Below are 572,450 nucleotides of genomic sequence, written 5' to 3' on the forward strand. Positions count from 1 at the left end.
TACTCAGTTAGGCTGCTTGTGATTTTCGGAGGGGTAGGTAGGTAGGTAGGTAGGTAGGTAGGTAGGTAGGTAGGTAGGTAGGTCACAAATTAGTTTATTAATGTTTAATAATTAGATTATAAACCATTAATAAGCAGTTACAACACATGAATAGAAAGGGTAACAGCAACCTGTCCTGTACCGAATTGATAATAGCTGCGGTCCAATCTGAAGGGAGCTGCCCAACTAGGCAGCATTTGCAGGCAGCATAGGCGCGCTCCCGAGAAAAGGACTGTCCCATTCGGAAGGTAGCGTGTGCTCCTACCTGGGCAGCTGCCTTATTTTACCCCGATTCTGAAGGCAGCGTGAGATGTATCCTTCACGGCGAAGACAATCCCATGATGCATTTCACCAGCTCAGAGTTCCAGCGCTCAGATTTAAAAACATGGCGGACGGAGCCGGCACTGCGAGGGAGTTTCTGTACGAATGTGAGTAATTCCCTCCTGTATTTCCACTCACCGCTGCGTGGGTTTATCAAACTAGCATATTTTAGACTGTTTTAAGTTGTTTTCCATCGTTGTTTTCGCCTGTACTTCATTTAATGTAAGACCTGACCGGCGGAAGCTACCGTTAGCTTATCGCGCTAATTTACCGGGTAAGCTAACACGCATCTAGCCGACTTACAGAGTACCAAACGCGGCTGCAGCGCTGAGGAAACCCCCGCTAGGAAACAAAGATACCCTGGCCGTCCAGTATAAAAAGTTTTAACTGTTTTAAGTCACTGTTACGTATAACTAAGTGATTTACTGTGTAAATAGTGTAAACGTGTAGAATAACCTGTAATTTAGTGATTTAATGCGTAAACAGTTTAATTGTTAGAGGGAATAACTAGATTTACCTGTAACTGAGTGATTAATTGTGTAAATAGTGGAATTATGAGCGTGTTCTCCATAAACCACTGTTACTAATTCAGATTTATTTTTTCCACAGGGATGAACGTGGGCCGGGGAAAGTGAACGCTGGTCAGACCGGCTGGAGGCAGCGTTAGCTCCCTTTATGAATATATATTTTTTTCTTTGAATGTAATAAAGTTTTCTCTCTTAACATTATTATTTTTGCTTGCTGTGTTTTATAGTCACTATGCTTATTGTAGTATCACATCTCAACTAGTGGGTATGGGTAAATAAATAAATAAAAAGTTTATGAATCATGTGTTTTATGCAACTAAAAGGTAAAGATAAATTAGCTGACTGTGTATGAATGTACTATTGTGTGAAACGTAGCTTAGTTTGATAATTTAGCTCTGATGGCTCATACAAAATATTTATTATATTATGGTTTCATTACTCATGCATTTCTATGAAGCATCTAATCAAAAATAAATTAAATACATAAATAAAACTGACCATACTCTGAGAATTAAGTGAGGAAAAGTGTAGAATTAAAGTAAATCATGAATATTTAAATATATGTAATATTTGGATGAGTAAAAGAGAAATAGCTGCCGCTGCATTTTGCCACTGATTTATCCCGAGGTAAGTGATCATTAACTTTAGTTATTTATAAACAGCTCACGGGCACAGCGCGCTAGACGTGATGACGTATGCTGACTCCAGAGCGTGTCCCGAACGCGCTGCCTTATAAGATCCCTTATGGGTGAAAATGCTGCCGAACGAGGGAGCTGCCTTTGAAGGCAATGACAACCTAGGCAGCTCCCTTCAGATTGGACCGCAGCTATAAATTCCACATTCTTTTATTATTATACTTTTTGCAAATAAAAAACTGTGATTAAAAACCAGGATTATTCCACCAAATATTGATTATTTCTGAACTCTTAAAACTTTATGAATATGAACTTGTTTTCTTTGCATTATTTGAGGTCTGAAAGCTCTGCATCTTTTTTGTTATTTCAGTCATTTCTCATTTTCTGTAAATAAATGCTCTAAATGAGAATATTTTTATTTGTAATTTGGGAGAAATGTTGTCTGTAGTTTATAGAATAAAACAACAATGTTCATTTTACTCAAATATAAACCTATAAATAGCAAAATCAGAGAAACTGATTCATATAAATTATTAATAAACCCCTTTTTTTTATTAATAAATTAACCTTATTTTAAAGTGGTACCATTATTTTTATTATAATTAGATATTAGATGATCACACACACACACACATTAGAGAGTGAGGTGAAGGTAGTGAGCTAATTAGCTTTAGCCGCTGATAAAATCTCCTCATCAGAGAGAGTGGGGGCGCCGCTGAGCGCCGGGGGGGGGGGGTTATCTGCTCCTTTCATCTGATTAAAAAGGTACAGAGAAAATTTGCTAATGGGACAGATGTTACGCCTGACCATGCACAACACACACACACTATACACACACACACACACACACTATACACACACACACACACACACACTGTACACACCATTCAAATGTGCAAAACTGGTTCTAATGGGGATCTTCAGTAAAGACTGAAACCACGGCTGGTTTTAGCTGCTATATTAAAGTGGGCTGGTAGAAATTACAGGTGGGTAATTTGTGCATTAAAAATATAAATCAATCAATCAAAAACAATGAATTAATCAGGTAAAAGGTAAAATAAAATAACAAAAATTGTAATTGCATTAAAAAAACAAACATAGAAGAAGAAATAAAGTAATTTAGAATAAAAGGATAAATGGACAGACTAAAATTTTAAGCAGTCAAATAAAAAGATAAATAATTAGAATAATAAAACATAAACACAAACAGAAACTAATACAAGACGAAAAAAATCAAGCAGCTAAAAATATCACTCAGAATACAAAGGAAGAAAATATTAGGAGTAAAATAAGAATGCAAAACAAAAGATAGAATGAATACAAGAATGAAAATAATCAAATAAATAAAAGGTTTAAAGGTTACAGGTTTTCTGAAAATGGTTAAAAATTAAAAGTTTTAAATGATTTTTGGAGTTTTAGAGATTCCTGTAGTAAATTCCAGCTTGTCGCCGCTCTGTAGCTGAATACAGATTTTCCCAGTTCAGTAAAAACTGGGATCCAGTCCAAAAAAAAGTCTTGTAAAAGATTGTTATAATAATAGTAGTCATAATCACAACATATTTCAATTATGGGAAGTTTTCAGTTTTGCAAAAAACTGATTTTGGAATCCTATAAAACCAGCAAATCAAACTTTTATCAAATGACATAGTTAAATTATCAAAAAAAGCCTTTCTTTACTATTAATAATATAAGTATTAAGTTATTTGACTGTAGCATTTTGAAGTAATGGAAGGTCAAACTTAGGAAAATATCTATATGGTTTTGCATTAACCAGGTTTTGGAGTCCTGTAAAACCAGCAACTCAAACTTTTATCAAATGACATCATTAAACTTTCGAAGAAGACTTTCTTTACTATTAATAATTTAAGTATAAAGTTATTTTGTTGTAGCATTTTGAAGTAATGGAAGGTCAAACATTGGAAAATATCTATACGGTTTTGTATTAACCAGGTTTTGGAGTTCTATAAAACCAGCAAATCAAATTTTAACCAAAGTATGTCATTAAATTCACAAAGAATTGTTTATATACTATTAATGATACAAGTATTAAGTGATTTTACTGTAGCATTTTGGAGTGATGGGAGGCCAAACCTAGGCAAAATGTCTATTCGGTTTTGCATAAACCAGATTTTGGAGTCCTATAAAACCAGCAAATCAAACTTTTATCAAATGACATCATTAAATTCTTAAAGAAGCCCTTCTGTACTATTAATACTAGAAGTATTAATTGATATTACTGTAGCATTCTGGAGTAATGGGAGGCCAAACCCAGGCAAAATGTCTATTCAGTTCTGCATAAACCAGATTTTGGAGTCCTATAAAACCAGCAAAAAAAACTTTTATCAAATGAAATCATTGAATTCTTAAAGAAGCCTGTATATATTAATTAAAACATAAGTATAAATTGATTTAACTGAAGCATTTTGAAGTAATGGAAGGTCAAATTTAGGAAAAATGTCTATTTGGTTTTGCATAAACCAGATTTTGGAGTCCTATAAAACCAGCTAATCAAATTTGAATCAAATTATGTCATTAAATTCACAAAGAATTATGTATGAAGTGATATTACTGTAGCGTTTGTAAGTAATTGGAGGTCAAACCTAGTAAAAATGCTGGGAGTAAAGAAAAATCAAAAGATAGAATTGACTGTTGGGGGTAGAATTTTGACTCTACATGACTCTAAACTCTGTGGATTGTTTAAGTTGTGAAGTTTGGAGAAGGTTGTAATGCAGGTTTTTATGATAAATTGGACAGAAAGTGTATCTCAGGACAGAATGGGTTTTTACGAATAGCGCCTCGTCCCTCCCGCAGTTTGGGTTAAGCAGTGCTCCCTCACCTCCGTTATAAAAACTCCCCAACTGTAAAAACTCTAATCCCACCAAATCCCCAGCATACCTGAGGGACGCCAGACAACCGGCTCAGCCAATCAGCAGCCGGCGAGAGCGGGAATGCTGCAGGGCATTGTGGGATACACTGGGTAAAACATGCAGGGAGAATTCCAGTTAAGCATGGCCATCACTCACAACCATCACTGCAGCATCTCTGCTCAGCGTCACTAACGGGTTAACCGGGTTTATATCTACACACTACACACACTACACACACTACACACACACACACACATACTGATACACACATATCTATACACTGACTTCAACACACTTCCGGATACGTTATATTAAAGTAATGAAGCAAAAGTGCTTTTTTAATGTTTCTTTTATAAGCAAAACAACCCAGGATATTGTACATTTATTAGTAAAAAAGTGGTAAAAAAGGAACACTTTATAATAACTTTTATTAATATATTTTTAACAAAGATCAGCAGACGTGAACAAATCATTAGCTCATCAGAATTTGAACGTTAATAAATTGCTAGTAAATCCGGATTTTAAACCAGGCAAATCAAAAAGTTTATCAATTGCAGTTCGTGTTTCCATTAATATCCATTTCATTAGTATTTACAAATGTGATAGCAACTTTTTAGTTTCTAAAACTGTGAAAAATAACAGTAATTAATCATTAATTAATGGTATATCAATTAAAGTTTTTATGAAGTGTTACCAGTGGTTCTATATATACAATAATTGGCACCTTTAAGAACCTAATCTGGTCGATTCATAAATAATTGCTCGTCTCTCTTTGCATGAATAAATACTGTGTAGCCCATTCTGAATCCATATGTTTTAACAAAGGATGTGAGAAATATCTCCTCCATTTTTACTCTGTAGGTAGAAGTATACTGTAGAAACTAGAGTTTGTTAAAGTATCAACTCAAGCTTTTTACTCTTTAAGTAAAAGTACTCAATTATAAAAGTACTGCTCTGTTATTTTACACTGACAGAGCACTGACAGTCACTGTCGTTCCCAGTCTCTAACACTGTGTTATATTATCACTGACAGTTGGCTGTGGATTATTTAGTAGTGAGTATAGTGTAATTTCACAACTGGACTTGTTGTACAGGTGCTGCATACCAGCATGCCTAGCTGCTGCTTTTATTATTATACCTGTGGAACCATAGAAGAGATTTAGAAACACCTGAATTAAATTTTTTGGATGCATAATTTTTTTTATTTGAATTTCATATATTAGAACAAATAAACTCTGGTCTTATCTCACATTCTGTGCAAGGCCTGTTGCAAATCACTCATTGCTATCTTACACCACGCCAACAGTATATTTTCACACCTCGTAAAATTATTGTGTACGTTTACGAATATATCTACGTCGATGGGCATGGTGACCCGGAAATGAGGTGTGTTCGGGTCATTTTCTGGCGGATTTTTTTATTTGGCAACAGAAAACTACTACTGCGCTACTGACTGATTAAACCCCTTACAACAGTCAACAGTCTCAATCAGACATTCATACCTATCTTAGCTACGCTGGAAGCAACAAAAAACAGAATACTAAATAAAATAACATTGCTTTTTTAATAGATGAGTGAACGAGCAGCTCAGGTTTTTTTTTCCTGCTGAGAAGCGTTTGTTGAACACGTCCAGGAAGCTGCACCATTAAAATAGCAATCCACCAAAGTCAGAGCTCACCTGATCTACTCTTAAAGAGAATGATGAGCAACAGACACTCTGATAATTAATAATTAATTATTACATGACTTTTGCATACTTTGAGCTGCCCAAGGTGTACTTTTCCCGTCTTTACGATAGCAAAGACACACCGAAACGTCTTTAATGAAGCTGCACGGTGCCGAGCGGTTAACGTCTCCTCTTCAGATTGCTGGAATAGGGCTCTTAAACTTTAGATAAACAGAATTACACGCTCAGAGATCTTCTCAGGAGATACCTTCACTCTCTCCAGGCGCGAGAGTGAAACAGTGCTGAGTGTTACAGATGATCACACTCCGTCTGTCTCTCACGCCGCGGGAGGATTCCACGCTGTGGTACGAGCGGCATGTTTACACTGATCTAAAGCCTCGCACTATTTATTACCCTCACCACCACCCCGCTACTTAACCGGCACGCCTCAGCATCGCACTAATCCTCAGGCATCCCGCTCCCATCGCATGAGAGGGGCTGGAGTACAGGGGGCTCAGGACGGACCACCGGGGATGGGTCTCTATTAAACCACTGCTACCAGTGTCCTCAGCAACATCTCAGCAAGATCTCAGCAACATCTCAGTAACATCTCAGTAACATCTCAGCAACATCTCAGCAATATTTCAGCAACATCTCAGTAACATCTCAGTAACATCTCAGCAATATCTCAGCAACATCTCAGCAATATCTCAGCAACATCTCAGCAATATCTCAGTAACATCTCAGCAACATCTCAGCAACATCTCAGTAACATCTCAGCAACATCTCAGCAACATCTCAGCAACATCTCAGCAATATCTCAGCAACATCTCAGCAACATCTCAGCAAGATCTCAGCAACATCTCAGTAACATCTCAGTAACATCTCAGCAACATCTCAGCAATATTTCAGCAACATCTCAGTAACATCTCAGTAACATCTCAGCAATATCTCAGTAACATCTCAGCAATATCTCAGCAACATCTCAGCAATATCTCAGCAACATCTCAGCAACATCTCAGCAATATCTCAGTAACATCTCAGTAACATCTTAGTAACATCTCAGTAACATCTCAGTAACATCTCAGTAACATCTCAGCAACATCTCAGCAACATCTCAGCAATATCTCAGCAACATCTCAGTAACATCTCAGCAACATCTCAGCAACATCTCAGCAACATCTTAGTAACATCTCAGCAACATCTCAGCAACATCTCGGCAATATCTCATTATCATCTCAGCAACATCTCGGCAATATCTCAGCAACATCTCAGTAACATCTCAGCAACAACTCAGCAATATCTCAGCAACATCTCAGCAATATCTCAGCAACATCTCAGTAACATCTCAGTAACATCTCAGCAATATCTCAGTAACATCTCAGCAACATCTTAGTAACATCTCAGCAACATCTCAGCAACATCTCGGCAATATCTCAGTATCATCTCAGCAACATCTCGGCAATATCTCGGCAATATCTCAGCAACATCTCAGTAACATCTCAGCAACAACTCAGCAATATCTCAGCAATAACTCAGCAATATCTCAGTAACATCTCAGACCTCTGAAGACCTCACTCACACTCCAAACGCTCCTCAAACCAGGAGACCATGCTACATGCTAAAGCTACATGCTAATAATAATACTGTCATTGCACCAATCACAAAGTTTCTTAATTCTACATCTATTATATATCTTATCAGCTCCACTCATCATTCTCAGCAACAGTCTAACTCAACTAAAACAGCAGAAACTGGACTACAGTGAAATTGCAGATTCTGTATTACAATGTAACTCAATTACAAGAGCAGAAATATACTACAGTGAAAGTATGGGTACTATATTACAGTCTAACTCAATTACAAGAGCAGAAAATGTACTATAGTGAAAGTATGGGTACTATATTACAGTCTAACTCAATTACAAGAGCAGAAAATGTACTATAGTGAAAGGATGGGTACTATATTACAGTCTAACTCAATTACAAGGGCAGAGTAATTCAATTAAGAAAACAGAAACTGTACTTTAGTGAAAGTATGGGTACTGTTACAACCTAACTCAATTAAAAGACAAGTAACTGTACTGTAGTCTATGTATGGGTATTGTAACTCAATTATAAGGGCAGAGTAACTCAATTAAGAAAACAGAAACTGTACTTTAGTGAAAGTATGGGTACTGTTACAACCTAACTCAATTAAAAGACAAGTAACTGTACTGTAGTCTATGTATGGGTATTGTAACTCAATTATAAGGGCAGAGTAACTCGATTAAAAGAGCAGAAACTGTGCTACAGTGAAAGTATAGGTACTGCATCACAGTCTTACTCAATTTAAATAACAAAGTGTACTATAGTGAAGGTATGGGTACTGTTACAACCTAACTCAATTAAAATATCAGAACCTGTACTATAGTGAAAGTATGGGTACTTTGACATTATCTAACTTAAATAAAAGGACAGAAACTGTACTATAGTGTATAGTATAATGTCTGTGCTGTATCACAATTTAACTCAATTCAAATAAAAGAAAGTGCACTGTAGAGAATTTTGAGCTGTCTGGATAAAATTGTGATTTGTGTTTGATGGCATGTGTGTGTGAGATAGGTGAGCTGGTGGTGTGTGTGTGTGTGTGTGTGTGTGTGTGAGTGTGTGTGTGTGTGTGAGGTGGTGGAGATGTGTGTGAGAAGTGTGTGATGGGGAAGCTGACAGGAGTCTGTGTGAACAGAGAGATAAACACAGCTATTCTGGTCTATTCCCACACACACACGGAAACACACACACACACACACACTCCAGTCTGTCTACTTGTTTCCATACCATAAACATGACTGAGTGGTGTTAGTGTTTGGTTTAGTTTTGGGGTAGTTTTTATAATGCTTCTGTAGTGTTTGGTAGTTTTTGGGTAGTGTTTGCTTAGGTTTCAGGAGTGTTTGGATCGTGTGTAAGTAGTGTTTGGTAGGGTTTGTGTATTTGTTGGACAGTAAGTTTTTAGGCAGAGTTCTTGTAACTGTTTATGTAGTGTTGAGGTAGAGTTTGGATAGTGTTTGGATAGTGCTTCGATGATACAGTAGATATAAGATAATTAGTATATTGTAATGTGTGTCAGTTGATATTTACTTACTTTATAATAAAAGCCTCTTGACTTGACTTGGTTTAATCAATAGTATTTGGTTTACCGTACTTTTGGGTTGAAATTGAGTAGCTGTTTAAGTAGTATTAAGGATAGTGTTTGGTAGGCTTTTAGTATTTTTTAGAATTTTTTAATCCTTCTGTAGGGCTGTTTTGTAGGGCTACTGTTTTCTATTGTTTGGTAGGGCTTCAGTAGTGTTTTTGGATAGTGCATTGGTAGTTTTGGATAGGTAAGTTTGGTAAGTTGCTGGTAGTTCTTTGGTTGAGTTTGTGTAGTGTTTGAAGACAGGTAGGTTTGGTAGAGTTTTGATAGAATTTGGTCGTTTTTTTTGGTTGTTTGGTACTGTTTGGTAGAGCTTCAGTAGTGTTTCGTAGGATACTGTTAGTTTTTGGATAGTATTGGCTTCCTGGTAGGTTTGTGGTTGAGTTTGTGTAGTGTTTGAAGACTGGTAGGTTTGGTAGCGTTTAGATGGTGTTTGGGTTGTGCTTTGGTAGTTTAAATGGTAGTATTTGGTCGGTTTCCGGTAGTTTTTGGATAGAAATTGTATAGCTGCTTAAGTAGTATCGGGATAGTGTTTGGAGGCTTTTAGTTTGGAAGTTTTTTGTAATCCTTTTGATACTGTTTGGTAGGGTTTTAATAGTTTTTGGGTTAAGCTTTGGTAGTTTTTGGATAGTATTTGGTAGAGTTCTGGGAGTTCTTTGGTTTGGTAGTTCATTGTTTTGTAGCTGGTGTTTTTGCTGAGCCGGTGTTTGGCAGGGTGGCGACGGTGCGGTACGGTGAGGGAGGCCGGGCGATGGAGTGAAAGAGTGAAAGTGAGTTAAGTGGCGTTTCGCTCGCTACTCTTTCGTTCTCTGATTCAGAGAGAAGGTCTTGTGGACAGCAGCCCGGAGACACACAAAGACATCTTCACCCATCAGCGTCCCCTCGTCCCCGCCGAGTGCCGGGCGGGGGAGCCGGCGCTGACCGCGCCGCTGACAGATCCCTCCATTGTGCATCAGTCACAGAGCCACATGGCCACCCGCCACTCTGACAACAAAAGCCCCTCCCCCCGGCTCACTGTAATCCAATTACAGCGCTGCAAATTTGATTGGAGTTCTGAGAGTGTGCCATCAGCTGCCCGTCATTAGCAGGTGGAGAATGGGATTTGGCCCCGCCCCCAGTCCTTGGGCAGGGGGCACCTGGGGCAGTATGGGGCAGGCAAGAAAAAATTAACCCAAATATATGAAGCTCAAAAGCTGCCATTCAGTAAGTTTGTAGAAAAATCTGCATTTTGTGTATTTGAATGAAATTGACCTGATCAACTAAAAAATGTTTTTAATTTTAACAATGTTTTTCTGTGTATTTTGCACTCGTAAAGTGAACGAATTCGCTGTTGAAAACATTTCTAACTAACAACTTTTCAGATTTAATCTATTCCAAATGTATTTGAAAAAGTGGCAAACGTAACATATGAGTAATTAACTTAGAATACAATTCTGGAAAAATTAAAATGCCACTTCAGTTTCTGAATCAGTTTCTCTGATTTTGCTATTTATAGGTTTATGTTTGAGTAAAATTAACTTACCAAATTAATTGTTGTTTTATTCTATAAACAATGGACAACATTTCTCCCAAATTCCAAATAAAAATATTGTTATTTAGAGCATTTATAAAGTTTTAAGTTCAGGAATCAATATTTGGTGGAATAACCCTGGTTGGTTTTTAATCACAGTTTTTTTCATGCATCTTGGCATCATGTTCTCCTCCACCAGTCTTACACACTGCTTTTGGATAACTTTATGCCACAAACAGCTGAAAAAACAGCTAAACATTATATCTTAAAAAGAGATACAGCAACAACTTTAACACTTTCACACGGCTTCCTTCACAAAACGAACTATTTTAAATAGTTCAATAAACTCTTTAAAAGGTGATTAAATAAAAAAAAAAAAGTTTTTTAAAAAGATATTTCTAAAAAAAAAGCTTGATTGCACAAGTGAGACACAAGTTTAATATCAATTTACAATGTATGTTATCATTAAAGCCTTTAGAGGCATTACAGTATTAAAATCAGACACAATTCCCTTAGTTCTCCAGTTAACAAATAATCTACAGTATTACGATATTTTAACAAGGCTATATAGTTACTACTCTTGAAGGTTTTTTGCACCTTGTATCCAGAGTTTTATGGAGTTTTATCACTTGAGTTAAGGATTGACTGCACAATTCCATTCCTCTCTTTTCTGTGTGAATAATCGCTGTTTGCTGTTGTTTTTCTATTTGTATTTTTCCTCAGATAAAAACACTCATACAGTGAGGAACAGCAGCAGGAGCTCTTCAGATAAAGTGCAAACAGGACTCCAACGAGCTGAGTTACCACTACTCCAGTGTGTTAGCTTGTTATGCTAACTGGCTAGCGTTAATTAGTGAGATGTCTGCTTCTTTGGCAGTGCTGTTCTACACAGTGCTCCGCAGCGCCTCTAGTGGTATACCGGTTGTATTTTTCCCTCCCAGCACTAATATAAGGTAAGATAAAACTTTTACTGGGAGGTGCATGTTGCATTTTTTTTAACAAGACAATGCTAAACCACATGGTGTCTGTCCAGGAGGAATGGGACAAAATAACTGAAACACTTCATCTCTTGGTATTATCCATGCCTAAACCTCTTTTAGGAGTTGTTTGAGAGAAGTAATATATCAGCATTATAAAGTGGTAAATTTATGTATATTAATAAATGAAATGCGCTTAAAAAAGGTAAAGAATAAATATTTTTAATATGGACTTATATGGACTAAAACTCAGAGTTGAAAGTGTGGGCACATTAACGTCGAGCTCACTCAGCGAATACAATGGCTGACATCTGTCAGATGGTTTTGTATGAATAGGGCTTTCTGGGCCTCTTTAGTGCTGCTGGAGTGATGGGGGTGACAATAGCGTAGCTTCTTGATCTAACGTTAACCAGGTTTCGCTTTTGTGCGTAAGTGACGGGACGCCGGGTCGTTGTGTAATTACAGTCTGGGCTACATTAGTCTCCCTGTCGCTGAGCTGTCTGCGGCGCTAATGGACGTAGCTACGCTTCCCATTGTAGAAACTGAGCAGAGGATCCATAATAGAGAGTCGGAGAGCGACGCTAACGAGGAAACAAAAGAGAGGGAATGTGAAACATGGGGACGGTAGCTTCATCAGATCAACAGCAGCGTCAGTACCCTTCTGTGATGCAGCTTTATAATGCAGGAACGTAGAGACCTTAGAGATCTTAGAGAAACCACTGGTGTGAAAAGTATTCACATTTATTACTCTATAGGTAGAAGTATAGATACTATGGTTTAAAAGTATCAACTTAAACTTTTTATTTAAGTAAACCCTTGTGAAAAAAATATATACTTAATTGTACTTGAAACATATTGAGAAATGTCTAAGTATGCTGTAAATATACTAACAGATGTGTGTACTTACCTAAAATATATCCAAAATATATATATAAGTATTATGCTTTCATCAAATGTTTGAAAGTAAACTTTGATCATACTTTTTAAAAAGTACAATATATTGTATTTTTAAAAAATTGACTTTTGTACATTTTTTAAGTGTGTTTCGAAAACAACCATCACAGTAGTTCACTTAAAGTACAACTCGTAAAATGTTTAGAAAATACATTATTTTAACTGTTAAAATGTATTTCAATGCTCTATAATTATAATTAGGAAAATATAAATACAAATACACATTTAAATGTCAAATAAAACAATTAAAATTAATTTGTAACATGCTAAAAATTGTAGTACAGTATATTAAAATATGTTTCATACTCAACAAAGTATACTAGAAGTGTGCTACTTACAAGAAGCATATTTGTACTTTAATGTAAATATATTTAACATCAATTCTGAGAGAAACATATGCTTCCTTCAGGACCACATCTCCACTTCTTTTACAGGGACGTTCCTGCTGCACTCATCAACAGGAAAATGCTAAATCACATGTTGCACACATTGTTATATTATTACAAAGGCATGTCTGTGGAACTATAAGAGGGTACAGGTACTGAATTGTGTAGAATATGTGTAGAATTTCGAAACAAAATTTGAAGACAATGAACCCGTAGTGTTACACATGGTGAAGGTAGTTTCTCTATATTAACTGAAGACTGTGTTCTCAGTAAATCGCTTCAAATTCAAGGTTTTATTCATTCCAATGACTTAAGAAAATTAAGGCTATAATGCATGCAAAAAACAGGAAGTCATCTTAAAGGAACTGGAAAGAAAATAATAAACTAGTACAGTGACTTGCAAAAATATTCAAAAGTATTCATTCATATTAAACTTTTTCTCATGTATTTTATTGAGATTTTAAGTGATCCAACACAAAGTAGCACATAATTGTGAAGTAGGATGCTAAATGATATTCTCTGATCTAAATCATTATAGCTCCACTGTAGCTCTGGCTGTATGTTTAGGGTCATCGTCTTGCTGGAAGATCTCAAGTCTTTTACAGCCTCCAACAGCTTTTCTTCTTCCAGGATTGTTCTGTATTTATTTACCTCCATCCATCTTCCCTCCATCAACTCTGACCAGCTTCCTAAATCTGTCCCTGCTGAAGAAAAGCTTCCCCACAGCATGATGCTGCCTCCACCATGTTTCACAGTGGCGATCAGGGTGTGTTCAGGGTGATGAGCAGCAGTGTTACTTTTCAAAAAAGTTCAACTTTGGTCTGATCTGGCCAATGGCTTGTGGTAAACTACAAACTGCAAACAGCACTTCTTACGTCTTTCTTTCAATAATCGTTTTCTTCTTCCACTCTTCCATAAAGATCAGATTTGTGGAGAGCAGGACTTATAGTTGACCTGTGAACAGATTCTCCTGATCCACCTGATCTGTGGATCTCTGCAGCTCCTCAAGAGTGACCATGGGTCTCTTGGCTCTCCATGCTGGATCTGTCAGTTTGGGTGGATTATGGCCATTGGTAGGTTTGTAGAAACAGTTGTAGAATATTTTTTCCATGTTCTACAGAAACCTGTAAAGATACTAAACGGTCAGTGTGGTAATGGGGGTCCGGAACCTGGAAGGTGGTTGCGTTAGGGGTCAGTAGAAGCCTTAAGAAATAGTGAACAGTCGGCGTGGTAATGGGGGTCCGAGACGTGGAAGTTTGGGGTTTAGTGGTCAGTAGTAGCCTGTAGAGAAAGTGAACGATGGTAATGGGGGTCCGAGACGCGGAAGGTGGTGGGCATTAGTGGTCAGTAGAAGCCTGTAGAGATACTAAACGGTCAGTGTGGTATTGGGGGTATTGGAAGGTGGGGGTTGTTAGTGGTCAGTAATGGGGGTCCGGGACATGGAAGGTGTGGGTCGTTAGTGGTCAGTAGAAGCCTGTACAAATAGGGAATAGTCAGCATGGTAATGGGGGTCCGGGACGTGGAAGGTGTGGGTCGTTAGTGGTCAGTAGAAGCCTGTACAAATAGGGAATAGTCAGCATGGTAATGGGGGTCTGGGACGTGGAAGGTAGAGGTTGTTAGTGGTCAGTAGAAGCATGTAGAGAAAGTGAACGATGGTAATGGGGGTCTGAGACGTGGAAGGTGGGGGGTGTTAGTGGTCAGTAGAAGCCTGAAGAGATACTAAACGGTCAGCGAGGTAATGGGGGTCCGAGACGTGGAAGGTTGGGGTTGTTAGTGGTCAGTAGAAGCCTGTAGAGATACTAAACGGTCAGCGAGGTAATGGGGGTCCGAGACGTGGAAGGTTGATGTTGTTAGTGGTCGGTAGAAGCATGTAGAAATAGTGAACAGTGGTAATGGGGGTCCGGGACGTAGAAAGTGGGGGGCGTTAGTGGCCAGTAGAAGCCTGTATGGATAGTGAACGGTCAGCATGGTAATGGGGGTCAGGGACGTGGAGGGTGGGGGTTGTTGGTTGTGGTCAGTAGAAGCCTGTAGAGATAGTCAGCGTGGTAATGGGGGTCCGAGACTTGGAAGGTGGGGGGTGTTAGCGGTCAGTAGAAGTCTGTAGAAATAGTGAACGGTGGTAATGGGGGTCCCATATGTAGAAGGTGGGGGGCATTAGTGGTCAGTAGAAGTCTGTAGAGATAGTGAATGTTCAGCGTGGTAATAGGTGTCCGAGACTTGGAGGGAGGGGGGCGTTAGTGGTCAGTAGAAGCCTGTAGAGATAGTCAGCATGGTGGTGGGGGTTCAGGGTGCTGGTGGGGGGGACTGGTCGGGGTCCGGTGCGCTGGAGACGCCAGTGCTATCTGAACTCTAACAGTATCTACAGAGGGGAGATCAGAGCTCTATCCATGAGGAAGTCACTAGACATGCTCCAGTGCTTATCTTTTATTGGCCGGCTCCTCTCGGGCTTATCTTTTATTGGCTGGCCGGTGCTGAGGACGGGCCATGAGCTGCCTGGCTGCCCCCGGGCCTGATAACTCTATCGCCCCAGTCTGGGAAAACAGGCCTGTTTCCATTCTCTCCACAGCAGGCCTGCTGTCCCCGCCGCCGGGACGGGACCGGGATTAGTCTCCACCACGCCGTCCCATACATCAGCACCACCGTTTGATCTGCAGGACCCCAGAGCTCGTCCACAAATTACGCCGACGTGGAAAAAGAACTCAGACTAACTGAAATAATTCTGATATATATTCACAAAGAACGGGTTCCTGCCTCAGTGGTTCTACTTCATTCTCCTTTAGAGTCTTGCTTTCTCTTAACTGTCCCACTTCATTCATTTTAGAGTCTTGCTTTCTCTTCATCTTTTACTTCGTGCTCATCTGGAGTCTTGGTTTCTATCAGTGTTTTACCTTAATATTCTTTTAGAGTTTAGATTTTTCTTTATACCTGTTTAGAGACTAGGTCGTTTTTCTTTTTTTACTTTTTTAGAGTCTGGGTCTTTACACTTGTAGAGTCTTTATACTCTACTCTTTATTCTTTATACTCTAGACTTTATAAGTCTTGCTTTCTCTTAATCTTTCTATTCAAGCTCATCTGGAGTCTTGGTTTCTATCATTGGTTTTTCTTTATACTCTTTTAGAGTCTCTATTATTCTTTATACTTTTAGAGTCTTGTTTTTTCTTTATACTCGTTTTAAGTCTTGTTTTTTCTTCATGCTCTTTTACAGTTTGGGTTTCACTCAGTGGTTTGTCTTTACACTGTGTTTAAGTCTTGGTTTCTCTCAGAAGTACTTTTTCGTACTCTTCTGGAGTCTTGGTTTCTCTCAGTAGTTCTTGAGGTTTTAGGTCCCACTAAATACTCACTTCACGTCTTGGTTTCTCTCAATGGTTCTACTTCATGCTCAATGGTTCTAAACTCTTTGAGTCTAGGTTTTGCCTCAGTGGTTCTTTGTGCTCTTTTTGAGTCTTGGTTTCTGTCAGTGGTTGTGGTTTCCCCTTTAAAGAGATACATAAATATACACTTTATTGATCCCACAAGGAATTTCAGTGGTTCAAATTCACGCTCCTCGGGGGTCTTAATTTCTCTTAGTGGTTCTTAGGAAGTATCTTTTGAGGGGCTTTTTCTTTTGGCTCTTGGTTGTTGAAGCTCCATTTGGGGATTAGTACAGTGCAGTAATTGCCTAATGGCTCATAAAGCTTCAAACTACAGCATGATCACCACTAGCAGCAATAATTAGGTGTCCAAGCACTTTTGACTTTTGTCCTGTGGTGACAGTTAGTGTTAGCATGTTAGCATGTAAGTGTGGAGATCTGAAGGGTTTGTTCTGAAAGTTGACTGAGCCCCTCACCCCCACCCATCCATCCACCCAACCCAGAACTCCCGTCAGCGAGGAGCCTGCAGGATCTGCAGTAATCCCCCTCAATCAGAACCTTCAGCACTGGCCTGGAGAAAACTCTATTTCTAACTCACTCAAACACTCAGGGCCAGATGTAGGAACACGATATGGACAAAAGTATTGGGACACATGGTCATTTTTTTTTCTGAAATTGAAGGTATTACAAAGAGTTGATTCTGCTTTGGTTTGAGTTACTGTCTCTACTTTCCAAATAATCTGCTAGATTTCGAACTCAAAACAGTCTAAAAGTAATTTTCTATTTTGGCAGTATTTCTGTTGACTTTACAAAGATAAGCTATTTGTGCATTTACACATCTGTGTCAACAGTGGGTGCAAATAAAATTAGCATTAATTTATGCATTCATTAAAAGAGGAGTCCACAATTATATGGACATATAAGACTGACCTGACCTAAAATTGCTAATGTAGCATTAGCATTAGCTCATCCAGTATCACTAAAACAGTGGCTTGCAAAAGTATTCATATCTTTTAACACTTTCCCACTTGAAAAGGGTTATTTTATTGAAGTTTTAAGTGATAGATCAACACAAAATTTAAATCTAAAAAGTGCAACATGCTAAGATAGTCAGCCTCTTTACTCTGAAACCCCTAAATAAAATCCTATAATAATATAAATCTGAACTTATTTAGTTAATAGAGTTAATCCAGCTGTGAGTAATTTAGTCTCAGTATAAATACAGCTGTTCTGTGAAGACCTCAGTGGTTTGTTAGAGATCACTAGTGAACAAACAGCATCATGAAGACCAAGAAGGAACTCACCAGACAGATCAGAGATAACGTTTAAAGAGAAGAAGTTTAAAGCAGGGTTAGATTATAAAAACTTCTCCTAAGCTTTGATCATCACAAGCAGCTCTGTTCCATCAATCCATCATCCAAAACCAATAAACCTGAAAAAATTATTCTACTAAAACTGTTTCTACAAACAGTAGCAGCCCAGAGACCCATGATCACTCTGGAGGAGCTGCAGAGATCCACAGCTCAGGAGGATCAGGAGAATCTGTTCACAGAACAACTATAAGTCCTGCTCTCCACAAATCTGATCTTTATGGAAGAATGGAAGAAGAAAACTGTTGAACACTGTTGAAAGAAAGATGTAAGACGTGCTGTTTGCAGTTTGTAGCTTCAAGTCATGTAGAAACACAGTAAACGTGGAAGAAGGTTCTGTGCTCAGATCAGAAACACTGCTCATCACCCTGAACACAACCTGATCCCCACTGTGAAACATGGTGGAGGCAGCATCATGCTGAGGGGAAGCTTTTCTTCAGCAGGGACAGATTTAGGAAGCTGGTCAGAGTTGATGGAGGGAAGATGGATGGAGATAAATAAACACAGAACAATCCTGGAAGAAGAAAAGCTGTTGGAGGCTGTAAAAGACTTGAGATCTTCCAGCAAGGCGATGACCCTAAACACATACAGCTTGAGCTGTTTCATAAAGAAGAATGGAGGAAAAATCTCAGTCTCTAGATGATCAAAGCTGGTAGAGACAAACCCCAAAAGACTTGTAGCTGTAGCTGCAGTGAAAGGTGGATGTGCGCTAGGCTAATACGCCCAGTTTGTACGAGACACTCAGGCGTTTTTGGACAGATTGGTTTCTGTTAGCTCACAGAAGCCTTAATCTCTCTCTCCAGACTCTGACATTTGACAGACACACACTCTCAGCAGAGTGAAGAGCTCCTCCACCCCCCGACTCCCACACACCCCCAGTATAAACACAACGTCCAGAACCAACCACCCAGTAGCTCCAACCACCCCGTCACCCCGCGGAGGCCCTGCAGTAGCGCCCATCACCACCATTACTGCTTTATTTATGAGTTCAGGGGGCAGATTCAGCGCTTACAGTGGGGTTGGAGGTTGGGGGTTGCAACATCAGTTGACCACTAAACCATCAACTAACTCAGATCCAGACCAGCATATTCCATATTTTTTTCATTGGAGTTCATATAGATTGGGTTAAACCAGTGGTTTTACCATCACTTCACTAAAACATCAAATTACCTACTTAACCTCATCCACTGGAACAAATATAAATACAAGATAACTAGGTATGAATTATATAAAATAATAATAAAATATACACGTTATTGTACTTAAAACATATTGAGAAATGTCTCAGTATGCTGAAAATATACTAACAGATTGAAAATATATTAAAAGTATCTTAATATTATGCTTTCATCAAATGTTTGAAAGTAAACTTGTTTTAGAAGTATTTTTTTTTCTAAAAGAACAATTTTAGTTTAATGTAATTCAATATACTTCTAAAATACTTATTTCCAAATATACTTTAGTACATTTTAGCCGAGCTTGTTAAAAACTAGTCCACTTAAAGTACAATGTATCATGTAACATTTTAGAAAGTAAATTAAATTACTACTACTAATTTAAAAAGTTCAAAAAAAGTTGTTGCATTTTAGCACTCTTAAAATATATTATGATCAGTAATGTGGCTACAAGAACACTTACAAGTGCACTATAGCATAATAATGCTTAGAATACTGTAATCTACTTTTTTCACTAGGGAATGCCATGTGTAGAAATTTGTCAAGACCCAAAGACTTGGACATCCCCTGATACTCACGTGCATTTGATTCCATCGCCCATTATTTGCTTGCATTATCGCCCATCACCACCATTACTGCTTTATTTATGAGTTCGGGGGAGCAGATTTGGCACTTACAGTGGGGTGGGGGGTTGGAGGTTGCAACATCAGTTGGAAACAGCCTACATACAGCAGGTATCCACAAGTATCTATCAGTGTTCAACCAAGAACCAAAGATTTGGACATCTCCTGATACCCACATGCATTTGCTTGTATAATCTTTTGATTTTGATACATTAAAACCATTTATTTGATGGTCCACCCAGTGGTCCACTTACCATAGTTTGAGAACCACTGGGTTAAACATCTTGATCAAGCTCTACCATATGTTGGTCATGTTGGGCAGCCATCTTGGTCGTGCTGTGCATGGCGGTGGAATAGCATGGTTATGATGGTCAACCACATTTTTGTTAAGAAAGTCAATGAGGTTGGTCACAATGGTTGCCTTGCTAGGTCAGGTTATGCCTGCTGGGCATTTCATGTTGGGCCATGTTGGAAAAGTTGGTCTACAAGTTCAGGACTACAGATTAAGTACCTTGGCTATGTTGGTCATGCTGGTCAACTACTATGGCTGTGTTCATCAACTACCTTGGTGAAGCTAGTCAACCAGCATGGTCAGTATGGGCAAGTTGGGCCATGTTGGAAAAGCTGGTGTAGAATTTTATGACTACAATCTGGTGTTGGTCTTGCTGGCCATGCTACTCGACCATTGACCAACTTGGTCAATCTAGTCAAGAGGGTCAACAATCTTTGCCATACTGGTCAATCAGCTTGGTAATTCTGGTCAACTACCTTGGCTGTGTTGATCAAGGAGGTCAACACATTGGTTGACGAGGTAGGTCAGGTAATTCTTGTTTAACCACCCTGATTGGAGCAGGCTTTTTCATCAGAGATATGTTTTCTGACATATTCAGTACAAATATGCCAAAGTATTTCAAAATAACAGAAACTCTGACTACATTTTACATGATGTTTTGAAAGAAAAATCACCATTAATTCTCTATATTATTATATTTCAGTTTTTGAATACAGCATTCTCTGTTTTACATGAACATCTGAAGCACTTCACCATATCCAGACACGACCCAGTAAATCAGGCCTGTAGTTTTCCACGAGTTTGCACTTTCAGAGGTCAAAGAACTGCTATTATCTCATTCCACCAAAAAATAAACTTTACTTTCACCTCCTCCAAACACTTAGCCCAGCATGGACAACCCATTAAAAGACTCGAAACATAATAATGAAAAATAAAATCATAATGCCTTGGGGCCAAAAAATGGACAACTTCAATTCTATATGGTATTTTTTTATTAAAAATTTAGGGGATGCTAAACATACACCTTGTAGGGCCCAGAATGGTAAAATAACATGTATATATGTTTGTATTTATTGAAGTTCTAGACGGACAAGCTTTTAGTACTCTTTTCTTTTTCCCATTATATTGTTATCTACCAAATTGTACATCAATTGGAAAAATATTGATGTTAATATTAATTAAGGACATTTGTTCCCCAATATACAAGCCAGGATAAAGTACAGCTTCTAAACATGGTGGAGGTAGTTACATTGTCTACAACTCACAGTGAGAGCTAACCAGGATAAAGTGTGTGTGTGTATAGTGTGTGTGTGTGTGTGTGTGTGTGTGTGTGTGTAGACAGTGAAAGCCCCAGTGGATCTGCTTGTCGTGCTAAACGCTCGCTAATTACCGACACTGACACAAGCAAGGAGATAAGGTCTCAGAGCAGACGACCACACGCAGACCCTGCACACACACACACACACACACACACACACACACACACACACACACACTCTCAGCGCGAGCAGGGACGGCTGATGTGATTAGCTGTATTGGGACATTGTAATAAATCTGGACACGCAGCTCTTTATCTTTAACACACCTGGTTCAGGTAATCACCACAAAACAGCCCGAGTCTGTAACAGGCAGACTAGTGATGCTCCAACACCAGGAGGGTGAAGAAGACTAGCACCACGCCTCCTCTGATACATGTGAAGTCAGACTCCGCCTCTTTTTGAACTCTTTGCCGAGTAGCATTACAGTGCTAACGCTCGGAGGAAAGCAGCGCAGCGACTCTGGTGGTTCTGATACTTCAGCTCACAGACGCAGCCTTGTGCTGATCCACATCACCCTAGGAGGAGTGATGAGGAGAAAGAGAAGCCATCTACTGTACTGTACCCACCCAGAGAGAGCAATGACAACTGTACTCTCTCAGGGCTCCGGCAGCTTATTGACAAGCTGCATGGCCAGGATTCTAACCAGTGATCTCCCGATCGCAATATTTTTTATCATTTTTTTAGACATCAGCCTGCAGAGAAAGCTTAGGAATTTAATTTTATTTTCACTTTTAATTTCCTGTCTGGCGTCCTCCCTTTTACAGCAAGCTGATCCCGATCCTAAACTTAATCCCGACCTTAATCCAGTAACTGTTCCTGTCTGTGATTGTGATCCTGATCCTGAGCTCGATCCAGTATCTGTTCCTGTTCTTGATTCTGTTCTTAATCCTGATCCTGATTGTATTAGTACTTTGGTAGTTTTGTTGTAAATTAATTGGTAATTATTGGTAATTAATGGTAGCTGGTACAGTTTGAATATATTTCATAATGCAATATACTCTAAATAATAAAAATAAATTACTCTCCAATATATCTCCAAATCCCCAACCTTACATATTGATACTTTGTTGATACTTTATTGTTGTTCTTATTATTATTATTATTATCAGCTGTAAAATTGTGAAGTTAATTGTGAGTTATAGTGGTTTATATAAATGAAAGGGGGGGTTTAACTTAAGGATAAAGTGTGTGTAAGTGTGTGTGTGTGTGTGTGGTGGGGGGATTGGGGGGGTTGGGGGGTTACAGCAGTACTGCTGGGTGTGTTGAAGGAAAGTTTCCTGCTATCAGCGCTGCTGTTCTCTCCAGCCTGACTGGCTCCCAGCTTATCACCCCCCCCCCCACCCCCCTCCCCACACATACACACTCTCTCTCTCTCTCACACACACACACACACACACACACACACACACATATACACGCTGGAAGAGTGCTTATTGTGTATGTGTGTGTTGTACTTATTCATATACACCCATACCCTTCTATATCCAAAACCACAAAAACGTGTAGGGTATAGTGTAAAGCAGGGGTCAGCAATTACGTTTTTGCAATTAAATTTTGAAAGCCATTACATGGCCATAAAAATAATTCTGTTTTGTAAAATAAAGTGTAATGGGATGGAGTGCTGCTACAGATTAGTAGCTCTCCAGCCCAGAAGGTTGTTGAACCCAAATGCAGAACAGTTGATCTCAAAGCAGGTAAACCCAATAAGAAAGGAAAAAATACGTAAATAACAAGGTCACAACAAAAAACAAGGTCACGCTTCAATACACTCCCACTGCCCTGGCTAGTGAATTGGCACACGGCTGGGAGAAACCTTTATAAAGACCTTATAAGGAGATAGAGAGCTCAAGAATGGGCGGAAAAACGAGAACAGGCGGAAACAAAAGTCATGCCGAGCGCGACAAAGAGAGACAGGGGAGGTATGTAAACAGAAGCTCACTAGAGAAGCTTACCATTTAATTTTTTTGTTTCCATTATCTTTCATTATAGTTGAAACAACCTCATGGGCCAGATATTTCATGCTTGCGGACCACATCTGGTATGGCACAGGTTACAGAAAAAGGTAGGGTAGGCCGTTGAATATGGCGTAGGATACAGTGTTGGATGAATGTAGGGTAAGACATTAAGTAAGGCATAGGTTAGGGTGTAGTGTAAGGCATAGGGTAGGGTGTAGGGTATGGCGTAGGGTAGAGTGTTGGGAATGGCAAAGGGCAAGGTATAGGATAGGGTGTAGGGCATGGCACAGTGTAAGGCACTGTGTAAGGCACTGGGTAGTGCTTAGGGTACAGCATAGGGTAGAGCATTGGATATGGCGTAGGCTATGGCATAGGATAGGGTGTACAGTAGGATGTAGGATAGGGCGTAGGGTATGGCATAGGGCAAGGCGTAGAGTTTGGCGTAGGGTAGGGTGCAGAATAACGCGGACGATCTGGTGTAGGGTAGGGCATACGGTATGGTGTAGGGTAAGGCATAGGGTAAGACGTAGGGTAAGATGTAGGGTAAGTTGTTGAATATTGCATAGAATATGGTGTAGGGTACAGTGTAGGGTATGGCATTGGATAAGGCATAGGGTAAGGCGTAGGCTGTGGCGTAGAATAGGGTGTAGGGTATGGCATAGGGCAAGACATAGAGTACGACGTAGGGTAGGGCATAGGATAAGGTGGAAGGCCTGGTGTAGGTACCCTACACCGTACCCTACACCTTACCCTACGCCATACTCTACACCATACCCTATGCCTTACCCTCCGCCATACTCTACGCCTTGCCCTACACCCTACCGTATATCGTATCCTATGTCGTACCCAATGACTTACCCTACACCCGAGCATCACTGTATCCTACGCCATACCCAACACCCCACCCTACGTCTTACCCGACACCATACCTTCCGCAATATTCTATACCACACCCTACGCCATCCCCTACACCGTACCCTTTGCTGTAAGCGATGGTTTGAGGCTCTCTGGGTCTGTTTGAGGCTGTGAGGTCAGTGAGATCTTCTGTTCAACTCCTTAATCGATGTTTTATAGAAGAGCTGTAGCTGTAGGATACAGACATAAACAATTTAATCTCAGCAACACCGACATTTCCCGCTTTCTGATATTAATAACTGATATTAAGAGTGTGTGTGTGTGCTGTTGGAAATGTTTTCCCGTATTTTGCTAGCAGTACGCTAAGTGTGTGTGTGTGTTAGTGTGTGTTACTGCCGTGCCTGTAGGCCAGCGGGTGGATTTGACTGTATCTCCAGCCTGAAGCCGCAGTGTTGCGTAATGCGTGTTTCCGGTTGGGCGGTGGGGTGGAGGGGGCGGGGTTTAGCCGCCGCTGAGAGGGCAGGGCTGTGGAGTATCTCAGGGCGCTGTCAGGTCTGATCTCATTACCTCACTGGGATAAGGAATGGTCAGAGATATGGAGGCTGGAAGTCCATCATCCTCCGCAGGCTCTGACAGGAGGTCCTGGGGCTTCTGCCGGCTTCCTGCTGAGATCTGTGAAGACCGAGCCATTAGAGCATCCGTCTGCCTCACATCACACTGACTCACACACTCACACACACAAAAAATATATATATAAGTTTAAAGAGAAAAAATGAAGAGAGCACTTCAGTTTCTGAATCAGTTTCTCTGATTTTGCTATTTATAGGTTTATGTTTGAGTAAAATGAACATTGTTGTTTTATTCTATAAACTACAGACAACATTTCTCCCAAATTCCAAATAAAAATATTCTCATTTAGAGCATTTATTTACAGAATTTAAAGCTTTCAGACCTCAAATAATGCACAGAAAACAAGTTCATATTCATAAAGTTTTAAGAGTTCAGAAATAATCAATATTTGGTGGAATAATCCTGGTTGGTTTTTAATCACAGTTTTTTTATTGCATCATGTTCTCCCCCACCAGTCTTACACACTGCTTTTGGATAACTTTATCCAAAATTTAGTTGGACCGGCTTTAGCCTTTTAGCTTTCGCTTTGGCATTGTTTCAATAAGTTTCTGCAATGTGACAAGATTTATTTCAATCCAGTGTTGCATTAATTTTTTTTTTATTCCTAATTTTTATCTTATTTTCTCCCCAATTACCCAATCACTAGTAGTTCTCCAACGCAAGGAGGGTAAAGACCAGCACACGCCTCCTCCAACACATCATTTACTTGCTTAAATCCGGGTGAAGACTTTAATTTTTTGGCTAGGCAGTGTATAATGTATATACTACTGGTCCAAAGTTTTAGAACACTGCTTTATTTTTTCCTCTCTATCTTATCAATAACTTTATTATTGCAGTTCTTCTCCTGTCAGATTGACTCTAACTCTAATTCTTCTCTTCTCTGCTGAAACTGAGACTCAGTTCTTAATCATGTTAATCTGAGCTAAAGGTTAAAGCTGCTGTTTCCATGTGGGTCAGCCAGACGTCTTCCTGTAGCAGTTTTTTTCTCCAGTTTATAAGAGTCTTTATTTTATTTGAAGGTGTAGAAACAGTACTCACCGCTCTCTGACTTCATCTGTAATTTCTCTAAAGAAAAGAACTTCTACTTTTAATAGTTACAGAGTTCTCTGTGTTTCTGTGTCTTTTTCTAGTTATTATTATGATGAAAATGTGAATGTGTTGTAAGTGTGTAAATGCTGCAGTAGAGAGTAAGAGTAGTAACACCATCTGTTTATTTCCATTAGACCAATGAATTGTTTTCTAAAAAATCCCCCACTTTTTTCAAACAGTATATGATTTTTGTATTTTTACAATATTTTTTACAACATAATCACATGTTTTTTTTTTTTAATATTTTTAGGTCATTTGTTTTCCTTAAATATACAGCTCTGGAAAAGATAAGAGACAACCTTAAAATGATTGAAAACCTCTGGAATATAATCAAGAGGAAGATGGATGATCACAAACCATCAAACCACCAAACTGAACTGCTTGAATTTTTGCACCAGGAGTAAAGCAGCATAAAGTTATCCAAAAGCAGTGTGTAAGACTGGTGGAGGAGAACATGATGCCAAGATGCATGAAAAAAACTGTGAATAAAAACCAACCAGGGTTATTCCACCAAATATTGATTATTTCTGAACTCTTAAAACTTTATGAATATGAACTTGTTTTTATGAGGTCTGAAAGCTCTGCATCTTTTTTGTTATTAAATAAATTTGTTGTTAGATAAATGCTCTAAATGAGAATATTTTTATTTGGAATTTGGGAGAAATGTTGTCTGTAGTTTATAGAATAAAACAACAATGTTCATTTTACTCAAACATAAACCTATAAATAGCAAAACCAGAGAAACTGATTCAGAAACTAAAGTGCTCTCTTCATTTTTTTCCAGAGCTGTATATTGAATATATACAGAAATGCATTAACATAAAAATATATAAAAATATAAGCACACTGACACACAGAGGAAACCATCTTACCTCTTATCAGCTTTCTCTTGGCAGCATCTTGAGATGCTAACTGTCTGCAAATATGATGATCCAGGGAATTGTCAACAATTGTCAACACCATCTGAGATGGAGCCGACATCCTTCATCCACCCCCCCACCCTCAACAATATCTTCTGAAATCAAGGATAAAGACTTTATATAAACATAATGTTGCTATTATAAGAATGTCCTATTTCCAAAACGCCCAACCTTTCAATGGAAGTCAATCAACATTCAACATAAACTTTGAGATGCACAAAAAGTTAAAACACAAGTTATAAATGGTAAAGATAAAAATACAATGTATTTGCCAACATGGGATATGCTAAATCTGATTTGTTTTTACAGATGCGTTGATCGTGTCTAAATACATTTTTATGAATTTCATACTGGTCAGAATTATTTACTAAACTTTGTACTTTTTATTTTTAATTTTTAAGAATTGAAATGAAATGTGATTCTACTAGTCTGTTTTTCTTGTTTTTCTTTGGTCCACTTTGTTATTGACCAAAGTCATTATTTCACAGCTGTAACACTTTTACCGTTACATGTACCTTTTGTAAGAGTGTGTGTGTGTGTGTGTGAGTGTGTGTGAGTGTGTATGTGTCAGTGTGTGTGTGTGTGTGTGTAATCACTGTCCCCCCGTGCAGAGGGGAATAATAGGACGAGGTTGAGCAGGCGTTTTGCTTTAGCGCCTTTAGCGAGTTGCTAATGCAGCCGCTGTGTTTGACACTTGAACAAGCCTGTTAACCAGTGGTGGTAATGGACCGTGGGCAGGACGGGGGCGGCAGGACGGGGGCGGTGAGGGGACGGTTGTGAGGGGTGTTTGGGTGTGGGGTAGGGGGGGGTGTCTCCCCCCTCGGCCTCATGCTGGGCTGGATGAAAGCTCCCGAAGGCTGCGGGTCACGGTAACTAATTTCGTAGAGATTTTCCGCACCAGCGGAGGCACGAGGAAGCCCTCCTGTACCTTGACCCCTCTTAAACCCCGCCCCCCCCCACACACATTAGCCCCACCCTCCTCCTCTCACCACACTGCCGTGCAAAAGTTTGGGGACCCATAGTGGTGAGAACGAATGCTTTTATACTCTCAATTTATCTGCTGTTAAAAAGGTTAAAATACTTAATGCACCAAAACAAATACATTGGCAAAAAGTAGACTGACTGTATCTTCGCTGTCCAATGAAAAACAAGTATCTCCAAAACAGCAACTTTACAGTAGAGAGAAAAAACCTTCAATATTTTCAGTGTAAGTCAATGTAAAAAAAAAATTCAGGTAATTTTGAAGAGTTTCTATTGGGTTATTCATCAAGAAATGTTGGCGCAGTGTAAGGGACAGTTTGTCTGTTCAAATTATGTATTTAACTAAAAACTGACAAAAATTGATATTCTTGTTTTTCATTGGACAGCAACAATATGCATATCATTATATTATCATTATTTATATCCAAAGCTACAATTACAGTGTAGATGTCTAGAATTACAATTTCTACAGTAGAACAGTGTGTTTTAAATTGTTAACTATATATTTTTGTAAAATGTGCAGTAATATATGATATGTTCTATGATATGTTAAATTGTTGGATTGTCAAACGTTTGTCAAATATCCTTTTTCTAAAAAGACCAAAAATTTTCAGAGAAAGTCAATCAAAGAAGATTTGATTTATTTGTCAGTTTGGATATTTTTCACCATTACACTTAACATTTTTAGTTACTGTAAAACTATAGTTACTGTTACTTGTAAATAAAAATTGTAATTCTTGATTTCTACATTGTATGTTATGTTTATTAAAACTTTAATTAAACTGGAAGAACCACCAAGAACAAAAATGTCAAATATTTTTAAGTATCTGGTTTTTCAATATACTCTTAATTTCTCTGTCGTTATTAAACACTGCAAAAAATCTATTGGCAAAAACTAGACAAACTCTATGCAAGATGAGATGTGTATGCTTATATTAAGCAAACAAATCAGCCAACAAATTAGCTCTAAATCTCAAAATCCTTGAATAAGACTTGAATCAAGTAAAAATTCTTGATTTTATATTTTACATTTGTGCTTATTTTGCGTGAATTCATCAAAATAAGGTAAAAGTTCTTAATAAAACTGAATAAAAACTAATTGTTCCTAAAATAGGCAAAATAATATTGCACATAAAATGCTTGGTAAGACAAAAAAAAAACATTATTAGAGAAAGCAAGATTTATTGCCTTGAAATTTGATAATTGCAAAGATTTGCACTTGCAAAGATTATTTTTACTGTAGTAAAAGAGCCAATGGAAAAGGAAATTATCTAATTTCAAGGCAATGAATCTTATTTTTTCTCTCATGAGAGTTTGTCATACTAAACATTGTGTAAGATTATTTTGTTTATTTTAGAAATTATTATCTTATTATGGTCTTAGAATTTGTAATTTTTCCACCATTTTAAGTAATTTAAACTCACAATAAGCACAAAGGTTGAGTTATTATGTTGATTAAGTTTTTTTTTTTTTTTTTTTACAAATTTAAGCCAGAAATCTGAGATTTGTGCTTGATTTAAGTCTTACTTCACATATTTTGTGATTATTGCTTATTTTAAGAAAACTTTCTAAGAAAGATTAGCATTGGCAGATTTGTTTGCTTAACATAAGCATATACATCACACAGATTTTGTTAATGGATTGTTTGCAGTGCAGCTTTGTTTTCCCTCTTTAGTCACCATCAGTGTGTAGTCACTCCCCCACAGGCTATATCCTGTATGTGTTCAGTTATAATCTGTATTGTCGAGTGATGCAGGGTCTGTTAGTGGTGTTTGAGCTGTAAAACACACTGAGGTGACGAGGGATTGGGTTTGGCTTTGTTTGCTTTACGCCTTCCCTGTTCATCACCAGCAGCTCCTCAGCTCAGTCCCACAATTCCCACAACTCACCACGTCGCTCTACACTACGACTCCACCTGCTCCACGGCGCTCAATCATCTACACATTTATCACGAAAGACATTCCACATCTATTCCACATCTATTCCATAGATAGATAGATAGATAGATAGATAGATAGATAGATAGATAGATAGATAGATAGATAGATAGATAGATAGATAGATAGATAGATAGATAGATAGATAGATAGATTTAATAACCCTTTGATTTTCTTATTTTACAGTCTAAATTCTGGTCTGTTGAAAATAAAATAGGCAATTTATGTAATTTTGCCATCACATTACTCCAAATTCCTATAGTAATATAATTTTAAATTAATTCTAATTGATTTCACTATATAAAGTGTTTTTCAAAACATCAGTGGTTTAATTTCATAACATTTTGATTTTCTTCTTTAATAAGACTTTAAATTGTGTTCTATATATACCATGCCGTGTGAAATTTGAGAGAAGCGAGCGCAGCTTTCTCCCCCAGCTCTACTGTGCGCCTGACTACCACAATACGCAGTTTAGACCGGCACTCCAACTTTCACACCGGAGATTCATCTTTCTCCAGCAAATATGTTACTTTTGTATTACTTTTATCTACTAACATGCTTTACATATTTTTAATTGTAATATGTCATTATTATGATTACTATTATTTTGATGATTTTTCACAAGCCTGATTTTTTGGGTGCCCTATCAATCAGAGCAACAAGCAACAAAGAGTGTCAATATTTTCTCAATTCATGCAAATTACTTATGAAGCAGTGAAGTGACTTTCTGAACAAATTGGCAGAACAAATTATTTGTTTTGATTTGATTTGATTCCTATCGTATTTTGTTTAATTTTCCAAAAGTGCAAATGGTTTTGATTGGGACAGGCAGGATTGTAATTAAATATGAAGCATTTTTTTATGAATTCAGGGCAGTGTGGAGAAAAATGAAGCTTGGACGAAAGTAGCTGATGCCTCAAAGTGTAGCTTACTAGTTTGCTAACTGACCACATCGATACACGCCCACTCGAGACAGCGTGAACAGCCTTAAACACACCCAAAAGAGACAAGTGTAACCCCAGCAATGAGAACAATTTTGAACACAACAGACAGTATTATAAGCACTGATTATTCCTTCCCTGAGTTAAATAATAAATATTTACTCAAATACAGGCACAATTTGAAGAATATTAAGCTTGGTAGGAAGTATTGTTTACAGAAGACAAAATTGGGGTAATGCAAGTGACTTGTCTCCTACCATTTTGGAGGCATGTTAAGAAGGAGGCTATTTTGGGTAGTGTTCCTCTTGGAGAATGGTTGTTGACCTCTATACAGGCCTATACAATGCATTCAAATACATGTAATAAACCCAGTTAATAAACTTTGAGAGGAGGCTCATCATCATTGGAAGCAAGACGGTTTTAAAGTCAAAAGTCAAAGTCAAAGTGGTTTTTATTGTCATTTCAGCTATATACAGAGTACACAGTGAAACGAAACAACGTTCCTCCAGGGACCACGGTGCACATAAACACAGTGTAGACAGAACAATAGTGCAACAGTACAAAAGTGCAGACAGACAATACAACACAATACAGACAAAGAATAATAAATATCAAGACAGTGTGCAAATTATGCAGTGTGCAATAATGTTGAGACCAGTGAGGTAGTAATTACCTCTATTACACAGTGTGCAATAGAGTCCAGTGAGGTAGTAGGGTTTTTTAGTGCAAATGCTTTACCATTTTCTGGGGTAAGTGGGGTAAGAGTGTGTGTGCATGTACAGAAAAAACATCAGTTCAGTCTCTGCAGTTGAGGAGTCTGATGGCTTGGGGGTAGAAGCTGTTGCAGAATCTGGTCGTGCTGGACCGGATGCTGCGGTACCTTCTTCCCAAAGGCAGGAGGGAGAACAGTTCGTGTGAGGGATGGGTGGGGTCATTCACAATGCTGGTTGCTTTGCGGATGCTGCGGGTGGTGTAAATGTCCGTGATGGAGGGGAGAGAGACGCCGATGATCCTCTCAGCTGTCCTCACAATACGCTGGAGGGTCTTGCGGTCAGAGACGGTGCAGGTCCCAAACCAGGCAGTGATGCAGCTGCTCAGGATGCTCTCAATGGTCCCTCTATAGAAGAGTGTGAGGATGGGTGGAGGGAGACGGGCCTTTCTCAGCTTCCGGAGGAAGTAGAGACGCTGCTGGGCTTTCTTGGCTGTAGAGCTGGTGTTCAGGGTCCAGGTGAGGTTATCTGCTAAGTGGACACCAAGGAACTTGGTGCTCTTAACAATCTCCACAGAGGACCCGTCGGTGTTGAGTGGAGAGTGTCTTGTCCACATTCAGGTGAAGGTTGTTGAGTGTACACCAGTCTGTCAGCCGCTGCACCTCCTCTCGGTTTGACACATTGTTCACCATCTCTCTGTCCATCTCAATCCACCTGTGTTTTTAGCAACAAATTAAGTTTCTATGTCTCATCTGTTGATGGTCTGGTTTGAATGAGAGCTTCAGTCCAATTCAAGCCTTTGAGGTGGACTGAAGAGTTCGCAGTGTAAACTGCTGGAGTGATTAATGATCTGAGGAACATTGCATACGACACTCTTATCATGGAAGGACTTTTAAATGATAGCATTTTCATCGGGATAATGCTCATCCACAAAACATGTCCACAGCTAGGGTTTCTCAGGGTTTGATTTAATGATTTTGTTTATCATAGTAAGAAGTGTAAGTAAGTGTACATATATTTTTCCTGAAAAATGTCACTGAAGAAACTCACCCAGGCAGATAAGCTCCACCAATCCCTGCTCTTGTGTAACAAAGACCTCTTTCTCCTGGCAGGTTGACCCTGTCTGCTTCACTGTGTTTTGTTAGTATTATCACTAATCCCACTTTTTGCCCTTATGAGACGGCAGCTCCACAACGGCATACTGCCTCTGTACCTCCTGAAACCCTGCCAGTAGGGCTGGCCCGAATAGCGTTTTTTGAGCTCCGGATATTCGGCACTGATTCGAAGCGAATATTCGAATATTCGTTTTTAAAAAAAGAGGTAAAAAAAAAAAAAAGCAAATCACGGCCCCTTTAATCCACTGAAAAATGTTCAATTTGCTCTGACCGACGAGACATGTTCACCCCGGATTTTTGGTGTTTTTATCCCGGATTTTTGTGTTTTCACCCCATATTTTTTCTGTGTTTTTAGCTCAGATTTCTTTGTGTTTTCATCCCGGAATTTCTGCTGCCCCACACCGCGGCTTATCCGCTGTAAGCAGGCTAGGAGGCTGCTGCTGCGCGGTTTCTCCGCTGCGCAAGCCAGCCCAGTAAATTGCTGTTTGTGTTTTCACACTTAGGCTATTTGCTTAAAAAAACAAACAAAAAAAACGTTTGTTCAGGAAGTATTTTATATTCTTAAACATTGTTGATTATATTAGAGGACAGTCATTGTAAACTGTACTTGGTCTATTTCGGTTAAAGGATTGTGCAGGGTATATTACTGATTTTGTATTTTTGCACTTGGGCTATAAGCTCAATATTAAATATTTCGTTTGTTTAGAAATTATTTTATATTTTTAAACCATGTTAAATTATATTAGAGTAGAGGAAAGTCATTGTTAATGATGTTATTGTACTTGGTCTATTTCGGTTAAAGGATTGTGCAGGGCATATTACTGATTTTGTATTTTTGCACTTGGGCTATAAGCTCAATATTAAATATTTCGTTTGTTTAGAAATTATTTTATATTTTTAAACCATGTTAAATTATATTAGAGTAGAGGAAAGTCATTGTTAATGACGTTATTGTACTTGGTCTATTTCGGTTTAAGGATTGTGCAGGGCATAGCCGTATTACTGATTTTGTATTTTTGCACTTGGGCTATAAGCTCAATATTAAATATTTCGTTTGCTTAGAAATTATTTTATATTTTTAAACCATTTTAAATTATATTAGATAAGAGGAAATTCGTTCAGACATCATTTTTGTAGGCCAGGCTTTTGTAACCGATTTAGCCCCTACTGTTGCCACATTACCCCTTACGTTTTATTATATAAATCAGTTTCGAAGAGCCTGCATTTTTTTTTATCATGTATAATAGAGGTCTGCGCGAGACTGATTTTTAAACCCACTCTTCCACGCTCCCGCGTTTCTGTCTCGTTACCGCTCCGCAAAAAAGTTGCTTCTTTTAATCCCGCGCCCGCCCGCCACATACACATTTCTGCCGCTCCCGCCCCACGTTCCTAATATAAATTAAATAAACTACATTTAATGCTTCAAATTTACTTATATATTTATTAAAACAGCAGCGCTGAATAGTGCGGTCCCGTTCCTTACCCCAGTCCAAACACCATCGGTGTGTGCGTGTGTGTGTCGGTCCATCCTGCGCGTTGAGAGTTTTCTTTAGGTTTTTTTTTTTTTACAATTATTACAGTTTTCTTAACTATTTATTAATTTGCTCCCGCATCGTCTGGATTAAACTCCCGCTCCAGCCAATAACAGTTCAGTTCTGTCCCGCGCGCAAGATATTCTGACGGGACCCGCGAGAACAGAAGTGGTTAGAGTGAGGTGGAACTCTGGAAAGGAGAAAAAAAACGAATATCCGAATACCAAAATTAAAAACCGAATACCTACTCAACGAACGAATATCCGAATACCCGAATATTCGGGTCCAGCCCTACCTGCCAGACCAGTAAACTTCAGCCCATCTAAGAATAAGATCTGTAAAGCAGCTTATCTGGACAGTAAGAGTTTAACTGTCCTAATAGCAAAACTGCCAACCATCGCATTGTACATTTTAATGGGTGAAACACTGAATTATTTGTTAAATTTACTCATTTTTACCCTAATTTTGTTAGTTAGTGGACAACAAATCAAACAGAGAAAACTCTCGCTCTTCCTTTACTGGGGCTTTCTCTCCTGATGAGAGGATACTTTTAAAGTCCTTCTGATATCAAAGTGCTTCTGAATATATCTACACTGATGGGTGTTGTGGTCTGGAAATTAGATGTGTTCAGGTACATTTCTGGAGTTTTGTTTGTTTATCTTGGTAACAGAAAACACAGGAACTCCATTGACTGAATACAACCTAGACAGATTCAACAGTCAGACGTTCATTGCTATCTTTGTAACACAAGTGTTATAACCCAACTTTTGCATCAACAATAAACAGAATAGTAAATAAAATAACATTGCTGTTCCCGTAAATGAGCTGCTGGAGCTCCTTCACAGCGTCAAGCAGCAGCTCAGTTTCCTCTGCTGAGAAGCGTTTTTTGGACACGTCCAGGTAGCTGCACCGTTAAAATGACAATCCGAGCTCACCTGATCTATTCTTAAAGAGAAGGATGAGCAAGAGACACTCTGATTGGTTTATTTCACGTTACGCCCAAAATTAATCACACACATGATTAAATCAGAGAATTAGTACATGCCTTTTGTGGGTTTTGAGCCGAGCAAGGTGTACTTTTCCTGTCGTTACAATAGCAAAGACACACTGCCATGCCCTAAATCTAAACCAAACAGAGGTGTATAACCCTGAAAGATCAGACTATGGAACTGGAAACTGCTGCTGTTAAAAGGCTCTGGAGTGAAAATCTGTCAGAGTTTTGCGCGAGCGACTCGAGGCAGAGGTCAAAGTAATAAAAGGACGCAAGGAGCACAGTTTAGCGTGTCCAGGACGAGTCACATGTGATCACTGCTGGAGAGTCACGAGGGAGGGAGGGCCGAGAGACACCAACACAATTAAAGTGTCCTCTCTCTCTCTTTTTCTCTCTCTCTCTCAGGCTTTTAGCACCGTGGCTCTGCTGCTAAAACCTCGGCTCCGACCGTGCGAGGCTGCAAAGAGGCTTTACTCCTCTGCTCTTTCCCCCAGAAACCGTCTGACACACTCCCGGCCCACCAGAGGCCTCCCACCACTCCACCCCACCACGTCCACACGGCTTTAACCAGCACCTCCTCTATTATTCATACAGCAACGTCAAACATTCCCATTTAGAGATTTTACACCGTTCTGAACAGAAGAACAGCGCCAGACACGCCGAGAGAGAGAGAGAGCGAGAGAGAGTGATTAAAACAAGGGGATGAGAGAGAGAAGAGAGTAAAGAAAAAAGAGAGAGAAAGACAGAGAGAGAGAGAGAGGTTACAACAGAAAAGAGAATGTGAAAGGCCTGAGCATGCTTCTTGTGGATACAACGTTCACTTGGCTTTTTCAATTGAGTAAGAGAGGGTTACAGTACCCATACTTTTGCTATATTATAGTTGGTTGGATGGATGGATGGACGGATGGATGGATAGATGGATAGATAGATAGAATGTTTGCTTGGCTTTTTCAATTGAGTTAGATACAGTACCTATACTTTGCCTACAGTACAGTTTCTGCTCTTTATTTGAGTTTATATTGAGAATGTGTTATAGTACCTGCACAATCACTGTTACAATAATATACGGTACCCATACTTTTGCTATAGGACAGTCTCTGCTCTTTTAACTGAGATGTATGCATGGATGAATAGTAGAGTTTCTGCTGTTTTAATTGAGTTAGAAGGTTATACAGTACCCATTCAATCGCTATAGGACAGTTTCTGCTCTTTTAAACGAGTTAGTTGGTTGGTTGGTTGGTTGGTTGGTTGGATGGATGGATGGATGGATGGATGGATGGTACCTGCACTTCCTCTTTTCTGCTCTGTTAATTGAGTTACAATGTTATACAGTACCCATACTTTTGCTATAGTACAGTTTCTGCTCTTTTAATTGAGTTGGATGGATAGATAAAGAGAGAGAGAGAGAGAGAGAGAGAGAGGAAGAGCTGTGAGGTTGAGAAAGTGAGGGAGGGCATTTGAAGGTTGGCACTTGGTTCAGGGAGTGCAGTGTGACCTACAGGACCAGAGTGAGAGCAGGGTGCCCATGCCAAGGTTGTTATCTCACTCAGCCTCTTCACACTGTCACATACACACACACACACACACACACACACAGTTACACTAGACACGTCTGCAGAACTGTAAATAAGATACTAGATTTGAAAAAAGCGAGAACTCTTTTCAGTCCTTTACTGTTATATATCTCATATAACTATAAATTATATATCAGACCTCAGGAAATTACCTCGTCAAAACTGTGGCTTTTTCACAATCATTCACACAATTATACAATTTCACTTTCTTACAGTTTCTGCTCTTTAAATTGAGTTAGACTATGATAAATTACCCGTAATTCACTACTGTGTAGTTACTGTGATTCCATTCAATCAAATTAGATTGCGATACAGTACCCCTACATTTACTGTAGTAATACAGTTATTTTTCTTTTACCAGAGTTATATTATAAAACAGTACCTCTAATTCCACTATTGTGCAGGTTCCACTCTTCTGATCGAGATACATTGTAAAACAGTACCTATGCTTTTTTTGAAACAGTGCTCATACTTTCACTTTCACTTTAGTAAAGTTTATTACAGTTTCAATTTATTTAAATTGTGATACAGTCCCCATATTCTCACTGTAGTTTCACTACAGTTTCTTCTTTTTTCATTTGAGTTTTATTTATTATGTAACAATGTCTCTAATTTCACAGTAGTAAAGTCTCTCTACTGTTTTATTTTAGTAAATAGATTCTGCTGTTATATTTGAAATAGGTTTGGGACACATTTGGGATACTTTCACTTTAGTGTAGTTTCTCTTTTTAAATGAGTTAAACTCAATGAGTTTGACTGTGATCTTGTATTTGATTTAGAGCAGGCAGAGTGCCTATACTTTAATTATAGTGCAAATTCTGAGCATCTCCATACTTACCGGCAGGAATTACCATGTAGTGAAATGAATGATGTTGTTATGAAACTGAGGTTAGACAGTTAGAGAGATAGGCAAAGAGAGAAAGATAGAGAGAGAGAAAAATATTAAGAGAGAGAGAGATAGAGAGAAAAAGATAAAGAGACAGCAAGTGAGAGAAAGATAGAGAAAGCGAAAATAATATAAAGAGAGAGAGAGCAAAAGAAATAGTGATAAAGAGAGAGAGAGAAAGATAGAGAAAGAGAAAATAATATAAAGAGAGAGAGCAAAAGAAAGAGAGAGAAAGAGAGAAGGAGAAAGATAGAGAGAGAAATGTAAAGAGAGAAAGATAAAGAGAAAGCGAGAGAGAGAAAGATAGAGGGGCAGAGAGAGAAATATAAAGTGAGAGAAAAGAGAAAGAGAGTGAGAGAGAAACATATTAAGAGAGAGAGGGAAAGATAAAGAGAAAAGATAGAGACAGCCAGTAAGAGAAAGATAGAGAAAGAGAAAATAACATAAAGAGAGAGAGAGCAAAAGAAAGAGAAATAAAGAGAGAAAGAGAAAGATAGAGAGAGAAACATATATAAAGATAAAGAGAGAGAGAGAGAGCGAGAGAGAGAAAGATAGATTAAAAGAGTGAGAGAAAGATAGAGGGGCAGAGAGAAAAAGATAATGTGAAAGAAAATAGAGAGAGAGTAAGAGAGAAAAATAGATAAAGAGAAAAGAGAGAGTGAGAGAGAGAAAAAAGAGAAAGAGAGAGAATGAGAGAGAGAGAGACAAATAGATAAAGAGAGAAAAAGAGAAAGAGAAAAAAGAGAGAGAAAGAGAGAGAAAAAGAGAGAGAGAGTCACTGACAGAGCTAAGAGCCTCAGTTTAACATAAGGGCATTAGAGCTGCTGGGGGTCGGAGGTCAGCAGTTAGCAGCAGCCCAAAGCAAACCTCATTTATCACAGTTAACAGAGCTCTGAGCACCAGCTACACTCCTCCCACACTATCACTCTATCACTCTCTCACTCTCTCACTCTCACACATAACATTAATCACCTCTCACTCTCTCTCTCTCTACAGCAGAAACCCTATTGGTTCTCCTGTTAACTTCCTTTCTATTTGCTAAAGAAAGGACTGAGTGTGAATAAACTTCTTAAATTGATTAGTTGTAGATTTTATCCCTCCAAACTACAAAAACCTTCTACACTATTAAACATACTACCCGGAAATTTAACACCTCCAAACTCCAAAATCTTTTACACTTGAATAGTCTAATGTGTACCTCCAAAGTTCTCCATAATTCTACACTCTTAAACAAACTACCAACATATTTAACATGTCCAAACAACCAACGTTTACTACAGTACTTTTTACCTCTAACAAACCTGCAGAATTTGTGTGCACATCTAAACAAACTGCTGATATCCCTAAACAACCTTAGAAAATCATCAAACTACCAGAGTCTTGTAATCTACCAAACCAACCCCCAAAATATATATTACTCCCAAACACACCACCAGCTTAGAAATCTCAACGAAAATTCAACACCTTCAACCTCCTAAAATCTCTTACAATGAAATATTTTAAATATACATCCAAACTACCAAAACCTTCTACACTACTGAACAACCCCCCAAAAAGTCAACACCTCCAACCTCCCAAAATATTTTACACTTGAATATTCTAAATATACCTCCAAACTACCAAAAACAAGCTCCCGAAAATTAAACAACTCCAACTTCCTTTCTTTTACACTCAAATATTCTAAATGTACTATCTAAACAAATTCAGAAAATCATCAAACTACCAGAGTCTCCTAAATTACTAAACCCCCAAAAACTTCTTCACTCCTAAACACACCACCAGCTTTAAAATCTCTAAGAGCACTTCCAAAATATTCCACACTCCCAAACAAACTACCAGCATATTTTACTCCGTAAAACAAAATCAGAAAATCTTCCAAACCTCCAAACTACCAAAATGTTCTACACTACTTTTTCAACTTTAAGCAACCTGCGGAATTCGTGTACCCATAAACAAACTGCTGATATCACTAAACAAACTCAGAAAATCATTGAACTAACAGAGTCTTCTAAACTACTGAACAACCCCCCAAAATCTTCTTTATTTCCAAACATACCATCAGCTTTGAAACCTCTAAAAACACTTTCAAAATAGACCTCTAAACAAACTCAGAAAATCTTCAAAACCTCCAATCTTCCAAAAAACTACCAAACTCATCTCTACCGCTAAAGAATTTCAATTCTACGTTTACTTCTAAAACACCAAAAACTTCTATACCTTTGAATAACCAACCAAAACCTTCTAAATTCCCAAACCAACTACCAACATTCTCCAAACAAACTACCCGATGCCCTCCTCCCCTCCCTCTGCTGAACTCTGAAAACCCGTACAGACTCTGGGCTGGTCTGACTGGGTCAGAGCTGAGCTGGGGTGAGGGAGGGGGCAGTATGGAGGGTGGGGGGGTGCAGGGGGGGGATCTGTATTTGAACTTAACCTCGGTGTGCCCCGGACGGACGTAGCAATTAGCACCAGGATCAGCATCAAAAAGAAGCGCTCAGCGTGACGCCTGTCTAATTAGTCATATGAACGGAGGCCGAGGCTCTGCCACCTCAGGCCTGTCAGCCCTCTGGAGGAGGGGGGGGGGGGTAGTCCAGCTGATCCAGTCTGCTGTAACGCCTCAACCACATGTTCTCCACTTTAACCACTTCAGTCCAGTTTCAGCAGAGACTGTGGACTGGAATTTACCAAAATCTCCCAAAATCTTCAACCAAACTACTAACATTCTTAACAGCTCAAAATTCCCCAAATCTTCTACAGTTCTAACCAAACTTCCATCATCCTCAACACCTCCAAGTTCCCCAAAAGTTCACCACCTTAAATCAAACTTCCAACATCTTCAACACCTCCAAGTTCCCCAAACCTTTACCACCTTTTACCAGAGTGCCAACATCCTCTAAATCTTCTCGTTCCCCAACCAAACTCCCAACATCTTAAAATTCCCAAATCTTCACTACCCCAATCAAACTTCCAACAGCCGCAACACCTCCAAATTCCCCAAATCATTACCACCTTCTACCAGAGTGCCTACATCCTCTAATTCTTTACCATCCCCAATCAAACTCCCAACATCCTCAACACCTTCAAAATCTCAAAATCTTCACCACCTTCAATCAAACTCCCAAGATCCTCAACACTTCCAACATCCCAAAACCTGTACTCCTTCCAACCAAATTTCAAACATCCTCGACATTTTCAAATTCTCAAAACTCTTCACCACCTCCAATCAAACTCCAGACATTCTCAACACATCAGCTAAACTCCTAAAATCTTCACCATCTTTAATCAAACTCCCAACATCTTCAAATTACCCAAATCTTAACCACCTCCAATCAAACTCCCTACAATCCCAACACCTTTAAAATCCCAAAATCTTCACCAGTCCTAACCAAACTTCCATCATCCTCAAAACCCCAAAGTTCCCCAAATCTTCACCACCTCCAATCAAACTCCCAACATCCTAAACACTGCTAAAAACTCCCCAAATCTTCTCAAGTTCTATCCAAACTTCCAGCATCCTCAACACAGCCAAATTCCCCAAATCTCCCAAAATCTTCAATCCAACACCCAACATTCTCAACACCTTTAAATTTCCAACATCTTTACCACCTTATACCAGACTGACAGTATATTCTAAACATTCACCGTCCCCAACCAAACTCCAAACATCCTCAATACCTCCAAATTCCACAAATCTTCACCAGCTCCAACCAAACTTCCAACATCCTCAACAGCTCTACATTCCCCAAATCTTCACCACCTCCAATCAAATTCCCAACATTCACAACAACTCCACATTCCCCAAACCAAACTTACAACATCCTCAACACCTCCAAATTCCCAAAATCTTCACTATCTTCAAACCCCCAACATTCCCAACAGCTCAAAATTCCCCAAATCTTCACCAGTTCTAACCAAACTCCCAACATCTTCAACACTTTTAAATTCCCCAAATCTTCACCGGTTCTAACCAAATTCCTAACACCTTCAAATTCACTAAATCTTTACCAACCAACTTCCTAACATTCTTAACACCCCTGTATTCCCAAAATCTTCACCACTCCAACCAAGCTCCCATCATCTTCAAAACCTCCACACAAGCCTTCTTCAACACTTCCAAAAGAAATGTAACATTCAAATAAACTCCCTTACCTTTAAAATCTTAATTTAACCTCCCAATATTAAATCATTTACACCCCCAAAAATCTCCAAACATATCTTCAGGATCACCAAAACAAATCTTCATCGAAACATCTGAACCAGTTGAACCACTGGGAGTATTAATTAGTTGATTTGGGTCAGATCATTATATTGCATTAGAAATCTGCTGGACTCCAGCAGCCGGTGAGAAACTGTGAGGATGTAGAAGACGAGAGAATCCAGTCTGAGGAGACGTCTAGACAGGATCTGCCTTCTTATCGCCTGTTGGAGCAGAATGAGAGCAACCTCAGCCTGGCTGCAATCTGAGTTTAAACACTGAGAGAAACAGAGAGAATTCGGTTTATAAACATCAGATTCATAAACGCTACTTTTCTCACCAGGAACTTCTTCCAGGATTACACAGAGTTTCATCATCGACTCTGTGGAGGCATCAACTCAGGTTTAGACCTTACAGAATTCTCAGTGTTTAACAGGCCATGAACTTTTTTGAAGGTACTGAAAATGTTTTCATTTCAATAAATATTCAAGAATGTTTTAAAACCGTTGGGATATTAAATAAGAGGAAGGTTTTTGGGAATTTTCCTAGATATATTGGTAGTTTGCTTAAAGGTTCTTTAAATGTTCAGAGTTTGGTGAAGAGATGTTTTAGAAGGTACTAAAATGTTTGGAGTTTTGTTAAGATGTGTTGAATATGCTAAAAATGTAGAGTTTTTGGGGAAGTATTCAAGAAGTTTGATGTATTGGTGATATTAGGAGTTATTTAGAGGTGGTGAAGATGTTGGTAGTTCATTTGAAGGTACTAAAATGTTTGTAGTTTGTTTGTAGTTGTTAAAGAAGGTGGAAATTTTAGAGGTTTTTGGACATTATTTGGAAATATTCAAGATGTGCGAAGTATTTTAAAGGTGTTGAGGATATTAGACGTTTTTATAGGTGGTGAATGTGTTGGTGGTTTTGTGAAGGTACTGAAAATGTTAGGAGTTTGGTTGGAGGTGTTGAATATGCTAGAAATGGAGAGTTTTAGAGAGTTTGTTTTGGAAGTATTCAAGATGTTTGAAGTATTTTAAAGGTGTTGAGAATATTGGAAGATATTTACAGGTGATGAAGATGTTGGTGGGTTTTTGAAGCTACTGCAAATAAGTTTGTTTGGAGGGGTTAAAAATGCTAACATTTTAGAGTTTTTAAGGAAGTTTGTTTCGGAAGTATTCAAGTTGTTGAAAGTATTTTAAAGGTGTTGATGATATTGGGAGTTAGATTGAAGGTGTTGAAGGATGTGTTGAAACAGTTGGGATATTGAAGAAGGTTCTATAAATGTTTAGAGTGTGTTTGGAGGTGTTGAAGATGTTGGGATATTGAAAATATTGAAGTTTCTTAACAGGTATGAAAGATGGTAGGAAGTTTTCTGAGGTGTTTGCTTTAAGAAGTGTTTTATTTTTAAAATAATTTTGTACAAATCATTAAAATGAATATAGGCTTTCGTTTTTTCTTTCGTTTTTTATAAAACTGTTGGCTTTGCTGCCAGGATGGAATTGAGTTCACCTTGTTACCTTGCTGAGGTGGGCGATTTCAGGCTCAGCAGCCCCCGATGTGTGAATCATGTTGAGTGGGATTCAGGCTAAGTGGAGCTTTTAGCACATTATCCACAGGCTAATCTAATAGAGCAGCAGGTCTGCTGTAATATATGTGCAGCACTGCATCCACAATGGAAAATCTAATGGGTTTAAAACACTGCGATACTGACACTGAGCCTCCGAGCCAATCCACCAAAAATAACCAGTCACAACCTACAATAATGTACTACCATACTCTGAGATTATTCTAAACTCGCAAGCTAAAATACTTAGAGATTATTCTTTATGGTCACATATTAACACATTCAGAAATTATACTATACTCATGAATGAACCCTACTCTCTCACATTAATTCAGAGATTATACTATATACTCACACAGTAATCCAGAGATTATACTATATACTCTCACACTAACCTGTTCAGAGATTATACTATATACTCACACAATAACCAAGAGATTATACTATATACTCACACATTAACACACAGATTATTTTATATACTTACATATTAACACCTTCATAAATTATACTATACTTATAAATGAACCCAATGAACCCTATTTATTATATAGGGTTATATAGATTATATATCTATATAATATATATATAATATCTATATATTATATAGATCATACCATATATTCAAACAGTAACTCAGGGATTATACCATACTCACACAGTAACACATTTAAAGATTATTTATACTTATATACTTATATACTTACATATTAACACATTCATAAATTATACTATACTTATAAATGAACCCAAAGATTATACTATATACTCTCACGCTATCCTACTCCATATACGTATATTTTACCATTTACTCATACAGTAACTCAGGGATTATACTATATTCACACAAAAACACATTTAAAGATTAGACTATATATTCACACACTAACCCACTGCGAGATTATACTATACTCACAACCTAACCTACTCAGAGATTATACTATATACTCACACAGAAACACATTCAGTGATTATACTATATACACAGTAGCCCACTCAGAGATTATATTATCCTCACAAACTAATCCATTCTGAGATTATAATATATTCGCACATTAGCCCACTGAAAGATTATACTATATACTCACACACTAATCCACTCAGAGATTATACTATAAGTTTACACACTAAACCACTCAGACATTATACTATATACTCACACAGTAACCAACTCAGAAATGGTACTATACTCACACATTAATTAACTCAGGGATTGTACTATATTCACACAGTAACCAACTCTGGTTAGCACATTGTTAGTGTGAATGGATGAATAAATGACAAATGTAGCAATAAAAAAAATAATAAATGAACAGAAAATCAAAATAAATAGAAAAAGTGAAACTAATTGGTCCCCTCTGAATTAACTGTGACTAGTTGTATTTTTTTTATACCTGATTACTGCCAGACCTGTACAATCAAGAAATCACATCAGATTTTGACCTTAAGCTCAGTACTTGGGTTCTGCAACAGGACAATGATCTGAAGCCCACCAAAAAGTCTACCTCTGAACTAAACTAAGATTTTGGACTATCCTACTCAAAGTCTAAACATTCAAAGTACATGGACATCATGTATTTTCTTTTTTCTTGTGTATTCTTGCACTTAATGCAGTGGGGACATTTATCGGCCAATCAAACAGCATATTAGCCCCGCCCACAGATTAAGAATTTTAATCTGCACACTGAAAGTAAAACATGGCAGCATCATAGCTAATGAGACAAAATATATATTTTTCTATCATGTATTTAGTTTTACTCAATTATTTGTGACATAAAATTAGTTGAATAAAAGTTATACAGGATCAAAATAACAATGATAAACAAATTGTTTTTTTTAATTATTTATTTATTATTTGATTCATGTATTTACTGAATCTTGTTTGCATTTCAATTTAGGTCTGAAAGGGTTAATAAATCAAATCATAATTTATAAAGCGATTTTATTTGTATTTGCTCACGTTATCCTTGTCTGATTTTACCAAAAACAAAAGAAATTTAAAAGGGACAAATACTTTTGGAACAAATACTTTTCCACCATAATGTATTTATAATTAAAATAGTTTTTTTTTTTCATTTTATTTTTTCGTTTTACAAGCGAGACTCTCTGACGCACCTCTCTGACGGACGTGATGACGTCTCCAGAGTCACGCCCCCCGACGACCCTAACTCCACCCCCATGCGGTAGGCGGTGACGCGGCGGGGGCGCTGCTGATTGGTTGGCTGCGCGCAGAGGGGATGTAGGGCTGAAGTTGAGGACAGTGAAGAGTCCAAACCTAGTCCCTCACCCACCGCCTGAACATCCCATAATCCTGCAAACCCCGAACCCGCAGATCTGAGGAACTACCCCGGATCATCTGCGCCAGAGCCTGCAGGGGCAAATCCAGCGCGCGCCGGGGCAATTCGGACACTAAGCGCGAGAGAGAGAGCGAGGTAAGAACTGAGAGAGACTCCTGAGGAAATAAAAACACATTTATGGATGTCTTATAACGCTTATTAATAATTACTGTTTTAAGTTAACTGTTATAAGTAGTAGCAATAACAGTAGTAGTAGTGTTAGTGGCTGCTGATGTATTATTATTATTATTTATTTATTTTTATTATTATTATTATTAGTAGTAGTAGTAGTAGTAGTAGCAATAGTAGTAGTAGCAATAGTAGTAGTAGTACATTACAGTAAATCAGAATAATCCAACACAAGATAAACCGTAGCATAATCATTAGTTAAAATTGCACATATGTTCATGATTTTGTTTTCTGTTTAGCTATATTTTGGTGGTGGCGGGCCAAAAAATTATTATTATTGTTATTATTATTATTATTAGTTTTAGTATTAGTATTAGTATGATTATTAGATTAGTAACAGTAGTAGTAGTAGTAATCGTATGGTGGTATTAAAGTGCTATTAGTATTAATAGTATTGTCTGTTAGGATTCGTAGTATTGCTTGTGTTGTTGTGTAACAGTTACAGTAAGAATTTAACCGGTAGTAATAATATAAGTAGTAATATTAATATCGCAAGAATTAATGATGTAATGATGCAATATTATTACTGTTGTCTTTTGCGCTTTACTTGTGGTAAACAAATGGTGCTTCAAACGGTTTATTGAGCGTTGAGCTGATTCAGTGAAGGACCTTGTTTTTTAAGAATATGTGAACGTGAAAAAACACAAAGTTAAAAATTATGTAAGTTCTTTAAACACATTATTGTTACCGAAACCAAAATAGTCCTGCAATGACATCGCTGAAATTACCTTTTGTTTAGCTTTATTAGTAAAATAATTAAAAATTAAAACATATATACAATGTTATTATTATTATTATTATTATTATTATTATTATTATTATTATTATTATTATTATTATTATTATTATTGTGTTTTTGGTATTGCAGTATTGCAGTTTTTTACAAGCGCTAGTTTATTCACCTCTTTAAAACTCTTTAAAAATGCTGGCAGAAAAAACGTGGTCTTAATATAAGCAGTGGTTTTTAAAAGTAATAATTATGATTAGTAGTAGTATCAGAAGTACAAAGAAGTCACAGTCATTATTATTATTGTTAATGTTACTATTTGTTATTAAATATGAATTAGTGATTAGCAATTTTAGTTTGCTATTTAGTGTTTTTTGGGTGTGTATGATCTAATGTATATAAACACCAGTAGATTTTCTTAACTTCATCTTATTCTTATTATAATTTGATTAAAACTCTTGTTGTTTGTTGCTGATGTCGCTAGAATGAGCGATATGGTATTGTTTATTTCCAGGGCCTGTAATGCTGCTAGTATTAATAATTGTATTATTTTATTGTTTTTAGCAGCAGCTGTTTTTTTTATTAGTGTCAATATTGGCAAAATGCAAATTCACACAGTTGTATTACCTTCAGCAGCAGCAAAATCGGCGGTATTAATTAGCAGTGTTTTGGATAAGCGTTGTGTTGTAAATTGTGCAAAATGTACACACACACAATAATTTATCCATACTTTATATGGTTTAATGTGGTTTAATATTGAGAATATTTTCCGATCAGGTATTTGAGGCTGTGCCACAGATTTATTAATGGGAATGTTTTCTTATCGGTAGTTGCGGCAAAACAGATATTGTATTGTTTAAGAGTCACGCATTTTCTGATCTGTGATTATGTTTTGATAATAGTAAAAATAGTAAAATGTATAGACTCAATAACGTAATTATTTGTATTGTTATCATTATTATTGTTGTTGCTGTTATTTATCTATACGCACTACAAAGAGTATTAGAGTATCATAGTACAACGAAGAAGTATCTGATCTGAATGTGTGTACGTTTTAGTTTTAAACATTGTTTAGCTTTTTCTTTTATTTTTTATCCTAACCGCGGCTCACGCTGACCCGTTAAACGATCGCTCTGATCACGCTAATCCAAGCTGTCGGAGTATAACTGATGGAGTATAACTGATGGTGTGTAACTGATGGAGAGTTACTGGTATTCTCATTTATTACTCTGTAGGTAGAAGTATACTATGGTTTAAAATATTTCTGTAGAAATTGAAGTATCAGCTTAACCCTTTTTTTAATTATAATGATTGATTTATAATGATTATAACGATATAACGTTCATTAAATTATTGGGGCCATAAAAACATCCTCATATTTTAAAACTGGAGTCATTTCTGATCCATAATTGATGCTTTCTAAATATTCTACTGATTAAAAACTAGAGTATTTCTGATCAGTGATGGAGGCTATCGTATTACCCTACTGGTTTAACATCGGAATATTTTCTGATCAGTGTTGGAGGCTACCGAAAAAATATATTGGTTAAATTTTGAAGTTTTAGCTATTTAAGTAAAAGTATGTATATGTATATGCAGTATATGAAGGCTATCAAAATAGTATATTCTAATCAGTGTTTGAGGCTAGCTTATTATTCTACTGGTTTAAAATGGGGTAATTTCTGTTCGATGATTAATGCTATCAAAATACGCTATGTTTTTTATATTGAGCTAATTTCCTGGCCAGTGATTGATGTTATACAAATATTCTACTGTTTAATACTGGATTTTCTGATTAGTGATTGATGCTATCCAATATTCAACGGATTTACTACTGAAGCACCTTCTGATTAGTGATTGAGGCTATCCTGTTATTTCGCTGGTTTCATGTTGGAGCAATTTGTGGTCATTAATTATTGCTATTCAAATATAAATAAAAGTTTAATATTTGAGTATTTTCTGATCAGTGATTGATGCTATCCAAATATTCTTCTGGTTTAAAATCGGAGTATTTTTAAATAAACCAATGAATTATGCTATCCTGCTATCTTATTGTTTTAATAGTGAATTATTCTTAGTTCCGTTATTGAGGCTATCTCAGTATACTAGTTTCAAAACTACTTAAAGTATAAAAGGGGAAAAATAAAGCCATTAATGACAAAAGCTTAGGCCACGCCCACAGAGTCCTATACTGCCCTACCCCCTCCCCAAACCACTTTTCTGATCCATGATTGATCAGAAAAAATATTGTACTGGTTAAATACTGGGGTATTTTCTAATCAGTGATAGAGGCAATCATATTATCCTACAGGTTTAATACATGAATATATTTTTAGATCAGTGTTTGAGGCTATCCAACAATTATATTGGTTAAATTCTGGAGTATTTACTGGTCAGTGATTGAGGCTATCAAAATACTATATTCTAACCAGTATTTGAGGCTATCCTATTGTTCTACTGGTTTAAAACTGGAGTGATTTCACATTGTTCCAAAAGCCATAATGACTTTAATGTTAAAAAATAAAATGGCAATGTTGATAATATAATTTGGGATTTTACACTAGGCTCCTCCTTCGTGTATCATCTGCATATATGCTTATTAAAAAATTAATGCATTTTACATACAGAACAATATAAATATATTTAGCTTAGTTGGACTGGAGTTTGTCTGGACGGATCATCTTCATACTAGGCTACATACGTCTGCTATGTTCTTGCTGGAGTGTAGGGGGGGGGGGGGGCGTGTGCAGGTGTGATGGAACACAGTATAAACCAAAAGGGTATCGGAATGGTTTATGTTTATACTTTTTACCTCCAATCACAATCCGATTCACTCTGGATGGAAAGATGTATCTGGAAAGGGGTTTTATTGAACGATACGAATAAAAACGAGGAAAAAAATGAAATAGGAGTAAGGAGGCTATTTTTAAAATGTAAGTAGTAGAAGCTAAACAAATAATTAGTTCTTTATTGGAGTGTAACTGGAGGAGAGTTACTGGTGGGAGCTGTTACAATGGGGCTTATCCCGGTTCGGGGTGCAGGTAAAGAGCTCCGGAGCTTTGACTTGGGAGCGGTACGTACCGCTGCTCCCTGCCGGGGCAGGTGCACTGCGGCGCGGGCAGGTCTGCTCTAAGCTTGGCCTGTTTCTCTAGAGGCGCGCTGACTTTACAACATCAACAGTTTTGAGTTTGCACGATTATTACACACACGATATAGACCAAAGAGATACGAATTGTAACATTTATCATAATGTTTATTTGTTCGCGAAATGTGGCTTCATTGTTACCCTCTAAATTAACAGCGGCGTAAGCAGCGTGTTTTTTTTTACAATAACAATTTTATTAAATTTTCAGTTATACTAAAAAAGGAAATATATACCCCAAACAAACCGAAAACCAATAACAAAAGAAAAGGAAAAAACAAGAGACAGCTATACCAAAATATAAGTAAAAAAAAACGGAAATGACATACCAAAAAATATGCAGATCAAACCAAACAAAGGACGTCCGGATTTCTTTACAATATTTTATACACTTTTTATACACTGATTTAAATGTGAAATGATTAATAATTAAGTAATTCAGGCTATCCAAATATCCTCATATTTTAAAACCTGAGTCATTTCTGATCAGTGATTGATGCTATCTACATATTCTACTAGTTAAATGCAGGAATATTTTTCGATCAGTGTTTGAGGCTATCCAAAATATATATTGGTTCAATTCATGAGTATTTATTGGTCATTGACGTAGGCTATGCAAATACTGTTTAAGTCTTTGAGGCTATCCTATTATTTTACTGGTTTAATACTGGAGTAATTTCTGATTAGTCTATCAAAAATACACTACGGTTTTTATATATTCTAGGCAGTGATTAAGGTTATACAAACATCCTACGGTTTAAAACTGGAGTATTATCTGATCAGTGATTGAGGCTATATCCAAATATCCTACTGCATACTGGAGTATTTTACGATCAGTGATTGGATATTTACCAATCAGTGATTGATGCTATCCAAATATTCTAATGTTTTAAGACTGGAGTATTTTCTAATCAGTGATTGAGGCTATTCAAATATCCTATTGTTTTAATACTGGAGCAATTTCTGGTCATTAACTAATGCTATTCAATTATTGCACTGGTTTAATATTGGAGTATTTTTGGATAAGTGATTGATGCTATTCAAATATTCTACTGGTTTACTACTGGAGTATTTTCTGATCAGTGATTGATCCTGTTATCATACTGGTTTAATACTGGAGTATTTTTTCTGATCGATGTTTAAGGCTATATCCAAATTATCTACTGTGTTAATACTGGTATTTTCCTATCAGATATTGAGGCTATCCAAATATACTTCTGATTTAAAATTTGAGTATTTTTTTAATGAACCAATGATTGATGATTCACTGCTATCTTACTGGTTTAATAGTGGAGTATTTTTTCTGATTGATGATCGAGGCTGTATCCAAATATCCTACTGTTTTTATACTGGAGTATTTTCTGGTCAGTGCTTGAGGCTATTTCCAAATATCCTACTGTTTAATAATGGAGTATTTTCTGAGCAGTGATTGAGGCTGTATCCAAAAATCGTACTGTTTCGATCAGTGCTTGGGTATTTTCTGATCAGTGATTGAGGCTATCCTATTATCCTACTTGTTTATTCTGGATTCTTTTTTTCTGATTGATGTTTGAGGCTATATCCAAACATAATACTGTCTTAAAACTAGAGTATTTTAATGAACCAATATTTGAGGCTATCCAAATACACTACTGTATTAATATTGGGTGCATTTCCTGGCTATATAAATATCCTACTGTATTAATATGTAATAAAATGTATTTTCTGATCAGTGCTGGAGGTCAGTATGGAGTTCAGCTGCTCCCCAAAGCCCCAGCTCTCCTCCAGAGCGAACGCCTTCTCCATAGCTGCTCTGATGGCCAGCGGCAAGGAGAAAGACAAGGAACCCGAAGAGAACACCATCAGACCGCTGGGTGAGTATACACACCTGTACACACAGTTGATTAAAACAGTTTTTTTGTTGTTGTTGAATCAGCACTTAAAGTATTAAATGAAGACTATAATTTTCGAAATTAAACAGCTTACAGTGTTAATTTAGCACTAAATAGAATATAAATGGACAAAAAGAAAAGACTTTCTAAAACACATATACAGAACATAGAGTAAAATATAATAGTATAAAAATACATAATTGATAATTTGATTTATATTTAATGATAAAAATGAGAAAAAATAACTATCATCATGAAAAGCAAAATTAACATAGAAGTAAAAACAACAAAATAAAATAACACTAATTGAACACTGGCAAATTTACTGTGTGCTGTTAACTGTAGTTACAATGGTTAATCTGCTGGTAAAACGATTGAGGAAACGCCGAGGGATTTGTAGGCTGGTATAGTCACACACTACACACACAGTTAAAGCTATAAAAATGCATATATATAAAATAAATCATTAATTTTAATTTTGTTCAGAACCGCTACACACCATCATTAATCACGATTACACCATCTACACTCTTAACAATTAATTATTCACTTCATATTAACACTGCGCGCGACACCTGTGTTTTAGCGCGGGTGCGGAGTGTTAATATATAAAACATTAAAATAATATTAATTTACAATATTAATTTGAGCGTATATGATATGATCGGATTAAGGCTCCATAATGTATTAAGTATATTCGATAGGTGAAGCTTTTAGAGCGAATATTCTGGTCCAGTTTTATATTCCGCCACTATTAGAAATCCAATTCATCACGTGAACATGATAATAAACGATTTTACCAATTGAATTCAACGACACCTTCCTTTCTGGTGTTCTTTAAAGAGCGGAGTCGTTTATAACGATTCTACATAGAACCGCAACCAAAAAACCCATAACATTTTTCATTTGCCTTTGGCTTTTTGCATTTTAACAAAAAAAATCCACTGGTGTTACAATTAAAATAACAAATGTAATATTTTGAGTTGTATTTAGTTTATAGATAGGTCCTATGTATACACGGAAATACATTCTGCAGTGTTTATAATGGTTCTAAATCCATGAAAGGGTTCAACCATTCAAATGTTTATTTACTGCTTGTTTTCTTTTTTTTTCAAGATATCATTCTTTATAAATGTCGAAAACCATTTCTAAGAGTATCAGTTTTTAAAATATATATTATACATATGAGGTATATTATTATTATTATTATTATTATATACAGATACTTGCACTTATATTGCATACTGGAAATGTTATGATTACCTGTAGATGCTTACAAGATAGATACATACATATACTATATATAATGCATTTCGTCGCTGTTCAATGAAAAACAATAGTCTCCAAAACAGCAACTTTACAGGAGAGAGAAAAAATCTTCTAAACTTTCAGTGGAAGTAAATGTAAAAGTAGTTAATTTTAGCACAAAAATAAATTAAATAAAGTAAATTTTGGCACAGTCTGAGGGACAATTAATGTGTTCAAATTATGTAGTAAACTAAAAATCGACAAAAATGGGGATACTCGTGTTTCATTGGACAGCGAGGATATGGGATACATTATTATTATTATTATTATTATTATTATTATTATTATTATTATTATTATTATTATTATTATTATTATACTTACGTTTAAGTATCTGCTAAAAGTAATTGTTTTTAATAAATATTGAATTAACTGGATTAATTTACTAAAACTCCTAATTAAAACATGGCTTTCATTTTATTAGAAACTAGATTCTCTACTAGTTGCAAAATGTACCTCAAATCATAATTTGAAGAATAATAAATATTATAGATATATTTAAGAACGATAATAACAACACCCGTAATAACAAAGCATGCTTAAGAAGAATATAAACATTTATAGAAAAAAATAATCAAAACCAACAAAAAAAAACAAGACCCATGTATATATTTGCCCATGTTCATTTCATGGGCCATGCATTTATGTAATTATTAATTTATTCACTACATTATTTAAATTTATATTGTTTAATATTGTGGTGTTGTTAGCTGCAAATTAATTAAGATCAATCATGATAATCTATTATTATTATATTTATATTTACTATATATTTCTTTATTCAGTAGTAGACATGATATATACAGCGTCATTCATACAGTGTATATACGATACTGTATTATACTTTACACTGCATACTGACGTATAGTAGTAATAAAAAAAATCATACAAAAAACGTATTAGAAATATAATTAAGAGAACGTGCACGCTTTTATTTTATATTTTATTTTATTTTATTTATGCAATATTTTAGAATATAGTGTGACTTTTAGATCAACCGCCAAAAAATAAATAAATAAATATTCCTTTATTTACTAAACTTAACGGTTAAAATGAAACGAGCGGTTTTTATATATATATTTTAAATATATCACAGATGTCACAAATCTCTTTTTAAGCAACTAAACTAAACACAGAAAATACATTTTGTATGATTATTTTGTATGTGTATTTTATATTGAATAGTGATATTGAGTATTCAAAACAACTGATTGGAAACATACACCTATAAATTCCTCGTCCGCGAGTAAAGTAAAAAATAAAATCAATCAGTTTTTATTTAGCGGGAATTTAAGTGTTCTTCATGATGTCGAACATATTTTACATTTGTTTTGTGTACAAAATAAAAAAAATCGGAAGTGCTGTGGTTGCAGATGAGGATTATAACTGTAAATCGACTTTAGGCGTGTTTTGTTAGCTAGATAAATTCGTTTGAGTGTAACACGTTTTACCTCTTTTTTAAGAAAAAGGGGATTATTTGTTGGGTTTTTATTGTGGAACCATTTTTGTGGTATAACATTCATGCATGCTAAATAAAAACAACAACAACAACAACAATAATAATAATAATAATAATAATAATAATAATAATAATAATAATAATAATAATAATAATAATAATAATGTGTTCGTGTTTTTTACAGAGCAGTTCGTGGCGCAGTCCTCGTCCTGCGAGCGCGCGGACGCAGAGGAGAGTCGCGAGCGCGCCGATTCCCGCGAGCGCGGAGAGTCCAGAGAGCGCGCCGAGCCTTTGATCCCACGCGCTCCTGCCGCGCCCAGCGAGGACATGAAGAACATCAACTGTAGTCTCGAGACCAAAGAGCTGTGGGACAAGTTCCACGAGCTCGGTACAGAGATGATCATCACCAAGTCAGGAAGGTCAGACCAAATACCAATCACCAAATTAACCACCAATAGAACACTGATACTACTGTTATTATTATTATTATTATTATTATTATTATTATTATTATTATTATTATTATTAATAAAGTAGAATCAGAGCTTTAGGCGTGAGTGAGACCCCGCCCCAATCCTCAAAAAAAACTCCTAATCGTGGATTTTGAGTAAATTTGAACAATTTATATGTAAATCATACAAACTCTTGCACACAAATAACAGGTGTATTACTCGTATTTTAAATATCTTTTCAACAAAAAAAATAACACTGTTTGGTGCACAAACAATGTGTTTTTTGTTTTCTTTTCTTTTTAGATTTTTAAAAACTAAAACTTCTCTCAGAGCAAAAAATTGCAACCTATTAAACTTAAGTTATAAAGCTCTTAAACTCTAGTCATAAAGCTTTTAAACTTATAAACCTTTAAAACTCCAGTTATAATAAAGCTTTAAAACTTTAGTTATAAACATGTTAAACTCCAGTTATAATAAAGCTTATAAACTTCAGTTTTAGTAAACCTTTTAAACTCCCGTTATAAATCTTTTGTTATCCAGTTATAATAAAGCTTTTAAATTTCAGTTATTAAGCTTGTAGACTACAGTTATTAAGCTTATAAACTCCAGTTATAATGATTTTAAACTTAGTGTTTTAGCTGCAATTCTTGCATCAGTTCGGCTACCAGTCAGCTCACAGTAGCAATAATGCAGCTTTAATAATTAAGTCTTTACTGCCTAAAACTCGTTTTCTGCAGGAAAATTTAAAAACATAGGTAAATTTTATTAGTTCTTTTGCAAATTACGTTAATCTAAATACAGGAATATCCTGGACAAGCAGTTAATTACTGTTTTTTAGCTCTATTCACCATGTGTGCAGGGTGCAGGTGTACTACCATCTGGTTTGTTGAAACGATGTTTAGAATAAAAGTAATATACCTGTCACCTGTATGTCGTATACTGTGTGTGGCTGAATTTATTCAAAACGATTTAAATTCTTCCGACATCACACACTCACCCCAAAGCTGAATCTTAAGTTCATTGATAGTCCAAAAAAATATGTTAAAATATTGTAATTTTGATCCTAAAATCGCTACATACTGTTTGTTAGATTATCAGAGACAAAAACATCGCTAAAAAAGGTCAAGCTCGACAATGGTAATAATAATAGTAATAATAATGTATTATGGTGTCTGTTTGTTTGTAGGCGGATGTTCCCCACTATCCGCGTCTCCTTCAGTGGGGTGGAGCCGGACTGCAGATACATTGTTCTGATGGATATCATCGCCGTGGACAACAAGCGCTATAGATACGCCTACCACCGCTCCTCCTGGCTGGTAGCCGGGAAAGCCGACCCCCCGCTGCCCGCGCGGTAAGCCTGTAATATTCATATCCATCCATCCATCCATCTACAGTTTCTTCATGAGCATTAATTTACAGAAACGCAAGCTTTATTATTATTTAATTAACTGGTTCCCAAGCCTTAATAAGCCATGCCCACGCCTCGTTCTCACGCATTAGTATCTCGTTCCCACAACTTAACTATCTTGTTCCCACAACTTAACTGTCTTGTTTCCACGTCTTAATAAGGTGTAGCCCCACATTTTTTTTACATGACGTCACCTTAATGGGCTAAGATTTAATTAAGAAAAAAAAAATTCAGAATAGAAGGATACATGCAGACAGGCTAAAATGTAACACACAAAAAAAAGAGATAAATAATTTAAACAATAAAATATAAACACAAGTAAGAAAATAGAGAACTAAAAGAACACCAAAATTATTAAAAAGTAAACGATAAAACTAAAATAAATAACAATAATAAGTTAAAAAAGTAAAAAAAAGTATAAAAAACAAAAGGAAGAAATAAATGAAATTAAAAGAAAAAGGCCAAAAGTAAAACCAGTAATAAAATAAATAAAAGGATGAAATGAATAAAATAAATAAGCTAAAAGGGCTAAAATATTAAATATATAATTAAATAAACAAAAAGACAAAAAAATAAAACAAAAAGCTAAAACAGTTACAGGCTGTCTGAAGGTAAATTCATACCAAAAGTACCATTAATATGACTTGCAATGGTTTTACATTGTTCAATATTAAGAAGGTTCTAAGTAGAGCTTCACAATGCTGAAAGAAAAATTAAGGGACAAAAGATTTAAATTTTTTCACAAACTGAAATAGGTTGTTAATAAGCTTATCAAGAAAACAACTGAAAACCCCCTCAAAACAGAAATCAAAACAAAAGTAAAAAAAGCGACTCAGAAATGCGGAACTTCATCATTTTCTTGTTGATCACTTCATACAATACTTTAGGGATGCTTGATGCAAGCTTTTCCAGGAGGCTAGTGGTGGGAACGTTGCTCCAGATGTCTGAAACTGATGTCCATTTTTGTAAAAGTCACTTTCCATCCATCCCCAAATGTTCTCAATCGGAATAAAAGCAGAGGTACAACCAGGATGGTTCTAAAGAATGATGTTGTTCTCCTGAAGCTTAATTGTTCCATTGAAGAAAAAACTCAAATCATAAGACCTTGTCTCCTTCTAAAACCAGTAATGCAAAAGCCTCAAGACCATCAAGGTAAAAACATTTTCTCGCCTGAGTGCAACATTTTCTTCCAGTTTCAATGTCACATATTTGGTGTTCCATTGCAAAGTCAAAACGAGCAGTTTTGTGGGGTTGGGTTTTTTTTTTTTTTTTTTTTTCTGAAGCTCTTTCCCTGCAGATGCCATCTGGTTGTTGTTGAGCTTAGTCAACACCAATAATGGCCTTAATTTGGGTGGAGGATCTTTCTGCATATTGACGGTCAACCTTTTTTTTTTTTACAATAATAGACCCAAAGTATAAACAAAATATTTTTTCTAATGGCGTCCATTTCCATCCGACCAAAAAACACTCAAACGCATGTCAAGTGCTTATTACGACCCCCTAATGACTCTAAATTGAGACTTCAAGGCAACATAAGATACATGGTGCCACACCTTTTTCACTAAGTCTATAATTTTACAAATTTAGTGAAAATTCCCTACATACACATTTCTGTTTTATTTGGCTCTATCACTTGAATTGTTTGTTCCCTAACCCTCAGGATCTTTTAATAAATACAAAACCTTAGCAGTCATGTCACGTTGAGAAAAGTCTTGCTTATGCAGCTCAACAATCAAATCCAACCACTTTCAAAATCAGTGAGCTCTTTTTTATTTTGCCATCAGAGGGACTCATCAGTGTGAATACTATACTACTAGAAAATATTGGCTTTAAATGTCTGTGGTCTTACATTTTTTAAGTTTGTTTGGGTGTAAGTGCACTTGTCAATAAATTTGCCCAAAAATAAAAAAATAAAACAAATAAAAAAAGTCTCCACCTGGATTTAAGTAAGTAAATGATGTGTTGGTTGGTTGATGCTGCAGTCGGTCTGCAGGTTTAGGTTCAGCAACAGTATGTGCTGAAAGAATGAGGTCAGCTGACTACCTGAATATCGTCACTGTTCTATTAAAAACACTTATCTCCAAAATAGCAACAGGAGAGAGAAAAAAACTTGTAAACTTTCAGTGGAAGTCAATGTAAAAAGTTTATTGCAGGTAATTTTGAAGAGTTTCTATTGGTCCGTTCATCAAGAAATTTTAGCATAGTGTAAGGGACAGATTGTTTGTTCAAATTATGTAGTAAACTAAAAATCGACAAAAATGGAGATTAGTGTTTTTCATTGGAAAGCGACGATATACTGAATATAGAGCAGGTTATTCTTCCATCAATGGATTTTTTCTTCATATTCCAAGATGAACAATATCAGGATTTATAGGGTTGGAATTGTGAAAGAGTTCAGGGTTCAGGGAGCATGAGATCATCATTTATCATTTTCACACATGGATTGAGAGAGAGTTCACCACAGAGTCCAGATCTTAACCTCATTGAGAATCTTTGGGATGTGCTGGATGGAGAAGAGCTGCTTTGTGCAGCGGTTGGTCAGACTCTACCATCATCAATGCTGCTGCAAGATCTTGGTGAAAAATTAATCCAGCAGCACTGGATTAAAATAAATCTTGTGACGTTGCAGAAGCTTATTGAAACAATGCCACAGTGAATGTGTGCTGCAATCAGAGATAAAGGCAGGAAAACCAAATATTAGAGTGTGACCTTTTTTTTTAGGCCAGGTTGTGTGGCATTGATTATTTGTCCATGTCAAATCCTATGTATTTAGAATAAAGGCACATGTAGGCATGTATTTTAATAGAATCTGATTGGCTGTGTGTGTTTTTAATGTGTTTTATTACAGACTATATGTCCATCCTGACTCCCCCTTCACCGGAGAGCAGCTGCTGAAACAGATGGTTTCCTTTGAGAAGGTCAAACTTACCAACAACGAGCTGGACCAGCACGGACATGTACGTTTATCCTTCTATTCATTTATTCTAATAATAAAACAGAACATTAATAATAAATATATAAAAATAATACATTCTTTACTGCACCCAGTTCTATGCCTATTTGTACAAAATAGCAACATTTAAAAATAGCCAAAATAGCAAGACCTAAAAAGTCTTTTTAGCTTTTTGTAGAGCTTAATTTCTGATTGAAGTGGTAACAACATTAAGGTGTTTCTGGTCAGGTGGCTTTATTGGTCGATTAAATTTATATTAACTGTGTTCAGTGTATTTGTGTAAGTCCTGTTTTGAATTGTAGAGGTTATATCCTCTCTGTGTGTCAGTTTAAATAACTTAACTATGCCAGTCATTTCAGTCCGATAGCAACTGGAAAAAAACTGCAATGTCTCTGTTCTGTTTTCAGATCATTCTGAATTCGATGCATAAATATCAGCCTCGGGTTCACATTATAAAGAAGAAAGAACACACCGCCTCGCTGCTCAACCTCAAATCAGACGAGTTCCGCTCCTTCATCTTCACCGAGACCCAGTTCACCGCCGTCACCGCCTACCAGAACCAGCTGGTAGGATATGAATCAAAATATATACGATGATAAACTGATCATGCAGAACATTATGACCATCTTTTTGTTACTACACCTATTAATCATTGTAGTTTTTGTAGTTGTATAATAATAATTCTCTACATATTTGCATGTACATTACTATCTTTACAACACTGTAAAACTGTGCAGAGAGTGATTAAACACAGTGTTTAAAAACTCCAGCAGCACTGCTGTATCTGATTCAGTTACAACCAAGTTTAATACCCACCATGCTCCACAAACCCAGCAAGCTGATTGGCTGTTTCTCCTGAAAGGCGGAACTTTATCCTTGAACTGGCTCTGTGATTAGCGTTAAGTGGTTTTCCATTCACACAGCGGGTCAGCGGCCTGTCTCCTCACTAATAATACAGATTCAGGGCTACTGGAAAATTATTCGGGGCTAAAGCCCCGGAAGCCCAGGCCAGGCGACGCCCCTGTTAAATACTATGTAAAGTTTAAATACTATAAAAGGTTCTGTGTAACACGTGTTAACTCCGGAATAAAATGGACTTTTGTTGTAGTAAAACATGATAAAAAGTACTTAGCTTTGTTTAATAGCTCCCCTCCACTCTCCAGCAGCTTTCTTAGATCCAGTAATTTTGTGCTTTTCATATATGTATATATATATGTCTATGTCATTATCAGTTCAGTGATGGCAGCGCTTGGAGCTGAAGCTAGTAGTGTTATAGGATGTAAACATTGTTTTATAATAAGGTTCTTCTGCACTAATCAAGTTATTAATGCCTGGTTTTAAATGTCAGGGCTCTCCTCTTGGATTCTAGTTAGGAGGTGTGGAGCTACTTTGAGCTGGATAAAGGTGTAAAAAGTGATTTATCAGGGTAAATTATGCTCCGTATCTCCCAGTCTGAAGGGTGTTTGTTGGATAAACTGTTAAAATTTCTGGATCTCTGAACGCTGTGGGAGAACGGAGGTGTGCTATTCATCAAAGATAAGAACTTTTATCATGTTTTACTACAATAAAACACTGGAGATCTCCTTTCAGAATATTAGGACATTTTGGAAAACACAGCCATGTTCTACAAAAAAAATATGTAACATGAGGGATAATATCTTTAAAAGTAGTTTTAGGTTAGCATACTGCATTTAGCACCATTGTAAGATCTAGATCCAGTTTTGAACCAAAGAAGAAGAAACCTCCAGAGCGCAAACATGTCCTGGTTAAAGTTCTCCATTGATGGTGTTTGTGGGAACTGGAGGGATTGTTCTTTAAGGTGAACTATCCCTTGAAAGTCTTTGTGAAATGTTTGGTAGATAGCAGCTGTGGGTCCTGATGAATAATCTCAGACTGCTTCAGGACGTCTCCACGTGGGAGGATCAGTGGCGGACTCTCAGTCTGCTGTTTAGTCTGGAGAGATTACAGTGTTAGGCAGGAGGAGACGGATGGACGAAGAGAATGAAGGTTGAGACTAACTGTGTTTTTATCCCTTTGTTTTTTGCAGATCACTAAACTGAAGATAGACAGTAACCCGTTCGCTAAAGGCTTCAGAGACTCGTCCAGACTCACCGACATTGAGAGGTATTGGGAGTGAATGTACAGTGACTTTTAACCATGTAAACTCCAGGTGTTGCCTGTTTAACTCTGATTTTATTTCTTAAACTCTTACTGTAACCCATTAAACTATTGTTACCCCTCTAACTTTTACTGTAGCTCCTTAAACTCTTACCGTAACCCCTTAAAATCTAGCTGTAACCCCTTAAGCTCTTACTGTAACCCTTAAACTTTTACTGTAACGCTTTAAACTTTTACTGTAACCCCTTAAACTTTAATAATCAGATTCCCAGCCATGGATTAAGCCAATTCTTAGATTATGAAACATTTCTCTTAATCCCCCTTAAAATCCAGCCTTATCATTAGTGGGTGGAGCCTAAAGCATGGTTATATTTAGATTATTTTCAAATAAATATATCAGACTCTCTTTTTCTTAAACGTTCCAGTCTATTGCTTTCTTTCAGATTCTTTCTTTCTTTCAGACTCTCTTACTCTCAGATTCTCTCTCACACTCTCACTCTCTCTCTTTCTCTCAGACTCTCTATCTCAGTCTCTTTCAGACTCTCTTTTTCTCAGACTCTTTCTTTCTTTCTTTTTCTCAGACTCTCTCTTTCTCTCAGAATCTTTCTTTATTTCAGACTCTCTTACTCTCAGATTCTGTCACTCTCTCTCTTTCTCTCAGACTCTCTATCTCAGTCTCTTTTAGACTCTCTCTCTTTCTCACTCTTTCTTTCTTTCAGACTCTGTTTCAGACTCTCTTACTATCATACTCTCTCTCTCAGACTCGAATTCTCTCTCTTTCTCTCAGACTCTCTATCTCAGTTTCTTTCAGACTCTCTCTCTCTTTCTCTCAGACTCTCTCTTTCTTTCTTTCAGACTCCCTCTCTCTTTCTTTCAGACTCTCTCTCTCTCTTTCTTTTAGACTCTCTCTCTCTTTCTCTCAGACTCTATTTCTTTCTTTCAGACTCTCTCTCTTTCTTTTACTCTCTCTCTCTTTCTTTTAGACTCTCTCTCTTTCTCTCAGACTCTCTAACTCAGTTTCTTTCAGACTCTCTCTCTCTTTCTCTCAGACTCTCTCTTTCTTTCTTTCAGACTCCCTCTCTCTTTCTTTCAGACTCTCTCTCTCTTTCTTTTAGACTCTCTCTCTCTTTCTCTCAGACTCTATTTCTTTCTTTCAGACTCTCTCTCTTTCTTTTACTCTCTCTCTCTTTCTTTTAGACTCTCTCTCTTTCTCTCAGACTCTCTCTTTCTTTCTTTCAGACTCTCTCTCTCTTTCTTTTAGACTCTCTCTCTTTCTCTCAGATTCTCTCTTTCTTTCTTTCTTTCAGACTCTCTCTCTCTTTCTTTTAGACTCTCTCTCTCTTTCTCTCAGACTCTCTTTCTTTCTTTCAGACTCTCTCTTTCTTTTAGACTCTCTGTCTCTTTCTCTCAGACTCTCTCTTTCTTTCTTTCAGACTCTCTTCCTCTCAGACTCTCTCTCTCTCTCTCTCTCTCTCTCTCTCTCTCTCTCTCTCTCTGTCTGTTCTGAAGGGTTGTGAATTAGATCTGATCAATTGATCTTCAGGGAGCTGCAGAAATCGCATTAGTCTGGAGTCGGGCAGTGCACTAAAACACACACTAATCTGATTGGTTGGGGTGACTGATTGAAACCAGCCGCCCTGGGCCCCCCTCTCCTTCGCCCCGCCCCCCTCCCCCCTCGCGCCGCAGATGAAAACACACAGATTAGTTTTGGTCCGCTGACAGATATTGCACTTCTGTAACTGAATTGGGGTCTAATGCGGACGCATGGCCGTTCTGATTCAGAGCCCGTCTCAGGACCCGCCCTAACACGGCCTAATGCACTTACTGCACAGACCACACACACACACTCGGTGTGGACATGAGTGTGTGTGTGTGTTGTGTTGCTGTCGGCCTGCACCACACATTGCACGTTAAAGTGACGGATCAGACGAAATCTGATTTATTCCTGGAACAACTGCACTGTGAGCCTGGATGAGCTGAACGTGAATAATCTCAGGAAAACGGTTGACTTGGTAGAAACTGGGGCTCACCTGGTATACAAACAAGTGTTGCCAGATTCTATTGAACCAGCCCTGGTTCTAGACTGCTTTTCTTGGAGTGGGCATGTCGATAGTCATATTTAAAAGCCAGAGCTAATGATTCTGGCTAAAATTGATGTATAAAGTAAAGAAATAAAAATGTTGCATGTGTTTTAACAGAAAACAACGCATTATAGGGTTTCCTACAGTGTATATTTATTGAATCATATGGTATCAGAGAGATTAGCTGCTACTAACCAAGGGTTTGTTTCTCAAAAGGATAAGTGAACAGGCTAAAATGTAAAGCAGTAAAGCAAAGAGATAAATAATTAGAATAATAGTAAGAAATAGAGGACGAAATAAAATAAAAGTTGAAAAGTTAAACAGAAGATAGAAAAAATAAAACAAGGAATAAAATAAATAAAAGAATAAAAGAAGCAGAACTCAACCAAATCAGTTACAGACTGTCTGAAGTTAGTGAGAAACTAAGATTTTACAATAATTTAAAAAAAGTGACTCCAGCAGTTTAAATGTGTTCTGCAGTGTGTGTGCGAGTGTGTACCTGTGGGCAGGTGTTTATGTCGGCGCTGTGTGTTGGGTTCTGTTGTAGGGAAAGTGTTGAGAATCTGATCCACAAGCACTCGTACGCTCGTTCTCCCATACGGACGTACACGGCGGAGGAGGAGAACCTGGGGGAGGACGGACACTCCACACACGGCCGAGGTGAGAACACAACACGGTACCAACAAAACCACCAGGAACAATGGATGGGTTCTTTACGGAACCTTTTTTTAATGTGAATCCAAACCTTCTCAACTTTTCCATAATTTACTGTAAATGTTCTACAAGCAATCATGAACATCATGTGAAGGTTCTACAGTATGTGCTATATTACACAAGAACCACATTTGGTTCCATAAAGAACCATTTTTTATATATATATATATATATATGGATGGTTCCTTAGAGAGCTGTTCTCCCCGTGTCTGCGTGGGTTTCCTCCGGGTTCTCCGGTTTCCTCCCACAGTCCAAAGACGGCACGTTCAGGCTAATTGGAACTTGATTGAAATTGCCCCTTAGGTGTGAGTGTGTGAGTGAATGTGTCTGTGTGTCTGTCTGTGTCTGTCTGCCTTGCGATGGCTTAGATCGTAGAACCTTGTGATTAGACAGTACCTTTCCTGCCGCGAAATAGCCGACGAGCTGATGTGGCGTTAAACTCGACTACCCAACCCAACCCTTAGAGAGCTGTATTTTTGGGAGAACCCTTAAACTGAGTTAAATGCTTTGAATTCTAAGTACTTTCTAACTATGGGGACCAAAGCAACGAAATTCCAAGCAAAAGAGGTCGTTCTCAGTCCGGATCAGATGATTTTTAGACGGTTCAGACTTTATTAAAACCAATTACAGGAAGATAAATCAGTCTAACATCTAACATCACCCATTAAAAAATAGAAGACTTGCAACAATCCTCAAATTTGCATAGAACCTTTACATAATGTTCTCATATCATACGAGGATCACATTTTATTACCTAGCGAACCATTACATGAAGACTTTTCCTTGGAAAAACTTTAAAAAACCTCCATGTAAGTTTACAGGATGCTGCAGAACCATTATATAGATGGTAAATTAATGTGTGCATTCATTCATGTATTGTGACCCTAGAGGTTGAACATAAAAACGTAATGTTGAACAGATGTTGAATTGGGAGTTGTAATCAAAAGTCAAAGTCAACGTTTGATAAACATTGAATAATTATGTGTTGAAGTCAAAGTCATGTATCCACTGAAAAAAGAACGCTGAATTGATGTCAAAACACAATGTTTTACAGACGTTAAAGAAACATCTGTAAAAAGATAATATTAATAATATTAATGGGTTGACTTCGAGCTCCAACATCAGACAGACATTGATTATTAGCAGAAGATGGAAACATTGTTTTGCATGTTTTGCAGATGTTGGGTTTTGGTCACCATACTTTACAAATAACTGCTGGCTTTTTAAAACTGTACAATGTTGGAATGCGCCTTTGGGACAATATTGGAATTTGGTTGGCTTGACATTGATGTCATGATCCACGTTCAACCAGAACACATCTTCTCGATGTTAGTAGCTCGCTTAGTTGCGCCAGGTGCTATAGGAGCTTTAGAGTTGATGTATCACCGCCCAGAACTTCCTGTCCACACCTGTGAGACATGGACCAGTGTACAGAATGCTGCAGAACCTTTATTTAGAAAGTAAATGAATGTTTGCCTTGTGTTCTTGTGATCCTGTAGGTTCTGCATTCACAGCCTCTGAGAACCTCTCCCTGAGCTCCTGGGTCGCCTCGTCTTCAGGGTTTTCGGGTTTCCAGCCTCCACAGTCCCTGCAGGCTCTGGGCTCCGCCGGCAGTGGCCTAGCAGGGCCTCTACCCCCCATTCAGGGCTCTCTGCCCCCTTACGGCCGGCTGGGCGTCCCCCTGACCCCCTCCGCCCTGGCGGGATCCATGCAAGCCAGCGGTCCCACCTTCCCATCCTTCCACATGCCTCGCTACCACCACTACTTCCAGCAGGGTCCGTATGCCGCCATCCAGGGCCTACGCCACTCCAACACCGTCATGACCCCATTCGTATGACCGGGACCACCACATTACCAACTTTAACAACAATGTGTTCAGTTTATGGCACTCTTCAGACACAAGGGGGCGCTGTAAAGAACCAGCAATCACCATAACATGCATCTGGTTTTACCAGTTTCTACAAACCCATGTCCATTTACGTTACAGGTTGACCCAACACAGGATATTGCACGATTAGGCTGAATGCCATTGGAAAACTAACTCTTAAACTAAGAGAAACACAAAGAAACGAACCTAACCTCGGAATTAAAAGCGCTAAGCTAGCCACCGTCCCTTGCTGGTAACACTACAGTCATGCAAGAGTTCTCCAATTGAGGGATCTTTAGCAAGGGTAACCATAAAATCTCCTTAACTCCCGTATAAAGGGGAGTTCTTCAAAGAGGAGTTCCAGGAACTAGGAAAACTCTACTAAAGAACACTTGGAAAACCCTGTTTTTTAAGGGTATAGAGTAAAGACAAGACAAGAGTTCTCAATAGAACCAGGACGATGCAATCAACCATATGAATGCACATAAGGAAAGGCATTTGCAACTGATTCTGTCTAGAACCATTAAAAAAAGGTTTTACTATCAAAATGAAGGACTTACATATCTCATTTTGCTTACAGTGTAAAAACACCTGACTGAACTAACTGTTCAGCTTGCTTGATTAATTAAGTCTTTTTTTCATATAAAAATGCTGAATTCTTTTTAGAATAATGTCATCCAGAAACGGATAGATGTCTCGTAACAAAACATGAAACTCTTGTTAAAGCTTGAGAAAGAACTTGACGATTCCTCCCTCGCCCTGCCCCCTACTCTTCATTAAAAATGGCAGTTTTTTTTTTGTAAATGCAAAATTGGAAAAGCTGTGCTTTGTTGTTAAGATGTGCATGAGAAGTACAATGTACAACGACAACATTTTCGTGCAATTTTTGTGCAATTGAACCAAACATTATAATTCACCCGAACGATTTTTACCAGATTTTATCAGCAAGTTCAAATCCACACAATTTCATAAATTCTCTGCATATTCTCTGTTTAAGACAGATAAGTACTGTATACTCTTTCTGAGTGTGTTTGATGTAAAACACTTGGTTCTAGATAATTACATGAGCATGTGGTTGGCTGGGTTCAAAAAAGGGGGATACTTCAAGGTTCTATACAGATCGAGTCAGAGGCATTAATGATTCCTTGTTTGATAAACAGTTTAATTACATTTACATTTACATTTATGGTATTTAGCAGATGCCCTTATCCAGAGCGACTTACAACAGTGCTTCAAAGTTACTTAAGATATCCAAAGCTAGTTTGTAGACTAAGGCTTACACTTTTTGTGGATTTGTAGATTAAGGCTTACACTACTATTAAGACTCAAAGAACTATTTTCAAACTATTATAGACCTTTAACCTTTTTGCCAAGCGTAAAACGTCTAAAGTACAGAAATCTGTAGTCTATAGATTTCACCAGAATAGACCGTTTTACCAAATGTGTTCTTCTCAAACAGATATGCAGAGAATTTAGGACACATTCTCCTTTAAAACGTCTTTGGTATTCTAGGGTTTATCCCAGAAGATCCCTCCCCCGTCCAGAAAGAAAGGACTGCTGATTGGACAGACCTTCTATCTCCTGGTTTCCTACTTTATGTTCAGGAAGAAAGAACATTTCCTCCAGTGTGTAAATAGTGTGAACGACAACAGAAACTGTTCAACGATCTGGAAGAACTGCTGGCTGCAGCCGTACCGGAGAACACAAACAAACAAACAAACAAACAAAATACCAAAGGACAGCAGATCTGTGCTGCACCATAAGCTTTCATTTTTACCATAGAAAACCCACCGTCAATGAGGGAAAAGACCTGAGATCAAGACTCAAATCATCTATCAAACACGTGAAAAACAGACTGCCGTGTGACCTCAAACACTAGGGGGCGCTGTGATCTCCAAACAGGCAATATCCAAACAGGATATAAAAAACTGGATACACCACGAACTGGCCTCTCTGTTCAGACATGGACGTGTATCTTTCCTCTCTACACTGTTGGATGATGGACAGTGTTTGGTCGACATTATTTGGATTAACCGGAGCAAACGACATCTAATAATGTGACCAAAGTTGAAGAGTTTTAATCCCATTAAAAAGTGGATTGTAAATGAAGAAGCCATCAAAAACACTCACACTGTACAGACATTAATTTTTTTGTTAAAAGAAAAAAAGGAAATCCAGTTGACATCAAGCTTCAATATTGTACAGCCACATATTGTACAGGTTTTGTTTGAAGGAAAAAAACTTTAAGTCACACATCCATCAAAACCCAACTTTGGCTTGACATCGAAACCCTACAGATGTTGTAATGTTAGCAATGGATTTTTGGTTAGCAATGATACCATCTACATCAAAACCCAACAAACACTGTGTAGACATTGAATTTATTTGTCAAGAACAGCATTGGGTAGACATCAGCCTCCAATGTCAGACGGATGTTGAATTGTTGTGAAAAATGAATGAGGTAATACTTTACAATAAGGGTACATCAATTAACAGTACTTATGACATAAAGTCTCAACTAATTATTAACTAAGACTAGTTAATACATTATTAATCATTATTAATCATTCCAACCACTCGTTTTTTTTTTAACTACTCAATCCATTATTATTTACAAAATTCTGATGCGTCAACATTTGGAAATGATTAATAGTGTCGTGTTGGTTAATAACTAGTTGAGACATTAGTTTCAATATCATTTAAAAATGTTTATTACTTTCGTAAGCACTGTTAATTGTGACACATATTGTAAAGTGCTAAAAAGACATTACATTGGGCGCTGTAATGAAAAGTCAAATATTTTGAAAAAACATTAATCTCCAACGTTTGATAAACATTGAATAAATATCTGTGAAAGTCATGTATCCACTAAAAGAACAACAACACTGGATTGATGTCAAAACCCAATGTTTTACAGACATTAAAGAAACATCGGTAAAATATAATAATATTAATAATGGGTTGACATCAAGCTCCAACATCAGACATACATTGATTATTAGCAGAAGATGGAAACATTGTTTTGCAGGTTTTGCAGATGTTGGGTTTTTTGTCACCATACTTTACAAATAACTGCTGGCTTTTTAAAAATGTATGATGTTGGCATGCGACGTTGGGACATTGGATTTATGTTCAACCAGGCAACATCTTCTCGATGTTAGTAGCTTGCTGGTTTCTGTATGAGTGTGTGTGTGTGAGTGTGTGTTGCACTGGTTGCTATAGGAGCTTTAGCGTTGATGTATCACCGCCCAGAACTTCCTGTCCACACCTGTGAGAGATGGACCAGTGGGCGTTTGGTCTGCCGAACAGGAGATTTGGTGATTTATACTGAAGTGACCTCATTAGTGCCGTCACACCAACACCAATTCATCAGCCTCCTCTAATCCAATCAGCAGCCTGGACTGTGTGTGGGTGAGTGGGTGGGTGTTTACCGGGCTGTTTGAAGGTGATGATATTTTACCTTAAAATAATGGATTCTTTGTTGTGAACAACCTCCTAAACAAAACCCAACACTACTCCAGATCTTTACAGAACCAAAGAACCCGTACAGATCAGCCCTTTCCTAAGTGGACCTGACCTGGACAGCACACTAGGGGTGTCAGATGGCAGCAAACTGTAGACGATTTTTGTAGCATTAGAATAATCAATCATAGTCGATGATTCAAACATGCAAGAATCGATTTCATCGATTATGTGCTCAAATAAAACCCATAAAAGCCCAGGTTTGAGTTTAAACTCGAACAGTGTTACTAAACGTAATGTGTTTGATGTATTTTTACATGATTCTAACTGAACAATAACTGAACGGTATCACATTGTAGTCAAGTGTGAAAAGTCACAGTGCATTGTGAAAAAAAAATCTAAGTGAATCAGGATTTACACCCCTAGTGTGCACAGTGTTGGTTGAGTGTTTAGTGCCGGACAATTGGCAGCATTCAGACTCTGCATAGAGTAAGACTTGGACTGGGATTAGACTCAGACTGTAAGACTGTACGACTTAGACTGTAAGAAGACTCAGACTGTAAAAAAAGAATCAGACTGTAAAAAAAGAATCAGACTGTAAAAAAAGACTCAGACTGAAAGAAGATTTAGAATATAAGAAGACTAAGACTCAATGAAGACTCACACTGAGAGAAGACTCAGACTGTAATAAAGACTCTGACTGTGAAAAGATTAAGACTAATAAGATTTACATTGTAAGGAAGTATCAGACTGTAAAGAAGACTCAGACTGAGAAAACACTCAGACTGAGAAAAGACTCAGGCTGAGAGAAGACTTATACTGTAAGGAAGACTCAGACTCTAGTGACGTCTCAGACTGTGACAAGTCTTAGAATAAGAAAAGTATCAGATTGAGAGAAGACTCAGACTGTAATAAAGACACAGACTGTAATGTAGACTCAGACTGTGGGAAGACTCAGACTGTAATGTAGACTCAGACTGTAATGTAGACTCAGACTTTGAGAAGACTCAGACTGTAATGTAGACTCAGACTGTGGGAAGACTCAGACTGTAATGTAGACTCAGACTGTGGGAAGACTCAGACTGTAATGTAGACTCAGACTGTGGGAAGACTCAGAACGTAATGTAGACTCAGACTTTAGAGACTCAGACTTTGAGAAGACTCAGACTGTAATGTAGACTCAGACTGTAATGTAGACTCAGACTGTGGGAAGACTCAGACCGTAATGTAGACTCAGACTTTAGAGACTCAGACTTTGAGAAGTATCAGACTGTGAGAAGTCTTAGATATAAGAAGACTAAGACTGTAATAAGACTCAGACTATAATAAGACTTACACTGTAAGGAAGACTCAAACTGTGAGAAGACTCAGAATATGAGACTCAGACTGTAAAAGAACTCAGACTAAGGGTCTTAGAGTCCAAGGAGACTTAGATTCTGACTGGGATCAGACTCTAACACAAACACACACACACACACACACTTGCTGAAACTACAGCTGTGATTGGCTGAGAGTGGAGTGTGTGAACAGTGATGATATTTAATGATCTGCAGTGAAAGTCTGTTTGTTTATTTGTTTGTTTGTTTTTATTTAGTGTTTATTCTGTTTATGTATCTAAACTGTATGGCAACATCAAATGATATTGTGTTTGGATGATTTTTTAAGTGCAATATATTTATTTCAATAAATTCAGCTCTATGATGGAATATGGCATTATGTAAGATCTGAAGAATTATTGGTCGATGTTATTTGTAAACAATGAGAAAAATATATTACCCAAAACCACACCTGTGATCAGTGTGATTATTGAATTACATAATACACAAACACACTGATCAGACACACAGTTATATCAATGTATTATTTATTATAACCTTCACTAAAACTGGATTAACATGAGGGAATCAAATAATTATACAAATTAGTACAATTAATTAACAAGAAACTAGAAATAATTAATTATATTAGTAAGTATTGTTTTTAAGTATGTAACATATAAAGATTAATTTGCTTTCATATGTGAAATATTCTTTTACCACTTCTAACAACAGATCAATAATAATAATAAAAATAATTGAATAATAATAGAGAAGTAATGTTATTTTTGTTACTATAAATAACACATTTATTTATAATTTAACTAGTAGTGCAGCTGCCGAAACATAAATACAAAATAAGTAAATATAAAAAATATTTATATAAAATATTATCACTACCAATGCTAGTAAATAAATATCATTACACATTAATGATAATAACATAACAGTAATACACATAACACGTGAGACGCAATTAAAATAATGGTAACATTTACGACATAATTATTAATAATTAGAATTACAAAAAAAAAATCGTAAAGTAACAAAAGTAATAGTAGTAAGCAGATTTATAGAAAAGTAACATCTTTTTTTGCTATTACTAATAATAAATTACTCATAATGCATTATTACTAAAATGAATTCTATTTTCCCCATTACTAGTGTTAGTACATACATACATACAAGTAATACAAATATTATGGTAATAGCATTAGTACCTGTAGGCTGTAGTAATACCACCACTACTCAGCTGATGTGTGGAAAACCCACAGAAAGCCTCAGGAACAGACAGCATATATGTGCAGAACAGCTTGCAGATGTTCTCACTGACATTTTTAACATTTCTCTGAGCTCTGGATCATACCAACATGCTTTGAGACGACCACCATCGTTCCTGTGCCAAAGAAATCCCAAGTGTTCTGCCTCAATGACTACAATCCCATTGCATTTACTCAAATTATCATAAAATTATTAGAAAGGCTAGTTATGAGGTGCATCAGAAAACAGCTCCCCTCCTCACTGGACCCACTGCAGTTTGTGTATCGTCCAAACCAATCAACAGACCAATCTCAATTACTACCATTACTACTAGTGCTACTACTACTACTATTATAACTACTGCCTCTACTACTAATACTACCACTACTACTACTACCACTACTACTACTACTACTACCACCACTATTACTACTATTACCACCACCACTACTACTACCACTATTACTACTACCTCTACTACTAATACTACCACTACTACTACTACCATTACTGATAATGCTAATACTACTACTACTACCACTAATACTAATGCTAATGCTACTACTACCACAACTACTACTACCATTACTGATAATGCTAATACTACTACTACTACCACTACTACTACTACCACCACCACTACTAGTACCACACCACTACTAATGCTAATACTACTACTACCACTACTACAACTACTACCATCAGTATTACAACTATTACTTTCACTGCTACTACTACTACTACCTCTACTACTACTACTACTACTATCATGAGTACTACTACTACTATTACCAACTCTACCACTACTACCACCACTACTACTACACTACTACTGCAGATGTTCTCACTGACATTTTTAACATTTCTCTGAGCTCTGGATCATACCAACATGCTTTGAGACGACCACCATCGTTCCTGTGCCAAAGAAATCCCAAGTGTTCTGCCTCAATGACTACAATCCCATTGCATTTACTCAAATTATCATAAAATTATTAGAAAGGCTAGTTATGAGGTGCATCAGAAAACAGCTCCCCTCCTCACTGGACCCACTGCAGTTTGTGTATCGTCCAAACCAATCAACAGACCAATCTCAATTACTACCATTACTACTAGTGCTACTACTACTACTATTATAACTACTGCCTCTACTACTAATACTACCACTACTACTACTACCACTACTACTACTACTACTACCACCACTATTACTACTATTACCACCACCACTACTACTACCACTATTACTACTACCTCTACTACTAATACTACCACTACTACTACTACCATTACTGATAATGCTAATACTACTACTACTACCACTAATACTAATGCTAATGCTACTACTACCACAACTACTACTACCATTACTGATAATGCTAATACTACTACTACTACCACTACTACTACTACCACCACCACTACTAGTACCACACCACTACTAATGCTAATACTACTACTACCACTACTACAACTACTACCATCAGTATTACAACTATTACTTTCACTGCTACTACTACTACTACCTCTACTACTACTACTACTACTATCATGAGTACTACTACTACTATTACCAACTCTACCACTACTACCACCACTACTACTACTAATACTACTACCACCACTACTACAACTACTACTACTATCACTACTACTACTACTACTACTACCACCACATCTACTACCAGCACATCTACTACTATCTACTACTACTACTATTACCAACTCTACCACTACTACCAACACTAGTACTACCAACACTAGTACCACTACTACTACTAATACTATTACAATCACTACTAATATCACTACTACTACTAATACTATTACAACCACTACTAAAATCACTACTACTACCACTACCACTATTACTACCACCACTACCAGTACTTTTTCTACCACTACTACCACTCCAATAACTACTACAATTTCGACCACCACTACTACTACCACTACTACTACTACAACCACCATTACTACTACTTACACAATAACTACTACTTCCATTACTACTACTACCGCCAACACCATTACTACTTCTACTACTACCTCTACTACTACCATTACTACCACTATTACTACTACTAAGTCTACTACTTCCACTACTACTACCACTATCACTATTACTTTCACTGCTGCTACTACTACTACTACAACTACTACCACTACTACAACTTCTACCATCACTACTACAACTACTACTACTATCACTATTACTTTCACTGCTACTACTACTACTACTACCACCTCTACTACCACCACATCTACTACCAGCACATCTACTACTATCACCACGAGTACTACTTCTTCTATAACCAACTCTACCACTACTACCAACCCTAGTTCTACCAACACTAGTACCACCACTACTACTAATACTACTACAACCACTACTAATATCACTAATACTACCACTACCACTATTACTACCACTACTACCAGTACTTTTTCTACCACTATTACCACTCCAATAACTGCTACAATTTCGACCACCACTACTACTACCACTACTACTACTACAACCACCATTACTACTACTTACACAATAACTACTACTTCCATTACTACTACTACTGCCAACACCATTACTTCTTCTACTACTACCATTACTACCACTATTACTACTACTACATCTACTACTTCCACCACCACTACTACTACCACTACTACAACTACTACCACTACTACAACTTCTACAATCACTACTACAACTACTACTACTACTATCACTATTACTTTCACTGCTACTACTACTACTACCACCTCTACTACCAGCACATCTACTACAGCACATCTACTACTATCACCATGAGTTAAACGTCTTCTATTAACAACTCTACCACTACTACCAACACTACTACTACCAACACTAGTACCAATACTACTACTAATACTACTACAACCACTACTAATATCACTAATACTACCACTACCACTATTACTACCACCACTACCAGTACTTTTTCTGCCACTACTACCACTCCAATAACTACTACAACTTCTACCACCACTACTACTAATGCTACTACTTCCACTATAACTACTACTTCCATTACTACTACTACCACCAATACCATTACTACTTCTACTACTACCTCTACTACTACCATTACTACCACTATTACTACTACTAATGCTACTACTAACAGTACTACTACTACCACTATGATCAGATTAGAGCTGCTGGATGTGTGTAGATACTTTGGGTGGATAAAGCTGATCTTTGGTGAGATGGATACACCTCTCATTCCTTTAACTGTTTGAATATTAAATATCTGTTTTTTTGTGTATTCAACTGATTATATGTTAAAAAGGATTTTGTTTTTATTTATGTTTTACACAACATCCTGATTTCATTGTAACTGTGGTTGTGTTCCTGGTATCTGGACTTGATGTGGGGTGTTACGATAAATAAGGTGTTGCTACACTCTGAAGCTATCCCTGTAAAAGCATAACAGCACCTAATGACCATGAATAACAGCAGGGGAACAGCGAGGTAAGGGCAAGCGCTGCACTCCCTCTGCCGGAAGAGCCAGTTTTATAACCGTATTTGTATTTATTCTACATTCTGGTGTCGTAACATCACCAATCAGAGCATTATCTGAGTGACCTGCAGTCAAACCCTTATCATTCCCATCACGCGTCCAGTCCAGCAGGCCCGCCTTCAGCCCGGCCATCGCCGCTAACCGACACACTGACGGATCGATAGCGGGACGTTAGTCACTGTTTCAGCAGGAAGAAGCTGCTCCTCCAGCCTCCGATAAAAATCACTTACATCCTCTGAAAATAAATAAATAAACAAATAAATACCGTGCAGTTGGAGGCTGATTGGATTAAGGGGGGGAGTGTTGGGGGGAGGTGAGGTATGGCTGAATAAACTGGAAGAAGCAGTTCAGCTCAGCTTCAGAGTCCATCTCACCGAAGACCAGCCTTGTCCAACCACTGAAGATCTACATAAACATCCAGCAGCTCAGATCTCATACTGAGATGCACCTGAAACAAAGTAACACACTCACACATGTCAGGGTGCTAGCACTGAGTCCAGGATGGACTCATGTCTATGCTACCTCCTGGTTCTCCTCTATGAGTAAGGCTCTTGTGGTCTTTTAAAGACATTTTCAATGTAAATAAATGAATGAATGAAGTTCAACTTACAGGGGTTGGACAATCATTTTGTGTTCTGGTGGAAACAGGAGAGTTGAGGTGCACATTGAATTCTGCGTGATTTGATCAGCCGTGGTTTTATGTTTTTTTGGATACAATCCGGGTTAGCACCCGAACATCCCTTTCAGACAGCTTCCTCTTACAGTATCCACAGTTAATCCTGTTGGATGTGGTTGGTTCTTCTTGGTGGTATGCTGACATTACCCTGGATACCGTGGCTCTTGATGCATCACAAAGACTTGCTGTCTTGGTCACAGATGCTCCAGCAAGACGTGCACCAACAATTTGTCCTCTTTTGAACTCTGGTATGTCACCCATAATGTTGTGTGTATTGCAATATTTAGAGCAGAACTGTGCTCTTACCCTGATAATTGAACCTTCACACTCTGCTCTTACTGCTGCAATGTGCAATTAATGAAGATTGAACACCAGGCTGCTCCAATTTAGCCATGAAACCTAAAATCCCACACTAAAATGATGACAGGTGTTTCAGTTTCATTCTCCAACCCCTGTATAAAGTGCCTTTCTAGAAACCCAAGGACGCTTTACAATTTACGTTACGCTTTACGTTTAACATACAAAATTCAAACTCAGCACTCATCCACACAGCTGTGAGAAGCAGCAGCCAATAGCGCACAGCATACTCTCAACCGGAAACAACCGTCTATCTGGAGGGCATTACAGTATTGGGCACTACAGCATTAAACTAAGAACAGAGTGGCAATTCATATCTGGGCACAGTCAAACAAAAAAGGTTACACGCACACACAAACTTACATACATACCACACACTTTACATAAACACACCAGACCAATTTAGGGCAATTAGAGTATCCAATTTACTAGATCAGTTTAGAGTAATACATTTTTCTGGGCAATTTAGAGTATCCAATTCAACTGATCTCCATGTTTTTGGACTGTGGGAGGAAACCGGAGTCCCCGGAGGAAACCCACACAGGCACAGGAAGAACATGGAAACTGCACCCAGGTAGGGACTTGAACCCAAGACCCCAGTTCTGGGAGGCTAAAGTGCTAACCACTAAGCCAATGGCTAGTGTCTTGATTTAAAGGCACATGGTCACAGCTAGTAGTGAACGTCCACTCCTTTTCGCCCCTCTAGAGGGCACTTCAGCCAGGCGGTGGGAACTGCCACTGCTCTCCCAGTACTGTTTTTACCATATTTGCTTTCCTTAATTGTCTGCCAGTACATGATTTTAACAGCCTGTCAAAACATTTTACCTTTAATTTTTATATCAGTTTAACAAATCCAATTAATTTGCATAGGGCTTTTTACTTTTAACTGATGGTGTCATAAAGCAGCTTTACAGAAACGTGTCAGAAAAAAACATTCAACTTACCATACAGAACCTACAGTGAGCAACGGAGGACTCCAAATCTGCTGGAAGAAGAAACCTCACATTTACTATCAAGGCTAATATATAAGTGGGACCCATCCTCCTTTGGTCAGGCAATCAAATGTTAAAAAGTCCAAATACATCCACATATGTCTAAAATAAACAGGTGAATATCTACACCAGCATTGGGAACAGTAAGAAAATAATGCCAGAAGGTAATATAGACAATGAGGCTCCCTGAAAAACTGGAATCCACCCACTCCACCGTCCTGCAGGCCAACAGCAACAGCATCTCAGTTTACCCACAATTCCCTATGTCCACGATCCCCTGGATCTGCAGCCTTTTCTGAAAGGAAAAAACATTATTTACCAAAAATCTGACACAAGACCTCCATGTCTCTCAAGTATGTACACTGTCTGGTAAGTCAATAGAATTAGTTTAATCTTATAAATACTTAGGCCTTATGCTACTGTAGATGATAAGCTTTCTTTTAAAATATATATTGAGTAGATCACTAAAAAGCTAAAGCTGAAACTAGGATTTTATTTTAGGAATCGTTCTTGCTTCACTCAACAGGCTAGGAAAAAATTAGATGAATTTGGAAATTTGGAAAGAAATCTTTCGATTATGATGCAGCTTAAACTTGGAAACAATCTTCAGAAACATTTTAGACATTTGGATCAGTTTGCCTGACTGACGGAATTTAAATCATCTGTCAAAAATATAAAAAAGTTAAACATATACTTGTTCTTGTTAAAGTATTTTGTTTGTATGTATATACAGGGGTTGGACAATGAAAGGGAAACACCTGTCATTTTAGTGTGGGATTTTAGGTTTCATGGCTAAATTGGAGCAGCCTGGTGTTCAATCTTCATTAATTGCACATTGCACCAGTAAGAGCAGAGTGTGAAGGTTCAATTAGCAGAGTAAGAGCACAGTTCTGCTCTACATATTGCAATGCACACAACATTATGGGAGACATACCAGAGTTCAAAAGAGGACAAATTGTTGGTGCACGTCTTGCTGGAGCATCTGTGACCAAGACAGCAAGTCTTTGTGATGCATCAAGAGCCACGGTATCCAGGGTAATGTCAGCATACCACCAAGAAGAACCAACCACATCCAACAGGATTAACTGTGGACGCTGTAAGAGGAAGCTGTCTGAAAGGGATGTTCGGGTGCTAACCCGGATTGTATCCAAAAAACATAAAACCACGGCTGATCAAATCACGCAGAATTCAATGTGCACCTCAACTCTCCTGTTTCCACCAGAACTGTCCGTCACCACAATCAATTATTGTGCTCTAAAACCAGGAGTTTTTAGCCACATTAGCATTTCTGGACACGCTGTCCCTTTAAGAGCTCCCCAAAGTGGGAGAGAGCCTCGGTCTGACAGAGAGAGTCTGATTGGGTTCATAATGATGATTGAAATGTTGCTCTGGAGGAGAACCGTTCTCCTGATAAGAGTGTCCAACCTGGAGGAGAGCGGCTCTAACCTGATTTGTTGAGTTATTTAGAGGAGGAGCTAATGTCCACCTCATGCATAATTAATTGTGTTCTTACGATGAACTAAACAAAATCTATCTTCATTTGATTAGAGGCCTTCAGAGGCCCTGGAGTGCAGCAATACACACACACACACACACACACACACGTCTCTCTGCTGTATGTGTGTGTGTGTGTGTGTTGACGGGGAATGCAGACGGGTCCTTTATTTAGGACTTTCACTGATAAACAGAATTCCTGCAGGATAATAACGACTCCAGTCGAACTGTCCCTCCGTCCCCTGTTCATACCTCCCATGTCATTCTGTTAAATGTCTCTCCATCCACCTGTCCCCCTATCCTCTCTACTTCTATCCACTATCCCTCTCTCTGTCCCCAACCCTCTGTAACTTCATCCCCATGTCCCCTTCACTCCTGTCCCCCTATCCTCTCTCCTTCCACAAACCTCTGTCCCTTTATCCTCTCTACTTTTGTCCATTGTCCCTTTCTCCTTCCCCAAACCTCTGTCCCTTCATGCCCATGTCCCCATCACTCCTGTCCCTTTATCCTCTCTACTTTTGTCCATTGTCCTTCTCTCCGTCCCTTAAACCTGTCCCTTCATGCTCATGACCCCATCACTCCTGTCCCACTATCCTCTCTACTTTTGTCCATTGTCCCTCTCTCCTTCCACAAACCTCTGTCCCTTCATGCTCATGTCCCCATTTCTCATGTCCCACTATACCTTCTAATTCTGTTCACTGTCCCTCTCTCCTTCCCCAACCCTCTTTCCCTTCATGCCCATGTCCCCATCACTCCTGTCCCCTATCCTCTATACTTTTGTCCATTATACTTCTCTCTTTCCCCAAACCTCTGTCCATTCATTCCCATGTCCCCATCACTCCTGTCCCCGGCACCCATCCACCTGTCCCCCTATTCTCTCTACTTTTATCCACTGTCCCTCTTTCTTTCCCAACCCTCTGTCCCTTCATGCCGATGTCCTTATCACTCCTGTCCCATTGTCCCTTCGTACCCGCCTCACCCATCTTCTGCCCTCTGGCCCCCATCCACCTGTGCCCTCTATGCTCTGTACTTTTAACCACTGTCTCTCTCCTCCCTAACCCTTTGTCCCTTTCATTTTTCACCACCATTCCTTACATTTGTTTGCTCTTGTCTCTCTTCTAGGAGTCCTGGATTTTCTATGTTAAACATAGATTTTCTATATTTATGCCCTAGACATTTTTGAACTTTTTCTATTTTTGATAATAAATAATAAAGTGTTTTATGATCATTACGAGTTGGTTGTCCTCACTTTCTTAATGTTGCGATCCTGGAAGGAGCTGGGTCATAACACACTTTCAGAAAAAATGTTCAACATAAAATTTTGAGGAGAAATCCTTGTTTGTAAAAGACGGGGACTTATTGGGATAAAACAATTCACACAACTGAAGAAATGTTCCCAGAAAAATGTAAACATCATTTATAAAATATAATTAATACAAATACTAACTTGCTTGAGGCTGGAATAAAACAGACGAGTGTCAGAGCAAATACAGTACAAAATATTATAATAATAAATAAATTTTTTCAATTCAATTTTATTTTTATAGCGCTTTTTACAACAGTTGTCACAAAGCAGCTTTACAGAGAGAAAAAACATATAATATAATATACACATTATAATGATATAATGAATTACCATTCCATTGTTTTCGTTGTCATATATATTTGTTTGTTTTGTTGTTTCCAGTAGAGTAAATAATTCTTGATTTCTGTATAAAGCTCACTGTTCTGTGTTCTAATGGTCTTTTTAAGACCAGTGCCGCCCCCTGGTGGTCACATTTCAGAAGTGCTGCATTTTTATCAGAGTTCAGAGTTTATGTACATCAATAAGTTTTACAATTTTCTGTTCCCTCATCTGAACACAACCCTAAACACACATTGTGTTTGTGATGTCATTAAAATGACTAGGAGGAGAACATCTATATTAATGGATGATTGGATGAATAAGCAAATATGGTCAATTTTACAGCTCATAAAATGAACGCAGTCATATATAAATTAGATTACTTTAATTATAAGCATCATTTGAATGGTTCTATTAAATCCTAAGGCACCTTTAAATGAATTGTTTAATACCATATTAAAACTGGATGTAAAAAAACTGATACCTATGTGAGATAAACATGGAAACTATAGAGAACTATAGAGAAAGTTGTATGCTGTGAAGAAACCCAAAACCTATGGAAATCCAAACATGGGCGTGTAAACTCAAAATCCATAAATGTATTTTTTCCCTCATACAAAAATATCCAATTAAGGTTCATGTTGGAAGACAAGCATCCTCACTTTCAGGACAATCAGCTGTATTATTATGAATCTATCTACAACAACAATTAACAATAAGTACAGAATAAGTGATAACGGTAGTGAATAAAGATAACAGTAATTAACATAAAGGTTAAATCATATATGAAAGTGAGAACACCCCTCACATTTCTGCAGATATTAAAAAAAGTAAATCTTTTATAGGAAAACACTGACTAAATGACAGACAATGAAAAGTAGTCTGTGTGCAGCTTATATAACAGTGTAAATTTATTCTTCCCTCAAAATAACAAAATAACTAAATATACAGCCATTAACATCTAAACCACCGGCAATATAAGTGAATAAACCCTTAAGAGACTAAACTACTAAATGTTTAAATTGAGCACTGCTTGTCATTTTCCCTCCAAAATGTCATGTGACCCGTTAGTGTTACTAGGTCTCAGGTGTGCATAAGGAGCAGGTGTGTTCAACTTTGTAGTACAGCTCTCACACTCTCTCATGCTGGTCACTGAAAGTTTCAACATGGCACCTCATGGCAAAAAACTCTCTGAGGGTCTTAGACCACAAGAAGATTGCTGGATGATTGCCAAGATCATCCAGTGTTTCAAAAGAGCAGGGTCCACTCAGAACAGATCTCGCATTGTCCGTCTAATAAAGCTGAGCGCACGTGCTCAGTGTTACGTCAAAATACTGTCTTTGAAAAGATGCTATCATCATTGCTGCAGAGATTGAAGAGGTCGGGGTCAGCCTATCAGTGCTCACACACTACATCAAAATGGTCAGCATGGCTGTCACCCCAGAAGGTAGCCTCTTCTGAAGTCTGTACACAAGCCCACAAACAGTTTGCTGAAAACATGTCAACAAAGGACATGGATTACTGAAACCATGAAAACTTATGGTCTGATGAGACCAATAATAATTTGTTTGGTTCAGATGAGGAGTACAGATTAGTACATAGATAAGTGTGTCATGCGTACAGTGAAGCATAGTGGTAGGAGTGCCATGGTCTGGGGGTCCATGAGTGCAGTAGGTGTTGGGGAGTTACTGTACATTTCATTGAGAGACACATGAACTCCAGAGTTCCAGCATGATAACGACCCCAAACACAGCTCTAAGACGACCACTGCTTCATTGAAGAGGCTGAGGGTAAAGGTGATGGACTGGCCCAATAAAACATATTTGGGGCATCCTCAAGCAGAAGGTGAAGTAGAGCAAAGTCTGGAATATCCCCCAGCTCCATGATGTCATCATGGAGGAGTGGAAAAGCATTCCAGTGGAACCTGTGAAGCTCTGCTAAACTCCATGCCCAAGTGCGTTAAGGCAGTTCTGGAAAATAATGGCGGCCAAACAAAATATTGACACTTTAGGAACTTTTGAGGGGTGTACTCACTTTTGTTGCCGGTGGTTCAGACATTAATGGCTGTATATTGAGTTATTTTGAGGGAAGAATAAATTTACACTGTTATATAATCTGCACACAGACTACTTTTTATTGTGTAAAATTAAATTTTGTCCCATGAAAAGATATACTTCAATATCTGCAGAAATGTGAGGGGTGTACTCACTTTTGTGATATACAGTTTATGAAATATATACATATTTTTATTTCTACACACATTCTTCCTTACGCACACACGCACGCACTCACACACGCACACACACACACACACACACACAGTTATTCTATCTTACACAGAGTCACGGAGGAGTGAAAATCAACCCTAATCCCTGCATAGAGGGGCTGAGTGAAGGTGGTGTAGAATGTGTGTAAGTGTGTGAGAGTGTGTGAGGGTGTGTGTGAGGGGGTTTGTGTGTGTGAGTGTGTATCAGAGGAGACTCTGTAGAAGGACAGAGTGCCGGAGGGACAGTCCACATACACTCCTACTCTCCTACAGCCGGAGGGAGGAGGGGGGAGATCAGTTGTGTTATTATTGTGATAGACAGTATATCTGTTATTAGAGCAGCTCAAACTCGAGGAGTTTATATTCCATCCAAACCGACAGTCTGAAATCCCTCTTTTCCTCCTGATGGTTTTATAACTCAAAGCTACTTCAGCTCCACCTCCGCTCCACTCAGCCTCCCAGTAACAGCGCCCAGTAACTCCCTCTCTACTCAGAACCTCCTCCCACTCATCAAATCTCTCTGGATGATCACGATATGACTGCCGCTCCAGTCTCCACCTATACTCCACTGTTCTTTTCTCCTCACTCAGAGAGAGATAACGGTGTGCTGTGTTTGGATCCAGTGTGAAATAACAGCCGTCTAAAAAACAAGAACACACATCATACACACATTACACACACACTACACACACATAACACACACTGCACTGATACAGAGAGAGAGAGAGAAATTACACACACTGCACTGAGTGTGTGTGAGAAAGAACTTACATTTCTTTAATCCAGGTTTAATCCTTATCTTCCCTCCATTTTCCACCCTAAACAAACAGACAAATGCAGTGTGAGATTTTTTTAAATGTAAAGTTTGTACCTATTATGATTCTGTGTATGACCGTTTTTCATATACAAACCGGATTCCAAAAAAGTTGGGACACTAAACAAATTGTGAATAAAATCCGAATGCAATGATGTGGAGATGGCAAATGTCAATATTTTATTTACAATAGAACATAGATGACAGATCAAAAGTTTAATCTGAGTAAATGTAACATTTTAAAGGAAAAATATGTTGAATAAAAAGTTCACAGTGTCAACAAATCCCCCAAAAGGTTGGGACAAATAGCAATAAGTGGCTGGAAAAAGGAAATTGAGCAGATAAACAGCTGGAAGACCAATTAACACTAATTAGGTCAATTGACAACAGGGTATAAAAAGAGCTTCTCAGTGTGTCAGTGTCTCTCAGAAGCCAAGATGGTAAGAGGGTCACCAATTCCACCATTGTTCCGCCCTTAAATGTCACTGCACCTCAAACAGGAACGCCACTGTCAAGGAAATAACAGAATGGGCTCAGGAATACTTCCAGAAAGCATTGTCAGTGAACACAATCCACCGTGCCATCCGCCGTTGCCAGCTGAAACTCTACAGTGCAAAGTGGTAGCTCAGACGTTTTCAATGGGCCAGGGGTCATTTAAAAAGGAGTGTGGCAAAATGAAAGACTGTGGTCAGATGAGTCACGATTTGAAGTTCTTTATGGAACACTGGGATGTCATGTCATCCGGAACAGATAGGACAAGGATAACCCAAGTTGTTGTCAACGCTCCGTTCAGAAGCTGCATCACTGATGGTATGGGGTTGCATGAGTGCTTGTGGCTTGGGCAGCTTGCATGTCTGGAAAGGCACCATTAATGCAGAGATCTATGTTCAGGTTCTAGAACAACATATGCTCCCATCTAGACTTCATCTCTTTAAGGGAAGACCCTGCAGACCAGACCACATTCTGCAGCAATCACAACATCATGGCTACGTAGAAGAAGGTTCCGTGTACTGAAATGGCCAGCCTGCAGTCTAGATCTTTCACCTATAGAGAACATTTGGCGTATCATAAAGAGGAAGGTGCGACAAAGAAGGCCCAAGACGATTGAACAGTTAGAGGCCTGTATTATACAAGAATGGGAGAGCATTTCTATTTCTAAACTTGAGAAACTGGTCTCCTCTGTCCCCAGATGTCTGTTGAGTGTTGTAAGAAGAAGGGGGGATGCCACAAAGTGGTGGAAATGGCCTTGTCCCAACTTTTTGGGGATTTGTTGAGGCCATGAAATTTTGAAACAACATATGTTTTCCTTAAATTGATACATTCTCTCAGTTTAAACTTTTGATCTGTGATTTGTGTTCTATTATGAATAAAATATTGACATTTGCCATCTCCACATCATTGCATTCAGTTTTTATTCACAATTTGTTTAGTGTCCCAACTTTTTTGGAATCTGGTTTGTATCTTTTACGATTTTGCATTGCCCTCTAATACTGCCATGCCGGGTTATTGACCTGGACTGTCTCACCCTCCTTGGTATATTTATTTTTATTTTTGCATTTTGGTTTTGAATCTGCCTGTAGTTGATCACGATTTTTACAATCGTAGAACAGCAGCGGCTTTGGCATTAGATGTGACACTGGTTACTTCAGAATTGGGAAAATTGCGACGTTTAACTTGCTTATAGCTCATCAATAATATCAAGTTAACTTTTTTAACCAGACAGTAAACTGAGATTGAGATACTGAGATACCCAACTTCTCTCCCCTTCAATCACTCACACAAATATATGTTTTTAATACCTGAGTGTCTCCAGTTTGCACTGTGTATCCTCCAGTCTGGCAGAAAGCAGCTTCTCTCCTGACTCTCCTGGGTGGTTGTAGGTCAGATCCAGCTCTTTCAGGTGGCAGGGGTTTGAAATCAGAGCTGAAGCCAGAGAAGAACAGCCCTTTTCTGTGATCATACAACCAGATAATCTAGAGATAGAGGAAATTAGAGTAAGTTATTAACATAGGGAGAAAGAGTGACAGTGGCAACTGATCTACTTATATATTAAACAGACCACACAACACAACTAACACTGAACAAGAAATGGTCAACAAAAGACAGGCTCAAAACCAAAATGCACAAACATAAGGCAGCAAGCATACCAAGGATAGAAAGAGAGTCCTAGGTCAAAACTCGAACTCAAAACAAGGCAAACATCATAATAGTATTAGGGAAAAGGTCATACACAGTTAAAAAGATTTACAGATAGAAAAAACAATTTTCTAGTCAATGGACAGAACCACAGAAAATACTTGGCAAGGATTGTGCTGAAGGGGTGTTTATAGTTTGTGGTCTGGGGTATCATGTAATGTGTAATCTGCATTCTGGAAAATTAAATCAGAGAGATGGGAGATTGATAGTAGATAGGCGCAGGAGGAATAGTGAGAGTGTGTTGAAACTTCTGTAGTTTAAAAGATTTTTTTTATAAAGATCTTAAAAATCAATGACACTTTTCAGTTCAAAGACACATTACAATAATGTCTATAAATCTAGCTGCTTGTAGTTAATCAGGCAATTACTACATTGTTAAGCAGCAACTACAGCGAATTAGTTTTTTGAAATAGTTTTTAGAATCATATTAATAATAAATCATAATAATATTGGTAGGAAGCAATTGAATAGAGATATGCAAATTACCCCAGTAATTCTAGGCAAGAATTTCTACAGAATATTCTTCCCTATATTGTACATGTTCATTAAAGTTAAATGGAAGCATTTGCGATTACATAAATACCTTTTCCAAAAGCCTCTGATTATTGTGTACAAATATGAAAAAAGACAACAGAGTTCTCTTTTAATTGGTTTGTGCACTCCGACCTTCATTTAAAGCTTAATTTTGGTGTGTTTTGAAAAATAAATGTCTCAGCAAAACTCTGAATCATCATATGTTCACATTTATCAATTTAAAATCATCTAACTGACCTGAGAATCTGCATTTTACAGTGTGAACTCTTTAGTCCAGCAGAGAGCAGCTCCACTCCTGAATCCTGCAGGTCATTGTTACTGAGATCCAGCTCTATCAGGGAGGAGTTTTCCAGCTTTAAAACTGATCCCAGAGTTTCACATATCTTTACGTCAAGAACACATGAAGCTAATCTACAAAGTGAGGAAAGCAAAATATTGTAATTTTTTTAGTTATACAGTAAATCCATAACCTTTGTGAAAGTGTAAGATAAAGAAGTGGTTATTTGCTTTTTTATTATAATCTATTTTTATATGTGAGAGCCTTCATCAATTAAGAAATATAATATTACAGTTAATACTTGTGATTCACAGTGGTCTAATCTAACTCTCCATCTATATCATATTAACGCATATATTTTTTTATAATTTATCACAGAAAAATAAAATATGGTGACTAATCACTGATTAGTGCCATCCATGTGTTGTCAAAAATGCTAAAACTATTAAGAATATCCATTTTTTGCTATTTCAATAAATGTTTAAAAATAATTTAATCAAAATATGGACATATATCAACATTCTGTTGATATTTGCATCTTATTAAAATAATGTTAAGCAGGGCTGGTATATTTTATTATTACAGAGCAACATATTTTAGCTATTAATGTAAAAATGTCTTAGCATATTGTTACTCTTTATTGCATATTTGAGTAGATTTGCGATCAGCCTTCCACCTCTATGATAAAAAAATAACTTCTCAGCCGGATAAAGGAATATAGAGTATTGCAGCAGGTGAAGCACATATCTATATACATCTAAAGTGAAACACAATAATAATAAACAGAAGCCAGAATAGTGTTCATCATTAATTCTCATCTATATTTAAATGTCAGTGGGCTGCTCACATGCAAAGTTGTATTATCCATGCTGATTCCTTCTCCCTTTTTTCTCCTCTTTCTGTCTCTAGATTTCTAAAGATTATTAAGAAGAATTCTCATGTTTTACCTGGATTTTTGATACATGTGTTTGGTGCAGTGTATTAGAAAAAGAATCACAGGATGTTCAGTTTGCATTTCTGTATGTAATGTGGGGAACTGTGTTAGTGTTAGTGTCAGCAAATGACCTCAGAAGTCTAGTGTACCAAGTCAATTGATAGTTTATTTGTTCTAGCATATTATAGTTAGTACTTTAAAACCCTGGCACTCTGCAGTGTGTGAGGAGTTAATATAAGTTATCTTTGTAACCGTAAAGCCTACTAATGGTCTGTGATATGAAACCACTACAGACGGTCAAGAACACAGCAGCGCACCTGGTCTTTGACCAGCCAAAACAGGCACGTTATCCCACTGCTCACTGAGCTCACCTGGCTACCAGTTGCTGCTTGCATTAAATTCAAAGCCCTTATGATTACCTACAAGCTAATGGCAGAGCACACTCCTACCTGCACTTAATCCTAAAGGCTTATGTTACCTCCCGGCCACTGCGCTTCTCTAGTGAACATATGAATAGTCTAGTTAGTGTAATTCTAGGCATTATGTTCCACAGACTATTCTTCCCTACATTGTACATGTTCAGCAAAACTAAATAAGAGCATTTGCAATTATATAAATTCCCTTTTCCAAAAGATTTGGATTATTGTGCACATATGTAAAAAAAATATTAGATCCTAAAGTCAACCGAGTTCAATTTGAATAAGTTGGTGTACACTGACCTTCACTAGAAGCTTGAGTTGGTGTGAAATATATTGGTAAAATTCTAAATCATAATTTCTTCATACTTATCATTTGAAAATGATCTGACTAGCCTGAGAATCTGCAGTTTACAATGTGAACTATTTAGTCCAACTGAGAGCAGCTCCACTCCTGAATTCTGCAGGTTATTGTTACTGAGGTCCAGCTCTTTCAAGGAGGAGTTTTCCAGCTTTAAAACTGATTCCAGACTTTCACACACCTTTACTCCAAGATCACATGAAGCTAGCCTAAAAAACAAGAAGAAACACAACAGATTTCATTATAAACTCAATGAGGAATATCTGAATGAATCAAAACTAAATTGTTAAATACAGTGGCTTTCTAAACTTCTGATCTTTCTTTATATTGAAGGGTGTGATTGGAGATAACCACACCTTCACACTCTTATTCTTAAATGTTTTATACATTTATATTAACAGTTATTATTTTTACTGTTCACTTTATAATTCACTTAATAACCTTATGATCTTTGCTCTCTTTTTAACTGTGTCACAATGACACAAGGCTTTGGAGGTTGTTTTTACTTTTTCAGGAATCAGGAAGGTCAGAGTGTTTTCATCAACAGTGAGAGCTGTGAGGAGAACGTGACCCTGAGTGTCAGAGAAGCTTCACTGCTGTTCTGGGACCAGTGTATATGAACTAGGAGACAACAAGCTCTCTGAGTGAAGTGCTGGGAACCTCTCCTCAGATAGCCAGCGCATGCCTGTTCTACACGGCGTAAAGTCACACACAGGCCAGAAGATCTTTCCATCCACTCTTTTCCTCTGTTTCCTCTTCTCACAGACTTTAGGACACTTAAGGACTGTCTGCTGTGTTCATGAAGGACACAGTGCTGAACAACATCATGATAAGAACCTGTTGCTCAGACAGGCTGGAGCGGATCACGTCATTGGAACTGGACAACAAACTGTTTACTGGACTCTGCTGACGTAATCATATGATAAGTTCTGTCCAATCACATGTCATTTGCAAAATGTATAACTGCTTGGATGAAGTCTGAGGAGTTCTCTCTGTTCCTCAACTGGCTTTAGTTTCTTTCTCTTTCTTTCTCTCTCTCTCTCTCTCTCTCTCTCTCTTTCTTTCTCTCTCTGGGTTGCGAATGTGTTGTCGAATACAATCTATCGAGATTGTATTCGTTGATGTACTTTTACTCTTTTCTAATATATATCTATTATTTTTTGTTCCTTTTATATATCTGTAATGCTGAAACTATTTTTCAAGTAAACTTTAATATATTTTAAATTCTAAGCTCTGACTCATTGGTCATCATTTCATGTTCTGAGATTTCTCACATCCGAGTTTTATCTAAGTCATGCTGTGGTAAATTACCCTACAATATAATCTTTAAGGTTTAATGAATTGGAAATAACCAGTCATGTTCTGTTAACAAAAACAAAATGCATGCATTAAAATGCATGAACAGTAAACTTTATAAAGGAAACCAATATGCTGTTGTAGTCTTCAGATGAATTGGTCCAAACTGGCTAAAATTGGACTATGTAAATAAAGTGTTAAACTTTGTGGTTTGATTTTCCTACTTACCTTGCAAATACAACTTGTTACATCTTATAGGTATGTTAAAATATCAAAATGCAACCCTTAAAACATTATATGACATACCATCAGAATAAAGAAGAATATAATTCATGAGTGATTAAAGTAACTATAGCAGGATTCAGTGTGTGTTCATAAGTTAGCGGTTTTAGTAGTAAGCCTAGTATAAACAAGCTGGCAATTTTGTACTGACAGAAGAAATAACATGATAAACATGGTTACAATGTGTTATGCATTTTATAAGCCATGCTTATAATATGCTATGAATGTGGTTTGAGTATTAAAATAATGCATTTTTCTACTTCTAACAGTCTAATAAAAAAATCTATATTTATATATAATGTATACAGAACTGTTTATAGTTCTACATGCTGAATTTCATTACAACCATCTGTAGTTCAAAGTAATTCTCAAAAATCAAATCAGGCAAGAGCCATTGAAAATTCACTTGATCAAGTATCTCTCCTTCAGGAGATTCTAGAACTCTCTTAGAATTTTAATACACATTGTTCTGTTTTAGAAGTGGCAAACAGACCTCTGAACATTGTTTTTAGTTTTAACATGTTACATTATCAGTCTTACATTAAAAATCTAGAATGAAGTGACAGAGACACTGACCTGAGGATCTGCAGTTTACAGTGTGAACTCTTCAGTCCAGCAGAGAGCAGCTCCACTCCCAAATCCTTCAGGTGATTTTTACTAAGGTCCAGCTCTTTCAGGGAGGAGTTTTCCAGTTTTAAATCTGTTCCCAGAGTTTCACATGTCTTTACTTCAAGATTACATAAAGCTAGTCTGAAAAACAATAAGAAACATCAATGAGGAATATCTGAATGAATCAGAATTATATTGTGAAATACAGTGCCCTTTTAAACTATTGGTCTTTCCTCATATAGAGATTCAAAATAGATGTTTACATAATACATGTACACTGGTTGTAGGGAAATAGATAGCAATGAGCATCATGTGAGGTGCCTAGAGTGGTATAAGGTAGGGCCCAAAAAACATAATCAAGAGACATCATCAGGAGTGGTATAAGGAATAGTTGCAAATCTGCCTGGCTGTATAGGAAAGCCCAAAATTTAATTAGGGGCATTAGCAATTTATTCAGGAGAACTAAGAAAATCCCTTTTGTTAGTACATAACAGCTACAGGATGGCATAATGAAGGCTGGAATAACTGCTTTAGTGGCACCTATAAAATGTTCACTGCATTAAAAAGACAGAAATACCAGGCCATTTTAAAGAGGAACATGATGCGTTCTGGTCACAAATTAAACCTTGGTAATCAACAGATTTTCCAGCAAAACATTGATCCCAACCACACCAGAAATACAACCAAAGCCTAGTTGAAAAAAGATGCTGAAATATCAAGACGTGGCTTTCTCAGACACCAGAATTAAATCTTACTGAATGTCTTTGGTTGGATTTGAAGAATGCAGTTCCAGAACTAAAGCATATAGGTTATATGTGATTGCAGCAGTTACTGATGAAGAATATGCAGCCCTTAATGGAAAAAATAATTTGCAACAAATATTGCTGATAGGGACAGAGACAATTCCACAGTAGCTGGAGAAACACTACATGGTGTGTGTACATTTAAAAGTAAGTAATATTTAGAATTTTCTTGAGTGGTGTGTGAGCAATGTTTAAAGGCTACATATTTGTAAATGTGAACTGAAAAAAATGCTTAATGCAAGCCAAATGCTTGCATGAAATGCTATAGCTAAGTTGCTTTGGTTTTTATTTGCCCACTTGATCACTGTCATTATAATCAACAAAATCAACCAAGAAAACTTTGTTACTTTGTTTTTAGTTAGAATGCTTTATGAACGCAGCTGTCTACTGAAGGTGGTGCTTCCACATATTAGACCAAATCAGCTCATATTTTTGTTTGATCATTCAGTGACTTCAGCTTTCTACACTGATTAATGTTAACAAGTTTAAATTGACATATATTCATATAATTCAGTTCTCAGATATGGAATTACATAAGACTGACCTGAGAATCTGCAGTTTACAGTGTGAACTCTTCAGTCCAGCAGAGAGCAGCTCCACTCCTGAATCCTGCAGGTCATTGTTGCTTAGGTCCAGTTCTATCAGTGCTGAATCTGAGATGAGTACTGATGCCAGTGTTTCACAGATGTTTTTACTAAGACTGCAGCAATCCAACCTTAACATTTAATATTATAATTAGCTTTCAGAATATTTTACCATAAGGGGCTAGAGTAAACAGTATATTAAATAAAAGATGAACTAAAATTCAGTCATACTAATGCTTCATGAACAGACAGGATACAGGACTCTGTGGGGGATGATGCTTGTTGGATTGTGTATTACATGCAGATTTTTGAGTTTTGATTTCAGTGCAGGTTTTACAGTATTTACCTTTAGCACCGGCAGAACTGTAACAAGCACTGAACATAAGCTCATTCATTTAGTTATCAAAATCTTTCATCTTTTTAATAAGAAAATGGCAGGTAATAATTTAGTAATTATTTCACTATATTGCCAGTCAGCTCATTTCTAATACTACTACTACTAACACTGTTATGTTCTACTTTTTACTTTTGTAGTAGTGTAGAAACTATCATAAAACAAACTTTAGTATAATTCCTGCATGTGTTAAAATCAGCAATTAAGAAGTTTATCCTGTACATGAGCACTGTCAGGGTTAACATGAACACAACAACAAGGGTTACATTTTTCACTCACAGTGTTGATTAACACTAAATAATTTGGTGTGGACTATGGGACTTCATTATAATGTGTTATCTGTATAGCTCTAAGTGCACCTGAGTGTACAAACTGCAGTTATCCATTTCTTCCTGTTTAACTATCTGCATCATCGACATCATCAAACCGATAATACCCCATTACCTAGTTTTTATTTTGCATTGCTTTATGAAGGATGATGCCTACTGAAGGTGGTGCTCCCACATATCAGGCCACATCAGCTAATGAATAATTCAGATTCATCATTCAGTAACTTTATTCCCCTGCACTTATTAATATTAACAGGGTTAAACTTCATAACTCGTTCATATAATTTAGTATAAATACATTCCATAAGACTGACCTGAGAATCTGCAGTTTACAGTGTGAACTCCTCAGTCCAGCAGAGAGCAGCTCCACTCCTGAATCCTGCAGGTCATTGTTGCTGAGGTCCAGTTCTATCAGTGCTGAATCTGAGATGAGTACTGATGCCAGTGTTTCACAGATGTTCTTACTGAGACAGCAGCAATCCAGCCTTAATATTTAATATTATAATTAGCTTTCAGAATCACCAAAATATATTTTCCCTTAATGTACACGGTAAAACATAATAAAATTAGAAACATTTATCCGATGCAAATACAGTCAATTATAGTTCATTATAGTTCAATATAACTACAAATCAATTGTGTAGTCACTTATTTCACATTTAGTCTTAGAAACCAACAACCTTTATATGATAAACATTCATAAAAACCTAGACATGCTGTGGCACTTTTGAACTCCCTGAATAACCCACTATACCCAAGGACATGTACTAAGCAAATAACAGCATTTTAATATTTATAATATTGTATTGGTAATAATCATGCAATACAATGAATAATAATTTATATTTAATGAGACAATGCAATAATATTATTTGTTTCTTATATTCAATAGAGTTCTTAAGTTCATCCAATATTTCTTTTGTACATATTTGAGAGAAACACTATTAATATTAATATTAAATATTTCTAAAGTCATATTATTGCTTCATGAACAGATAAGATACAGTACTCAGGACAGAGTACTCATGTGATTGAATTGACTTTGTAATTTCTTTGTAACTCTATTTTAAGCATATCAGTTCAAAATACAGTTGTGTTCAAAAGAATTCAACCCCCACTGCAGTAAAGTGTTTTAGCAAGTTTAACATTTATCTTTAAATATTGTTTACAATCAGATCAAATACTGACTTGAATACCAGACAAATGCATGTTAATTGCAAAATGATTCAACCTCTTTTTCCACTCTCAAGAAAAGAAGTTTGAGTCAGGTGTTTTCAATCAGGCATTAAAACCACCTGTAGATGTGAACAGATCGAAAACAAGCAGCAATTAAGCAGATTTAAAAGGACATAGATACTCAGCTTCATCTTGACAGTTAATGGTGTCTTTGCAACATGGTGAAGTTCAGTGAATGTTCAAAAAAGTTAAGAGAGTAGGCCAGATAAAGGCCTCCATGCCAGAACTCCCTGGAGCATCCCCATGGAGAGGAAGTGAAAGAGTCAACTCCAGTATGCCCAAACAGAAGAGAAAAGTATACCTAACCCTTTGTAGTTTATCCACAAGGACTTTTTATGCTCTTATGTGTGGTGCACCTGGGAGTTCTGGCATGGGGGCCTTCATCTCACAGTGTGTACCATATTTTCTAGGCCAAAACCTAATTACGTCCCTCTGACAAGTCTTTTTTTCACAGTTCCCTAGCTGTCAGCCAGGATTGTTTCGACCTTTTGTTTCAGGTACCGGACAGTAGTCACCGACAGCATACTCTTTCTGCCTCACCCAGGTAGTGTTTTCACTGTGCCTTTTACTTTAAAGTTGTGAATTATGTTTCCAATTGTGTCTCTTTAAATATTTAATTTCTTTTCAAATTAATTTTTATATGTATCTTATTATATAGATCTTTTTTTGTATCCATATTGTTGCTTATGAAGAGCAATTAGCTCCTCTTTAGACTTCTTTGAACATTTCATGAACTTCACCATGTTGCAAAAACACCATTAACTGTCAACTTCAAAAGTCCTTAATATGCTTAATTGCTGCTTGTTATGGTTCTGTTTACATCTACAGGTACTTTCAATGCCTGATGGAAAACACCTGACTGAAACTTCTGTTCTTGAGACCATCCACAACCAACACTCAAAACTGATGTAGGATTATTAGGTCAGGCTTCACGCATACTGTCACATCTGGTGCTGTAGACACTCCTGTTTCTCCCACACACAGCTCTAACGGAGGTTTTCAGTCAGACAACTACACTACCCAGAACGCACCACCTGCTGACATCACACACACACACACTCACGTGACACCTCACCTGCTTCCTCCAGGAAGCCCTGAATACTGATTACCTGCTGTATAAAAGGACACTCCACGCACACATCTGTTCCGTGTATTGTTTGGTTTATCCACTTTACAAAGCGTTTCTCTCTCTGATTGTTGTTTTTCTCGTTTATGACCTTGCTTTTGTTTTCTCGAAGCAGATTTTTGCCTGTGCCTCTGATTGTGGATTTACTGTGTATGATCTGGACTGTTTATTGTTTCTTCCCTTTTGGATTATCTCTACTGCTGGCTTCTCTTGTGTATGAACTCTGAACTGTCTCCCGTTTATGGTATGGTTTTGTCTATGTGGCTACTGTTTGCCGGTGCTCTACTTATTTTTCATACGACTACTCCTTTATTGTGTTCATCTTTAATAAACAACCATTTTAGCCGTATCTGCGAGTGTCAGTATTCTGTACCCAACATGACACATACACAATCACATAGATAACAGCAGGTATATCTCTACTCTTAGAGCGCTCACACTAACTATTAGGATATTATTATGCTAAACTAAAAAATATTATTAATGAAAATATTACTTACAGAGCTCGCTGTGTGATTTTCACCACAGGCAGTAATCTCCTCAGTCCGTCTTCTGATGCTTTGTATTTCTTCAGATCAAACTTCTCCTGAGTCTCCTCTGACATCATCAGCACAAAGACCAGAGCTGACCACTGTGTGGATGTGAGTTTCTGTTTTGAGATAGTTCCTGAGTTCAGGAAGTTCTGGATTTCAGCAGTGAGTGAGTTGTCCTTCAGTTCACTCAGGCAGTGGAGGAGATTCAGGCTTCTGTCAGACTGCATTTCCTTTTTTAGTTTCTCCTTAATGTAGATAGCTGTGTTGCTAACGTTCTCTGCTTTGATCTTCAGGCTTGGCAGAAGTTCGGTCAGGACCTCCTGACTGTCCTCCACTGAGAGGCCGAGGAGGAAGCGGAGGAAAAGGTCCAGGTGTCCATTTTCACTCTGCAAAGCTCTGTCCACTGCACTCTTAAGGAAATCTGTTACTGTGTTATGCTTCCACCCAAGTTTTTTCCAGAAAGTCCTCTTTTTGAACACATTCTTCTTCTTATTGCAGTGTGAGTGATGCACATATACAGCTGCAAGGCTTTCCTGAACACTCAGATGCACAAAGCTGAAAATGTCTCTCTCAGAAATTCCCTTCTGCTGTCTGAAAATCTGTGTACACACTCCTGCGAACACTGTACCATCAGTCACATCAATCCCACATTTCTTAAGAGTATTCTTATAGAAGTTCAGCTCTCCACTCTCAAGATTACTGAAGGCCAGTTTACCGAGCTTCAGAATGATGCGCTCAGGGTCAGTGTCAGTCTTCTTACTGTATTTCTCCTTCATCAGGTTTTTCTGCTGCAGTAGGAAGCTCATGTACATTTCTGTCAGGGTTTTAGGGATGTTCTCATAACTCTCTTTATCCATCAGTGGCTGAAGCACAGTGGCAGAGATCCAGCAGAAGACTGGGATTTGACACATGATGTGGAGACTCTTTAACTTCTTTATGTGTGAAATTATTTTCTCTGCTACATCCTCTGTTTTACAGTATTTGGTGAAGTACTCCTCCTTCTGTTCATCATTAAATCCTCGTACTTCTGTTGTCAAATCGATGTATTGCTGGGGAATCAGATGGGCTGCTGCTGGTCGGCAAGTTACCCAGACTAGAGCAAAGCAAAGCAAATTTTTGTTGATGAGATTTGTGATCAGTGAACCCACTGTACTCTTCTCATTCACATCGTTCACTTCCTCTCCATCTTCAAACTCCAGTGGGTAACGATACTCATCCAGCCCATCAAAAATAAACAGCACTTTACCGTCCTCATCTGGAAGAGATTTCAGTGCAGGTTTTGAGGAGAAAAAGCAGTTATTCAGTAGTTTAATCAAACTGAATTCCTTCTCTTTCTTCAGATTCAGTTCACGGAAGGGTAGAGGGAAAATGTACTGAATGTCCTGGTTTTGCTTTCCTTCTGCCCAGTCCAGTATGAATTTGTTGACGGACACAGTTTTTCCGACTCCTGCAATTCCCATTGTCATCACTTTTCTGTTCCGTCGATCTGTACCCGGCTGGACTTTAAAAATGTCACTGCATTTTATACACTCTTCCTCACTGCCAGGTGTATTGGGAGACATCTCTAATTGCATCACTTCATGCTCATTAATGACTCCTCCACTTTTATTCTGCACTATAACAAGATCAGTGTAGATATCTTCCAGGAACTCCTGATGACCAGTCCGTGAACTTCCAATTAGTAAACGCTCGTAGTTTAACTTTAGAGTGGACTTCAACTTGATCCAAGGCGGTTCATCTTTTGATAGAGAAGAGAAAGGGGGCTTTTTAATGAGTCTTTATTTAACATTATTAAAGAGACAATGGGATGAACAGAGATTCAAATGTAAAATCACTGTCTTAGGTTTCCGGAGGAGTGGTTTAAAAACCACTGAGTTGCTCAAATTTTGAATACATCCACCTGAATATCAATATAGACATGTTATTTAATACTTTTTTGTGTAATGGCACATTGTGTAAAGTAAAGTTCATTAAACTACCCAAAAAAAATCAAATCCTAATGCACACTCAATCTGTTCATCATGAATTGAAAAAAAAACTTCAAAACCATGTGGCTTGTGCAATAAATACAATACCATAATACTAAACTCTTTTTCAATAGATTTTACTGTTGCAGTAAAATTGTCAAAATAACCCTAGCTCACTTTACTTGACTGTTTTACTTGGATAAAGATTGTGTAATTCAGGAGCTTGTGTCCTTAATCAATTGTAAAGTGTGCAACCCACTTCCACTAAAAGATTTTCAATTGCAAAACTATGTTTTAAGTGTAAACCTGAATGGGCCACTTCCCTCAATCAGTCTGCATGTGGCACTGTGCAGGATACAGTGGCTTGCAGTATTCATACCCCTTGAACTTTTTTCTCATTTTGTCACCTTACAACTACAAACTTAAGCGTATTTTATGATTTTAAGTGATATACAAACACAAAATAGCACATAATTGGAACGAAAATTATACATAGAGTTACAAAATGTAATCAAATACAAATCTGAAAAGTGTGATGTGTAAAAGTATTACCCCCCACCTATATTAAATCTTCATAGAGCCACCTTTCACTCCTGCAAGCCACTGTATCTTACATAAACATGGAAGTATCATGAAAATTAAACCTTTTCACAAACCCAATGACTGAGCTTGCTATTGAACATCTAGTAATGTTCATGTATTAACACAGAATATCAGAGATGATTTAATGAGTTTACCTGCAGTCAGTGCAGTATAAGAGGCTGCTGAACTCTCACTCATTACCTGTCCTCCACCTGCTCCACCTGAGAGAGAGCACAGCAGTACAGAATAATAAACAACATCAGAAAATTCAAACACAAAAACACTGAACTGAGCACAATTCATTATTATTACTTAACTAAATATGATGTTAAAACAGTTTAAATACGCAGGGTCTGTTCTGTATCGTGTGATTTTTATTTTTTGTCAGAGCATATTATTCTTTAATTTATATTTATATACACCCACTCATTAGGACTCCCTGTATCACTAGGAGGGTAAAGGCCAGAGCATGCCTCTTCCGATATCCGTTGTGCCAATTAAGCATCACTATGCAGCATCACATTATACGCTCTCTCAGACTCCGGCTGCCGATGGAGAAACAGGAGAAACATGATCTACTGTTCTCTCTCTCTCTCTCTCTCTCTCAGACTCCGGCTGCTGATGGAGAAGCAGCATGATCTACTGTACCCTCTCGGACTCCGGCTGCTGATGGAGAAACAGCATGTCCTACTGCACTCTCTCTCTCAGACTCATAGTGTCAGACCCTTGTTCACAGGACCCTCGGAAACAAATTAAAATGACTCTTTACAGAGAAAAGGGTGTTAAATCTAATATGGTTTAAACTTTCTTTAATCCACTTTCATGTTTGTATTACTGAAGCGATACAGAACTGGAAAATAAACAAATCAGCATTTATAAATCCAGATATTTATCGGTTATTTATTCAGCTTTGCTTCTTCATAATAATCTAATAAAATATATTTATTATTGCCGATTAATTATGATATACTTTGATCTTAATAAAAATGTAACCCCAATGTGGTTAAATTATAGAAATAATACAATATCAAAACACAGTTCTAACAGCTTTATCAAGTTCGCCGATGATACAACCGTGCTGGGTCTCATCATCAAAGGCGACGAGTCAGCATACAGAGAGGAGGTGCAGCGGCTGACAGACTGGTGTACAGTCAACAACCTTCACCTGAATGTGGACAAGACAAAGGAAATGGTTGTTGACTTCAGGAGAGCACAACACACCCACTCTCCACTCAACATCGACGGGTCCTCTGTGGAGATTGTTAAGAGCACCAAGTTCCTTGGTGTCCACTTAGCAGATAACCTCACCTGGACCCTGAACACCAGCTCTACAGCCAAGAAAGCCCAGCAGCGTCTCTACTTCCTCCGGAAGCTGAGAAAGGCCCGTCTCCCTCCACCCATCCTCACACTCTTCTATAGAGGGACCATTGAGATGCATCACTGCCTGGTTTGGGACCTGCACCGTCTCTGACCGCAAGACCCTCCAGCGTATTGTGAGGACAGCTGAGAGGATCATCGGCGTCTCTCTCCCCTCCATCAAGGACATTTACACCACCCGCAGCATCCGCAAAGCAACCAGCATTGTGAATGACCCCACCCATCCCTCACACGAACTGTTCTCCCTCCTGCCTTCGGGAAGAAGGTACCGCAGCATCCGGTCCAGCACGACCAGATTCTGCAACAGCTTCTACCCCCAAGCCATCAGACTCCTTAACTGCAGAGACTGAACTGATGTTTTTTCTGTACATGCACACACACTCCTACCCCACTTACCCCAGAAAATGGAAAGCACTAAAAACCCTACTACCTCACTGGACTCTATTGCACACTGTGTAATAGAGTAATTACTACCTCACCTGGTCTTTTTTGCACACTGCAAAATTTGCACACTGTCTTGTTATTTATTATTCTTTGTCTGTATTGTGTTGTATTGTCTGTCTGCACTTTTGTACTGTTGCACTATTGTTCTGTCTACACTGTGTTTATGTGCACCATGGTCCCTGGAGGAACGTTGTTTCGTTTCACTGTGTACTCTGTATATAGCTGAAATGACAATAAAAACCACTTTGACTTTGACTTTGACATCCTTTTGTACTTTTCACAATTAGTGTCTGATAAAGGCAGTAAACAGGCGGGGTTTTTTTCAAACTTAATTCAGATGTTTTTTATTTACCTTCATGCTGAGATTCAGCTACAGTGTGAATATGAACTGGGCCATTAAACACATTTCCATGTAGAACAGGTGCAATGACATTCCCTCCAGTCTGAGCTGTGGTGTTCTGAACCAGTTCACTGGGAGCTGTGGGGTTCTGGGTTGTGGTGGTCTGGACAGGACTGGTTTGATCTGTGTTCACATGAAAGCAAAAGTCTGAGTTTTAAGTATATCTACGTTCCCACTGTCAAAAATCTGAATCAACCTGTGGATACAGTAGACAAACACAGAACTCATGTGAAAGTACTGTTTCTCCTGGTGAACGGACTTGATTGGTGAAGAAAGCTTTCAGAAATGTGTTTGATTTAAGCAACAGAAAATGTATACTGAATTGAAAATTGAAAAATAAAAACATAGTAAAAGTAAATGTCTGAGGTGACAAATGTACTTCAGTAAAAGTGCAAAGTACTTTCTTTTAAAACAACTCTTAAAAGTAGAATTTGTTAAAAATATATTGAAGTGATATATTTAATGTGCCTAACCCTAACCCACATCTGCTTCAAACCAAACTCTCAGCAAGTTTCATTAAAAACACATTCCTTTTCATGTTTTGGACAAAATTTGTGAGAGTGGAGCTGGAAGAAGAGATTGTGTTACATTTAAATCATTTGACAGGTTTCTGATATTTATTCATAAGTATAAGAACTTTTTTTTTTACCTAAATATAAAATTTTTAACAACAGATATTAGGACTCCCCCTATCACAAGTAATGCGCCAACACACCAGGAGGGTGAAGACTAGCACACGCCTCCTCCGACACAGGTGAAGTCAGACTCCGCCTCTTTTTGAACTGTTGCTGATGTAGCATTTCCAAGTAGCATCACAGCGCTAACGCTCGGAGGACTGTGCAGCGACTCGGTTCTGATACAACAGCTCACAGATGCAGCCTTGTGCTGCTGATCCACATCACCCTAGGAGTGATGTGGGGAGAGAGCGCCATCTACCCACCTGAAGAGAGCAGGGCCAATTTTGCTCCCTCTGAGCACCCGCAGCTGATGGCAAAGCTGCATGAGTGGGGATTCAAACCTGCGACTTTCCAAAAGATGTGATTATTTTGGCCAAAAATGGGGGAGAAGCATTTGCTACATCACCTTTTTGTTCTAGATCATCCTCCAACACTTGTGGATCACCTTCCATCCTGTAGGACTGCTCCTGTAGAAGGAGAGTAGATTCAGGTTTAGTGGAGGATTTCTGGTAAAGATGTAGAAGTTCCTGGATTTCTGAAGGAGGACAGAACCCATGTTTTAATGTTATTAGTAACATCTACAAAACACCAACCGCTCCTTCTTTAAGAAGCTTTACTGGGTCAGTGATGGTCAGGAGTGAAGTGGGAGTTTGAGGAGAATTAGGTCGTTACTCTGCAGCTAAGCTGTACAGTATTTACAGAATAATGTGGAAAATGAAAAACAATTAGTTCATAAGTTCCCTGGATTTGACTAATATAAAATGTATTAAAATATCAAATATATAAACAATGTCAGAGGTTTATATGAGTGCAGTGAGTGTGCTGATCTCACTAAAATCCCACCTTAAAAGTTACATTTGACAACGTTTAATCTTGAAAATGGTTGGTGTTGATTTTGTTTGGTCTGATGCTTCTCTGGACAGGGTAGTGGTTTTTATACAGTAGATATTGTGGAATATATGTTTCACTTTAGATAAATTGTGATGTTCCTCTGTGTGATCTGTTACACTGTGTGAACAGCACACTTTAAATTAATTAAACTCTACAGTAAATGATTTTTTTTTTTGCTCACCACCACCCCCCCTCTTCAGAGGACCAATTTATCTTTATTATTTATTAGTGTTTATACAGAGTTTTAGGTACCGTGGGCATTGTGAGAAGAAGATATAAAAAATATAATAAATAAAAAAAAAATAAAAAAAAGGTATAACAGGAAAAAAGGTGGGTGACAGTGAAAAAAGAGGGAAAAATAATAATAATTGAAGCAAACAAAACAATTTGTAAACAACAAGAGAAAAAGGGGAGGGGAAGAGAAAAAAAAACAGATTATAGCAAAAAGGCAAAAAGGAGACAAATATTAGGGAACAACACATACATCTGAACATTTACAGAAAAAGAATAGAGAAATAAATAAGTATTTTTCCACTTGTTTGATTTTATATGGGAATAGATAGAGAGAAAAGAGGTAGAAAGAGAGAGAAAGTAAAGGTAGGTATCTGCCCTATCTGTGTGAGTGCGTGTGTGTGTGTGTGTGAGTGTGTGTGTACAGGAACATTTGGGTAAAGGTTTTCTAGAAATTTATTTCTCTCAATGTCGTATTTCTGTTTTAAGTGGGATATTGTTGCCAGGTTATTGTTCATTAGGATGTGATGTAAGTGTGTAAAACCTTTTTCTTTCCATTAAATAAAGTGTGAAACAGAGAGGAAACAGTAATTAAACCTGCTGCAGACACAAAACCCACAGCTCAGCTAAGGGCAGGGCTACTGTGGTCGATTTCACTTCCACTTATAATTTTTTTTTGTAGGATTTTTTGGTCATATGATAATTTCTGAGAAAACACACACAAATAAGTCCACAGCTCCAAACTCAAACAATGAACAAAATTCATCTTGAAGTTGCAGTAAACAGAGCTTATCTTTTTTTTTTTTTTAGTTTCCGTGTAATACAAGTGACTCCAAAAGTTTGGACACACCTTCTCTTTTCAATGTGTTTTCTTTATTTTCATGACTATTTACATTGTAGATTCTTACTGAATGCATCAAAACTATGAATGAACACGTGGAGTTTTAATGTCTACTTCAAAAAACAAAATCATGTTTTATTAAAAAAAGTAATTAATAATGACGTCCATCAAAAAATGAAGAAAAAAACTCAAACAGCACAGTAAAAACAAATAAATTACACAGTACAGTCATTTTCATTACATATAAATGAAATATTAACCAGTTTAGGATAATATTAACTGTACATATTGAAACTGTAGCAGAGAAGTGTTAAAAGTAAAGATCAGAAAGTTCATATTAAAAGACATTGTTCATGTATCCTGTAGAACCCAGAGAGAAAGAGTAAAAATAAAGAGTGTAATTAAATGAAATGATCTTACCTGCTGTGAGCAGAGCTGTATCAGTCCATGAGCTTTTAGTCCTCAGCTTCTAAACTCCTGTACTTTTAGATCTGGAACAGAGGATAGAATTTAGCTTTTAGATCATTCTGATCATAAACTTTCCATATAAAACCTCTTCTGATCTGTAGAGGAAGCTTTTAAAGCCAGACTTCAGTGCAGCTCCGTTATAAAACTGATGAGTAAAGAGAGAAAGCAGATCTGCGTAACAGGAAACAGTTTCACAACTCAAACTCAGACACAGCTACATACAGGAAGCCCACAGATGCAGTATGAATTCAGTTCTGTTTCTGTTAAAAACTCTGAAGGTATCAGATCAGAGTAGAAATAGAAGAGAACAGTAGAGTTACAGTAACAGATCTACAGAAATCACCTGCACCCAGTATAAAACACTTCACTGTAAAACTCTCAATTTCAAGGAAACTTACTACAATAGATTTTTGAGTTTTGAGGAAGTCAAAGTTATCAAGAAATCCACCCGAATTTGTGCCGACTTGAAATCTTTAGTTCAGATTAATTTTTATGTTTAAAAACTGAAATGTGTATTGTATAAGTTCTGACTTTCCTTTAACTCCTTCAACACTGGGGCCAGTTCATTATTATATAACACATATACATATACAACCACCAGCCACTTTATTAAATACACCTGTTCAACTGCTCATTAATGCAAATATCGAGTCAACAGGTAGAAACTCAATGCATTTAGGCATCTAGATATGGCAGAGACGATCTGCTGCAGTTCAAAAAGAGCATCAGAATGGGGGAAGAAAGGTGAAGAAAACTAAAGCTTTTCCATATTTATTGTTCAGCTGAATTAAAAATCACCCTAAAGAGAAGAATTTTAAGTAGCGTAAAACACTCCCCTCCCCATACAATATAGAATCACCCTTTATTTGGCAATTAATTGTTGCATTCCTTATTGAACCAATACAGGATGCGATTTGTTCCGTTTTTTTAATAAATATCCAATAAACAAACACAAACACACACACACACACACAGAGAGAGAGAGAGTCAGTGAGGCCAGTCAGGAAGACGTGGAGGCGGAAGTATGTGCAGGTAAGGAAAATATTTATTATAAATAAACAAACAAAGGTACAAAGAAACAAACCAAAACAAATGAGAGGCAAGGAGAATAAACTAGGAACTAAAACAAGGAGAATAAACAAAACAGAACAAGAAGAATAAACAAAACAGAACAAGGAGAATAAGCAAGCATAAACAAGGGTTAATAAACTGAGGAAAACAAGGTTAGTGCAAAGACTGACAAGAACACACTGAAACACCAGGAGTTTATATACACAGGAAACAAACACACGAAACTACAAACACCTGGACAGGTAACGAGGGGGGCGGAGTTACAAATGAGACAAGAGGAGAGATGCAACAGTGCTGGGGAGAACAATGGGAGACAGTAGCACGTGGGAATGATAAACAAAAACACAGAAACGACACAGAGCTGGCTGTGTTTTTGCCAGAAGATATAAGTGCATGGGGCATGGCTTATTTTAGTGTAATATTGTGGTTTGATTGATTGTTTGGGATGTTGAGTTTTTAATGTGGAATTAATGATAATTTATTTAATATACAGCTGTATTACACTATATGAATATATGATATGGCCATTTAAATAAACAAAAGAGAAAAGGTTTATTATTTAATAAATACACATTTCCTAGATTGAACATTTTAGTAGAAATGTTGGTGTATTTTGTGTTAAAATATATTAGATGAATTGTGATGTTCCTCTATGTGATCTGTTACACTGTGTAAACTGCACACTTTAAATAAATTAAACTCTACAGTAAATGAGTTAAATAAAATGTGGAGCAGAAAGAAAATAAAAAAAGAAAGAGGAACTGAATTTGCTGCAGAAACAAAACTCACAGCTCAGCAAAGGGCAGGGCTACTGTGATTAATTTTCATTTCTGCTTATAAAGGTATTTAGGTTCTTTTAGTCACATCATCATTTCTGAGAAAACACCCAATAAAGTCCACAGCTCCAAACTTAAATATATCAATTCTTTTACAAAATTAAGAGCAGACTTACTGTATTATTATAAATATACAGCGAGCTTATATACACATATACACATATTTATGTGTATACTGTAATAATAGTGTTTCCTAATGTTGGTGAGGAATAGAATCTGTTCCCCACAGATTTCATGTTCTAAAACTGTTCTTTCAGTTTTGAGTAACTCTATTTAAATAATGGATATAAATGCTGAATTTACTGCAGTCGTATGTAAAGAATGTTGCTGAGCATGAGGCAGTTTTTAGTTAAAAGCTTTTACTATGTCCACATACATTTCTGTTAAATTACCTAATTTATTTTTTCCATCTTTCGCTTTGGCATTTCTCTGTTTGTCTTTTTATATGTATCACAAACTTTTCTGACAGGAAAAGATCAAAATCAAAATAAATAAAATGATTTATTGCTACATTTACACATTTATTAAACAGTAACACTGGAGTACAGGTAAGTGACACACTTGTGCAGAAGCACAAGAAATCTAAAATTATAATATATAGAATTTCACACAAAACATACACTATATATATACATTATTACACTGTAAAATAAGGTAATATATAAATAAATAATATATATATATATATATATATATATATATATATATATATATATATATATTAAATATTCAGCATTATAAACCCCTGCAGTAACAGATCACAGGTAATGAGCGCTGAGATCCTGAGGGGGGCGCTGTTTCTCCACTGAGAGATCACTCTGCGGGCGTTTCCCGTTTCGGCCGCCAGGTGGAGCCAAATCTCACTATAAAATTCCACGTTAAACACAAGCGTGTAGATTTATACTTATTTATTAAACTTCAGACACACAGAACGCAGAAATCATATTTTACAGATTAATTACTTTTTACTTTCACTTTTATTTTCACTTTTTATTTTCACGTTATGCATGCGCTCACCCTGCTGCACCACAGGCTGGACACTTTTAGTGAAAACCGGCGTTTGATGGAAACGTGATTAAACTGTGGTTCAGTTGTGATCTCCCGACACACAAATCTGATCTGATCATAATAGTTACAGTTCAGATCAGATCTGATCTGAGACTCTAATCCGATTAGCCTGAACTCTGATTACTGCCTGAAGATCACAATAGAGTCATATTAAACAAATACACCACTGGAGATTGTTTGTAAATAGTGAGCACCAGATACCAAATGGAAAGCACCATATACATAGTAATACTAAACAGTGAGCACCATATTCTAAGTGATGAGCACCACATACTAATAGTAAATAGTGACCAACAGATGCTAATTGGTGAGCACCAGATAACTGGTGCTCACCACAAAGTAACTGTTGATCACCACATAGTAACTGGTGTTCACCACATAATATCTGGTGAGTACCAGATACTTAGTAGTGAGCACCAGATAGCTGGTGCTTACCACATAGTATCTGGTGAGCACCACATGCTAACATACTAAGTAGTGAGCACCAGAAACTAAAATGGTGAGCACCAGATACTAACATGCTAAGTAGTGAGAGCCATATACTAAGTTTAGAGCTCTAGATAGCTGGTACTCACCACATTGTCTGGTGCTCACTACTTAGTATGTTAGTATCTGGTGCTCACCACATAGTACCTGGAAAACACCACATGCTAACATACGAAGTAGTGGGCACCATATAGTAAGTGGTGAGCAACAGACAGTCCACTCACCACCAAGTATCTGGTAAACAACATATACTCACATGCTAATTAGTGCACACCAGATAGCTTTATATGATGTAATAACCCCATTCCCAGGCCCTACAATAGCTAGAACTTAAACACATATTAACCACGTTTCTCACGTCATACAGGACGTCTCGCTTCCTCCACAGGTTTTCATTAGGGCATAGTATCATGCAGACTATACAGTGTAAAAAATTTTTTTTAGTAGGTCTATTTCAGAAAGTAATGGCTTACAGTGTATTGTTAGCTAAAATGCTAAGCTAACCGCTCAATGGGATATCCCATTCACTTATACTGAATATTAACCATTTTCTAGTGGTCTAAAATGTTGTAAATGTGTGAATATGAATTAACCTCTGTTAGGGAAGTGGTTAAACATGTTAGCGATGAGTTATAGTCGTGTTTATCATATTTTGACAGTTTTGTTGAATATTTTCGTCGCTAGCTGCAGTCTCGTGTTGGTTAATCTCTACAATGCTTAAGTGTTTATTTAAATTGTTTATTCGTGTTGGTTACTGTAATTTCTGGGCTGTATGCGTCACGGCCTAGTTTAAAATGGGCCCAAAAATCCCTCAACCCAATTTAAAAACTCCTAAATACACCTTGGCGATCAGTAGAGACAACATTATTGCACAGGAGAGGATATATGTTTCACAATCATTTATTGAACAATAAAAAAGTTCTATTTAAAAGAGATTAATAAAATCATCAATTCTACAGAATTCAGTCCAAACCCCTGGTATCAGCTCAAGTAGGGAAGTAAAACAGTCCACAGTCCACTCAGAGTCCTTGGTTGGCTTCACCTCTAACGAAATACAGTTTAAAAAAAAGAAAGAAGAAGAAGCAGTCAATAATTTCAATAATATGGAGTTTAGCTAAAAATCAAACAAGCAAAGACACTATAAATAGATCTAACCAAAAGTATAATAAATGGATGTGTATTTTTTTTTACTAGCACTGGTAAATCACTAAATTTTCACTCTTACACACCACAGCACACAATATCACACCAAAGTTCAGATATACAAATTAATATGATTCAAACCAAAGAAAAACCTAACTCACTTCACAAAAAAATAGCAAATTAAATGTAACCAGAAGCCAGAGTAGTAAAAAGACAAATGTTTCTATAATTAATTTAAAGTAAACAAAATCAGTAAACAAATCAGTAAAAATGAAATGTAATATAAAACTAATACTAGTGGTGAGCCCAAAGGTAAACTTTGATCAGAATATGGGGAATAGCAGCACTTAACTTAGTGAAGGGTGAGCACTCTCATCCTTCCTTCTCCTCAAAACGTCTCTCAGGAGCAGACAACGCCAACAGTAAATATCTGCAGCCCTGGAGACCTTTATAATTTTTCATAATAAATCCATAATATTGTGGCGGCTCTGGGTTGTGTGTGTGGCTGCCTGTAGGCATGTTTCTGTTCTCCTGTGTGCGAGGATGACAGGGGTGGGGCATCTCCCTTGGGAGGGGTTATGCAGAGAGGGTGGGCACCACTCTGGATCTGCCATCTGGGAGACACACAGCTGGGTTGGTGGCCTTTGGGCTGTTTGAGCTCTGTGGGAAAGTGGTTTTAGCTCTCCTAGTCTTGTGAAAGACTGTAAGTGAGTGGCAAGCCTGTTTAATAAAGAAGCTAATGAGCATTCACCATGAGTCTCACGGGTCTTCCTTCCTCTTCCATGCCACAATATTAAAGTTAAAATAGGTTTAAATTGGAGATTCAACAAGCAGCTGACACCCACTGGGTGGAATGGCCCATATATGTATATAATATAATAAACAGTATAAATGTGGATTAACTCCCCCTCCACACACAATAAATAAACAAATATTATTTTCATTTATTTTTTGGCCATGTGGAGGCAGCAAAATTCATTTTAAACACCACACATTAACACAGGTTATGTACACTATAGACATTATCACTTTTACACACTTCAACATGAACTATTCATGGTATTCCAGAGATTGTCTATTTCCCACTGGAGGAGGAGCATCAGCTCTGCTCCTGTGTGAATTTGTGGAGTGGATCACATGTCCTGATTAACGACAGCTAACGAAGAGAAATGGTGTCTGTAGCTTATTGAATAAAACAACAATGTTCATATGCATATAAGAGAAACTAATAAAAAAGTGGTCTGTGTGTAAATACGCACACATATATAATTAATTCATTTATAATCCTTATTATTATGCTACACCATATGTCTGTCTTTGTTAAAGAGCCTAATATAAAGTATTTCAGTATGAAAGCAGGTATCTGTAATGTGTAACAGTGTCCTGAATCAATACTACATCTCTGTTGTTTGTAACAAACCAAACCGTGTGTAAATCGGGTGTAAACTGGTGGAGTTGTGATTATTATGGGTGTATTATTCACCTTCCTCAGTGTAAATTAATGCACTGGGGGCGCAGGGTTGCCTCCTCCAATATGGCGGCCATGCAGGCACGTCAGGGGGCAGCGTATGCCGAGTCTACGTATAAGATATTCATGTCTGCAGCTATACTTCTCAGTTCAGTCAGCGCGAGTCACACAACCAGAGAGTCCCTAACCTGCGTGCGGCGTCCCTTGTCCTTCACTTCCGGTCTTCCGATGAGCTAGTGTGAACCTGATAAATAGTTCCGCTCAACTGCACACGTTTAAAAGCCACAGCTGTAGCGCATTTATCCCAGTCACTTCAAGTATGTATTGCTGCAGACTGGAGCACCTCCAAAGGGGAGGGGCTTACCTCCAAATGGGAAGTCCACAGCTCCAAAGGGGAGGGGCTTACATCCAAGTGGGAAGTCCACCAACAGTATACGGCTCGAGACCTCTCTCACCACGGCTCCGGCGAATGTCATAATAAAAGTCTTCCGTGATTATTATTAATACTTTTATTCTATTACATCAAATTTAATGTTACATAGAATGTACTATCACATTATATTATATTATATTATATTATATTATATAAAAGTCTACATCGTAAGGCAGGGAGACCTCACTCAACACAGCTCCATTTCTCTGCCGAATGCCACAAAAAAGTCCTCCGTGATTAAAAAGCTCATGGATGTCAATAAATATATTAGTCAACAATTATTGATTATTTATATTTCTTAAATGTCAATATAATAAAATACGTGTAGTGTGTATGTATTTATAATATTATTGGCTATGAATAAACAACTGCCTTTATTATTTAGATCTTTACTATTTTATGATTTGAAATATTCACAGCATGGCAAATGTTTAAATGTTTTAAATAAATAAAATGTGGTTGCAATGTGCACAACATGCTTTTAGACTCTTAGAAAATGCATTTTAAAATAAATAAACATTTAATAAACGAAATAGATTAATTAATTAACCTTTGGGGTTATTTACAAGCACAAAACGTCGTGAAAAACACCATACCGCGTAACACCAAGCCCCATCAAGCACCATCCTACTTGGAGGTAGGCTCCGCCTGTTTGGAGGTATGTTCCTCCCCTTTGGAGGTGCTCCAGGCTGCAGCTATACCCTTCTCAGTCACTTAGGCTGCGTCCGAAATCGCGTACTTCCATACTAAACAGTATGCAAAAGCAGTATGCGAGATCGGGTAGTGTGTCCGAATGCGCAGTAGGCGAGTTTGAGTACGCGAAAAGTTCCCGGATGACGTACTGCACCGGGAGACATTTTTAAGTATACAAGCCCAGCACACTTCACCCGCTAATATTTCCCACAATCCACCGGGAGCCGCGCTGAGCTGAGAGACCCGTCAGTGAGCGGCGGAGCGGCAGAGGAGAGGAGTGAGGAGAGAGGGACAGAGAGAGAGAAGTTTATGAGGTGAGGAGATTCAGATATATAAACTGTTTTGGTTGTTTGTGATATCAGGCTGTAAATGAGAGATTTATGAGGGTTAGTTTAAGTTAAAGTAGCGAGTTATAGGGGTGTGGGTTTGTTATTAATGCTGTTGCAGACAGAATATCTTTATTTTCGTATCTGAACTGCTTTACTGAGCAGCGTTAGCCCTGTGCTACTGAGATCAGTTAGCTTAGCTAGAGTTATCAAACTTATCACAACTCTTTATTAATCTTCTGTTCTACAGCACCAGCGTTTACTAACTCACTACAGCCCTGTATATTGCTGCAGTGCTGAGGAGCTGGGGCAGGTTTAACTTAATACTGATCAGTCTGTATAAACTCATCTGAGGAAAAAGGCTGCTGATATCAGAGAGGCTTTTCAACAGACAGACAGACTGGTTGCCAAAAATCACATTAATAAATTATAACCCAAATCTGACCATTTTATTTAGTTTTATTAAATAGCTAGCTAACCAGCCAGGATGGTAAGACTTTTATGTTGTTCAGAATTTATATTATATTTGTTTAATGACCAAGCTAAACTGTTTTAATCTGTGTGTGTTTCAGATTCAACTATCCTTCCTACTCGAGAGGATGAAGATGAAGAGAGGGAGAAAAATGAACAACGAATAAAAAAAAATAAATAAAGCTGCTTAAAAGACTTGTCATTCTTGTATTTTGTGGGAAATGTATTTGTGTAAATATGCAAGTGAGGGAAAAATTATATTAAATAAAATAACTAAAATATTTTTTTAATTTACATTTTATTGCCAAATATGATCCCCAGTTTTCCCGAAACTGACTGGTTCTAGCATATTTTATTTACATCAGTAATGTATATATGTTGCCTTTATGTTTAATGCAGTCAGTAAAAGATAATGTATAACAATAAGGATCATGTGTTTAAATATTTATGCTAGAAAAGGAAATTCTGAGGTGAAATGGAAAGGCAGGAATTAATTAACATTTTGGTATTTATCTTTGAAACTTTATTGAAAATTATTTCATATTTGAGGAAATATTAATTTTAAGTTTTATTTAGTCAGTGTTTATTAAATAGGACAGTTTGGGGGTTTATTTATTAATAAGAGCTGATTAATGAGGGGATTTTAATGAAATTAATTAGGGTAAAGCTCTGTAAAGTGTGCCGCTGGTAGAGAGGGGTGAGAGGTGAAAGGGCGTCAGAGGTAAGATGGTGGATGTAGTGCGTCCGAGGCTGCGTGCGTACTGCGGTCTGGCGTACTGAAAAAGCGTACTGCTTTGCTCGACAAGCAGTGCGTACTCACCCCAATCCAGTACGTACTGCTTAAGTACGCGATTTCGGACGCAGCCTTAGTCCTTGCTGCGGCAGCCCAACAAAATAAAAGTCCCCTAAAATAAAAATCACTTTTAAAAATAAACATTAGTTTGGCACCTGTGACATATATTGTTACTTTTTTCACACGCTTATTTAAGCAGCGTATAATTTGTTTTGTTTCGCAAGCTTCACGCCACCAAAACATTCTAAGAAATCTAAGCTTAATTTTAATAATTAAAAGCCCTTAACTCAAACAGTGTTCAGGAGAAACAGCGATACAAAGAGATACATTTAAAGATGAATAATTTGGGCTCAGTAACAGAAGACATGTTTTGCGCAAACCAAAGAAAACAGCGATGAAGCACAAGATCCTCGTAGCTACTGTTTAGCGTGGAGGTGGAAATGTCAGGGTTCAGGGCTGCTTTGCTATAAGATGATCTGGTAAGCTCTCAATCACAGATCCACCATGAATTCTTGACTGTATTTAAGGATGTTGAGGAAATCTCAAGACCAGCTCTACACACACCAAAGAATTCTGCATGGAGGAGTGGGAAACACTTTCTCTCAGTCAACTTTAGAGACTGGTAGACGATTACCTGCTATGAGGGCATAGGGTGTCATAACATTTTCCTAATGAAAAAAAATATAATTTTTGATCATTATACTTAACTTTAAAACAATATTCATTTTTTTGTGTTTGTTTAGTTTACATTATTTATTATTTTAACTGCTTGAGGGCATTAATATATATAATAAATATTAGTGCTGTCAAGTAAGTAACAAATAACAGATTAATTACATTACAATAAAATAATTACATTAATCGCTTTTTACTATAGAAGTATTTTAAATTGTGCAATAATTTAAATTAAAATAGTTTCTGCAGAGCAGTAAATAAATAAATAAATAAATGTCACAGACACATCTCTTTATTTCAGACACATACCAGACATCAGACATGAATTATACAATTAATTAAAAGTCCCTCCACTGCAAATCTACTTCTCAAAATACCAAACCAAAATCAGGCAATATATTGTACATTTATCCATTTCACTTTATACCATAGATCATGAAAACTCATATTCACATATTCATAGATTTACATATTTATGATGAAATAAAGTTCGACAGGCAGCAGTTTCAGTTTGATGGTGTTTAGTTCCTCACTTACACCTCTTTCCCCCAGTTAGTGAAATAAAGCAGTCTGTCTACGTTCTCAGAGCTCAGTAGCGCCCCCTATTTAAAATTTAATTTCCATTAATTAATCACTGAAAAAAATGATATGTTACAAAATCATGAGTCTCATGTTCCCGCCCACACATTCCCATAATGCAGCTATACCATACTCCTTACTATCGGGCTTTACACTATTCTATTTTATTGTGTTTTAATTTCATTTTATCTTATTTATCTGACTCAGACACACAAACACTCTGTTACACACAGGGTTATTCTATTTTACACAGAGTCACTGAGGAGCCAGAATAAACCCTAATCCCTGCATAGAGGGGCTGAGTAAAGGTGGTGTAGAATGTGTGTAAGTGTGTGAGAGTGTGTGAGTGTGTATCAGAGGAGACTCTGTAGAAGGACAGAGTGCCGGAGGGACAGTCCACATACACTCCTACTCTCCTACAGTCGGAGGGAGGAGTGGAGAGAACAGTTCTGTTATTATTGTGAAGAACATAGTATCTGTTATCAGAGCAGATCAGACTCCAGGAGTTTATATTCCCTCCAAACCCACAGCCTGACCCTCTATCTTTCCTCTTGATGGTTTTATAACTCAGAGCTACAGCAGCTCCATATCTCCCGCTCCACTCAGCCTCCCAGTAACAGCGTCCAGTTACACCAGTATCACCAGTTACTCTCTCTCTACTCAGAACCTGCGGCCACTTATTAAATCTCTCTGGATGATCAGGATACGACTGCAGCTCCTCTCTCCTCTCCACCCTCCTGTTCTCCTCACTCAGAGAGAGACCAGGGTTTACTGTGTTTAGATCCAGTGTGAAATCACAGCCGTCTGAAAACAAGAACACACACATTACACACACACTACACACACATTACACACACATTACACACACACTACACACACATTACACACACATTACACACACACTACACACACATTACACACACATTACACACACACTACACACACTACACACACATTACACACAAATTACACACACTACACACACATTACACACACATTACACACACATATTACACACACACTACACACACATATTACACACACATTACACAAACACTACACACACACTACACATTACACACACTACACACACACACACTACACACACACACACTACACACATTACACACACATTACACACACACTACACACACACTACACACATTACACACACACTACACACACACACTACACACACTACACACACATTACACACACACTACACACACTACACACACATTACACACACACTACACACACACTACACACACACTACACTACACACACACTACACACACATTACACACACACACACATTACACACACACCACACACACAATAATAATTTAATTACAGATGAAGCTTTTAAACACAGCTCACATCTCCATCACAATACCACACACACACACTACACACATTACACACACACTACACACACACACACACACACATTACACACACATTACACACTACACACATTACACACACACTACACACACATTAGACACACACTACACACAAGCATTACACACACACATTACACACACACTGCACACATTACACACACAAACTACACACATTACACACACACTACACACACATTACAAACACATTACACACATTACAAACACACTACATACACTACACACACACATTACACACACTACACACATTACACACACACACGACAAACATTACATACACTACACACACTACACACATTACACACACTACACACATTACACACACTGCACACATTACACACACTACACACATTACACACACTGCACACATTACACACATTACACACTGCACACATTACACACACTACACACATTACACACACTTCACCCATTACACACACACGCTACACACATTACACACACACTACACACGTTACACACACTACACACATGCTACACACATTACACACACACCACTCACATTACACATGCATTACACACACTACACACATGCTACACACATTACACACACACTACACACGTTACACACACTACACACATGCTACACACACACCACTCACATTACACATGCATTACACACACTACACACATGCTACACACATTACACACAATTAAACAAACACGCATTACACACACTACACCCATATTACACACATTACACACACATATTACACACACACTACACACACATATTACACACACATTACACAAACACTACACACACACTACACATTACACACACACACGTGTGTGTGTGTGAGTGTGTAGTGTGTAAGAGGAAAAACTTACATTTCTTCATTCCAGGTTTGATCCTGATCTCGCCTCCATATTCAATTCTAAACACACAAACACACACACACATTTTATACTTTGTCAGGTCTCTAGGATCTCCTCTCACACACCTGAACTCTATTTCCCAAAATCCCACTGGCCATGACGTCACCGTCAGCCGCTCACTCTCACCCAATCGCGTTACGCTCCCCCGTTCAGAGTCACCTGTATTCTAAGAAGTTCCGGTTCATAGTAATTCCATGTTTTCTATATATAGGGTTCGGTTAACGTCTGTTCTTCGCGAGGTATTGCCGACTCATGTTGCGTACTGAGCGTTATTCCAAACCCTTTTCTGTCTGCCCTTTTGTTATGACCTTTTTGCCTGTATTACGGATTTTGCCTTTTGTCTTTGCCCTTATCGGATTTGTTGTATTATCGGACTGTCTCTCTGGCTTTGGATCTTGGACTGTCTCCTGTACTACGATTCCTGCTTCCAGTGTGAGTGTTGTTCAACCTGTTCTCTGGCTGTGTTATTCTGTTTACAACTCTGTAAATAAACCCGCCTTTACCTTTTACTCGGCGTGCGTCTATCCTACCTGTCGGGCGTTACATACTTTATTTTGTTTCCATATACAATATAATAAACAATAAGGAAACAACATATTTCAGAAAAATTGTCCAAACATGTCACATACAGTTCATACAAGGTGTTACAGCATTTCATGTTTTCTGAAATAGAGCAAAACTTTACTACACACTAAAAAAATAAGTACAGATTTGTACTTAAAAGAGAATAAAGCTTGTCTCTGGGGCTGTACTTTATATTGAGGTACAAAAAAGTACCTTTCAGTGAAAGTCCTTTTTTGTACACATGTTTTTGTGCCAGTAAAGATTATGAAGATTATAAACATTATGATCCAAAATTGTTTGGCTTTTTAAAATATAAAAATGTGCATTTAAAATATATATTGTTTATTAGTACAGTGATACAGAATACTGAATGTAACCTTTGGCTGCAGGTTAAATGGTACAAATCTGTACTTTTTGCTGTTAGTAAAGACTTTGTACTTCAGAGGGAACAAATCTGACCCTGTAAAGACCAATATTATACCTTTGAGGGTACAATTATGTAGAATGTAGCTTTGAGTACAAAAAAGTACTCATATAGTACCTCTGTTTTTTAGAGTATAGTTGTTTAGCTTTTACTCTACTTAACCCCCCAAGAGCAAGCACTGCCAATCTATGCATGTGACCAAGACTCCCAAACACCAGGACTATCAGTTGGCATTTAAATCCTAAATTTTCAATAACACTAACCAGAGGTTGGTACTTTGTCATTTTTGACTCTTCCAAATACAGATCAAATGCACATGATATTTCATACAACACAGCCATCATTTGACTCTGGGACACACAGACAATATCTGGTGTGTTGGCAATTCCTGAAAAAAACTCAAATGGTACATCAAACCACTCAGATTTAACTGTGGAATGTTTTAAAAACAGTTCATTTCTGGACTGTTGAAGCTGAGCAGCTATCAGGTCCACAAGTCTGTCATGTTGTGCAATATACATTGTGGCAGGACTAATTATTATTATTATTATTATTATTATTATTATTATTATTATTATTATTATTGGGAGTGCTTTTTAATTAGTATTATTTTAGTATAATTAATTTAAATATTTGGAGAACTGTTGTTTACCGGGTGGTTGATTTTGAGTAATTATTTGGTGCTCCTATAAAAGGGCTTCTTTTTGGGTTCTGCAGTGTCTGCCTTGGGTTCCCCCCTCCCCCTTCCCTACGTGGCTCTGAGGTGTGTGTGTGTGTGTGTGTGTGGCTCTGTGTGTGGCTCTGTGTGTGTGTGTAAGAAACGCACGTGAGTCAGCATTTAATTAATTTATTTGTTTTATTTAGAGTGTTTAGTCGCTGCCTTATCCTCTGAAACTGCACTAGAGTCTGGCTAATCCCAGTTCTCAGGTAAATGCTCCGTATATGCAACGTAATTTTGTTTTATTGCACTGTACTCATTAGTTATTATTTAGTCTATTTTTATTATTTGATACAAGCCTTTTTTTGATTAAATAAAATATTTTGTTGTTAATTGAAATCCTTGTCTTTTTTCTTTCTGGTACCCACGAACCTGAGTTTTGGTAACATTCTTTGGGTGCAATTCCCAAAGTGGCGTAGTTAGCTACACTAGTGCGAGGGTAACTAAGGTATTTATGTAATTTAGGTAAATTAATTACTTCTGCTTGCTCCCACACGCCACAGTCTGGCGTAGTTCGGCAGGGTTGGGTACCATTTTAAGACTAAGACTTGGATTTCTTCTTTTATTTATTTTTTTCTTTCTCTTTGAAGTTTGTTGTGATTTTTCATAGTGATTTGTGTTAAGTGTTCAATAGGTGAGGCAAAACGGCAGCAGAGGACCAAGGACTGCAAGTAGGTGATCTCCCCTGATTAGTGGCAGCATCCTTTTTTTTGAAGTGTACAGTAATTATGGAGGAATAGATGCAACAACTTAGAGAGTTGGTGTTACAATTAAAAGCAGATAATGAGCGACTGCGTCAAGAGCAGGTAGCAGAAACTGCTGCAACAACCAGTATAACTCCACCTTTAGAGACTCTAGTTAATACTGGTGTTAGTGGTGCTAGCAATGTTTCTGAAACTTAAAGATTGGTGTATATACCTAGAGATAGAAAATGTTCTAGGTTCAGAGGAAAGTCTGGAATTTGTATAGATGAATGGGTGGAGGAAGTGCAGGCCTGTATGCATGCCTGTCATTTGTCTCTTGCTGACCAAGCTTTCTTTCTCTTTGACCATCTAGAAGGTGAGCCAAGAGAGGAGATTAAGTACCATTCTAATGCAGAAAGGGGAGATCCAGCCAAGGTATTTGAAACATTGCAGGAATTATATGGGTGTTCCCAGTCCTATGTAGCCTTACAGGAAGCATTCTTTTCTAGAAAGCAACAGGATGGTGAGACATGAGTTCTCTTTAGCGTTATTAAGCCTTATGGAAACAGTTAAACAAAGTGCAATTTGTTGAACATGTTGCTGAATGTGCCCTACGCAGGGAGCTGAAACAATTGGTTCGACGTCGGCCCACTATTACATTGGTCTGAGGTTTGTTCAGAAGCCATCCAGTGGGAACAAGAAGGTATGTTAGGTGGCATCCGAGCCAGAAGTCAGTCAGTTCCCACTTATGGTATTCAGTTTGGGGTTCAAGGGGGTCCCCAGGCAGAGGCTGGTGTAGTAACGGGATCTGAGTTGGGGGAATTGAAGGACATCTTGAAACGCCAACAGGATCAGTTAAATACCCTGGTTCAAACTGTAGCTTCTTTACAAGAGTCACATAGGTCTAGGGCCCCCCAAATAGGTAGAGTGGTCTGTAGATGGTGCCAAAGACCAGGGCACTTTGCTAGAGAGTGTAGAGAGGCAGGGACTTCATGGTATCCTTCTTTTTCTGGTCAAGAAAGATCCTCAAATTTGCATGGGTCTTCTCAATCCAACCAGATATCGGTATCCGCCGTATTGCGGAGCCACAGTCCGGGTGGGGAGATTACTGGCTCTAAAATTGTAAATGCCTCAGATATTGGCCCAAAGTTCATTGCGTCATGTCCTCATATTGATGTTCTTATTGGGGGGGTTAGGGTGCCATGTTTAGTGGACACTGGGTTGATGGTGTCCACTATGACTGAAAGCTTTTTCTTGCAGCACTATAAGCCCTGGGGTCCAGATCGCCTAAATTCATGTCACTGGTTGCAGCTTTGGGCAGCCAATGGGCTTTCTATCCCTTCTCTTGGATACCTGGAGTTGGATGTGGAGCTGTGTGGTAAAGTAGTACCAAGGTGTGGGGTGTTGGTGGTTAAAGACCCTTTAGGAGGCTCCCCTGATGATGTTCCTGGTGTGCTGGGATGAATGTGATTGGAAAGTGTTGTTCCCCATCCACACAGATATTACACACACTAAGGGGAAGAATTGTTTGGACAACATGGCCCATGTTTATTTGACTCTCCTGCTTTGTCACAGGCTCCTAGCTTGGTCCATCAGGCACTGCAGCATTCTCAAATAGCCTGTTTCCAGGGGATGTGGTAAGGCAAAGGTGTGTGGCAGAAGAGTTCAGCGTGTTCCTGGGGGCACCACAAAGTTTGTGCCTGTAACTGGTTGGAGTCAACAGTGTAGTGGCCCAATTTAGTTTGAGTCTGCTGATGTGGGGTTACCATAAGGCCTTTTGGCCTCATCCACCTTGGTAAGTTGGCATAATGGAACTGTTTATGTCCATATTGTTAACGTGGGTACCAATGATGTGCTTCTTCATCCTTATACTCAGTTGGGGACTTTGAGTAATGTTCAGGTTGTTAGTTTACCAGCAGAGGTGCGAGCCATGGACACCGGTGGGGCCTCAACTGCAGCTATGGTGCTCCAGGAGAGTTTGGAGACTATTAATTTGTCATCATTGTCTGGTCAAGAACAAGAACAGGTAAGGTCTCTGTTGTCCAAATATTCATCAATCAACCTTCTCTCTCATGAGATCCCACTGTTGGATGAGGTTCCAGTGAGACAGCACTATAGAAGAATACCCCCATCTAAGTATGAGGTTGTAAAGGCCCATATTGATCAGCTTTTGGAGACACAAGTTATTCGGAAAAGTTGCAGCCCATATGCATTGCCTATAGTTTTGGTGAAGAAAAAAGATGGTACACTTTGCATGTGTGTAGACTACCGCCAGTCAAACAGCAGGACCAGAAAGGATGCCTTTCCCTTACCTTGCATTGAAGAGTCACTTGATGCACTTTCAGGGGCCTGCTGGTTTCTACTTTAGATTTAACCAGTGGATATAATCAAGTGACAGTTGCGGAGGGAGATAAAGCAAAGACTGCATTCTGTACACCGTTTGGTTTATTCGAATGGAATAGGATGCCTTTTGGTCTGCAACGCACCTAGTACCTTCCAGATATTGATGCAGTGACTGGTGACCAGCAGTGCCAGTCACTGTTATAGACGATGTTGTTGTCTTTTCTTTTTCTTTTTCACAGCACTTGGCTAGGTTGGAGTTTGTGCTGGGGCGCTTGCAACAGGAGGGACTCAAGGTGAAGCTGGAGAAAAGGGGTCAGGACAGAGCCTTTTTTTATACCTGGACTGATCAGTGTGAGGAGAGTTTTGCTGAGTTGAAAACTTGGCTTATTGGGTCTCCAGTGTTGGCCTATTCTGATTTCACGCTCCCCTTTATTTTGGAGGTGGATGCAAGTCATAGTGGGTTAGGAGCTTTCCTTTGTCAGAAGCAGGAAGGTAAGGTTAGAACAATTGCCTTTGCTAGTCAGGGTCTTAGGCCCACTGAGCGCAATATGTCCAAGTACAGCTCCATGAAGCTGGAGTTTTTGGCACTCAAGTGGGCTATGACCTAGAAGTTCCGCAAATACTTGTTGGGGCATAATTGTGTGATCTATACTGACAATAACCCTCTCAGTCACTTGTCCTCAGCAAAACTGGGTGCTTTGGAGCAACGATAGGCTGCCCAGCTGGCTTCTTTCAACTTTGAGATCAAGTGTCGTTCGGGAAGGATTAATGGTAACACAGATGCTTTGTGCTGACAGTATTAGCCTGGTGTGTTGGACAGTTTGGCCCCGGGCATTTCTGTTCCCCCTTCTCTTGAGCACGTTCTTGTCACAGAACCAATTTCCAAAGTGACCCAATATGCTGTTTCTGTTTTTCCTTTTCACACTTCTGCTGAAATGCAGGCTTTACAGGAAGCTGATCTGGTCATACAGAAAGCTTTGGTCTTTCTGCGAATAAAGGTTTGACTTATCAACCACACAAGCCTTTACTACAGTCACAGACTCCAGCTGCTGCTTTGAACTGTGCAGCATACAAAAGGTTGAGTGGCTGGATGGATACCAAAGTGAAATTTTATATTTAGTTGGGAGAATCTGTAAACGTGCTTTCACGCAAAATATAAGAATCTCCTCACTAATTACAGCAGCCTCAGATTAGACCAATATTGTAGCTGCTTTATTTTTTTATCTAACAATATTTTTCATGATGCCCTTCCTTGCTACTTATAGACTATTCCATTATGGCAGAAAGGTGAAGAATCAATCTATCTTGGTCTCAAAGAACAAATTAACAGAACTAACAGTTTACATATTTAAATTTAACACCAAATACATCAGTATTTTTATATTCAATTAACTAAAATGATCATATTAAAATTATAGTCGCTTTTTCTACAGTTTTGTTGAAATGAACAGTGTTATCACCAGTGTTGTGCATGAAAAAGTTAATTGAACATGCTCTTTTTTTTCGTGAATAAAGAACTTGAACATGAATTAGTTCACATTATGTGTCATGAATGGCAGACATCCCTGTAAATGAACATTGGAATTTGTTTTCCATTGAAAACTGAGAGACATCTGCTTTCTCTTTTGAAACACAATGAGAGAAAGTTCCTCCCTCCTGTATTCTCGCTGGTGCCGCTTAAATCATGTATCACCAGACAGAAATGGTTTTGACAGCGCTGAGGGCTGGAGGAGCGAGTGTGAGAGAGAGTGAGAGAGAGAGTGACAGACCAAATAATGAGAGTGAAAGAAAGCGCTGCAATTAAAAAAAAGAATACATATTTAATATTATATATTCTTTTTTATTTAAATGCTGGTAGATTTCATTGCACTAAGTATAGAACTGGTCTACCTTGTCTGTACTGCTGCAAGTTTCATCACCTGGTAGTAAACCCACAATTGCAGTGTCATGAGCAAATGTCTACAATGAGCAGTTTCAAAGAACGTATAGTGATTTCTAGCTTGTATTGTGAAAAAAGTATTTATTTGAATATCTCACAAAAAAAGTAAAATGAACTGAACTTTGAACTAGTTCAGAATTTAAATTGTGAACTTTGAACGTGAACTGTTCACTTTGAGCATGTATGAACGGAACTTTCACTAGTTCAGAAAAGCTGTGAACTGGAACAACACTGGTTAACACTAAACCTTCAATGTTTTTTTATAGAAATATCTGTGTGGATGGGGATGAAGGCAGGATCATCATCATGTTCATCCTCTGCAGTGACTCAGGGTGAAGTATGTCGGTTCTTCTTGTTGATCCTTTTGGGTCTTCAGATGAACGTAAAGGTTGATTTTGTGCAGTATGGAAAAGGGAATGTAGTAGTGGTGGATTTTTGTTTGATCTGTTTGGACGTTGCTCTTTCATTTCTGAGTCTTTCATTTCTTTGTGAGACTTTTTAAAGTTTGTTGATGTTTTCCTTAATTCTCTACTACTGGCCTACTCTACTCTCTACTCCAGGGGCACCATTCCCTTCTGCTAGCCAGGAGTAAAGAACGTGTTCAGGCAAGAAACGGGCATGCAGGATCCTTGTATAGTGACACATTCCTGAATGCAGTATCTTTTGAGATAAATTTAACAGTTTTGAACTGCTTTATAATGGCAGCTCATGGTTCTGATAAGAGAGTAAACGGGTTGGTTCTTTAATAAAAAATTGTGGGTGTTTCTACACCACTTAGCTTTTACCACTCTGATCACCAATCTCAGCATGGAGGAGAATAACAGGAGAAAGTGAGTTAACACTTAAAAACTGCAATTAGAGTCTTTATTTTCTTGTGCTTTTGAGAACATCTGAAATGGTATAGGTGCAAAAATGGCCGACATGGCAGAGTTCCTAGATTTTTTTGCTGAGCAAAAAGAACATTAAAGCTCATCTCAATTTTTCCAGAACACATATTGATGATCCCCAAGACTTTTGGGAAAACATTCCGTGGACCGATGAGACAAAAGTTGAACTCTTCGAAAGGTGTGCATCCCAGTACATCTGGCGTAAAGGAAACACTGCATTCCAGAATAAAACACACCAGCAAGTCCACCTCTGAATGGCTGAAGAAAAACAAAATGAAGACTTTGGAGTGGCCTAGTCAAAGTCCTGACCTGAATCCAATTGTGATACTGTGGCATGACCATGAAAAGGTCGTTCATGCTCGAAAACCCTCCAATGTGGCTGAATTACAACAATTCTGCAAAGATGAGTGGAGCCAAAATTCCTCCACAACGCTGTAAAAGACTCATTGCAAGTTATCACAAACGCTTGGTTGCAGTTGTTGCCCGACCAGCTATTAGGTTTAGGGGGCAATCACTTTTTTCACACAGGGCCATGTAGGTTTGGAAATATTCTAAATGTTTAAGTATGACAAACATGCAAAAAATCAGGAAGGGGAAAACACTTTTTCACACCCCTGTAATTACCATACTCCTTGCCCATGAATAACAAATCACTACAATATAAGATCAGATCTACACATTTCATTTTCCAGTTTTTACAGTAGCGTTTCTGGCTCGCAAAAGAAAAGGTTTTGGCAGCAACTGACACATGCTTTAAATGCAGTGTCCTCAGTTACTAAAACAATTCAGTATCAAGAGAAAATAGTTCAAGGTGAAACTCGAATGTATTTGCAGACATTGCAAGGCACTTTCTCAGATGTTTATTATTACTAAAATATTAAGTGAGAAAATGTAGTTAATTCTAACATTCAAACAGTTGAATATTCTTCCTTTATCTCTAACTGACCCTCACTCTTCCCAACATCTGTAGCTGGATCTTCTTTCTCTCTCATGCACACTCTGAACACATCTGACTATTTCTTCATACCTGAGTGTCTCCAGTGTGCAGTGTGGATCCTCCAGTCTGGCAGAAAGCAGCTTCTCTCCTGACTCTCCTGGGTGGTTGTAGGTCAGATCCAGCTCTTTCAGGTGGGAGGGGTTTGAACTCTGAGCTGAAGCCAGAGAAGAACAGCCTTTTTCTGTGATCATACACCCAGATAATCTAGAGAGAAAGACAATTAGAGTAAGTTATTAACAGAGAGAGAAAGAGTGACAGTGACAGACTGAGAGATATGAGTAACATGATTAAGACTATAATAGCTGAATTTCTATGAAAAAATTGCATCACAATGTAAAGAATACATCCGGAAATCCTAATTAAACATACATTTTCATTGATAAATCACACATTAACATGTATTTAATGTCTCATATACTCTACTCTCTATGAACACAGATAATGTCATGAAACCCACACCATACCAGTATACACCTCTTAAACTTTGAAAACAGAAGTGTTATTGATGGAGTACAGGCACATTGTAATAATTTGTTTAATAACTGGTAAAAGTTTATCTCACCCTTTTTTCTGAAATGGTTTCAATGTTGCCTGTGCATTATAATATTGTAATCAATGTAAAAAGCCAAGTTTTCTCTAAGGACAGTCTCCTTAAAAATAAATAAACTCTTCAGTTTAAATACATTAAAATGACACAGGAAACCCTTACTTGTCTACCTCTCTCTTTAACTGCATACCTCTTTAAAACCAATTAGTGTAAAATTCTGTAATATTATTCTATCACTCTTTTCAGCAAATGCAGTGATATGTCTTTTCAATAGTGTTGTAAAGGTAATTGGATTAAGGAGATTTTCACAGAGCTGAATATAAGGTTCATAATTGTGTAACTGTGGCTTCATTAGAACTCAAAAACAAGAACAAAATGGAAGCAGAACATCCTGTTCTAGACTTCTGTGGACTGTCAGGGTGTGAGCAGGGAGAGGACACAGAGGCAGACGCAAGTGCGAAAAATGTATAAAATATAAAAAAACAAACAATCAGAGAACAAAATAAACAAAAAATACACAAAGTACAAAAGGAAAACATACACAACCTTACTGATGTATAAATGTACAAGGACCCACAAGAAGAATGCAAACACACAGACTATAAATACAGAGGGACCTCAGGAAACACCTGAGGAGGGTGAGCTACAAACGAGACACAGGTGGAAACACTGAATGTGAAGGCACTGGGGGAAACACTTAAGCATGTGGAGGACGGCACAGGAGTAGAGGATAAATTACAGACACAGAAGAAGGTAAATAAACAGGGATAAATACGAACACAGAAAGGAGGACAGAAACAGAACAGGACCAGGACGTGACATATACAGTGCAGTTATAAAGATATGAATTACATTACCAGATTATTGTTAGAAGAATGAGATAAAATACGTATTATACTATAGTGATAAAAAAACACTTAATAATAAACAAAAAGCTCCAGTTCCACAATCTAGTCCATTTTACACTCACCAGATTATACTGAGTTTCTTTGCTAACGTTTTTCTTTATCAGGATTAATTAAACAGTCCTAAATATCATATATATCACTAAAAATACTTGCATTTGGGTGTACTATTGGTGAGGCTTCTGATCAAATGCATATTTTCCTGCATGGGACAGGTACACTTTTGACATTTTGACATTGTAATACTAAGGGGCAAACCAGATGTTTTTTTCTCCTCCAGAATGAAGCTCAGTTAGAGCTGGTTATAGTCTGTTTAGAGATTGGATATGGTGTGGGCTAGTCAAAATGCTCAGATGTGTAAAACTCAGACTCAGCCATCTGCAGCTGCTTTAACACTGACCCTGACTCAGAAACCTGTTGTAGTATTTAGTGCTATGGCAGGCATGCCAGCTCTGTAGACCCATAAACCAGGGGTCAGCAATTACATTTTGCTGCCGGACAGATATTTTGCAAGTCATAACATGGCAGGCCACAAGCGAGTTGGGGGTGTGTGTGTGTGGTGGCAATGTTTTTCAAGCCTTTAGCAGGGGGCTGATGTTTTCCAAGTCAATACGTGGCAAGAGGGGTGGGAGGGAGGGGGCCTTTCATTTTAAAATAGGTAAACCCAAGAAGAAAGGAAAACATAAATGAATAAACACACCGCTCCTCACGCAGGATCAAACTCATGTCATCAGGGTCCATATAACTACCACTGCCCCGATTACTAAATTGGGATGCAGCCAGGAAGAACCGCCCTTAAGGAGATAGGGAACCCAAAATGGGCAGAAACTAAAATCAACCCAAGTGCGACAGTGAGACAGAAAATTTAAACAGCCTTATGGGACAGATGTGTCATGCTTGTGGGCCACATCTGGCGCACAGGCCGCCTATAGCTGACCCCTGCCATAAACCCTCCACCGAGATTCACACAACAATCCATGTAATCGTTCCATCACACATTAAATACGTGTTGACAAAAAAATTCTGCATCAACCCATATTAATAGCGGACGATGTAGATTATGCACATTTTTCAATATAGTCCTGGTGTTTTTATAGATAAATATCTTGGTAAAGCAATGAATATTTCTACACATTAATCATTTTAAAATGAACCAACTAACCTGAGAACCTGCAGTTTACAGTGTGAACTCCTCAGTCCAGCAGAGAGCAGCTCCACTCCTGAATCCTGCAGGTCATTGTTGCTGAGATCCAGCTCTTTCAGTGAGGAGTTTTCAAGTTCTAGCACTGATTTCAGACTTTCACATGACTTTACTCCAAGATCACATGAAGCTAGTCTGCAAGACAAGGAGCAACTGATTTTATAATAAACTCAGTGGGGAAGGTCTGCATGAAACAGAATTACATTGTGAAATACAGTGTTCTTCTGAAGACTGGTCTTTATTTATTTAATTATCTTTTTAAATCAATGATACTGAAAGTTTATTTTGCTTCTTTAAGCATTATTGTATCATACTTAATACAGTAATTCTAAGTTAATTTAATATTTATTTAATAAAAATGTAAGATAAATAAGATTTACAATTATAAAGTCATATTAATCCTTCTGGAAGAGATAGGATACAGTACTCTGGATAGAGTACATAGTACAAATATGTTGTTGGATTTTATATTGTGGTGTGCTTACACTTGCACTTACAGTCCTGACTTTGACTGTATTTACTGATCAGTAACTTTGATAATAAAAAAATAACTTCTTTGTAACTGTACTCATTAGCATATGAGTTCAACATATTAGTCATCCTCTTGGGAAATTTCCAGTTAGTCAATTTATTTATTGGTGCAAATGTTTATACTATTGTGACTATTACTACCACTACCTTCGTATATTATTTATTGTATTTGTAGGATAGTGTATGAAGTCTAATAATATTTCCACATCTATTGATACTCTGTATATAATTTAATAGAGGCATTTTATTACACTTTGTATATCTGGTGTTATGAATTTTTACGTTATAAAATTGTTTAGTTAATTTTGTTTTAAAAATGTTTAAACACAATGATATTTAGAGAGATCATATAAACTAGTATTATTAAACCTCTTAATAATATGATAATATTTATTTAAAAAAATGGTACTCACAGAGCTCTCTGTGTGATTTTTACCACAGGCAGTAATCTCCTCAGTCCTTCTTCTGATGCTCTGTATTTCTTCAGTTCAAACTTCTCCTGAGTCTCCTCTGACATCATCAGCAAAAAGACCAGAGCTGACCACTGTGGAGATGAGAGTTCCTGTTTTGAGAGAGTTCCTGAGTTCAGGAAGTTTTGGATTTCAGCAGTGAGTGAGTTGTCCTTCAGTTCACTCAGGCAGTGGAGGAGATTCAGGCTTCTGTCTGAATGCATTTCCTCTTTCAGTTTCTCCTTAATGTAGTTAGCTGTATTGCTAATGCTCTCTGCTTTGATCTTCAGGCTTGGCAGAAGTTCGGTCAGGACCTCCTGACTGTCCTTCACTGAGAGGCCGAGGAGGAATCGGAGGAAAAGGTCCAGGTGTCCATTTTTACTCTGCAAAGCTCTGTCCACTGCACTCTTATGGAAATCTGTTACTGTGTTATGCTTCCACCCAAGTTTTTTCCAGAAAGTCCTCTTTTTAAACACATTCTTCTTCTTATTGCAGTGTGAGTGATGCACATATACAGCTGCAAGGCTTTCCTGAACACTCAGATGCACAAAACTAAAAATGTTCCTCTCAGAGATTCCCTTCTGCTGGCTGAAAATCTGTGTACACACTCCTGAGAACACTGTACCGTCACTGACATCAATCCCACATTTCTTAAGATTATCCTGATAGAAGTTCAGCTCTCCACTCTCAAGATTACAGAAGGCCAGTTCACCAAGCTTCAGAATGATGCGCTCAGGGTCAGTGTCAGTCTTCTGACTGTATTTCTCCTTCATCAGGTTTTTCTGCTGCAGTAGGAAGCTCATGTACATTTCTGTCAGGGTTGTGGGGATGTTCTCATCACTCTCTTTATCCATCAATGGCTGAAGCACAGTGGCAGAGATCCAGCAGAAGACTGGGATTTGACACATGATGTGGAGACTCTTTAACTTCTTTATGTGTGAAATTATTTTCTCTGCTACATCCTCTGTTTTGCAGTATTTGGTGAAGAACTCCTCCTTCTGTTCATCATTAAATCCTCGTACTTCTGTCGTCAGATTGATGTATTGCTGGGGAATCAGATGTGCGACTGCTGGTCGACAAGTTACCCAGACTAGAGCAAAGGAAAGCAAATTTCTGTTGATGAGATTTGTGATCAGTGAACCCACTGTACTCTTCTCATTCACATCTTTTACTTCCTCTCCATCTTTAAACTCCAGTGGGTAACGATACTCATCCAGCCCATCAAAAATAAACAGCACTTTACCATCTTCTTCTGGAAGAGATTTCAGTGCAGGTTTCGAGGAGAAAAAGCAGTTATTCAGTAGTTCAATCAAACTGAACTCCTTCTCTTTCTTCAGATTCAGTTCACGGAAGGGTAGAGGGAAAATATACTGAATGTCCTGGTTCTCCTCTCCTTCTGCCCAGTCCAGTATGAATTTGTTGATGGACACAGTTTTTCCAACTCCTGCAATTCCCATTGTCATCACTTTTCTGTTCCGTCTACCTGTACCCGGCTGGACTTTAAAAATGTCACAGCATTTTATACACTCTTCCTCACTGCCAGCTTTATTGGGAGACATCTCTATTTGCATCACTTCATGTTCATTAATGACTCCTCCACTTTTATTCTGCACTATAACGAGATCAGTGTAGATATCTTCCAGGAACTCCTGATGACCAGTCTGTGAACTTCCAATCAGTAAACGCTCGTAGTTCAATTTCAGAGTGGACTTCAGCTTGATGCAGTGTTGTTCATCTTTTGATAGAGAGGAGAAAGTGTTTTGTAATGAGTCTTTATTTTACATTAGTAATGAAACAGTTGGATGTACAGAGATTTGAATGTATTGACTGTCTTGGGGCCCTGAAGAGTGGATTTAAAACCACTGATATAGGTGCTCAGTCTGCTAACTGTTTTCAACATTTTGATCAAAAGCCAATTGAATGTTTATATAGAAACATTCACATTGTGTTTTGTGTAAAGTAACATTTGTTTAACTACCCAATCCAAAATTCAATCCTAATGCACCCGTGATCTGTTTATCATGGCATTAACTTAAAAACCATTATTGTGGCCTGTTCAATAAGTATAATACCAGACCTTTTCGAAAGATTTTACCAATGCAGACAAATCACTGATAATGTTCATGTATTAACACAGAACAGCAATGATTATTTAATGAGTTTACCTGCAGTCAGTGTACTAGAAGAGGCTGCTAAACTCTCACTCATTACCTGTCCTCCACCTGTTCCACCTGAGGGAGTACACAGCAGTACAGAATAAGAAACAACAGAAAATCCAAGCATACAAACACTGAACTGAGCACTATTCATTATTATTACTCAACTAAATACAATGTCAAAACATTTTACATATGTTCTCTGATTTGTTTGTTTTCAGTAGATATTATTACAGTTAAATCTAATTGGAAGGCTAGTCTGCGATGCGGCCTGTCCTGGGATAGGCTCCAGCCACCCCCTCGCGACCCTTAACGGATGATGATGAGTAAGTGAGTGAGTGGAAGGCTAGTTACCCCACCCACTCCCCTAACAATAGAATGGTAAAGGCCAGAACACACATCCTTCAATGTGAAGTCAGACTCCGCCTGTTCTCTAATTTTGCTGCCAATCAGTGCAGCACCACTAGGCAGCATCATAATGCGCTTGGAGGATAGCACTGGATCCCCAGCTCTGATACATCAGCTATCAGATGCCTGCATAAACCAACATTTCAATGGGAGTGATGAGGAAAGAGAGGGCCATCTACCCACAGAGAAACAGCATTGCCAACTGTACTCTCTCTCTCTCTAGGACTCCAGCTGCTGATGGAGAAACAGCATGGCCCACTGTACTCTCTCTCTCGGACTCATTCGATCATGAACTGGTTACAATCACAGTCAGGAATATTACTTGTGCTATCACAATGTTTCTGATATTACCTTTGTATAAGAGACACTGGAACCAGGTCATCAGGCTTACTGATTTTTATAACAGCGGTTTTAATGTAATGGCTGATAGGTGTATGTTTGTGTTTGTATTAATTGTATTATTATTAATACAATGTAACTCTATGGAGTGAAGTTATAAAAATAATACCATATCAAAAATGCATCTGTGTACTATTTACAATCACTATCAGATAAATCATTAACTTTTATCCTTTTTTAGTTTTTAAATTATGTTTTTTATTTACCTTCATGCTGAGATTCAGCTCCTGTGTGAATATGAACTGAGCCATTAAACACATTTCCATGTAGAACAGGTGCAATTACATTCCCTCCCGTCTGAGCTGTGGTGTTCTGGACCAGTTCACTGGGTGCTGTGGTGTTCTGGACCAGTTCACTGGGAGCTGTGGTGTTCTGGACCAGTTCACTGGGTGCTCTGGTGTTCTGGACCAGTTCACTGGGTGCTGTGGTGTTCTGGACCAGTTCACTGGGTGCTGTGGTGTTCTGGACCAGTTCACTGGGTGCTGTGGTGTTCTGGACCAGTTCACTAGGTGCTGTGGTGTTCTGGACCAGTTCACTGGGAGCTGTGTTGTTCTGGACCAGTTCACTGGGTGCTGTGGTGTTCTGGACCAGTTCACTAGGTGCTGTGGTGTTCTGGACCAGTTCACTGGGAGCTGTGGTGTTCTGGACCAGTTCACTGGGTGCTGTGGTGTTCTGGACCAGTTCACTAGGTGCTGTGGTGTTCTGGACCCGTTCACTGGGAGCTGTGGTGTTCTGGACCAGTTCACTGGGAGCTGTGGTGTTCTGGACCAGTTCACTGGGTGCTGTGGTGTTCTGGACCCGTTCACTGGGAGCTGTGGTGATCTGGCCAAGTTCTGTTGTGTAAAAGTGGATATTTGAATTATTAATTGAGCAAAAAAAAAAAATACGTGCAGTGAGTTACTTTCCCAATCTTATTTAATCATACTGTTAAAAACTGTTAATGACTCTGTAACCGGTGTTTACAGTATATGCTGTAGCTCTTTTTGATTGGTCAATCGAAGTCATGGCAGATGTTTTTGATTGGTAAACGGTAGGGGTAAATAAGATGTAGTTTTTACTTTTTTATATTTAATGCATTGTTGATTGTTACTGTCTTATTAAATCATTAAAACACATATCATTAAAACAAGATTAAAACAGAAGGAAAACACTACTTTTAACAGAACACTAAAGTGACAAATACTAAAAATACAAAAAAAGTGAGTTATCACTATGGGCAAAATCTAGAGATATTTCTAAAAACAAAGCTATGTCAACAAAGCATTTATTGTAACAACGCCATTTATTTAAATTTTCTACTACTACTACTACTACTACATAAATAACTTACTGTTGCTCACTTCAACAAATTATTGAAAATTAAAAAAATAACACGTGACACATGAGTAAATGTAGCACATTACTACCCACATCTGCTACCAACCAATCTCTCTCAGCAAGTTTCTTTAAAAACACATTCTTTTTCTATTTTTAGACTAAATGGAAGAAGGTCATTTAAAATCATGTTACCTCATGACACATTTTTGGTATTTATTAATAAGTATAACTTTTTATCTATTAAAAAAACATTAACAATAGATATTAGCCAAAATATGCAATTATTTTGGTCAAGAAATAAAAAGAGAGTAAAAGAAAATGGGGGAGGAGCATCTGCTACATCACCTTTTTGATCTGGATCGTCCTCCAACACTTGTGGATCACCTTCCATCCTGTAGGACTGCTCCTGTAGAAGGAGAGTAGATTCAGGTTTAGTGGAGGATTTCTGGTAAAGATGTAGAAGTTCCTGGATTTCTGAAGGAGGACAGAACCCATGTTTTAATGATATTAGTAACATCTACAAAACACCAACCACTCCTTCTTTAAGAAGCTTTACTGGATCAGTGATGGTCAGGAGTGAAGTGGGAGTTTGAGGAGAATTAGGAAAATGAGGAGAGAATAAGGGTGTTACTCAGCTGTAATTTACAGAATAATGGGGAAAAACAACAACATTAACTGTGCAGACAAGATTATTATTTGTTATATTTTATAAATGAGTGCCTTATGACATTTAAATTTCCTGGATGTATTAATTAAAATTAAAATGTATTAAAATATTAAATATATAAACAATATCAGAGGTTTGCTGTGTGTTGATCTCTCTGCATGAAGCTAAAATTCCACCTTAAAAGGTGCAACCTGCTGCAGAAACAGAACTTACAGCTCAGCAAAGTGCAGGGCTACTGTGGTCAATTTTACTTCTGCTTATAAAGGTTTTTGGGTTCTTTCAGTCACATGATAATTCCTGAGAAAACACACACAAGTCTACAGCTTTAACAACGAATAATGAAAAGCTTCAAAATTCATCCTGAAGTTGCAGTGAGCAGAGCTTTCCTTCTGTTTTTAGGTTCAGTGTGATACTCATCCAATGAGAATCTATGTGTAAAACTTTGTGAACTCAATCAATTGTCTTCAGAAATCACAGTAAACACATGGAAGAAGGTTCTGTGCTCAGATCAGAACAAAGTTGAACATTTTGGCCTAAATGCGAAGCGCTATATGTAGCAGAAAAGTAACACTGCTCATCACCCTGAACACGCCATCCCCACTGTGAAACATGGTGGAGGCAGCATCATGCTGTGGGGATGAGCTTTTCTTCAGCAGGGACAGATTTAGGAAGCTGATCAGAGTTGATGGAGGGAAGATGGATGGAGATAAATAAATACAGAACAATCCTGGAAGAAGAAAAGCTGTTGGAGGCTGTAAAAGACTTGAGATCTTCCAGCAAGACGATGAACCTAAACATACAGCCAGAGCTACAGTGGAGCTATAATGATTTAGATCAGAGAATATTCATGTGTTAGAATGATCCAGTTAAAGTCCTAAAGACCTAAATCTCATTGATCTTCTGTGGAGAGACATGAAAACTGCTGTTCACAGACGCTCTCCATCCAACCTGACTGATCTTTAGCTGTTTTATAAAGAAGAATGGAGTAAAAATCTCACTCTTTAGATGATCAAAGCTGGTAGAGACAAACCCCACAAGACCTGCAGCTTTACTAACTAAATTTTTGAAAACCATGTATCGATTGTATTTCACTTCACAATTATGTGTTACTTTGTGTTGGTCTATCAATGAAAATCTCTACAAAATACATTTAAGTTTAAGAGACATGAAGAGACATGAAGAGACATGAAAAAAAACACATTTTTTTGGAAAATATTCACTGTATATACTGAAACTGTAACAGTGGAGTGTTAAAAGTAAAGACCAGAAAGTTCATATTAAAAGACATTGCTCATGTATCCTGTAGAATCCAGAGAGAAAGAGTAAAAATAAAGAGTGTAATTAAATGAAATGATCTTACCTGTTGTGAGCAGAGCTGTATCAGTCCATGAGCTTTTAGTCCTCAGCTTCTAAACTCCTGTACTTTTAGATCTGGATAAATCTTCTTCTGATCTGTAGAGAAGGTGCATAAAGACAAAGCAAGCAGATCTGCGAAACAGGAAACTGGTTTACACCACAAACTCAGACACAGCTACATACAGGAAGCCCACAGATGCGGTATGAATTCAGTTCTGTATCTGTTAGAGACTCTGAAAGTATTAGATCAGAGTAGAAATAGAAGAGAACTCAAATTAGCACTTATTTTATAAAATTAGAAGCAGATTTATCTATTATTATTTAAGCCCCTCTTATTGAAGCACAATTGAGAAGCTTCCTGGGTGAGTGCCGTAAAGCTGGCATGGTTTCTAGCTGCATGTATTGGTGAAATAAGCTGCAGTTTTATCTATGGGGCAATCAGATGGTGCTGTGAACATTGTTTCTCCTAGTTAGTTCTATAAATACCTCCCAGTTGCACCTCATCTTAGTGATTAACAACCTCACATGACTTCACATGCTTCTCAACACACTCCAAGGCTGCACTCTGTGGTATCTGTACATGATTCCCCTGCCAATTCGGTGGTTTCATGGGTCCCCGGCCAGGTACGTGGGCTCCGGACGGAGCCACCATTTGTCTCAGCCCTCCCCTCCTACTGCCCCACACTGCTCTCCTGTGGCTTAGTCCTCCCAATTGCTGTTTCCTCCATCTTTGGCCACAGCCCACTCGATGCCTGGATGGACCGTTGCTGGAGAGGGAGCTGTGGGACCATGGGATCCACTTCACCTGACCATTTTGCTGCTGATGCTGACACCCTACAGTCCCCTGCATGGATTTGGGGCACTGTAATGACGTTGCCGAAACTCCACCCAGACGCCGCGGCCTGGCCTTCTGTCTTTTCTTGTCTGTCTCCTGCCTTTTCTGCTTCGCTTCCTTCTCTCTCTGTTCCTTCTGTTTTTTCTGCTCTTTCTGCCAGTGGTCCTGCTTCTTTTGTTACTTCCTCAGTTCCTGTTCCCTCGGTTCCCATTCCCCCTGTTTCCAGTCCCTCAGTTCCCATCCCCCCGTTCCCATTGCCCCTGTTCCCATTCCCTCAGTTCCCATTCCCTCAGTTCCCATTCCCCCTGTTCCCATTGACCCTGTTCACATTCCCCCTGTTCCCATTGACCCTGTTCACATTCCCTCAGTTCCCATCCCCCTGTTCCCATTCCCCCTGTTCCCATTCCCCCTGTTCCCATTCCCTCAGTTCCCATTCCCTCTGTTCCCATTGCTCCTGTTCCCATTGCATCTGCTCCCCCAGGCGGTTTAGCAGCCTGCCTCGTTATTGCTACCTTGTGCTTTTTCCTCAGGTGCCCAGGCCACCCAGCCTCTCATAATTGCTCCCCGGGTCCATGACGACTCCTTCTCCCTTTCCACAGTGGCTCCTGCCCCGCCTCCTTCTAGCGCCTGCATGTTCACCCCACCTCTGATTCAGCCACGCCTGGGTCAGACGATCCTGCAAGATATGGATGTGGACCTCTCATCTCTCCTATGTCCTTTGTCCTCCACTGCAACCCCATTTTTGACATAGTGGGTGTTTTGCTCACCCTAAAGTCTGAATCTCATGCCTCCAAGATCCTCACTGTCCCCAAATTTGCCCTGGCATTCTCCCTGTACCGTGATGTCCTGTGCTCAGCCTTTTCTGCCCGCCAGCAGGAATCGGACGATTGCTTATTTTCTACCTTGCTGTGCACTATGGGGGTTCAGGTTTCTATAAGTAACATTGGCTTTTCTCCATGCAGGTCGATGCCCACATGCAGCAGGACATTTCCACCTTCTGGGGAGTCCTCGACCTGGAACTTCATTGCAGGGTATTTGCCGACCATCTTCCCCACGCATGCGAACTGTGCAAACAACCATCGCACCCCATCTACACCTGCTTGCTCGTAGCCCCTTCTCCCACCCCTTCATCTGCTTCTAGTTCCCTCCCCAGCACTCCTGCTGCTGCGCCGCATGTTCAATAATGTTATCTTTACTGGTTGTTTCGTGTCCACCTGCCATTTCGTGCATGTGTGCTCTTATAGCTCTCAGGCACATGCTTGCCCTTCATGCCCGAATTTGGGTGGATGGAGTTGACTACTCTGCTATATTTCCACCCCCATTAATGTGCCTGAGTAAAGTGCCTCTCTTCACACCCTGCCCATGCGTTCCACCACTTTTACTCCTTTTCCTTTCCAACCTTCAACCTGCATACCACTGCTAACCTTTTCACCTTCAACAGGTCCCCTTTTTCCATGTGTTCCTCCATCCTTAAAGTCTACCTGTCTGCTACCATTTTTTTTTTCATAAACGCCCCTACGGCTCACATCATTATTTTTCAAATCATCATCAAATCACTTTACTCCTGAAACAATCCTATGGTCCACACTTTACTCACCTAAAAGCACTATAAAGCATTATAATACTCACCTAAAGCATTATGATGAGTTCACACCCCCCCCAACCCTCACGTGGTCCTACGGTGTTCCCGCTCTCCAAGCTACTGATTGTTTCCACCTGTTCTCCCATGTATAAATACCCCTGCTCAGTGCTGAGTATTGTATCTAGTTTTCCTAGCTGTTTTACAACACTTCCATTGTATTTGACTTTTCATTACTGACCCTTTTTTGTATCAGTGTTTATCGTACTTTGCCTTGCCCATTCTGTTCATTACCTGTTGCTGGCCTTATTGTATTTTTCATTCCTTCTTCGCCTTCTCTGTTGTTTTGCTGAATTTACAGTATATGACCCTGATTAGCCTGACTACTCTCTGGTATGTTGTTTATATTTGCTGCCATTTTGTTACTGACCTTGCCTGTACCTTTAATAATAAACATTGTTATTTGTATCTGCGACAGCTACTAAAAAAGTCCAAATAAAAAGAATATGTTTTATATTTTACATTCTTCAAAATAGCACCCTCTTGATTAGATGACAGCTTTGAACATCTCTACATTTACATCTTTTGTGGAGAGACATGAAAGCTCTCCATCCAACCTGACTGATCTTCAGCTGTTTTATAAAGAAGAATCTGTTTATCAAAGCTGGTAGAGACAAACCCCAAAAGACCTGCAGCTCTACTATGCATTGATATAGGGTGAATACTTTTGAAAATTACATTTTTCAGATTTTTATTTGGTTAAAATGTTGAAAACCATGGGTCATTTACATGGACATGGACAATAAAACTAAATATCAACTAAAACTATCATCAAAACTGGTTAGTGTAGGCCTAAAATTTACACACAATCTTTAATAATAAAATGTGTGATTGATGTATTTGTAGCTCAAAACAGATTTTCTCCATCGATAAACTGAAACACAAAGATTTGTAGATCAAATTTTCATGATTTTCCAAAACTTTCTGGGTATTTTTATTTTTCAAAAATGTATTCAGGCCTGCTAATTGCTGTTTTCAAATTGACTTTTTCAAGTTTTTCATGACAGTTTAAACCCTGTGGATATTTGGAAACAGCGGGTAAGCTGCTCTGCTTTTAAACCGAGCACTAGGAGGCGCTAAACTTCCACCACTCTGAGAAACCACAACTTCTTTTTATTGGAAAACAAAACACAGCTTATCTGTAGTGAGACGCTCGTAACAGTAGGCGTGATAGACAGTAACTCCTCTTTATTTACACATGAAAGCAGTAACATTCAGATCTTTTTCATCGTTCAGAAACAGAATCGACTCTCAGTCGAACAGGAAGACAAATCAGTCAGCAGTTCCCCCGTCGTTTTCCCTGGCCCGATCGAAACGGCACTAATCAGCAGGAGAGCACAAGAGCTCAGAACTAGAGCATAGTCATCCTGCTAGTCTGGGAACAGTCCGGATGAACTCGGTTAACTCAGGGCTGGAGTTACGATCAGGAATCCAGCTTTACTCTGTTGGTTTTAGTCTCTGTTGGTTGGGGTTCAGTTGGCGGCGCGAGGCGGACCCTCCGGCACTAAAGAGGTGAAGAAGGTACTGATGAAGGACCAGGTGGACGCCAGAAAACCTGGCCTGGGTGGAGCTGCATCCTCAGAACCTTCCTCCCCACTCTCAGCATCATCCTCCTCCTCCATCCCTTCATCCATAATCCTCTCCTGCAGCACAGAGAAAGAGAGAGAGAGTAAAATATTCATTTTAATTATTAAAAACAGAAACTAAAAAAATAACCAGAGAACACTTAGCGAGGAGAAAAAATAGAATATAACAGAGTTCCATAATCTTGGACTCATTCAGGAGCGCCCTCTAGTGTCTGATAAACCCGGATTTTTAAACTGAAAAATGTTCTAATTTTCTCATCGCAGAACTGTATCGAATGTTTCAGCAGGGCAGACATAATCTTTTAAACTCCAGTTATAATAAAGAACTGTAGTGTACTGCAGTTTAAAAGCTAGTACACTAGAGTATAACAGAGTACAGTGCAGTAGTGTACAGTAGAGTATAGTACCGTAGATTATAGTAAAGTACTGCATAGCACAGTAGATTATAGTAAAGTACTGCATAGTACAGTAGAGTATAGTAAAGTACTGTATAGTACAGTAATGTTTAGCACAGTAGAGTACAGCACAGTCCTGCAGAGTACAGTACAGTATAGTTCGGTACAGTAGAGTGCAGTACAGTACAGTATAGCACAGTAGAGTACAGTACAGTACACTACAGTAGAGTACAGTTCAGTAGAGTACAATACTGTACAATATAGTACAGTACAGTAGATTATAGTATAGTACAGCAGAGTATAGAAGAGTGATGTATAGTACTGTAAAGTACAGTATGGTACAGTAGAGTTTAGTACAGAACAATACAGTTGAGTACATTTCATTAGAGTACAATACTGTATAGTACAGTAGAGTATAGTACTGTAGAATACCGAATAGTAGAGTACAGCACAGTGTAGTATAGTATAGTGCAGTAGATTAAAGTATAGTACAGCAGAGTATAGAAGAGTAGAGTGCTGTATAGTACAGTACTGTAGAGTACAGTATAGTACAGTACTGTAGAGTACAGAACAATACAGTTGAGTACAGTTCATTAGAGTACAATACTGTATAGTACAGTAGAGTATAGTACCGTAGAATATCGTATAGTAGAGTATAGTACAGTAAAGTCCCGTATAGTAGAGTACAGCACAGTGTAGTATAGTACAGTGCAGTATACTATAGTACAGTAGAGTACAGTACAGTGCAGTATAGTATAGTACAGAAAAGTATACTATAGTACAGTAGAGTACAGTACAGTGCAGTATAGTATAGTACAGAAAAGTATACTATAGTACAGTAGAGTATAGTAAAGTAGATAATAGTACAGTACAGTAGAGTACTGTGTAGTATAGTATAGTATAGTACAGTATGTGGTAGTATGCATGTTTTACCATTTCCTGGATGTCGTTGTTTCTCTCAGCTTCATCCTGTGGATCTTCAGCAGGTACCGGGTTCTGCAGCTCGGCTCTGAACGGGAACCAGCCGGCCTGGTGCCTAACACACCCACACACACACACTTAATATTAATTAATCTAAATTAATCTAATTTAATCGCATTCATTTTCAAGGTGTTTGTTCACTGGATTCAAGCTGAGCACAAAGAGCAGAGCACTGATTTACAGCACAATATATTGTTTATATTTGTATGTAAATGATATAAATATGTAAATTAATAAATATATTGTGATATAAAAGGGCGGGGGACTCACAGGTAGACGAGCAGCATGGCGCCGATCACCATGACGAATCGGCTGAAGGAGGAGTAGAAGTAGACGATGCTGAGCAGGATAGCAGCGCGCGACACCGTGTACAGCCAGTCCAGCCAATCACGGTTCAGCTCATCCTCGTTCAGAATAGCCCCGCCCTGAGCGTTCATCTGCAAGTTCTGATTGGCTGGCCGCTCCTCCGGTATGGGATTTGGGGCGGGGTTTGGCCCCATAGGGGCTGCGGGTTCGTTGGGCGGGGCCGGAACCGCGGTGGGGCGTGGACTCCGCGGAGGGGGCGGAGTCTCGGCCGACGCCTGGGAAGCGGCCATGGCAGCTTGACTGCAGAACAGGAAGTCAGCGAGGTGATAAATAAACAAACGAATAAACACAAACAAATGTTCAAATAATGAGTTTCACATTTTATTTAAAAAAAAATAATTTAAAATGTTCTTTGTTATTTGAAAATTGAACTGAATATTGAAAATATACAACTGAAAATTTCATTTATAAAATGAACAGTAATGTTTAATTCTATAAATTACTAACAGCATATCTACCAAATTTAGAAAATGTATTTATATTTATTTAAGTAGTTAAATAAAAAAAAAATGTATATTATGAAATGAAGTTTATATTAATTTAGAAACAACAGCACTAATGTTTTAAGAGTCTTGGCATCATGTTCTTCTCCACCAGTCTTATAGTCTATATTATAGACTATAAATAATAAATAATTGTGATAAGCAATTTTATCCTTATCATAAGAATATAATATATAATCTTTATTATACTACTACTACTACTACTAATAATAATAATAATAATAAAATAATAATAATACAGTAGCCTTATAATGTTTATTTACACATTTACATTTTTATAAGCAATGAGCAATTGAAATATTATTAATATTAAAATACACTGGAATCATATTTTAAAGATTTTAAGTTTACATACCTGAAATAAATCACACAAAAATCAATAATTAGTATTAACATAACGATTGTCTGAAACCTGCTCAGGCTCAGTAAAGAACTCACTATTGCATATAGTACTGCCGGGCGTACATCTGCTGCCACCACAGCATCTGCATAGGAGTGTACACAGGGTTAGCTGCCAGTCCAGCAGGGGGCGCTGCCAGAGCCGAGAGCGGCATTCCCTGAGGCCTGGTACACAACAACACACAAATACACACAGATATAACACACACACACATTTACAGCACTGTTTTAAGACACACTCCTCGACTCGTCTTCATCCATAACGCAAAGTTGTGTTATTTTAGCGGATTAGCTTAGCTTACGTTTGTCAATGTTAATTGCCTCATGGGCAATGCTAAAACTAATGTTAGAAACTGTGCAGCGGGCAAGACTTTCTTTGTATTTATTTTTACCACACATGGATATACTTTAGAGTAGTCTGAAGTGAAATGAGTTTTGATGGGAGCCATGACGCTCCTGAACGCATCCCAACAAAACTGATCTGACTTGCGGCATCAGGGAGCCGTTATTAATATGCGGTAGACTTCCGCGTCTTCCGGGAGACTTTGCAAGTCTGCATTACAAAATTCACAATATAAAAACTAAAAACTAATAAAAAACGCAAGACACGATTAACATAGAGTACTAGTCAAAAGTTTGGACACACCTTCAATTCATTTAATGTTTTTATTATTTTTTTTTCCTACATAGTAAATGAATAGTAAAGTGATCTATCAGATTATGAAGGAACACATAATGAATCATGTAGTAACTTAAAAACAGTGTTAAACAAACCTAAATACTCTGTGAAATATTTAGATGCTCTTATCTGGGGAGCTGTTTGTTAACTTGTGGTTTCTGAGGCTGAAAACTCTGATAAACTTATTCTGTACAACAGAGAAAACTCTCTCTCTTCCTTTACTTTCCTGGGGTGGTCCTGATGAATGCCAGTTCCATCATTTAACATACCTGTCAAATTTTGGACTTAAAAATAAGGGATTTTTTCCGCCGCCCCAACAGCCCAACCGAGGGCTTGTGCTTTATATATATATATATATAAATAAATATATATATATATATATATATATATATATATATATATATATATATATATATATATATATATATATATGAACTTGAAGGGTGCACAAATTTACAAAAAGGACATGGATCAGATATATTCCATAAGTAAATAATAGTCCTAAGGGGCCTACACAATTAATAATCTTTCATTAATACTTCTTTCTATCGTTCAGTCCACTCCTGATCAGTTCAGTTAATTTCAGCCCTCTCCACATTTTCTCTCTCTCTCCAGCTCAACCATCTCTTCTACCCCTTCTAAATAATACATTACATTACATTATAATACATTACCACAATACTTGAGATTTAAACAAATTCTAACAAACCCTAAAACTAGCCCTGAACTAATAGAGTTTGGAAATGATAGTTATTGGCTGATCAGGCACATCAGGGCAGGGCATTATATATATATATATATATATATATATATATATATATATATATATATATATATATATATATATATGTAGATTTTTCTCAAACCCTGAATATCTATCTAGCTAATTCTAAAGTTAAGCTAACTGAGTCACAAGCTGGATTTTATTAAACACACAGTGGGTTTAATTTATGTTTTGATTCAGAGAAGAGTCTTTTTAACCAGCTATCAGAAACAATCTCATCACAGTTTACATGGTTAATTACCTTTCTTTTAGAAAAATCTCCGTATATCCAGATTAGTTTTAACGACAGCTGCTCCGACTAGCTGCCTGAACTCACACCGAGGGGAGGGGCGGGGCTTCCCCCACACTAAACAGCTCTCCGCAAAACCAGCAAGCTGATTGGCTGTTTCTCCTGAAAGGCGGGACTTTCTCCTTGAACCGGCACCACGATTGGTTAAGAGACACACAGCGGTCAGTGCATTGTCGCCTGTGGCCTATATATTTTTTATTTAGTATAATACGGGAAATTTACGGGAAAATACTAATACGGGAGGACGGCGGGAAAGAGGAGTAAAATACGGTAGTTTCCCGGCCAAAACGGGAGACTTGACAGGTATGTCATTTAAACATTTTTGAATATTTATACCAACTCTACCTCTTCACTACTTTACTTTAACTGATGCTCTCAAACACTTTATTAAGAGACAAGAAATTCAAGTAATTAACTCTTGATGAGTTCAGCACAGCTGCTAACTGAAAGCCTGAATTCCAGGAGACTCTACCTCATAAAACTGACTGAGAAAATCCAGCAGAGATGTTCAAAACTGATCATCTAAACAAGAGGAGATACTTAAAATAATAACTTTGTGTCTTTTTAATAGTTTGGATGAGTTTAGTATTAATCTACGATACAGAAAATTTTAATAAAATGAAAAAAAAAACCACTAAAATGAACAATACAACAAATGACAGACCATCAGCAGAGACATCAAAGAGCATTTTGTTACATCACAGAACATTCTGTGACGTCACAGAGCATTCTGTGACATCACAGAGCATGTCATACACAACATTCCGTGACATCACAGAACATTCTGTTATCCTGATGAGAGCCAGTTTCATCATTGTAATGTTTGACTGAGTAGTTGCTTCTCATAATCTGGATTAGAACATTACTCAAATATTCACTATTCACTGTATACCTGTAACTCTACCTCTTCACTACTTTACTTTAACTGATGCTCTCAAACACTTTATTAAGAGACAAGAAATTCAAGTAATTAACTCTTGATGAGTTCAGCACAGCTGTTAACTGAAAGACTGAATTCCAGAAGACTCTACCTCATAAAACTGACTGAGAAAATCCAGCAGAGATGTTCAAACCTGATCATCTAAACAAGAGGAGCTACTTTAAAGAATGTAAAATATAAATCATATTCTGGTTTGTTTAACACTTTTCAGTTTAATAAATAATTCCAGAAGTTTTTCCTCATAGTTTGAATGAGTTTAGTATTAATCTACAATACAGAACATTTTAAAATAATAAAATGTTGAATTTTGTTGAATGATTCAGACAATCTGCTTTATTATTTAATCTTTATCTTATTAAATACTTCATTACTGCAGTTCTTCTTCTCCTGTCAGATTAACTCTAATTCTTCTCTTCTCTGCCGAAACCGAGACTCAGTTCTTAATCATGTTAATCTGAGCTAAAGGTTAAAGCTGCTGTTTCCATGTGGGTCAGCCAGACGTCTTCCTGTAGCAGTTTTTAACTCCAGTTTCTAAGAGTCTTTATTTGAAGGTGTAGGAAACAGTTTTAACAGAGTTCTCTGTGTTTCTGTGTCTTTTTCTAGTTATTATGATGATGATGAAAGTGTGAATGTGCTATAAGTGTGTAAATGTGTAAATGCTGCTGCAGTAGAGCCCTGGTGAAAAACATGTACTTTATTGTACTAAAAACATACTAAGAAATGTCTAAGTATGCTGTAAATATACTAAACAGATTTATGTACTTCCTTAAAATATATTAAAACTACATTAATATTATGCTTCCATTAAATGTTTGAAACTTTGATCATACTTTTTAAAAAGTACAATATAGTGTTTTTTTTAATAATTAAACGACTATTAAGTACACTTTTAGTTTAATGTAATTCAGTATAATTTCCAAATATACTTTTGCACATTTTTAGCAAAGTGTTAAAAACATGTTACAGTAGATCACTTTCACTTAAAGTACAATGTATTATGTAACGTTTTAGAAAGTAAATTAAATTACTAATACTAATTAAAATAGTAAAGTAAATTTAAAGTAACCTGCTAAAAATTGTAGGACAGTATATTAAAATATATATTTTTATACCCAACGAAGTATACTAAAAGTGTTTTACTTACAAAAGACTGAAACAAGAAGTATTTATATTTGTACTCTAATGTAAACATAGATCACATATATTTAACATCAATTCTTAGTACATATACTCTTATTAATCTGGTGTATAATAAATAGTGATACAGTTGTAATATTCATTATTAAATATATTATAATTTTACTGTAATATATTTAAAATGTGGGTTTAAATACATTAAGTAGTTCATATGTTTAAATGTTACTTAAGTATATTTAAAATAGTTCCATTTTAGTACAGTTAAATACATTTAGCACAATTTAAGTAAGATTTTTGTACTATTTTTATACTGTAATTAAAGTAAAATAAGTAAAAAAAGTTGTTACATTTTATCACTCTTTAAATATACTGATTAATAATAATGTAGCTACAAGAACACTTTAGTGCACTATAACATAATAATGCTTAGTATACTTTAATCTATTTTTTTCACTACTGATGCTCAGTTTGTAGTTTATTTCTATAACTACAGGCCAGCTGTAACTACTGTAAATCAAGGTTTTACTTCCTAAAAAAAACACCCAACCTTTTATTTTAAAGTTTTAGTTCATTTTTACTTTGAAAGCTCAGGTAGTATACTTTTAAACTTTTACTTTACTAGATTTTGCACCATTTTAGGTTGTTCACTGGAACCTGAAGAGCTTAAATTAGAGGTGTGGTAAAATCTTTGACTGGTAGAGTATATAAAACTATTCTAAAATTAATTTTAATATAAGCTGAGGTTGTTTTTTACAGCTTGTTTTACAGAAAGTAAAAGACAGTGGGATCTGTACTGATGCAGGAGCACACAGTCGTGACTTGGATTATTAAGAGGTTAATTAGTTCATTCATTGTGCCCAATCTCCACAAATTTAAACTAGAAATAATAGTCAAATATTCACTAAAAATTGTTTAAAAGTAGTGAATCAATATTACTAAAAACAAATGTAAAGTAAATGAAATTTGCCCTCCTGGTTGGGTTTAAAGCTGGTGAAGGTGAGTTTATAAACAGTGTTAAATCAGGTTATAACTTGTGTATTAAAGGAGAACTTAGATATTTATTTTAGCTTTTTATTAAAAACACTGTTTAAACTTTTAGTACTTTTAGTATATGTGTACAGTGCCTAATTTTAAATGTCAGAACCCTCCTGAGAATTCTACTAATGAAGTTTGGAGCTACTTTGCGTTTGTTAATAGTGTAAAATAGTGATTTACAGTGATATATATGCCCCTATCACTAGCATTGTGATCTGTTGGGAGTATCGGCTAAAAGCGCTGTATATCTAAACTGTATAAACTCTATAAATGCTGGGTAAGCTTTACCGTGCAGAACCGCCTCGGTGCCGAAGACCGTCTGCACTTCCTGTGATGGGGGGACCAGGAACATCCTGATAGGACACAGTGACTGAGGGGGAGGGGCCAACAGTCTCAACATTCTGGGGAGAAACACATTTATATATGTTATATATTGCATTAGCCATGTTGGCTAATAAAGCTAACATACTGTATAATAAAACTAATACGCTAATAAAATAGCATGGTGCTAACTGCAGGACCAACTCATCACACTGTCTTCTAAAACCATGTGGAGGCAGGATTAGGTAGTTAATCATCTTCAGGTTCACACTACGCAATTTTACACTCGTTTTTTAGTCGCCCTGCAAATATCTAGCATGTTTAATATCTAGACCAGGGGTCGACAATAGGCGGATGTTAAAAGTGAAACATCTGGCCTGTGAGGTTGTTTGAACTATAATGAACGTCTTTAGTTTCCGCTCATTCTCGTTTTTCCGCCCACTCTCCTTATAAGGACGTTTTTCCCGGTCGTGTCCCAATTCACTAGCCGGGGCAGAGGTAGTGTATTGGACCGTGACCCTCACAACACGGGTTGGATCCCGCGTGAGAAGTGTTGATTTTTTTATTTTTCTTTCTACTTGGGTTTACCTGCTTTGAGATCAACTGTTCTGTAATTGGGTTCAACAACCCTCTGAGCTGGAGAGCTACTAGTCTGTAGCATCACTCCATCCCATTACACTACATTTTACAAAACCATTTTTTTTTTTCGTGGCCACGTAATGGCTTTGAAAATATCTGGCCCACGGCCAAACTTTATTGCCAAACTACCAATCGCAGACTAGGAGTCAATTGCAGTAACTATCTACAGCCAATAAGATCACGAAGAAATCCTCACGCTTAGCTGTATATTAATTTTTTTTCTACAGTAAACAGGGTTTAGGGACTAAAGTAACATTACTGCTACTGCGATCTGATTGGTGGGTTGATAATCTGATGCTGGAGTTACAGCTAGAGCTTTAGTCTGAATTTAAAAGCTTTTAAAATTATGTCTTTCTCCCTCTTTCTCTCTCTCTTTTTCTCATGCTGTCTCTCACACTTTCTCCTTCTTTCATGCTCTCTCTCTCGCTTTTTCTCTCACATGCTTTTTTTCTTTCTCATTCTGTCTCACTCACACGCTCTTTTTCATGCTCTTTCTCCCTCTCTTTCTCTCACAATCTCTCGCACACTCTCTTTCTCTTGCTGTCTCACTTACACTCTCTCCCTCTTGCACGCTCTTTCTCACAATCTCTCACACGCTTCTCTCGCTCTTTCTCACACGGTTTTTCTTTCACATGCTGTCTCACTTGCTCTCTCACAATCTCTTCTTTCTTTGCACTCTCTTTCATGCTCTCTCTCTCTTTCTCTTACATGCTCTCTCTTTCTCGAGCAGTCTCACTCCTCCTCTGCCTCTTTCATGCTCTCTTTCTCTTACAATCTCTCACACACTCTCTCTCTCGCTCTTTCTTTGACATGCTTTTTTCTTTCTCATGCTGTCTCACTCTTTCCATTTTTCATGCTCTCTCTCTTTCACTTACAATCTCTCACATGCTCTCTCTTTCTCGTGCTGTCTCATTCACTCTCCCTCTTTCATGCTCTCTCTCTCTTACAATCTCTCACATGCTCTCTCTTTCTTGTGCTGTCTCACTCACTCTCTCTCTTTCTCTTACAATCTCTCATACTCTTTCTCTTGCTGTCTCACTCACTCTCTCCCTCTTTCATCCTCTCTCTCTTTCTCATACAATCTCTCATACGCTCTCTCTTTCTCTTGCTGTCTCACTTACACTCTCTCCCTCTTGCAAGCTCTTTCTCACAATCTTTCACACACTTCTCTCACTCTTTCTCACGCGCTTTTTCCTTTCTCATGCTGTCTCACTCCTGCTGTGCCTCTTTCATGCTCTCTTTCTCTTACAATCTCTCACACACACTCTCTCTCTCGCTCTTTCTTTCACATGCTTTTTTCTTTCTCATGCTGTCTCACTCTCTCCTTCTTTCATCCTCTCTCTCTCTTTCTCTTACAATCTCTCATACGCTCTCTCTTTCTCTTGCTGTCTCACTTACACTCTCTCCCTCTTGCACGCTCTTTCTCACAATCTTTCACACGCTTCTCTCTCTCTTTCTCATGTGCTTTTTCCTTTCTCATGCTGTCTCACTCCTGCTCTGCCTCTTTCATGCTCTCTTTCTCTCACACACTCTCTCTCTCTCTCTCTCGCTCTTTCTTTCACATGCTTTTTTCTTTCTCGTGCTGTCTCACTCTTTCCCTCTTTCATCCTCTCTCTCTCTTTCTCTTACAATCTCTCTCACACTCTCTCTCTCGCTCTTTCTTTCACATGCTTTTTTCTTTCTTGTGCTGTCTCACTCTTTCCCTCTTTCATCCTCTTTTTCTCACACTTTCTCTCACACATTCTCTCTCTCTCATGCTGTCTCACTCACTCTCTCCCTCTTTCACGCTCTCTCTCTCTTACTCTCGCGCTCTTTCTTTTAGTCTCTGTGGAGGTGCTGTGGATCTGGGATTAAATATGTATAATTTGGGTTTATCAGGGTATCAGGGTTTCGCTGGTGAGTAGGAGCACTAGTACACGAGTACGATATTAAACCTGATACCAGTATCACTATTCACTAACTAACTAAACTCTTACTAAAGTATTAGTACCGGGGGAGCTGGAGGAAGATCACTCTCTAGTGCACGTCTTTTACCTGTACAGGTGAGTACAGGTGAGTGTAGGCGTAGTACAGGTGTAGCGCACTCACCGTGGCACTGGGGTCAGAGGTCACGGGGGGGATGCCGAGGTCACTGCCATCAGCAGGTGAGCGTGGTGAACACACCAGATGAACCATGTGATACTCCTCCTGCTGCCAGATCAAAGAGATCAAAAGAAAATAATAGATTATGTAAATTAATCACAGGTACGACAATCAGACCATCAGTTAGTTCACTTCACACAATAATCCATAATCCATAATCAATCACATTATCACATCAATGCAAATCAGTGCCGGGTGATATGGCCAAATCACCATTTATCACCATATATTCCTTAATTCCGGTCAATATGAACAGTATAAAAGCCACTATTCCCCTAGAGAATAAAAGTAGATTAAAGTATATTAAGCATTATTATACTATAGTGCACTAAAGTGTACTAATGTGTTCTTGTAGCCACATTATTATTAATCAATATATAAAGAGAGCTCAAATGGAACAACTTTATTATACTTATTTTACTTTAATTACAGTATAAAAACTGTACAAAGTTAAGTGTTCTTAACTGCACTAAAATTGAACCATTTTAAATATACTTAAGGAACATTTAAACTACTTCATGTGTGTAACCCCATATTTTAAATATTCTTACAGTAAAACTATAATACATTTAATAATGAGTATTACAATTATATCACTATTTATTATACACCAGGTATATTAGAGTATATTTACTAAGAATTGATGTTAAATATATGTGATATATTTACATTAGAGTACAAATATGCTTCTTTTTTCTGTATTTTGTAGCAAGTAGCCCACTTTTAGTATACTTTGTTGGATATAAAAAGTTATATTTAATATACTGTAGTACAATGTTTATTTTTTTTTTTGTTACAAACTTACTTCAAAATGTATAAATGTAGTAAATGTAATTTAATTTACTTTGTAAAAAGGTACATGATACATTTTAAGTACTTTAAGTGAACCACTGTAACAGCTGTTTTAAACACACCTTGCTAAAAAAGTACAAAAGTATATATTTGGAAATAAGTATTTTAGAAGTATATTTACTTTCAAACATTTGATGAAAGCATAATAATATTAATGTACTTTTAATATATATTTTAAGTAAGTACAGTATATTTACAGCATACTTAGACATTTTTCAATATGTTTTAATATGAAGTACCATAAAGTATATATATGTTTTTTCACCAGGGTCTGTAGTGAATGTAATCACACTTGGACACAATTGGACAGAAAGGTAAAAATATTATATTTATAAATTTAAATACATTTTATGATACACAATTAATTGACTCTCTCTGTAGTGAAATGTACAGTCGGTTGTATTTGCAACATAAGCGAGAGGTTACGACACCCCGGCGCTGTAACTGCTAACCTCCCTGGACGTAGACGGAAGAAAAAAAAAAAGATAAAAGTTTGCAACACAGGACAGTTCAGATGGTGGATAAACAGCTCCAATCATGTTTCAAAGAAAATGAAACCCGTCCTGCAGGCTCAGGGTGCATCAGTCTGTACACTACAGCTCACTATAACCTCCATCAAGGTTGTGTCACTCATACGTACCGTTCTCAGAACATCCCGAAGCTGCTGATGGTCCTGCAGGAGACGTCCTGAGTACACCAGCCTCTGCTCTTTACACAACTACAACACAAAAACACACAATACTGCCGTTAACTAAAGTTCCCCCCGAGAAACAACAAATAAATCACCATATAATACCATATAATATCAGCATTATCTCATCATTTAAACAGACGTAAAATTTACTACTTCTTCCAAAACATTACTGCAATTAGGCAAAGCAAGTTTATTTATAGCACCTTTCATACACAACGGTCATTCAAAATGCTTTACAAGTCAAATTACAAAAACATGTAACAATAAAAATGCAAAAAAATTGCTTGCATTAATTAGTATAATAAACATATAATATGAAAATGGTTCATCTCACATATTTGCAACAACCACCACCTACAAAAACTAAAACTAAAACAAAATGTTATGTTTCAATGTTATTTAGAACTATTGTTTTATATGTACATATGTCTTTTAAAAGTAATAAAGTAGGAAAACATTAAAAAAAGAAAAAGGTTGAACATGCATTCAATTACCTGCATTACCATTACCTGTTCAGCACTAAATACTGATTATACTGATAATAATTAGCAATGGAGTTAGGAGTGAAATATTCACACTGTTTCTTAAGGTTTTTTTCAGATATCTCTTAATTAATTAAACATAAACAATAAGACCCGGGAACACCATTGCTGTTCCTGACAAATGAACATCAATTCTGTGACGGTCAATAAAGGAACGTACAACCACACGGTTATGAGAATATCACTTAAGAGAAAGGGTCGTCATTCCAGCAGTCTGCAAAATATGGACCTGGACCTTACACTGGATAAACTAGGACTACATGTCTTGTATGAAAGATCAGGACAGGAACAGAATGTCCCGTCCCTCAGCCCCGTCCCCGTCCCTTCCCCCCCCGGACTCACCGGTTTACTGGGGTAGACGTTAGCGATGTGCCTCTTCAGCTTCTCCACGGTCCAGCTGAGGAAGCAGTTGATGGTCTGGTCGTGGAACCTCTGGTTGGGGGCGCGGATAACGAGGGTAACCGGACCGTCGGCCGCATCCCGGTCCATCTTTCATCCTACAGGAACGAGCCGAGGACTTCCTGCTCCAGATCCGGGCCGGTTACAGCGGGAACAGAGGCATCCCTCCCCTCAGGGTCCGGTGCAGGAGGCAGCGGTAAGTTCTGGTCTGATCTCAGAGTCCAACATGACCCGATTCTTCCATAGTGATGATCCGGCACAAACGCACCTCTTTCAGCCTGCAGAGACAAACACAGGAGGACAACAATGATTTAGATGATCCTGACAGTTCTGCTCTGGAGTTCTGCCAGTACAGCTGACCTCAGTTACAGACCAGCTTTATTACTCTATATAACTTAATATAACTCCGGAAAAATGAAGAGAGCGCTTCAAAACTATCAGTTTTTACTCTGATGTTGCTATTTATAGGTCAATTTTTGAGTAAAAGAAACATTTTTGTTTTATTCTACAAACTACTGACAACATTTCTCCCAAATCCCACATAAAAACATCAACATTTAGAGTGTTTATTTACAGCAAATAATAACAAAAAAGATTCAGTGCTTTCAGGCCTCAAATAATGCAAAGACAACAAGTTTATATTCATTTAGAAACAACAACAATAATATTTGGTGTTTTTAATCACATTTTCATAATTGTTTTTTTTTTCAAACTATTTTTTTTATGCATCTTGGCATGTTCTACTCCACCAGTCTTACACACTGCTTTTGGATAACTTTATGCCAAACGGGTCATTGTTGGACAATTTTCCTGTTTTAGTGCTACAAGGTAAACGTCTCATCCTATATTGTCAAATTAAAATGAATTAAATTAAAAATAAAAAAGCACCTATTATTTGCAGAAAATGATAATTGTCAAAATAATTAAAAAAAAGTTATCATGCAAAGCTTTCAGACCTTAAATAATGCAAAGAAAATAAAATAAATTCATATTCATTTAGAAACAACACTAATGTTTTAAGAGCTCAGAAACCAATAAAATGTTTTTTTTATGCATCTTGGCATGTTCTCGTCCACCAGTCTTACACACTGCTTTTGGGTGACCGTATTCCAAACTGGTCATTGTTGGATAATTCACCTGTTTAATGCTACAACGTAAACGTCACAAACAAGTACTTATTCCTTTAGAAACAACAGTAATGTTTTAAGTGTTCAGAAATCAATATTTGTTGCAATAACCCTGATTTTATGCACCTTGGCATGTCCTCCTCCACCAGTTTTACACACTGCTTTTGGGTGACCTTATGCCACTCCTTATATAGCATACACTAGAGATGTGCCATATCATATTGTACACAACCATACCACAAAACATTGTTCCATGTGATATTGAAGACACAATAAACAAATCTGCAGGAAACTGTTGTAAAACATTTATAGATTTATAAACTATAGCTACGTTTCTGTGTGTAACTATAGGTTTACATTGGATCTCCGGTGGATTTGGTGTCTTATAGAGACTCTAAAACTAGATCAGTGGCTGAACTGCACTTAGCAGGGCATTATTACACATGTTGTAAAGTAACATATGACATTACAAAGACTCCATCTCGCTGGTGTAGCAGTGCTGTTAGCCAATCAGAGGTGATATGTTTTGATGTATGAATATTCATGAGCAAGAGCCGAAATCCTGTCTTTTTTCAGAGACCTCTAATTCAGTGAAATAAAGCAGGGCTAAACAGAAACACCGGAGCACTTTTTTTTCTCACTAAAACCAAAAACAAGGTACTTATTCATACTCATTAAAACCACAACTAGACATTTTAAAATTAATTTAAAAAACGATGGAATGAGACCTTTAACACAAACAATATGTAAATATTCTTAATATCTAAAACTATTAAAGGCATAAAACGCGTTTATAATGACATTCAATCATTTAACAATATATATTACAATACACATCACAATATATATCACAATATACATGTTAAAACATCGTTCTGATGTTTATCAGTCACAGTAGTTTCGGGCCTACTTTCAGGCTGGATTTCAGAATTATTCCGTTCCACCTTAAACCCCGCAGCAGCTCGGTACAGTAGAAGCGCCTCGGTGGCAACAACAATGTAGCTGCTGCTCCTGCATTTAAGGTGGAACGGAATAATTCCGAAAACGAGCCAAAAAGCACAAAAACACGCGATTTAAAGCCGCAAAAAACAAACCAGCAGTAAAATAGAGCGAAAAAGCCTTAAATATTAATATTTACCCGCGTTTTAAACGTTTTAAACAGATAATATTGAGCTTTTAACTGCAGTAATGTAGCGTTAAAAGAGCTAAAGCTGAAGATCTAACAGCAGCACAGCTCTACACTAACTCTACACTAATTCTACACTATTTCTACACTAATTCTACACTAATTCTACACTAATTCTACACTCTAAACTGATAATAATCAGATTAATAACAGATTCTCACCCGGATCCTCAGTTCCTCCGGTTTCAGCTGCTGTTTAACCTCCAATACATCAAACGCAAACTGTGTTGCCAGATCCAACAAAAATCTCCAGCCCGAAGTCAGAAAATAGTCAAAAATAAGAGAGCACTTAAAAATGATGAGTTTCTTTGATTTTACCAAATTGAAAACCTCTGGAATATAATCAAGAGGAAGATGGATGATCACAAACCATCAAACCACCAAACTGAACTGCTTGAATTTTTGCACCAGGAGTAAAGCAGCATAAAGTTATCCAAAAGCAGTGTGTAAGACTGGTGGAGGAGAACATGATGCCAAGATGCATGAAAAAAAACTGTGATTAAAAACCAGGATTATTCCACCAAATATTGATTATTTCTGAACTCTTAAAACTTTATGAATATGAACTAGTTTTCTTTGCATTATTTGAGATCTGAAAGCTCTGCATCTTTTTTTAGTTTTTGTTTTTTATCCATTTCTCATTTTCTGCAAATAAATGCTCTAAATGGCAATATTTTTATTTGGAATTTGGGAGAAATGTTGTCTGTAGTTTATAGAATAAAACAACAATGTTTACTTTACTCAAACATAAACCTATAAATAGTAAAATCAGATAAACTGATTTAAGAGCTATACGTCTGTCACAGATTCGAAGCAAATGGCAAAACAATTATGAGTGTATGACTTAGTATTTTGTTTATAAGGGGTTTATTATTAGTATTGCTATTTATCTTAAAGTCATTAATAATATTATACATTATTGTTTTATTTGTTGTGTTATAACAGTTTCATATACCAGTCAAGAATATTTAATATTAACATAATTAGAAAATATAAAAAAATAACTGACTTTTATTTACTCATTTCTGTTCCTGTCAATTCTGAAAACTCTCTTGTCTTTTCAATTTGGCGGAAAAACCGCGAACCTGGCAACTCTGAACACAACCGAGCACGGGACAGGAAGTGCAGCACTAACACAAACATCACCTTATTGTAATTTTTAATATTATTATTAAATACCTGCCTATTTAATTAATCAATGCAGTTACTTGAGTGATAATTACAGTATACATTAATTGTCTATTATTAGTAAATTAATCAATCCCTGCTGTGAATAAATATATAAACACACTATTCTGCTGTAATTAAATATTTACATTATTTTATCTTTATTCTGTGTTTTAGTTTTACTCACCTTTAAAAAAAAAGAAAAAAAAAGAATAATTACTTTATTATTATTATAAACGTTGTTATTGTTGGGTTTTATAGACGACGCAACGCCGTGACGTCACCGGACACAACAAAGAGAGAGAGAGCGATGCTTTACTAAAACATGTATTGTTTAAATATTCCTAAAAAATTACATTCTGCTTATACAATATACAAATAACAATAAAGCATTAAAAAGCATTAAAATTGTGATTAAATAAATCTTTCTTTTACATATACATTACATATGGTTAACGTATTTACATTTGTACCTCTTGTTACTTATTGAAGACAAATAATGAAAAATAAAAAAAAGAAGAAAAAGTTATTTTTTTTCTTAATTCATCTCATTTCTAATCACCAATGTTAAAGTTCTGATTGTATAGGTCTATATTTTTTTTAATCTTTTTTGTGGAGTTTAAATTCACTATTCTTAACAAATACTAAAAACGTAAAAAATAAAATAAAAATGAAATAACAATTTTTTTTAAAATAAGTACATATGTTGAACAATTTCATGATCATTTTTTTATGTTTTAATATAACCTCTCTCTCTTTCTTGCTCTCTCTTTGTTGTGGTCAGTGACGTCAAAGTGTTGCGTGGTCCATAAAACGCCAATAATATAATAATAACAACGTTAAGTATAGTTAACTTAGGCAAATCTTTTTTATCATGTTAATACTTAAATAAACTCAAACTTAAACTTAAACTTAAAAGGAAATATTTTGTTACAGTGAAAAGTGTATGTTTATTTATTAAAGTTTAAACATTTAAAAAATAAATAACAGATGTTTTTACATTATTGATGCATGTTAATACATTGACCTATTTTTTTCACAACCACGGGATGAGTCTTTTCACACAAATGCGAATTAATGAACAAATGAGAAGCTACTCCCTGCATCAGTTAATCGGGGATAAATACATTTTTTTGTTGTTGTTGTTTTCAGCTGAAACATAATTAAATCACACATGCAGTATTTATGTAATTATCCAATGGGAGGCGTTTTATCTATTTGCTTAGGTAAATGCATGTGGTGACCTTTATTATTATTATTATTATTATTATTATTATATTTTTTTTACATTACATTTTTATGGCCTGATTTCTGTTGCCAGGGTTACCCACGCTTCCGCTCGTATCCAGCAGGTAGCGAGCGTCGCTTGCGTGGCGAAGCTATTGCTAATGCTGATGCTAACGCTAAAGCTAAAACTACATACACTACTCGTAGTAAGAATAAAGCTAAAGCTAATGCTAAAGCTAAGTCTAAGGGAGCTGCAGAGGTAGGTGTAGCGGGCGGGAGCTGCAGCCCGAGCGGATCGGATCAGGCTGAATCCCCGCTGCTGGAGGTTCCACAGCTCCGGGTCTCCATGGCGGTGAAGAGTAAGAAGCAGGCCGGGCGGGAGCAGCTGCAGGCGGACGCGGACCGGGAGCGCAGTCCCGCGGCTCCGGGCAGAGGCAGGCGGGCTCGGGAGAGCAGAGCGCCGCCGCAGGGGAGCCAGACCCCGGGCAGAGCGGGCAGCTTCACCGCGCTCCTGCGGACCAGACTCGGCCTGGGACCCGCCGCCTCCGCCCGGCTTATCACTGTCCTGATAATCGGTGAGAATTACACCATATTTCTGTATTTATCTCAGATACGAGCTTTTAAAACTCTCTAAAAATCAGGAAAACAGAGAAACTTCTCATATAGCTCTTAAATATATCAGTTTGTATATGTTTACTATATTTAATCACAGCTATTATTTATTCTACACTATTTTACACACACTAACCATCCTCAACTCTTTATAAATTACCTGTTTTTAGTTTACATTTAGCTTTAACTCTGTTTTTTTTTATTTTACTTTATTTTGTATCTTTTAATGGTATTTTTCTTTATTTTCTCAAAAATAAACCAATAAATAGCAAAATCAGATAAACTGATTCAGAAACTGAAGTGCTCCCTTATTTTATCTTATTTTAAAAATGTTATTATTATTTTATGAATATTGTATTTTATTTATGTATGTTGCTCAGGTTTGAGCTTAGTGAGACTGTAGTGTAATATCTGAGTGAAACAGTGGAACTTCTAATTTAGCTAATGTCTCTGATATGTAATTATTTTTGTTTTATATATATATTTTATATTTATTTAATTATTGACTTAAACATTTGCATGTTAGTCTACTTTTTTCCTTCTATTTGTTTAATTCCCTTTGATATTCGTTTGGCTAACTCTAAATATTTATTTTATCTGACGTCTCTATAATATTTAATGAAAAGTTTCTTATAATTTATTCATATTTGCTCTATTTGTATTTTGATAGTTTGTGAAAGTGTCAACACGCACAGCCAAACACACATATATTAAATATATATATATACACCTATATATCATTGTGACCTCTCCTCTCTTTGCCCCCCAGCTGCTTTTGCAGGAGCTTTACACTGGTGAGTGCCCATTTCATCAATGAATCCTCACATATTCATTATTTATAATTATACATATATAGATTCTGTTACTGTTATTAAACAGAGAACTGAAACACAAGTTTTTTTTAAAATGTATTAACTTTTGTGTAGCACAAGCTGTTTAAAATAGTAAATGTAATAAATAGCTGGAAAGTAAGAAAAATATATATAAAAAACAGCTAAGAAAAAATAGTAAACACAATAAAAATTTAAATATACCTGTTGTATTTGTTTGAGCAAAATCATAGATGAATAATAAATAAATACAGATTTTTCCTGCATGTTTAATTAGGTACCATCTGTTCCATCTGTTTGAGAACGACAGACATTTCTCCCACATGTCCGGCTTGGAGAAGGAGATGGCCTTCAGGACTGAAATGGTACAGCTGGTTACTTTCTCTTAGTGTGTTTAGGATCTGCTCGACTGTACGGCCGTTTTTTTATTCAGCTTATTCCTGTTTAAACCCTCAGAAAAAATTCACACAAACCATCTAAAAGTCCCTGAAACCCCAGAAACATCCTGAAACTCTCATAAACCCTCTTAAACCCCAATAAACCCTCAAAAATCCTGAGGAATAAACCATCAGAAATCTTGCGAAACCCTTACAATCTCCCAATAAACCTCCCAAAAAAAACAGGAAACTCACCAAAACCCTCATGAACCCTCAGAACCCCCCAGAAACCCCCCTTAACCCCCAGAAACTCTCAGAAACCATCTAAAGCTAACATAAGCTCTCTTAAACCCTAAGTTAGGTTTAATATACGGCTAATATGAGGCTGACATGACTTTATTTGCTGCACTCTTAAAAACTATAAACTGTACCTCAGTAACTGCTGTGATTATATATGTTCTATATGTTACAGTATGTCACACATCTCTGCACCTTATCCTCACTATACACTTTATTATACCGTATCGGTACTGCACTGTCCTGTCTTTAAATTGTCTCGTCTTTTGTATTTATTGTATTTATTGTTATTTAGTGTTATAATTTTATAATTTTATGTTGCACTGTCGTCACTCCTGCACTTTATGTTGTCTATTGCTTGTTGTTCTATGTTGCACCATGGTTCCGGAGGAACGTAATTTCATCACACTGTGTACCTGTACTCAGATGTACTGACAATAAAAGCCTCTTGACTTGACTTGACTTGAGTTACCCCTAAAAACATAACCCCCCCCCCCAAATAAACTCACCGAAACCCTCATGAACCTGCAAAACCACCCAGCCGCTATCAGAAATGCCCATGAACCCGCATAAACTCCCATATACCCCCATAAACTCCCATATATCCCCATAAACTCCCATATACCCCCATAAACCCACAGAAGCCCCCGGAAATTCCCAGAAAACCTGAGAACACTTAACCCTTCAAAACCTTGTTACTATATATATGTGTGTGTGTGTGTGTGTGTGTGTGTGTGTGTGTGTGTGTGTGTGTGTGTGTGTGGATGTATGATATACATGATGTATATGAGCACTGATATATGTGTTATGTTGCTGTATGTATGTATGTATATTGATGATGTATATGAGTATATGTGTGATATATGTGTTGCTGTATGTATGTATGTATATATGTATATATATTGATGATTTATATGAGTATATGTGTGATATATGTGTTGCTGTATGTATGTATGTATATATGTATATATATTGATGATGTAAATGAGTATATGTGTGATATATGTGTTGCTGTATGTATGTATATATGTATATATATTGATGATTTATATGAGTATATGTGTGATATATGTGTTGTGTTGCTGTATGTATGTATGTATATTGATGATTTATATGAGTATATGTGTGATGTATGTGTTGTGTTGCTGTATGTATGTATGTATGTATATTGATGATGTATATGAGTCTATGTGTGATATATGTGTTGTGTTGCTGCAGGGTCTTTATTACTCGTATTTTAAGACGGTGATTGAAGCTCCCTCCTTCCTGAACGGTCTTCACTTGATCATGAACGACCGTCTGACGGAGTATCCGCTGATCATCAACACCTTAAAGAGGTTCAACCTGTATCCAGAGGTGAGCTAACGGGGTTTACCTGCATCAGTCCGGACCATCTCCATCATCTTTATCTCAATACAGCAGAAATAAAATCAGTAAAGCTTTATTTATCCTTTAAATTAAAGTGTTTTAATGGTCTCTCTGCAGGTGGTTCTGGCCAGCTGGTACCGGATCTACACCACAGTGATGGGCTACTTCAAGATCCCCACCAAGATGTGCTGGTCCATCAACAGGGGGGAGGGGCTTGAGCCGGTGGACAGCTGTGAAGGTATTACTGATCACTATTGATCACTATTTATTACTATTTTGGTCCAATATTTAAAAACACCTTCTTCTTTAGTGTTTATTTGTTTCTTTTTTACTACATAGTAAATTAATAGTAAAGTGATCTATCCGATTATGAAGGAACTCAAAATGAATCATGTAGTAACTTAAAAACAAACAGTGTTAAACAAACCAAAATACTCTGTTAAAAAGCTTAACTTGTGGTTGAGTCTGTTTACTCTGATGAACTTATTTCCCGGGGTGGTCCTGATTAGTGCCAGTTCCATCATTATAACATTTCCGATGGTCTTCTTAAAGTATTTTTTCTGGGGTAATTTCCCTCTATGATTTTATTCCCGTCCAGAACGATCATGTAGGTGTTTTTCTCAGACGTCCTCTGAGAAAATTACAGGCTGAATTATCTACTGTTTTTCTCTGAACTCCGTGCTCCTCCGGTAATTTTAGTCCCGTCCGGACGCCCATCTCTGAGTCTCGTCTCCTCGCCTTTAATAAAATAGATATTTGTCCACTGCTGAGCACCGTAATTACACTTTGGGAGCGCCACAGTTTCCATGGAGATCCACGTTAAAAACAACAGTGAGTGGAAATGGAGGAGCTACTGAACACTGTGATGATGTCACGTGACCGAGAAAAAAGCCTGAAAACTCACTGATCCTCCTGTTTTTTTCAATTGCATTCCAGACACAGGAGTTTTAAGCAAGAGAAGAATACTACTATGAAGAATGTAAAATATAAAACATATATTGGTTTGTTTCACACTTTTTTTATAAATAATTACATCTGTTTTTCTTTATAGTTTGAATGATTTTAGTAGAAATCTACAATGCAAAACATTTTAAAATAATAAAAAAATAAACGGAATTTGAGGTACTGTGTATTAATCAATTTTGATTTATATTAAATAATTATATTAAAGAAGTGATTGTCTTTAGCTGTTTTTGTATGGGTAGTAGTTCCTCACACTGAAATGAACAGCAGGGTTATACAGTTGGTGTTTGAACGTTAAAAACAGTTTGAACTCTTTAAAAAAAAAAAGACTAAATTTAAGCTCACTTTTTCACTTGAGGTGTGGAAACACTTCTGCACTGAAAGCTCGAGGTTAAAAACAGAACCCCGGCTCGGTTCTCTCGCCTCCGCTTCTCGCCTTTCTCTCGCGTTCACACCTGGTTCCTGTTAATCTGGATTATTTTAGCTCTGATTTGACGCTGTGTGCTGCTGGGTTTCAGGAATGGGGGATCCCGCCTATTTCTACGTGACGTTTGTGTTCCTGCTGAACGGAGTCATGATGAGCCTCTTCTACATTTACGGGACGTATCTCAGGTACGTTGGCGGTTTAGTTACTATTAACACCAAAAATTAAACCAAAAAAAATAATAATGTTTTAATCAACAAATACTGTTTTGTTTATTTATTTTATTCAGTATTATCTCATAAAAATTAAGTTACAAGTTGAAGTAAACAGAGGATTACTTTCGTTTTAGTATTTTTTAAAAACAAAAAATCCAAAATATACTATAAATATTGTGAAATTTTGTGCTAAATTTCTTAGTTATAGACTGAATTTGAGAGTGATTTATATATCAACATAACACAAGTCATTTTACGTAAAATTGCAAAAATAATTATTAATCAACATTTAATAAAGATGTTATTAATCATTACTCTTTTTTATAATGTTGCTATTAATACCCTAGCATTCTTAAGCATTCATTTGTAGGCATGTTTAAATTAATAATCATCAAAAATTGGGACCTTAATTTTAATACCATTTAACAATGTTTTTCACTGTGGTAAAAACTGTTAATTGTGAAATTTTACTGAAATGCTGATTTATTTCATAGGTATTAAGATGCATATAATTCATAGAAATACATTTCTTTTAAAACCCAATTTAATGAGAAAAATTGTCTGCACAAAGTAAAGTTATCATTTGGGGTAAAATGTTCATTGCTAGTTTTGTTAAAAGTTACAAGCAGTTCAAAAAGGATATATCAGTTTATACAGATCATTTTTTATTTTCATTTTTCTATTTAGTTATGCTATTAGGAGTTATGTTCTACATTTATAGATTTATATATAGATTTGATATGTTGGGGTTCACAATGTTGAACAAAAAAATGAAAAAAAAAATGTCTGTTGAAGGTGGTGATTTTATGGAATGCAGGGTTTGATAAAAAAGCATTTTTACATTTATTTGCTTGCAGTTGCTCACTGTATTTGACTGTAACAACAGTATTTTGGGGTAAAATTATAAGAAAATGTTGTAAAGTTATATTTTTTAATAGTTAGTTTTGTTAAAATTGTTAGATAATTTATGTATTCCATTTATACAGGATTTTCTTGTAAAATCTCATTCAATTTTAATAGATGCGGTGGGGTACATTGGGGCAACATTACAAAAAAAAGTCAATTTTCTGGACATTTTCTTGCAGTTCTAAACTGTATTTGAGAGAATTTTATTCTATAAAACAGATTTTGTGTACAGCAACAGAAAATATTGCTCCTTTTTAAGTCATTTACTGCATATTATGGATGATTTTGGTAAAAGTGTCAGTTAAAGCTGTTAAAACAGATAATTTCTTCCTGTTTATACAGAATTATTTAATTTTCATGAATTCTCGTCATTTTAATTCCAAAGAAAGTACCGTAAATACTGTAGAATTTACAGTAGAAAAGTGTAGAAGTTTAGTATTTTATCTGATTAATAAGATTTTTATTTAATTTTATGTTTTTAATAATGGTTCTGTGTTGCTGTTTTCAGTGGAAGTCACGCCGGAGGAGTGATCACAGTTTCCTCTTTCTTTTTTAATCATGGAGAGGTAAAGACACGCCCACCCCATAAAAACACTGTTAACATCTGATTACACACAAAAAACAGAACCTGAAGCTACAGGTTCTAGACTCTAGAACTGAGTTTACGTATCGTACACAATAATATTGCTAAAAATCTGACAAAAAAAAAATTAAAAAATCTCTTTGTGGCGTTTTTTTGTTAGAGTACTTTATTTTTATTTTTTAAACCATCATACACTATGATGATGGAACTGGCACTCATCAGGACAGGAAGCCCCAGGAAAGGATAGAAGAGCGAGAGTTTCCTCTGTTGTACAGGATGAGTTTATCAGAGTTTTCAGCCTCAGAAACCACAAGTTAACAAACAGCTCCCCAGATAAGAGCATCTAAATATTTCACAGAGTATTTGGGTTTGTTTAACACTTTTTAGTGATAGTTTTATATGTTTTATATGTGTTTTATATATAGAGCACGCGGGTGATGTGGACTCCGCCCCTCAGAGAGAGCTTCTCCTATCCGTTCCTCGTCCTGCAGATGCTCCTCCTCACCTACATCCTCAGGTAACCTGCACTTTATAGAGGTTTATAGACGATACTTTAAGCAATATAAAATAAAGCTCTGTAAAAATAATAAGAGAGCACTTAAAAATGATGAGTTTCTTTGATTTTACCAAATTAAAAACCTCTGGAATATAATCAAGAGGAAGATGGATGATCACAAGCCATCAAACCACCAAACTGAACTGCTTGAATTTTTTGCACCAGGAGTAAAGCAGCATAAAGTTATCCAAAAGCAGTGTGTAAGACTGGTGGAGGAGAACATGATGCCAAGATGCCTGACATTAAAACCAGGGTTATTCCACTAAATATTGATTTCTGAACTCTTAAAACTTTATGAATATGAACTTGTTTTCTTTGCATTATTTGAGGTCTGAAAGCTCTGCATCTTTTTTGTTGTTTCAGTCATTTCTCATTTTCTGTAAATAAATGCTCTAAATGAGAACATTTTTATTTGGAATTTGGGAGAAATGTTGTCTGTAGTTTATAGAATAAAACAACAATGTTCATTTTACTCAAATATAAACCTATAAATAGCAAAATCAGAGAAACTGATTCAGAAACTGAAGTGCTCTCTTCATACACACAGAGCTGTATATTGTAAGTGAATGTAATAATGATGGTGATGATGATGGTGATGTTGTGCGTGTGCAGGAGCCGTAAGCCGAGCCGGAACGCTGTTCTGGCGTTATGTGTATCTAACGTGATGTTCATGTTGCCGTGGCAGTTCGCTCAGTTCGTCCTGCTCACACAGGTGAGTTCTAATAGCATTCGTATCCAGTATGAAACTCTAATATCGAAGTTTGGTTTAATTTTTTTTATTTTTAGACGAGCACCACCTGGTGCTGATGAGCACCAGTTTTATTAGCGTGTTCTGCTCAGATACGCCCTTATATCCTTCTGAGAGGGAGGCCACACCCACTCTAGGGCTTCTGAAACTCCGCCCACACAGACCACCATGTTTATTTCCACTTCTAAAAAAAACTAAATCTCTTTCTTAAACAAAGCATTACGGAGCTTTTTATATTAAAATGTGCAACTTTTCTTTTATATACTCTGAATAATACTCTAAAAACAGGTCCTTATATATATATATATATATTACACTGTTATAAGCCATAACATTATAACTTGTTTCCCTGTAGCTGGTTTTAATATTGTGATAGTTATTATCCTAACATTAACGTTAATCCTAGATTTTTGTATTAATCATTTGATTAATTGAAATAACTATGATCATTTTAAATACTTTACTTTAAAAGTACCAAGTAGTCACGCAACGAGAAAAAAACAATCCAGTATAGAAGAAAAATATCGATAATAGCGCGCGTGTGTGTGTGTGTGTGTGTGTGTGTGTGTGTGTGTGTGTGTTGCAGGTGGCGTCTCTGTTTGCTACGTATATTCTGGGATACCTGAGTCCTGATAAGATGCAGACCGTCCTCATCACTCACATGGTAAGAACTTTACTGTGTGTGTGTAGAGTGTGTGTAGAGTGTGTGTAGAGTGTGTGTAGAGTGTGTGTAGAGTGTGTGTAGAGTGTTTGTTTGTGTGTAGTGTGTGTTTGTGTGTAGTGTGTGTGTGTTACAAGGTTGTAAGATATTATAATGAGAATTATAAGAATATGAGTGTTTTTCACAGTTATAATGAACCACAGTGAACTCACACTGCATTACCCGCCTGCAGCAACAGGGGGAGCCCTACACACTGCAGACTCTGATCATGTGACCTCACTAGACTGGAGGTAGAGCGAGGCAGAGCGAGATAAGAGTCTGGAGGATAAGTGAGGGTATAATACTGTAGAGCAGGGAGTGTTATCACATATTGTTTTGTGTGTGTGTTGTGATATTAATGAGTGTGTGTTGTGTTTCAGGTGTCTCTGGGGGTGTGTTTTGTGTTGATGTTTGGGAACTCCATGCTGCTCACCTCCTTCTACGCCTCCTCACTCATCTCCATCTGGGTGAGTGACACCAGCATTACACTACACACACACACACTATACACACACACACACACTGCAAAAACACACACTATACACAAATTATATACTAGTGCATCAAAAAAAAAGTTTGAATATGATTAAAAAGTGAATTTATTTCAGTAATTCAGTTGAAAATGTGAAACTCATATATTATATATAGATGTATTAAACACAGAGTGATCTATTATAAATATTTATTTATTTTATTATTGATGATTATGAAGCTTACTGCCAATGAAAACCCAAAAATCAGTGTCTCAGAAAATTAGAATATTATATAATAAGACCAATTGGTACTTTTGGCAGTGTGGGCAGTGTGCCAAGTCCTGCTGGAAAATGAAATCCGCATCTCTGCTTATGTTGTCTTTTGCACCATTTAAGGTGGAACAAGAAAGTTAGCTTGCTAGCCAGCTACTAAGATTACGTTTTAGCCATTTTAATGCTTGTTATTAAGAAAATGGCCATACAACATAACATAAACAAAGTTACCGTAATTTTTAACAAGGAAACACCTTATTTCTGGGTTTCTTTGGCTGCTTGTGCCGAATCGTCAGTAACATGAGGAAGGAACATGAAGCCCCAACACTTCTTTAACCTAACGAGAATCAGGACACCCCATACCCTAGACATAAACATGCGAAACTGAAGGGTAGGACTTAGTGATGGAAGATAACAATCAATTAATTAATAAATTTTTATTTTCAGTAATACATCATTTTCAATACAGCCAAGCAATTTACAGCTTAAAAGATTGAAAAGTAAATTAAAATTAAATTAAAATCAAATATTTTATCTGGTAAGCTAAAATAAGGAATCTGTGTTTTATTATCAAGTCTAAAGTCAGTGCAGTTTAGTTTTCCCACAAAATCTTACAGCACTTCATATCTTACAGCTTCCCTCTGCTGAAAACAGCTTTCATTTTCCAGCAGGACTTGGCACACTGCCCACACTGCCAAACAAAAATACCAATCGGTCTTATAATATAATCTAATTTTCTGAGACTCTGATTTTGGGTTTTCATTGTCTGTAAGCTTCATAATCACCAACAATAAAATAAATAAACACTTAAAATAGATCACCCTGTGTTTAATACATCTATATAATATATAAGATTCACATTTGAATTACTGGAATAAAGTAATTTTTTAATGATATTCTAATTCAAATTCTTGAGATGCACTAGTGTATATAATGTGTGTGTTTGAGTTTAGAGCACCTCCAGTATGTTTTAATAAAACTATGTATTGATAATGTAGCAGTGATGCTGGAGAAAGTGAAACCGAAACTTCACGTGAAGCGACTCTGCTCTTCTTTAGTGCATCAGAGCATCAGTGTAGGAATGTGGACTGTTCAGATGAATATCAGATCTAGATCACATTAGAAACGTAGTGTGAACAGACTGAAATAAGCATCGCATTTGGAGATAAAATCAGTTTAATGCTGTGTTTTCTCCTCGTTGTTTCAGGGAGTTATTTATCTCAGGGAGAGGTTTATCGCAAGCTTCGGATCTGGACTCCTGACTTGGGTAAGAGAGCATGTTTTGTACAACTTTTACTTTGTTAAAATGCTATAAAATTATAAATAATAGTGATAATTATGCTATCGACTTAATAAATCATAAAAGTAATGAACGTAATGTTAATTTTTTTTTTGCAAACCTGATAATTTATCACAATACAATAATAAATATCGATATATTGCTCAGTTCTAGTTTAAATGCAGGACACTAGTTTATAACATTTATTTATTTATTTATATGCTGTTTTTATTTTTATAATTCTGTTTACTGTTTATTTTCTTGTTGATGATTATTGTGTTATCCTGGTTAAACCCCCAGTCCCACCCCCCTAGTTGCTGTGCTATTTTTGGTAGTTGCTATAGTGTTGCCAGGTGGCTGCTATGGTATTCCAGGGGGTAGCTGTGGAGTTGTTAACTGGTTGCTGTAATATTCCAGATGGTTGCTAATTGTCAGGAAGGTAAATGCTATGATGTTGCTTAGCAGTTGTTTTTGGAGTTCTTGGGGAGTTGCTAAGTGGTAGCTGTGGAGTTGTTAATTTGGTTGCTGTGATTATTCCAGATGGTTGCTAAGTGGCTGATGGGTAAATGCTATGATGTTGCTTAGTGGTTGTTTAGGAGTTGCTATGTGGCTGCTATGGTGTGCCAGGTGGTAGGTGTAGTGTTGTTAATTTATTTGCTGTAATATTCCAGATGGTTGCTAAGCAGCAGGTAGGTGAGTGTGTAATGTTGTTTAGTGGTTGTTATGGTGTCCTTAGGGTGTTGCTATGTGGCTGCTATGGTGTGCCAGGTGGTAGCTGTGGAGTTGTTGTTAATTGGTTGCTGTGAAATTCCAAATTGTTGCTAATTGACTGAAAGGTGAATGCTGTGATGTTGCTTAGTGGTTTTTATGGTGTGTCAGGTGGTCTGGTTTATTGGTTGCTGTGATATTCCAGATGTGGCTGGTAGGTGGATGCTATGATGTTGCTTAGTGGTTGTTAGGGTGTCCTTAGGGTGTTGCTAGGTGGCTACTATGGTATTCCATGTGGTAGCTGTATGGTTGTTAATTGGTTCCTGTGATATTCCAGATGGTTGCTAAGCGACAGGTAGGTGGATGTGTGATGTTGCTTAATTGTTGTCAGGGTGTCCTTAGAGTGTTGCTATGTGGCTGCTGTAGTGTGCCAGGTGGTAGTTGTGGAGTTGTTGTTAACTGGTTGCTGTGAAATTCCAAATTGTTGCTAATTGACTGGAAGGTGAATGCTGTGATGTTGCTTAGTGCTATTTTTGATAGTTGCTATAGTGTTGCTTAGTGGTTGTTAGGGTGTTCTAAAGAAGGTGCTAGGTTGCTGTTGTTTATTTGTTTGCTATGGTATTGCTCAGTGGCTGGTAGGTGGTTGTTAGGGTGTTGCTATGGTTACTAGGATATTGCTAAGTGGCTGGTAGGTAGTTGCAAGTTGCTAGGTGGTTGCTATGATATTGCACGTGATTTCTGTGGAATTTCAGTATGTTACCATGATTGTGATGTGATCTCTGCACTCAGTCTGTACTGTATTTATTTGTATAGGAGTGTATCTGCAGTGTGTAGAGCTGGTGTGTGTTGTGTGTGTTGTGCAGGTGATGCAGTGCGTTGCCTGGGTGATCACCACGGTGATCCTGAAGCTCCTGCTGGCGCTGGTGCTCGGGGCGTCTGATGACGTAAGTGTGTGATGTTGGTGTGTTTGTACACTGTTTAAGTGTGTTAGAACTTCTGCTGAGTGTGTGTGTGTGTGTGTGATGTGTGTGTGTGTGTGTGTCTCAGGCTCACATCAGCAGCCTGATCAAGTCCAAGTTCACCAGTTACAAGGACTTCGACACCATGATGTACACGTGTGCTGCTGAGTTCGACTTCATGGAGGCGGAGGTGAGTTTTCTGATTCAGGTTCCTGCAGGTCCTAAAAAAGTCTTAAAATGTCTTAAATTAAAATCCTTATAGTTATGATCTTTAGATTGTCTTAAATTTGCTGAAGGTATTACATTTTTAGAAGGTGTGTTTGATGCCGTTGGAAAAGCACATGCTAACATTAGCGGCCAGTTACTGGGGAGAGAACTAGGGTTAGCGTAGAGCTAGCTAACGTTACTGGGGAGAGAACTAAAGTTAGCGGGGTTAACATTAGCAGCGAGCTAGCTAACATACCAACGTTAACGGTGAGTTAGCTACGTTACTGAGGGAAAAGCTAGCTAACATTAGCGGTGAGCTAGCTGACATGCTAACATGTTCTGCATCACGATGGAACAAAATTGATAAAGAAAATGGATAATAAATGAAACGTTAAGATTTAATTGTCAATACAATAACTTTTCTACATGAATAGTTAGGACTACATTTTTGGGCCTTAAATTATATTCATGGAGGTCGTAAAAAAAAAGTCATAAAAAGCATTAAATTTGACGTTAAAAAGGGAGCAAGAACTCTGAAAATTTCATGGGTCCTATTTTAGCTTTATCTACAGGTGAGCCGTTAGCCGTGCACTGTGCAGCATGATTCAGGGCGTGTCAGTGTGTCTTTGCTATCATAACCACGGGAAAAGTACACCTTGCGTGGCTCGAAACGCAGAGCAAAAGTCATGTACTAATTCTCTTAATTAATGATGGGTGTGGATAATTTTGAGCTTAACCTGAAATAATAAACCAATCAGAGTGTCATTCTCTTTAAGAGTAGATCAGGTGAGCTCTGTCTTTGGTGGATTGCTATTTTAACGGTGCAGCTACCTGGACGTGTCCAACAAACTCTTCTCAGCAGAGGAAACTGAGCTGTGTGATGACGTGTGTTTCAGACGGTGTGGAGGTATATGAAGACGCTGCTGTTGCCGGTGAACGTGCTGGTGGTTGCCGTGGTAGCTGTGCGGGTGAGAGTTCAGGGTGTTTATATTGTGTTTTATATTAACGCTGTAGAGAAGCTCCCTCTGACCCTAATCTTCTCCTGCAGACCGTGAAGGACATCATCACCTTCCTCAAAAACCCCAACAATAAAACACCAGAACCTGAGAACGAGCACAGCTCTGACCAGTGAGTGACCCCTCTGTAAAATAATCACATTATATATCACATTATACTGTACATCACATCACCCATCACACAATGTATTACACATCACATCCCACGCATCACATCTCACACATCACATCTCACGCATCACATCACATCACGCATCACACAATGTATTACACATTACATCTCTCTTTACATCTTTACATCACATCCCACGCATCACATCCCACGCATCACATCCCACGCATCACATCCCACGCATCACATCCCACGCATCACATCCCACGCATCACATCCCACGCATCACATCCCACGCATCACATCCCACGCATCACATCCCACGCATCACATCCCACGCATCACATCCCACGCATCACATCCCACGCATCACATCACATCACGCATCACACAATGTATTACACATTACATCTCTCTTTACATCTTTACATCACATCACACGCATCACATCCCACGCATCACATCACATCTCACACATCACATCCCACGCATCACATCCCACGCATCACATCCCACGCATCACATCACATCACGCATCACACAATGTATTACACATTACATCTCTCTTTACATCTTTACATCACATCACACGCATCACATCCCACGCATCACATCACATCTCACACATCACATCCCACGCATCACATCCCACGCATCACATCCCACGCATCACATCCCACGCATCACATCACATCACGCATCACACAATGTATTACACATTACATCTCTCTTTACATCTTTACATCACATCCCACGCATCACATCCCACGCATCACATCCCACGCATCACATCCCACGCATCACATCCCACGCATCACATCCCACGCATCACATCCCACGCATCACATCCCACGCATCACATCCCACGCATCACATCTCACGCATCACATCTCACGCATCACATCTCACGCATCACATCTCACGCATCACATCTCACGCATCACATCTCACGCATCACATCCCACGCATCACATCACATCCCACGCATCACATCACATCCCACGCATCACATCCCACGCATCACATCCCACGCATCACATCCCACGCATCACATCCCACGCATCACATCCCACGCATCACATCACATCACGCATCACACAATGTATTACACATTACATCTCTCTTTACATCTTTACATCACATCCCACGCATCACATCCCACGCATCACATCCCACGCATCACATCCCACGCATCACATCCCACGCATCACATCCCACGCATCACATCCCACGCATCACATCCCACGCATCACATCCCACGCATCACATCTCACGCATCACATCTCACGCATCACATCTCACGCATCACATCTCTCATCGCAAAGTTGTTTGACATTTACATATTGCATCACATCTAACGCATCACATCTTGCACATCACACAAGTCCTGGTTGCAGGAAGCTGTAGTTCAGGCAGTGCTCCTGCAGGTGGCGCTGTGTGTAATCAGTGTTTGATGTGTTACAGGGCGGATAAGCTGGTGAAGGGGGTGGTAAGACTGTTTTTCATAAACCATAATTATTACTGTTCATACCTGACAATAGATAACTTCTGAACCTGTGTGTGTAACGTGTGTGTAACGTGTGTGTGTGTGTGGTGTGTGTGTGTAACGTGTGTGTGTGTGTGTGTAGGTGGTGTATCACAGTCTGCAGTTGGTGGCGTTTGCGGTTCTGGCTGTTCTCATCATGAGACTCAAACTCTTCCTCACTCCTCACATGTGCCTGATGGCAGCTCTACTGTCCTCCAGACAGGTACACACACACACACATTACACACACACACACACATTACACACACACACACACACACACACACACACACAGGATGGGTGATAAGTTTATGTGTAATGGGATGGAGTTCTACAGACTAGTATCTCTCCAGCCCAGAGGGATGTTGAACCCAATCGCAGAACAGTTGATCTCAAAGCAGGTAAACCCAAGAAGAAAAAATAAATAATTATATAAATAAACACACCGCTCCTCTCGCGGGATCCAACCCGTGTCGTCAGGGTCGCGCTCCAATACACTACTCCTGCTCCGGCTAGAGAATTGGAACACGACCGGGAAAAAAGGCCCTTATAAGGACATCGTGAGCCTAAAAACAGGCGGGAAAATAGAACAAGCAGAAACTAAATTCACGTCGAGAGAGAGACAGAGAGAGAGGAATATAAACAAAAGCTCACCAGAGAAGCATTTTATTTATTTATTTTTTAAATAGCGCTCATTATTTATATATATATATATATATATGCCTGTTTGTGTGCAGATGTTCGGTTGGGTCGGGGAGAAGATGAAGCAATACATAATAGTCTTCGGCATCCTGTCAATCATGACTGTTCAGGGCGTGGCCAACCTGCAGAACCAATGGGGAATCATAGGGGAGTTCAGTAACCTCCCCCAGGAGGACCTGCTGGAGTGGATCAAAGAGAACACCCCTCAGAGTGAGTACACACTATATACAATATATTCACTATATACACCGTATACATACACTACACACTAGGGCTGCACGATACTGGAAAAGTTTTACATTGCAAATGTTCTTTTTTCGCTGATACATATCGCGATATTAAACAATGCAGGGTCCATGACACCACCTGCCCCGCCCCCACCATCGCGTCCAGGCCAATCAAGAGCTGAGTCAGCGCTAAGCTCTCAAAACCCGAGAAAAACAGCAAAACAACAGCAATCGGCTCTTTAATCAGCATTTAAATGTTTTTTAAAGGTAAATAAGAGTGTTTGTTTTTCTGGGATTCAAATTGTAAATTCAGCTGTACCTGGAAATATCTGTGCTGGACTGAGGTGCACAGCTTTCCACACGTGCTCACGTTTACAAGCATGTGCCCAACCATGTGGATGAAGCCCATGTGTGCAGTTACCTAGTGTTTACTCCTGCCCCTCCCCCTCACGCTTCTCAGGCAGCAGCAGTCTGTCACTCACACAGACACAGAGACAGCGCTGTGTATCTACAGTACTTCTTGCATCAAGAATAAAAAAAATTGCAACATGTGTTTTATTTAATTGCCTTAAGTGACATCACACGTCCTGCGATGTGACTGTTACGCATGCGCACATCACCATGACGATGCTGAAACGATATATTGTGCAGCTCTAATACACACACTATACTCTACACACAGGCGATTAGTGATGTCACTGTCTGATGGTCTGATGACTCATTGGTTTCATACTGTGACGCTTCACACTGAAAAGTTCAGTGTTCTGATGTTTGGGTTGTGCAGGTGCAGTGTTTGCCGGGGCGATGCCCACCATGGCCAGCGTGAAGCTGTCCGCCGGCAGAGCCATTGTTAACCACCCGCACTACGAGGACGCGGGACTGAGGTCAGCGCTGACATTACAGTTCTTACAGTAACTTCCTAAAATTACAAACTTAAATGTTTGTTTTATTGAGATTTTATGTGACAGACCAACACAAAGTAGCACATCATTTTGAATTATTTTGTAGCTCTGGCTGCATGTTTAGGGTCATCGTCTTGCTGGAAGGTCTCAAGTCTTTTACAGCCTCCAACAGCTTTTCTTCTTCCAGGATTGTTCTGTATTTATTTATCTCCATCCATCTTCCATCCATCAACTCTGACCAGCTTCCTAAATCTGTCCCTGCTGAAGAAAATAACATTCCCATATTTCCACGTTTGCTTGTACAAACAGCTCTTCTTACGTCTTTCTTTCAACAATGTTTTTCTTCTTCCACTCTTCCATAAAGATCAGATTTGTGGAGAGCAGGACTTATAGTTTGTCCTGTGAACAGATTCTCCTGATCCACCTGATCTGTGGATCTCTGCAGCTCCTCCAGGGTGATCATGGGTCTCTCGGTTTGTTTCTCCTACTTGGGAGATGTTTTTATAATCTAACTCTGCTTTAAACTACTTCTTCACAACTTTATCTCAGACCTGTCGGCTGAGTTCTTCCTTCTTGGTCTTCATGATGCTGTTTGTTCACTAGTGTTCACTAATAAACCACTGAGGCTTTCTTCACAGAGCTGATACAAACTCTTTAAAACTACTGCTGAAGTGTCTTGAGGACATTAAAGCCTGGATGGCATTGATTTTTTTTTACATTTTAATGAAAGTAAAACTGAGATTGTGCTTTTTAGACCTAGCAGGGTCACTGAGGCTCCCTCTGTAGATCTGGATTCACTGGGCACTTGTGTAAAACCTTGCGCGAAGAATCTTGGTGTGATGATGGATAGTGAGTTTAAAAAGGATAAACAAATAAACTTGCCTTTACGCGTCAGACTAGCCCCCATGGAGTCAAATTTTAAATCTAGTCTTAAATCTCATTTTTATTCCATAGCTTTTAATGTCATTTGATTTTGTTTTTTGTTTCAAATTCTACAGGACAGCACTTTGGTTAACGGAGTTGTTTTAAATGTGCATTAGAAATAAATTTGACTTCACAGAACATCTGTTTTTATACTGAGACTAAATTACACACAGCTGGATCAACTCTATTTACTCATTTAAGAAGTTACGACTTTTGATGGCTGTGAATTTATTGCAGTGGCTTTTATTTAAGGGGTTTTAGAGTAAAGGGGGCACACATTTTTTTTCAGATTTTCACTTGATTTAAAAAAAAAAAAACATGCATCGTTTTCGTTTCAATTTACAATCTAGGGCTGCTTTGTGTTGGTTTATCACTAAAATGCATTTTATTGAGATTTTAAGTTTGTGGTTGTAAGGAGAGAAATTGTGGAAAAATGTGAGGGGGTATGAATACTTTTGCAACACGTATGGAAGTTTAAGCGTGTGTGTGTGTGTGTGTGTGTTCAGAGAGAGGACGAAGCTGGTGTATGCGATGTACAGTCGTAAGCCGGTGGAGGAGGTGAAGAGGAACCTGGTGAAGCTGCAGGTGGATTTCTTCATCCTGGAGGACTCGTGGTGCACCAGACGCTCCAGGTCATTAAAAATATCAGCCACAAAATATATATATATATATATATATTAGAGCTGCAATTAATGATTATTTTGGTAGTCGACTAATCTAACGATAATTTTTTTCGATTAGTCGATTAGTCAGCGATTATTTCTGCCATCTCTAAAAACAATATAAAAACAGCAGAACATGAGATCGATTAAATGTGGAAAGTTCTGATATTTAGTGATTTTAATATGTAATCTGTTGTGTTTGAGCTCTTCTGGAGACACAGACTAAGTCTTCCATTGTGTTTCTGTCTCCAGCACTTTGTTTAATGCGGTACTGTTACAAATTAACAATTAGTCGACAAATAAATTAGAAATCGACAAATTTAAATAATCAGCATTGTTTATATCGATTATATCGAATAATCATTGCAGCCCTTTTAACGCCAATGTTGAATCAGCCAATCACACGGCAGCAACTCAACGCATTTAGGCATGTAGACACGGCCAAGCTGATCTGCTGCAGTTTAAACCATCAGAGCATCAGAATCAGGGGAAGAAATGTGATTTAAGTGATTTTGAACGTGGCCTGAGTCTGAGTATTTCAGAAACTGCTGATCTACTGGGAACTTCACCCACAACCATCTCTAGAGTTCACAGAGAATTATCTGAAAAAAGCAGAGAAAATATCCAGTGAGCTGCAGTTCAGTTCTATGGGAGTAAATGCCTTGTAGATGTCAGAGGTCAGAGGTCAGAGAGGAACGATCAGACTGGTTCCAGCTGATAGAACGACAACAATAACTCAAATAACCACTCGTTACAACCGAGGTCTGCAGAAGAGCATCTCTGAACCACAACACGTCCAACCTTAAGGAGGAGGATGATCTACAGCAGACAGACAGACAGCAGAACGTGCGAGGGAAAGAGCGAGACAGACAGACAGACAGATGGCGCGAGCAAAAAAGGGAAAAAGAGAGAGAGGGAGAATGAGAGTACGAGCGCCTAACCCTGAGTTCACACTGGAAAGTGACAGAATACCATTTGTTTCTATGGCAGCACAGCGACGGTTGTGGACAGTTTGAATGAACTGTGTTTCTAAACTCCAGCCTCCAATCAGAGCTAATCTTCTCAGCGCAGGCTATGAGCTATAGGCTAGGTCAGTAGCGAGATGCTAATTGCATCAGTGCCTACAGCTACACTTTCCAGGTTATGTTCATTGGTTCCACAAGTGTCATATAGACTGCCTGTGTACCGTGTTTATTCTGCGTGAGTTTACGCAAACCAAACAGTGACCCCCCCCGTTCCGTGACCTCCGTACCGTGAACCCCCAGACCGTGACCCAACTGCTCCCCCACCTTCCCGTACCGTGAACCCCCGTACCGTGACGGTTTGTAAAGAATACATGTACCATTACACCCCTAATATATACACATACTGTATTTGTGTACAATATGATTATGGTGCCCCTACTCATGTACACGTGTTTACGGCGAGTGTTTTAACCGTTTTACTTGTTTTAATCATATTAATGCGTGGCTGTGTGATGTGTTGCAGGCCGGGCTGCAGTATGCCTGAGATCTGGGATGTGGAGGACCCCGGGAATGCTGGGAAAATTCCCCTCTGTACGCTGATGTCCAGAGAAACCCGGCCGCACTTCACCACCGTCTTTCACAACAGCGTTTACAAAGTGCTGAAGGTGCCTAGAGCCACCGGCCGCACCAGATAACGCCGCAGTGCCAGGACCAGCCACATGGGGCGCTCCACCCCAGGCCACAGGGGGCGCTCATCCTCGGCTCAGTTCATTAAAAGAGTTCATAAAAAACACAAGCTGGAAATGCTAAGCGCTAAACGCTAAACCCAGAGCCAGGACTGTCCAATAGGAACTTCCCTCAGTGCTTACCCTACTGGACAGTGCTGGTTTTGGGTTTGAGTTTGGTTTTTGGGTTGAGTTTGGGGTTACCTGGCCGAGTGAGACGAGTGGCTCCGCCCCCTCCCCAGGTGTGTGTGTGTGTGTGTGCTTGTGCACGGGTGTGAGTGTGTATGAAAGTGTGTATAAACGGTATAAACGGCGACTGTAAACCTGACCCGTTTGTTGGAATTGATGTTATGTATGTATGTATGTATGTGTGAGTGTTCGGTACCTGTAGCAGGTGTTTAATTGGCTGTGATGCAGTGGGTGGAGTTAGCCGCTAGCATTTGCGCACCTGTGCAACTGTGAGTATTTATTCAGTAACGTTTCGTAGCTGGAAGGCCGAGCTGAAGGCCTTTCCTGTAGGGGTGCACCGAAACCAACGTTTTTGGCCGAAATCGCATTTAAATCCGCTTCTAAATGCGAATATACACTGTTTTTTTACGGTTTAACTTTCTGTACTGTAGAGCTTAATAAAGGTTTAAAAACAAAAAATTTTATTTGCCCAACAACGGAATATCAAACATCTACCAAACATCTTTTGTTACGTACCCTAAATTAATTTTTTTCTTGCTTTTTCCAGTCGTTTATCACGTTTTGACCCTTAATAACATTTTTTTATTATTACACAGTATTTGTGGCTATTTCATTTTCATTTGTTTACTAAAACATTGATTTTTAGGCAAAAATACGTAGTCGGACCAAAAGGGGAATCATGCTTTGGCTGATAAATCAACAGAAATCCACAAAAATCCTCCCAAAACATAGGCTAAAACATTTTTTTTTCTCAAGAAATGATTAATAGAAATATTTTGCTATAAAAGGTTAACATCCCGGAAATACTGTATTTTTTGCACTATGAGGTGCACTTAAAATCCTTTAATTTTCCCAAAAAGTAAAAGTTCTTCAGCACCAAGGCTGGAGCAGTATTAGCATTAGCTGCTAACCATGCGAAGCACTAGCTTTTTGACTGTTCGGAGGTATATCGTCTTGTAGCCTGCTGTTAGCCGCGAATAGCACTGCTGAAGCAGCATTAGCATTAGCTGCTAACCACACTTAGCGCTAGTTCTTTTGCTGTTCAGAGCTGAGTATATAGTCCTGTAGCCTGCTGCTAACCGCAGCCAGCACTACAGGAGCATCATAAGCATTAGCCGCTAACCATAGTGCTAAGCACTAGCTCTTTTGCTCTTCAGAGGCGAGTATATCGATCTGTAGCCTGCTACTAACCTCGACTAGTACTGCTGGAGCAGCATTAGCATTAGACGCTAATATAGCTCTTTTGTTGTTCAGACTGTAGTCTGCGTGTTTACTGTGTTAAAACAAGCTACGTGGGACAAACCGCTAGCTAATATCACTCTGGCTCAGTAAGCTATGGTTCCTCAGTGTAGCAGTTAGCTGCTAATGCTAATGCTCCAGCTTTAGTGTAAATCTAAGCTCACTGTAAATAATGTTTTTAGGAGAGAAATCTGTCTAGATTAACATCCAGTGCTTGTCTGACTCGTCTAAACTGTTTTTAAGAATTACAGTTTAGTTTACTTAACTTAGCTAAATTACAAAGAAAACATGACACCCCTGTTTCTACTACTATAATGTTACTATTTTTGCATAAAATGCGCCTTATATATGAAAATAAACCATTTTTGGCTGGTGCGCCTTATAGTGCGAAAAACACTAAGTCCACGTTAGCTCAGCTACCGTTACTCTTGTAGTCCTGTACAGCTGTAAAACTTTACTATTACACTTTATTCTGCTTAATATCTTCAGTCCTGGAAAAAAAATCCTAAAGTAAGAGAAAAAAAACAGCAACAGGATTTAAAATAAATGAGTCATTATTTGGTAAAGTGTAGTTTTTGTGGTTTTCGGCTGAATATTTTCAGTTGTTCGGTGCATCCCTACTTTACTGTTGCTGCTCTTCGCCAAGGTCAGTATGTTGAGTCCTCCCACGCTTTAGCTTTTACACGAGTGGGAACATTTCAGATACACAGGAATTCTTTTTTTTTTTGTTTTTTTGGGGTTTTTTTTCGTGATCTGTGGTGGGAAGTATATTTACACTCGTCATGAACAGAAACGTCCAGAGTTCTTTGAAATATTCTTTTTCTGAGCAACATCGTACAGAATAAACCCACCTTATTCCACTGAGAAAACCTTGTAGCAGCTGTTAAGCATGGTGGTGGGAGTATCATGCTTTTGAGATGTTTGGTTCGAGTTAATTAGGTTTGTTTGGCGTTCAGGTGTCGCCCTGATTTAGGTATTGGCTCACTGGCTAGTTTACCACATCTTCTGAAATTAAGGGTATTAACTGATAGATGAACACAAAGTAGCACATAATTGTGAATTGGAATAAAAAAAAAATGGTTTTAAATATTTGAACACAGTAAACATGTGGAAAAAGGGTCTGTTCTCAGATCAGAACAAAGTTTAATTTTTTGGCCTAAATGTAAAAAAGCCCTGTGTGTGGCGCAAAAGTAACACTGCTCCTTACTACGAACACACCCTGATCCCCACTGTGAAACATGGTGGCGGCAGCATCATGCTGTGGGGATGAGCTTTTCTTCAGCAGGGACAGATTTAGGAAGCTGGTCAGAGTTGAAGGAGGGAAGATGGATGGAGATAAATAAATACAGAACAATCCTGGAAGAAGAAAAGCTGTTGGAGGCTGTAAAAGACTTGAGATCTTCCAGCAAGACGATGACCCTAAACATACAGCCAGAGCTACAGTGGAGCTGTAATGATTTAGATCAGAGAATATTCATGTGTTAGAATGATCCAGTCTTAAATCCCACTGAGACATGAAAACTGCTGTTCACAGACCAACGCTCTCCATCCAACCTGACTGATCTTCAGCTGTTTTATAAAGAAGAATAGAGTTAAAAGCTTACACTTTTGATAGAGGGGAGCTGTATACTTTTGCACATTTAACTGTTCAGATTTTGATTTGATAAAAAAATTAAATTATTTTTGTTGCACTTCACAATTATGAGCCAGTTTGTGTTGGTTTATCACTTAAAATCTCAATAAAATACATTAAGAAAAAAATGTGAAAAAGTTCAAGGGGTATGAATACTTTTGCAAGCCACTGTATCCTCCCTCACTTCTGTAGTGAAACCCGTGTACAGCTCAGAAAAGAGGAACACTGTTACAGTAAAAACTTCTGTTTTTCAGCAGATGTCCGTTAGTTTAAGTGCACGTGAAGGTCACCACTGTTTCACAATTACCGAACACAGAATTTGCACGAGTTCACACAGCAGTGTCCGTGTAATTTAGTGAACAGGACTGAAAAACAGAACAGCACCAGTACAGTATTCAGATTTAAGTGTTATTAATTGTTCATAATTTCACTATTTTATGTTTAAATATTAATTTCTACACTGTAATAAACTTGGGGGGTGGGTGTTATATGTGGAAATATATATAATTTTGTTGGATGTACCTTTTTTACTCTTCGTTTTTGATGTATTTTCTGAATAAAATTTTCGTAATTTTGCAAATTTTGCAGTTTTCACTTTTTTCCACTATTACTTAAAGGAGAACTCTGGTGTGAAATGGATTTTAGTTTAGTAGTGAAACATGATAACGAGTATAAAATTACGAAGCACTTTTAACTGATGCTTCAAAAAGGCCACAGTGCTAGTGATAGGATCATAGTGCTACACATGCAAACAAATCACTATTGCAGGGATCTTGCACCATTTGACCCAAGTCAAATATAATGCTTTTCAAGACCTCAATAAATATAATTGCTGTCATTATTTCTTTGGTAATTTATTGTTTTGGAAATCAAAACTTAATGTTTCTCATTAGTTTTTTGTTTCTAATCGTAGTTCTCTCCGCGGTAAAGTAGCTAGCTTGCCGCTAACGTTATTGTGTTAGTTAGCTTACCACTGGCCTTAGTTTTCTCCCTGGAAAGGCTGCTAGTTCTCCGGTAATCTTAGTTCTCTTTGCAATGAAATAGCTAACTCGTCGCTAAAGTTAGCATGTGTTTTCCCACCAGCATTAAATTCTTGGCGGTAAGAAGTAGGCTTCATAAGATTTATATTCCATATATTTTACACCAAGTTTATTTTCCATTATAGCGCAGTTGAAGTTGTGTCAGAAATAATGTATTTAGAAATATTACGAGATGAGAGCACAAACTCATATTTAGCAGTGGGAAACTGGGATTTTTAGATAAGCCCCTAGTTTCCCACTTGGAGGTGTATCAGTAACAAGAGATCAATAAATTGATGGAGACACTTCTGTTATTGCTACAACACTACAATACTTGCAGGTTGTTATTAGCTAACCAATAAAATTACTAGCATAAAGTGAAAAAACTTAAGTCTAGTATAATTTACAGGTCTAATGGGATAAAACATCACTCACCTAATGCAAGTCTTACTCACTTCTTACTCTTTGAATAGATAAAATGAACAAATGATAACAGACCAAAAGTATAATCAAAAGTATTTTCCCCAATGGCGTCCATTTTCACCCGACCAAAACACACTCACACGCATGGCAAGTCAAAATTACAACCTTCAACCTCATAAGTAGGAATTTCTGAGGATGAGTTGAAAGGAGAATTATTCTCTAAATCATTTTTATTCCAGTAAAAAGGAGTCATGCCATCACAGGAACGCTGCTGGTTTCGTTTCAATTACTTGTCAATAATAATAACATTTATTACAGATAATTTCCCCATTCGCCAGTTTTTTTTTTTCGGTTCTTTTTTATTAAACAAATTACTTCACAGTTTTCGTTAAACGAAGTTAAAGACTTTTGTTGTAGTTAAACATGATAAAAAGTTCTGATCTTTGATGAATAGCACACCTCCGCTACGCTATGTGGACTATGTGTATATATATATATATATATGTCTATGTTATTTTCAGTACAGTGATGGCGGCGCTTGGAGCTGAAGCTAGTAGTGTTATAGGATGTAAACAGTGTTTTTTAATAATCTTCTTCTGCACTTTAAGTTATTAACGCCTCGTTTTAAATGTCAGGGCTCTCCGGATTCTAGTAAGGAGGTGTGGAGCTACTTTACAGGGGTTCAATAACTTTCGCACTCAGATACAGTGTATAATAGTGTAGACAGACAGTCAGAGTCTAGAGTTTTTGTGCTGAATATATTTCTCTTTATTGCTTTTTGACACAAAAATTACAAAAAATAGTTTCTCCACAATTTCCTCTGTCTAAACATTAATAATATTAATATTAATACATGTCCACTGTGTCTAAAGTGAAGCTGATCTGATCAGTCCAATTAACCAATCAATTAATTAATCATTCAATTAATTACTTAATCAATTAGACTCATCCAATCAGAGCGCTGGGACCGCCCCAGGCCCGGCAGGTGAGGATATACAGCACTTTAAACACGACGACAGCAATACTTGTTCCGAGTCCTCGCGGGAAGAGACGCTACGACCTACAGGACCCTCAGACGAGGCCGAAAAACATAAAATTAATCATATTAATAATAATAATAATAATATCCTTCACAGCGACTATTCCTCTCTCTCCTAACCGTTAAATACAGACTCATCTCTACACAATAATTTAATTTATTAGTTGAAAAAAGGCTGACTGTACATCTCTAACTTTACAAAACTACAGATAATAAAAGTAGAAACTAAGAAGCTGATCATATCCGGGGTTTTATATAAATATCAGGCACAAAAACCCATTTTATTACCGTTAATTTCAGCATTTAAAAAAGACATTCATGTACAGAGTAAAGCTGCAGACTGAAGAAAGGCTTGTTTGGCGTAAAGAAGAAAGACCTGTTCCTGAGATACTAAACCAGCGGTCAGCGATATCCCACAATCCCCCAGACATCCAGCCTGAAGCGTAGGGGGCGCTCTATAATGCTCTATAATGTTCATATGATCCACAACACGCTCATTCTGACAGACTGTAATACACTACAGGAAGTGTAGGGGGTGCTCTATAATGCTCTATAATGTTCATATGATCCACAACACGCTCATTCTGACAGACTGTAATACACTACAGGAAGCGTAGGGGGCGCTCTATAATGCTCTATAATGTTCATATGATCTACAACACGCTCATTCTGACAGACTGTAATACACTACAGGAAGTGTAGGGGGTGCTCTATAATGCTCTATAATGTTCATATGATCTACAACACGCTCATTCTGACAGACTGTAATACACTACAGGAAGTGTAGGGGGTGCTCTATAATGCTCTATAATGTTCATATGATCCACACGCTCATTCTGACAGACTGTAATACACTACAGGAAGTGTAGGGGGTGCTCTATAATGCTCTATAATGTTCATATGATCCACAACACGCTCATTCTGACAGACTGTAATACACTACAGGAAGCGTAGGGGACGCTCTATAATGTTTATATGATCCACACACATTATAGAATAAAGATTACAGAGCATTATAGCGCATTATAGAGCACCCCCCTACACTTTGTGTACTATTTAAGTCTGTCAGAATGAGCGTGTTGTGGATCATATAAGCATTATAGAGCATTATAGAGCGCCCCCTATGCACTACAGGTAGGTGGATGTCCAGGTGTTGGGTTGCTGACCGCTGTTCTAAGTGGATTGATTAAATACCGTGGTATTTACGGTGTTATAGTACAGCGTTCAGGGTCTAACGTGTTTTGTTTTAAGTACCTAAAGTGCAACACATTACAGAAAATCATCAACAGTCAATAAACCAGAAGTTATATATGTGTCTGTCCAACGGCACTGCAGATTTAACTGGAATTAACTGGATTTAACTGGTTCCTGTGGCTTTTCTTTGTGGCACTGACCTGATAAACAGATAGTAAAATGAAAATGAAGCCTCAAAAGTACAAATTTTGGCATTTTTCCCTCAAAAAACTAAAAAAATCAACAGCATTAAAGGACTGAAGGCACAGTTTTTACTGAAATTAACTAAAATAACCAGACAAAACATGACTCGCATCTTTAGCACTGAAGCTAAACGACTAAACCATCTTCTGATTCTAGTGTTTATTAAGGTGGTGCAGACTTGTGGGTGTGGCCAGAGACACTATTAACAAACATCGAAATTTCAAACTATTACAATGTTTATATTTTAAATTCTGTATTAATTGTCAAAACTCACAGAATTTATTTTATTTTTTTAGTTCAGCTTAGTAAAGATTGGTGTCAGAAGTGGTTCATTTAGTGTTGTGTTTAAACCCCGCCCACTTGATCAGAGCAGGGTTGTACTCTCTTTATATCTCTTTATATCTCTCTTTTCTGATTGGATAAAAAGTTAACGGTTTATGCGATCTTATAAAATATGATAGTGTGTGTTATTTATCCAATATATTGAATTTTAACCCATAAAAAATGTGATTAATATTGCATCACCAAGAGAGTGTGACCAATACACAAAACAGATGAAATATTACATATGAATTATTAATGCCCTTCAACAGAAAAGGACCAATCAGTTTACTGGTTGCACAGTGGAGAAGCCCTGATGTGGAGATCTGCGCAGGTGCAGCATCCTAACCATTTACTATTTAGTGAATTATTACTGAGCCAACTGCTACAAACTGTTAATGGGCATTTTATCAGAGATTGAATTTATGTTTTTAAAAATGTAAATCTGACCTCAGTTTACAGTATTTTGGTGTCTCTATGTACAAAAAGAGATAAAAGGCTGGTCTTCTACGAATAAAACCAGATTGTGTACCAATAATACCAATAACGACACCTAAATACATAAAACAGCCTAACTTTATCTCATAAATCTGCAACTTTTACAGGAGAAGGACAATTCATTTCTATTGGTCCACTCTATCAGATTCTAATAAAATATAAAAACTCAAGTTCCAGATACACATTTTGAAGATCAGGGAAAGTTTAGAGTCAAACTGCCCTCTAAACCACGCCCACAGCTCAGCATCACCTTCATAAACAGGGATCGGGTGCAGTTCGAGTGATTACTGACTCTACTGTAGCGTTAGCGTTAGCATTAGCGTAGCCTAGCTAAAGCCCGAACACGTCTCAGCTGAGGGTTTTAAGGCTGGTTTATATTCCTGCGTCGAGTCAAAGTGTACACAGTAGCATTTAAACCGGTAATTAATATCAGAAGTGCGAAGGCGGGATTAGGGTGTTAAGTGGACCAATCACAGCTGCTGCAGTCTGCGATGTCCTGATGCATTGCTACGTTTCTGGGTATGCGTGAGATACTGTGTAGGATAGAAGCTACAGTGTAGGGTGTGCGGCTACAGTGAAGAATACGTGTAGAATATGTACAGGCTACAGAGTTGGGTGCACAGCTACAATATTGTGTTGGGTGCACAGCTACAGTGTTAGGTACGTAGCTGCGCTGTTGGGTATGCAGCTATTACACGTGGTGCACAGCTCCTACATTGGGTGTGAAGCTACGGCATTGGGTTGGGTGTTGGGAACACAGTTACGTTGCTGGCTACACAAATACCCAAAGGTTTGGGTGCACAGCTATGGCTTTAAGTGCACAACTACAGAATAGGTTAAGGATCTACAGTGTTGGGTAAACAGCTACGATGCAGGAGGCGCAGTTATGTGTTGAGTGTAAAGCTACGGCGTTGGGTGCACAGCAACGTTGTTTGGTACATGCACAGCTATGGCGTTGGGTATATACAGTTACGACATTGGGTGAAGAGTCATGATGTTTGGTGCGTAGCTATGGTGTTGGGTATATACAGCTATGGTGTTGGGTGAACAGTCATGGTGTTTGGTACGTAGCTATTGTGTTGGGTATATACAGCTATGGTGTTTGGTGAAGAGTTATGGTGCTTGGTACGTAGCTACGGCGTTGGGTATATACAGCTATGGTGTCGGATGTTGGGTATATATACAGCTACGGCATTGATTTGGCACAGTTTTGACGCAGAAACGTAAATCAGCCTTAAACACTAAATACAAGATCACAGGAGAAAAGAGTAAACTGGATTTTTCACAATGAAATAAACCGCTTTTACACTGTTTCCTATTAGAATTCGCTTCACAATTACAGTCAGCCTAGAGTTTAAAACACATTTAAAAAAATTAATAAATAATAACCATAAGAATAATAAGAATAATAAAAAACAAACTATTTATAGTTGTATTTGTTTTGACACTGGTTGTGAAGGAGGCGGAGCCTCTCTGTGTTTATTTAATTTGTGAAATACTCGGCTCTGCGGAATCCGTACCGTAACAAACATCAGCAGAAAGAAACAAAAAATTCAGATCAAAATAAATATAACCACAGTGTGAACAGAGCGCTGCTAAAATAAACCGGGCAGAGCTCCAGCTCACACAATAAAAGTCCTCTTTAAAACCGGATCCGCAGGGAGGACTTTTATTCCGTAGACCTGAACTCTCCCCCTCTGCTAAAACAATAAGAACTGAAGTGGATTATAATAAAAGTGAAAGTGGAGCAGGTGTGAACGCAGTCTGCAGGTCCTCCGGTCCACCAGGGGGCGCTCTCTCCATCCCACTATCATAACGACGTCTCCGTATCCATACACTTCTCTCCATCCTCCCCCTCCACCCTGATCTTAACACTGAGAGAGAGAGAGAGAGAGAGAGAGGGAGAGAGACAGAGAGAGGGAGAGAGAGAGCATTATACGTATTTATAAGCACAAACATGCAGTAACAAAAAATGAGAAAGAAGGACAATGACGATGAGGGAGATGAACGTGACAAAGAAGAAGATAAAGATGCTCAAGGAAGGAAGGATGAAGATGAAGGAGTGGATGATCAAGATGAGGAAAAGTGGGATGATGAAGATTAAATGAGGATGATGTAGATGATGAAGATAAAGATGAGGTTGGTATGGATAAGGATGAAGAGAATGATGATGAAGATGGCGAGAAAATATGAGGATGAAGATATATATTAGGATGATGAGGATGAGGAAGATAAAGAGGATGAAGGTTAGAGGAGGATGAGGAAGATAAAGAGGATGATGTTGAGGATGATGAAGGTTAGAGGAGGATGATGAAGAGGAGGATGAGGATGATGAAGGTTAGAGGGGCGGTACCTGGCGTTGGGTTTCAGGGTTTTGGAACAGTCTGGTTTTTTGGATACAGATTTCCACACTGAGGTTTTGGCCATTTCATCACTTATATTAACCACAGACGGGTCACAACTGCGGAGTCACAACACAACACACGTCAGCACACGTGACCTCACACGCACTCTCACAACACAACACACGTCAGCACACGTGACCTCACACGCACTCTCAGAACACAACACACGTCAGCACACGTGACCTCACACGCACTCTCACAACACAACACACGTCAGCACACGTGACCTCACACGCACTCTCAGAACACAATACGTCAGCACACGTAACCTCACAAGCGCACTCTCACAACACAACACACGTCAGCACACGTAACCTCACACGCGCACTCTCACAACACAAAACACGTCAGCACACGTAACCTCACATGCGCACTCTCACAACACAACACACGTCAGCACACGTGACCTCACGCGCACTCTCACAACACAATACGTCAGCACACGTAACCTTACACGCGCACTCTCACAACACAAACACGTCAGCACACGTGACCTCACACGCACTCTCAGAACACAATATGTCAGCACACGTAACCTTACACGCGCACTCTCACAACACAAACACGTCAGCACACGTGACCTCACACGCACTCTCAGAACACAATACGTCAGCACACATAACCTCACACGCACTCTCAGAACACAATACAAGTCAGCACACGTAACCTCACACGCACTCTCACAACAACACACGTCAGCACACGTGACCTCACACGCACTCTCAGAACACAACAAACGTCAGCACACGTAACCTCACACGCGCACTCTCACAACACAACACACGTCAGCACACGTGACCTCACACGCACTCTCAGAACACAACACGTCAGCACACGTAACCTCACACGCGGCCTGGCACACGCACACTCACATGCACCCTGGCACACGCGGACAGAGTAATTCATATTGGACTACTGTACAGATACAGCAGATAGAGACTGGATAGACTGGATTAATCCTGTATGTATTACTTTAACCTGCTGTATCGGTACAGTAATCCAGTATGTAGATACAGCAGATAGAGATCAGAGTAATTCATACTGGATTAATCCTGTATGTGGAGTGGAGGGAGGAGATGATCTAACCTGTCTTTGAGAGATTTGATACTCAGGAGATTTTCTCCATCATACTCCAGACTCTGCTCAGCGTGCAGCATCCGCTCGGCCTCCTGGGAAATAAATACATAAATAAACAGTTAATTAATCTCGTTAACAAGTTCGACCCCGCCTTCTGCCCTTCCATCACTCTTTTACAGAGCCTGGTGATGTATTACACTTCACTACTTTATTTACTCTATACACTACTTTACTTTAATTACTTTATATTTATACTGAAATAAGGATTAAATCTTTCAGGGTATTGAGTGTGGAATATGGAGCTACACTTGTAGTTATTTCCTCCATTAAAACTCAGAGTTAAACTCAGTTCATTGCAATATTTTCATTTATAAAGCATCACAAGCACCTTGAGATATTATAATACAGTAATAAACTCTACTCTGCATTGCCAAAGCCAATTTAAAGTTCATTATCGATATTAACTTTTCTAGTTTTCACGGAATTTAATAGCACAGTTTTTGTACAGCTGACGTTTTTCAGCTCCAATGTTTCCCATAGGAATCCATTCCATCTTGTTCGCAAACTTCTGTCAAAAATCTCCAACGGCTCTACAGTTAAAAATCGTTTAGCTACAACCACTAAATTCTGTATTCGATATGTTAGCAGCAACCACCTAGCCACCTAACCAATTAGCAACACCTTAGCAACCACCTGTAATTCCTTAGCAACTGCCTAGCACCCACTTAGCAACAACCTAGGATTCCATATCAACTGCCTACAGAAGCAGCTTAGCAACCATTTTTATTTTTCAGCGTAATTAAAGGGTAAAGACCTTAATCATTAAATCTATTAAACATTAAATATTTTAATTGTTTTTTTATAATATTTATATATATATATATATATATATATATATATATATTTTTTTTTTTTTATGGTTGTACCATTCAGCACTTTGTTAAAATGTGCTATTATTATAATTATTAATAATGTTACTATTATTGTTGTTGTTTCTACAATTTTTTTATTCTTATATAAAATAAATAACAGTATAATAAGTGTGCATGAACATGTGAGACAGAGCAGATACTGCAACTGAACTGTGTGCCAAATCAATAAGATCAAAAGTCCACTCTTAGCCAACACAGTGTGTGTGTGTGTGTGTGTCCAGTGTTTTTTAATTATTTGCTGCCCTCTAAAGCTAACAGACCCTCAGTGGGCGGGGCAGATGAAGGCAAAGAGGCAGAGCGCAATATGGTTTGGTGACAAAAACATATAATATATATATATATATATATATATATATATATACATAGAAATATAGAATATATAAAATACATAATATAATTCTAATAATATGCGCTGGATAAAAGTGTTTCTATGATGAATTCCACACACCACCCAATATATGCTCTACATAATTAAAACACACTTATGGTAGACAGGATGAGACAAAACAAGACAATACAACAAGAGAAAGAGACAAGACGTCAGGGAAAGAAAAGGGGAGGAAAACGCAAGAAAAGACAAGACAACAAGGAAAAGAACCGTAAAGAAAGACAAAACAAGCCAAGTCAAGAAAAGGAAAGACAAGACAAGACAAGACAAGAAAAGGCAAGACAATAAAACAAAAGACAAGACAAGGAAAGACAAGACAAAGCAAGGTAAGAAAAAGAAAGACACAAAAAGATAAAACAAGACAGGAAAATGCAAGACAAGACCAGACCAAAAAGGCAAGGCAAGAAAAGGAAAGGAGAGAAAACAAAAGACAAGACATGACAAGACAACACAAAGCAAGGCAAGGAAAGGAAAAATAAAACAAGAAAAGACAAGGTAAGACAAGTCAAGACATGAATATTAAAGATAAATCACTCACTTCTTTCTCTTTCTTCTTCTTGTCGTCCTCTTTCTTCTTCTTGCTCTCAGGCATCAGATCATCCAGCCAGCTCAGCTCTCGCTTCATAAAACAGAAATCCAGAAGCTTCCTCACGAAAACCAGAGCTAGAACCTACAGAACCAGAACCCGGAGAACCCAATCAGAACATTCAGACATTAATAAACTGCACCTCCCCACACTGCAGCTCCTTGCACTGCATCTCCCTGCACTGCATCCCCCAACACTGCAGCTCCCCGCACTGCATCCCCCCACAGTGCAGCTCCCAACACTGCAGCTCCCCGCACTGCATCTCCTCACACTGCAACTCCCCGCACTGCATCTCCCCGCACTGCATCTCCCCGCACTGCAGCTCCCCGCACTGCACCTCCTCACACTGCATCTCCCCGCACTGCATCTCCCCGCACTGCATCTCCCCGCACTGCAGCTCCCCGCACTGCACCTCCTCATACTGCACCTCCCCACACTGCATCTCCCCGCATTGCATCCCCCCACAGTGCAGCTCCCAACACTGCAGCTCCCCGCACTGCAGCTCCCCGCACTGCATCTCCTCACACTGCATCCCCCCCGCACTGCATCCCCCCCGCACTGCATCCCCTCGCACTGCATCCCCTCGCACTGCATCCCCTCGCACTGCATCCCCTCGCACTGCACCTCCCCGCACTGCACCTCCCCGCACTGCACCTCCCCGCACTGCAACTGCTTTTGGTTGAGTAACTGTCTCTACTGTACAGAGAAGAGCTTTATACTAGATTTTAGAGCAGCATTGCTGTGAGGATTAGATCACACTCACAGCAAAAAAGCACACACGCCACAAAAGCAAAAGCGTGAATGAGGTCAGGATGTTGGCGTTAGGGGCGTGTACACAGTGTTACGGGGTGGTGTATGAGGTGTGTGTGGTTTGTAATGTTACAGGGTTGTTAAGGGGTTGTGTGTTGTTACAGGGTGGTTTATGTGGTGTTACAGAGTAGTGTGGGGTTTGTGATGTAACAGGGTAGTTTGGGGGTTATGTGTTGTTACAGGGTGGTGTATGTGGTGTTACGAGGTTCTGTATTGTTATATGTAATGTTACAGGGTGGTGTATGTGGCGTTACAGGGTGGTGTATGTGGCGTTACAAAGTAGTGTGGGGTATGTGTGTTGTTACAGGGTGGTTTATGTGGTGTTACGGGGTAATGTGGGATTTGTGATGTTACAGGGTAGTTTGAGGTTTATTTGGTGTTACAGGGTAGTTTATGTGGTGTTACGGGGTGGTTTATGTGGTGTTACATGTAGTGTGGGGTGATTGTGATGTTACGGGCTGGTTGACGTGGCGTTACAGGGTGGTGTGGGCTAATTGTGATGTTAAGGGGTAGTTTATGTGTTATGTGTACGGGGTAGTGTGAGTATATGTGGTGTTACAGGTTGGTATATGTGGTGTTACGGGGTGGTTTATGTGGTGTTAAGGGCTGGTTTAAGTGGTGTTACAGGGTGGTGTGGGGTAATTGTGGCGTTACGGGGTGGTTTATTTGGTGTTACGGGGTGGTTTAAGTGGTGTTACGGGGTGGTTTAAGTGGTGTTACGGGGTGGTTTATGTGATGTTATTCACCATCATGGGGAAGACGACAGCAGCAGCAGAAACCTTGATGACCCACAGCAGGACGAGGCAGGTGAGCTGGACGATGGTGAAAACGTGAACTTTCCACAGCGGGACGTAGCGCAGGTAGATCAGATCCGGCTGGTGTTTAGCCGGCATCCCGAACAGCTTTATCCGGTCAAAGAACTACATACAGATCACAATATATGTATTAATAATGATAATAAATTAATGAATGAATAAATAATTAATATGCATATATGTAAATTATTAATCAGTGTTTCGCATGTTTACCTGGATGCCTCTGAGAGAGGACACGCCCATATAGAGGAACACTCCGTACAGAACAGGCATCGGGATAAACTGGAGCACAAAACCACCCGGATCAATTAATACATAATAATAATAATAATAATAATAATAATAATAATAATAATAATAATAATAATACATGAATACATAAAATAACAGTATACATATGTGACAACATGCATCATGATACAGGCGTTACGGTTTAATATATCATAACGTAATGTGATTGTTTAAATTATTTTTTTATAACTATAATTTATATTATTTATTATTTATTTATTTATTTATTATTAATCTGAATAAAAGAAATGTTTACTTTTTATCCAATCAGAACAGAGGGATCTACAACACTTCTTCTGAACCACTTCTGACACCAATCTTTAAATTTAAACTAGCAATTAAAAACCATGACAAAATATTGCGATAATGTGATATCACGATTTTCGTGCAACCCTAATTAGCAATATATTTCTGATCACACTGTATTTACTTACAGATTATTAAAACTACAAACATTAATATTACTAATAGATTAAATCAGCTAAATACAATGGAAATACAATTTTTTAACCGTAAACCAAGTCTCCCCACCTGCAGGGGGAGCCAATCAGCACACAGCACATCTCTTACTTAATACAGTGTTAATATGAGAGGGGGAGTGGCCTGACCTTCAGGACGGAGGTCATGAAGACGGACAGGCCCATGAGGACGAAGATCATGAGTCCGGTGACTCGTTGCTCCCGGATACCGAGGAATTTGGGCTGTTCTCCGGGGGCGGAGCATTCCGACTCCACCTTCAGACTGTTTACGTGGGAGATGGAGAGGACGGTCGCCGCGACGAACCACGGCAACCCCATCACCGAGCACACGCCCAGCATCACCGCCACCACCAGCAGGTCCAGGTGATACCCACAGCCTTTCTGCAGGGGGAGGAGCCGTTACTCACCTGTCTGTCTCTCAGTCTCCATATGTCTGTCTCTCAGTCTCTGTCTGTCTGTCTCTCTTTTTACTCTCAGTATCGTTCTGTCTATCTCTCTCTGGATCAGCCAGTCAATAAGATGTGTCTCTTTATCTGTCTGTCTCGCCATCTCTATGTCTTTTCTGTCTATCCACCTGTTGCCCTGTTGATTCCTTCTGTCTGTCTCTTCAGTTCTGGCTGTAGCTCTAATGCTGTCTCTATCCAACTGTCTCTGTCTCTCTGTCCCTTCCAGTTTCTTTATCTCTAGCCAGCTGTAGTCTCTGTGTCTTCATCTCAGCCTGTCTTTCAGTCTCCATGTGTCTGTCTCTCTGTTTACTCTCAGTGTCGTTCTGTCCAATTTTCTATGTATCAGCCTGTCGTTTGTCTCTTTGGATGTGTCTTAATCCATCTGTCTTTTTGTCTCTTTTTCTGTTTCACTGTATCTGTCTGTCTCTTCATCTCTATATATCTGCCTGTCTGTTTGTCCACCTGTTCCCCTGTTGATCCTTCTGTCTGTCTCTCCATTTCTGGCTGCAGGTCCGCTGCTGTCTCTAACCAACTTTCTCCCTGTCTGTCTCTCTGTCCCTTCCAGTTTCTTTATCTGTAGCCAGCTGTTTCTCGGACTTCTCATCTCTGCCTTATCTGTCGGTCTCTCAGTCTCTGTCTGTTTGTCTCTGTTTCCATCTGTCGGTCTCTTCGTTACTGCCTGTTTCTCAGTTTCTATCTGTCTGTCTCTCAGTCTCCGTCTCTCTGCCATCTGTCTCTTTGTCTCTGCCTGTTTCTCAGTCTCTATCTGTCTCCGTCTGTCGGTTTCTTTGCCTCTACATCTCTGTCTTGTCTGTCCCTAGTTCCCCATTTGTCTGTCTCTGCCTGTCTGTCTGAATCTATGTGTCTCTCTGTCTCTGCCTGTCTTTTATTATCCATCTGCCTGTCCCTCTGACTCTTCATCTCTGCCTTGTCTGCCTCTTCGTCTCTGTCCGTCTGTCAGTCTCCATCTGTCTTTCTCTCAGTCTCTTCATCTCTGTCTGTCTCTCTGTCTCTCTGTGTGTGCATGTGTACAGTGTGTGTGTGTTTGTGTGTACAGTGTGTGTTTGCAGTGTGCAGTGTGTGTGTGTGAGACCTTGAGTTTGTGCTCTTTGCGGTTGATGATGACGGCGGTGATCTGCTGGTCCATGAAGATGAGGATGGTACAGAGCAGAGCGGGAATCGCCGCGGCGAACAGCGTCCAGGTGGGGTTACTGCCCAGCGGAGACATCAGCCAGCCCCGCCCTTTAGTGGTGGGCTGAGGAACACACACACGAACACACACGAACACACACGAACACACACAAACACACACAAACACACACAAACACACACAAACACACACAAACACACACAAACACACAAACGTTTTTAAGAACATACAAATTGTACAGTATTTTGGTGGTATCTAGACTGGGTTTCTGTGGTATCTAGACTGGGTTTCTGTGGTATCTAGACTGGGTTTCTGTGTTATTGAGACTGGGTTTCTGTGGTATCTAGACTGGGTTTCTGTGTTATTGAGACTGGGTTTCTGTGGTATCTAGACTGGGTTTCTGTGATATCGAGACTGGGTTTCTGTGGTATCTAGACTGGGTTTCTGTGGTATCGAGACTGGGTTTCTGTGGTATCTAGACTGGGTTTCTGTGGTATCTAGACTGGGTTTCTGTGGTATCTAGACTGGGTTTCTGTGGTATCTAGACTGGGTTTCTGTGGTATCTAGACTGGGTTTCTGTGGTATCGAGACTGGGTTTCTGTGGTATCTAAACAGGGTTTCTGTGGTATCGAGACTGGGTTTCTGTGGTATCTAGACTGGGTTTCTGTGGTATCGAGACTGGGTTTCTGTGGTATCGAGACTGGGTTTCTGTGGTATCTAGACTGGGTTTCTGTGGTATCGAGACTGGGTTTCTGTGGTATCTAGACTGGGTTTCTGTGGTATCTAGACTGGGTTTCTGTGGTATCGAGACTGGGTTTCTGTGGTATCTAGACTGGGTTTCTGTGGTATCGAGACTGGGTTTCTGTGGTATCTAGACTGGGTTTCTGTGGTATCGAGACTGGGTTTCTGTGGTATCGAGACTGGGTTTCTGTGGTATCGAGACTGGGTTTCTGTGGTATCTAGACTGGGTTTCTGTGGTATCTAGACTGGGTTTCTGTGGTATCTAGACTGGGTTTCTGTGGTATCGAGACTGGGTTTCTGTGGTATCTAAACAGGGTTTCTGTGGTATCGAGACTGGGTTTCTGTGGTATCTAGACTGGGTTTCTGTGGTATCTAGACTGGGTTTCTGTGGTATCTAGACTGGGTTTCTGTGGTATCTAGACTGGGTTTCTGTGTTATTGAGACTGGGTTTCTGTGGTATCTAGACTGGGTTTCTGTGTTATTGAGACTGGGTTTCTGTGGTATCTAGACTGGGTTTCTGTGGTATTTAGACTGGGTTGCTGTGGTATCTAGACTGGGTTGCTGTGGTATCTAGACTGGGTTTCTGTGGTATTTAGACTGGGTTTCTGTGGTATCTAGACTGGGATTCTGTGGTATCTAGACTGGGTTTCTGTGGTATCTAGACTAGGATTCTGTGGTATCTAGACTGGGTTTCTGTGTTATTGAGACTGGGTTTCTGTGGTATCTAGACTGGGTTTCTGTGGTATCAAGACTGGGTTTCTGTGGTATCGAGACTAGGATTCTGTGGTATCTAGACTAGGATTCTGTGGTATCTAGACTGGGTTTCTGTGTTATTGAGACTGGGTTTCTGTGGTATCTAGACTGGGTTTCTGTGGTATCTAGACTAGGATTCTGTGGTATCTAGACTAGGATTCTGTGGTATCTAGACTAGGATTCTGTGTTATCTAGACTGGGTTTCTGTGGTATCTAGACTGGGTTTCTGTGGTATCTAGACTGGGTTTCTGTGATATCGAGACTGGGTTTCTGTGATATCGAGACTGGGTTTCTGTGGTATCTAGACTGGGTTTCTGTGGTATCTAGACTGGGTTTCTGTGGTATCTAGACTGGGTTTCTGTGATATCGAGACTGGGTTTCTGTGATATCGAGACTGGGTTTCTGTGATATCGAGACTGGGTTTCTGTGTTATTGAGACTGGGTTTCTGTGTTATTGAGACTGGGTTTCTGTGGTATCTAGACTGGGTTTCTGTGATATCGAGACTGGGTTTCTGTGGTATCTAGACTGGGTTTCTGTGATATCGAGACTGGGTTGCTGTGGTATCTAGACTGGGTTGCTGTGGTATCTAGACTGGGTTTCTATGGCGTTAAAAAAATGGGTTTCTGTGGTATCTAGGCTGGGTTTCTATGGCGTTGACAAATGGGTTTCTGTGGTATCTAGACTGGGTTTCTGTGGTATCGAGACTGGGTTGCTGTGTTATGGTAATCCAAATGAGTGTAGAGAATAGTGATAACGGTGCAGTGATGGTGAATCAATAAGATTTCACGATTCACTGATTCGTGACTCAAACTAAAACAAATCACAGTTAAAGTGAATCCGAGCTGCAGGAGGTCAGTTCAGTTTGTTGAGATCGACATTCAGCTTTATCTGCTGAACAAGCAAAATTTACAGTCCCAGAGTCCACACACACACACACACACACACACACACACACACACACACACACACAGGGAGATAAGAAGTAAGGTCGTACCTCGAAGGCGTCGGGGACGTTGAGTTTGGGGGAGGGGATCCCCACCAGGTAGTCCACCACCACCATGATCATTATAGTGAGGAACACGGCGAAGTCACTGATGGCCGAGCGAACCTGCAGATGAAGGGGGGGTTAGTCACTCAGTACTGGTCCACATCACCCCCACAACTCAATCCCAGTTACTACAGACCTCCACCCTGATTGGCTGATAACTGCTGCACTTTACTGAAGAACACAAAGTCAAAAAGTACCGGCCCCCCTTAAATCCTTTCATTTTTAGCCTGCTTTTAACCCCCAGCTAGCGCTGCTGGAGCAGCATTAGCATTAACCACTAACTGTGCTAAGCATTAGCTTTTTCACTATTCAGAGGTGAGTATATCAGACTGTATTCGGCATGTTTACTGTGTTAAAACAAGCTACGTGGGATGAACCGCTAGCTAATATTGCTCTGGCTTACTAGAGCTAACCGGACAAAAACAAAATCTAATCTAATTTACTTAAATAAACTGTTTTCAGGAGAGAAATTTGAGTAGATTAACATTAAACACTTATTTAACTTTAAAAGAAAATGTGTTTTTTTTTAAGAATTACAGTTTTGTTTTCTTAGGTGCTTCCCCCATTAAAATGGAAACATGGCGACACTCTCGCTTACTTCGATGTAGCATCCTTACTAGTGTTGCTTAATGTGGTTTATAATCCGATGCTGCTTATGTATGAAAATAGATGTTTATTGAGTGCACCTTATAATCCGAAAAATACGGTAAACTGAGTACCTGTTACATTACAGTTTCCTTTGGGGTCAGTGAGTCACTCAATGAAAAAATGATCAAATCAATAAGTCAGTAAATATGTAAATCTTTGAGTCAGTCAGTGAACTGAGTAAGTCAATCAATGAGTGAATAATTAAGTGATCGAATCTGTCAATAAATAAGGAAGTAACGGAATCATTTAGTTAATAAGTGATTAAGTGAATACGTGAGTCAGAGTCAGAAAATAAGTGAGTAAGTGTGAGTCAATTATTCAACTAGTAAATTAATTATTAAGTAAATCAATGAGTTAATAAGTGAGTCACTGAGTCAATTAATAACTGAATCAATCAGTTAATACATGAGTGATTGACTGTGAATAAGTGAGTAATTTTGTGAATCAATGATTCAATGAGTCAGTAAGTGAGTCAGTCAGTAAATGATTGATTCAGTGAGTCAGTGAGCGAATCAGTGAGTGATTGTGTGTTTGGAGGCGGGGTTACTGACCCTGGTGGGGAAGTAGCGTTTGGTCTTGAACTGCTTGAGGAAGGAGGAGAGGAAGAAGGTGGTGAAGAAGAGAATCACAGACCAGAACAGAACGTCCGGGATATACGGACCGTCCTGCCCACACGCCGGACCCTCAAACACCCCCTGCAGCTTATGGCACATCTATAAACACACACACACACACACACATTTATTAGTAAAGAAAACTTACATTTAATCCAATTAGAACAGTGGATTTAGGGGTTCTGAGTGGTTCAGTGGTCTAAAGCGCTGTCACTATGATCAGGAGATTGCTGGTTTAAATCCTGGTCATGCAGCTTGCCATCAGCTGCCGGAGTCCTGAGAGAGCACAGTTGTTCTTGCTCTCTCTGGGTGGATACAGTAGATCGTCACTCCTAGGGTGATGTGGATCAGCACAAGGCTGCGTCTGTGAGCTGATGTATCAGAACCGAGTCGCTACGCTTTCCTCAAAACGTTAGTGCTGTGATGCTACTCGGTAAAGCTGCATCAGCAGCAGTTCAAAAAGAGGCGGAGTCTGACTTCACATGTATCAGAGGAGGCGTGTGCTAGTCTTCTTAACCCTCCTGGTGTTGGAGCATCACTAGTGATGGGGGATATACAGCTGAGTAGCAGATAAATTAGGAGGGAAAAAAAAATGTTGGAAGTTAAAATTGGAAGTAGGTGGAGTTTAAACACTCCACCCCTACACACACACACACACACACACTCACAGTTACGTTGAGCTGCCTCCAGTCTATAGAGTCCGCAGCGACACCGGTCTGGTTCCACCTGAAGATGAGCTCAGGTGTGACGTTGGCAGGTGGAGAACACTGACACCTAAACACAAAGCACAATGACATCACTATCTAATTACCATAATAATTATGAACCCTAATTACCTGACTCTTTAATTCCCATAATAATTATAAACCCTTTAATAATGTATTATTTAAATATGATTATTAATCTGATTAAAAAATCTAGTTTATTACGAAGTGAGTGAATAAGTGAGTCAGTCAGAGAGTGAATATTTAAGTCATTGGGTCAGTCAGTGAATAAATGAGTCATTGAGTCAGAGAATAAGTGAGTAATTGAATGAGTGAGTGAATGAGTGAATCATTGAGTCAGTCAGTGAATTAGTGAATCAATTAGTCAGTGAGAGAATATGTGAGTCATTGTGTGAGTGAGTCATTGAGTCAGTCTGTGAATAGGTAAGTTGATTAGTCAGTCAAAGAATGAGTTAGTCTTTGAATAAGCGAGTCAGTCACTGAGTAAATAAGTGAGTCATTGAGTTAGTGAATGTGAGTCAATCAGAGATTGAGTGAATGACTCATTGAGTCAGTCAGTGAATAATTGAGTAAATGAGATAGTCTGTAAATTTGAGTCATTGAGTCAGTAAATAAGTGAGTTACTAAGTCAGTCAATGAATAAGTCACTGAGTCAGAGAATAAGTCAGTCAGTCTCTTAGTTAGTGAATGTGACTCATTAAGGCAGTCAGTGAGTCAGTAAATGTCCGTGAATAAGGGAGACGGTCACTAAGTCAGTGAAAACGTGATTCATTGAGTCAGTCAGTGAGTAAGTGAATAAGTGAGTCGATTAGTCAGTGAGTGAGTGAATGAGTGAGTGTGAATGTTTGAGTCACTGAGTCAGTCCGTGAAGTGTGTGAATCAGTGATTGAGGGAATAACTGAGTCATTGAATCAGTCAGTAAATAAGTTAGTCAATCAGTGAGTGAGTGAGGCAGTCAGTGAATAAATGAGTCAGTCAGTAAGCGAAAAAGTGCATAGATTAGTAAATGAGAGAATAAGTGAGTCCTTGAATGAGTGAGTCATTGAGTCAGTCAGTGAATAGGTGAGTGAATCATCACCAATTAGCAATAGAGCTAACAGGTAATGAAAATCTGTATCGCACTAACTAGCACTTCATTAGCAGATATTATGCGTACATGGTTTCTGACATTGTTTTTAGTTATATTCGAAGTGTCCCTTCCGTTTTAACGCTTCAGGAAGTGCGTAGATGTAACTATGGAAACAGAAGTTGACTCTAGCGTTTAAGGAGGTTATCGGTAGTGAGCGGGAGTGCAGGACTGACGTGTAGAAGGTGAGGTTGTCCAGCCGGTTGTGCATGTTGATGGGGAACATCTCGCCCAGGTGGAAGAGCTTCTCCAGAGCCTCGTAGATGAAGATGATGCAGATCAAAGCGGCGAAGGCTTCCTCTGTGAAGCGCGTGATGTAACACACTAGGGAACTGGCGTCCGTGGCAACCAGGACCACACACAGGAACGCCGTCCACAGGCCGATACTGGTGCGGAGCGGGAGGTAGGCTAGATCGTAGTCTCTGCAGGAGACAATCAAACACAATTTATCAGTATTTCAATAGTGCCGTCTTCATTTACACGTTCACACGCAATTAACTGCACAGTTTAAAGGTCTAAAATCCATTCATCCTTTTTCTTGTTGTTTGTGAAATACAGACGGTCTTTTAGGTCATTTATGATGCTGCACATGAAATTCTTGCTCAACCTTCATAGTCTGCAGCAGCTAGTAAAAGAAAATCCTCAGAAATACGAGTTGATCAGAGAGAAGTTAGGGTATCGACGTCAATCAGTGAGTTCATGGCCACGCCCACCTCGGCTTAGGACCAACCAAAGGCAGAGCAGCAGAAGGAACTAGCTAGCTAAGATGGAGCTAACAGCTCTGTTTACTCAGTTTACAGCTTCTGTTTACAGAGCTAGTTAGCGTTAGCTATCCTGTGTAAGTAACTGATTTAAATCGGATCTCCGGTTGATTCTGTGTTTTACCGAGACTTTAAATAAACCTGAAAACATTTTGTACTTTCAGTTTTAGAGCTGTAAAATTGATTGTAGGGGGGAGACAGCAGGTAGGCGTTCTCTGCAGCAGTGCTGTTAGCCAATCAGAGGCTATATATTTGCATGTATGAATATTCATGAGCAAGAGTCAAAATCCTGTCTTTCTGCAGAGACCGCTAATTTAGTGTTCTAAACCAGGGATAAACAGAAACACCTGAGCACTTTTTATCACAAAAAACGGCTCACATGCCATTCATTTAACAATGGAATGAGACCTTTAAAGCGATAAATATCTGATTCCATGACTCATATAGAAGCTTCTCCAACATCTCTGCTTTTATTTCTCCTCAAGGTCTTGTATTGATGGAGATTTTTTGAGAACCCCTTGAGTTTACTGCATTGATTGTGTGGTAAAGCTCTTACTTTCACTATTAACCATCCAAATCCCCAGTATCTGATTTCTGATTTAATATCAGCAAACGTTTAAGTAATAAATGTGTTTTTTTCCCACCACATTCCATACTGGAAGATAATTTTTCCTCACTAATATTTTCCACTTTTTTATAACACACTTAGAGTTTTGTAGATTTAGAAATTAATGCATGCTAATGCTACATTTAATCCTTCTGAAACGAATGAAAGGAAATGAATAGTACTGTGCCTCATATTTACAACACTGAATGTAATAATATTTACAGAACTCAGCCGACCAATACTGTCCATGTTCCAACCACAATACAGAGAAGCCGTAACTGATCGATCGATTGATTAATTTAGTAGATTATTGGTTAGCAAATAAACAGGGTAGCAGTTCGCTAACATGCAGAGATATGCGAGGTCGTTTCCAGCATAACAGACAGACAGAAATCAATATTCAACTGTAACATAAAGGTTAACTTCTTATCTCTGTGAGTGTGTGTGTGTGTGTGTGTGTGTGTATGTGAGGTCAGTATAAAAGCGCAGTGTCGGGGGCAGTGTGTATGCAGTGTGTGTGTGAGTGGCTGGACGATGGAGGTGAAGTGTGTGTGTATGCTGCTGTTATTGCTGTGTGTTGAGGCTCGGGGGGACGAGGCGCCCCCTACTGGATTAGAGGAGATCCGCAACGAACTGCAGCAGCTCAACACCACAGCAACAGGTAAGGGGGCGAGGAGGCGGGGCTAAAAACACACCTGGAGATCGGAAACACTCGGAGATACCAGGTGTGTTTACCTGCACTTCTTTATCTAATTACTGCACAGCATCAATACTGCAGTAATCAGATAATAATCAGATTTTTGCTTTGCAACCAGCCAATAAACTCGCAGAATAAGACGTGATGCATCGAGAAGCAATATGATCGTACGTTAGCTCGTTTATTTCCGATAACACGTTCTGTTTTCACTCATGCACAGATCGAGACATATATATATACACATCAGAAATCTGATTACTGAGCTCAAATACAGCCCTGAGAAATGTTTCCTAATCAGGATTAAAAATGTTTTATATGACCACTTAAATAATCAGATAACTACTGAAATCTGATTACTGAACTCATATTCTAATCTCGATCAGATTTCCTAATCAGATTTTAAACTTTACTATAATCTAGATGTCTGTTTACATGTTCACAAATAATCAATAATCATGCAACAACAGAAATCTGATCACTGAACTAAAATCAAGCTCCTCTTACCAGAATTCTTAATCAGATTTAGATCAGACTCTTCTCTGATCTAAAGTGTGTTTTGCGGTTTACATGACCACAAGTAATTATTAATCAAATAATCAGATAACTACAGAAATCTGATTACTGGGCTAAAATCCATCTCTATCAGATTTTTTATCAGATGTGTAGACTTTACTCTGATCCAAGAAATCAAGAGTATATTGTTTGCATGACTACTTAAAAATTAGATAACTACAGCAATCTGATTACTGAACTCAAATCCAGCTCTATCAGATTTACTAATTAGATTTGTAGGTTTGACTCTGATCTAAAAGTCCATTATGCTTTTATCATGACCACAAATAATCAATAATCGAATAATTAGATTACTACAGAAATCTGATTGATTAACTAAAATCCAGTTCTCTTTATCAGATTTTTTTTTTTTTTTTACAAAAACTGGGTTATGCTGTTTACTTGACTACATGAAGAATCGGATAATTACATCCTACTCTCTTTATTAAAACACTTAATCAGATTTTTTTTTTTTTTGATGTAAGAAATCAAGAAATCCAGGTTACTTTTTACATGACTACTTAAATAATCAGATAACTACAGAAATCTGATTATTGAGCTAAAATCCAGCTCCCTTCACCAGATTTACTAATCAGATTTGTAGACTTAATTGCTAAAATTGAGGTATGATATTTACATGAATTTACATGATTTCTACATGAATAATCAGATAACTGCAGAAATCTGATACCTCTTCTGATAATGGCTGATCTACGACTGCATTTACATGCATTAAAAATCTGATTACTTAATATACACTGATCTAAAAAAAAAAAATCAAGTATGCTGTTTCCATGTTAACAGGATTTTAAGCAGAGTAATCAGATTCCACTCACATCCAATCACCTGTCTGATATATTGATATATCAGACTGTATAGTGATTATTACATAAAGTTACATTTTTTTTTTTTTTTTTTTTAGATTTTAGAAAATTGCTAAGAATTTACTATATGGGCAAAAGTATTGGGACACCCACCACTGAATTGCGTTTTAGTTCAGGTGTTTGATGCTGTCCCTTTGATGACCCTAGCCAACCAGTCTGTCTGTACAAACATTAATAAAAGAGGGGCGGAGCTAAAAAAAAAAAAAAAAAAAAATCACTAAACTCTAGCCTTTCATCACTTGGCATTGTGCCAAGCATTGTGCAGATTATTGTAAAGTTTCTGGCATTGGGTTCTGCAGCAGGGGAACCTGGTATTGTGGAATGACCGACAAATCATGCTTCTCTATCTGACTGGCACTGTGCCAACTGTAAATTTTGGTAGAGGGGGGATAATGCTACAGGCTGTTTTCAGGGGTCGGACTACACAAACCTTTGTACCAAGATTTTAGGGGTAAATTCTAATAGTTTAGACAGTTGTACACTTCCAACTCTCAGTGGAACCAGTTAGGAAACAACCTTTTCTGTTTAACCTCAACAGACTCCGCCCCTATTGCACATGAGAAGCTGTTAATACCTGTAAAAGGGCGGGGCCAACTCCATATGAATGCCTATGGATTTAGTGTGGGAATGTCTTTAATGCTCCTGTAGGTCCTAATACTTTTGTTTGTGTGTGTGTGTAGAACAGGCTGTAGAGATAAACACACTGAAGGAAAGACTGGAGGCTGCAGAACAGCAACTCAAAACTCAGAGAGGTAAGAGTTCATCCCTTCTTCCCACCATCCATTTATCATCACTCAATCCAACCATGTGTTCATCCCTTCATTTATCTCTCCATCCATCTAAACATCACTCAGTCCATTCATCTACAAACAACTCCTTACATACATATATTGTTTCACCCTTATGTCAATCAGCCCCTACTCACTCATCCTTTCATCACACCATCCCTCCATTCATCTACTTATTCCAGAATCCTTCTACCTGCCTATCAATGTATAAACTATATCCATCCAACAAATCCACTTTTCATCCATACACCAATCTATACACCCATCCCTCCATCATCCACCAGTCATTCCAATCTTCCCTCCATCCCAACATCCTTCTATCTGTCCATCACTCCAACCTATGGTACAGGAACCACTCTTTTCATCTATAAGTGGCCATCAATCACTTTTTTCATACATCATTTCATCAATTCATTCCACCATGTTTATACCCATTCACCCATGCTCTGTGGTGCTGTTTGTGATATTGTGTATGTGTATTAAATTAAGCTGTGTGGGTATGTGTTATGTGTGTGTGTTTTAGATACCCCTAAAGTGGCATTTGCAGCATCTCTGGGCAGCAATGGAATCATCTCCACCAAAAACACCTTCAAAAAACTCATCTATAAAGACGTGCTGACGAACGTCGGACACGCCTACAACCCCGAGACAGGTACCACACATACAAATATACAAATACTCCCACCGGAAGCTCTGGGGCTGGGGTGCGGGGGTCTGGACTAGTCGTGCCAGTAGCTCTGGGGCTGGGGTGCAGGGGTCTGGACTAGTCGTGCCAGTAGCTCTGGGGCTGGGGTGCAGGGGTCTGGACTAGTCGTGCCAGTAGCTCTGGGGCTGGGGTGTGGCGGTTTAAAGTAGTCCCGCCAGTAGCTCTGGGGCTGGGTTAAGGGGGCTTCTGGGCTACTCCTGCCGGTAGTTCTGGGGCTGGGGTAAGAGGGTCTGGACTAGTCATGCCAGTAGCTCTGGGGCTGGGGTGTGGCGGTCTAAAGTAGTCCCGCCAGTAGCTCTGGGGCTGGGTTAAGGGGGCTTCTGGGCTACTCCTGCCGGTAGTTCTGGGGCTGGGGTGCAGGGGTCTGGACTAGTCGTGCCAGTAGCTCTGGGGCTGGGGTAAGGGGCTTCTGGGCTACTCCTGCCGGTAGCTCTGGGGCTGGGGTAAAGGGGGCTGCACTACACCTGCCGGTAGCTCTGGGGCTGGGGTAAAGGGGGCTGCACTACTCCTGCCGGTAGCTCTGGGGCTGGGGTAAAGGGGGCTGCACTACTCCTGCCGGTAGCTCTGGGGCTGGGATGTGAGGGTCTAGGAAACTCCCGCCAGCAGCTCTGGGGCTGGGGTGTGGGGGTCTGGTGGTGAGAGTTTGTATGTTCAGTGCTATCGTAACAGTATGTGTGTGTGTGTGTGTGTGTGCACTGCAGGTGTGTTTAAAGCTCCGGTGAAGGGTGTGTATTATATCCGCTTCACGGCTACAGCGCCCACAAGTGGTCTGATGAGTGCGGTGCTGTATAAGAACCAGACAGTGCAGCTGACTGTTCACGAGCCCCCGGTTGGACCGGGCAGCGACACCGCCGCCAACGGCGCTGCCCTGCTGTTAGAACAGGGGGAGGAGCTCTACATGCAGCTGAGGCCAAACTCACACCTGTGGGACAACGCCAGCCACCACAGCACCTTCAGCGGCTTCCTGCTCTATGCCATGTGACCACGCCCACATCTGCACTGCACCCTGGGAGATCCATTTCAGCATACAGCAGCGTCTCTGAATAGTTATTAAAGGATTTCTTGTTCTGACACATCTGTTCACCTCTAATCAGATCATTAATTACCTGCTAATTAAATAACATCATTAATGACTGTAGCTTTTCTCAGTTACACCAGTGTTACACATTCAAAGTTCTGCTTCCACCACCAGGTGGCACTGCAGCATTAAAATGAATAAACAGCTGAATGCAGTATTCTCTATGAACTGTTCTTCAGTACTTGACTATATTCTATTAAGATAAATAAATAAACAAGCAAAAGCTGGAGATTTTTATACTCTGCTCACCTGCAGAACATGAACAGGATCTTCTCAAAGACCAGAACCGGACCAGTGCTGCCCAGGATGGTGAGCGGCTGACCAGCAAACAGAGAGTACGCCACCCCGGTCAGAGACGCTCCAAACAGAGACTCTATAGCACTCTACCAGAGAGAGAGAGAGAGACAGAGAGAGAGAGAGAGAGAGAGAGAGAGATACAGCTCATTAAGACATTGAACTATCGGCATATTAAAGACTTTAAACTATTGGCTCATTAAAGACTCTTTAAACTATCGGCTCATTAAAGATTTTTTAAACTATTGGCTCTTTAAAAACTCTTTAAACTATCAACTCACTAAAAACTCTTTAACCAATTGGCTCATTAAAGACTCTTTAACCAATCGTTTCATTAAAGACTCTTTAACCAATTGGCTCATTAAAGACTCTTTAACCAATCGTTTCATTAAAGACTCTTTAACCAATCGGCTCAATAAAGACTCTTTAACCAATCGTTTCATTAAAGACTCTTTAAACTATTGGCTCATTAAAAACTCTAAACTATCGGCTTATTAAAGACTCTTTTAACTATCAGCTCGTTAAAGATTCTTTAAACTATCGTCTCATTAAAGACCTTTTATCCAATTGGCTCAATGTAGATTCATTAACTAATCAGCTCTTTAGTGACTTGTTAACTAATCATCTCATTAAGGAGGTTTTAAGCAACTAGCTCATTAAAGACTCTTCAAACTACTGACTCATTAAAGACTCTTCAAATTATTGACTCATTAAAGATTCTTTAAACAATCGGCTCATTAAAGACCTTTTATCCAATTGGCTCAATGTAGATTCATTAACTTATCATCTCATTAAGGAGGTTTTAAGCAACTAGCTCATTAAAGACTCTTCAAACTATTGACTCATTAAAGACTCTTCAAATTATTGAATCATTAAAGACTCTTTTAACTATCGGCTCATTAAAAACTCTTTAACCAATTGGCTCATTAAAGACTCTTTAACCAATCGGCTCATTAAAGACTCTTTAACCAATCGGCTCAATAAAGAGTCTATAACCTATTGGCTCATTAAACACACTTTAACCAATCGTCTTATTAAAGACTCTTTAAACTATTGGCTCATGAAAAACTCTTCAAACCATCGGCTCTTTAGTGGCTCGTTAACCATTCAGCTCATTGCTCTTTAAACACATTGGTATATAAATATTATACTAGGGTTTCCTATGGTCTTTGAAAGCGACAGTAATAAAGCTCATTTAGCTCATCTTTTTCTGAGTCGTTTATTTTTTTATCATTAATTGTTCATCGTTTATGGTAACAGTGTTAATATAAGTCAGTGCTAAGCGACGCTCCTGGTGAATCAGAGATGCTCACTATGTTATTTTTGGTGATGTCCCCCAGAAGTCCCCCGAAGGTGATGACGGGGGACATGCAGGCGCAGTACAGGAACAGGATGGAGGCCAAACACTGCAGACTGAGAGCATCCCGAACATCACTCCAATAAAACGGTGCTTTACGCCGGATATCCATCACCAGCCCACCGAATATCCTGAAACACACACACACACACACACACATCATTATCATGATCATTATCTTCATAATCACCATCATTATCATCATCTTCTTCAATATTTTCATAATCACCATTATCATTAACATGATCATAATCATTATCATCAAATATCATTATCTTTATCATTATCAGCAGCAGCATTGTCCTTATCAATATCTTAATCATCATCATCATAATCTGTTTTACTATTATCATCATTATCTTTATCATTATCTCTTTATCCTTATCATTACCATCATCATCAACTTTATTACTTTCATCATCAGCAGCATTTTCTTCATTATAATCATCGTAATCATCATTATCTTGATCATTCTCTCATTATCCTTATTATCTTCATCATTATCATCAATATAATTATTTTCATCCTCTTTTTATCATTATCATATCTTCATTATTATGATCATTATCTTGATCATTATTTTTATTATGATCATTATATTCATTATCATTATCATCATCATTATCTTTATCATTATAATTATAGAGAGTTATGAGTTGGGTATGGATGAGGTATTGTGATCAATGGTTTACTGTTCACACGTGATTTTGGATCTTTAAGTTCAGTTTAAATCCTCACTGTAGCTCTGTTGCCTCTTAACAGCTACTTAACATCTACATCAAACTGTTAAATCTGATTTAATAAAACAGAACCCCCCCCCCACCCCCATACATTGCCCACTTCATCAAAACAGACTTACAGCTAATCCACCCCCTCCTAACACTGAGTTTACACAACCACGTTAACCTTCTACATTCCCTCTACACACCCGTCCTCCACATCTCTCACAACATCCTGCATCTAAAACCTTTAAACGGTGGATATTTAGATACAGCTCTGGAAAACAAATCCACTTAAAAATGATGAGTTTCTTTCATTTTACCAAATTAAAAACCTCTGGAATATAATCAAGAGGAAGATGGATGATCACAAGCCATCAAACCACCAAACTGAACTGCTTGAATTTTTGCACCAGGAGTAAAGCAGCATAAAGTTATCCAAAAGCAGTGTGTAAGACTGGTGGAGGAGAACATGATGCCAAGATGCATGAAAAAAAAACAGTGTGATTAAAAACCAGGATTATTCCACCAAATATTGATTTCTGAACTCTTAAAACTTTATGAATATGAACTTGGGAATATGGGAGAAATGTTGTTCGTAGCTTATTTTACTCAAACATAAACCTATAAATATCATAGTCAGTGCTGAATAAATACATTATATAGTGTGTATAGTGTGTATAGTGTGTGTACTGACCGTCCCGTCCTCTGTAGTTCAGGTCCTGTATGATGCTCCTCCTCTTTAATGCTGTCTGATGGGGGGGCGGAGCCATTCGGAACCGGGGGTAACTTCCTCTTCTCCTACAGACGTAAAACATAATTAATAGAATTAATGTATAATTACTATATTCTGCTCACACCATTCACTTCTCTAACGATAATAATGTTTGTAGTGCTGTGATAAATCTAGTTTTATTATATAATAAGAGTATTATAAGGAGTATTAAGAGTTATTAGGGGCAGGGTGGCGCCCCCTGCTGACCTGTGACGGGACATTCTTGGGTGGTTCGATGCGAATGGTGGGGTCCCACTCCCCCGGGGGCAGAACCGTCACCTGGTCCAAAAACTCGTCAATCCCCGACAGCAGGTCATTTCGGTCTTTAGCTTTATACGCTACATCATGGAAGATCTAACACACAAATTAAAAAAATAGAATTATTAATAACTAATAGAAATTAATGAAACAAAATTAAACTGTTCATAATAGCAACAGTGTTACAGCCAAACCTTTCTGGGTGCAACACTTCTGTACACATTAGTTCTGGGTACACACATTATATATATATATTTGTGAATTGATCTGTACCTCGTCAGTCATCAGCGTGGCAATGGATCGTCCGATCTCGTGATACTGAGGGCCTTTCCCAAACGGCCCGAGCAGCAGAAACAGAAACCTGACAAAACAAACAGAACCCGACCCGACCAATCACACAGAGCTCCACCACACTGCAGGAGATCAACACTAACTCATATCATAATAAACATTTCCCACACAGCACAGCAGGGGGGCGCTGTGTGCAGTAGTACTGTGTACACTGTATTAAAATCTCAGTGTGTGTGTGTGTGTGTGTGTTACCTGGTGGGTACAGGCACTTCGGTGAGGCCGGTGAGGAGAACAGCTGGGGACAATCTGACGAATGCTATGATTGGACGGTCCAAAAAGTCCACCTCTCCAACCAGAACATTGGACGCCTCAGCTCCAGGAGGAATCTTCTTCATGAAGTTCATATCCACCTGAAGAAATGAATAAAGATATAGTTACACGCTCTATAATATTTATACAATCCACACGCTCATTCTGACAGACTGTAATACACTACAGGAAGATTTGGGGCGTTCTATAATGCTCTATAATGTTCATATTATCCAAAACACGCTCATTCTGACAGACTGTAATTCAATACAGGAAGAGTAGGGGCGCTCTATAATGCTCTATAATGTTCATATGATCCACACACTTGTTCAGACACACTGTAATAGAACCAGGTTCTCTGAATCCAGTGGGGGGTGTGTGCTGGATGATGGTGAGCTCACTGGGTTTATTTTGCTGGTGATAATCTAATTAAAACCAGATTTCAGAGCTTTTCCCCTTTCGCACTGCCTCTGATCCCGCCAACACTATACGCCCCCCCCCACAACATTCTCAAGAGCTGTGTACAAGGAACAGTGCAACAAATGATCAGAGCTAGTAGAAAGTCTTCTCTGGGCAGTAGAGACAGTTACTCAAACAAAAGCAGGATAAACTCTTACCTTTTTTCCTACCTAATACATTTAATTTCAAAAGAAACAATAAATGAACTGGTGTTTTAATACCTCTGTCTATATACTGTTGACACGAAAGCTTCCCCTACTGCCCTGTCAAAGGGCTTTTAGAGAATACTATGAGTAGTGTACCTCTTGGTGAGAAACCATAGACTGCCAGACATGTCACTACAATGCACTTAAAAGAATTTTGTCCAGTTGATTGCCCATAATCTAGGTCGTCTTTTAACCACACACCATCGCCTCCATTTCTGAGAAACCTGGACTGAAGAGTTCACACTGTAAACTGCTGGTATGATTGATGATCTGATGAGCATCTCATACGACAGTCAGTCACTTCTAGTAGTAATAGGAGGAACACTAACAGTGATCTCAGTGATTTGTGCAGAAGATCCTGCTGATATATGTTACTGCCTCTCATGCAGAACTTCCAACTGACAGCAGCATTTTTCAGCAGGATAATGCTCACCCACACACAGCAAGGGTTTCCCAGGAACATCTCCACCAGATTACAGATTTATCACCAATTCAGCATTTATGGAGCAGCTGGGATTCAGCTTCAGCTTCAACCTATAAGTGTAGAGCTACAGGATCTACAGGCCCAGCTGTAGCAACATCTGTGGGTAAATGTGCTGCAGAATCCATATGGGACCTGTAGAACCTCCATACCCAAGTGTCTTAATCTCATCTTATATCCAGGATAGAGGAACCGACAGTGTCCAAACTAGAGCCTCTTTCAGTTACAGAACAGTTTTCCCCAATGAACTCATCCCTTTCACATTATTACATTCACATAGGTAAAGCTTCATTGTATTTCAGCAGATGAAGTTCTTGCTGTGTTACAACCCTTGAAGACCATTAGCGTTACTGCAAGTTCTGTTAGCATTAATCGTTAAGAGTTTGTGAAACTGATGGATGAGGATTGAGAGAGCTAACTGAACACTGAAACCTGAACACGATTTCACAACCACCAAACCAAGCCAAACCACAAGCATGAGAAACCACAGCATTTTGTAACCAGAGAAGATCCGATTCCTCAGCGAGTCACAGCCCTGCAGTGCTTCACAGCAGCACGCCGGTTCTCAGGCTAAACCTCATTTAGATAACCTGCCTCTAAACTCAGTGGAAGACTCCAGTAACGCCTGAGAACGATGTCCCACAATGCCCAACGGCTGCTATCACAAACACCATTAAACATCAACACCCACTAGCTCCCAGAGTCCTCCTTGAGACCACAGAACCTGATCTGATCACATAATACAACCAATCACCACCTTCATCCACCTCTGACCTGGTGATGAGGAGTTACCGATGTGCGTAGCCCACCTGCAGAAAATCTGAAGCCCACCCAAGCACAGCCATGCCTGCTGGGGAGATGTGAGGAGACCAACAGCAGCTTTCACCAGGTTCACATTACACAGGTCATTAAATTCTCATACTTTTTATTCTCAACTTGTAGTCTGGTAATGGGGAATATTCTAGTGGGATTGGTTTCCACACTACACAACTGATCCGTGACAGTGCAGAATTACCTAATCTTTCACCAATTCGCCACAAATCCTTCTGCTCTCTGAAATTACATATCAATACACAAACAAACACGAGAACTGTTGCGCTACCATGTATGTGATAAATTGATGTTCTTCCAAAATGCAAAAGCCCAGTCTTAATACATACATAACTTCTTAGTAAATTAAAATATGTTTCATACCTTACATACATTAACTCTATATTACCGATAAAAAAGGGGGTAGAGGGGTAGGGATGGTGGTTGAAGGTGGTGGAGGGGTAGGAATGATGGTTGGTGGTGGTGGAGGGGTAGGGTGGAGGGGTAGGGATGGTGGTTGAAGGTGGTGGAGGGGTAGGGATGGTGGTTGAAGGTGGTGGAGGGGTAGGGATGATGGTTGGAGGTGGTGGAGGGGTAGGGATGGTGGTTGGAGGTGGTGGAGGGGTAGGGATAATGGTTGGAGGTGGTGGAGGTGTAGGGATGATGGTTTTAGGTGGTGGAGGGGTAGGGATAATGCGTAGAGGTGGTGGAGGGGTAGGGATAATGGTTGGAGGTGGTGGAGGTGTAGGGATGATGGTTGGAGGTGGTGGAGGTGTAGGGATGATGGTTTTAGGTGGTGGAGGTGTAGGGATGATGGTTTTAGGTGGTGGAGGGGTAGGGATAATGCGTAGAGGTGGTGGAGGGGTAGGGATAATGGTTGGAGGTGGTGGAGGGGTAGGGATAATGCGTAGAGGTGGTGGAGGGGTAGGGATAATGGTTGGAGGTGGTGGAGGTGTAGGGATGATGGTTGGAGGTGGTGGAGGGGTAGGGATGGTGGTTGGAGGTGGTGGAGGGGTAGGGATAATGGTTGGAGGTGGTGGAGGTGTAGGGATGATGGTTTTAGGTGGTGGAGGGGTAGGGATAATGCGTAGAGGTGGTGGAGGGGTAGGGATAATGGTTGGAGGTGGTGGAGGTGTAGGGATGATGGTTGGAGGTGGTGGAGGGGTAGGGATAATGCATAGAGGTGGTGGAGGGGTAGGGATGATTGTTGGTGGTGGTGGAGGTGTAGGGATGATGGTTGTAGGTGGTGGAGGGGAAGGGATAATGGTTGGACGTGGTAGAAGGGTAGGAATAATGGTTGGAGGTGGTGGAGGTGTAGGGATGATGGTTGGAGGTTGTGGAAGGGTAGGAATAATGGTTGGAGGTGGTGGAAGGGGAGGAATAATGGTTGGAGGTGGTGGAAGGGCAGATATTATGAGTGGAGTTGAGGGAGAGATCAAAGAACATTAATTAGACAGATGAAAGAGGCACAGACAGCACAACAATCAGATCAATAAGTTCCATAAAACAGAAGATTAACAGATCAAACACATGTAGCAGTACGGCACCGCCCACAGACACTTCAAACACCACCACGGACCCATGCTTGATTGACAGGTGCTGATGGAGTGACATCACTGACCGTCCCAAGGAGGGCGGGGCAAAGGGGCGGGACTTACAGTTTGTCTTAAAGTGCAGCAGCGACAGCGGAAAGAGGGGTGGCAGTCCTGTTGCAACGGCAACCGCACAGCCAAAAAAAACAGAATCAGAGAGCAGGTCAGTTCACACCTAGATCTGGATCGGATTCATTTTTGCATCTAGACCAGACTCCATTCTTCACACTTGGATCTAATATGTATGAATCTGGATTCACTCGTATTTTTAGTTTAATCTGGTTACAGATTTTACGCAGAAATCTGTATTTCTATTTTTAAAACTTGGACCTGGATTGACTTTAGATTTACTTCGTTTTAAACCTCCATCTGAAGCACTTTACATTTCACTTTCATCTACAGGACTTCTCTCATCCCTCTGATCTGGACTCACTTTACTTTTTCTATTAAATAAAATGGATTCACTTTTCTTGCAACTTCACATTACTCTCAAATCTGGATTCTTTAACTGTTCACCTGGATCTCATGCACTTCCCTGTACAATCAGATATGGATTACATTGGATTGACTTATGTTCACACCTGGATCTGATCTTTACTTCAGACCTGCATCTGATCCACTTGCATCTAATGTACTTCTCCTAACACTCTGATCTGGACTTACTTCAATTTACAATTAAATAAAATGGATCCGTTTTTCTTTATAATTGGATCTTAATTCACTTTTTTACACCTCACACTCTGAAGAACTTGACATAACTCTCAAATCTGGCTTCCTTTTATCTTTACCCCTGAATCTCGTCTCTTCCCTGTGCAGTCAGATATGGATTTCTTTGGATTGATTTATGTTCACATTTCTCTTTAAACCTGCATCTGACCCACTTTTCTTTACACTTGAATTTGGTTTAAAAATAAAGAACTGTTTAAAATAAATTACAGCTGAATAAAATTTAAAATGAATTAAAGATTTAAAAAAGTATTGATTTTTGATAGATTTTCTATTGATTTTGGATTGATCTGGTTTGTAGTTAAGAGTGTAGGCGAGCTGAGAGATGATTTCTGGATTCAGGGCTGGAGTTTCTCGGTTCCTCGCCTGAAGCTGGAGCTTAAAAACACATCAGTAGAGTGTAAACACCTCCTGCAGAGAGCGGGATCAGCACTGTCCTGCTGTTCCTGCTATTATAACCCAGAGTCTCAGGAGGAGGTCCCGTCAGCCTCTGGACGAGACTCCGCCCCTGATACTCTCACACTGTGGGGGATTACACAAACCACAACTACTGAACACTTTATTACAGAGTTTTATTAATTTTTTTTTCATCATTCAGAGCTAGTGCTGGGCAATATGAACAAAAATGTATATAATGGTATTTTTCAAGATTCTGATGGTTTTATATTTTTATTACTATCTTTAACTATTTATTTATATTTGTTTTATACTTATATGAGTTTAAATATAGGTTTGTGACTTACTCTACTGTTAGGAGTAAATATATAATATAAAACAATGTATGGGGAATGTAAAAAATAGACCTTAAAAAGAGACACGCCAACAACTGTGACACGGCTTCCTTTACAAAACTAAATATTTAAAAATGTTTTTATCCGAGCAAAATAGAAAAACAGCATCAAACAGCAATTATTCACTCAGAAAAGAGAGGAATGGAATTACACAATGGATCCACAGCTCAGAGAAAAGGTCCTTGGTCTTGGTCTTGGCTACAGAATTTATTCAGCAAAAGTAATAAAAATCCCTAAAAAAAAACTCTGGATACGAGGTGCAAATAAACTTCTAGAGCAGTAACTAAAGCCTGTGTGACATTTTAAACAAGGTAATTAATAACAGATACTGGAAATCGTTATCAGCACCGGATCTCAGTAAGTAACGGTAGTTTAAAGTAGAAATAAGACGCCGGGCTCAGACTGATAATGTTTATAGAGACTGAGTGGGAACGACTGAAATAACCGCTGGTTTCTACGTGACATGAAACAATGGAATGTAAACAGATGGGAAGGAACATGAAGGGATAATATATAAAGAATGGGATGAGATAGAAAATGACGTAGTGCAATATATAAAACACAATGGGACGGGACAGAATACGATGGGATGAGACGGAATGTTGATGGGATGGAATAAGACAGAATGTGCTGGGACAGAATGCAATAGGACGGGACAGAATGTCATGGGATGGGATAGAATGCAATAGGGAAGGGACAGAATGTGATGGGACAGAATGTGAAGGGATGTAATGGGACGGAATGTGATGGGACAGAAAGCAATGGGATGTAATGGGACACAACATGATGGGATGGAATGTGATGGGACGGAATGTAAAAGGGACAAAATATGATGGGATGTAATGGGACAGAATGTGATAGGACATAATGAGACAAAATACGATGGGATGTAATGGGACAAAATACGATGGGATGTAATGGGACAAAATATGATGGGATGTAATGGGACAAAATGTGATGGGATGTAATGAGACAAAATGTGATAGGACATAATGAGACAAAATACGATGGGATGTAATGGGACAAAATATGATGGGATGTAATGGGACAAAATATGATGGGATGTAATGGGACAGAATGTGATAGGACATAATGAGACAAAATACGATGGGATGTAATGGGACAGAATGTGATAGGACATAATGAGACAAAATACGATGGGATGTAATGGGACAAAATACGATGGGATGTAATGGGACAAAATATGATGGGATGTAATGGGACAAAATGTGATGGGATGTAATGAGACAAAATGTGATAGGACATAATGAGACAAAATACGATGGGATGTAATGGGACAAAATATGATGGGATGTAATGGGACAAAATATGATGGGATGTAATGGGACAAAATATGATGGGATGTAATGGGACAAAATATGATGGGATGTAATGGGACAAAATATGATGGGATGTAATGGGAGAGAATGTGATGGGACGTAATGAGACAAAATACGATGGGATGTAATGGGACAGAATGTGATGGGATGTAATGGGACAAAATATGATGGGATGTAATGGGACAAAATATGATGGGATGTAATGGGACAGAATGTGATGGGACGTAATGAGACAGAATGCAACAGGATGAGATGAAATATGATGTGATGGTCTTATAAAATATAACATTTTCTGAGACACTGATTTTTGGGTTTTTATTGGCTATAATCCATAATCAACAATAAAATAAATGAAGGTATAAAATAGATCACTCTGTGTTTAATACATCTATATACTACATGAGTTTCACATTTTCAACTGAATTAAAGTAACTTTTCAAAGATATTCTAATTTTTTTAGGTGCAGCTGTACATAGTTAAGTTAAGACTGAATAATTCTGGGTGTTAAAGAAACATTGACTAGTGCTGTGTGTGTGTGTGTGTGTGTGTGTGTGTTGTGTATATATTGTGTGTATATTACCCTGCTGAAATCCACAGTGCTGTTCTCTCGGCTCCCGCCGGGCCCCGAGCTGATCCGGCTCTCGCTGGGTTTACTGTTCTCCAGGTTCCCCGGGGCCGACTGGGGCGAGGCCAGCAACCCTGCAGAGAGGAACACAGGGAGAATACAGTCAGCCCTGAGTTACTGATACTCAAATATATACACACATATATATCAAATTACACCGTGCATCCAGCGATCAGAAAAACAGTGTGTGTGAAAACAAACCAGAATCATTCCTGAGTGTAGAATAACACCTTAAAACCTCCATCACAACCCTTTAAACACTTTAATACTGTAGCCTGAGGAGTAATATTAATACACACTGAAATACACAATGTTTTATTTGTTAACTAGAGAACCAAGTGAATGGTTTATATTTATATGAACTTATAACATGTTAAAAATCAATATTAAACTTGTCCTACTTGTGCAATGGAACAATAGAGAAATATCTCTGAGTACTTTAATCTTTGGAGTATTTACATTTTTTAATAATGCAATGTAGTTTTTAATAGTATAATGTAGTATTTTTTATTAATGCACAGTTACTAAATCTTTTACTATTGCACTGTTTAGCCAGATTTTACAATTTTATTAACAATGCACTCTTCTTACAAAAATTTGACTAATGCATTGTTTGTTACTTTTTTTTAGGAATGCATTTACTAAAATTTTATTAATGCACCGTTTTCCTACATTTTTACTAATGCACTGTTTGTTACTTTTTATTAATGCATTTAATATTTATTTACTAATGCACTGTTTTTACTAACTTTTTACTAATGCACTCTTTTTACTAATCTTTTACTAATGCACGGTGTTACTTTTTTTTAAAATATATTTAGAAAAGTTTAACTAATGCATTGTTTTTACTTATTTTTAATTTTTTTTAATAATGCATTTATTACATTTTTACTAATGCATAGTTTTTTTTTTACTATTTTTTTGCTGATGCATTTAAAACTGTTTACTAATGCACTGTTTTTACAAAATTTTCCTAATATATTGTTTTTACTAAATCTCTCAATATTTATTAGTAACACATTTAAATGTTTTATATATGCACTGTTTTTAGTAAATGTTTACTAATGCACTGTTTTAGATACATTTCCACCACAAGCTCAAGTTAGAATAAGAAAGCAGGGATGCGAGGAATATTATATATATTTATAATAAGTGAAAAGTCTAAGTGGTGCTGCTGTGATGCTTCTAGCGTTAGGATTTTGTACAGCGGTGGTTGCAGCTTCAATTTCATTCAGCCCGAGCTTCAGAACATCAGGAGACAGAGAGAGGGAGAGAGAGTGAGAGAGAGAGAGAGAGAGAAAGAGTGAGAAAAAGAAAGAGGGTTAGATTAGCGCATGCACGTGAATTTTTCAGCACAGTTTTGGCCGCTATGTGAACACAGTGTGAACGCGTCACATGTGCACAAATGTGAATTCTGTTGTGTTCACACTCTAAAACTAAATCAGATTAAATCATTAAATGTGAACACAGCCTACATTAAAACAGGGCAGTGGTAACTCCAGGAACAGGGGCAGTATCCAGCCTATTATGTGATGTGTACATATCTACATATATATATATATTAAACATGCTGCATGCTGACAACCAGTTGATATTTGCCTTCTGAAGGCGGGGCCAGAAACAGGGACTTGTGGGTGTGGCCAAACCCCGCCCCCTCGTCCGGGTTGGAGCTTTCAGGTAGGCTTGGCTCCTCGTCCTCAGGCGGGAACACCACGACCTCCGGGATGTCGTCCCGCTCGCCTCGGGACACCAGTAGCTCGGGACACTGCGGGGACGGGCCAGCCGGTCGAGGAGGAGGCGAGGATTGGCGAGAGGGGGGCGGGGTGTTCTGGGGCGTGGCATTCGGGGAGGGGGCGGGGCTTCGCTGCGGGAGACAGAGGCCTAAGGAGCCACGGGAACTGCGGGACACTCGGGACTCTCGTCGCGAGTCCGGAGGGGTGGAGGCACAGAGGGAGGAGTTACGCCTCAGGAGAGACAAACGGGAGGCGGAGAGCCCCTCCCCTTTAGGGGCGGAGAGTAAGAGAAAAGGGGGATGAAAAGGAGAATGAGAAAAGAAAAACAGGATGAATAAACAGTAGAAAGGATTATGATGGAGGTTGGCCTGGGCGATAAAACGATTAATCATTAATGTTCTGAATTCTGATAATAATTCAGAGTTCTGAGTTAGAGTTCAGAACCGTGAAGTCTAAAACTTTACAAGTTTCCTCAAGATAAGACAATAAACTGTAATAAATTAATAGAATTAATGATTTATCATCATATCGCCCAGTCCTGGTAAAGGGGGTCCAATTCCGGTTCTGAGATCTTATCACAGTCTGTTACACGTCCTGATTCAACACACCTGAAACTAAAACTGACAACTAACGATGTTCTTACACCATAAATCCAGAGCACTGTATCAAGATTCAGGTGTGTTTATTATATTCTGTTCTGTATTCAGTACGTTTAGTTTCAGTTTCACTCTGCAGGACCTCAGGGACTACTACATCCTGACATAATCACCTGCTGTATGTAGGCGGAGTCTCCCTATACTTCACACTGATTGGTTTGTGTCGGGTGTTGTGCCGAATTCTGCCTCCCTGCCAGAATGCGTCACTAATCTTCTTCAAGTTAAATATTTTCTATAATTTTAACAACAGCGATAAACGATATTTAGCATTATTCAAATAGGTGTTTGTAAAAGTGTTATATTGTACTAGCTGAGAAAGAGAGGGGGGGAGAGAGAGAGAGAGAAAAAACAAAAGAGAATGAGAAAAAAGAGAGAAAGAGAGGAAGAGAGGAAGAGAGAGAGAGAGAGAGAGAGAGAGAAAAGAGGAAGAAAGTGAAAGTGTGAGATGGAAAGAGGGAGAGAGAGAGAGAGAGACAGCGAGAGAGAGAGAGAAAGAGAGTAAGAAAAAGAGAGTGAGAGAGAAAAATAAAGAGAAAAGGGAAGAGAGAGAGTGTAGGAGAGAGGGAGAGGGATAAAAAGAGAGGGGCAGAGAAAGAAGAAAAGGAGCCTAAGAGTAAAGAGAGAGAGAAAGCAAGAGAGAGAAATAAGTAAAGGAGAGAGAGAGAAAGAGAGCGAAAGAAAGAAAGAGCAAGAGAGAGAAAGAAAAACACAGAGAGAGAGAGATAGAGAAAGAGTGAGAAAAAGAAAGAGAGAGAGTCAGAGAGAAAAAGAGGAAGAAGCCGAAAGCGTGAGATAGAAAGAGTGAGGGAGAAAGAGAAAGAGAGTGAGAGAAAAACTGAGAGAGAGATAGAGAAAGAGTGAGAAAAAGAAAGAGAGAGAAAAAACGAAAGAGAATGAGAAAAAAGAGGGGAAGAGAGGAAGAGAGAGAGAGAGAAAAAAGAGGAAGAAGCCGAAAGCGTGAGATAGAAAGAGTGAGGGAGAAAGAGAGTGAGAGAAAAACTGAGAGAGAGAGATAGAGAAAGAGTGAGAAAAGAAAGAGAGAGAGAAAAAACGAAAGAGAATGAGAAAAAAAGAGGGGAAGAGAGAGAGAGAGAAAAAAGAGGAAGAAGCCGAAAACATGAGATAGAAAGAGTGAGGGAGAAAGAGAGTGAGAGAAAAAGAAAGAGAGAGAGAAAAAACGAAAGAGAATGAGAAAAAAAGAGGGGAAGAGAGGAAGAGAGAGAGAGAGAAAAAAGAGGAAGAAGCCGAAAGCGTGAGATAGAAATAGTGAGCGAGAAAGAGAAAGAAAGAGAGAGAAAGGGTGACAGTGTGTCGACAGGTTGAAGGAAAATAAAGTGTAGATGAACGTTTAGAAGTAGATCCAGACTTTAGAGCGCTTTGATATCTTTACCTCACTGTTTATCTGTGTTTAATGCAAAGTATCAAAAATAAACACTGATGTGTTTTAGATGTTTTGGTTTTCTGTAGTTAGTGAATTTTGATATCCAGCCATCCTGACTCTATAAACGTCCCGTAACTGATCTGAAAAAGTCAGAATCATCCTAAAAATAAGTGTTTCCCACCAAAAACCAACAGATCCAGTAGATCTGCACTGATCATCTGAAACACATTTGAGCTGATCCAGGTGTGTTCAAGCAGGTAAACCACCAAAACCGTGAGAACCACCTGCACCAGAACCGGGGGCATGGATATGAAGTTCTGAAGTTCTGCAGAACGGAGGGTAGAATCAGGTAATCAGGAATAACAGAGGAACTGCAGGCAACCCAAAACAAACACCATCACCAGCAGCATCAGCCCTCAGAGCTTTCTACACACTCACACAGTGCACCATTACACACCACTCACCTTCACCATCATCACCATCATCACCATCATCATCATTATCTCACCGCATTTCACCACAGAAAACAAGATACAACCTCAAAACTCCTTCAGCTTTCATTTACCAGCAGACTGTATCAGTCAGTGTAGCCATTATAAAATTACATTATCTTACCGTTTTAGACTAAATGCTAAAATAGAAAACTGGATGTAAAAACTCATTATTTGATTAGTTTTTTTATGTAGTGCAGTGTACGAGAAATACATTTACATCTGTTTTCCAGTTTTACTTATTTCATGAAAAAATATTTTCTTTATTTTCATTTTTTTTTTATTTTTTGCATTTAGCAAGTTGGATTAGTGTTAGATTTGTGTTATAAGATACAAAAATGGACAAATCTAAAAAAAAATTAAGTGAAGATTTATCTTTGAATTTGTCTTAAAATTTTGTTTGGGAAAAGCCGAAATGAAAAACTCAATAATTGAAAATAATAAATTAAAACATATTTCTTCTTTACTCTACTGAATGGTAAACAATAATAATTAAATTTATAACCAATTTTTTTTTATTTTTAGATTTCCATATTTCAGATTTTATCTGCTCCTCTTCCTTCCTGCATTTCAGATCTTCTACACATGAACAAATAAACACAAAACATCTACTACTATATAATGATGCTATTCATTTTCTTAAACAAAACACTTAAAAACAAGTTTAATTACTTAGAACACCAAGAGATTAAGTGTTTCAGTTATTTTGTCCCTCTTTTCTCCCATCAACTGAAAGAGAACACCATATTTTTCTGACTTTCATGTCAGACTATAACACATTTAATCTCTTTTAAGGTTCACTTTGAGACACTTTTTTTTCCTTTAATAGGGTTTATTTAAAACTTGTTTTGTTTTAAGTTTTAAATCTCTCTGATATTATGGTCTGTAGAGAGAGAAATATGCATATTAGTTCCGGTCTTTCGTTACCTGTATCTGGATGGGATTAGTTTCTCAGGGGGTTTTGGGGCAATTTTCTCTTTTTTTTATCCTCTGTGATTTTATTCCTGTCCAGAACGATCATGTAGGTGTTTTTCTCAGACGTCCTCTGTGAAAATTACAGGCTGAATTATCTACTGTTTTTCTCTGAACTCCGTGCTCCTCCGGTAATTTTAGTCCCGTCCGGATGCACATCTCTGAGTTTCATCTCCTCGCCTTTAATAAAATAGATATTTGTCCACTGCTGCGCACCGTAATTACACGGAGATCTACGTTAAAAACACAACTGCGAGTGGAAATAGAGGAGCTACTGAACGCCGTGTTGTCATATGACCCTAAAAAAACTCCTGTTTTCACAACTGCAGTCCGGATGCAGCAGTTTTATCACTCTTACAGTAGAAGTGTGAAATATTTTTCACTGATGCCCCCTGAGAAAAAAAATCCCATTCAGATAGAGCTTTTGAGGAACATAGTTTTTATACATTTCAATCATTTTCTCAAAGATTTATTACAAAATGGAGATACTCTGATCATCTTCACTCATCATAAACTCTTTATTCCAAATCATAATAAGAATCTGAAAAGCAGGAATGAAATGATATTATTATAAAATATTAAATAATGTAATGTATTGTCTGTAATCAAATAAAAGTTAAAGTAAATTTTAGAAACAAGTTGTTTTCTGTTTTTTTCCTCATTTTCAAGTAGTATGAATTTTGATTAGTAGATTAGTTTTGACATTTAGGTTATTATTTCATTGGTTATCTCATTACTGTGTTTGACGTTTTCGGTCTGAAATGCAGGAATGGATGCTCAGAATGTTAATAAATGAAATATCTAGGTTTATTCTGTCTGCAATCAAATAAAAGCCTATAGAAATGTGAGAAATGTATATTCCATACTGTCCACACTTCCCTAAATTGTTCTACATACAGAAACTAATCTCTCAAATCAATAAACCTCAGAAAACCTCATGCAAATAACAAAACATCCTCCAAGCAACTCAGCCAATCAGAGCAGATCATTTCAGCATGCTTCAAAACATCAAAAGTACACTGCACCACCAAAAGAAAGAGTTTTGGTATAAAACACAACGGCATTCAAACAGCAGCTAACGGAGGCTAACACGCTAACTGACGTAGCAGAAGCAGCGTTGAGTTCTAGGATGTAAAGATTGGCAGGAAGTTGGAGAGATGGAGACGAGTTTAAACACCAGTGTAGCTCCATATTCCACACTTAACAAGAGGAAACCTGCCTCCACTGTGTGAGTGTGTACACGAGCGAGTGTGTATATGCACATGTTTAAGCAAGTGAGTTATGTGCGTGTAAGCAAGCGTGAGAGTGTTTGTGTGTGTATGCGAGAGTAAATGTGTGTACCCGAGTGCGAGAGTGTATGTGTGTATACCCAAGCGCAAAAGTATATGTGTGCGCAAGTGTATGTGTGTGTGTACGAGAGTGACAGCGTGAGTCTACGTATGTTTACATGAGTGACAGCGAGTGTATGTGTTACGCAAGCGTAAGGGGTGTATGTGTGTGTAGGCGAATGTGAGAGTAAATGTGAGTGTATGTGTACGCACAATCATGCAAGGTTATGCATGCGTAAGCGAGCACGAGAGCATGCAAGTGCAAGAGCGCATGTGCGAATACGCAAGCATTAGTGTGTACGTTTGCATACACAAATGCGCGCGTGTATGCAAGCGCAAGAGTATGTGTTTATACAAGCGCGAGAGTGTGAGTCTATGCAAGCCCGAGTGTGTAAGCGAGCGCGAGAGTGTGTGTACCCAAGCGTACCAGTGTATGTGTGTGCACACGAGCACAACCGTATGCATTTTCGCAAGCGCGAGAGTGTGTACACAAGCACGAGAGTATTTGTGTATGTGTGCGCGAGAGTGTACGTACATGTACGCGATTATCTTCACTCAACCAAATTCATCGATATTCCCCCAGAGTATGTACGTGAGTGTACATGAGCGCGAGAGTGTATGTGTGTGAAGTGCGAGAGTGATCAAAATTTGATAATTTAATAATGCGCATCTCTTCCACCTGATTCCGATCCTTTGACAATTTGATACGTGATTGGTCCTGATTTCTGATCACATGATCTAATCAGGGTCTTCTCTAGATTTATTTATTGGGATTGGTGATCGAATCCCTTTGGTGATACAGTGTAACTCTGACACACACAGCATCCACCAATCAGCTTCATGCCTGTCTGCTGAAACCACACCCTGAATCATCAGCCTGAGGAAGAGCTTGAGCGGTCAGCATACACACCCCAGCTTCTCTCTTTCCGTTAAAAGAAGAAAGGATTTAAAGAGAGTCTGTGATTAAAGGAAGATTCCAGGTTCAGGAAGGTAAAAGACTACAGGAAGTAGGAAGTGGGGTGTGATGGATGCTCTCACCGTTCCTCTCCAGCAGGTGGGGGTCGGAATGTTTCTTGCCTATATCAGCGATGGAGCGGACGAGGGGGATTCGGTTGCTGAGCTTCTTCTCGTTCTGGTGGTGATGACGCTTCAGCATGGCCTCCCGGACCTTCTCCATAAGAGACTCGTCCAGCTGAGTGTTCGCCACCATGCTGTCTATGATCATATCTGACAAACCACAGCAGAACAGAGAGAAGAGATTCAGAAAACTACCACAGAACAGAAACGATCTGAGAGCAGAGAGAAGTCTGGGCTCATGCCGTATTTTCTCAGGGTAACGGTTTTATCCTGTGATCTCTGAGAGTATATCGACGGATTAGGTGGAGTAAAGGTTGACCTGCGATCTCTTCGATGGTGTTAGCCCGCATGTCCAGCATGACGGTGCCGTTCATGATGCAGCTCCGGAGCTCAAACAGGCTGTGCAGCGACAGGGTGGCCACATACGGTTTACTCCACCTCTCCCCACCGTCCTCCACATCCTCCTCAAACTTCAGCCACCTGAAACAAACACACACACAGTTTATACAACTCCACCAAATATCTGGCAACCCACACTGACAAAACCTGACCAAAAATCACAAAGAAAGTACTTCAGTATTCAGGAGAATAAGTGAACATACAGAATTATTTATACAGATCGATGACTGACTGATTTTAGTTTGGAGTTTGGGTTACAGTGTTGAGGTTTGGCGTTTGTTATTGATGTTTGGGATTGACGTTGGGTTTTGTGTTGGGATTGGGTTTGCTGTTAGAGGTTTGAAGTTTGGGGTTTGATGTTAGAAGGTTGATCTTGGGACTGGGTGTGATGCTGGAGGTTTGATTATTGGGTTTGACACTGGGAGTGTGACGTTAGAGTTTGATATTGGGACTGGGTATGATGTTGAAAGTAGGACATTGGGGGTTTGGATGTTGGGGGATTGGACAGTGAAGGAATGGACGTTGGGGGATTGGACAGTGGAGGAATGGACGTTGGGGGATTGGACAGTGGAGGAATGGACATTGTGGGATTGGACGTTGGGGGATTGGACAGTGGAGAAATGGACGTTGTGGGATTGGACGTTGGGGGAATGGACGTTGGGGGATTGGACAGTGGAGGAATGGACGTTGGGGGAATGGACGTTGGGGGATTGGACGTTGGGGGATTGGACGTTGGGGGATTGGACGATGGGGGATTGGATGTTGGGGGAATGGACGTTGGGGAGTTGGGTTTGTTAAAAATTTAATCGTTGGGTCTGAAGTTGAGATTGGGTGTGATGTTGGAGGTTTGACGTTGGTTGTGTGATGTTGGGAGTTTGTCGTTGGGGGAATGGACGTTGGGGGAATGGACGTTGGGGGATGGGACATTGGGGGATGGGACATTGGGGGATGGGACGTTGGTTGATTGGCTTTGATAAAAGTTTGACCGTTGGGTCTGAAGTCGAGATTGGGTGTTATGTTGGAAGTTTGATGTTGGTTGTGTGTTGTTGGGGGATTGGACATTGAGGGTTTGGACGTTGGGGGTTTGGACGTTGGGGGTTTGGACGTTGGGGGTTTGGATGTTGGGGGATTGGACGTTGGGGGATTGGACGTGTCACTAGAGGTTTGACACTGGGATTGGGTGTGATGTTGGAGGTTTGACCACTGGGTTTGGCATGGGGAGTGTGACATCGGAAGCATGAAGTTGGGTGCGAGACATTGGGGGATTTGACTTTGGAACTGGGTTAGCCATTAGAGGTTTGATGTTGGGAATGACATTGGGACTGTGGCGGTGAGGATTTGATGTTGGGATTGGGTTAGCCATTAGAAGTTTGATGTTGGGATCGGGTTTGACGTCTGAATGGCATTGGGACTGTGATGGTGAGGGTTTGATGTTGGGATTGGGTTAGCCATTAGAAGTTTGATGTTTGGGGTTGGATGTTTGGATTGGGTTTGCCATAAGAGGTTTGACATTGGGATTGAGGGAGACGTTGGGGGTTGGATTTGTTCATACTGCTCACCTGGCCGTTTCTTTCCATTCGCACATCTGTCCATCCAGGAAGGACAGCTCGTCCAGCTCGGTGAACAGATCATGAGGAATGTGCTCTTCATCGTCGTCCTCAGTGCCCAGGATGAACTGCACTCTCTGAGACGGCGTATCTGTGAGGAAGAAGGAGTTTAGTCTGCACAACCCCTGATGTGTATTCAGGATAATTTGGCGCAGATTTATTTACCGTAAGTCGGGGACTCTCGGCCGTCCTCCCTCTCTCTCTCTCTGCGTTTACGGTGATGACGGTGTCCACGGTGACGGTGTCTGCGTCTGCTCTGACGCCCCAGAGGGACGTGTACCCCCACATACACCGCCCTGTGACCTGACACACACACACACACACACACACACATACACACACACACACACACAAACATACAGAGAGAGAGGCGCTGATTAAAATATTTTAGTATTTTTCACTATTATCTGTAATTAATTACAATATTACACAATATCACAATATACAGCACCAATCAATAGTCCGATCACATACACTGAAAGAGAGAGAGAGAGAGAGAGAGAGAGAGAGAGAAGCAGGAAGTCAGAAAGACAAAGACAGAAAAAAAAACTAAAAAAAAGAAATAAAGAAAAGACAGACCAAAAAAAAACAAAGAAAGATAGAAAAGAGAAGAAAGAAAGCCAGAAAGAAAGAAAAAAAGAAGACAAAAGGAAGAAAGAAACAGAAAGACAGACAGAAAAACAGAAAGAAATGAGAAAAAAATAAATAGACGAAATAAAGACGAAAAAGAAAAAAGACAGAAACAAAGAAAAACAGAAAGACAGATAAATAAAATGAAAAGACAGAAAGAAATAAAGAAAGAATAGAGAGAGAAAAAATAAAGAAAAGACAGAAAAAGAAAGAAAAGACAGAAGGAAGAAAGAAACAGAAAGACAGACAAAAGGACAGAAAAAGAGTGAGAATGAGAGAAAAGACAGACCGAAAGAAGACGAAGAAAAAAAAGAAGAAAAAAAGAATAAAAGAAAGACAGAAAAATAAAAATAAAAAGTCAGAAAGAAAGAAGACAGACGGGAGAAACAAGGAAGAAACAAAAAAGACAGACAGAAAAACAGAAACAAATGAAATGAAAGAAAGAAAGATAAGAGAAGGAATACAGAAAAGGAGTCTTCCAATCTGCAGCAGCTGTGTACAGAGAATACTGGAGTTATTATGGGATGGATGGATTATCACAGGAGGAACATTAGGAACCTCTACAACTCAAGTCGTGTCAGAGTTACAGGTCCACAATAGTGTTGAGAAATATTTGGAGGTATAGTGTGTTCTAATAAAGAAAGTGTGGGAACCCGATAAGTGCATCACAGAAACTACGTCAAAAACTACGTAACTCAACACCTGCTGCTACAGGTAACAATGGTGTGTGTGGGTGGTCGGAAACACACACACTGTTCAGTCAGGTTACTGCGAGTGTGTGTGTGTGTGTGAGGCTGGAGTGAGAAGAACAGGATGCTGGGTAAATGCTGTGAAGTCTAACACATCATTAACGTGTGTCATACACTGTATTTTGTACTGTATTCAGTACGTTTAGTAGAGGTGTGCCAAAAAATCGATTCACATAAGAATCTTGATTCTCATTTACTACGATTCAGAATCGATTTAAAATGTCCCAAAATCGATTCTGAGGGGCGGGTTTTAGACTGATTTTGGGCTGGGTATTTTTGTTGGACCTGGCAACCCTGGGGATAGCGCTTGTCCCTTTGGAGATCTTCCAGACACACACAGAGCATAGGTGTATGAGAATCACCGGTAAGATGGCAGAACAAGCACTATATTACATTAGATTAACGTGTAGTTTCAATGTTTTATGGCAGAATGCTTCATAACAAGCATAAAAAAGATCGCTAGTAACTTAGTTAGTTTCAGTAACTGTTAGCTAGCTAACTAGCTAACTTTCCAGTTCCACCTTAAATAACGCTACAGGTGGCAGCGGGCTGCAGCATTTAAGGCGGAACGGAAAAATAACAATAAGCTAATCAGAGCTAATTTCAGCTCCTCATCACAGAGGAATTAAGGAATGGACAATATGAATTAATTTCTCCACCTCCTGCCCCCTTTCTGAAGAAATACAACCACCTTAAATTAACTAGTTAATCAGCAGCTGCTCCTGAACTTTAGCGCTCCACTGCTATCATCACATCAGCCCAGCAGCGTCACCTACACACCACCGCTAGTAGCCTGGTAATAAAGCAGTGTTATTTATTTATGTATTTATTGTTCATTAACGTCATTGTGATATCCCAGTGATTCCTCTGTCACTGAGGACCCACATTCCTGCACATTTTATTGTTTTTGTAACACATTACTTGCTCCAGGACCAGTGTATATTATGGAGGGTTTTTTTTCAATACGATTCATAAGCCAGAAGCAGAAATATTTATAATTCAAATCGTTTTGAATCAAAAATCGATTTTGAATCGAATCGTGGCCCCCAAAATCGGAATCGAATCGAATCGTGAGATAGTAATCGATTCCCACCCCTAACGTTTAGTTTCGGTTTCACTTTACAGTTTAGTGACTGAGAGACTAAACAACTACAGAACTACAACATCCTGTCATCATTAACCTACTCTATGTGGGCGGAGGTTCTTTCGTAGGTGTTGTGCCAAATTCTGCTTCCCGCAGCACAATGAGTTTTATTTCTGTTCATGACTAAATGTATAAAGTGATATTCTTGCCATTTAAAATATATCCATTTTACAATGAGCCATTTAAGGGCTCTTGTCACTTTTATGCAAATCATTAAGTGGTTACTGGCCACGCCCCATGTAAACTCTGGGCATTTACGACACACTAGCGTTATCTTGTGCTAAATGGCAAAAAGTGAACAATCAATTTCATGCTTAACTGCGATAGAAGCACAGAAAAACTCTGTATTTGTATATATTACTGTAATCAAGCACATATTGCGATTCTTAAGGTAAAATTAACACCAATTTAAAATGTATATACTAATTTCCTTGTACATGGAAACTTGTTTTCCTTACTGTGCAGATGACAATAAACTCTATGAATCAAAAAGTGAAATAAAAGTTAATTAATATTTGTTCGATCTCCGAGAAGTTACCAATCTCTTTATGGCATTTCCAACATAAATCATCGTCAACAATTCCCATTGTACTGAATACATTTCCCTTTAACCTCTCTAATGTCTCTGCCTACACCAGACAGAATTCCCCCCGTGCATCATCATCATCATCATCATCATCAAAAGAGCAACGTAAGTCTTTCTGCCATATTATTTTAAGATTCTCGTATGTGTCGCTGCTGAACTGATCTCTGTGACTATTCCTGACTGGCCCAGCCAGAGCTCTGATCTAAACCCAACAGAGCATCTCTGGAGAAAAGACCTGAAAAATGGCCGTCCACCAATGTTCACCATTAAACCTGACGAAACTGGAGAGGATCCCCAAATACGAAAAAGACTCGTGGCTGAACTGCTAAAAGGAGCTTCTACTCAATACTGAGCACAGGGTCTGAATTAAGTTTGTAAGTTTGTAAAGTGTGTTTACTCTGAAACCACGACTGGAACTCTGCTCCTCTGACTCCCCCACACTCTGATAACGCAGCAGAGGAACAGGAAGTGCTCCGGGTCTCTCCAGGACACCCCTCGGCCGAATGTGTTACGGATGGGGGGGGGTGGTAAGAGGGTAAGTGTGAGCTGAGTGTGTGTGTGTGTGTTTGAGAGTGTGTGTTACGTACTGCATGCCTCTGCTCTTAGTCATCTACACACTAACAGCATGCATACCCCAGCTGACCTCAGAACCAGAACCTCAGAGCAGATCCACGCCAACAGACCATTCAGACATTTACCTTCAGAGTAGGGGTGGGCGATATGGCCCTAAAATAATATCACAATATTTCATGGTATTTTCGTGATAACGATACTTTTGGCGATATGACAAAACTGAATAAATATTATTTTAAGAATACACAGAACTACTGCAACAACATGAAAACTACATTTTATTATTGCATATGACATGATAATGGCACACCCCTAACTGAGATTCTAAGAAATACAAGGATTTTATCAGATTTGTAACAGAAGTTAATGATTCAGAATTATTAGTCATGATACTAATAATAATAATAATAATAATAATGCACTCCAAATATCTCCATATATCCAGGATTCAAGTAAAATAAATGATACTGGACAGATATAATCTGTCTCTAGTAGCTACTAGGGGTGTGACGAGATCTCGCGAGATTAAAACGTGACGATATTTCTCGTCAAGCTTAAACCTGTCTCGCAGGTAAAAACACAAAAAAAAGCTCCGCGCGACAATAGGTGAAATTAAGTTTGAGTTATATGATTGTCAAATAAAACTTTAGTTCTCAAGCCATTTTTCACTTTTGACGGTTTCTTTAAAATTTTATTTTTAAATCTCGTCTCGTTTCGTTCTCGTGAACCCAGTGTCGTGTCTCGTCTCGTGATATTAGTGTCTCGTCTAGTAATATTAGTGCCTCGTCACACCCCTGGGAGATATATAATGGGAAATTAAAAAAGTGTAATTTTTTTTGGCTAAAAACTGTATTAAAAAAAAAAAAAAAAAAAAAAAAAAAAAAGTAGTACCCTGATAATTTGCGATAATTAGCGACGGTGATATGGCACCATATTTCAGGGTATATTTTAATTCACGATATTCAAAAATGTTGCTGATATTATGGCGTACGATACGATATGGCACACCTTTACTTCAGAGTGTTTATCAGACGCTCTAATACTGTAAGCCACTAACGAAAAAAGTGCTTCATTCTTTACTGCGAAAATATTAAGAGCTACTTTTTAAAGAGAAACATCAAGCTTTGATTATGTTTAACCTCCTAGGACCTGAAGTCATCCATTTTTAATTTCATTTTGCTAGCTGATCAGTGTAAAAAAAATATTTTTTAATGATGAAGTTTCTGAGAAAAATGACGTCCACATATGAGGACTTTAGTTTTATATTTAGATTGAACACAATAAAGTTGCAGTTAGTCATTTTGTGCCCGAGTGCAAAACAAAAGTAGAAACAGCAGTTGTGTCACTTTAAACTGCTTCAAAACTTAGACAGGAAGTAAAAAAAAAAAAAAAAAAAAAAACGTTTACTGTATTTACCGTTCATTTCAATTTCAGAACAAACTGTACGTAACTGTAACGTGTTAAACTCTTCTGCCACCACTAGGTGACAGTATAATAATGGCCTCATATGAGGACACCAGGCCCTTATAGAGCAAAACTTAGTGTTGTGGTCTAGACAACACAGAATGTCCTGGGAGTAGTGCGGGGCGATATGAGAAAATTCATATATCACGATACGAATTATTTTTTAACGATAACGATATATATCATGATATACCACATTTAAGTATGTTTTCAGTTTTTCTTCGAAAAATATGACAAAATAATATCATTGCTTCCTTTTTTTTCCAACTTTATTTCAAAGTGACATTAAACCAAACTTTCACAAATGAGAATTACTACCTTTTAGTGCAGCAATATATATATGTATGAAAACAGATGAGGTACATGTTGTAGCTCGTTTTTTCTAAATTATACAGATATTTAAATTGAGTTATCAAAATAAACTCAATTAACATTTTTTTTTAAGTGTCCATCAAATAACATAAAGCAGGGTCACGTCTCAAAACCACATTTACATTACATTATTATCACTTAAATAAACCCAGTTTATGCAAAGTGACCACGCCAATACATTTCATCGTAGCTTATTTTATATATTTGCTTGAATAATTGATGAAATTACTGTAGAAACGATAGAGACGATAGAAGGTAAGCAGCACCATAGACATTTTTCTATCGTCCCCACGATATTTATCGTTATATCGTACAGCACAGAGGTTAAACACCTCGGAGAAAAGCGAACCCTTATAGCAACACCTTTACATTCACATGCAACACCACAGCAGCCACCCGTTACACCACACTGACCACCCCCCAACATTATTTTAACCACTTCACAACAACTGCAGTGAACCCCGTGCAGTGAACAGTGAAAGGGGGTGTGGCTTACTTTCAAGCTCCTCCTTCTCAAAGTTGGTGTGAATGTTGGAGCTGGTCTTTCCCAAATCCACCACGGCTTCATGATCGTTACTCTGAAACACAACAGAGAGAACATTAAAGTGAGTGTGAGGTCAGAACTCCTCCTCTTTATGTGGGCGGGACCTGCTGAGGGATAGTGAAATGGATCTGGCAGGGTTTGTATGACGTAGTGAATGCTTTTGCGAGAAAGAGAGAGAGAGAGAGAGAGAGAGAGGGTGTGTGCGGCCAAGTTACAAACTAAAAACACACACCAGCGTCACACGACCTGAATCTTGAGACTCAGCTGTACCTGAAAACACTCACACGCTCTCTCACACACTCGCTCTCTCACACACTCGCTCTCTCACACACTCGCTCTCTCACACACTCGCGCTCTCACACACTCGCTCTCTCACACACTCGCTCTCTCACACACTCGCTCTCTCACACACTCGCGCTCTCACACACTCGCTCTCTCACACACTCGCTCTCTCACACACTCGCGCTCTCACACACTCGCTCTCTCACACACTCGCGCTCTCTCACTCGCACACACGCTCTCTTTCTCTCACTCACCCACACTCCCTTAAACACACACTCTCTCACTCACTCACATGCACGCTCTCACACATACACGCACTTTCTCTCACACACTCTCTCACTCACACACACGCACGCTTTCACACATACAGGCACTTTCTCTCACACACTCTCACTCACACACACACACACACACACACTCCCTCAAACACACTCTCTCAAACACACACACACTCTCTCTCAAACACACTCTCACTCACACACACACACACACACACACTCCCTCAAACACACTCTCTCAAACACACACACACTCTCTCTCAAACACACTCTCTCTCAAACACACACACACACTCTCTCTCAAACACACTCTCTCTCAAACACACTCTCTCTCAAACACACACACACACTCTCTCTCAAACACTCTCTCTCTCAAACACACACACACTCTCTCTCAAACACACTCCCTCAAACACACTCTCTCAAACACACACACACTCTCTCTCAAACACACTCCCTCAAACACACTCTCTCAAACACACACACACTCTCTCTCAAACACACACACACACTCTCTCAAACACACTCTCTCTCAAACACACACACACACACACTCTCTCAAACACACACACACACACACACTCTCAAACACACTCTCTCTCAAACACACTCTCTCTCAAACACACACACACACTCTCTCAAACACACACTCTCTCAAACACACTCTCTCTCAAACACACACACACACTCTCTCAAACACACACTCTCTCAAACACACACACACTCTCTCTCAAACACACACACACTCTCTCTCAAACACACACACACTCTCTCTCAAACACACTCTCTCTCAAACACACACACACACTCTCTCAAACACACTCTCTCTCAAACACACACACACACTCTCTCAAACACACACACACACACTCTCTCAAACACACTCTCTCTCAAACACACACACACTCTCTCTCTCAAACACACTCTCTCTCAAACACACTCTCTCTCAAACACACACACACACTCTCTCAAACACACTCTCTCTCAAACACACACACACACTCTCTCAAACACACACACACACACTCTCTCAAACACACTCTCTCTCAAACACACACACACTCTCTCTCTCAAACACACTCTCTCAAACACACTCTCTCTCAAACACACACACACACACACTCTCTCAAACACACACACACACTCTCTCTCTCAAACACACACACACACACTCTCTCTCAAACACACACACACACTCTCTCAAACACACTCTCTCTCAAACACACACACACACACACTCTCTCAAACACACACACACACTCTCTCTCTCAAACACACACACACACACACTCTCTCAAACACACACACACACACACAGGAATGTATACTGCGTGATGAATCAGATTTCCATATATGGTCAGTGTAACCCCAGGCCTTCTACAGACAGAGCACAGGCCGTGTACACTAGAGTATATGTGGATCACAACCACTGATCAATACCACAGCAACCACCTCTATACCCCACAACCTACAGGGGTTGGAGAATGAAACTGAAACACCTGTCATCATTTTAGTGGGATTTTAGGTTTCATGGCTAAATTGGAGCAGCCTGGTGTTCAATCTTCATTAATTGCACATTGCACCAGTAAGAGCAGAGTGTGAAGGTTCAATTAGCAGGGTAAGAGCACAGTTCTGCTCTAAATATTACAATGCACACAACATTATGGGAGACATACCAGAGTTCAAAAGAGGACATATTGTTGGTGCACGTCTTGCTGGAGCATCTGTGACCAAGACCGCAAGTCTTTGTGATGCATCAAGAGCCACGGTATCCAGGGTAATGTCAGCTTACCACCAAGAAGGACCAACCACATCCAACAGGATTAACTGTGGACGCTGTAAGAGGAAGCTGTCTGAAAGGGATGTTCGGGTGCTAACCCGGATTGTATCCAAAAAACATAAAACCACGGCTGATCAAATCACGCAGAATTCAATGTGCACCTCAACTCTCCTGTTTCCACCAGAACTGTCCGTCACCACAATCAATTATTGTGCTCTAAAACCAGGTGTTTCAGTTTCTTTCTCCAACCCCTGTACTTCACCCTGTGTAAAAAACATGTCTTGGTTTTAACAGGCAGGTTCTTATTTAAGTGATTACCTGATTGAGAACAGATGTGGCAGTAATGAGGTCGGGGTGTGGTTAGAGAAATTAAATTCACAGTTAAGTTGTGTTTTAACTGGGGGAGGACACTAAGGTTTGAATATTTTTCTCCTTTAATAATAAAAACCTTTTAATTTAAAAACTGCATTTTGTGTTTAGTTGTGTTGTCTTTGACTAATATTTAATTTTATTTGATGATCTGAAACATTTAAGAGACAAACATGCAAAAATAAAAAATAAGAAAAAGAAATGAAGACACTTTTTCACACCACTGTATGTCTAATTAGATGCAGTCTTGTCCCTAGAGGCCAATAAACTGAAGTCTAAGGGGGCTCATTGCTATCTTACACCCCATCAACAGGAGTTTAGGAATATATCTCCACTGATGGGCGTGGTGGTCTGGAAGTGAGGTGTGTTCAGGTAAATTTCTATCTTGGCGGCGGGAAATACAGTAGCTCCACTGACTGATTAAAACCCTGACAACAGTCAACAGTAGGGTTGGGCGGTATTGAAGTTTTTCATACCGTCATACCATCGTCAGATTATATGGCGGTATACGGTATTACCGGGGGGGGGGGGTTGAGGGGGGGATTTATATTATTTTATTATTGTACCTGTGTGTTTTGATATTTTAGAATTCGTTAGATTATATTTCCTTTAGCATTTTAAGCTAAGTTTAGTTAGTTATTTTCCTATTTCATACCTATATTTTTCTGTTTTTATTAAATGCTGCGGAGCTTTAAATGCGTGGATGATTTATTTTTTTTATGTATATTTTTTTAGCTTTGTACCTGTGTGTACACTATTTATTTTTCGTTATTTTAGAATTCGTTAGATTATATTTCTTTTACCATTTTGAGCTAGGTTTAGTTAGTTATTTTCCTATTTTATATCTATTAATCTGTTTTTATTAAATGCTGCGGAGCTTTAAACGCGCGGATGAGCCCGAGTTCAGTCTCGCGTTCACGCTCGCGTTCAGTCTCGCGTTCACGCTCGCGTTCAGTCTCGCGTTCACGCTCGCGTTCAGTCTCGCGTTCACGCTCGGGGTTCAGTCTCGCGTTCACGCTCGGGGTTCAGTCTCGCGTTCACGCTCGGGGTTCAGTCTCGCGTTCACGCTCGGGGTTCAGTCTCGCGTTCACGCTCGGGGTTCAGTCTCGCGTTCACGCTCGGGGTTCAGTCTCGCGTTCACGCTCGGGGTTCAGTCTCGCGTTCACGCTCGGGGTTCAGTCTCGCGTTCACGCTCGGGGTTCAGTCTCGCGTTCACGCTCGGGTTCAGTCTCGCGTTCACGCTCGGGTTCAGTCTCGCGTTCACGCTCGGGTTCAGTCTCGCGTTCACGCTCGGGTTCAGTCTCGCGTTCACGCTCGGGGTTCAGTCTCGCGTTCACGCTCGGGGTTCAGTCTCGCGTTCACGCTCGGGGTTCAGTCTCGCGTTCACGCTCGGGTTCAGTCTCGCGTTCACGCTCGGGTTCAGTCTCGCGTTCACGCTCGGGTTCAGTCTCGCGTTCACGCTCGGGTTCAGTCTCGCGTTCACGCTCGGGTTCAGTCTTGTTCACGCTCGGGTTCAGGCAGACAATCTAAACTCTAGTATGCAGAACTATATTATTATTGTTATTAAATTTTCCATTCTTTTAAATAGCAGGATACTTTGATTTTTATTTCTCAGCCCGGACGAGACCCGGCCCGAGGAAAGTAATGGAAAATCTCTGGTCAGTCCAGGCTCCAGGAAATAGTCATCTGTTTTTTAATACTATTTATATTTTATATAAAGCTACGGCCTGATAATCACCATATAACAACGTATTACTGTTAACGAAAACGACCGAAATAACGAAAACTGAAAGTTCCCCTTAACTGAAACGAATAAAAACGGTAATTAAAAGAAAAAAATAAAACAAACTGAAATTACAGATTGAATACCCTAATTTTTGTCTTTGTTAATTTATTTATTTATTTATAAGCGCTGTATCCACTACAGCAGTTTAACAGCGGGTGGTGTTGTGCCGTTTCTGCTCGTGAAGGGGAGCCGGGGTTCAGATGTCGGCAGTGCGCTGCAGCGCCTCGCGGTCCGCAGAATTGCTTATATTTACAGCGCTCGAGCTAGCTGCGAAATAATGACAGAAAACTCTGAGGAAACTGCAGAATTCTGTATGGTATTAGAATATGAGCGTGAGTGACATAAAAAACTGTTCTGTAGAGAAATAGGAGATGAGGAATATTTAAGGAAACAGCTGTGTCTCAGTAACTCACACTGAACACCCCATGCTGCAGGATAAACTGATACATCTGATCATTTCAGTGGTTGGTTAGTTGTTAGGGATTTATTGTCACTTCAGCACAAATGTGGCAATTTGTGGTGATAATTTTGGTGAAAATTAGTGAAACCTGTAGAGTTTATTGAGTTTTTGCTGTATGATCTCCTCAGTGAGAATCCCCACCCCATAACCAATCAGTGAGCTCCAATTGCTTACCCCTCCTACTGCACTCTTTCATTGTGGATGCGCAGAATGTCTTAAACGTCCATTTTTCAAAGTTCAGGTTTGGCACGTCACGTGGTTAATATACCGTCACTATTTTACAATACCGTCACCGTATTTAAATACCGTGGTATACCGAAATACCGTCATACCGCCCTACCCTAGTCAACAGTCAGCCGTCCAATCCTGTCTTATTCATGCAGGTGCACTGTGTGCATTTTACGCCCTCAGCATGCGTATACTCTCCTTCCTCACACCAAAACACACCCATGATTAATTAAGAGAATTAGTTCATGCATTTTGTACATTTTGAGCCGTGCACGCAGTATTTTAAAACAGTGCGCTAAATCTTAAACACCCATCACTACGTTACACCTGCTGATCACACACTGACCCACTCACACCGTCTCTTCTGATTCACCGTGTCTGAGAATGTTCCGCCTGAATCTGGACGAAACCGGCCGAGGGGGCGGAGCCATCGGGACACAGATTCCCATTAGAACCCAGTTTCCCTGCTGCAGAAACCAGGACATTTTCCATTCAGAGATCACAGCTCTCTCTCTCTCTGGTATCAGTGTGAGAAGGAACTGGTCTCTATGGGACTGTTTGCTCTAAGCCCCATGATAATACTGCGATTCCCAGAATCCCCGGCTGCTCAGAGGAAGGTCCAGTGTAAAGAGAGCCACTGGAGGATCTGAGAGATGTTGTTATTGATCAGGGGTCGGCAGATTTGGCGGGCAAGCATGAAACTTCTGGCCCGTGAGGTTGTTTGAACTACAATAAACAACAATGAAAAAATTAAATAATAAAATGCTTCTCTTGTTAGCTTTTGTTTACATCCCACCAGTTTTAGATTTTCCGCCTGCTCTTGTGCTCCCTATCTCCTTATAAGGGCCTTTTTTTCCTGGTTGTGTCCCAATTCACTAGCCGGGGCAGCGGTAGTGTATTGGAATGCGACCCTGACAACACGGGCTGGATCCCGCGAGAGGAGAGGTGATTATTTATTTATTTATTTTTCTTTCTACTTGGGTTTATCTGCTTTGAGATCAACTGTTCTGCAATTGGGTTCAACAATCCTCTGGGCTGGAGAGCTACTAGTCTGTTTAAAAAAAAAAAAACATTTTTTTTGTGGCCACGTAATGGCTTGAAAATATCTGGCCCACGGCCAAACTTAATTGCCGACCCCTGATATACAGTATTGTAATAATAAATCACTGACATGGAATTATAGGCAGACATGTGATTTCTGCATTCTGATTATACTTTAGTCAAGTCAAGTCAAGAGGCTTTTATTGTCAGTACATCTGAGTACAGGTACACAGTGTGATGAAATTACGTTCCTCCGGAACCATGGTGCAACATAGAACAACAAGCAATAGACAACATAAAGTGCAGGAGTGACGACAGTGCAACATAAAATTATAAAATTATAACACTAAATAACAATAAATACAATAAATACAAAAGACGAGACAATTTAAAGACAGGACAGTGCAGTACCGATACGGTATAATAAGTGTATAGTGGGGATAAGGTGCAACATACTGTAACATATAGAACATATATAATCACAGCAGTTACTGAGGTAGAGTTTATAGTTAGAGTGCAGCAAATAAAGTCATGTCAGCCTCTGTGTGTCATCAGCGAACTTGATGATGTGGTTTGAGCTGTACTTTGCAGTACAGTCATGAGTCAGCAGAGTGAACAGCAGTGGGCTGAGCACACAGCCCTGGGGGGCGCCAGTGCTCAGTATGGTGGTGCTGGAGGTGTTGTTTCCAATCCTGACTGATTGTGGTCTCTCAGTCAGGAAGTCTAAACCCAGTTGCAGAGGGAGGAGTTCAGGCCCAGCAAGCTCAGTTTTCCGATCAGATGCTGAGGGATGATGGTGTTGAATGCTGAACTGAAGTCGATGAACAGCATTCGAACATAGCAGTCTTTGTTGTCCAGGTGAGTGAGAGCCAGGTGGAGCGCAGTAGAGATGGCATCGTCTGTTGATCTGTTTGGACGATACGCAAACTGCAGGGGGTCCAGTGAGGACGGGAGCTGGTTTTTGATGTGCCTCATGACCAGCTTCTCAAAGCACTTCATGATGATGGTAGTAAGTGCAATGGGACGGTAGTCATTTAGGCAGGACACTTGAGACTTCTTCGGCACAGGGACGATGGTGGTCGTCTTGAAGCACGTCGGCACGATTGCAGTACTCAGAGAGATGTTGAAAATGTCCGTGAGAACATCCGTGAGTTGTTCTGCACATCCTCTGAGCACTCTGCCAGGTATGCTGTCTGGTCCTGGGGCTTTCCGTGGGTTGACTCTGAGTAGAGTTTTCCACACATCAGCTGAGGACAGGCACAGTACCTGGTCGTTTGGAGGAGGTGTAGTCTTCCATGCTGTCGTGTAGTTCTGTGCTTCGAACCGTAGAAGCGTAGAAGGAGTTCAGTGCATCTGGAAGGGAGGCATCACTGTTACAAGCAGGTGGAGGTGACTTGTAGTTTGTGATGGTCTGGATGCCCTGCCACATGCGCCGAGTGTCAGTAGTGTCCTGGAAGTGGGCTTGGATTTTCTTTGCGTAGGTGCGCTTTGCCTCTCTGATCCCCCGGGAGAGCTTGGCTCTAGCTGTTCTGAGGCCAGCCTTGTCCCCTGACTTAAAGGCCTTGTCTCGGGATCTCAGCAGCACACGCACCTCTGCAGTCATCCACGGCTTCTGGTTGGGGCGGGATGTGATGGTTTTGGAGACAGTAACATCCTCAATGCACTTGCTGATGTAGCCAGTCACTGAGTCTGTGTACTCCTCCAGGTTGATGGAGTCATCAGAGGTAGCAGCTTCTCTGAACATGTCCCAGTCAGTGTGCTCAAAACAGTCCTGAAGAGCTGAGATGGCTCCTGGAGGCCAGGTTGTAACTTGCTTCTTCTCTGATTTGGCACGTCTGATGAGCTGTCTGTATGCTGGGATGAGCATGACAGTGATATGATCAGAGTAGCCGTAGTGTGGACGGGGCTCTGCTCTGTACGAACCGGGAATGTTAGTATACACACAATCGAGCAGGTTAGCTCCACGGGTTGGAAAATCCACATGTTGGTGAAAGCTGGGCAGCAGAGCCTTCAGATTACTGTGATTGAAATCACCAGCAACAATAAACAGTCCATCGGGGTGTGAGTTCTGGAGTTTGGAGATAACAGTGTACAGTTCTTGCAGAGCGTTAGCATTAGCACCGTTAGCATTAGCATTAGCACTGGGTGCTACATACACTGCTATTATGTAGACGCTGCTAAGCTCTCTGGGCAGGTAGAATGGCCTGGCTCTGACTACAGCAAACTCCACCAGCGGCGAGCAGTAGCTGGAGATCAGCGCAGCGTTGTTACACCATGCTGTGTTGATGTAAACACACACCCCACCTCCACGTACCTTGCCCGAGAGGCCGGCGTCGCGGTCCGCGCGGTAGCATAGCATGCCACTCACCTCAATCGCGGAGTCCGGGATGGAGTTCGTTAACCACGTCTCCATGAAAACGAACACACAGCAGTCTCTGAACTCGCGCTGGGATGTCCGCTGGAGCCGGAGATAGTCAATCTTGTTCGGCAGGGAGCAAACGTTGGAGAGAAGGAGAGATGGAACCGCTGGCCGGCTGGAGTTAGCAATTAGCTTAGCGCGGACACCGGCTCTCTTACCGCGCTTTCGGCTCCTCGCGCAACATTTGCAGAGAGACCGCTTCCGGATAGCAGGCTCAGGAAACGCCGCGGATCTTAGCAGGCCTAGCGCGCGTAGCTCCGCTCGTAGACCGTCTGTAAGTACAGATTTTTGTTGATTTTGCAGGTCTAGCAGGGTCTGTCGGTCGTAAGTTGTTCCCATAGCGAACTTTTGCATGATTGCGAGTTCAGATCGGATTATTTACACAGAAAAACAAACAAAAGCACCGTGTTTTGCTTCCGGGGTAGCCGCTGCGATTGCTCGCGCCGCCGACAGGAAGTACTACTTTATTAACTTCTACTGAAATATTTTCAAATAAAAAGAAACCTAAACTAAACGGCTGTAGGCTGAATGGGTGGGGCTAAAAGTCTAAATGGGTGGAGCTAAACAAAACTGTAGTAGGCTAAATGGGTGGCGCTAAAGGCTGAGTGGGTGGAACTAAAGTAAACTAAGCTGCTGTAGTGCTGAATAGGTGGAGCTAAAAGGCTCAATGGGTGGAGCTAAACTAAACTAAGCTGGTGTAGGTTGAATGGGTGGAGCAATAAGACTAAATGGGTGGAGCTAAACTAAACTAAACAGCTGTAGCCTGAATGGGTGGAGCTATAAGACTAAATGGGAGGAGCTAAACTAAACTGCTGTAAGCTAAATAGGAGCTACATACAACAGTTTAACATGAAAAGATAACACTGTCAGACATGTATTAATGTCAATGTGTACGTTTTCAGCCTGTGTGTGAGTGAGTGTGCGTGTGTGTGTGTGTCTGTCTGTGTGTGTGTGTGTGTGTGTGTCTGTCTGTCTGTCTGTCTGTGTGTGTGTGTGTGTGTGTGTGAGCCCTGAAGCTCAAGCATGCTGCAAGACCTGTTGCGTGTGCTCAGATTAAAACACTGTAGCTCCGCCCACTCACAGAAACACCTTAGCAACCACCAAATGACTATTTAGCAACAACGTAGTAACACCTTAGCAACCACCTGCAACACCTTAGCAACCACCTGAAACATCTTAGCAACTGCCTAGAAACACCTTAGTAACCACTTCCGAGATCATAACAACTGCCTAGCAACCACTTGAAATATGTTAACAATTGCCTAGCAACCACCACATGAATGATAGCAACCACCTAGCAACCACTTAACAAAACTTTTTTAGCAACCACCTGGAACTTTAGCATTTTTCCAAAAGTCAACAGCATAGTAACAGCTTTTTACAGTTTTAAACTTTTCAATGTTTTTAGCAAACTTTTCCAAGTCAACTTTTGTTAATTCACAAATCGTCCCTTTATAGTATAATATTCTAATTTTGGGTTTTAATTTAATAATCAATAATCAACGATAAAAAAATAAATGATTAAAATAGATCACGAGATCATGAGTTTGACATTTTCAACTGAATTACTGAAATAAAGTAACTTTTCAATGATATTTATTCTTTTTTTTTTAGATGCACCTGTAGGTCATACTGAACAACTCTGATGTTCTGTAGTAATCAGACTAAGAAGTGCATGAAAACACACTCAGTATAAATAGACACATCAGAAAAAGTGAGAAAACATGTATTTGGTAGATTTGATATATTTCCTTTATTACATCAATGCTTCTGGTTATAAGTATTATACCTTTGAAAAGCCTGTTAAATTTATCTTTTAAATTGAGCCACATTTGTAATCAAATCCTCTTTGCCAAACAGCTTATTCTGCTTTTAAATCGCTTGGCGTTTGAGGATCTTTATCTGGGGATCTTCTTCTACATCCTTCATTATCTGGAACTTGGCCTACAGTTTGGAGGAACTGGTACCAGGGCTCTCTCTAAATAATGCTGCATCTTTTTGGAGTTTTGGGTTCTGAGGAACACCAGTTTAAAAGTTGCATGGGCTCCATCAAGATCAGCCAATCGTGGCATGAAGCCGATTCTTGGAGCAGAACCTTCTGAGCTCTGTAGCAGAACCCATAATCACCTGGTGTTGCAGAACCTGGAGGAACCAGAAGCTCAAAACAAGTACCAATAGCAACAGTAGAATAAGCTGTTTTAGTGCTTAGCACGTTCGCCTCCCAGCACTGGGGTCTTGGGTTCAAGTCCCTACCCGATGCAGTCCTCCAGCTGGACGTGGTTGTTTCCAGTTGAGAGTATGCTGTGCACTATTGGCTGCACCTTCTCACCGGTGTGTGGATGAGTGCGGAGTATAAATAGTTGTGTGTAAAATGTGTAAAATGGCTAAAGTGTGCTGGGTTCCTAGAAACCCGCTATTCAGGTGAAACTTCAAAAAAAAAATTAATTCATTCATTTCGCTTTGGACGAGAATATTTGGCTAATTTTTAATCGATGCAACCTCAGCACATACTCAGCTCTGCGGCTTACATTAAAATACATGTTCCTTACACAATGTGGTTCTATTTAAACTTTAACTAAACCCCCTGGTTTTAGCTCAAATTTGAAAAACGCTTTTTTTTTTTTTTTTTTTTTTAAAGAGAGAAGGGTAGTTTGGGAGGGGCACTGGGTGATGTATGGGTTTAGAGGTGAGACTGGAGGGAAAGCTGATTGGCTGAGCTGATAGCTGAGACGCAGGTGGTTGGATGTCAGAAGGGGGCGAGGTATTATTGATCAATCTGCATATCATCGCTGTCCAATGAAAAACATTTATTTCCAAAACAGCAACTTTACAGGAGAGAGAAAAAGAAGTGTAAACTTTCAATAGAAGTCAATGTAAAAACTGTTTATTTCAGGTCATTATGAAGTATTTCTATCGGTCTGTTCGTCAAACAATTGTGTTACAGTGTAAGGGACAGTTTGTCTGTTCAAACTATGTAGTAAACTAAAAATCGACAAAAATTGAGAGACAGCGGCGATATTTTGATGCGTCACAATAACAAACTACCGAAGTAAAAAGTGCAATAAAATCATTTCTTAAAGGTTAGGAAAGGTTAATAAAAGAAATTTAAGGAGGTTTAAGTGGTTTAGAGGCTCTTTAAAAGAGAACTCGACAAGCTTTCCAACGGTATAAGATTTATTACCAAGAAGCAACTCAACATTTCCTTACTTTTTCTGCCACGTTAACACATTCAGACACGGAGCATAACGAGTCTACCAGGAGATCATACCAGGAGATCATACCAGGAGATCATACCAGGAAAATGGATGGTCCTTTAGTGTTCCTCACAACGTCACCCCAGAAGTCCTGCATTACTCCCGGACTGAACAGACGGACGGGGTCTCCAGCCTTCAGGAGCTCGCTGCTCCAGCAGACACAACTCCAGACCCTCAACTCCCGCCGAGGTTCTGCATGTTCCCTACTGAACACTCGCTGGGTTACACACTCCAAATACGGGGGTTATTTATATCCCGCAGAGAGGTGTGTGTGTGTGTGTGTGTTGCCAGGAGTGTGCGTTTGGGGGGTTGAGGGACGGCACATGCAGGAATGGAATGACACCAGACAGAAAGCCGACCGACCCCAGCGGTCATGAGGTCCAGAGCAGCACGTGGACTGACCTTTCCAGACTCCGCCCACAAATGTACGTTCTAACCTACTGCTTTAATACTTAAGGATTTCCTTACAGAAACAGAAGATCACAGTCTGTTACGTTTAAGGTGTAAACCAGGCGGGAAAGTAGATCTAGTTTATTGTAAGAACTAAGACCAGGTCCAAGCAGGAGTTTTAGGTTTGCAATCTACAGTTTGGGAGGAATCCAGATCAAACATTGTTTTGGGAGAAATTTCAATCAATCTGGATCCAGTGGACTTATGGAAATCTACATTTGGTGCAGTTTTTAGTGCTTTTCCACCGACTTGAAAGAGGTACCGTTCTGGTTTCCAAACCTAATTTTGAAGAAGTTTGCCAAGTGTCCACCAACAAAAGTAGATTCCGGAACCAAGGACACTCTTTCGTAAGGGGAACCGAAGAATATTAAGTTATTCAGCGCAAACGGTGACCACTTCTGCTCATTGCCGCTGTAACACGCCCTCTGTTAATGCTGTATGATGTGACTTCTAGCAATTCCACTAAAACTGGTGGAAACCACGGTTCTTATAAACCTGACTGGACCTGGTTCAACAATCAAGAAGAGTTCATATGGTGCAAAAGCACTATTTTTTTCCGAGATATTTAATCCGATAATATTTAATCTGATACAGGAGAATCCAGATAAAAGCACAAAATCACTGAAATCCAGATCCATTGCAGTTATGTGGAAGCTGGATCCAGTTTATTGTCAATAGAACCAAAAACTTCTCTATGTAGTTTAGGTGGATCCAGATCAGTTGTAGATTTAGGGCAACACTATTTTTTTCCGAGATATTTAATCCTGATCTGATACAGGAGAATCCAGATAAAAGCGCAGAATCACTGAAATCCAGATCCAGTGCAGTTATGTGGAAGCTGGATCCAGTTTATTGTTAATAGAACCAAAAACTTCTCTATGTAGTTATTAGGGGGATCCAGATCAGTTGTCGTTTAAGGTCAATGCAGATTCAGCACAGTTTCTGGAGGATCCAGATCAGATGTAGATTTAGTAAAATCCTGTTCCAGCCCAGTTTCTGGAGGATTCAGGGCAATACTGATCCAGTGCAGTTTCAAGTGGATCCAGATCAGTTGTAGTTTTAGAGCAATCAAAATCAAGCACAGTTTCAGGTGGATCCAGTTGAGTTGTAGATTTAGGGAAATCCAGATCCAGTGCATTTTGAGGGGGATCCAGATTTCGGGCAATTCGGATTCAGCACACTTTTAGAGGGATCCAGTGCAGTTTTTGAGGTGGATGCAGATTAGTTGTAGATTTAAAGCAAATCTGGTTCCAGTGTAGTTTCAGGGGAATCCAGATCAGATGTAGTTTTAGGGCAATCTGGATTCAGTGCAATTTCTGTGGGATCCAGATCAGTCATAGATTTAGGGCAATTCAGATCCAGCACAATTTCAGGTGGAACCATATCAGTTGTAGTTTCAGGGAAAAACTGATCCAGTGCATTTTGATGTGGATCCAGACCATATGTAATTTTAGGGTCATCTTGATTAAGTGAAGTTTTAATGTGGATCCAGATCAGTTTTAGATTTAGGGCAATTCAGATCCAGCACAGTTTCTGGAGGATCAAGATCCAAATGAGTTGCAGATTAAAGTTGCAGTGTAGTTTCAGGTGGACCCAAATCAGACGAAGATTTAGGGAAATCCAGATTCAACGCAGTTTCTGGAGGATCCAGATAAGTTGTAGATTTAAAGCAATCTGGTTCCAGTGTAGTTTCAGAGTGATCAGGATCAGTTGTAGTTTCAGGGCAACAGGATCCAGTGCATTTTGAGGTGGCTCCAGATCAGTTATAGATTAAAAGAAACCCGGCTCCATTGTAGTTTCAGGTGGACTCAAATCAGATGTAGATTTAGAGCAATCCAGATCATGTAAATTTTGAGGTGGAGCAATCTGGTTCCAGTGCATTTCCAAGGGAATAAGATCAGATATAGATTTAGAGATCCATAACAGTTTCTGGTGGATCCAGATCAGTTGTAGTTTAAGGGAAATCCAGATCCAGTGCATTTCAGAGGAAATAAGATCAGATGGAGATTTAGATGTAGATTGTAAAAGCAGATCCAGCACAGTGTTAGGAGATGCAGATTGCAGTAAATGCATTTTTCTGATTCCAGATTCAGCAGGAAACAGGATGCAGGTCTGAGGTACAGAACAGGAGATATGAAACGAGGTGCGGTGTGTTACGTGAGTAAATACAGTCCTCACACTCGAGGCCATCTGCTCGCGGCGGTCTCGCCTGATCACACTTCCTGTCGAGTGCGTCGCATGTCGCGAAAGTGCGAAACAGAAACATGAAACCAATTAGCGAGGCGAGAAGATTGTGTCACCAACCGCCTGAACACCAGCAGCACCTCGGACCCAAAATAGCAGCACTTCACACCGGCGGGTCTCAGCGAGAGACGGAGCGCGAGAGCTGGATCCAGCACTTTGTGAAAGATGTTCCAGAGCAAATCGCACTCAACAGAAAATTCACTACACAGTGATCTGAACATCCTCATTAAGACTTTCCCCATCACTTCACTTAAAATCATCTTAACTTATTCCTGACTTCTCTTAGAAAATCGAGTGTGACGTCTTCAAACAAGCCGACAGGAAAAGATGATTATTAAGTCGTGATTAAAAAGAGATTCAATAACCTTATATTCAAAAACAGGCACAGAGCAAAATTCTTCATACCTGTTTTTCCATACTTTGTATGTAACACTATAATTCGCTAAATCTCCATGGCGCCCTGCCGCACACAAAAAACGTAAATACATCATTAAAATTGTCCACACACTGCCACTGTGCTGAAATATCGCTCTCTCGGTCAGATATTATGATACAGTACAAAATGATATTTTCTACCCGACCTAAACCACACTACACTATTATTACTGTCCTTCACAATAATACTGGGAAATTCCAACATTAAAAAAATGAATTGTGATTTTAATTCACAATTCATTAATTACAAAATTAATTCAGTTTTATTCAATACATACATTAATACTTTATTTATTTGTCGTATCTGCTGATACTTGCTATCCCTTATATCCCTTAATTTATTCTGTATTACTGCACTATCTTATATTTACTGCTGGATTGGTTTCACACTTTTTTTTTTACAATTTTTTTTATTCATATATTCATGTATATATTCCTTTTTCAGCATTTTAGACATTTATTTAAGACCATCCATCCATCCATCCATCCCATATCTTATCTTTCTATCTGTTTCTTTTCAGTGATTGACTAATATAAGTATAAATTAATTTATAAAAATGAATCCTTAATAAGAACTCCTAAAAACTAAAATGCATACAGTAGAATGCTTTGTAAAATAATGTGTAGTTTAATCAGTTAAAATAATGCTGTTGTTTTTGTTCTTAATAAAGTGCTGAAAATAATCAGGCCCATTGTTTGTTTGTTCCAACAAGATCCAAAAGTACGGTCGTCTTTCATGCTGACGGTATGAGAATGAGATTTATCATATCGGCTGTTTAATAATTATGTTTTTTTTTGGTAGCAGTTTTGAATAAGGTATCAAAAAAAGTATTGTTTGGGCATGGGTATCAAATTCAGGGTACTGTATCGAATTTACAGTATTGGGATTGAAATTTTTAAAAACAATACCCAGCCCTAATACTGACTCAATCTAAGTTGATTTGACTTGTGTGGTGAAAGAATGTCTCTGTAAAGTTAAAATAGTGATCTGTTGCAAGATCACCTCGTGAAGGTTTTTAGGAATAGGGAAGAACGCTGGAAGAGGAAGTGAAGTGTTTGCCTCAGTTAAAGTCAGCAGATATGATGAGTTCTCACACAGAAATAATGCAGCAATCCAGGCCAGACCAAAAAAAATTAAAAAAGTAAACGGTGAAAAGTAAGTGTGTAATGTAACGGTAATGCACACTGATGCACAAAATAAGCATTGTACCCACCAGATATCAACCTACAGTTTAGCATTTCTCGTCTATAATTTTTCTTTTTTGTATTTTTCTGAACTTTATTTTAATGCACTGATGACTAGGGCAGTTTCTATGTGCATGTTTGAGTTTATGTGCAATATCGCACGCGAGTTTCACGCGAGATTTGGTGCAGATTATGGTAGATTTATACTGATTATGTTTTTTAACACTTTAACCGCGCTAGTGCTATTCGGTGGCACATACATGTTTTGGGACATGTGCCCTCACCCATCCAAATCACTGAACTCAGTTTCCAATTTTCTTTGTGAAATACAGTAGGTCTCTCTGAGTTGTTTATGATGCTGCACATGATGAATCTCTTCCTCATTGTTCTGCAGCAGCTAATAAAAGAAAATATTCAGAAAAATGAGTCGATCAGGAAAAGCACCGTGTCTACATCAACCCGTCAGAGCTGAAGCCGGACGGCGACGCCGTCTCGTCAGATAGGAGCTAAATAACAGCGCTAGGAACAGCATGCATTTCATTCCTGTGTTATTTGTGCGAATAACACATCAGTGTTTATATACTTTACCCAGTAATTCAGAGCTAAGAAAAAAATGGTTAGAATTAGTCTATGGAGGAAAAACGGAAAAACACCACCAGCCAAGTACTATTGAGATAGGTAGGTGTTTAGATGTTTAGAACGGTTCTGTACACTAGTTAAAAGTAAAAATCCACTCCATGGTTTTGTTTGTTCCAACTGCCCGGGCGGCTCTGCTGCAGCTCAGCCAACAAAACCCTGGGGTGGATTCTTTCTGGACCTGGACTCTACCGACCTCTGTGTGTAACTATAGGTTTAAATAGGATCTCCGGTGGATTTGGTGTTTTACAGAGACTCTAAGACTAGATCAGTGGCTGAACTGCACTTAGCAGGGCATTATTACACATGTTGTAAAGTAACATATGACAGCCAATCAGAGGAGATATGTTTGCATGTATGAATATTCATGAGCAAGAGCAGAAACCGTATCATTTTGAGGTATAGAGTATCTGGGTTTGGCTTTAATGGCTCTTTGCACTCTCGGCTGATTTACACAAAGTCTGTTCTACGACAGTGTAACAGTGTGTTACTGAGTCAGCAGTGTGTGTGTGTGTGTGTGTGTGTGTGTGTGAGCTCATCTCTTTGTCTGATCTCCTGCATGGCCCTGTAGACCTGCTGATGCTCCACGCAGGAAACAATGCAGAACTTCCTGCACTCTAATCTTCCATCTACAGCACCGCACCATCCCCCCGGCAACGTCACAGCAACCACGGCCCACCGTACACTCCAGCGGCTTGGTCCATTCACACCACTACATCTACATCAGTAGGTCTCAAACCTTTCAGACCAGCCATTCTCAACTGGTGGGTCAAGGACAACTTGTAAAAAATATATATTTTTAGAATTAATTATTTTTTACTATCAATAAATGTCATACATAAGAATTATATGGCGCATTTTAAGAGACACTATAAGGAACTTCTAATTAAAGTGGTGGTGCGGGGAGTAGCTAATATATATATATATATATATTTTAAAGTTAAACAAGTGCTGGATGTTAATCTACACAGATGTCTCTCCTGAAAACTGTTTATTTGGGGGAGTAAAGTGCTTCCCTTTATTTACAGTAAGCTTAGATTACTGAGGCTGGAGCATTAGCATTAGCGGCTAACCACTCCAGCAGTGCTAGCCAGGGTTAGGAGCAGGCTCCAGGTCAATAATTATCACCTCTGGAACGTGGAACGTTGAATAGTGAGCACGGTTAGCAGCTGATGCTTATGGTGCTCCAACAGTGCTAGACAGGATTAATAGCAGGCTACAGGCTGATAATACTCCCATATGAATGGAGAAATAGCGGTTAGCGGCTAATGCTAATACTGCTCCAGTCTCGGTGCTGTAGAACTAAACTGAAACCCCTGTATAACTCTGTACTTCAGCAGAGTGACTTTACTGCTCCTTAATACCTGACTGACAGAATTCATACATAAGGAGCACCGGATTATAAGGAGCTCTGATGATTTTGGGGAAAATTAAAGGAATTTAGGTGCATGTTATTGTGCAAAAAGAAATTAATGCTAATCTGATTTGTTCACATCGTTTATATTGGGGGGAAAAGAGACAAAGAGAGAGTTTCTTACTAATGAATGTAAGATTATGGGAGTTGTAGTGAGAGCTGATAATAGTGGGTGCAGGTGAATTATGGGAGTTGTAGTGAGGGCTGATAATAGTGGGTGCAGGTGAATTATGGGAGTTGTAGTGAGGGCTGATAATAGTGGGTGCAGGTGAATTATGGGAGTTGTAGTGAGAGCTGATAATAGTGGGTGCAGGTGAATTATGGGAGTTGTAGTGAGGGCTGATAATAGTGGGTGCAGGTGAATTATGGGAGTTGTAGTGAGGGCTGATAATAGTGGGTGCAGGTGAATTATGGGAGTTGTAGTGAGGGCTGATAATAATGGTTGCAGGTGAATTATGGGAGTTGTAGTGAGGTCTGATAATAGTGGGTGCAGGTGAATTATGGGAGTTGTAGTGAGGGCTAATAATAGTGGGTGCAGGTGAATTATGGGAGTTGTAGTGAGGTCTGATAATAGTGGGTGCAGGTGAATTATGGGAGTTGTAGTGAGGGCTGATAATAGTGGGTGCAGGTGAATTATGGGAGTTGTAGTGAGGGCGTATAATAGTGGGTGCAGGTGAATTATGGGAGTTGTAGTGAGGGCGTATAATAGTGGGTGCAGGTGAATTATGGGAGTTGTAGTGAGGGGCTGATAATAGTGGGTGCAGGTGAATTATGGGAGTTGTAGTGAGGGCTGATAATAGTGGGTGCAGGTGAATTATGGGAGTTGTAGTGAGGGTCTGATAATAGTGGGTGCAGGTGAATTATGGGAGTTGTAGTGAGGGCTGATAATAGTGGATGCAGGTGAATTATGGGAGTTGTAGTGAGGGGCTGATAATAGTGGGTGCAGGTGAATTATGGGAGTTGTAGTGAGGGGCGTATAATAGTGGGTGCAGGTGAATTATGGGAGTTGTAGTGAGGGGCTGATAATAGTGGGTGCAGGTGAATTATGGGAGTTGTAGTGAGGGGCGTATAATAGTGGGTGCAGGTGAATTATGGGAGTTGTAGTGAGGGTCTGATAATAGTGGGTGCAGGTGAATTATGGGAGATGTAGTGAGGGTCTGATAATAGTGGGTGCAGGTGAATTATGGGAGTTGTAGTGAGGGTCTGATAATAGTGGGTGCAGGTGAATTATGGGAGTTGTAGTGAGGGCTGATAATAGTGGGTGCAGGTGAATTATGGGAGTTGTAGTGAGGGCTGCTAATAGTGGGTGCAGGTGAATTATGGGAGTTGTAGTGAGGGGCTGATAATAGTGGGTGCAGGTGAATTATGGGAGTTGTAGTGAGGGCTGCTAATAGTGGGTGCAGGTGAATTATGGGAGTTGTAGTGAGGGTTTACTGAGTGCTGCTGATCTGTGGGTGAAGTAAACAGTGAACTGAACCTGTAGAAACATGCAGACAACTTTAACAGCACACTATAATAAACACACTCAGGTACACAGACCAAGCATAACATTATGACCATGTTCTTATTTCTACACCTATTGTACCTCTTATCAGCTCATTTGATTTTACAGGACACTCACCTGCGCGCGGACACACACACACACACACTGTAACCCGACTCCTGGCGTATCCAGCAGTGTTTACAGCTCCCCTGTTTACAGTCTGACGCCTCGTTCGCTTTTGTTGCCATGAACACAAACAAGTAGAATCAGGCCCGACTCCTGATCCTGATCCTGTAACAAACTGGAGCTACTAGGAGAATCACACAGAACCAGTCCACCCAACTAACACACTGACAGAATTCACACCAGCAGCCTAAGTGCAGCCGCTATGATCAGGAGATCGCTGGTACGAATCCTGTTCATGCAGCTTGCCATCAGTTGCCGGAGCCCAGAGAGAGCACAATTGTACTTATTTTTCTCCTCCTGGTGGGTACAGTACAGTAGATGTCGCTCTTTCTCTCTTTCCCCTCATCACTCCTAGGATGATGTGGATCAGCACAAGGCTGCATCTGTGAGCTGCTTTATCAGAACCGAGTCGCTGTAGGCGCTTTCCTCTGAGCGTTAGCGCTGTGATGCTACTCGGCAATGCTACAGCATCAGCAGCAGCTCAAAAAGAGGCGGAGTCTGACTTCACATGTATCGGAGGAGGCGTGTGCTAGTCATCACCCTCCTGGTGTTGGAGCATCACTAGTGATAGGGGGAGTCCTAATGAGTGGGTTGGCTAACTGGCATTGTATATTGGGGAGAAAATGGAATAGAAATTATTAGAAATAAAAATAAATACATAAAATTCAGCATTACGCTTTGGCCTCACACTGCCTTAATTTGGCTCTACGCTCTGGCCTCACACCTCCTTTAATCAAACTCACACTCCCTAAATCTAGCCTTATGCTCTGGCCTCACACTCCCTTAACCTACCTTACTCTCGCCTCATGCTCCCTTAATCTAGTTTTACCCTCTGGCCTCATACTCTCTTAATCTAGTTTTACGCTCTCTTAATCTAGCCTCACGCTCCCTTAATCTAGCCTTACCCTCTGGCCTCACACTCTCTTAATCTAGCCTCACGCTCCCTTAATCTAGCCTTACCCTCTGGGCTCACACTCTCTTAATCTAGCCTCACGCTCCCTTAATCTAGCCTTACCCTCTGGCCTCACACTCTCTTAATCTAGCCTCACGCTCCCTTAATCTAGCCTTACCCTCTGGCCTCACACTCTCTTAATCTAGCCTCACGCTCCCTTAATCTAGCCTTACCCTCTGGCCTCACACTCTCTTAATCTAGCCTCACGCTCCCTTAATCTAGCCTTACCCTCTGGCCTCACACTCTCTTAATCTAGCCTCACGCTCCCTTAATCTAGCCTTACCCTCTGGCCTCACACTCTCTTAATCTAGCCTCATGCTCCCTTAATCTAGCCTTACCCTCTGGCCTCACACTCTCTTAATCTAGTTTTACGCTCTGGCCTCACTCTCCCTTAATCTAGCCTCACGCTCCCTTAATCTAGCCTTACCCTCTGGCCTCACACTCCCTTAATCTAACTTTATGCTCTGGCCTCATGCTCTCTTAATCTAGCATTACCCTTTGGCCTCTCACTCTCTTAATCTAGCTTTATGCTCTGGCCTCACACTCCCTTAATCTAGCCTTAACCTCTGGCCTCACGCTCTCTTAATCTAGCCTCATGCTCTCTTAATCTAGCCTCACGCTCCCTTAATCTAGCCTCACACTCCCTTAATCTAACTTTATGCTCTGGCCTCACACTCTCTTAATCTAGCCTTACCCTCTGGCCTCACACTCTCTTAATCTAGCCTCATGCTCTCTTAATCTAGCCTCACGCTCCCTTAATCTAGCCTCACACTCCCTTAATCTAGCCTCACGCTCCCTTAACTTAGCCTCAAACTCCCTTTATCTAGCCTTACGTTTCCTTAATCTGGCCTCACACTCTCTTAATCTAGCCTCACGCTCCCTTAATCTACCTTCACACTCTGGCCTCACACTGCCTTAATTTATCTCCTTCTGGCCACATATTCCCTTAATCTAGCCTCACGATCTGGCCTTACACTCCTTTAATCTGGCCTCCCACCGCCTTAATTTACCTCAGTCTACCTTACACTGCCTTAATCTACACTGCCTTATTAAAGAGACTCTGGTTTGGTTGGTGGTGAAAACAGGAAGTAGTTAAGTTCTTTAAACTGCAGTGTGAAAACCCCCTTAAAGTCCTTAAAGCTACATGCTAAAACTAATACTGCACAGCATTTAACGTACAGGTAGACCATATGACGATATTTAATCCTATTGTAATAAAATCATATCAACAATATTCTTTTATATGATGTTTGGGGATTTTATCACTGCTTAGAGAACACTGAGCCAACTGTACATTTAATTACACAGTGTTTTCAGTGTAGATTAACATCACTATTACTGAGTATAAAACAGTGTTAGAACTGTAGTTTTTAAGAATCTGTCACTACTAACATATTTTAATCATTATCATCTGCATCAGGATAAATATTTTGTATTGTAAAAATGTTTTTAAAAACTAAAATATTTTCACTATATCGACCAAACCAAATATAAAGACATTTCCACAATACACAATACTTGATATTCTGACACAAATAAAACTAATCTACTTCTGCTTATTCTCAATAAATAGTATTTAAAAAAAACTCCATAAAAAAAAAACAAAGACAAAAAACACTCATCATATCGCCCAGCCCTGTGCAATTAAATACAACCGTCAATAACATGGTATTAAGGATTTTCAATAGTCCAGCTTAAAAAAAATAAGAGAGAAAGCTTTTAAAATAAAAATACCTGTAATTGGTTTGGACAATTTATTTTTTAGAATTTAATTCAGTTACTGCTAATAAGGGGTGAATCCCATGAGATTTTTTACACTTTGAATAACAAAAAAATGACAGTTAACTAGACCTGTCACAATAAGAATTTTTTTGTGGATGATATATCGTCCTAGAAATGATTGTGATACACTACATTTTTGTAATGTTAACACTATTATATGCCACTGATATAATGATAACAGAAAATAATAAAAAAAGCATTCATACACTTTTTAAAGACAAAAATTAATTAAAATAATTTATTATAATTAGTTTGGTAATTATATACTTATTTCTTCACCTACTTTAGTCCACACTGTGAAGTATGACTGGCTAAAATACTGTTCACTGTTATATGTGTGAACAAACATACAACTAAACACAATAGACGATATCATAATTATCAAAAATGATTGAGGTCATGTTCATTTATTGTATGATAAATCGATATTGCAATTATTGTGACAGGCCTATTTAACAACCTATTTGTTTTACTTACAAGTTCTTAGTTGTGTAAATTGTTAGTATCATGTTAAAAATGTTGTAAATATTGATCTTACATGTGTTTGTTCTACAAATGTTACAGTCGCCTCCCCTTTTTTAGAATTTAATTCAGTTACTGCAAATATGGATTGCATCGCATGACATTTTAACACTGATTTTAAAAATGATGCCCAACCAATATTTTGTGAACAAAAAGTAAAGTAATTTTTGTAAGAGTACATATTTTTGGAGAGATACTACACATATACATAATTATTTTATGCATTTAAACATTGCATTTATACAGCTGGACAGTCATTATTTGCCCACACAAATGAAGGGCTTTTTACACTTTCCAGTTTAGTTTCAGTTTTAATTTGAATATTGTAGAGGGTTCCCTCACATGAAGCTCAGATTAAGCTCTGCTAAGATCTTAATCTGATCATGCATAGTTCTTAAAACAAAAAAGGTGTAGGGCCAGTTAGAAAACGTTTTGTAAAGAAAAACAAAGCTAAACCAGGTACATCCAGTACATTGGAGAGGTACTACACATATACACACACATATATACATATATATATATATATATATATATATATATATATATATACATATACATGTATATATATATATATATATATATATATATATATATATATATATATATATATATATATATATATATATATATATATTGTTTTCATGTCTTTAATATTACTCTACAATGTGAAAAACAAACCAATAAATAAAGAATTTAAGAAAAACATTGAAATAATTGAGTGTCACACTTTGACAGGCTTAAGACTTAAGTTTTTTTACACTTAAACATTAAGTGCCAGACCAGATAATTGTGTTGAGACAAGATAAAAAAGATGACTTTGCCAAGACCTGACCTGTTAATGCCTGATCTTCCAATCTCGCGTATAACTAAGAGGAGCAGATAATGGCTCTACAAAGTTATTGTTGTTTAAAGACTTACAGATTGGTTTCAGAGTTGCGAGAAAGGTATTTTCCCAGTTATCTTCACATCTAAGACTCTTACTCATCACTGTCTGTATGTTAGTAGAGAGCTACTTCCTGCCAAACAAGCACATGCACAACAATACCAGCCACGTTTTGGGAGGCTTCTGCTTGGAACTCTCAGTTCCACCTTAAATGCCGCGGCAGTTGCATTCTGCGCCTCAGGCGCCTGAATGCAACTGCCGCGGCATTTAAGGTGGAACGGAGAGTTTCAAGCAGAAGGCTGGGGAGTAGGGGAAACTACTTTGCTCACACGTTTATAAGGCCATAAACTGTCCAAAACAATTTATTTTACACCAACAAAACACTTTAAACCCAATTAAAACTCAATCGCTAATTAAGAACTTTAACCGCTAAATTAAAAAATGAGAAATTTAAGAGCTGGAGCTTCAGAAGCGATGCCCGGCTCTGTCCTCCCCCAACCCCCCGCTCTTCTTTCTTACTCCCCGGCTCTAAACCCGGGGATTTACCGCGCTATCCCCGCGCTTCTGAGCTTCGTTAGACTCAGACTAAACCCGAGAAGAGGTTTAAGACTTACGGAGGTTAACAGAGGCTCCATCTGCGCCTCCATCTCTCCCTCCATCCGCTCCTCTCTCTCTCTTTCTCCCTCTATCTCTCAGACTCTCTCTGCTTCCTCTCAGCTCCACATCTCCAACCGCGGGGACAAGCCCCGCCCACACGCCAACCGACGGCGCCCTCAGCCAATCAATGCGCTTGTAGCGTGCCCCTCCCGCCCACGTTGGGAGGAGTTATGGGATGGGGGTAGATCATGAGTTCGTTTTGAGAAAAGTGAGAAAAAAGTGAGAGAGGGATTTTTATACGAATATAGCTCTGGAAAAAAAGAGAGCACATAAAAATGACAATGAGTTTCTTTGATTTTAATCAATAAATAAATTAAAAACGTCTGGATTATAATCAAGAGGAAGATGGATGATCACAAACCATCAAACCACCAAACTGAACTGCTTGAATTTTTACACCAGGGGTAAAGCAGCATAAAGTTATCCAAAAGCAGTGTGTAAGACTGGTGGAGGAGAACATGATGCCAAGATGCATGAAAAAGACTGTGATTAAAAACCAACCAGGGTTATTCCACCAAATATTGATTATTTCTGATTTCCTAAAACTTTATGAATATGAACTTGTTTTCTTTGCATTATTTGAGGTCTGAAAGTTCTGCATCTTTTTTGTTATTTCAGACATTTCTCATTTTCTGTAAATAAATGCTCTAAATGAGAATATTTTTATTTGGAATTTGGGAGAAATGTTGTCTGTAGTTTATAGAATAAAACAACAATGTTCATTTTACTCAAACATAAACCTATAAATAGCAAAATCAGAGAAACTGATTCAGAAGCTGAAGTTCTCTCTTCCTTTTTTCCAGAGCTGTAAAGAATTTTATGACATTTTTAAACGTTAAATTTTTAATAATAATTTTTTTAAAGAAATAAATAATAATAATTAAGTTGGTTTCTCATTATTTTTTGAGATACTAAATCAACAAAAAATTCCTCACATATCCACTATGTCATAATTATTACTTACTGTCTTGTAGTATTGACTTACCTAAGTTACTCTTGTGAGATACTTCGTCGTTGTTTGGAGATATTAAGTTGTTGTTAAAGATACTAAGTCGTTAAAATACTAAGTTACTATTTTGAGAAAATTTCCTATTATTTTGAGATATTTATTACAATATTAAGAACTTGTCTCATTATTTTGAGAATTTATCTCATTATTTTGAAAGACTTTGTTGTTCTGTTGAGAAATTATCTCATTATTTTGAGATACTAAGTTGTTTTTGTGAGAAATTATATCATTATTTTGACCTGATACTAGGTTATTATTTTAAAATGTATTTCAGAATAATTAGATAATTTCTCAAAATAACAACTTAGTATCTGAAAATAATGGGAAAACTTTAAAAAATGACAACTTAGTATCCCAAAATAATGACTTAGTATCTCAAATAACAATTGAATATTTCCAAATAATGATTTAGTATCTCACAAAAGCAACTTAGAATCTCAAAATAATGAAATAACTTGGTATTTTAAAATAATAAGATAATATTTCAAAATAACGACTTAGTACCTCAAATTCGGATTGCTATTTTAAAGGTGCAGCTACCTGGACGTGTCCAACAAACTCTTCTCAGCAGAAGAAACTAATTTACGGGAACAGCATGTTATTTTATTTAGTATTCTGTTTATTGTTGATGTAAAAGTTGGGTTTGTGCACTGCTCTGTTGCTAAGATAGCGATGAACATCTGACTGTTGGCATCTGTCTAGGTTGTATTCAGTCAGTGGAGCTCCTGTGTTTTCTGTCACCAAGATAAACAAGCAAAACTCCAGAAATGTACCTGAACACACCTCATTTCCAGAACACCACGCCCATCAGTGTAGATATATTCAGAAGCTCTGCTGCTGTTTAAACGATGCAGATATAAGGTATGAAAACAGAGTATTGTGGTTGATTTTTGTAGAAAGTCCTCCTATTTTTAACACTCTTGATTTCAGAAGAATTATATAGTGCATTATATCAGCATTGATATCGGAATGATGTCACAGCTGTGAAGATCTACAAGTAACACGTTGCTCCGGTGTGCCGTTGCTTCATTGCAGTTCTGGAACTGTGGAATCTGCTGGATGTTTACAGAGCTAAAGGTCATTAGGAACATTAGGAACATTAGGAACATTAGGTGGGTCAGGTTAACCCTTTTCTTCAGGCGGCGTAATCCCTTTACTCTCAGGTTACCAAGCTTCCACAGGTGCTCAGCTACAGGAAGTGACTTGGAGAGTCAGTGGAGACTTCAGTCTCTACACACCTTCAGATGCTGGATGAACCCAAGATTTTTCATGTGTTATCTTCTCAGTTTATTCCATTTATTTGTAAATATCCAGCTTCTCTTAAACGACACTGACAAAAGATGTTTAGGCAATGAGGACAAAAAGTAATGAAGAATTTCAGGTATTATTTAGTCCTGAAATCACGTCTTAAAATTATCAACAGGTGAAGGTTATTGTTGTTGTTGTTTTTTTTTTTTTTGCATTTCTTGTTTCTAAATTCTCCACACGTCAATCTCTATTAGGGACAGATCAGGACTGCAGGCCAGTCCAGTACACCGTAACAAATCAAGTGCAACTCAAAGTGCATCAAATGTATTAAATTGTGTTTCTGCTATTCTCAGTACTTATTAAATTAAGTTGACATCACTTGTAGTTTCAAGTAATAAAAATCTCAGAACTTGTTAATTTCAGTTGACATCACTTGTTGTTTTAAGTAATATAATCACAAACAAATTTAAATTTCAAGTGCACCAAACTCATTTAATTATGTTGCAGCAAACCACAATTTAGGATCCTGAGTACTTTGTTAGTGAAGTAGACATTATTGTTTCAAGTAAAATGAACTCAAACCAGTTAATTTACCAGAGAGGTACATAAAACTCAATAAAATGTATATTAAAAATCATCTGAGCTAGTATTTTAAAATAGACATTGTGACATATCCCCAGTACTTAAGTAGAAATGACTTTATACAATGAGAAATGTACACCAAACCAAATTTTACACTGACCACAACTTTCAGATTGCTGTGATAATGATCTTTTATTTATTTCTTTTTAATCATGCAGGCAAATATCTGCACATATATCTGTACCACATACTAGTGAATATCATTAAAAAGTTACTTTATTTTAGTAATTCAGTTGAAAATGTGAAACTCATATATTATATAGATGTATTAAACACAGAGTGATCTATTATAAGTGTTTATTTTATTTATTGTTGATGATTATGGATTACAGCCAATAAAAACCCAAAAGTCAGTGTCTCAGAAAATTAGAATATTATATAAGACCAATTGTTACTTTTGGCAGTTCGTGCAGTGTGCCAAGTCCTGCTGGAAAATGAAATCTGCATCTCCATAAAAGTTGTTATCAGCAGAGGGAAGCTGTAAGATATGAAGTGCTGTAAGATTTTGTGGGAAAACAAAACTGCACTGACTTTAGACTTGATAATAAAACACAGTGGATCAACACCAGCAGATGACAGACATGACTCTCCAAACCATCACTGATCATGTGAGCACAAGATACTAAGTGGTGAGCACAAGCTATCTGGTGCTTACTACTTAGTATGTTAGCAGGTGGTGTTCACCATATACTATGAGGTGAGCTCTAGTTACAATGTGGTGATCACCAGATACTATGTGGTGAGCACCAGTTAATATGGGATGAGCACCAGCTGTCTGGTACTCACCACTTAGTATCTGGTGGGCACTGCTTAGTATGTTAGTATGTGGTGTTCACCAGATACTATTTAGTGGGCACTTGTTACAATGTTGTGAGTACCAGTTACTATGTGGTGAGCACTTGTTACATGTAGTGAGCACCAGATACTTTGGAGTGAGCACTTGTTACAATGTGGTGAGCACCAGTTACTATGTGGTGAGCACTAGTTACAATGTGGTGAGCACTAGTTACAATGTAGTGAGCACCAGATACTTTGGGGTGAGCGCTTGTTACAATGTGTTGAACACCAATTACTATGTGGTGAGCACTAGTTAAAATGTGGTGATCACCAGTTACTATGTGGTGAGCACTATTTACAATGTGGTGATCACCAGTTACTATGTGGTGAGCACTAGTTACAATGTGGTGAGCAGTTGTTACAATGTAGTGAGCACCAATTACTATGTGGTGAGCACTAGTTACAATGTGGTGATCACCAGTTACTAAGTGGTGAGCATTAGATTATAACATACTAAGTAGTAAGCACCAGATACTAAGTGGTGAGCAACAGTTACTATGTGGTGAGCAGTTTTTACAATGTAGTGAGCACCAGATACTTTGGGGTGAACACTTGTTACAATGTGGTGAGCACCAATTACTATGTGGTGAGCAATAGTTACAATGTGGTGATCACCAGTTACTAAGTGGTGAGCATTAGATTATAACATACTAAGTAGTAAGCACCAGATACTAAGTGGTGAGCACAGATTATAACATACTAAGTAGTAAGCACCAGATACTAAGTGGTGAGCACAGATTATAACATACTAAGTAGTAAGCACCAGATACTAAGAGGTGAGCAACAGCTATCTAGGGCTCTCCACTTAGTATCTAGTGCTCACTACTTAGTATGTTAGTATATGGAGTTCACCAGATACTTATTTGTGAGCATCAGTTACTATGTGATGAACACCGGCTATCTGGTACTCATTACTTAGTATGTTAGCATGTGGAGCTCAGCAAATAGTAACTGGTGCTCGCTACCGATAATGTTAGTATGTGGTGTTCACTAGATATTATGTGGTGAGCAGCAGTAACTTTGTTATCAGTTATCAGTTATCTGTTGGCCACTATTTAGTATGTTAGTATGTGGTGCTCATCACTTATGGTGCTTACCATTTAGTATAACTATGCAAATGGTGCTCTCCATTTGGTATCTGGTGCTCACTGGTTACTAACAATCTCCAGTGGTGTATTTGTTTAATATGACTCTATTGTGATCTTCAGGCAGTAATCAGAGTTCAGGCTAATCGGATTAGATTCTCAGATCAGATCTGGACTGAACTGTAATTATTATGATTGGATCGGATTTGTGTGTTGGGAAATCACAACTGAACCACAGTTTAACCACGTTTCCATCAAACGCCGGTTTTCACTAAAAGTGTCCAGCCTGTGGTGCAGCAGGGTGAGCGCATGCATAACGTGAAAATAAAAGTGAAAGTAAAAAGTAATTAATCTGTAAAATATGATTTCTGCGTTCTGTGTGTCTGAAGTTTAATAAATAAGTATAAATCTACACGCTTGTGTTTAATGTGGGTTTTTATAGGGAGATTTGGCTCCACCTGGCGGTCAAAGCGGGAAACGCCCGCAGAGCGGCTGCACTGAGTGATCTCTCAGTGGAGAAACAGCGCCCCCCTCAGGATCTCAGCGCTCATTACCTGTGATCTATTACTGCAGGGGTTTATAATGCTGAATATTTAATTTCTGCTTTGATCTGGAATTTATTTCTGATCAGAACTCGGTTTTATATATAAACTAAATAAACTATATATTACCTTATTTTATAGTGTAATAATGTATATATAGCGTAAGTTTTGTGGGAAATTCGATATATTTTAATTTTAGATTTCTTGTGCTGCTGCTGAGGGTGAACTCAAGTTTGTCACTTACCTGTACACCTGTGTTACTGTTTAATAAATGTGTTAATTTAGCAATAAATCATTTTATTTATTTTGATCTTTTCCTGTCAGAAAAGTTTGTGATACATATAAAAAGACAAACAGAGAAATGCCAAAGTGAAAGATGGAAAAAATAAATTATGTAATTTAACAGAAATGTATGTGGACATAGTAAAAGCTTTTAACTAAAAACTGCCTCATGTACAGCAACATTCTTTACATACGACTGCAGTACATTAAGCACTTATATCCATTATTTAAATAGAGTTACTCAAAACTGAAAGAACAGTTTTAGAACATGAAATCTGTGGGGAACAGATTCTATTTCTCACCAACATTAGGAAACACTATTATTACAGTATACACATAAATATGTGTATATATATATATATATATATATATATATATATATATATATATATATATATATATATATATATATATATATATATAAGGTCCCTGTATTTTTATAGTAATACAGTAAGTCTGCTCTTAATTTAGTAAAAGAAATGATATATTAAAGTTTGGAGCTGTGGACTTTATTGGGTGTTTTCTCAGAAATGATCATGTGACTAAAAGAACCTAAAAACCTTTATAAGCGGAAGTGAAATTAACCACAGTAGCCCTGCACTTTGCTGAGCTGTGAGTTTTGTTTCTGCAGGTTTAGTTCCTCTTTTATTTCTTTATTTTTCTATAATTTACTGTAGAGTTTAGTGATGGGCAGATGAAGCCTCATTGGGTGTATGGCACATTTCACAAACTGTATCGACACTGTGTTGAAACTGTGTTGCTGTATCACTTAATGGCGACATCTGCTGGACTAAGAAAGTCATTGCAAGCAACTGCGCGAGGAAATGCATCGGTCACGTGGTTTTCCTTAAAATGATACGCGGCCCGACACAGGGGTTCGCCTTGTTTGCTCGGTGCATGCGCTGAAGTTTCAGTGTCGTCAGACCCATCGCTACCAAACGACACACGGCTACCTACAAACAGGCATTCTCAACGGAGCGCTGAAACAGGGATTGACCATGAAAATGAACGAGGGAAAGAACAAGGCATCATATTTCACCCCCATTGAGCAGGAAATATTAATATCTGCGTATGCAGAGTATAAAATCATATTCAGGCATAAAAGCAATTCAGCAGCAGCAAAGCAAAGGGAGTCAGCGTGAGTTAAAATAAAAATTAAAAATTCACAACAACACACTTAGTGAAAAGACGTGGAAAAATATTTTAATTGAATTATAGCCTCAGTTTCCTGTTCTTATCTGTAGGAGCTGCACCCGGTGTTTCTTCTGCTGCTGTAGATCATCCTCCTCCTTAAGGTTGGACGTGTTGTGATTCAGAGATGCTCTTCTGCAGACCTCGGTTGTAACGAGTGATTATTTGAGCTATTATTCTCTGTGAACTCTAGAGATGGTTGTGCGTGAAGTTCACAGTAGATCAGCAGTTTCTGAAATACTCAAAATGAAATACAACTTCTGGTGGATTTCTTGAGAACTTAAAAGTTTGAGTTCCTCAAAACTCAAAATCTATTGCAGTAAGTTTCCCTGAAATTGAGTGTTTTACAGCAAAGTGGGGGTACAGATGATTTCAGTAGATCTGTTACTGTAACTCTACTGTTCTCTTCTATTTCCACTCTGATCTAATATCTTCAGAGTTTCTAACAGATACAGAACTGAATTCATACTTCATCTGTGGGCTTCCTGTATGTAGCTGTGTCTGAGTTTGAGTTGTGAAACCTGTTTCCTGTTACGCAGTTCTGCTTGCTCTCTTTACTCATCAGTTTTATAACGGAGCTGCACTGAAGTCTGGCTTTAAAAGCTTCCTCTACAGATCAGAAGAGGTTTTATATGGAAAGTTTATGGTCAGAATGATCTAAAAGCTAAATTCTATCCTCTGTTCCAGATCTAAAAGTACAGGAGTTTAGAAGCTGAGGACTAAAAGCTCATGGACTGATACAGCTCTGCTCACAGCAGGTAAGATCATTTCATTTAATTACACTCTTTATTTTTACTCTTTCTCTCTGGATTCTACAGGATACATGAACAATGTCTTTTAATATGAACTTTCTGATCTTTACTTTTAACACTCCTCTGCTACAGTTTCAATATGTACAGTAAATATTATCCTAAACCTGAAATATTTATTTGTATTTACTGTGCTGTTTGTTAGAGTTTTTTCTTTATTTTAAGATTTTTTTAAAATGTAGACATTAGCTTCTCTTGTTTTTACTTAATGTAAGAAGATGAATTTGATTTTTCCAGGATTCTTAGTTACCTTATATTGTTAAAATGCTCAAAAGAAATAGTAAATCCTATCATTGTAATTGTCTTCACAACAGATCCTCTCTGTATCACCTCCACATACTGTCTCTACGCTGCTCTTCACAGAGTTACTGCTTAAGGTGGAACTGTAGCTTTTAAGTGTTGTCTATAGCGTCATTGCAGGATTGTAGCTGCTGCTTTTTAGGTGGAACTAGTGTGATTTAAGGTGGAACAGAAATTTTGAAAAAATCCAGGTAGCATTGTAAGTAGCTAACAAAATAAATTTTAAGGTGGAATGGAATAGTAAGGAACTATCATAGTGTGTTGGTGTATTTGGGGAGTTTAAGCAAGTTGTTCACTCTTCAGCATATCACTCTATCACTCTATATACAACATATAAGATCCGTCAAAAATTAATTCAGAATTTTTTAACATAACTAATACAAAAAAAACTATTATTTAAACTATATTAAATATTAACAAAGTTAAAAATCACAATTTGCTTTGGAAAAAAAATATTTTTTTTCTAATTAGCTTTTTTCTTTTTATTATAATTTTTTTTTTATAAGTTTTTCTCTTGTTATTTGCTCTTTGTCTACCAATCCCCCACCTTCCTTCTCCCCTCTCCTGAACCACCATCCCCCTTATTTTTAATACTGTATAAATAATAAAGTCCAATTAGTCCTCTTTTTTCAGTCAGTTTGGATAATTGTTTATCTGTAACGTAAGAGCTTATTGGCCGTGATTATGAGATTAGTATTTCAGAGGAGGTCAGGCCAGTTGGAGTGGGATTAGGCAGTACTCAGTTCTCCAGATTAACCTAAGCACTGGTTCTGGTTCTCCTCCACTACCAGAACCTTCATCTTTTTCTGATTTTCTGTATTTGTATATTTTCATAATGTTGCAGTTAAAAAACAGCACACATCAATATAACAGTAGATTCGTCATATACAACAGCAGTCAAACGTTTAGACACAACTTAAATTCAGTGTTTTTTTGTTATTTAAATATGTTCTGCATTGTAGATTTCAACTAAAGTCATCTAAACTATGAAGAAAAACATAGGGAATTACTTAGTAAACAAAAAGAGTGTTAAACAGACCAGAATATGTTTTATATTTTACATTCTTCAAAGTAGTACCTCTTACTTTGCTCACTGGAAGTATCCTCAAGCGCAGTCGCAAAGACAATCAAAAATATTATCAAATCAAATTTATTTGTATAGCGCTTTTTACAACTGGTGTTGGCACAAAGCAGCTTTACAGAAACATGATTACAGGACAAAGAATCAGGCAAAACATTAAACATAGAATATACATAATACAGAACCCCCAGTGAGCGCGGAGGCAAGGAAAAACTCCCTCAGAGCTGCAGGAGGAGGAAGAAACCTTGGGAGGACCAAGACTCACATTTAAGGGGGGACCATCCTACCACTGGTCAAATGGCTTTTAAATTAATTTAAAAAGTCTTTATACATCCACATAGATTTTATATATTCAGGAATATAGCAACACCTGTAATGGCTTGGATGTGATCTCTAGCATATGTATTTTCTTTATATTCTCTTTATTTCTATTTATTAATGAATGTAACCATTCTCTAGGTAGATTTTGCCTATGGTTGTCTATGGATATGTATGTCTTACGTGTTTCCAGATGTATACCATAGAGAGAGCAGGAACATAATAAATTCTCAGAACATCTCTCTCCAAGGCTGGCATAGGAAGCCTTGAAGATGTTGTCTTAGTCTTTGTAATAAATAATTGTATTACACCTAATGTAAGGGGCCGCCCGTGCCATGGTCTTCCCACCACTAGAGGGAGGCCATGCTCTAAGCCAGGTGGTAATCAGCGTGATTAATCACAACTGGTGTCACTACCTTATAAGGGCTTCCTTCCGGTTCCACAGCAGAGTCTTGAGTATTTCCTTCCGTTTTTTCTAGCAATCTCCTCAGAGTTACCAAGTGGCTCTCCATAGCTTTTCACCTCTATGGGAACAGTTTATACTGGGCTCAGTTCACAGAGGTTCTCTCTACTTCCCTGCGGTACCTGCGTCGCTCTAATCCCTCCACCTCACTGGTGTTTTCACCACGTGGTTTTCTCTTTCGCTCTCTTCCTTCTCTCCTTATTAAAAAAACTTAACTTTCGGCTCATCCCTGGTGGCGCAGCGTGTAGGTTGCATTCACTGCCCATTCTCGCAGGTGTTCGAGCCCCGCTCTCAACGTTTTTTATTTTTATTTTTTTCAACAACTTTCTGCTGCCCTGTATCTGTATTCATTTCATTTGCAGTTCTTTCTACACTTCTACACTTAATTTGCTGTATTTAATTCAGTGTTCTAAGCCCTGCCCCCAGTGTTAGAACACCTACAGTCACCAAACACTCACACTCCCCCATAGTGTTGTGGTCTATTCATTGGCCTTTCACTCCAACAGTCTTGGTTCAAACCAAGCTCACTGCAGTACTCCTATATCTGCTTCTGAGTTCTTCCTGGTGCTATATTACCTAAGATAAATCAAATCTCAGACAGCTATCTGGATCTTCCCTCTGTGGTAGCTGTCTCGTTACACCTAAGGCAATGTCTGCGTTGTCTTCTTCCTCATCTTCAAGCATCTTCACAGCAAAGAGACAGGGATAAACAACAATGGATGATCAGCTGATCTGTGGTGGGTGACGAAGAAGAGCTCCCGTCAGTCTGGCCAGACAGGGGACATGAGAGCCTGAGGGTCCAATATCCATCGGTATCGGGTAAGACAGGTGTGCAGTCAGTAACTCAGATGAAGCCAGATAGATGGAATTACTTTTAACTGGATTTATGTAAAACAGAGAATATGTGGCTAATGACTCTGGCAGATCTGAATAAAACAGCCTAACTAAAGGGAGAGAGCCAGAAGGTAACATAGACATGGAGGCTCCCTGAAATGCTGAGACTGGCTCTCATCAGGAATGCCCTGGGAAAAGAAGAGCACGAGTTACCTCAAGATTTCACAGGATAAGTTCATCAGAGTTACCGACCTGACCAGGCCACTCCAAAGTCTTCACTTTGTTTTTCTTGAAAACTGAAGCTTATCAGTATTTGAGGTTGAAGCTATAGACTTGAGTGGGTTTTCTCAGAAATGATTGTGACTAAATAACCTAAAAACCTTCATAATCGGAAGTAAAATCGATCACAGTAGTCCTGCCCTTTGCTGAGCTGTGAGTTTTGTTTCTGCAGCATGTTTTAGTTCCTCTTTTATTTCTTTATATTTTCTCTGCTCCACACTTTATTTAACCTATTTACTGTGGACTTTAATTCATTTAAAGAACATCATAATTAGATATCCTAAAATATCTACTGTATATAAATCACTACCCTGTCCAGAGGAGCACCAAACCAAACCTAACCCACCTCACCCACTTTTAAGGTGGAATTTCAGCTCCAGTGCAGTGAGATCAGCACACAGCAAATCTCTGACATTGTTTATATATTTGATATTTTAATTCATTTTATATCAGTCAAATCCGGGAAATTTATGAAATGAATGTCATCAGGTGCCACTTCTTCGTAAATAATATTATAATAATTAAAATAATAAACTTATCTTGTCTGCACAGTTTATGCTTCTGATTTTCCACATTATTCTGTAAATACTGTACAGCTTAGCTGCTGAGTAACAACCTAATTCTCCTCAAACTCCCACTTCACTCCTGACCATCACTGATCCAGTAAAGCTTCTTAAAGAAGGAGCGGTTGGTGTTTTGTAGATGTTACTAATAACATTAAAACATGGGTTCTGTCCTCCTTCAGAAATCCAGGAACTTCTACATCTTTACCAGAAATCCTCCACTAAACCTGAATCTACTCTCCTTCTACAGGAGCAGTCCTACAGGATGGAAGGTGATCCACAAGTGTTGGAGGATGATCCAGATCAAAAAGGTGATCTTTCCTCTGTTTTTTTCTTGGCCAAAATATCAGAAATGTCATAAGGTAACATGATTTAAATGAAACATGGTCTCTAGCACTTCTTCCAGGTCCTCTCTCACACATTTTGTCCAAAACATATTGTACTGTAATGATATGATACCATATGAAAGGTATTATTATTGATGAACTGTATAATGTTTCTAATTATTATTAAGTGTGTAGTCCTGTCACGCCACTCAATTCCTGTTTACATGAATAATCTTTACAGTAATTTATATTCTTTATATTCTTGGCAGTAATTGGTTTAAGTGAGAAACTGTAAAATATGTTTGATTTGGGTAGTAGAAAATTTAAAGAAATGGCATGCTTGGCATTTTTTACAACAACAACAAACAACAATGCTGAATTCCAGCACTTTTACATCCATTAAATATAAAAAGTAAAAAATACATGTTATACAGGATAATTCTATAATTAACTGTGCTGAGCCCTGGATCTTTACATACTCAGGCACTGCCCCTGCCATTCACCAATCAAACCATCTGGCATGACTTAAATTGACCAATCAAATGCAGCTACAGTATATACTGTAAACATCTGGTACTGAGTCATTAACAGTGGATTATTAAATGAGTTTGTGGAAGTAACTCACTGGTGGAGAGTTAATAAATATTTAAAATTTTACTCAATTAATAATTAAAATTACTATTTTTACACAACAGAACTGGTCCAGAACACCACAGCACTCAGTGAACTGGTCCAGAACACCACAGCACTCAGTGAACTGGTCCAGAACACCACAGCACCCAGTGAACTGGTCCAGAACCCCACAGCACCCAGTGAACTGGTCCAGAACACCACAGCACCCAGTGAACTGGTCCAGAACACCACAGTTCCCAGTGAGCTGGTCCAGAACACTCCAGCTCCCAGTGAACTGGTCCAGAACACCACAGTTCCCAGTGAACTGGTCCAGAACACCACAGCCCCCAGTGAACTGGTCCAGAACACCACAGCCCCCAGTGAACTGGTCCAGAACACCACAGCCCCCAGTGAACTGGTCCAGAACACCACAGCCCCCAGTGAACTGGTCCAGAACACCACCGCACCCAGTGAACTGGTCCAGAACACCACAGCCCCCAGTGAACTGGTCCAGAACACCACAGCCCCCAGTGAACTGGTCCAGAACACCACAGCCCCCAGTGAACTGGTCCAGAACACCACCGCACCCAGTGAACTGGTCCAGAACACCACAGCTCCCAGTGAACTGGTCCAGAACACTCCAGCTCCCAGTGAACTGGTCCAGAACACCACAGTTCCCAGTGAACTGGTCCAGAATACCACAGTTCCCAGTGAACTGGTCCAGAATACCACAGCTCCCAGTGAACTGGTCCAGAACACCTCAGCTCCCAGTGAACTGGTCCAGAATACCACAGTTCCCAGTGAACTGGTCCAGAACACCACAGTTCCCAGTGAACTGGTCCAGAACACCACAGTTCCCAGTGAACTGGTCCAGAACACCACAGTTCCCAGTGAACTGGTCCAGAACATCACAGCTCCCAGTGAACTGGTCCAGAACACCACAGCTCCCAGTGAACTGGTCCAGAACACCACAGCTCCCAGTGAACTGGTCCAGAACACCACAGCTCCCAGTGAACTGGTCCAGAACACCACAGCTCCCAGTGAACTGGTCCAGAACACCACAGCTCCCAGTGAACTGGTCCAGAATACCACAGTTCCCAGTGAACTGGTCCAGAATACCACAGCTCCAGGTGAACTGGTCCAGAACACCACAGCTCCCAGTGAACTGGTCCAGAACACCACAGCTCCCAGTGAACTGGTCCAGAACACCACAGCTCCCAGTGAACTGGTCCAGAACACCACAGCACCCAGTGAACTGGTCCAGAACACCACAGCTCCCAGTGAACTGGTCCAGAATACCTCAGCTCCCAGTGAACTGGTCCAGAATACCTCAGCTCCCAGTGAACTGGTCCAGAATACCTCAGCTCCCAGTGAACTGGTCCAGAACACCACCGCACCCAGTGAACTGGTCCAGAATACCACAGCTCCCAGTGAACTGGTCCAGAACACCACAGCTCAGACTGGAGGGAATGTAATTGCACCTGTTCTACATGGAAATGTGATTCATGGCTCAGTTCATATTCACACTGTAGCTGAATCTCAACATGAAGGTAAATGAAAAAACTAAAACATCTGAAAACTATAAAAGGAGAAAAGTAAAAGAGGAAAAAAAATAGTTTACAGCCCTTCATCAGTAAAAAGTCCACAAATGTAATTTTTGTTTCTGTTTAATTTCACCACACTGGGGTCACAGTATTTATAAAAATCGGTCTTGTGAAAAATAGTATAAATAATAAATATATTTAATAGATTATATTTATTAACTATATATAGTTAACACAAGTGTCTACAGCAGGTCATGCTGTTTCTCCATCAGCAGCCGGAATCTGAGAGAGAGAGAGAGAGATTACAGTAAGTCATGCTGCTTCTCCATCAACAGCCGGAGTCAGAGAGAGGGAGTACAGTAGGTTATGCTGATAGTACGCAAGAACATATTTTTTTAAGTTTTTCATTTGTTTATTTGTTTATTTTATATTTGTTTATTATTTTTCTTCCCAGTTTATGTGGCCAATTGTCCAAACCATTGAGCTTCTCTTCAGCTGTATAACCCCCATCACTAGTAATGCTTTATAACACAAGGAGAGTTAAGACGAGCACATGCCTCCTCCAACACGTGGGAAACCAATCACTGCCTCTTTTAAAACTGCAGCATCATATTTAACATCATAATTAGTTTAGTAATAATAATGAATAGTGCTCAGTTCAGTGTTTTTATGATTATATTTTCTGATGTTGCTTCTTATTCTGTACTGCTGTGCTCTCCCTCAGGTGGAGCAGGCGGAGGACAGGTAATGAGTGAGAGTTCAGCAGCCTCTACTACTACACTGACTGCAGGTAAACCCATCAAATAATCACTGTTATTCTGTGTTAACCAGTATAGCAATCTCATATTAACAACTTACAACTGAAACTCTTTCACATCTTAAGGCACTGAATGTTTGGCAATGGAAAATATTCAGCTAAAATATTTCTTATGATAATTCTGTTTTTTATGCTACATTGTACAATCTGAGCCTACTTTTACGGTGAAGGAAGAAAATTGGATCCTTTTGATTTTGTAAGTTTGACAAAAGACATGAAAAGACACTGACAAAGACATTAACAGTTTATAATTTTAAGGGTAGGTTTATTTTAACAGAGAGATAGAATATCAAAAATAAAATCCAGAAAATCACATTGTATAAATTATATTATTATATTATATTATTTGCATTTTGCAGAGATATTTCCTCAACCAACCATTAAGAGTTCTGGCTCCTACAAACCAGATAGATGCTTCTAATAAACTCGATACCTGCGTTAAAGACAGCTGTCTTAAAAAGCTGTCTCCTGTTTAAAGGACCCCTGCCCACAAACTCAATTAATCAGTCAGACTCTAAGCTTTACAACATGAGCAAGATCAAAGAGCTTTCTAAAGATTTCAGGGACAAGATCATAGACCTGCACAAGGCTGGAATGGGCTACACAACCATAAGTAAGACTCTGGGTAAGAAGAAGACAACAGTTGGTGCAATAGTAATAAAAATGGAAGAAATAAATATAAATATATATAAATATTGCAATGCACACAACATTATGGGAGACATACCAGAGTCTTTGTGATGCATCAAGAGCCACGGTATCCAGGGTAATGTCAGCATACCACCAAGAAGGACCAACCACATCCAACAGGATTAACTGTGGACGCGGTAAGAGGAAGCTGTCTGAAAGGGATGTTCGGGTGCTAACCCAGATTGTATCCAAAAAACATAAAACCACGGCCAGTCAAATCACGCAGAATTCAATGTGCACCTCAACTCTCCTGTTTCCACCAGAACTGTCTGTCACCACAATCAATTATTGTGGTCTAAAACCAGGTGTTTCACTTTCATTCTCCAACCCCTGTATGTCTAAGTAGTGTCTCTTTAAATTAAGAGCTGTTTTACATACTGACATCATTTCATGGAGTTTGCATCATCTTTTTGGAGGGGGAAACACTGTGGAAGATGAGTGGCTCACTCCTAACTCTAATGTCTCTTTTTCCTTATTTTATCTCATCAATCTGGCAAGGTCAACCACATGTCCACCCTGTTCTGAAAAATATGAGAAAGGCTGTAAGATATAATCACTTCAAAATAGTCAAATTAAAAAGCATACAATTCTTTGCCAAATTTCACTATTTTGCTAGCCTGGTTTTGCTCACACACAGGATAATGGCTAACTTTATTTCAGAATGTCCACCCTGTTATGGTCCACCCTGTTACCACCAAAGACATAATAGGATGGACATTATAATGTGTATATATAAATGAAGTGCATGTGTGTTTTATGTTGCTTTTTATTATGTTTAGTTTAAATAATAATAATAGAGTTTCTTAATATTGATATTAAGTAGGCATCTCTGTCACACAGGTAGGATGAGAAGATGGACGTAATTGCAGTATTTAAATGTAATATAAAGAAACAAGATAAACAAAAGCAAAACAGAAAAACAAACACTGGACATGCAAAATACTCAAAAAAACTAAACTGGGAAACCAAATAACTAAGACTAGAACAAAAACTATAAAAACAAAAACTAAATAACTAACAAATAAGACACAGGGTGACAACACTAATGGCTAGGGTGGGGCTAGGGAGGAGGCAGGACAATAACAAACAGTGATGGGAGTAACGGCGTTGAAATTAACGGCGTTAATCTAACTTATTACTCGGACTGTAACTATAACGCCGTTACCATTTCCGACACCCCGTTACAGCACGTTACTTTAGCCGCTCAATGAACCTTTTTTTTTTTTTTTTTACAAAGGCATACCTGTCAAGTCTGCCATTTTGGCCCAGAAACTACCGTATTTTACTCCTCTTTCTCGCCGTCCTCCCGTATTAGTATTTTCCTGTAAATTTTCCGTATTACAAAAAAAAAGCCATTTCTGCAGGTTAAAAAGACTCGTCTCCCAATCAAAACAGACAGATCAAACCCATATATATAATGTTCAACCTGCCTTGATGTACCTGATCAGCCAGTAACTGATTATATGTTTTTACTTGTATTTTACTAATTTAGGATTGCAGGACTTATTGTAAGCTATAATAAACAAAAACTAATTTAGTTTTTGTTTATATGTTTAACTAGTTTGCTAGAAGCAGGATGTTGTGGATAGCCAGAATTTAGTAATGTTACAGTACTTTATTTTGGTAGTTTTAAGCAGTTCCTGAAATCTGCTCACTGTCTCTAAATTGAGTGTTTTCCACCGGATCCAACTGATCAGCTAATAAACAATCCTTTACTGAGTTCATCCCTTAGCTCACTGTGGACCATAACTTAATCATTATGTTAATCCAGCAGTGTATTAGACACATCATACCGCCACTTACTTTATTATCCAGAAGTACTCCCGAGCTGATTTTGTTGCCTGCTAGAGAAATATTATATAAAGATTATTAATAGTGAAAAAGGCCCCTTAGGAAAATTTCCCTTATTTTTAAATTCAAAACTTGACAGGTATGAGAAGTAACGCAATAGTTACTTTTACTGGTAACTAGTTACTTTTGTAGTGGAGTAACTCAGTTAGTAACTCAGTTACTTTTTTGGAGAAGTAACTAGTAACTATAACTAATTACCCAACACTGAAAACAAAACAATGCCATGTGCTCAAAAAAGCTGGGAACACAAGACAGGAAAACAGAGGGCAGAAGCACATAGAACCAAAAGAGGAACACAGGACAGACACAGGCTAATATGTGACAATCTCTTAAAGAATGCCCTTAAGTGCTGCAGAGAGACAGAATAATTACAGGCAATGCCGGGATTCTGATCCTGAAAGGAGAAGGAAATAACTACAAATAGAGAAATGGTGGACAGATGGGCAGACAGGGAAATCTGCTTTAAATCTGCTTTTAGCAATTGTTTTTTAATTGCTTGTTGTTACTAAGTGTTAGCCTTCTTTATTAATTGTTCTAAAGATTTACAAATTACTGTTTAATTGCTGCTTTTTTCATGATGAAATGTAAAGATACAACACAGTGTTCATTTAGTCTCTTATGTAGTGCCAGTACCAATTTGACTTTTGGTTTCCCTTTTGTTTGTTTTTCAAAAAGTTTTGAAAATTGCGCCCAATCCAAGGAATGACCCAAATACAAAATGACTGTCAATCAACATCAATCTGGATCTCCATGAATGTTTGGAGGAAATACTGGAGGGAATTTGGAGAGAAATGCTAAATATGACCCAAAGAATACCGACCCGACTGTAAAGCATGGAAGTGGGAACATACGTTTTGGGCGTATTTCTCTGCTAAGGGCACAGGACTACTTTACTGCATCAATAAGAGAATGGATGGAGTCATGCACCTCCTTTCATCTACCAGGACATGAGCTTCCAGCACAACGATGACGTCATTCATGACTGGAACACGGACGGGGCATTGGACAAACCATAACTCATTCCACTCGTTACCCTCTCTAATATGAATTAAGTTATATATATATATAGAACACAGTAGTGCCTCTGAGCTGTTCTAGGGCTACAGGGATGAAAGGAAGGGGGTAAGCGTATTTCTTAGTGATGTCATTGAGACCAGGATGGGCTAAAAACTTCTAAAAAATCTGTATACTCAGGGGTATGTCAACAGGGGCTTGGAAGCTAGGGCTTTCCACAGTAGTAGAGGAAAAGGCTACTTGGGGCTTAACTAGACAATTATCAACACAATAAGGGGACCATGAAACTAACACTCGGGAAGATCAGGAAATAACAGGCTTATGGCCAGCGTTCTCAAGTCTCATGCTTTGAGCGTGTGACACACGCACCTCAGCGAGTTCACACGCTCACACGCCACATATTTTTGTATTTCTCACGCTTGCCAATCCATCGGCTGTATATTATGATGTACTCTCGTTGAGCCAATCAGAATATAGATCGCTCTGTTGTTAGGCAGATCTAGTCAAAGAGGGTGGAGTTTCAGCCAGAGTGTCAGGCGCGAAGAACTGTCCGATTCGAAAGTTCTGAAACACACTGAAGGAGAACGGCGGCAACCCAGCCCATCCCTCCCCCCCTATGGTACAACTGAAGAAGAACTGCGTGCACAAGGGCTAAGCAATAGAGTGGTCGAGAAACAGGTCAATAAACAAAGAAACGGGACAGGCTATGGAAAATATGTTGTAACAGAGCTGAAGAACCAGATAATACTCAGCAGAGAACTAAGGGAACAGGGGGGCTGAAAATACCAGGAGCGCAGCTGGGAGTAATCAAGTAATCAACCAATCAGTACACTGGCGAAAAAGAGTGTGACAGTGTCACATGCTCAGCAGAGTCATTGCAGTCCATGAGCTGAGCACCAGAGGTATCAAATGCTTATTTCTCTCTGCAAAATGCAAATACATCTATATCATTTATAAAATGTGATTTTCTGGATTTCACTTTTACAATTAAACTACCCTTAAAATGACATACTTTTTATGTTTTGTCAGTGGGCAAACATACAAAATGAGCAAAGGAGTAAATAATTATTTCCTTCACTGTATTATTAGTTTGTAAATTGTAAACGTAAATTGTAATGTATATTACCATTCAAATAAAAAGAAAACATAAAATATATATATATATATATATATATATATATATATATATATATTATATAAATGTTTTATATATATATATATATATATATTTATATATACATATATATATATATATATTTATATATACATATATATAATGGTTTATAAATAGTACTCAGGCAAACAAATTCCTCAACTTTTGCTGTGTGACATGCACAGGCCATATAAATTTAGTTGTGAAAAACAGATTAAGTATTCATTAGGATTTTAATATGTTTGGGTAGTTAAATAAACATTATTTTCCAAATGTGTCATTACACCAAGGGTGCTCATAAAGACGTGGATAAAGTATTGCAGAACATATCTATATTGATATTTAATTGAAAATGTTCCTGAGAACAGATACACACAGAACTCCGATATCAATGGTTTGGAAACCACTCATTTCACATTTTAATCTTTGTTCATCCAATTGTATCTTTACTAATGTAAAATAAAGACTGATTAAAAAGCACATTCTTTTTTCTTTCAAAAGATGAACAACACTGCATCAAGCTGAAGGACACTCTGAAATTGAACTACGAGCGTTTACTGATTGGAAGTTCACAGACAGGTCATCAGGAGTTTCTGGAAGATATCTACACTGAGCTCATTATAGTGCAGAATAAAAGTGGAGGAGTCATTAATGAACATGAAGTGATGCAAATAGAGATGTCTCCCAATAAAGCTGGCAGTGAGGAAGAGTGTATAAAATGCTGTGATATTTTTAAAGTCCAGCCGGGTACAGGTCGACGGAACAGAAAAGTGATGACAATGGGAATTGCAGGAGTCGGGAAAACTGTGTCAGTCAACAAATTCATACTGGACTGGGCAGAAGGAAAGGAGAACCAGGACATTCAGTACATTTTCCCTCTGCCCTTCCGTGAACTGAATCTGAAGAAAGAGAAGGAGTTCAGTTTGATTGAACTACTGAATAACTGCTTTTTTTCCTCAAAGCCTGCACTGAAGTCTCTTCCAGAAGAAGATGGTAAAGTGCTGTTTATTTTTGATGGGCTGGATGAGTATCGTTACCCACTGGAATTTGAAGATGGAAAGGAAGTAAAAGATGTGAATGAGAAGAGTAAAGTAGGTTTACTGATCACAAATCTCATCAACAGAAATTTGCTTTCCTTTTCTCTAGTCTGGGTAACTTGTCGACCAGCAGCAGCGCATCTGATTCCCCAGCAATACATCAATCTGGTGACAGAAGTGCGGGGATTTAATGATGAACAGAAGGAGGAGTACTTCACCAAATACTGCAAAACAGAGGATGTAGCAGAGAAAATAATTTCACACATAAAGAAGTTAAAGAGTCTCCACATCATGTGTCAAATCCCAGTCTTCTGCTGGATCTCTGCCACTGTGCTTCAGCCACTGATGGATAAAGAGACTGAGAAGAACATCCCCACAACCCTGACAGAAATGTACATGAGCTTCCTACTGCAGCAGAAAAACCTGATGAAGGAGAAATACAGTCAGAAGACTGACACTGACCCTGAGCGCATCATTCTGAAGCTCGGTGAACTGGCTTTCTGTAATCTTGAGAGTGGAGAGCTGAACTTCTATGAGGACAATCTTAAGAAATGTGGGATTGATGTTACTGATGGTACAGTGTTCTCAGGAGTGTGTACACAGATTTTCAGCCAGCGGAAAGGAATTTCTAAGAGAAACATTTTCAGCTTTGTGCATCTGAGTGTTCAGGAAAGCCTTGCAGCTGTATATGTGCATCACTCACACTGCAATAAGAAGAAGAATGTGTTCAAAAACAAAGTTTTGGACAAAGTTTTGTTGATTAATAAGAGGATAACAGATCTCCATAAGAGTGCCGTGGACAGAGCTTTGCAGAGTGAAAATGGACACCTGGACCTTTTCCTCCGCTTCCTCCTCGGCCTCTCAGTGAAGGACAGTCAGGAGGTCCTGACCGAACTTCTGCCAAGCCTGAAGATCAAAGCAGAGAGCATTAGCAACACAGCTAACTACATTAAGGAGAAACTGAAAGAGGAAATGCAGTCTGACAGAAGCCTGAATCTCCTCCACTGCCTGAGTGAACTGAAGGACAACTCACTCACTGCTGAAATCCAGAACTTCCTGAACTCAGGAAATCTCTCAAAACAGGAACTCTCATCCACACAGTGGTCAGCTCTGATCTTTGTGCTGATGATGTCAGAGGAGATTCAGGAGAAGATTGAACTGAAGAAATACAGAGCATCAGAAGAAGGACTGAGGAGATTACTGCCTGTGGTGAAAAACACACAGAGAGCTCTGTCAGTACTATTTTATCAATATTATTATATTATTAAGAAGCTTAATAATTTTACTTAATAAGCTTACTTGTTAGTATAAGCTCTCTAAATATTATTGGATTTAAACATTTTTAGAACAAAATTAACTAAACAATTTTAGAGCATAAAAATTCACAATGCCAGATATACAAAGTTATTAAAAGTTATACTGAAACAGCTTTAATCTTAAATGACTCCATCACTGACAAGGGATATATTTAACCCTTTCACTGCTCATTTTAACCAAGGAAGTGTTGATGTATAGGACATGACCGCAATATATGTGGAAATTCTTGTTTTAAGTTTTAAAATAGTATTAGACTTGGTACAGTATTGTGGTAATACTCGCAATAGTTCAACATTTGCACTGATAATCAAATAGACTAGTTGGAAATTGACAAAGAGGATGACTAATATGTTGAGCTCATATGCAAATAAGTACAGTTACAAACAATAAAGTTTTTTTATGTTTTTATTATCAAAGTTCCTGTTTAATAAATAAAGTCAAAGTTAGGACTGTGAGTGAAAGTGTAAGCAAACCACAATGTGTAAGCAAACTACAATATAAAAACCAACCACATATGAGTACTCTATCCTGTGTACTGTATCCTATCTGTTCCGTAAGCATTAATATAACTTTATAATTGCAAATCTTATTTCTGTTATTTTGGAAGTTAATTAAATAAATAAAGACAAGCATTTTAGAAAGACTCTGTATTTCACAATGTAATTCTGTTTCATGCAGACCTTCCCCACTGAGTTTATTATAAAATCTGTAGCTTCTTGTTTTTCAGACTAGCTTCATGTAATCTTGGAGTAAGGTCATGTGAAAGTCTGAAATCAGTGCTAAAACTGGAAAACTCTTCTCTGAAAGAGCTGGACCTCAGTAACAATAACCTGCAGGATTCAGGAGTGGAGCTCCTCTCTGATGGACTGAAGAGTTCACACTGTAAACTGCAGATTCTCAGGTCAGTTCATTTTAACATAATAAAAAGTTTATTCCCAGCAAACAGACCGGATGAAGCTTATAGTGAAGGTCAGATTTAGGGTTGCAGCGGTAACCGGTTTCACGGTATACCATGGTATTAAAATGCACGGTTATCATACCGTGTGTGTTTGCTTATTACCGGTAAAACGCAAGCCAGCGGAGAAACTCACCCGCGCATGCGCAACTCCGCTCCGCTTCAGCTGCTCAGCACACAGCGGTGAGAACAGCAGAAAGTGCATCAGACTAAACAAATCTCCGTCCGCCTAAAAAAAGGCTAAACTAAAATCAGCAGTGTGGGACTATTTCAGAGACCCGCCGAGCGCACCCGAGGATGGTTATCCGATTTATCATCAATGTGGCCGTAAAGTCACAGCTAAAGGTGGACATACGTCAAACCTGTTCTCCCATCTCCAAGAACACCACCCCGCCGTGCAGCGCAAAGTATGTGTTTAGTTTATAATTTTAATCTGAACATAAATAAAACCTCTTTGTAGTCGTGCACAACCCATGCGGTAAGCGCCCGCAAAAGCGCTGAGTTATCCGAAATTTGGGCACGCAGGTACAGGCGTGAAGTGTGTGCTACGACGGATTCACGTGTCCGTGTAAAGGTACTGGCCGGACTGGATGTGAAAGACGCCATTCATTTACATGCGTTAATTTTCAAATTCTGACGTGCCTGTTTTTATGTGTTAAAACCAGACTCGGTGTGAGAGCCTTAAAATAGAAATCTCTATTGTGAGGATCATGTCAGAAATAAATCCCCTCTTTCTGCAGTATCTGGTTATATACCAACTTGGCAGTAAAACGGACGTTTACAACAGTTGTTGATCAGACACTGACCCAGGCTCAGTTTATCAGATATTAAATAATTTAAACTTAAATAATTGTACTGAATAGTTTAAACACAGGATCTTTACTTCTTAGAGGACATGTAATGTGTGACACGTGTGTGTGTGTGTGTGTGTGTGTGTGTGTGTGTGTGTGTATATATATATATATATATATATATATATATATATAATTTTTTTTTATATATATATACACCCTTAATGACCTTAAGAGTAGTGGAAAAACCTGGTTTCCTTCACCTAATGGTGTACAGTTTATTTTTTTCAAGGAGACATTATCTATATAGTTGTTCCAGGTTTCTACAATAAATAGTTAATTGAACAAAAAACCTTTGTTGTAATTTCTTTAAGGGTCAGTTTAATAATATATGTAACAAACTGTGATACCGTGATAACCGTGATACCGCGGTATTTTCTGAGACGGTTATCATACCGTGAAAATCTCATACCGTTGCAACCCTAGTCAGATTACACCAACCAATTAAAAGTGAACTTTCTGTTGGATGCAAAGTCTTTTTTCACTTATGTACACAACAATCAGAATCTTTTGGAAGAACAATTTATTCAAATGTAAATGCTCCCATTTAGGTTCACTTACATTTACTCTGTAGTGATATGTAGAATTAGTGACTCTGACTTCAATAAAGCCTTTAAAAAAGTTATTTAGTATTTTATTTGGTTCCTTTAACCCTTTTCTAGAATTGTAATTTTATTCATGTTTCTACAACAGCAATATCCAGTTCAGTCTAGACCAGAATGAGTTACCCTTCATTCCTCCTGCTAACTAAAATTTGGATGTGAGAAATCCCAGTCCTATTAAATGACTTACAATCTCAGGACATAACAAGATGACTATTGAGTTGAAATTTAGGATATAAAATATATGAAAGTTTACTGGAAAATAGTTTCAGCATTACAGATATATAAAAGGAAAACTCTTTTTGAATAGTGTAATTACACAATGATCAGCTTTATCCGTTCTGAAAGCATTACTACTTCCTTGCAATTACTAATGCAGGACACTCAATCTGAGAGAGTGCAGGAAGATAAATTCAGAGTTAAAACAGAACTAAGGGAATTGTAATTTGAATTGTAAATTGAACAGTTTAGTCTTAGATCAGTCAGTTCATTTTAAATTAATAAATGTGAAGATATCATATTCAGAGCTTTACCAAGATATTTATCTATCAAAACACCAGGACTGGATTGAAAAAATCAACATAATCAACATTGACTATAAATATGGATCAGTGCAGAATTTAATTGTTATAGTTGTTAATGTGATAGATTACATGGGATGATGTGGAGAATCATGGTAGAGGGGTAATGGGCTCACAAAGTCTGCAAGCCTGTCATAGCACTGATTACTGCTGCACATCTCTGACTGACCTCAGTATTAATGCATTCTCATTGCAATTACACATTCTCACCAGTGAGGTCTCCATATCCGTAAATCACATAACAGTAATGGTAACAATACATTAAAACCTACTAAAAAGTTGATTATATGCGTAAAGATTTCAGTAAAATTCCATATATTCAATATTTATATTGATTAGCTTGCCTTCAGACTTTTTACTGCAGGACTCTCAACCTGCTGGAGTGCAGTAGAATAAAATAAGAGTTAAAACAAGACTAAATAGGAATGATAATTTGAGCTTTACAGAGGATTTATTCTAACTAAGTATTAGACTGACACAAGAAAAATGTATATGTCGAATGAGATAATACTTAGTACCAATAAATAATGTCCTAAATGTCTCCTCCAAAACTTGTAGCCCTTTAAGTGTTGTTAAGCATTAATAGAATTTTGGTATATAAAGCACGCCTCAATTATAAGCTCCTCCCCTTGGCCCTATGTATGCCTCCCTGTTGCACCTCACCTTTGTGACGTTCAACCTCGTGTGACCTCGAGTTTACCTGTCACTCCTGCACCATGGACCTGGAGCTCGTTGCCTCAGATTCAAAGATATTTTCTAGTTACTCGTCCGCCGCTGCATCCCGCCCCACTCCAAGGCTGCGACCTGTGGTCTCCATACCCGTTGCCCCTGCTGCTTCCGCAGTTTCCGGCTCCCCGGTGCAGCGTGGCCTCCCAGGCTCGGCGCTGCCTAGAGCTTAGATCGGGCACAAAAAATCCAAACTGACCCAGCCCGAGCCTGTGCACATTTTGCCTGAGCCCGACCCAAAAACTGTCATTATGAGGAATGAGGTGTGAAATCTCGGCCCGACCCGAGTTCGGTCAGGTCGGGTTCGGGCAGAGAATCTAAGCTCTAGTGTGGCCATTCACCAGCCCAGCGTGATCGCTCCCCTTTTCCCGCACGCCGTTCCCAGTGTAGATCTCGTCGCGGCAGTTCTTCTGTTGCTTCCACCTCCCGCGCGCTGCTTCCTCCATCTCTGGCTCCAGCCCGCTCCATGTCCGAATGGACCGTCGCTGGATTACAGAGGGTCCTGAGGAACCGCTGGATCCACTTCGACCGTTCGTCTTCCAAGAGGACTCTTCTCTCTTGCTCACCTCCGATGCTGCCATCCGAAGGTCCCCTGCGCGGCTTCCTGGGAGCCGCGATGACATCGCCACAACTCCACCCACAACTTTCCCCCCGGTCCGCTACTACTCATTCTTCCATCTTCTCTCGCCAATCTCCTCCTCTCTACCTTCTCCTGAGTTTTCTGCTCTTCCCACCAGTGGACATGATTCTTCTTTTTACCCCCGCGTGTCTGTCCCCGCCCCCTCCGTCTCTGTTCCCACCCCCTTGGTTCCTGTTCCCGCCCCTGCCCCAACCCCCTCGTTCACCGAGTTCCTAGAATTCCCCAAGCCCCCCAGTTCCCCCTGTTTGTCCCCCAATCAGCCCAAGTTCGTGCAGAGCTTACTGCTCCGCTATCTGTCCACCCCGGTTAATGTAACAGAGCTCGCTTGCATGCCTGTCTTCTCACTCTGATCCTGCGTCTATGTTACCTACTGGATGGTTTCACTCTCGGGCTCGTTGCATTGCCAGACTTTTTTTCTCGGCTTCCAAGCCCAATGTCGTCTCCTTCCTCCTGGCCAGGGAGGATTCTGATGGTTCCATGGTCGGCCCCTTTCCTCTCCCCCCTTTTCTACTTTTCGAATTAATCCCATTGCCACGCGCAAATACTCGGGGAAGAAATGCCTCATGATTGACTTATCTGCTCCCCGTGGCTCTTTTGTACCTTCTGTCAACCTGCCTGGTGCCCAGCGACAAATTTTCCCTATGCTACGCCCGCGTCGATGATGCGATTTCCCTCATTAAACTTATCGGCCACAAGGATGGCTAAAGCACATATCATTTCAGCCTTTAAGGTCTTGCCCCTACATCCTGACTTTTGGCACCTGTTTTGCGTGCGTTGGAAGGGGAATTACTACTTCGCCACCCAGCTTGTTTTCGGCTGTAAGAGCAGCCCCAAGATATTTGACTGTCTCACTGAGGCTCTGTCCTGGATCCTGCTTAACGTGTGTGGCATTCTCTATGTTGTGTACCTGCTGGACAACTTTCTGGTCCTGGACTCCCCGACTTCTCCTCCTGCTCGTTGCATCACCTCCCTAGCGTCGGGCATCTGACCCAGGCATCCGAATTTCTCTATGCGCATTCTCTCACAGGGTCGCACTTTTATTTCCCATGTCCTCCTTCTCGCTTTTTCAATTATATCCTACATTCAGTTCGTCACACTGGATGAGGCATGTCTAGCAGAACTGCGTTTCTGGCTCCTACTCCTCTCTCTTCCACGATGCAGTGTCCAAACCTGAAGATATACACCTCTTCATGGACGCCATGCCTTCCACCGGCTTTGGTGGATTTTACGATGGCAGATGGTTTGCCTCTCACTGGCCTGCCGAATTTTTTCAGCTCCCTTCGTATAATAGCGATTCATCTGCACTTCGTGAACTTTAACTTATCATAGTCGCTACCCTGCTATGGGGAAACGAATGAATGCGACACATCATTTTCACACACTCTTAGCCATATTCCAGGCTGTCAACAAGGGACGGTCTCGTTGTCCGTCCTTAATGCCATTTCTCCGGCGTCTCACTTGGCACTCTATCATGCACCGATTAATCCTCAAAGCTGTTCACATTCCCGTCCATCTTACCCCATTGCTGATTTACTGTCTCATTTCCAATTTCAGAAATTCAGGACCTTGGCTCCACACTCAGACCCACATCCAACTCCAACTCCACCTTATTTGGACAATATCTTCCCTCTTTATAGATAGATAGATAGATAGATAGATAGATAGATAGATAGATAGATAGATAGATAGATAGATACTTTATTGATCCCCGAGGGGAAATTCTAGACATCCAGCAGCAGGTATAAAACACAAAGTTACAAATTGAATACACAAAGTTACAAAATAAAATATATAAAATATAAAGATAAAGATATATATAAATACAATCAAATAGAAAATAGAATGTACAATGTAAAATGTAAAAATGCAGTCTTTAGTGTGTGTGTAATGTAGAATGGAGGTAGTGCAGTTGAACAATAGACAGTGAACACCAGTTGATGTGCATAAAGTGAGGATAACTGATGTCAGCCATACAGAAAGTGCAAATACACAGTACACAGTATAATGATTTAAATTCAGCAGTGCAAAAGATAAGCAAACAGTAGATGAATGAACTAGTAAATGAACTACTAGTGCAAAATAGGGTAGAACTATAAAAAATAGTGTTATAGGCATCAGCAAGTCTGAGAGTGTGTCCATGGCTGAGGGTGTGTCCATGGTGTGGCCAGAGTTACCAGAATGAAAGTGTCACAGAGTCTTCAGTTTGCTGTGCTGAGATGAGTTGAAAGAAAGTCTTTTGTCCCTCAGGCCATAAGACTTGAGTCTGTCTGTGGAGCTGGACTGGGACAGTAGTCTGCCGCTGAATGAGCTCCTCTGCCTGGTGATGGTGCTGTGCAGAGGGTGGTGAACATTGTCCATGATGTTCAGCAGCTTGCTGAGGGCTCTCCTCTCTGCCAGTGGTGTTAAGGACTCCAGCTCTAATCCCAGCACAGAAACAGCTTTTTTTTTTGTCTTCTTGCCTTCTACCATCTGACTCTCCAATCCCAGGACCTCATTCTTAATGCTGTTTCTCCCAACACTCTTTCTACTTACTGGACAGGATGGTAATGTTTTCGTCGGTTCCACCTATTTCTTTCAATCCCTTTTCCTTCCTTTGATCTACACACCACTGCCAATTTCTTCACCTTTACCAGCTCCCATCTCTCCATTTGATCATCCACCCTCAAAGTTTACCTGTCGGCTATCAACTTTTTTAATCAACTTCTCCCACTCACCAATGTCTTCCCCTAACCTCTTCCATCCTCTTCTGCTGTCTATCAACTCTACAATCTGGACAATATTCTCCTAATATTTCTCAAACCTTAGAAGCTATGTTTTTGCTAGCTTTTTTTTTTGACTTCCTCTGAGTATTGGAATTTACCACTCCTTCCATCACTCACCATCCCTCTCTTCACCCCTGTCTGTCTGATGTCACCATTCTGGACGCTGACACCCTAATTTTCAACATCAAGCAAAGCAAAACATACCAATTTGGGACATGTACTCCAGTTTTCATCTTCAGACTTCAGTCCATACGAACCTCTCCAGCACTACCTCCATTTCTGTCACTCCCAAGGTGCTCGCCCTCACGACCCCCTGTTCATCAGTGAACCCGGTTCCCCTGCTACCCGTCATTGGTTTCATTTTCACCTCAGAAACATACTCTCCCTCAGCAGATTTAATCCCACACATTTCTCTGCCCATTCATTCAGAATTGGAGCAGCCACCACAGCTTCTCACCAAGGTTTACCCAACCACACTGTGCAGAACCTTTGTTTTGAGTTTTTTTTTTACATTTTATTGTTTTATTATGACTACCAGTTTAGCTAGATTTGTAACGCCAGACAGGTAGGAGAGACGCACGCCGAGTAAAAGGTAAAGGCGGGTTTATTTACAGAGTTGTAAACAGAATACCACAGCCAGAGAACAGGTTGAACAAAACTCACACTGGAAGCAGGAATCGTAATACAGGAGACAGTCCAAGATCCAAAGCCAGAGAGACAGTCCGATAATATAACAAATCCAATAAGGGCAAAGACAAAAGGCAAAATCCGTAATACAGGCAAAAAGATCATAACAAAAGGGCAGACAGAAAAGGGTTTGTAATAACGCTCAGTAAGCAACATGAGTCGACAATACCTCGCGAAGAACAGACGTTAATCGAACCCTATATATACAAAACATGGAATTACTATGAACCGGAACTTCTTAGAATACAGGTGACTCTGAACGGGGGAGCGTAACGCGATTGGGTGAGAGTGAGCGGCTGACGGTGACGTCATGGCCAGTGGGATTTTGGGAAATAGAGTTCGGGTGTGTGAGAGGAGATCCTAGAGACCTGACAGTACCTCCCCCCGAGGAGTCCGAAAGAACCGAAGGACGAGGACGACACACAGGAACCGCCCCTCTCCGCCCGGAGGCCCGACGGACACGAGAACCCGAAGCGGGGATAGCCTGAACAGGAGCCCTGGTCCTGGGACAACCCCTGGTCCTGGGACGACCCCTCCTGGAGCCGCGGACGGAACTGAGAGACCGAGTAGCAGCAGACCTATAGCGTCTACCCCTTCCAGGGTCAGGAGACCTCCTCCTTGGACGACCCCGAGGGCGTGGTGCTGGACGAGACGGATGCGACCGATGGAATTCTTCCACCAACAATGGGTCAAGGACGTCTGCTGCAGTAACCCAGCTTCTCTCCTCAGGTCCGTAGCCTTCCCAATCAACCAGGTACTCCAGGGCTCCCCTCCTCCTTCTGGAGTCTAACAGGCGCTCCACCGCGTAGACGGGTCCACCATCCATGAGCACAGGCGGAGGAGGCAGCATCCCATGCGAGGTCTCATCCAGCGGACCAGGGATAACCGGCTTAAGTAAAGAAACATGGAAAGAAGGACAGACACGATAATTAGAAGGTAATTCAAGACGGTATGTAACTTCGTTGATTCTTTTGATTATTTTAAAAGGGCCAATAAACTTAACTGATAATTTTTTGTTGCCTTCGGGGAGCCGGAAATCCCTGGTAGATAGCCAAACGCGATCTCCTGGGGAGTAGAGCGGGGCCTCACGACGATGACGATCAGCCTGCTGTTTGTGTTGTTCTAACACGGCTTCAATACGTCTGTGAGTCTCCTCCCACACCTCCTCGCTACGGCGCATCCACTGATCTACAGCAGGGATATCAGAAGGTTCAGCTGACCATGGCATGAGCGGAGGTTGATAACCTAGGACACACTGAAAGGGTGTTAACTTAGTGGAAGAGCTGACAAGAGAATTTTGAGCCACTTCAGCCCAGGGGAGATATTGGGCCCAATCATGAACATTGTTAGAACAATATATACGTAAGAATTTCCCTAGTTCCTGGTTCATCCTTTCACACTGACCATTACTTTGAGGATGATAACCGGAAGACAAACTGACAGAGACACCCAACCTACTCATGAATGCTGACCAGACTTGAGATATGAATTGAGGACCGCGATCAGACACTATATCCTCGGGAATACCAAAAATACGAAATACCTGATTAAACAGGCTTTCAGCGGCTTCAAAAGCAGTGGGTAATTTAGCGAAGGGAATGAACCTAACACCACGTGAGAAACGATCAACGACAGTCATAATGACTGTATTACCCATGGAATCAGGAAGATCTGTAACAAAGTCTACTGCCAAATGGGACCAAGGTCGAGCTGGAACTGGTAATGGTATTAATTTACCGGCAGGTAGAGTACGGGGAATTTTACATTGAGCGCAAATGGTACAAGAAGATACAAACTCATGGATGTCTGAACGCATGTTCTCCCACCAAAATCGACCCTCCAATAATTGATAGGTGCGGGTCTCACCGGGATGTCCAGAAGATGGGGAAGTGTGAGCCCATGTGATTAATTTATTTCTACACTGATTTGGTACATATGTTTTGTTAGATGGACATTGTGCGGGAGGAGGTGTAATTTGATTAGCTTGACTAATCTCCTCTGAAATCTCCCACCTGATAGGAGCCAAAATTACCTCTGGTTTTAGAATAGTGGTGGGTTCTGAGATGACTGAATTATTTTATGAGAAAAATAGGCCACAGGATGCATTTTACTGGGTGAGCCTAATCTTTGAGAGAGTACAGCCCCCACTCCCACACAGGAGGCATCAACCTCTACAATGAATGGTTCTTTAGGATCGGGATGTTTTAACAGAGGGGCAGAAGTGAACTTTCCCTTAAGGGTGGAAAAAGCGTAGTGCGCTTGTTCAGACCAGACTAAAGTTTTAGTATTATGTCGCAACAAATTAGTGAGTGGTGCTGCTACTGAGCTATAATTGCGTATAAAACGTCTATAGAAGTTGGCAAAACCCAAAAATCTCTGCAGTTCCTTTACTGATTTGGGAATGGGCCAGTCTACCACTGCCTGGACTTTATTATTGTCCATTGAAACTCCCTTAGCGTTAATGATATATCCCAGAAAAGAGATAGAGGAGAGGTGGAATTCACATTTCTCAGCTTTGATAAAAAGTTGATTTTCTAGCAGACGAGATAGGACAGCGCGGACCTGGGGAATGTGTGTGGTCAGATCGGATGAGTAGATTAGAATGTCGTCTAAAAATGCAATCACAAACTTTCCTAACATGTCACGTAGGACATCATTTATAAAGGACTGGAACACGGACGGGGCGTTTTTGAGGCCAAAAGGCATAACTTGGTATTCATAGTGCCCTTTTGTGGTGAAAAAAGCAGTCTTCCACTCATCTCCCTCCCTTACTCTCACTAAGTTATATGCACTACGAAGGTCTAATTTGGTAAAGACAGAAGCCCCACGTAATTGTTCTAAAGCTACAGGCACTAGAGGGAGAGGATACGGGTAAGTTTTAGTAACTGCATTAAGTTGTCTGTAATCTATACAAGGTCGAAGACCACCATCCTTCTTTTTTACAAAAAAGAATGATGCTGCAACTGGAGAAGTGGAATGACGAATAAAACCCTGAGCCAGGGCCTCCTGCACATACTCCTCCATAGCTTGTTCCTCTGTCTGAGTCAAGGGATAAATGTGAGATTTGGGGGGTATTTGATTGTCAATGAGATCAATAGCGCAATCGTAAGGACGATGTGGTGGGAGTTGTGTGGCACGAGATTTGCTGAAGACTTCAACAAGATCAGAGTATTCAACTGGGATATGTGCAAGAGACTCAGGCTCAGGACTCTCAACAGTGGTAGACTGGACTTTTAGTTTAGGAGCAGTAATACAATGTTTATGGCAATATGGAGACCAGGACATAATTTCATTATTAGACCAGGAAATCAATGGATTATGTTTTCTCAACCACGGAAGACCCAAAATAACAAAATAATCAGAGTCCATCATGACAAAAAACCTGAGCTCCTCAGAGTGCAGGGCGCTGACGTTCATTCTGACAGGAACGGTGGTGTGGGAAATGGTTCCCTGTCCAATTGGTTTCCCATCCACAGCAGACAGTTTGACAGGGTTCTCCAGGGGTTCTATTGGGATCTGGAGTTGTCTGGCCAGTTGGTGGTTCATGAAGTTACCCTCGGCACCGGAGTCAATTAGTGCTGGAAACACAAAAGGAGAAGCAGACTGGCAGAGCAGAACAATAGATATGAAGATAGATTTAGAAATCATGTCAGAGTATAGACCTCTTACCCCTTTAGCGTGTGGAGAGGATTCCACACGCTTTCCCGAGTCTGTAGCAGGTGGCTCGTATGGACGGTCCGGGTTGCCATGGAAACCATGGGAGAGCCCACCGCGGGACAAGCCAGGAGTGTTATTGTTATTTAATACTCGGGGGGGTCGAATCTGACAATTCCGCAGCACATGACCAGTTCCACCGCAATATAAACACAAACCGGCTTGGATGCGTCGTTGCCGCTCCTCTCTCGATAGCCTAGTAGCGTCGATTTGCATCGGTTCTTCTGGAGCAGAGGAAATGGCAGCAGGTCGAGGTGATGTGGAGAACCGGGGAGTAAATCCAGCAGCGCGGGGAGTAAATCCAGAAGCGCGGGGAGTAGCCAGGTGAGCCGCTGTAGGAGTGCTCTTTTGACCAACAAACGAGTTACGTTTCAGCTGATCCAGTCTAATAGCCAGGGAAATCAAGTCATTCATGGGAAGACCGTCATCTTTACAAGCTAACTCGGTTAAAATGTCCGGATGTAATCCATTACGGAACATAACGCGCAAAGCTGGCTCATTCCATCCACTACCCGCCGCTAGCGTACGGAATTCCAGCGCATAATCCGCAACAGAACGGTTTCCCTGGCGTAAACGAACCAATAACTCCCCCTGTGATTGTCCTTGATGAGGGTGATCAAAAACCATCTGAAATTCGTTCAGAAACTGTTCATAGGTGCCATTCTCTACCACTGGCCAGATAGCAGTAGCCCAATCCAAAGCCTTGCCGGTTAAACGTGAAACAAAAAATGAAACACGAGCTCTGTCGGTGGTAGAAGGCATGTTGGAAAAATATAGCGACATCTGGAGCAAAAAACCTCTACACAGATCAGGGGTGCCGTCATATTTATCCGGTTTGCTCACGGAAAAAACAGCTGTTGCCGGGGCTGGATAAGCTAAGCTAGCCGGGGCCTGGCTAGCGGGAGCTAAGCTAGCTGGGGTGGCTATGCTCAGCTGGGCTAACTGAGCAGAGATACCCTGGAGGCTAGCGGTTATCTGGGCTAGCTGGGAGTGTTGCTCGGTTTGCTGGGCGGTGAGAGCGCTAACAGAATGAGTGAGACCCTCGAACAGCTGGCTATGCTGCCCGAGCAATCTCCTCTGGTTATCTACAGCCTGTTGTAAATCCTTAAACTCAGCCATCTGTCTTTTAGGCGAGGTATTATGTAACGCCAGACAGGTAGGAGAGACGCACGCCGAGTAAAAGGTAAAGGCGGGTTTATTTACAGAGTTGTAAACAGAATACCACAGCCAGAGAACAGGTTGAACAAAACTCACACTGGAAGCAGGAATCGTAATACAGGAGACAGTCCAAGATCCAAAGCCAGAGAGACAGTCCGATAATATAACAAATCCAATAAGGGCAAAGACAAAAGGCAAAATCCGTAATACAGGCAAAAAGATCATAACAAAAGGGCAGACAGAAAAGGGTTTGTAATAACGCTCAGTAAGCAACATGAGTCGACAATACCTCGCGAAGAACAGACGTTAATCGAACCCTATATATACAAAACATGGAATTACTATGAACCGGAACTTCTTAGAATACAGGTGACTCTGAACGGGGGAGCGTAACGCGATTGGGTGAGAGTGAGCGGCTGACGGTGACGTCATGGCCAGTGGGATTTTGGGAAATAGAGTTCGGGTGTGTGAGAGGAGATCCTAGAGACCTGACAAGATTATGGTTATTGTATTGTACTAGCAAAATTTTGTGGTTGGAGGGTTAGACCAGAACACTGTGAATCACAGGTTTCGGCTGTAATATTGCACTTCAAGATTGTTGAATGTTCTAATAAACTTAAAATGGATTGTTAATAAAATAATACTTATTTACATCTATTTCTTATTGTTACTATTCACGGGTTATGGATTTACTGTATAATTAAAAAAGTCAACATGTGTGTTTTTTAGTAAAGTCTATTGTGCTTTCCTCATTTTGTAGATTAGCTTCATGTAATCTTGGAATAAAGACATGTGTAAATCTGGAATCAGTTTTAAAACTGGAAATCTCCTCCCTGAAAGAACTGGACCTCAGTAACAATGACCTGCAGGATTCAGGAGTGGAGCTGCTCTCTGCTGGACTAAAGAGTTCACACTGTAAACTGCAGATAGTCAGGTCAGTTGGTTTATTTTAAAATGATAAATGTGAAGATATATATATGTATATATATATATATATATATATATATATATATATATATATATATATATATATATATATATATATATATATGTGTATATATATATATATATATATATATATATATATATATATATATATATATATACTGAGCTTTACCAATATATTTATTTATCAAAACACCAGGACTGTATCAAATATTCAACATTAACTATTACAATGGGTCAATGCAGAATTTAATTGTCAATGGTAATGTATGCTGAAGCAACTACATGGGGTGCTGTGGAGAATCATGGTTGAGGGGTAATGGGATCACATAGTCTTCATGCCTGCCATAGCACTTATTACTGCTCTGAATGAGTTTATTGTTAATACATTGCACGTATTACTGCACTAACTGAGTTTACTGTAAATACATTCTCAATGCAATTACACATTTTACCAGTGTGGCCCCGAAATCACATCACAGTACTGGTAAGAACACAGTAAAACGTAGTAAAGAATTTTGTTTATATGGGTAAAAATTTCAGTAAAACTACATAAAATGGGGAAATTAGTACTGACTAACTTGCCTTCAGAATTTTTACTGTAGGACCCTGAACCTACTGGAGTGCAGGAGGATAAACTAAAAATTAAAACAAGACTTAATAGGGAATGTTAATTTGAGCTGTATAGATGAGTTATTCTACCTAAGTATTAGATTGACATGAGACAAATTTATATGTTGATTTATATATTACTTACTACCAATAAATCATTTCTTAAATGTTCCCCCCCCAAAAAAATATTTTGTAACATTTTATTTATGTCTTTGCACTAATTGTTTACCTAGATTATGGTTATTGTATTAGCTTTGTACTAAGAATAGTTAGTGGTTGGAGGCAACAACACTGGTTTTGACTGTAATCTTATACTTTAAGATTGTTAAATGTTCTAATAACCTAAAATGGATTGTTAATAATATAATACTCATTCACAGACATTTCTTATTTTTTATCACTAATGTTATGGATTTAATTGAATTGTCATTATGTGTATTTTTAAGTAAAATCTGTTGTGCTTTCCACATGTTGTAGATTAGCTTCATGTAACCTTGGACAAAAGACATGTGAAAACCTTGGATCAGTTTTAAAGCTGGAAAACTCCTCCCTGAAAGAGCTGGACCTCAGTAACAATGACCTGCAGGATTCAGGAGTGGAGCTGCTCTCTGCTGGACTGAAGAGTTCACACTGTAAACTGCAGATTGTCAGGTCAGTCAATTCATTTTGAAATGAGAAATATCTGAATAAGATATATTCAGAGCTTTACCAAGATATTTATCTATCAAAACACAGGACTGCATCAACTAATCAACATTCATTATAAATATGGGTTAAAACAAAGATTGCTGGTTAAAAACCTGAACCAGCACTAATCCAGTGTTGAAGTGACTGCTGATAGTTGCTTAACATATGCAATGCACATTCAAAGCAGATGTTCAGTTGATGCTGATGTTTTGTTTATTTAATGAAATAAAATGAATAGAATAAAAAAGTATTTAATCGATTGCCTTTGTTAGCTTAACAAACAAAATACCACATAGTAAAAGAGTCTCAGCTGGTATCAACCTCCCCCCCCCCAGAGGCCAGGTAGACTACTTCATTCATCTGCATCCTTCTGTCTCATGCAACAATGGTGCATCTCCTGTGACTAATTACACTTTCGAGAAGTGTTCGGCTGTACAGTGAATGGCAGTCTCTGAAACACCTGGCACACACAACAGAAGAAGGTTTTGGGAGCTGTTGTTTCCACTCTTTCTGTCTGTTTCTCTTTTGAGTGGCGGTTTTGTTTTGTACCTCCTCAGCATATTGTGTGCCTTTCCTGACAGCAAGACTTGAGGCAGGGCAGTCATCTGCCTGGCTCTCCCATGAATAAATGTCTAGGCCACACTGCTTCATGTCCTTCTTGCAGACACCCTTGAAGCACAGTTTCGGGTGCCCTGTTGTCCTGGTGCCTTCTGCCAGCTCACCATAGAGGAGGTCTTTGGGTAGGCGGCCTGCTTCCATCCTCCTGATGTGGCCGAGCCAACGGAGATGCCTCTCGTAAAGTGTTGCCTGCATACTGCCCATGTTGGCACGTTCCAGCACATCTGTGTTAGTTTTCTTCTGTGCCTCGCATATGTGGTCCACGATTTGCTGCTAAGCACACAGGCCTTGTAGATGCACAAATTGGTCTTCTCAGTGAGGCTGGAAATGTTCCAGACTGTCTGGTTCTGTTTTGCCATAACTGCTGCTGCCTTGGCAATTCTGCTGATGACCTCTGCATCAATGGAGAGTGAGCTAGGGAAGATGGATCCAAGGTAGCTTCCAGGCGGTATCCAATAATGGCGATGTTTGGCAGGGTCTCTGTGCCTTGTGCCAAAACATTTGTCTTCTTTAGACTGATGGTCAGGCCAAACTCCTTGCAGGCATGAGAGAAGAGATTTACAAGCTGCTGCAGACCATCTTCTGTGTGTGATGTTATGGCTGCGTCATCAGCAAAAAGCATCTCACAGATTAAAACCCTTGTGACTTTGGTCTTGGCACGAATACGGGTGATGTTGTAAAGTTGCATGTTCTCATGGAATGACATGACCACTGCAAGCAGGCGTGGAGGTTAGCCTATCTTCCGCAACAAACTGAAGAGTCCGCTTCAGCTTACAAGGTCAAATCGTCAGATCGATGGAAAGTGTCATCTGCTGCTCCTGGCCCTTCTTATGCAGCTGGCATAATGAGAAGATCATGTCCACAGTTAAATGGCCAGCCCTAAAGCTACACTGAGACTCTGGGTAGATGCGCTAGGTGAGGGTCTGCAGGCATGCCAGGACGACATGGGCAAACAGCTTGCCAACAATACCAGGAGCTTGTCACAATATCCTTTTGTTCAGACCTTTACTGGTTGCCAATTTCAGTTTCTCCAATTTGGCTGAATAGGTGTGCTTCTGGCAGACCACAACAATAGCCTTCTCTGCTGTCAGAATGTCCTTCAGTGTTATAGACTGACCATTTTGAGCTCTTTGTACTTTGCTCTGGTTCCTAGTGTGATTGCGTGTACAAGGAGACTTTGATTCACTTTCCTTTATTCACAGTTTGTTTTTTACCTTTAAGTACAATGGCACTGCTCTCTTCAACTTGCTCCACCTGGAAAAGTGAGTAGCTTGTTTGTAGGATTTATACTCTCAACAACAGTTTCTCAAGATCTCAAAATCAGCCTGTGAGGTTAAATGACTCCATGGGGTACTGAGGCCAATCCTTTTCTGTCCTCCGAAGAAACACTGGCCCATGGATCCATTCCTTACATTTCACAAATGTTTTGCCACTCATGCATCTTGACACCATGTCTGCCAAATTCAGCTTTGTTCCGACGTATTTCCATTATGAAAGACCAGTGTTTTCTCTTATGATTGAGATCCTGTTGGCATCAAAAGTTCTAAATCTGGTCTCTTCATTTCCAGTATATTTCAGAACAGGTTGGCTGTTAGTCCAAATGGTTAAGGCACTAAGTTTTAGCTGCAATTCCTTTCTTAACATTCTGTCCATGTTTACAGCAAGTAAAGCTGCAGTAAGATCCATATGTGGGATTGTTATTTGCTTAAGAGGTGCAACTCTAGCTTTGGCACATGCAAAGGCCACATGCACAGCGTTATTGTTAGAGATAAGTCTTAAATAGCCTACAGTACCATATCTGTGTTCGCTGGCATCAGAAAAGTGATGCCATTGTGACTGTATAGGTGCTCCAAATACACTTGGTTTTACATCATAGCTTCTTGAAATCTTGTGTGGGGTCAGCTATAAACAGTGATTTTGAATTTGAAAGCATCGATTTACACACACCATAACAATTCAAGCGCCCATTGGGACCTCTGTCCAAATCCAGTTTCTTTACATTACTGGCTCTTATGGCACTGTCTTCCTCTGATATTGATGAAAGGTCTGCACAACTGTTGTTAATCCATTAGTGAGATGAAATCTCTCTATTTCTCAAAGAGCAGTGAGGTCTTTCACAAAGACCTTTGCTTTCTGTTCTGTTGCCAATGTGACCCTTAGAATGTTACCAGTTGATTATATTTATTTATAGCAAAAACACTTAACATACATATACACAAACTTACTCATACACAAACTGGACTCTCTGGGGCTGAGCACTTCACTGTGCAACTGGCTGTTAGACTTTCTGACTGGAAGACCACAGGCAGTGCGGGTTGGCAGCAACACATCCAGCATCACCACACTGAACACAGGGGCTCCCCAAGGATGTGTGCTGATGGGTCACTCTGCTGACCCATGACTGCACACCAACACACACCTCCAACCTCTTCGTCAAGTTTGAGGATGACACGACGGTGGTGGGTCTCATCAGCAACAACGATGAGTCACACTACAGGAGCGAGGTGAGCCGCCTGGCCTCCTGGTGCAAACACAACAATCTTTCTCTGAACACAAAGAAGACTAAGGAGATTGTTGTGGACTTCAGGAGAACACACACACAGCACCTCTGTCCATCAATGGAACTGCTGTGGAGAGGGTGAGCAGCACCAAGTTCCTGGGTGTGCACGTCACAGAGGACCTCTTCTGGAGCACCAACTCAGCATCACTGGCCAGGAAGGCAAATCAGCGTCTCTACTTTCTCCACAAGCTGAGAAGAGCTGGAGCCCCCATCCCCATCATGACCACCTTCTACAGAGGTGCCATCGAGAGCATCCTGACAAGCTGTTTCACCGTGTGGTACGGGGCCTGCACAACATCCTGCCGCAGGACCCTCCAGCGCATCGTGAGAGCAGCTGAGAAGAATGTTGGCACCTCTCTCCCCTCCCTTCAGGACTTGTACAGCTCCCGCCTCACACGGAAAGCCCTCCGTCTGGCAGGAGATCCCTCTCACCCACTACACAGATTCTTCAGCCTGCTGCCATCAGGTAGGAGACTGAGGAGTCTCGGGGCGAGGACCAGCAGACTGCGAGACAGCCCCATTCATCAGGCTGTGAGAATGATTAATTCTCTTCCTGCTCTACCCCCCATCCCAATCCTGCCCCCAGCACACACTCACTCAGCATCCTGACCCCCCACTAATACAGTACTGAAACTCTGCACTACAATACACAAAGTACTGGACCCTTCCAAACAGACTTGCACTACACACCCAATACCTGCACTACTGATATACTTGCACTGTCAATTCACACTTTAATTCCCCATAAACTGTAAACTTTAAGTACTTTACGCACTCATTCACTTTACCAGCCTTATACCATATTTGCACTACTGTTATACAGGTTCTATTTATACTGTCATTCCATCTCAATCACCATCAATATTGCACTATTGTCTTCCGTCTTACGTATATTTATTGTGTCTTGTTGTATGGTACATATAGTGCCTCCCACTCTTTTAGATTATATATCTTATTTCCTTTTACTTATATTTATATATCTATTTCACCCCCACCAGTACTGCACCTTGTTTTGTCTCATGTATGTCTATTTGTGTCCCTGCTGTATTGTACACATAGTGTCTCCCATTCCTTCTTTTATTATATATATTATCTGTACTTGCTGTAAAATTGGGAAGGAGAGTAACGTAATTTCAATTCTCTGTATGTCCTGTACATATGCAGTTTTGAAAATAAAACTACTTGATATGTTTTACAGCACACAGGTTCATTTGAGAGAGAGAGATTGATTCAAGAGAGGTGGAATGGAGTTTAGTTAACTGCTTTACTAGAAGTTTAGAAATGGCAAATATATCAAAACGATCAACACTTTAATAATCAATTTTAATAAAAGAAATATGCTCAATGATTACTTTAGTAATTAAAACCCAATTAAAGGTTTACTGGCTGGGCAAATTCTTCTAAAAATGTTACCATCAACTGTCAATTTAAATTATGCACCAAGAGGCCCTTCAGGCTAGGTTCACAGTAGAGAATACACAAATTACACACACTACAAAACCTCAAATAAAGGTGAGTCCATCACAGCAACCCCAGTGTAAGAGAAGTGAAGAAAAAAAGGAATCTCCCAAGAGGATAACCAGTCAGCTCAAAGGAGTACCACGTGTGCTGAAGTTATGTAAGAGTAAAATAGACAGATGATTAATAACACAATTTATATCACAGGTTGTACCAGTTGACCCTAGCCAGTGTCAATAATAATAAAACAAATAATTCTACACCAAAACCCAGGCTACAAGCAGGGTTGATCCAATATCACAGTATTAAACAAAATAATAAACAATTAAAATATCAGGATCAAAACAACAATTAATAAAACCCAAACAAAAATAAAGAAAAGAGAAACAAAATTAATAATTCAACCCCACAGACTAGATGCAGAATTAGTCATCAGTTATAAAATCAGTTATAAATCAGTTATAAAATCTCAAATCAGATTAAATACACAGTATAGGAAAAACAGCATAGGCCAAACACCAGCCTAGGCAAAACAGCAGCAGATGCTACGGAAGAAAGTGTGCTCAATGCCACCTAGACAGTCAATGGGGCACTTCAATGGAACACCCAAAAAGTACAAATTTATTTAAATAAGAATAAAGTATTCATTAAAAAAGAGCCCTTAACTCCAACCCACCTTAAGCTGTAATTAATATTAGTACTTGCTTTAGTCACCCTGCTTCAGGTATCTGAAGTAATAGGCTCGTTTCATGCACAAATCCACAGGAAAACCCCACAATCCCCATTAAACAATGCTGAAATGCACTTAATGCTAGGGGAAAAAAGAAAGGAACTCCCTACCTTACCTCCCTAACGCCAGCTCCAAACCCACCTGTTCTCAGGCACGCCAAACTACACACCTAAATAAGATGAGTTTGCGGTTACCCTCTCATAATAAAGGTTAAAACCCAATGCAAATAAGTATTAGGAAGCTTCACAAGCCTACCTTATAGCGAACACAGCTCACATCCACGTAAAAACTACCTAAATTTGGTGTTTGCAAGGGTACTGGTGCTAGCAGCTAGCAGCTAACAGCGTGGAGAATCCGGGAAGGGAGGGGGAGCGAGAGAGAGATGCCCATTTTCTGGCAGAAACCCCTACGCACAATGCATTAGCGTTACTGAGCGTTATATTTACCTTTAAAAAAAAGAAAGCACTGAAACGACAGACACATACCTTCAACAGCAACCCAGAAGCAAGTCCTGCAAATATATAGCACGCTAACTGAGCCTATATACACCTGGAGCTAAATTACCTGCAGCAGCCTAAACACAGAGGGGAGGGCAGGAGGCTGCTCCCAGCACTACGGTGGCCACCTAACCCCAAAAATCCCTGACTCAGGGAGAGTGACAGCCTCTACCTGTTACACCAAAGATCGAAGAAAGTCATCAATAAAAGTTGTTCTCCACTGCATTTGCAACCTCTGGCCTGAAAGTGCATCTGTGGTCTTTGGCAGTTTGCCTCAATGCAAAATTTGTATAGTTAGGAGATGACACAAAATGTACCAGCAATTTGTGTTCAACAGGAGAAACACTAATATCTCCTTCAGGCCACCATAAGAATTACATTAAAGTCTAAGTGACAACTATATGGAACATGTTTTTTATATCTGCCATCTCTGCTATAAGCTTCAAATGAAACCTTGTGATTACTCCAAAAAGTGTGCTTGTCAATGTTGCTCCACAATAAAAAAAAAACTCTAATGGCTCCTTTTTTTGGGATGGTGCACACAATGTGCAATGTACCAGACTTCACTATCCTATCCTTTAAGCTGATGTTTATTTTATCTATTTTAGCATGTCCTTTACTGATCACTTCTGTAAGGTATTCAGTGTATTCAGACCTGACCATTTTATATCTCAAGAACCTTGTCCTTAGGCTCAGAAGATGCTCTGCAATCTGACAATTGATAGGCATAGTTGGCATTTCCCTTCTGAAAGGTAGGTGAAGACTATAATGGCCATTCTGTAGCTTCACTGATGTCTCTGCAATCTTTAAGAATCTTCTATATTTAACTAACATTTCTAATTGGTCTACAGAGGAGTTCTCAGGGAAATCATGATTATATTGTTGAATCAACAGTTCTTCCAATGAAATTTTGTTTACAGAAACACAAGGGCAGCCACTCTTGTCAGCGCTGTTACTGTCCTTCACTGGTCTATTTATAACCCATCACAGTTGGGCTATTACAGCTTGTGGAGCATTTACATTGCTGATTACTTCTCAGGGTTCTATGGCTTCAGGTGTGGTGCTTTCTATCAACAACTCCACACTGGCTTTGATCTGAGGAATCTTGATTTGCTTTAAGTCAGGCCATTTGGACAGTTGACTTGAGCTGGGTATGTTGTGTGTCCACAGGCATGTTCTTTTGTGTGAAGACCTCTCGCAAGTCATTGTACATAACATTATGCATAATTTTCTTGACTCATTGTTCTAAGCAGAATGTTGTTTTTCTTTTTGTCATGTTAAGCTTTTTCATGAGGTTCTCTGTGCAAAATGTTGCAGAGCTACTGTGATCTAGGAAGACGTGTGGATGACTTGAGCTCTTTTAAAACATTATACCTTCACAGGAATGATGGATGGAGTGCAGTCCGAGTAGGTTTGAGAGCTGATGGCGCCACTGTGCTCACTTACCTGGAGAGAAACCTGAGCATTTCTGACTGTTTTTTGCACTGGTTATTATATGTTGAACATGATGCCAACTCATGACTACTACTGCAGAACAGACATATGATTGGTGGTTGCCAGGTCCTGGGTTTTTGTTGTTTTATTTTTATGTTTATGCTGGTGGCGAAACCGTCCTTAGGTTCGAGTGTCAGTGGTGCTTTGTGTTTTCCTTTGTTACTGCCATACTCCATATTGTGGCAGATGTTGTTTTTTTACTAATTCTTATTAATTATTTATGGTAAGGATTGATGATGAGATGGTTTTGCATGGTTTGGCGTGGTGAAGTGAGGCACAATTGTGAAGATTTGCGTGCTTTAACAAATTCAGGTGGCACCATGAGTGGTGTTACATTTTTGTATTTGTGTGTGGATTTATTTTTAATTAATTATATTTAATTATTTTTTTAGCCCACTATTCCTGTTCTGCTAGGAGAGTTCGGCTTCCTAGCACTGGTATGACTTATTTATTATTATTATTTATATTATAGTATTTGTAGAGGTTAATGAGAGAATTGTTGTATTTGTTTTAAACGTGGACAGACCAAGTATCGTTTGAAGGATGCTAAGGTCCCTTTAGCTGCTCCTGTTTCTGTGGTGCTGCTGTTTTTGCTATTTTCCTCCTTGGTGAAGCTGTTTGATCCAGCTGTTAAACTTTTATATTAATATCATTTTAGCGATCGTTAGATTGTTGTTTTTGTTAAGTCTGTTGGTTTTGTTTATATATATATATATATATATATATATATATATATATATATATATATATATATATATATATATATATATATATATATATTCTTTTGTGTGTGGTTTTGGTTAGTTTAATTTCATCCCCAGATGCATTATTTGTTTTTTTCAGTTTTTTCAGGATTACAAGTATTCAACATTTTCTTTGGTCGTGTTTTTCGTTTCTATTTTTTTAAATTGGTTAGATTATATTTTGACAATATTTTGGTTTATTTTTCTTTATTTTTACAATAACAATAGTAATTACATAATTTTTACATAAATACATAGTTTTTTTCTGGAGAGCAGGCTTTATTTGGCTCTTTCTTGTATCTGCTCTGTTGGGTTTAATTGGTTCATTTTCTTTCTTTATTTATTTTTTTGTTTTGTTTCTTAGAAGTATTGCTTTATTTAACTGGTCCCAACTAGCTGTGGGCTTTTTAGTATTTTCTCTGTCCCATATTATATAAAAGTACACTAATCCTTTAATGAATGTTGATGTAATTTAAGCTAAGTATTTTATTGTTTTACTAGTTTCATTTCCTGAGGTTGGATTAAAATTAAAGGGTATTTCTGTATAACCTAGTGGTGATTTCACATTTTATGACAGTGGGGTTTGGTGATATAAATAAGTATAAGTTTGTAAGGGAGTTTGAGTGAAATTGCTCCCATGTTGGAACTTATATCTAATACCATATATTCCCTTTTCTGCCATAGCATTGCAACACCTGAGAAACAATGTGAATTCCTTCAAAGCTCTAGGATCTTCAGCTTTAATGACTGGCCATGACACGTCTTCAATATAAGCACATGATATTTTATACTTATTACGAAAGTGCTCCTTGATTAATTTCATTGCCTTGATATAACCTGTACTCAGGGACAGGTGTTGACAACATTAAATTAGGTTTTGTGTTTGTACCTTGGTATACTGGATAGAAAACTGTCAGTTTTACTCTAAATCATTTGTTCAAATGAATGAATAAAGGTTTGTACTAATATTGCCACCAAAACCTAAATTTCCAGCTTTTTTCATGTTTCTGGGGCATGTTATGTTAAGCTGTGTTTGGAGAGGTTAGAGATCTGTGAACTCTGGGAACTGTGATGATAATCTCGAGTTTGAACAGTGCTGCTAGTTGGACCAAACTGCTTGAGTTGAGTGGAACAAGAAAAAGGAACGGACCCCTTCCCTAGGTCAAACAATCAGAGAAGTAATGGTGTTAAACTGCATTTATTTCAGGTACTCATTCATTTCATCAGTTGATGGAGAGTTAACATTACTGTTTTCTGCCTTTTTAAGATAATCAGTTTTAGCATTTGTGGCTGCTATTTCAAATTGAAGTTCTAAAGTCTCTCCCCTTTCCGGTGTTCCTTTGTTTTAGAAGCTGCTCCTGCTCCTTCTTCAATGCATGTTTTTAACTGTGTAACTGCTTTAGTCATTCATGCTGCCCTTTCTGCCTCAGCACAGATATTAGCAGAATCTGTAGATGATTCATTGCTGTGTGTGCTAGATATTCCAGATCTGCTGGACCCTTGCTTAAAGATGGCACTATTGAAACATTATCATGTGAAGTTGTATGTTTCAAATCTAAAGATGTGATTTGAGCACCATTGGGGGAAACAGGGTTTTCCATTGCAGATTTCCAGTTTCAGTTTTGGTTGGTACCAAGTGATCACATCCTGCATTTTATCTTCTTCACTCAACAATTATAAATACATCTCATGATGAGATTTAAAGTCAGTAAGCATATTTGCTTTAATTTCATCCATATATGCATAATCCATCATCCTTGATTATGTTCATTCTACAAGTGATATGAGACATTTTGCCAGCTCTGGAGGCTTTTACCTTGCTGTTTCATTCAGATCCTTGTATAGAGAGCCTGTGGATATTTCTGAGTCAGAGGCAGACATTCTGCTTCACAAAGCTTGTTTCTTTTACAATATAAACAGTTTTGTCCAGTACTCAATTACATCCATAAATGCACACTTAGGTGTGGTTATTTTGCTTGTTTGTTGTTTACAAAGCACACAATAGAGCCTATGTTCCACTTCAAAAATTCATGATCCACAGCACTTCTCCAATATCAAGGAATCCATTGGTTTATTTTAAAAGTCCACTTTAAAGGCTTTCAGTGTACTTTAAAGGCTTTCAGAATCTCATCCCACTTGCTTGCTATGTTGTCCACAGCCATAATATTTAACTTTTTGTTTTGGCAAAAAGTTTTTAATCCACTAAAACAAAGTTTGCTGGTTACAAACCAGCACCCCCCAGAGGCCAGATAAACAACTCAATTAATGGGTTTGGAACACCCCCTCTACCTGTAGAGGGAGCACAGTCTTAGAACCAGTTAGTTGATAATGATTACAAAACAAATTAAATTTATTACACAACACAAATCCAACAAAGAGCAAAAATGGCTCCTACAATGGTAATGTAAGTTGGAGCAACTACATGGGGTGCTATGTAAAATCATGGTCGAGGGGTAATGGGCTCCTCGACCATGATTCTCCATGCACTGAAACTGTTGGAGTGCAGGAGGAGGACAAAATAAGAGTTAAAACAATACTAAATAGGGAACGTACTACTTATTTATCAAGATTATGGTTATTTTATTAGCTTTGTACAAACAATATATTGTGGTTGTAGGGTTAGACCAGAACAATGGGAATCACAGGTTTTGGCTGTAATATTATACGTTAAGATTGTTAAATGCTCTAATAAACTTAAAATGGATTGTTCATAATGTAATACTCCTTTACAGCCATTTCTTACTGTTACATTATAACAAATTTTATGGACATCCTATATAATAAAAAAATGTCATTATGCTTATTTTTAAGTAAAATCTGTTGTGCTTCCCTCATTTTGTAGATTAGCTTCATGTAATCTTGAAGTAAAGATGTGTGAAAGTCTTGGATCAGTTTTAAAGCTTCAAAACACCTCCCTTAAAGAACTGGACCTCAGTAACAATGACCTGCAGGATTCAGGAGTGGAGCTGCTCTCTGATGGACTGAAGAGTTCACACTGTAAACTGCAGATTCTCAGGTCAGTTGGTTAATTTTAAAATGATAAATTTTACGAGATAACGAGATTTAACGAGATTAAAAAGGGAATGTTAGTTTGAGTTGTATGGGACTTATTCTCCCTAAGGATTGACCTGTGTTTTGATTATTTTGTAACATTTTATTAATGTCTTATTTCTACTTGTTGATCTAGATTATGGTTATTGTATTAGCCTTGTTCTAACAATATTTGTGGTTGGATGGTTAGACCAGAACACTGGGAATCACAAGTTTTGGTGTCAAGTCAAGTAGTTTTATTGTCTCAACTGCATGTACATGTCATGGTTGGGTACAGAATACAGACACTCGCGGGACCAGTTAAAGAGTTTATTAAAAACCCACAGGCTACACAACACAGTAGCAGTAGGTAGACAATGCTGGTAAGCAAATACCAAAGGGTACAGACCATTAACGGGTGGTGAGGCAGTCCAATGTTCATACACAGAGCAGGCAGTATCAGAGGTAATCCACAAACAGTAAAAGTACACAGTCCAGAGTTCATACACAAAAATCCACAGAGTAGGCAAGGCAAAAATCAAAGTCGAGAGAACAAAAGGCAAGGTCATACACGAGAGAATAATCACAGAAAATAACGCTTTGTAAAGTGGGCGAACCAGGCAATACGCGGCGTGTGTTTGTGTGTGAGCTGTCCTTAAATAATGCAGGTAATCATCAGTACTCGGGACTTCCTGGCCGGGGCAGGTGAGGTGTCACGTGATCGGCAGAGTGAGTGATGTCAGTGTGTGGTGCATTCTGGGTGTCACCAGACGTGACAGTACAACTGCATGTACAGGACATACAGAGGATAGAAATTAAATTACTTCCAAAGGTTATAGCAAGTACAGAAAATAAGATTAAAATCTAAAAGAATGAGAGAGAGTAAATGTACAATACAGGATGCTAAGTGAGTGCTGGGGACAGGATAGGGGGGGATTAATCTTATACTTTTATGTTGCTGGATGTTTGAATAAATTTACAATGAGTCATTAATAAAACAAGACTTATTTACATTTTTTATTGTTTTATTTTGGCAAATGTTATGAATAGGCTGTATAATAAAAAAATGTCATAAGTATTTTAAACTAAAATCTTTTGTGCTTTCCTCATTTTGTAGACTAACTTCATGTAATCTTGGAGTAAAGACGTGCAAGATTCTAGGATCAGTTTTAAACCTGGAATTCTCCTCCCTTAAAGAACTAGACCTCAGTAACAATGACCTGCAGGATTCAGGAGTGGAGCTGCTCTCTGCAGGACTGAAGAGTTCACACTGTAAACTGCAGATTCTCAGGTCAGTCAGATCATTTTAAAATGATAAATGTGAAGATACTAAGATATTATTTAAAAAAAACACAGGACTTTAAATATCTGACAATCTACAGCACAGGTTAAAAATATGGTTTGATACAGAGTTTTATTGTTTCATCGTGGTGAAGGAGTAATGGGCTCACAGAATGTGCACGCCTGCCATAGTACTGATTACTGCTGCACATCTCTGACTGAGCTCAGTGTTAAAGTAGTTGCCGATATATATATAGAGATTCTAATCTATATATGTATATATACATATATATGTATATATACATATATATATTAGAATCTCTTGAAAATAGCAGCCTGTATGTGTGAATGTTTTTATAATATGCTTTTTAATATGCAGGTTAATGTACATCTATCAATGTGCCCAACAAGATCTGTCTAGGGTCTAAATGTTTAGTTGTCAGTGTGCATTAAGTGTCACTAATAATAAACACAAATGGAAGTATTTTCTTACACATGTACACAATAATCAGAAACTTTGGGAATAAAATAATTGATTTGGAAATGCTCCCATTTAGCAATATATAGGCCAATGGTGGTCAAACTACTGCCTGCGGGTCACAGCCGGACTGTTGGTCTTTTTAATTCGGCCCACCGAATAATTGTATGTCTGCATTCATTTTACCTTGTCATGTAGTGCCTGGTGTTCCACTAGGTGGCGTGGTGGTGCATTAGATGCAGTAATTATTATTTTTTAATTTTGCGTAAAAAACAGTGACTTTACCTGCACTGAGACATTTTATCACTTTTCACTTTTCATTTTACTAATATCCATGCATAATCATCCATGCTGCTATAGCAATTTGCACTTTGGACTTAACGTTGCTGCTTTTTCCCTACTCCTTTATATTATTCTGTGTATTTATCTCATCTATTTTATTATTGTGTTTTTATTCTATTTTATTTTGTCTTTATATTTATCTATTTTAAAATTGTTTTTTGGGTGTAAACTGGACTGTGATCAATACAATTTCGTTCAATTCAATTCAATTCAATTCGTTCCACCTCATGTAGCACATGTGATGTGAAGTGACAATAAAATTTCCTTGAATCCTATTTTTGGCAATGTTAATTATGTTGTGTGGTCTGTTTTATACAGAAGTGTATCACCTCTCTCAGTTTGCCACTGTCACTTTTTCTCTCTCTGTTAATAACTTACTCTAACTTTCCCTCTCTCTAGATTATCTGGGTGTATGATCACAGAAAAAGGCTGTTCTTCTCTGGCTTCAGCCCTGAGTTCAAACCCCTCCCACCTGAAAGAGCTGGATCTGACCTACAACCACCCAGGAGAGTCAGGAGAGAAGCTGCTTTCTGCCAGACTGGAGGATCCACATTGCTCACTGGAGACACTCAGGTATGAAGATGTACTCAGGGAGAAGACTCAGGTGTGCTGAAGATGATGGGTAGAGTGAGGTTCAGTTAGAGATAAAATAAAAGAGTTCAAACTGTTTAGGGAGTCAGACTGTGTTAATAAGTGAAGTGAGGGTCACTCATAGGGGAAAAAAATTGAACAGAATCACTGGTATACACAGAGGTAATTCAAAGTGGTTTACAGAGAGAATAAAAACATAATACCGAATAATATAAAAAAGTTACAAGCTATTATAAATAAAATAATAAAAAGTCATGAAAAAATAATGAACATAAAATACAAGACTTAAATTTAAATCCTTGAATCCTTTTTTTGTAACGTTGTGTTGTGTTGTGTTGTGTGGTCTGTTTTATACATAAGTGTATCACCTCTCTTTAGTCTGCCACTGTCACCTTTTTCTCTCTCTGTTAATACCTTACTTTAATTTTCTCTCTCTAGATTATCTGGGTGTATGATCACAGAGTTGAAGCCAGAAAAGAACAGCCTTTTTCTGAGTTCATGGAATATAAGACTTAAATTTAAATGATTAAACATTTAAATACAAGGAATAAATAAACTAATACTAAAGTGTGTACAGGTAGAGCAACACAAACAGTTAGGAAAGCACAGGTAAACAGAAATATTTTTAGCTTGTTTTTAAAAGATGTTACAGTCTGAGCAGAACAGCTCACAGCTTCTGGAAGTGTATTATACATGACTGCAGCTAATATGTCTGAAAGCCACCTCACCATGTCACCATTCTGGAGATACAAGTCTTTGAATAAGGACTGCACCTCTCACTCTGCCTCTTGCCCTGGTCTGACTGGTGCATTTGTGTCTGTTATTACCCTCACCATCGCTGTATGCTGTTAACACAAGTGTGTAAAACAGTAGTGTAGAACGTTATAGCCTGAGTTCTGATTCATATGGTAAAGAAAATACAAATATAAAGGATCCATTCAAAGATGGGAAAGTGTATTCACATAAAAATGTTTTCTGGACAGTGTGTCTAATGGCGGACTGTACTGTGTGTAAATGTTATGTCACTCACTCACACTCACTCACACTCGCCGAGGCGTCAGCCGAAGGCGTCAGCTGTTGTGTAAAGACCCTCTCGCGTGAAGACCAACGCGGGTAAAGACCTGCGAGTCTACCTGCGCGAGTCCACCGAGCAAGGACACTGACAAGGCAGCCCGTCCTACTGCCTCCTAAAATGTGCTCCCAACACATCTCAGTTATTTCCGGCACGCACAGAAGGCGTAAAAACACAAACAGGCGCCAGGATCATACTAACCTGCGTCCACTAAAACAAACCATGCCCACTACTACCTCATTCTCTGTTGGGCTATGGAACTGCCAGTCGGCTGTTAATAAAGCAGACTTTATCGCCTCTTATGCGAATCATCAGTCATTACAACTGCTGGCACTGGCTGAAACTTGGATCAAACCTGAAAATACTGCTACTCCGGCGGCTCTTTCCAATAATTACTCCTTCTCCCATACTTCTCGTCTCTCTGGACGAGGAGGTGGAACGGGCCTATTAATCGCTAATGGCTTAAAACATACTCCACTATTACCGGCAAACACATTCAATACATTTGAGTATCATGCCACACTGGTTAATACTCCAGCAAAACTTGCCATTATTGTTCTCTACCGTCCTCCTGGACAAATGGGCGAATTCACGCATGAACTTGACATGCTACTGTCTTCTATCCCTGAGCAAGATTGTCCCATGCTCATTCTAGGGGATATGAACATCCACCATGACAGTACCAGCTTCACAGACTTCCTATCCCTCATGCAGTCTTTCGAACTGGAGCAGGTCCCCAGCCCTCCAACACATAAAGCTGGCAAACATCTAGACCTGATCTTCACTCGTAACTGTGACACCAACTCTTTAACTGTCACTACTTTGCACGTCTCAGATCACTACTTTATGAAACTCAATGTTCATATTTCAAATAAACCCACAGCTACTCCTACTATGGTCTCGTTCCACCGAAATCTTCGAGATCTCCAAGCAGACCAGTACTCCTCGCTGGTGACTGACAATATGCCTCCACCAGGCTCATTTTCATCACTCAATGTAAATGATGCCACTGACACTCTCTGCTCCACACTAAGCTCCTGTTTGGACAACCTCTGTCCTCTTACATCTCGAGCCATTAGCTCAAACAAACCGCAGCCATGGCTTAAAAATGACACACTCAGGGAACTACGCTCCAAACTCCGAGCTGCCGAAAGAAAATGGCAAAAAAACAAAAAACAAGCAGACCTAAAAAATTAAAACTGCTCCTGGCTTCTTTTTCAGCCAACCTCACTACTGCCTAAGCTGAATTTTATCACAATAAATTCTGCTCTCTCACAGACTCCCGGAAACTATTTGCTACATTTAAATCACTACTCAACCCTCCGCCTCCTCCTCCGGCTACATGCCTTACGGCTGAAACACTTGCCTCATTCTTTACTGGCAAAGTGGCGGCCATCAGCAACCAGTTTACTGATGCACAATGTAGCAGTCCTACTACATCCTCTACTGCCCGGTGCCCCTCCACCGAAGGCGTTGCTTTCTCCTCGTTCACTCCTCTCACTGAGAACGAGACACTGGCTCTACTAACACGTAGCCGTCCTACTACGTGTCCGCTTGACCCAATTCCTTCAAACCTACTGCAAACTATCGCACCTGCAATCATTCCGGCTATCACTCACACGATCAATGCCTCTTTAACTTCTGGTGTATTCCCGACTGCTTTCAAACAAGCACATGTGACACCACTGCTTAAAAAGCCTTCTCTCAACCCCGCCCAGGTTGACAACTACAGACCGGTCTCACTGCTACCCTTTCTCTCTAAAACACTAGAAAGAGCAGTTCTAAATCAGGTCTCTGGCTTCCTCTCCCAGAATGACCTTCTGGACCAGAACCAATCTGGGTTCAAAAAAGGACACTCTACCGAGACGGCTCTGTTGTCTGTGACTGAAGTGTTGAAAACTGCCAGAGCTGCAGGTCAGTCCTCAGTGCTAATTCTGCTGGACCTCTCGGCCGCATTTGACACAGTCAACCATGACTTCCTCCTAACTACACTCTCAAACATGGGGATCGCAGACAATGTGCTGTCATGGTTCAGATCGTACCTCACTGGGCGCTCGTTCAAGGTGTCGTGGCAAGGACAGCTGTCCTCAGCCCGCTCCTTATCCACTGGGGTTCCCGAAGGTTCGGTACTGGGACCCCTTCTCTTCTCCATATACACCACCTCTCTTGGTCAGGTTGTCCGCTCACACGGATTTTCCTACCATTGCTTTGCTGATGACACCCAGCTATACCTGTCGTTCTCACCTGAAGATCACTCAATCTCTGCACGGATATCGCAGTGTCTCTCTGACATATCCTCATGGATGAAGGAGCATCACCTTCAATTAAATCTCTCAAAGACTGAACTTCTGGTTATACCAGCAAAACCATCTTTTCAACACAACTTCTCTATAAGTATCGACTCTCTCTCTCTCTGCTAGGAACCTGGGTGTTCTGGTTGATGACCAACTCTCCTTCATGCACCATGTGGCCTCAGTTGCTCGGTCCTGCCGCTTTGCGCTCTATAACATCCGAAAAATTAGACCGTTCTTGACGCAACAGGCCACCCAACTCCTGGTGCAAGCGGTCGTCATCTCACGCCTCGACTACTGCAATGCCCTGCTAACTGGCCTCCCGGCCTGTGTAGTAAAACCACTCCAGATGATCCAGAACGCAGCAGCACGTCTGGTCTTCAACCAGCCAAAACGGGCACATGTCACCCCGCTGCTCATTGAGCTCCATTGGCTACCAGTTGATGCTCGCATCAAATTCAAAGCTCTTACAATCGCCTACAAGGTGATGACAGAACAGGCTCCTTCCTACCTGCACTCGCTCCTGAAGGCTTACGCTACCTCCCGGCCGCTGCGCTACTCCAATGAACGTCGCCTCGCTTTGCCAAACATTCACACAAAGCAATCCAGACTGTTCTCATACAGAGTTCCCCAATGGTGGAACAAACTACCTTCCACTACCAGATCAGGAGAATCTCTCGCTATCTTTAAGAAACTCCTGAAGACAGAGCTCTTCAAGGAGCACTTACTCTCTTAACACCTCTAACACACTAACTACTTCTAACCTCATTTCCTTCTTCCCCTCCTTCCCTCCTCTATCCTATTATTCCCCTTTGACCTCCTTTTATCCCTATCCAAAGATGTTTTACCTTTAAACTTATTTTACATTTTACTTGACTATTGTAAGTCGCTTTGGACAAAAGCGTCTGCCAAATGTAATGTAATGTAATGTAATGTTTGAGACCCACATTATCTCTACACAACCATGACTGTTGTATCATTTTTAGCAAGTCTAATCAATAAATTATTTTACATTTATTTCACATTTATTTATTTTACAATATTTCGTTTAAAACTATAACTGAAAAAAAACAGACAAAGACAGAGACAGATTAAATTTGTAAACCCATACTTCATGTGTGGAGCTGTGTCTGAGTTCAGTCTGAGGTTACAACCAATTTTAAAGTTAGCCTGTGTTCAAATTGAAAAATATTACTAAGCTCTGATTTCTAAACTCTGTTTCCCTATTCCCTATATGAATATGAACACTAAAAGAAATCAGTTTGTAAAAGTCTCACACTGTGCTGATCTCTCTTTGTGTGTTCAGAATGGAACATGGAGGGAACATCAGAATCAAATCTGGATTAAAGAAATGTAGGTTCTCTGTCTCTGTGTATCAGTGCAGTGTGTGTAATGTCTATATCTGTATCAGTGCAGTGTGTGTAATGTCTATCTCTGTATCAGTGTAGTGTGTGTAATGTCTCTCTCTCTCTCTGTATCAGTGCAGTGTGTGTAATGTCTCTCTGTATCAGTGCAGTGTGTGTAATGTCTATCTCTGTATCAGTGCAGTGTGTGTAATGTCTCTCTCTCTGTATCAGTGCAGTGTGTGTAATGTCTCTCTCTCTCTGTATCAGTGCAGTGTGTTTAATGTTTCTCTCTCTGTATCAGTGCAGTGTGTGTAATGTCTATCTCTGTATCAGTGCAGTGTGTGTAATGTCTCTCTCTCTCTCTCTGTATCAGTGCAGTGTGTGTAATGTCTCTCTCTCTCTGTGTATCAGTGCAGTGTGTGTAATGTCTATCTGTCTCTCTGTATCAGTGCAGTGTGTGTAATGTCTCTCTCTGTATCAGTGCAGTGTGTGTAATGTCTTTCTCTCTGTATCAGTGCAGTGTGTGTAATGTCTCTCTCTCTCTCTGTATCAGTGCAGTGTGTGTAATGTCTCTCTCTCTCTCTGTATCAGTGCAGTGTGTGTAATGTATTTCTCTCTGTATCAGTGCAGTGTGTGTAATGTCTCTCTCTCTCTGTATCAGTACAGTGTGTGTAATGTCTCTCTCTGTATCAGTGCAGTGTGTGTAATGTCTCTCTCTCTGTATCAGTGCAGTGTGTGTAATGTCTCTCTCTCTCTCTGTATCAGTGCAGTGTGTGTAATGTCTCTCTCTCTCTCTGTATCAGTGCAGTGTGTGTAATGTCTCTCTCATTCTGTATCAGTGCAGTGTGTGTAATGTCTCTCTCTGTATCAGTGCAGTGTGTGTAATGTCTCTCTCTCTCTCTGTATCAGTGCAGTGTGTGTAATGTCTCTCTCTCTCTGTATCAGTGCAGTGTGTGTAATGTCTTTCTCTCTGTATCAGTGCAGTGTGTAATGTCTCTCTCATTCTGTATCAGTGCAGTGTGTGTAATGTCTCTCTCTGTATCAGTGCAGTGTGTGTAATGTCTCTCTCTCTGTATCAGTGCAGTGTGTGTAATGTCTCTCTCTCTCTCTCTCTCTGTATCAGTGCAGTGTGTGTAATGTCTCTCTCTCTCTGTATCAGTGCAGTGTGTGTAATGTCTCTCTCATTCTGTATCAGTGCAGTGTGTGTAATGTCTCTCTCTCTGTATCAGTGCAGTGTGTGTAATGTCTCTCTCTCTCTCTGTATCAGTGCAGTGTGTGTAATGTCTCTCTCTCTCTGTATCAGTGCAGTGTGTGTAATGTCTCTCTCTCTCTGTATCAGTGCAGTGTGTGTAATGTCTTTCTCTCTGTATCAGTGCAGTGTGTGTAATGTCTCTCTCTCTCTCTCTGTATCAGTGCGGTGTGTGTAATGTCTCTCTCTCTCTCTGTATCAGTGCAGTGTGTGTAATGTCTCTCTCTCTCTGTATCAGTGCAGTGTGTGTAATGTCTCTCTCTCTCTCTGTATCAGTGCAGTGTGTGTAATGTCTCTCTCTCTCTCTGTATCAGTGCAGTGTGTGTAATGTCTTTCTCTCTGTATCAGTGCAGTGTGTGTAATGTCTCTCTCTCTCTGTGTATCAGTGCAGTGTGTGTAATGTCTCTCTCTCTCTCTGTATCAGTGCAGTGTGTGTAATGTCTCTCTCTCTCTCTGTATCAGTGCAGTGTGTGTAATGTCTCTCTCTCTGTATCAGTGCAGTGTGTGTAATGTCTCTCTCATTCTGTATCAGTGCAGTGTGTGTAATGTCTCTCTCTGTATCAGTGCAGTGTGTGTAATGTCTCTCTCTCTCTGTATCAGTGCACTGTGTGTAATGTCTTTCTCTCTGTATCAGTGCAGTGTGTGTAATGTCTTTCTCTCTGTATCAGTGCAGTGTGTAATGTCTCTCTCTCTGTATCAGTGCAGTGTGTGTAATGTCTCTCTCATTCTGTATCAGTGCAGTGTGTGTAATGTCTTTCTCTCTGTATCAGTGCAGTGTGTAATGTCTCTCTCATTCTGTATCAGTGCAGTGTGTGTAATGTCTCTCTCTCTGTATCAGTGCAGTGTGTGTAATGTCTCTCTCTCTGTATCAGTGCAGTGTGTGTAATGTCTCTCTCTCTCTGTATCAGTGCAGTGTGTGTAATGTCTTTCTCTCTGTATCAGTGCAGTGTGTAATGTCTCTCTCATTCTGTATCAGTGCAGTGTGTGTAATGTCTCTCTCTGTATCAGTGCAGTGTGTGTAATGTCTCTCTCTCTGTATCAGTGCAGTGTGTGTAATGTCTCTCTCTCTCTCTGTATCAGTGCAGTGTGTGTAATGTCTTTCTCTCTGTATCAGTGCAGTGTGTGTAATGTCTCTCTCTCTCTGTGTATCAGTGCAGTGTGTGTAATGTCTCTCTCTCTCTCTGTATCAGTGCAGTGTGTGTAATGTCTCTCTCTCTCTCTGTATCAGTGCAGTGTGTGTAATGTCTCTCTCTCTGTATCAGTGCAGTGTGTGTAATGTCTCTCTCATTCTGTATCAGTGCAGTGTGTGTAATGTCTCTCTCTGTATCAGTGCAGTGTGTGTAATGTCTCTCTCTCTCTGTATCAGTGCAGTGTGTGTAATGTCTCTCTCTCTGTATCAGTGCAGTGTGTGTAATGTCTCTCTCTCTGTATCAGTGCAGTGTGTGTAATGTCTTTCTCTCTGTATCAGTGCAGTGTGTGTAATGTCTCTCTCATTCTGTATCAGTGCAGTGTGTGTAATGTCTTTCTCTCTGTATCAGTGCAGTGTGTAATGTCTCTCTCATTCTGTATCAGTGCAGTGTGTGTAATGTCTCTCTCTCTGTATCAGTGCAGTGTGTGTAATGTCTCTCTCTCTGTATCAGTGCAGTGTGTGTAATGTCTTTCTCTCTGTATCAGTGCAGTGTGTGTAATGTCTCTCTCTCTGTATCAGTGCAGTGTGTGCAATGTATTTCTCTCTGTATCAGTGCAGTGTGTGCAATGTATTTCTCTCTGTATCAGTGCAGTGTGTTTAATGACTCTCTCTCTGTGTATCAGTGCAGTGTGTATAACATCTCACTCTGTATCAGTGCAGTGTGTGTAATGTGTGTGTAGTGTGTGTGTAATGTGTGTGTAATGTGTGTGTGTGTGTGTAATGTGTGTGTGTAATGTGTGTGTGTAATGTGTGTGTAATGTGTGTGTAATGTGTGTGTAATGTGTGTGTGTAATGTGTGTGTAGTGTATGTGTAATGTGTGTGTAATGTGTGTGTTCTTGTTTTCAGACGGCTGTGATTTCACGCTGGATCCAAACACAATAAGCCGTCATCTCTCTCTGAGTGAGGAGAACAGGAGGGTGGAGTGGAGGGCGGAGCGGCAGTCATATCCTGATCATCCAGAGAGGTTTGATGTGTATCTTCAGGTTCTGAGTAGAGAGAGAGTAACTGGACGCTGTTACTGGGAGGCTGAGTGGAGCGGGTGGGGAGGAGCTGCTGTAGCTCTGAGTTATAAAACCATCAGCAGGAAAGGAAGAGGATCAGACTCTCTGTTTGGATGGAATATAAACTCCTGGAGTCTGATCTGCTCTAATAACAGTTACTCTGTTCAACACATAATTAAGAGATCTGATCTCCACACTCCTCCCTCCGGCTGTAGGAGAGTAGGAGTGTATGTGGACTGTCCCTCCGGCACTCTGTCCTACTACAGAGTCTCCTCTGATACACACTCACACACACCCTCACACACTCTCACACACTTACACACATTCTACACCACCTTTACTCAGCCCCTCTATGCAGGGATTTGGGTTGATTCTGGCTCCTCAGTGACTCTGTGTAAAATAGAATAAGAGAATGTGTGTATAAGTATAAGTATGTATATATTTTAGATATATGATTTTAACCTTTATTTTAATTATGGTTATCTTTATTTACTGCTGTTATCACATATTCTGTACATATTGTTAATTATTGTTTTATTTTATTGTAAATAGATTCATAATAATAAAGCTACCTTAATTCTTGACTGGATCAGACTTACTTTTCTAATAGATAATAGGCAAAAGCATTAATTTACAGTATAACCCAGCTTGTGTGAGTGAGTGTGTGCGTGTGATATTGCAGCATTAAGGGAGGTAAGGCTGGTTTATAATTCTGTGGTGAGTGAAATTGTGTACAGCTTATCGTGCCTGAGAGCATTAAACAGCTGCTGTAAGTATTTATACTTGTGTGTGCTGAGAGTGTTTACACTTTCATGTTTGTTTATGGTGTCACATCCTTGCTCCGTTCCCTGTCTGTCTCTGTGTCTAATGTGCTCTTTCTGAGTGTGTTTGTAACTCTGCCCCCTAGTTAGGTCCCAGGTGTTTTCCATTTCCTTGTGTGTGTAAATAGTCCCCTTCTACCTGTTTCCCCTGTCCGTGGTTGTGTGTTTTTAACAAAGGTGGAAAGTAACAAATTACATTTACTCTGTAATTTTTAAAGTAGTTTTTAAAATAGGTAATTTTACTTTTACTCAATCATATTTTGACACCATCTAATTTGAAAAGGCATATTGAGGTAAACTGAATGTTTCCTAAAGTTATATGTTTATAAGGTATTGTAGTAACCTAGTGATGCACTAATAGTGAATTTGTAATATTTACCATGGCTTGATACAGGCCAAGACATGCCAAGGTCTGCTTGCTAGGTCTAGGCTATGTATTGGGTGTTGTAAGTTCGTTTGGAGAGCGTGTGTGAGCTTTTAATTTTATGAGTTTAGGTGTAGAGGGGGGTAATCTAGGTTCAAAAAGTAAAAATACATCCCAGGATTTCGCTCCCATTGCCTGGCTGGCTCTGGAGCTAGTTCAACCTAATCCCTGGAATGGATTTTTAATTTCTGGACCTGGATTACCCACCTTTAGCTGCGTGTAAGTTTCAAGCTGAGCTAAGAGAGCGTTGAGAGTAGACAACACTGGCATCAAATCAAATGCTTCTACTTTATCGTCTTAACTCGCCCTGGCCCACCCGCTGGCCAGAAAAATATCATAATTAGTATCTGGCTGTGTTTATGAATAATTATAGGCTCAATATATACACACACACAATATGCCATATATTGAAGCTTAGAATCTCTGTTGTCAGTTGTCTAGCCTATTTAGCTGTATTTCCTTTTAGAACATAAACATTTATGGCAAGATATGCCTATTTATTAAAATATTATAATTTGCATAATTGATTTTTACGCATGTCCATATTTGATCCAATGCGGACATTTTACACATGATTTCAACTGTCTAATCCTCAGGATTACGAAACAGCAAACCATTTCACTGTACGGTTCCTGAAGAGTGCGTTAGACTGTTTAATACAGTTTTACAGCAGCTTGTGTAATCCCCTGCGTTACTAGAGGTCAACAGTCACACACACACAGCCCCCACCAGCACTTACCTCTCTCTGCTGCTTTAAAATCACTCCATCAGTCCATTTGCCAGTAATCCTCATTTTTGTCAAAGTAGTGTTTATAATATAGAATTTAACGCTTTATTTAAAGGTTTGGCTGGGTTTACAGCTTACTAATGCACATGCGCAGAATTCTTCTCTGAAGAAAGACGTGAATCTCTGTCGGCCAATCAGGTGCCGCGTTAGGTGGAGACAGAGCTAGGGTGGGGTCTGTAACCCGACACTGTCACTGAGCAGATATATAGAATACAGAAACACATTCTTTACTGCAAATTAAGTTATAAAATTAGTTTGTAGCTAAATAAGGAACTGTAAAACACTTATATAAACACACGTATAAATATTTCATTTTTTTTATGAAAAATTAGAAAATCTGAAAAGCACTGAAAATCTTGTTTTTACCATATTTTGAATATTACACGTTCAAATTAGGCTTGGAGCTTAAGAAGTTATTAAAAAAGGTTATGTTGACTATTTTTATGTGTTGTTTACTGCATATGCCATAGATTTGATAGCTTTAATATTAATATTTAATATTTGTAAGTTCACTGTGCAAAGTTACAGTCTACAGCTGGTTGGTAAAGCATGTAGTAAGGACAGGTATTATGCTATCTGTAAAATATTTTAGTAAAATCCCTCAGAATCTCTGAAGACTTTTTTAAGCACCATTTCAGTACTTACATTCATCTAGTCATCTAGTCATTTATACTTTTATTTAAGTAAAAGGTTTAAGTTGATACAAGTATTTTTAAACCCCAGTATCTATACTTCTACTTGAGTAATGAATGTGAATACTTTTGACACCCTTGCTACTAATGTGCATTAACGCCTAAATTATTAGTATATTAAATACACTGAAAGCTGGTTGAAATGCGTCTGTCGGCGCAATGTTAACAGGCGATTGAGGCAAATATAACCTAAATACCTTAGCTAATAATCATGGAATACATAGTCCCCTTTTAGACATTAAACAACGCTGAACTAAACTGGAGACATATCAAAGCTGCGCTACGTTACGTGCTTAACCTGTGTCCACAAATTGAGTTTACCTTTCTGAAAGTCTTGAAGGGGGGAGAAATGCCTCACAATGTTCCCTGTGTTTATGTTATGCTGATTTTATCACACACAGTTTGCGCTGAGTTTTGTTCTCCATGGCAGCGCAGCTGAACTTTTTCCAGTAATGTTTATTACGGTTAGCGGGAGAGACGCTGTGTGAATCAGTGTAGCCTGGAGTCAGTGTGTGCAGCTCGGGGAACCGGTGTTCTGTCGAGTTATGCTACCCTTCGATATATGCTTCTTTAGGACACCGCACATGCGCCGACCAACATTCTTTTTTGCATGATTTCATGTTTTTAATGATAATTCCTTAAGTTTTTATTGGGAACATTAAACAATCTGCTTGAATTGGTTTATAGTCACCTATACATAATTTTTTTTTTTTACTTTTTTACATCAAATAATTAAAAGTGGACTTCAGATGGCTCAAGAAACAAGATGGCAGCGTAGTTTAGAGCTCCAGGTATCGGCCTAATAAATGCCCCAAATCCAAGGACTCCTCTTTATATGTTGGACTTAAATTGAAAGGACAATGAGTGGGGATAAATCCAGGAAAACGAGATCGGTGTTAAAAAGCATCACGGACCGAGAAACGGAGAAATTCGACACCTCCACAAGGGAGACATGGCCGGGAGATAATGGCGACAGGGATAACAAGGGCAGCACGGAGGTAACGCTCGGCTCCATCCGCCAAGTTGTGAGCGAAGCCATGAGTGAATTGAAAGCGGACATGAGAAAAGAGCTCTCAGAGTTTCGAGCCAGCTTTAGACTCGACCTGAAGGTACAGTTGGACGAAATGTCTACTGAACTTAACCAGAAGATATCGGACGCCATGGGGCAGATTAGGGGAAGTGGAGAGAAGGATGGAGGAGGCAGAGAGATGGGATATCGGCGTTAAAGGTTCCCTAATCCAATTAATCAAAAACCAGCGAGCGCTGCAGGCTAAACTGACAGACCTGGAAGGTCGTTCACGAAGAAATAATATACGGTGTACCTGAAAACGCGGAGGGCTCCTCAGTGCGCCGTTTTGTGGAGGATTTAATTAAAGCTGAATTGGACGGTTCGGATTCAGAGCTTGGGATTGAAAGGGCTCATCGCGTGCTGGCTCCTAAATCCCCCACCGGTGCTCCACCACGGTCGATAGTGGTCCGGTTTCTGCAGTTTACAACCAAAGAAAAAGTCCTACAAGCTGCTTGGAAAAAGAAAATCTCTGTACAAGACTGGAGGGTGTATTTTGACCATGATTATGCAGAGGAGGTCCAGAGGAGGACAAAGGAGTACACTCCAATCAAGAAAGTTCTCAAGGAAAACAAAATCCGCTTTCAAACTTCGCTGTCCAAGCTGCGGGTGCATTTTGATTCGGGTACGGTTACATACAACACCGCCTCAGAAGCAGCTGAGGATCTGGCCAGGAAAGGAGTGCCTGTGGGATCCATCCGGGTGCAGAAAGGAGCTGACCTCACGGAGGAGTTTTTGGCTAGGCTCCTTCCCTGGAATATAGCCGGAGGATTCCGAGAGGGGAGCAAATCGAAATTCCAAGAGTCAATAAGGAAGAAGAAGCTCCGTGGCTTTCAAAGGATGGGTCAAGAGGATGAGACAGAGGAGGATTAATTCGGGCTTTCCTCATTGACTTTTTTACTTTTGTAATCTCACCGCACCGAAATTTTGTTTGGTTGTTCCCAAGGGCCGATACAAACAATGTGACTTCCCGCAACAACACTTAAACGGGGCTGGTTAGCAACCCTGATTTTTTTCTTTGAGTGTTTTGTTTACTTTTTACGAGTCTGCTAACGAGGGGTCCCACTATGTGGCTAAGTCCCCCCAAAGCTGGAGGAGATGTTGATTCCTCCCGAGTGGAAGCCCAGTTTATGTTTTTACTGTATAATAGTTTTATCTGTTTTATATTGTTCTTATTTTAGGCTCCAGCCCCCCACCCGCGACCCTCCACGGATTAAGCGGTTGACAATGAGATGAGATGAGATGAGATATTGTTCTTATTTGTCACTGTTTTGTGAGGTCTTCGGGTCGTCAGATGCAGGTACAGGAAAAGTGTTTGGGGAAAGAAAATGTCTCTACAATATTATTATTTTTTATAAATGTGAACGGGCTAAATAACTCAGTCAAAAGGAGCAAAGTGATTGCCAAGTTAAAAAGAGAGAGAGTGAACATAGCCTTTTGGCAAGAAACACATTTATCATATGTAGAACATGAGAAAAAAAGGGTTTTCATAATACTTTTTTCTCGTCATTCAAATCTGGAAAAAAAGGGGAGTTGTAATATTACTACCAAATTCAGTCAGAATTATTCTGAAATAAAGGATAAGAATGGAAGATATAGCTTAGTTACTGGTAAAATAGAACACAAGTTAGTTACACTTTTGAATATCTATGCCCCCCCTGGAAGAAATATAACCTTTTTAAGGAAAATATTTGACTTATTGGCCACTAAAATACAGGGTACTCTCATCTGCGCTGGGGATTGGAATATATTATTGAATCCCAGGTTAGATACAACTAATAAAATAAGGAAAAAAAGTTTAGTTGAGATTAAAATAAATAATATGCTGAAAGACTTGGGCCTAATTGATGTGTGACGAGATTTGAAAGGGCAAGATTTAGACATTTTATTCTGCACGTCACAATATATACTTGAGGATTGTTTATTTTTTTATGTTCTCTAAGGACCGTCATAGAATTAAAGATTGTAGAATAGGTCCTAGGGACCTTTCAGATCATTCTAGTCTATACTTGAAATTATATCTTGGTAATATCCCAAAGAAAACTCTATGGAGGCTAAATATGGGGATGCTAAATAACGTAACATTCAAAGCTACAATGGAAGCAGAATTGAAGGGTTTTTTAACTCATTATGATAATGAAGAGGTCGACCCGTCTATTTTGTGGGATGATGCCAAAGCTTTTCTTAGAGGGAAAATTATAGCTCAAATGTCTCTTATTAAAAAGTTAAAAAGAAAAAAATTACAGAATTTGGAGAACAAACTCAGGAACCTGGAACAGCTCCATAGTCTTTCTTTAGATGTATCTATCCTCCAACAAATGAGATTAATCAAACAAGAAATATCTAAAATCCATAGTGAAGAAATTGAAAAGAAAATAAGATATATGAAGCAAAGATACTATGAGGGGGCCAAGAGCAACAAAGTTATTAGCTTGGAGGATTCGTAAACAACAAGCAGACAGGTCAATTCATCAAGTAAAAAATCCTACCACAAATAAAATAACAACTAAACTAGAGAATATCCAGAAATCATTTGAAACTTATTATAAATCCCTATATACTCAGCCAGAGAAACCTAGTGAACTGATAACAGAACAATTTTTAAAATGATTGGACCTGCCCTCATTGGTTAACACACACAATAATGATTTAACCTCTGAAATATCAGATGAAGAAATCAATGCAGCAGTATCAGCCCTCAAATCAGGAAAATCACCCGGTACAGATGGATACCCACCAGAGTGGTACAAATTGATGAAGGAACCTTTACTTCCTTTACTTCATACCTGCTTTAATTACATCATGAAGGGTGGATCACTCCCCCCTTCGTGGAACGAGGCCTATATCTCAGTCATACTGAAGGAGGAAAAAGACAGGACGGACTGTAGATCCTATAGACCAATAAGTGTTCTGAATGTTGATTACAAACTGTTTGCGTCAATTTTAACTAAAAGGATGGAGAAGGTGATGCCCTTCCTGATAAATGAGGTCCAAACAGGGTTTATTAAAAATAGACAAACTCATGATAACATACGGAGAGTCCTTCATACTATCGATTTCATTAATGAGAAAGGATGTAGTGCAATTATTCTTAGTTTAGATGCAGAAAAGGCCTTCGATTCAGTCGGTTGGGAATTTTTATATAAAGTAATGGAAAGATTTGGATTTAGTAAAAAATTTATAAAATGTATAAGGACATTATACTCATCTGCTATGATTAAAATTAACTCTTTCTTATTCAATAGACTTGCAGAGAGGATGTCGACAAGGATGCCCACTTAGCCCGACTCTCTTTAATTTGTACATTGAGCCATTAGCCCAAGTTATCAGACGGGAAAGAGGTTTACAGGGTATAGATATTGGGGGAGAAGAATATAAAATCTCTCTGTATGCGGATGATGTCTTTGTGACATTACGAAATCCAGGAATAGGAGTACCATTACTAATGAATATTTTAAAAACATATGGGAGTTACTCTGGATATATACTCAACATTCATAAAACACAAGCCCTGACATTTAATTACAGTCCCTCTCAAGAACTGGTAAATAAATATAAATTTAACTGGCATTCCACACACATACAATATTTAGGGGTCTATTTGCCAAAAGACAACTTTATGGGCCATAAATTTTAATAGATGAAATAAAAACATTTATAAGGATATGGAAAGATGGTCCCTGCTCCCTCTCGATATGGGCAGCAGAGTAAGGGCAGTTAAAATGAATATTCTCCCTAAGTTATTATATTTATTTTCAGCTCTCCCCATAGAGATTTCCCCTATCAGTTTAGAGACTGGGACATTCATATTTCTAACTTTATTTGGAATAAAAAGAGGCCTCGTGTGAAATATTCCACCTTGGCATTGCCAAGAGAAATGGGAGGTCTTGCACTCCCATGTTTAAAGAACTACTATGTTGGCTGCCCAATTAAGGCCCCTTGTTCTTTGGTGTAATCCAACCTATGAGGCCAAATGGAAGAATATACAATTTTCTCTATTGAATATCCCATTACAGTCTGTTTTAGGCTGTTTGGATAAGATTAAGGAATCAATACAAATACAGAATCAATGGGTCGGGTTTTCTTTTAAAATTTGGTATGAGCAGATTAAACGTTTTCAGCTTTATAGAGAAATCAAGGTACTGAGTTGGCCAGCATATGATCCACATTGCATGATCATCTGTATAGACAATGGTCTTTAAGGGGCATAGCAGCCGTTTGTAAAATGTTGTCGAACGGGGAATTTAAAAGCTTCCAGAGACTCGGTCGTGGCAATCAGGACTTTTTTTTAGATATTTACAGTTATGTCACTTCTTTACTAAAGAGGTTAAGGGTCCTAATCCTGCTCCTTTTTCAGAATTGATTCAAATCTTCATAGATGCTTATGAGGGGGAGATGAAAAAAGCAGTTATTGGCAAAATGTATAAAGCGATAAGTCAAATGAACAAAAAATCTTCCAATTATGTGAGACTTCGCTGGGAACAAGATATACAGAGTGAGATTTCAGAGGAAATTTGGTTAAGAGTATGGAAAACTCAGTGCACTTCTACTAACTCTTTGACTTGGAGAGATTTTTGTTGGAAGAGTCTGATTAGATATTTTGTAACACTTAATCTTAAATCCAGGTTCACTGGGACTCCTTTCCCTTGTTGGGAGAATGTGGATCAATGGAAGTGGATCACGCTCACATAGTTTGACTCAAGTTTGGCCCAAAAATAAAACCCTTCTGGAAAGATATAGGTCAATTAATTTTTAAGATCCTTGGTTTTAATATGGTTGTTTCATTTAATTCTTTGTATCTTGGGGTACTTCCTGAAGGCCTGTCTAAGAGTGACCATTACCTATTGAAAATATTTTTGGCTGTGGGTAAGAAAGCTATAACTAAGTGTTGGCTCCGAAGAAATCCCCCATCTCTGGATCTTTTTATGGACAATGTCACAGAAGTCCGCACCATGGAAATGTTGATTTACACCATTCGTCTCCAAATGGAACTGGGGAGCAAAAGCTGGTGGAAATGGGAATGGTATATCCAAGAATGTGGGGAGATTTGAGTCTGTGACTTTGTTAGCCCTCACACCAGGGATCATGTTTATTTTCTTTCTCCTTACTATTATTATGATATATACAAAGTTGCTATTATTATAGAAAATGCACTGCCTGTCCTAGACCTCAACTGTGCATGTTTGTGATTATAGGTATGTGACTTTTTTTCCCCCCTCTCTTCTTCTCTCTCTATCTCCTTATTCTACAATTTTTCCTTTCCCCCTTTTTATGTCTGTCCAAAGGTACAACTGTTTAAATACAAAATAAAAAAAATTCAGTATAAAAAAATAATAATTAAAAGTAACTAGTAACTTTTACTCAAAGTACATTTTAAATTTAGTACTTTTTTACTTTTACTCGAGTAGATTTTTAGATGGGTATGATTTTTACTTTTACTTGAGTACAATTTTAGCAAAGTAAAGGTACTTTTACTTAATTACAAATTTTCTGTATTTTTTCCACTTCTGGTTTTTAAGTCAGTAAGGTTCTTGTGTTTCTTTATTTTCATAGTATTCTCTGTGTTTTATGTTTTGTGTTTTGCTTCAGTTGTTTGCTTCTTTGTTCCTTGTTTGTTTATTATTCAATAAATCTATTCACATTTCCTCATGTCTTCTTCCTGCTGCACCACATTCCTGACAGAACCACGGACCAAACATTGGCGCAGCGAGGAACCCGTGGGCCGGCATGCCAGAGGGGAGCACGGCTGAGGACTCCAACACTACCTAGCACTGGAGGTGGCGTCCGTGGAGCTACCACTCTGTGGTAGAAGACTCCTTTTGGAGCGGGAATTTCGCGTGTGGGGGCGCTGCGGGTTGGTGCAGCTGGCCTTGCTCCTCACTACGGGGGTGCATGGCATGAGGATTCCAGTTCCTGGCACTTTGTGGACTTCCTCACACATGCGTCCAGCTGGATCTGCTCCGCCTGTATGCAAATTGTAGTGGGTCCAGTGTGGCAGGAAGTGAGAAACAGATGATGTCCCTAATCAGCCTCTCAATGCATTTGCTTATGATGGAGGTTAGGGCAACAGGTCGCCAGTCATTCAGACAGGTAGTGTGGGCAGTCTTTGGAACTGGCACAATAGTGACCAGTTTAAAGCAAGCTAGCAGAAACCGAGAGAGTGAAGTGTTGTAAATGTCTGCATAAACACCTGCTAATTCTTTATAGCAGGCTCTAAGCACTCTCCCGGGAATGCTGTCAGGACCAGCTGACTGAAAGACTGTGCGTGTGTCTGCTTTGGAGATGGACGGGAGTTTGGGATCAGCGGTGGGTGGGGCACACTCTGGGAGCGCAGCGTGATCTGATCTGATCTGCTTATACTCTTCCATATTCCCAGATCCCCAGATCCCAGTGCTGCATATGCTGAGAGCGGAGCGGACATCACGGTTTAAGCCAGGGCTTCTGCTTGAGGTTGACATGGACTGATCTGGAGGGAACCACATCATCCACACACTTGTGAATGAAGGCGGTGACTGTCAGTGTACTCGTCGATACTGCCTGATGAATCATGCTGCCCACATGATCAAAACAGTTCTTAAACAGGGGTCAGGGGATGGCTTTGTAGGCATCTCGGATGTTTGTGTAGCAGTGATCCAGTGTCCAGGATTTGAAGGATGTGAAGCATGTAATGTGCTGAAATAATACTGGACAAAAAGTTTGTCCAGTTAAAGTCCTGGTGGTTAGAATGGGCAACATCACATCCTTCTCACTGACCCTCAACATCGGAGCCCCTCAGGGCTGTGTGCTCAGCCCGCTCCTGTACTCCCTGTACACCCACGACTGCACAGCCAGACACAGCTCCAATGTCACCATCAAATTTGCTGATGACACACAATTGTTGACCTGATCTCCAATAACGACTAATCTGCCTACAGAGAGGAGGTTAACATCCTGGAAAACTGGTGCCAGGAGAATAACCTCTCTCTAAACGTCAGCAAGACCAAGGAGCTGATCGTGGACTTCAGGAAGCAGGAGAGAGCACACTCGTCCAAATGGACAGAACACACCACATGGGTAGTGAAGAAGGCACAACAACGCCTCTACTTCCTCAGACGGCTGAGGAGGTCTGGTCTGAACCCCAGCATCCTACACCTGAACTGTGGAAAGCATTCTGATGGGTGTCATCACCACCTGGTATGGGAACTGTACTGCTCTGGAGTGGAAATCCCTGCAGAGGGTAGTGCGTACAGCGTGGTACATCACAGGGGTTCAGCTCCCAAACCTTTTGGATTTTTACACCAACCGCTGGCTGAGGAAAACTAGAACAATCATGAAGGACCCCTCCCTTCTAAGCCACTGCCTGTTCTCACAGCTGCCAGGTAAAAGGAGGGTGTCTCTGTTTCTGATGTGCTCTTTCTGTGTTTGTTTGTAGCTCTGCCCCCTTGTTAGGTCCCAGGTGTTTCCTATTCCCTGTCTTTGTCCGTGTGTATAAATAGTCCCTTGTCTGTGGTTGTGCGTTTTTACATCAGTCAGGTTCTGGTGTTTTCATGTTTTGTTTTTCTTCAGTTGTTTGTTTCTTTGTTTATTTCTTTTTGTTTTTTATTCAATAAATCTACTAGCATTGCGCCAGCCTCTACGACTCCTCTTTGCCCCACCCTGACAGATGGTATAGCTGTATCACTGGAATGTGTAACCGAGAACACGAGGTTTGGTGGACCAATGCAGATGCTTAAAGGGCATCAAGGAATGCAATTAATCAGTGTCATTTTTAACTTTTTTTTTCTGTGATTTAATTAATGGATTTTAATAAATGAATTTTTTGACGCAACACAAACACACCATCACACAAGTATAAAAACTCATGGTTGTAGAGGGCGCACTTACGCACACTCGCGCAGGCTACGCTGTAGATAACGTGTCGACTCGACGCAGAATTATAAACCAGCTTTATCTCCCTTAATGCTGCGATTTCTCACCTGTAGGAAACACAGTGTAAAATAGGGGGCGGTACTGAGCTCTGAGAACGTAGACAGACTGCTTTATTTCACTAACTGGGTGAAAGACGTGTAAGTGAGGAACTAAACAACTCCAAACTGAAACTGCTGCCTATCGAACTTTATTCCATCATAAATATGTAAATCTGATGAGATTTGATGATCTGTGGTATAAAATTAAATGGATAAATGTACAATATGTTGCCTGATTTTGGTTTGGTATATTGAGAAGTAGATTTGTAGTGTAGGGACCTTTAAAGGTCACCTTCCGCGAAAATACGATTTTTCTTGTTCTTTGTGGAATACAGTAGGTCTCTCTGAGTTGAATGTGCACACCTGCTCATTAAACTGTTTTGCAGCCCCCATTGTCTGCAGGAGCTAAGCAAAGAAATCCCCCCCCCCCCTCCGAAAAACGGGTGAATTTTAAATTACCTTTCTGCCTACATAGGCAGAAAATCACAGACCGGCCCACCTTGGCTCGAGAAACTCCCAGAGGCGGAGCTAGGAGTAACATGGCAGAGAAAGTCTGTACCTGTGTTATTTGTGGAAATAACACATCCGTGTTATATTCTTTGTCCAGAAATTCAGAGCTAAGGAACAGATGGTTAGAATTTATCTATGGAACACCACCAGCGAGGTACAATACTTACATATTGGTGTGTTGTAGTCATTTTGAACGCAGTGACTTCTCCAACTATGGTGAATACAGTAGGGGTTTTGCTTCAATGTTGATATTAAAACCTGGATCTGTACCGTCACGCCGATCGACCACCAGCTCACAGCCGGTAAGTAACTTTTACCCCCCAGGGTTTTTGTTTCTAAATTGTTTGTTTATGTTCTTCACGTTCGCATGTTAGCGTTAGCACACATGAAGTAGGCACAAGCTAAGCCAGGGGTGCTTATTTCTGTTCCTGTATGGTTTATCTGCTCTAACCTCACACACCTGCTCCGGGTAATCAAGGCCCTCCAGGACAGGTTAGCTACCATTATTGACTTGTTTTACATCTGAAATCTCCCAAGACCAGGAATGAGCACCCCTGAGGCAGGCTAGCACTCAGATCTATGACCACACTCGCCTGCTAGCTGCTATCCAGAGACTTAATGTTAGCGTGTTAAACCCATATTCTCCGTCCTAAACTAAGCGTTACCCCACGATTTATAATATTAACAACAAAATCATCTTAGCCTGGCTAAAATGGCTAACTTGATATCACTAGGGACTGTGTAAGAACAGAATCAAGTGAAAGTAAACAGTGGATAAATTAGCTAATTAATGAGTATATATGTAGCTTCCCATCTCACAAAAAAATATGAAATATGTATAATATACGTATAATATAAAAAAATGTAAAAATTATTTATGTTTTACACTTGTTATGCTAGCTATCTTGTGTAAGTAACTAGCTATCAACATCACCAAGCTATGCAAGATTCTGAATTTTCCCGTATCAGTAGAACATTTGCAGATAGAGTATTTATAATAGTGTAATTTAGCCTGTCTTATTTTATTATGATTGTTTTTTGTTTACATTAATGTTTCGCTTGATTACTTGCTGTTTACTTAGTGTTTTGTGTGTCTTCCAGAGCACATCACAGACATTGGTGACACCCATCATTCATACCAGTACCCAAACAGACCCACCCAGCCTTTTATGTCGGGCTACACAACTTTCTAGGGGTACATTAGGCCCTCACTTTAGAAGCAAAGGTTTGTAATCTAGATCTTATTTTAATTTATGTAGTACTATTTTCTAATATTATTTTTCTGGTACTTTAGGTTTGTGTGTGCTCATCAATCAAATGCATTAAATACAATTGATATTCCAGAATGTTTTCTTTTTGTGATGTGCTACCTGGTAATTCATACACATTAACACTCTTGTTGAATTATTATTATTATTTTTTTTACATTGTTCCATTGCAGTATTATGTGAAATAGTGAGTGTGTATTATCTTGTACCTTGACTGTAAAAAACCTTCATTTATTATAGGTACCCAAACAGAGTCTTTCATCACAAGTACGAGTATTGCCACAAGTACTTTGGATGCACCGTGGGGGCCTGTACACTCTACACCCATTAAGTCTGTTGTTCCAAGGGCAGCTAAAAGACCTTGGGTAGATGAAGAGGAGGAGGAGGATGAAGAGAGTGACCACTGCACAGTACCAACTGAACCCCAGTCCTCCACCTATGATCCGCAGGACAACACAAGCTGGAACAACAACTCGGACCTTTCTCCCTAAATAACCCCAGCACCAGCTTACAAATGACCTGTAGGCCAGATGTCTGCATTGCCTAGTAAACAGAGAAATTTGTAAATTCTGAACATTGTTTCGATGTTATTATTTTGTTTTGCCTTATTTTTCAATTCTACTCTATGTAAATATAATAAAAAGGTATTTAATTTGACAATGGACCACCGTTTGGTATATTGGCTTTTGTATATTACTTTTTAGGTTAAATATGGTTTATCTTACCTTTCATATCCTCTGTCTCTCAGGGGGCCATAGTCAGCTCTATAAATGTTTAGTGCATTTTGAAGGGAGTATATGTTTAGGCAGACTGGTTCTAATCCTGGGTGGAGGGTCATACAGGACACAGGGGTACTGGTGTCACCCATTCTTCTAACCACCTGACAAGTCAGACGTGAACGTAAACAGCATGAGGACCATTTGTCAACAAACTATGGTATCAACAAATGCCATCTAATATTTATCTTTACCGGAGGAATCTCCTTGCAGCACACATTCTCTGCTTCTGTGGGCATCCTGGCGCAATTCCCACAAGTGCACCTAGTAAAATTGAGATAGGTAAGTGTGTATGTTTAGAACATTTTCAATTGTTGTGCTATGACCCAATGGTCTTTTAAATGAGGTACCTGGAATTAATAAGTACCTTCTCAATAAGAGGCGGAATTCATTAACCGCTGTAAATGAGTAGAGCTTCCCATTATCTCAGTATTGTGTTAATTATTATGTATATATAATTATATTGTGTTAATAAAATAAATTAAATGGTTCTGTTTACATCTTGTGTAAGTAGCTAAGCTAACTATAGGTGTAGCAAATCAGATCTCCAGGGGATTCCGTGTTTTACAGAAACTACAGAACTAGGGACTAGGAAAGGAAGCAAACAGTGGGCAAATAAACAAATTAATGGGTATTTAGAGCTTCCCTAATTCCAGTGTTGTATTATTTAACCATGAAATCAATGAAAGAGTTCTGTTTACATTAGCATTGGTTAGTTACTTAGCTAGGTGGCTAAGTTAGCTACCTTCTGTAAGTAACTTTAGGTTTACATAGGAACTCCGGTTGGATTCCGCGTTTTAATGAGACTCTAAGACTAGGTCAGTGGCTGAACTGCACTTGGCATTACACAGATGTTGTAAAGTAACATATGACATTGCAAATACTGTAGTTAGTGTAAAAATATCTTTATTTTTAAAAGATTTCTTTCTGTTTGTTAAACTTGAACGCATAATGACTATAGCTAAAAACTTAACTTTATACCTATTTTAGGAAAAACGTTAAGTTGACAAGCAAATATTACCATTCTGAAACGTTTATCGACAAACGATCAGGAAGCGGTTCTTCTGTCATCTCTCCTTCTTCCTCAGATTCAGGGTCAAACATATACGGTTGTATTTCTGAAGACATGTGGTAGTGTTTACAGCTGCAATGCTGACTGGAGCGGGGAGGCAGTGAGCGGCTGAGCGGTGGAGGGGCGTCGCAGTGCTTCTAGCCAATCAGAGAAGAGATATTTGCATGCTGTTTGCATGTATGAATATTCATGAGCAAAGCTGAAATCCAGTCATTTTGGACACACCCCTAAAACAGTGCATTGAAAAAGAGCTATACAAAGACACCTGAGCACTTTTTTTTTACAAAAACGGCTCACATGTCATTCATTCATACTAGAGACCACAACTAGACATTTTAAAATGAAAGAAAAAACGACGGAAGGTGACCTTTAATAAATGGTATAATTCATGTTATATATGTGATTGTAAAGATGTCTGGTATGTGTCTGCAATAAAAAGATGTGGAATTTGAAGTCTGTGACATTTATATATTTATTCATTTACTGCTCCACTGAAATTCATTTCAATTTAAATTATTGCACAATTTAAAATACTTCTCTAGTAAAAAGCGATTAATGTAATTATTTTATTGTAATTTAATTAATCTAATATTTTTATTCACTTGACAGCATTAATATGTATCATATATCAGTGCTGCCAAGCAAGTAAATTAATTATTCTAAATAATTACATGCTCTGTAATTACATGCTCCTTTTTTAAACATATTGACTTGTATGGGTATTTGGGCTTTTTTACAGTATTGAGAGATTGAGGTAATATAACTAAACAAATGAAACTGAAAAAAACCTTTTCAACATTGTTTAAAAGTTGTTAAATATAATTAGCAAAAATGTATTTTTTCTAATTTGAAAAATGTTAGAATATTCTATGCCCTCATAGCAGGTATTTCAGATTTCCCTCTTTTGGAGAAAGTGTTTCCCACTCCTCCATGCAGAATCCTTTCAGATGTGTGATGCTTCATCTTCAGTGTTTGTTTGAATTTCTCTTCTAACTGGCCACTAGATGGAGACTATAATGTCTTGTTTCGTGTGCAAATTAAGACACACCTGAGACAAACCCGAAAATATTCTAAAATCTAACTAAACAACCTGAAACCAGACTAAAGAAATCATGTGACACTTACTGTAATCTGATGACACACACCTCAAAAATACTTTCAGTTAATGAAGAGACACTGTGCTCAAACACAGAGGATTTTACTGCAGAATCCAGAAATATAAAGGTAAGATTAATATTTTGATATTTTAATTAACTTTAAATGGTTTTATTCTTATTATTATAACTTATTTTTAGAAAATGTATTACTATTATTATTAACTTATTCTTATAAAACTATTTTCATTCTTATACAGTGAGTTTAATTTTCGCAATCTTGTTAAAGCTTGTACATTAAATTTTAATCCCTCTGAACAAATAAGGCAGCTGCTTTAGAGGAAGCTGTGTTTGGCTTTTAAATTTTTTTTTGTTTGTTTAGGTGGAATTTTTTTTTTGTTTCTTTTTTGTTTTGGCTTAAATGGTTCACTGTCTGTTCACTTTGACTACACATCACTAGACCAATGATTTAAATATTGCAATTATTTTTGCAATTACATATCTTTATTATACACCTTTTTATATATTTAGAGAGTATTGGAAATACACGAAAATAGAGAAAATGTACATCACATGTAGTCAAGTAGTTTTTAGTTTTATTCTTAATACAGCACTTGTTCAGGAAAAAAGAGTATTGAACTTGTGTTACTCTCCTACCCCCAAAAATACATAAAGCAATAGTTGACTAAAATACAACTAAATAAAATTATAAATAATAAAAAATGAAATAGACACTACACAAGGTCACAGATATAGACGTACATGAGACAAGAGACAAAAGACCACAAAACAACCTCACATCACCACATCAGCCCGATGGTATGATATAGACTGGGGGGGGGGGGAGAGGAAGAACCCCAGCTGGGTAGAAACCCAGGGCATATAAAGCAGAAGCCCCGCCCCCAGGAGACTAAATTCTTTATGGAGGGGTAAATTATCCCAAAACAACCCCAGTTCTGTATTACTGATTAAACTAGATTACTTCAAACAGTTATTAGCAGTAAGTATTATTATATGATTGGTCATGTTCTATAATTTATACATATCTATTTCATTTCTATTCTACAGGTTCCCCTGAGAAGAGTGATCCCCTTTCCCTCCCCATCAGTGGATCCTCCCGGTGGGATAAAACAGCCTCTTAACTGGATCCATTTGGGCTCTACAGCTTTATTAAAGACAGGAACAGGAGGTCAGTAAACACAACTACACTCCCACTCACTAATGTCCCCGGGGTTATGGTGATGAGGTGAACTGTCTTTATCACATAATAATATGATATGAGTGTGATTTCTCTACATTACTCTGCTCTGAAGGTAGATGGTAGTTGTTAGCACTGTAAGTCTGTTGGGAGCTTCAGCTAAAAGTGCTGTATTTCAGAATGCTGGGGGAGAGTTGGGCTGTTTAACAAAAGTTCATACTGGTTATCATGTTTCACTACTTCACCCCAAGTCCATTTCACTCTGGATTTCTCTTTAAATGCTGATATTTCTCTGTAATTTTGATTGTTTTAATGTGCCGTGTAAGTGTTTAATGAAGAGCTTTAGCAGGAAACAGGAGCAGCTGTGCGTCTAGGAAAGATTTCTACATAAATAAATAGTTTTTTAACCTGTGATCTCGACAGTAGTGATGCTGTGTTTGCTTTGCTAAATAAAACCACTGATGCTGTTCATCACCAGCCTCTGTTATAAAGAGGAAATTAAGGAGGAAACTGGTGCTAAGCTTGGTACAATGATTAATATGCATTTTAAAATATATGTTACAGATTAATCGCATGCTTTAGCTTGTTAACATTGACAGCGATGGTTAAAACATTTCTCCTTTTTCTCGATTTTCTACAACAAGAGCTCACACTGCTGCTATAGGGTTCAGTACTTTAACCAAAATAATGATGACTAAATGAGACTAAAATGTAATCCAGCAGGTTTTTATCCTTCCAGAGAAAAGAACAAACATTTAAGTTATGGGACAAAAATGTAATCCAGCAGGTTTTTATCTTTCTAGTGAAAAGTACAAACTTTAAAGTGTGTTTAAGTGTGTGTAGGAGTGAAACAGTATGTGTATGAATAAAAGAGTGTACAGTACAGTATAACACTACAGAATTAGGACATAAGTGAGTTTAAATCCTGATTTTTTTATACTTCTGATACACTTAATCTTTCTTCTGTCTGACTTACTGAAACATAAAATAGTAGAAATCTCTACTTTATCTATAAAATCTGTACTAAATCTATACTTTATATACTTATGTCTTATTATGTACGGTCTTCACTATGAGGTCATAGAGCTCAGTATAGATTAATAGATAGTCTTTATTGTTCACAATGGAAATTTGTTTTCACCATCATTTATAGCCTTACAGAGAAAGACACATAAATCACTCAACACATACTCTTCTATACTGGGGTCAAATGACCATTTCCTGTAGTTAAATGTAGGATTAGATTCTTCTTATCTCAGTAAAACAAGTTAAATGTGATTTTGTCTGTGGTTCAGAAAATACATGTAGAGTAACAGCATCTTACACTGTTTCTGTTACAGTGTAATAAACAGTGTAATTACAGTTAGTTATATTTGTGTAAACACGTATTGTAATATTTTGCTTATGGAGTCTATAGCTGAAATGTCAGCAATGGGTGTTCAATAAAATAAATAAATAAATTCACTAATTAGGGTTCTCGGAAGTTTTTGGACATTTATAATAATAATTGATTAATAAACATTTTTTCTGAAGTGGTATGAATGCACTTTGTCAGCAATAAATGTAGAAATAGAACTAAATGAGATTTCTCCTGAAATATGAAGATGTAGGAGGGTGGGGTTATTGGAGATCTGTCAGAAACTGTGGGAGCAGCATTCTCTTTTGTGCTGTAGTGTTTTTGATAAGCAGTGTTAAAAAGAGGGAGAGCGGGAAACTGGAACGTCTTCACATCAGTGGAGTAAACTACTGAACATCATGAACAATGTTCACCACCCTCGTCATCATCAGACAGAGGATCTGAAAACAGAAAGACAGAAGTAAATGGGAAAAAGCACCTGAACGTGATTCACGTCGTATTTATGAGCTATAAAGTCATATATATTGTATACATAAAAATCCCTGATTCTCCTAGAAAACATAAATCACAGAGGGGAGAGATCATCAAGTGCATATAGAGTTAAATAAATCTATATCTACATCTCCAGAACACCATCTGGTGGATAAGAGTTTTAGAAGATATAAAAGTCAGACTGCAGAAATGATCAGAAAGAAGATCCTGTAAATCAGAGTCTGTATATTTGATCAGGAATCTGGATGTTCAGAGTTGAGTTGAGTTTATTTACAGAAACGTATGAGAACAGCTCAGTCTATCATAACCAGTCTGTCAGGTTCAGGAGTTCAGAATCGTTCCTTCTCTCGCTCTGACTGAATAGAACATTTAGGGTTAAACTCTCACTGGGGTAAAGGGGAGGATAAGAGTGAAAGAAGAAGAGGATAAAGGAGTGAGGAGAGGATGATATTATCAGTGTAATGGGAAAAAGGGGGGATTGAATTAACAGAAAAAAGACATTCTACAAGAGACAGTTTGTTGTAGAGAGAATCTCTCAATGGGGAGTTAAACTTGTGCTCCATGTGGATATTAAATATGATGTTATTGGTCTGAAATTATAGCCTCTTCAATGGTGAACCATGATGTGCAAAGGCTTGGATTGAGCCACACTGCCAGTGGATGAAGGACAAAAGCTTGGGCATATAATTTAAATAATGGAAAAAGAGACCTCCCTTTATTTTACTACACTGTGTAGTTGATAACTTTCCAAGTGTAAAAAAAGAATTTGGATTTAAGCTTGTCCCAGATCCCAACTGGTGGGGGAAGAGAGATTTTTTCTTTTGCCATTTTTGTATTCAATATGTTAGAAATATTCCAATTGATTTCATATATTTTGCACAGGTTAAGTATTCTGTCCGCGCCAGGCAGGGAGGAGACCAGCGCAGGTTTAACGTAATGGGACAATCCAAAATCATGATAAGAAACAGGCAGGATTAAAACCAGAAAAACGAAGGACAAGAAACGTACCAAGGGAGAGTGAGACAATCCAGGTAAACACACAGCAGTGCAGTATTAGAGGATAAGACCCAATCTAAAGGCCTCGGCATACTTCATGCGGAGACGACGTTCGCTTGGCTCTAGCGAACAATGTGATGTAATTGCGGAGAAAACGAACAGGCGCAGACGTTGCACAGGGGCTTCGTTCGCCGTGTCGTGCACATGGAAGCTGGGCGAACTCCACGGCCGAAGACACAACGCGACAAAGGCTGTGATTGGTCGTTAAAAAAGAGGCGTGCCAAGAAAACAAACATGGACGATTTTGAAGAAAGGCTGGCTGAGCAGGTACAGCGGTACCCTCACCTTTACGATTCACACGTTTTATAGTATTTCACACGTTGCCATACCGGAGCTTGTTTAGACAGAGCGCGATGGTTTTCCGGTAGTCATGAAACTAAGCGTTACTAACATAACAGCACCACCTGCAGTTGTGGAGCATGCGAGACAGGCAAAGCGAAGCCGCAGAAAGTATGCCAGCTCGAAAGCTTGCGAAAGCGCGCTTGACTTCGTGCAATGCTCACGAAATTCGTTTCGCTGGAAGTATGCCGAGGCCTTAAGTCATAAATACAAAAAGATTCACACAAATAAACAAAACACAGGCAAGAAAACGGCTTTATATAGACAGACGGAACCAGATTTAATACTCCAGGAGTGTGTGAAGTGCAGGGGTATGTATAGTGTGTGAAACAGGTCAATATTCAAGTCAGTATTCAGGTGATTGTGGTCGGGGAGGTGTCATGTGATGTGTCATATGAGGGACTAAATGGGTGCATTCTGGGTATTGGAGTCCGGGTCTGCACTGAAGCTTATCTTTAAAAGCTGAAGAAGTTTTATATGGAAAGTTTATGATCAGAATGATCTAAAAGCTAAATTCTATCCTCTGTTCCAGATCTAAAAGTACAGGAGTTTAGAAGCTGAGGACTAAAAGCTCATGGACTGATACAGCTCTGCTCACAGCAGGTAAGATCATTTCATTTAATTACACTCTTTATTTTTACTCTTTCTCTCTGGATTCTACAGGATACATGAACAATGTCTTTTAATCTAAACTTTCTGATCTTTACTTTTAACACTCCTCTGCTACAGTTTTAATATGTACAGTTAATATTATCCTAAACTGGAGAATTATTTTATTAAAATGTAATGAAAATTACTGTGTTGTCTGATTTCTTTGTGTTTCTTTATGTTGTTTGTTTGACCTAATTCTCCTCAAACTCCCACTTCACTCCTGACCATCACTGATCCAGTAAAGCTTCTTAAAGAAGGAGTGGTTGGTGTTTTGTAGATGTTACTAATAACATTAAAACATGGGTTCTGTCCTCCTTCAGAAATCCAGGAACTTCTACATCTTTACCAGAAATCCTCCACTAAACCTGAATCTACTCTCCTTCTACAGGAGCAGTCCTACAGGATGGAGGGGGATCCACAAGTGTTGGAGGATGATCCAGATCAAAAAGGTGATGTAGCAGATGCTCCTCCCCCATTTTCTTTCCTTTCTCTTTCTTTCTTGGACAAGATCATCCATTTTTTAACTAATGTCTTATATAGTTTCTTATATTTAGATAAAAATAAATAAATACTAATGAACAAATATTGGAAATCATAAGGTAACATGATTTAAGTTTTCTCTAGCGCTTCTTCCAGGTCCACTCTCACACATTTTGTCTAAAACATGAAAAGAAAAGAGTTTTTTAAGAAATTTGCTGACAGAGAATAATTGATTGGTAGGTGGGTAGTAACACGCTACGTTTACTTAATTACATTATATTTTTTAACACTTTTACTTGAGTACATTTGAGATGTCAGAAATCTTTTACTCCATTATATTCACCTTTGTTCCTCATGTTATACATTACAACTATAAGTAATGAGTCATTTTTAATTCAATGCACATTTTCTGTTGCTTAATTCAAACACATCTCTGAAAGCTTCCTTCAGGACCTTGTACAAGTCCGTTCACCATCTGTCCTGGGCTGAACGATTTTTAATGAGCCCCGAACCCGAATGCAATGTTTAGAGAAAAGACACCTAGTTTTCCTCACGTTTACATCGTCCTCTTGTTATAATGCATAGTTATAAATGCTCTTCAGACATCACAGTTTACAGGTCCATCCCACATCACTCCCTACACCCTGCACTAAATCTACTCTCTGGAGATGTCAACAACACACAGTGCTAAAGGTAACAGGGTTTTAAACAGAAATGGGTTTTGGGACACAGCCCATTTATAGCCCCCACCCTCTGGTTCGCTGAACACTGCAAGAAAATCTGTAATTTCAGAACGACAGCAGTATTTATAGTAATAAAGCTGCAGATTAACAGTATAACATTATTGAATTAAATATGTTAGACTAATTACAGCTTATTGTTGTCAGCAGGGCCAGGAACCACGAGAGACAAGTGCTGATTAGAAAACACAGGTTTATTATAAACACAGATCCAAAGCATCATACTAGAATATAGTGAGCCAAAGCCAGGGTCGGTACACGGTAAAACATGCAGGTTAAACAGGGAAGGACATGATAGTAGTCAGAGGAGGAAACAAGGTCAGTAACAAAAAATCCACAACAAAACCAGAGGGCTAGGCAAGAGAGAAAACTTAGAGCAAAAAAGGGTTGATAACAAGAAGTCAAGAAAGTCAGGAAAACGCATCATAACAGAGATAGAAAACTAGTTAATACTCAGCGAGGAACAAAGGGAACAGAGGGCTATTTATACAGGTGCAAACAGGTGTGGGAAATGTGTGATCAGAAGGTGAGAAAGGCCGAGTTCAGCCGAGTCATTGTAGTCCATGGGCTGAGATTGCTGGGAAATGGAGTCTTTGGGGGGACAATTGTTCTGAATAGGCAGACTCACAAAGTCAGGACTGACAATTATTCAGTTATTTAACAAAATAATCTTACTGATAAATATATCGACTCATCGTTTTGATAACTAGTAGCCAGCAAATACATCATATAAACCTCTTTGGGAAAGAAAAGAAACTCACTACTTGAATCGTTTTGTTAATCAATATTTTCTTACTTTTACTGAGGTCAAATGAGCTGTTTTACTTCTACTTAAATAAAGATTACTTTGAAGTAATAGTACTTTTACAAAAGTTCTGCCTTTGGCTACTCTATCCACCTTTGGTTGTTTCTGATTTTTGACTGTGGAAATGTTGATGCACTTGAAACACTTGAAAGACTTATGCTCTCATATGAACACAGATCAAACCAGTCCTGTCCAGACCACCACAACCCAGAACCCCACAGCATCCAGTGAACTGGTCCAGAACACCACAACCCAGAACCCCACAGCTTCCAGTGAACTGATCCAGACCACCACAACCCAGAACCCCACAGCTTCCAGTGAACTGATCCAGACCACCACAACCCAGAACCCCACAGCTCCCAGTGAACTGGTCCAGAACACCACAACCCAGAACCCCACAGCTCCCAGTGAACTGGTCCAGACCACCACAACACAGAACCCCACAGCTTCCAGTGAACTGATCCAGACCACCACAACCCAGAACCCCACAGCTTCCAGTGAACTGATCCAGAACACCACAACCCAGAACCCCACAGCTCCCAGTGAACTGGTCCAGACCACCACAACACAGAACCCCACAGCTCCCAGTGAACTGGTTCTGACCACCACAACACAGAACCCCACAGCTCCCAGTGAACTGGTTCTGACCACCACAGCTCAGACTGGAGGGAATGTCATTGCACCTGTACTACAAGGAAATTTTTATGGCTCAGTTCATATTCACGCTGGAGCTGAATCTCAGCATGAAGGTAAAACAAATCTGAAACATCTGAAAACTATAAAAGGAGTAAAGTAAAAGAGGAATAAGAGGACAGACAGTGATTGTACAAATTACACAAATGGCCATTTTTTCTGCATAATTTTACTACACTGTGGTCAGTTTTATTAAGATCATTCTGATAAAAAAAATAGAATAAATAATAAATATATTTGTTAGATTATATTTATTTGATTATTATAAAGATGCAAAGAATATAAACCCTTAAATTAAATTAGATTAATATGCATTATTAACCTCAATCATGCTCCAGTTGTTACGCCCTCGCTATGTTTTCTGGTGTCTTCCCCGTTTCCTAGTGTGTTTCTCTTGTACTTTTCCATTACGTGTGTCTAATTTGTAACTCCGCCCCTTCCCAGGTGTTCTGTGTTTCATGTTTAGTATAAATAGTACTTGTTAATCTATGTTTGCGGTCGGTCTTTGCACCTTCCCCTGTTGTTTTGTCTCGCCACGTTAGCTATTGTTTATTCACGGTTTCGTCACGCTCTGCTTGTTTCTTGTTTATTTCTAGTTCTCTTTATTTCTTGTATATTTCCTAGTCACGTTATTTCCTTGTTTTGTATATATTCCTGTATTTATCCCTGTATATATATCCCTAGCCCTGTTTTGTACTTGTCTGTTTAGTTTAGCTCTTTGTTTGTTTTCCCTGTTTGTTTATGTACATATATTTATTCGTTTTTCCCTTGTTTGTTTATTTGTTTATTTGTTATTTATTAAAAGTCATGTCTTACCCGTTTAAACGTCCGCCTCCCGTCTCATCACGCGTTACAGAAAGACCGACCGCCATGGACGTTTATGCGGGAAACCCTTGGGTTGGATCCGGGCTGGCCATCCGTCATGCCCCCTTTGGGACCTCGGCGCAGGAAAACCCGAGGCCTCGAGGCCGGAGAAGGCCTCGGGCTAGGCGTTCTAAGAGGTCCCAAAAATCGGAGGATTTTCTTGGGGGGGGGCTAACGGTTGGGGCCATCGGCCTCGCTCCGAACCGCGAGGTAGGCAAGGCGGGCAGAAACGCGGACTGTGAGGACTATTTCTGGGATTACGTGGACCTCCTCGCAGCCGCGTCCAGTTCGGAGGACGAGTTCTACCCTCCGACGAGAGCCCGCTTGCCGCCGCTTGCGGAGGCTATCCTCCACCCGCCTCCCAGGGCGCGCTCCACCTCGTCGGCTCCGCAGCTAGCTTCTGAGGCTAACCAGCTAGCTCCTCCGGCGGCTGCAGCTCGAGGCTTCTCCACGGCTACGCGGCTAACGCAGTTAGCATCTCCAGCGGCTGCAGCTCCAGGCATTCCCACGGCTACGCGGCTAACGCAGTTAGCATCTCCTGATTCCACGGGTCAAGTTTCTCTGGCTGCTTCGGTGCTCGCATCTTCTACGGCTGCAGACCCAGCTTCCACGGCGACCGCCGAGCAGCGCTTCCAGTCACCCGTAGCGGCAGCAGATCTTCGCTCCGGGGTTCCCATGACAACGGCGCTACACTGTACTGCCACTGCCACCCCGGAACCTGAATACGCTGCGGTGAAATTAGGTCAAGTCTCCGTGCAGTCTTCAGCAGCCCGAGTCGTCACACAGACATCTACAGCCCAAGGGTCCAAGTCAGTTCATGTGAGTGTTCCTGTGTCAGCGGTGCCCGCCACCGCCAATGTTCCTGTGCCAGCGGTGCCCACCGCCTATGTTCCTGTGCCAGCGGTGCCCACCGCCAATGTTCCTGTGCCAGCGGTGCCCACCGCCAATGTTCCTGTGCCAGCGGTGCCCACCGCCAATGTTCCTGTGCCAGCGGTGCCCACCGCCAATGTTCCTGTGCCAGCGGTGCCCACCGCCAATGTTCCTGTGCCAGCGGTGCCCACCGCCCATGCTACGATGCCAGCGGTGCCCACCGCTCCTGCTACGATGCCAGCGGTGCCCACCGCCTATGTTCCTGTACCAGCGGTGCCCACCGTCCATGCTACGATATCAGCGGTGCCAGACACCGTCCATGTTCCTGTGCCAGCGGTGCCCACCGCCCATGTGCCGATGCCAGCGGTGCCCACCGTCCATGTTCCTGTGCCAGCGGTGTCCACTGCCCATGTGCCAAAGCCAGCAGTGCCCACCGTCCATGTTCCTGTGCCAGCGGTGTCCACTGCCCATGTGCCGAAGCCAGCAGTGCCCACCGTCCATGACCCTGTGCCAGCGGTGCCTACCGCTCCAGCGCCGACCACGCCGCCAGCCCCAGCTGCTCAAGTCACCGCGCCGTCAGCTCCTGCTGCCCGAGATGCCGCACCGCCAGTGTCTACTGCCCGAGTCGCCGCACCGCCAGCTCCTGCTGCCCGAGTCGCCGTGCCGCCAGCTCCTGCTGCCCGAGTCGCCGCACCGCCAGCTCCTGCTGCCCGAGTCGCCGCACCGCCAGCTCCTGCTGCCAGAGACGCCGCACCGCCACCAGCTCCTGCTGCCCGAGTCGCCGCGCCTCCAGCTTCTGCTGCCCAAGCCGTCGCGTCGCCAGCGAGGCCCGTCACCACACCCATGCCAGTCCCGGCGCCCAGGACTAAGTTTTGCCCCAAGCCTCGTGTGCCCAGGTCTGCCCCAAGGCCCCCGGACCCCAGCCCAAGAACTTTGCCCAGGCTGGCTCCACGAACTACCCCTATGACTTTAGCCAGTCCTGGGCATCCCCAGGTCTTTCTGGTCCCCATGTCGCTCCCCGTTATGGTTCCTGTGTCGGTCTATGTTCCTGTTCCTGTCTTGTCTGGTTTCTGTGTACCTGTTCCTGTCACCGTCTTCGTGTCTGTTCCTGTCAATGTTTTGGTTCCCGTTCCCATGTCTAGTCCTGTCCAGTCACCTGTCATGTCTCACGTCCAGTCATCGTCCCCTGTCCAGTTCCCCGTCCAGTCTCGTGTCTCGCCCAATGTCCAGTCTCCAGTCACGTCCCCGGTTCAGTCTCCTTTCTTTGTCCAGTCTCCTGTCCAGTCTTCAGTTCAGTCTCCAGTTCTGCCCCATGTTAAGTCTCAGGTCTCGTCTCTTGTGTTTCCCGGCCTCTCCCCGCCGCCGGCCCCCGGGGTTCGTTTTTACGCGCCTCGGGAGCTGCGCGTTTAGGGAGGGGCTTCTGTTACGCCCTCGCTATGTTTTCTGGTGTCTTCCCCGTTTCCTAGTGTGTTTCTCTTGTACTTTTCCATTACGTGTGTCTAATTTGTAACTCCGCCCCTTCCCAGGTGTTCTGTGTTTCATGTTTAGTATAAATAGTACTTGTTAATCTATGTTTGCGGTCGGTCTTTGCACCTTCCCCTGTTGTTTTGTCTCGCCACGTTAGCTATTGTTTATTCACGGTTTCGTCACGCTCTGCTTGTTTCTTGTTTATTTCTAGTTCTCTTTATTTCTTGTATATTTCCTAGTCACGTTATTTCCTTGTTTTGTATATATTCCTGTATTTATCCCTGTATATATATCCCTAGCCCTGTTTTGTACTTGTCTGTTTAGTTTAGCTCTTTGTTTGTTTTCCCTGTTTGTTTATGTACATATATTTATTCGTTTTTCCCTTGTTTGTTTATTTGTTTATTTGTTATTTATTAAAAGTCATGTCTTACCCGTTTAAACGTCCGCCTCCCGTCTCATCACGCGTTACACCAGTCTCCATCAGCAGCCGGAGTCTGAGAGAGAGAGAGAGCACAGTATGTCATGCTGTTTCTCCATCAGCAGCCGGAATCTGAGAGAGAGAACAGTAGTTTATGCTGCTTCTCCATCAACAGCTCTCATCACTCTCATTGTGGCATTTGTTAGCCGACTGTGATGCTGCATTATCACATGTATCGGAGGAGGCGTGCTCTGGCCTTTACCCTCCTAGTGATAGGGGGAGTCACAATGAGTGGGTGGGGTAATTGGCCTTTCAGAGATAAAATTATATATAAATTATTAAAGAATAATGTTCATTAACAAAAAATAAAATGAACATTTTACAGAACAGAACCTGTGTATTTAGACTGTTTTATTTAGTTTATTGTATTTAGTTAATAATAATGAATAGTGCTCAGTTCAGTGTTTTTGTGATTGATTATCTGATGTTGTTTCTTATTCTGTACTGCTGTGCTCTCTCTCAGGTGGAGCAGGTGGAGGACAGGTAATGAGTGAGAGTTCAGCAGCCTCTTCTACTAAACTGACTGCAGGTAACCTCATGACACGATCACTGCTATTCTGTGTTAATACATGAACATTACCAATGACCATGAAATATTACCAATAAACACCATGGCCTTCCTAATATACTGTAAGTCTGTAGTGATATGCACTTTTTCTTTGCATTTGGGGTGTAATGCAATTTGTGTGTTATACTGTTATATGCAGAAAATTAGCCACATTTGTGCTATGATTTTATATTTTATTGTAGTAAACCTTAGTCTTAGCTTGTCTTGAAAGATATTAAGAGCTACAAAATATGTATTTACATTATAAAATTAATGTTTGGGCAACAACATAAGTGCTTCCAACTTTTTTTAGGTGGGTGTGGCATAAGAGTTTTATTTTCTTCTTCTCTAGATGTTATTTAGCAAACTCAAACATTGGGTCTTGTGACAAGGTTTCCTTTTCATGATTCTTTTATTATGTTTATGTAAGCTATTCTGCACAGTGTCACTGGCAGACTCACGGGAGGAGGTGGCCAAAACAGGTTCACATTACACAACTTGTAGTCTTCTAATTAAAAATCACAATTGTTTAAGGCCACAAGCTCATGTATCCTTTAACCAGGATGAACCTGCAAATAGTCTCTCTGCTATCTGAAGATTTGTGTCTGCAATCTACAGAAACAAATATGGCCTAAAATTTAACTTCACTGCAATTTAATTTCATTCATTTAGAAAGCTGTTTAGAGGGGCCCATGTTAGCAAAATTTTAAGGCTTAGAGAATAAATTCAGCAAAGAGTGATTTACATGCCTGATTTATTATTAAGTCTATTTTAAAGGGGCATGTGTGTTATTTACACTTTCTGCAAAGCGCCTAGGGTATAAAAGGGTTTGACGTCAAGTGTGTGGTGACTGATGAAAGTGAAGGATAAATACTCTTGAATCTGTTCATCTCAAAGATTAGAAATATAAAACAAAATACCAATATTAATATTGTATATTATAATACAGAACACAGAGTTACAGAACTATAAGCAGTAGAGGAGTCAAGGAAAGTGAGCTAGGCATATGAGTCATTGCAGGCATACCCACTCTACTTTTTTTTCTATAAACAAATTACAGATCAGTTTAAAACTGCTTTTGTTCCTCCACTAGAAATATAGATAGAATATTTTTTACAGGTAAAATGCAATATGTGTTTAAATAGCGGTCCAATGGTTAAACATACATTTCTTTTCTCAGCTCAAGTCATTTAGCTGTGTTTTATTGTATAAACAGTACATGTACATATGTGACTTAATGATTTAATTTATTTGATTTAATGATACTATAGGTTATTGTACTTAACACAGGCACACAGAAATTCAATGATGTTACACAGAAAGTGAAATATTTTCATCAATGTCAAAGAGCCACTATATTTAATTTTTTTCCTTGCATCAGATAAAATTCAATTCAAACTAAAAGAGGAATTAAAGAAGACATTTGCAAACCTGTATGAAGGGACGTTACAGGAAGGCGAATATGCTCCTCTCAAAGACATTTTTACTGAACTCTATGTGATTAAAGGATGCACAGGAGGAGTAAACGCTCAGCATGAAGTGAGACAGATGGAAGGATTTTATCCAAAACCAGGAGAAATATCAGTCCACTTCAGTGAAATTTTTAAAGTGCAGTCTGGAGAAAATAAGTCTGGTACAAAAGTTCTTACACTGGGAATTGCTGGCGTAGGTAAAACAGTCTCTGTTCATAAGTTTATTCTGGACTGGGCTGAGGAAAGGCACAACCAGGATTTAGATTTCATTCTCTTTCTTCCCTTTCGGGAGCTGAACTTGATTAAGGACAATCCCCTCAGCCTTCCAGATCTTTTACACTATTTTCACCCTGAACTCAGCAGAGGAGATATAATGGAGATTTTACACAGGAAGTACACTGTGGCTTTGATTCTAGATGGACTGGACGAGAGCAAGATTCAACTAAACTTCAATCAAAAGAAAGTATCAAATGCACAAGAGAAGATCTCTCTGAATAAACTGCTAACAGGCATCATTAAAGGAGAGTTGCTTCCCTCTGCTGTTATCTGGATAACTTCTCGACCAGCAGCAGCCAATCAGATCCCACGTAAATACTTCCTGATCATTACAGAAATTCGTGGATTCAATGATTCACAGAAGGAAGAGTACTTTAGAAGGAGAATCCAAAACCAGGATGAAGCCAGCAGAATCATTTCACATATTAAAACAGCAAGAAGTCTTCATATCTTGTGTCACATTCCAGTCTTCTGCCGGATCTCAGTCTCTGTTCTTCAGGAAATTATGAAGAAAGACAAAGAGATGAAAAATGCTCCCACAACTCTTACAGAAATGTACATTCGTTTCCTGATCTTTCACACAAGACAGAAGAGTGAGAAATATTATGTAGAACAGAACATGGATGGTGCAGTTCCATCATGCAAGAGAGAGAAACTTGGAGTAGAGAATGTACTGAAACTGGCAAAGTTAGCCTTTCTTCAGCTACAAAAAGAACAGCTCATATTCTATGAGGAAGATCTGAAAGAGTGTGATATTGAGGTAGAAGAAGCTGTAGTGTACTGTGGAGTCTGTACACAGATCTTTAAAAAGGATGAGAAGTTCTACAGCTTTGTACATTTGAGTTTTCAGGAGTTCCTTGCTGCTGTGTTTGTTTTCCTCACATTCAGTGATGAAGGTAATCTACTCCTCAGGAACTGGTGGGAGAAAATGAAATGGATGTATAAACACACACTGGATGATCTTCTGAAGACAGCTGTGGAGAAAGCCATGAAGAGTAAAAATGGACACCTGGATCTTTTCCTCCGCTTCCTCTTTGGCCTCACTCTGGAGTCCAATCAGAGGCTCCTCAAGAGTCTACAGCCAGAAATGGAGATAAAAAAAGAGGATCTGAAGGGCACTGTAGACTACATTAAGAGAAAGATCAAATTGAAGAAATCTTCTGAAAAGACCATAAATCTCTTCCACTGTCTAAGTGAACTGAAAGACACCTCACTCACAGGAGAAATCCAGAACTTCCTGAACTCAGGAACACTCTCAATACAGGAACTCTCATCCACACAGTGGTCAGCTCTGGTCTTTGTGCTGATGATGTCAGAGGAAACTCAAGAGAAGTTTGAACTAAAGAAATACAGAGCATCAGAAGAAGGACTGAGGAGATTACTGCCTGTGGTGAAAAACACACAGCGAGCTCTGTAAGTACTATTTTTCTTAGTGATACTTTTTATATAGTAACAAATAACAATTCTATAACAATAATAATAATAATAATAATAATAATAATAATAATAATAAAATATATCTAATGATTATAATGATACATTTAAAAGATTCCAGAAATAACTAAACAAAACAATCTTAAATCACTAAACTGCACAAAGGTTGATATACAAAGTGTAATAGAAATGTAATATTATTAACAGGTCTTACTAAATATTAATGCTATACTAGAGGATATATAACATGTTTTAGCTTTTGATCCTTATACATACTCTGAGCCTGTAATTATACTGATATTCTTTAAACTAATAAAAATTGATTGTGTTAGGTACAGGTAAATGCCCTTTACCCTGTAGGTTTAGCAATTACTTGATTTTAGAATTTCTGAAAGCTAATTATAATATTAAATGTGAAGGTTGGATCGCTGCAGTCTGAGTAAAAATGTCTGTGAAACACTGGCATCAGAACTCATCTCGGATTCAGCACTGCTAGAACTGGACCTCAGTAACAATGATCTGCAGGATTCAGGAGTGGAGCTGCTCTCTGCTGGACTGAAGAGTTCACACTGTAAACTGCAGATTCTCAGGTCAGTCTTATGGAATTCCATATCTGAGAACTGAATTATATGATTGCATATTAAATTAAACCCTTTGTTTCTGCTGGTCAAGCTGCCATATTTTGGATGGGATAAAATGTTGGGTAAAATGTTCACTTGTTTGCTAAATGTCAGTGTTATAAAAATTTAGTAAAATGAGAAACACCTTGATTATCATTATTTCTGAAAGAGATATAACTTAGATCAAAAATAAACTGCTAAAATAAACCTGCTAACATTAGCTTCTCTAGAATGACAGCATGGTTTGAAACTACCAGTCTAGAGCAATTAAATTGTAATTTATGTGAGGGTTAGTAATGGGATATAACAAACTTGTGGCCAATGTTACTGTAACTGTCAGAATGACATGTTAATTAAGATATTTATGTTAATTTATCATTATAAATTCATTGTTGTTTTTATTTCACATGGTTGTTAAATAGGGCTAAAAACAATATGAACAGGTCTAAAAATGAAGGTAAAATGTGTTTATAAATATACATCTCTAAAATAATATTTGGTTAAAAAAAGAGTACTTGGTTCAGTGCTGCTTTACTGTGGAGCATAATGAGTCACTTGACGTGACTTAGTTAGGCGGGTAACTGGAGAATTGTGGGTCAGAACTAAATTTGGTGGCAGAGAGAGACGAATAAGCAGAGGGAGAACAACCACCGTAGCTAACAGGAGGTCTAAAGGCGCACACGGTAAATGTTTATATCTGTTTAATATTGTTCGATAATGTTTTTAATATGCCTTTTTGTAATTAATCTCGTGTTCTGAGTTGTACACAGTATTGTTGTGCTAGCTAGCATATGCTGAACGAACACTTGGTTTTGTCGAAGTTTTCACAGTGTTCGATGAAGAAAGAGAGAGAAATAAATCTTCGAAAGACATCAGTATGACTCGTGGCCATTATTCTATTAGACCGGTGTAGCTACAGTTACCTCCCTAAAACTAAAGCATGTATTGGTACTGTGTCACAACAGACCCGACAGACCAGGTTTTAAAATTCAAGTGCAGGTTTTAAGTGTACAGAAGCTCAGACTTGCAGCAAACATAAACAGGAATACATACAAGACCTTACAAAGAGTCTCACACATGCTTTTTCTTATAAATGCTCAAGGACAAAGACAAAACGGCCACCTAATGCAGAACCAAACATTCAAAACTCTGGTGAGAGTGACCTCTGGTGGTGGGGAGGAGAGTCCCCAGGCCCATATGTAACAAACTGCTGGTCTGGTCATGCTGGTCTGTAGCTGCTGCTACTGTCTGACTCTGCAATGGATGATGTTGACATGTTGACATAAAAGTGGGCTAATTTAAGAGATTGAGATCCTCTAATGTGCAGGGGGAGGTGGGCATGCTTGCCCCTTTTGAAGTCCACAATCATCTCCTTCGTCTTCTTTACCTTGATGCAGAGGTTGTTCTCTCTGCTCCAGGTGTTCCACCTCTGTCCACCTGCCTGTAGCTGGACACATCTCTGTTCCTGATGCATCAGACCACTGCCGTGTCATCCACAAACTTCACAATATGACATCCTGGATAGATAGGTGAGCAGTCATATGTGAGCAGTGTGAACAGAAGGGGGCTCAACACATAGCCCTGACGGTGGGGGAGGAGATGTTGAGAATCCTCACAGACTGCGGCCTGTTGGTCAGGAACTCTAGGACCCAGGAGCACAGGGAAGAGCTCAGTCCAAGTAAGGAGAGTTTGTTTATCAGTGTCTGAGGAATCATGGCATTGAAAGCAGAAAGAGCATACAGATATTGGAATCCTTCTGCTCCAGGTGGGTGAGGGCAGTGTGGACTACGGAGTAAATAGCATCCTCTGTGGATTGATTCTTCCTGTATGTGTACTGGTGTGGATCCACAGTGACATTGATGGTAGCTTTGATGTGGGTCTGTGGGTCTTTAAAAGCACTTTGTGACTATTGGAGTGAGGGCTACTGGCTGGTAGTCATTCAGACCTGTCACTGCGGAGCTCTTGGAAACTGGGATGATGGTGGCATTGTAGATGTCTGCCAGGACGTCCGAGAGCTGGTCGGTGCAGTCTCTTAGCACCTGTCCGGGGATGTTGTCCAGGCCAGCAGCTTTCCGGGGTTTGATTCTCCTCGGTGTCCTCCTTACTTCTGCTGGTGTCATGCAGAGGGGCTCCTCTCCTGGTGAAGGTGTGAGTCTGGTGCTGGGGGGGGATGTCAGGATTCTCAAAGTGAGCATAGAACTTGCTGAGAGCCTCAGGCAGGGATGATTAAAATGTTGAACTGATATTCCAATAAGAACAGTTACAAATAATTACAGTCATATTTCTTCTAAATAGACAACAATTCAAGATTAGTAAATAAATAAAAAAATGTAAACAAACATCCACACAAAGAACATATCAGATCACCAAGCATTAATATGATCATTGCTTTTAGTTCAAATTTTATTTAATATCACATTTTTGTCTGAAGCTTGTTTGATTTATTTAATAAATTGACATTTCCTGCATTAGTCCTGATTATTGTGGATTTTCCTGCTTGTTTTTTTCTGTGGACTGTGTGTTTCTGCATTTATATGTTTTAAAGCTAAACACAGTGGTTGTGATGCTTGGAATGGACATCTCGTAAAGATTTATTTAGTTTTTGCTTTTCTGTCATACTTAAATTTTTCACATTATCAAACAAACTTTAATATCAGACATATAACCTCAGTAAATATTAAAAAACACTGTCACACCCGGCGCTAAAACTGTGCCTTTCTCACCCACACTCAGCTCTACCTGTGACTTCCAGTCACTTGACTACATTACCCAGAACGCACCAGCCCATGAATCTCATGATCATGTGACCTTCAGGAAGTTATTCTCCTGAGTACTAGCACCTGGGGAGCCTAGTACAAAAGACTGCCTTAAACTCAGCTTCAGTACTGAACATTGTTTTGGTTCGTCCAGCAACAAGTTTCTCTTTGCCTTTGTTTGTTGCCTTGTGTATTGTGTACCGTTTTTCTGGATACCCCAACTCTGTTTATTGTGACCCTCCTCCGTTTTCTCCTTTTGGCTCATGTTCTCTGGTATTGACCCTGCTTGTCCTGACTACTTTCTGTATTACTGCTTTTTTTATTAAAGCTTCGCTTTACATCCACGCTTGTCTGCCACTTTTCTGCCACTTTTTGAATAAGTTCATTTATTAACAGAAAAAGCTATGCAGATTAGTCTAGCCCTTTGTGAAAAAGTATTTATTCCCCCATAAATTAACTGTAACTAATTACATTTTTTTAAAATCTGAGCTCAATTTCACCACTAACTGCAACCAGGTCTGTAGAGTCAAGAAATCCCTTAAACAGATCCTGTCTGACAATATGAAACAGACAAAAGATCTCAAAATGCAACACATTGTGCCCTGAAGACATTTCTGAAGAAATTAAAATCGGATACGAAAAAAAAGTAATTTACTATCTATAATTTATAAATTGATTATTAATAATATAAAACTAATTTTCCCTAATTTTGTAGACTAGATTCATGTAATCTTGGAGAAAAGACATGTGAAAGTCTGGGATCAGTTTTGAAGCTGGAAAACTTCTCCATAAAAGAACTAGACCTCAGTAACAATGACCTGCAGGATTCAGGAGTGGAGCTGCTCTCTGCTGGACTGAAGAGTTCACACTGTAAACTGCAGATTCTCAGGTTAGTTGGTTCATTTTAAAATGATAAATGTTTAGAAATATTCATTGCTTTATCAAGATATTTAGGGCTAGACTGCAGACAAGTCTAGCCCTTTGTGAAAAAGTTTTTATCCCCCAATAAATTAACTGTAATTAATTACATTTTTTAGAAAGCTAAGCTTAAGTTCACTACTAACCACAACCAGGCCTGTAGAGTCAAGAAATCCCTTAAACAGATCCTGTCTGAGAGTGAGAAGCAGACAAAAGATCTTAAAATGCAACACATTGTGCCCTGAAGAAATGTCTGAAGAAATAAAAAAAAACAGATTGATTATTATAAAAAAGTCATTGATTATCTATCAGTCAGGAAAAGTTTACAAAGTAATTTCTAAAGCTTTAGCTAACTAGTAGTGTTCATAAAACACTATATTAATCATTATCAAAAATTCAAAAAAGTTCAAAAAAGGGAAGGACTGGTCATCTGTTTAAGATGGGGAATCCAGGACTCCTAGAAGTGAGACAAAAACAAACAAATGTGAGACATGGTGGTGAAGGGGAAAACAAAAGAGAGAAAGAGCACAATTTGTGAGAGCTTAAGTACTCTTGCTAATTGCTTTCAAGTGCCACCAATTAAAACCCACACCGTGCTAACTGCCCTTGGTCCAACCTCCAGGACGAATCAGTTCATGCTCAGACTAGGTGGGTCATCAAAGTAGTTTAGCTAGTTTATGATTATTGTTTTGCTTTGTACTAACAATATTTTTGTTGGAAGGTTTTTGTTGGAAGTTTTGCTGTATTTTATACTTTTAGATTGTTGGATGTTCTAATAAACCTCAAATAAATTATTAATAATATAAGACTCATTTTCAGCCATTTATTATTGTTACATTATCATAAATGCTATGGGTTCACTTTATAATTAAAAACAACTTTCATTATGCCTATTCTTAAGTAAAATCTGCTGTGCTTTCCTCTTTTTGTAGACTTGCTTCATGTAATCTTGGAGAAAAGACATGTGAAAGTCTGGGATTAGTTTTGAAGCTGGAAAACTTCTCCATAAAAGAACTAGACCTCAGTAACAATGACCTGCAGGATTCAGGAGTGGAGCTGCTCTCTGCTGGACTGAGGAGTTCACACTGTAAACTGCAGATTCTCAGGTCAGTTGGTTCATTTTAAAATGATAAATGTTTAGAAATATTCATTGCTTTATCAAGATATTTATCTATAAAAACACCAGGACTGTATTGAAAAATGTACATAATCTACATTGTTGGCTATTAATATGGTTTGATTCAGATTTTTTGTCAACACATATTTAATGTGTGCTGTAACGATTACATGGATTGTTGTCGGGAATCTCGGTGGAGGGTTTATCCTTCCTGGCTGCATCCCAATTCAGTAGTCGAGGAAGTGGTAGTTTATTGGACCCTGACGACATGAGTTTGATTCTGCGCGATGAGCAGTGTGTTTATTTGTTGATATTTTCCTTACTTCTTGGGTTTACCTGTTTTAAAATGAACTGCCCCCTTCCCCCACCCCACTCGCCATTTAATGGCTTGGAAAACATCGCCACCACCACACGCCTTCCCCCCCACTCGCTTGTGGCCCGCCACGTAATGACTTGCAAAATAACTGACTGGTGGCCAAACTTAACTGCCAGCACCTGGTTTATGGGTTTACAGAGCTGGCATGTCTGTCATAGCACTGATTACTACAACAGGTTTCTGAGTCAGGGTCAGTGTTAAAACAGCTGCAGATGGATCCAATCTCTAAACAGACAATAAAACAGCTCCAACTAAGCTTCATTCTGAAGGAGAAAAAAACATCTGGTTTGCCCCTCAGTCCATTAGCAGCACCCTGAACCCCCACATATTACACAGAGAGATATTTTCATATTACTACATTAAACTACTCACAATTTACACTGCTGACATCCTCATTCATGATAATTAAAATAAATGCTCAGATTATTCATGTTTATATAGAATATTACATATGTATATATTTTAGAATCTTCTAATCATATGCATTTTAATTTGTTGGTCAATATAGGTTCAACAGACTATCAAAATGTCCTAGTTTTGATTCATAGTTTTGATGCCTTCAGTGAGAATCTACAATGTAAATAGTCATGAAAATGAAGAAAACGCACTGAATAACTTTTGGCCTGTACTTCCTAAATGAATCATCTAAACAGACATGCAATATGTACTAAGGTTAATGCCTAATTATGTAGTACTCAATAGCCATTTAATAACCAGCAGCTGCATTTATAAGACAAGTAAGGGTTTCCTGTGGCAATTTAATGTATTTAAACTGAAGATTTTTTTTTATTTTTAGGAGACTGTCCTTAGAGAAAACTTTGCTTTTTACATTGATTACAATATTATAATTCACAATCAACATTGAAACAATTTCAGAATAAAGGGCAAGAGGAACTCTAACCAAATTATTACAATGTGCCAGTACTCCGTCAATAACACTTTTAGTTCCAAAGTTTAAGATGTGCATACTGGTATGGTGTGGGTTTCATGACATGATAATCTGTGTTCTGAGAGAGTAGAGTATATGAGACATTTAATACATTTTAACGTGTGATTTATCAATGGAAATGTAACAATTACTTTTTTATTTTAATTATTTTTGAGGTACTCTTTACATTGTGATGCAATTTTTTCTTAGAAATTCAGCTATTATAGTCTTAATCATGTTACTCATAGTCTGCCACTGTCACTCTTTCTCTCTCTGTTAATAACTTACTCTAATTGTCTTTCTCTCTAGATTATCTGGGTGTATGATCACAGAAAAAGGCTGTTCTTCTCTGGCTTCAGCTCAGAGTTCAAACCCCTCCCACCTTAAAGAGCTGGATCTGACCTACAACCACCCAGGAGAGGCAGGAGAGAAGCTGCTTTCTGCCAGACTGGAGGATCCACACTGCTCACTGGAGACACTCAGGTATGAACAAATAGTCAGATTTGTTCAGAGTGTGCATGAGAGAGAAAGAAGATCCAGCTACCGATGTTGGGTAGAGTGAGGGTCAGTTAAAGATAAAGGAAGAGTGATCAACTGTTTGAATGTTAGAATGAGCTACATTTTCTCAGTTAATATTTTAGTAATAATAAAGATGAACACAGTACTGATATAGAATATTTTGTCATTATCTGGGAGTATGTCCAGCAGCAGATTGCCACCAGAAATAATAAATGACCACAAGGTTTCCCCAATAATGCTGACAATTTGTTTATCTGCAGCAGACAGGCTTGAGGATAGAGGATCTCCTATCTGAGAAAGTGCCTTGCAATGTCTGCTGATACATTCGAGTTTCACGTCAAACCATTTCCTCTTGATCCTCGACTGTTTTAGTAAAAGAGGACACTGCATTTACAGCACGTGTCAGTTACTGCCAAAACCTTTTCTTTTCCGAGATAGAAACGGTACTGTAAAAACTGTAAAATCTGAGTGGATTAATTCAATAATGCTTCAATTTTCTAATCAATTTTCATTTTCTTTTGCAATTCTGCAACATTTTAAGGGCTTTATTCTTTTATTTCTCAGTCTATGTGCTCCCTTATATTGGTTAATTTAATGAGGAATTTACTAACAGTTTTTACTAAAAGATTTTAATAAGGTTTCAGGAATGAGGCTCAATGACAGAGCCAGGCAGGGATGAGACAATCACAGATCTGTTTAAGAGGCTTTATTAAAAAGGGAAAATCCAACAATGTGATCAACAATAGACTGGGTGAGAACCAAAAGTTACAAACTAAAGGCAATACACATACCAGAGAGGCTTAGACAGTTCAGTTCTAAACACAGCAGGACATTATCAAAGCTCAAGGCTAACTCATAAAAGATTAAACAAAAAAGGATAATGCTGAAACACTTTGTAGGTGACTGACAGAACCAAATCAAATACTTACTGCATAGTCCAGAGACAGGAGATCAGTGGTAGACATCTGGTAGGAGCACCTATACCATTTCAGAGGTTCTCAAACGCACAAGAAAATGAAGACTCTTATTGCAGTTTTTAAGTGTTAAATCGCTTTCCCCTGTTATTCTCCTCCATGCTGAGATAGCTTGGTGTTCAGAGTGGTAAAAGCTAAGTGGTGTATAAACACCTACAGTTTATTATTGAAGAACCAACCCTTGACTCTCTATCAGAACCATGAGCTGCCATTATGAAGCAGTTCATAACTGTTAATATCATCTCAAAAGATACTGCATTCAGGAATGTGTCATTGCACAAGAATCCTGCATGCCTGTTTCTCACCTTCCCAAACAAGTTCTTTACTCCCAAAAGAAGAGAATTAAGGAAAACATAAAATCACTTTTAAAAGTGTCACAAAGAACTTAAAACCTTGGAAGAAACATTGCAAGACAGTGTGATCTGGAGAAACCTTGTCCGGAGGGGTGCTGCACTGTATAGCACTGATCTCTACCAGGATGCACACGATAAGTACAGACTCAGAAATGAAAGAGCAACATCCAAACCCAAGATCAAACCCAAATCCACCTCTACTACATTCCCTTTTCCATACTGCACAGAATCAACCTCTACGTCCATCTGAAGACCCACAAGAACCAAGAAGGACTGTCATAATTCACCCTGAGTCACTGCAAAGGATGAAGATGGACGTAGAGGTTGATTGATTGATCCAGACTCTAGGGGGCTTGAGGGAGAATAACAGGGTCTCTGTTTAGAACAAGTGAAGAATCGATCTATCTTGGTCAGTGTTGAACAGTGTTACACTAAACCTCCACTGATTTTCTATAAAAAATATCTGTGTGGATGGAGATGAAGGCAGGATCGATTCTTCACTTGTTCTAAACAGAGACCCTATTATTCTCCCTCATGCCCCCTAGAGTCTGGAAATAAAATAACCATGTATCCAAATATAAACCCAGAGAAACCCTGCATTTCACTCTCACACCCTGCTGATCTGTGTGTGTGTGTGTGTGTGTTTAGAATGAAACATGGAGGTGAGATCAGAATCAAATTTGGATTAAAGAAATGTAAGTTTTCTCTATCTCTCTCACACACACACACACACACACACTACACTCATACACCCACACTACACTCACACACACACTCACACACACTACACTCATACACCCACACTACACTCACACACAGTACACACACTGTGTGTACTGTGTGTTATTTATGTGTGTAATGTGTGAGTAATGCGTGTAGTGTGTGTAATGTGTGTGTAATGTGTGTGTTCTTGTTTTCAGACGGCTGTGATTTCACGCTGGATCTAAACACAGTAAACCCTGGTCTCTCTCTGAGTGAGGAGAACAGGAGGGTGGAGTTTAGAGAGGAGCTGCAGTCGTATCCTGATCATCCAGAGAGATTTGATCGATGTCTGCAGGTTCTGAGTAGAGAGAGAGTAACTGGTGTTACTGGACGCTGTTACTGGGAGGCTGAGTGGAGCGGGGTACATGGAGCTGAAGTAGCTCTGAGTTATAAAACCATCAGCAGGAAAGGAGGAGGAGCAGACTGTGAGTTTGGAGAAAATTTAAACTCCTGGATGCTGATCTGCTCTAATAACAGTTACTCTGTTCAACACAACAATTACAGAACTGATCTCTCCACTCCTCCCTCCGACTGTAAGAGAGTAGGAGTGTATGTGGACTGTCCCTCCGGCACTCTGTCCTTCTACAGAGTCTCCTCTGATACACACTCACACACTCTCACACACTTACACACATTCTACACCACCTTTACTCAGCCTCTCTATGCAGGGATTAGAGTTTATGGTTCTGGCTCCTCAGTGACAGTGACAGTGTGTAAAGTAGAATAGCTCTGTGTGTAACAGACTGTGTGTGTGTCTGTGTCAATGTGTGTGTGTAGAGTGTGTGTGTATAAATATAAATATGTATATATTTTATATAGATGATTTTATTCTATTTACTTTTGTGCTCATTCACTGCTGGTATCAGTTATTATGTAATTATTGTTTTATATTATTGTAAATAGATTGATAATAATAAAGCTACTTTAAGGGCCCTATTGTATTGATCTATAGCACTAGTTAATTGGGCTTTGCGCAGCTGGATTTAGGGGCATGTCCTGTGTCTTTGGTATAGTAAGGGCGCGAAAAATACGCCTTGCAGAGCTCCAATGGTGCAAAGAGCGTGTTTTAATGTTTTACTTATTTATGGATGTGTTTTGGGCGTAACGTGAAATAAATCAGTGTGTCAGTATCCATCCCCTTTAAGACACAGCTGCGCGCTGACTATTGTTCATTCCTATTTTAAGAGTGCATAGGAAACTGCGCCGTTGTCATGGTGGGGTACAGAATACAGACACACGCACAACCAGTTAAGGATTTTATTAAAAACCCACAGGGTGTACAGATAGTCAACAGAAAAGAGTATATAACACCAGCAAAGAGATACCTGGAGGCAAAGACCATTACAGGATAGTGAGGCAGTCCAATGGTCATACAAGAGGCAGGCAGTTTCAGAGAAAATCCAAAAATAACAGAAATGATATACAGTCCAGGAGTGGTCATACACGAGGCAGGCAGTATCAGAGGTGATCCAAAAAACAGAAACGATACACAGTCCAGGTAATACACGAAAAATCCACAGAGAAGGCAAAAGCAAAAATCGAGGTCGGAAAACAAAAGGCAAGGTCACACGAGAAAACTATAACAGAGATAAACGCTTTGTAATGTGGGCGAAACCAGGCAATATGCGGCACCAGGGAACTCGTGAAGCATCCTAAAAAATACCCTGGGGTAATCAATACTCTGGGCTTCCTGGCGGAAGCAGGTAAGGTGTGACGTGCGTGGGTGTGTGCGTGATGTCAGCGTGTGGTGCATTCTGGGTATTGTAGTTATCTGACTGAGAACCTTAACTGGAGTTAAGTGTAAGAGGAAAGGAAGCATCTACAGCACCATACGTGACAGTCGTCACGCTGTGAAGATACACCAGCAGCTTATGTAAGGGAAAATTAATGTTATTTTATTCTTTATTTTGTTCATTGTTTATGTATAAACTGGGTTTGCAACACTGAATATTAATCAAGCAATCAACCATTATTTACACTGGAAGGGGACCCTCATTTACAATTTACAGTTTAAAAGGACTAAAAAATATTTTTACAAAATGAGAAATAAAAACTGACATTTACTATAGACAAATAAAATATATATGTAAAAAAAAAAATAGGGCATTTTAAAAAGATCATAAAAATTGATACATAAAAAAATAATCTTATGAAGAAAAAAATTATAGTAGCGATATTAAAATAAAATAAAAAAATTTATAATATGATATGAAATGATAAAATTTATATCAATAAACTAAGAAGCTATCCAAGATGGCGCCGAGCATGGCTGCCGTGTTGCAAGCTCCCACTTGAGTCTTTCTGCTCGCCGAAGCTGAAATACCTGATCTCCTGCTGGCTAAACACAATCCCATAATCACACAGGGTAGCCAGATGTGGCTACCCTGTGAGATTATGGGACTGTGTTTAGCGGTGGTGTACATACATCCGCATGTAGACTCGGAATTCGCACTCCGGAAACTACACGAGGCCATCAACAAGCAGCTGACCGCGCGCCCGGAGGCTGCACTTAATGTTGCAGGGGACTTTTACCGGACAAACTTTAAAACTTTTTGTCCAGCGCTATTTCAGCACATTATATGCTTTACGCGGAAAACCTGGACACTGGATCACTGCTACTCTAACATCCGGGATGCCTACAAAGCCCTCCGCCGACCCCCGTTCGGCAAATCAGATCACTCCTCCATCCTGAAAGTGGAAGCACACTTCAACACAGCCAACACCTGGAGCTTGTGGCAGGGTCTGAACACCATAACTGACAACAAGAGAAGCTCTCATACTCTGAGCAGCACCAGCTCTGAGCTGCCAGAGGAGCTAAACCGCTTCTACGCTTGTTTCGAGGTAGATCACGCTGCACTTCCAGAGTGTGCACGGCCCACCGCTGATCCCAACCCACCCTCCGTCTCCGAAGCTGATGTGCGCAGAGCCTTTCAGCAGGTAAATCCATGCAAGTCAGCTGGTCCGGACGGCATTCCCAGGAGAGTGCTTAAAGCCTGCTACAGAGAATTGGCAGGAGTCTACACAGACATTTATAATACATCACTCTCTCTCAGTTGTGCCAGTTTTTACTTTCTTTGTTAGTCCTTTACTTTGCTGGTGTGTGTAATTTTTAGTATCCCATGGATACGGATCGCCAAATTCTGCACAAGGGCTGCAGAAACTTTGTTTACTCGAGGGAAGAACATCTCATGCTGAGAACAAGGAGCCGCGCCGGCGTGATGCACCCCATTCCGGCAGAGCTAATGCGTCGCTTCAGGGGCTCCAAAGCTGGTGCTAAGCTAAAGGCTAAACAATGGGAGAACCGCTGGAGATACAAGCCTTGTATTCCGGCAGTGGTGATGGTCAACAAAATGGAGGAGCTTGCAGCATTAGTGAGGAACTAGAGGATCTACCAGGAGTGCAGTCTCTTCTGCTTCACTGAGACTTGGCTAACCGCTAAGATTCCTGACGCTAATGTAAACATCCCCGGATTCGTCACTGTGCGAGCGGACAGAGACAGCGAGAGTAGCGGCAAAACTAAGGGCGGTGGGCTCGCTATCCTCATTAACAACAGATGGTGTAATCCTGGGCATGTGACCGTTAAAGAGACTATCTGCTGCCATCCCCGGATTCGTCACTGTGCGAGCGGACAGAGACAGCGAGAGTAGCGGCAAAACTAAGGGCGGTGGGCTCGCTATCCTCATTAACAACAGATGGTGTAATCCTGGGCATGTGACCGTTAAAGAGACTATCTGCTGCCGGGATGTTGAACTGCTAATGGTGAGTTTAAGACCATATTACATCCCGCAGGAGTTCGTGCCCCCCCGAGCAGACGCAGAGGCTGCGTGTGACGTCAAACACGTGACCATCGCTAGGCTTCAGACAAAACACCCAGATGCTTTTGTCGCTCTGTCTGGCGACGTCAACCACATCACGCTGGACTCCACACTGACTTCTTTCACCCAGTATGTGGAAGGAAGTCGTCTCAGGAAGCAGAGGAGACCCTGAGGGACTGCTTTGCCTCCACAGTCTGGAGTGTGCTGCAGGACTCTCACAGCGAGGACATTGAGGGGGTAGCAGACTGCACAACTGACTATCTGAACTTTTTCATGGACATTGGGGTTCCTGTAAGAACTGTTTGCTGCTTTGCCAACAACAAGCCCTGGATTACAAGCGATGTAAAGAACAAAAAGAAGAGGGCCTTTAAAGACAAGAACCAGGAGAAGTTGAAAAACATCCAGTGTGAACTCAAGTCCTGCTTAAAGGAGACTAAGGAGATCTACAGGAAGAAGGTTGAGCAAAAGTTACAACTTAACAACATGAAGGAAGTATGGGATGGTATGAAGACAATCACAGGGTGCAAGCCAAAGAGTGATAGTGCAACAGCTGGTGGTGTGGAGAAAGCGAACGAACTCAATCTCTTCTATAACCGGTTTGATTGCTCTGTTTCATCATCACCTGCTTCTGTCTGCCCTGCCTTCACAGCAACCTCAGCCTCTGCCCCACCGGACACCTCCCTACCTCATCTGAGTACTGCTTAGGTCTCCCTCCACACAGACTGTAGTCAGTAGCACTGGAGCACCACAGAGGACTGTGCTCTCTCCCTTCCTCTTCAATCTCTTCACATCAGACTTCCAATACAACTCTGAGATGTGCCATCTGCAGAAATTCTCGAATGACACTGCCATCGTTGGGTGTGTCAAGGGTGGTCAGGAGGAGGAGTTCAGGAGACAGGTGGATGACTTTGTCGCTTGGTGCCGACTGAACCAACTGCACTTGAACACATCCAAGACCAAGGAGATGGAGGTGAACTTCCGTAGGTCTGAACTACTCTTGCAGCTGGTCTACATCTAGGGGGGTTGATGTGGAGACCTACAAGTACCTTGGTCTGCAGCTGGACGACAAACTGGACTGATCAACAAATACAGACCGCCTGTACAGGAAGGGACAGAGCCGGCTCTATTTCCTGAGGAGACTGCGGTCCTTTAACATCTGTAAGAAGCTTTTTTTTTTTTTTTGGTATGCTAGAGAGGCAACATGAAGGGGAGAAATGCATCACGGTTTGACAAACTGAGTCTGTGGTAGCCAGCATCCTCTTTTACGCTGTAGTGTGTTGGGGAGGCAGCATTAGCAAGAAGGACGCTGGACGACTGGACAGGCTGGTGAGGAAAGCTGGTTGTGTGCTGGGATTAGAGCTGGAGTCCTTAACACCACTGGCAGAGAGGAGAGCCCTCTCTGCCAGCGGCAAACTACTGTGAATGAGCTCCTCTGCCTGGTGATGGTGCTGTGCAGAGGGTGGTGGACAATGTTCACTTGTTCATGCATCTAATGTTTACGTATCTTTTGCACTGCTAAATTTAAATTATTATACAACTGTGTATTTGCACTTTCTGTATGGCTGACATCAGTTATCCTTACTTTATGCACATCCCCATCTATGGACATACTCTCAGTCTTGCTGATGCCTATAACACTATTTTTATAGTTCTACCCTATTTTGCACTAGTGGTTTATTCACTAGTTCATTCATCTACTGTTTACCTATCTTTTGCACTGCTAAATTTAAATTATTATATAACTGTGTATTTGCACTTTCTGTATGGCTGACATCAGTTATCCTTACTTTATGCACATCAACTGGTGCTTACTGTCTATTGTGTTCAACTGCACTACCTCCATACTCCGTTACTTATCTTTCTATCTAATGAAGCTCAAATGTCCTTGCATTTGTCCATGATGTGGTGCGAACCCAAGTGCACTTAAAGTAAACCTCCCGGTCTCAAAAGCAGCTTTTAAGCGACTATATGTACCAGACACGTGGAGAAAGTGCACCCGGGTCCGAAAAAAAGTGGTGCAGCATCTCGAGAATCTCCCGTTCCACCACATCCCAAAGCTGCTCTACTGGATTAAGATTTGGTGACTGTGGAGATCATTCCAGTACAGTGAATTGACTCATTGTAGTGTTCAAGAAACCAGCCTGAGATTATTGGTGCTTTATGACATGGAGCATTATCCTGCTGGAAGTAGCAGCAGAAGATGGGTGATACACCGTGGTCATAAAGGGATGGACATGGTCAGTAACAATACTTAGGCAGGCGTCGACACAATGCCCAATAGCAGCAGAAATCGAGACTCATCAGACCAGGTAACATTTTTCTAATCTTCTATTGTACAGTTTTTGTGATTCTGTGTGAATTGTAGCCTCAGTTTCCTGTTCTTATCTGTAGGAGCTGCACCAGGTGTGATCTTCTGCTGCTGTAGAAGAGATGCTCTTCTGCAGACCTCGGTTGTAACGAGTGGTTATTTGAGTTACTGTGGTCGTTCTATTAGCTGGAACCAGTCTGGCCATTCTCCACTGACCTCTGACCTCTGACAAGGCATTTGCTTCCAGAGACCTGAACTGCTGCTCAATGGATATTTTCCCTTTTTTAGATCATTTTCTGTAAACTCTAGAGATGGTTTTGCATGAAATTCCCAGTAGATCAGCAGTTTCTGAAATACTTAAAATAAAATACAACTTCTGGTGGTTTTGAGTTCCTCAAAACTCCAAAATCTATTGCAGTTAGTTTCCATGAAATTGAGTGTTTTACAGTGAAGTGGGGGTACAGATGATTTTTGTAGATCTGCTTCTGTAACTCTACTGTTATCTTCTATATGTACTCTGATCTAGTATCTGTTTCTAACAGATACAGAACTGAAATCATACTGCATCTGTGGGCTTCCTGTATGTAGCTGTGTCTGAGTTTGAGTTGTGAAACTGTTTCCTGTTGCGCAGATCTGTTTGCTGTCTTTACTCATCAGTTTTATAACGGAGCTGCACTGAAGTCTGGCTTTAAAAGCTTCCTCTACAGATCAGAAGAAGTTTTATATGGAAAGTTTATGATCAGAATGATCTAAAAGCTAAACTCTATCCTCTGTTCCAGATCTAAAAGTACAGGAGTTTAGAAGCTGAGGACTAAAAGCTCATGGACTGATACAGCTCTGCTCACAGCAGGTAAGATCATTTCATTTAATTACACTCTTTATTTTTACTGTTTCTCTCTGGATCCTACAGGATACATGAACAATGTCTTTTAATATGAACTTTCTAATCTTTCTTCTTATAACACTCCTCTGCTACAGTTTCAATATATACAGTAAATATTATCCTAAACTGGAGAATATTTATTTGTATTTACTGTCTGTTTGTTAGATTATTTTCCTTCATTGTTAACAAGCTCATTATTAATTTGATAAAACATGATTTTTTTTCTTTTTTTCTTTTCTTGTTTTACTTAATGTAGGTAGATGCATTTGATTTTTCCAGGATTCTTAGTTAAGTTATATTGTTAAAATGCTCAAAAGAAATAGTAAATCCTATCATTTGTAATTGTCTTCACTTGTGTTGGTGTATTTGTAGGAGTTTAAACAAGTTGTTTACTCTTCAGAACTCAAGTCTTACAACCGCAACAGATAAGATCCGTCAAAAATCCACTCCAATTCATTAGCCCCACCCACATTAATTCAGGATTTTTTAACATAATACATAATACAAAAAATATTATTTAAACTATATTAAAATTAACAAAGTTAAACCTCACAATTTGGTTTGGAAAAAAAAATATTTTTTCTGATTATCTTTTTTTCCTTTTATTATCATTATGACTGTTTTTTTTGTTTTTCTCTTGTTATTTGCTCTTTGTCTACCAATCCCCCACCTTCCTTCTCCCCCAATCCTGAACCACCATCCCCCATATTTAATACTGTATAAATAATAAAGTCCAATTAGTCCTCTTTTTTCAGTCAGTTTGGATAATTGTTTATCTGTAACATAAGAGCTTATTGGCCATGATTATGAGATTAGTATTTCAGAGGAGATCAGGTTGGGAGTTCCCAGTCCTCAGTTCTCTCACTTCTCCACTACCAGAACCTTCATCTGTGGATCAGTGCTGAGGGTTTCTATAGAGCTTTGTGGTTGAAGCTGTAGACTCTCTTTTGTGTGTGTTTTCCCAGAAATGATCATGTGACTAAAGAATCCTAAAAAAATATATAAGTGGAAGTGAAATTGACCACAGTAGTCCTGCCCTTTACTGAGCTGTTAGGTTTGTTTCTGCTGCAGGTTCAATTCCTCTTTTTATGTTTATTTGTTCTTTTAAAGTGCTCCACACTTTATTTAACTCATTTACTGTAGATTTAACAGATCACACAGAGGAACTTCACAAATAATCTAAAATAAAACATATTCTAAAATATATACTGTATAAAAAGCACTACCCTGTCCAGAGGAGCACCAAACCCAATCAATACAAACCAGAATTTTCAACCCTAAACAGTGCCAAAATGTAAATTTTAAGGTGGCATTTCAGCTCCAGTGCAGCACACAGCAAATCTCTGACATTGTTTATATATTTGATATTTTAATACATTTTATATTGGTAAAATCCAGGGAATTTATGAAATGAATGTCATCAGGTGCCACTTCTTCATAAAATAAATACTACTACTAATAATAATAATACTGTACAGCTTAGCTGCTGAGTAACAACCTAATTCTCCTCAAACTCCCACTTCACTCCTGACCATCACTAATCCAGTAAAGCTTCTTAAAGAAGGAGCGGTTGGTGTTTTGTAGATGTTACTAATAACATTAAAAACATGGGTTCTGTCCTCCTTCAGAAATCCAGGAACTTCTACATCTTTACCAGAAATCCTCCACTAAACCTGAATCTACTCTCCTTCTACAGGAGCAGTCCTACAGGATGGAAGGTGATCCACAAGTGTTGGAGGATGAGCCAGATCAAAAAGGTGATCTTTCCTCTCTTTTTTTTCTTGGCCACAATATCAGAAATGTCATAAGGTAACATGATTGAAATGAAACTTGGTCTCTAGTGTTTTTTCCAGGTCCTCTCTCGCACATGTCCAAATTTTCCACATTGTCCAAAACATAATAATGATATGATTCCATAGAAACGTATTATTATTGCTGTGCTGTACAATGTTTCTTATTATTATTAAGTGTGTAGTCCTGTCATGCCACTCAATTCCCGTTTACATGAATAATCTTTACAGTAATTTATATTTGTTATATTCTTTGCAGTAATTGGTTTAAGTAAGAAACAGTAAAAGGTATTTAATTTGGGTAGTAGAAAATTGGAATAAATGGCATAATGTTTTTTAAAAACATTTTGTTTTTAATGAACAATCAACAATACTGAAATCCATCACTTTTAAATCCATTAGATATGAGAAGTAAAAACTACATTTATAAACTATACATATTAATTCTGCTGAGCTCCGGATCTTTGCATACTCAGGCACCGCCCCTGCCATTCACCAATCAAAAGCATCTTACATGACTTCAATTGACCAATCAAATGCAGCTACAGTATATACTGTAAACATCTGGTACTGAGTCATTAATGTAACGCCAGGTAGAGAGGAGTGACGCGAGCCGAGTTAAAAATACAGGCAGGTTTATTATAAGAAAGATTAACAGGTTCTGCTAACAGAAGACAAACAATGATCTCACCGATGACCAGAGACGTAGTCAAAGATACAGTCCAAGTTCTAAACCGGGAAACAGTCCAACCATATACCAAATCCAACAAGGGCAAAACAAAAGACATAAACCGAAAATCCAAACACAGAGTCGTAACGAGAAGGCAAAAACAGTAATCCAGAAAACGCTTAGTACGCAACATAAGTTGACAATACCTCGCGGTGTTTCCTTACAAACGGATGCCTTAAATACAGAATCTAGATAAGAATGAGCCGGAAGTAATTTAGTAAACAGGTGAATCAGAGCGTCGGAGCGTAACATGATTGGGTGAATGTGAAGGGTTATTATTGATGTCATAATCTGGGGAATTCTGGGAAATAGAGTCCGGTAGTGTGGAAGGAGAGCCAGGCTGCGTAACAATTAACAGTGGATTATTTAATGAGATTGGGGAAGTAACTCACTGGTTTGGAGTTAACAAATATTTAAAATTTTACTTAATTAATAATTAAAATGATTATTTTTACACAACAGAACTGGTTCAGAACACCACAGCTCCCAGTGAACTGGTCCAGAACACCACAGCTCAGACTGGAGGGAATGTAATTGCACCTGTTCTACATGGAAATGTGATTCATGGCTCAGTTCATATTCACACTGTAGCTGAACCTCAACATGAAGGTAAATGAAAAAACTAAAACATCTGAAAACTATAAAAGGAGAAAAGTAAAAGAGGAAAAAAAATAGTTTACAGCCCTTTATCAGTAAAAAGTCCACAAATGCAATTTTTTGTTTCTGTTTAATTTCACCACACAGGGCTCACAGTTTTTATTAAAATCGGTCTCGTAAAAAATGGTATAAATAATAAATATATTTAATAGATTATATTTATTAACTATATATAGTTAATTATATACTATATATTTGATGAGCTGGTTCCATTGTCTCCTCTAAAAGGGTGATATCAGAAACATTGCAATAGAACACAAGTGTCTACAGTAGGTCATGCTGTTTCTCCATCAGCAGCCAGAGTCAGAGAGAGAGAGAGAGAGAGAGAGAGTACAGTAGGTCATGCTGTTTCTCCATCAGCAGCCAGTCAGAGAGAGAGAGAGAGAGAGAGAGAGAGAGTACAGTAGATCATGCTGTTTCTCCATCAGCAGCCTGAGTCTGAGAGAGAGAGAGAGAGTACAGTAGGTTATTATGCTTCTCGATCAGCAGCCGGAGTCTGAGAGAGAGAGAGAGTACAGTAGGTTATTATGCTTCTCGATCAGCAGCCGGAGTCTGAGAGAGAGAGTACAGTAGGTTATACTGATTGTCCGAGCTCGCTGTGATGTCGTCTAGTGATGCTGCATTGGTGGCAGTTGGGGAAAAAGAGGCAGAGTCTGACTTCACATGTATTAGAGGAGGTATGCACTGACCTTTACCGTCCTAGAAATATACATTATTAAAGAATAATACGCACTGAGAAAAAAATAAATCACACTATATAGAACAGAACATATTTTTAAAGTTTTTCGTTTGTTTCTTCTCTCCCATTTTTCTTCCCAGTTTATGTGGCCAATTGTCCAAACCATTGAGCTTCTCTTTAGCTGTATAACCCCCATCACTAGTAATGCTTTATAACACAAGGAGAGTTAAGACGAGCACATGCCTCCTCCAACACGAGGGAAACCAATCACTGCCTCTTTTAAAACTGCAGCATCATATTTAACATCATAATTAGTTGAGTAATAATAATGAATAGTGCTCAGTTCAGTGTATTTATGATTGAATTATCTGATGTTGTTTATTATTCTGTACTGCTGTGCTCTCAGGTGGAGCAGGTGGAGGACAGGTAATGAGTGAGAGTTCAGCAGCCTCTTCTACTATACTGACTGCAGGTAAACTCATTAAATCATATCTGTTATTCTGTGTTAACACAAACCAGTATAGCAATCTCATATTAACAACTTTCAACTGAAACTCTTTCACATCTTAAGGCACTGAATGTTTGGCAATGGAAAATATTCAGCTAAAATATTTCTCATGATAAATCTGTTTTTTATGCTACATTGTATAATCTGAGCCTACTGTTTGATCCGTTTGATTTTGTAAGTTTGACAAAAGACATGAAAAGACACTGACAAAGACATGAAAAGTTTATAATTTTAAGAGTAGGTTTATTTTAACAGAGAGATAGAATATCAAAAATAAAATCCAGAAAATCACATTATATAAATTATATTATTATATTATATTATTTGCATTTTGCAGAGATATTTCCTCAACCAACCATTAAGAGTTCTGGCTCCTACAAACCAGATAGATGCTTCTAATAAACTCGATACCTGCGTTAAAGACAGCTGTCTTAAAAAGCTGTCTCCTGTTTAAAGGACACCTGCCCACAAACTCTTGCTCAAGCTTTACAACATGAGCAAGATTAAAGAGCTTTCTAAAGATTTCAGGGACAAGATCATAGACCTGCACAAGCCTGGAATGGGCCATGCAACCGTAAGTAAGACTCTGGGTAAGAAGGAGACAACAGTTGGTGCAATAGTAATAAAAATGGAAGAAATTTCTACAATTTGGTGGCTTTTGTGTCCCCTGATCACTGTATTTATAATGTAAAAAGGTGAACAATATTATTTCTGAAAATTCTACAGAAATTATTAACATATTTTAAATAATAAACATAATCTTTCAATCTTTTAATATTGTTTAAAGGTTTTGCATAACTCCTCTCTTAACTATAGTTTATTTTTTCTAAATGGCTTTTATTTTGGCACAGACTTTAATATTTTGTCGTACATCCCTCAAATTACTGTCCACCCTGTTGCAAGGGTGACAATGAAACAGAAACACCTGTCATTTTAGTGTGGGAGGTTTCATGGTTTTCAATCTTCATTAATTGGACATTGCACCAGTAAGAGCAGAGTGTGAAGGTTCAATTAGCAGGGTAAGAGCACAGTTCTGCTCTAAATATTGCAATGCACACAACATTATGGGAGACATACCAGAGTTCAAAAGAGGACAAATTGTTGGTGCACGTCTTGCTGGAGATTCTGTGACCAAGACAGCAAGTCTTTGTTTATCAAGAGCCACGGTATCCAGGGTAATGACAGCATACCACCAAGAAGAACCAACCACATCCAACAGGATTAACTGTGGACGCTGTAAGAGGAAGCTGTCTGAAAGGGATGTTCGGGTGCTAACCCGGATGGTATCCAAAAACAAAAAACCACGCCTGAACAAATCACGGCAGTATTCAATGTGCACCTCAACTCTCCTGTTTCCACCAGAACTGTCCGTCACCACAATAAATTATTGTGCTCTAAAACCAGGTGTTTTAGTTTCATTGTACACCCCCTGTATGTCTAAGCAGTGTCTCTTTAAATGAAAAGCTGTTTTACATAGTGATATAATTTCATGGAGTTCGCAACATCTTTTTGGAGGGGGAAACACTGTGGAAGATGAGTGGCTCACTCCTAACTCTAATGTCTCCATTACTGTGGTTGAGGCCTACAAGCATCTGCTGGTTCTACCCAAGAATCTGGCCATGATTACAAGAACCAGAACTTTTGGCCTCAAAATCAGCTGTCTTCATATTTCTGGCTGAGTATTCTGTAAGGAATACTGGGACCAGGGAATGCTGAGACACACGCTGAATAAAATCAAGGGTGTTATTTACAATATAAAGTACAATATATACAAAATAAACCAGGCAGCAGAAATGAAGGACATACCAGAATCGTAGTAGGGGCCAGGCAGTAGGTCAGCAACAGAATAGCAAACAAACAACATAAAGGCTAAGGCTATGAGAGTAGTCAAGGAAGGCAGGAGGTCAATAACAGAAAAATAACAAGAGCTAGGCAATAGAGTGGTCGAGAAACACAAACAGGTCTATAAACAAAGAAACAGGACATGCTATGGAAAACATTGCAACAGAGCTGGAGAACCAGATAATACTCAGCAGAGAACTGAGGGAACAGGGGGCTGTGAATACCAGGAGCACACCTGGGGGTAACCAAGTAATCAACCAATCAGTACACTGGCGAGGAAGAGCGTGACAGTGTCACATGCTCGGCTGAGCATGCTGGGAGTTGGAGTCTTTAGGAGTGACAGAGACTAGAGCAGGCAGACTGACAGCGCCAGGTGTCACACGTGTTTACCAGAGGGGTCAACAAAATGCAAATAAAATGCAAATATTGCAAATAAATCTAAATAATGTATACAATGTGATTTTCTGGATTTCACTTTTAAAGTTAAACTACTCTTAAAATGATAGACTTCTCATGTTTTGTCAGCGGGCAAACTTATAACATGAGGAAAGGATTAAATTATTTCCTTCACTGTATTATTAGTTTGTAAATTGTAAACATAAATTTTAATGTATATTGTCATTCAAATAAAAAGAAAACAATAAAAATACACATAAATCCATCCATCCATCCATCTATCCATTTTCCTCCGCTTATCCGGGGTTGGGTCATGGGGGCAGCAGCCTAAGCAACCCAGACTTCCCGGATGACCGAGCTTCTCACCCTATCTCTAAGAGAGCCCAGACACCCTTTGGAAGAAACACATTTCGGCCGCTTGTATCCATGATCTCGTTCTTTCGGTCATGACCCAAAGCTCATGACCATAGATGAGGGTAGGAATGTAGATCGACCGGTAAACCGAGAGCTTTGTTTTTTGGCTCAGCTCTCTTTTCACCACGACGCATCTGTACAGCGCCCGCATCACTTCTGACGCAGCACCGATCCGTTTATCGATCTCCTGCTCTATCTTCCCCTCATTCATGAACAAGACCCCAAGATACTTAAACTCCTCCACTTGAGGCAGGACCTCCTCCCCAACCCGGAGAAGGCATTTTAGGCGGAGGGAGGCTACCCTCTCGTTTACTGCGGTGAACCCCAACATACAGGCCCCAAGATGGGGGGGCTACAAGTATGCCAACCCCAGCTCGGCGCCTCTCTCTGCCGGGGCAACTCCAGAGTGAAACAGTGTCCAACCCCTTTCAAGGAGACTGGTTCCAGAGCCGGAGCCAGGCGTCAAGGTGAGCCCGACTATTTCTAGCCGGAACCTCTCCACCTCCCACACCAACTTCACCTCTTTCATCCTCCAGAGAGGTGACATTCCACGTTCCAAAGCCTTTGGACGCCACCCAAATCACACGGCAGCCGACCCGACCATATATAAAGATAATATATATATAATGGTTTATAAATAGTACTTAGGCAAACAACTTCCTCAAGGCGTCACATAGTCGTGAGAGTTACAGAGTGGTACAGTTAAATAAACATTACTTTACAAAATGTGTCATAACGCCAAGGGTGCTCATACTTTTAAAGATGTGGATAAAGTATTGCAGAACATATCTATATTGATATTTAATTTAAAATGTTCCTGAGAACAGTTGATACACACTGAACTCCGATATCAATGGTTTGGAAACCACTAATTTCAAAATTTTTAACATCTTTGTTCATCCAATTGGATCTTTACTAATGTAAAATAAAGACTGATTAAAAAGCACATTCTCTTTTCTATCAAAAGATGAACAACACTGCATCAAGTTGAAGGACACTCTGAAATTGAACTATGAGCGTTTAATTGGGAGCTCACAGACTGGTCATCAGGAGTTCCTGGAAGATATCTACACTGATCTTGTTATAGTGCAGAATAAAAGTGGAGGAGTCATTAATGAACATGAAGTGATGCAAATAGAGATGTCTCCCAATAAAGCTGGCAGTGAGGAAGAGTGTATAAAATGCAGTGACATTTTTAAAGTCCAGCCGGGTACAGGTAGACGGAACAGAAAAGTGATGACAATGGGAATTGCAGGAGTCGGTAAAACTGTGTCCGTCAACAAATTCATACTGGACTGGGCAGACAGAAAGGAGAACCAGGACATTCAGTACATTTTCCCTCTGCCCTTCCGTGAACTAAATCTGAAGAAAGAGAAGGAGTTCAGTTTAATTGAACTACTGAATAACTGCTTTTTCTCCTCAAAGCCTGCACTAAAGTCTCTTCCAGAAGAAGATGGTAAAGTGCTGTTTATTTTTGATGGGCTGGATGAGTATCGTTACCCACTGGAGTTTAAAGATGGAGAGGAAGTAAAAGATGTGAATGAGAAGAGTACAGTGGGCTCACTGATCATAAATCTCATCAACAGAAATTTGCTTTGCTTTGCTCTAGTCTGGGTAACTTGTCGACCAGCAGCAGCACATCAGATTCCCCATCAATACATCAATCTTGTGACAGAAGTACGAGGATTTAATGATGAACAGAAGGAGGAGTACTTCATCAAATACTGCAAAACAGAGGATGTAGCAGAGAAAATAATTTCACACATAAAAAAGTTAAGGAGTCTCCACATCATGTGTCAAATCCCAGTCTTCTGCTGGATCTCTGCCACTGTGCTTCAGCCACTGATGGATAAAGAGAGTTATGAGAACATCCCCAAAACCCTGACAGAAATGTACATGAGCTTCCTATTGCAGCAGAAAAACTTGATGAAGGAGAAATACAGTCAGAAGACTGACACTGACCCTGAGCGCATCATTCTGAAGCTCGGTGAACTGGCCTTCTGTAATCTTGAGAGTGGAGAGCTGAACTTCTATGAGGATAATCTTAAAAAATGTGGGATTGATGTCAGTGATGGTACAGTGTTCTCAGGAGTGTGTACACAGATTTTCAGCCAGCGGAAAGGAATTTCTAAGCGAAACATTTTCAGCTTTGTGCATCTGAGTGTTCAGGAAAGCCTTGCAGCTGTATATGTGCATGAGTCATACTGCAACAAGAAGAAGAATGTGTTAAAAAAAACTACTTTCTGGAACAAACTTGGGTGTAAGCATAAGAGTACACAATACACAGTAACAGATCTCCATAAGAGTGCAGTGGACAGAGCTTTGCAGAGTGAAAATGGACACCTGGACCTTTTCCTCCGCTTCCTCCTTGGCCTCTCAGTGAAGGAAAGTCAGGCGGTCCTGACCGAACTTCTGCCAAACCTAAAGATCAAGGCAGAGAGCATTAGCAAAACAGCTAACTACGTTAAGGAGAAACTGAAAGAGGAAATGCATTCAGACAGAAGCCTGAATCTCCTCCACTGCCTGAGTGAACTGAAGGATAACTCACTCACTGCTGAAATCCAGAACTTCCTGAACTCAGGAACTCTCTCAAAACAGGAACTCTCATCTACACAGTGGTCAGCTCTGATCTTTGTTCTGATGATGTCAGAGGAGATTCAGGAGAAGTTTGAACTGAAGAAATACAGAGCATCAGAAGAAGGACTGAGGAGATTACTGCCTGTGGTAAAAATCACACAGCGAGCTCTGTAAGTAATATTTTTAAAAATATATATATTATTATATTATTAAGAAGCTTAATAATACTACTTAGTATGATCTCTATAAATATCATTATATTTAAACATTTTTAGAACAAAATTAACTGAACTATTTTAGAACTTATAATTTCACAGATATACAATGTGTAATATAAATTATATGGAATCTTACATGCCTCTATTAAGGCAAGGCAAGGCAAGGCAAGTTTATTTATATAGCACCTTTCATACACAGCGGTCATTCAAAGTGCTTTACAAATTAGAAAATACACAGAGAAGTCATATAAAAAATAATAATAAAAAAACATGTAAAAGAATAACAGTAAAAATGGAAAATAAAAACTAAAATAAGAGTCAAGAAGTAAAATTAAAAACATGTAAAAGAACAACAAGGAATTGGAAATAAAATTAAAATAAGAAAAAAAACATAATATAAAAGTGCCGTTACAGAATAAAAGTGGGCGGAGCTGCAGTGTTTTAAACTGAGCTGAAAGCCTGATCAAACATGTAGGTTTTCAGTCTGGATTTAAACATGTTTAGTGTTGGAGCTATTCTAACACTCTCTGTTAACTGGTTCCATTTAAGAGCAGCGTAGTAGCTAAACGCTGCCTCTCCATGTTTAGTTTTTACTTTAGGCAGCTCTAACTGACCAGTTCCTGATGATCTGAGAGTTCTGCTCGGCTCATACTGCTGGAGCACATCAGATAAATATGCTGGTCCTGCACCATTAACACATTTATAGACCAGTAACAGTACCTTAAAGTCTATTCTGTAACACACTGGTATCCAGTGCAGGGATTTAAGGATGGGGGTGATGTGCTCCCTTCTTTTACTTCTAGTCAAAACTCTGGCTGCTGAATTCTGAATCAGCTGAAGCTGTTTGATGGTCTTTTTTGGGAGTCCAGTTAGGAGTCCATTACAGTAATCAATCCTACTATAAATAAAGGCGTGGATGAGTTTCTCCAGGTCTGCTTTAGACAGAAAATCTCTGATCTTATTTATGTTCTTGAGGTGATAAAATGCTGATTTGGTGACGGCTTTGACGTGACTGTTAAAAGTGAGATCAGAGTCCATTTGTACACCAAGATTACGCACTAGTTCTTTAGATTTTAGACTTTTTGAATCCAGATAGGCAGCTAGTCTGTGCCTCTCATTACTATTCCCAAATAAAATATCCAATAAAATTAAAGGATATACAGAGTATCCCCAGAGGGATCTCTCTGAGAAGGGATATTTTTAACCCTCACACTGTTCATTTTAACCCAGGAAGTGATGCATAGGACATGACTGCAATAGTGGATGTGGAAATTATTATTTTAAGTTTTAAAATATTATTGGACTTTATTGGTACAATATCCTACAAATACAATTCGTAATATACAAAGGTAGTGGTAGTAATAGTCACAATAGTATAACATTTGCACTGATAATTAAATTGACTAATTGGAAATTTCCCAAGAGGATGAATAATATGTTGAGCCCATATGCTAATAAGTAGTTACAATTTTATTTTTAAATCAAAGTTACTGATCAGTTAATAAAGTCAAAGTCGCGACTATGTAAATGCAAGTGTAAGCAAACCACAATATAAAATCCAACCACATATTAGTACTCTATTCTGAGTACTGTATTCTATCTGTTCCGAAAGCATTAATATGACTTTATGATTGTACATCTTATTTCTCTTAATTTTTTATTAAAGGAATATTGAATTAACTTAGTATTAAACCTGAGAAATTGATAATTGCTTGCAGAAGCAGAATAAACATTCAATATTATTGATTTAATTAATTAAATAAAGACCAGTCATCAGAAGATAACTGTATTTCACAATGTAATTCTGTTTCATGCAGGCCTTTCCCACTGAACTTATTATAAAATCAGTTGATCCTTGTTTTGCAGACTAGCTTCATGTGATCTTGGAGTAAAGTCATGTGCATCTCTGAAATCAGTGTTAAAACTGGAAAACTCCTCACTGAAAGAGCTGGATCTCAGTAACAATGACCTGCAGGATTCAGGAGTGGAGCTGCTCTCTGCTGGACTGAAGAGTTCACACTGTAAACTGCAGATTCTCAGGTCAGTTGGTTCATTTTAAAATAATAAATGTGAAAATGTTTTTATTCACAGCAAACAAACGGGATGAAGCTTCTAGCGAAAGATCAGATTACACCAACCATGTAAAAAAGTGAACTTTTTGTTGGATACAAAGTATGTTTTCACTTATGTACGCAATCTAGAAGAGAGACAAAACAAACAAATGTGAGGCATGGTGGTGAAGGGGAAAACACAAGAGAGAGAGAGAAAGAGAACTTCTGAGAGCTTAAGTACTCTTGGTAATTGCTTTCACGTGCCACCAATTAAGACCCACACCACGCTAACTGCCCTGGGGGGGGGGGGGTCATCATAGTAGTGTAGCTAGTTATGTTTTTTGTTTAGCTTTGTACTAACAATATTTTTTGTTGTAAGGTTAGACCAGAACACTGTGAATCACAGATTTTTTCTGTGTTTTATACTTTGAGATTGTTGGATGTTCTAATAAACCTAAAATGGATTATTAATAATAAAAGACTCATTTTCAGCCATTTTTTGTTGTTACATTATAATAAATGCTATGGATTTACTTTATAATAAAAAAAACTTTCATTATGTCTATTCTTAAGTAAAATCTGCTGTGCTTTCCTCATTTTGTAGATTAGCTTCATGTAATCTTGGAGAAAAGACATGTGAAAGTCTGGGATCAGTTTTGAAGCTGGAAAACTTCTCCATAAAAGAACTAGACCTCAGTAACAATGACCTGCAGGATTCAGGAGTGGAGCTGCTCTCTGCTGGACTGAGGAGTTCACACTGTAAACTGCAGATTCTCAGGTCAGTTGGTTCGTTATAAAATAATAAATGTGAAGAAATATTCAGTGCTTTAACAAGATATTTATCTATAAAAACACCAGGACTGTACATAATCTACATCCGCTACTAATAAGGTTTGATGCAGATCTTTTTGTCAACACATATTTAATGTGTGCTGGAACGATTACATGGATTGTTGTGGGGAATCTTGGTGGAGGGTTTATGGCAATAGGCGGCCCTCGGGCCAGATGTGGCCCAGAAGCATGACACATCTGGCCCATGAGGTCTCTCTGTCGCACTCGGCTTGATCTCACCTTACGCCCGTTTTGAGTTTCCTATCTCCTTAAGGGCGGTTCTTCCTGGCTGAATCCCAATTCAGTAGTCGTGGCAGTGGTAATTTATTGGACCCTGACGACATGAGTTCGATTCTGCCCGAGGAGTGGTGTGTTTATTTATTTATGTTTACCTGATATCTTCGGTTTACCTATTTTAAAATGAACTGCCCCTCCCCCTCACACTGCTTGCCATGTAATGACTTGGAAAACATAAGCCTACCCGCTGATGGCTTAAAAAACATCACCACCACACCCCCACTCGCTTGTGGCCTGCCACGTAATGACTTGCAAAATAACTTGCAAAAAAAACGTGCCGACCCCTGGTTTATGGGTTACAGAGCCGGCATGCCTGCCATAGCACTGATTACTACTACAGGTTTCTGAGTTATGGTCAGTGTTAAGCAGCTGCACATGAGTTTTTACACATCTGAACATTTTTAATAGTCAACACCATATTCAATCTGTAAAAAGACAATAAACCAGCTCTAACTGAGCTTCATTCTGGAGAAGAAAAAAACATCTGGTTTGCCCCTCAGTCCATTAGCAGCACCCTGAACCCCACAGCTAACACAGAGAGACTAAACTACTAACCACTGTACACTGCGGGTCATCCTCATTCATGATAATTTAAATAAATGCTAAGATTATTCATGTTTATATAGAATATTACATATATGTATTTTAGAATCTGTAATGCTTCTAATAATATGCATTTTAAATTGTAGGTCAATACAGGTTCAACAGAGTTTCACATGCCACCAGTTAAGACAATACAAACCATTCCATGCTCAAAGTGGGGGGGTCATCACAGTAGTTTAGCTAGTTTATGATTATTGCTTAGCTTTGTACTAACAATATCTTTTTGTTGTAAGATTAGATCTGAACACTGCAAATCACAGATTTTTGCTGTATTTTATACTTTGAGATTGTTGGATGTTCTAATAAACCTAAAATGGATTATTAAAAATTTAAGACTCATTTTCAGCCATTTCTTTGTTGTTACATTAACATAAATGTTATGGATTTACTTTATAATAAAAAAAACTTTCATTATGTCTATTCTTAAGTCAAATCTGCTGTGCTTTCCTCATTTTGTAGATTAGCTTCATGTAACCTTGGAGAAAAGACATGTGAAAGTCTGGGATCGGTTTTGAAGCTGGAAAACTTCTCCATAAAAGAACTAGACCTCAGTAACAATGACCTGCAGGATTCAGGAGTGGAGCTGCTCTCTGCTGGACTGAGGAGTTCACACTGTAAACTGCAGATTCTCAGGTCAGTTGGTTATTTTTAAAATGATAAATGTGTAGAAATATTCATTGCTTTACCAATATATTTATCTATGAAAACACCAGAACTGTATTGAAAGATGTGCATAATCTACATTGTCCGCTATTAATATGGGTTGATGCAGAATCTTTTTGTCAACACGTATTTAATGTGTGCTGGAACGATTACATGGATTGTTGTGTGGAATCTCGGTGGATGATTTAGGGCAGGGGTCGGCAATAGGCGGCCCTCAGGCCCGATGTGGCCCAGAAGCATGAGACATCTTGCTCATGAGGCTGTATGAACTTTTTCCATCTCTCTGTCCAACTCGGCTTGACTTTAGTTTATGCCCGTTTTGGGTTCCCTATCTCCTTAAGGGCGGTTCTTCCTGGCTGCATCCCAATTCAGTAGTCGAGGAAGTGGTAGTTTATTGGACCCTGATGACATGAGTTCGATCCTGCGTGAGGAGCGGTGTGTTTATTTATTTATGTTTTGCTTTCTTCTTGGGTTTACCTATTTTAAAATAACCTGCCCCCTCTCCCCCACCCCGCTTGCCATGTAATGAATTGGAAAACATCAGTGTCCCTGCTAATGGCTTGGAAAACATTGTCACCACCACACACACACACCCCAACTCGCTTGTGGCCCGCCATGTAATGACTTGCAAAATAACTGTCCGGCGGCCAAACTTAATTGCCGACCCCTGGTTTATGGGTTTACAGAGCCGGCATGCCTGCCATAACACTGATTACTACTACAGGTTTCTGAGTCAGGGACAGTGTTAAAGCAGCTGCAGATTTCTGAGTCTGAGTTTTACACATCTGAGCATGTTTATTAGTCAACCCCATATCCAATCTGTGAACAGACAATAAACCAGCTCTAACTGAGCTTCATTCTGGAGGAGAAAAAAACATCTGGTTTGCCCCTCAGTCTATTAGCAGCACCCTGAAACCCCACAGCTAACACAGAGAGATATTTTCATATTACTACGTTAAACTACTCACCAATGTACACTGCAGGCCATCCTCATTAATGATAATTTAAATAAATGCTAATATTATTCATGTTTATATAGAGTATTACATATATATAGATATATTTTAGAATCCATCATGCTTCTAATAATATGCATTTTAAATTGTAGGTCAATATAGGTTCAACAGGCTTTCACGTGCCACCAATTAAGACAATACAAACCATTCCATGCTCAAAGTGGGGTTCACAGCAGTTTAGCTAGTTTATGATTATTGTTATGTGCTACCAATATTTTTTGTTGGAAGGTTAGACCAGAACACTGCGAATCACAGATTTTTGCTGTATTTTATACTTTGAGATTGTTGGATGCTCTAATAAACCTAAAATGGATTTAAATAATATAAGACGTTGTTCAGCCATTTCTTATTGTTACATTATCCTAAATGCTATGGATTTACTTTATATAAAAAAAAATCATCATGTCTATTAATTAAGTAAAATCTGCTGTGCTTTCCTCATTTTGTAGACTAGCTTCATGTAATCTTGGAGAAAAGACATGTGAAAGTCTGGGATCAGTTTTGAAGCTGGAAAACTTCTCCATAAAAGAACTAGACCTCAGTAACAATGACCTGCAGGATTCAGGAGTGGAGCTGCTCTCTGCTGGACTGAGGAGTTCACACTGTGAACTGCAGATTCTTAGGTCAGTTGGTTCATTGTAAAATGATAAATGTGTAGAAATATTCAGTGCTTTACCAAGATATTTATCAATAAAAACACCAGGATTGTATTGAAAAATGTACACAATCTACATTGTCCGCTATTAACATGGGTTGATGCAGAATCTTTTTGTCAACAGGTATTTAATGTGTGCTGGAATGATTACATGCATTGTTGTGGGGAATCTGGGTGGAGGGTTTATGGCAGGGGTCTGCAATAGGCGGCTGGCGGGCCAAATGTGGACCACAAGCACAACACATCTGGCCCATGAGGCTGTTTGAACTTTTTCCGTCTCTCTGTCGCACTCAGCTTGACTTCAGCTTATGCCCATATTGCGTTCCCTCAAAAAACAGCTCTAACTGAGCTTCATTCTGGAGAAGAAAAAAATATCTGGTTTGCCCCTCAGTCAATTAGCAGCACCCTAAAACCCCACAGCTAAAATGGAGAGATATTTTCAAATTACTACATTAAACTACTCACCAACACTGCGACCATCCTCATTGATAATAATTTAAATAAATGTGCAGATTGTTCATGTTTATATAGAGTATTGCATATGTATATATTTTAGAATCGATCTTTTTGTTTATTAATAAGTGTTTTTTTATATTACTATAGTATAATAAGTATTTAACTCTTCTAATTCTTCTAACAATAATCTGATCATTTATTTCATATGTCCATTTATTTCATATGGACTGTCCATGTCACGTCCTGGTCCAGTTCTGTTTCTGTCCTCCTTTCTGTGTTTGTATTCATCCTTGTTTGTTTACCTTTCTCTGTATCTGTAGTTTAGGCTCTACTCCTGTGCCATCCTCCACGTGCTTAAGTGTTTTTCCCCAGTGCCTCCTCTATCAGTGTTTTCACCTTTTTGTTTGTGTTTATGTGCACCATGGTCCCTGGAGGAACGTTGTTTCATTTCACTGTGTATATAGCTGAAATGACAATAAAAACCACTTTGACTTTGACTTTGACCTGTGTCTCGTTTGTAGCTCTGCCCCCTTGATATTTGTGTTTCCTTTGGTCCCTCTGTATTTATAGTTTGTGTTTCCGTTCTTCTTGTGGGTTCTTGTACATTTATACGTCAGTTCAGTTCATGTATGTTTTCCTTGTTCATTTTGTTCTTGGTTTGTTTGTTTCTTTATATTTCATACTTGCGTCCATCTCCGTGTCCTCTTCTCGCACCCTGACAGTCCAGAAGAGTCTAGAACAGGATATGTTCTGCTTCCACAGTTACACAGTTATGAACCTTATATTCCGGTCTGTGGAAAACTCCTTAATCCAATCACTTTTACAACACAATTAAAAAGACATATCACTGCATTTGCTAATAAGTGAAAAAAGTGGTAGAATAATATTACAGAATTTTACACTAATTGCTTTCATAGAGGTATGCCGTTAAAGAGAGAGGTCTGATAGAGCTCCATCAAATTCCACATTTAGAAGCAGCGTACTGGAGCATCTATATTAGGAATTACAGATGCTATATATATATATATATATATATATATACATATATACATATATGTTTATATGTATGTATATAATATGTACTAAGGTCAATGCTTAATTATGTAGTAATCAGTAACCAGTTAATAACCAGCAGCTGCATTTATAAGACAATTAAGGGGTTTCTGTGGCATTATATTGTTTTTAAACTGAAGAGTTTATTTATTTTTAGGGACTGTCCTTAGAGAAAACTTTGCTTTTTAGGTTGATTACAATATTATAATCTGTGTTTCTAGAGAGCAGAGTACACAATACATTAAATACATTTTAACATGTGATTTGGAAACGTAACAATTACTTTCTTATTTTATTCTGAATGTATTTTTTACATTGAGATGCTATTTTTTCTTAGAGATTCAGCTATTATAGTCTTAATCGTGTTACTCATATCTCTCAGTCTGACACTGTCACTTTTTCTCTCTCTGTTAATAATTTATCTAATTTTCTCTCTTTCTAGATTATCTGGGTGTATGATCACAGAAAAAGGCTGTTCTTCTCTGGCTTCAGCTCTGAGTTCAAACCCCTCCCACCTGAAAGAGCTGGATCTGACCTATAACCACCCAGGAGAGTCAGGAGAGAAGCTGCTCTCTGACAAACTGGAGGATCCACACTGCTCACTGGAGACACTCAGGTATGAAGAAATACTCAGATTTGTTCAGAGTGTGCATGAGAGAGAAAGAAGGTCCAGCTTCAGATGTTGGGTAGAGTGAGGGTCAGTTAGAGATTAAGGAAGAGTGATCAACTGTTTGAATGTTAGAATGAGCTACATTTTCTCAGTTACTATTTTACTAATAATAAACATGAACAGCAGATTGCCACCAGAAATAAAACTTGACCATGAGGTTTCTCCAATAATGCTGACAACTCGTTTATCTGCAGCAGACAGGCTTGAGGATAGAGGACTTCCTGTCTGCGAAAGTGCCTTGCAATGTCTGCTGATACATTCGAGTTTTATGTCAAATTTCCTCTTGATCCTGGACTGTTTTAGTAACTGAGGACACTGCATTTACAGCATGTGTCAGTTGCTGCCAAAACCTTTTCTTTTCTGAGCCAGAAACCCCACTGTGAAAAAAATTAAATGTGTCGATCGGAGTGGATTTCATTCAATAATTTTCAATTTCATTCAACTTTTAGAGTTTTCAGAATATGTTTTTCTTTTGCAATTTCTGCAACATTTTGGAGACTTTCTCCTATTATTTCTCAGTCTATGTCCTCCCTTATATTGTAGTCATTTGTTATTCATGGGCAAGGATTGTGGTTATTATATACTAATTGTTAACATGCATGCACACATTGGGAATTACTGGTATTCGTACTGGCAGAAAGTTTTCAGAAAGGTTAATTTAATAATGAATTCACTAACAGTTTGTACTAACAGATTTTACGATTCATGAATGAGGCCCATTGTCAGAGCCAGGCAGGGATGAGACAATCACAGATCTAATTAAGAGCCTTTATTAAAAAGGGACAATCCAAAAATGATGTGGTCAACAACAGACTGGGTGAGAATCAAAAGATACAAATTTAAGACAATACACATACCGGAGAGGCTCAGACAGTTCAGGACAAAACACAGCAGGGCATCATCAAAGCACAAGGATAACTCATAAAAGGTTAAACAAAGAAGGATAATGCAGAAACGCTTTGTAAGTGACTGACAGAGCCAAATCAAATACTTACTTTATAGTTTAAGTTTTACTTTCAAGTGTTAACTCGCTTTTTCCTGTTATTCTCCTCCATGCTGAGATGGTGTTCAGACTGGTAAAAGCTAATTGGTGTAAAAACACCTTTTTGATTCAAGAACCAACCCTTTACTCTCTATCAGAACCATGAGCTGCCATTATAAAGCAATTCAGAACTGTTAATATCATCTCAAAAGATAATGCATTCAGGAATGTGTCGTTGCACAAGAATCCTGCATGCCTGTTTCTCACCTTCCTGAACAAGTTCTTAACTCCCAGTTAGCAGAAGGGAATGGCGCCCTTGGAGGCCAAAAGAAGAGAATTAAGGAAAAAAGTGTCACAAAGAACTTAAAGCCTGGGAAGAAACAGTGAAAGACAGGGTGATCTGGAGAAACCTTGTCCGGAGGGGTGCTGCACTGTATAGCACTTATCTCTACCAGGATAAACAAGATAAGTACAGACTCAGAAATGAAAGAGCAACGTCCAAACAGATCAAACCCAAATCCACCTCTACTACATTCCCTTTTCCATACTGCACAGAATCAACCTCTACGTCCATCTGAAGACCCACAAGGACCAAGAAGAAGGACCGTCATACTCCACCCTAAGTCACTGCTGAGGATGAAGATGATGATCCTGCCTTCATCTCCATCCACACAGATATTTCTATAGATAATCAGTGGAGGTTTAGTGTAACACTGTTCAACACTGACCAAGATAGATCGATTCTTCACCTGTTCTAAACAGAGACCCTGTTATTCTCCCTCACGCCCCATAGAGGCTGGAAATAAAAGAACAATGCTCCCTAATATAAACCCAGAGAAACCATGCATTTCACTCCCTGCTGATCTGTGTGTGTGTGTGTGTGTTTAGAATGGAACATGGAGGCGAGATCAGAATCAAACCTGGATTAAAGAAATGTAAGTTCTCTCTCTCACACACACACACACACACACATACTACACTCACACACACTATGCACACATGCACTACACAACCTACACTCACACACACACACACACACACACACTACACATACACACATGGGCGTGGTAGTAGGGGGTAAAAGTGGACCTAACTATCCAGGGCCAGAGTAGGGAGAGGGGTCCATGAGAATCCTGATTTTTTTTGTGATGTTTTTATGTCAAATAAATTGGGCCCTCCAATAAACGATTTATTTATTAATATTTCAAATATACTGATAACATCAGCTGAGGGAATAAACGTAAGTCATAGTCCTCTCAACGTATTGGACATTCTGGGGGCCACCTCCTGGTGGCATTGCCCAACAGCGACCGCCTATGAGTGTAACGTCAGTGAGCCCAGATTGAATGACCTTGAAAGACATCATGCTGCACAAAAAGCAGAAATCAGGTTATCAAAAGAAAAAAGAAAGGAAGAAAAAAGAAAGAATGCAGAGTGAGGGGAGGCAGCTGTTGAAAGCTTTGTTTCCCAAAGGTGAACCGAGTTTGCTTGTTATGTAAAGTCCAGTTAAAGTTAGCGTAGTCCTCTCCAAACAGCTGCTACTGATGTTTGTATGCTCACGTGAAGTCGTTGGCTTAGCTAGTTACCAACCAGACAGCTGTAAGTAAGACAGCTAATGTTAGTTATCAACATTAACAGTTTCAGAAACAAACAGTTGTTTACCTTAATTTTAAAGTAAGTTATTATTTTGGTGCTATAGCCTATTGTCTACAAACACAGTAGAAAGAGCTGAAAGTGAAACTTTCTGGTGAGACTTAATATCGTTGAAAGGTCCACCTAGCAATATTTCTGCTACATATATCAACATGTATATAACCTACCAATATCACTGTAGGCTCAAGTGCACACTAGTAATATATTAAGCAATAAAGCAACTTTTTATTTTTTGTTAGGTAAAAAGCCTTAGTATTGCAGTGCAGGGATGTGCTTAAAAGCTATTGTCAATGCTCAGTACATTTATTATGTTACCAAAGTCAATGAATAATCATTTTAAATAATTGTGATCTCAATATAAATAAAAAATAACTGTGATTATGATTTTTGCGTGTGTAACGTGTGTGTAATGTGTGTATAGTGTGTGTGTAATGTGTGTGTAATGTGTGTGTAGTGTGCGTGTGTAATGTGTGTGTTCTTGTTTTCAGACGGCTGTGATTTCACACTGGATCTAAACACAGTAAACCCTCATCTCTCTCTGAGTGAGGAGAACAGGAGGGTGGAGTTTAGAGAGGAGCTGCAGCCGTATCCTGATCATCCAGAGAGATTTGATAAGTGGGAGCAGGTTCTGAGTAGAGAGAGAGTAACTGGTGATACTGGTGATACTGGTGTTACTGGTGATACTGGACGCTGTTACTGGGAGGCTGAGTGGAGAGATGGAGGAGGAGGAGCTGCTGTAGCTCTGAGTTATAAAACCATCAGCAGGAAAGGATTAGGATCAGTCTGTGTGTTTGGAGGGAATATAAACTCCTGGAGTCTGATCTACTCTGATAACAGATATTCTGTTCTTCACAACAATAACAGAACTGTTCTCTCCACTCCTCCCTCCGGCTGTAGGAGAGTAGGAGTGTATGTGGACTGTCCCTCCGGCACTCTGTCCTTTTACAGCGTCTCCTCTGATACACACTCACACACTCTCACACACTTACACACATTCTACACCACCTTTACTCAGCCCCTCTATGCAGGGATTTGGATTGGTTATGACTCCTCAGTGACTCTATGTAAAATAGAATAACCCTGTATTTAACAGTAGTGTGTGTGTGCATCTGAGTCAGTGTGTAAGTGTGGAGTGTGTAGTGTGTGTAGAGTCAGTGTGTAATGAGTGTGTGTATAACATCAGAAAAATTCGACCGTTTCTGAAGTAACAGGCCACCCAACTCCTGGTACAAGCAGTGGTCATCTCACGCCTCGACTACTGCAATACCCTACTAACTGACCTCCCTGCCTGTGTAGTAAAACCACTCCAGATGATCCAGAATGCAGCAGCACGTCTGATCTTCAACCAGCCAAAACGGGCACATGTCACATTGAGCTCCATTGTCTACCAACTGATGCTCGCATCAAATTCAAAACTCTTACAATTGCCTACAAGGTGATACAGAACAGCTCCTTCCTACCTGCTTTCACTCCTGAAGACTTACGCTACCTCCCGGCCGCTGCGCTCCTCCAACGAACGTCGCCTCGCTTTACCAAACAAACATTCACACAAAGCAATCCAGAGTGTTCTCATACAGAGTTCCCCAATGGTGGAACAAACTACCTTCCACTACCAGATCAGGAGAATCTCTCACTATCTTTAATAAACTCCTGAAGACAGAGCTCTTCAAAGAGCACTTACTCTCCTAACACTTCTAACTAACTACCTTCTACTACCAGATCAGGATAATATCTCACTATCTTTAATAAACTCCTGAAGACAGAGCTTTTCAAAGAGCACTTACTCTCCTAACACCTCTAACTAACTACCTTCTACTACCAGATCAGGAGAATCTCTCACTATCTTTAATAAACTCCTGAAGACAGAGCTCTTCAAAGAGCACTTACTCTCCTAACACTTCTAACTAACTACCTTCTACTACCAGATCAGGAGAATCTCTCACTAACTTTAATAAACTCCTGAAGACTGAGCTCTTCAAAGAGATCTTACTCTCCTAACACCTCTAACTAACTACCTTCTACTACCAGATCAGGAGAATCTCTCACTATCTTTAATAAACTCCTGAAGACAGAGCTCTTCAAAGAGCTCTTACTCTCCTAACACCTCTAACTAACTACCTTCTACTACCAGATCAGGAGAATCTCTCACTATCTTTAATAAACTCCTGAAGACAGAGCTCTTCAAAGAGCACTTACTCTCTTAACACCTCTAACTAACTACCTTCTACTACCAGATCAGGATAATCTCTCACTATCTTTAATAAACTCCTGAAGACAGAGCTCTTCAAAGAGCACTTACTCTCTTAACACCTCTAACTAACTACCTTCCACTACCAGATCAGGAGAATCTCTCACTATCTTTAATAAACTCCTGAAGACTGAGCTCTTCAAAGAGCACTTACTCTCCTAACACCTCTAACTAACTACCTTCTACTACCAGATCAGGAGAATCTCTCAATATCTTTAATAAACTCCTGAAGACAGAGCTCTTCAAAGAGCACTTACTCTCCTAACACCTCTAACTAACTACCTTCTACTACCAGATCAGGAGAATCTCTCACTATCTTTAATAAACTCCTGAAGACAGAGCTCTTCAAAGAGCACTTACTCTCTTAACACCTCTAACTTACTACCTTCTACTACCAGATCAGGAGAATCTCTCAATATCTTTAATAAACTCCTGAAGACAGAGCTCTTCAAAGAGCACTTACTCTCCTAACACCTCTAACTAACTACCTTCTACTACCAGATCAGGAGAATCTCTCACTATCTTTAATAAACTCCTGAAGACAGAGCTCTTCAAAGAGCACTTACTCTCTTAACACCTCTAACTTACTACCTTCTACTACCAGATCAGGAGAATCTCTCACTAACTAACTAACTACTTCTAACCTCATTTCCTTCTTCTTCTCCTTCACTTCTCTATCCTATTATTTCCCTTTGACCTCCTTTAAGCCCTGTCTGAAGATGTTTTACCTTTAAATTCTATTACTTTTGTACTTCACTATTATAAGTTGCTTTGGACAAAAGCGTCTGGCAAATGTAATGTAATGTACTATGTGTGTAGTGAGTGTGTAGTGTATATAGGGTGTGTACAGTGTGTATGTGTGTGTGTTTGTATAGTGTGTGTATAGTGTGTTTGTGTGTGTGTGTGTGTGTGTCAGCGTGAGTGCATTACACAGCTGTGAGTGTTTATACTTGTGTGCTGTTATAGCTGTATCGCGGGAATGTGTGGGCGGAACCATGAGGCTCAAGGGACCAATCACAGCAGCTGCTGTCTGTCTCATTTAGTTACATATCTGGGTTAAAGGGCATCAAGGAATGATAATAATAAGTATCATTTTTTAAACATAATTATTTTCAGTGATTACACTGATTATTACTCGATGAGTTTTGATGATCTATGGTATAAAATTAAATGAATAAATGTACAATATGTTGTTTGGTTTGGTATAATGAAAAGAAGATTTGCAATAGAAGGACTTTTAATAAATTGTAAAATTAATGTTATAAATGTGAATCTAAAAACGTCTAATATGTGTTTGAAATAAAGAGATGTGAAGTCTGTGACATTATTTATTTATTCATTTACTGCTCTGCTGAAATTCATTTTCATTTAAATCATTGCATAATTTAAAATACTTCTATAGTAAAAATGATATTTAAAAATTACCTCACCCAGACCCTTCAGCAATCAACTATAAAAATGTGCACAGTAACTATAGTTTATTATTAGTTATATTTATTTCTGGCATTTTTAAGGATTTATAATTATGCTCAGTACTTTATAATTGTAGCCTAATATAGCAGATATAGACATTCTGCTGTTTAAAAAATTTGACAGATGCTCATTCTTTGTTCCAATATTTATGGTAATTGCATTTTACAGCACTTAAATTAAAAGTAATTTCTTGAGTTGTATGTCCATCCATCCATCCATCCATCCATTTTCTTCCGCTTATCTGGGATCGGGTCGCAGGGGCAGCAGCCTAAGCAGGGAAACCCAGACTTCCCTTTCCCGAGCCACTTGAGCCCACTCGTCCGAGGGAATCCCGAGGCATTCCCAGGCCAGCCGAGAGACATAGTCCCTCCAGTGTGTCCTGGGTCTTTCCCTGGGCCTCCCGGAACACCTCACCAGGGAGGCATCCAGAAGGCATCCTAATCAGATGCTCAAGGCACCTCAACTGGCTCCTTTCGATGTGGAGAAGCAGCGGCTCTACTCTGAGTCCCTCCCAGATGACCAAGCTCCTCAGCTTATCTCTAAGGGAGAGCCCAGACACCCTGTGGAGGAAACTCGTTTCGGCTGCTTGTATACGTGATCTCATTCTTTCAGTCAAGACCCAAAGCTCATGACCACAGATGAGGGTAGGAGCGTAGATCGACCAGTAATTCGAGAGCTTTGCATCACTGCTGGTGCAGCATCCATCTCCCACTCCATCTTCCCCTCATTCGTGAATAAGACCCCAAGATACTTAAACTCCTCCTCCACTTGAGGCAGGACCCCCCCCAACCCGGAGAGGGCATTCCACCCTTTTCTGGCTTAGGACCATGGCCTCAGATTTGGAGACACTGATTCTCATCCCACTTCACACTCGAACTGCGACCTGCTCCAGTGCGAGTTGTAGATCACGAGCTGATGAAGCCAAGGACCACATCATCCGCAAAAAGCAGAGACGCTATCCTAAGGCCACCAAAACGTATCCCCTTAACACTCGCCAATGTGCACCACCTCCAGGCCTGGCTCCAGAGTGGGGCCCCGGTGACACACGTCCGGGCAAGGGAACACTCTCCGGCACTGTTACCTTTGGGTTCAGCAGCGTGGAATGACTGCTCTCCCGCGCTGTTAGCCCTGGTTCTGTGGTGTGGAATGACTGCTTTATGGCACTGTTACCCCAGGTACAGCACCTGGAACTACCTGCTCTCTGGCGCTGTTACCCCAGGTACAGCACCTGGAACTACCTGCTCTCTGATGCTGTTAGCCCAGGTTCAGCAGCATGGAATGACTGCTCTATGGCGCTGTTGCCCTGGGTTCAGCAGCATGGAATGACTGCTCTCCGGCGCTGTTACCCCAGGTTCCACCACCCCTTTCAATACTCACGTGCAAAAGTCTCACTCGAGCAAAAAGAGCAACTTTAGACATTGTTGTGGCGCTGTTCAATCAGTGCTATATCTGCAGTTCACCACTTGCTACTAGAGGGCGCCCAAACTCCATTACAGAGCATGAAAGTGCTTAATATCATGAAATTCACACAATCAAAGGCATATATTCCCGAGTTACTGACTGCCCACCTGTCTGACCCGATACCGATGTTGGACCCTCAGGCTCTCGCGTCTCCTGTCTGGCCAGACTGATGGAAGTTTCTGAAGTCAGCTCTTCTCCACCACCCACCACAGATCAGCTGCTCATCGACCATCTTACTCTCCACTACTGATTACATCCAAGCCATTAGTGGCGCTATTACACTCCTGAATACATAAAACCTATATGGATGTATAAAAGACTTTTTAAATTTTAATTTAAAAGCGGTTTGACCAGTGGTAGGATGGTCCCCCCTCAAATGTGAGTCTTGGTCCTCCCAAGGTTTCTTCCTCCTCCTGCAGCTCTGAGGGAGTTTTTCACTGGGGGTTCTATATTCTGTATTTTCTATGTTTAATGTTTTGCCTGATTCTTTGTCCTGTAATCATGTTTCTGTAAAGCTGCTTTGTGCCAACACCTGTTGTAAAAAGCGCTATACAAATAAATTAGATTTGATTTGATTTGATATATTCGTATTGTGTTACATATATACACTGTGCATGCATTATGATTGAGGTTTGTTTATTTCAAAACAGAAATTAGTTTATTATTACAACACTTTAAAATGTAGAACGAGATTATATAATTATATTTATAACACTTCAAATATTCATGTAAATAAACAAAACCCATCTGATTGACGCTATTAATGCAGATTATATACATAGAATAAACGGTACACACAAGCTCCTCACACAAGCCCCACCCCCTAGCAGTGCTCTCACTGTATATATCCACGCCCTAATGAACACCTGTGGAGGAAGCGGTACGTCACCTATAACGTGAGGACGTGAGGAACATGTGTTTAATACATGGTTCTAGCTATTGTAGGGTCTGAGGGAGGAGTTATTACATCATATAAACATGGAATAAAGAACCCTTGTGCACTTAGCCAAAAGTCATGGGACAGCAGTATGTGAACTTATGGTAATGTTGTGTTCCATAAGGGACACAGGGCTTCGGAACGCACATACCTGTATAAGTGGTGAGGTGGTATCTTATAATTAGTTGGAATGAGGGCTGATAGTGGGTGCTGGAGCATTATGGGAGCTGTAGTGAGGGCTGACACAAGCATGATGTCCTATAATCTTTGTCATATAGGGTCCTACATAAAAGAGTACTTCTTACAGTAGTGGAACTTTTTGGTGCAGTCCTCTGTGAACAAAAGTATTAGGACAATTCTCAACTTGAGGGTATTAAAAAGAGTGTATCCTGCTTTTGTTGGAGTAACTGTTTCTACTAGAGCTTTGCTGAGGGTCATTATAGAACTGTTTAAGTTCTTAAATAGGAAAGTGATCTTGAATTGTTCAGCACAGGACCAAAAAGGGTTCCACACTGTTTTATGTCTTGTATTGAACCCTTCAGTGGTTCCCTAGTAATGGATATAAATGATTTATATTATCTATTTTTAAAAATCTCTAGTTTACAGTTCCTTAAAAACGTCCAAAGAAATGTTCTATGAAGCACCACAAATAGTTCCACTATTGTTGATAAAGGTCAAATAACCTTTATTTTCGGTTCTAAAGAGATCTTTTTTTTATGCGAGAACACCTGTTGGTGAAATGGTCGTCCATGTGTGCTTAGCCCAATAGTGTGCTAGTCTCTAGGGCTGCGTGCCAATCGTGTAATACACATTATTATTATTATTATTATTATTATTATATATAGAATATATACTGGTTCAGCACCAGGAATGACCTGCTCTCCGACCCTGTTAGCCCGGGTTCAGCACCTGGAACGACGTGCTCTCCGGCGCTGTTAGCCCGGGTTCAGCACCTGGAAAGACCTGCTCTCCGGCCCTGTTAGCCCAGGTTCAGCACCTGGAACTACCTGCTCCCAGGCCCTGTTAGCCCGGGTTCAGCACCTGGAAAGACCTGCTCTCTGGCCCTGTTAGCCCAGGTTCAGCACCTGGAACTACCTGCTCTCCGGCCCTTTTAGCCCGGGTTCAGCACCTGGAATGACCTGCTCTTTGGCGCTGTTACCCTGGGTTCAGCGGCATTCACTGACTGCTCTCCAGTGCTGTTACTCCAGTTTCAGCGGCATGGATTGACTGCTCTCCGTTGCTGTTAGCCCGGGTTCAGCTGTGTGGAATGACTGCCCTCCGGCGCTGTTAGCCCAGGTTCAGCGGCGTGGAATGTCTGCTCTCTGCCGCTGTTAGCCCAGGTGCAGTAGCATGGAATGACTGCTCTCCGGCGCTGTTAGCCCGGGTTCAGCACCTAGAATGACCTGCTCTCTGGCACTGTTACCCCGGGTTCAATGCCAGGAATGACCCACTCTCTTGGCACACTTAGCCCGTGTAACAGCACCAGATGGAGACTTTTGTTCCATGGTGCTGAAGTTTGGATTTTAGCATAGCTAGCTAACTCTTCTTCTGTTCTTCTCTCTCGTGCTTCTTCACCCTCCTCCGGCTGTTGGTAGTAGGTGGTCTGTCACAAACCCTGGAGATATCAGCCAATAGTATAGAATAAACAGTATACACAAGCCCCACCCCTAGCAGTGCTCACACTGTATATGTTCGCACACCACGCCCTAATGACCACCTGTGGAGGAAGCGATACATCACATATAACATGTGAGGACGTGAGGAACATGTGTTTAATGTGTTTGAGTTCTAGCTATTGTAGGGCCTGGGTAGGGGTTATTACATCATATAAAGCTATCTGGTGCAAACTACTTACTATGTTGATATATGGCATTTACCAGATACTTTGTTGTGAGTGGACTATCTGGTGGTCACCACTTACTATATGGTGCTCACTACTTAGTATGTTAGCATGTGGTGCTCTCCAGGTACTATGTGGTGAGCACCAGTTACTATGTGGTAAGCACCAGATACTAACATACTAAGTAGTGAGCACCAGATAGTAAGTGGTAAACACTTGTTACAATGTGGTGAGCACCAGCTATCCAGAGCTCTCCACTTAGTATATGGCTCTCACTATTTAGAATGTTGGGGTTGCCTGCAAATTTTCATGCCTCAGAAGTCAACATAGGCCAAACTCCTTCCCCAGAGCATCCATTGGTCTGAAATCGAAATATGTTGTCCAACTGGCATCTTTGGGGTTGCCTGCAGAGTTTCGTGCCACAGAAGCCATCATGGGCCAAACTCCTTCCCCAAACCACCCAACCCCAACCACTGGTGGTAAGCACCAGTTACTATGTTACCACTTAGTATCTGGTGCTCACTACTTAGTATGTTAGTATCTGGTGCTCACAATTTAGTATCTGGTGCTCCCTACTTAGTATGTTAGCATGTGGTGCTCACCAGATACTATGTGGTGAGCACCAGTTACAATGTGGTAAGCCCAAGCTGTCTGGTGCTCACTAGTAAGTATCTGGTGCTCACTACTTAGTATGTTAGTATATGGTGCTCACTATTTAGTATCTGGTTCTCACCAGATACTATGTGGTGAACACCAGTTACTATGTGGTGAGCAACATGTTTTTTTTGTGGTGAGTACCAGTTGGTCACTATTTAGTATATTAGTATGTGGTGCTCCATCACTTAGAATATGTTGCTCACCACTTAGTATAACTATGTATATTGTGCTCTCCATTTGGTATCTAGTGCTCACTATTTACAAACAATCTCCAGTGATGTATTTGTTTAATATGACTCTATTGTGATCTTCAGGCAGTAATCAGAGCTCAGGCTAAGTGAAAATAAAAGTGAAAGTAAAAAGTAATTAATCTGTAAAATATGATTTCTGCGTTCTGTGTGTCTGAAGTTTAATAAATAAGTATAAATCTACACGCTTGTGTTTAATGTGGGTTTTTATAGGGAGATTTGGCTCCACCTGGCGGCCGAAACGGGAAACGCCCGCAGAGCGGCTGCACTGAGTGATCTCTCAGTGGAGAAACAGCGCCCCCCTCAGGATCTCAGCGCTCATTACCTGTGATCTGTTACTGCAGGGGTTTATAATGCTGAATATTTAATTTCTGCTTTGATCTGGAATGATTTTCTAATCATAACTCAGTTATATATAAACTAAATAAACTATATATTACCTTATTTTACAGTGTAATAATGTATATATAGCGTAAGTTTTGTGGGAAATTCTATATATTATAATTTTAGATTTCTTGTGCTGCTGCTGAGGGGGAAATAAAGTTTGTCACTTACCTGTACACCTGTGTTACTGCTTAATAAATGTGTAAATGTAGCAATAAATAATTTTATTTATTTTGATTTTGATCTTTTCCTTTCAGAAAAGTTTGTGATACATATAAAAAGACAGAGAAATGCCAAAGCGAAAGATGGAAAAAATAAATAAGGTAATGTAACAGAAATGTATGTGGACATAGTAAAAGCTTTTAACTAAAAACTGCCTCATGCACAACAACATTCTTTACATACGACTGCAGTAAATTCAGCATTTATATCCATTATTTAAATAGAGTTACTCAAAACAAAAAGAACAGTTTTAGAACATGAAATCTGTGGTGAACAGATTCTTTTCCTCACCAACATTAGGACACAGTATTATTACAGTATACACATAAATATGTGTATATATATATAAGGTCCCTGTATTTTTATAATAATACAGTAAGTCTGCTCTTAATTTAGTAAAAGAAATGATATATTAAAGTTTGGAGCTGTGGACTTTATTGGGTGTTTTCTCAGAAATGATCATGTGACTAAAGTAACCTAAAAACCTTTATAAGCGGAAGTGAAATTAACCACAGTAGCCCTGCACTTTGCTGAGCTGTGAGTTTTGTTTCTGCAGGTTTAGTTCCTCTTTTATTTCTTTATTTTTCTATCATTTACTGTAGAGTTTAATTTTTTTAAAGTGTAATAGATCACACAGAGGAACATCACAATTCATCTAATATATTTTAACACAAAATACACCAACATTTCTAGGAAATGTATATTTTTAAAAATTAAAAATTCACAACAATACACTTAGTGAAAAGATATGAAAAAATATTTTAATTGTTGTTTAATTTAATTGTTAAGTTGTTATTATTTAAACATTTTTATTTGTCTTGATTTGTGCAGTTTTCCTTTTTTTTTAATTAACCTAGGTGTAATCCAAGTGGGATTAAACGCACGTGGCAGCAAGTGAAGATAAAATATAAAATCATAGTGAAAATGGTATGACTTGTACACAACTACCTAATGTTTATACTTTTATCAAGCTTAGTGTGCCCTACAGTTGATTCTGGTTTTGTAGCTAATAGGAAAAAGGCTAAGGTAAGAAAAACAGGAGGGGGGCACCACCGCCACCTTTTACCCAGGCAGAGGAGCTGGAACTTTCACAGAACAGTAGGAGGCCCATCCCTCACGGAATCATTGGAGGGAGCTTATCTGAGCCATCGACCCTCCCAGGACACACCTCATTATGTTAAAGGCATGTTCATTACATTTATTAGTTCATAGTTCATAAACTGTGAACTGCATTGATATTCTTAACATGTGATCTACAAAAGGAACATATAAAACTGCAAATAAAACAGACAAGACTGGAAATTGAGTTGCTGGAGTATAAATTAAAGATGGCAGCAGTTGCTGTGAGTGTATATCTGTTTTTACCAAGAATAAGGACAAGAAAATTCACTTGTTGGCATTTTTTTTCTTCAGGAAATAAATAAATCAAACACATAGGCCTGATCAAATTCACTGTATAGTGCAGACTCTCGAAAAATCCTTGCATCATGTACAGAGCCTGTCCATTTGTTGATCATATGATGATCTTAATGGAGGAGAAAATAAGTTTTTCTAATGTATTAAATATAAGTCCTTTTTGTTTTTTTAAAAGTAGTAAATTTATGATCAGTACTTTTCTGTTTACATAATCTCCTTCATTTTTGGCAGGTGCTTTAATTGGAATGTGGGTTCCATCCATGCATCCAATGAAATGGAAATCCTAAAATATAAAATTTTGCAAAGCTATTTATCTTTTACTTCCCATTTGTCTGATAATTTTGTAATTTTAGTTATAAAGACAAACCTGCAATTCTGTGGAATTCCTCTTTAATGTTCATTAAAGGCTTATGCCCAGGAAACACCACAAAACTGGACAACAACTGTTTTAAAGCTAGGCTTACTTTGTGGACTGACCGACCTACAGTTGCCTTGCCTATGTGTTCAGCATCTCCTACATTGTACAAAAAAGACCCATTGGCAAAAAAACAGAGCGCAAATCTGCAAAGATGTGAGGGCTGATCCACGATGTGGGATATTTTAAATGTGTGGCTTTAAAATATTGTTTAGGAATAAAATTGACTGCGAGGAAAAACGGTAACATTCGAGGAGAAACTAAAAGCACGTCTAATCTGGGTCTAAGTACTCGTTCACAAGGGAGAGCTCTGTGAATATTTCCTGAGTTCGGAGTAAGTTAACCGGCCAGTGAGCAGGTTGGCTTCAGAGCGTAAGTTGCTATAGTAACTGACTCAGGTTCTCTCTAAGCTTGGTTTCTGGAACGGAAAACTCTGAGTTTCCGTTAACTCTGAGTTTACTTACCCGGTTTTATCACTTAACCTGCTTTCTGGAATACCCCTCTGGTGTATCTTTGCACTAACCTCTGTTGTTTTGTATCCCGCGTTTGCTTTCTTGTTTTTCTCAGTTTATTACCCCTTGTTTATTCTTGCTTATTCTCCTTGTTCTGTTTTGTTTATTCTTCTTGTTTTAGTTCCTAGTTTATTCTCCTTGTGTCTTGTTTGTTTTGGTTTATTTCTTTGTACCTTTGTTTGTTTATTTATAATAAATATTTCCCTTACCTGCACATACTTCCGCCTCCACGTCTTCCTGCTTGGCCTCACTGACTCTGTGGGTGTGTGTGTGTGTGTGTGTTTATTGGATATTTATTGAAAAACAGAACAAATCTCATCCCGTATTGGTTCAATAAGGAATGCAACAATTCAATACCAAATAAGGGGTGATTCTATATTGTATGGGGTGGGGAGTATTTTACGCTACTTAAAATTCTTCTCTTTAGGGTGATTTTTAAAAAAAATATGGAATTGCATCATAAACTATTGTAAACTAATCGCATCAGAACCTTAGTTGAGGTCAAGCTAACTACTCTGCACTGCTGCACATGCTCAGTTTGGCTCTTTAGTTGAACAGGGTCTACTGAGCAATTCTGCAGGGGGTTTAAATTTTAACCTGATGCTGGTCGTGATATTTGCTTTGCTTATATTAGTCGTGTCCTCCCAGCTCTCACTCACCGTCAGTGTGTAGTCATTCTCCACAGGATGCTGCTGACGATTTACACTCACCGGCCACTTTATTAGGTACACCTTGCCAGTACCGGGATGGACCCCCTTTTGCCCTCTGAACTGCCTTAATTCTTTGGTATCACAGATTCAACAAGGTACTGGAAACATTCCTCAGAGATTCTGGTTTATATTAACATGATATTATCACGCAGTTACTGCAGATTTATCAGCTGCACATCCATGATGAGAATCTCCCACAATTCCACCACATCCCAAAGCTCCTCTACTGGATTGAGATCTGGTGACTGTGGAGGAGACTCCAGTACAGTGAATTAACTCATTGTAGTGTTCAAGAAACCAGTCTAAGATGATTGGCGCTTTATGACATGGAGCATTATCCTGCTGGAAGCAGCATCAGAAGATACAGGCAACCCAAAGGCCAGGAAAATGATATCCCCCACACCATTACAGCACCACCAGCTTGAACCGCTGATACAAGGCAGGATAGATCCATGCTTTCATGTTGTTGATGCCAAATTCTGACCCTACTGTCTGAATATAGAAGCAGAAATCATCAGAGAGTCATCAGACCAAGTGATGTTTTCTTCTACAATCTTCTATTCTCCAGTTTTGGTGATTCTGTGTGAATTATAGCCTCAGTTTCCTGTTCTTATCTGTAGGAGCTGCACCCGGTGTTTCTTCTGCTGCTGTAGATCATCATCCTCCCCAAGGTTGGACGTGTTGTGAAATCTAGAGATGGTTGTGTGTGAAGTTCACAGTAGATCAGCATTTTCTGAAATACTCAAAATGAAATACAACTTCTAGTGGGTTTCTTGAGAACTTAAAAGTTTGAGTTCCTCAAAAAATAAAATCTATTGCAGTAAGTTTCCCTGAAATTGAGTGTTTTACAGCTAAGTGGGGGTACAGGTGATTTCAGTAGATCTGTTACTGTAACTCTACTGTTCTCTTCTATTTCTACTCTGATCTAATATCTTTTGAGTTTTTAACAGATACAGAACTGAATTCATACTGCATCTGTGGGCTTCCTGTATGTAGCTGTGTCTGAGTTTGTGGTGTAAACCTGTTTCCTCTTATGCAGATCTGCTTGCTCTCTTAACTCATCAGTTTTAAAACGGAGCTGCACTGAAGTCTGGAGTTAAAAGCTTCCTCTACAGATCAGAAGAAGTTTTATATGGAAAGTTTATGATCAGAATGATCTAAAAGCTAAATTCTATCCTCTGTTCCAGATCTAAAAGTACAGGAGTTTAGAAGCTGAGGACTAAAAGCTCATGGACTGATACAGCTCTGCTCACAGCAGGTAAGATCATTTCATTTAATTACACTCTTTATTTTTACTCTTTCTCTCTGGATTCTACAGGATACATGAACAATGTCTTTTAATCTAAACTTTCTGATCTTTACTTTTAACACTCCTCTGCTACAGTTTCAGTATGTACAGTTAATTTTATCATAAACTGGAAAAAAAATTATTTAAATATAAGGAAAATGACAGTAATGTGTAATTTGTTTGTATTTACTGTGCTGTTTGTTAGATTTTTTTCCTTCATTTTTTAACAAGGTCAGTATTAATTTGATAAAACATGATTTTGTTTTTTTTTTTAGTGTAGACATTAGCTTCTCTTGTTTTTGGTTAATGTAGGGAAATTAATTTGATTTCTGTTTTTTGTTATATAGTAAAATGCTCAAAAGAAATAGTAAATCCTAAAATTTGTAATTGTCTTCACAACAGATCCTCTCTGCATCACCTCCACATACTGTCTCTACACTGCTCTTCACAGAGTTACTGCTTAAGGTGGAACTTGTGTAACTTTGAATGCCAAATTTTGAATATAGGTACAGTAATGAAAAGAAAGACCTCAGTTGGCCTGATGGTGATGCAATTGAGCAATATTTTGCATTTGAGTGAATATCTCAGCAACTGTGACATCTACAGTGAAAATTCTTTTTGAATCTTATATCTTATTCCATCATTCATGACTGCATTAAAGAGTTTTAGGCTCCGCCCACATCCACCACTGCCATTTTTAGCAAAATCTACAAAACAACAATTTTTTTTCCACTATGAAATTTGATTTGCCACATGATTCTTTGGAATGAATCCGAGTTTCACAGCATGAAAACATCTGTTTCTCAACAACCACTACCAGTCCAATTGAGGTGAATCTGTGACCCATTTGGTGAGGGACATATTAAGGACAAGTCAATAATGTAAAAATCAGGGCTGCAGTTTATAAAAGTAATAAGTAAGTTATATTTATTTATGTAGCACTTTTCTAAGAGAGAGCCACAAAGTGCTTGGCAATAAAATAATTAAAACATAATACATAAATAATGATATAGTCAATAAAATATGGCACATTCAAACCACAAAAATTAGGCATGTTTTCCATGATCGCACTTTAAAGCCAAAAAAACAAAAAAGTGGGTTTTAATTTTTTTTTAAAGGATGCTGCAGATTCCGCGAGTCTGATATCTAAAGTTAGACTGTTCCATAATTTAGGAACAGAAACACAGTGAAGATCAATCTCCCTTTCATTTCAGTTTAGTTTTAGGAACAACCAAATGTCCCTTGTTAGAGGATTTCCACAAGTTCACAATGACACTAAAATCTTTACAGGTATTTTTTGTAATATTTTATAAAATCGATAACAAATAATGCAAAAGAACCCAGAACCTTTTTGCAGTTTTTACAACCAAATTTACATTTATATATACAGCTGGCTGTTCACAGAATTAGTAACGTGTTACTCTAATCTGACCCTTTATTTCAGTAACAAGTAATCTAACGTGTTACTATTTCCAATCCAGTAATCAAGATAAATTTACTTATCCAAGTCACTGTGCATTACTCTCTCTCTCCACCTCACTCACACACACTCACACACACTCACACACACACACACACACACACACACACACACACACAAACACACACACACACACACACACACCGGGTTCTGGGTTCTGTCCTCCTTCAGAAATCCAGGAACTTCTACATCTTTACCAGAAATCCTCCACTAAACCTGAATCTACTCTCCTTCTACAGGAGCAGTCCTACAGGATGGAAGGTGATCCACAAGTGTTGGAGGATGATCCAGATCAAAAAGGTGATGTAGCAGATGCTCCTCCCACATTTTCTTTCCTCCCTTTTTTTCTTGGCCAAAATATCAGAAATTTAAATTGGAATAAATGGCATGCTTGACATTACTTTGTTTTGAGAAATATCTCTTGGTTGTGCCCATAGTGAAAGCTAGCAATGAAAGTTTTTTCATTTTTTAGAATTTGTAATTTTTTAGATTTTCTGTTAAAATCAGTATTTCTCTTTCATTTCCATATTGTTTTTAATGGTTTTTTGTACAACAACTACAACAATCAACAATTCTGAATTCCAGCCCTTTTGCATCAATAAAATATAAAAAGTAAAAACTACATGTTATACAGGATACTTAAAAAAAAATCCTATAATTAATTCTGCTGAGCTCTGAATCTTTACATACTCAGGCACCGCCCCTGCCATTCACCAGTCAAAAGCATCTTACATGACTTCAGTTGACCAGTCAAATGCAGCTACAGTATATACTGTAAACATCTGGTACTGAGTCATTAACAGTGGATTATTTAATGAGATTGGGGAAGTAACTCACTGGTGGATAGTTAATAAATATTTTATATTTTACCCAAGTAATAAATAAAATGAACAAATTTATGCAACAGAACTGGTCCAGAACACTCCAGCTTTCAGTGAACTGGTCCAGAAACCAACAGCACCCAGTGAACTGGTCCAGAACACCACAGCACCCAGTGAACTGGTCCAGAACACCACAGCTCCCAGTGAACTGGTCCAGAACACCTCAGCTCCCAGTGAACTGGTCCAGAACACCACAGCTCCCAGTGAACTGGTCCAGAACACCACAGCACCCAGTGAACTGGTCCAGAACACCACAGCTCCCAGTGAACTGGTCCAGAACACCACAGCTCAGACTGGAGGGAATGTAATTGCACCTGTTCTACAAGGAAATGTGTTTAATGGCTCAGTTCATATTCACACAGGAGCTGAATCTCAACATGAAGGTAAATAAAAAACATTGTCTGAAAAATAAAAAAGGTAAAAAGATGAAACATTTGTTTACTGCCTTTGTCTGATAATGATTGTAAAACAGACACAAATGCAATTGTTGATATTGTATTATTTCTATAACTTTACCACAACTAAATTAATTCTTAACTAACTAACGCCATCAGCAGCTGGAGTCTGAGAGAGAGAGAGAGTAAAGTAGGTCATGCTGTTTCTCCATCAGCAGCCGGAGTCTGAGAGAGAGAGAGAGAGAGTACAGTAGATCATGCTGTTTCTCCATCAGTAGCCGGAGTCTGAGAGAGAGACAGAGAGAGAGAGAGAGTACAGTAGATCATGCTGTTTCTCAATCAGCAGCCGGAGTCTGAGAGAGTGAGAGAGAGAGAGAGAGAGAGAGAGAGAGAGAGTACAGTAGATCATGCTGCTTCATCATCAGCAGCCGGAGTCTGAGAGAGAGAGAGAGAGAGAGAGAGAGAGTACAGTAGATCATGCTGTTTCTCAATCAGCAGCCGGAGTCTGAGAGAGTGAGAGAGAGAGAGAGAGAGAGAGAGAGTACAGTAGGTCATGCTGTTTCTCCATCAGCAGCCGGAGTCTGAGAGAGAGAGAGAGAGAGTACAGTAGTCATGCTGATTGTCCGAGCTCGCTGTGATGTCGTCTAGTGATGCTGCATTGGTGGCAGTTGGGGAAAAAGAGGCAGAGTCTGACTTCACATGTATTGGAGGAGGTATGGGCTGACCTTTACCGTCCTAGAAATATACATTATTAAAGAATATTATGCACTGAGAAAAAAATAAAATCACACTATATATAACAGAACCTTATGAATTATATATTATGTTTACACACTGTTTTATTATATTATTATATTTATTATATTATTATATGTTTATGTGGCCAATTGTCCAAACCATTGAGCTTCTCTTCAGCTGTAAAACCCCCATCACTAGTAATGCTTTATAACACAAGGAGAGTTAAGACGAGCACATGCCTCCTCCGACATGTGGGAAACCAATCACTGCCTCTTTTCAAACTGTAGCATCATATTTAACATCATAATTAGTGTTACGACCTGGTCTAGGTCAGCCCGTAACATAGAATAAAGAGGCCCCCATGCCCTCCTGGTTCCCCAACCACACATACTCCTGTTAGTCAAAAGGTTTAGTTTATTTAACAAATTGTAAAGAATACAAGGCTTAAATCAAAGGGGAGATAACAGTAAGGGATGAAAGAGAAAATAATAAACAAAACAAAACTAACTTCAAGATTAAGAGAACTAACTTAACTAACAAAGAAAAGATTAAATACAAATCACTAACCTAACTCCCTAATTAAACAAACCAAGAGAAAACTTAGAAAAAAAATAAACTCTTTCTCCCACTGAGAGAACTTGTTAGAATAGGCTTATTTTCTCCCCACTGAGAGACCAGAAAAAACAGTGTTCACACCAAAGAACATGATTTTACCATCAGTTTAGTTCTAACACTTTAACGGCTACAAACTTTAGAGAGACCATGTGGCAGGGAACCAGGAACACACAGGAGCCATGTTGGAAGCCAAGCACCACCCTCGCACTTCCTGTTCCTGTTCCCTTTTATGGTTGGTTCCCCCTGGTGGTGACCAATCAGTTTAGGTTTGCATTATGCAGTAACCTGCAGTAGGAAGACACACTCAAACAGAAAGAAAAAAAACAATAATCAGCAATTATGACCTATAGGGTCGTAACACTCCCACACCTAAAATGAAAAACAATTTGTTTTTCTACAGTCTAGACAATGCATCAGCTACAACATTCTCAGTTCACTTCTTGTATTTTACCTCTAGATTAAAATCCTGAACCATTAAAAACCATCTCATCAACCTCTGATTTGTGTTTCTCATTCTGGATAAGAAAATCAAGGGATTATGGTCAGTATAGACTACTACAGGTAAAATGCTGGAACCTAAGTAGACTTCGAAATGTTGCAAAGCAAACAAAAGAGCCAAAGCTTCCTTTTCAATGGTACTGTACCCAATTTGATGTTTGTTAAATTTCTTTGAGAAGTAGCAAACTGGATGTTCAACCCCTTGATGGTCTTCTTGCAGAAGTACAGCACCAGCTCCGATTGCACTTGCATCAACTTCGAGCTTGAAGGGCATAGAGAAGTCAGGAGCCTTAAGGACAGGAGTGCTACACAAAAGAGACTTAACAGCATTAAAAGCAAAATCACACTGTTCAGTCCACATCATTGTCTGATCTTGTTTTAGCAAATTAGTCAATGGGGCAGCAACACTTGCAAAGTTTTTACAAAACCCACGGTAGTAACCCGCCATACCTAAAAAACGTCTAAGGTCACGTTTTGTTTTTGGCACAGGAACATCAATAATAGCCTGAACTTTCGCCTCAAGAGGGCGCACTTCACCTTGACCAACCTCTTTTCCCAAATATACTACTCTTGCTTTACCAAACTCACATTTAGCAAGATTAAGTGTCAGATTTGCGTCTTGTAATCGGTCAAAAACATTGCGGAGATTTGCCATATGTTCATCCCAATGTTGTGCATACAAAATAACATCGTCCAAATAGGTCTAACAGTTATCTACATTTGCAAAGATTTTCCACATTAATCTTTGAAATGTAGCAGGAGCATTTCGTAACCCAAATGCCATGACTGAGTACTGTAAAAAGTTGTCTGGAGTCACAAAAGCTGAAATTTCAGCAGCAGCAGGGGTTAAAGGTACTTGCCAATATCCCTTCAATAGGTCTAGCTTAGTCACAAACTTAGCATTCCCAACCCTATCTATGCAATCTTCCATTCTAGGCAAAGGGAAAGAGTCTGGCTTAGTAACGGAGTTGACTTTTCTATAGTCAGTACAAAATCTACTGGAGCCATCAGGCTTGGGTACCAACAGGGAAGGAGAACTCCAGGAGCTCTTACTAGGTGTGGCTAAACCATTTTCTAACAGATACTGAACCTCTTTTTGCATTTGCTGACGTTTAGTGGGATTTACACGATACACATGTTGCTTGATAGGTTGGTGTCCCTGAACATCAATGTCATGACTTAGCACGTTTGTTTGAGTTGGAACATCAGAAAACAAAGAAGGATAGTCACAGATTAATTAAATTACATCTTTTTGCTTTTCGTTAGAAAGATGCATTAGAGGGGCATTTAAATCACTTAAAATCACAGAATTTTGAAGCCTAGGACTAAAAAGAAGACCATCACGAAAAATTATGTCATCAGTACTCGGATTTTCTGCATCCTGCAAAATAGCAGCACTACTGGTTTCAGATCAGGACTAATGGGAGAAAGTTGTTCTCTTGGCACATACGGTTTCAACATGTTGATGTGGCAGACACGGCTTTTCCTACGCCGATCTGGGGTTTGAATGGCATAATCTGTGGCACTTAGCTTACGCTCTACAATGTACGGGCCTGAAAATTTTGCACATAGTGCTGAACCAGGCAGAGGTAGCAAAACGAGAACTTGGTCACCACTTTTAAATTCTCGTTGCACTGATTGAGTGTCAAATCTTGCTTTCATTTTGGACTGAGAATTAGCTAGAGCAGTTTTTGCAAATTAATTTGCTTGGTACAATCTTTCACGAACCGAACTAACATACTCCAACACACTTTTTTCCTCACTGCTCTCTGAAACTAGCTGTTCCCTAAGCAATTTTAGTGGCCCACGGACTGAATGACCAAAAACCAATTCGGAAGGACTAAAGCCAAGAGACTCTTGCACTGTTTCGCGAATAGCAAACAGTAAAAAGGGGATTCCCTCATCCCATTCCTTTCCGGAATCCAAACAGTAAGTGCGAAGCATTGCCTTAAGAGTTTGGTGAAATCTCTCGAGTGCTCCCTGAGACTCTGGGTGATATGCACTGGACATGCGATGCTTAATTTGCAATAGCTTCATAACTTGGGCAAACAAACGAGAGGTAAAATTTGGTCCCTGAGCAGTCTGAATATGCTTGGGCAGACCAAAAGTAGAAAAGAATTTAACAAGTGCCTTTACAATGCCCTTTGCTTTTAAATTGCGAAGTGGGATGGCCTCAGGATACCGAGTAGCTGCACACATTAGAGTTAGCAAGTACACGTTACCCGACTTGGACTTTGGAAGAGGACCTACACAGTCTATAATGAGATGCTCAAATGGGGCTCCTAACACAGGAATTGGGTGAAGTGGGGCTGAAGGAATAGCTTGATTAGGTTTACCAGTGACTTGGCATGCATGACACGAGTGACAGTATTTGACTACATTCCGCTTAAGACCTGGCCAAAAGAAATAGCGCAGAATTCTGTGGTAAGTTTTACGAATTCCTAAATGGCCGGACATTACGTGATCATGGGCTAAAGTAAGAATTTGTTGCCGATAGTTAGTAGGAACAACGAGTTGATAAACAACACTCCAATCCATTTTTTCTAAACATGTGGGAGTCCATTTTCTCATTAGTACACCATTTTGGTAGAAATACGCTACAGCGCTATCATGCACTTCCTTGTCAGTAACTGTATTCGCTCTACAACTAGAAAGAGAGGGGTCTTTACTCTGCTCCTCAATTAAGAAGTCCTTCCCAAATTTTGTTCCAGAGACAGGATTGCACTCCAACTCATCCTGATTCTGAGACAAGATCTCAAAAGGCAAAATTTCACAACTTATTGGCACTGCGGATTCGGAATTCATGAACGTGTCAGAAAGATCAATTTGGTCTGCAAATTTATGTGCTTGTGCACGAGTCACTGCACATGCAGGGAACACATTGTCAACAGGAGGAACTGGCTCATCTACAACCTCAGGCAAAGGATTCACCTTTCCACGTGCCAGATCATTGCCCAAAATAAAATTAATGCCTTTCATGGGAAATTGTGAGTGAATTCCTACGTTTACATTACCAGTTACAAGCTTAGACTGGAGATGTACTGTGTGCAAAGGGACTCTACATACCCCTAACTCTATTCCTTGTACAAGTACATCTGAACCACAAGCAGAAAACTCAGAAAAAGGTAAAATTGAGTCTAAAATGAAAGACTGTGCCGCTCCAGTGTCTCTCAACATTTTAACTGGAATCTGAACTGCACTATCCCCAGTAAGTGAGACCAGACCTTCTAAGATAAAAGGTGTGTAGACTGAATCAGTTAAAATCTCATCAGCCAAGACATTTGGAGCATGAATAAAACCAACTGTTTTGGGTGTTTTTACAAATGTCTTAGGCTGAGAGTGTGGTGGCTTAGCTTCCAACAGAGGACAGGCAGCAATCAAGTGATCAGTTTCTCGACAATAAAAACAAGCACGTGGGCTATTCGAAACGGGTCGAGCCAAATTTGTGTTTTTGCCAGAATTTTGAGAGTTTCTAAAAGAGAATCGTTTTTGTGAATTAGAGTCTTGTCGAGGCGGAGAACAGAACACATTTTTGTGCGTCAACACAAACTCATCTGCAAGCACTGCAGCTTGGGAAACGGTACGCACCTTTTGCTCATTAAGATAAACTACAAGACGCTCAGACAAGCCATTTTTAAACTCCTCCAACAAAATCAGCTCTTTTAGTTGAGCAAAATTCTCAACTTTACAAGCGACACACCATTTGTCAAAAAGAACTGCCTTCTCTCTAGCAAATTCGACAAAGGTGTGATTGGCAGTTTTCACATGACTTCTAAATCTTTGACGGTATGCTTCATAATCTAGACTTTGTTAAATTGACAATGCGGCACAAACTTCCTGGGCTTTACCAACCAGCTTGCACTGTAAAAGCAAAGCCCAGACTTCTTTTGGCCAAAGTAAGGCCGTAGCTATACGCTCAAAAGCAGCAAAATAAGAATCTACTTCTGTTTCTCTAAATGTAGGAACAATGTTAATATACTTACTTACGTCAAACCCAGGTGAGACAGCAGGGGCAGGACCAGAAGTAGGGACTGAACCAGAAGTGGAGGGACGCGCAGCAGCAACTGCACCATGGTGTGGAAAAGGAGCCACAGTTGGTTGTACAGTAGCACGCAAGCGAAGAAGTTCAGTCTCATGCTCTTGACGCTTAACTTCCAACCTTAGCTCCTCAAGCCGAATACTCAACTGCAACCTCTCATTAGGATACAAAGTACTGGAATCCTGTACTGGAGCAGGAGCAGGAGTAGAAGCAGTAGGTGCAAACTGTGCTATACGTTGAGCAGGACTCTCAGGATCTATGCCAGGAGAGGTTGGAGAAGCCATTTCCACCTCAACTAAACCCTCTTCCTCTAAAGCAACACCTGGAGAAACTGACTCAGGCAAAGCAGGCAACACTCCATCATCCACTAACTTCTGTAACACTGCTTCCCTAATCACACTCTTACGGGCAGAATGTGATACACTAACATTGTAAAAAAACAGCCAAATGCAGTAAGTCATCCTTCCGACACTGCTCAAACACATGCATAGAAGGAGCACAAACAAACTTTTCTAGTTCAAAAGCCATCACTAAAAGAATTAAGCTACTGCATACCACCACACGCAAAAGAAAACTGCCAATAGACCCCAAAACATGAGCAGGACGAGCCCCCAAATTATGTTACGACCTGGTCTAGGTCAGCCCGTAACATAGAATAAAGAGGCCCCCATGCCCTCCTGGTTCCCCAACCACACATACTCCTGTTAGTCAAAAGGTTTAGTTTATTTAACAAATTGTAAAGAATACAAGGCTTAAATCAAAGGGGAGATAACAGTAAGGGATGAAAGAGAAAATAATAAACAAAACAAAACTAACTTCAAGATTAAGAGAACTAACTTAACTAACAAAGAAAAGAAAATGAAATACAAATCACTAACCTAACTCCCTAATTAATCAAACCAAGAGAAAACTTAGAAAAAAAAAAAACTCTTTCTCCCACTGAGAGAACTTGTTAGAATAGGCTTATTTTCTCCCCACTGAGAGACCAGAAACAACAGTGTTCACACCAAAGAACATGATTTTACCATCAGCTTAGTTCTAACACTTTAACGGCTACAAACTTTAGACAGACCATGTGGCAGGGAACCAGGAACACACAGGAGCCATGTTGGAAGCCAAGCACCACCCTCGCACTTCCTGTTCCTGTTCCCTTTTATGGTTGGTTCCCCCTGGTGGTGACCAATCAGTTTAGGTTTGCATCACGCAGTAACCTGCAGTAGGAAGACACACTCAAACAGAAAGAAAAACAAAACAATAATCAGCAATTATGACCTATAGGGTCGTAACATTAGTTTAGTAATAATAATGAATAGTGCTCAGCTCAGTGTTTTTGTGATTGAATTTTCTGATGTTGTTTCTTATTCTGTACTGCTGTGCTCTCAGGTGGAGCAGGTGGAGGACAGGTAATGAGTGAGAGTTCAGCAGCCTCTTCTACTACACTGACTGCAGGTAAACTCATCAAATAATCACTGTTATTCTGTGTTAATACATGAACATTACCAATAAACACTGTGGTCTTCCTAATATACTGTAAATCTATAGTGATATACACTTTCTCTTTGCATTTGGGGTGTAAAGCAGTTTTGTGTGTTATATATTTTTATGCAAAAGATTGGCCACATTTTGTGTTATGATATATTTTTGATTGATATTTTTGTAAATCTTAATTTGGCTTTTGTAAAAACTACACAAATATATATTTATTATAATTAATTATAAAATCAAATTAATCTTGCAAAAATCCTAACCTGCATATTTTCATCACTCTGGGCAATATTTTAATTTCTCTAGATGTTTTTTAGTAAACTCAGTCATTGGGTTACTGTAGAAAAAAAGCTTTCAATCTATATCTATTCTTACTTAATTATTATAATTGTTGTTACTACATGTGTATAATATTACTTTGATGAACAATTTAGAAAGACATGTTGTCGCAGACATACCCACTCTGAATGCAGTCATGGTAGACATTTTTCTTTAGAAAATTAAAGCTTAGTTTCAAGTTTCAAGTAAGATCTGTTCCAGATGTTTTCAGAATAGTTATTTATCTGTGTTTTACTGTAACAGTATATCCACATATATGACTAATTTAAATTGATTTTTTTTCTTTCTTGCATCAGATAAAATCCAATTCAAAATGAAAGAGGAATTTAAGAAGAAATTTGCAAACCTGTATGAAGGGACGTTACAGGAAGGAGAATATGCTCCTCTCAAAGACATTTTTACTGAACTCTATGTGATTAAAGGCTGCACAGGAGGAGTAAACGCTCAGCATGAAGTGAGACAGATGGAAGGATTTTATCCCAAACCAGGAGAAACATCAATCAACTTCAGTGATATTTTTAAAGTACAGTCTGGAGAAAATAAGTCTGGTACAAAAGTTCTTACACTGGGAATTGCTGGCGTAGGTAAAACAGCCTCTGTACATAAGTTTATTCTGGACTGGGCTGAGGAAAGGCACAACCAGGATTTAGATTTCATACTGTTTCTTCCCTTTCGGGAGCTGAACTTGATTAAAGACAATCCCCTCAGCCTTCCAGAACTTTTACACTATTTTCACCCTGAACTCAGCAGAGGAGATATAATGGAGATTTTAAACAGGAAGTACACTGTGGCTTTGATTCTAGATGGACTGGATGAAAGCAAGATTCCTCTAAACTTCAATCAAATAAAAGTATCAAATGCACAAGAGAAGATCTCTCTAAATAAGCTGCTAACAGGCATCATTAAAGGAGAGTTGCTTCCCTCTGCTGTTATCTGGATAACTTCCCGACCAGCAGCAGCCAATCAGATCCCACGTAAATACTTCCTGATCAATACAGAAATCCGTGGATTCAATGATTCACAGAAGGAGGAGTACTTCAGAAAGAGAATCCAAGACCAGGATGAAGCCAGCAGAATCATTTCACATATTAAAACAGCAAGAAGTCTTCATATCTTGTGTCACATTCCAGTCTTCTGCCGGATCTCAGTCTCTGTTCTTCAGGAAATGATGAAGAAAGACAAAGAGATGAAAAATGCTCCCACAACTCTTACAGAAATGTACATTCGTTTCCTGATCTTTCACACAAGACAGAAGAGTGAGAAATACAACCTAGAACAGAATGTGGATGGTGCGGTTCCATCGTCTGAGAGAGAAAAAATTGGAGCAGAGAGTGTACTGAAACTGGCAAAGTTAGCCTTTCTTCAGCTACAAAAAGAACAGCTCATATTCTATGAGGAAGATCTGAAAGAGTGTGATATTGAGGTAGAAGAAGCTGTAGTGTACTCTGGAGTCTGTACACAGATCTTTAAAAAGGATGAGAAGTTCTACAGCTTTGTACATTTGAGTTTCCAGGAGTTCCTCGCTGCTGTGTTTGTGTTCCTCACATCCAGTGATGAAGGTAATCCACTCCTCCAGACCTGGTGGGAGAAAATAAAATGGATGTATAAACACAAACTGGATGATCTTCTGAAGACAGCTGTGGAGAAGGCAATGAAGAGTAAAAATGGACACCTGGATCTTTTCCTCCGCTTCCTCTTTGGCCTCACTCTGGAGTCCAATCAGAGGCTCCTCAAGAGTCTACAGCCAGAAATGGAGATAAAAAAAGAGGATCTGAAGGGCACTGTAGACTACATTAAGAGAAAAATCATTAAGAAGAAATCTTCTGAAAATACCATCAATCTCTTCCACTGTCTGAGTGAACTGAAAGACACCTCACTCACAGGAGAAATCCAGAACTTCCTGAACTCAGGATTACTCTTAACACAGGAACTCTCATCCACACAGTGGTCAGCTGTGGTCTTTGTTCTGATGATGTCAGAGGAAACTCAAGAGAAGTTTGAACTAAAGAAATACAGAGCATCAGAAGAAGGACTGAGGAGATTACTACCTGTGGTGAAAAACACACAGCGAGCTCTGTAAGTACTATTTTCCTTAGGGATACTTTTTATATAGTAGTAAATAACTATTCTATAATAATAATAATAATAATAATAATAATAATAATAATAATAATAATAATAATAATAATAATAATAATAATGTTATATCTGGTGATTATAATTATACATTTAAAATATTCCAGAAATAACTAAACAAAACCATCTTAAATCACTAAACTGCACAAAGGTTGATATACAAAGTGTAATAGAAATGTGATTACTAAGATTACTAACTAAGGTTAGTAATAAGATTAGTAACTAAGGTTACTAAGAATCTACCAAGGACTAAGTGTCCTTAAATATTATTGCTATACTAGAGGATATATAACCTGTTTTAGCTGCGTTTTGTACCTTTTACATACACTGAGCCTGTAATTCTATTGATATTCTTTAACTAGCCAAATTGATTGTGTTAGCTACAGGTAAATGTATTAAATGTATTAGGTTTTACCCTGTAGGTTGCGCAATTACTTGATTTTAGAGTTTCTGAAAGCTAATTATAATATTAAATGTGAAGGTTGGATCACTGCAGTCTGAGTAAAAACATCTGTGAAACACTGGCATCAGTACTCATCTCAGATTCAGCACTGAAAGAACTGGACCTCAGTAACAATGACCTGCAGGATTCAGGAGTGGAGCTGCTCTCTGATGGACTAAAGAGTTCACACTGTAAACTGCAGATTCTCAGGTCAGTCTTATGGAATTCCACATCTGAGAACTGAATTATATAATTGCATAGAAAATTAAATCCTTTGATTCTGCTGGTCAAGCTGCCATATCTAAGATGTAATTAAACGTTGGGTAAAATGTTTACTTGTTTGCTAAACTTCAGTGTTATAAAAGTTTAGTAAAATGATAAACATCTTGAATAAGATCATTTCTGAAGGAGAAATAAAATAGATATAAAATAAAACTACTAACATTAGCTTCTCTAGAATTACAGCATGGTTTGAAATGACCAGTCTAGAGCAATTAAATTGGAATTATAAGTGGAGTGGTGGAAAGATAACTTGTGGAAAATGCTAACATTTTAGACCTGGGTTAGTAACAGGGTGAAAAAACTTGTGGCCAACGTTAACTTCCTTAAAACTAAAGCTTGATTGGTACTGTGTCACAACAGACCCAACAGATAAGGTTTTAGTGATCCAAGTGCAGGTTTTAATGGTACAGATGGCAAAAATATAGAGCAGGGGTATTTAATTAGAATTCAGTAAGGTCCAGTTAGAGAAACTTTTGTCAGGCCAAGGTCCGGACTGTAGTAATTATGTAGTGTTATTGTAACAAGGAGGAGGAGGCAGGATGCAAGTGCAAGTCTTTTTTATTATCCATATTTAAACTAACAAAGAAAGGAACACTAGGGAGTATAAAAAGAAAAGGTAACTAAAACAAAACACTATGAAACAGAGGATAAACTAAAATACTGAACCAAACAAGCAAACTAAGCAAACAAAGAAACAAACTAAATAAAGCAAACCTGAGACACTGAGGACAAACAACACATGTCTGAGGCTAAACAAAACATATAAACACGATCTGGAAAGATTAACGAACACGGTCAAACAAAAAGCGCGACAGAGAACAATGGATCACATGAGGTATTTATACACAGGCACACACTAGGGACACCTGTGGAAGTAATGAGGGGGCGGAGTTACAAATGAGACACAGTGTGACAACACTAATGGCTTGGGCAGGGCTAGGGCGGGGCTAGGGCGGAGACAGAACAATAACAAAACAATGCCATGTGCTCAAAAAAGCACATGGCTGGAAACACAAGACAGGAAAACAGGGCAGGAGCACAGAAAACCAAAAGAGGGAAAAACACAGGACAGACACAGGCTAATATGCGACATTACCCCCCCTCAACGGCGCCACTACCAGAGGCGCCGAGAGAGAGGGAACAGAAAAACAAAAGACAGGGCTAGACAAGACCTGGGGACAAACACAGGGCCTGGAACAGAGTCAGGAAACTAGACAGGGGGTACTAATTTGGACTGGAACGGAGACTGGACAGGTGGTAGAAACAGAGACTGGACAGGGGATGAGAACAGAGACTGGACAGAGGGCTGTACATTGGACAAGGACACAGACTGGACAGGGGGCTGAACTAGAGACTGGACATGTGGCTGGACATTGGACAAGGATGCAGACTGTACAGGGGGCTGGACATTGGGCAGGGATGCAGACAGGTCAGGGGACATGAACAAAGACTGGACAGGGGGCTTAGACTGGACAGGGGACAAGGACTGGACGAAAGACTGGACAGGGGACAAGGACTGGACAGGGGGCTGAGACTGGACAGGGGACAAGGACTGGACAAAAGACTGGACACGGGGCTTAGACTGGACAGAGGGTTGGACACTAGACAGGGATGGAGACTGGACAGTGGCCGGGAACTGGGACTGGACAAGACTGGGCAGGGGAACTGGGACAAATACACTTACTGGGACTGACACAAATATGGTGACAGGGACGGGAACAGGAAAACCACCAGGGACAGGAACGGGAACAAACACAGACACGGGGACCAGGACAGGGAGAGACATGGGTACAAACAAAATAGGATGCCCAGGACTGGCAAAAGTTCTTGAGGTCTGTGAGACCAGCCTGGGCACAGTTCTGGGGGTTGGCCTGGGAGCTGGTCTGGGGGTGTACAAAGTTCTGGGAGCAGGCACAGGGTCAGAGGCGGCCGGAGCCGCGGGCACAGGGTCAGAGGCGGCCGGAGCCGCGGGCACAGGGTCAGAGGCGGCCGGAGCTGCGGGCACAGGGTCAGAGGCGGCCGGAGCCGCGGGCACAGGGTCTGGAGCAGTGGGTACCATGTGGGCGGCAGGCACTGCTGGTGCTGGAGCTGAAGTTGGAGCAGCGGGAGCTGCTGAAGCTGGAGCTGAGGCTGGAGCAGCGGGAGCTGCTGGAGCTGAGGCTGGAGCAGCGGGAGCTGCTGGCGCTGGAGCTGAGGCTGGAGCAGCGGGAACTGCTGGCGCTGGAGCTGAGGCTGGAGCAGCGGGAACTGCTGGCGCTGGAGCTGAGGCTGGAGCAGCGGGAGCTGCTGGTGCTGGAGCTGAAGCAGCGGGAGCTGCTGGTGCTGGAGCTGAAGCAGCGGGAGCTGCTGGCGCTGGAGCTGAGGCTGGAGCAGCGGGAGCTGCTGGCGCTGGAGCTGAGGCTGGAGCAGCGGGAGCTGCTGGCGCTGGAGCTGAGGCTGGAGCAGCGGGAGCTGCTGGAGCTGAGGCTGGAGCAGCGGGAGCTGCTGGCGCTGGAGCTGAGGCTGGAGCAGCGGGAGCTGCTGGAGCTGGAGATGAAGTAGCGGGAGCTGCTGGTGCTGGAGCTGAAGCAGCGGGAGCTGCTGGTGCTGGAGGTGAAGCAGCGGGAGCTGCTGGTGCTGGAGCTGAAGCAGCAGGAGCTGCTGGAGCTGGAGCAGCGGGAGCTGCTGGAGCTGGAGCAGCGGGAGCTGCTGGAGCTGGAGCAGCAGGTGCTGGAGCTGGAGCTGGGGCAGCAGGTGCTGGAGCTGGAGCTGGGGCAGCAGGTGCTGGAGCTGGAGCTGGGGCAGCAGGTGCTGGAGCTGGAGCTGGGGCAGCAGGTGCTGGAGCTGGGGCAGCAGGTGCTGGAGCTGGAGCTGGAGCAGCAGGTGCTGGAGCTAGAGCTGGGGCAGCAGGTGCTGGAGCTGGAGCTGGGGCAGCAGGTGCTGGAGCTGGAGCTGAGGCAGCAGGTGCTGGAGCTGGGGCAGCAGGTGCTTGAGCTGGAGCTGGGGCAGCAGGTGCTTGAGCTGGAGCTGGGGCAGCAGGTGCTTGAGCTGGAGCTGAGGCTGGAGCAGCGGGAGCTGCTGGTGCTCTTGAAAATCTGAGCTTCAGTAGCTCAAAGAGTCCCTCCACCGTCTTTGCCTTTTCAGGCCTTTGGTCAGACACAATGTCCGCCCATTGTGAAGCCCTACCCCTCAGTAAAGTCTTGATAAAAAGTACCTTTATAAGTTCTGGAGGAGTAGGGCACAACAAATGGTCGAGGTAGAGGGAACACTGCATGATGAAGCCCTCACAGGTCCCGTGTTCCCCATCATATTCACAGGGGGAAGACATCAATGAGGGTAATACCAGCGGCTGTCCGTCTTGAAGCTTGGACACAAGGCTCTCCAAAAACTCCTGCTGTTCCTGCATCGCCGAATACAGACTTGCTACATCCTCAGTTGGTCGCGCTTTATGTAACAAGGAGGAGGAGGCAGGATGCAAGTGCAAGTCTTTTTATTATCCATATTTAAACTAACAAAGAAAGGAACACTAGGGAGTATAAAAAGAAAAGGTAACTAAAACAAAACACTATGAAACAGAGGATAAACTAAATACTGAACCAAACAAGCAAACTAAGCAAACAAAGAAACAAACTAAATAAAGCAAACCTGAGACACTGAGGACAAACAACACATGTCTGAGGCTAAACAAAACATATAAACACGATCTGGAAAGATTAACGAACACGGTCAAACAAAAAGCGCGACAGAGAACAATGGATCACATGAGGTATTTAAACACAGGCACACACTAGGGACACCTGTGGAAGTAATGAGGGGGCGGAGCTGGAGCTGGGGCAGCAGGTGCTGGAGCTGGAGCTGGGGCAGCAGGTGCTGGAGCTGGAGCTGGGGCAGCAGGTGCTGGAGCTAGAGCTGGGGCAGCAGGTGCTGGAGCTGGAGCTGGGGCAGCAGGTGCTGGAGCTGGAGCTGAGGCAGCAGGTGCTGGAGCTGGGGCAGCAGGTGCTTGAGCTGGAGCTGGGGCAGCAGGTGCTTGAGCTGGAGCTGGGGCAGCTGGTGCTTGAGCTGGAGCTGAGGCTGGAGCAGCGGGAGCTGCTGGTGCTCTTGAAAATCTGAGCTTCAGTAGCTCAAAGAGTCCCTCCACCGTCTTTGCCTTTTCAGGCCTTTGGTCAGACACAATGTCCGCCCATTGTGAAGCCCTACCCCTCAGTAAAGTCTTGATAAAAAGTACCTTTATAAGTTCTGGAGGGGTAGGGCACAACAAATGGTCGAGGTAGAGGGAACACTGCATGATGAAGCCCTCACAGGTCCCGTGTTCCCCATCATATTCACAGGGGGAAGACATCAATGAGGGTAATACCAGCGGCTGTCCGTCTTGAAGCTTGGACACAAGGCTCTCCAAAAACTCCTGCTGTTCCTGCATCGCCGAATACAGACTTGCTACATCCTCAGTTGGTCGCGCTTTATGTAACAAGGAGGAAGAGGCAGGATGCAAGTGCAAGTCTTTTTATTATCCATATTTAAACTAACAAAGAAAGGAACACTAGGGAGTATAAAAAGAAAAGGTAACTAAAACAAAACACTATGAAACAGAGGATAAACTAAAATACTGAACCAAACAAGCAAACTAAGCAAACAAAGAAACAAACTAAATAAAGCAAACCTGAGACACTGAGGACAAACAACACATGTCTGAGGCTAAACAAAACATATAAACACGATCTGGAAAGATTAACGAACACGGTCAAACAAAAAGCGCGACAGAGAACAATGGATCACATGAGGTATTTAAACACAGGCACACACTAGGGACACCTGTGGAAGTAATGAGGGGGCGGAGTAACAAATGAGACACAGTGTGACAACACTAATGGCTTGGGCAGGGCTAGGGCGGGGCTAGGGCGGAGACAGAACAATAACAAAACAGTGCCATGTGCTCAAAAAAGCACATGGCTGGAAACACAAGACAGGAAAACAGGGCAGGAGCACAGAAAACCAAAAGAGGGAAAAACACAGGACAGACACAGGCTAATATGTGACAGTTATGATTCAGTGCTATATCCTTTATACTGAAGAAGGCTAGTACTTATATATGTATATATAAGTATATATTTATATATATATATATTAGGTTTAGGCCCGGCCGTCATGATTACATCATTACATGAATGACAAATCGTACAATATATGGAGAAATTTTTGCTGAACTTGGCCAAAATATCAGCTTTGTTTAAAAAGTTTTATTTTATTGAATATTATTACTGCAGCAGACTTTATTATATTGTGGGAAAAAAACTGTTGGGGGAGGTTTTTTTTGCTTGCTGAGGAGTTCTGGTGCGCACCATCTGACTCAGCTTTTCTCTCTTTATTCTCCGACTGCTGCTTCTCATCACCTACTTTGCCTGTGTGTGCTCCTCCGTGCTTCCCATCTGCACAGATCTGATTGGCAAAGGAGACCTTTTGGTGATCTGTTTGATCTGTGAGTTTACTGCGCTGCAAAGCACTTAAAATGTAAAGACAAGAAAAGTTCAGTCACTTTATTAAATGAACACTGTCAGAATTAAATCCTTCTCAGTAGTGTATCGCTTGGGTCTGCATTTGACAACATCAGGGTTCGGACCCGGGCAGTGGTCCGCCTATTAGTGACCTCTGGCATAGAGTGTAAAAATTAAAGGGTAATCCAGAGGCAAACATCCAAAGTACAGTCCAAAAGATCAGAGAACAATAAATAAGCTTAATATACACAACATCTAAGCTCAGACTTGCATACACAAACAGGAATACATACAAGACCTTGCAAAGAGTCTCACACACGCTTTTTCTTATAAAGGCTCAAGGAGCCAAAGACAAAATGGCCAAATCAAAACCAAACATCCAAAACTCTGGTGTGAGTGACCTCTGGTGGTGGGTAGGAGAGTCCCCAGGCCCATATATAACAAACTGGGTCTGGACCTGATGGTCTGAAGCTGCTGCTGCTGTCTGTCTCTGCAATGGATGATGATGACATGCTGACATAAAAGCAGGCTAATTTAAGAGATAATTTAAGAGATCTTGAGTTTATTATAATATTTATCAATATTGGATAATTTAAAAAAAAAATTGTGTGATTGTTAAGCTTTGTACTAACAATAATTTTTTTGTTGGAAGTTTAGACCAGAACACTGTGAATCACAGATGTTTGCTGTATTTTATACTTTGAGATTGTTGAATGTTCTAATTAACCTAAAATGATTTTTTAATAATATAAGACTCATTTTTAGCCATTTCTTATTGTTACATTATCATAAATCCTATGGATTTAATTTATAATAAACAATCTTTCATTATGTCTATTCTTGAAACTCTGGGATCAGTTTTGAAGCTGGAAAACTTCTCCATAAAGGAAATAGATCTCAGTAACAATGACCTGCAGGATTCAGGAGTGGAGCTGCTCTCCGCTGGACTGAGGAGTTCACACTGTAAACTGCAGATTCTCAGGGCAGTTGGTTCATTTAAATGAATGTTTAGAAATATTCATTGCTTTACCAATATATTTATCTATAAAAACACCAGGACTGTGTTTAAAATGTACCTAATCTACATTGTCCACTATTATTATGGGTTGATGCAGAATTTGTCCTCTTCCTTAAATCTCCTTAAAGGCAGTTCTTCCTGGCTGCATCTCAATTCAGTAGTCGGGTCAGTGGTAGTTTGACGACACGAGTTCGATCTTGTGTGAGGAGTGGTGTGTTTATTTATTTATGTTTTACTTTCTTCTTGGGTTTACCTGTTTAAAATGAACTATCCCCCACCCCGCTTGCCATTAAGACTTTAATTTTAATTAATCCTTATAAAAAAAGCTTTAGCAGTCCTCCATTTCGTCAGTATATTGTGGTGAGTTTAAAAGATTGCGGACATGGAGCTTTTTGTTTATTAGTGTTTTTCTATATCACTATAGTTTAATAAGTATTTTAAGCCATTCTTCTAAAAATAATCAGGTAATTTAATTATAATCTTTATAACTGCACGTCATGTCACGTCCTGGTCCTGTTTTGTGTCTGTCCTCCCCTCTGTGTTCGTGTTTATCCCTGTTTATTTACCTTTCTCTGTGTCTGTCATTTGTCCTCGTGCTCCTGTGCCATCCTCCACGTGCTTAAGTGTTTTCCCCAGTGCCTCCTCATTTAGTGTGTCACGTCCTCGCCCTGTTCCTGTCTGTCCTCGTGCCTGTGTGTTATTCCCACGTGACCCCTGTTCCTCTGTGTCTCCTGTCTCAGTAGTTTTCCACCACGTGTCTCATTTGTAGCTCCGCCCTTCCCCAGGTGTTCATTGTTTTCTGTTCTTGTTTATAGTCTTCCTGTGGCACTTTGTCTTTGTCGGTCTTTGCACTAACCCCTGTTGTTTTGTCTCTCCGTGTTTATCTGTATTTCATAGCCCTAGTTCTTGCTCCTTGTTTATTTCTTGTTTAGTTTTCTAGTTTCTTGTTTACTTGTTTCTTTTGTTTACCTTTGTTATTTATTTAATAAATTATTTATTTTGCCCTACCTGCCCTTACGTCCGTCTCCTCGCCTCCCTGCCTGGGTCATTCTGACACAGTGTTTCAACCTGTGTTTCATTTTTAGCTCCAACCCCGTGCTACCTGTCATCAGGTGTTTCCTGTGGTCCCTCTGTATTTATAGTCCATGTGTTTCTCTTCTCCTTGTGGGTTCTTGTACATTTGTACATCAGTTCAGGTTGTATATGTTTTCCTTTTGTACTTTGTGTTTCTTTGTTTACTTTGTTTTTAGTTTGTTTGTTTCTTTAAATTTGATACATTTCTTGCACTTGCGTCCGCCTCCGCCTCCTCTCTAAGCTCACACCATGACAGAAAAACCCACAGACAATGTACACAGCAAGTAATCCGTGGGATATTCTCCAATTCCTCTTGCATGCGCCCTTTAGACCTAATTCTTGGTTTGTTTATTTCTTTATGTTTTATACATTTCTTGCACTCCATGTCCTCTCCCTGATCACACCTTGAACAGAATATGTTCTGCTTCCACTTTGTTCCTCTCAGTTTACACAATTATAAACCTGATATTCAGCTCTGTGGAACACTTCTTAAACCAATCACCTTTACAACACTATAAAAAATACATATCACTGCATTTGCTGATAAGTGAAAAAGGTGGCAGAATAATATTACAGACTTTTACACTAGCGGGTTTTATAGAGTTATGAAGTTAAAGAGAAAGATCTCATACAGCTTCATCAAATTTCACATGTAGTAGCTGCATACTCTCCCAAATTTGGAATTACAGATTACGTAATTTAAACTGAAAAGTTTCATTATTTTTAAGGAGACTGTGCTTAGAGAAAACATTGCTTTTTACGTTGATTACAATATTATAATGCACAGGCAACATTGAAACAATTTCCGAATAAAGGGTGAGAGGAACTCAAACCAAATTATTACAATGATCCTGTACTCCATCAATAACACTTCTCTTTCCAATGTTTAAGAGGTGTATACTGGTATGGTGTGGGTTTTATGACATGGTAATCTGTGTTCCTAGAGAGTAGAGTATATGAGACATTAAATACATTTTATGTTTGATTTATTAATGGAAAACTTACATTTACTTTTTAATTTTAATTAGGATTTCTGGATTTTTTTACATTGAGATGCTACTTTTTCTTAGAGATTCAGCTATTATAGTCTTAATCTTGTTACTCATATCTCTCAGTCTGCCACTGTCACTCCTCTCTCTGTTAATAACTTAATCTAATTTTTTCTCTCTAGATTATCTGGGTGTATGATCACAGAAAACGGCTGTTCTTCTCTGGCTTCAGCTCTGATTTCCAACCCCTCCCACCTGAAAGAGCTGGATCTGACCTACAACTACCCAGGAGAGTCAGGAAAGAAGCTGCTTTCTGCCAGACTGGAGGATCCACACTGCTCACTGGAGACACTCAGGTATGAAGTCAGTCAGGTACGAGTTTTATGTCAAACCATTTCCTCTTGATCCTGGACTGTTTTCATAATATTGCATTTACAGCACTTGTCAGTTGCTGCCAAAACCTTTTCTTTTCCGAGCCAGAAATGCCACTGTGAAAACTGGAAAATGAAATGTGTCGATCTGAGTCAATAAAAATTCAATAAAGTCAATAAAACAAAAACTTAATACAAATTCAATAAAACTTCAATTTTCAGATCAAAATATTTTTTTCTTTTGCTATTTCTGCAGAATTTTGGAGGCTTTCTCCTATTATTGCTCAGTCTATGTGCTCCCTTATGTTGTAGTCATTTGTTATTCATGGGAAAGAAGTATTGTAATTATATACTATTTGTAAGTTAACATGCATGCACACATTGGGAATGACTGGTATTCATTAACAGCTGCATGTTCTATTAATGAATCTCCTGTGTATGTAGTGTTTTTATGAATCTGCTAGAAGGTCTTCAGAGGTTCATTTAATGATGAATTTACTAGCAGATTTTACTTACAGATTTTAGTAAGGTTTTATGAATGAGGCTCATTGTCAGAGCCAGGCAGGGATGAGACAATCACAGATCTAATTACGAGGCTTTATTAAAAAGGGACAAACCAAAAAGTCAAGTCAAGTCAAGTAGTTTTATTGTCAATACTGCATATGTACAGGACATACAGAGAATTTAAATTACGTTACTCTCCTTCCCAATTTTACAGCAAGTACAGATAATAGATATAATAAAGGAGAATGGGAGACACTATGTGTACATTACAGCAGGGACACAAATAGACATACATGAGACAAAAACAAGGTGCAGTGGTGTGGGGGAGGAATAGATATATAAATATAAGTAAATAAGTAAAAATAGATATATAATTATAATATAAAAGAGTGGGAGACACTATCAATACAGCAAGACACAATAAACATACGTAAGACAATAGTGCAATATTGATGGTGATTGAGATGGAATGACAGTAAAAATAGAAAATAACAGTAGTGCAAATACGGTATATGGTATATAGCTTAAGGCTGGTAAAGTGAATGGGTGCGTAAGTCCTTAAAGTTCACAGTTTAATTAAGTGGAATTAAAGTGCGTATTGACAGTGCAAGTATATCAGTAGTGCAGGTGTTGTGTTGTGCAAGTCCGTTTGGAAGGGACCAGTACTTTGTGCATTGTAGTGCAGAGTTTCAGTACTTTATTAGTGGGGGGGTTATTTACAAAAATGTGGTCAACAACAGACTGGGTGAGGACCAAAAGATACAAATTTAAGGCAATACACATACCGGAGAGGCTTAGACAGTTCAGGTCTAAACACAGCAGGGCATTATCAGAGCACAAGCCAAACTCATAAAAGGTTAAACAAAGGAGGATGATGCAGAAACACTTTGTAAGTGACTGATGGAACCAAATCAAATACTTACTGTATAATCCATAGACAGATCAGTGGTAGACATCTGGTAGGAGCACATACCATTTCAGATGTTTTCAAAAGCACAAGAAAATGAAGACTCTTATTGCAGTTTTAAAGTGTTAAATCGCTTTCCCCTGTTATTCTCCTCCATGCTGAGATAGCTTGGTGTTCAGAGTGGTAAAAGCTAAGTGGTGTATAAACACCTACAGTTTTTTATTGAAGAACCAACCCTTTACTCTCTATCAGAACCATGAGCTGCCAGTATAAAGCAGTTTGTTAATATCATCTCAAAAGATAATGCATTCAGGAATGTGTCATTGCACCTGGATCCTGCATGCCTGTTTCTCACCTTCCTGAACTGAAGTTCTGAACTCCCAGTTAGCAGAAGGGAATGGCGCCCCTGGAGGCCAAAAGAAGAGAATTAAGGAAAACGTAAAAAAAAAATTAAAGTGTCTCAAAGAGCTTAAAGCCTGGGAAGAAACAGTGAAAGACAGGGTGATCTGGAGAAACCTTGTCCGGAGGGGTGCTGCACTGTAAAACACTGATCTCTACCAAGAACAAGAAACGTACAGACTCAGAAATGAAAGAGCAACGTCTAAACAGATCAAACCCAAATCCCCCACTACTACATTCCCTTTTGCATCCTGCACAGAATCAACCTCTACGTCCATCTGAAGACCCACAAGGACCAAGAAGAAGGACTGTCATACTTCACCCTGAGTCACTGCAGAGGATGAAGATGATGATGATCCTGACTTCATCTCCATCCACACAGATATTTCTATAGAAAATCAGTGGAGGTTTAGTGTTCATTTAAACAAAACTGTAGAAAAAGAGATTATAATTTTAATCTGATCATTTTAGTTGATTGAATGTAAAATACTGATTTATTTGGTGTTAAATTTAAATATGTAAACTGTTAGTTCTATGAGTTTGTTCTTTGAGACCAAGATAGATCGATTCTTCACCTGTTCTAAACAGAGACCCTATTATTCTGTGTGTGTGTGTGTGTGTGTGTGTGTGTGTGTGTGTTTAGAATGGAACATGGAAGCGAGATCAGAATCAAACCTGGAATAAAGAAATGTAAGTTTTCTCTCTCTCACACACTCTACACACACACACACACACACACTACACTCACGCTACATACCACACTTACACACTACACTCACACACACACTACACGCTAGGCTTACACACAAACTACTGCTGTGTGAGTGTGTGCTGGGGCAGGATTGGGATGGGGTCAGGGTGCTGAGCGACTACTGCAATGCCCTGCTAACTGTCCTCCCGGCCTGTGTAGTAAAACCACTCCAGATGATCCAGAATGCAGCAGCACGTCTGGTCTTTAACCAGCCAAAACGGGCACATGTCACCCCGCTGCTCATTGAGCTCCATTGGCTACCAGTTGATGCTCGCATCAAATTCAAAACTCTTACAATCGCCTACAAGGTGATACAGAACAGCTCCTTCCTACCTGCACTCACTCCTGAAGACGTACGCTACCTCCCGGCCGTTGCGCTCCTCCAATAAACGTTGCTTCACTTTGCCAAATATTCACACAAAGCAATCCAGACTGTTCTCTAACCTTATTTCCTTCTTCCCCTTCTTCACTCCTTTATTCCATTATTTCCCTTTGACCTCCTTTACGCCCTATATGAAGATGTTTTTACCTTTAACTTCTATTATTTTTGAACTTCACTATTGTAAGTCGCTTTGGACAAAAGTGTCTGCCAAATGTAATGTAATGTAATGTTTAACCAGTGGTCTGTAAGCTAGCCTCGCTCGGATACCTCCGTGCTTATCCCTCGTCTGCCTTCTCTCACACCGCCTGTGGCGCTTCCATTGTGGGCGAGATGCAGAGGTGGGGGTGATACGTTCTGTCGTTACTAGCCCACCGCGCTCCACAAAACCAGCAAGCTGATTGGCTGTTTCTCCTGAGAGAAAATTTATTTGGGACTTTCATTTGGCGCCCCCTTTAGTGCAGTGCCCCTATGCGTCGCATAGGCTGCATACCCCCTTTTTAAGTTGTATGTTTAGCTGCATTTTGGCTCCAGTGGAAACAATAAACGGTATTTTAGGTGATTTAGGGGGGAAAAAACACAAACCCTAGCCCTAATATGACTGGTTGTGGTTTGCACTTATTGTTTGCACTATATAAGACTTAGAAAAGTTTTATTTTTATTTTTTATTCTTATTCTTATTTCTATTTCTTATAAAATCAACGTGTGAGAGAAACCCATCTGTTTGTTTACGTTATATGATTTTGTCAAATAAAACTCTAATTTTCAAGCCATTTTTCATTTTTGACATTTTCTTAAAAATTGTATTTTTAAATCTCGTCTCGTTCTCGTGAACCCAGTATCGTGTCTCGTCTTGTGATATTAGTGTCTCGTCACACCCCTAGTGTTTAGTGTGTGTAATATGTGTAATGTTTGTGTAAAGCTTGTGTAATGTGTGTGTAATGTGTGTGTGTTGTTTTTTTCAGACGGCTGTGATTTCACACTGGATCTAAACACAGTAAACGGATATCTCTCTCTGAGTGAGGAGAACAGGAGGGTGGAGAGGAGAGAGGAGCTGCAGTCGCATCCTGATCATCCAGAGAGATTTGATATGTGGCCGCAGGTTCTGAGTAGAGAGAGAGTTACTGGTGTAACTGGTGATACTGGTGTAACTGGTGATACTGGTGTAACTGGTGTTGCTGGATGCTGTTACTGGGAGGCTGAGTGGAGCGGAGACAGCGCTGCTGTAGCTCTGAGTTATAAAACCATCAGCAGGAAAGGAAGAGGATCAGACTGTGGGTTTGGAGAGAATTTAAACTCCTGGAGTCTGATTTGCACTAATTACAGGTACTATGTCCTTCACAATAATTACAGAACTAATCTCCCCACTCCTCCCTCCGGCTGTAGGAGAGTAGGAGTGTATGTGGACTGTCCCTCCGGCACTCTGTCCTTCTACAGAGTCTCCTCTGATACACACTCACCCTCACACACACCCTCACACACTCTCACATACTTACACACACACTCACACACTCTCACACACTTACACACATTCTACACCACCTTTACTCAGCCCCTCTATGCAGGGATTTGGGTTGGTTCTGGCTCCTCAGTGACCCTGTGTAAAATATAATAGCTCTGTGTGTGTTTGTGTGTATAAATATAAATATGTATATATTTTATATAGATGATTTTATTATTTATTTTTATCACTACTGTTGTCACTTATTCTGTACTTATTGTTAATTATTGTTTTATTTTCTTGTAGATAGATTTGTAATTTTAAAAAATCTACGATAAATAAGGACTGGATCAGACTTACTTTACAGGGGCTAATAGGCTAAAGTTAACCAGGCTAGTGTGTGTGTGTGTTGTGAGTGTGTAGTGTATGTAGGGTGTGTACAGTGTGTGTGTGTCTTAGTGTGTGTGTGAGTGCGAGAGTGTTCAAGTAAATTTCTGGTGTGTTTCTATCTTGGTGGCGGAAAATAGAGCACCCATGACTGGATCACTGATCACCACAGTGATTTATATTTATGTTCAGTACACAGACCTTATAATTGTAGCTTAATATAGCAGATTTAGACATTCTGAAACCCAGACTTCCCTCTCCCCAGCCACTTGGGCCGACTCGTCCGGGGAATCCCGAGGCGTTCCCAGGCCAGCTGAGAGACATAGTCCCTCCAACATGTCCTGGGTCTTCCCCTGGGCCTCTTCCCGGTGGGACGTACCCGGAACACTTCACCAGGGAGGCGTCCAGGAGGCATCCTAATCAAATGCCCAAGCCACCTCAACTGGCTCCTTTCGAATGGCCGAGCTTCTAACCTTATCTCTAAGGGAGAGCCCAGACACCTTGTGGAGGAAACTCATTTCAGCCGCTTGTATCCGTGATCTCGTTCTTTTGGTCACGACCCAAAGATTTTGACCAGAGATGAGGGTAGGAACGGAGGTCAACCGGTAAATAGAGAGCTTTGCTTTTTTGATAGATAGGACTCCTTCTTCAGCCTGACAGCATCCCTCACCGCCGGTTTCCACCAGTGGGTTTGAGGATTGCTACCATGACAGGCACCAACAACCTTGCAACCACAGCTCCACCTCAGCAATGGAGGTGCAGAACACGGCCCACTTGGACTCAATGTCCTCAACCTCCCCCGGAACGTGTTTGAAGCTCTCCCGGAGGTGGGAGTTGAAGCTCTGTCTGACAGGAGTCTCTATCAGCCATTCCCAACAGACACTCATGATTCTTTTAGGTCTGCCAGGTCTGACCGGCATCCTACCCCACCATCGGAGCCAACTCACCACCAGGTAGTGGTCAGTGGAGAGCTCCACTCCCCTCTTCACCGGAGTGTCCAAGACATGCGGCCGCAAATCAGATGACAACAAAGTTGATCATTGAACCACAGCCTAGGGTGTCCTGGTGCCAAGTGCACATATGCTTGAACATGGTGTTAGTTATGGACAAGCCATGACGAGCAAAGAAATCCAATAACAAAACACCACTCTGGTTCCAATTGGGAGGGCCATTGCTCTCCAACAGCCCCTCCAAGGACTCCAAAAAGTTATATACCTCAGGTTCAACAGCGTGGAATGACTGCTCTCCAGCGCTGTTAGCCAAGGTTTAGCGGCGTGGAAAGACTGCTCTCCAGCACTGTTATCCTGGGTTCAGCAGCGTGGAATGACTGCTCTCCTGTGCTGTTACTCGGGTTCAGTGGCATGGAATGACTGCTTTCCGGCGCTGTTACCTTGTATTCAGCGGCGTGGAATGACTGCTCTTCGGCACTGTTACCCCAGGTTCAGCACCTGGAACTACCTGCTCTCTGGTAGTCTTAGCCCAGGTATAGCACCTGGAACTACCTGCTCTCCGGCACTGTTACTGTCACTCTTCTGCGCTGTTTTCCCGGGTTCAACAGCATGGAATGACTGCTTTCCTGCGCTGTTACCCTGGGTTCAATGGCATGGAATGACTTCTCTCTGGCGCCGTTACCCTGGGTTCAACAGCTTAGAATGACAGCTCTCCTGCACTGTTACCCTGGGTTCAATGGCATGAAACGACTGCTCTCCAGGGCTGTTACCCCGAGATCAGCGGCATGGAATGACTGCTCTATGGCGCTGTTACCCTGGGTTCAGCAACATGGAATGACTGCTCTCCGGTGCTGTTACCCCAGGTTCAACCACCCCTTTCAATACTCATATGCAAAAGTCTCGCTCAAGCAAAAAGAGCAACTTCAGACATTTATCTGACACTGTATTTGCTGTTCTATATCTGCAGTTCACCACTTGCTACTAGAGGGCGCCCAAACTCCATTACAGAGCATGAAAGTTCTTAATATCATGAAATTCACACAATCAAAGGCTTATATTCGTATTGTGTCACATATATACACTCTGCATGCATTATGGTTGAAGTTTGTTTATTTCAAAACAGAAATCAGTTTATTAACACAACATTTTAAACCATGTAGAGCGAGATTATATAATTATATTTATAGCACTTCAAATATTCATGTAAATATACAAAACCCATCTGTTTGATGCTATTAATGCAGATTATATACATAGAATAAACAGTACACTCAAGCTCCACCCCCTTACACAAGCCCCACCCCCTAGCAGTGCTCACACTGTATACGTCCACATGACACCACGCCCTAATGAAAACCTGTGGAGGAAGCGGTACGTCACCTATAACTTGAGGAGAACATGTGTTTAATACAGAGTTCTAGCTATTGTAGGGTCTGAGGGAGGAGTTATTACATTATATAAACATGGAATAAAGAACCCTAGTACACTTAGCCAAAAGTCATGGGACAGCAGTATGTAAACGTATGGTAAGGTTGTGTTCCATAAGGGACACTGGGCTTCGGAGCGCTCATACCTGCATAAGTGGTGAGGTGCTATCTTATAATTATTGAAGTTGAAATAAGGGCTGATAGTGGGTGCTGGTGAATTATGGGAGCTGTAGTGAGGGCTGATACAATCATGATGTCCCATGACCTTTGTCATATAGTGTCCTACACAAAAGGGTACTTTAACTTTACTTCTTACAGTAGTGGGACTCTTTTTGGTGCAGTACTCTATAAACCAAAGTATTAGGACAATTCTCAACTTAGAGGTATTAAAAAGAGTGTATCCTGCTTTTGTTGGAGTAACTGTCTCTAATAGATTTTGGAAGAGCTTTGCTGAGGCCACAAGGGTCATTATAGAAGTGTTTAAATGTCTTGTTTATGGTAATTTAAAGATCTTAAATAGGAAAACCTAAAGTGATCTTTTTAAAACATATTTGAATTGTTCAGCGCAGCACCAAAAAGGGTTCCACACTGTTTTATGTCTTGTATTGAACCCTTCAGTGGTTTCCTAGTAAAGGATATAAATTATTTTTATTATATACTTTTAATAAATCTCTAGTTTACAGTTCATTAAAACATCCCATGGAATGTACTATGAAGCACCACACATAGTTCCACTATTGTTGATAAAGGTCAAATAACCTTTTTTTCGGTTCTAGAGAGGTCTTTTTTTATGCGGGAACACCTGTTGGTGGAATGGTCATATAGGGCTGTGTCCCAATAGTGTGCTAGTCTCTAGGGCTGCATCCCAATTGTGTAATACATATTATTATCATTATAATGTATAGAATATATACTGTTACTAATAGTGCAGGTTTGAAGGTTAGTACACTAAATGTTTATGTACTAACCCCTGATTAGTACATTAATATTTAGAGAGTAAATAGTATGCAGTTGGGACACCGCCTTGGGTCCTGTTACACAGTTTATTTATTGACAATTAAAATACATAGAATAATAGAGTAATGTTAATACTAGGGGACCCCGCCCCCACCCCAGCCCCCAAAAAAAGTTTTACTTTACATTTCTTTTCCTTTATTGGCCAGTTCAGAACCTAGGACCCGCCCCCAGACCCCCGTTCAATCATGTCCTGTTTTTAATCAGCTTACATTGCACTGGAAAATTTCAGCATTTTATTATTAATTCACAGTTTAGCGAGTGTGATTGTATGTGTTTGTGTATACATTATATGTATATATATATATGTTCTTTAGGTGGTGCTATAGAAGGCGCAGTAGCCCATGCTCTTTGTCTCTTTGCCGAAGGCCTCGGCTACCCTGGACTCTTCGCATTTAATGGAGGGCGAGTTTTCCGCACTGGACATTCGCCTCCGCTTACAGACCACGGAATAGACTCCGGACTCTGCGTCCAGCGGCTTCAGGAACGGCGCCGTGTCGGCCCACGCAGGCGCCAGACTCAGGTCCTCCTCCCGGACCCGTTCCTTATCGGACAGCTGACTGTCCAGGAAGTCGCCGGGACTGGGCCTAGGGGACCAGGGAAGGCCCAGGGTCACCTTCTTCTGGTAGCCCACCTTCGAGCCCCAACCCGCCGCCACCGATGTGAAGGCCGAGTCGGAGTAGTAGCCCAGGGAGTGCGCCCCCTGCAGGGACTTGAGTGTGTAAGTGGGCAGCAGCCCTCCAGAGTAGTCCCCCTCGTACGCGGTCAGTTCCAGCTTACTGCAGCCGCCCTGTGGCGTCACCAGCCACCGGTGGGGGGCGCCGCAGTCCTCCACCCCGGGGGTCTGGGGCACGGCTCGCTCGCCGCTGTAAAAGCGACTCTGTGGAAGATTCCCTAACCGGTGCTCCTGCTGGAAGGGCTGCATGGTGTAGCGTCTGCTGGGCACGATCTGGTGGGCGCGGGGGCAGTCGGTGGGCGCGGGGGTCAGTCGGTCGCCATCGGGTGTCGTGTACATCTTGTCGGGGTCAGTTGAACACAGATTTTAGAGATTAGTCGTGCGTTATAATACATTACGATATAGTACGATATAACACCACCATGTGAGGGGGAGAGTAGAGTACTCACGAGTCGTAGTTATCTCTGAAGCCTTTGGCGAAGGGGTTGTGGTCGATCTTCAGCTGGGTGATCTGCTGACTGGCTCAGCTGAGCCTTTAGCCCGTGGCTGGGCTGTAGCTCTGAATCAGTAAAGACTGCGGGCTTGTGCTTCTGCTGCTGCTGCAGCTCCCACTAGTGGTTGGATGAGGAACTGCTAAATCTGTCAAATGTTCTTCTTAAGCCTTATTTCAGTATCAAACGTTTTGATCAAAGTTAATATAACTTGTATTTTATGTCATTTCTATTCACTTGACTAGTTTGGTTCTTGATTGATGGAGTTTTTGGATTTCATGACATGACAAATTAAAAGGATTTATGTTAAAAGAGCAACAATATTTACAATATTTTGTATTATATACAGAAAAATTCCTAGAAAATACCAAATAATTAATAATAGATACTGAGAATTCCACAGCAAGTATTAAAAAAGTGGATACTACATAATTCATGGTGGATACTGAATAATTCATAGTAGATACTGAGTAATTACCAGTGTATTAATAAATATTAAGGAATATTTTGTATTACATAGAGAATCATTTCTAGAACATACTAAATAATTACATAAAATACATAGTAATATTAGATACTGAGTAATTAAAAGTATTATAATAAATATTAATAAATAATTTGTATTAGATACAGAATAATTTATAGTGGATATTGAATAAATCATAGTGTATACATCATAAGGATGGTAGATACTGCATAATTAATAGTCTATTAATAAATAATAATTAATAATTTGTATTAGATACAAAATAATTAATAGTAGATATTATGTAATTAATAGTGGATACTGAATAATTTATAGTAGGCATTGAATCATTTCTAGTAGATACTAAATAATTCCTAGTAGATACAGAATGATTCATAGTAGATACTGAATGAGTCATAATAGATAGTGAGTCAATAACAGTGTATTTATAAATAATAATAAAATATTTATATTAGATACATACTAATTTGTGGTAAATACTTAATAATTCATAGTAGATACTGAGTAATTCATAATAGAAACTGAGTCATTAATAGTGTATTCATAAATAAAAAATATTTTTTATTAAATACAGAATAATTCATTGTGGATAACAGTGTCATTAACAGTATATTAATAAATAATAAAAAATCATATGTATTAGATAGTAGTTCATAGAAGATACAGTATAATTCATACTAGACTCTCAGTAAGAGCAGATACTGAATAGTTCATACTGGATAGTGTATTATACTATATTATTAGGTCAGTATGTGCTGAGTGTGGGTGTGTGGAGGTCTGTATTGGTGGTACTGGTTTACCTGGCCGCTGCTGGTGTTTGCTCCTTTGTTATTGGTCAGTTTGAGTTTACCGAAGGAAATTTCCTGCCTCATCCAGTGCGCTCCGGTGTTCGGAGACTCCGGATGAACGTAGATTTTATTTCCTAAAAACACAAACACAAATAATAATAATAATAATAATAATAATAATAATACCACAGTTAGTTCTGACCCTGCAATGTAATTGGCTGAGAGACATTCTATGAGTACCGTTATCAGCTGGTAATGCACTGTAACCGAAGCTCTCCATGTATTAATCCACCACATACAGGTAACCTAGCAACGATGCAGCTCCAAATCAAAACCAAATACAAACCAAATGCAATGTCATTATACATTATACCACTGGGGGGCGCTGGATCCCATAGAGACACAGTGCAGAAACGCCATGTCTCCAGTAGGTGGCGCAGACAAAGACGAGAAGACCTACAAATACATAAATAAGCCCAGCGATTCGAAAAAACTCATTATAACACACATTATCAGCCACCAATATCATGTTAAGAGGCCGCCATAAACCCACCAAGGTGGTAAGAAGGGAACCGGCTGGGAGTTCATTAAGGCCACCTGACGATAATAACGTGTCATTAGCCTCAGCTGTGGTACCGTCTTTAAAAGCTTCCAGCAGACTGATGTCGCAGACTTCATGCCCTGTGACCGGTAAACGGTAGCTCCACGGAGCAAAGCAACACAAAAGAAAAAAGAAAAGAAAACATGCAAGGCTGAAAAGAAGAAAAGAATAAAAGAAAAGAAAAAGAAAAGAAAGCCTGCAAGGCTGAAAATAAAAAATAAATAAATAAAAGAAAGCTTGCAATGCTGAAAAAGGAAAAAAGAAAAAGAAGAAAGAAAAGAAATAAAAGAAAAGAAAGCTTGCAAGGCTGAAAAAGACAAAGAGGAAAAAAAAAAAAAAGAATAAAAGAAAGCTTGCAAGGCTGAAAAGAAAAAATAAATAAACAAAAGAAAGCTTGCAAGGCTGAAAAAGGTAAAAAAGAAAAAGACGAAAGAAAAAAAAAATAAATAAAAGAAAGCTTGCAAGTCTGAAAAATAGAAAAAAGACAAAGAGGAAAGAAAAGAAAAGAAAAGAAAAGAAAGCTTGCAATGCAGAAAAGAAAAGATAAGGGAAAGCCTGCAAGGCTGAGAGGAAAAAGAATTGTATTTTCTTTATTCTGTGTCCTCTCTCTTGAGATAGTTTCTACTGTCTTTATTTTATTTTAAACAGAGGCATTATTTTTTTTAGCTTTGTCACGCCGAAAGGGCGTTCTCATTATTTATGTTCCCCTTTGTCTTTTATACCTTTTGGGTTTCATCTCTGCACTTGGCTCCTCCCACAACGCTGCCATGACCAGAACAGAACAGGAGGGTTAAATAAAATACCTTGTAGGTTGTTGTCGGCTTTTCCGCAGGTGACCCATTTCCCTCCCTGGAATCTCCAGTGATTGGGATCGGCCAGAACGATTTCCACGTAAACGTTATAATGAGCCGCCAGATTCAGACCCGCCATGCTGAAGCTCAGGAACGGGAACATCCTCCTGCAGAGAGACAGATTCAGGACATACAGCTGTATAATTACAGCAGGACGATGCTCCTCCACACTGAGTCCTGAAGACACTGCAGATACTGAACCATCTCCAGCTGCTGTATCTCCAGATCTATAATCCCTGATTATAGTAAATGTGTGGGATGTGTTTCTATTGGACGCTCTATCAACACTCCTATACCCCTACCACTCAATCTGAAGCTACTGTGTATAGAGAATACTGGAGATATTATGGGATGGATTATCACAGGAGGAACATTAGGAACCTCTACAACTCTCTACAGGCTAAGACATCTGGCGTGTTCCATCGTTACACGTGAGTTACACAAACACTACTACTGTATGTGTAGATCAATACATTTTACCATTAATATCAGAATAAATTTATAATAATTTATTATTTACAGTCCCACACTTCCCCCTGGTTTCAGATATTTAATCGATTGAAGTATATAATTATAATTTTACATAATTTTAAGTAAATAATCATAATCTTAATTCCTAGTAGATACTAAATATTTAATAGTAGTAGATACTTAATAAATCACATGACTATATGATTTTTTTAGAGAAATCTTTGAGTTGCCAGTTAATCTACTAGTCAATCAGTTTACCTTCATACTGATCAATCTCCATTTTTTGATCAATCTATTTATGAATCTAACACTATAACATGATCAATTTACAATCAATCCAAAACAATCAAACAGTCACTTAATCAATCAATCCATTAATCCATTGATATGCAAATGTTGTGATCACTCTACTAAACTATCAATCATTTTCTCAAGATATTAATTGCTCAACAAAACAAAACTAGCAATCAATCAGTCTATCAGAACTGTACACATGCAGTGATCAGCCTACCAACCTACTGGTCAATCTACAATCAATAGACCAAGTGTATTTGTTGTTGACTCTTCATGAACATTTTAATCAATGTACCGATTAAGTAGTTTACCAGTGTCATGATGAATTAACTAATCATGCTGCCTATTGGTTTACCAGGCTTTCAATTTATTGATTAATCCTTTTTACTTGTATTGATCGATACATGATCAAATGTAGCAGCAGCCATATATTATAAAAGTGGACCCTAAAGGTGCAGTATGGGCAGGTGTGACTGGAATGCAGTGGGTATAGTGGTGAAAGGTACCAACTTACAGGCCTTAGAAAATATGTTTATAATTACTAGAATGGTGGTGAAAGTCTGGGATGGAGGTAAATCTGTTAGGAAGTCTGTGAACAGATGGGACCTGTAGCCAAGGAGGTGTGGGCCCATCTTATCAACCTGTCCCTGCATGATTTGGAAACAAAGACACGAATAACCGGACAATTATCAGGGGTGGGTTCAGTCAGAGAAGCCTGTCTTATGTCCTCCTTTACATCTCACTGGATGGGTGCGAGGATACAGGAGGGGCTGAGGATGGTTTGAGGATCAGGCTTGGTCTTCTCCTTCCTTCTCCAGAAATGAGAAAAGAGCCCACCTTGCTTGTCTGGAATTAAGACGTTTGGCAGTATGCAGATACTCCAGGTTACAGTGGTCTGTGAGGATGTGAATGGTTGATGCGCCCCCTTCAGCCAGTGTTGCCATTCCTCCAAGTCTAATTCGATAGCCAGTAATTCACGGTTGCCTACATCATATTTGCACTCTGTGGGGGACATTTTCTTTTGAGAAATATGCACAAGGGTATAGTTATCAGGATTAACTTGACGTTGCGACAGAACCACCCCTACCCCACAGTCGGAGGCGTCCACCTCCACGCTGAAAGGCAGAGAAGGGTCAGGATTCTTCAGCATAGGGGCTGATTTAAATAGCAATTATAGATTCTTGAATGCTTGCTCAGCTGCTGGATTCCACACTAATTTCTTGTGTCCCCCTCTGAGTAGAGACGTGAGTGGAGCTGCCACCAGACTGAAGTTCCAGATGAACCTGCTGTAGAAGATAGATAGATAGATAGATAGATAGATAGATAGATAGATAGATAGATAGATAGATAGATAGATAGATAGATAGATAGATAGATACTTTATTGATCCCCGAGGGGAAATTCTAGACATCCAGCAGCAGTTATGTATAATACACAAAGTTACAAAAGGATAAAATATAACAATATGTTTAAATACAATAAAATAAAAAATAGAATGTAAAGGCTAAAAGTAAATATAATACAATAGGGTAGAACTGTAAAAATAGTGTTATAGGCTTCAGCAGACTGAGAGTGTGTCCATAGATGGGGGTGTGTCCATGGTGTGGCCAGAATTGCCGGAATGAAAAATTGTCACAGAGTCTTCAGTTTGCTGGGCTGAGAGGAGTTGAAATGTCTTATGGCCTGAGGGACAAAAGACTTTCGGAGTCTGTCTGTGGAGCAGGACTGGGACAGCAGTCTGCCGCTGAATGAGCTCCTCTGCCTGGTGATGGTGCTGTGCAGAGGGTGGTGAACATTGTCCATGATGTTCAGCAGCTTGCTGAGGGCTCTCCTCTCTGCCAGTGGTGTTAAGGACTCCAGCTCTAATCCCAGCACAGAACCAGCTTTCTTCACCAGCCTGTCCAGTCGTCCAGCGTCCCTCTTGCTGATGCTGCCTCCCCAACACACTACAGCGTAAAAGAGGACGTTGGCTACCACAGACTGGTAGAACATCAGCAGGAGTTTCTGGCAGATGTTAAAAGATCTGAGCCTTCTGAGGAAGTACAGTCTGCTCTGTGCCTTCCTGTAGAGGGAGTCAGTGTTCACTGACCAGTCCAGCCTATCGTCCAGGTGCACACCAAGGTATCTGTAGGACTTGACCACTTCCACATCGACCCCCTCGATGGAGATTGGCTGCTGAGCAGAGGGCCTGGACCTCCTGAAGTCTATGCACATCTCCTTGGTTTTGGAGATGTTCAGCTGTAGATGGTTCGTTTTGCACCAAACCACAAGATCCTCAACCAGGCTTCTGTACTCCCTCTCATCACCATTACGCACACACCCCACGATTGCAGTGTCGTCAGAGAACTTCTGCATGTGGCATGACTCAGAGTGGTATTTGAAGTCTGATGTGTACAGTGTGAACAGGACTGGAGAGAGAACAGTAGTAGGGTCTGGATGGTGTAGAAGGCACCGGTACGCAAACTGCAGTGGGTTCTCAGCATGGTGGACTGAGGTCTGAGGTGGTCCAGCAGCAGTCGCTCCATGGTCTTCATCACGTGAGATGTCAAAGCAACCGGCCTGTAGTCATTCAGGTCCTTCGAGTGTGCCTTCTTGGGAACTGAAACAAGGCAGGTTGTCTTCCACGTTGTCTTAGACGCAGACTCAGGTTAAACACATGTTGGAGGGGCTCACCCAGTTGAACAGCATATGCCTTGAGCATTCTGGGGCACACTCTGTTCGGGCCAGCTGCTTTCCTGGGGTGAAGTCTCCTCAGCTGTCTCCTGACTAGGTCTGCAGTAAAGGTTGGTGGACTGGAGGAGCTGATTTGTTGCCAGCTGATAGTGTTGATGGTGGTGATGATGATGAAGATGGTGGAGGTGAGGGTGATGGTGGTGATAAAGAAGATGGTGGAGGTGAGTGTGACAGTGGTGATGATGAAGATGGTGGAGGTGAGGGTGATGGTAGTGAGGATGAAGATGGTGGAGTTGGAGTTGAAGGTGATGGAGATGGAGATGATGGTGAAGCTGCAGGAGGGTAGGAGGAAAGGTCAGCAGGAGCAGGACAGTGAAACCTGTTGTAAAAGTTGTTAAACTGGTTTGCTCTGTCCACACCCCCATCTACTGGGTTGCTGTTGTTGTTCTTGCACCCAGTGATGGTTTTCATCGCACCCCAGACCTCCTTCATGTTGTTATCTTGCAGCTTTCTTTCCACCTTTTTCCTGTAAGACTCCTTGGCTTCTTTAAGACGTACCTTGAGCTCCCCCTGTACGCGCTTTAGCTCTACCAAGTTTCCATCTTTGAACGCCCTCTTCTTTTGGTTGAGGAGGTCTTTGACGGTGCTGGTAATCCAGGGTTTGTTGTTTGGAAAGCAGCGTACAGTCTTTGTGGGAACAGCAACATCCATACAGAAATTCAAGCAGTCTGTAACACAGTGAGTCACCCCCTCAATGTCCTCTCCATGTGGGTGCAGCAGCAGACTCCAGTCGGTGGTGTCATAGCAGTCCTTGAGGGCTTCTTCTGCTTCAGGAGACCAGACTCTGAATGAGTACTGTTGATATTTGCCAGCAATAATCTACTAACATACTTGATGATAAATTGCAAAGGAATAGTCGATATCTTGAATGATGGCAAAATGGTGGACAGTTGAATTGCTTGAGATGCCCCACAGGAAGTGAGTACATTTTGATGTTGGTAGGTGTTTGAGGAGGTTACAATGGATGCAAACCCACGGAAAATTTACAGGCCTGCATGACATATGCTGTCCTTTGATCTGAAATTGAAATTTCGAACATATGTATTTCATTGGCTCTATAGCACCACCTAGGAGTCAATGCACATTTGACATTCTGTGAATGCTTAAAAACTCTTGAAAATTGTCAGATTCCATAAGACCAAAAAACACTTTCAATATATTGTGATACATTTTTCACATGTAGCTAGTGGACTCTACAGTGCCCCCTTATTTGTTCAGTTAATAAATTAGCTGTGGCTGTGTAAAAAAATGTCTAATCTTCTCAAATTCGGGTAGGAATGTAGATACTATGACCCTGCACATATTTGCAAATGGCTTGTATTAGCTCCGCCCAACAGGAAGTGGGCCATATTGCATTTTGTGAATTTTTTACACATTTTTCAAGATTTCATTTAAACTGCTTCTAAATTCTTTGTCAGATTACCTGTACATTAGCTGTGGATGAAAATCAGACACACTTGATGAAAATTGCCAAAGGAATAGTTGATCGCTAAAACGGTGACGTAATGGCGGGCCATTGCTTTGTGAAACAAGGACACGGTGAGAACACAGAAGATTGAAAATTCATGAAACTTGGCAAAAACACAAGCGACATTTTTTATGTATGTTGTCAAACTACGCCTAGTAAATTTGTTTAATTATTTTGGTATTTGGCAAAAATAAACAATGAACACGTCTGATGATAAATTATGAAGGAATTGTTGGTATCGTAAACGAGGTCGAAATGGTGGACGGTTGAATTTTTGAGATGCCACATCAAAACAGGAAGTTGACACATAGGTAATGCTAGGTGTTTTGAGGAGGTTATAATGGAGAAAAGCTCATAAAATTTGACTGGCCTGCTTATCTGAGGCTATTTTTGATCTAGAATTAAAATTTTGAATACATCGAGGGCCCTACATCCCCCTGTGACAGTGGAACCCCTCGTTTTATGGTCGTAATCTTCAATTTCTAGGCCACATCTTGCTCGATGAAGTTGCCTGCTGCTCCACGAGGGCTGCAAAGGAAAAGATCTGATTAAGGTAGTGCACAGTTACAGGTACAGTTAGCATTTTAGTTGAGATAAGAGGGTCAGGCATACTCACTGCATCAGAACCGGAGCTCGTGAACCGCTGCGTGGCCTTGAAAGTGATTGGTTAGGACAGCCACTTCTCATATGACCCCTATCTCTGCAGTACAGGTACAAGCCGCCCTCTATGCAGCTCCGGCGCTCTGCTTGACTGAGCCGTTTGTGTCCCAGCTGCATGGATTCCCCCTCCTCAGCTGAAACTATGTGACTGTGACATATGACGCCGGCTTTGCAGCAACACATCCAGTTGGGTAGCCATCTTGATAAGGTCATTCAAAGATAACGAATTATCCTGGCAAGTTAACTCCATCTGAAATACTTCAGACAACCCTCTTTTGAATGCCGTGATGAGAGAATTTATCAGGGCTTTATTAGTGAATAGCGAGGTCACAAACATTTTTTTGATCGCTTTGACCAGGCGGGGGTTGTTGGGTAAAGTAAATATAGCATTGTAATAAAAGTCCCTCACATACCTCTGGGTCTCCGTGGTATTTTTCTGTCAGGGCGACTTTGAGGGGAACTATGCCAGGTAACTGGGGTTCTGGTATATGTGGACGTTGTGCTGGTGGGACAACCACCTGCTGGACGGGATTAGCAGGCTGATTACTAAACAGAGCCTCCAGACGCTCAATCAATGAGTTAAATGCTGAACCCAGTTGATTAAGTTGTTGTACGAGATCCACTGCTCATGACTGTTCAGCCACGACCTCGGTTAGGTCCCAGTTTCCTGCTGTATCCATGGGTGGCATGATATTATGTAAGAAACCAACCAGGGAGTTTGGATGCAAAGGGAGACAGGTTTTTTAATCCAAATCACAAGACAAAAACATAAAAAAACAGACAGGAAAACTGCAATAATTATACAAACGCTTGATAAGGTACATTTGTGTCAATATCTCGAAACTAGGCAATGCAGGTGATGTCCCACAGGTGTGTAGAAAGGGAGGAGTCAGCCTCTTATACTCAGGAGAGGTAGACCTTAAAGGTGCAGCACGGGCAGGTATGACATATATGTTGTATAATAGTGAACTGCCTGGCCTCAGTGGTGAAGGAGTTAAAGGAATTAACTTATATAATTCTCATTTCATAGAATTTAAATTAGGCATAAACTAAAATTTAAACATAAAAATATATTGTATGAAATTAAATATTTCTAATCAGCAAAACTTCTGGTGGATTTCTTGATAACTTAAAAATTTGAGTTTCTCAAAGCTCTAAAATCTTTTGCAATATGTTTCCTTGAAATTGAGTGTTTTACAGTGAAGTGGAGATTACAGGTGATTTTCTGTAGATCTGTTCTTTTTATTTCTACCCTGATCAAATATGTTCAGAGTTTCTAACAGATACAGAACTGAAATCATACTGCATCTGTGGGCATCTTTTATGTAGCTGTGTCTGAATTTGTGGTGTGAAACCCGTTTCCTGTTGCGCAGATCTGTTTGCTTTGTCTTTACTCATCAGTTTTATAACAGAGCTGCACTGAAGTCTGGCTTTTGAAGCTTCCTCTACAGATCAGAAGAAGATTTATATAGAAAGTTTATGATCAGAATGATCTAAAAGCTAAATTCTATTCTATTTAGAAGCTGAGGACTAAAAGCTCATAGACTGATACAGCTCTGCTCACAGCAGGTAAGATCATTTCATTTAATTACACTCTTTATTTTTACTCTTTCTCTCTGGATTCTACAGGATACATTAACAATGTATTTTAATCTAAACTTTCTGATTTTTTATTTTAACACTGCTGCTAAAACTTCACTGCTACAGATTCAATATGTACAGTGAATATTATCCTACACATGATACATATTTGTTTTAAATGTAATGAAAATTACTGTAATGTGTGATTTGTTTGTATTTGTTTGTGCTGTTTGTTTTTATATATTGACAAAGTCATTATTGATTATTGTTTTCATGAATCTCTGTGTGAGTGAGTTAGCTTAACTTTGGAATTAGTTAGATTGGGAGTCAAAGTTTAAGAAAAAAAAATATATATATGTAAAGTTCAACTTGCCCTGTACCTGATCAGCTAATTACGATTTCATTCAGTCTTTATTAATTTAGTATTACAGGACTTACTGTAAGCTATAATGAACTAAAATTAATTTAGCTAACTAGTTATCTAGAAGCTGGATGTAGTGGATAGACAGAATTTAGTACAGTACTTTATGTTTGTAGTTTAAAGCAGTTTCTTAACCCTGATCATCACTTCCCCAAAACTGTGTTTTCCACCTGATCCAGCTGATCAGCCAATAAACAGTAATTTATTGTCATTTATAAGTGTCTTTAAAGCAGAGGAAGCTCTAGAATATGCAGGGTTAATATTCAGTAGAATATGTAAGAACAGGGTTGAGAAACACTGCTGTAACGTGACTTCTGTTCATTTGTAGTTCACAGTAAGACCACATGTCCTGATGTTTATAAAAATCCCTATGAAACGTAAAGTTACATTCTTTTACATAAAAGGACACCATCTTAAGAAGAGCTCTCAGTAGAAAAAAAATAAAAGCGCAGGACCCAAAGTTTTTTTTTAAAGAGTGGAGAAAATAAATATACAACAGAATTGACATGCCAATACATAATAATAATATTAATAATAATAGTAATAATAATAATAATAACCAAATTTTAAATAATGAAGGTCAGTGAATTCGAAAAGAAGAATTTCAAGAACTTTAAAAGTATAACCAAGTGTAGTCATCACATAGACTATAAAAACATTATAATGATGAAACTGGCACTCATCAAGTCTGCCCCAGGAAAGGAAGAGTAAGAGTTTCCTCTGTTGTACAGGATAAGTTCATCAGAGTTACCAGCCTCACAAACCACAATTTAAGAAACAGCTCCCCAGATCAGAGCATCTAAATACTTCACAGAACATTTTGTTTTGTTTAATACTTTTATGTTACTACGATTTCTTATGTGTTCCTTCATAGTCTGGATCGCTTCAGTATTTATTTACTATGTAGAAAAAAGCACAAAACACATTGAATGAGAAGGTGTGTCCAAACATTTGACTGGGACTTTTACTGAGATAATAAATAAACATAAGGTAGCAGATTATTGTGAAGTTTTAAAAATTCAAGCGTAATAAAAATGGGCCTCTCCCGGCGCCCATGCCGCTGCCTCTTTTTATCCTTGTCGGCTCTGCCCGCACCCCTCTGGCGGCTCGCCTTATTGGTCCATAGCTGTCTCTGGTTTACAGTTGGGACTTCGGTTCCGCGGCATTCTTTCGCCCGGACCACCAACTCCCACGGCCAGTTTTTCCCTGTTTCCCCCCTCCAACCAGCGTTCTTTCTGCCCGGCCCACTGTGGCTCCGCCTCTCTTCAGCCTCACTGGGCGGTACTCAAGCGTGGCCACTCCTCTCTCTCTTCAATGCTCCCTGTTTCTTTCAGGCTTGTTTTTTCTCCTCCCTCTCTCTTTCTCTCTTCCCCTTTCTTTCTCACTCTCTCTCATCCCTGCCTTACACCAGTCTGTCCATCCTCCCTACCACAGTCTGTCTATTTTCTCTCTCTCTCTCTCTCTCTCTCTTTCTTTCTTTCATCCCTCCCCTACACCAGTCTGTCCTTCCTCCTCTCCCCTCATCATCCAACTCCTCCCCTCATCATCAACCTCCTTCCCCCGCCATCCACCCCCTTCTCCCATTATCCACCTCCTCCCCATCATCCAAATCCTACCCTCGTCATCCCAACTCCACCCCTCGTAATCCCATCTTCCCCATCATCCCTACCTCAGCCTGTAAGCTCTTTCTCTCTCTCATCCCATCCCTTCATCAGTCTGTCCATCCTCCCTACCCATGCTCCATCATCTCTGCATCAGTCTGTCCATCAAGGGTGTTTCAGTCAAGGGCGTGGGGAAATACTAGCAAAATTTAGTACTTAGTAGAGCTGCTGGTCTTTTGGGGTTTGTCTCTACCAGCTTGGATCATCTAGAGACTGAGATTTTTCCTCCATTCTTCTTTATAAATCAGCTGAAGATCAGTCAGGTTGGATGGAGAGTGTTGGTCTGTGAACAGCAGTTTTCATGTCTCTCCACAGAAGATTAATGGGATTTAGGTCTTTAGGACTTTAACTGGATCATTCTTACACATGAATATTCTCTGATCTAAATCATTATAGCTCCAATGTAGCTCTGGCTGTATGTTTAGGGTCATCGTCTTGCTGGAAGATCTCAAGTCTTTTACAGCCTCCAACAGCTTTTCTTCTTCCAGGATTGTTCTGTATTTATTTATCTCCATCCATCTTCCCTCCATCAACTCTGACCAGCTTCCTAAATCTGTCCCTGCTGAAGAAAAGCTAATCCCCACAGCATGATGCTGCCGCCACCATGTTTCACAGTGGGGATCAGGGTGTGTTCAGGGTGATGAGCAGCGTTACGTTTCTGACACTTTTTTGCATTTAGGCTAAAATGTTACACTTTGGTCTGATCTGACCACAAAACCTTCTTCCACATGTTTACTGAGACTTCTAAAGGCAATTGTTTGCACTGAGTTCCACAGTGGTTCCTCATCTGGATGAGTATCACACTGAATCTAAAAACAGAAGATAAGCTCTGTTCACTGCAACTTAAGCATGAAAACTTACCATTATTTGAGGTTGAAGCTGTAGACTTGTGTGTGTATTCTCAGAAATGATCATGTGACTAAAGGAACCTCAAAACCTTTATAAGCAGAGGTGAAGTCAACCACAGTAGCCCTGCACTTTGCTGAGCTGTGGGTTTTGTTTCTGCAGCAGGTTGTATTTTTTAAGGTGGCATTTTAGCTTCATGCAGTGATATCAACACCAAGCAAATCTTTGACATTGTATTTGATATTTGATATTTTAGTATGAATGAATAAAGTAACACTTATATATTTTTAAGTCATCCAAACTATGAAAAAAATATATAATTATTTAGTAAACAAAAAGTGTTAAACAAACTGAATATGTTTTATATTTTAGATTCTTCAAAATAGCTCCTCTTGTTTAGATGATCAGTTTAGCACAATATTTGAGTACTGTTCTAATCCAGAAAAATTTCCCATACACTTAAGAAATGAATGTAATTAAAAATGAAAACATGGATCACTCCAGGAAAGAAAGAGCGAGAGTTTCCTCCCAGAGTTACCAGCTTCAGAAACCACAAATTAAAAGCTCCCAGATAAGAGCGCCTACAGCAGGGGTGTCAAACTAATTTTGGCCGAGGGCCACGTTGGCATATTGGCTGTCCTCTGAGGGCCAGATGTAACTTATAAACGTAATAAAATGTAACCAGATGTAATATAAAATTAATGTAATTACTCCTTAATGTTAAATTACTCTCAATATATTATTTATTCAATCAAATATTACAGTTGCATGGAAAAAATGTTTGCTTGTTGCTCTATTAATAATAATAATAATAATAATAATAATAATAATAATAATAACTTTACATTTATAATGCGCTTTTCTAAAGACCCAAAGCGCTACATAAAATTAGTAAAATAAACAACAACAAAATAAACAAAAACACTTAACCACTCTTAAATGTTAAAGAAAAAAGATGAGTTTTAAGTAATTTTTTAAAACAGTCCAAGGTAGGAGCACTTTTAATGACCTCAGGGAGAGCATTCCACAATCGTGGCGCTCTTAAAGAAAATGCTCTCTCTCCCATCCTTTTGAGCTTACAGATAGGCTCCTGTAATGTCCAAGGGCTAACAGAGCGAAGATTGCGTGAGGGAGTGTAAAACTTCACCAGATCACAAAGATAGACCGGAGCAGTCCCATGTACCACCTTAAAAGTTAGAATAAGAGTCTTAAAATCAATTCGTACTCGGACAGGGAGCCAGTGAAGTTTCTTTAGTACAGGAGTGATGTGTTCACGTAGTGAGGTATTGGTCAACATTCTGGCAGCACAATTCTGAACATACTGCAGCTTCTGGAGAGATTTCTTTGGTAAAGCAGAGTAAAGCGAGTTGCAGTAGTCCAGTCTACATGTAATAAACGCATGTACCAGTTTTTCGGCATCAGATGGGGAAAGAAAAGGTCTGAGCCTAGCAATATTTCTAAGATAATAAAAGGAAACTTTACAAATGTTAACATAATGTTAACTTTACAAATATTAACATAAATACTTTGTCATGTTATGAAATCCAAAAACTCCATCAATCAAGAACCAAACTAGTCAAGTGAATAGAAATGACATCAAATACAAGTTATATTAACTTTGATCAAAACGTTTGATACTGAAATAAGGCTTAATAAATATAAAATCAAAAATTGTGAGCTGTTAAGAACATGTGACAGATTTAGCATTTCCTCAGATTTAGCAGTTCCTCATCCAACCACTAGTGGGAGCTGCAGCAGCAGCATAAGCCCGCAGTCTTTACTGAGTCAGAGCTACAGCTGAGCCACGGGCTACAGGACTCAGCTGAGCCAGTCTGGAGTGTTTTTAACATTTTTAAGTTCTTCTGTGTATGAAATAAAGGTTTTAACCCCACTAACCGGATAATACAGCTCTTTACAGTTCATCTTTCAGCCCAAGCAGCTAACAGCAGCCGTTTAGAGCAGACGTCGCGGAGTCACTGCTCGGATTACATTATAAACAGGTCAGTTAGCGCGCTGCTAACCTCAGGATGTTTATAACTACGGAGTTTAGTGGACACACCACGGCTGCAAGGTTAGACTGTTGAAGGCTACTGAAGACTATTAAAGGCTATTGGAGGTTATTGAAAGGGTTATTGGGGGCAGAAATCAGTAAAGGCTGGTTAGATAAGAGATTCACGTCCTCTTCCTTTGCTGCGGTGAAACTGCGAATAGCACTGTCACAGTGATTAACGTCATTAAAACAGATTGTCAGGTAACTTATTGTCTTATAAATTTTTACATAGAACTTATATCTCTCCTAAAAAGCGTTTATTTTGGTCAGTAACACTCTTCGTAACACAAAATGCATACCGGTCTTTCGCCTTGAAGCACAGCCGTCCGTCTGCATCAGCTTCTCTTTTTCTGGACATTATGGGATAAACATTTGTATGTCTCAATTCCACCCGCGAAATTACACCTTCCCTCCGGCAGGGTTTCCACATCAATGACTACACTGCCGTGTAGTGGCAGTAAGCCGTAACTTCGCGGGTAACACAATCTACAAGCATTGTGGGAAAGGTAGTTTTTGGTCAAAGCACGCTTCTGATCTATGTATTATAGACACCAAGATCTTACAAGCTCTCGCGGGCCACATAAAAGGACGTGGCGGGCCACATTTGGCCCGCGGGCCTTGTGTTTGACACATGTGACCTACAGTATGTGAACCCTTTGGGATTGCTGGGATTTCTGCCTTAATTGGTCAATAAATTAGTGAAAAAAATAGACAAACACAGTCTGCTTAAACTAATACCACACAAAAAATGATATGTTTGCATGATTTTATTGAACTCACAGAAGACCTGCATTTAAGAATGGTTGACTTGCATGAAGCTGAAAATGGTTACAAAAGTATCTCTAAAAGTCTTGATGTTCATGTGTCCACGGTAAGACAGATGCTCTACAAATGGAGAAAGTTCAGCACTGTTGCTGCTACTCTCCCTAGGAGTGGTAAAGTCCTGTAAAGATGACTGCAAGAGCACAGCACAGAATGATCAATGAGGTGAGGAAGAATCCTAGAGTGCCTGCTTAACACATGCTAGTATTTTTGTTGTTGAATCTACAACAAGTAAAACATTAAACAAGAATGGAGTTGATGGGAGGACACCACGGAGGAAGCCACTGCTGTCCAAAAAAAACATTGATGCACATTTGAAGTTTGCAAAAGAGCACCTGGATGTTCCACTACAGCAGTACTGACTAAATATACTGTGCACAGATGAAACCAAAATTGAGTTATTTGGAAGGAACACACACAACGCTATGTGTGGAGAAAAAAAAGGCACTGCACACCATCATCAAAACCTCATCCCAACTGTGAAGCATGGTGGAGGGAGCATCATGGTTTGGGGCTGATTTGCTTTGCTGCCTCAGGGTCTGGACGGATTGCCGTCATCCACGGAAAAAAAGAATTTCCAAGTTTACCAAGTTTACATTTTGCAGGAAAACTTAAGACCATCTGTCCTCCAACTGAAGCTTAACAGAGGATGGATGATGCAACAGAACAACGACCCAAAACATAGAAGTAAATCAACAACCGAACGACTTCAACAGAAGAAAATAAATAAATACTCCTTCTGGAGAGTCCTGACATCCTGAACCCAATTGAGATGCTGCAGCATCATGACCTCAAGAGAGAGATTCACACCAGATATCCCAGAAATATTATAGCTGAACTGAAACAGTTTAGTGAAGAGGAATGATCCAGAATTCCTCCTGACCGTTCTGCAGGTCTGATCTGCAGCTACAGGAAACCATTGGTTGAGGTTTTTGCTGCTAAAGGAGGATCAACCAGTTATTAAATCCAAAGATTCACATACTTTTATTTACTCTCACTGTGAATATTAACATGTTGTGTTCAGTAAAACCATTTTTGTGTGGTTTTAGTTTAAGCAGACTGTGTTTGTCTATTGTTGTGACTTAGATAAAAATCAGAACATATTTAATGACTAATTTATGCAAAAATTCAAGTACTCCCAAAGGATTCACATAGTTTTTCCTGCAACTGTAAATGCTTTTAATTTACTACATGATTCCTTATGTGTTCCTTCATAATCTGGATTGCTATAGTATTTGTTTACTATGTAGAAAAAGTACAACTTTTAATGAGAAGGTGTGTCCAAACTTTTGACTGGAACTTTATATTCATTATATTTATACTTCATACTATAAGTATTCAAGTATTCTGTGTTTGTCTATTGTTGTGACTTTTATGAAGATGTGAACACATTTAATGACATTTAAATAATACAAGTTTTCAAATCCCTTAAGTTTTATTTATTTTTTTTTACATTTTTCCTTACAACCACAAATTTAAATTATTTTATTGATAGTATTGAGAAGTAATAAATCAACACAAAGTAGCATGGTTTTCAAAACTTTAGTTAAATAAAAAATGTGAAATGTGTGAAGTGAAAATGTATTCAGCAACTTTATATTAATACTTAGTAGAGCTGCAGGTATTTTACAGTTTATCTCCACTGTAACATGGAGGAGGAGGCCGGATGCAAATGCAAGTCATATTTATTTTTAGACATAACTAAAAAGCAAACCAAAAACTGAGACAAAGAAAACACTTAAAGTAAACACTTAAAGACTATAAAACAAAACATAAACTAGGTCTTGAGAAGCAAGGAACAAAACACTATAAAGATAACAAACCAGAACTGTAGACCAAAATAACAAACACACGGGACAAGGTCAAACAAAAAGCGCGACAGAGAACAATGGATCACATGAGGTATTTATACACAGGCACACACTAGGGACACCTGTGGAAGTAATGAGGGGGCGGAGTTACAAATGAGACACAAGGTGACAACACTAATGGCTTGGGCAAGGCTAGGGCGGGGCTAGGGCGGAGACAGAACAATAACAAAACAATGCCATGTGCTCAAAAAAGCACATGGCTGGAAACACAAGACAGGAAAACAGGGCAGGAGCACAGAAAACCAAAAGAGGGAAAAACACAGGACAGACATGGGCTGAGGTGTAACATCCACCAGCTTGGATCATCTAGAGAATGAGATTTTTGCTCCATTCTTTTTTATAAATCAGCTGATGATCAGTCAGGTTGGATGGAGAGCGTCTGTGAACAGCAGTTTTCATGTCTCTCCACAGAAGATCAATGAGATTTAGGTCTTTAGGACTTTAACTGGATCATTCTAACACATGAATATTCTCTGATCTAAATCATTATAGCTCCACTGTAGCTCTGGCTGTATGTTTAGGGTCATCGTCTTGCTGGAAGATCTCAAGTCTTTTACAGCCTCCAACAGCTTTTCTTCTTCCAGGATTGTTCTGTATTTATTTATCTCCATCCATCTTCCATGCGTCAACTCTGACCAGCTCCCTAAATCTGTCCCTGCTGAAGAAAAGCTTATCCACACAGCTTAACACCACCATGTTTCACAATGGGGATGGTGTGTTCAGGATGATGAGCAGCTTTACTTTGCCTCCACATGTAGCGCTTTGAATTTAGGTCAAAGAGTTCAACTTTGGTCTGATCTGACCACAGAACCTTCTTCCACATGTTTACTGAGACTTCTGAAGGCAATTGTTTACACTGAGTTTCACACATGGTTCCTCATCTGGATGAGTATCACACTGAATCTAAAAACAGAAGATAAGCTCTGTTCACTGCAACTTAAGCATGAAAACTGAAGCTTATCATTATTTGAGGTTGAAGCTGTAGACTTGTGTGTGTTTTCTCAGAAATGATCATGTGACTGAAGAAACCTCAAAAACTTTCCTAAGCGGCGGTGAAGTCAACCACAGTAGCCCTGCACTTTGCTGAGCTGTGAGTTTTGTTTCTGCAGCTGGTTATACCTTTTAAGGTGGAATTTTAGCTTCATGCAGAGAGATCAACACAAATCAAGCGGTTGGTGTTTTGTAGATGTTACTAATAACATTAAAACATGGGTTCTGTCCTCCTTCAGAAATCCAGGACCTTCTACATCACATGTGTCAAACACAAGGCCCGCGGGCCAAATGTGGCCCGCCACGTCTTTTTATGTGGCCCGCGAGAGCTTGTAAAATCTTAGTGTCTATAATAAATAGGTCAGAAGCGTTCTTTGACCAAAAAATACATTTCCCACAATGCTTGTCGATTGTATTACCCGCAAAGTTACGGCTTACTGCCACTACACGGCAGTGTAGTCATTGATGTGGAAACCCTGCCGGAGGGAAGGTGTAACTTCGCGGGTGGAATTGAGACATATAAATGTTTATCCCATAATATCCAGAAAAAGAAAAGTTGATGCAGACGGACGGCTGTGCTTCAAGGCGAAAGACCGGTATGCCTTTTGTGTTACTGACCAAAATAAACGCTTTTTAGAAGAGATATAAATTATGTGTAAATATTTATAAGACAATAGCTGATAAAATCTGTTTTAATGAGGTTAATAAACATCACTGTGACATCGCTAGTCGCAGTTTCACCTCAGCAAAGGACGAGGAGGTGAATCACTTATCTAACCAGCCTTTACTGATTTCTGCCCCCAATAACCCTTTCAATAACCTCCAATAGCCTTTAGTAGTCTTCAGTAGCCTTCAACAGTCTAACCTTGCAGCCGTGGTGTGTTCTAAACTCCGTAGTTATAAACATCCTGAGGTTAGCAGCGCGCTAACTGACCTGTTTATAATGTAATCCGAGCAGTGACTCCGTGACGCTGCTCTAAACTGCTGCTGTTAGCTGCTTGGGCTGAAAGATGAACTGTAGAGAGCTGTATTATCCGGTTAGTGGGGTTATTTTATTTCATACACAGAAGAACTTAAAATTTTAAAAACGCTCCAGACTGGCTGCGCTGAGCCCTGTAGCCCGTGGCTGGGCTGTAGCTCTGACTCAGTAAAGACTGCGGACTTGTGCTGCTGCAGCTCCCACTAGTGGTTGGATGAGGAAATGCTAAATCTGTCACAGCTCACAATTTTTGATTTTATATTAATTAAGCCTCTTTTCAGTATCAAACGTTTTGATCAAAGTTAATATAACTTGTATTTTATGTCATTTCTATTCACTTGTATAGTTTGGTTCTTGATTGATGGAGTTTTTGGATTTCATAACAGGATTTATGTTAATAGAGCAACAAGCAAACATTTTTTCCATGCAACTGTAATATTTGATTGAATAAATAATATATTGAGAGTTATTTAACATTAAGGAGTAATTACATTCATTTACATATATTACATTTGGTTACATTTTCTTATATTTATAAGTTACATCTGGCCCTCGGAGGACAGCCAATATGCCAATGTGGCCCTCGGCCAAAATGAGTTTGACACCCCTGTTCTACATCTTTACCAGAAATCCTCCACTAAACCTGAATCTACTCTCCTTCTACAGGAGCAGTCCTACAGGATGGAAGGTGATCCACAAGTGTTGGAGGATGATCCAGATCAAAAAGGTGATGTAGCAGATGCTCCGCAGATGATTTTATAAGTAGATAAAAAGTTATTATACTTATTAATAAATACCAAAAATGTAAGAATTTGTCCATTTCATTTTTTATTAAAAGCAGTGTTTCCCTCCTGTTTCAATGTTCTTTATAATGGTTTTAGTAAGACAGGAACCATCAACAATGCTGAATTCCAGCAGTTTTAAATACATTAAATATAAAAAGTAAAAAGTACATGTTGTACAGGATACTTAAAAACGGAAAAAAAATCCTACAATTTACTGGGCTAAGTCCCAGATCTTTACATACTCAGGCACCGCCCCTGCTGTTTACCATTCAAAAACATATTGCATGACTTCGATTGACCAATCAAAAAGAGCTACAGTATATACTGTAAACATCTGGTTAACATTAACATTTTATTATGAAATGAGATTGGGAAAGTAACACTGCACATATCTTTTTTTTTTTTTTACTTAAGTAGTAATTCAAATTTCCATTTTTACACAACAGAACTGGTCCAGAACACCACAGCTCAGATGGGAGGGAATGTCATTGCACCTGTTCTACATGGAAATGTGTTTCATGGCCCAGTTCACATTAATGCTGTAGCTGAATCTCAGCATGAAGGTAAATATAAAACAATATCTAAAACAAAAAGTCTTGGAATGGTTTCTTCTCCACCAGTCTTACACACTTCTTTTGGATAACTTTATGCCACTCCTGGTGCAAATAAACACAGGGAATATTGCAGACAGTCGGAAATAATTTAACTAACTTTACTGATTTCAGTATTATTATAAATTTTTTTTAAAAAAATTATAAAACTTTATTAATACAATAACACACACATACATACACATACATGTACAGCAGCTGGAATCTGAGAGGGAGCGTACAGTAGATCATGCTGCTTCTCCATCAGCAACTGGAGTCTGAGAGTGAGAGAGAGAGAGTACAGTAGATCATGCTGCTTCTCCATCAGCAACTGGAGTCTGAGAGAGAGAGAGAGAGAGAGAGAGAGAGACAGAGAGAGAGAGTACAGTAGATCATGCTGCTACTACATCAGCAGCCGGAGTCTGAGAGAGAGAGAGAGAGTACAGTAGATCATGCTGCTACTACATCAGCAGCCAGAGTCTGAGAGAGAAAGTACAGTAGGTCACACTTTGTCTTTTCCCTCATCACTCCCATTGTAATGCTGGTTGGTACAGGCATCTGTTTGCTGATGTATCAGAGCTGGGGATCCAGTGCTTCCCTCTGAGTGCATTGTAGTGCTGCACTGATTGGCAGAAAAAATGGAAAATAGGCAGATAATACCATTCTATTGATAAGGGGAGTTTTAACAAACGGGTGGGGTATCTAGCCTTCCAAATAAACATAGATATAACAAACAAACAAATCAGAGAACATGTGTATTTAAAGTGTTTAAACATTGTATTTAGTTGAGTAATAATAATGAACAGTGCTCAGTTCAGTGTTTTTGTGCTTGAATTTTCTGATGTTTCTTATTCTGTACTGCTGTGCTCTCTCTCAGGTGGAGCAGGTGGAGGACAGGTAATGAGTGAGAGTTCAGCAGCCTCTTATACTGCACTGACTGCAGGTAAACTCATTAAATAATCACTGTTATTCTGTGTTAATACATGAACATTATCAATGACCATGAAACATTAGCAATAAACACTGTGGTCTTCCTAATATACTGTAACTCTATAGTGATATACACTTTCTGCATTTGTGGTGTAATGTGAGTTATACAGTTATTTGCAAAAGAATAGCCACATTTTGTGATATATTGTTGATAGTAGTAATCCTTAATCTGTTTTTCACAACATAAACTGCAAAAATATGTATTTACATTATAAAAGCCATGTTTAATAATCTTGTAACAATCTCAGCCTGCATATTTTCGTCACTCTAGGCAGTATTTTAAGTTAAAGATTTTTTTGCTGGTTGCGGCCAAAGCAAAGAGTTCTATTTTGTCTTCATCTCAAGTTCAGCCAAGTCAAGAGGCTTTTATTGTCATCACATCTGCGTACAGGTATAATATACCAAACAATATACAATATAACAAAATGACATTCCTTCTGAACCATTGTGCCATATGAAACAGCAATTCAGTAGACAACATAAAGTGCAAACGGGTAACGATAGTGCAACATATAACTAAAACACTATATTAAATACAATAAATACAAAAGATGAGGCAATTTAACAGACAGGGCAGTGCAGTACCGATACAGTACAATAAAACATGCATAGTGAGAAAAGGGTGCAGAGATATGTAACATAATGTAACATATAGAACAGAGGTCACTGCGGTTGTGGGAGGGCGGAGCCACATAGGAGAAGTAGGCAGTGAGAAGTTGCAGTCGGAGAATAAAGAGAGAAAGGTTAATTCAGATGGTGCACACTAGAAAAGGAAATTAAAATACTACATTTATAAAACATGCAAAGAGTAATAATATTAAATAAAATAAAACTTTTAAACAAAGCTGATATTCTGTGGTATTCTGTGATATTCTGTTCATTACATTACATTACATTACATTACATTACATTTGGCAGACGCTTTTGTCCAAAGCGACTTACAATAGTGAAGTACAAAAGTAATAGAAGGTAAAAACATCTGTATATAGGGCCTAAAGGAGGTCAAAGGGAAATAATGGGATAGAGGAGTGAAGGAGGGGAAGAAGGAAGTGAGGTTAGAAGTAGTTAGTGTGTTAGAGGTGTTAGGAGAGTAGGTGCTTTTTGAAGAGCTCTGTCTTCAGGAGTTTATTAAAGATAGCGAGAGATTCTCCTGATCTGGTAGTAGAAGGTAGTTAGTTAGAGGTGTTAGGAGAGTAGGTGCTCTTTGAAGAGCTCTGTCTTCAGGAGTTTATTAAAGATAGTGAGAGATTCTCCTGATCTGGTAGTAGAAGGTAGTTAGTTAGAGGTGTTAGGAGAGTAGGTGCTCTTTGAAGAGCTCTGTCTTCAGGAGTTTATTAAAGATAGTGAGAGATTCTCCTGATCTGGTAGTAGAAGGTAGTTAGTTAGAGGTGTTAGGAGAGTAAGTGCTCTTTGAAGAGCTCTGTCTTCAGGAGTTTATTAAAGATAGTGAGAGATTCTCCTGATCTGGTAGTAGAAGGTAGTTAGTTAGAGGTGTTAGGAGAGTAAGTGCTCTTTGAAGAGCTCTGTCTTCAGGAGTTTATTAAAGATAGTGAGAGATTCTCCTGATCTGGTAGTAGAAGGTAGTTAGTTAGAGGTGTTAGGAGAGTAGGTGCTCTTTGAAGAGCTCTGTCTTCAGGAGTTTATTAAAGATAGCGAGAGATTCTCCTGATCTGGTAGTGGAAGGTAGTTTGTTCCACCATTGTGGAACTCTGTATGAGAACAGTCTGGATTGCTTTGTGTGAGTGTTTGGCAAAACGAGGCGACGTTCATTGGAGGAGCGCAGCGGCCGGGAGGTAGCGTAAGCCTTCAGGAGCAAGTGCAGGTAGGAAGGAGCTGTTCTGTCATCACCTTGTAGGCGATTGTAAGAGTTTTGAATTTGATACGAGCATCAACTGGTAGCCAATGGAGCTCAATGAGCAGCGGGGTGACATGTGCCCGTTTTGGCTGGTTGAAAAACAGATGTGCTGCTGCATTCTGGATAATTTGGAGTGGTTTTACTACGCAGGCCAGGGTGCCAGTTAGTATGGCATTGCAGTAGTCGAGGCTGACGACTGCTTGTACCAGGAGTCGGGTGGCCTGTTGCGTCAGAAACGGTCTAATTTTCCTGATGTTATAAAGCGCGAAGCGGCAGGATCGAGCAACTGAGGCCACATGGTGTGTGAAGGAGAGCTGGTCATCAACCATAACACCCAGGTTCCTAGCAACCTTTGTTGGTGAGAGAGAGAGTCAATGGTTATAGAGAAGTTGTGTTGAAAAGAGGGTTTCGCTGGTATAACCAGAAGTTCAGTCTTTGAGAGATTTAATTGAAGGTGATGCTCCTTCATCCATGAGGATATGTCAGAGAGACACTGCGATATCCGTGCAGAGATTGAGTGATCTTCAGGTGAGAATGACAGGTATAGCTGGGTGTCATCAGCAAAGCAATGGTAGGAAAATCCGTGTGAGCGGATAACCTGACCAAGAGAGGCGGTGTATATTGAGAAGAGAAGAGGTCCCAGTACCGAACCCTGGGGAACCCCAGTGGATAAGGAGTGTGCTGAGGACAGCCGTCCTTGCCATGACACCCTGATCGAGCGCCCAGTGAGGTATGATCTGAGCCATGACAGCACATTGTCTGAGATCCCCATGTTCGAGAGTATAGTTAGAAGGAAGTCGTGGTTGACCGTGTCGAAGGCGGCCGAGAGGTCCAGCAGAATTAGCACTGAGGACTGACCTGCAGCTCTGGCAGTTTTCAACGCTTCAGTCACAGACAACAGAGCCGTCTCGGTAGAGTGTCCTTTTTTAAAACCAGATTGTTTCTGGTCCAGGAGGTCATTCTGGGAGAGAAAGCCAGAGGGTAACACTTTATTTTAAGGAACACAAAGGTGCTTATTAATGTCTTATTATTTGCTCAATAAAGCCAGAATTAGATATTTGTAAATGATTTATTCAATACTTATTAGGATTTATTCTGTGTAAATCTTATTGGTGCTTAATTAGCGGTCTGTTATGTGGAAATGATTGTATGATTGAATGGCTGTATTAGTTCTTATTGTGCAAGATTCAAGATTTTTATTGTCACGTCACAGAGTACAGGTGTACATGTGAGTGAAAAACTTGGGTGCAGATTCCCACCAATGTGCAGAGAACAATATTTACAAGAAGAATAATAAAATAAAATATTATATAAAATAGACATACAGATAGCTTTACAGTATAAACTAGGGGTGTGATGAGACACTAATATCACGAGACGAGACACGATATTGGGTTCACGAGAACGAGACGAGATTTAAAAATAATAATAATTCAAAAAGGAAACATGGCTTGAAACTGGAGTTTTATTTGACAAAATCATATAACGTAAACTTAACAGACTGGTTTCTCTCACACATTGATTCTATAAGAAATATAATTTTTTTTTTTTTAATACAGTACAGAGCTAAGGGATTAGCACACCTGTCTATGAAACAGTCCCGTGTAGGATTTAATTACAGTGTTTATATATGGTTTGTCTCTTGTTGGTCACTGTTACCGTTTATTGTTTCCACTGGAGCCAAAATGCAGCCAGACATACAACTTAAAAGTAGCAGAAGCATCTTCTATACAAATGCCCGAATTTTCGTCTTTTGCTGAGAGCTGCTCTGACTTCTTAGCCATCATACTCTATGGGTATTGCTACTGGGTTGCCTCTTAAAAACTCCACACTTAACTGTTTTTTTGCCCCGCGAGACAGGTTTAAGCCTGACGAGAAATATTGTCCATTGTGCCACGAGATCTCGTCACACCCCTAGTATAAACACTATACACAATACACTTAATAACAATACACATAACTTACACTATAGACAAATTTTGCACGGAAATATGTTAAGTAAGACTGATATATAAGTAATATATAATGCTATGTATGTATACAGATATCTAGAGTGTGTTTGTGTGGAAGTGAGGAAATAGTCCAGTAGGTGACAGAATAACTATGAGTAAGTGCAGGTAAGGAATGAGTTGAGTGGGAAGTGGGAAGTGCAGGGGGCAGAATGCTGTATAATATGGGTGCAGGGTGCAGAGTTTGTATGGGTGTTAGTGGGGTGGGTTGGGCAGAACACTGTTCTACTGGCTGTCCCACAGCCTGGTCGCCTGGGGAAGAAGCTGTCTCGGAGCGGACTCTAATTCTTTATAACTAATATCCCTTACATAACAATAATATATGGCAATATATTGGAAAATATAGTGCAATATATTAAATAATGCATTTTCATATATGGAAAAAAGTACATATATTGTTTAATATATGGAAATATATGCATGGACCATGTATGTCTATATATTGGTAAATATAAAAACATATATTGCAATAAAGTCAGAAAAATCTCTGAACTGTTAAACTGCAATATTTTTTTAGACCAAATGCTTTTTTTGTATTTATTAGTGTCCTTAATAAATAATTTAACAAAACAGACAAAAGATGACCATGCTTCTAAATACATCCAGAATGTGCCAATAAAGGTCCACAGTTACAGTACATTACAATACATTCACATTTACATAATCTACAATTACTTTTTAATTCATGTTTGCATATTAAAAATATGAATGTGACAAAGATTGACAAGTTATTAAATTTAGTTTTTTTGCCTAGATGCTACATACATTACAAACACCTAGCCCAAAATCTTAAAAATGTCAGACATTTGAAAGAAACTGGGTATTAATGAAAAAAAACTATTACTAACTAAAAGACCAACATTTAGGTGTATTACACTTATAAAGTCTATTAATTTTACTGTTTTTTATCATTAATTTTGCGTTTAAGATAATAAGAATATTGTTATATTATATAAAATTTGATTATATTACATTTTTATTATGTTACTAATAATGTATTACATTTAAAAAATATTTTTAAATAATTGCAAGAAAAAAGCATTTGCTATGGTCAGTGTCAGTAAATTACCACATACAATAGTTTCTGTAAATGTGTTTTCTCTCTCAGTTGTAACCTGCTGAAATACCCTGCCTCTCCTTAAATAGTACATGTTACGTTTTCATTTTGAAGTGTAAGCAAAAATTTACCTACGTGATTTTCAGACAAGTCAAATTTGGCAGGAAAACCGCAAACCTGGCAACTCTGGGGAAAAGCGTTCTGTGATTGGACTGCAAGAGCAGTAGATTTAGACAAACAAGTATCAGCAGTTACAGCGCGATAGGGCGGAACTATGCTTTGGATGATGTTCGGAGAAAAGACGCTAAAATTGGCTCTCAGTTTGAATGAACTGAATGAAATATACAGGTTATGGTTCGCCCTCGTTTCTTGGACGGAGGGACCAGATAAAAATGCAGTGAGCACTGTCAACAAGCTGGATACCTGACTCTGACCCAACAGAAACCTCCACCAGTCCTTCTACAGTTATCAGGCAAGGTGAGTAACTGTTACTTAATTCAAACAGTAGCTCATCATAACACAGTTTAAAGAATCCACATGCTGATAATAAGGCTAAGTGTTTTTTTTTTAGCAATTTAAAAATTATAGTTGGGTGTAAAGTTACATTCTTGCTAAACTGCTTCGGCTACACACTTTAAATTATGGGTTATATGTTATAAATAACTTAGTTACCCTAGCTTAAATTTAACTAAGGTTAGCTACCCTAGCTTTAATTTAACTAGCTACCCTAGCTTTAATTTAACTAGCTAAGCAAGCTTTAATTTAACTAAGCTTAGCTACCCTAGCTTTAATTTAACTAAGGTTAACTACCCTAGCTTTAATTTAACTAAGGTTAACTACCCTAGCTTAAATTTAACTATGGTTAGCTACCCTAGCTTTAATTTAACTAGCTACCCTAGCTTTAATTTAACTAAGCTTAGCTAACCTAGCTTTAATTTAACTTGCTACCCTAGCTTCAATTTAACTAAGGTTAGCTACCCTAGCTTTAATTTAACTAAGGTTAACTACCCTAGCTTTAATTTAACTAAGGTTAGCTAACCTAGCTTTAATTTAACTAAGGTTAGCTAACCTAGCTTTAATTTAACTAGCTACCCTAGCTTTAATTTAACTAAGGTTAGCTAACCTAGCTTTAATTTAACTAGCTACCCTAGCTTTAATTTAACTAAGGTTAGCTACCCTAGCTTTAATTTAACTAAGGTTAACTACCCTAGCTTTAATTTAACTTGCTACCCTAGCTTCAATTTAAATAAGGTTAGCTAACCTAGCTTTAAATTAACTATGGTTAGCTAACCTAGCTTTAATTTAACTTGCTACCCTAGCTTTAATTTAACTAAGGTAGCTAACCTAGCTTTAATTTAACTTGCTACCCTAGCTTCAAATTAACTAAGGTTAGCTAACCTAGCTTTAATTTAACTAAGGTTAGCGACCCTAGCTTTAATTTAATTAAGGTTAGCTATCCTAGCTTTAATTTAACTAAGGTTAACTACCCTAGCTTTAATTTAACTAAGGTTAACTACCCTAGCTTTAATTTAACTAAGGTTCGATAACCTGGCTTTAATTTAACTAAGATTAGCTAACCTAGCTTTAATTTTACTAAGGTTAGCTACCCTAGCTTTCATTTAACTAAGGTTAGCTACACTAGCTTTAATTTAACTAAGGTTAGCTACCCTAGCTTTCATTTATCTAGCTAACATAGCTTTAATTTACCTAGCTAGCCTAGCTTTAATCTAACTAGCTATCTTAGCTTTAAGTTAACTAGCTACATTTGCTTTAATTTAACCAGCTAACCTAGTTTTAAGTTAACTAGCTAACCTAGCTTTAATTTAACTAGCTAGCTTAGCTTTAAGTTAACTAGCTACCTTTGCTTTAATTTAACTAGCTAACCTAGCTTTAATTTAGTTAGCTAGTCTAGCTTTAATCTAAGTTTAAGTTAACTAAGGTTAGCTACCCTAGCTTTAATTTAAATAAGCTTAGCTACCGTAGCTTTAATTTAACTAGGGTTAGCTAACCTAGCTTTAATTTGACTAGCTACCCTAGGTTTAATTTAACTGAGGTTAACTTCCCTAGCTTTAATTTAACTAAGGTTAGCTACCCTAGCTTTCATTTAACTAAGGTTAGCTAACCTAGATTTAATTTAACTAAGGTTAGCTAACCTAGCTTTAATTTTACTAAGGTTAGCTAACCTAGCTTTAATTTATCTATTTAACATAGCTTTAATTTACCTAGCTAGCCTAGCTTTAATCTAACCAGCTATCTTAGCTTTAAGTTAACTAGCTACTTTTGCTTTAATTTAACCAGCTAACCTAGTTTTAATTTAACTAAGGTTAGCTAACCTAGCTTTAATTTAACTAGCTACCCTAACTTTAATTTAACTAAGGTTATCGACCCTAGCTTTAATTTAACTAAGGTTGGCTACCCTAGCTTTAATTTAACTAAGGTTAGCTAACCTAGCTTTAATTTATCTAGCTAACATAGCTTTCATTTACCTAGCTAGCCTAGCTTTAATCTAACCAGCTATCTTAGCTTTAAGTTAACTAGCTACTTTTGCTTTAATTTAACCAGCTAACCTAGTTTTAATTTAACTAATGTTAGCTAACCTAGCTTTAGTTTAACTAGCTACCCTAACTTTAATTTAACTAAGGTTATCGATCCGAGCTTTAATTTAACTAAGGTTAGTTAACCTAAATTTAATTTAACTAGCTACCTTAGGTTTAATTTAACTAAGGTTAGCTAACCTAGCTTTAATTTAACTAGCTAGCCTAGCTTTAATTTAACTAGCTAACCTAGCTTTAATTTAACTAGCTAACCTAGCTTTAATTTAACTAGCTAACCTACCTTTAATTTATTTTATAACTAGATAGCCAAGCTTTTATTTGTAAGTTATAATAAGCTTATCTAGCTTGAAGATACAAAATTTGATTAGCTAGCCTAGGTTTAAGATATTATTTATAACTAGCTAACCTAGCTTTAAGTTATATCTATCTATTTATCAGCATTTCACATTATCCCATGACATAGCTATGCTAATTCATTTTGTAGTAAGGATTTAGCTGTACATTATTAATTAAGCATGTTAAGAGTGGGTTCGGAATACTTAAACTTGTTTTTAATCTAAGAGTATTCTGACCAACTTGTAATTAAGTAGAATTGTGTTGCTGGTGGTTATTGTTTGTTTATTTGTAATTTTTTTCCTTTTTTACAAGGTGAAACTGGGAAAGGAAGGCTCCACCACTGTCTCAGCCCATTGTTGGAAGACTGCGAAAGCACAACCTACTGCCAATGGGAAGGCACGAGTGCTGCTGATGGAACTCTTTAATGTTCCATCAGCAGCACTGTTGTTTTTCTGAACTTTAAGCACACCTTTATCTGTTTTTGTATTATACATGTAGTAGTATATATTCTTGAATATATAGTGATGTGTATTGTTTAATATATACTAAAATATATTCTGATATATGCGGTAATATATGGTGTGTGTATTATAGATAATAATATATTGCAATATATTCTTGAATATATAATGAAGTGTACTGTTCAAAATATAATTAAGTACATTGCAACATATGTGGTAATATATGGAAATATGTATGCATAAATATATTATTTATTGCATTGTAAAATATACCATTCAGTACAATATATAGTAATATATAGTAGTTATATGGTAACATATATAAAATAATTAAGCATATTGTTACATATAAAACTAAAATATATTAACATACAATATATTTTATATTTTACATTTCCATATATACAATAATATCTATTTTTTCAGTCACATATTAATCAGTAGCACATATTGTAACCATAAATAATATTAAACTTGTTGAATCTTTCCAATTAACCAGTAAATTGTGAAATTAAATAATTCCATATATTGAAAGTTAATATATTGGGAAATATATTTTCTTTCCGTGAGGGATAATTGTTAATTCATGTTCATATGTTGCCAGTCAGTCAGTCAATCTGCATTTTAAATTTAGAGTCTACATGTAACAGAAAATAAAACTGCTTGAATTCAATAGAGAATAAATGTGCTAAAATGTGTTTTCTGTTATTTCATTAGGACAATTGCATTTTTGATATTCAACTTCATGAGTAGAAGTTTTGTCACCTTGTCATATAATGCACCCAATCCTAGTTTACAGCCTCACCTGTGCTCACTAATTGATTGATTAATTAGTGGGTGTGTATAAAAAGAACCCCAGCACACCAGACTTTCACTTGAACTGCAACTTGACCTCTGACAACATGCCAAAAATCCACCTCACAACCAAAGCCTTGATTATCAAGAGGCTGAAGACCAGATCCACTGCAGAGGTGGCTGGCACCTTTAATGTGTTGCAGCGTCAAGTACAAAGAATTAAAAAAAGATTTGAAGAGACAGGAGATGTTTTTAAGAAGCCCATGTCCGGCAGACCCTGCAAGATAACTGCCCAAGAGGAACGTTTGTTGGTTAGAAAATCCAAAGTCAGCCCCTCTTCCACTGCAGCAGAGCTCCACCAGGCCTGGTCACCTCAAGTCCCTGTGTCAACTAATACAGTCTGTAGTCTCGAAATGCCCTCCATGGTCGAATCAGTGCCCAGAAGCCAGCACTAAACAAAAGGCAATTTAAAAAACGTATGGCATTTGCCAAGGACCACAGCCTGCTAAACGGCTAGACACTGGAAAAGTGGCAGAAGGTGGAATTCTCAGATGAATCCCCAGTTGAATTACACCACAGCCACCACAAATACTGCAGAAGACCTACTGGACCTACTGGTCCAAGAATTACCCAAAAAACAGTTAAGTTTGGTGGTGGAAAGATCATGGTCTGGGGTTACATTCAGTATGGGGGTGTGTGAAACATTTGCAAGGTGGAAGGCAATATCAGTAGCTTAAAATATCAAAAAGTACTAGCTCTCTCTTACATTCCCGATCATAAAAAGGGTCAAATTTTGCAGCAGGATGGTGCTCCATCTCATACATCCATCTCTACATCAAAGTTCTTAAAAGGCAAAGAAGATCAAGGTGCTCCAGGACTGGCCAGCCCAGTGACCAGACATGAACATCATTGTGCATGTTTGGGGTAGGATGAAAGAGGAAGCTTGGAAGACAAAAGACCAAAAAATCTTGATTAACTCTGGGAGGCATAGAAGTCTGCATTCTCTGCTATTCCTGATGACTTAATCTATAAATTGTATAAATCATTGTCGAACCGCATGGATGCAGTCCTTTAAGCTCATGGAAGTCACACAAAATATTAAATATAGCTCTAATAGCACCATGACTTCATTTACCAATGTAATGAAACATATTTTTGTATTTGAAGTAAATTATTTGTTTGATTTTCACATTACTTTCTGTGGGCGACAAAACTTTTGTCTTGCCAAAATCTGACCTTTCTGTCTTTATTAAATGGTCAATATTTCTGCAGTGAAGCAAACATATTTTCATTAATTAAACCTCATTTGGGAGGGTTTCAGCTTTCATTTAAGTAATTTCTAAAACCAATGGATGGCCTGTGAGTTGAGAAGTCTGACTGCCTGGTGGAAGAAGCTGTTGCAGAGTCTGGTAGTGGAGGCTCTGTGTGTTGAGGAGTCTGACTGCTTTCTACATTCCCTGTGTAGAACATTGTGAGGATGGAAGGTGGGAGATGTGCTTTCCTCAGTCTTCGCAGGAAGTAGAGGCGCTGCTGGGATTTCTTTTTTATGGTGCTGGTGTTGAGGGACCAGGTGAGGTTCTCTGCAATGTGAACACAGAGAAACTTAGTGTTCTTCAATATTTCCACTGCAGAGCCGTTGATGTTACATACAGCATACAGAGGAAGTGGAAGTGCAGTGGCTGACGGACTGGTGCAGAACAAACATACTATCTCTAAACGTGGATAAAACCAAAGAGATGGTTGTTGATTTAAGGAGAGCTCCAGGTGTCCATCACCCATGTGGCGTGTTTTGTTCATGTCAGATCCTCACTGATGTGAACGCTAAGGAACTTGAAGCTGCTGACCCTCTCCACCGCAGTCCCATTGATGGAGATTGACGAGTGTGCTCTCTCCTGCTTCCTGACGTCAACAGTCAGCTCCTTGGTCTTGCTGACATTTAGAGAAAGGTTCTTCTCCTGGCACCAGTTTTCCAGGATGTTAACCTCCTCTCTGTAATACCCATTTGTCATTGTTGAAGATCAAGCCTACAATCATTGCGTCATCAGATCCCGGAGCTTGACGTTGAGCCTTGAGGGGACGATGGTGTTGAATGCACAAACAGCATTATCACATGTGTGTCCTTCTTGTCCAGGTGGGAGAGGGCAGTGTGCAGGGTCAGGGCGATTGCATCATCAGTGGATCTGTTCCGCCTGTATGCAAACTGTAGTGAATCCAAGGTGGCAGGCAGTGAGGAACAGATGATATCTTTAATCAGCCTCTGAAAGCATTTGCTTATGATGGAGGTTAGGGCAACAGGTCACCAGTGATTTAGACAGGTGGTGTGGGCAGTCTTTGAAACTGGCACAAGGTGGGCAGTTTGAAGCTTGCTGACACTGCTGAGAGAGAGTGAGGTGTTATAAATGTCTGCATAAACACCTTTTAATTCCTTATAGCAGGAGTTAAGCACTATCCCGGGAATGCCGTCCGGACCAGCTGACTTGAGCGGGTTCATCTGCTGAAAGGCCCTGCCCACGTCAGCTTCGGAGACGGAGGGTGGTTTGGGATCAGCGGTGGGCAGGGCGCACTCTGGGAGCGCAGCGTGATCTGCCTCGAAACAAGCATAGAAGTGGTTCAGCTTGTCCGGCAGCTCAGTGCTGGTGCTGGACAGAGTGTGAGAGTTTCTCTTGTAGCCTGTGATGTTCAGACCCTGCCACAAGCTCCGGGTGTTGGTTGTGTTAAACTGTGATTCCACTTTCTCTCTGTGCCCACGTTTGGCCGGTTTTATGCTCCTACGGAGAGCGTAGCTTATACTCCTCCATATTCCTAGACCTCAAAGCGGAGTTGCGTACGCTGAGAGTGTAGTAGATGTCATGGTTTGGCCAGGGCTTCTAATTGGGGTAGACACGCACTGATCTCGGGGGCACTTGCAAATGAAGGTGGAAAAATCTCAATTTTAAAAAGGTGTTCAAAACTCTGGTATTATAAGTGCACAGGTCACATTAATGGTTTTGAAGTTTGTTTAATGACATGATAGAGATTACATGTACATTAGGATTTAATTTTGGGTTGGGTAGTTAAATGTTACTTTACACAATGTGTCATTACACCAAGAGTGCTTAAAAAGACCTAATGTGAAGGTGTCTATAGTGACATTTAATTGGCTTTTAGACAAAATGTTGAAAACCGTTAGAACACTGAGCACCTACTGTACATCAGTGGTTTTGAAACCACTGTCAGGGACACCAAGAGAGTCATTTTTATATTTGAATCTCTGTTCATCCAACAACTTCCTTACTAATGTAAAATAAAGACTAATTTTAAAACATTTTCTCTTCTCTATCAAAAGATGAACCGCCCTGGCTCAAGTTGAAGTCCATCCTGAAAGTGAGCTACGAGCGTTTACTAATTGGGAGTTCACAGACAGGTCATCAGGAGTTTCTGGAAGATATCTACACTGATCTCATTATAGTGCAGAATAAAAGTGGAGGAGTCATTAATGAGCATGAAGTGATGCAAATAGAGATGTCTCCCAATAAAGCTGGCAGTGAGGAAGAGTGTATAAAATGCTGTGACATTTTTAAAGTCCAGCCGGGTACAGGTCGACGGAACAGAAAACTGATGACAATGGGAATTGCAGGAGTCGGCAAAACTGTGTCAGTCAACAAATTCATACTGGACTGGGCAAAAGGAGAGGAGAACCAGGACATTCAATACATTTTCCCTCTGCCCTTCCGTGAACTAAATCTGAAGAAAGATAAAAAGTTAAGTTTGATTAAACTACTGAATAACTGCTTTTTCTCCTCAAAGCCTGTACTGAAATCTCTTCCAGAGGAAGATGGTAAAGTGCTGTTTATTTTTGATGGGCTGGATGAGTATCGTTACTCACTGCAGTTTGAAGATGGAGAGGAAGTAAAAGATGTGAATGAGAAAAGAAAAGTGGGCTCACTGATCACAAATCTCATCAACAGAAATCTGCTTCGCTTTGCTCTAGTCTGGGTAACTTGTCGACCAGCAGCAGCACATCTGATTCCCCAGCAATACTTCGATTTGACAACAGAAGTACGAGGATTTAATGATGAACAGAAGGAGGAGTACTTCACCAAATACTGTAAAACAGAGGATGTAGCAGAGAAAATAATTTCACACATAAAGAAGTTAAAGAGTCTCCACATCATGTGTCAAATCCCAGTCTTCTGCTGGATCTCTGCCACTGTGCTTCAGCCACTGATGGATAAAGAAAGTGATGAGAACATCCCCACAACCCTGACAGAAATGTACATGAGCTTCCTACTGCAACAGAAAAACCTGATGAAGGAGAAATACAGTAAGAAGACCGACACTGACCCTGAGCCCACCATTCTGAAGCTTGGTGAACTGGCCTTCTGTAATCTTGAGAGAGGAGAGCTGAACTTCTATAAGAATGATCTTAAGAAATGTGGGATTGATGTTACTGATGGTACAGTGTTCTCAGGAGTGTGTACGCAGATTTTTAGCCAGCAGAAGGGAATTTCTGAGAGGAACATTTTCAGCTTTGTGCATCTGAGTGTTCAGGAAAGCCTTGCAGCTGTATATGTGCATCACTTACACTGCAATAAGAAGAAGAATGTGTTCAACAAGAAAACTTTCTGGAACAAACTTCCATGCATAAATAACACAGTAACAGATCTGCATAATACTGCAGTGGACAGAGCTTTGCAGAGTGAAAATGGACACCTGGACCTTTTCCTCCGCTTCCTCCTCGGCCTCTCAGTAAAGGACAGTCAGGAGGTCCTGACCGAACTTCTGCCAAGCCTGAAGATCAAAGCAGAGAACGTTAGCAACACAGCTAACTACATTAAGGAGAAACTGAAAGAGGAAATGCACTCTGACAGAAGCCTGAATCTCCTGCACTGCCTGAGTGAACTGAAGGACAACTCACTCACTGCTGAAATCCAGAACTTCCTGAACTCGGGAACTCTCTCAAAACAGGAACTCTCATCTACACAGTGGTCAGCTCTGGTCTTTGTTCTGATGATGTCAGAGGAGACTCAGGAGAAGTTTGAACTGAAGAAATACAGAGCGTCAGAAGAAGGACTGAGGAGATTACTGCCTGTGGTGAAAAACACACAGCGAGCTCTGTAAGTATTGTTATAATTAGTACATTTTTTGTGGTATCACATCATAATATCGCAATAATAGTAGTAAGTGTGAGGTCTGTAAAAGTAGAGATGTTACTATCTGGCATGACTACGTATGCATGAAGGCTGACTTGTATCTTATGTCAGTTTTGGAGCATTTGTTGTGCATGTCCTTCAGAAATTAACATAATGTGTATACAAGGTGCAGTGAACACAAAACCGCCAGGGGGCAGTGCAGCACTCAGCAGCTCCTTAATGGCGGAAATTTTCAAGGAGAATCTGTATGATGAGTCCTTGACGCTGCACAGAGAAGAATGAGAACAGCTGTTGACAGAGAGCATCATTTTAAGTTGATGTGGAAACATGGAAATTGAAATGAAATATGACCAATGGCAGTTAGTGCCTGGTGCGGTATTACACCCACACCAAAAGTATACCCATATGGACACCCAGCTATCACGACTACGCCACCCCTAATGATATGAACGGGGACCCCACACTAGGTCACTCAACTAAATGAGTACCTGAGCCAGCCAATATTACACATGCACAATCAGGATGTCAAATTGCAGTTATATTTTTTATTTAAATGTTATGACAAAAATATATTAAAACTTTAAACACTTAAATAATTACTATTAAAAATTACTGTATCTGATCTCGGTAGAAATGCACAAGTCTATAACAACCACAGGCCAAAAGAAATACTCTGGTCAAGGAATGTCCATACCCACAGTATTCGCACACTGTCAATAAAGACCACCACAGCACACAATACACCTCACTACACTCTCTAACCTTACCAAACACAAAACACAGCAACACTGTTTGACCAAATCCACAACCCAGAATGCTGGGGCAGTCCACTCCTTAACCACAAACAAAAGAAAACAAAAGGGAAAAAAATACAAACAACTTCAATAACAACTACAACAAATAACCAGCCTGTGATATGTGGTTTTACAACCTTTTACAAAAAAAACATAGAAATTACTTTAACCATCTAGATCTTACCAGAGCATTAGTACAGACAAAAAAAGTTAATACATAAAAATATATAAGCTGTGGCTGAACAAAAGCTAGCTAGTGCAAATTAGGCATAAAAGTCCACATACATAACATATCCGGTACAACTGCTTAGCTAACCTCCTAATGTAATCAAGCACCATACTATACTTAAATATGTACACAACAATAAATGATAATCAGAACATACTCTTGTTATTTCTTAATAATAGCACTACAGCTGCACACATACACATCCGTGCACCTAGACTTGTATGCCGTTACACCAGATAGAGGCAAAGAGACATACCAAACACCAAATACTGCTGGTATCAAGGCAGTAGGAGTACCCTGGCCCCGTAACTGTATCCCAAAAAACAAGAAAATCACTCAGTATGCTTCAAGTAATGCACACACATGCCACTAACCCCCCCACACACCGTAACTAAAGCTTCAGTGAATAACAAGGAAGTAAAAACTTTATTATAAACACATACCCAATGGATATACAGGCTACGTTAAGCCAGCCCCAGGTAGCAACCAAAGCTAACCGCCACCACGCACGCCAACCTAGGCTAAAGAGGCCAAATACAGTTACACATAACTAAGAAACTCTTACCACATAAACCGTACTTCATTCCAGCCAGTAACCGACAGATACGAGTAATAAAACCAGCGACCTACTGGATAATTCAGCAACACACGCGCGCGCACACACTCTTTAGCTTGCCTCCGGGCTAGTGGCTCCCAACAGCACACATAGGCTAAAAAAACAATTAAAATAGCATCACAACATATCGTATAAGCTCCTGCCTTTATCTGTTTGTTAGCAAACTGTAAAAACAAGTTTCACATGCATATCCCACCTACCGAGTCGAGTTCTTCCAGCAGCAACAGTGCCACACCAAACAATACGACGCCCTCTTTATTTTGCCCAAAGTGGAGTTGAGCTCACCTGGGTGCATCCCCCTTTATCTTCCCCCTTTGCACCAGGCCCACTTCTTACCTAGGTTCCACTTACATTGGCCGCGTTCCTATTCACTAAGGTCTTAGCGACCAGGCAGGCATTTGCGCTCTCACTGACTTTAAAGCTGTCATGTTATTAACACTACACATTAATCAGGCAATATAACCATTATCTGAACCCTACAAAAAAAAACAATTCTCCAGCCATACCACAGAAAGAAAACCTGAGATGCTACGCCCACACATAGTGGATAATTCCTAAAAACAAGAGTGAGGCAAAGACTATTCTGTGTTTTGTCTAACAGTCATCAGATGCCTGAGCTGCTCTCTAGTGGAAGCCTCCAGTAACACGTTATGCGTAACTGACCTTGTGTGGAAACGCTTCTTTAATATTTATGCATTAAAATAAGGTTTGGTTTGGTACACTATTCTTAAAAGGCATCAAATAATACAGGAAAGTGGTAGTAGTAATACCCACAGTAATAGTAATATCAATATTTGCCCTGATAATCAAAATGACTGATTGGAATTTTCCTAAGAGTATGAATAATATGTTGACCTGATATGCTTATAAGAAGAGGTACAAAGATTTTTGGTCAGTAAATTCAATCACATAATAAGTACTATATCTTGAGTACTGTGTCTTATCTGTTCATGAAGCATTAATATGACTAGAATTATTTGATCATATATTTTCTTTCAAATATGTGCAAAAGAAATAGTTACTCTGTTGTATATAAAAAAGAACCTAATAATATCATTGCATTGTCCTAATGCAATTACATATAAATTAACAAACACAACAAGGAATTATTTATTATATTACATGATTATTACCAATAAAATATTCTAAATATTAAAATATTATTATTTGCTCATTACATGTCCTTGGGTATAAAGTAAGTTATTCAGGGACCTCATAAAATGTTACAGTATGTCTAGGTTTTTATAAATGTTTATTTATTAAGATTTGTTGGACTAAAGGTGTCATTTCTCTTTTTGAAGATTAAGATGTGAGCATGTGATCCAAACTGTAACAATGTAATTGAGCTTGTAATTATATTGAACTACAGTTGAACTACATTAACCTGTTTTTGCAACAGGTAAATGCCTCTGCTTTTATTATGTTTTACCCTGTACATTGAGTTTTTTTCAGAGATTCTAAAAGCTTATTATTATATTCTTAAATGTTAAGGTTGGATTGCTGCAGTCTTAGTAAGAATATCTGTGAAACACTGGCATCAGTACTCATCTCAGATTCAGCACTGATAGAACTGAACCTCAGCAAAAATGACCTGCAGGATTCAGGAGTGGAGCTGCTCTCTGCTGGACTGAAGAGTTCACACTGTAAACTGCAGATTCTCAGGTCAGTCTTATAGAATTCCATATATGAGAACTGAATTATATGAAGGTATTTCAACTATAACCCTGTTAATGTTTATTGTGGGGGAATTAAGTCACTGGATGATGAAACAGAAAAAAATAAGTCCTGATATGTGGGAGCATCTTTCATAAAGCAATGGAAACTAAAAACCAGGTGATGAGGTATTATCAGTTTGGTGATGATGATGATGGTGAAACAGGAAGAAATGGATAACTACAATTGTTACACTCATGTGCACTTAGATTTTACAGCTAACACATTACAATGAAGTCCCTTAGTCCACAGCAAATTATTCAATGTGAGTGAGTGAATTTAACCCTTCTTGTGTTCATGTTAGCCCTCACAGTGCTCATGTATAGGATAAACTTTTTCATTGCTGAATATAACTCATGCAGGAATTATAAATATTTTTTTGTTTTATGATAGTGTTATACTTTCTACAATACTACAAAAGTAAAAAGTAATACATAACGTTGTTAATAGTAGTATTAGTAAAGAGTAATAAATGACTGGCAATACATGAATGGATTACTAAAATAGTAATTGTCATTTTTCTTTTTAAAAAGATTAAAGACTTTGATTAGTAAATTAATGAACATATCTTCAGTGCTTGTTACAGTTCTGCCAGTGATAAGAATAAATAATGTTTAACCTTCACTGCGATCAAAAGTGCAGGCTGAGAGTGCAAGTATCATCTCCACAGAGTCCTGTATCCTGTCGTTTTATCAAGCATTTATATGAATGCACTTTAGTTCTTCTTTTATTTAATATATTATTTTCTCTCAAACTTGTTTAAGAGTAAATAATAGATTAGCATTTTCTGGATTAGGTTATTTTATTTATTAAAAGTAACTGCATTAACTCTATTTTTCTTATAGGTAACTTTTTGTTCATGATTTCTCTCTGGGTAAATAGTATTTGATTAATAATCCTAACAATGTTACTAAATTTCAATGCTATATTATTGGGAACATGTTTCAGCTTTACTAAAATATGCAAACTAAACAAATGTCAGGAAAATACCTCTATTTGTATTACATTTTACCTTGTAGGTACCCTGAAAGCTAATTCTAATATTAAATATTAAGGTTGGATTGCTGCCGCCTCACTGTGAACGTCTGTGAAACACTGGCATCAGTACTCATCTCAGATTCAGCACTGCTAGAACTTGACCTCAGCAACAATGACCTGCAGGATTCAGGAGTGCAGCTGCTCTCTGCTGGACTGAAGAGTTCACACTGTAAACTGCAGATTCTCAGGTCAGTTTTATAGAATTCCATATCTGAGATCTGAATGATATACAGTCCCTGACAGAAGTTCTGTCGCTTATCCATGTGATGGAAACAAACGATTATATCCTGACTTCAAATTCATTCCTTGGTTTTAGAAATGACTCATTTGAAAGCTGAAACCCTCCCAAATGAGATTTAATTTACGAAAATAAATTTGCTTCTCTGCAGAAAGTCATGTTAAAATCAAACAAATAATTTACTTCATATACAAAGATATGTTTTATAACATTGGTGAATGAAGTTCTGTGGTGCTATTAGAGCCGTATTTTATATTTTTGTGACTTCCATGAGCTTGAAGGACTGCATCCATGCAGTTCAACAATGATTCATACAATTTATTGATGAAGTGAGCAATAACAATTGCTCTTGGGTGTAAACTGGACCATAAGATCACAATTTCGTTCCACCTCATGTACCACATGTGATGCGAATGACAATACAGACTCCTTGAATCCTCAGTCATCAGGAATAACACAGAATGAAGTCTTACATGCCTCCCAGAGTTTTCTTTTTCAAGCTTCCTTTTTCAACCTACCCCAAATATGCTCAATTAGGTTCATGTCTGGTCACTGGGCTGGCCAGTCCTGGAGCACCTTGATCTTCTTTGCCTTGAGGAACTTTGATGTAGAGATGGATGTATGAGAGAGAGCACCATCCTGCTGCAATATTTGACCCCTTTTAATGATCAGGAATGTAAGAGGTAGCTAATACTTCTTGAAATCTTAAGCTATTGATATTGCCTTCCACCCCCATACTGAATGTAACCCCAGGCCATGATCTTTCCACCACCAAACTGTTTTCTGGGTGAATCTTGGATCCATACGGGCTCCAGTAGGTCTCCTGAAGTATTTGCGGTGGCTGTGGTGCAATTATACTGAAGATTCATCTGAGAAATCCACCTTCCAGCGTACATCCGATTTGCAGGATGTGGGCCTTGGCAAATGCCAAACGTTTGTTTATTTACATTTTGTTTAGTGCTGGCTTCTGGGCACTGATTTGACCATGGAGAACATTTTCGAACATTTCATATGAGTCATTTCTAAAACCAATGGATGAATTTAAAGTCAGGTTATAAGCTTTTGTTTCCACAACATAGATAAGCAACAGGGACTGTAAATGTATGTTAATATTAATCAGTTTAGGGAAATTCAGTAATTGAATGATATAACAAAACAATATGAACTGATTTGATATGATATGTGGGAGCACCTTTATAAAGCATTCTAAACTAAAACCTGCTAAAGTAATGTTTCTTGGTTGATTTTATTGTTGATGATGTGATGATAATGAATCAAGAAGTAATGGATAACCACAATCTGTATACTGAGGCAAACAGAGTGTAACAAGTAAAATGTAGTTAGAAGTTAATTGTCAGAATATGGATTGGCAATACATTGATAGGATGACTAAAATATTAAACTGATATTCAAAAAACAAATATGTTTGTAGACTATTGTAAAGTTCTTAATAATTACAGAGAGATCATGTAGAGCTATATCTAATGTAACAGATACTAATTCATGAATGTGAAAAGGTGATGGGAACATAATAAAGAGATATGGATAATGTTGAAACAGATTCTTAGTGGGAGTAGTTATGATAGTAAATGTTAATCAGTGCAATGTTGCAGAGCCAGGATGCAACACAGCGGGCAGTAGAGAGCAAGGCTGGGCCACATCAGAAACAGGGCATATCCATACATGTAGAAGAGATAGACAGAGAAAACAGAAACAAATGAAACAGAAAAAAGCGGGAGTGACAGGGCTGATTCTGAAAAGCTGGAACCACAAATGAACACATCCAGGCAGGCCAGCCAGGCATCTCAGTAGTTCTCTCACAGTTTTCACAGTTCTGACAGGTATAATTAAGTGACCATCTATGTCTGCCATATTAACATTTATGTTTTAATCAATATTAGGACCTAATACAGTACATTACATTACATTACATTAGGCAGATGTGTTTGTTCAAAGTGACTTACAATAATGATGTACATAAATTAGTAATAGTAATAGAAGGACCTTTTTATTACTTTTTATTTTTATTAGAATTAAGTAATAAATTTGTCATTAATTTTTTTATATCTGTTATTTGATTTAGACATAGGTCCACGTTGGTTTTAGCAGGTATGTGAAGTTAAGTGTCATCAGCATAGTGAAAGTATGATTTTACCCAGCGGTAACATGTAAAGGGTAAAGAGTAGTGGGCTCAGTATTGATCCTTGTTGGACACCATATTTTCCTCTAGACTAATAAGAGTATTCATTATTTAAATAAACACACTGAAATCGATCTATCAGATATAATCTGAACCAGGTGAGGGCAGATCCTTTAATTCCATTAAGATTTTCTAACCTATTGAGCAGAATAGCGTGATCTATGGTGTCGAAGGCAGCACTAAGATCTAGAAGTACAAGGATGGCATTACTGCCCCTATCAAGAGCTGAAAGTAAATCATTAGTTACTCTAAATAAAGCTGTTTCAGTGCTATGTTTTTATTCTAAATACAGATTAAAAACCTCTTAAATACTATTTTGTATTAGATACAAGTACAGCTGCTTAAACACATTTTTTCTAGATTTTGGCTACAAAGGGAAGATAATGTAACTTAACAGAGTGCTAGAAAACTAGGTCAGTTTAGTCGAAGTATAAAGTAACATACAGTCTTGTACTAAACTTTATAACTATCTCATACATAAGCATCTAATGAAATATAACCCACCGACGATGCCTTCAAAGCAACCTTGATGGACAGGAAGAAATAAACAAGTAACTTTAGCCTCTGCAAGCAAGAGTAGCGCACCCTGCTCTGTTTTCTTGTAGAACTAATGTCCACTTAATGACACCATCAACTTTTTTCTTAAACAATAAAACACCAAAACTGGTAGATGGCGGCAGAGGATTGCAAATAACTATACAACACTAAAAAACAGGAGCAATACATTAAACAGAACAAGTGACAAGTAATGGTTTACTCACCTTTGGCAGTGCCTGTTTAAATAGCTGTGTAGGTACCGGATCTAATATACATGACGACAATTTTGATGAGCTAATTACAGCTAGTTACTTTTTTTTCTGAACTCCTCCCTATGCACGTGGTCCTGGATTTTCTGACTGAGAGACCACAATCAGTCATAATTGGAAATAACACCTCCAGCATCACCATATTGAGCACCGTTGCCCCCCAGGGCTGTGTGCTCAGTCCACTGCTGTTCACTCTGCTTACTCATGACTGTATAGCAAAGTACAGCTCAAACCACATCATCAAGTTCGCTGAAAACACAACTGTAGTTGGCCTCATCAGCAAGAACGACGAGTCAGCCTTCAGAGAGGAGGTGCAGTGGCTAACGGACTTGTGCAGAACCAACAAATTAACTCTAAACATGAATAAAACCAATGGTTGTTGACTTCAGGAGAGCACCAGGTAACCACCAAGTTCTGTGATCTTTACCTGGTCCCTCAACACCAGCTCCATAACCAAGAAAGCCCAGCAGCGCCTCTGCTTCCTGCGGAGACTGAGAAAATCTTCCACTTCTCATCCTCACCATGTTCTAGATGAGAGCATATTGAGCACCTGCATTACTGTCTATTTTGGGAACTGCAACATCCCAGAGCCCTACAGTGGATAGTGAGGACAGCTGAGAAGATCATCGGAGTCTCTCTTCCCTCCATCACCAAGATCTACACGACATGCTGCATCTGCAAAGCCACCAGCATTGTGGATGACCCCACCCATCCCTCACACGGACTCTTCCCTCTGATGCCATCTAGCAGAAGATAACTAAGTATCCAAGCCTCCACTACTAGACTCTGCAACAGCTTCATCCACCAGGAGGTCAGATTCCTCAACTCACAGAGACAGAGCTGAACTCACCCTGCCTCTCCCCCCTCCCACCCCCCACCACACACTCAAAAACACACCCGAACACAACGTATATACTGGAATTGTATCTGTCCCTATCGGCAATATTTTCTTATTCTGTTAAGTGCTATATGTTCCACCAACTGCACTTTATCCAACACACATTTTGTTGGTTTCTTACACCTTTTAACTGGAATCATTGCCCATTATCATGTGCAAAAGCTTCTAGCTCAGTGATGTTTGATGGCTTCAGTGCCACAACTGCATTCTTTAAATACCACTAAAGATTTTCAGTAAGATTTAAATATGGAGTCTGAGAAGGGCCAATCTTGGATATTACAGTATCATTTCTCAACCAAGCTTTGGTTGACTTGGGTGGTTGTAATCAGTGTGTTTTGCTGGAAAGTGCGATGATCACCAAGGTTTTAATTTATCACTAGAAGGCCTCATGTTTCTCTTTAAAAGGGCGTAGTATTTCAATGCAATGCAATGTACATAATCAGGATTGTCAGTTCCTGCTTCAGCAAGACATCATCAGTGACCCACCTCAATGATTGACTATGGAGATAGTAGAGAGTGCCATCTACCCACCCAGAGAGAGCAAGGCAAATTTTGCTCCCTCTGGGCGCCGGCAGCTGATGGCAGAGCTACATGAACGGGATTCGGACCTGCGACCTTACGTTCATAGTGGCAGTGTATAAGACCGCTGGACCACTCTGCGGCCAACAGGATATTCTTCTGGTGATGATCCTGGTATTTCACACGCCAGACATTTCCAAGTTGTTACAGTCTGTTTTCATAAGTCAAAAGAACTGTGTCCTAAAACTCAGTCTTATCCAACTACCTCTTGGCCTATTTATGTTGACTTTTGACATCCCTTACGACTATTTTTAAATCTTATACCCAGAGACCTTTTGGTTTAATTAAATAATTCCTTCTCTCAGCTTTTGTGGAAGCTGCTTTGTTATATTTGCTTAATATATTTACGGGGTTGAATAGCTTTATTTGCAACTGTATCTTGGTGAAAAATAAAAGTATAAGGAAAATAAAGGTCTTAAATAATTAAAGTAGTAGAATTTTGGTATATTTTTAACTTTGGGAGCTACGGCACTAGATGCTTTGCTACCTATAGAGCACAACCTAGTTTTCAATAACTCAGGAAACTGATTTTGCAGATGGAGACTTTTTGTAAGATTAGGTTGAGAATGATTTACATTACATTACAACCCTGGGGAACCCCAGTGGATAAGGAGTGGGCTGAGGACAGCTGTCCTTGCCATGACACCTTGAATGAGCGCCCAGTGAGGTATGATTTAAACCATAACAGCACATTGTCTGAGATCCCCATGTTTGAGAGTATTGTTAGGAGGAAGTCCTGGTTGACTGTGGCGAAGGTGGTCGAGAGGTCCAGTAGAATGAGCACTGGGGACTGACCTGCAGCTCTGGCAGTTTTCAACGCTTTTTAAAACCTGATTGGTTCTGGCCCAGGGGGTCATTCTGGGAGAGGAAAACAGAGGCCTGATTGAGAATTGCTCTTTCTAATGTTTTAGATAGAAAAGGTAGTAGTGAGACCGGTCTGTAGATAACAACCTGAGCGGGTTGAGAGAAGGCTTTTTAATCAGTGGTGTCACATGTGCTTGTTTAAAAGCAGTCAGGAATACACCAGAAGTTAAAGAGGCATTGATTGTGTGAGTGATAGCCGGAATGATTGCAGGTGCAATGGTAGCAGTAGATCTAAAGGAATTGGGTCAAGTGGACACGTACTAGGACAGCTACGTGTTAGGAGAGCCAGTGTCTAATTCTCAGTGAGAGGAGTCAACGAGGAGAAAGTGATGCCTTCAGTAGAGGGATACCGGGCAGCAGAGCATGTAGTGGGACTGCTACATGGTACATCAGTAATGATAATGAACAACTTCAATATAAGAAGGAGAATTTTGGATTTGATCAAGGTAAAATAGGTTCCAATATCAGATTTAGTGTGAGATCCCTTGAAAAAAAATACTATGGGCCCTATTTTATACCCTGCTCAAGGCACTTTACCTGATCTTAAACCCTGCGAACAGTCTATTTTCACACCTTGCACCATTAAAATAGCGATGGAGCTTTCAAATATATCTATATTATGTCTGAGGAATCATGGTGTTGAAAGCAGATGTGAAGTCCACAAAGAGCATACGGACGTAAGAATCCTTCTGCGCCAGGTCAGTGAGGGCAGTGTGGACCACGGAGGCATCCTCTGTGGATCGGTTATTCCTGTATGCGTACTGGTGTGGATCCACAGTGATGTTGATGGTGGCTTTGATGTGGGTCTGAACCAGTCTTTCAAAGCACTTTGTGACTATCGGAGTGAGGGCTTCTGGCCAGTAGTCATTCAGACCTGTCACTGCAGAGCTCTTGGGGACTGGGATGAGGGTGGCGGTCTTCAGGCAAGTGGGGACAGCTGTCTGGATGAGGAAATCATTGAAAATTGAAAACTCTCGAGGCAGATAGTGAGGGTGACACTTCAGTCAGCTGTTCTGTCACCTCAGAGCAGTGGCTGTTTACCAACACGCAGCTTGTGCACCAACCTTTGTTTATGTAGACGCACAAGCCGCCCCCCCTCCGGGTTTGGCTGCGGTCCGCTCAGAAGAGCTGCCGGCCAGCGAGCTGTAAGGCTGAGTACGGCATGGTGTGTTTCAGCCAGGTTTCCGTGAGACAAATCACAGCGCAGTTCCTGATCTCCTCAGAAACACTCATTATCAGTCGCAGCAGGTCCAGCTTGTTATCCAGCGAGTGAACGTTAGACAGGAAAAGCGACAGAATCGGGGTTCGATTCGCATTAGCCTTTAGCGCAGTTCTTCAGTTGTTAAACGGGGGGGGGGGGGTGTTGCCGCCGTTCTCCTTCAGTTGTTCTCCGACGTGTGTTTCAGAACTTTCGAATCGGACACTTCTTCGCAACTGACACTCTGGCTGAAACTCCACCCTCTTTGACTAGGTCTGCCTAACAACAGAGTGATCTATATTCTGATTGGCTCAACGAGAGTACATTATAATTTACAGCCGATGGATTGGCAAGCGTGAGAAATACCATGTGTGGTGTGTGAGCATGTGAACTCGCTGAGGTGCATGTGTCACACGCTCAAAGCGTGAGACTTGAGAACATTGACTATAAGTCACACGCGAAGTTGGGTTCAGAACTGGAAGGAAAAAACAGCTCAAAATAGGGTGTTCGCTAGGAGCGCTAGCGCTACTGCGCGCCACCATCTAAATAACTAAATGAATTAGTACATACCTTTTGTGGTTTCAAGCTGCACAATTTAGCTATTAGCACACTTGGTTCTCAGTGACAGGCTTGTAGGTTTGATCATCCAGCATCCTGAACCCACAAATGCACTTGTACCTAAATACAATAAAGTCCTCACAGCAATGTTCACAGCAAAGTTTAGTCGAAAGTCTTTTCTGATGAGCAGGAACAGTTACTTCCACAGAAGCAGGTTATCTCCTAATATCCTTGATTGCAGTGGATACAATGAATAAACAGGTGTCCAAATACATTTAACCATTTAATGTCTACATATATTTCTGATATCATGCAGACACTCCTGATTGATTGTTTCTCCTTATTTTCCAGATTATCTTCATGTAATCTTGGTGTAAAGACATGTGAAACTCTGGGATTAGATTTAGTGGAAAATTCCTCCCTGAAAGAGCTGGACCTCAGTAACAATGACCTACAGGATTCAGGAGTGGAGCTGCTCTCTACTAGACTGAAGAGTTCACATTGTAAACTGCAGATTCTCAGGTCAGTGTTTATGTGTCAGTGTCTAGATTTCTAAATGAAAAGAGTTGAAGGACAGCTCCATACATCAGGCTGTGAGGATGCTGAATGCTCTCCCTGCTCTCCCCCCATCCTGCCCCAGCACACACTCACTCAGCATCCAGCCTTAACTAAATGAAAGGCATAGGTAATGTTTCCATATTAGCCATGGTTTTAATTTAAGAGTTAATGTCAGTGTTATTTTTTTACAATGTTACACCTGTGCATCTAGAAATGAGGCCATTAGGATCCTCTTTAAGATGGATACTAGAGAAAGTGAATTTTTATTGGCTCATGTCCAATTTGGGTTTTGAAATATACAACAAATTCTCCTATTTTCCTATATTAAAACTAGAGCTAATTTTAATAAAAATTGTAGTGTATTGGATCTGATTTAAATGAAAACACTGTGATCAACTCTTAATCCCACTGAGCTATTTCATTAAATACAATTGGGTCATTCTGTGTTAAACAGGACTATGTAGAAAACATTATCCTGCATTTGCAGTTTGAATAAATATTTACCTGACAAAAAGTAAAAAAGACTGTAATAATTATTGCTATTATATATGCAATATTACTTATATTATTTGCTCTATATAAATAATCTCTGTATTTATTGTAATATATGTTGTGTTTTTTCTTGTTTTTCAAGACTACCTTCATGCAATCTTAAAGTATATACATGTGAAACTCTGGAATCAGTTTTCAAACTGGAAAACTCCTCCCTGAAAGAGCTAGACCTTAGTAACAATAATCTGCAGGATTCAGGAGTGGAGCTGCTCTTTGATGGACTGAAGAGTTCACACTGTAAACTGCAGATTCTCAGGTCAGTTTTTTTATGTAAGAATAATATTCAAGTCAAATACTAAACACAGAGTTCAGATTTCTGTTTGCCACTGCTAAAACAGCAAAAAATATGTATTAACATTCTGAGAGAGTTTTATATGAAAGGATTATTACTGATGCATTACTTACCCCTTTTAATGTTGTTCGACCCACAGTTCTTATACGCCTTAGAGTGGGGCTTAAACTAAAATAAAAGCATAGGGTTGGGAAGTGATAGGGTCATTTGTCTCTAGTGGGCCAAGGTCTGTATTTAAGGGTTAGTGTCAGTATTTTTTCACATTGTTACATATTTTCATCTAGAAAGGAAGCCAATATAATCCCCTGTAGGAGGGATATTTTAGCAAGTGAATTCTTACTGGCTCTTTATGACCCTTAAAACTTACTTTGAACTAAAGCTGCAGGTATTGAAATTCAGCATATAAAACATTATACAGCATTATACACATTACTAAAACATGCCTCACCAAACCATATAGAAATATATTTTTTTTGAAGTAGATGCATCATTTTAATACTCTGTAACACATTGTAATTGGTATTATAAATGTGAATTACAAAAGGAACAACACATTATAGCCATGTTTGTCATGCACTATGAACTGTAATCATAATGTATCATGAGTTGTGTTTGTTTTTTTCAGTCAGTAAAAAACGCCTTGCTTGAATAGTGCAGGTAGTGCTTACTAATTAAACAACCAACTTCTGACTGTATAAAGAAAGACCAGTAGTTAAGAAGGACACTGTATTTTAGTTCTGATTCATTCAAATATTCCTCCATGAGTTTATTATAAAATCTGTTGTTTCTTCTTGTTTTTCAGAATAGCATCATGTAATCTTGGAGAAAAAACATGTAAAATTCTGGGATCAGTTTTAAACCTGGAAATCTCCTCCCTGAAAGAGCTGGACCTCAGTAACAATGACCTGCAGGATTCAGGAGCAGAGCTGCTCTCTACTGGACTGAAGAGTTCACACTGTAAACTGCAGATTCTCAGGTCAGTCAAAATCTGTGTGAACTCTGTTGTCTTTATTATCTATAGTTTTTTTTTACATATGTGCACACTATCAGAATCTCAGAGTGCCAGGGATACAGATCAGACTGTATTACAGTTTTTACAGTTGCCAAGGGCCAAAAACTGGTACTTCTAAAATATTTTAATTACTTACTATAATAGTCTTTAACAAATATCCTATCTATTGACCTGGTACACTATACTATGATGTCATTCACTGAATTATTACCAATTCTAATACACACTTTTATCTAAATACTAAACACAGTTTCCTACATTACATAAAGAAATACAAACTGAAGACCCTGTTATTTTTTTTATAATACACTGCCATGCAAGCACCAAACACATGTACCACAAATTCAAGGAAAACATGAGAACTGTTCTGGATAAACTTTAGAAATCTAGAGACAGAAAGAGGTACTGTAATCCTCTGTCCTGTGCAGCACAAAACTAAGAGCTGTATGTCAATTTCACACTGTCCTATTGTACTGTACTGATTTTTTGAGAGTGATTGAGCTAACAAAGTATCTGCAGTGGATACTCAACTATGTAATAAAGGCACAATAATACAATAATAATACATATGTACAATAATAGCTGCCAAATGTTTCTCTGTAGTAATAAAATATACCAGCCTTCTTAAATTTCTGAAAGAAGATGCAAATACATACAGGATTTAGTATCGGGCCATATTTTGATCAAATGTTTATTAAGTAAATTAATTAAAATAGTACAAATAGAAAAATAGATTTAAAATAGATGTTCTGTTTTAGTGTGTTTAGTTGTGATTTGCCATGGAACGTTATTATTCCAAAATGGTGGATTAACCATAAAGGCTTACTGATGATGCTGTGCTTTCCAAGGCAAATAATTGAGAATTACACTAACGAGACAATTCATATATATGATTAATTTGCATATCCCTATTTACTTTTGCTTTAGTGTAGTTACTGCTTAACAATGTAGTAATTGCCTAATTAACAACAAGCAGCTAGATTTATAGACATTATTATAATGTGTCTTTAAATTGAACAGTGCCATTGATTCTTAAGATCTGTGTCATGTTCATTCTGGGAAATGAAGTCTGGAGTTGGGAGATCACTGGCAGACACAGGTACAGTAGGAACTACCTTCGGTGCCAGGTGTGAGGTGTGTTAAAACACCAGAATATTGACTTCACCTGTTGCACTAACTATAAACACACCCTCAACACACACTCCCTGCCAATTATTTTCTGTGGTTCTATCCATTCACTTGTTTATTCTGTCAGTAATCCTGTTTTACCTGTATATTGTTGACCATGTCTAATGTTGACCATGCTTTTGGATTATCCAATAATGCCTCTTTATTTTATCCCAGCTTCTCATCTCTGCCTGGACCTGACCCACACACTGTAGACAATATTACAATACTTAGGCAAAAGCAAAATTGAGATGGACATAAACTCAATTATTTTAATGACTCTCTAATCCATATCAATAACACTGCCATATTCACAAAGTTAAAGTGGTGTAATTTCAACAGACATGTCTGTATTTATTTTTTACATTGAGATGGTATTTTTACCTTGTATCATCTTTGTCAGTCTGTCACTTTTACTCTTTGTTAAGAACTCAAATTTTCTCTCTCTTTAGATTATCTGGGTGCATGATCACAGAAATAGGCTGTTCTTCTCTGGCTTCAGCTCTGAGTTCAAAACCTTCCCACCTGAAAGAGCTGGATCTGACCTACAACCACCCAGGAGAGTCAGGAGAGATGCTGCTTTCTGCCAGACTGGAGGATCCAGACTGCTCACTGGAGACACTCAGGTATGAAAGAATAGATTTGTTCAGAGTGTGCAAGTGCACTTACTGTACATCTTGTACTTTTGCACTCCTAGACACTACATTACGCACCTAACTTAAATACAATACTTGCACAGGTTTATGTTTAGTATTTTTTTATCTGCTGTTACCTGCTATCTCCTATAATTAATTTATTCTGTATTACTGCACTACTTCATATCTATGACCGTTTACTTCCACACTTTGTATCATTTTTGTATTTATACATGTATGTATATATTTTTAAACCTATCTATGTATATGTATATAAATGTAATATCTATCTATTTGCCTCAGTAAATGATATCTGCATCTACAGCATATAAGGGCAGATCACATCGAAATAAAAAAAAATCTAGTTTTAACACCATAACATGACATAAAAAACATCAGCTGTAATTTCATATGATGTGATTATAACACTTCCAAATGAGTCTCTGGTTTACTCAAAAAAAAAGATGGACGTCGTGTCGCAGTTTCCCATTCATTCAATGAAAATGAAACCGAAATCTTCCGTCATGTTGGCAATCCTGAAATCCGAGTCTGCGCAGTAGAGACCAGAGGAGGGAGAAAGACTGTGGAGAAACCGCCTACTCATTTAAATAAACCTGCCCCTGAGGGCTGAAAGATGCAGGTTTTGCTGATGGTCTGTTATTGGTCCCACCCATACAGTCATTGGTCCCACCACAGCTAGGTGTAACCCAGCCCTTTTACAATAACCACACCTTTTGAATAGAGCTGAATAATGTTTTAAAAAACAAATTCTGTGGGGATATAAACATTTGACAATATAAGCAGAGGTACACTAGCTGTTGCATTTAAATAATGGATTTAATGCTTTTAAATTTGTCCTTCAGTAACAGTTCTGGATTTCTGAGCTTTTCTTGAAATGCATGTGCAAAGCGTGTCCTTTACAGAAGGCTGGAAGTAAATTACACTTCCCATTTGTTGGGGGAGCCCAAGAAAAACTCATCCTCCATAATGCAGCTTTAGTGTTCATCTTCACAAAATTATTATATACTTAGAATCTGTAATAGATCATTATAAAACAATTCCAACACCAATCTGTATATAGGTGTGACATGCTCAGCATCACACTATAAACAAACACTGGACACTGGACCATCATGGTACCACGCTGGAGTTCACTGAGCTCCTGAGAGTGACCCATTCTTTCACAAATATTTCTAGACGCCTTTTTTCTGCATGTAATTATGAGTCAGCCAGCCTAGCATAGAAAAAAACTCAAGTCATAATGGAAAATCTTGAGTTATTGCACTCTGTGAATTTCCATCATGTCTAACTGCAGCATTAGTACTGTGAAGGCATTGCAAAGTAAACACTACAGAGCAGAAAAATAGCAGACAAAAACAGTCACAGATTAAACTTTTAGTCACTGAGAATCTTTACATTTGGAGCTGTGTCTGAGTTTACAACTGATTTTAAAGTTAACCTGTGTCCAGTTCAAAAACACTCCTAAACTCTAATGTCTAAATTTTACTAAAGAGAAGTTAAGAAATACTTAAGACTTAAGAAAAGCAGAACAGTGTTTAGTCTGCTAATGCCCTGGCTCAAATCACTCGCTTTTCCTTAAGTAGTGCATTTTGGAATCATAATCTTCTTATCTCATCTTACTTGTTTAGTGATGTTTGTACTTTTAACAGCAGTGCACTATGTAGGGATCATGGTGTGATTTGAGATCTTCTTCTCAGAAAGAATAAACACTGCAGTCTGGTGTTAGTGTTAGAGGAGGTAAGAGATGGTAAGCTGTGCAGATTAAGGGCCCTATTTTAGCAATCTATAGTGCACTAGTTAATTACTCTTTGCGCTGTTGGATTTAGGGGCGTGTCCTGTGTGGTATCGTTAGGGCACAAAAATATGCCTAGCACAGATACAAAGGTGCAAAAGGTGTAAACTAATTATTTTATTTATTTATTGGTGTGTTTTCGGCATAACGTGAAATGAACCAATCAGTGTAGTAATTCCCATTAAGATGCAGGCTGACCTTTGCTCAATGGTTTATTAAAAGCGCAGCCCTTTGCGAGTCTCAGTAGAGGTACTGAATGCGCCAACATGCTGTGAAGGTACACCAGCATTTCATTTACGGGAACAATAATGTTATTTTATTCTTTATTCTGTTTATTGTTTATGTACAAGCGAGGCACAGTGGGTAGAGCTGTTGCCTCACAGCAAGACAGCCGGGTTTCGATTCCCGGCTGGGGTGACCTGCGTTTTTCTATGTGGAGTTTGCACGTTCTCCCTGTGTCTGTGTGGGTTTCCTCCGGGTTCTTCGGTTTCCTCCCATAGTGCAAAGACAGGCTAATTGGGAACCAGTTGAAATTGCCCCTTCCTGTGAGTGAATGTGTCTGTGTCTGTTTGCCCTGCAATGGATTGTCAGCCTGTCCAGGGTGTATACTGCCTTCCACCTGATGCCAGCTGGGATAGTCTCCAACCTCCCCCCCTTAACGGTTAAAGCGGTATTGACAATGAGTGAGTGAGTGAATGAATGTTGAGTGACGATGAGTGAGTGTTTATGTAAAAGCTGGCTTTACAACATTGAATATCAATTAATCAATCAATCAACATTTTTACTCAGGAATACATTAAAGGTGACTGCCATTTAAGATGTTGCTGACAATCTCACACTGTGCTGATCTGTCTGTGTGTTTAGAATGGAACATGGAGGGAAGATTAGAATCAAACCTGGATTAAAGAAATGTAAGTTCTCTCTCTCTCTATCAGTGTAGTGTGTGTAATGTCTCTCTCTCTGAATCAGTGCAGTGTGTTTAATGTCTCTCTCTCTGTATCAGTGCGGTGTGTAATGTCTCTCTGTATCAGTGCAGTGTGTGTAATGTCTCTCTCTCTGAATCAGTGCAGTGTGTTTAATGTCTCTCTCTCTGTATCAGTGCGGTGTGTAATGTCTCTCTCTCTGTATCAGTGCAGTGTGTGTAATGTCTCTCTCTCTGTATCACTGCAGTGTGTGTAATGTCTCTCTCTCTGTATCAGTGCAGTGTGTGTAATGTCTCTCTCTCTCTCTGTATCAGTGCAGTGTGTGTAATGTCTCTCTCTCTGTATCACTGCAGTGTGTGTAATGTCTCTCTCTCTGTATCAGTGCAGTGTGTGTAATGTCTCTCTCTCTGTATCAGTGCAGTGTGTGTAATATCTCTCTCTGTATCAGTGCAGTGTGTGTAATCTCTCTCTCTCTGTATCAGTGCAGTGTGTTTAATGTCTCTCTCTCTGTATCAGTGCAGTGTGTGTAATGTCTCTCTCTCTCTCTCTGTATCAGTGCAGTGTGTGTAATGTCTCTCTCTCTGTATCAGTGCAGTGTGTGTAATGTCTCTCTCTCTCTGTATCAGTGCAGTGTGTGTAATGTCTCTCTCTCTGTATCAGTGCAGTGTGTGTAATGTCTCTCTCTCTGTATCAGTGCAGTGTGTTTAATGTCTCTCTCTCTGTATCAGTGCAGTGTGTGTGTAGTGTGTGTAGTGTGTGTGTAATGTGTGTGTAATGTGTGTGTTCTTGTTTTCAGATGGCTGTGATTTCACACTGGATCCAAACACAGTAAATCCTCATCTCTCTCTGAGTGAGGAGAACAGGAGGGTGGAGAATAGAGGGGAGCTACAGTCGTATCCTGATCATCCAGAGAGATTTGATGTGTGTCTGCAGATTCTAAGTAGAGAGAGAGTTACTGGGCGCTGTTACTGGGAGGCTGAGCAGATTGGAGAAGGTGGAGCTGAAGTAGCTCTGAGTTATAAAACCATCAGCAGGAAAGGAGGAGGATCAGACTGTGAGTTTGGAGGGAATAGAAACTCCTGGAGTCTGATCTGCTCTGATAACAGTTACTCTGTTCAACACAATAATAACAGAACTGTTCTCTCCACTCCTCCCTCCGGCTGTAAGAGAGTAGGAGTGTATGTGGACTGTCCCTCCGGCACTCTGTCCTTCTACAGAGTCTCCTCTGATACACACTCACACACACCCTCACAAACACACTCACACACTCTCACACACTTACACACATTCTACACCACCTTTACTCAGCCCCTCTATGCAGGGATTAGGCTTTATTATACTGGCTCCTCAGTGCATCTGTGTAAGATTGAGTAAACCTGTGTAAGATTGAGCAAACTTGTGTGACATTGAGTAAGCCTGTATGAGATTGAGGAAACTTGGGTGAGATTAAGTAAACATTTGAGATTGAGTAAAACTGTGTAAGAGTTAGTAAACATCTGTAAGATTGAGTAACCCTTTGTAACATTGGGTAAACTTGTATAAGATTGAGTAAACCTGTGTGAGATTGAGTAACCTGTGTAAGATTGAGTAAACCTGTGTAAGATTTAGTAACAATTGGTAACGTTGGGTAAACTTGTATAAGATTGAGTAAACCTGTGTGAGATTGAGTAACCTGTGTAAGATTGAGTAAACCTGTGTAAGATTGAGTAACCCTTTGTAACATTGGGTAAACCTGTATAAGATTGAGTAAACCTGTGTGAGATTGAGTAAACTTGTTTAAGATTGAGTAAACCTGTGTAAGTTTGAGTAAACCTGTGTAAGTTTGAGTAAACCTGTGTGAGATTGACTAAACCTGTGTGAGACTGAGTAAACCTGTGTAAGTTTGAGTAAACCTGTGTGAGACTGAGTAAACCTGTGTGAGATTGACTAAACCTGTCTGAGATTGACTAAACCTGTCTGAGACTGAGTAAATCTGTGTGAGATTGAGTAAACCTGTGTGAGATTGACTAAACCTGTGTGAGACTGAGTAAACCTGTGTGAGATTGAGTAAATCTGTGTGAGATTGAGTAAATTTGTGTGAGACTGAGTAAACCTGTGTGAGATTGACTAAACCTGTGTGAGACTGAGTAAACCTGTGTGAGATTGAGTAAATCTGTGTGAGATTGAGTAAACCTGTATGAGATTGAGTAAATCTGTGTGAGACTGAGTAAAACTGTGTGAGATTGAGTAAATCTATGTGAGATTGAGTAAATCTGTGTGAGATTGAGTAAATCTGTGATTCGGGGACTATTAGAAGAACAAGCTGTATAAATGCTTTCTAATTTAGTCTAAAGACGGACTTGTTCAAACTGCTTCATTCATCTACAGTTAGTGTACTTTAATAAAATGCATTTCCTTGTTACCATTATTACTCTACATTGTTTGTATGTATAATTTTGTTTATTTGTAAATTTAAAACTATTGACAAAATCATTTCTTTAGATGATAAATAATTTTTCGAAGTGCTAAACAATAATACATTTTCTTCTAATTATTAATACTGCTCAGTGTGACTGTGTAAGACAAATAACAACATGTGTAACATATTTCTCTTGCCCTCATATGCTTTTGGTTCTCTTTGCCTCACCATTTTTTAAACATGTCCTTACTGTAAACCTTCACTTTCTCAGTGGGACAGGGGCGACAGAGAATGCTTAGCTGACTTTATACCACACACATTTAACACACTTGTTTTCAGCACACATTTGTCATACTACAGTTGCAGTTCATTGCACTCAAACTGGAGATGCGAGACCTATTAATCTCCCTCCATACCCCACTTCTCTAGAGGAAGCTCATTGAGGAGCAGACTGTTGGGTTTACTCTAAAACTGGGAAAATGTCAGTTTTGTTGAAACAAGGGGTATAAAAATTTGGGGTATAAAATTTCCCCTGATGGTATTCTCCCAGACACTGACAAAGTTGATGCCATGTTGAAGATTTCTGGGTCTATTGATGTCAAGCAGTTGAGACAGTTCTTGGGACTCACCAGCTATTACTGTAGGTTCATTCACAACTATGGTCAACATGCGGAGCCCCTGTTTGCTCTCACCAGACATGACACACCGTTTGTGTGGGACAGAGAATGCTAGGTAGCGATGGATTACTTAAAGACCAGACTAACCTCGGACCCAGTCCTGAATTTCCCGGATTTTGACTGCCTGTTTGGTCTCCACACTGACGCTTGTGACATGGGACTAGGAGCAGCCCTAATGCAGCGTGATGAAGCAGAAAAAAGAGACCATGAAAGCTTATGCTAACCTAACTTATGCTAAAGTCTGAAAGACCTTACTCCACATCAGAAAAGGAATGTCCCATCCCAACCTCTCCGAACATTTGGCCAGATTAAGTCTCAGGCTTCAAGATTCAGACATGCTTTCAAGTTATGTCATTGTAGTGGGTCTAGTCACACTTGTTTATTGGAATATCTGACAAAGAGCAGCTTCCTTGTCTTCATAGAAAAGATCCAATAGTGTGTGAGATGTTGAAAAGCTGGAAGATTTGCAGGTGGATGAGGAGGAAGGAAAATTTGTCGGCTACAAGGCGTTTATATATTACTGTGATGTGGGACACAGTTGTAGCTTACACCCATTGAATGACTTAAAACTGTATGCTCCAGAGTCTCTGAGGGAGTTACTTCTCAGCTATTTTCACAAACCCTCAACTGCTGGTCATACCGGATTTGCCAAGATACTAGAATGAAATTGTGATTCTTTTGGCTTATGTTCTTTCAAGAGTCAAGTCAAGAGGCTTTTATTGTCATTACATCTGGGTACAGTGCGTACACATAAAAACAAGCCTGAAATGTGCATGTGCAACACCTCACGCAAGAACTGTGATTTATAAAGAAATACTTGGCATGAAATCAAGCAATTAAGCAAGGTTTGAGGTATGCATATCCCTTCAAAAGATTGCGGAGAGAGCAGGAATTAGTGACATCATGTGGTAAAGCACGGAATTGCATATATATATATATATATATATATATATATATATATATATATATATATATATATATATATATATATGTAAATCTTCCTCATGCATATTAACTTATACACATAATTCATGATTATTATTATTATTATTATTATTATTATTATTATCGTTGTAGATTGGTAGAATCATGAAGATTTTTTGTGAGTAATGATGGCTGGTTAATGAGTCGATTTAGGTTTCCAGTAGCCATTTCTATTGAACTGTTGGCTGAGCTGGGCACAGATGTTTAGAGACCAATGTTACGGAATCAGGTAATAAATTAACACAAGTGTTCACATGGAAAAGCTTTTTAAATCTGAACACTTTATTTAACCTTTCAAACTAAAAGTTTGGCTTGTGGAGCTTCATTATTAAATGCTGAGAACCACATGTGTTCTCAGCATGTTGTATATTTTATACACACCATCACAATTGCTTTTTAATATAATTTCAGCTATATACAGAGTACACAGTGAAACGAAACAACGTTCATCCAGGGACCATGGTGCACATAAACACAGTGTAGACAGAACAATAGTGCAACAGTACAAAAGTGCAGACAGACAATACAACACAATACAGACAAAGAATAATAAATAACAAAACAGTGTGCAAATTATGCAGTGTGCAAAAAAGACCAGTGAGGTAGTAATTACCTCTATTACACAGTGTGCAATAGAGTCCAGTGAGGTAGTAGGGTTTTTAGTGCTTTCGATTTTCTGGGGTAAGTGGGGTAAGAGTGTGTGTGCATGTACAGAAAAACCATCAGTTCAGTCTCTGCAGTTGAGGAGTCTGATGGCTTGGAGTAGAAGCTGTTGCAGAATCTGGTCGTGCTGGACCGGATGCTGCGGTACCTTCTTCCCGAAGGCAGGAGGGTGAACAGTTCGAGGGATGGGTGGGGTCATTCACAATGCTTGTTGCTTTGCGGATGCTGCGGGTGGTGTAAATGTCCGTGATGGAGGGGAGAGAGACGTCGATGATCCTCTCAGCTGTCCTCACAATACGCTGGAGGGTCTTGCAGTCAGAAACGGTGCAGGTCCCAAACCAGGCAGTGATACAGCTGCTCAGGATGCTCTCAATGGTCCCTCTATAGAAGAGTGTGAGGATGGGTGGAGGGAGACGGGCCTTTCTCAGCTTCCGGAGGAAGTAGAGACACTGCTGGGCTTTCTTGGCTGTAGAGCTGGTGTTCAGGGTCCAGGTGAGGTTATCTGCTAAATGGACACCAAGGAACTTGGTGCTCTTAACAATCTCCACAGAGGACCCGTCGATGTTGAGTGGAGAGTGGGTGTGTTGTGCAGGACACTGCCCTGGGGGCCCCAGTGTTCAGTGTGATGGTGCTGGAGGTGCTGCCCCCGAACCGGACTGACTGGGGTCTCCCTGTCAGAAAGTCCAGGATCCAGTTGCAGAGGGGGGTGTTGAGGCCGAGCGAGCTTAGCTTCCTGATGAGGTTCTGTGGGATGATGGTGTTGAATGCTGAATTGAAGTCTATAAACAGCATTCTGACGTAAGTGTCCTTCTTCTCCAGGTGGGTGAGGGAGAGATGAAGGGTGGTGGTGATGGCATCGTCCGTGGAGCGATTGGGACGATACGCAAACTGCAGAGGGTCCAGTGAAGAGGGCAGTTGTGTCTTGATGTTCCTCATGACTAGCCTCTCGAAGCACTTCATGATGATGGGTGTAAGTGCAACGGGACGGTAGTCATTGAGGCAGGACACTGTGGACTTCTTCAGCACGGGGACGATGGTGGTGGACTTGAGGCACGTTTGGCCAGTGGCGCTGCACAGGGAGATGTTGAAGATGTCCGTGAGAACATCTGTCAGCTGGTCTGCACACTCCCTGAGCACTCTGCCGGGGATGTTGTCTGGTCCTGCAGCTTTCCGTGGGTTGACTCTGCGCAGAGTGTTCCTCACATCCACTGCAGTCAGGCACAACACCTGCTCGTCCGGCTTGGGCATGGTCTTTCTCACCATCGTGTTGTTTTGTGCCTCAAACCGTGCATAAAAGTTGTTCAGGGCATCAGGGAGGGAGGCATCACATTCACAGGACGGTGGCATTGTCCTGTAGTTGGTGATTGCCTGGATGCCCTGCCACATGCGGCGCGCGTCACCCGTGTTCTTGAAGTGGCTGTGGATTCTCTGGGCGTGTGCGCGCTTTGCCTCTCTGATGGCTCGTGACAGGTCGGCTCTCGCTTTCCTTAGGGCCACCTTGTCAGCCACTCTGAAGGCGGAATTGCGGGTCCTCAGCAGCGCACGTACCTCAGCAGTCATCCAAGGCTTCTGGTTTGGGCGTGTGGTGATGGTCTTGGAGACAGTGACATCATCAATACACTTGCTGATGTAGCCAGTGACTGATGCTGCATACTCCTCCAAATCAACAGAATCGCCTTCAGTAGCAGCCTCCCTAAACATGTCCCATGCAGTGCACTCAAAACAGTCCTGAAGGGCAGAGATGGAGCCTGCCGGCCAGGTTTTCCGCTCTGAACGTGGTTAGCCCGGCTAGCTGAATGGCGCTGTCAGGAATGTTGTCATTCAGCCACGATTCCACAAAAACCAAAACACAGCAGTCTCTGAACTCACGCTGGGTAGTTCGCTGGAGTCGGATGTAGTCTAGTTTATTGTCAAGGGAACAGACGTTTGCCAGAAAGAGCGATGGTATAGCCGGCCGGCTAGGAGTAGCCTTTAGCCTCGCACGGATCCAGGCTCTCTTTCCACGCTTCCGCTTACGCTCGCACCGCTTGCGATGGCACTTCCGCTGGGCTCCGGCGTCAGGAAACACCGCGGGCTGGCGGCCTGGGTCTCTTAGCAGGCTAAGATCAAGTAGTGTCTGCAGAACCTCGTCCAGTAGCGTGTTTTCTGGCTGATTTCTCCACTGTAGCAGGTGGAGAAACATGTGCACGGGTGTTCCGATGCACATATTTGCAGGAAATAAACGGAAAAAAACGACAAATAGTAACACAAAAGCACCATTTAATGGACCCGGAGCGGCCGCTGCGTGTTAACGTGCCGCTATCTTGGGTGGGCGCGTTACACTGTATTACCATGCAAACTACATGTGATAGCATAGACCTTTATTTTGCTTTTTGCTGTGTTCCACTTCCTGGAGCGGCCATTTTGTCTCTTCCTGGTTAGGCTCATTGTTGCTGTCCCTCCCCTTTCATGTTGTGGCTAATTAGCAAAATGGTTTCTTCCATACTCTGATTGGCTTAGGCCCTGTAAATTAGCCCCTTTGATCTCTTTAAAGCAGACAAGACATGCACCCCTACCCTCCTTTGGTTTTGCCCTTCTAGCTGCTGCTGGAAGCTCCTGTTTGAAGCTAAGGCTGTTCATGCTTTTAAGGTAATGATTAGTTTTTAAGTACCTTGGTTAAAAGCTAGAAGTGTTAGTCCTTATTTGCTAATATTTCTTATCTTGTGTGTTTAATGACTGTTTGTTTCATTAGGATCAGTTCCTGACTAGTGCCTTGATTTTATGTATGGTAGGCCCAGCAATTTGAGTTTAAGGTAAAAACAAGTTTTTGTTTTTGTTTATAAGACCTAAGTGATAAGTCTTAACAGTTTTCAATTTCATTTCTTTGTAGGCCTGACCTCTAGCTAGCTGCTGTTTTGTAACTATTTTGTTTGCTTTAATTTGGTTTGTTTTGAGATTGTTTTGGTTTATTTTCAGTATTTTGGTTTGTTTGTTTATCTGCTTCTTTTGATTATTATTATTTTGTATAAGGGTTTTTTGGGGTTCTGCTCAGTTGATTAAAGTACAGAGTTTTTATGGGTTGTATTAATTCACTGCCATCATTACACTTTTGCTAGTGGTTCTTGGAAGCCTGGTTGGACTTAAGAGTAAATATTAGGGAAATAGTTTTGTCACTCTTTTTAAAGTTTGAGGTTTTAAGTTGTGATTTTTTTGGTATTTCTAAACACGTGTGACTAATACAATTTTTGGGTGTTTAATTTCCCTTTTTCTCCTCTTGGTTATCTGTTTGTTATCCCCAGGCCCCTTGGACGTGTGGATTCATGCAGTGGTGTTCAGTTGCATAAGGAGCCCTGTGTTTTAATAGAATAATTGTATTCTTGATTTGGTACCAATGTTTTAATTAAAGTAAAAAATAAATGTGAATGAGATTTCTATTTTTTTGTGGAAAAATAAATGTATTGTTTTGGAAACCTGTCTCTCTGCTCAGAAGTGAATTATTTTAGTGTAGCAGTGTACTTTGCTGGGATACTTTTATAGCTAAGGCCAAGTGATTTACATACTGTTACAATCTGGCATAGTCCAGTTTTCTTATTTTCCTTTTTCTTTCATTTTTGGTTAATTAATTCATTTTTTATTTTTACAAAACAGCAGTTGGTCTAGAAAGGAACTACTATGGTGACCAACTGCAACTTGTGCATTCCTGCTGGTTTCTGACTGTCTTGTGTTCAAGCTTTAGTAATGGAAGAGGAGCTGCGGGAGATGGTTCATCAGTTGAAAGCAGAGAATTCACGCTTACGCCAGGAACCACCGACAACCCCCCTACATTAATGGACCTTCTGTTGTAAGTGAAAGGTTGATCTATATTCCTAAGGAGAAGAAATGCTCTGTTGTCAGGGGTAGCACTGGTGTTACCTTTTCTCAATGGTTAGAGGAGGTTCAGACCATTTCTCATATTTGTTACCCCTAGATAAGGCACATTTTCTTTATGATCATTTGGATGGAGAAGCACGTGCAGAGATAAAATATAGATCGTGGTAGGAAAGGGAAGATCCTGATAGGATTATTACCATATTGCAAGAGTTGTATGGATGTTCAAAATCTTATATTGTTTTGCAGGAGAACCGATTCTGTTCATAACTTTTATGGATAGAATTTCTAGGCGCAGCCAAGGTGTTGAGGGGATCCGTTTTGGTGGCCTTGGGATAGCATCTCTGCTTTTTGCGGATGATGTGGTCTTATTGGCTTCATCAGCTCGTGATCTACAACTCGCACTGGAGCAGTTCGCAGCCGAGTGTGAAATGGCCGGGATGAGAATCAGCGCCTCCAAGTCCGAGGCCATGGTCCTGAGCCGGAAAAGGGTAGAATGCCTTCTCCGGGTTGGGGAGGAGGTCCTGCCTCAAGTGGAGGAGTTTAAGTATCTTGGGGTCTTGTTCACGAATGAGGGAAAGATGGAGCGGGAGATCGACAGACGGATCGGTGCTGCGTCAGCAGTCATGCGGGCGCTGTCGGGTCCGTCGTGGTGAAGAGAGAGCTGAGCCAAAAAGCAAAGCTCTCGGTTTACCAGTCGATCTACGTTCCTACCCTCATCTATGGTCATGAGCTTTGGGTCATGACCGAAAGAACGAGATCACGGATACAAGCGGCCGAAATGAGTTTCCTCCGCAGGGTGTCTGGGCTCTCCCTTAGAGATAGGGTGAGGAGCTCAGTCATCCGGGAGGGACTCAGAGTAGAGCCGCTGCTTCTCCACATCGAGAGGAGCCAGTTGAGGTGGCTTGGGCATCTGATTAGGATGCCTCCTGGACGCCTCCCTGGTGAGGTGTTTCGGGCACGTCCCACCGGGAGGAGGCCCAGGGGAAGACCCAGGACACGCTGGAGGGACTATGTCTCTCGGTTGGCCTGGGAACGCCTTGGAATTCCCCCGGACGAGCTGGCCCAAGTGGCTGGGGAGAGGGAAGTCTGGGTTTCCCTGCTTAGGCTGCTGCCCCCGCGACCCGACCCTGGATAAGCGGAGGAAAATGGATGGATGGATGGATGGATGGAGAACTTCTTTTCCAGACGGTAGCTAGAGGGCGAATCTTTGCAGAAGTTTTCTCATGCTCTTTTACACTTGATGGAGAGTGTTATAAGAAGAGCACCTAGGGGGATGCCTAACTCTGAAACCCTACTGAGGGACCAATTTGTTGAGTTTTTCCGGGATTCCACACTTCGTCGGCAGTTAAAGCAGCTAGTGCGCAGACAACCTAGCCTTACTTTGTTGGAGGTAAGGGGGGAAGCTAATAGATGGGAATGGGAAGGTATGCCAGAGAGTGGTCAGGAGTGGAGTCATTCTATTGCTTCTGTTTATGGGTTGCAATATGGAGTTGAGGGAGCCCGAGGACCTTTGGGGACAGGAAAATTAGCTGAACTCCGGGAACAGTTAAAACTGCAACAAGAACAGCTGAATCAGTTAGAACAAAGTGTTGCCAAATTACATAATTCGCCTAGCCAGCTTCCCTCTGTACCTAGAGGTTCAGTTATTTGCAGGCGGTGTCAGCAACCAGATCATTATGCCCACGACTGTACTAGTCCAAACCCAGGGATGGCAAGGCCAGCAAGGCCTACACACTCTACTAGGTTCCATCCAGTAATTTCTCAACCAGCTTCCCAGATGTCAGAAAACTAATTCCCTCTGTTCTTCTGAGCCACACTTCAGGAGGGGTTGCTACTGGCTCTTGTCATGCTACTATTCAAAGTACAGATTCTTTGCTTTCTCCTTGGCCTTATGTAACTGTAAGTGTGGGTGGTATTCCAGTAAAGGTGCCTTTTGGATACTGGTTCAATGGTAGCCACTGTCACTGAAAGTTTTTTTTTCATCAGCATTTTGCACCTTGGGGCCCAGAGAAGCTACATGCTTGTCAGTGGTTGCAGCTTAAGTAAGTAAGTAAGTAAGTAAGCTTTATTTATAAAGCACTCTTTACACAGCTTCCACTGCCCAAAGTGCTGTACACAAAATGTCTAATAACTACACATGCATACAACCAAAAATTAGGTAAAAGAAATCACTTAAATAACATATTAAAATAAGAATCCCAACATAAAACAGAAATAAAATTAAAAAAAAAAAAAATGCTAAAAATACACATAAACTAAAATGCACAACAACAATATATAAAGGATAAATCGACCTCTCAATTTCCACAGTAACTCACTAATCAAAAGCAAGTTTGTATAAGTAAGTCTTTAAACCTGATTTAAAAACCGAGACAGAAGTAGCTTGGCGAATAGTTAGTGGCAGACTGTTCCAAAGTCTTGGGGCATACACTGAAAATGCACGATCACCTTTGAGTTTCAAACGAACCCTAGGAATGACCAACAAATTCTGTGCTGATGATCTCAGAGAGCGCTGTGAGACTGAGGAGGTAAGCAAATCTGCAATATAAGAGGGTGCCAGACCATTTAATGCTTTAAAAACTACTAAAAGCACTTTAAACTGAATTCTGTATTCGACAGGTAGCCAATGAAGTGAGGCGAGAACTGGTGTTATATGTTCTCTTTTCTTGGTTCTTGTCAATAATCTGCATGCAGCATTCTGAACTAACTGTAAGCGATGCAGAAGGGACTGGTTAATCCCAATGTACAAAGAATTACAGTAGTCTATTTGTGAAGAGATAAATGCATGGATAACTTTCTCAAGGTCAGAAAAACTGAGAAAAGGCTTTAGTTTTGCAATGTTTCTGAGCCGGAAGAAACTACTTTTTACCACAGAGTTGATTTGTTTATCAAATCTGAGGTCTGTGTCAAAAACAACACCCAGATTTCTCACTGAAGACTTAACATATGACGACATGTGACCAAGGTTATTAGAAACATTGTTACAGAGATGAGAGGTACCAAAAATAATAAGCTCTGTTTTACTTTCATTCAGATGCAGGAAATTGACAGCCATCCACGTCTTGATGTCCTCAAGACAATTCTTGAGTGACATAAAGGAACCATTGTCATTGGGTCTAATAGGAAGATACAGCTGTATGTCATCAGCATAAAAATGAAAATTAACATTATGCTTCCTAATAATTTGACCTAATGGTAGCATGTATAGCGAAAAGAGGATGGGCCCTAGAATGGACCCTTGTGGAACACCACACCTCACATCAGCAGAAGAGGAATAGCAGTTGGCCAAATTTACTGAAAAAGTCCTATCTTCAAGGTAGGATTTAAACCACTTCAGGGCCACACCCTGTAGCCCCACCCACTCTTTTAAGCGGCCAGTAAGAATATTATGATCAACCGTGTCAAACGCAGAGCTTAGATCCAATAACATAAGGATGGCGCCATTTCCTGAATCGACAGTTAGTAAGAGGTCATTTGTCACCTTAAGAAGCGCAGATTCAGTGCTGTGCATAGCCTTAAAACCAGACTGAAAAGTCTCAAAAACACTATTATGGTTTAAAAATGGTAGAATCTGAGAGTACACAACCTTTTCAAGTAATTTAGCTAAAAATGGCAATTTGGAGATTGGGCGATAGTTACTAACAATTGTAGCATCAAGATTCTGCTTTTTTAGCAAAGGAGAAACTACAGCATGTTTAAAAACTGCAGGAACCATACCAGTGGCTAGAGAACTGTTTATGATATCTAAGACAAATGGTCCTAGGATATCAATCGTGGCCTTAATCAGCTGTGAGGGCATAACATCTAGTGGAGTGGTTGTTGGCTTAGTGCTCAGCACTAAATCTCTAAGTTCTGACATGGAAACCAATTCAAACTCTCTAAAAACACCTATGCATGACGGAGGAAGTGAACAGTCAAAACCAACAGAGGGAATAAGAGACCTAAAAGTCTCAGTCTTTCCAATAAAAAAGTTTAAAAAATCTTCACAAAGGCCAGGAGATGGGTGCCCTACACCAGATTCAGGTTTAAGTAACTTGTTAATTGTGCTGAACAGAACTTTAGGTCTGTTACAGTTTTTGGCAATTATGTTTGAGAAGTATACTTCCCTAGCAGATTTAACAGCTTGCTGATAGTCACATAAACAACTATGGAACATATCAAGATTTACTTGTAGTCTGTATTTTTTCCATTTCCTCTCTGCTGTTCTACATGCCTGTCTTATTTTCTGAGTGGCTGGATTTAGCCAGGGCTGGGCTTTACATTTGAAACGTTTAAATCTCAAAGGGGCAACAGAATCAAGAACATCTGAACAATTTTGATAAAATGAAGTGACTAAATCATCAACACAACTGAAATGATCCAAGTCATGCTTAGATAGTTTTAGAGAGTCAGAAAAAACCCTGGAAAAATCACTGGCTGTGGATGAATTGATATGCCTACACAGGCGACCAAGAACAGGAGCAGGGAAATTCCCAGTAAAAGTAGATCTAAACAATACTGGCCTGTGATCAGAGAAAGTAGCCTCTTCAATAACTAAATTGTCAATATCGATTCCAGTTGAAAATACCAAATCAAGTAAATGACCTTGGATATGGGTTGGTTCCTTTACATGTTGATTAAAGTTAAAAGAATCCAAAAGCTGTGTAAAATCATTAGCCTGATATTTAGCAGGGCAGCAGACATGTATATTAAAATCTCCCGTAAGTAAAATTCTATCAGACATAGGCACCAATAATGCAAGAAATTCAGAAAACTCAGTGATAAAATCTCGGTGTGGTTTAGGAGGTCTATATACTGTTGCACAGAGTAAGGGGGGGTAGAGTGAACTTTAAAAAACAGTGCTTCAAAACTTTTGAACACGCCAATGTTCACAATTTGACATCCAAGTCGCTGTTTAAAAACCACCGCAACTCCTCCGCCTCTACCCGCATTCCGCGGCACGCTGAGGAAACCGCAGCCTGTTGGGCAAAGTTCCAGGAAGGGGGCGTGGTCACCAGCGGATTCACCAGCTGTAGCCCATGTCTCAGTTAAAAACATCAAGTCCAGAGTACGGGAAGTGAAGAAGTCCTGTAAAATGAACGTCTTATTGTAGACAGAGCGTGCGTTTACCAGTGCCATGTGAACTGGCACAGAATGAGGCAGCAGCAGAGGCACGCGCTCCAGTGCTCCATGGTTACTCGGGTCAACTCCTCTGTTCCTGGTCCTAACCCGCAGCCGTGGGTACAGTTGTGAAGTGAACTGCTTCGGATACACAGGTACCAGCCAGTTGTACACCGGTAAGGCAGCAAATAGATTAGAGATTCCATTTTGTGGTTACTTGGAACTGGATGTGGAAGTTTTAGGTAAGGTTATTTCCAATCGTGGCATCTTGAGAGTTAAAGACACTCCTGGTTCCTTGCAGAGTGCTCCAGGTGTTCTAGGTATAAACATAATTAGAGAGTGCTACAACAAGCTTTTTGGAGAGCATGGTTCCTTGTTGTTTGCAAGTACAGAAGTTCAGCATGCCCCTCGGTCCTTGCAATATGCATTACAAAAATGCCATCAAGCTCAAACTGTGTTCCATTGGACCGTTTGTGTCAAGTATGGGTTCAAGGGAAAAGAATTTCCAGCTTCCTAGTAGTACCATGAAGAGGTGATTCCAGTCACATATTCGCAGGTGCATTTTAGGAACATGTCCATGGTCTTTGAACCTTCAGCTAAGGGTTTAGCGGCTGGTTTGCTGGCATCTCCTGCTGTAATTAAGGTGAAGCAGGGCTTGGCTTATGTTCCAGGATTCAATATTGGCCATGTGGATGTTGAGTTATATCCACATACAGTTCTGGACACTGCAATTGTTGGAGCCATTGTTAGTCTACCTTCAGGCATTACTGAATCAAGAGTAGGCATAAGTGCTACCAGTTTTTCCCAGACTGTTGACCCTGTACTTGAAAGATTAATTCTCTGGACTTGTCAGCTTTGTCTTCTACAGACCAGGTTAAGGTGAGGTCCTTGTTGACCAAATATAGCTCAGTATTTGCAGCTCATGATGGAGATTTAGGATGTACTACTCTAATTTCCCATGATATCCCTTTAACCGATAACATTCCCATCCGGCAGCATTATAGACGTATTCCCCATCAGAGAGTCAGTCCCCATATGAGTCAGTCAAGGCTCATATTAGTCAATTACTTGAAAATCAGGTAATTCGGGAGAGTAGAAGTCCCTATGCCTCCCCCATAATCCTGGTGAAGAAGAGGGATGGTAACTTGAGGCTATGTGTTGACTATCAACAACTAAATAGCAAGACCAGAAAGGATGCATTTCCTCTATCTCGTATTGAGGAATCATTAGATGCCTTGTCGGGGGCCTGCGGATTTACCACCATGGATTTAGCTAGTGGCTACAACCAGGTGCCAGTTATGGAAGAAGACAAAGCAAAAACAGCCTTCTGCACTCCATTCGGCTTATTTGAGTGGAACCGCATGCCTTTTGGTCTTTGCAATGCACCTAGCACTTTTCAAGATTAATATTTGGTTATCAGCACCATCACCATTTGTTGCTTTACCTGGATGATTGTGTTGTGTTCTCCTCCTCAGTTGAAGAACATCTTGAAAGACTCGAAGGAGTGCTGATGCGACTGAAGGAGGAAGGCCTGAAAGCCAAATTGGACAAATGTTTTTTTTCTTAAAGGTGAGGTGAACTATCTTGGACATGTAATCTCTAATGATGGGGTGTCTACTGAACCTAAGAAGATTGAAGCAGTGGCCAAGCGGACAACACCTAATTATGTGTCCGAGTTGTGTTCCTTCCTAGGATTCACCAGTTACTATAGAAGGTTTGTGGAGGGTTTTGCCAAGTTGGCTGCCCCCTTGCATCGAGTAGCGGCTGCACTGACTGGTATCAAGACGAAAAAGGGTCAGATGACTTCATTGCATGAAATCTGGGATGCAGAGTGCCAGCAGAGTTATGAGGAGTTGAAGCGTTTGGTGAGTGCACCAGTGCTGGCTTATGCCAACTTTTCTCTGCCTTTTATCTTGGAAGTAGATGCCAGCCACAGGGAATTGGGGGCAGTGCTCTCTCAAGAGCAAAAGGGTAAAGTAAGGCCTGTAGACTATGCCAGTCATGGCTTGAGACCATCTGAGTGAAATATGTCTAATTATAGCTCAATGAAGTTGGAGTTCTTGGCTCTAAATTGGGCCATGATTGAAAAGTTTTGTGAATACCTATTGGGACAGAAATGTGTTGTATACACTGACAATAACCCTCTTTCACATCTCAACACAGCGAAACTTGGGGCATTGGAACAGCGCTGGGCTGCACAATTGGCTATTTTTGATTTTTCTGTTAGGTACCCTCCGGGGCGTAACAATCAGAATGCAGATGCACTGTCCCAACAGTACATGGCTGACCAGAGCACTGTACAAGAGGTCTCTCCTGGGACATCCTTACCAAAGTCTTTGCAGGTAGCCATCAGTCAACCTCCAGTCGAAGGTACTCAGTCATCTATTACAGTTTTGCCAATGTATACTTCTACGGATTTGTGTAGGTTACAGAGGGCTGACGCTGTACTTGGAGAGTTCTGGACACTATGGAGAAAGGGACAATATCCATCTGCTTCAAAGCGATGTAAAGTGTCTCCTGCTGTTCTGCAACTTCTGAAACAGTGGAACAAGTTGGTGGAGAAAGAGGGGGTGCTGTATCGGAGATCCCAACCTTCTGGTGTGGGTGAAGAGTTTTTACAGCTGCTTCTTCCCCTGGCCTTAAAGACAGAAGTTTTGCAGCAGCTCCACAATGAATGGTCACCAAGGTGTGGAACGCACTACTGGACTGGTAAGGCAGAAATGTTTTTGGCCTGGTATGACAACAGACATTAAGCAGTGGTGCCAAAAATGTGAATGCTGTGCCCTAGCTAAAGATGTAGTCCCTGAAACTCAGACTTTTATGGGCCATTTGTTAGCTGCCAGACCTAATCAAATCCTTGCTATTGACTTTACTCTTCTTGAGCCATCTCAAAATGGCATGGAAAAGTTTCGGTTTTGACTGATGTTTTTTCAAAATATACCCAAGCAGTGCCTACCCGGGACCAGTGTGCATCAAAAGTGGCAAGAGTGTTGGTACACGAGTGGTTCTATAAGTTTGGACCCCCTGCATGAATTCACTCCGATCAAGGGAGGAACTTTGAATGCTCCTTGATCCAGCAGCTATGCAGTTTGTATGGGGTAGAGCGTAGCCATACGACTCCTAGACATCCAAGTGGAAATGGACAAAGTGAGCGGTTTAACCACACTTTACATAACCTTTTAATAACACTACCTCCTACCAGAAAGCAAGACTGGGCTGCATGCCTGCCTCAAGTGGTGTTTTCTTATAATACCACTTCCATCACTCTACAGGTGAGTCCTCTCATTTTTTGATGTGTGGGCAGGACCCTAATTTACCAGTTGATTTTCTTCTGGGTAGGATTGATTCCCCAAAGGGGGGCGCAGTGCATGACTGGATTCAAGAACATGCAGCCAGATTACAGACTGCCTTTGAGGGAGCACAAAAACAGATGATGATTGCAGCAGAACAGGCGAGGCATGATCACAATGTAACTGCTGTACCACTGGAAGAAGGTCAGTTGGTTTACCTCAAGAATTTGGGGTTACGAGGGCGGTCAAAAATTCAAGATCTGTGGAGTTCAGTGATCTATAAAGTTATAAGAGCACCAAGAATGGGGGGCCTGTATGTACCATTGCACCACTCAATGACATATCAAGAGTTAAGCATATTTATCGAACCCTGCTAAAAGCTAAACCAGTAGACCAGCTTTCTGTGGAGTTTTCCAGGTCCTCTGAACTTGATGCAGAAGTCACAGAGAGTGAGGAAGACGTTCTGGAAGAGGAGGTATGAGTTGTCCGGTCAGAGGTCCCTGTCTCCATTCAAAATCAGCCTTGTCAAGATCCCAGTGAAGAGTTGCAGTCACCATGCACACAATCTTCAAATCTTCAGTCAAGGACCTCTCACTTGAGTGAAGTGCAGCTCAGCCCATCAGGAGTTAGTGAGGTTCTGCCCAGATGTTCTACCAGGTCTACAGCTGGTCAACATTCTAACCTTCACCATCTACCACAGGCGATGGGGAGTAGGGTCAGAGGGACTGTGAATTCCCAGTTGCCTGTTGATTAAGGGGTGGTTTTAATGTTTAGACCTTGGGTGTAGTGTTATTATAAATAAATAAAAAAAAATAGGAGGTAGATTGTGATGACATAGACCTTTATTTTGCTTTTTGCTGTGTTCCACTTCCTGGAGCGGCCATTTTGTCTCTTCCTGGTTAGGCTCATTGTTGCTGTCCCCCCCCCCCTTTCATGTTGTGGTTAATTAGCAAATTGGTTTCTTCCATACTCTGATTGGCTTAGGGCCTGTAAATTAGCCCCTTTGATCTCTTTAAAGCAGACAAGACATGCACCCCTGCCCTCCTTTGGTTTTGCCCTTCTAGCTGACTCTTACCAAATGTATTGTGGCTCAGCAGCTAATCCACATATACAGACAGTAATCAATCAACCTACCGGTTCACTCTTTGCCTTCACTTTCCTACCTGGTTAGCTGCACACACATCCGGCTCACGGCTAGCTGCTCACACCCGGCTCTTCCAACGGCAACAGCAACACGCCAACAAGATGTCCCTTTGTTTGGCCAAAGTGGAATTAGACTCACCTGGTTGCACCCCCTTTTATCTTCCCCATGGGAACCAGTATGCTCACACTCTACGTTCCACCCGAAACATGTGTGTAATATGTTAACTAGACCGCTCTCTAAAACAGCAAGAACATGATTAAAAATTAAAAACAATAAATGTTAAACTTGGGATATAGCCATACCACACAATATAGCATACATACATAGAATAAACAGTGCACAAAAGCTCCACCCCCTCATACCAAGCCTGGTATGTTAGTATGTGGTGTTCTCCAGATACTATGTGGTGAGCACCAGTTACTATGTGCTGAGCACCAGGTAATAACATATTAAGTAAGGAGCACCAGACACTGAGTGGTGAGCACTAGTTTCAATGTGGTGAGCATCACTTAGTATCTGGTGCTCACTACTTAGTATGTTAGTATATGGTGTTCACCAGGTACTTAGTTGTAAGCACCAGTTACTATGTGAAGAGCACCGGCTATCTGGTGCTCAGTACTTAGTATGTTAGCATGTGGTTCTCACTAAATAGTAACTGGTGCTCACTACTTAGCATGTTAGTATGTGTTGTTCACCAGATACTATGTGGTGAGCACCAGTTACTTTGTGGAATGCAACAGATACTTTGTGGTTTGCACCAGTTATCTGGTGCTCACCAATTAGTATCTGTTGGTCACTATTTAGTATGTTAGTATGTGGTGCTCATCACTTAGAATATGATGCTCTCCATTTGGTATCTGAGGGGCACTACTTACAAACAATCTCCAGTGATGTATTTGTTTAATATGACTATTGTGATCTTCAGGCAGTAATCAGAGTTCAGGCTAATCGGATTAGATTCTCAGATCAGATCTGATCTGAACTGTAATTATTACGATCAGATCGGATTCTGTGTCGGGAAATCACAACTGAACCACAGTTTAACTACGTTTCCATCAAAGGCTGGTTTTCGCTAAAAGTGATGTATATATATATATATATATATATATATATATATATATATATATATATATATATATATATATATATATATATATAAAATAGTGAACTGTCTGGCCTCAGTATTAAAGGAGTTAAAAGAAAAGTCAGCAGAACTCACACAAAACACATTTCATTTCTAATTTCATTCTAAACTAAAAACAAGGTATTTTTTAGGTTATTTTTTAAATTATCTCAACTAAAGGTTTCTAATCAGCAAGACTTGTGGTGGATTTCTTGAGAACTTAAAAGTTTGAGTTCCTCAAACTCTAAAATCTGTTGCAGTGTGTCTGTAAAAATTTGTATTTTCTGAACTTTTCCATTTTTACAGTAAAGCTGGTTATTTTTGAAGGTGGAATGGAATAGAAAGAAACAATCTAATATAATTTCTTTTTTTGCATGTTTGTCTCCTAAATGTATCAGATCATCAAACAAATTTAAATATTAGTCAAAGACAACACAATTTAATGAAAGGCCCTGTGTGAAATTGTTTTCCTCTTATATCTAATAACTGGTTGTTCCACCCTTAGCAGAAACAACTGTAATCAAGCTTTTGCAGTTTTTCTCAGAGCTGTAGAGGAATTTTGTTCCAATCTTCTTTACAGAACTGTTACATTGCCACATTTTTCCAGCATAAATCTCCTTTTTAAGATCATCTACAGCATCTCAATAGGATTCAGGTCAGGACTTTAAGTAGACTTCATAGTCTTTACTTTGTTTTTCTTCAGTCATTCAGAGGTGGACTTGCTGGTGTGTTTTGGGTCATTGTCCTGCTGCAGAACCCAAGTTTGATTACTTAATAATAAAAACCTTCATTTATAAAATGCTTTTTGTGTTTACATGCAAAAATAAGAAATCACAAAGGGGCAAACACTTTTTTTTCATTTTTAAACATTTTTTAAAACTGTATCTAATAGCACATATTTAACTAGTCAAAACATGTACTGGCCAATCTCAGGCAGCTTTACTTATTTTTTTAAACAAATCATCTGAAGATGTTTACAAAATTCATGTGACATTCCTTTAATTTTCTCTTAAGAAAGTCTTTATTTTAAAGAAATGGTAATATAATAGACTGCATGTTATAATAATTGATATTTATGACGAAAAAACACTTCTCTTACTGGAACTGTTTTGAGTAACAACAAGGAAAGTAACCGGAATGATTTTTTAGCAGAGAATTAGCAAAAACATAAAAAATACCTAAATGGCCAATATGCTAATAGCATGAGGGCACTGAGCACATTCTATTGAATGACTAATGAAAAACTAATGAGGGAACTTAATTCTGGTCTTCCCATGATCTTCAGTAGGAACCAGCTGATGTCACTTCCTGTTGTAGATGTGACTTCCTGTGTTCAATGTTCAAGATGATTCAGATGGGGTAATGTGTTACAGTAACAGGACTGAGTGAAACCCAGGGACACAATTAAAATGTGTATTTTTACTTACTATAAAAAATATTTTTAAAGCATAGATGGGATTTGGAGTCACACAACAATGCAAAAAAATACATCTCTGAAGGATTTTAATAATGATATTTCATGGTAAAGTTTATAGTTAGAGAGTGGGGGACTTAATGTTTTTATTTACATATTTTACTTTTGCAACTAGGTCAATGTACAAGACACTATACTTAATAATAAAATGTATTTTAAAGTTATTTTAAAGTGTCCTCCTTCAGAAATCCAGGAACATCTTTACCAGAAATCCTCCACTAAACCTGAATCTACTCTCCTTCTACAGGAGCAGTCCTACAGGATGGAAGGTGATCCACAAGTGTTGGAGGATGATCCAGATCAAAAAGGTGATGTAGCAGATGCTTCTCCCTCCAATTTGTTTTTATAAAGAAGCTTGCTGAGAGAGTTTGGTTGTTAGTGGATGTGGGTAGTAATGTGCTACATTTACTCAGGCACTTTTACTTAAGTATATTTTTGAACAAATTGTACTTTTAGGAGTTGTTTTAAATGTCAGTAAATTTACTCTCTTTAACTCACTTTTACTCAAGATAAATGTACTTATTAATATTGATATTAATATTAATAGGGCTCCAGTAGTAGCTAGCTACAAAATGTGTTTTAATCCCAAGGGTGAGTTCTTCCGGTTTCAAAAAGTCTCAAAAAGGTTTGGTTAGCTCAAAATAATGTTGAAAATCACACATGCATATAGTGCTGTGCGATGTGACAATAAATATCGTGGGGACGATAGAAAATTATTTATTGTGCTACTTACCTTCTATCGTCCCTATCGTTTCTACAGTAATTTCATCAATTATTTATGCAAATTAGGGTTGGGCGGTATTGAAGTTTTTCATACCATCATATGTCGTCAGATTATATGGCTGTATACGGTATTACTGCCATCTAATATTTTTAATTATTTCACTAGAACAGTCACGCTGCAGCTGCTGTTCTATAGTTGTTGAATCTCATAGCGCTGGTAAAGCTTTATATTCTGTCTGTTAAGTTCCTGCTTTGAGATAAGTACAATTTTATTGGCTTTTAAATTATTGTTTTTGTTCATTTTTTTATTTTTTTTTTTTTTGTTGTTATTTGTATGTTTGGTTTCGTCGCCCAGGCGCAGTTCATTTACTTTGGGATATTCGCGTTTTTTTTTATAATTATTATTAATTTTTTGTACCTATGTGTTCACTACAGTCATATGAAAAAGTTTGGGCACCCCTATTAATCTTAATCATTTTTAGTTGTAAATATTTGGGTGTTTGAACAGCCGTTTCAGTTTGATATATCTAATAACTGATGGACACAGTAATATTTCAGGATTGAAATGAGGTTTATTGTACTTACAGAAAATGTGCAATATGCATTAAACCAGAATTTGACCGGTGCAAAAGTATGGGCACCCTTATCATTTTATTGATTTGAATACTCCTAACTACTTTTTACTGACTTACTGAAGCACAAAATTGGTTTAGTAACCTCATTGACCTTTGAACTTCATAGCCAGGTGTATCCAATCATGAGAAAGGGTATTTAAGGTGGCCATTTGCAAGTTGGCTCGGATTCGGGCTCAGGTTCAAGGTTAGGCTCGCGTTCGGACTCGGGTTCACGCTCGGGTTCAGGCTGGTGTTCAGGCTCGCGTTCGGGCTCGGGTTCAGGTTCGGGTTCAGGCTGGTGTTCAGACTCGCGTTCGGACTCACGTTCGGGTTCAGGCTTGGGTTCAGGCTCGGGTTCGGACTCGGGTTCAGGTTGCGTTCGGACTCGCGTTCGGGTTCAGGCTGGTGTTCAGGCTCGGGTTCAGGCTGGTGTTCAGGCTCGGGTTCGGACTCGGGTTCAGGTTCGGGTTCAGGCTGGTGTTCAGGCTCGCGTTCGGACTCGCATTCGGGTTCAGGCTGGTGTTCAGGCTAGGGTTCAGGCTCGGGTTCGGACTCGGGTTCAGGCTCGGGTTCGGTTTCGGGTTCAGGCTCGGGTTCAGGCTCGGGTTCGGTTTCGGGTTCAGGCTCGGGTTCGGACTCGGGTTCAGGCTCCGGTTCGGACTCGGGTTCAGGCTCCGGTTCGGACTCGGGTTCAGGCTCAGGTTCGGGTTCAGGCTCGGAAAATCTAAACTCTAGTATGAAGAACTATATTATTATTGTTATTAATTTTCTATTCTTTTAAAAAGCAGGATACTCTGACTTTTATTTCTTTGCCCGGACCCGACCAGAGATTTCCCATTCCTTTCCAGGAAATAGTCTGAGATGTAGTCATTTGTTTTTAATACTTTTTTTATTTTATATAAAGCTATGAAAATCACCATATAGCTAAGTAACCAAGTATTATTGTTAACGAAAATAAACAAAATAACGAAAGCTGGAAGTGAAAGTTCTCCTAAACTGAAACGAATAAAAACGGGATTTAAAAGAAAAAAACTAAAACAAACTGAAATTAAAGATTGAATGCTCTCATTTTTGTGTTTGTTAATTCATTTATAAATAAATATAATAAGTAAGTAAACAATGATATTATTTTGTCATATTTTTTGAAGAATAACTGAAAACATACTCAAATGTGGTATATCATGATATATATATTGTTATCCTGATATAAAAAATTCCATATCGTGATATATGATTTTTCCCATATCGCCCAGCACTACGTGCATATATGAATATAACGACTCGGTGATAATTATAACTCAGACCTGGTGGAAAAAGCTGTTGCAGAGTCTGGTACTGGAGGCACTGTGTGTTGAGGAGTCTGACTGCCTGGTGGAAGAAGCTGTTGCAGAGTCTCGCGGCGCCGACGCGAGTGGCTGCCTGTTCCAGTCAAGAATTTCCCCTCGGGGATCAATAAAGTATCTATCTATCTATCTATCTATCTATCTATCTAGTGGAGTCTCTGTGTGTTGAGGAGTCTGACTGCCTGATGGAAGAAGCTGTTGCAGAGTCTGCTAGTGGAGGCTCTGTGTGTTGAGGAGTCTGACTGCCTGGTGGAAGAAGCTGTTGCAGAGTCTCGCGGCGCCGACGCGAGTGGCTGCCTGTTCCAGTCAAGAATTTCCCCTCGGGGATCAATAAAGTATCTATCTATCTATCTATCTAGTGGAGTCTCTGTGTGTTGAGGAGTCTGACTGCCTGATGGAAGAAGCTGTTGCAGAGTCTGCTAGTGGAGGCTCTGTTTGTTGAGGAGTCTGACTGTCTGGTGGATGAAGCTGTTGCAGAGTCTGGTAGTGGGGGCTCTGTGTGTTGAGGAGTCTGCCTGATGGATGAAGCTGTTGCAGAGTCTGCTAGTGGAGGCTCTGTGTGTTGAGGAGTCTGACTGCCTGATGTAGAAAAACAACAATCTAACAGCCAACAGTCCAAAACCCAGTTACAGAGGGAGGAATTCAGGCCCAGCAAGCTCAGTTTTATGCAGTCCTATCCGACCACCTTGACTGGTTCTGGAAGAAGAAGTAAACATTCTGTCTGAAATGTTTTATGATAGTTATTTTAAAATCACTTATATACTTAAAGCTGTTAATAGTTCAATTCATTGAACATCTTTTCCAAAACTAGATGGCCTTGGGAATGGGCCATAAAGTGGGCTAGCCATTGACATGATATCTCCTGTTTGAAGCCTGTAACTTCTGGGTATGATTTACTTTACATTTTTTCTGGCTTGAAAATGTACATAATGAAAGGAACATTATGAAGAGGGATTCCAAGCCATGGTCTCTTTTTTGTAAATTCAAGTTAATTCATGTTATCTGCTACACTCTTAACACATCAGAGTTTACAGATCTATCCCATATTTCTCCCTAAACCCTGCAGTTAGTCTACTCCCTGGAGACATCAACAACATGCAGCACTAAAGAGCGAGAGACCTACAAGTCATGTGTTTTTAAACAGGCATGGGTTTTTGGATACAGCCCGTTTACAGCCCCTGTACGTAATCTGTTCACCAGTAAGACTCTGTTTGTCAGAATGAAAGAGATGTTGATGGAGAGTGTTACGTGCACGAGCACATTGTTTTTTTTGTGTGTATCTCTCTCTCTCTCCTTCTCTCTTTCCTACGCTGTCACTCTGATCGTAGGCGGAGCTGTCACATGGAGCAATCGTCTCCCCGTCCTATAAGGTTCTTCGGATGGTGGATGGCCAAGCCAATCGCGTGCACGCTGGAACAAGATGGGGTGGGCTCTCCTCTTTAAAACGTCTCCTGGTTCCCTCATTCGGAGGCTAGCAGGCAGAGGGCGGAACTTTTAAAGATACTGGTGGAATGGGAGTTTAAACGTTTGGTGCTTGTTTGAGTTTTTCTTCTGCAGTAGCGTATATTGGTTGTATATAATGTGAGTAGTGCCTTGGTGTATGTTTGGAGGAGGGTTGGGCGACGCGATCGCATGATGCATGCAAGGGATCGCTTGGTATATGAGAGTAAGCACGTGCTCCCCTCTCTTGTTGCCTCCTTTCACCAGCGTTCTGCTTCTGCAGTAGGCTCTATCTCCGTCTTTGGTGGATAGTTAGTTGGGCCCATTTACATTTATACACCACGTAGGATCTTTTTGTATATACACACTAGGTGAGGGGCGGGTGCCACCTTTGTATTTTTGTTTAGATTATTTTGTGGGTTAGGTCAGGGGTGCCCAATACGTTGATCGCGATCGACCAGTCGTTCACATAGGACACGTTGGTAGATCGCGTCTCCTTTAAATGCATGTTCCATTCAAGCTGCTTATGGTGGTGGGCAGGTCAGTGTATTAACATAAAAGCCAATGCACTGCTGCTCTATATTACCATAGCTAGCTTTCGGTTTATGCAAATCTACGTCACAGGTATTGTTTAATCTCATATTTTAACTGACTCACAAGATGAGTGCTGGACCAAGCAAGAAATCTAAAACTTACCACTTCCATGTGGAGTGGGAGGAGGACTATTTTTTTGCGATGTCAAACTCCAAATGCATCTGCTTGATTTGCCATGCAGCCATCGCACTTCCCAAGAAGGGTAACGTGGAGAGACATTTTTGAACAGTGCACGCAAAGTACAACAACGAATTTCCACCCAAAAGCGAGCTCAGGAGGAGAAAAGTGAAAGAACTGAAATCACAGCTAAGTGCTCAGCAGTCGATCTTCACGAAGCCCAGCTCAAAAGCAAAACCTGCCACCGTAGCGTCATTCCGGGTCAGTCGTGCTATAGTGAAGCATAAGAAACCATTTCAAGATGGAGAAATGATCAAAGAGGCCTTAGTGGAGGCAGCAGACTCGTTGTTTCAGGATTTTAAAAATGAAACGGAGATAGTTTTAGCTGTTAAAGCTATTCAGTTTTCCAGAAACACAGTTACACGACGTTTTGAGATGATGGCAGAGGACTTAGTCCAGCAACTTAAAAAAGACATTACATTACATTACATTACATTTGGCAGACACTTTTGTCCAAAGCGACTTACAATAGTCAAGTACAAAAGTAATAGGAATTAAGATAAACCATTTTTAGATAGGGCTTAAAGGAGGTCGAAGGGAAATAAAGGGATAGAGGAGTGAGGGAGGGAAAGAAGGAAATGGGGTTAGAAGTAGTTAGTGTGTTAGAGGTGTTAGGAGAGTAAGTGCTCTTTGAAGAGCTCTGTCTTCAGGAGTTTATTAAAGATAGTGAGAGATTCTCCTGATCTGGTAGTAGAAGGTAGTTTGTTAGAGGTGTTAGGAGAGTTAGTGCTCTTTGAAGAGCTCAGTCTTCAGGAGTTGATTAAAGATAGTGAGAGATTCTCCTGATCTGGTAGTAGAAGGTAGTTAGTTAGAGGTGTTAGGAGAGTAAGAGCTCTTTAAAGAGCTCAGTCTTCAGGAGTTTATTAAAGATAGTGAGAGATTCTCCTGATCTGGTAGTGGAGGGTAGTTTGTTCCACCATTGGGGAACTCTGTATGAGAACAGTCTGGATTGCTTTGTTTGAATGTTTGTTTGGTAAAGTGAGGCGACGTTCATTGGAGGAGCGCAGCGGCCGGGAGGTAGCGTAAGCCTTCAGGAGTGATCAGTGCAGGTAGGAAGGAGCTGTTCTGTATCACCTTGTAGGAAATTGTAAGAGTTTTGAATTTGATGCAAGCATCAAATGGTAGCCAGTGGAGCTCAATGAGCAGTGGGGTGACGTGGGCCCGTTTTGGTTGGTTGAAGATCAGACGTGCTGCTGCGTTCTGGATCATTTGGAGTGGTTTTACTACGCAGGCTGGGAGGCCAGTTAGCAGAGCATTGCAGTAGTCGAGGCATGAGATGACATACACAACTGCATGTGTTTTTCGCTCCAATTTGACGAGTCAACAGATGTCACTGATACGGCGCAATTGTGCATTTTCATTAGAATGGTATTTGATGACATGACATCTAAAGAGGAGCTTCTTGCAGTTTTACCCCTAAAAGCGCACACAAGAGGAGAAGACATTTTTCAAGCGTTCAAGGAGTTTATTGAAAAATTCCAGCTGCCAGTGTCTAAACTTCTATCCGTCACTACTGACGGAGCTCCTGCAATGGTGGGTCGCACAAATGGGTTTGCCGCCAAATGCCGGGTGGACGGGGCGTTTCCAGACTTTCTTAAATACCACTGTATAGTCCACCAACAAGCACTGTGCTCAAAAATGCTAAGCATGCCTGATGGATGTGTCGACAAAAATTGCTTGTTCGATTCGGGCAAGACCTCTGCAGAGACGGCTGTTTTGTGCATTCATGGACGAAGCTGAAGGAGAGTATTCAGATCTTATGCTACATACGGATGTCAGATGGCTAAGTAGAGGCAAATTTCTACAGAGGTTTTGGGATCTTTTACCTGACATCGAAGAGTTTCTCCACATCTCAAATCGTGGAGCATACACCCAGCTGGATGACAAACAGTGGCTCTTAGATCTGGCATTTATGACCGACCTAATCAACATGCTGAATGACCAGAATTTAGAGCTGCAAGTCAAAGACAAATGTGTGGTGGACATGATCCCATTGCAACATTCATGTGCTTTCCATTTGACCAAACAGTTGAAGTTGATGTGTTGGCTTCAAAAATTGCATCATTGTTTCACATGGAACCATCTGCTCTGGAAAATGAAATTTTAGTTCTGCAAACTGACATTCAAATGAAGTCGAGGGCCTCTGCTGGGCAGTTTTGGAACTTGCTGGCTGAAGAAAAATATCCAAACATGAGAAAATGTGCCACATATCTGAAAGCATTTTTTGGATCAACCTACTTATGTGAATCAGCCTTTTTCCACATGAAAATAATTAAGTCCAGATATCGGTCCACACTCACTGATGACCACTTGGAAACCTGCTTAAGAATTAGAATCAGCAGCTACTGTCCAGACTACACAAACCTGGCTGACACCATTCAGTGTAAATCATCAGAATAAGGTTAGTGGAATTTTTTGTGTGAATTGCCCTGTATTGCTGATAATATCATAATGAAAATTTAAGAAAATGAGGCCTGGTGGATTACGATGGCCTGTCCACTGGAAAAGTAGATCTCGGGCCAGAAAAGTGTGGGCACCCCTTGGATTAGGTAGTTTAGGTTTGTTTATTTTGTTCTTTTCTTTGGCATGTCCGTATTCCACCAAAGATCTGAGTTAGCAGAAGTTGTTTTTTCTTTTCTTGTGCACTGTATGGGTTTATGACCCTTGTAAATGTTGGCCATTGTCGTTGTTTGTATTGCTGATTATTCTTTCAGTAAAAAATATCATCATTTATACCATGAAATGTTCTGTTTCAGTCCTTTCTTTTTTTAGTTTTGGTTACTTCCTCTTTTAACCCCTAGAGCTAATTACATCATTTAAAATAAAAAGGGGAAACGTAACAGAGATAAAATTTGAAGTATGAAAGTAAACGGTCAGTGACTAATAGCTGGACCTGTGTGATGTTATATAAGAGGAGGTGTAGGTTTTATAGGTTTTAGATTTTGTAGAAGAATTATACAATCACCTGTACAGGAATCACATTTTACTGCTCTAGTTGTTGGCCAAGAAAAATGTGTAATGATACCATCAAAACGTATTATTATTGCTGTACTTCATGATGTTTCTACAATAATCTATAGGTTAACCATATCTAATGTGTCTGTATTATTGCCATAATTCTTAGATTGTATTATTAATCATGTTGTCCACTTTAGACTAATAATCATTTATATTCCCTTTCATTTCCATATTGACAGCAACAATGCTGCATTCCAGCACTTTTAAAACCTTTAAATATAAAAAGTAAAAACTACATATTATACAGGATACTTAAAAAACTGTATTCTATAACATTCTATAATTAACTGGGCTGAGCCCCAGATCTTTACATACACAGGCACCACCCCTGCCATTCACTAATCAAAAGCATCTGACATATTTTGATTGACTAATTAAATGAAGCTACAATATATACTGTAAACATCTGGTACTGAGTCATTAACAGTGAATTATTAAATGACATTTGGGAAGAAACATTTTCAAGTCAAGTCAAGTCAAGTAGTGTTATTGTCAATACTGCATATGTACAGGACGTACAGAGAATTGAAATTACGTTACTCTCCTTCCCAATTTTACAGCAAGTAAAAACAAATAACTGTTAAATATCTGCATTTATAAATGCTGATTTCAGTTTACTTTTATTTCTGTATCACTTCAGTAATACTTCAAAAAATAAAAAATTAAAGTGGGTTAAAGAATTTAAAACCATATTAGATTTAACATCCTTTTCTCCTTAAAGAATAATATGAATTTATTTCCGAGTGGTTCTGCAGACTATGGCACTGCCACTATGATCTGAGGCTCTCTGGCTCTAATCCATCAGCAGCCAGAGTACAGTAGGGCATGCTGCTTCTCCATCAGCATTTAAAGTACAAGAGAGAAAGTACAGTAGATCAGGTTTTTTCTCCATCAGCAGCCGGAGTCTGAGAGAGAAAGAATACAGTAGATTATGCTGCTTCTCCATCAGCAGCCGGAGTCTGAGAGAGAGAGAGAGAGTACAGTAGGTCATGATGTTTCTCCATCAACAGCCGGAGTCTGAGAGAGAGAGAGAGAGAGAGAGAGAGAGAGCACAGTAGGTCATGCTGTTTCTCCATCAGCAGCCGGAGTCTGAGAGAGAGAGAGAGAGAGAGAGAGTACAGTAGGTTATGATGCTGTTTCTCCATCAGCAGCCGGAGTCTGAGAGAGAGAGAGAGAGAGAGAGAGAGAGAGTACAGTAGGTTATGCTGCTTCTCCATCAGCAGCCGGAGTCTGAGAGAGAGAGAGAGAGAGAGAGAGAGAGAGAGAGAGAGAGAGAGAGAGAGAGTACAGTAGGTCATGCTGTTTCTCCATCAGCAGCCGGAGTCTGAGAGAGAGAGAGAGAGAGAGTACAGTAGGTCATGCTGCTTCTCCATCAGCAACCAGAGTCTGAGAGAGAGAGAGAGAGAGAGAGAGAGAGTGTACAGTAGGTCATGCTGCTTCTCCATCAGCAGCCGGAGTCTGAGAGAGAGAGAGAGAGAGAGAGAGAGAGAGAGAGTACAGTAGGTCATGCTGTTTCTCCATCAGCAACCAGAGTCTGAGAGAGAGAGAGAGAGAGAGAGAGAGAGAGAGAGAGAGAGAGAGTACAGTAGGTTATGCTGCTTGTCCATCAGCAGCCGGAGTCTGAGAGAGAGAGAGAGAGAGAGAGTACAGTAGGTTATGCTGTTTCTCCATCAGCAGCCGGAGTCTGAGAGAGAGAGAGAGAGTGAGAGTACAGTAGGTCATGCTGTTTCTCCATCAGCAACCAGAGTCTGAGAGAGAGAGAGAGAGAGAGAGAGAGAGACAGTAGGTTATGCTGCTTCTCCGAGCACGTTGTGATGTTGTCTAGCGATGCTGTATGACAGGCACTGAAAAAGAGTCTGACTTCACATGTATAGGAGGTATGCACTGACCTATACTGTCCTAAAAATGTACATTATTTTTATAATTCAATATATTTATTGGTTTCCTTTTCAAAATATGAAATATACTTCCAAATAGACAATAATTAAACCACCCCACCCACTTTCACCCCACTGACACCCATATTTAACACATCGTATTAATCATAATTAGTTGAGTAATAATGAACAGTGCTCAGTTCAGTGTTTTTATGATTGAATTATCTGATGTTGTTTCTTATTCTGTACTGCTGTGCTGTCCCTCAGGTGGAGCAGGTGGAGGACAGGTAAGGAGTGAGAGTTCAGCAGCCTCTACTACTACACTGACTGCAGGTAAACTCATTAAATCATATCTGTAATTCTGTGTTAATACATGAACATTACCAATAACCATTGGCGTAGGAACCGGGGGGGATGGGTGGGACATGTCCCACCCAATATTAGAAAAGGGTGTATTTGTCCCCCCCAAAAATAAAATGGTTTCGCTCAGATCAACTGTACTATTAATGAGGAGACAGGTGACCGCTGAGTAAATGGGAAATCTCTTAACGCCAATCACGGAGCTGTTCAGGAATTAAATTCCGCCTCTCAGTAGAAACAGCCAATCAGCTTGCTGGTTTTGCGGCGTGCACAGGAGAGTGTGCTTGTGGAGAGTGTGCTTGGGGGGGAGGGGGGTTGGGGGGATTAAGCAGTGCGATCGGAATGCAGCAGATGATTTTAAACCAGATATGGAAATACAGCGATTTTTCTAAAAGAAAGGTAATGGTAGGCTAACAATGTAAACTGCTATGTTTCTGATAGCTGGTTAAAAATGCACTAATCAAACCAACTCTGCGCTTAATAAAATACAGCCTGTGACAGTCAGTTAGCTTAACTTTGGAATTAGCTTAGTTTAAGAAAAACAAAACTATATAATTTTCAGCTTACCCTGTACCTGACTAGCTAATAACTATTTAATTTTCATTCATTTAGATAACTAGTCAGCTAGAAGCTGGATGAAGATAATAGCTAGAAATTAGTACAACACTTTATGTTAAAATATTGTTTTCCACCAGATCCAACTGATTAGCTAATAAACAGTCCTTTACTGAGTTTACCTGTTAAAATCTCTTAGCCCCCTATGGATCATAAATCAATCATTATGTATGTCCAGCAGTGTATAAGACACATCATACCACCACTTACTTTATTAAGTGCATAAGCAGAGAAAGCTCTACAATATGCAGAACAGTGGGAGTATGCAGTAGAATATGTAAGAACAGGGTTAAGAAAAACTAATCTAATCTGACTTCTGTTCATTTGTAGTTTACAGTAAGAACACATGTCCTGACATCTAACGTTTAAATCAACTTCTGACAAAAATCCCTATGAAACGTAAAGTTACATTCTTTTTCATAAAAGGACACCATCATAAGAAGTGCTTTCAGTAGAAACAATTAAAAGTGCGATCAGTTTTTGTCATATGTATATAATTCAGACCTTTCACGTATATTTTTTTCTAGCAACAGTAAATGTAATGTGGAATAACATGTTTAGGTTGTAAAATCACCTTTACTTGGATACTAATAATAAACACAACACAGAAAAAAAGAATTATTTGGGATTAAAAGTAATTCCGCAAATGTTGTTCTAGGAAACTATAGGGTGGGCTTTGGTTCATATTAGCAAATGTGAACCCCCCCCCCCCCCACCCCAATATCAAACCTGCTCCTACGCCCTTGCCAATAACCATGAACCATTACCAATAAACACTGTGGTCTTCCTAATATACTAAGGCTCTATAGTGATTTGCATTTTCACTTTGCATTTTGGGTGTAATGCAGTTTTTTGTGTTATACATTTAAATGCAAAAGATTAGCCACATTTTGTGTTATGATATATTTTTGATTGCAGTAAACCTTAATTTGTCCTTTGTAACATAAAAACTACACTAATATATATGTACAGTACATTATAAAATCAGTTTAATCTCGCAAAAATCTTAACCTGCATATTTTCATCACTCTGTGTAATGGGATGGAGTGCTACAGGTAGGTGGCACTCCAGCCCAGAGAGTTGTAGAACCCAGTGGCACAACAGTAGATATCAAAGCAGGTAATCCCAAGAAAAAAGGGAAATAATAATAATAATGATAATAATAATAACAATAATAATTATTATATAATTACTAATGTACATATTAATAGGATATATAATAATATTACATATAATTATTATTATTAAACCCCACCCCACGTGGGGATCGAACTCAGGCTGTAGCGGTCACAGCCCAAAGCTCTAACCGCTAAACCAGTGAGTGGATTGGAATGCAGTTGCTTTAATCACCCTTAAGAGCCTCCACTGAAAGGGAGGATGAAAAAAGTCACGCCTAGCGTTTTCATTCAAACAAAGCCCTCCGGGAAGCCCGGCTACCTCTTATGGCGCAAAAACTTTAACCAGGATGAACGTGCAAAGAGTTTTCTACTGTCTGCAGATTTTTGTCTGCAATCTCCACAACAAGCATGGCCTAAAATTGTGTAGTGTGAATATGCCCTTATAGAACTTTACTGCCATGTGGGCATAAGTTACTTTTTTTCATTTGCATTAATTTAGAAAGTTGTTTAGAGGGGCCAATATTAGTACAAGTCAGAAATTCTAAGGCTTGGAGATTGAATTCAGTGGGATTTCCTAATTGCAATGATTTACATGCCTGAATTATTAATTTCGGCCATTTTATAAGGGGCATGTATGTTATTAACCCCTTCTACAAAGGTTACAAGGGTATAAAGGGGTTCATAGTTTGTGCTGATGCACCCTGAGCCTGCAGGACAACTTGAATTTCTTTGGAATTTTATTGGGGTTGCTTATTCAACATCCAGGCATTCTGTTGCAACCTATAATCAATTTTTATCTTCATCCACATTCAGGGAGGTTAGCAACAGTGCCATAAGTTGTAAACTTATGTTGCGCACTGGGGACAAAGGAATAGTTTAAACAACAACCACATACAATTTTCTTCTTTTCTCTGCTTTTTGTTACATCAATACACCTATGTGAAAAAGATAGGTGTAATTGCATACATTTTCTGGGAGAAATATACATTTTCATAAATACAGATAATCACACAGAAATTCATTTTCAATTAAGCTTTTTTAGAATGTTACAGTGTCCTTCACATGTTTGGTGATAATGTGAGTCATGCTATTCAAAAGTGTTTAGGGAATAAGAAGAACATTTATTTTTATTCTCTCAGAGTCACCAACTCTTAGAAAAACCTTACTGAAGAAAAAGCCTCCAATCTATACTATCTATTCTTACTGTATCTACTATATTGTAATTAGAGTTGTTACTACATGTGTACAATATTACTTTGATGAAACATTAAAAAAGACATGTTGTTGATATACCCACTCTGAATGCAGTCATGGTATATATTTTTCTTTTAAAAATTACAGACCAGGTTAACACTGCTTTTGTTTCATTAGTATAAATATAAATAGATTACCCGAGTATATTGTGCAGAGAAAATGTAATGTAAAACATCTACAATCTACTAAGGACTAAGTTTTACTAAATATTAATGCTATATTAGAGGATATATAACATGTTCTAGGTGCATTTTGTTCCTTATACATACACTGAGCCTGTAACTATATTGATATTCTTTAACTAACAAAATTGATTGTGTAAGCTACAGGTAAATGCATGAAATGTATTAGGTTTTACCCTGTTGGTTTAGCAATTACTTGATTTTAGTTTCTGAAAGCTAATTATGATATTAAATATTAAGGCTTGCTGCAGTCTGAGTAAGAACATCTGTGAAACACTGGCATCAGAACTCATCTCAGATTCTCCACTGCTAGTACTGGATCTCAGTAACAATGACCTGCAGGATTCAGGAGTGGAGCTGCTCTCTGCTGGACTGAAGAGTTCACACTGTAAAGTGCAGATTATCAGGTCAGTCTTATGGAATTCCATATCTGAGAACTGAATTATATGATTGCATATAAAATTATTTGATTCTGCTGGTCAAGCTGCCATATTTGTGTGTGTAATGTGTGTGTTGTTGTTTTTTTCAGACGGCTGTGATTTCACACTGGATCTAAATACAGTAAACCCTGGTCTCTCTCTGAGTGAGGAGAACAGGAGGGTGGAGAGGAGAGAGGAGCTGCAGTCGCATCCTGATCATCCAAAGAGATTTGATATGTGGCCGCAGGTTCTGAGTAGAGAGAGAGTAACTGGTGTTACTGGTGTTACTGGTGTAACTGGACGCTGTTACTGGGAGGCTGAGTGGAGTAGAGACGGAGCTGCTGTAGCTCTGAGTTATAAAACCATCAGCAGGAAAGGATTAGTCCCTCCAGCATGTCCTGGGTCTTCCCCTGGGCCTCTTCCCGGTGGGACGTACCCGGAACACTTCACCAGGGAGGCGTCCAGGAGGCATCCTAATCAAATGCCCAAGCCACCTCAACCTTTCGAATGGCCGAGCTTCTAACCTTATCTCTAAGGGAGAGCCCAGACACCCTGTGGAGGAAACTCATTTCAGCTGCTTGTATCCGTGATCTCGTTATTTTGGTCACGACCCAAAGATTTTGACCAGAGATGAGGGTAGGAATGGAGGTCAACCGGTAAATAGAGAGCTTTGCTTTTTTGATAGATAGGACTCCTTCTTCAGTCTGACAGCATCCCTCACCGCCGGTTTCCACCAGTGGGTTTGAGGATTGCTACCATGACAGGCACCGACAACCTTGCAACCACAGCTCCACCTCAGCAATGGAGGTGCAGAACACGGCCCACTCGGACTCAATGTCCTCAACCTCCCCCGGAACGTGTTTGAAGCTCTCCCGGAGGTGGGAGTTGAAGCTCTGTCTGACAGGAGTCTCTATCAGCCATTTCCAACAGACACTCATGATTCTTTTAGGTCTGCCAGGTCTGACCGGCATCCTACCCCACCATCGGAGCCAACTCACCACCAGGTAGTGGTCAGTGGAGAGCTCCACTCCCCTCTTCACCGGAGTGTCCAAGACATGCGGCCGCAAATCAGATGACAACAAAGTTGATCATTGAACCACGGCCTAGGGTGTCCTGGTGCCAAGTGCACATATGCTTGAACATGGTGTTAGTTATGGACAAGCCATGACGAGCAAAGAAATCCAATAACAAAACACCACTCTGGTTCCAATTGGGAGGGCCATTGCTCTCCAACAGAACCTCCAAGGACTCCAAAAAGGGTGGGTAGCTGTCAGGACACGAAGGGGGCCACTGTCTCATCTTTGGGTTGTGCCCGGCGGAGCTCCATGGGCAAATACCTGGCCACCAGGCGCTCACCAACGGGCCCCACCTCCAGGCCTGGCTCCAGAGTGGGGCCCCGGTGACACGGTCTGGGTGAGGGAACACTCTCCGGCACTGTTACCTCAGGTTCAACAGCGTGGAATGACTGCTCTCCAGCGCTGTTAGCCAAGGTTCAGCGGCGTGGAAAGACTGCTCTCCAGCACTGTTATCCTGGGTTCAGCAGCGTGGAATGACTGCTCTCCTGTCCTGTTACTCGGGTTCAGTGGCATGGAATGACTGCTTTCCGGCGCTGTTACCTTGTATTCAGCGGCGTGGAATGACTGCTCTTCGGCACTGTTACCCCAGGTTCAGCACCTGGAACTACCTGCTCTCTGGTAGTCTTAGCCCAGGTATAGCACCTGGAACTACCTGCTCTCTGGCACTGTTACCCCGGGTTCAATGGCGTGGAATGACTGCTCTCCTGCGCTGTTTCCCCAGGTTCAACAGCATGGAATGACAGCTCTTCTGCACTGTTTTCCCGGGTTCAACAGCATGGAATGACTGCTTTCCTGCGCTGTTACCCTGGGTTCAATGGCATGGAATGACTTCTCTCTGGCGCTGTTACCCTGGGTTCAACAGCTTGGAATGACAGCTCTCCTGCTCTGTTACCCTGGGTTCAATGGCATGGAATGACTTCACTCTGTCGCTGTTACCCTGGGTTCAATGGCATGAAACGACTGCTCTCCAGTGCTGTTACCCCGAGATCAGCGGCATGGAATGACTGCTCTATGGCGCTGTTACCCTGGGTTCAGCAGCATGGAATGACTGCTCTCCAGCGCTGTTACCGGGTTCAACCACCTCTTTCAATACTCACGTGCAAAGGTCTCGCTCAAGCAAAAAGAGCAACTTCAGACATTTATCTGACACCATATTTGCTGTTCAATCAGTTCTATATCTGCAGTTCACCACTTGCTACTAGAGGGCGCCCAAACTCCATTACAGAGCATGAAAGTTCTTAATGTCATGAAATTCACACAATCAAAGGCATATATTCGTATTGTGTCACATATATACACTGTGCATGCATTATGGTTGAAGTTTGTTTATTTCAAAACAGAAATCAGTTTATTATTACAACACTTTAAACCATGTAGAGCGAGATTATATAATTATATTTATAGCACTTCAAATATTCATGTAAATATACAAAACCCATCTGTTTGATGCTATTAATGCAGATTATATACATAGAATAAACAGTACACTCAAGCTCCACCCCCTTACACAAGCCCCACCCCCTAGCAGTGCTCACAATGTATACGTCCACATGACACCACGCCCTAATGAACACCTGTGGAGGAAGCGGTACGTCACCTATAACTTGAGGAGAACATGTGTTTAATACAGAGTTCTAGCTATTGTAGGGTCTGAGGGAGGAGTTATTACATTATATAAACATGGAATAAAGAACCCTAGTACACTTAGCCAAAGGTCATGGGACAGCAGTATGTAAACTTATGGTAATGTTGTGTTCCATAAGGGACATGGGGCTTCGGAGCGCTCATACCTGTATAAGTGGTGAGGTGCTATCTTATAATTATTGAAGATGAAATAAGGGCTGATAGTGGGTGCTGGTGAATTATGGGAGCTGTAGTGAGGGCTGATACAAGCATGATGTCCCATGACCTTTGCCATATAGTGTCCTACACAAAAGGGTACTTTAACTTTACTTCTTACAGTAGTGGGACTCTTTTTGGTGCAGTACTCTATAAACCAAATTATTAGGACAATTCTCAACTTAGAGGTATTAAAAAGAGTGTATCCTGCTTTTGTTGCAGTAACTGTCTCTACTACATGTTGGGAAAGCTTTGCTGAGGCCACCAGGGTCATTATAGAACTGTGTCTAAAGTGGTCTTGTTTATGGGTATTTAAAAATCTTAAATAGGAAAACCTAAAGTGAACACATTTGAATTGTTCAGCGCAGCACCAAAAAGGGTTCCACACTGTTTTATGTCTTGTATTGAACCCTTCAGTGGTTCCCTAGTAAAGGATATAAAGGATTTTTATTATATACTTTTAATAAATCTCTAGTTTACAGTTCATTAAAACATCCAAAGGAATGTACTATGAAGCACCACAAATAGTTCCACTATTGTTGATAAAGGTCAAATAACCTTTTTTTCGGTTGTAGAGAGGTCTTTTTTATGCGAGAACACCTGTTGGTGGAATGGTCGTATAGGGCTGTGTCCCAATAGTGTGCTAGTCTCTAGGGCTGCATCCCAATTGTGTAATACATATTAGTATCATTGTAATGTATAGAATATATACTGTTACTAATAGTGCAGGTTTGAAGGTTAGTACAATAAATGTTTATGTACTAACCCCTGATTATTACATTAATATTTAGATAGTAAATAGTATGCAGTTGGGACACCGCCTTGGGTCCTGTTACACAGTTTATTTATTGACAATTAAAATCCATAGAATAATAGAGTAATGTTAATACAAAAAAAAAGTTTTACTTTACATTTCTTTTCCTTTATTGGCCAGTTCAGAACCTAGGACCCGCCCCCAGACCCCCGTTCAGTCATGTCCTGTTTTTAATCAGCTTACATTGCACCGAAAATTTTCATTTTATTATTAATTCACAGTTTAGCGAGTGTGATTGTATGTGTTTGTGTATACATTATATGTATATATATATATGTCTTTTAGGTGGCGCTATAGAAGGCACAGTAGCCCATGCTCTTTGTCTCTTTGCCGAAGGCCTCGGCTACCCTGGACTGTTCGCATTTAATGGAGGGCGAGTTTTCCGCACTGGACATTCGCCTCCGCTTACAGACCACGGAATAGACTCCGGACTCAGCATCCAGCGGCTTCAGGAACGGCGCCGTGTCGGCCCACGCAGGCGCCAGACACAGGTCCTCCTCCCGGACCCGATCCTTATCGGACAGCTGACTGTCCACGAAGTCGCCGGGACTGGGCCTGGGGGACCAGGGAAGGCCGGGGGTTACCTTCTTCTGATAGCCCACCTTCGAGCCCCAACCCGCCGCCACCGACGTGAAGGCCGAGTCGGAGTAGTAGCCCAGGGAGTGTGCCCCCTGCAGGGACTTGAGTGTGTAAGTGGGCAGCAGCCCTCCAGAGTAGTCCCCCTCGTACGCGGTCAGTTCCAGCTTACTGCAGCCGCCCTGCGGCGTCACCAGCCACCGGTGGGGGGCGCCGCAGTCCTCCACGCCGGGGGTCTGGGGCACGGCTCGCTCGCCGCTGTAAAAGCGACTCTGCGGAAGATTCCCCAACTGGTGCTCCTGCAAGAAGGGCTGCATGGTGTAGCGGCTGCTGGGCACGATCTGGTGGGCGCGGGGGGAGTCGGTGGGCGAGGGGGTCAGCCTGTCGCCGTCGGGTGTCGTGTACATCCTGTCGGGTCAGTTGAACACAGATTTTAGAGATTAGTCGTGCGTTATAATACGTTATAGTACGATACAACATCAGCGTGTGAGGCGGAGACTATAGTACTCACGAATCGTAGTTATCTCTGAAGCCCTTGGCGAAGGGGTTGTGGTCGATCTTCAGCTGGGTGATCTGCAGTGAGGGGCGGGGTTATTAACATGAGCGTGAACACAGTCAGTACAGGGTTATGATTGTTATTACGGAGGTGGTGATGTGTGTATTTACGTCAGTGTTTTGGTAGGCCGTGACGGCAATGAACTGGCTCTCGGGAAATACGAAGATCTGGGAGTTGTGGTCCCGCCTCCCGTCGTCCACCCCATCCTGCAGAACCTCTACGATGTGCAGCCTGGGCTGGTACTTATGCAGCGACTGCAGAACTATCATCTGCTCCAGTGAGGAAAGGGTGGATAGTTGTTAACCCCTACTGATATATAACACTAAACTGGTATATACTCTAAACATTACTCTATAATAACCATAATAGAATACCCTATCAATTAAATTTTAACATTAACTTACATGTGAAGTAATTAATAAAGTCAATACTAAATAATTCATAGTAGCTACTGGGTAATTAACACTGTATTTACAAAAAATAATAAATATTTTGTATTATATACAGAAACATTCCAAGTAAATACCAAATAATTAATATTAGATACTGAGTATTCCACAGCAATTATTGAAAAAGTGGATACTACATAATTCATGGTGGATACTGAATAATTCATAGTAGATACTGAGTAGTTACCAGTGTATTAATAAATATTAAGGAATATTTTGTATTACATAGAGAATCATTTCTAGAACATACTAAATAATTACATAAAATACATAATATTAGATACTGAGTAATTAAAAGTATTATAAAAAATATTAATATTAATATTAATATAAATAAATAAGTTGTATTAGATACAGAATAATTTATAGTGGATATTGAATAAATCATAGTGTATACATCATAAGGACAGTAGAAACTGTGTGATTAATAGTCTATTAATGAATTATAATTAATAATTTGTATTAGATACAAAATAATTAATAGTAGATATTATGTAATTAATAGTGGATACTGAATAATTTATAGTAGGCATTGAATCATTTCTAGTAGATACTAAATAATTCCTAGCAGATACAGAATGATTCATAGTAGAAACTGAATGAGTCATAATAGATAGTGAGTCAATAACAGTGTATTTATAAATAATAATAAAATATTTATATTAGATACATACTAATTTGTAGTAAATACTTATTAATTCATAGTAGATACTGATTAATTCATAATAAAAACTGAGTCATTAATAGTGTATTCATAAATAAAAAATAATTTTTATTAAATACAGAATAATTCATTGTGGATAACAGTGTCATTAACAGTATATTAATAAATAATAAAAAATCATATGTATTAGATAGTAGTTCATAGTGGATACAGTATAATTCATACTAGACTCTCAGTAAGAGCAGATACTGAATAGTTCATACTGGATAGTGTATTATACTATATTATTAGGTCAGTATGTGCTGAGTGTGGGTGTGTGGAGGTCTGTATTGGTGGTACTGGTTTACCTGCCCGCTGCTGGTGTTTGCTCCTTTGTTATTGGTCAGTTTAAGTTTACCGAAGGAAATTTCCTGCCTCATCCAGTGCGCTCCGGTGTTCGGAGACTCCGGATGAACGTAGATTTTATTTCCTAAAAACACAAACACAAATAATAATAATAATAATAATAATAATAATAATACCACAGTTAGTTCTGACCCTGCAATGTAATTGGCTGAGAGACATTCTATGAGTACCGTTATCAGCTGGTAATGCACTGTAACCGAAGCTCTCCATGTATTAATCCACCACATACAGGTAACCTAGCAACGATGCAGCTCCAAATCAAAACCAAATACAAACCAAATGCAATGTCATTATACATTATACCACTGGGGGGCGCTGGATCCCATAGAGACACAGTGCAGAAACGCCATGTCTCCAGTAGGTGGCGCAGACAAAGACGAGAAGACCTACAAATACATAAATAAGCCCAGCGATTCGAAAAAAACTCATTATAACACACATTATCAGCCACCAATATCAGGTTAGGAGTTGTTATTATTATTAAAATAAAAGCTAAAGTGTATTTTTTTTCAGTTAATATGGGGTATTTTAAGATGAATGTAAAATAGGGGACACTTGTCATTTTAAAAGTCTTGCTTTTAATAAAAAAATCTTCAGTCAAACGAGCTATGGACTTTAATCTACACAGATTTCTCTCCTGAAAACTGTTTATTTGGGTGAGTAAAGCTGTTGTGTTTATTTACAGTAAGCTTAGATTTCCCCAATTTTGACTGAAATGGTCAATAATGCAGAGCTTAACGTTACAGCACAGCTACAAACAGAGCAGCAATTGAACTATTTTAACTGGCGGAGTTTTTATAACCAAAGAGATCCTGTTTTCTCCTCGTCTTTAACTCAAAATCTTTTAATAAACAGTGATAATGGAACTGTGGTATAATCGCAAAAATACACTCGAGGTTCGTGCTATAAGATGTCATACTGGCACTGCTGTTTTGGTCTACGATCGAGGACCGCAGCACAGCAGTGCCAATATTACACCTTATAACAATAACGTCACATGTATTATTGCTTAATTATTTATCATGTACACCCATATTTAGACCTCAATTTATAGTGTGTTAACTCTCCTATTATGTTCATTTGTCAGGAACAGCAATGGTTATCCGGGTCAATCTGACCTGGTGCATCTTTAATTATCTTCAAACTCCATTACTAATTATTCTATCAATATTAGTGCAGTAGTGTTCCTTACCTCAAACAGATAATGATTCAATTAGGATAATCCACTCGTTTGTCTTAAAAAATATATATTGGTTCAAACTTTTTTAATGTTTCACTACTTAAATACTTTTGAAAGACCAAAATATAAAATAATAGTTTTACATAACATTTAAACATAACATTGCGATTAAGTTTTATTTTTAGTTTTTGCAGGGGGTGGTTGTTGCAAATATGTGAGATGAAGCATTTTCATGTTATATGTTGATTACAGTATTTAAGACAAGCAGAAGAAGTTTCATACTGAAAAAATACTTTTAACTATTTTTTCTAGATCTTCAAACTTTAAGACGGGTCAATTTGAACCAGAACTGTTAGGGCTCAGCCAGTTCCCGCAGCGGCCTCCAGAGGCCGCCATAAACCCACCAAGGTGGTAAGAAGGGAACCGGCTGGGAGTTCATTAGCACAGAGTTCATTAAGGCCACCTGACGATAATAACGCGTCATTAGCCTCAGCTGTGGTACCGTCTCGCAGACTTCATGCCCTGTGACCGGTAAACGGTAGCTCCACGGAGCAAAGCAACACAAAAGAAAAAAGAAAAGAAAACCTGCAAGGCTGAAAAGAAGAAATGAAAAAGAAGAAATAAAAGAAAATAAAATAAAAGAAAGCTTGCAAGGCTGAAAAAGGGAAAAAAGAAGAAAGAAAAAACAAATAAATAAAAGAAAGCTTGCAAAGCTGAAAAGAAAAAATAAATAAACAAAAGAAAGCTTGCAAGGCTGAAAAGAAAAAATAAATAAACAAAAGAAAGCTTGCAAGGCTGAAAACGGGAAAAAGAAAAAGAAGAAAAACATAAAAGAAAAAATTTCAAGGCTGAAAAAGGTTAAAAAGAAAAAGAAGAAAGAAAAAATCAATAAATAAAAAAGAAAGAATAAAAGAAAGCTTGCAAGGCTGAAGAGAAAAAAGAAATAAACAAAAGAAAGCTTGCAAGGCTGAAAAAGGTTAAAAAGAAAAAGAAGAAAGAAAAAATAAATAAATAAAAGAAAGCTTGCAAGTATGAAAAATATAAAAAAGACAAAGAGGAAAGAAAATAAATAAAAGAAAAGAAAGCTTGCAATGCAGAAAAGAAAAGATAAGGGAAAGCCTGCAAGGCTGAGAGGAAAAAGAATTGTATTTTCTTTATTCTGTGTCCTCTCTCTTGAGATGACTGTCTTTATTTTATTTTAAACAGAGGCATTATTTTTTTAGCTTTGTCACGCCAAAAGTGCGTTCTCTTTATTTATTTTCCCCTTTGTCTTTTATACCCTTTGGGTTTCATCTCTGCACTTGGCTCCTCCCACAACGCTGCCATGACCAGAACAGAACAGGAGGGTTAAATAAAATACCTTGTAGGTTGTTGTCGGCTTTTCCGCAGGTGACCCATTTCCCTCCCTGGAATCTCCAGTGATTGGGATCGGCCAGAACGATTTCCACGTAAACGTTATAATGAGCCGCCAGATTCAGACCCGCCATGCTGAAGCTCAGGAACGGGAACATCCTCCTGCAGAGAGACAGATTCAGGACATACAGCTGTATAATTACAGCAGGACGATGCTCCTCCACACACTGAGTCCTGAAGACACTGCAGATACTGAACCATCTCCAGCTGCTGTATCTCCAGATCTATAATCCCTGATTATAGTAAATGTGTTGGATGTGTTTCTATTGGACGCTCTATTAACACTCCTATACCCCGACCACCCAATCTGAAGCTACTGTGTATAGAGAATACTGGAGTTATTATGGGATGGATTATCACAGGAGGAACATTAGGAACCTCTACAACGCTCTACATGCTGAGACGTCTGGCGTGTTGCATCGTAACATTACTACTGTATGTAGATCAATAAATATTACCATTAATATCAGAATAAATTTATAATAATTTATTATTTACAGTCCCACACTTCCCCCTGGTTTCAGATATTTAATCGATTGAAGTATATAATTATAATTTAAATTATTTTAAGTATATAATCATAATCTTAATTCCTAGTAGATACTAAACAATTAGTAGTAGTAGATACTTAATAAATCACATGACTATATGATTTTTTTAGAGAAATCATTGAGTTGCCAGTTAATCTACTAGTCAGTCAGTTTACCTTCATACTGATCAATCTCCATTTTTTGATCAATCTATTTATGAATCTAACACTATAACATGATCAATTTACAATCAATCCAAAACTATCAAACAGTCACATAATCAATCAATCCATTAATCCATTGATATGCAAATGTTGTGATCACTCTACTAAACTATCAATCATTTTCTCAAGATATTGATTGCTCAACAAAGCCAAACTATCAATCAATCAGTCTATCAGAACAGTACAGATGCAGTGATCAGCCTACCAACCTACTGGTCAATCTACATTCAATAGACCAAGTGTATTTGTTGTTGACTCTTCATGAACATTTTAATCAATGTACTGATTAAGTAGTCTACCAGTGTCATGATGAATTAATTAATCACGTACTCTACCAGTGTTACAGTCTATTGATTAATTTCTCTTTACTCGTATTAATCAATACATGATCAAATGTAGCAGCAGCCATATATTAGTGTAACACAATCAAAATCAAGTCTCAAATGACACAGGCTGATTGATCTAATCGATAGATCATACTTGTCAAGTCTCCTGTTTTGGCCGAGAAACTACCGTATTTTACCCCTCTTACCCGCCATCCTCTCGTATTACTATTTTCCCGTAAATTTCCCGTATTATAATAGTTCAAGGATAAAGTCCCGCCTCTCATGAGAAACAACCAATCAGCTTGCTGGTTGATGAGAGTCAGAAGCCCCTTTGAACTGATATTTATTAATATTTCTTTCATAAAATCATAAATTTCATAAAAGGTAAAAGAACAATTTAGAGACAAGTAAATGTAGGTCTACCCAAGAGTCTATTGATCATTATTGAGTATTGATTGGTTGATTACCTGCCCTGCTTGGTGATGATCATCTCGGTCTGGTGTCGGTGGAACTTCAGCCACAGCGCTCTGTTACAGAGGTACACCTGAGCGCGCCCCCTGGTGGTGCCGGGACCCTCGTACTGGGGGTACATGCCGCTGAGCTGGAGTCGGACAGCCGGGGAGAATGTGGGGGCGGGGCCAGAGAGAGCAGGGAGGGCGGGGCTGTAGTAGCGAGACCCCTCCAACCCCTCTGCCCCATCTGACCCGGCACTGGCCCCGGCACTCACTCCGACACTCGCCCCGGCACTCACCCCTGAGTAGGGCAGGAATGAGCGAAGGCCATCGGGGGGCGGGACACAGGCGGGGGACAGGAAGTGTCCGGCGGCACCGAGCCCGTCGGCGCTGTAGGGGGCGACACTGCCCAGCTCCCCCTCACACCTGAGCGGAGAGGACTTCCTCTGTGTGGCCAGCAGGGCGGTGGTGTCCCCCTCTCTGGCCATCCTGGGGGCGGTTGGAGACTCCAGAGTGGACATTCTACAGGAGTGAACCTGTAGGGGGCGGGTTTCTCGCAGCAGCCAATCAGCTCACAGAATTGCTGCGGGATAAAGTGAGGGGTTAACATATGAGTTAATTCGAATTAACTGGAGTTAGACTGTAGAACTGAATTAAAACTTCACGACTTAATGATTCACATTGACTTATTATACATATAATTTATTAATACATATAATTACCATTTCCAGACAGTTTCCTTGTTTTGGAAAGGTATAGTAGTATTTTAATAATGTTTTAGAAATAAAATGAAAGTTGGCCCTCTATTAATCAGGTTTTTATAACGTGAGATTCAAAATTTGAACGCTAGATGTCGCTATCACATAAACCCAATCTAAACAGCTTCTCATCTCCTTTCCTTCCTTCATTACGCCAACATTCAGTTTCGGGTGGCTGGGTGCGTTTTTTGGGCTACTTTTTTAACAATTACAGCGGCCATGAAAAAAAAAAAAACAATTTCTTTTTTTTTTTTTGTTTTTTTTTTTTTGTTTTAGAAATGTAGCCAGAAATCACCAGAAGATGAAAAATGTTAAGGAGGAGAGAAGAAAGTTCAGAAGGGGCAAGAAAAGAAAAAAGTAATCAAAAGTCTTTTTTAGCTAATTATATTACTACTAAATATTTTAGACTGGGATATAAAACTGAGAGAACTAATCAAACACTAATATCACAATATTAATAATAACGTTAAGATAAATAGCAATACTAATAATAAATCCTTTATAAACCAAACACTAAGTCGTGCACTCATAGCTGTTATAGGAAAACATTATGAAATGAAACTTTAGTTTGAAAAATCTTAGTTTACACAACACTGTCAAAGATAGATAAAGTCAGTAACTCAAGTAAAATGGTGTGTAAATGATAATAAGTAATTAAGAAAATGTATTATTTAAAGTGGTATATTTCATTATTTGATTTATTACAGAGTCTGTGGCCCGTGACTGCACATATTTCTCCTTCTGGCCCCCAATAAGAAAGGTTTGGACACCCCTGATTTACGCTAAAGTAAATTAAGTAATTTAAGTAATAATTATAATAGATTTCTATTATAGTGATGTATTTAAAAAAAGTGAACAATTACAATTTACATAATTGTAAGTCAGTTATTTTAATTTGTATTAGTATGTACTTTTCGTTGGCTGTTCTGAATAACTAATTATAACAGATACTGAATAAACCACATGACTATATGATTTTCAGGAAATCCATGAATCTACTAGTTAGTCAATCTACCTTCATACTGATCAATATATCAATATATCTATTAATCTACCAATATAACAACCAATCTAGAGATCATTTTACTAATATTCCAGCAATACACTGATAAATATCAGTGTAGATTAATTCACAATCGATCTACAAATCAAACTACCAATCAATCAAATAATTAATCAATCTACTAACGTATTAATAATTTCCCCATGATATTAATCACTCACCAAAACCAAACTATAAATCAATTTATCAGTCAGTATACTGATCAATCTATAATCAATAGATCAAGTTTATTTGTTGTTGACTATTAATAAACATTTTAATCAATCTGCCAGTCAAGCTGTCTATCGGTTTACCAGTCTATCAATATATTGACTCTCTCTTGACTTCACTACTTACTGTTATTTGTTATATTTTTATTAGTTTGTTATATATTTGTTGTATTTGTTTTATTATGCTTTTTCAGATTATCCCAATTTGTGAGTAACGGGGGGCGGGGCTTTGTGGATTATACCAATTAAATTGAAACAAGTTGATGTGGTTGTACAGATTTTACAGTTTAATTTATTTAGAAATAACATTTTTATTGCGATTTGTTTGGAAGCAAGAGATCTATCTTTAAAAATAATACCAATTTGTGTGAAAACTTTAAGTGAACTATTATTTAACTTATCTTGTGGCTCACAGTTATTTCTTATTCTGATTTCTTTTGATTTGTCTGCAAACATAAGGTATGGCTCGATAAATTATTCCGAATTGTTTATAAACTGAGGGCGTGGCTTCGGAGAATAATACTTATAACTTGTTTAAAACCACCTGGCCGGTGTTAAGAATTATCATAAGTTGTACTGAAACGCTTTAAGTGTGGCTTTAAAGATATTTTTGTATTTGTATGAAAACTGAGGGCGTGGCTTCCAGATGATTTCAGTTTTTATATGATTTCATGATTTATATATTATTCAGATATATTTAAGCACAGGCTTGGGTTTGAAGCAATATACCGATTTTATAATAAACATTTCTGAATTAATTTCGTTTAGAGTTTGGGGAAATATATGATTATAAACACATTCTTCTTGTTATTATTATTATTATTATTATTATTATTATTATTATTATTATTATTATTATTATTATTATTTCATCCTAGTTTCATATTTTGTAGTTTTCTCTTTTGTATTTTTTTGTAGATTTTTTTTTTTTTTTTTGTCATATTGATGTCTATATTTTATATATATTTCCGACACTTCTGTTTTGCCCACTGTTCTGCCCCATGCGCTGCTGTCATTTAGCAAATTTCTTCACTTTGGGAGTGCATTTTGGGATTATTTTATTTTGTGTGTTTAATGTTTAGTTTGTACTAACAATAAAAAATAATAACAACAATACAGTATATATTTTTATATATTTTATGTCTTTAAAAAATATATAGATATTAAATAAGAAAAAGTTTAATTAAATTTAATGTAACTAAGCAATTCCTTCTGCACAAAATATTCTGATCAGCCCTGAACATCTTCTGATTAGTTTGACCGTTTATTGATGATCGGATAAGGATAACTGCCAGGAAATCAGCTAGAAAAAAAAGGAAAAATCATATAAATATATAAAATACAGAAGTAGGACAATTATAACAGATTATAAATCTGTACACATACATTGTAAACAGGTTTGATAAGAATTGGAATTGAAACCCGCGCTGTTCTATATAAGGTACACGGGTTTACTGCAGTAATAATTTTATATTTTTATATTAAATACAATTTATATCCGCAGTATATACATATAATAACATTAGGGAGTGACGCGCTGTCCCGGTGGGGTGATCCGACACACTGTCTGGAGTTGAACCAGCGCTTAAACCGAATTATAAACTCAGATTCAGTGGAATATGGCGTTTTGCACGCGACCAGCGCATCACCGCGCAGCTCCTATAGAAGTAAGAACAGTCATTTTATATCTACTGATAAAAACACATGAACCCTCCTGCTGTGTTACGGATCAAATTGACCCGTTTTAAAGTTTGAAGATCTAGGAGAAATAGTTTAAATTATATTTTTAGTATGAAACTTCTTCTACTTGCATTAACTGTAATCAACATATAATATGAAAATGGTTCATCTCACTTATTTGCAACAATCACCCCCTGCAAAAAAATAAAACTAAACTGCAATGCTATGTTTCAGTTTTATAAACAAAAACTGTTGTTTTATATGTTGGTCTTTCAAATGTAAGTGAATCATTAAAAAAAGTTTGAACATGTATGTTTTATGAAAAACGAGTGAATTATCCTAATTAAATCATTGGCTCTTAGGGGTAAGGAACACCATTGCCTTGAGTATTCATGAAATAATAAGTAATAATGGTTCTTTAGGGTAATTAATCTGTTCCAGGTCAAACTGACACAGGAAAACCATTGTTTTTCCTGACAAATGAACAAAACAGGAGGGTTAAATATATAATGAGAGATTAGCTGGGACTAGCGGGATTACCACAAAAAACTCTAAACTAATTAAAAAATAAATAAATAAATACATTTTCGCACATATTTTGAATTTAAACTTTTAGAAATTATCATTTAAAAGCGTGTGTGTGTGTGTGTGTGTGTGTGTGTGTGTGTGTGTGTGTGTGTGTGTGTGTGTGTGTGTGTGTTGTGTCGCAGATATGATAAAACGTTGTGTCTCTATTTTGGCACCAATGTCCAAATGTCATGATAAATATATAAACAGAAATGCTCCTAAACAACTTGGAATAGAATCTTTACAGTGTATTCAATTATAAGTAAAAAAAAAAAGCTTAAAACGAACGTTTGTTTGTTTATTTTCATTTTAAACCTTTAAAGTTACGCTGCACTGGAATCTCATTCCAAGGAATAGATGGAATTGTTTCAACAAAAATAATATGTTTGAATATATTATTTGCAAAAATAAGTGAACAAAATAAACAGATGAAAAATCAATATCATATATTATAGTTTGCGTATGACTGGTGGCGATGATAATGTAATAATAATATAATAACTTTTCGCTGTATATTTAGAGTTTGAGCATACTTTTTTATTTTATTTATTCTTTACTTAACCAGACAAGTCATTTACAATGGTAGCCTGGCCGAGGTTTAAATTATCATGTGTAATGTAGAGAAACCTGTTTTTTCTATAACCATGCAATGAATCGAGCAGGAGTCGACTCTTGATTCCCAAATGCCTGCAGTCAGAGAATCGATTCTTTTTGGGATCGCCAATAGATAAATTCTATTAACTCTGATATTCTGTCAAGTAGGTAAATGTAAAAGATGAATATGAAATGAGAATGAAGATGAGGATGGTAGGAATAATAATAACAATAAGAACAATCAGAAAAATATTTAACATTGGCGCTTCTGAAGCCTGTAAATCTAAACAGAAGACTGCGCATGATAAAAACTGACCATATGGGAACATTTACGTGCATATTTGGAATTTAAGAATTGTAAATTAGTAAGATTCAATTAAATTGATGCTATGTAAATGGAATAACTGTATTTGAACTGAAAGTCTAAATTAAGTACAAATCAAACAAAAAATTACTATACATCAAATTTAACAGGTACTCTTTTTTTAATGTATCTTACGCATTTATGTCTACAGATTATTTATACTACCGCCAACGTGGTTAAACTTTAACAGCTAGAAACCGAAAATGTCAAACGGTTTGATTTTGAACCATTTCTCTTTTTGTTTATTATTTAATTTGATGAATATTTGCATAACATCCGTCATTACTAGATTCGATTTTAAAATTAAGACGTATAAATTGTCTCAATGTATAAATAACTTATTTATGCACATACGCAAAAAATATAATAAAATAATATTGATACAATTTATGATATCGTATTTAACAATTGGAATGCTTATATTAATATGTTAAGTATTTCCGTTACCTTTTGCTCTGCGCACGGAGCTCACTTTTATATTTATATAAACATTTTTCACCAACACTAATGCCGCAATTTCTACCTACTATAATAATAAGTTCACAACAATGGTTGTAAAGGGCTAGATAACTAGTGATGTTGACAGATTTATTTTTGTTTATATTTTACGCTTTAAAAGCTGCATTTACAAATGAAACTATTTCTGGGATGGTTCTAAATAATGAGATTAAGCTTCGCGTTGTGTTTTAGAAAGCTCTAAAAACTTGGTTATTTTTGAACGTCCAACTTTAATCGCTTTGATCTTTAAGGCGCGTGCACTAAATTTTACGGGATCATACCGAATACGGTCAGCGCGCGCGTGTGTGTGCGTATGTGTTTGCGCGCGCCTCGCGCTGACCGTATTCTGCATGATCCAGTATTATTTAGAGCAGAGCGGTGTTCTGCAGGTGTGAACGGACAGGTGTAAACGGACAGGTGTGAGCAGGTGAGTCTTACCTGTGCGCGCGCTCTCGGCCGGTCCTGCTCTGCAGTGTGTGTCCATGCTCAGCTCGAGCCGACAGTGTGTGAGCCACAGTAAAGCCTGCACAAAGAGAGGGGGCGTGGTCATGGACCCTTAGACCACACACCATACACACACACACACACACACACACATATGAGCAACATCAACATTCATGCGCTCAGACACGCGCGCATCGGAAACACACAAAGAGAATATATAACAGATAATAAGAAACACAATGATTCCCTCAACAAACACCAGAATACAAAATACAACAAAACTTACATCAAACATAAACATCAAAGCAAACAAACAAAACAGGTAAAGCCGAGTTCTAAACACGTGCACCTGCTTAAGAAACAGGTAAATCACTTTATTAAAAAGCGAGAAGTCAAAAGGGTAAAAATAACATGTAATAACGTCTAAGTAAATACAAAAAGTACCATAACAAACAGGTAAACCAGTTAAAACACCGTTATTAACAAGTACACCAGTTAATAAACAGATAGAGCACCTTAATAAACAGCTAAGATGTTTATAAATAAATACATCACCGTAATACCACCTTAATTAATGGGGAAAAAACACCCTAATAAATGAATAAATCAGTCAAAAAAAAAAATAATATATATATATATATATATATATATATATATATATATATATATATATATATATATATATATATATATTATATACACACATAAACACAAAATGGCACTTTAATAAAACCTTAATCAACAGATTGTGTGTTAGTGAAAATGTATACTGTAAAACCGTTTTAAATATATATAGAGCATCTTTAATTTCACTGTTAGAGTAACACTTTTGCTGGTGTTAACACCGGAAAGTCACAGCTCTGCAACTGAAAAAAAAGGTGCTACTGCAACTGATCAAAACAGGTTAAGCACCTTTATTAATACTAAAATAACCTTAATAAACAGATGGCGCAACTTAGCACATTTATAACACCTTAATAAACAGGTTAAACAGTAATAACCAGAAGCAGCACATTAATAACACTTTAGTAAAAAGGTCACTTTAGTAAAAAAATCCATTGAAAACACATATAACACCGTAATAACACCTTACTAAATGTAAACGTAAGGCACTTTAATCAACATGTAACGACATCTAAATAAGCAAATACATTGTGGTAATAGACAGTTACAGCAGTTATAAACCAATTAAACAGATTATTATATACAACAATAAAGAATGAATACAGCACTTTTAGTTTCACAGTAGGTGTAACAGTGTTTCTGGTGTTAAAATGTATAACACAGGAAATTCACAGCTCTTAAAATAAAGGTGTTACTGCAACTGTAGACCAGCATCACCTCCACGCACCACTGTTTACTCACAACTTCCACTATACTGCTTACTGTAGAAAAAAGATTTCATTACTTTTTATATAACACATTACTGCACTTGCATTTATTTATAAAAGTAGATTTCTACACTTCAATATTTATGAAAAGATTTAAAGCAACAATACACACATTTCTAGACTTCAGTATTCTAAAATGCATGAATTTATTCACATACAGTAGATTTAAAGTTAATATAATCACCTTTTTACCTTTCAGTATTCTAAAATGTATGAATGTATTTACAAAAAGTAGATTTATAGGTACAATAAACACATTTCTGCACTACAATATTCTGAAGTATATGAATGTATATACAAAAAGTAAATTTAGAATTCTTGTAAACTTCAGATTTCTAAAATATCTTAATTTATTTACAAAGAGTAGATTTAAAGGTGCTAAAAAATTCAACACTTCATTATACTAAAATACACACATTTGTTTACAAAAAGTAGATTTAAATGTACAATTAACACATTTCTGCACCTTAAATATTCTAAAGTATATACATTTAGATACAAAACATAGATTAAAAGTAGATTTATTGCTACAATACATTACTCCACTTCAATATATGTATATACAAATGTGTGTGTGTGTATAATGTGTGTGTGTATAATGTGTGTGTGTGTGTGTGTTTGTGGGTGACCTTGGCCTGGTAGAGAAGGGAAGTGTTACCATATTGTTGTCAGAGCAGATAATCAGCAGAGCTGATGAAGTGGAGACCAGGTCCAGGTTCAGTCCTGCCAAAGCCCCGCCCCCTGCTGACCTCACTAACGACCGTGTCTCATTAACACTGTGCTGAAGACACGAGACACACGTCCAAAAACTAACGCTCACAAGAGTTCAAACACTCACTACTCACTCACTACACACTCACTACTCACTCACTACACACTCACTACATATTCACTACACACTCACTACACACTCACTACATATTCACCACACACTCACTACACATTCACTACTCACTCACTACACACTCACTACACATTCACTACTCACTCGCTACACATTCACTACACATTCACTTCATATTTTCACTATACACTCACTACACACTCACTACTCACTCACCACACGCTCACTACACACTCACTACACATTCACTACACGCTCACTACATGCTCACTATACACTCACTAGACATTCACTACACATTCACTTAACATTCACTACAGCTTCACAATCACTACACACTCACTACACACTCACTCACTACAGTTTCACAATTACTACACATTCAAATTCACTACAGTTTCACAATCACTACACATTTACATTCACTACAGTTTCTCAATCACTTCACATTCACTACATACTCACTACACACTCACTACCAACACTACACATTCACTATACATTCCCTAAACATTCACATTCACTACAGTTTCACAATCACCAAACATTCACTAAACATTCACACTTACTACACATTCACTACAGGTCCACAATCACTACACATGCACATTCACTACAGTTTCTTAATCACTTCACATTCACACCCACTACACATTTACCTTCACTACACATTCACTACACCTACACAATCACTTCACATTCACATTTACTACACATTCACATTTACTAAACATTCACTACACCTACGTAATCACTTCACATTTACGTTTACTTCACATTCACTAAACATTCACATTCACTACAGCTTCACAATAACTACACACTCACGCCACATTCACTACACCTTCACTACAGTTTCACAATCATTACACATTCACATTCACTACAGATTAACATTCACTACACATTTATTACACACTCACTACACACTCACTACACATTCACTACACATTGACATTCCCAACTTATTTATACTCACTACACACTCACACTACGAACTCACTACATATTTATTAAACATTCACACTTACTACACATTGACATTCACTAAAAACTCACAATTACCACTCACCCATTACACATTCACACTCATTACGTCTCTATGTTGAGGGGATTAATGTGGAGGACTAACACTTTTTCACTGTTTACTAATTCATTTCATATGTGTCCCTTAATCGATTTCATGATATTAATATTAATCTACAATATAGAAAATACATTAAATAAAGAAATAAAGAAAAAAAGAGTGAATAACTGGTGCTGTGGCGTGTATACGGAGGCACTGACTCTTCACCTACCTGCATTGATCCAGCAGGTGTATTGTTCTGAGTGTGAACTCTAACAGAGCAGGTGTGTTTCACCTTTAAACTCACCAACATCACCACAACCTCAAAGACTCACTCAGCTCCCGCCTGTCTGATCTGTCTGATCTGTCTGTTTCTCAGAGTTCCACCTTAAATCTTTCACACCTTAAGACCCTTAACACATTTAGCACGTTTAACAGTCCTCCGGTTCACAAGTCTCACTACCAAGCACATCAACTTTATACTTTATTACAGCAAGTATATTAAGTTTAATTCAAATAAATGTAGTTTGACCGCAAAATGTTCAGTTAAAAATGTAGAAGTACATTTTCTCTGGTCTGATTTAGCTGGTTCTGGACCTGCTGAACACTGATGTTCTGACTGGGTTCCAGTTGAATATAGCCAATAACTTTATTTCTGCTGTAGACTGAAAACATATCCAGTACAACCAACCGTTCCTGAATCTCCTGAAGAAGAAAGTCGTCACTGGTGTACTAAGCAAGTAACAGATGTTGAACAGGTAGACCAAGGAAAACCACAGCAGTCAGTTAATGACAGAAATATTGTGAGTTCTGTAAAGAAAGACCATAAAACTAATGTTAGAGGCATCAGCTCAACCTTTAAAACAAATATAAACCTTTACCAATGTGATTTAAAAGCTAAACTTTGGAGAAAGAAACATTCTGCTTATGATCTCAAACAACAACATGTCATGGCTTAAGCTTGCACGGGTTATTCTGTGATGGGCTCATTAATCTTAAATGATGTATAATGAACTCAGAAGTCTACAGAAAGGGAGTAACAACAAAAGCATTATGCAAAAGGTTAGTGATGTCAGTGGACGAAATAAACCCTGATTTTTTCCCTTTTATCTCACATTAATCTTTTTAATGTCAAACCCAAAGGTATTCAGTCAAAGCACTTCAGTTTCTGAATCAGTTTCTCTGGTTTTGTTATTTATAGGTTAATGTTGGAGTAAAATGAACATTGTTGTTTTATTCTATAAACTACAGTTTTCAGACCTCAAATAATGCAAATAAAACAAGTTCATATTCATAAAGTTTTAAGAGTTCAGAAATAATCAATATTTGGTAGAATAATCCTGGTTTTTAATCACAGTTTTCATCCTTCTCGGCATCATGTTCTCCTCCACCAGTCTTACACACTGCTTTTGGATAACTTTATGCTGCTTTACTCCTGGTGCAAAAATTCAAGCAGTTCAGTTTGGTGGTTTGATGGTTTGTGATCATCCATCTTCCTCTTAATTATATTCCAGAGGTTTTTAATTTGGTAAAATCAAAGAAACTCATCATTTTTAGGTGCTCTCTTATTTTTTATAATAATTATTCTCTTATTTGACAATGTCAGGATTGATGGTGCTGGAATTGTGAAAGAGTTCAGGGTACAGGGAGCATGAGATCATCATTTTCACACATGGATTGAGAGAGAGTTCACCACAGAGTTCAGATCTTAACCTCATTGAGAATCTTTGGGATGTGCTGGAGAAGAGCTGCTTTGTGCAGTGCTCCAAATCTCCTCTAATCAATACAAGATACAAGATCTTGAGGAGAAGTTAATACAATTCGGAACAGAAATAAATGCTAAAGTAGCTCCAACCAAATATTAGAATGTGTATAAATTTCATTGAATATTATACAAACTGTTTTCATACTTAGCTGCCCAAAATATCACACTTAATTACAATAAATATTTTCATAAAATCTAAATCTATCTTTGAAACAGAACATAATCTCTACCTCAACCACATTTCCAAATGTCATTTTACAATATAACTTTCATGCAGCTTTCAGTGGAAATAAAAAGTGTTTAATCTGAATAATATGATTTGTCTGCAGTCTAAAGTCTTATAAATGTGATAAATAGTCAAAGGAATAAAAAAAGTATATATATAATGTAGTTTTCTGATATTAACCCACATAAAGTAAAAAAAAATCTGGTCAGGATCGCTAAACAACACTACCAGCCCAAATCGTATCCGAACGTCAGTTCAGGTTCTAGATAACAGTGAGTCACACAGAGTCAGAAACCACAGAAACACAGTATTAGATCTCGGGAGAGAATTCGAGAGTCATTTCACGCTAATTTACACCTTTTTAATGTCAAGAAATCACAGCGTGAGTTTTCTCTATAGTTTCAGTTACGTTCTTCTTACCAAACACAGATTTCCCTCCTGAATTGGCATTTTTCTTCTGTGGGTTTTATAAAAAACACTGAGAACCAAACCCAATCTCTCACTGCACTTTTAGCATAGCTTTCATTTAAGAGATCTTATCTACTGAATCCACTGAATGTGTTTTATTAGGCAAAATGATCTTACCCATCTAAATTCAGCTCATTTTCATTCCGGCTTCTCATCGTTCAATAAAACCCCTATCCAGGTAAATCTCTCCATCCAGATAGAGTGAATCTGATTGTGATTGGATGTAGAGAAGTATAAACATATACCATTCCCACTCCCTATTGGTTTATACTGTGATCCATCACACCTGCACACTCTTATTCAACCTCCATTGTTCTGCAGCAGCTGGTAAAAGAAAATATTCAGAAAAACACAAACGAGTCGATCAGGAAAAGCACCGTGCCTACATCAACCCGTGAATTAGTATTCATGGCCCCGCCCACCACGGCTCGGGACCGCCCACAGGCAGAGCTGAAGCCGGGCGGCGACGCTGTCTCGTCAGATAGGAGATAACTAACAGAGCTAGGAACAGCATGCAGTTCATTCCTGTGTTATTTGTGCGAATAACACATCAGTGTTTATATACTTTACCCAGTAATTCAGAGCTAAGAAACACATGGTTAGAATTAGTCTATGGAGGAAAAACACCACCAGCCCAGTAAAAATTGAGATAGGTAGGTATAAATCAGTTTAGAACAGTTCTGTTTACACTAGTTAAAAGTAAAAATCCACCCCGGGGTTTTGTTATTTCCAACTGCCTGGGACAAAACCCCAGGGTGGAGTTTTACTTTCTGGATCTGGACTCTACCCACCTCTGTGTGTAAGTAACTATAGGTTTAAATAGGATCTCCGGTGGATTTGGTGTTTTACAGAGACTATAAGACTAGGTCAGTGGCTGAACTGCACTTAGCAGGGCATTATTACACATGTTGTAAAGTAACATGTGACATTGTTAAAAATGTCTTTACTTTAAAACATTTCTAACTGTTGTTCATCTCTCTGCCTCCTGGTGTTGCAGTGCTGTTAGCCAATCAGAGGCAATATGTTTGCATGTATGAATATTCATGAGCAATATCCGAAATCCTATAGTTTCTCCCCGCCCTCCCACTCCTCCACCGGACTAAAGCAGTGTTATACTGGATCACTGAAGCATTTTTTTTAACAAAAAACAGCTCACATAGCATTCACTCATACTAGAGACACAACTAGACATTTTAAAATAAATGAAAAAATGATGGAATGAGACTTTTACACTTTAATATTTTAACATTATAGTCATTATAGCTTTTAGAAAAATGTGTTTGTGGGGGGGGGGGTAGTGCACTATAGGACTCTGTGGGCGTGGACTAAGCTTTGTTCTTAATGGCTTTACTTTTACTTTTATACTTTAAGTATAAAAACCAGAAGAACCAAAAAAAACAGTACTTTTTACAGTTTTTCTCCATTGGTTTGGCTCATTTCTTGAAACTGAGATGACATTCTCAAAATAACATGGACAAATTCCCAAACTAACTTGCAGTTTCTCATAACAGAATGGCATTTCTCATTGCTTTCATCACATTTCAAATGCTTTGTACATGTCTCAAGCACTTAGTACATCTTTGCAAATGGTTTTGTACAAGTAGCCTACACTTAACACAATCATCCTACATTTAGTACATTTTCCAAAAGAATGCATCTTGTTGATCTATCTTAATTGGTTAGTTCTCAGTGTAATGGTTGTTCTCTTCAAAACATGTCAGCACAATTTCATCATATAAGTCATCATCTGCAGAATAGTCTGCTCAATTCTCAAAATGAATTAAGAAATTGTAATACAATACAGAACACATATTTTGGAACATTTCATAAATTCATTACAATCAGGTGAGTAGGTAACAGGTGAAAGCAGGTTTTGATGAAAATGAGTGTCCCACATTACTGGTGACCAATCCATCAGTTTGTTGTCTATTATTTTGAATGCTGGCATTGCTCTATATACAGTGGATATAAAAAGTCTACACACCCCTGTTCAAATGCCAGGTTTTTGTGTTGTAAAAAAATTAAAGCAAGACAAATAATTTCATAACTTTTTTCACATTTAATGTGACCTATAACCTGTACAATGCAATTGAAAAACAAACATAAATCTTTACAGCGAAAAAATATAAAACAAAAAACTTAAAATCACCTGGTTAAATACATATAACTAATACTTTGTTACAACATCTTTTGCATTTATTACAGCACTCAGTCTTTTTGGGTAGGAACCTATCAGCGTGACACATCTTGATGTGGCAAAATTTGCCCACTCTTCTTTGCATAACTGCTCAAAATCTGACAAAATGTGAGGGCATCTCCTGTGCCCAGCCCTCTTCAGATTACCCCACAGATGTTCAATGGGATTCAGGTCTGGATTCAGGCTGGGCCATTCCAAAGCCTTAATCTTATACCGCTGAAGCCATTCTTTTGTTGATTTAGATGTGTCCTTTGTGTCATTGTTGTGCTGAAAGATGAAGTTCCTTTTCATCTTCAGTTTTCTACCAGAGGCCGAAGGTTTTTGCCAATACTGACTGGTATTTGGAACTGTTCAAAATTCCGTCCACCCTGAATAAAGCCCCAGTTCCAGCTGAAGAAAAACAGCCCCAAAGTATGATGCTGCCACCACCATGCTTCACTGTAGGTATGCTGTTCTTTTGGTGACGAGCAGTGTTGCTTTTGCGCCTAATATACCTTTTGGAATTATGTCCAAAACGTTTAACCTTGGTTTCATTAAACCATAACACATTTTCCCACATGCGTTTGGTAGATATCAGATGAATTTTTGGAAAATTAAGTAGAGCTTAGATGTTTTCTGGATGTTTGTTTTGCACAGACATATGAAGAAGTCGGCAGATTGTTGTCACATGTACTACACAGCCAGTACTTGCCAGAAATTCTTGCAGCTCCTTCAGTGCTGCTGTCGGCCTCTTGGCAGCCTCCTTGACCAATTTTCTTCTTGTCTTATCATCAATTTTTGTCAAATGTCTTGTTCTTGGTAATTTCTTGTTGTGCCATGTTTTCTCCACTTGATGATGACAGTCTTCAAAGTGTTCCATGGTATATTTAATGACTTTTGTAGCCTTCACTTGACTGATATCTATGAATAATGAGATACCTCTGATGCTCTGGCATCTCTTTGTGGACCATGGCTTGTGCTGAAAGATGTGGCTACAAAAATATCAGGACAAGCCTACTAGAACAGTTACTAGTAACTTTATTTGGAGTTGATCAGAGGCACTTTAATTGTTGACAGGTGTGTGCTGACTCCAATTTAAAGTGAGTTTGAAGGTTATTGGTTAAATTTGAACACAGCAACACCCCTAGTTATAAAAGGGTGTGCACACTTATGCAACCTCAATATCTCAGTTGTTTATTTTTACTTCACCTCCCTGAAAGATTTCTGTTTGTTTTTCAATTGCATTGTACAGGTTATAGGTCACATTATAGGTAGAAATTATTTGTCTTATTGTAATTTTTTTTACATCACAAAAACCTACCATTTGAACAGGGGTGTGTAGACTTTTTCTATCCACTGTATACATCTTGGCCTGGTGCTAGTTCTTTGATGCTAGTCCTGTGATTATATAACAATGATATAGTCCTGTGATGATATAATGATGATATAGTCCTGTGGCGATCAGTGTAGAGGATGGCTCAGGCATTCTTCCCACAGTGCATTGCTAAAGAACATATCAGATGCAATGTTGATGAGAATTTATGGCCAAACAGACTGCAGCGGATGGATGGCCAGGAAGGTGATGGAGAGAGGGGAGTGACACAGAGTAGTCAGAATGTTACTGTATTGCATTTGTGATGCTTGACTATTTTTTTACCTACTGTAATGTATTTTGTTTTGTTTTTGCAGGTTTTTGTAATTTGTATACATAGTATATTTGATACATTTTCCTTAGTATTTTCTTTTCTTTCTACCTACAGTAATGTGTAAAAATGTACTTGTAAATAAAAATAGTTACAATTTCCTCAGCAGAAAGAGTGCAGTGTGTGTGGTGTGAACATTGTATTCCTTTAGCTAGACCTCTGCCATAAAGACAAAACATCTAAGCATTTTGACTTGCAGTACTCACACAATGCCAAAGGGACAATGCATTTTGGGGGCACTGATGATTTGTGTGAGAAAGGAAATCAGTTTTGACACGTGGGTAAATTGTTTTTGGAGCGATATGAGCAGTGATGAGGATCCATGTAGTTTTGCTGCACTGTCCAGTTTATTTTGACAGATGGACAAAATTAATGAAAATGTGCCAAAGCAATTGAGAAGGATCTATGCCATTTTTATGGTACTGACTATTTATATGGGAGAAAGACTTCATTTTGAAGCAAGAATGAACGTTTTGGGAGACATATGACATTTTGCTGGTTATCTGAAGTGTTGTGAAGAACTGTAAGTCTGTTTGGCCAATTTACCTTTTAGTTATAGGAATGTTATCTCAGTTTCAAGAAATGAGCCAAACCAATTGAGAAAAACTGTAAAATACTTTTACTTAAAGAGTAAAAAGCTTGAGTTGCCCTAGTGAAAAAAATAGATTAAAGTATGCTAAGCATTATTATGCTATAGTGCACATATATAGCATAATATATATAGCATACAAGTGTTCTTGTGGCCACATTATTATTAATCAGTATATTTAAAGAGTGATAAAATGCAACAACTTTTTTTGTACTTATTATACTTTAATTACAGTATAAAAATAGTACAAAAGTCTTACTTAAATTGTGCTAAGTGTACTTAACTGTACTAAAATGGAACTATTTTAAATATACTTGTAATAAGTAACATTTAAACATTTAAACATATTATTTCATGTATGTAACCATATATTTTAAATATGCTTACAGTAAAATTATAATACATTTAACGATGAATATTACAACTGTATCACTATTTATTATACACCAGGTATATTAGAGTATATGTACTAAGAATTGATGTTAAATATCAACTCAAAACATAAGTATAAAAATATGCTTCTTGTTCCTGTTAGTAGCACACTTCTAGTATACTTCGTTACTTTGTTGGGTATAAAAATATTTACAAATTTGAATATACTGTACTATACAACTTTTTTAGTGTGTTACAAATTTACTTAAATTTTAGTTGTAATTAGTTGTAGTAATTTAAGTACATTTTTAAGTGAACTTGTAACAGCTGTTTTTTTATCACACTTTGCTAAACATGTGCAAAAGTATATTTGGAGATTTTAGAATTTTTAGAATTAAATTAAACTGAATGTGTACTTCATGGTAGTCTATTTTTAAATACACTATTGTACTTTCTAAAAAGTATGATCAAAGTTTACTTTCAAACATTTGATGTAAGCATAATATTAAAGTACATATAAATCTGTTAGTGTGTTTACAGCATACTTAGACATTTTTTCAATATGTTTTAAGTACAATTACAATTAAGTATATATATATTTTTTTCGCCAGGGTCATACTTAAAAAAAAAACTTCTACAGAAGTATATTTTAAATACTAGAATCTGTACTTCTGTCTACATGAGGAAGGGATGTGATGAACACTTTTCACACTTTTGATGACGAAGTGTTAAAGGGCTCACAGTTTACAGATCACAGCGGTTTCTGCTTCAGCGTGGGCGACAGGACTTACACACACTTACGCTCAGCTTCTGTGTGTGTGTGTGTGTGTGTGTGTGTGTGTGTGTGTGTGTGTGTGTGTGTGTGTGAAACCACATGGCAGCGTGGCGCAGTGTCCGGGGTTCACGCTGCCATTACAGAACATGAAACAAAAAACAACGATGGCGACCAACACCTCCCACGAGGAGAAAACTCAACGCCAGCAGAGATTTCCCCCTTTCCCCGAACCCCAACACCTCGCCAACTCAGCCTCGACCTCACACTCAAACCCCTCACCATTACACAGAACGTGCAAAAGTATTCAACCCCCTATACCAATACTTATAGAGCCACCTTTTAGGGTCTGTCTCTACCAGAGACTGTAAAAACGATTCATTCAATTAAAAAAATGAAGCTAAATTCTTCGTCCATGTTGGCGATCCTGAAACCCGAGTCTGTAGAGCACAGTAGAGACCAGAGGAGGGAGAAAGAAAGACTGTGGAGAGACAGCCTACTCATTTAAATAACCCCACCACTGAGGGCTGCCTCCACAGAGCTATACACAGTCTATACAGTCACTGATCCCACCCCGGTTAGGTGTAACCCACACCTTTTTTGAATAGAGCTGAATAACGTTTTAAAAAACGAATTCTGTGGGGATATAAAAATTTAACAATATAAGCAGAGGTTACAGTAGCTGCTGCATTTAAATAATGGAGGTAGAATTACAGTATATTAGAAAAAAACCTGATTGAAAATTGTTCTGTTTTAACATTGAAACCTATGGGGATGGGTGGAGTTACACAGCGTTCTGAAACCGAACAGCAGGGGGCGCCCCACCCACTTCATAGAGACGATGCTCTGTCCAGCTATCTAGAGACTGTAGAGATTTTAGCTCATTCTTCTTCGTAATGCCTTTATAATCAGACTACAGGATTTTAGCCTGATTTTGACTCGATTTTGTCGTAGCGGCGGATCAGATTTTTAGTGTCGCGAGCAGAGGTGGAAAGTAACTAATTACATTTACTCACATTACTTTACATTACATTTGGCAGATGCTTTTGTCCAAAGCGACTTAACAATAGTCAAGTACAAAAGTAATAGACGTTACTGTAATTGAGTAGATTTTATGAGTAATTTTCATTTTTAAGTAGTTTTTAAAATAGGTCATTTTACTTTTACTCAATTACTTTTTGACACAAGTCATTTACTTTGCTACATTGGAAAACCCCCCAAACAAATTGAATTAAAAAAAAATGAGTTTTGTTCTCCATGGCAGCGCAGCTGAACTTCTCCATGTAGTGTTCACGGCGGGAGAGACGCTGTGTGAATCAGCTGTGTAGCCTGGGGTCTGTGTGCTCGGCTCAGGGGAACCGGTGTTCTGTCAAGTTATGCTACCCATCAATATGTGCTTCTTTACGGCACTGTGCATGCGCCAACCAACAGTTTTTTTGTATATTTTCATGTTTTTCATGATAATTTCTTAAGTTTTTATAAGGAACATTAAAAAATCTGCTTGGATTTAAAAAAGACATGTAAATAAAGCAGTGTAAGCACAGCTATGGCAAGTTAAAAATAATAATGACCTGTAAAACTATAAAAATACAGTTTATATTCGTATATATGACCATAACTTTTAACAGTAAATAAAAAAAAATGGATCATAGAAACCTATAACACTTGTTCTTAAAAATGTTTTATGGGATGGTCTGAACAAATACTGCCTGAAAGATCCAAATTATTTAATTTAACAATTATTTAATTTCTAAGTGTTGTACATTTTTAACATCAAATAATTAAAAGTAACTATGTAACTTTTACTCAAAGTACATTTTAAATTGAGTACTTTTTTACTTTTACTCGAGTAGATTTTTAGATGGGTACTTTTACTTTTACTTGAATACAATTTTTGCAAAGTAATGGTCAAGTCAAGTCAAGTCATTATCAACCGCTTCATCCAGTAAGGGTCGCGGGGGGGTGCTGGAGCCTATCCCAGCCAGCATCGGGCGGAAGGCAGGATACACCCTGGACAGGCCGCCAATCCATCGCAGGGCAGACAGACACAGACAGACACACAGACACATTCGCAAAGTAATGGTACTTTTACTTAATTACAATTTTTCAGTACTTTTTCCACCTCTGGTTGTGAGTAATAAAGGTCCGTGTAGTGTGACACATTGAAAGAGCAGTGATTTGACATGTTTCACAGTGGGGACGGATGGTGTGTTCAGGGTGATGAGCTGCTACACATAGCACTTTTTACATTTAGAACAATAAGTTAAAGTTCTTTGTTCTGATCTCTGAACAGAACCCTCTTCCACATATTTGCTACATGTGTTCCTACATGACTTGTAGCTACAAACTGCAAACAGCACTTCTTACATCTTTCTTTCTTCCATTCTTTAATAAAGATCAGATTTGTGGAGAGCAGGACTTATAGTTGTTCTGTGAACAGATTCTCCTGATCCACCTGATCTGTGGATCTCTGCAGCTCCTCCAGAGTGATCATGGGTCTCGGCTGCTTCTCTGATCAGTGCTCTCCTTGCTGGATCTGTTAGTTTGGGTGGATGGTTGGTTCATGTCTTGGTTGGTTTGTAGAAACAGTTTTAGTAGAATAACTTGTTTCAGGTTTTATTGGTTTTTGGATGATGGATTGATAGAACAGAGCTGCTTGAGATGATCAAAGCTTGGGATTAGTTCCTTCTTGCTCTTCATGATGCTGTTTGTTCACTAGTGTTCACTAATAAACCACTAAGATCTTCAGAGAACAGCTGTTTTTATACTAAGACCAAATTACACACTATTAACTCTATTAAATCATTAAGTTAAGACTTCAGAAGGTAACTGACTGAAGAATTTTAGAGTAAATGGGATGAATACTTTTCCACATCACACTTCGATGTGGAATTTCGATTTTTTATTTTTAATACTGTTGATCCCTTAAACACACGTTAACCCAAACTGCAACTTAATCACCTTTACTCTCTTTTTTTATTATTTAATAAAATATATATGATCTTATTTGTTCTTCTCTAAAGGAACATAACCGATTTAATCTCCTAACCGATGTTTTTCAGAAAAAGCATGTTGGCGTAAATGCTAAGGCTGCTGGTGTGATTTCAGTGGGGGCAGATTAACACTGGTGGGTTTTAAGATTCTCTGTAAACAAGTGGAAAAACTGACTTAGAAATGAACTTCACTCACTAACATGAGAAGTGTAGTATTATGGGTTATTATTTCCATCTAATTTAACTTTTAAAACAGTTAGAACAGGGAATTTGTTTTAGCAATTAAAAGAACACTTCCCATTTCATCCTGTGATAAACTCTTAAATTCTACTAATTGTTCTGTAGATTTCTTTTTATCCCTGTAATTTATTTTCTTGTATATATATATATATATATATAAAAAAATAAGAAATCAGTTAAAAATGATGAGTTTCTCTGATTTTACTAAATTGAAAACCTCTGGAATATAATCAAGAGGAAGATGGATGATCACAAACCATCAAACCACCAAACTGAACTGCTTGAATTTTTGCACCAGGAGTAAAGCAGCATAAAGTTATCCAAAAGCAGTGTGTAAGACTGGTGGAGGAGAACATGATGCCAAGATGCATGAAAAAAACTGTGATTAAAAGCCAATCAGGGTTATTCCACCAAATACTGATTATTTCTGAACTCTTAAAACTTTATGAATATGAACTTGTTTTCTTTGCTTTATTTGAGGTCTGAAAGTTCTGCATCTTTTTTGTTATTTGAGCCATTTCTCATTTTCTGTAAATAAATGCTCTAAATGAGAATATTTTTATTTGTAATTTGGGAGAAATGTTGTCTGTAGTTTATAGAATAAAACAACAATGTTCATTTTACTCAAACATAAACCTATAAATAGCAAAATCAGAAAAACTGATTCAGAAACTGAAGTGTGTTTATATGAGATTTTGATGTAACTATGCAGTAACTCAAGATTTGAGCTGTATGGGTAGTGACCCGTAGTGCTGGTAACGGCGTTCCCGTGGAAAGTGTTCTCTTTATACCCAGCAGAGTTTCGTTTTGACACGTCTGGAGGTTCTGTCCCGTCTCTTTGCCACTCCTCGTCCCCGCTGGGATCGCTGACCCTTGGCTCGGCCGGCTTGGCAGCCTCCTCGTGAGGGAGCAGAAGGCCGGCTAATGCTAACGCTAATGCTAAAGCCGTGCCAGGAGCTGTTCTGATGGTACAGGCAGGGTGTGAGCTGGATACTCGTGTTGGTTTGAGGTTCATATTTTATCTGAAATCATTTTCTGAATGAGTTCTCCTATACTGTATACAGAAATATATACTAATTACTTTATTATAATACACACCAACAATACATACACACACATAAATATATATAAATATATATATGCTGTATATGAGCATCTTTCTACTTGGTTGTTTAACAAATGAGAAGCTACTCCCTGCATCAGGTAGGGTTGAATAACTTGTTGAAGCTGAAACATATTAATCACCCATACAGTAATTAACTAATTATACAATGAGGCTTATATCTATATGCTTAGTTAAATACAGGTGGGTCACCTTATATATATGTAATATATATTTGTCAGTCAAAAACCCTGTATATTTATTTTTGTTTTATAGTTTTTGACTATATAGTTTTCTCCATAATGTAAATCTGGCAGCTGTTGTAAATATATATTGTCTATTGTATAAATTGTATCAATTGTTTTATCTCTTGACCAAAGAAAACACCCTAGAATTACTTAATGAAATTGAGAATAATTGTACATAAACCTTCGTTAAAAGATAAGAAGATTTAGTGTTAGTGTAGTAGTACAAGTACACTATTAAACAATATAAGATTAATATCATATAATCTGTAAATTATACCACCAAACTTTAACATCAAGAGGGGCAAAATTAACAGTACTTTTTTATATTTAAAGTATTTTAAGCAAAATTATGACTTTATTTATTTATTTATTATTATTATTATTATTATTATTATTATTATTATTATTATTATTATTATTATTATTATTATTATTGACCCAACCAACTCTTTTAAACAAATCACATTTATTATTTATCCTTACAAATACTTTGTTATCTTACTGAAGTAGAAATGTAGGTTATCTATATAAATATATCAATATATAGAAAATATATAGAAAATATATATTGTATATTTGTATTGTAAAAAACAGTTGGAAAAAATGAATTGGAAAACAAGTAAAACATATATATTGTATAATAAAATCTATCCGTTCGTTGGTTATCAGTTTGCAGCGGGTCTGTATTAATAGAAATATACTGAGCTTTAGCACATTCACCCTTACATCATCATAATAATTAGAAAAAGACACAGAAACACAGAGAACTCTGTAACTATTAAAAGTTCTTTTCTTTAGAGAAATTACAGATGAAGTCGAAGAGCGGTGAGCACTTCTAAGAGTACTCTTAGAAACTGAAGAATAAAACTGCTACAGGAAGACGTCTGGCTGACCCACAAGGAAGCAGCAGCTTTAGCCTTTAGCTCAGATTAACATGATTAATCAAAGCTCTATCCGGATGGGATTAGTTTCTCAGGGGGACGTTTGTGTAAAATATTTCGCACTTCTACTCAGACTGCAGTTGAAAAAACAGGAGGATCAGTGAGTTTTTAGGCTTTTCTCGGTCACATGACATCACAGTGTTCAGTAGCTCCTCCATTTCCACTTGCTGTTGTGTTTTTTTAACGTGGATCACTGTGGAAACCGTGGTGCGCCCAAAGTGTACAGTAATTACGGTGCGCAGCAGTGGACAAATATCTATTTTATTAAAGGCGAGGAGACGAAACTCAGAGATGTGCGTCCGGACGGGACTAAAATTACCGGAGGAGCACGGAGTTCAGAGAAAAACAGTAGATAATTCAGCCTGTAATTTATTTATCAGAGGACGACTGAGAAATAAAACACCTACATGATTGTTCTGGACGGGAGTAAAATCACAGAGGATAAAAAAAAAAACATAAAAGAGAAAATAGAGAAAATGACCTCAGAATCCTCTGAGAAACGAATCCCTTCCTGTTTAGTTTCAGCAGAGAAGAGAAGAGAATTAGAGGACTGACAGGTGAAGAACTGCAGTTATGATAGTATATTAGATTGTATATAATATATAGTATGTTATATGTATTCATAGAGCAGTAGGTCAAGGCCTTTGGTGACCCCGCCCCCTCCCGCACCCCCCCCCCCCCCCCCGGGTCAGTATATTTATGGTGAGCTCCGGCCTGGTGCACGGCTCAGCGGTGCGAGCGGACCAGCCCATTTGGTGCCCGGCAGGGGGGTGGGGCTAATCCAGTCCTCACACTGAGCGGCTCTTCTGCCGCCCTCGCCACACACACTCCTCGCTCATTTGCATCTGCTAATTACATCCTGTTAGCAGCATTTTGTACGGGACGCCCTGGTACAAGCGGTCCCCCCGTTACCACCCTGTTACCCAATCAACTCCTGATCAATCAGATCAGGCATGTAAATACCAGGATCAATAATTATTATAGATCTGAACTGATATCTACAGTAGTATTTACTGATCTACACATACAAATAGATGGATAAATAGATGAATGGATGGATGGATGGATGGATGGATTGATAAATGGAATAATGGATAGATTGGAGGATTCGTGAATTCAGTGCATTTATAAAGAATATGGGTAATTACTTTAGTTGATAAATGAAGATAAATTGATCAGGACAACTGGATGGATGGATAGATAGATAGATAGATAGATAGATAGATAGATAGATAGATAGATAGATAGATAGATAGATAGATAGATAGATAGATAGATAGATAGATAGATAGATAGATAGATAGATAGATAGATAGATAGATAGATAGATAGATAGAAATGGAATGATGGATAGATTGAATAGATGGATAGATAGAAATGGAATGGATGGATGTATGGATGGAAGGATGGATGGATGGATGAAAAGATGAATATATATATATATATATATATATATATATATATATTGTTGGATGGATGGATGAAAAGATGGATATATAAATTGATGGATAAAAGGATGGATATATAAATTGATGGATAAAAGGTTGGATATATACATGGATGGATGGATGGATGGATGGATGAAAGGATGAATATATAAATGGATGGATGAAGAACACTCAGTGCATCCCTGAAGAATATGGTTAAATTTCTTTAGTTGATAAACAAAGATAAAGTGATCAGGATCAATAAATGAATATACATTTAGACTGATATAGGTAACATTCATTGGATAGATAGATAGATAGATAGATAGATAGATAGATAGATAGATAGATAGATAGATAGATAGATAGATAGATAGATAGATAGATAGATAGATAGATAGATAGATAAAACAGGCTCCGTCCACTCACACCTTATTGTCGTCCTACCTATTAAAAACAGTTGACTCTGATTTTACCTTGAAACTAACTGCTAATCCTAGAGATTCCCATACTTTTACCCTCACAAATATGCAACACTGGATCATTTTCCTCAATAAATAAATGAACAAGTATAATATTTTGTCTCTTTTGGTTTCTCTTTATGTACTTTTAGGACTTAAAAGTAGTAAAAATCTAATCTGATACTTTTATTTTTATTGTTATAATTATTTCTCATATTGATAAAAATGTAGTTTGTTTTAATCTTCAGTAAGTTGGCGTTTTCAAACTTCAGGTTTTTATCCTGTACAGGTTCTTCTGCTTCACCAGCCCAGGAGATAAAGATGATGTTGGAGTGATGCTGCAGAGGCAATATTGGATAATTCTCTACTCTGTGTGTGTGTGTGTGTGTGTATTGTGTTTTTGTGTGTGTGTGTGTGTGTGTGTGTTCCTCAGTCATTCTCATTCTGTTGCTTTACCGCGAGCTGCAGATTCATCACTCAAGCTTCATTTCATTCACTGATTGATTTATTGTTTCGGCGGCTAATCACTTCCCCGGCGGTAATTTTTAAGCTTTTTATTTTCCACAGCAGCGCGTCGGACTAAAGCCCGGCCTAATTAATCCGCTTTGTGTGAGTCTGATTCTGAAATGCACCATGAATTAGTTATTGAGCATGACTGGAGCTACTTTTACCCCCCAACTTTATCAGTCTGATATCAGTTAGACTGTATTGGTAAGTCTGTATTGGTAAGTCTGTATCTGTTAGTCTGTATCAGTTAGTCTGTATCAGTTGGTCTGTATCGATTAGTCTGTATCAGATAGTCTGTATCAGTTAGTCTGTATCAGTTAGTCAGTATCGGATAGTCTGTATCAGTTAGTCTGTATCAGTTAGTCTGTATCAGTTGGTCTGTATCGGTTATTCTGTATCAGATAGTCTGTATCGGTTAGTCTGTATCAGTTAGTCTGTATCAGTTGGTCTGTATCGGTTATTCTGTATCAGTTAGTCTATATCGGTTAGTCTGTATCTGTTAGTCTGTATCGGATAGTCTGTATCAGTTAGTCTGTATCAGTTAGTCTGTATCAGTTGGTCTGTATCGGTTATTCTGTATCAGTTAGTCTGTATCGGTTAGTCTGTATCTGTTAGTCTGTATCGGATAGTCTGTATCAGTTGGTCTGTATCGGTTATTCTGTATCAGTTAGTCTGTATAAATTAATCTGTATCGGTTATTCTGTATCGGTTAGTCTGTATCAGTTAGTCTGTATCTGTTAGTCTGTATCAGTTAGTCTGTATAAATTAATCTGTATCGGTTATTCTGTATCGGTTATTCTGTATCAGTTAGTCTGTATCGGTTAGTCTGTATCAGTTAGTCTGTATCGGTTAGTCTGTATCTGTTAGTCTGTATCAGTTAGTCTGTATCAGATATTCTGTATCAGTTAGTCTGTATTGGTTAGTCTGTATTGGTTAGTCTGTATCAGTTAGTCTGTATCTGTTAGTCTGTATCAGTTAGTCTGTATAAATTAATCTGTATCGGTTATTCTGTATCAGTTAGTCTGTATCAATTAGTCTGTATCTGTTAGTCTGTATCAGTTAGTCTGTATAAATTAATCTGTATCGGTTATTCTGTATCGGTTATTCTGTATCAGTTAGTCTGTATCGGTTAGTCTGTATCAGTTAGTCTGTATCGGTTAGTCTGTATCTGTTAGTCTGTATCAGTTAGTCTGTATCAGATATTCTGTATCAGTTAGTCTGTATTAGTTAGTCTGTATCAGTTAAAAAATGGCTAAAAGGTGGAATTAAGATAAATTTATCTGGTTCAGCTGAGTGCAAAATCTTTCACACACACACTTCCTGCTTCAGTGCTCGGCACTCTGTCTGGTGTTTTCTCACTCTTTATTTTAACACCTGTGTGTGAAGCTGGTGTGAAACGCAGGTGACAACTGTCTGACTACCAGCGTTTACCTCCGTACATCACCTCCACCTGTTCACCACACTGTCTCACAACTGTCTGACTACCAGCGTTTACCTCCGTACATCACCTCCACCTGTTCACCACACTGTCTCACAACTGTCTGACTACCAGGGCTTAAAAATGTACACACAGTAACAGTGGTCTCAGGTGGGCTTCAAAAGACTCAGGTGCACTTAGACTTCAGTTGTCCTCAGACTTGGACTTAAACTCAGGTGTACTCATACTCAGAATCAAATGTCCTCAAACCCAGATATCCTCAGGTGTACTCAGACTCTGGTTAACTTAGACTCATACTCAGCCTAGGGTTTCCTCAGACTTGACTGTCCTCAAATTCAAACTCAGATTCATATGTCCTCAGACTCAAGTGTACTCATACTCGGAATCAGACTCAGGCGTCCTCAGACTCAGGTGTCCTTAGAATTAGGTGTCATGACACTCAGATGTCCCCAGACATGGACTCAGGAGTCCTTAGAGTCAGATGTCCTCTGACTCAAGTGTCCTCAGACTTGGACTCAGACTCAGATGTGCTCAGAATCAGCTGTACTTAGACTCTTACTCAGCCTAAGGTGTTCTCCGACTTGAGTGTCCTCAAATTCAGACTCAGACTCATATATCCTCAGATGTACTTATACTTGGAATGAGACTCAGATGTCCTCAGACTCAGATGTCCTCAGATTCTGACTCATACTCAGGTGTACTCAGATGTCCTCAGACTTTAATTTAAATGTTCTCAGACTTGTGTGTCCTTAAATTCAGACTCAGACTCATATATCCTCAGATGTACTTCAAATCAGACAATCAGAGTCAGGTGTCCTCAGACTCGGACTCAGACTTAGGTGTCCTCAGACTCAGGTGAACTCAGACTCAGATATCCTCAGACTTAGATGTCTTCAGACTTGAGTGTCCTTAGACTCAGATTTGGACTCAGACTCAAGTTTCTTCAGACTTCAAATAGACTCTGGTGTTTTCAGACTCAAGCTCAGGTTTCCTTATACTCGGAATCAGACTCAGGTGTCCTCATACTCAAACTTGGGGGTCTTGGGTGGACTGAAGGCAAACTCGTGGCTATGGTATAGTATCTGCGTGTTCAGGGTAAGCTCTTGTGATGACGGGTGGATGTAGTGTATGATGCCCTTTTTTCCACACTTTAATTACCTGCGTGTTGATTAAGTGTGCACACACCGAGCTCCGTTGTCCTGATCGATCGATAGCCACATCCAGATGCATTACGGTGGTCCTGGTTTATTATAGCCGGACCGGGCGGGACATTAACACTCGGACCGGCTCGTTAGCAAGACGTTGATTAGAGGCGTCTCTGAAAGGTTCTGCTCCACTTTACCGTCCCGCGTTCGCCCATAACGAGCCGCCATCCGTCAGGACGCTCCTTTTCAGCTCCTGCAGACTTTTAGAGTGTAATTAACCCGGCGAGGACGGCACCGGCACCGGGCCCGGCTAATACACAAATAACAGAATAAGAGGCTCTCTGAGAGCTGCAGCGCCTCGTATCTGCTCCCTTTCAGACCGTCATCATCCTCCTCTTCATCACCCCATCATCTTCCTCTTGTTCCTCCTCGTCCCTTTCAGGCCGTTCCTCTTTTTAACACGTTTGGAGCGGCGGCGAGTGTGCCGAGCCGGAGACTGGGGGATATACTCTCTTTCTCTCTCTCTCTCTCTCTCTTGCTTTCTCTCTCTCTCTTTCTCTCTCTCTCTCGTCCTCTGCCTCTCTCGTCCTTTAATGAATACAGAAACACAGGCTGTGAATGGTCATCCTGCAGGGCCCGGCTGAAGCCTCCGTCCTTATTAAAAGCACATAAAGCCTCGGGCGAGAGAGTAATTCCGCCTCTGCCTCTCTCTCTCCTTTTCTCCGTTGTTCTTTTCTCCTCTTTTTCTGCCTTTCTGACGCTTTTTATCGGGCGAGCTTTTATCCGGCTCATAATTATCTGGTCGAGAACCCTCCAGGAGCATCCTCCCGAGCTTTGTCGCAGCTTTTTGACATTTTTTCTCCTGCAGATGGAAGTCATATTAACATTTCTACTCCAGCCGGACAATAGGTACAGGCTTTTTTTCTGGGGTTTCTCTTCTCTGCTGCAGACGATTTGCTGACCTGCTTTATGTGGAACTACTTTCTTTATTCCTCGGTTGGGAACTCTCTGAGCTGCTGTTAAATACGCCTGATCAGAGATTGTAGAGGCTTTTGGGTGTGTGGGTTAGGCTACAGTGCGAAATTAAATTCAGCTGTACATTTTGTTTAATATACCTACAAAAGCATATTTGTCTTAGATATCGAATATTCTGTATGTAAATATTGATTTAGATGTGTTCTAATTAGACAAAAAGGCGTAAAGGTATTTTCCCTGATGCCCTATTAAACATTTCTAAACAAAAAAGTATGTGAACCCTTTGGGATTACTTGGATTTCGGCATTAATTAATCATTAAATGTGTTCTGATCACAACAATAGACAAACATATTCTGCTTAAACTAAATATACTGATAATCTTTTCTAAGAGCTAATTGGAGGCAGGATGTGGTGAGATGTGATTGGATGTGTTGGTTAAAGCTGTCCTGCCCTATAAAAACACACACCAGTTTTGAGTTTGCTGTTGTTAAGAAGCATTGCTTGATGTGAATCATGCCTCACACAAAATATCAAGCTCTCACAAGACCTACGTTCAAGAATTGTTGACTTGCATGAAGCTGGAAAGGGTTATAAAAGTATCTCTAAAAGCTTTGATGTTCATGTTTCCACGGTGAGACAGACACTCTACAAATGGAGAAAGTTCAGCACTGTTGCTGCTATTCTCCCTAGGTGTGGTAAAGTCATGTAAAGGTGACTGTAAGAGCACAGCGCAGAATGATCAATGAGGTGAGGAAGAATCCTAGAGTGTCAGCAGAAGACTGAATACAGAAATCTCTGGCACATGCTGAAATTTTTGTTGACAAATCAATAAATACAATAAAGAAAACATGAAACAATAAGCTTCTATAACCCTGCAGGGATTTGCTGTTTTCTTTAAGGGAGGAGAAAAATTACAGTATCAGTGCTGCCGCCATGGGCATCGTGCCCCAGCTGCCCCGCCTCACCCAGCCCCACCCCCCTTATATTAACACATAACAAAGCCCCCCCACCCGCCTGCCACACCATATCTGCCACATCTTTAGCAACTTAGCGCCAGAAAGTTGCCCCATGCCCTCTTTCACCCCCTCCTCCCTACCCCCCTGCCCCCGGCTCCTTCTGGCTGATTAGTTCTAATGTAATTTTAATTAAAGCTGCGGTGTCAAAGGCCCAGCCCGGCCGAGGGGCCAGGGCAGATTGGCGCTCTGTTGATGCCCCTCGCCCTGGTGGAGAGGAAACGGGCACCGGCGCCAAGCCCAGAGAGCGCCAGCGTAAACAAAAGCTGCTCCTCCACAGAGGGCACGTTCATACCGAGCGCGCTCAGATGAGCCAGCATACACACAGTTTACACACACACAACACACAACTACAACCCTTATTCTACCACCCTGTTACCCATCACACAAAGAAATTCCACCCCAAATTCCATATCAGCTGTTTAATGGGCTAAATATGAATCCACTTCAGCATCGTTTCTTAAAGCTTCTGCAACGTTCCAAAATTTATTGTTGCATTTAGAGTTGCATTAATTTCTATTTTTCCATAAGATCCTGTATTGATGTCGGGATATTTGGTGCCCTGCACAAAGTCCAAAAAACATATTCTCTCTTTTGCCTTTTTATACCATTTCATCCCAAATAAATAAAACCCAATTACTGCTGCTGATGCCGAGTTGCCAATTAGCATTACAACACTCAGGGGAAAGCGCAGTGACTCGGTTCTGATACATCAGCTCACAGACACAGCCTTGTGCTGATCCACATCACCTTAGAAGTGATGAGAGGAAAGAGTGCCATCTACTGTACTGTACCCACCCAGAGAGAGAGCAAGAACAACTGTGCTCTCTCAGGGCTCCGGCAGCTGATGGCAAGCTGCATGAACAAGATTCGAATGACGATCTCCCAATCGCTCGAAGACCCTTCAAAAAAACATTCCATGGGAAGATGATCTTATGCTCCCTGAACCCTCCCCATGAATCCAGACATTGTTCTCCTGGAATATTCGCGTTCCATCAGATAAGATCCATAGGCTTGTATGATAGGACTAGGCATGATGGGTAACCCTGAGACAACTCCTTCACTCTGGATCAGGGTAAATCTGCACTCCCCACAGAGTATTAGCTTGGTTCCGTCCGTCATTACCCTCTGATACTGCTCTGCTCTGTTCTTAACATGGAAATCATGGAAAAATAATGGAAAAAACACATGGAAAATCTTCTTTACTAATGTAATGAAGGTTTGGTCACACTTAAATAATAATAATAATAATAATAATAATAATAAAAATAATGTTTTATTAATAAATTGCCTTTACTGAAAACTCAAAGCCCATAGCAAGCACAATAATAGCGCAGGTAAAAAAAAATGACATATCAGCATAAAATAAGAAAATATTTAAGAATATGGGAGAGAAAAGAAGAGTCTCTTTGATTTTACCAAATTAAAAACCTCTGGAATATAATCAAGAGGAAGATGGATGATCAAACCATCAAACCACCAAACTGAACTGCTTGAATTTCTGCACCAGGAGTAAAGCAGCATAAAGTTATCCAAAAGCAGTGTGTAAGACTGGTGGAGGAGAACAAGATGCCAAGATGCATAAAAAAAACTGTGATTAAAAACCAACCAGGATTATTCCCCCAAATATTGATTATTTCTGAACTCTTAAAACTTTATGAATATGAACTTGTTTTCTTTGCATTATTTGAGATCTGAAAGCTCTGCATCTTTTTTGTTATTTCAGTCATTTCTCATTTTCTGTAAATAAATGCTCTAAATGAGAATATTTTTATTTGGAATTTGGGAGAAATGTTGTCTGTAGTTTATAGAATAAAACAACAATGTTCATTTTACTCAAACATAAACCTATAAATAGCAAAATCAGAGAAACTGATTCAGAAACTGTAATTAGGTAGTAATTGTAAATAGTTTTTAACCTGTAAAAACCTGTATAACTGTAATTACTCTGTAACAAAGGCAACAATGTAACTTCACGGGTAGTTACACTGTTATTATGGATTATTATGGATCGTTAATGCGTGACTACATAGAGTTACTGGAGATACTGACTGTACAGTGGGTTTACACCCAGTTTTACAATTTATTTAGGTTTGATTAGATCTGATGTGAGTGTGAACAGGTGTGAGTGAGTGGGTGTGCACGGTGGTGGCGAACGTGAGCGTGCGGCTGCAGGTTTGTTCTCATGAATTAATAAAGCGCGTGAGCGGCCGATCAAACGCTTCAGCAGAATCCTTATAGGGTTTAATGGAAGATGGGAGTGCCATCTGTGTGCCGCCCGGGCCGGAGCCAGGGCACCGTCTTTAGCATGTGGCGTGAGGGGGACGAGGGGCGGGGTCTGCCGGACAGTTGGGCGGTCGGCGGTTGGCCGGGGCGCTGAGCCGTGCTGTAAAAGGGTTTAACTTTGCTAACCTTCACCGTGCCAGCCTGCCGGCACCTGCTGGCACCTGCCGGACCCTGCTGGCACCTGCCGGACCCCGCCGGAGCGGGATATTGCGCCGGGGAGATGTTGGCAGGCTTTGACGAGTCGCCGATGTGATGTTATTAGATTCTCCGGTGCACTCTGACCCCCCCTGCTGGCAGGGAGGATCAGGCGGTAAATGAAGGTGAAGGTGAGTGTGTGTGGGCAGGTGTGGCAGACCCTCACCTGCCGGGAGGGACTTGACTTTTGTCGGAACCCTCCGGATGGTCAGAGGCTCCAGCTGAGACCTAATTAACCTCAAGAGGACGGGCAAAACCGAAGCGTCCCCGATTTTCCATCATCATGTTCCTGAAGCAGTGCGCATTAGTACAAGTTTACAATTTAATATACAATTAAATACAGTATAATTGTTATTACAATATATTGTACTCAATTATATAAATAAAGACTTCTTAAAGATTTCTTGTGCAGTTAACTCATAATCTGTTTTCAATATCTGTTGACGGTAGGACTGCAACTAATGATTATTATTAGTAGTCGACTAATCTGACGATTCTTTTTTTGTTTCGATTAGTAGATTAGTCAACAATTATTTCTATAGAAAAAGCAGAACATGAGATTTAAATAGCATTAAATACCTGAATGTTGTTTAAATGTGGAAAGTACTGATATTTAGTGATTAAATATGTAATCTCCCATTTATCTCCCATTGCGCTTCTGTCCCCAGCACTTTGTGTAATGCAGTATTTTTGCAAATTAACGATTAGTCGACAATTAAATTTATACCTAAATAAAATACCTTTATATGGGTCAATGTAATGTAATGTAATTCTTCAAGTAGTTGACACTCAGAACTCAGAAAGTTTATCACAAACCGTTGCATGGATTTGTTCTTTTTTTGCTGGCCCTTTTGTATTTCAGTGTTTAATGGAATATATTTAGTCAGCTTAGGGTTAGTCAGGAAAGTGAGTTGAAACAACCTTTCCACTTCCATGTTTTATATGTCACTACAACTCAGTAAAACAATAAATGACTATAAAAATCCTACCAAATTCAAATAACTTATTTATTTAAGTATTGGCCAAAGGCCCTCACAATTACTTTTTAGAGACATGTAAAAGAAATAATAATTTAATATACCACTTCGTTGGTATTGAATGTTGAATGTAGCTTTGACTCCTAAAAGAAAAACTCCTCAAATCATTTTATGTCCCTATATTGTATTGGATGGACACATGTGGGCACATTCTATTTAAAAAAGAACATTATAAAAATGAAAGGGAAGTAAGGTGTAATAACCATGCCATAGAAGGTTAAGATGCATCTGCAGGAAGAATGGAACAAAATGACACCTGGACCTCGTCATCACGTTGTATTTTAACTCTGTGGAACTTTTATTTGATTGTGTATTTTATTGAAGGTGATGCGGTGTAGAGATTGGCGTGAGAGGACAGGGCTTCAGGCTGGTGAAGATGGTGAAGATAGTGAAGATGACACTTCAAAGGGTTTATTTAACAAACAGGAGGAGGAGTAACCGCAGGCCGGCCGCAGCTCCTCGGGGTGGAACGTTCCGGCGCTCTTTCCACTGCGGTGGTGAGCTCTCGCACGGCTCTCGCGCAGACTCGTGGTCGGGTTTGAAGTGAAGCTGTGGTCGGGACTGTCTTGAGTTGGGTAGACTGAGTGTAGCAGGTGCAGAGAGCAGCTGCCTGAACCGTTTCCAACACCAGAACATGCTCAGCGGTACCCCCCAAAAACACCAGGTATACCGGTAAAACTCTACTGAGTACTGAGTACTGAGTACTGAAACCGAGGTTTAATCCCAATTTTATAACTGATTTTAACCCAATTTCCAGTCAGTCTGCTTCCAGATATCAAAAACCACTCTTAATCGTTCCCATGTTCATCCTAAGACGTTTGAGCCAGCACCCCGGTTGCTGAGTGTAATAAGGCAATAGACCCGAGATGCACATGCCAACACCCCGGTTGCAGAGTATACTGTAGTATAGTAAACTCCAGCATGCTAAGTATAATACAAAAAACATCCCAAGATATTTGAGCCAACACCCCGGTTACCGTGCGTAATAAGACAATTGGACCCCGGTTGTTGAGTGTAAAATAGGAATCTGTCCGAGTCGTTTGAGCCAACACCTCGATTGCCAAGTGTAAAAAGAGAATTGGCTCGAGTCGCATGTGTCAACACCCCGGTTGCTGAGTATAATGTGGCAATCAGCACATCTGTTAGTCCCAACAACCTGATTGATGAGTATAATATAGGAATCTGCCCAAGATGTTTGAGCCAACACTCAAGTGTAAAAAGATAATTGGCCCGATCACATGTTTCACCACCCTGCTTGATGGGTAAAATATGGCAATTGTCCCAATCCACCGCCCCGGGTGCTGAGTATAATATAGAAATCTGCCCAAGACGTTTATTCAAACACTCTAGTTGCTGAGTATAATATTACAATTGTCCCAAGTCGTCTGTGCCAACACCCAGATTGCCGAGTATAATATAATAATCTGCCCAAGCCATTTGTACTAACATCCTGGTTGCTGAGTATAACATGAATCGACCTGAGTTGCATGTGCGAACACCCTGAATGCTGACTATAATATAGCACTCATCCCAAGTCGCATGTGTCAACACCCCAGTTGCTGAGTATAATATGGCAATTGTCCCTTGATGTTTGTGACAACACTCCAGCTTGCTGAGTGTAATATAGAAATCTGCCCAAGCCTTTTGTACCATAGACTGTGTATAGCTGAACAGAGCATTGTCTCTCAAAAGTGAAGCCACCACAGGTCGGGCGCCCCCTGCTGTTCGGTTGCAGAAAGCTTTTTAACCCCTTTTTTTCAAATATACTGTAATTCTACCTCCATTATTTAAATCTAACAGCTAGTGTAAGCTCTGCTTATATCGCCAAATGTATATATCCCCACAGAATTCGTTTTTTAAATGTTATTCAGCTCAATTCAAAAAGGTGTGGTTATTGTAAAAGGGCTGGTTATGGGCGGGACCAATAACAGATCGTCAGCTCCGCTCCGCTCTGCAGCCTGTGACCTCGAGGCAGCCCTCAGGGGCGGAGTTATTCAAATGAGTAGGCTGTCTCTACACAGTCTTTCTCCCTCCTCTGGACTCTACTGTGCAGTCTCGGGTATGGCAACATGGCGGAAGATTTTGGCTTCGTTTTCATTGAATGAACGGGAACGGCGACACAGCGTCCATCTTTTTTTACAGTCTCTGGTTTGTACAAACACCCTGGTTGCTGAATATAATATGGCAATCAGCCCAATATGTTTTTGCCAACACTCCAGTTGTGGAGTATAATATATGAATCGACCTGAGCAGTATGTGCCAACACCCTGGCTATTGGATAAAATATGGAAATCGGCCCAAACTGCTTGCATCAAAACACCAGTTGGCAAGTAAAATTTGGCCCAATTCTTCATGGCTAATACCAAGTCTCATCTGATGCTGCTTTACATCAGATAAGGCAGATCCTTTATGCTATCTGAACAGATTTCAGGACAGTTGGAGTTACTGTCTACCTTATTCAATATCTTATTATTTTTTATTAAATTATTTAAACAACCAGAACTGTAATTTAACTGTCTTCATGAATGTGCCTTAAGACATCCCAAGACTTGGTGATGGCTGAACAGGTTGTAAATAATTTATTATTTATTATTTTGTGCGGCAAACTGTGATTTTTAAAAAATATTTATTATGGTTGCGCTTTGCAAAGCAATGTTAATATCATAGCAACCCCTAGCAACCAACACAGATACCATAGCAACACCTCAGCAACCCCCTACCAACCACATAGCAAGGTCACAGCGACCGCCATAGATTTCATAGCAACAGCTTAGCAACCACCTGGCAACATAATTGCAACCCAAAAGAAACCACTTAGCAATGCTATAGCAACCACCACAGAAACCATGGCAACAGCTTAGTAACCACCTGGCAACACCTTAGCAAACACCTGGCAAACACTTAGCAATGCCAAAGCAACAACCACAGATACCATAGCAACTATTTAGCAACGCCATAGCAACCATCACAGATAGCATAGCAACCACATGGCAACACCTTAGCAACCACTCAGAAACGTCATACCATGACCTGGGATACCATAGCGACCAACTGTAGTCGTTTTAACTGGGCATCAATCCTGCATTTCAGTTCAGTCATTCTATTACTAATTCTCTTTAAGTAAATCAACATTTTCCCAGCTCTAAAAACATTTGTGCTGTAATTTAATATTTTTCAAAACATGAAAAATATATAATTTTCTAGTCACGAATTTTAGGGGTGACTTTTATTTTGAAAAAAAAAAACGCATTGCAAACGGTTATTCAATTCTATATTAATATGTGTATTTGATATACATGTACTATTTATTTCTCTAATAAATGATTATTTTTATGTAAACAAATATAATAATAATAATAATAATAATAATAATAATAATAATAATAATAATAATAATAATAAAGGACTTTTATGAAGGACTTTTATTGGTGGCACTGTGGGGGCGCGGCTTCGCTGGAGCAGCAGCAGCGGGGTCACATTAGCTCGCGGCTAAAGCTAAAGTCTGGTGTTTGTTGGTGTTTTTCTGATTTATTATCAGTTTTTAGTTTATTAACAGGCTCATGGACTCTTCTAAATCAGGTAAAAATCACCCGAGCTGCTTTTCTTCACAGCGCTGCTGAGAAAACAGGATATTTAGCGGGAAAATGAGCTGAAGTTAGTTAGCATTTCTGTACTTTAAGGGCAAAGTTGGGCTAAAAGAGCGAAAATCGCCTGAATTCGAGCTTAAAACACACAGTTTAAACATGAAACTGATATTAATAATCAGTTATTTCTGTCATAAAGACGAGTTTAACCTGTGTGTGCTGTTATAAAGCTAAATATCTCCTTATAAATCTTGTTGAGCTGTTATAACTCTCCGTTCCACCTTAAATAGTGCAGCAGTTACATACAGCGTGGCTGCAGCATTTAAGGTGGAACGGAGAGTTCAGCAGTGTTTAGACAACTTAGCTTTTATTATTATTATTAAAATAAATTAAAAATCATATTCTCCGTTTAAATGACAGTTTGGGGTCATTTTCAACCTAGAAAAGGGATTGTCAAAATATTGGAAACACCCCCACGTTCACTTGGTGTTTCTGTTATTTTGTCCACCCAAGTATTAAACGTACTGGTAATGTAGCCAATTACAATTACATTTCTTGAGTTAATTTTACTCATTTATTTTTTAAAGTAAAATTACAATATGGAAATATTGTTACGTTAAAGTTTTGGAGTTCATTTTAATAGAATTTCAAAAAATGGCTATTGTTTGAGTGTCTCGCATGGTGTTTCTGTTATATTGGCCGCACACCTCTAAAACATTTTTGTAAAAATGAAAAAAAGTCATATTAAAATGTCATTGGTTAATATAATTTTATTTGATTTTTAGTGTCAGATTTAAATTACATTCTCTTGCCAGTGTTTGAATTTCATTCTCATATTAATGAATGATAGATTTTTTAAAATAAGTCTCTGAGAACTTTATTATCAAATGTTAATCATATTATAATTCTATTTAGGTTAGTTTTATCAGAACTTAATTTGCAAAGTTGAATTTAATCTGCATTTTATTTGCAAAGTTTAATCAGATCCCTAGCAATATTACATCTATTGTTGAATTAAAGTTTCAGTTCTGAAGTTAATTTAATTTCAATTTCAGTTTCATTCTTAAAGTATTTTTTGTTAGAAATTCACTCTCACTCTTAAAATTACACCCACACAATCTGCCAAAGTGTTTGAGTTTCGTTCTTATGGTAATGTAGGATAAACTTTTATTTTTTAAGTAATTGTTTTTAGGTTTTATAATTAAAGGTAGGTCATATTAAAATTTCATTCAAAGTAAATGTTATCAGAATTTTATATTCAATGGATAATTTTAATAGAATTTCATTTTTAATTGTTAATTTCAGTAGAATTTTATATGCAATGGTTAATTTATTGCAAATTGGATTTGCAAAGGTAATTCTAGCAGAATTTCATGTGCAATGGTTTAATTTTACCAGAATTTTAGTTGCAGTGTTAATTTTTGAGCACTGCCATGTATGTTAATCAGTGCAGTTATTTAGTGGGCGGTTCTGTTTTCTCAGGTGAGCCTCACCTGAGGCACGTGGAGCTGGACGTGCTGATCCCGAAGATGATGAGGGAGAAGGCGAAGGTGCGATGTTCTGAAGTGGTGGAAGGTATGGAACCAAAACCTCACAGGATTAGAACCCAGAGATTCTAGAACATAGCGGACCCACCGGTGCTTACTACTGGAGTTTATAAATCCATCAGCAGCCGGAGTCTGAGAGAGAGAGAGAGAGCAGTAGATCATGGTGTTAATGTTAGTAGGTTTTATTGCTGAAATGAAACCTGATAACCAAAATTTTATAGCTTTTTAATTTTTTTTATTTGTGTATACTGTGTGTAGTGTGTGTGTCTATACTGTGTGTAGTGTGTGTGTGTGTTTATTCTGTGTGTAGTGTGTGTGTATACTATGTGTGTTGTGTGTGTGTAATAAACACACAGTGACATTTAGATCGGGATGTTCCAGAGTTCAGCGTTTCCTATAAACAGCTCAGTTTCAGCTCTGTGCTCCTCAGGATTCCGCCAGTCATCTCTGAACCCGTCACCCTGCCGCAGATACCATCGCTGACGTTCCCCGGCGCCGTGGCAACGCCGACCTTTAGCACCCCGACCCCGTGGAACACCCAGAAACCACGGCGCTGTGTCTGGAACTGTGTTACGCGACCTCTCGTGGAGAACTAGAGTAACTGTGCCGCAAAGTCTTCTTCTACAGCTCTGCTGTATTGTAGTCCGAACTTGTGTTCGTCCCGTTAGTTTTGGTTTCACACTGCAGTTTAGTGGTTGACACGCTGAAAAACTTTACTACCTCCTGTCAACATCACCTACGAATGTGGGCGGAGTCTCACTATACTCAGCACTGATTGGTTTGTAGAACGATCCAAGTGAATTCTGTCCCTCTACCAGAATGCGTCTCTCTTCGAGCACGGGTCACTGTCTTGTCGGAAGACCCATTACCTAGAATGCAAACCCATCTTTCTGACACTGTTATATACAGCTCTAAAAAACATTAAGAAACCACTTCAGTTTCTGAATCAGTTTCTCTGATTTTGCTATTTATAGGTTTATGTTTGAGTAAAATGAACATTGTTGTTTTATTCTATAAACTACAGACAACATTTCTCCCAAATTACAAATAAAAATATTCTCATTTAGAGCATTTATTTACAGAAAATGAGAAATGACTGAAATAACAAAAAAGATGCAGAACTTTCAGACCTCAAATAATGCAAAGAAAACAAGTTCATATTCATAAAGTTTTAAGAGTTCAGAAATAATCAATATTTGGTGGAATAACCCTGGTTGGTTTTTAATCACAGTTTTTTCATGCATCTTGGCATCATGTTCTCCTCCACCAGTCTTACACACTGCTTTTGGATAACTTTATGCTGCTTTACTCCTGGTGCAAAAATTCAAGCAGTTCAGTTTGGTGGTTTGATGGTTTGTGATCATCCATCTTCCTCTTGATTATATTCCAGAGGTTTTTAATTTGGTAAAATCAAGGAAAAACATCATATATATATATATATATATATGTGTGTGTGTGTGTGTGTGTGTGTAAAAAAAATAAAAGTTGTCACAAAGCAGCTTTACGGAGAAAAACAGGTCCACACCTCTTACTTGAGCTAGTTACTTATTACATCACTGAATTACAGCTGTCGGTTCAGCGCTAGCTAGGCTAACAGACTGCTGGTGTTAATGAAGATGGCTAACAGCTAACTAGCGATGCTAACTGTATTTCCTAGCTAAATGAATCACTGTTTTCTTAATCAATTATGTTGAAAACAGCCTTGGTTGAAATGTTATTATATCACAGTGGGGTTCCACGCTTCACTCGCTCTGATTGGTTTAGACAGGAAAACAATAAAGGTTTGCACTATTGAGAATTTAGGTCGCACATGCCACGGATGCACCCTGAGCCTGCAGGACGGGTTGAATTTGTTCGTAACTTGATTGGGGCTGTTTATAGACCACCCAGACTCTCTTACAGTGCATATTTTATCCAGGTTCAGGGTGGTTAGCTACAGTGCCGTGATTTGGTGCAGCGTTTAAGGTGGCCTCAGGCACCAGATTGAAATGGATGCAGCGTTTAAGGTGGACTGGACAGTTTCAATAAAGAGTCTGCAAATAATGAGCCAAAATGCTTTGGATTACTTTAAAGGAGAACTGTGTTGAATATCTCTCCTCCGCTCTCCTGCAGCTTTCTGACATCCAGTATTTTCTGCTCTTTACCCAAACAGGCTTTAGAATTGAATGAGTGATATGGGGCATATTTTACCCTGCAGATAAATCACTTTTTACACCGTTATTCAGCTCAAAGTAGCTCCACACTTCACTGGTAGAATCCAGAGAGTTTTGACATTTAAAACGAGGCATTAATAACTTAAAAACTGCACTAAAAGTTTATTAAAAACCTCTGTTTACATCCCATAATGTAAGTAAATGCCTGGGCGCAGAAATCTTATATTTGAGTCACAATAAGTCAACCTGTTGTTGCAGAAAATATTCATATGAAATGTCGATATTAAAATGCAAACGTTTTACTGTTCGTTCTGCTCGACGGATGAATTATTGTGATTTAACCCCTTCTATTTATGTTCGTTTGTCAGATCTAGCAGTGGTGTTTCTCATGTTAAAATATCCAAAAGATATCTGATCCATTACTAATTATTATCAATATATTTAATATGTAGTGCAATGCTGTTCCTACCCTCTAACAGGTAAAGGTTCAATAAGATTTTTTTTAATCGATTTTCATTAAAAAATACACGTTCAAACTTTTTTTTTTTAATATTTAACTTCTTTAACCAACATATAAAACAATAGTTTTACATAATATTGAAACCTAACATTGCAGTTTAGTTTTAGTTTTAGTTTTTGCAGGGAGTTTTGTAAAATATTTGAGATTAACCATTTTCATAATGTTTGTTGATTGCATTAATTAAGGCGAGCAGAAGACGTTTAATACTGAAAAAAATACTTTTAACTATATTTTTTTAATCTTCAAACTTCAAGACGGCTCAATTTGACCCGTTAAATAACAGGAGGGATAAATTTAAGATGGCGGCGCCGGAGATTGACCTGCGCTATGTGATGTAAAAAGTGTTTTTTAACCCTTGTGTGGTGTTCGGGTCTGTGGGACCCGTTTTCATTTTTCATCAAATGATACTAAAAAAAATATTTTTTCTAACTCAAACTCATTGGCATTGGCTCATTTTTTGTGAAAAAACATATATCAAACACATTTTCAATAAACACACACTGTACACCCCCCCCCCCCCCCCCCCCCTACACATTTATATTACATACAGTATGTTTGGCCAAGGGCTAATAAACATTGCTTCATTTGTAAAATTGAAACTAAACAAATTTTCTACTCATATCTTGAGTTTAATTCATTTTCTTTTACATTTTATTAAAAAAACTAATAAAAAAAGAGTAGCACTTTTTAAAAGAAATGTAACATAAGAAAGGTAAAGGGCAAATATTAACCATGTAAGCTGTTTATATTGCTTGTAATTTAGGTGAAGCGAGCATGTGTAAAGCATTTTAATGTAGAATTGCTTAATTTTGCTGAATTAAATACAAGTAACAAAGTAAACGAGTAACAAAAATATGAACACCACACAAGGGTTAATAAACTTCTTGTGCAGTTTTAAAGCTCTAAATGCCTGGTTTTAAATATCAGGACTCTGGATTCTAGTTAGGAGGTGTGGAGCTACTTTGAGCTGGATAACGGTGTAAAAAGTGATTTTATGTTTGGGTAAAGTGCAGGGAATACTGGATGTCAGAAATAGGGACGTGCCGTATCGTATCGATAATATTGCCAGCATTTTTGAATATCGTGAACGATAGTATATCCTGAAATATGGTGCCATATAACTCACCCCTAATTATCACATCAGGGTTCTACTTTTTTTACTGTTTTTGGTAAAAGAAAAATTCACACTGTTCTCATTTCCCATTATATATCTACTGGAGACAGATTATATATGTCCAGTATCATTTATTTTACTTTAATCCTGGATATATGAAGATATTAGGAGGAGAGCATTATTATTATCATTGTGCAGTAGTGTATTCTTGAAAAAAAAAAAAATCAGTGTTTTGTCATATCGCCAAGAGTATCGTTATCGCAAAAATACCATGAAATATCGTGATATTATTTTAGGGCCATATCGCCCAACCTGTTGTTGCTGTAAATATCTGGTTACTGTCGATATCAGAATGCAAAGAACCAACAACAAATTATATAAACATTACTCAAAAAGTTGTACTATTCGTTCTGCTCGACGGTTTACTTATTGTAACTTAAATTAAAGATGGCGGCGTCGGAGATCTACCTACACTATGGGATGTAAAAAGTGTTTTTTAATAAGCTTCTTGTTTAGTTTTAAAGCTCTAAATGCCTTTGTTTTAAATATCAGGGCTCTCCGGATTCTAGTAATGAAGTGTGGAGCTACTTTGAGCTGAATAACGGTATAAAAAGTGATTTTATGTTTGTAAAAAGTGCAAAAATAGTGGATGTCAGAAAGCTGCAGGAGAGCGGAGGAGAGCTATTCAACACAGATAACAACTTTATATCATCTTTTAATAAATAATAAACCTAAAGTCTCTGATTTCACACCAG

The 572,450-nt window shown here is 39.2% G+C and overlaps 15 protein-coding genes and 4 long non-coding RNA genes across 34 annotated transcripts in view; 11 read left to right on the forward strand and 8 right to left on the reverse strand.

The window, feature by feature from the left end:
• Window positions 1-193: 193 nt before the first annotated feature.
• Window positions 194-1,088, forward strand: LOC125785756 (uncharacterized). Its single transcript, XR_007428104.1, has 2 exons — window positions 194-467; window positions 970-1,088. It is a non-coding gene; the product is annotated as an uncharacterized LOC125785756 (long non-coding RNA).
• Window positions 1,089-45,298: 44,210 nt separating this feature from the next.
• tbx20 (T-box transcription factor 20) lies at window positions 45,299-68,532 on the forward strand. Of its 2 annotated transcripts, none has more exons than XM_007239735.4 (9): window positions 45,299-45,479; window positions 51,154-51,294; window positions 54,264-54,498; window positions 55,718-55,882; window positions 58,788-58,896; window positions 59,300-59,458; window positions 60,940-61,016; window positions 63,639-63,751; window positions 65,305-68,532. In XM_007239735.4, exons 2-9 carry the CDS (start codon window positions 51,168-51,170, stop codon window positions 65,640-65,642), a joined length of 1,323 nt encoding a protein of 440 aa, XP_007239797.3. In that variant the 5' UTR covers window positions 45,299-45,479; window positions 51,154-51,167; the 3' UTR covers window positions 65,643-68,532. The 2 variants fall into 2 exon arrangements, with proteins under 2 accessions (XP_007239797.3, XP_049325095.1); XM_049469138.1 differs by having other exon boundaries at window positions 60,940-61,015; window positions 63,635-63,751.
• A 14,056-nt stretch (window positions 68,533-82,588) lies between these two features.
• Window positions 82,589-100,113, reverse strand: LOC111188584 (NACHT, LRR and PYD domains-containing protein 12-like). The gene is made up of 11 exons (XM_049479465.1): window positions 100,108-100,113; window positions 98,136-98,155; window positions 95,353-97,161; window positions 92,805-92,975; window positions 91,728-91,898; window positions 90,348-90,521; window positions 88,229-88,402; window positions 86,443-86,616; window positions 85,275-85,448; window positions 83,433-83,479; window positions 82,589-83,301 (listed from the first exon to the last, which is right to left on the reverse strand). Exons 1-11 carry the CDS (start codon window positions 100,111-100,113, stop codon window positions 82,718-82,720), a joined length of 3,504 nt encoding a protein of 1,167 aa, XP_049335422.1. The 3' UTR covers window positions 82,589-82,717.
• LOC125785750 (uncharacterized) lies at window positions 100,112-103,422 on the reverse strand. The gene is made up of 3 exons (XR_007428096.1): window positions 103,216-103,422; window positions 101,239-101,299; window positions 100,112-100,278 (listed from the first exon to the last, which is right to left on the reverse strand). It is a non-coding gene; the product is annotated as an uncharacterized LOC125785750 (long non-coding RNA).
• Window positions 103,423-123,952: 20,530 nt separating this feature from the next.
• Window positions 123,953-132,485, reverse strand: LOC103031900 (protein NLRC3-like). Its single transcript, XM_049479508.1, has 7 exons — window positions 132,440-132,485; window positions 130,984-131,610; window positions 129,980-130,045; window positions 127,779-129,585; window positions 126,796-126,969; window positions 124,212-124,385; window positions 123,953-123,959 (listed from the first exon to the last, which is right to left on the reverse strand). Exons 1-7 carry the CDS (start codon window positions 132,483-132,485, stop codon window positions 123,953-123,955), a joined length of 2,901 nt encoding a protein of 966 aa, XP_049335465.1.
• Window positions 132,486-137,762: 5,277 nt separating this feature from the next.
• On the reverse strand, window positions 137,763-156,066 carry herpud2 (HERPUD family member 2). Of its 3 annotated transcripts, none has more exons than XM_022662438.2 (9): window positions 156,047-156,066; window positions 151,218-151,552; window positions 150,280-150,357; window positions 148,734-148,835; window positions 145,974-146,086; window positions 140,861-140,986; window positions 139,824-140,159; window positions 139,506-139,608; window positions 137,763-138,234 (listed from the first exon to the last, which is right to left on the reverse strand). In XM_022662438.2, the coding sequence occupies exons 2-9, from the start codon at window positions 151,362-151,364 to the stop codon at window positions 138,064-138,066; spliced, it is 1,176 nt and encodes a 391-aa protein (XP_022518159.2). In that variant the 5' UTR covers window positions 151,365-151,552; window positions 156,047-156,066; the 3' UTR covers window positions 137,763-138,063. The 3 variants fall into 3 exon arrangements, with proteins under 3 accessions (XP_022518159.2, XP_022518160.2, XP_022518158.2); XM_022662439.2 differs by lacking the exon at window positions 156,047-156,066 and adding an exon at window positions 153,749-153,844 and having other exon boundaries at window positions 148,734-148,832; XM_022662437.2 differs by lacking the exon at window positions 156,047-156,066 and adding an exon at window positions 153,749-153,844.
• Window positions 156,067-156,227: 161 nt separating this feature from the next.
• On the forward strand, window positions 156,228-179,859 carry dpy19l1l (dpy-19-like 1, like (H. sapiens)). Its single transcript, XM_022662436.2, has 22 exons — window positions 156,228-156,555; window positions 157,362-157,386; window positions 157,700-157,787; window positions 159,315-159,452; window positions 159,582-159,702; window positions 160,946-161,039; window positions 162,481-162,538; window positions 162,981-163,072; window positions 163,724-163,823; window positions 164,446-164,523; window positions 164,940-165,026; window positions 166,513-166,572; window positions 168,156-168,236; window positions 168,340-168,441; window positions 169,355-169,426; window positions 169,507-169,586; window positions 171,051-171,075; window positions 171,215-171,334; window positions 171,849-172,023; window positions 172,825-172,924; window positions 174,373-174,498; window positions 176,017-179,859. Exons 1-22 carry the CDS (start codon window positions 156,327-156,329, stop codon window positions 176,186-176,188), a joined length of 2,223 nt encoding a protein of 740 aa, XP_022518157.2. The 5' UTR covers window positions 156,228-156,326; the 3' UTR covers window positions 176,189-179,859.
• Window positions 179,860-181,465: 1,606 nt separating this feature from the next.
• On the reverse strand, window positions 181,466-256,670 carry slc4a7 (solute carrier family 4 member 7). Of its 6 annotated transcripts, none has more exons than XM_049468776.1 (26): window positions 256,547-256,670; window positions 231,816-231,897; window positions 225,967-226,104; window positions 225,754-225,892; window positions 224,115-224,275; window positions 223,757-223,945; window positions 216,113-216,231; window positions 212,742-212,789; window positions 209,071-209,228; window positions 208,801-208,888; window positions 208,477-208,623; window positions 208,192-208,295; window positions 206,732-206,906; window positions 205,374-205,507; window positions 199,228-199,473; window positions 197,869-197,974; window positions 197,138-197,299; window positions 195,885-195,998; window positions 193,339-193,500; window positions 191,929-192,180; window positions 191,243-191,311; window positions 190,961-191,134; window positions 189,357-189,488; window positions 187,508-187,590; window positions 186,370-186,477; window positions 181,466-185,890 (listed from the first exon to the last, which is right to left on the reverse strand). In XM_049468776.1, exons 1-26 carry the CDS (start codon window positions 256,589-256,591, stop codon window positions 185,827-185,829), a joined length of 3,399 nt encoding a protein of 1,132 aa, XP_049324733.1. In that variant the 5' UTR covers window positions 256,592-256,670; the 3' UTR covers window positions 181,466-185,826. The 6 variants fall into 6 exon arrangements, with proteins under 6 accessions (XP_049324733.1, XP_049324750.1, XP_022518124.2 ...); XM_049468793.1 differs by lacking the exons at window positions 212,742-212,789; window positions 256,547-256,670 and adding exons at window positions 217,757-218,158; window positions 243,801-244,006; XM_022662403.2 differs by lacking the exon at window positions 256,547-256,670 and adding an exon at window positions 243,801-243,995.
• On the reverse strand, window positions 186,567-187,395 carry LOC125785746 (uncharacterized). Of its 3 annotated transcripts, none has more exons than XR_007428092.1 (3): window positions 187,175-187,395; window positions 186,916-187,002; window positions 186,567-186,782 (listed from the first exon to the last, which is right to left on the reverse strand). It is a non-coding gene; the product is annotated as an uncharacterized LOC125785746 (long non-coding RNA). The 3 variants fall into 3 exon arrangements; XR_007428089.1 differs by lacking the exon at window positions 186,916-187,002 and adding an exon at window positions 187,003-187,044; XR_007428093.1 differs by lacking the exon at window positions 186,916-187,002 and adding an exon at window positions 187,003-187,088.
• LOC107197208 (complement C1q-like protein 3) lies at window positions 200,931-205,292 on the forward strand. The gene is made up of 4 exons (XM_015603303.3): window positions 200,931-201,080; window positions 203,233-203,304; window positions 203,864-203,992; window positions 204,748-205,292. The coding sequence occupies exons 1-4, from the start codon at window positions 200,954-200,956 to the stop codon at window positions 205,026-205,028; spliced, it is 609 nt and encodes a 202-aa protein (XP_015458789.3). The 5' UTR covers window positions 200,931-200,953; the 3' UTR covers window positions 205,029-205,292.
• Window positions 249,859-251,529, forward strand: LOC125785705 (uncharacterized). 5 transcript variants are annotated; one of them, XR_007428040.1, is made up of 5 exons: window positions 249,859-250,527; window positions 250,708-250,752; window positions 250,889-251,070; window positions 251,117-251,162; window positions 251,437-251,529. It is a non-coding gene; the product is annotated as an uncharacterized LOC125785705 (long non-coding RNA). The 5 variants fall into 5 exon arrangements; XR_007428037.1 differs by lacking the exon at window positions 250,708-250,752; XR_007428042.1 differs by lacking the exons at window positions 250,708-250,752; window positions 251,117-251,162 and adding an exon at window positions 251,347-251,391 and having other exon boundaries at window positions 249,964-250,527; window positions 250,889-251,024; window positions 251,437-251,527.
• Window positions 256,671-267,111: 10,441 nt separating the features above from the next.
• Window positions 267,112-319,987, forward strand: LOC111188585 (NACHT, LRR and PYD domains-containing protein 12-like). Its single transcript, XM_049479539.1, has 12 exons — window positions 267,112-267,133; window positions 268,255-268,383; window positions 271,279-271,344; window positions 271,850-271,996; window positions 276,581-278,348; window positions 293,144-293,317; window positions 304,296-304,469; window positions 306,984-307,157; window positions 311,845-311,891; window positions 315,170-315,287; window positions 318,905-319,157; window positions 319,385-319,987. Exons 1-12 carry the CDS (start codon window positions 267,112-267,114, stop codon window positions 319,985-319,987), a joined length of 3,675 nt encoding a protein of 1,224 aa, XP_049335496.1.
• Window positions 319,988-327,591: 7,604 nt separating this feature from the next.
• LOC125785662 (uncharacterized) lies at window positions 327,592-329,502 on the forward strand. Of its 2 annotated transcripts, none has more exons than XM_049469636.1 (3): window positions 327,592-327,872; window positions 328,672-328,795; window positions 329,079-329,502. In XM_049469636.1, the coding sequence occupies exons 1-3, from the start codon at window positions 327,600-327,602 to the stop codon at window positions 329,327-329,329; spliced, it is 648 nt and encodes a 215-aa protein (XP_049325593.1). In that variant the 5' UTR covers window positions 327,592-327,599; the 3' UTR covers window positions 329,330-329,502. The 2 variants fall into 2 exon arrangements, with proteins under 2 accessions (XP_049325593.1, XP_049325598.1); XM_049469641.1 differs by having other exon boundaries at window positions 327,633-327,872; window positions 328,672-328,765.
• A 9,404-nt stretch (window positions 329,503-338,906) lies between these two features.
• On the forward strand, window positions 338,907-386,275 carry LOC111190422 (NACHT, LRR and PYD domains-containing protein 12-like). The gene is made up of 10 exons (XM_049468659.1): window positions 338,907-339,647; window positions 367,591-367,656; window positions 371,312-373,091; window positions 375,006-375,179; window positions 375,795-375,968; window positions 377,381-377,554; window positions 379,050-379,223; window positions 381,207-381,380; window positions 383,305-383,351; window positions 384,558-386,275. The coding sequence occupies exons 1-10, from the start codon at window positions 339,023-339,025 to the stop codon at window positions 385,145-385,147; spliced, it is 3,978 nt and encodes a 1,325-aa protein (XP_049324616.1). The 5' UTR covers window positions 338,907-339,022; the 3' UTR covers window positions 385,148-386,275.
• Window positions 360,142-426,801, forward strand: LOC111188581 (NLR family CARD domain-containing protein 3-like). The gene is made up of 9 exons (XM_049468823.1): window positions 360,142-363,295; window positions 365,025-365,085; window positions 366,311-366,457; window positions 407,910-407,975; window positions 408,647-410,426; window positions 410,968-411,138; window positions 419,942-420,115; window positions 422,584-422,630; window positions 424,036-426,801. The coding sequence occupies exons 2-9, from the start codon at window positions 365,040-365,042 to the stop codon at window positions 424,680-424,682; spliced, it is 3,078 nt and encodes a 1,025-aa protein (XP_049324780.1). The 5' UTR covers window positions 360,142-363,295; window positions 365,025-365,039; the 3' UTR covers window positions 424,683-426,801.
• A 1,573-nt stretch (window positions 426,802-428,374) lies between these two features.
• LOC111188586 (eomesodermin-like) lies at window positions 428,375-429,413 on the reverse strand. The gene has a single exon (XM_049469535.1). It carries the CDS (start codon window positions 429,302-429,304, stop codon window positions 428,603-428,605), a length of 702 nt encoding a protein of 233 aa, XP_049325492.1. The 5' UTR covers window positions 429,305-429,413; the 3' UTR covers window positions 428,375-428,602.
• Window positions 429,414-439,028: 9,615 nt separating this feature from the next.
• On the forward strand, window positions 439,029-486,655 carry LOC103023574 (NACHT, LRR and PYD domains-containing protein 12-like). Its single transcript, XM_049468704.1, has 13 exons — window positions 439,029-439,378; window positions 449,697-449,757; window positions 450,262-450,378; window positions 451,283-451,348; window positions 463,789-465,559; window positions 468,726-468,896; window positions 470,003-470,173; window positions 477,678-477,848; window positions 478,519-478,692; window positions 479,531-479,704; window positions 481,360-481,533; window positions 484,220-484,266; window positions 485,075-486,655. The coding sequence occupies exons 2-13, from the start codon at window positions 449,712-449,714 to the stop codon at window positions 485,650-485,652; spliced, it is 3,660 nt and encodes a 1,219-aa protein (XP_049324661.1). The 5' UTR covers window positions 439,029-439,378; window positions 449,697-449,711; the 3' UTR covers window positions 485,653-486,655.
• Window positions 486,656-520,901: 34,246 nt separating this feature from the next.
• On the reverse strand, window positions 520,902-535,474 carry LOC111188591 (eomesodermin). Its single transcript, XM_022662432.2, has 7 exons — window positions 535,390-535,474; window positions 529,234-529,801; window positions 527,634-527,788; window positions 525,036-525,157; window positions 523,686-523,844; window positions 523,531-523,592; window positions 520,902-523,427 (listed from the first exon to the last, which is right to left on the reverse strand). The coding sequence occupies exons 2-7, from the start codon at window positions 529,737-529,739 to the stop codon at window positions 522,725-522,727; spliced, it is 1,707 nt and encodes a 568-aa protein (XP_022518153.2). The 5' UTR covers window positions 529,740-529,801; window positions 535,390-535,474; the 3' UTR covers window positions 520,902-522,724.
• Window positions 535,475-566,213: 30,739 nt separating this feature from the next.
• The window catches only part of cmc1 (C-x(9)-C motif containing 1), an 18,056-nt gene continuing 11,819 nt past the window's right edge, over window positions 566,214-572,450 (forward strand). The window contains exons 1-2 of the mRNA XM_022662412.2: window positions 566,214-566,356; window positions 567,844-567,936. Coding sequence (XP_022518133.1) covers window positions 566,338-566,356; window positions 567,844-567,936 — 112 coding nt within the window. The 5' untranslated portion in view covers window positions 566,214-566,337. The remainder of the gene's footprint in view (window positions 566,357-567,843; window positions 567,937-572,450) is intronic.

This window comes from Astyanax mexicanus, chromosome 1 (assembly GCF_023375975.1).
Source record: "Astyanax mexicanus isolate ESR-SI-001 chromosome 1, AstMex3_surface, whole genome shotgun sequence".
NCBI lineage: Eukaryota > Metazoa > Chordata > Actinopteri > Characiformes > Acestrorhamphidae > Astyanax > Astyanax mexicanus.

Bases quoted from the DNA above. Each gene is read 5' to 3' on its own strand.
- herpud2 (XM_022662438.2), bottom strand. From the start codon at position 151,364: ATGGACCGGGATGCGGCCGACGGTCCGGTTACCCTCGTTATCCGCGCC. The intron at 148,836-150,279 runs GTACGTATGAGT...TTGATCTGGCAG, and splicing joins TTCGGGATGTTCTGAGAACG to CAGGAGGAGTATCACATGGT. The intron at 139,609-139,823 runs GTGAGTCCCCCG...TGGGTGTGTTAG, and splicing joins GCCATGCTGCTCGTCTACCT to GCACCAGGCCGGCTGGTTCC.
- LOC125785662 (XM_049469636.1), top strand. From the start codon at position 327,600: ATGGCAGAGAAAGTCTGTACCTGTGTTATTTGTGGAAATAACACATCC. The intron at 327,873-328,671 runs GTAAGTAACTTT...TGTGTCTTCCAG, and splicing joins CGACCACCAGCTCACAGCCG to AGCACATCACAGACATTGGT. The intron at 328,796-329,078 runs GTTTGTAATCTA...CATTTATTATAG, and splicing joins CCCTCACTTTAGAAGCAAAG to GTACCCAAACAGAGTCTTTC.
- dpy19l1l (XM_022662436.2), top strand. From the start codon at position 156,327: ATGGCGGTGAAGAGTAAGAAGCAGGCCGGGCGGGAGCAGCTGCAGGCG. The intron at 163,824-164,445 runs GTGAGTTCTAAT...TGTGTGTTGCAG, and splicing joins AGTTCGTCCTGCTCACACAG to GTGGCGTCTCTGTTTGCTAC. The intron at 171,076-171,214 runs GTAAGACTGTTT...GTGTGTGTGTAG, and splicing joins ATAAGCTGGTGAAGGGGGTG to GTGGTGTATCACAGTCTGCA.
- LOC107197208 (XM_015603303.3), top strand. From the start codon at position 200,954: ATGGAGGTGAAGTGTGTGTGTATGCTGCTGTTATTGCTGTGTGTTGAG. The intron at 203,305-203,863 runs GTAAGAGTTCAT...TGTGTGTTTTAG, and splicing joins GCAACTCAAAACTCAGAGAG to ATACCCCTAAAGTGGCATTT. The intron at 203,993-204,747 runs GTACCACACATA...TGTGCACTGCAG, and splicing joins CGCCTACAACCCCGAGACAG to GTGTGTTTAAAGCTCCGGTG.
- slc4a7 (XM_049468793.1), bottom strand. From the start codon at position 243,857: ATGCAGGACTTCTGGGGTGACGTTGTGAGGAACACTAAAGGACCATCC. The intron at 225,893-225,966 runs GTAAATAAATCT...TCTTCCTCACAG, and splicing joins CCGAGAGTCCCCGACTTACG to ATACGCCGTCTCAGAGAGTG. The intron at 208,624-208,800 runs GTACAGATCAAT...TTTGTGTGTTAG, and splicing joins CCACGCTGATGACTGACGAG to ATCTTCCATGATGTAGCGTA.
- tbx20 (XM_049469138.1), top strand. From the start codon at position 51,168: ATGGAGTTCAGCTGCTCCCCAAAGCCCCAGCTCTCCTCCAGAGCGAAC. The intron at 51,295-54,263 runs GTGAGTATACAC...TGTTTTTTACAG, and splicing joins GAACACCATCAGACCGCTGG to AGCAGTTCGTGGCGCAGTCC. The intron at 55,883-58,787 runs GTAAGCCTGTAA...GTTTTATTACAG, and splicing joins GACCCCCCGCTGCCCGCGCG to ACTATATGTCCATCCTGACT.
- LOC111188586 (XM_049469535.1), bottom strand. From the start codon at position 429,304: ATGTACACGACACCCGATGGCGACCGACTGACCCCCGCGCCCACCGAC.
- LOC111188591 (XM_022662432.2), bottom strand. From the start codon at position 529,739: ATGTCCACTCTGGAGTCTCCAACCGCCCCCAGGATGGCCAGAGAGGGG. The intron at 525,158-527,633 runs GTATTTTATTTA...TTGTGTTTTTAG, and splicing joins AGCCGACAACAACCTACAAG to GAAATAAAATCTACGTTCAT. The intron at 523,845-525,035 runs GTAAACCAGTAC...TCACTGGAGCAG, and splicing joins CAAACACCAGCAGCGGGCAG to ATGATAGTTCTGCAGTCGCT.
- LOC111188585 (XM_049479539.1), top strand. From the start codon at position 267,112: ATGGATGATCAGCTGATCTGTG. The intron at 267,134-268,254 runs GTGGGTGACGAA...GTCCTCCTTCAG, and splicing joins GGATGATCAGCTGATCTGTG to AAATCCAGGAACTTCTACAT. The intron at 268,384-271,278 runs GTGATCTTTCCT...GCTCTCCCTCAG, and splicing joins GGATGATCCAGATCAAAAAG to GTGGAGCAGGCGGAGGACAG.
- LOC111190422 (XM_049468659.1), top strand. From the start codon at position 339,023: ATGTTGATGCACTTGAAACACTTGAAAGACTTATGCTCTCATATGAAC. The intron at 339,648-367,590 runs GTAAAACAAATC...CTGTGCTCTCAG, and splicing joins AGCTGAATCTCAGCATGAAG to GTGGAGCAGGTGGAGGACAG. The intron at 379,224-381,206 runs GTCAGTTGGTTC...CTCTCTTTCTAG, and splicing joins TGTGAACTGCAGATTCTTAG to ATTATCTGGGTGTATGATCA.
- LOC103031900 (XM_049479508.1), bottom strand. From the start codon at position 132,485: ATGGAAGGTGATCCACAAGTGTTGGAGGACGATCCAGATCAAAAAG. The intron at 129,586-129,979 runs GTAAACTCATTA...TGTAAAATAAAG, and splicing joins TTCTAGTACACTGACTGCAG to ACTCATTACAAAACACTTTC. The intron at 126,970-127,778 runs GTGAGTACCATT...CTTGTCTTGCAG, and splicing joins AAAATCACACAGAGAGCTCT to ACTAGCTTCATGTGATCTTG.
- LOC111188581 (XM_049468823.1), top strand. From the start codon at position 365,040: ATGGAAGGTGATCCACAAGTGTTGGAGGATGAGCCAGATCAAAAAG. The intron at 411,139-419,941 runs GTCAGTCTTATG...TTTTCTCTCTAG, and splicing joins TGTAAACTGCAGATTCTCAG to ATTATCTGGGTGTATGATCA. The intron at 422,631-424,035 runs GTAAGTTTTCTC...TGTTTTTTTCAG, and splicing joins CAAACCTGGAATAAAGAAAT to ACGGCTGTGATTTCACACTG.
- LOC111188584 (XM_049479465.1), bottom strand. The intron at 92,976-95,352 runs GTAAGTAATATT...TTAAATATTAAG, and splicing joins AAAATCACACAGCGAGCTCT to GCTGGATTGCTGCTGTCTCA. The intron at 85,449-86,442 runs GTCAGTTAGATG...CTCTATCTCTAG, and splicing joins TGTAAAATGCAGATTCTCAG to ATTATCTGGTTGTATGATCA.
- LOC103023574 (XM_049468704.1), top strand. From the start codon at position 449,712: ATGGAAGGTGATCCACAAGTGTTGGAGGATGATCCAGATCAAAAAG. The intron at 468,897-470,002 runs GTCAGTCTTATA...TTAAATATTAAG, and splicing joins TGTAAACTGCAGATTCTCAG to GTTGGATTGCTGCCGCCTCA. The intron at 478,693-479,530 runs GTCAGTTTTTTT...CTTGTTTTTCAG, and splicing joins TGTAAACTGCAGATTCTCAG to AATAGCATCATGTAATCTTG.